At 41.5% G+C, this 576,716-nt stretch overlaps 5 protein-coding genes and 1 long non-coding RNA gene across 13 annotated transcripts; 1 reads left to right on the top strand and 5 right to left on the bottom strand.

The window, feature by feature from the left end:
- Positions 1-79,407: 79,407 nt before the first annotated feature.
- LOC149314610 (uncharacterized protein C11orf96 homolog) lies at positions 79,408-81,304 on the bottom strand. Its single transcript, XM_089523501.1, has one exon. It carries the CDS (start codon positions 81,072-81,074, stop codon positions 80,601-80,603), a length of 474 nt encoding a protein of 157 aa, XP_089379627.1. The 5' UTR covers positions 81,075-81,304; the 3' UTR covers positions 79,408-80,600.
- A 14,806-nt stretch (positions 81,305-96,110) lies between these two features.
- Positions 96,111-156,870, bottom strand: ALKBH3 (alkB homolog 3, alpha-ketoglutarate dependent dioxygenase). 5 transcript variants are annotated; one of them, XM_089521476.1, is made up of 10 exons: positions 156,721-156,870; positions 150,055-150,190; positions 146,952-147,067; positions 145,866-145,900; positions 145,332-145,406; positions 144,220-144,323; positions 138,559-138,647; positions 135,136-135,345; positions 106,674-106,772; positions 96,111-103,373 (listed from the first exon to the last, which is right to left on the bottom strand). In XM_089521476.1, the coding sequence occupies exons 2-10, from the start codon at positions 150,131-150,133 to the stop codon at positions 103,281-103,283; spliced, it is 900 nt and encodes a 299-aa protein (XP_089377602.1). In that variant the 5' UTR covers positions 150,134-150,190; positions 156,721-156,870; the 3' UTR covers positions 96,111-103,280. The 5 variants fall into 5 exon arrangements, with proteins under 5 accessions (XP_089377602.1, XP_089377601.1, XP_089377604.1 ...); XM_089521475.1 differs by having other exon boundaries at positions 150,055-150,187; XM_089521478.1 differs by having other exon boundaries at positions 145,332-145,379; positions 150,055-150,187; positions 156,721-156,868.
- An 8,525-nt stretch (positions 156,871-165,395) lies between these two features.
- On the bottom strand, positions 165,396-231,140 carry LOC149314608 (very-long-chain 3-oxoacyl-CoA reductase-like). Of its 2 annotated transcripts, none has more exons than XM_089521473.1 (11): positions 230,953-231,140; positions 204,432-204,478; positions 199,376-199,451; positions 191,962-192,072; positions 188,761-188,825; positions 187,347-187,391; positions 183,544-183,578; positions 176,727-176,808; positions 174,832-174,897; positions 170,146-170,295; positions 165,396-167,660 (listed from the first exon to the last, which is right to left on the bottom strand). In XM_089521473.1, exons 1-11 carry the CDS (start codon positions 231,113-231,115, stop codon positions 167,556-167,558), a joined length of 945 nt encoding a protein of 314 aa, XP_089377599.1. In that variant the 5' UTR covers positions 231,116-231,140; the 3' UTR covers positions 165,396-167,555. The 2 variants fall into 2 exon arrangements, with proteins under 2 accessions (XP_089377599.1, XP_089377600.1); XM_089521474.1 differs by lacking the exon at positions 230,953-231,140 and adding an exon at positions 230,336-230,748.
- A 5,667-nt stretch (positions 231,141-236,807) lies between these two features.
- LOC149314607 (uncharacterized) lies at positions 236,808-371,039 on the bottom strand. The gene is made up of 5 exons (XM_089523121.1): positions 370,943-371,039; positions 369,997-370,253; positions 365,214-365,279; positions 244,536-244,580; positions 236,808-237,752 (listed from the first exon to the last, which is right to left on the bottom strand). The coding sequence occupies exons 1-5, from the start codon at positions 371,037-371,039 to the stop codon at positions 237,705-237,707; spliced, it is 513 nt and encodes a 170-aa protein (XP_089379247.1). The 3' UTR covers positions 236,808-237,704.
- A 95,568-nt stretch (positions 371,040-466,607) lies between these two features.
- TTC17 (tetratricopeptide repeat domain 17) lies at positions 466,608-575,453 on the bottom strand. 3 transcript variants are annotated; one of them, XM_089521469.1, is made up of 25 exons: positions 575,193-575,451; positions 560,007-560,096; positions 555,470-555,639; positions 554,136-554,247; positions 552,726-552,857; positions 551,038-551,147; positions 550,141-550,285; positions 549,657-549,796; positions 549,047-549,207; positions 548,091-548,203; positions 543,416-543,562; positions 542,699-542,814; positions 541,445-541,619; positions 539,986-540,063; positions 539,013-539,237; positions 538,148-538,334; positions 510,418-510,585; positions 505,039-505,295; positions 496,140-496,305; positions 494,365-494,485; positions 483,177-483,336; positions 477,581-477,664; positions 474,410-474,529; positions 472,902-473,045; positions 466,608-467,626 (listed from the first exon to the last, which is right to left on the bottom strand). In XM_089521469.1, the coding sequence occupies exons 1-25, from the start codon at positions 575,406-575,408 to the stop codon at positions 467,495-467,497; spliced, it is 3,669 nt and encodes a 1,222-aa protein (XP_089377595.1). In that variant the 5' UTR covers positions 575,409-575,451; the 3' UTR covers positions 466,608-467,494. The 3 variants fall into 3 exon arrangements, with proteins under 3 accessions (XP_089377595.1, XP_089377596.1, XP_089377597.1); XM_089521470.1 differs by lacking the exon at positions 472,902-473,045 and having other exon boundaries at positions 575,193-575,453; XM_089521471.1 differs by lacking the exons at positions 472,902-473,045; positions 474,410-474,529 and having other exon boundaries at positions 575,193-575,453.
- LOC149314606 (uncharacterized) lies at positions 528,248-537,211 on the top strand. Its single transcript, XR_016280943.1, has 3 exons — positions 528,248-528,525; positions 536,771-536,918; positions 537,014-537,211. It is a non-coding gene; the product is annotated as an uncharacterized LOC149314606 (long non-coding RNA).
- Positions 575,454-576,716: the final 1,263 nt, after the last annotated feature.

Raw genomic sequence — 576,716 nt, 5'->3', positions numbered from 1 at the left:
CCTTCTGTAGGAATAATTTCTTCACTATAGAAGAAACTTTAGTTCTTGAGTTTGCTAAGTCAGCAATGAGAAACCTTCACGATTTTCACCTTAGAGGTACTGGCCGGTTGAAAGGCAATAGATACATTTCAGAAATAAACCCATAAAGGTTGAAAAGCTTTGCACATATACACAGGTCAGAATATGTCCACTGAAATGAATATGATAACCATTCAGAAGATAGTTGCAACAAACAGAATTAACATCATCTTTCTGTAAATAGGCGAGTTTCATACTACACAGTTATATCACTTGGATTCCACTTTAGTTGTTGTTGTTGCCTCTTACAGAATTCTAGGATTTGTCATTTTTGGAGACATTAGACCTCACTGGCAAACAATTCCAAATGCATAGTTTTTTGTGGTTTTTTTGGGCTATGTGACCAAATTCTAGAAGAGTTTCCTCCTGACATGTCCCCCGTCTTAGCCTTCCTGTCCAGGAGGAGGGATTCCACAATGTCCTTTATTTTGAGCATGGCTAAGAAGTATGGATTTGCATTTTGCTTCCAGCTTTTATTTGGTCATGCCCCCCATGTTTTAATGTCCTACATTTCACCTAAAATTGTTGGCGGCCTGAACAACCTTAGCCGATCTTAATTTCAGCCCCTACCTCCTTCCAAGTTGGACACCCCTGTTCTAGAGACATAGTGGAACTTGCCCAGGCTGGTCTATTACTGTTTATTATCCCAAGTGGTTTTTGGATTTTTTTAAAACTACACACTGAGTCATATCAGCTATTTTAAGCAACATTTGATGCAGTCTGAGTTCAAAACTTGATCAAACATCTGAAAAAAGACACGTAGCAGTCAGGTCACTCCTGTGGCAGGAGAGCAGCTGACCTCCTGACAGGAACTGAGATGAGATGAGGGGATTATTATGGAAACTTCACCTGTACATTCTGTAACAGCATCAAAGCAATAAAGAAAGACCACATTTTAATTAACTGCTTTCATCATCTTTCCCATAACTGCTGTTGTACACACTGTGCCGAACAACACAGCAAGGTTGATACATAAACTGAAAAAACCCATCATTATAAAGCTGGAAAAGAAATGTGCCATGTTAAAGGCAACCTTTCCTACAATGGCCTTATTAGTGCCCCATAGGACACAACACCTATGACATCTTGCACTATCAACTGATTTTACTTTCAGATGTGCTGGTTTAAATACGGAGCAGTTCCATTTAGTCTGGTGTGGCTTTCATAAATAAAACTGAGGATGTGTGAATGGATCAAGAGAGTGCAGAAGAATCCTTATTATATCTATACACACTTTACTGTAAAATGGCAGTACGTTTAATGAAGGCAATACAATGTGAGAAGCTTAAGAAAACAAGAAGAGAATGCTGGAAGAGAACAAAAACATTATTTCCCCTCTCTCAACAGACTGTGTGAGAAGAAAGGCATGTGCAGAAGTACTTACGGTCAAACTAAACATTAAAGAGAATGCATATTTCTTTTAATTAATCCCTTCCCTACCATAATGGGATTTCCTCTGAGATACAATGGAGCACACCAGGGAATTGCAGAAGAAAACCTGCATGTACTTTATTGACTACAGCAAAGCCTTTGATTAAACAGATCACAAAAAGCTATTGAATATTCTCAAAGAAATGGGAGTGCCACTACATTTGATTGTCATGATGCATAACCTGTATACAGGACAACAGCCTGCAGTCAAAAGTGAATGCAAAGAAACAGAATGGTTCCTAAATCAGCAAAGTGGTCAGGCAAGGCTGCATTTGTTATTGTTATTCACCCTCAAGTCATTCTCAACCTTTGGCAACCCTGTAGATGAGACATCGCCAAGACTCCTTATGCTCCATTGCTCTGCTCGGGTCCTGCAAATTCATACCCATAACCTCCTTAATAGAGTCAATCCATCTAGCATGTGGCCTTCCTCTCTTTCTGCTTCCGTCCACCTTTCCTAGCAATATTGATTTTTCTAGTGAGCCGTGCCTCCTCGTGATGTGGCCAAAGTACAACAGCCTCAGACTTATCATCCTGGCTTCCAGAGAGATTTCTAATTTGATCTGATCTAGGACCCATTTATTTGACATCTTGGCTGTGCATGGTAACCTCAGCATTCTTCTCCAGCACCACATCTCAAACGAATTAATTCTCTTTCTATTTGCTTTCTTAATAATAATAATAAATAATAATAAATGTTTTATTTGTATACCGCCCTTCCGTAAGATCAGGGCGGTTCACAACATTTAAAAGTACATAAAAACATTTCCAAAAAACAATATTAAAATTACAAAACAATACACAAAATAAAATAACAACAAATGCCCCCGGGTTAGCCAACCATTGCCTGTGCGGCCTTTACGGTGGGGGGGCCTATAAGGACTTAATCGGGGAATGCGATTTTAAACAGGTGAGTCTTCAACTCCCGCTTGAATTGGGCCAGGGAGGTAACTGAGCGGAGCTCTATGGGCAGCGTGTTCCAAAGGGCCGGGGCGGCGATGGAGAAAGACCTCCTAGAAGTGGAGAATAACCTCGCCCCGGGAACCCTAAGGAGTTGCTGCCCAGATGTTCTGAGGGTGCGAGGCGGAATGTATGGGGAGAGGCGGTCCTTCAGGTATCCTGGGCCCAAGCCATTTAGGACTTTATAGGTCATTACCAGCACCTTGTATTGCGCCCGGAAGCGAATGGGCAGCCAATGGAGGTTTTTTAAAACCGGTGTCATATGGCTGGCCCTGGACGTGCCAGTGACCAGCCTTGCAGCCATGTTCTGCACCAATTGAAGCTTCCGGGTTTGGTACAAGGGCTGTCCCATGTAGAGTCCATTGCAGAAATCCAATCTCGAGGTTACCAGGGCATGTACCACAGTTTCAAGGTCCCTCTGGGCCAGGTATGGGCGCAGCTGGCGAAGAAGCCGAAGCTGATAGCAGGTGCTCTTGACCGTCGCATTCACCTGAGCAGTCAGGTGAAGGGACGAGTCAAGAAGCACCCCCAGACTGCGCACGGAGTCCTTCACAGGGAGCGTGACCCCGTTCAGGACAGGTGGAACCACCGCCATTCCTGGACCAGGGGAACCTATCACGAGTACCTCCGTTTTCTCTGGATTCAGCTTGAGTCGGTTTTCCCTCATCCAGCCCATTACTGACTCCAGACAGGCCACGAGAGGAGAGACGCCATCCTCAGTCACTGCATCAGTCGGAGACATAGAGAAGATTATTTGGGTGTCATCAGCGTACTGATAACCCCGCGCCCCATGTCTCCGGATGATCTCTCCCAGCGGTTTCATGTAACTGTCCAGCTCTCACATCCATATATGGTAATAGGAAATACAATGGCTTGTATGGTTCTAACTTTTGTGTATGTCTTTACATTTTAGGATATTTTCTAGTTTTCTCATAGCTGCCCTCCCCATTCTTAGTCTTATGATTTTGTGACTGCAGTCCCACTCTGATCAATATTTGATCCCAGGTATGAAAATTCTTTTACCATTTCTATTTCCTCATTGTCTAGGTTGAATCTGTGTAAATTCTCTGTGGTTATTATTTTTTATTTCTTTATGTTCAACAATAAGCCTGCTTTTGCACTTTTCTCCTTGATCTTCCTTAGTAGTTGTTCCAAGTCTGTGATGTTTTGGCTAGTACAGGGTGCCCAACTTGGAAGGAGGTAGGGCTGAAATTAAGAATGGCTAAGGTTGTTTGGTCCGCCAACAGTTTTAGGTGAAATGTAGGACATTAAAAAATGGAGGGCATGACCAAATAAAAGCTGGAGGCAAAATGCAAATCCATACTTCTTAGCCATGCTCAAAATAGAGGACGTTGTGGAATCCCTCCTCCTGGACAGGAAGGCTAAGATGGGGGACATGTCTGGGAAAAGGAGGGAAAGTCTAATCACCCTACCAAGGGGCAAGGCATCCCCTCCCTCTGTCTGTCCCTCCCTCATTTCTTTCTTTCCCTGCTTCCTTCTTTCCTCCCTCCCTCCTTTCCTTCCTTCCTTCATTTCCTTGCTTCTTTCTTTCCTCCCTTCCTCCTTTCTCTGCTTCCTGCTTGCCAACTGGAATCATTCTTTTTCTCTGTGTTCTGTTCTAACAGTAGCCTCTTGTCCTGAGTACAGATTCCTCATCAGGACTATCAGATGTGTTGACAAAAGCATTCCATGTCTTTCGAGCTCTATGCAGTCAAAGGCCTTACTATAGACTATAAAGCACATGCTGATCTTCTTTTGGAATTCTTTGGTGCGCACCATTAGCCACCATATGTTTGCAGTGTGGTCCCTAGTGCTTCTTCCTTTCCTGAATTCTGCTTGCACCTCTGGGAAGCAAATACCATCTAAGTAAAAGTAAACAGTGTTTAACACAGGAACTCTTTTAGATGACACAGAGGAGAAAGTTGATCCTATAGTAACTAGATGCCTGGGAGAGGGAGAATGGAACTGAGGGCCCTTTCAAACTACACAGTTATAGCACTATGATTCCACGTTAATTGCCATGGCTGCATCCTATGGAATCCTGGGGTTTGTATTTTGGGAGGGGTGGTCAGAATTTCAACCAGGGTGCTCTAGTGTCTCAGCAGACTACAGGTTGGGTCTCCCTTATCAGAATCCTGGGAATTGTAGCTTATTGTGGCACCAGAACTCTCTGGCAGAGAAGGCCCAATGTCTCACAAAACTACAGTTCCCAGAATTCCCTAGCATTGAACCAGGGCAGTTAAAGTGTTACATTTATGACTATGAAAAATAGGATGCCTTCCTAGTCTTTTAATTCCAGGAGGAAGTGAACCCTGAGAATATCATTTTATTGGCAATGAAAAGAGACTGGAGAAGACACAGATGAGGAAATAACTGGTGTCCCTAGTTATATTTCACTACCATTGCTGTCCCCTGTAGACACATTGAATTTTAGTGTGGGCATGGCCACTCCCAAGCCCCTGGCTTTCATGTGTCAGATTTCACTTTCTTTTTTAAAAAAATGTATTAAACATAACAAAAAACACACATATACATACACACGTTAGACAAATACATCCATTTAAGATTTCATTTTGTATGTGTTATCCTTTTCCTAAAATCCCCATAATTCCGATAATAATAAGATTGCTCTTAGCTCTGGGGCGCCAGACCACACATTCCTGTCTGTGCTATTAGCACTTTATCAACTCAAATAGAATTTCCACAGTGGGAATTTTCATAGTGAGAAATATTCACATCCCTTGAGGAATACTGATGAGGACTGGAATTTACGTTCAATAAAATCCGAGCACTATTCCCCACCCACTCACACTGTATCAAGGGAGCCACAGTGAAGCTGAGAAAGCTGTTGGGACCCTGAGTTCCTGATTTGTTCCTAAATCTATTTTTAATATGTTTTCTCTTCACCCTTTGACAGATTCACAGGCTTACCAGATACAGTGCCTGGAAACTTGCATTTCTGTGATGACATTGCTGATGACAGAACACTGTAAAATGCAGATTTGTAAAAGGTCAGGGCTTTTCTGCCAGACACTTTGAAAATCAGATGTTGATTCTAAAATTATCTGGACCAGCAGCAGTCATGCAGTACTAAGAGAAGTGAATGTCATGCCTTACGCAGTTTCCTATGTCACCTGATTAATAGGTCCCCCCATGCAATTCTAGCAATGGGAGAACAGGGCTATCTGTAGAAAAAATACCCTCCAACTGTCCCAAACTGAAAGGATCAGTTCCATTTATTCCGCTGTCATCCCTACCTTTTCGATTAGTTTTTTAAATGTCCCAGTTTCTTTCTCATCCTCCCAGTTTCCACCTTTGATCTCAGTTTATTTGAATTGCTGCATACTGAGAAGAGAGGGCAGAATCTTGCCCTTCCCAGCAACTGTGGCAAAAAGCAAACTGCTCCAGCCTTTTCTAGCTTGTGGATTCTTCTTTAATACCTTTTGCCATCTTGACCAGACTCATATGTTGCAGGACTATATATGCCCCAATTTTCACCTTTGAAATATTGGTGGGTACATAGCAAGCATGTACAGTTAGGGATTACATCTTCTGGAAGATGTATATCTTTACCAGCTGTATGTTTCCTTGCTGTAGGGACAAGGAAAGTTGATGCAGTGGCCAGAAGGGGTAGAAACTAATCATGATAGGAAAGAAGGCAAAGAAGGAATAAGGATGCAAAGAATATTTGTTAATATGCACACCCATTACTTTAAAATATACCTCAAGACACCCTGTTGAGAATCAAGAGGTCAGCCACAACATTATTTGCACTTCTGGACTTTGTTCAAGAAAATATGTTTCTGCAGTAAACACATGGTTTTTCTGTGCAGAAAAAATGTTTTCTATGCCAAAACAAAACCAAAAAAAAACCTGGCCTTTATGCACAGGAAACTGAATATATTGTTCAATATTGTAGCAGTATATTGTGTAGGTTTTCTTACTTTTTAATTTATTGTATTTTATTTTGTGTGTCTGTGTGCTTTATTCTGTTTTTAGTATATGCAGAATTTTAATTAAAACATTTTTACAACAACAACAAAAAGAAACAGTGAGTATTGTGCAAAATATAGGCTTATTTTGCACAATACTCACTGTTTTTGTTGTTGTAAAAATTATTTTAATTAAAATTAACAAAGAAATGCACAAAAAGCTAATTTCACAGAATCAGAATCACAGAGTGGAAAGAGACCAGAAGGGCTATCCAATCCAATCCCCTGCCATGCAGGAACTCATAATCAAAGCACCCCTGACAGATGGCCATCCAGCCTCTGTTTAAAAACCTCCATAGAAGAAGACTCCACGACACTCTGAGACAGTGTATTCCACTGTTGAACAGAAGTTTTTCCTTATGTTTAGTTGGAATCTCTTTTCCTTTAGTTTGAATCCATTGCTCCATGTCATCGTCTCTGGAACAGCAGAAAACAAGCTTGCTCTATCCTCAGTATGACAGCCCTTAAAATATTTAAACAGGACTATCATGTCACCCCTTAAATTTTTCTTCTCCAGACTAAACATACCCAGCTCCTTAAGCATCTTCTCATAGGGCATAGTTTTCAGATCTAGCACCATTTTGGTTACCTTCCTCTGGACATGCTCCAGCTTGTCAATATTCCTCTGAAAATGTGGTGCTCAGAACTGGATGCAGTATTAAGGTGAGGTCTGGCCAAAGCAGAGCAGAGTGATACTATTACTTTCCTTGATCTAGGCACTATACGCCTATCAATACAGCCTGGAATTGCATTGGCTTTCTTAGCTGCCACATCAGTTGTTCAGCCTGTGGTTCACTTAGATTCATAGATCCCTTTCGCATGTACTGCCATCCAGCCAAATGTGACCCATCCTATATCTAAGCATTTCATTTTTATTGCCCAAGTGTAGTATACTACATTTCTCCCTGTTGAAATTCATTTTGTTAGTTTTGACTCAGCTAATCACATCTGTTAAAGACATTTTGAATTCTGGTCCTGTCCTCTGGGGTATTAGCTACCCATCCTAATTTGGTGTCATCTGCAAATTTGATAAGCATGCCCACTATTCCATCATCCAAGTCACTGATAAAGATGTTGAATAGCACTGCATCTAGGACAGAATCCTGTGGCATCTCACTTGTCACTTTTGTTCAGGGTGAGGAGGAGCCATTGGTTAGCATCCTTTGTGTTTGGTCTGTCAGCCAAGTACAGATCCACTTAACAGTAACATTTGTCTAGCCCACAATTTACTAGCATTTTTGCAGGAACATCATGAGGAACCTTGTCAAAGGCCTTACTGAAATCAAGATATGCTGTATAGAAAGCAATGTTTTCTGCAAAGAATGAAGGGATACTTTTTTCTGTACAGAAAAAAAAGTTTGGGAGCTCTCTGTCTCCAAAGCAATATTTTTGTGCAGGAATTGGTGTATTATGCACAATTTTCTGCACTGGAAATCAGCCTGTACATTTGTCCAATCTGATTCTCCCCAAAGTATGAACAGCACCTAAAAATTGTGTAGAAACACTCATATTCTTCTGAGATGGAGAAAATTGCTGAAATGATTAGTTATGGAATTTAACAAGTGGAGATTTACATCCTTATGAATGGATGAGGTACAAAGGTCACTCAGGAAAACAGAGATTGTAGAAACTAGGTTCCAGTTTAGCTCCCAGAAAATACAGGTTTCAAACCTTCCTCCAGCCAGTGATCTTAGAAGGTCCTCCAGTACTCTTATTGCTGCCTTTCTGGTACATATAACCTTCAATACTTGGTATTCCTTCTTCACCACCACAGTCTCAGCAAAAGATTTTTTAAACAACAGCAACAACAACAGCTTCTGCACTCATAATCAAAACAAACTGTACAAAATACATTGATTGAGGCAAATTATTTTGTTTTGCAGCATAAACTCCTAAAGCAGAATTGAAGTGTTCTACTTCCATTTGTGTTTTAAAAAATAAGCCTTAAGCCTCCTGTTCCACTTATCGGTTTTCAGAGTCCTCTGCAACAAAGACCTGGTCTCTAGTCCCAGAAGCTATTATAAATAAGGAAGTGGTTTATGGGATCACTAAACCCAAAAGATCAAAGGATCAGAAAGAGCAAGCAGAAGACAGCTGGTGTCCTGAGGTGTTATACAAACAGTTACAGCCATGATGACATGCTGTTCACTAGGTCATGTACACATCACATCACAAAGAAATACATCTCAAAAAGAAGGAAACAAGAGGACAGACTTTAACACACAATATCGGAATGCTAATTTAGATGTGTAAATGCAGCAATATGGCAATGCATATTCAGGAATAATTACAGTAAGATAAATAGAAATGTAAACCATCTCTTCATTGTTGAAAATTTTCTAACCAGGTGAGCAACGTGCTCATTCAGTCTGGTGTGGAAATGCTAACTGTTGACAGGTTCACTTAAGATTTGTGGTTTCCACCACGAAGGATTCTTTTTCTTTAACCCAGACTTGGACTGAGAGTTTTTCAGAAAGAGGACTTTCATCAACTTATATATGTAGTTTATGGAGTGGGGTGCAACTGTACATATAGCAGTACATATAGCAGATGAGCAAGAGCAGTGGTCCAAGGAAATCACCAGGAATCCTCATTGCCAGGGAGAAGCAAAAGGGCAGAGAACATTCCAGAAGATACCATATTTAATTCTGGATTCTACCAGAGAGCCCAAGCAACTAGAGCATAGGAGAAAGAGAATGTTAGTCCCCTATCAGAGACAGCCACGGGCAGGTGCAGTTCCACCCACCAATAATAGTCCCTAGCCTACCTTTAACTGGATTGACTGTGGAAGTGATGAAGTGACATAGTGGAAAATCCAAATATCTCATGGCACACATATTAAGAAAAGGGACCCCTGAAACTCAAAAACATCAGTTATCGGACATCCATCCTTGACTGGCAAAATATATATCACATGTAAGTTTGGCCATCAAGGTCTGCATTTTCCCCTCAAAGTTTTCATTAAGATGAGCAAAGTAGACCATGGGACAGCAAGCATGTTCTCATAGCTATGACTGCAAGATTCTTTCTCTGGATTGCTGTTCGTTGTTGGATTAAAAATTAAATTGCAAAAGAATTTAAATTTTACCAAACAGAAGAAAGAGAGAGGAGGAGGAGGAGGAGAAAGAAGAAGAAGAAGAAATTGTGACTGTTCCAGAACAGTGGGAAAAAACTAGAAACAATTGTTGGGGCATGGCCTCATCAGTTTCAACTCTTCTTCCCACTCCCCACTCCTTCGTTAGACTTACTTCAGTTTAGCTTCTTGCTTCACAATTAGCTCTGCTCCCAAGGACCAGTATGTAAGTCAGGTGCTGGTTCTTGAGCAGCACCTTTTCAGCTCCTTTATTAACAAGTGACTGGCATCCTAGTTTATTTGTGCACTTGCTTGCCTGATTATCCTTTAGTTGCCTCCAAGTAAATTGGGATGAAGGGCTTCAGGCCCCCATCTTTTCTCTCCCCCATCCTGAAGTTCCTGGTGCCAGCCAGGTTAGCAGGACTGGTTCTGTCACTGGGCAAAGTGAGGCAACAACAACCTTATGGGGCAAATGCAGGGAGGGAGTGATTCTTTGGCAATTCTTCAGCACTCCCAGTGATTCTGCTTTGTTGGAGGACAATATCTAGGGTTGCCAGATCAGTTGCAACCCATTCACTGAGGTTTCAAGGGGGAAACATGATTAGTAAGTAAGTAAGTAAAATTTTATTTATATACCGCCTTTCTCAGACCAATGATACCAAGGAATGGGTCACTTGAGATGCTAGAGAGGTAGGACAAGGGGTAGGTTGGTCAAGAATTGTTTCTGTGTTGGCTGTTTGTGGCAACATGAAAGGAATCAGGGTAAACCCAACCTACATATGTAATATAGGAGCCCTGAGCTGGAGGGAGGAAAAACCTATTTTTGGTAGCCAAGCAGGTGGGAAAATGTATCCAGTAACTAGCATATCCCACCCCCCACCACTAGAGATTGCAACCCATGTGGCACACATGGCCTAAGCCCTGTGATACTACTGGGGCTTTTGGAAGCCCATGAATTCCACCCACACCCCCAGAAGGCCTTGAAGGGTTGCTGACAGGATTTGAGCAAAAAAAAAAAAATGACTGATGAGTCTTGACGCAAATGGCACAATGAGCCCAAGTGCATGCATCCCTCATCTCTCTCACCAGTCTCCTCCTCCAATACCTGGCTTTTGGTGGGTTGATGCTGCTTAAGCGCAAGGTATATGCAAATATCTTGATATTGAACTATTGAGCTTTGGCACCAGCTGGTCATAAATTGAGACAGATGCCCAAGCTTTAATATCACCTGGCATAGCACTCATAGCCCTGAGATTTGTTCCTCTATCTGAAGAAGTACAGCAATACCCTGAAATGTCAGCTGTTGCCCTGAAATCTGGCAACCCGTATGGTATCTTATTACTGTATTCAGCTTGCAGTCTGTTCCAGTTCTGAATGTGGACTAAAAAAGGGAGCACCATTTTCAACCACCTTGGCAGATGAGAAGCAGTTACCATTTCTCTGCACTTCTGCCTCTGCTCTGGCTAAATTTCATCTGGACTAAGAATAGGTTCCAGAGGCAAAAGATGAATGTGTAGGAGCTGAACTTAGTGGCCCCTAATCTGGTCTGGTTCTTCTCAGCAAGTTCCCATTTTACAAACTGCCAAGACCATCCATGCTATTAATGTTCAACCCTTCTATTCAAAAACACCTTCTTAATTTATTTGTTGAATTCAGCCTATCCAGTTATTCTCTACTATGAGCATTACAACATATATCTGGACAGTAAAGGGATAAAAGATGAGCAGTTTATTCTGGTTTAACTGCAAACAGAAATGATGAGTAAAGGGGAGCTGGTACAAATTACCATGGCCCAGCAGTATGGAAGAGAGCCTGGGACCCAAATATGTTGCATGTGTCTTTTGTCTTTCTCAGCAATATCAATATTTATCCATTGTTTTTGACATCCATTGTAAATTTGGTTAATTTTAAAGAAAATAATAATGAGACACAAACTTTGTAATCCAGTGTAAAGATTTGTACCTTGTGTCTATGTCTTCAAGTCACTTGTCAACATATGGTGAGCCATGAATTTCATAGGGTTATCTTAGGGTGGTTTTGCCAGCTACGTCCTCTAAAATATAATAATAATAATAAAATAAATAAAATTTTTATTTTTATACCGTACCTTCCAAAGATCAGGGCGGTTTACAGTAGGATAAAAACAATGCAGGTAAACAACATACATTAATATAAAAATACATACAGTGAAATAACAATAAACTAAAAGCCCCGTTAGCCGATCCTCTTGCTCTTAAAGAGGAAGGGAGGTCTGTTAGGACTTTACTCGGGGAATGCAGACTGAAATAGAAAGGTTTTTAGGTCCTTTCTAAATTGGGCCAGGGAGGTGGCCGAGCGGAGCTCTGTGGGCAGCGTGTTCCAAAGGGCCGGGGCGGCGATGGAAAAAGTCCTCCTCATGGTGGAGGTAAGCCTAGCCCCTGGTACCCTAAGTAATTGCTGCCCAGATGTTCTGAGGGTGCGGGACGGGATATACGGGGAGAGGCGGTCCTTCAGGTACCCCGGGCCCAAGCCATTTAGGGTTTTATAGGTAATCACCAACACCTTATATTGTGCCCGGAAGCGAATGGGCAGCCAATGGAGGTCTTTTAACACCGGTGTTATATGGCTGGCCCTGGAAGTACTAGTGACCAGCCTGGCTGCCATATTCTACACCATTTGTAGCTTCCGGGTTTGGTATAAAGGTTGCCCCATGTAGAGTACATTGCAGAAATCCAGTCTCGAGGTTACCAGAGCATGTACCACAGTTTCAAGGTCCCTCTGGGCCAGGTATGGGCGCAGCTGGCGAATAAGCCGAAGCTGATAACAGGTGTTCTTGATCGTCGCATTCACCTGAGCGGTCAGGTGAAGCGACGAATCAAGAAGCACCCCCAGACTGCGCACGGAGTCCTTCACAGGGAGCGTGACCCCGTTCAGGACAGGTGGAACCACCGCCATTCCTGGACCAGGGGAACCTATCACAAGTACCTCCGTTTTCTCTGGATTCAGCTTGAGTCGGTTTTCCCTCATCCAGCCCATCACTGACTCCAGACAGGCCACGAGAGGAGAGACGCCATCCTCAGTCACTGCATCAGTCGGAGACATAGAGAAGATTATTTGGGTGTCATCAGCGTACTGATAACCCCGCGCCCCATGTCTCCGGATGATCTCTCCCAGCGGTTTCATGTAAATGTTAAATACCATGGGAGACAGAATGGCTCCTTGAGGGACCCCGGTTTTAAGGGCCCGCTCATTGGAGCACATGTCTCCCAGCTGCACCATCTGGGACCTCCCAGAGAGGTAGGACCGGAACCACTGGAGCGCAGTGCCCCCGATTCCCACCTCTGCTAGGCACCCCAGAAGGATACCATGGTCTATGGTATCGAAAGCCGCTGAGATGTCCAAGAGCACCAGCAGGGACACGCTTCCCCTGTCGATGCCCAGACGGAGATCATCGACCAAGGCGACCATGGCCGTCTCAACCCCATAACCCGCCCGAAAGCCAGTTTGAAATGGGTCCAGATAATCCGTTTCATCCAAGACCGACTGAAGCTGGATTGCAACCGCCCTCTCGATCACCTTCCCCAGGAATGGCAGCAGCGAGACTGGCCGATAATTATTATGTACCAGGGGGTCGAGGGAGGGCTTTTTTAATAAAGGTTTAACAATGGCCAATTTTAAATCAGATGGAAATTGCCCTTCCCTCAAAGATGTATTAATGATCCGGCGTAACAGTGAAGTTACTGCCAGTCCCCCCTGGGCCGCTAGCCACGAGGGGCAGGGATCGAGAGAGCAGGTTGTCTTCCGAACACTTCCGAGGATCTTGTCCACATCATCGGTACTTACCAACTCAAACTGATCCAGTTTAATGGAGTCCACGGAGGCTCTGGACTCCTCTACCCTAGGTTCTGCTATAATGTCGGCGTTAAGACCTTCGCTTATATAGGCCACTGGACAAGCTAGGAAAAGAAAGTAGACACCAGTGGCATAACTAGAGGAGTTCAAGGAGTGTGGACTGGGTGACACCTTCTGGGGGTGTGAGGGGGGTACACTCAGAGGGACTGACATAGCTACTGCATGAGCAAGAAAAGAAGCATTCTGGGTGGAGGGGAAGTTTGCCTGACATGGCTGCAGCCACACCAGACACTGAAGCCCTTTCTGGATAGGAGATAATGCAGTAGTCTGCAGTAGCCAGGTGGCAGCCCCCCCACCCTTCACACACACACACACACACACCAGATGACACAAACCTCAGCAATGCCACTGTTGGGACACCTCAAGAGATCACTTGAGATATTCAGCAGCCGCAAAGCAAGTGGCTTGCCTGTGGAAGCAAAGAAGGAATGCCAGGCTACAGTTTACTCCAGCTGCCAGAGACCCTCCCCTATTCCCCCTGTGAACCTATTGTAGCTTTTGCCAACTGCTTGACTTTCTTACCATCAGCAACACTGTGGGCATGCCTGCTAGAAGGCCTCCCATACAACAGGTCTCTGGAGTCTCTTCCTGGCCATGGGAAATCAGGAAGGGAATGGAGGGGAGAAATAGTGCTTTCTCCATATCCCTCCCCTTCATGCACAGTTCGGAGCACCTTTCTAACTCATCCCAAACAAGAGGTGCTTACCCAGTTGGCCAGTCTGCAATCACCCACCAACAGCCATCACACAGAGCTCCTGCTGGTGAAGAGTTGGGCAGCCGCTTGGAAAAAAACAACCCATCAGGGCTCATAGCCACCTTCAGTAGCCCTGACTGGAGTAGCAGGTCCTCAGTTATTTATTTATTTTTTATTAAACTTTATTTCTATAGCGCTGTAATTATACACAGCGCTGTACAAAGTCGGTAAAATTAGGAGTAAATAAAAGCCTGCCCAAGGCATACATTCTAAGATAATAACAATTAAAAGAGGAATAGATAAAATTACCATATAGAAAGGAAAAAAACAGATTAAAAACATCAAATATCAAACAAATCACATCACATCAAATATTGTCAGACAGCCAGATAACAATCACAAATTCCTTGAGAACGCTTCCCTAAACAATATGGTTTTCAGCTCAGCTTTAAAGCTGGTTAGGGAAGTGATGAGCCGTGCATGCAGAGGAAGAAGGTTCCAGGAATGAGGGGCAGCTAGAGAGAAGGGACGGATCCGGGACGGGGCAGAGAAGATCCTGGGTTGAGAGAGGAGATTTTGGCTACCAGAGCGGAGAGTGCGAGTAGGGATGTAGGGAGAGAGAAGATCAGTTAAATAAAGAGGGGCCAGCCCATGCAGGGCTTTAAAGGTGAGTAGCAAAAGTTTGTACCTGATGCGGAAAGGAAGAGGGAGCCAGTGAAGGGAAGACAACAGAGGGGAGACATGATCATAACAGCGAGCGAGTGAGCCAAATCTCTCTTTCTCTCTGTCTCATTCCTTTTTCTTGGCATTTGTGTACTTACTAGATTTTCTTCTTGAATCAGTGTTGAAAAGGCTATATCATCCTCTTGCTTTGCTAACAATAAGAGCAGAGATCAGCCGACCAGAATGGTAGGCTTCATGTCAAAAGCCTACTTTTTCCCTGAACAGACATTCTGGCCTTTTGTATTACATCAGTTTGGGTATTAATAATGGCTCTGATGGAAAGGATGATTCAGCTGCAGGTAGCATAACACTGTATGCTCCCCTCGTATTATGAAAGAACAGAGTGTCTGTTGTTGTTTCTGTTGATTTCACGCCCACCTCCAGTTTTCTTGTCCTCCCAACCTTTTTGCATTTGCAAGAGGGATGCTGAGTCATTTCCCCGCCGAGGTTGTGCTCGCCCGCTGATGTGCCTTCTGTGATATAGTGCTTTGGATGATCAGGTTTTGAAAGGAAAATATCCAGACAGACAGAGTGTTCCCTCTTCACAGCTGAAACAGGGCAATTATCTACTTGACTTTTTTTACAACACAGAAACAGGAAAAGAATATCTTGTAGATATCACAGTTTCTCCTGCTAAATGATGTGGGTGTTGAGAGAGAAACAGCAAACTAAATCACACATTGTGGGCAGTGTTATTACAACAGCACCTATGTGTAAGCTAATGATTTCAATGGAACATGGATTTTAATTCTTGTATATTTGCTTTTATTCCAGCCTGTTCTTCACCAGCAAGCTGATGTAGTAATGGGAAATGACATGTTGATAAGCTTCTCTGCAGTTTTGCTTCAGACGAAAAAACATTTTAAAAAATATATTCCCAAAAGATGATGAGCTTGATCTGCACTGACTTCAGAGAGTTGTGCTTATTCACAGTTGACAAAGCAACCACCAACAAGAAATTTATCTTTCTGTGAAATGCTGGTTGTCCTCAGAATGTTGTCCAACACATTTTGCTGCTTGAACCAAACAATTCTCCCAAACAATGGTTAAAAGGCGACTGGATTGGACCTTAAATCTTTCTTCAGCACTGGTTATGGTACACTATACTGTACCACCTCAAAACAACAACCCAGGGGAAATTGTGTGGAGCACAACCCTCTTCTCCAACAGCTTGCTTCTGTTTCTCAGAATCAGCCTCCATTCATGTGTGCTTGAATAAAAAGATCTTTCCCTGCCAATGAAAGTAGCGCAGAGAGGGGCCAGACTAGCCTCCTGCGGAATTAGGCAATGGACTAATGGCCTGAAGAAAGGGCCAACCCTCCTTCCACATACAAAACTTGTCAGAGTGGCAGTCAAATCTCATGTCAACCCAAGCCATGAGATAACATTATCAAGCTAGACTAGGGGGCTCAAGGCAGGCCATACATAGTATATCTAGAGCTCTTTCTTTCAGTGCTTTCTCTAACTAGCCCTGCTTGATAATGCTATTTCATTGCTAGAGTTGACATGAGAATTGATTTTTCTTGGAAGCAATTTCATGAAAAAAATTCAGAAACTGAGAACTGTTGGGATGTGTTCTCTCTGCATGTATGTGCCTTCAAATCACTTGTCAACCTATGGTGATCCCATGAATTTCATAATTCCTTCCTCTGAAATACAACCTACACCATCTGGTTTTCATTGGTGGTCTTCTGTTCAAGTACTAACCAGGGCTGGCCCCGCTCAGCTTCCATGATGAGACAGGATCATAGAATCATAGAATCGTAGCGATGGAAGAGACCACTAGGGCCATCCAGTCCAACCCCCTGCCATGCAGGATATCTAAATCAAAGCATCCCCAACAGATGGCCATCCAGCCTCTGCTTAAAGACCTCCAAGGAAAGAGGCTCTATCACCCTCCGAGGGAGTGCATTCCACTGTTGAACAGCCCTTACTGTCAGGAAGTTCCTCCTAATGTTGAGGTGGAATCTCTTTTCCTGCAGCTTGCATCCATCGCTCCAGGTCCTGTTCACTGGAGCAGCAGAAAACAAGCTAGCTTCCTCCTCAATATGACATTCCTTCAAGTATTTAAACAGGTCTATCATATCACCTTTTAACCTTCTCTTCTCCAGGCTAAACATCCCCAGCTCCCTAAGTTGTTCCTCATAGGGAATGGTTTCCAGACCCTTCACCATTTTAGTCGCCCTCCTTTGGACACGCTCCAGTTTCTCAATATCCTTTTTGAATTGTGGTGCCCAGAACTGGACACAATATTCTAGGTGGGGCCTGACCAAAGCAGAATACAGTGGCACTATTACTTCTCTTGATCTAGACACTATACTTTTATTGATGCAGCCTAAAATTGCATTGGCCTTTTTAGCTGCCGCATCACACTGTTCACTCATGTTCAACTTGTGGTCTACTTGGACTCCTAGATCCCTTTCACACGTAGTTTCATTCAGCCAGGTGTCCCCAATCCTATATTTGTGCATTTTATTTTTCCGCCCTAAGTACAATACCTTACATTTCTCCGTGTTGAATTTCATTTTGTTAGCTTTGGCCCAGCTTTCTAGTCTATTCAGGTCATTTTGAATTTTGATCCTGTCCTCTGGGGTATTAGCTACTCCCCCAAGTTTGGTGTCATCTGCAAATTTAATAAGTATGCTCCCAATTCTGTCATCCAGGATCTGTTGCCTAGGGGCCAAATGACTTTTTATGGGAAATTTGTTTTTACATTTCCCTTCCACAGGAGGCTAGGCTGGCTCCCCTCTGCTCTCCTTTCACTGGCAGGGAAAGATCTTTTTATTCAAACAGACATTAAATGATTAATTGCTTGATGGACATCTTTCTAAGGCACTTTAAACTTACTGGTTAGATTTTAAAATGATTTTACACATTTTAAAATTTAATAGAGTTTTTAATATAATAACTTGTCTAATGCTGTCTAACTTTTTAATCAATCTTTTTTCTTTTCTTTTTTTTTCATTTTGTTATGTTTTGGTTTTGCTTTAGCTTGTTTTAGCCTTTTTGTAGCCTGTCTCCTACCAGGAGAAAGGCAGAATGTAGATTGATTAATTAATCAATCAATCTTTAAAAAGCAGTCACAGGATAAGTGGTGGTAGTAAGCAACAGTGGTGGTAAGCCACAGTTTACCACCACTACCACACCCCCAATCTAAACCCTTTTATTCTCCCCACCACCTGGCTGCTTTTAAGTATAGAAGTGAAGCATATAGATCCCATGCAAAAATATATTAATTATCAGCTGGTTATTAACAGATGGTGAGTTCCTGCATGGCAAGGGGTTGGACTGGATGGCCCTTGTGGTCTCTTCCAACGCTATAATTCTATGATTCTATACCCAAAGTACTCAAAGAAAAGATGTATTTTATAGAGGCACTTGAAGAAAGAGAAAGAAGTAACACTATTAAAGCTCTCTGTCAGGGAATGAAACATTTTGTCAACATTTTAAACAGCCCCTCTTCACATCCTCCACAATAGCCTAATCTCTGAAGGCATTAAAAGAGGACAATGTTTATCTTCACACAATGAAAAAGTCCACATTCTGATTTCTGCAGGTCTAATTGCTGCTAAAGAACCACAGTAAGTCTGCCTGTCTTCTCCTTCTTGGATATCTAAAATCACAAGATACATTTCTATAATATCCTACTGAAACCTGAATAAGCCTAAAAACCATAAAGGCACCAACTCATATCTGATCATGGAATCTAAGCAGGATCAGCCCTGGTTAGTGCTTGGATGGGAGAAAACAATGAATACCAGGTGCTGTAGGCTATCTAAATATTCCTTGCCTAGGAACACCCTATGAAATTCATGGGTCACCCTAGGTTGACAGACAACTTGAAGACACACACAGAAAACATACACTGAAACCTGGAATGAAAGGTTTGTCATAACCCTGACCTATGAATTGAACTCAAAAATATGATCTTCCTTTCTTTCCTGAAACAAAAATATTTAGAGGGAAAATGACCTTCATGAAATAGACATTAACTAAAACCTACTGCTAATATTATACTAAATATACTACATCAAATTTGCTGGAGGAACTGAGTGTACTAGCATTCATGGGTCTCTTACTCTCCCCCCTCCTTTCAAACAACTGTGTCCATAGCAGAGATGAGAAACTGAGAGCAGTGTGGCTTTATAAACAGTGTGGTACATTAATCATTTGTAAAAGGCTGGAGGAACCTCTTAAAGTTTTAACGTTGCCTAAATGCAATTCAGGGTTTCTTTCTCCAGACTTATTTGGCACTTTTAATCTGATTTGAGAAGTAACAAGGGCATAACAAAGTCACATTTCAAAAGTAATGGAAAAAGTACCATCAACCTTATCTCTTTTGGGGTATAATGACTAACATTTTCCAGTTACTTTTAGAGTTACTTTAAAAGGGCATTTTAAATGGAATTTGTCACTCATCAAATGCCTGTTGAAACAGAAAAAAAAATCTTTATTTGTCTGCAAAAAGAAAGGAAGGAAAGTGCGTAACTTCTCTGAGAAAGGAGTTCCAGAGGCTGGGGGCAGCCCTTGAGAAGGCCCTCTCCTGTATTCCCACCAGATATACCTGTGAAGATGGTGGAACAGAGAGAAGAGATTCCTCAGCAGGTCTCAAAGCATGAGCTAATTCATAAGGGAAAATATGGTTCTTCAGATAACCAGGATCTGATCCTATAAGTCTTTATAGGTCACAACCAGCACTTTGAATTGTGTCCCAAAGCAGACCACCAGCCAATGGAACTGTTGCAACATGGGAGTTTATGCAGAGCAATTTTCCAAGCTCTGCTTTTAATATAAAAAGCACTTAAAATTAGGATGGCTAAATGCAAATGGAGTTACAAACTGTACAAAAAAGTTCAGTTCAGCATTTTGGATTTTTTCTGAAAGGTATATCTACTGAAATCCCATTTTCTACTGAACTGTTAAAAGAGTCTTCTCTTTTGTACTGAGCCATCTTACTTGTTTTGCTTATCTTAATTTTGGTAAATTGGGATAAAATATTCCTATTTTGTGTCTTAATACCATATAAAATTCTCTCTCTCTCATTCTCATTTTGTTTTTAGATATTTAAAGGCACACTTCCTCAAAGATATGCAAATCTATGGTTGAGCAGTGCTTTGAATTCAGATCCACTGGATTCATTCACCTTGAATCACAGAACTTTAATTTGTAATGTATAGGATGTATTCGCAAGGTCCTCCAAACTGCATTTTTACATGTGCACATTGTGTCCTATAAGTATTTTTATTTGCATTGTTATGTACCCCTCATGGAAGAGAATCTAGCCAGGGTCATGTTTGCAGCTTTTTGCAGGATTTCACTTTTCAAAAGCAAGGAAATGGCAGTGACAATGCTCATTTAAAGTCAGGCAATACACATACATAGTGCAAAGAAGATGCAATGCACAACCACATGAAGGGGAGAGCTCTGTGAAATGGCAAGGGCATTGCTTCAGAGGGAGATTTGCTAACTCACTAAATGGTTGCCTACAGAGACCAAAGAAGCATTCCTGTCTGTGACAGTTATATAGGACAAGTTAGCTTTCTGATGTTGCATCCAATACACACCTGTATATTCTTTTGCTCTGGGAACTTTTCTTTGTACATCTAATGTTGCACTGGAAACATTTTTCTTTTAGAATTTAGGGCATGATCAAGTCTAGACAGTTTATTTCTTTACTTATTTCACTTTATTTACTTACCTGTTGTATTTTTAGCTTGCATTTCAGCTGTTTTCTCCTAAAGCAACTCACATCAGTAAAAAGTAAAGACACACCCTGCCATTGGGCATATAGACTAAAAAGACAAAGGAAGGGGGAGTGAAGGGGAAAGAAGAAGTGGGAGATGCAGTCTTCAAGGACACAACAAGGTCTTGAATGCTAAGTAGCATTTAAATTCAGTTTGCCAGACCGATCTTGCTTGCTGGTTTTCCTCTTTGACTAACAGCATGTGGCTCTTTTCTCTGGGACAGAGTTTTCTTTCCTGAAGATTGGTCCCAGGAAAAGAGAAGATGGGGCTTGTATATTGTTATACAATTGCATGGAAATTATGGAAAAGAAAATTTTAGACACATAGCATATTATGAAAGCCCAATCTGCTGAAATTCCCTGTCCGCACAACTACTGCCTTCTCCTGGTGGTGGAATTGCATGATCCTGGCAAGTACATAAGAGCCTGTACCAAGGGTAGCATCACTACTGACAGGATGTCCAACATCAGACTGTTCAGGAAGTCAGGGGGTATTATGCCAAGTTTGACCAAATAACATCAATAAGATTTCATGGAAAACCTAGCAATATAACCATAATCCAAATTTATGATTCCATCTAGAGGCAGATAAGGAAGAAATCAAAAGATTCTACACAGATAAGCAGAAGGAAATTGATCACACACCAAAAAATGACAAGTTAATAATCACAGGAATGTGAAATGCAAATGCAGGTAACACAATAGGATATTGTAGGAGAATTTGCCCTAACATCAAGAAATGGAAAAGGACAGCAACTTTGGCCCGAAACAGACAAGTAGGAAAGAGCAGCTTCTGGCCACTCTGGGAGCATGGTGTTTAGATGATGCATGCCCCCAGAGTGGCTGGAAGATGTGTAGAGAGTGCGCCAGGCCAGGAAAAAACCAATCAGAAAAGAAGTGAAGAAAGTCTTTGTTGGCGTCCCTTTTGGGACCATGGTGGCAGCCCAGATTGGGACCAGGCCTGTGCAGTTGCTCCAGTCCTGTGCTGATCAGGGCGGGAGTGGCATCTGGCCACTCCTTTTGCCCTGTCTGCCTGATCCCTTATTGAATTTTGTGAGGCCAACAGTTTTTTCATTGCAAACACATTCTCCAGGCAACCAAAAATTCAAATGTATAGGTAGACATCACCAGCTGGCCAATATAGAAGTCAAATAGACTATATAATTGAAAGCAGAGGGTGGAAAAGCTCCATTCTCAATACAAAAATAACACCAGTTGCAGATTTGGGCACAGACCATGAGAACAGTTAATATAAAAAATTAGAGTAAAGCTTTAAAAAGTACAGTGGACTCTGGGGACCAGGATTCAATTCCCAGCTCAACCATGAAACTTCCTCAGCCTCAGGCAATGACAAACCTTCTTCTGCTTGTGCTGCCATGTGTGCATGCACCCATACAGAAAGCCTGGCCTTGCTGTCTGCGGAAGCTCAGACTGCTGATGGCAAGCCCATGCTTGGTGCGGGCGCACTGCATTTTAATTATGTAGACTAGCCCATAGCCTCCAGTCCAAGATGTTAGCTGTTCTGTTTTTAGAGTTTATGTTCTATCACCTACCTGTTCAATTTGTACACAGAAAACATCATATGAAGAGCAGGTCTGGAGTCAGAAGAAAGAGCAGTGAAGTTAGGAGGAAAGAATATCAACAATCTAAGATATGCAAATGATACCATACTACCAAAAGAAAACATCATGGACTTGGAACAATTACTAAGGAAGGTCAAGGTAGAAAGTGCAAAGGTAGGCTTACAATTGAACATAACGAAAACAAAAATAATAACCATGGAGGATCAACATACACTCAACATAAACAATGAGGAAATTGAAATTGTCAAAGATTTAACATACCTTGGACCAATCAGAATGGAGACTTCAGTCAAGAAATCTGAAGAAGACTAGGAATGAGAAGGACAGCCATGAAAGAACTATGAAAAATCCTAAAGAGTAAAGATATACAAGCACTAAAATTAGACTCATGGAATCCATTGCATTCCCCATCACCATGTACAGATGTGAGAGTTGGACAGTGAAGAAAACAGATAAGAAGAAAATAAGCTCATTTGAGACATGCTGCTGGAGAAGAGTGCTGATGATACCATGGACAGAAAAAAAGACAAACAAATGGGTTTTTGAACAGATTAAACCAAAACTCTTCCTAGAAGCCAAGGCGATAAAATTGAGGTTGTCACATTTTGGCCACATCATGAGAGGTCATGACTCACCAGAAAAAGATTATAATGCTAGTTGATGCAGTAGAAAGAGAGGAAGACTGAATTTATATATTTTTATTTACAGTATTTATACCCCGCCCTTCAGCCCTAGAGGCTCTCTGTGAATCCACAGGGTCACCATGAGTTGGGACCAACTTGAGGGCAGTTAACAACTGCTGCTGGACTGCTGTGCAAACTGATGGTGAATAATATTTGTTGGCTTAATTGCTACTCATTGCCCATCATGCTAGCCTTTGAGAAAAACCCTGTTGTAGAAGTCACCTTGAGAAAACATTTGGTGATGTAGAGATGAGATTTAGGCAAAAGAGAGAGAGAGAGAGATCTTGAGTTTTTGTATCTTTGGCACGAGGTAAATTTGGGGTGAGGAGTTCAGTTATTTTGGATGACTAATGCTATTCTTGATTACCACTGCTTTCTTTCCACCTGCTTTACCTGTAAATTTGTAAATAAGTATGACCAATGGAGACTGCTTTCAAGAAACCAGAAGACTAGGACTTGGAAGGATAGCTATGAAGGAACTTGACAAGATCCTGAAGTGTACAGATATATAATTGAATACTGAAGTCAGGAGTCTCCAAGCCATTGTATTTCCAGTTTCTATGTATAGTTGTGAAAGCTGGGCTAAAGAAAGTTGAAAGGAAGAAAATTAACTCCTTTAAAATATGGTGCTACAGGAGAATTCTACAAATACTGTGGACTGCTAAAAAGACAAATAAATGGGTCCTAGAGCAAATTAAGCCTGAACTTTCCCTAAAAGCCAAGATGACTAAACTGAGAGTAAAGTGAGACTCCTGTACTTTGGCCATATCATGAGGAAGATGCGACCCCTTAGACTATAGAATGCTTCCTAAGATAGAAGGCAGTAGGAAAAGAGGAAGATCACATTACAGATGGATAAACTCAATCAAGGAAGCCACAGCCCTGACTCTACAAGAGCTGAACAGTATTGTTGATAATAGGGTGACTTGGAGGTCTCTTATTCATGGGGTCATCATAAGTCGAAGTTGATTTGAAGGCAGTTAAGAACAACAATGTTGGTAAGAAAGAAACACTGTGAGCAATCTGCCATTCAAAGCACCTGGCAGCATGTGTAAACATGCAGAACAGAGGGAAATGAAAACAAAACTGATGAGGGGTAGTCACTCCAAGTTAGGGAAGGAAGAATATATGAAAACTTATTTTAATCCCATTCTAAAGCAGAAATCAAAGACATGCTTGTTCCTCATAGCTATAATTTATTAGCTAATTCACTCACTTCCCTTTTAATTGCGTCCTTTCCCCTTCCTTATCTATGTTGGTCTTTGAGATTGGGAATTTGAGGACAAAACCAATCAGCTGTTTGTTTGTTTGTTTATTGCACAACACTTTGTTTTGAATGTGCTTTAGAAATAATAATACTTGAAGAGGATGATGAAAGAGGATGATATCTCTACACTAAAGTATTCAAATATAATGAGGCTGCAAAAGGAAAATAAAGAATCTGTTTTCCCTTTCCATAAGCCTAACTGCCAAGGTATTTGTGTGGCATAAAAATGTATCAGCACCCAGTTTGCCAGATGAGCACCAACTGTGAAACAAGCAGCAGGAAGTGTTATTAGCAAGTGGATTAAATTTTAAGAACAAATAATACTACACACCAAACAACCTCCTGCTGCCTGAAAGGAGGTAGGCTTGGAAGTGAAGGAGATGCTTTTTTGTTCTTTCACAGAGTCAGCAAAGGACCCCTGTGAATCAGGCAGTTACAAGTCAACTCAATTGGCCAATTTATTTCTTCTGAAACTCTGGTTTCATTTTTGTCATTAAAGAAAAAGTGTTTGAGAGGCGGGGAGAGAGAGAAGTACATGGGGTGTCACACATGTTATGTATGTTGTTGTTCTTGCTAACTGCCGTTGACTTCAACCTATGGTGACCCTAGAAATGACAGACCTCCAAGGCTGCTCAGTAAGTGGAGATTGGGGAATTTCACTGTTGTTTCACAGACCCTAAACTATTTTTGATCACTGTTCTTTCTAATGTTCAATCTAATTCCACTCTCCTGTATCTTCAGACCATTAGACCTGGTCCTACCCTTTCTGATGACAGAGAACAGGCCTGCCCTCTCCTCACTGTGACAGCCTTTGATGTGTTTAAATAGTACAATCATGTCACCCCTTAGCCTTCCCTTCACCAAGCTGAACATGCCCAGTTCCTTCAACCTTTCCTCATATATTTTGATCTCCATACCTTCTATTACCCCTCTTGCTCTTCTCTGCTCCAACTTTGGGCAAACAGGTGCGGCTTCTGGAAGAGTGCCCACAGGAGTGAAAAATGGCCTGTTCCCATCTCCATTGTATATGCATGGGATCATTTATAAGCCTTCATGCATGGGCATATTTTAGTCCAGTCAACAACATGAATACAATAGAAACAGAGTCTTCCATTTCAGTGTCATTGCTTCTTCCTTATTTTATATATATATTTATATATATAGGTCTCTGGAACCTGCTTTTCCTGAATCAGTAACTTTCAGACTGAACAATTGCGCTGTATAATATCCAGTGATTAAGTGTTGTCTTAGATCTCATGCCAGTGGAGGTGGAAAGATATACCATATTATCTTGGCTGTTCACCACTCCCAAAACTTCCTCTATCTACCCAAGATGATGATGGTGATGATGATGATGATCATCATCATCATCATCATCGTTGTTGTGGTCGTCATCATTTATATCCCACTTTTGTCTTGCTTTGCTCCTGTTGGGAAAGCAGTGCATTGTTGCACCAGCTGATTTTGTACTGCAGCACCTCAGCAGGAAAACAATGAAACAGCTCAGTGCCCACTTTGTAGGGTGCCTAGATTTCACCTCACCACATGGGGGGAAAGAGCATGAGCACCCCACTTCATGGGGTGAAGATGGAAAAGGAACATGAACCCATGCTACAGAACTGGTCTGTGTAGCAACATGCTTGCATATTACAACATTGTGTATTACAATATTGTGCTGTGTTACAACATTACATAACTACATCAGTGGCCTAGGTCTGAAAAGACCACTGGATTAGACCTTCTGCCTTTGGTAAAATTGTACACACAAACTGCCTGTTTTATGTTTGGTGAGGGATATTCATCTTCATATATATGGTTGCAGTGGAGCTGTAAATAGCATCTGCAATAAATACAAAATGTGGTGGGGAAAAAACAGCAGCCAAGCATGGGTCATTGCCTCGAGTGAGTGAGCTAACAGGCAAAACAAACGGGAATGATGAATGCTACTGTTGAGGTTCCTGGCTTTCAGCTAAGACTGGACAGTCACGCAGTGTATTCTGGGAAAACTCTTGGAATTCCCCATATCTGACCACAACACTGCAGAAGACAGGATGAATTTACAAAGAGGCCAAGGTTTTTCCATGACAAAATAGCCAAAGGGTGGGGGGGTGTTAATAGTTTAAAATCATCGTAAAATGCCAACATTTTGTGATAATAAAATCACCAAGATTTGTTACAATAAAAATAAAGCAACTAATGGTATGCAATTCACGTGTCCTAAATTTAGACAGATAGTCCTTCTTTAGCAATTTGTACGGTAGGAGATTTAAGCAACAGAGAGAACTGGTTGTTCTCTGGTTGTTTACAATATTAAATAGCTATTATTGTCATCAGTATGTAGGTCTGATCTTTTGGTAGCTATTGTTACCTTCTTTTCTTCTTCTTCTTCTTCTTCTTCTTCTTATTATTATTATTATTATTATTGTCCATTGCATGTTGATTAAAGTCAACTATCCATTATGGGAAGTGATTTTTTATTTTATTTTGTGAGCACACTGTGGCCTTGGCAAATAACTGACTCCTCATGTTCAAGTATGGATGAAAACACTAGTTCTGAAAATGGAAAAATGTATCAACTTCATGAATTAAATGCACGCACATACTCCCCTTCTTAATAATGAAGTTGTTACATTACAGGATATTGTGAATAAATAATCTGAAGTCATTATCTTGCACTCATTGATTTTATGAGTTAAATACACACAATGCTTCTGGGCATCTTGGAGGCATGCGTCATCTGTACACCAACACCCCCAAGCCAGCTAGAAGCCAACTTTTTATGCCAGTATGTTTCGTCCCCTTATCTTTATTAATTTTGTTAGTTTTGGTTCAGCTCTCTAACAGTTAAGGCAATTTTGGATCCTGATTCTGGTTGCATCCGCACTGCTTAAATAATCCAGTTTGACACCACTTCAACTTCCAACTATGGAATTCTGGGAACTGTAGTGTTGTGAGACATTTAGCCTTCTCTGTCAGTGAGCTTTGGTGCCACAACCAACAATTTACAGAATCCCATAGCAATGAGCTATGGCAGTTTAAAGTGGTATCAAACTGGATTATTTTTTACTGTTCAGATGCAGCCTCTGTCTTCTGTTTTAGCTACTACTCCTAATTTGGTGCCACCTGCAACTTTGATAAGCATATCCTCTATTCCATTGTGGAAGTCATGTTTAAAGATATTAAATAACCCCAAGCTCAGGATAGCACCCTATGATACTTTGGTAGACACTTTTCTCTAGGATAAAGTGGACCCACTGGTGAACATTCATTACTTTTCTCTGGTCAATGAACAGATTTCTTCTTTGTTTTGTTCTAATGATTGGTTGGTTCCTTTAATTTTTCCATTCGTTTTGGGAGGCAAGGAAATTTTTTATTATTATTTTATCATTTTGCCATAAGTATGCAATTGCAAAAAAAGATTTGTTTTTTTTAAAAAAAAGAGTAAGGAACTTTATTTTCATTCTTAAAGGCTTACACCACTCCCCAGCCCTCATTTCTTCAAACAATGGAGTGAAGTCACCATGAGACTTATGGTGTTTTGTAATAGTTTACAAAACTACTTTATCTGCAATCCTTCAGATGGAGCATGGCTGGAAGCACAGAACAAACACTCCAACAGATAAGCAAAGTTATTGTGTCACGTCAGATCTTCAGAAAGAGGCACCATCCAATTCATTCTCTGTTAGCTTGTAGATCCCCAATGCCTGGATATGTGGCCCTCCAAAACTGCAGTCTGTTCCCTTACAAACATACACACTCATCCAAAGATATATCCAAAGCTGCACATTTTGAAGAATGAGTACTTCTTTAGGCTTGCAAAAAATCTGCTCCAGAGTTTCCAAAGCCTCCAAAATGTTTTGTTGTGGTGGTGGTGGTGTTTTAGGGTCAGGGAATGACTTCAAGAAGGAAGGGCACACTTCACAGTTACAGTACTATGACTCCATTTCCATGGTAACATCCTATGGAATTCTGTCATTTGTAGTTTAAGGAGGGACATTTAGAATTCAAGGCCAGAAAGCTCTAGCGCTTCACCAAACTACTGATCCCAAGATTCCATATGACGGAGCCATGACAGTTGGAGAAAAATTGTAGTGCTATTAACTGTGTTGGGTGACTGTTTTTTCTTATACAGAACATCCTGCTGGGCTCCTATTAACAATCTTCAATCAGTTATATCCCATGAAGACACATTATTTGAATATCCTGGGTTATTAACATTCCTTTGCAAAGTTCAAAACTCTGGCCCAGGATTGCCCCAAGACAATACTGTAAGGCAATTGCTACAGTGATTAGCCTATTAATGGAAAGCTGACAACAAATACAAAAAATGTTACTTTGATTTCTGTAAGTATGGCAGGAATTACTCTGGAAACTGAGAAGAGAAATATTTGGCTCAGAGCAAACATCAGTTCCTGAATTCTAGTCCCCAAGCTCAGAGGTTCTCACTTTTAGGTCCCATTTGCCTCTTTACAGTTTCCTAGGGAAACTAACTTTAGATAAGTAGAGTTATTACTTTCACACACCAACCCTAACTGACTACTGTAAAGATCTGATAGAGCCATATCACCACGCCCAACCCTTTGAAAATGAAGGCAAGGGACATGATTGGCACCTATTACAACCATCCCATTCCCACAACTATATAAATATGCTTTACATCTAGGCATTAATACCACTTAGTACTACATCCTATGAAATGGGCTTATATCCATAAAAGTCCATGCTAAAATAAAAACTAGTTAGGGGCTCAACAGACGGGCAGCCTGCAGCCGCCCCTTTTTGCCCTGGATTGTTGTTGCAGCAACCAGACACTGCAGGAATGATCCGCTCCCTCTTGGGAGCAAAATGAAGCTGCCAAAAGTAGCTTCTTGGAAAGGGCACCATTATGTCGCTTGTGTGCCATGATGATGCCCCTTGCGCGGACCACTGTTTGTGTGCTTCGATGCCTGTGCGTCATCATGGCATGCCCTGTGTAGACGAGTGCACGCCAACATGGCACATGGGCAGCGAAAATAGGACTGGGCACCTGCGGGTGCCCAGCCCTACCAAGCCCTACTTTCGGCTCCTGGCCAGCACAAAGTACCGGACTGTTTAGGGCCTCAGTCTTAAAGGTGCTGCCATGTTCCTTTTTTTCTTCCCCTCCCTTCCTCTGTTTTACTCTGCTAGAGACTAAGGCCACTATCACACATAGGCTTACTGTTGGTGAAATGTTCCTGAAGCGTAAAGGTGTGATAGCTGGTCTTGCTTCTAAATCATCATTGAGGCGTCCCGCTTCTCTCCCATCCTCAAAGGGTTTGCAGAGCAGCCATTTCTTCAATAATGGAAGTTCCTGCTATAGTTCTGAAGTGTGGATACACCTTTAGCTACTATGCTTTGCTAGTGTTCAAAGATCAAAAACCTTTGACTGTACTGAAGAGAAAGGGGATGTTCTGGCTCTTCAGATAGTTTGGACTGTATCACCTAGCAGTCTCAGCCGACATGGCCAATGATTTGGGATTGTGAGAGTTGTAGTACAAACAATTCAGGCAAGCCAAATGTTCCCCCACACTTACACACACACACACGCACACACACACACACACACACACACACACACACACTAGCATGCACCTATGGTAAAAAGCACTGGAAAGTATTTAAAACAGGGGTAGGCAACCTGCGGCCCGCGGGCTGGATGCGACCCGGTGAGGCCTTGGGACCAGCCCCAGCCCGGTCTTGCTGCCGATTGTTGCCGGGGCCTTTGGCGTCTCGCGCAAGGTGGGGCAATTGTCTATAGAAGCCTCAGAAACATGCATTTATCTTAACCTTTTTTAAAAAATCAGCAAATTTTTTCGCGTGTCCTCCATTTTTTATTTAAAAAGTGCCCTCCATTTGAAAATTTTGTCCCGGTTTATTTATTTATTTAATTTTTAAAAAATTATTTATTTTTTGGCTTCAGCTCCCCAGTTGTCTGAGGGACAGCAACCCGGCCCCCGGCTCAAAAGGGTTGCCTACCCCTGATTTAAAAAGATAGAAGCAATAAACAGAACAAATTTAAAACCAAAGGCAAACATCTAAGTGAAGAATTCAAAGTATACAGTTAGAAAAAGAGAAATTAGTTAATTAGATGAGGATGGGCAAGTTCATTCTTAGGTTGTGTTTTAACTCAGGATGTCAACATACTTTCCACACCCCTTCCCCCCCCCCCCTTTTCTTTCTTTCTTTCTTTCTTTCTTTCTTTCTTTCTTTCTTTAATAGCCTAGTGAACTGGGAGTACTTCCTGTCATATAACCATATTATGTAAGCAGTAACAATTCTTCCTCCCCTAGAACTCTTAGCACCTGGGGAGAAGGAAATAATATAGACTGGAACTCTGAAAGTAAGGCTGAGGTGAACAGTTATTTGGTGCCATTATCGTTTCATAATTGGTATTAGAATGCAATCAGTCTGTTTCATCCAAGCAGCAGAAAGGTAAATGAGGCTGAACCAGAATCATCTAGTTGTTGATTTTTGTTCCTGCTGCTGTTGTATTGCCATTACCATGTACAGCACTTTATAGAGGCCAAAATTATATGTCTGTATCCTTAGTAGCTTATCTTTTTTTTAAAAAAAAAGTGTTGCACTAATTAATTTTTGCATCTTATACACACTAGAGTTCTCAAAAGTCTTATTTTAATCATTGGTTTCTGTTTGGTTTTAAATCAAGCCTAGTAGAGGTTGGTTCCTAAGCATCCTGTGTAAAATTTAGCTCACGGTTTTATGCACAGCTTGGAAAATATATTTTTTGATGAAACTACAGTTCCCAGAATACTCCAGTCAGTCCTGCTGGCTAAGGGATTCTGGGATTTATTGTCCCCAAAGTAACTTTTCCAAGTTCTAGCCTTAGGTGTACTTGCCTGAGAATAGCTCAGTTTAATTCAGCGTCAATCGGTCTTGGATGATACTGATTTTCTAGACCCATTTCATACTGGCTTTCGGGCAGGCTATGGAGTTGAGACTGCCATGGTCGCCTTGGTCGATGATCTCCGTCTGGGCATGGACAGGGGAAGCGTGTCCCTGTTAGTGCTCTTAGACATCTCAGCGGCTTTCGATACCATTGACCATGGTATCCTTCTGGAATGCCTGAGAGAGTTGGGAATCGGGGGCACTGCGCTCCAGTGGTTCCGTTCCTACCTCTCGGGTAGATTCCAGATGGTGCAGCTGGGGGACGTGTGCTACGATAACAGGGCCCTTACATCTGGTGTCCTTCAAGGAGCCATTCTGTCCCCCATGCTATTTAACATTTACATGAAACTGCTGGGAGAGATCATCCGGAGACACGGGGCGCGGTGTTATCAGTACGCTGATGACACCCAAATATGTTTCTCTGTGTCTCCGACTGATGCAGTGACCAGGGATGGCATCTCTCCTCTAGATGCCTGTCTGGAGTCAGTAATGGGCTGGATGAGGGAAAACAGAGTCAGACTGAATCCAGAGAAAACGGAAGTACTTGTGATAGGTTCCCCGGGTCCAGGTTTGGAGATTTGTCCACCTGTCCTGAACGGGGTCACGCTTCCCCTGAAGGAGTCTGTTCGCAGTCTGGGGGTGTTCCTGGACTCGTCACTCCACCTTACATCTCAGGTGGATGTGACGGTTAGGAGTACCTGTTATCAGCTTCGGCTGATACGCCAGCTGCGACCCTACCTGGGCCAGGGGGACCTTGAAACGGTGGTACATGCTCTGGTAACCTATTGGTTGGATTTCTGTAATGTGCTCTACATGGGGCAACCCTTGTACCAAACCCGGAAGCTTCAGTTAGTGCAAAACATGGCAGCCAGACTGGTCATTGGATGTTCCAGGTCCAGCTATATAACACCTGTTCTGTGAGATCTACACTGGCTGCCTATTCGCTTCCGGGCACAATACAAGGTGTTGGTTATCACCTATAAAGCCCTAAATGGTTTGGGCCCAGGGTACTTGGAGGACCGCCTCTCCCCATATAGTCCGCCCCGCACACTCAGGTCAACCGGGAAGCAATTTCTGAGGGTTCCACCCTCGAAATGCTCTACAACTGCACAGAGGGTGTTTTCTATCTCAGCCCCGCAGTTATGGAACTTGCTTCCCGAAGAGCTCTGCTCGACCCCCTCCCTCGACCAATTCAGGAAGAGACTCAAAACCTTTCTCTTCGAACAAGCTTTCCCCCAGTTGTAATCGCTTTTTCTCCCCCCCCCCCTCCTTTTGCACCTGCACTTTGGCTAGTTTTTGTAAGGTTTTTAATCTGTGTTTTTAATTCCTTGTTTTAATCTCTGATTTTGTTTTATATTGTATTGTTGATATTTATCGTTTGTTGCTCTATGATGTTGTAACCTGCCTTGGTCTCATGGAAAGGCAGGCTAGAAATAAATGATTTATTATTATTATTATTATTATTATTATTATTATTATTATATTTCCAGACAGATCTATTGATTTGAATGGGACTCTTCCACATAAATACATCTCTGGAAATAAGACAAAAGTCCTGTTTTCACCAGTTGTCCATAGACTTCCTCCCTGAGTGTACAAGAAACAAAGCTTCACTTTTAGTTCAGTTGAAGTCTGCCAGAGACTCTTATTTTTAAAAACCAAGCAATTGCCAGGGATGAACAGAAAACCAACAGTTTCCCCTAGTCAACCAGTGGATCCCTCTCACAATCAAACCAAACCAGATATTTATAATGTAATTGGCTACACAGTCTGTATTAGTTAGCTAAATGGAGTGTACTGTTTAGAGGAAGCAGAACCAAGCCAAGCAATCACATTCCTGATGACATCTGCTGTCTCCTCTATTAAAGCTGTTACTCTTTTCTTCCAGTCTTTCTTCCAGTCTTGCCTTTCCCTTGTTAAATGCATTTCACTTAACCAGAGTCTGAAGCCTACTGGTATTCTGATTTGACATTCCCTGTTTAGGTGTTTCCAGCACCATCCTCACAGTTTCCTGTCCTTCATTATCTCTTTCTGCTTTATCTCACCATACATGTTAAATGTCTCTTGTTTTGCTTCAGGCTCATAACATTTCCCAATAACTGTGCAGTAGTCTTTCTTAAGCAGCACTTAAGCAAAGCAAACAGACACTGAAAATATGCGACTACCAGTTCAAAGATGGGGAGATTAGCTGCCAGATAACATGACTGCTTCATTTCATTTCTCCATAACCTGCTTATGAATTAAAATTTCTGAAGCTGCATATTTCATGCACACACTCAACTGTCTAAACTGTGGGGATGCAAAGACATCTTGACAGCACTATGATAAAGATCTAGCCTCATATTTTCATCTGAAAGATAAACAGGTCTCTCGTACATCTGTCAAACATGGTGCCTGGCCATGGCAAAGGAAGTAAGGCCATGAAACTATGACAGTCAACACACAGGGGGGGGGGGGATGTATCAAAAATGTCCAAACAACAATAGTTTGAATTACAACCAACTAATCTGTTGTGTTTCTTTGCTAGATTCGGAATGGACAAACTTACTGAATTTACTGAAGGAAATGAAGATGGTTACCATCATAGTTTGAAAATATAATCTGAAATTCATCATCATGCACCTTATGATTTCATGTCTACATGAAGATTGAATATCTGGAAAACAAAAGCTGATGGATAAATTTTAATTCAGATGTATACCTGAGAATGATCTCATTCTGGCTGGATCTACACCACAGAATGAAAGTGGCTCGATACCAGTTTAACTGTCATGGCTCAGTGCTATGGAATTCTGGCATCTGTAGTTTTGTGAGATGTTTACCTTTTTCTGACAGATAGCTCTAGTGCCACAACAAACTACAAATCCCAGGATTCCATAACATGGAACCAGGGCAGTTAAAATGGTGTCAAATTCCATTACATCTGCAGTATGGCAGCCGGCGTCATCACTTGGATTTAAAAAAATTGCTTAATTTTTGATTTAGAAGTGATTACATTGAACATTTAAATCATCTCCTTGTCTACAACCACCATATCTTCATAACATAATCTTTTGTTTTGTTCAAAATATAAACAAAATACAGTTTATGAAAATCTTAAAGTATGCACAGACTGGAATACAAAGATCTTAAATTTTCTAAGATCTTTAAAAAGAAATATTTATACAGTGCGCTGGCATCATATGCGGGCGTGCCATACACGGCTTCCAGCATACATTGGAAGCCGCGCTGAATAAGCCTCATTATTTCTAATTGGGTTTGAGTTCATGCGTTTTTTCCCTTACACGGTGGGGTCTGGAACAGATCCTCGCGTAAGGGAAGGGCCAACTGTATTTTTTTTATTTTTTTTTACAAAAAATAAGTGATTTTTATGTATTCACAGAAGCTCTCCGAGCTAAAAAAAAATCCCATACCAGTGTGTTTTTCAGTTGAATGAATCATGGTTGGAGCAGGCAGATTATTTGCAGTATGAAATGTAAGACATACCATATCAAAAGAGACTGATCTATTTATCTCTGACTTGGTGGCAAATTCATCTGCAAGTGCCAGCTCCACTGCTGATGGATGGCAGGGACCAGCAAGAAGGAAGGTAAGAAATGAACATCTTCACTGTAGTCAGACTGTATAGCTTGAAAATAATTCAAGCAGAGTCTGCCGTATTACTCTTACACTGTCTCTGTCATTATTGGACATATACTCTCAAGGGCGAATGAGGTTGTCAGTTATTTTTCACTGACTATGTACTATTTTTCTATCCAGAATATTGAACACTTCTAACTGCTCCTTTTTTGGAAACAACTTTAGAATATTTGAAATCGATTTGCTTTTTCCAATAACAAGAAGATGATAGCATCCAAAGAATTTAATCCATTTAGATTCCCTGGTATCTTCCCAACAATGTTATTAGTTGCATTTGGCCCAAAAAAGAAGATACTTGAAAAATCTTCCCCATCCTGGTTGTGTTTATGTATTACTCTTTATGATGTTAGTTACAGTCTTTTGGTTTTTAAGATTTATCCACTCTGATGATGTTTCCAGTGTTCATAAGTGTTGACTTAGAAGTAGATTCCTGGGGTGTTAACCCCTTTTCTGGGAAAGATGAAGACTGATTCAATTAAGATTAAGACTCCTTTAGCAGAGTTCACAAATGGAAGCACTGAATTTCTTGGAACTCTCTGAGACTAGTTTTAGCAAAGTAAGGCAAATAGGCAGTACAAAAGTGTGGGCGGGACCCCCAGTCCAGGCTGGGGCGTGACTCCCTTAGGTTCCATGTTGGTGCTTTAAAACACACGTGGAACACCGTTTGCAGGTATACGAACAACTTTAATAAAGTAAATAGCTTAAAGGAGCCTACAAAACTCCTGAGGCTTGTGTGTCTTCATTCAGACTATGTTACCCACAGACCATCAACTGTCTTCACTCTTCACCTTCAGAGTCAAGGGGTTTCTGATGCCAATAAGGGCTGAATCCTGATACCTACTGATGACACCATGTCATGTTACAAGAATCAGGCCTTGGTGATGCTATAAGAGTGATGTTACAAGGGGTGATCCCTGGCAATATCATTAATCATGATTAATTAAGCATGAGAAATGTTAGATTATATGGTCTTTAAACTAGAGATGCCACAAATTGAATTTGAGATCAAAAACCTGTGTTCTACCATTGATCTTTGCAGACCACATTTCTTGATCAGGAGTGGGGAGACAGAAAAGATTCAGTTGTGCAGGAAAATGCTGAAAAATTCTGAAAACATTTCAGATTAAGACTCCTCCCACCATTGGTTGAGTAACTGACCTTTGTAGCTATCCACTTATAGACCTTTGTAGCTATCCACTGTGGTATGACAGAAGGCCAATGGGGACAGTGACACCATGAATTACTGCACTGGGTGACACCAATTCTAGTGATGCCACTGCCTCCTGCAATCTCCTCCCACCCTTGCCCATGGCCATTTATCATGTGTCATGTGGATATTGGGGAGCATACTGGATTCCTATAGCTATACACATAACAACAAATAATCCTCCAGGACCTCCTAGGGTCCTCCAGAGGTCTCTAAGGATGACATCATTGCTGTGTTCCAACTACATACATCTGCACCCACCCTGTCTTTCCACCAGCCAGTAAATGAATGTGTTGGATTTGGCTGCAGCAGACAAAATATGGGAAGGGAGGAATTTGAGCAGTAGAGAATTCTGACCTTTGCAACAATCAAAAGAATAACCCTAAATTGGGTTTATGCCTATGTAAGTCACTAACAGCATGCCAGTTGTTAGCTTTTAGGACTGTCTAGTAAAATGACTACAAAGCACTGCCTTGATAATTGGACTCCGATGTCTTCACTGATTTTACTCAGAATCAATATTGTTAGCCAACAGAAAGTCTAAGCTGATTAAGGGGCTCTCCAGACTGCCCCTAAGGGGCAGCATGCAGCCTCCCTTTTACTGGCCAGGTCAGGGCCATGGCAACCTCATGCCATGGGCCCAACCCAACCACTGGAGAGTGCAAAAAGGAGCCACAAAAATCAGCTCCTTTTTGCACCCTCCAAGGAACGCCATAGCCATGGCGGCACAGCTTTATGATGCCCCTTCAGCACTGCACCATGTGGCTGCAGTGCTGGAGGTGCATCATGATGGCCCACACCATGTAGACCAGCACATGCCAAAATAGTGTCATAGGGTGGAGTTAGGATGTCCAGAGTGAGGACACTGTGCCCGGACTCTGCCCACAGGCCGGAACAAAGTGCCAGTCTGTATAAGCTCTAAGGTTAGAAAAACTGAGTGTCATTATATCTATAACCCCTTTTCCATTATTTTTGCCTAATTTTAATATTAATTTTTAGTGCCACTTACTTGCTGGTTCAATTTATATACCATGTTGTTCATTTGTGAATTAAAAAGCAACAACAAAGAGGTAGTCCCTGTGGTATCACTTGCATCTGTTCCCTGGCCCCAAGTCTCAGGTTTGAGCCCTGAAATATCAATGGCGGGGATGCTCCTAACCAGGCAGCCCTGCGGACAAATGATTGCATTCCCTGCATCAAACTTTTAAATGTTTTTGCATTCTATCCAAATTCTACATGTTCCAATTTTTTGTGTCTATAAATCCTTTCTCTGTTTTTCTTCAGGGAAGCCACCCGCCTTTATGATGGGGCTTAAATAACAGCTGGTGGTGACGCACAGGCCCTGCTGTCAAACAGCTCAACTGTTTCTTAACTTTTAGAAAAAGCTAAGTAAACAATGAAATCAACTCCCCGTCCCCAATATTCTTGTGTTCCAGCATTGCACAGAACCATCACACAGGTCTTTATTACAGTTGTGACTGAGAAACAAATTGCTTGAAGCTAAGCAAGAAAAACGTATTATCTACTCAGCAAGTCAGACACCAGGAAAAGACTAAGTGCTGTTTCAGTTAGTTCTAGCAGAGCTTACTATGTTTAGCAGCCAAAAAGAAGCAATAATCAGCATGCAAAAATGAAGTTGCATCAAGTTTGCTGAGAGGCAGGTGTGAGTTAAATGAAAAAAGTCCTTGTCCACTAAAAAGCGTAGCCTTGGCTATAGATTAGTCAGACAGCATACCAAGTATCTTATTGGGACATGAATATGAAGGTTTTGGGTGAATGGATGATGGCAAAGAAAATATGACCCCTATACTTTTACAAGAAGAAATTTTGTTTAGTGCAGCTTTCTTATTTCTGCCAAACAAATTGCTCCAACCACTCTTTTCTTCTTCTGCATAGATATTAAAAGGTAGCAGAAACCAGGCTTCATTTGTGTCTAGTCAGCACTAGGACACCCAGGATCTGTGGTTAGGCAGAGTTATAGCCTTCAGCTGTGTTCACCCAAGATCAATTATAGCTGGGATGGCAAACCTTCATATTGCAAAACCTTGTAATATGACCCACCAAGACCACTGTTATTCCTCAAAGCCCATTTTGAACATATATTTGTTACATTTGTAAATGGATAGCTCTTCTCAAGTGGAATGCCTTCTTTCAGCTTTATGTCTGTCAAACTAGCCTTGAGAATGAGCATCCAGATTTCAGCCAAACACATCTTGCTGAACCAAGCATCTTTAGCTTTATCAGCAGGAAGATCAGATACATTGTGACACTGAGATACATATCAAATCACAAGCCATATCTGCTTATGTAACCTATCATATGAGGCAATTAACACTGCAAGCTCCAAACACTTTGGACTGACCTCATCCTACAAAACATGACTCTGTGAATCAGGCCTCAGCCACAACATTGTGACACTTTGACATAAACTGATTATCATCCCAAAGAGATTTTCCAGTGGTGAGTTCATACACATATACTAACTGTAAGCATCAGTCACTATGTGCTGTGCTGAGTCACCAGGAACTCCGTATTAGTCCCCTCCTGCTGGTGCTATGTACTTTAGGTCCCATTTGGGAAAATCTGCCTCAGGTGGTCAACTGTGACTCACCACATTATGAAAGCTAATACTCTAGATGTGGATGACATTACACAATCCATTTTTACTAGGAAACCTTAGCATGATCCTTAGTTCAGTGTTCCTCTCAAAATATGCTTTCTGTTTCTTGCCAGCATTAAGATGGGCAGTAATTTAGCATATACAAATGCTCCTCAAACCAAATGCCATTATTAACAAGTAGCAACATTCTCTTTTCACAATAGGAGAATACAACAATTTTAAAGGCAAGGTTCAATTTCCTTTCACTCCTTTTCTATTACCCATGAGGTAATGCAAGACAAGATGTAATAAAGCTAAAATATGGAATACATAGTAGTTTTCTTTTAACAATCTGATTTTTCATGCTTGTATTCTTACATGTATTCATATAAACTTTTCCAGTGTGCCACTTTAATGTGGTACCCAAAATGGTCCTAGGAGGGTACCCACAATTAATATTCAGTAGGGGAATTTTAGTAGCTCTATTAAAAAGTAGCAAAGAGGTCTTGAGCAATTCAAAGCAGAGATTAAGCCCGTGTAAAACAGTTCTGAGAAACAGAACTCCAGAGTGCAAGTTTCAAAATAGTTCTGTTTATGAGTCAAAGGTAACCAGCATTCACAAAAGAGACTCACTCAAGCACACATTCAAGAACTAACAAAATGAAAGGTGGTAGCAGAAAGTGATTTAAGGGATTACAGAAGGCAATACTGTACCAATTCCAGATGTAGAGCTCCACTCAGAGGATACAAGGAAGAGAAGTGGCTCAGCAAGCTGCTTGGGGGTGGTGATGTGGCCAGCAATGCTGAGGATTCAAGCACGAAACTGACAGAATGTCTGTCTGACCTCAAGTGAGACTGAATTGTTGATGCCTAAATAGGCATATTTATAGGGCAAAACCTGTCCTGAGGCAAAATTTGGGATTAAGGAGTAGCTTCCAGGAAAGAAGAAAGAGAAGGGAAGTTGTCAGTGGCTGGACACTCAGTGCAAATGTCCTTGGACAAAAGGAGTATCACTCCCAGAGGGAAGTGTATTTCAATTTCTCTTCACTTGCAAGCACAAGGTCTATCACCCACCATCACTCTTATTGGTGAAGGAATTATGCAGATTCCGATCTTGATTGATCTATCCTTGGGTTCCCCATACTGAGCTTCCCAGATCTCCTTATATGGTAAGAATATTTTTCCCACACTAAGGTGCTACATGTCTTAAACACCCCTTTTAATATCAGCTTGATATCAGAAAAGAGAGGGGGTGAAGGAGGGCTGGACCTTGGGGGAACAAATGGAGTAATGTTAGGTCATATTGCACAGTTATAGAACTCTGATCCCACTTTAACAGATACAACTGTTGTTTTGTGTGGTATTTAGAATTCTCTGCCATCAAGCTCAAGAGCCTCATCCCAGCACAAATCTCAGGATTCCGGTAGGGCTTTGTATTAGATGGTCCTATGGGCAGGGGTCACATGTCAAGGGTTTATCAACTAAAGGGTCTAAGGCTGGGTCAAAGGCTAAAGATGGTGGTGCATGGAGCCAAACTGCTTTTTGGGGATGTAGCCCCAGCAGATAAAGTGAGATCAAAGTGCTGTAATACAGTGGCTGTAATTCTGATGGCCCACATACATGGGGCCTGTGGTGGTGCAGTGGTAGGGGCATATCCTCCATTTGTCCCAATTTTGAGGGGCAGCCTCAGTTAATCCTGTGCTGTTCCACTTTGACAGCTGTTTTTAAGATGTTCTGGCTTCTCTCCCCTTCCATTTTCTTCTTTCATCCTCAGCTTACTTCAACTGTTGCAAACTGAATTTAGAGTGCATATGTAGTTTCCATTCATTTAACCTAGCAGAAGAGATTTCTACTCAATACAGTTATGTAAACTCAGTACCAGAGTTTCTCTGCTTGAAACAATAGTTTTGTGTGCTCTTTGTGATCAATTTTTTGGTCCTCTTGTTCCCTGAATACAGACTTTTAATCATACCCTCATATGGCTCAGCCACCTGTATCCAATTTTCATCTGTGAGGTGTTCAAGGGATATAGGAGTAAAACACCCCTGGATGTGGCAACCATATGGATAACGATGCAGGAAGCATCATCTCTGTCAAGGGAAAAATCTGCTGTGCTAAGCTGCTCAGGAGTCAAGAGGATAACTTTCTTAGACATGGCTTTCTCTCTGCTGCACACTGTTCCAAAAATGCTTTACAGTGGCATAATGGAGTGTGGTGCCAACGTAGACTACCAAGACAATTCCAACTAAGATCTCTGCATGAATGCTATTGCATCTTTTGTTTCATAACAATTTTTTAACCAAACAGCAGAAATGTGATGTCTGTTATCCTTTTTTAGTTGCCCTTCAGTGGGAAAACTGATGCTGAGCTAATAGTTTACGAGCTGGTCTCCAGCAAACACTGTGCAGACAGAGAGCTATCAGCTCTCAAGTAAAGCCACAAGAGCCCTCAACTAGATGCAAAGAGCTGTCTTGCACATACAATTTGCCATCTAAAATTTATTCCTTATTCTACCACAACCCAACTAATAGTAACTACAGGCATACCTCTATATTAATCATACTACTGGATCTTATGTAATTGGGAAAGTAAGCAGGCTTCATTAGTACTTGGATGGGAGATCACTAAGATATACCAGAGATTTCCAAGTAGGGCTAAGAAAAAATCCTGCCTGAAATTCTGGAGAGCAACTGCCAGTCAGAAGTCACAGTACTAGGCCAGATAGATGAATTAGCTTAGCAAAAGGCAACATCTTGTTTTCCTACAAATCACCACCACCACCACCAAGCTTTGGATCAATGCAATTGGAGAGAGCTGAAAAAACTGTGGAGGTCAGAAACATTTACAGTTTGAAATGTTCTTTGGTCTATTTCATTGTCTTTGGGGTATCCTTTAGATCAGGAAGCTTTCCAGATGTTGCTGGACTGCAACTCTGCCATTCTCCACCATTGGCTATGCTGGCTAGGACTGCTCAGTGTTCCAGTCCAGAAACATCTGGAGAGACAGATGATTCCCATCCCTACTTCAGACAGAAGATGTTTTTCCAATCACTTGCTTATCCATATGCAGCTTCCACAGAGCTAGAAAATCTTTGAAACAATCCATCTCTATAGATCAGTGTGGGCAACTTTGGGGCTTCTAGATGTTTTTGACTGAGGTTCACATCAGCACTAGCCAACATATGAGATTATGGGAGTTGCAATATGACTGCATTTGATGGGTCACAAGTTGCACAGTTGTCTAGATGTTAGGGTAAGTACAAGCAAAAAAGACACATACCTTTAATAGTTTTCTGAGGAGAGAATTTTCTTTGGTATAGTTTGTGATTCAACTACTGAGGGTGCAGGAATCCCTCCCCAATTTGGCAGTCCTAGCAAGGCTGATCACACAAGGTCTTTGTCATATAAACAATCCTCTCCCATGTGGTTGAATCATTTCAATGTTAGCCCAGCTTGGGGCTGGACAAGCAGCTCACATGTAACTTATCTAAAGGAGGCTTGGGCAACTATGTAGTACCTTCCAAATATTGCTGCACTACAACTCCCATTATTCCCACCCAACATGATTTATTGGTGGTGATTATGGGAGCTGTACCAATAGCAGCTGGAAGTTCTTCTCTCCAGCTTAATTTAAAGCATTGGTTCTCAACATTTGTCCTCCCGAAGTTTTGGACTTCAAATCCCAGAATTCCTGAGCACTGGCCAAGATTTGTGTCAGGGATTTGTGGAAGATGACGTCCAAAATACCACTGTTCTAAAAAATATCTCATCCAAATAGTAGGAGATTTCTTTCTAAAATACACATCTATGTTTGCATGCACACACAAAAGTAAAATGAAGCATTCTCTGTGGTGTACAAAAGTGGATGGGTGGAACAGTGTAAGTGCAAAAGTGTTTACAAGCTGAGAAGGAAACCATGTGTGATTTTGATGAATAAAAATTGAGCAGTAATTGTCTCTGCAGAGCAGTCCCAATGTTCAAATTTCAGACTAAAAGGAGCCCTTTGTGTTCCGTTGGCAGTTCCTCTGGAGGTAGAAGTCAGCTGATTTGGCCACAAGAAGAGCCAAGAACCCATCAGAAAAGTACTCAGACACTAATTTTCCCTGTGTTGAAGCTAGTTTCTTCTTTTCCATGACAGTGTCGTTTTTACAATTTCCAGTCGTCAATTTTCTGATGATACAGGAATCCAATATGAAAGGGAGGGTGGGTACCCTCTGCTTTTGGGAGGGGAAGGCAGCATGGAAGTGTTATTGGATTGCTATGTGAGCAGAAATGTATGCTGATTGCCTTTATAGAAGTGTTTATTGCCCATAAGTTATTTGCTATCTGGGGCGGGATACAAACCGCCATATAGTATGTATAGGATACGTACTAGGGTTAGGAAGGGGCGGTGCTTCTGCACCCCCCTAACCCTAGTACGTATCCTATACGTACAAGATGGCGGCGCCCCTTCCACATGGGCGCCGCCATCTTTACGTACTGGACGCATAGGGAAGCGCCGCAAAGCGGCGGTTTGTATCCCGCCTGGGTTATCTTTAAAGCACTAAAAAGGTACAAATGATCATGGTTCATAGTTGAATTTCCATACAATTTTTCAGTTCAGGTTTTGGAGCTGCTCCTCAACTTATACAACACTCCTCTTTGTATTACTGGTTCATCTGAGCAATATTTGAACTGGCAAGCGGGATGTGTGGGGGTGCACTACAGAGGAGGCAAAATGAGGGCATTACCCCCCAAATAAGAATTCTGTCCTCCCAAACAAAAAATCCTTCAGTCTCCAAATTTCTAGTCCTGTAGTAACTTCAGTTGAACATTTAGAAATACATTTAGGCATTTAAAGGAAGAGGATTTTACTAGGGATATATGAAATTGAGAAATACATGGATTCTAGGTGTGAATGATTTAAATGTCTCACTATCTTTGGGGGGATGCTCCTATTTTCCCCTCTGAGTAGCTATACCCTGGTCATACTGAAATCTGCAACATATACCACATGTGTGCAAAGAAATCCAAGGCACAGTGTATGAAAGGAACTCTGAGATCTGCCATGTTGTATTTTCAACACCTCAAAGCAAAGTCAAATGCCCTCTGAACAAATCTTGCCAAAAAAATAAAACAAAACAACGCATGATAGTATCACCTCAGGGAGGCCATAGGTCAGAAATGACTTGAAGGCACAGAACAACAAAATAGTTATGTCAAAGAGGATGGAAGGGAATAGTCAAATAAGTACCTTTTCTAAGCAATGGGGCACTGACAAGACGCCACAGAAACTTCAGCTGAAAACCTAGGCCACTATAGTTACTGTTTACATCCTATTGTAATTATATATAAACAATATTATTTAATTTCTATCTGGCCTCACTATAGTCTTTCTTATTTGTCTATATTATCTAGCAAATGGATAATGACCATAATGCCCAAATATATAAATAAGTCATACACTATATAAGCAAGTAATGATAAGAACTACCTGCCACCTTATGTTAGGTAGATCACTGTAATTAAACAAGGGCAGCCTTTTCTATTCACTGGACCACACTAGCTGAAATAGAAACCATGGTTATATGCGTGGATTGTTGGAGTTGAGAAGTCCCTAAATAGCCCTTTAACCCCTATTCTTATAATGTGTGATAGAAAAGAATTTATATAGGAGTCTAACAGGGATGTAGTTATGGGGTGGAGATGAGGTTATTGTCCCTCCAAATAAGAATTCTGCGCCCAATGATTTTTTGTTGTATTCCCCAAATTTCTAGAATCGCATAAGAGTATGGCATTGAAAATAATGCATACCTAGAACTCTGATATTTACTGTGTTTGCATCTCTTGCTAATTTTGCCTGCCCCTTTTCTTTCCTCAATTTTATTTCTAAATATTCAAATGAAATTTTAAGTTACAGCAAACAGCAAAAAAAGACCAAAGAAAAATGCAGGGGTGAGGGATTCTTACAGGGAGGAATATCCTTCTTATGTCCTACTGTAGCCACTCCTCTGGAGTTCAGTGTATTCAGAATACAGTATAAAGATTTAATCCAGAATGTATTATCTATTCTTACAGTATATCTATACTTTCCGTATTAGTTCTAGCATAGTGTACACTAGGAAGAAGTGTACACTGCCTGCCCTTGCAGTAGTTTTCATTTCCCTCAGTGACATAAATTTATGGAAATGTGCAATGCATTAAGTTAAAAGTGCAGAACCGAATCAAAATCAGGCAGCTAAAAATTCTGGCAGAGAACATGAAAATTCTCTCCCCCTGCCTCCAGTTCTATTGTCCCAAATATTTTGACTTGGGGAGTCAAACCCAACTACCTACTGGATTAAGTGGTTATCGTAGAGGAGTTCCTTTGCTCAACCGTTTTACCTGGGGGAAGGAGAAAAACAGCAGTCTCTGTTTACAAATGTGAAATACTTTAAAAGCTACTGCCTGGGACCAGTCAACCCTGAATCCTGCTACTGAGTGTGTCAAGTAAAAAGAGCAATAGCCAAATGGAAAATGTGAGTCTGCTGGGATTATGTAAACAAGGATTATTTTGTTTTGAAATTATAAATCAAGCAATGCATGGAGTGGGGGTGTATAGGCTGCTGGCACTATGGTTAGGCAGAGTTAAGGCCTTCAGTTGTGTTCACTCGCCCTGACAGCTCATTGCTAGCTTATGGGAGCAAAATGTTCTGTGATGTATCCAAAGATTTGGAATTGGAAGAAAACTTTTCTTTGCTTAGGTTTCCCTATTTTAAGACAAGTTTTTCCCCAACTAAGTAAGCTCACTGCTTTTTAAAAAGCCCTCCAGAAAATAAGATGTACTTTCTTACAAGCAAATATAGTCATCCCTCCTTTCTCGTGGCCTTGAGGCCCATGGTCTTGAATATTCATGGAGGGGTGACCTCTGTTATTTTTACTGGGGCACGCCTCCGTGGAGCACCCCCTCATGCACCCGCAGGCATGTGCCCTATTCAAGCCTAAAGGGCTTGAATATTGGCAAGTCTCCATTTTCGCGGGAGGGTCCAGAATGGATCTTCCATGAAAACGGAGGGCCGACGGTAAAACTTTTTCACTAGCAAATCACTGGCTTTGGCCAGTGCCGCTGGAATATTTTCAGAAATGACTTGGAAGAAAGCATCAAATTTGCAGATGACATGGAGGTTCGTGGGTTAGCTAACACCATAGTTCTGATTGACTGAAATGCTGGGCTGAGACCAAAAACAAAATAAAAGCGAGGAGAAATAAATGTATGGTTCTCCTTGATGTTATTTCAGTAGTCAAACACATATGTATATTGCAAAACAGACCTGATTTGACACTAGTACAGGTAAACAGGATCTGGGTGTATAAGTAGTCTGCCAGCTGAACATAAGCCAACATTGCCAAAAAAAGGAGGGGTATATAGTTGTAGCCTGCTGTAAACAGAAACTGTATAGAAATCACAGGATATACAGTGCTGTTAGGGGATTCTGTGAGCTGTGGTCCAAAAAGGTAACTTTTCAATCATCGATAAAGTCCATGCTAACTATGGATTATGGGTATTGTAGTTGTGATGACTAGGTCATCTGGTCATTTGGAAACTTCTCCTGACTACAAAGGGTTAACCTGGGGGGGAGTTACATGCTAATGAGAGCTGACATCACATGCTAATGAGCAGCTACATCATAGCTGACGTAAGGCTCACTTGGCCAATCAACAGTGGCAGCGCGGCCTTTTCAAGAAGATTCAAAGAGAGGGCTTTAAATACCCCTGTAGGACCATGCGTCCTTTGTTCTCCATCTTGGTTTTGTTTGGGGAAACCAGCTGTGTGCTTGCACACAGGCAAAGCGATGCCAGTGGAGTTAGGCCATGAGGGCAGCTCCTGGTATCTGCAAAACTCAACACGGAGTACAAATCCCATCACTGTGTGAGTAGCTCAGGAAAAATGTGTTAGTTAGTGCGTCTAGGCTTTTTATTATGTTTTTATCCAAAATAGCTTGCCTGAAATGAATATCTTTGTAACTGTGTTTTCTGACCTGCACGGCAAGGAGGCCTCGCATGAGTGATACTTTTCTATTCTATGCTATTCTTTAAAATAAACTGCTGTCTATCTCTACTCCTATACACGTGCCTGAACTCGGCTACTGATTGCTCTGGGTTAGTACAGAAAGAAACTAGAGGTCCCAGCAAGTCTCAGTGTGTGCTGGGGGGGAATTTGGACAATTCACTGAGTGGTGGCAGCGGAAGAAAAGTTCTTGTTTTTAAGGGACTCCCTGAGAGTAATAGTCACGCACAGGGCTTTGCCCTCAGGGATCATCACAGTAGTCCAATGAGTAGATGTTCCAAGGTTTATTCTATTCGGTGCTCACTACACTGGAGGATGGTGTCAAGTTGTAGAGGACAAATTTTCAGAAGGATGATATGAAGAAGGCTGGGTCTGGAAACTGAGGCTGCATCTGCACTGAAGAAATAATCCGGTTTGCTTGGAACTGTAGTTTGTTGTGGCACCAGAGCAGAACAGAGCTCTGGTGGCACAACAAACTACAATTCCCCTTATTCTATAGCATTGAGGCATAGCAGTAACAGTGGTGTCAAAGGAGGATATCGCACGACTGAAAATGGAAGTATAATCCAGTGTCATCCTGAATGGAATCATGTGTATTCACATTTTTGCGTGAAAGGTTACCACACGCGATCGCTGGCAGTCCGAACGCACTCTGAACACAATCACTCGTCAATCCACAATTGAGTAAATTTGGTGAACTAGCCAAGTCACAAACCCTACTCTTAGGCAACTTCGCACTCAGTGCGCTGTTCTTTGGTGTGATGTGCATGTCTCCTTTGGTTCTGGTTCCCCCTCCCCCCCAATCTGGAAGGGGAGGGTTTCCCATGAAGCCACACTGCAATTCCACTTCAATTTTGCTTCCGCTTGTCCTTCAGCATTGCTGAGGGGGGGGCTGCTGCCTGCTAATTAAGAAGCATGGACTGGGAGCTATTGGATAACCATTATATTCATGTTTTAACATGACAAAAGTGAATATATGCTCATTTTAATGTAAATAGAACATGTTCTTTCAACCATTCTTCCCCCTCCCCTCCAACCTCTTTTGTAAATTCTAGGGTTCCTTGGTTCCTCTCTCTCACTCGCTTAAATATGCTATGCTCCAGTCATCTGGAATCTCACTGAGCATGTGCAAGGGTACCAATTCGCAATTAAGAACCCACCAATGTGATGGCTTACTTTGCACAGAATCTGGTTCGCGTTCAGGGAGGCCATTACAGCGAATTTAAGGTGTGATAAGTAATCACATAATTGCGTGAATTTTCAAATTGACCTCGCTATCTTCTCTTTTGAAATTGAGAGCCTCTTGTCCCATTTGATAAACCTCATGGTGGACTATTTCTGTAGTGCTGATGCAGCCTGAGTTGTATGAAGTATAGTTCAATAAGCAGGGGATGTTTAGTTTCTAAAGCAGCTGAGGGCAAAAGAGGGCAACACTCCAAAAAGAAGTGACAAACTAATAATAATATTAATGCTTAGTCCTTCAAAATATTTGGGAGTGATCAAAGTTCTTTACATCCACTAACTCAGTAATAGCCAGATCTTAGAAAAGTTACTTTTTGGGACTATGATTCCTTCTCCCTTTTAGCTCAAGTTGGAGTCATTTATCAGAATGGTTCTGGTTTGCAGATCTATTTAACTGGCATGAGAAGCAAGGAACTATTCCCAAAGCAGGGAACATAAAATCACACCTCTCTATAGCGTAAATGCCTGGATGTGTACTGAGGATTGGAAGGGCAGGAAATAAGCATTTAAACAGTTCTGGAGGTACCTATCAAAGAAATGAGAAGTCTGGGGTCCCTATCCTCCACTCTAAAATTCAGTGAAAAGTCTGTGCTTTTCAGGGCACCAATTAAAAAACTTTTCTAAAAACTATTCTGTTCTTGGTGTCAACTGCCCTTGAGTTGTCCCTGATTCATGGTGATCCTGTGGATGATACATCTCCAACCACCACCACCCATCCTCAACTGCTCTGCTTAAGTCATGTAGATTCATGCCTATGACCTCCCTAATTGAGTCTACTCATGTGCTGTGTGGCCTTCCTCTCTTTCTACTATCCTCCACCTTTCTTAGCATTCTTGTCTTTTCAATTGAGCCACACCTTCTCATGACGTGGCCAAAGTACGATAGCCACAGTTTCATTATCTTGGCTTTCAGGGAGAGTTCTGTTTGTCATTATGCCTACCCAGTCCTCAACCCTTCAGCTTAAACATTGGGGAAGGACAGGTTGCTTACCTGTAACAGTATTTCTTCGAATGGTCATCTGCGAATACATACAAATGGGTTTCACTGCGCCTGCGCAGTGCTGTTCGGAAACTTCTGGAATCACTGGGCAAAGTTAACTTTGCAACATATAGAAACTTTTTGGCGGTAACTCCACCCACCCGTTATAAGGCCCCTGCCTTCCCGCTCTTTTCCCCAGTTCCACAATTTTTCCGCCAAGCAGGCGATGGAAGAGCCAATAAGAGCAGGACACTGAGGGGATGGATGGGTGGGATTTGTATGTATTCGCAGATGACCACTCGAAGAAATACTGTTACAGGTAAGCAACCTGTCCTTCTTCTTTGTGGTCTCTGCGAATAATACAAATGGGTTTAGACTGACAAGCTTAGGTAAGCGGCGGAGGGAGTGTCCTGAAACCAAAGCTATGGTAAACCAAGGGTATATTTATTGCAACAATAAACACCTTGAACCATAAAAAGAGTCAGTCTTTTGTTCATGCACAAAAACTCAACACAGCAATAACATTGCAAAACCTGAGAAGGGGATCAAAGGTCATGCAAGACCAGTCCCATTGGAATTGTGCAAATCAACATTCAACAGAATGTAAAACAGTGGCATTATGTACATAAATGCTGACAACACAAACCATCAGTAGTGCAATCAATGCAACCCTGAAACCAACACAACCCTCCCGAAAGCTGCGTCTCGGATGGCTCTGGTGTCCAGCCTATAGTGCTTTATAAAAGTCAATGGCTGGGACCAGACAGCAGCCTTACAGACATCCTCCAAGGGAATACCCGACAGGAATGCAGAGGATGCTGACACTGCTCTTGTGGAGTGGGACCGAACCCTGCCAGGGAGAGGTTTGCCCAACAGTTCATAGCAGAGGTGGATGGTACCAGCCACCCATTTGGAAAACCTCTGCGCAGACACGGGCAACCCCTTCTTCGGTTCCGAGTAGCATTGGAAAAGTCTCTTGGACCGACTGGAGGCAGCAGTTCTGTCCAAGTAAAATGCCAGTGCTCTCCTGACATCAAGAGACTGCAGGCTTCGCTCCGCATCCGAAGTCAGATTGGAAGCGAGAGTAGGCAACACAATATCCTGGCACATGTGGAAAGCAGACACAACCTTAGGCAAAAAAGTAATGTCTGTCCGAAGGACCACCTTGTCCTTGTGAAACCTCAGGAAGGGCTGGTCCCTCTGCAAGGCACAGAGTTTGCCCGCACGGCGGGCAGAGGTGATGGCCACAAGAAAAGCGGTTTTCCAAGTCAGTAGTCTCAAGTCCGCTGTGGATATCGGTTCAAAGGGCTTGGATTGGAGCGCAGCCAGCACCGCCTCCAAGCTCCAAGCCGGGGCCGGTACCGACACAGGAGGGTGCAGGTTGGCACATCCATTCAGGAACCCCTTCACCAAGGGGTCCCTAAAGAAGGAAGCCCTACCCTCAAATTGGTACCTGGAACAAATGGCAGAGAGGTAGCACTTGATGGATGTGAGGCACAACCCCTCATCCAACAGTGCCATCAAAAACTCCAGCACCACTGGAGTGAAAACTTGAGCTTAGGCGCTCCGCCAACTCGTTGTCCTCTCCTGGAAGGTGAATCGCCTGGAGGAGCACCTGTCTCTGGACGCACCAGTCCCAAATGCGGAGAGTGATCTCGAGCAGAGTCTTGGATCTGGTGCCTCCCTGTTTGTTGATGTAATACATCACGGTGGTGTTGTCCGTCCTCAGGAGGACCACCTTGTCTGCAACAGCGAATTCGAAGGCCCTCAAAGCCTTTTCGACTGCGAGCATCTCCAAAGCATTGATGTGGAAATGCTTGTCCTGGGTCGACCACTTGTCCTTGACAACCAGGTTGAGCAGGTGGGCGCCCCAGCCTTCCAGGGAAGCATCGGTTGTCAAAGTCAGTTGAGGCTGAGGTTGATGGAAGGGCATCCCGATGCAGACGTTGCGGCCGTCCAGCCACCATCTCAGGGAAGCGGCCACCGGTCTCGGTACCGTGAGCCACTTGGACGGAGGGTCCTCCATCGGAGAGAAGACTGAGAGGAACCAGGACTGCTGTGGTCGGAGGCGAAGCCTTGCCCACGGCGTCACGAATGTCGTTGACGCCATGTGGCCCAGAGCCACTTGGACGTCCCTGGCCCTCACCCTTCTGTGAGAGATGCAAGGCCTCAGCGATGCCACCAACGCCTGGAAACGGTATGGAGGGAGAAAGGCGTACCAAACTCAGAAGCTGCAAATGATGCAGAATATGGCAGCTAGACTGGTCGCTGGTAGTTCCAGGTCGGACCATATAACACCCATCTTAAAAGATCTTCACTGGCTGCCTATTCGCTTCTGAGCTCAATACAAGGTGTTGGTTTTGACCTACAAAGCCCTAAATGGCTCGGGCCCAGGGTACTTGGAGGACCGCCTCTCCCCCTATAATCCGCCCCGCACACTCAGAACGTCTGGGACAAATCTGTTGGAGGCCCCTAGGTCACATTTTGTGAGGACCTCACAGAGGGCTTTTGCCATCGTCGCCCCCTCTTTTTGGAATAAGCTCCCCGTAGAGCTTCGCTCCGCTGCATCGTTAGATTCTTTTAAGAAAAACTTTATTTCGGTTGGCATTCCCACCTTAGTTAATTCATTCTTTTCTCTGCCCCTGTTTCCCTACTGACCCCGGACCATTACAAATTCGATCGTTTTTTCCATTTCCTGCCCTTGTTATATGTGTTTTATACTGATTCCTGTTCCCACATCTTGTAGCAATGTTTTTAACTTTTATATTGTAATTGTTTTTATCTTGTATTGCAATGTTTTAATCTTTGTAAGCCGCCTTGATCATTTCTATGGAAAGGCGGGGTAAAAATAAAAATTATTATTATTATTATTATTATTATCTTTTGGAGTCGAGGATGGCTCCGATGAACTTGGCCTGTCTGGTCAGAGTGAAGTGGGATTTCTCTTCGTTGACGACCAGTCCGGGGGAGTCCAAAAGGTGCAAGGCGAATGAGAATGCCTCTCGGAGCTCCTGCTGTGAGTCGGCGGCAAACAACCAGTCGTCCAGGTAAAAGAAGACTCTGTAGCCCTTCTGATGAAGGTATGCCACCACTGGTGCCATGCACTTCATGAAGACCCTCGGAGCCGTGGCAAGGCCAAAGGGGAGCACGTTGTAGTGGTACGCGGTGGAGCCGATGGCGAAGGCGAGGAATCTCCGGTGGGACTCCCGAATTCCAATGTGGAAGGAGGCATCCTTCAAGTCGACCGTCGCGAACCACAGGCCCTGGTGGAGAAGCGGCAGAATAGAAGCCAAGGTTACCATCCAGAACCGGCGGTATTCAAGGAAAAAGTTCAACTCCCTCAAGTCCAAGATGGGTCTGATGCCCCCATCCGCCTTCGGTACCGTGAAGTACCTGGAGAAAAAAGCCCTGGAGCATTGTTTGGGCGATAAAGGGGAGATTGCCCCCTTGTCCAGCAAAGTGCGCACTTCATCGAGAAGGGTGTCCGAGGGGTGAGTGGACATGAAGGCTCCGGTTGGGGGGAGCTCTTGGAACTCGAGGGCATAACCCCTACGGACGATGTTGAGGACCCATGAGTCTGTTGTAATGGAGGCCCAGGTGGTGACAAAGGGCCTTAAAATGTCCAAAAAGAAAAAAGAAGGAGAGACAAAGCGCACTGCAACCCTTCAGGCTCTCTTCTTCCCCTGGTCGGTGTCCTGCCGGCGGGACTTTCGGTACCGGGAAGGAAAGTTGTGACGGCCAGAGGAGGAGGAGGACTGAGAGGGGTACCGGCGTCTCTAGGAGCCTTGCTGCTGAGGTTGCTGGTCTTGTTGGAAGGTCCTCTGCGACTGACCTTGCGGCTGCCACGGGCGCTGCCTCTTTCTGAAGGGCAAGATGGGAGCCGATGACATCCCATGCTTCTTCGCCGCCGCCTTCATTCTGAACTTGCGGTTCAGGCGCTCGTCGGTCTCGGTGTGGAAGAGGCCGCTACCATCCAGGGGCATGTCCTCTATGGCTGACTTGACGTTGGCATTGAAGTCCAAACCCCTCAGCCACGCATGCCGGCGCAGAGCCAACGAAGCTGACATCGCCCGTCCCGCACAGTCAGCCACGTTTCTGGAGGTGGTGATGAGCTAGCTGCCGATCGAATGGGCCTCATCACGGATCTCTACCAGACGTCGCTGGGTTTCGTCTGGGACGTCCGGGACGAGTGGCGAGATCCCCTCCATGAGGGTCTGGATGTACACCCCCATGCAGGCGTTATAGTTGATGGCCTTGACTGTGAGGGACACCGCCGAGTAGGTCTTCTTGGCCAGACCATCAACTTTCTTCGCTTCCCAGTCAACTGGGGAAGTTGCCTGTTTGGGGACGAAGCCCTGCTGAGCCCCCTCCACAATCACCGAGTTCTGCTTGGGGTGTTCGGCCAAGCAAAAGCAACTCGACGGGGAGATCCGGTAGAGGGACTCGATCTTCCTGGACGATCCGACGAGGGAAGCTGGCGCATCCCACGACCTCCGGACAATGGACTCGAGGGAGGGCAGCAGCGGGATGGAGGGCGGCGTGGGCACCTGGCCATGCACCCGACGTTCCACAGGATCCCGAGCCTCCTCCTCGGGGTAGGAGAGCTCAATGTTCAGGGCCCTTGCCATCTTAATGATGTGCTCGTTAAATGAGCGCACATCATCCGTCGGGGAGGAAGGCTCCGGGTGGTGCATCCGCTGCGGAGACGCCTGGACGGAGGTGTCGTCATCGTCCGAGGGCTCCCCCGACAGTAGCAAGGGCTCTTCCTTGGAGTCGGTGTCCGAAGTAAGCGGGATTTCCGGGACCCTGACTCGAGTTGCTGGACGCGCCGGGATCTGCAGGGCCGATGGCTCCGTCGTGGAGCGGCGTGGTGCAGAGGCTGAGGCCTTTGCATGGGAAGGAGCAGGCTCGTCATCTTGGGGGGCCACCGGGCGCAGGTTGAGCCGGGTGAACTCCCTGAAGGCGGTCTCCCTCAGCACTGACATGTAGTATCTCCCGGATTCGGCGTCAAAAAACATGTCAGTGTCCCTCTCCATCGGTTCGTCAACCTCCGAATGGATTGAAGGAGGAGGTGACACTCTCCGAGAGAGATCAGCTGCTTCCGCATCGGCGTGGGCAAAGTCGACCGTCGACAGCAGCGGTGTGTCCAGGAGAGCAGCCGCATGCGAGGCGGAGGAGCCATCAGGGCGCGAAGAGGCTGGTGTTGGAGCCTTCTTCGACGGGGAGCGTTGCTTGTGGGAAGCACGCTCCTTTCCCTTGGAGGAGACCTCCAACCCGGTGTGGTCCTTGGAGGGCTTGGACCTCTTTGGTGCGGAGCCTTCATCTGCCTCCTTGTGGTGCCTCTTTTCAGACGACCACGGCGTCTCAGCCCGATCCTCGGTGGGGAAGAAAGGGTTGTCCGGCAGGTCCAGTAGGACAACGGCTCCCGTTGGATTGAGGCTTAGATGTCTTCGCCTTCCCCGAAGAGGATGCCCCCATCTCGGGCAGCTTGGAGGCGTGTCGAGATGCCTTTGACGACGCCTTGGAAGACAGAGTCGGGACCGACGAGACCTCCACTTCCGCGCGATCCTTCGCGTGTGAGCCCTCCGGGGACGGCTTCCTCCCAGATTTCGCCCTGGGCTCGGTACCCTCAGTCCCCGACTGCTTGTGGGGGCGCTTGGAGGGCTTGTCGGTGGCACTGGGTTTATGTGAACCACGGGCCACATCGGTGGTGGTGGACGATCCTGCCATCGGCGGGGCAGACACCACGTTGGACACACTCGCGCGGGAAGATGAGGCAGGCGGCGGAGCCGAAGGAGCCGATGATGGATGGGGGCCTCCCTCCTGAACCTTGCCCAGAGCGATGGCCAAAGTCAGCCGGGACTCACGGTTCTTGCAAGCCTGGGATGAGAGGGACTTGCAGAGCGGGCAAGCCTTCGTATCATGGTCCTTGCCCAAGCAGAGGAGGCAGGAGGAGTGCAGGTCCTGGATGGGCACCTTGCCCCCACAGACATCACACTTCTTAAATGGAGCAGGCATTTTCCGAAGTCGTCAAGTTGAAAGGGAAAGTCCAGAAACGAGGTCAACAGTCCGAGAGTTCAAAGTTGCCAGGGGCAGGAGACAAAGAATGGTCAAGAGACGGTCCGAGGTCAAAAGCGAAAGTGATTCCGAATGCAAGCTAAAGCGAGCGAAGTTTCCTGAAGCAGCTAGCGCGGCGGAAAAAAGGAACTGGGGAAAAGAGCGGGAAGGCAGGGGCCTTATAACGGGTGGGCGGAGTTACCGCCAAAAAGTTTCTATATGTTGCAAAGTTAACTATGCCCAGTGATTCCAGAAGTTTCCGAACAGCACTGCGCAGGCGCAGTGAAACCCATTTGTATGATTCGCAGAGACCATGAAGAAGAATAACTATTTTACAAAAACACATAATGTTCTAATACTCTCCCTTGCAAGGAAATGGATACTGTGAAAGAAAGGAAGCCCAGTGAAATGAAAAGTGCAAAACAATGTAAAATAAAAATGAGTTACATTACTAAGGCTGTATTTAGTGTAATGTAATGTAAAGTGCTATAGTAAGATACCTATTAATGTTATATAACAGCATTCACATGCAGCTGTAATAATAATTTCATCTCTGCTCTAGAATGTTCTTTACATCCCTGTTCTTATTCATCTGAACAAAAATTTCTGTTAATTTGGAGTTTTCCCCAAAGCATCCAGGTAATGAGAAATTTGTCAAGTGGATCAGTTTTATTAGGCACATACAGCATAGATGATGATGTATGCCATGCAAAGTACATGATTCACCTACTCAAGCCTTTACCAGTTTGCACCCTCAGCAGGATGTTTCGAAGCCTACCAGTTAATCAGGAAAGTCATTATTTAGTGTGCATATTTTCATCCACACATCCAGGTATATGCATATTTTAACATGGTATAAGGCAGTGATGGTGAACCTTTTAGAGGCCGAGTGCCCAAACTGCAACCCAAAACCCTTATTGCAAAGTCCCATGTCCCTCTGGCTTTCCATTAACAAACTCTGGCAAACTCTGTGCTGGGGCGATGGCACATGTGCCTACAGAGAGGGCTCTGAGTGCCACCTCTGGCACGCGTGCCATAGGTTCGCCATCACTGGTATAAAGAAAGACCATCATTCAAATTAGAACAGTTTTACTTAAATAAATTCAATATTTAACTCAACACTTGTGTAAATTTTACACATAAAAAACTTGGAGATGAGAAGAAGGAGGAGGGATAGAACCTCCAAGTCTCATACCCACCTTGGAGCACTTTTCCCCCCTCCAGGAACCCTGCCCCAGCATTTGAGAACCACTGCTCTACATGATATTGGACTGCAAATCCCTTCAACTAAAGCCAACATAGCTGAGGAGCTAAAGTCCATACCTAAAGCTAACAAAATGAATGTCAACATGGAGAAATGTAAGGTACTGCACTTAGGGCAGAAAAATGAAAAGCACAGATATAGGATGAGGGACACCTGGCTGAACAAGACTACATGTGAAAGGGATCTAGGAGTCCAAGTAGGCCACAAGTTGAACATGAGTCAACAGTGTGATGCGGCAGCTAACAAGGCCAATGCAATTTTAGACTGCATCACTAGACGTATAGTGTCTAGATCAAGGGAAGTAATAGTCCCACTCTATTCTGCTCTGGTCAGGCCCCACCTGGAATATTGTGTCCAGTTCTGGACACCACAATTCAAAAAGCACATTGAGAAACTGGAGCGTGTTTTTTTCAGGCTATGTGACCGTGTTCTAGAAGATTTTTTTCCTGACGTTTCACCAGCATCTGTGGCTGGCATCTTCAGAGAATGCTTGCCTGGAAAAAGTGAGTCTAAGGCCTGTTACAGACTGCCAAAATAAAGCTGCTTCGGGTCTCTTTGGAGGTGTGCTGTTTAAATGATGCATGCATCCTAAGAATCTGGAAGCTGCACCAAAGCTGCACTCCAGTGCTTAGGATTGGATTGTGGCTTTGGTGCAACCTCCGGCCTCTTAGGACCCATGCATCATTTAAATAGCATACTTCCAAAGAGACCCGAAGCAGCTTTATTTTGGCAGTCTGTAACAGGCCTATATATACTGTGTGAGCCTGGGAATGCAGGAGTGATTTGCATGTGTATTGTTCTGTGCTGATGGCAGGCCTCAGGCTGGGAGGCTAATGCAAAAGAGGATTAATTTCTGCTAATTGGTGATCATTATCTGCTAGGAAAGCCCCTGACACTGAATGGTTTCCCATTTGCATTTGCTGAGCCCTTATTTCGCTATTCCTCAGGACTGGTAGCCAAATTTTGTTCACTTTAAGGGTTTCTTCTTTCCGGCTGAAATTATCCAGATGTTTATGGATTTCAATGGCATTCCCAAGCTCACACAGTATATATAGACCCACTTTTTCCAGGCAAGCATTCTCTGAAGACGCCAGCCACAGATGCTGGAGAAACATCAGGAAGAAAATCATCTAGAACATGGCCACATAGCCAGAAAAACCCACAAAAAACCATGGATGCCAGCCCTGAAAGAAAGCCTTCGACTTCACAAACTGGAGCGTGTCCAAAGGAGGGCGACTAAAATGGTGAAGGGTCTGAAAACTATGCCCTATGAGGAACGACTTAGGGAGCTGGGGATATTTAGCCTGGAGAAGAGATGATTGAGAGGTGATATGATAACCCTATTTAAATACTTGAAGGGATGTCACATTGAGGAGGGAGCTAGCTTGTTTTCTGCTGCTCCAGAGACTTGGACCTGGAGCAATGGCTGCAAGCTACAGGAAAAGAGATTCCACCTCAACATTAGGAACAACTTCCTGACAGTAAGGGCTGTTCGACAGTGGAAGACACTCCCTCGGAGTGTAGTGGATCTCCTTCTTTGGAGGTTTTTAAGCAGAGGCTGGATGGCCATCTGTCGGGGATGCTTTGATTGAGATTTCCTGCATGGCAGGGTGTTGGTCTGGATGGCCTTTGCGGTCTCTTCCAACTCTATGATTCTATTATTCTAATTGCCATGATTTTACAGAGACAGTCACAGTTAATCCTCTGCCATCCCACTTTTCAGCTTCATTTCAAATGTCTTAGTTTCTCTGTCATTGCTTCTTACCTTCCCCCTTTGTCCTCAGCTTACTTCCATTGCTGCAAATTTATTTCAAAGAGCAAAAGTATTTTGCACTCTATTGCAAGCAGTGGGAGAGAAGAGGAGAAGTTGGAATCTTGCCCTTCTTTGTAGATTCAGGAAAAAGCAAACTTCTACAGCCTCTTCTAGTTTGTGTGTTATTCCTCATTTTGCCATCTTGACCATACTTTGATGTGACTTGGCCATATGTGTCTTAATTTTCATCTATGAAATGTTGGCAGGTATGGTAGTTCAAAAACATGTAGAGGACTCAACACCCTGCATGATTGGACTAGAAACTTCATCAGTCAATGAAAGAGTGGCCGACAGCTCAGTACCACCACACTTCTTGTGACTCTTTCCACATTATCTTTTGGCTGCATTTCAAATCAGGGACAAAGAACACAAACTAGTTAAGAGTCCTGAGTCAGCTTATGTTGTTTCAGAAATCTCAAGATAAACTCACATAAAGCAGAACACTGCCTGTTCCATTAACCTGAATCCGTTTCCTAAATTGACAGTACTTCTGATTACATCTTATGACCAAGCACTTTCTGCATCATCTTCTTTTCCTGAGGAACAGAAAGGCTAGCTATAAAGAAGAGCAAAATAGGCTGTGGATGAATCATCTGTGCTAAGAAGAGCATATTTGTCAGATGCCTGCTTCATAATAACTGTATTGAAAGCCCCCTTTGAAGCCGAGGAAGAACTTCCCAGATGGCCACTGTTCTTCTGCTGCCTTCCCACTCTTCTAAGTTGTGAGGATGACCTGCTATACATTAGACAAGTGAGACTCACAAGAAGCTGTTGCAGTGTGAAGTGCCAGCCAAAAAAAATAAATAAATTCAGGATGCCAGCCAAAAGATGCAGAAACTGGGGAGTATCCAACTGAATCCACAGAAGAAACCAGAAAAGCCTGCCATATTTCAGCCTATTCTTAAAGCTTTCCTTGTGGGCTATTTAAGAATCTGTAAATGATTTGAGATGATCTGGAGAAGAACTATTGGAAATTTGATTCTAAATAGCCCCCTGAAGAAAGTCTTAAGAGCACATATAGGCCTGAACTTTTGTATTAAATAACCATCCTTTAAACATTTTGAGGCAGCTAGCCAACAAGGCTCCTTCCCAGGATATCCATCCAGGGAGGGAGGGAGGGGTATTGTGGGATTTTATTATATTGTACTGTGTGGATTTTATTGATGTAAACTGCCTCGATCTTGCTGGAGAGGCTGGGTAGAAATCAATGTTGTTATTGTTGTTGTTGTTATCCTACCATAGCTATTCAGTTTTCTATTTCTTTATCTGCCCCCACAGCAAAGGAACTAATTATATAGTTCAGTAGCTTGGAATTTACAATTGACAAGGGGGTTAGGCAAGGGTGCATTTTATCACTCTATCTTTAACATGTATGCTGAAATTAGGAGCTGATTACATTGACAAAAAACCCAACTGCACCCCAACGGGATGCAGCCAGGTTGCAAGATGCAAGCGGGAATTATTGCACATACTTCGCTGCTGATTCCATTGGATGAGTGCAGCCTGGTTGCAGCCTGGACCCCAGGCGCACTTCGGAGACCGCTTTTCAAAGCCGAGACCTTTCTGACTTTGAAAAGTGGCCTCCGAGGCATGCCTGGAACCCGGGATGCAACCGGGTTGCACTTGGTGATGTATTATGTGCAATAATTCCCACCTGCATCCTGCAAGCCAGCTGCATCCTGTTGGGGTGCAGTCAGATTTTTTCTCCATGCGATAAGCTTCTTAGGGGATGTTCCCATTAGGTGAAACCCCGCGTTCTGAATCGAATCCAAGGAGTGGCGTTCCTATTAGGATCCGATTTAAACCTAGAACGGTTCTAGAGCAACCTGCAATCGTCCCCACTACAAATCGAATCGTAGAGCGGTTTAAAATTTTGAATCGATTTTTCGTCATTTAACGCGCGTTAAAAAAGACGAAGGGTCTGACCTTCGTTTTTCCCTTGATTCGAGTTAGGAACTGGAGCATTTAAATAGGAACGACAACCTTTGAAATCGGGTTAGATGGATGGGAGGAGCCAAGTGCGATGGGGCTGGCCTTGGGGGAGTTGCCCTTTCTGTCCCCATCCGTCATGGCTGTCGCCATTTTTGCTTCCCTCACCTCTTTGTCCGCTGTGGTCTTTCAATAAGAGATAAGGATTATTTTTATTTTTTATTTTAATGGTTTAGAGGCGCTTAATCTCTTCAGCGCTTTAAGCGCCTGAAGTTCCGGCTGCTCAAGCGCCTGCATCTGCCGGTGGATTGCAACCTCCCCTCTGTGTGGGGAGAGCCCATTTCTAACGGAGGAGAGGCAGGAAGGGAAGGCTCCTAAGAGGCATTCCCTGCCCGCTTGGGCTCTGATCTCGCCCAGACAGGGAAGGGAAGGCTCCTCGCGAGGAGGCATCTGATCTCGCCCAGACAGGGAAGGGAAGGCTCCTCGCGAGGAGGCATCTGATCTCACCCAGGCAAGGAAGGGCTCTGATCAATGGGGGGGGGGGGGATAGAGCTTTTCTCCCTCCCTTTCTCAAGTGGAATCTGCCTTCTCCTCCAACCCTGGAAAGAGAATCTTTGGGAAGAGTGCTCCCTCCCTGCTTTTCCAGCAGCCTCCTTCATTGATCTCTGGGCTCTCTGAAGGGATTCTCCCTGGCTGTCTTGGGAGACATGAAGAGGGGATGCTGTCATGCAAAACCTATCCCATAGTTCCTCTGGAAAGAGCTTGGGTTTCTTAAATTCGCTTTGCCAGAAGCCTCCCCCATTGATCTCTGTGCTCTCTGAAGGGATTCTCCCTGGCTGTCTTTTGGGAGACATGAAGAGGGGATGCTGTCATGCAAAACCTATCCCATAGTTCCTCTGGAAAGAGCTTGGGTTTCCTAAATTCGCTTTGCCAGAAGCCTCCCCCATTGATCTCTGTGCTCTCTGAAGGGATTCTCCCTGGCTGTCTTGGGAGACATGAAGAGGGGATGCTGTCATGCAAAACCTATCCCATAGTTCCTCTGGAAAGAGCTTGGGTTTCCTAAATTCGCTTTCCTAAATTCGCTAAATTCACAAACAGTCAATGAAATGGAAACAATGCCAAAAGATAAATCGCTTCCAAATATTCCGGATTAACGTTACGTCATTCTGACGTACTATTGATTGACAGCTCCAAATAAGGTATGGAGGAGAAGAATCGCTTTATTTAAACACCGATTTCATGCCAAGTAGGAACGCTTGCAGGTAAAAACTTCGATTTAAAAAACCAGATGGGAACGAAGAATAAAAGCGATTCAGAACGCGGGATAAGACCAGGGTTATTTTGAATCGGATCTATTAAAAACGTTATATTTTAAATCGTTTCAAATCTTAAGTGGGAACATCCCCTTAGACTCAGAAGAAGGAGCATTGAAAATTGGAAGAAACAACATCAGCATGCAGATGACACCTACTACTAGCAGAAGACAGCAAAGATTTGGAAAGGTTATTGAAAAAAGTCGAGGCAGAAAGAGCAAAGGCAGGTTTACAGTTGAACATTAAGAAAACAAAAATAATGACCACAGAGGACCTACATGAATTCAAAATTAGACAATGAGGAAAATGAAGTAGTCAAAGATTTCTTGTACCTTCGATCAAATATTTCTCAGAATGAAGCCTGCAATCAAGAGATAAGAAGTAGACTAGGAATGGGAAGACAGACATGAAAGAGCTAGAGAAGATCCTAAAGAATAAAGATGTACAACTGAGTACTACAGTTAAAATCATTGCCTCTTCAATTTCATGTGGCAGAAAACTGAGCATAATAATAAAGGTAGTTTCTATCCTCAGATCTTTCTGCAGTGCAGTATTCAGGGCAGTGAGTGGTTTTGCAATGCATTTGTTATATAAACTCTGATATTTGATTGCAGAGCAATTTGTTCAAGGCCTCTCTCTTCAACAGCACTCTTTTCACTTAACCGAGGGGAAAGTTGTTTTGTCCTTCAGTCCACATGCCATCAGAACAAGCACTTCAGGATCCTATGTTTGGTATTAGGGTTCATAATAGCTGCCACAGAGAACCCAAGTCTCCCTGCTCCCTGTTTCTCACCTTGTCAGGAATGCTAGGTTTCCGTTAATAGGGAAAAGCAGAATCTTTGGGACAAGTTCACATCTGGCTTTCCAAACTAAGGTTCTGGAAATATTTGAATTTCAGTAGCAAAATATATGTACATAACATATATAAAGAAATAAATGGAATCTGAGTCTAATACTGATTTACTATTTTAATTATGAAGATATTTTTCTTGAAAAAGATAGTTCCTTAAAATCAGAATCTACCTACCCCCACCCATAAAGATACAACAAGCCATAAAACAGAATTATATCCAGTTTCTTAAGGCCAGCTGGAACAAATAGTTTTCTACTGTTGTACAAAACCAGCAGAAAGGGGTTGGCAGAAAGATCCCATGGAAGGGAGCCTGGTAGCATCAACATTGCAACAGGGAAGATTGCACTCCCTGTGAAAGCAAATGGAGACTCCTAGATGGACTCTAAAGGTGGACCTCATTCAAAGAGCCTTATCACACTGAGGGTTTTGCAGCTCTGTTCCAACACGACTGCGGGTCCAACCATGCAGATTCACGTTAAAACTTGATGTATTATCTCACATGATTGCTTTCTATGGGAGGTTGTTCCAAGGCGCTTCGCATATAAAATTTAGGAAAAAAGCCTTTTGCAAAGTGCGTGCTGCGAGCAAGCAAATGAAAGGGAAAGTACCACAAGCAGACACATATTCTATCTATATATGCATCTACCAGTAGCAAAAAGCATGCGCATAGTCTGTCAAAAATAAAAAAATAAAATAAAATAAAAAGAGAGAGAAAGCTGTCTGCGAAAATGGAGGCTTACTTCATTCTCTGCCCTCCCTCTGACCTGCCCTGAATTGACCCTTTCTCCAACTCCTTCCTCCTCCACCTCCTACTCCCCTGTTACCCCGATTCTTCCCTTGGCACCCCCCAGCTCTATCCGTCACCCCGATTGCCCTTGGCACCCATCCTCCGGGTCCTGCCTTCTCCTCCTCCTCCTTCCGATGCTGCCCTCCATGGCCCCCTTTCCCCCGTCTTCATCCTCCTTCTCTTACATCACCCCAATGAAGGGGAGGCATGTTCCGCCCTCTGCTCTCCCTCTGACCTATATCCCTCCCCTGAACTTTCCCCGATCATGATTGGGGCCAAGTTCATATTCGCCCAACCTGTTGTTTTTTTTTAAGACACAGCTTTTACTCCGCTTCCAAAAGACCCGTGCCAAGGGGCATTTGCCCCGGAACAGGTATGCAAAACTCAAATTCGCTTGTGGGAGATTTGGAGCGAATATGAACTTCACATGCATAATTCGGTTCCTGATCCAGGGTAAAAGGTAGTCTGTATGGTCCCTAGATTAGTCAAGATCTGGTGCCTTCAGGGTATTTAGGCATGGGATTGGAAAGCCCTGCAAATAGGAAATACTTTCAAAGAGAGGACTGCCCATTACTAGCTTTTCAAATAGAGGACCATCTGGTTATCCTTGTGCTTTTTCAGGCTTTCAATTTTGTTTTGTTTTTAAATAGCCTTTGAATGAAATGGGCTTGGAAATTTGCAATGCTAATAGGTGACATATTTTGGTAATGGTCACATTTTCCATACTGCAAGCTGCTGTTTAAAATACAGAGGTGTTTTTTTTTTCCTGGTCAGTTAGCAGTCCTATATGTATGGTAATCTATTTTCTTCCCTTGTATCTGCACCAGCCAATTCACTAATGGCAATCAGTCTAGATGGGCCCAATCCCTGATTTGGGTGTGAAATGTCTGGATGACATACAATCAATTCAGCACCAAGCCTGTAGTATACCATCCTTAACACGGATTTTAAAGTGACCTTTCTTGCCAAATGTTCTGAAAAGGTCCAGATCCACACAAAGGTGTTCCATTGTGCAGCCCTCCACTCTGCCACTGGCTCAAGTTGTTCCCTCTGAGGTAAGGACAAGGTGACCATCCATGTGAACATGTTCTCAAACACAAAATATTTTTGACATGTAGTATGCTCCTCTGCATGTTTACTTGAATTCAGTGACCTCAAAGGAAGCAACTCACACTGGCAGTGCTGGCATAGGGAGGCACAGTGGGACACATGTACAAACAGCTGCCTGGCATTGCTGTGGAGTGCTCAGGTAATGGGGGGACTTTGGGGCAGCTTTAGGACCAGAATACTCCAGGCTGTTCCTTTGGAGACATGATCATAAATGCAAAACTGTTCTATATGAAAAGTAACAGCATTTAAGAGTATAGTAGGAGTTTGTTGAAAGGAGACAAGCAAGAGAGGGGGTGGCAATGGTTTTGCTTAGAAAAAAAGTTATATACATGGAATTGCATAAAGGCTGCTTTTCAATCACAGATATTTTACCAGTGCTTTGCACCTAATCATATGTTTTTATTTTCCCCTTTGTTTAGAAAATAGGCCACCACCAAAAGGTGGTGGTTCTTGGTAATGTAAGAGGATTTAACCTAGGTCACATTTCTAAAAAGACATGACTCATTGTATGGCAGCAGTCATGTAATTTGCTGTTTTAGTTACACTGACATTTATACGCCCCTTATTTTTCTTCTTGTCTTTTCTTTTCTCCTCTTTTTTAAAAAAATGCTGAGTCAGCAATACAATTCCCGAGAACCCTGAGTCCTAGCTTCACTCTGCACAAGCCAATTTATAGCTTTGGGTTTTTGAGGTTTTTTTAAAAAAAGCATTATCTGGCCTGATGTGGCACTGGTTTATGTGTGGGGTTTATTTCCTGGAAGATGCAAGGCCTCCTGATTCTCCATCAACCATGGTTATAAATGCCTGAATCAGAGCTGCTTCAGAAGGTCTCTTTCATCCTTTAGGTATAGAATTATTTCTAACATCACATACTTCCTTGGATAACAAATATAACTGGCAAGGATTAAAATTTCCAGAATTTATATTTCAGCATAATCTATTTACTTTGCATGGGAGCCCTGTGGATGTAACAAGAGGGTATTATACTTATCTAAGCAATCGAGGTGGCAGCGTTATCGACCACATACTAGTCTCACCTTTGTTGTTCCCCCTAGTAAATTCCTTTAAAATCCTGGAATGCACACAAAGTGATCACCTCCCTTTGATAGCATCCTTACAGCCAACTCTTGAACAGGCAGAATTAACTAAAACAGGGGAAAGGAGGCTGAAGTGGTCTATTAGACTGAGTAGCAATATACAAGAGAAATTAAACAGCAATTTTCTGTCAAGTATCTGCCAGCTTTTCTATGATAAATCTACAAATCATATAGATCTCTACCAACAAATTGTGACAGAACTCAGACCGTGTTTAATAACAGATAAAAATTTTCAGCCTTCTGGATATGGATGGTTTGATACAGAATGCAGGGCAGCCAAAAAAGACCTGGCCAAAAAGATAAGAGAATCTTGCAAAAACCCATCTAGTAAGAACATGGAAAATTTAACTAATTTTGGGCTGAAATATAAAAGTCTTTTAAAAGCCAAGAAAGCTGATCATACAAAATCACAGTGGCAGGATTTGGAACTTGCAGTAATAGAACGGAATGAAGACAAATTTTGGGAAATTTTTACTCATGGTTTTAAAAAAGCAAAGAATATACAGGAAGCCTCAATCACTGCCCCTACATGGATTAAATATTTCTCCAAAATTTTTCACTCTCATTCCAGCTCTTCTGAAGCAGTTTGGATGGATAAAGATTCTTCTAATCTCCCTGAGTGGCAACCAGTCACAGCCGATGAGAGAAAATGTTTAATCGCTTCATTGAAACCCAAGAAAGCTCCAGGCGAAGATATGCTTCCTTCAGAACTTTTCAAAGAATATGCTGAATGGTGGTCTCCCATCCTCGTCAATCTACTTACTACAATAAACAATTCAGGACAAATGCCGCATGGATGGAAGACGAGCATTGTTTTCCCAATCCATAAGAAAGGAGACAGGAATGATCCACAAAACTAGCGGCCAATCAGCTTACTTGACATTACTTCAAAGCTATATGCTCAACTCTTGCTTTGCAAGTTAACGGACTTGTTACAAAATAAGCAAGTCATATATGAAGAACAGGCAGGATTCAGAAGTGGATACAGCACTACAGATCAGTGTTTTACATTAAGCCATATTGTAAGGAAGTATACCAAGGAAAATAAGAAACATGTCTGTGCAGCTTTCATTGATCTTACAGCTGCTTTCGATTCTATTAACAAAAATAGATTATGGGGAAAGCTACGCAGTTTAGGGATTGATATCAGACTTTTAATATTGATACGAGAACTATATAGTCATACAGAAATGGGACCACCCGACTCACCAGGCTGGTCCTGTTGCTGATGGGGGGGAGGAACGGTGGGCTCCCCCGGAGGGGGCATGGCGGCCCACGGGACCTTGCCGCGGCTGGGCCGGGTCTGAGCGGGGACCCGCCATGGCCGCAGTGCTTCCTGCCGTCGTGGGGCTCGGACTACAGCTCCCAGACTCCTCTGGGAGCGGAGGAGGAAGCGCCGCGCCGCTGGGCCACTTCCGGGCCCAGGAACTACAGTTCCCAGCCTCCCTTGTGGGGCATAAGTGGCTGCTGATTGGTGGCCCTCAAGGGTGCGGGGGCCTGATTGGCCAGGAGGCGGGACCAACCCCGATTCCCAGCCAGCCATTGGCTGGCATGCCTTTAATAGGCCCAGGTCCCCCTGGCCTCGGTGCCATTTTTGCCGGCTCCCCACCCACCCACCCTATTTTGCTATGCTCTGTCACAACTTTCAGATATAGTTCTGTGGGGCGGCAGCATAGGTCGTGGATCTGATGGGCGTGGTTTCCGATGCTGCGGAGCACGGAATCGGGAGTCCCACCGGGACCCGGGGGTGCTGAGGGCTAGCGATGTCGCCAGTGCGGGGGCGACATCGATTCAGTGTTCCCCGGTGACATGGGGCGAAGATGCGCTCATGCGCATAGCCGGTGAGTTTAAGTGGTGAGCAAGATTTAGGCCGGTTACCCCTCTGTCATCCCGAAGCCTGGGCGTGGCCAGGCGAATGGGTCATCGACCAACACGGGTTGGTGGATGTCAGATCCAGACCTCATGCTTTCTGGCCAACCCTCTTGTTATGTTTGCTGTGTTTAATAAAGTTGTGGCCATTTCCTTGCCAATTCTGTGTCTGCTGTGTTTGTCCACCCGGCAACCCCCTTTTCCTCTGCAAATGAGGGTTAGAATTGGTTTAAATCAGGGGTAGGCAATCTTTTTGAGCTGGGGGCTGGGTTGCTGTCCCTCAGACAACTGGGGGGCCAAAGTCAAAAAATAAATAATTAAATATTTTTTTTTAAAAAAAATAAATATATAAATAAACCAGGACAAATGTAGGACAAAATTTTCAAATGGAAGACACTTTTTTTAAATAAATGGAGGACACGTGAAAAAATTTGCTGATTTTTTAAAAAATGTTAATATAAATGCATGTTTCTGAGGCTTCTATAGACAATTGCCCCCCAAAGGCCCCGGCGGCAATCGGCGGCAGGACCGGGCTGGGGCCGGTCCCAAGGCCTCGCCGGGCCGCATCTGGCCCGCGGGCCGCAGGTTGCCTACCCGTGGTTTAAATGGTTCCCTGACAGAAGCCTTAAAGACAACCCAAGGAGTGAAACAGGGATGCCTTCTGGTACCGACCCTCTTTAACATCTATATGAATAATCTGGTATCTTTCTTATCTTCAGCTGAATCTCCCTCCCCAGTTATCAAAAACAGAAAGATCTTCATTCGGATGTATGCACATGATTTAGTGCTCATTTCCCTATCTCGTTTAGATCTCAAAAATCTGTTGAATGCTTTCAGTGTCTATTGCCATCAAGAACACTTGTCAATAAACTACTCCAAGGTAATGGTATTCGGCAGAAACTCTCCAAAGCACAAATGGATCCTGGATCCTAGACTTTATGGTGCAGAAATATGGGGATCAGATATCAGCACTGGCAAAGCCTTGGAAATATTACAAAACAAATTTCTCCGAAAGCTCTGCACTTTACCAAATGGAACTCCTGCACCTTTTTTGCGCACTGTATTTGGCTGCCCCTCAGTTAAAGCAAGAATAGATTTTACACAGATAAGATATTTTAAATATATTACTATCTTACCAACTAATCGTCTCCCAGCTTTGTGTTACTTGGAAATGTGCGACAACCAGTTCTGGAAATCAAGTTTTCAAATTCTTTTACAAAAATATAACTTTTCTGAGTTGAACGCTGTTATTGGCATAGATAAGAGGCAATTAAGAGAATTCCTTTTTTGGACTGATTCAAGAAAAGATCTGCAGTCAATTAGGACCTCATAATTTTCCTTTTGGTTCTCCTTTTTGAAGACTGAACATTTTAGAGCCAGATATTTGACTAAACTCAAGTCGCCAACTTTGAGAATTGCCTTCACTGAGCTATGACTTCAAGTAATGCCTACTGCGGTTCTAGATGGACCGCAACAAAGTGCCTTTTGAGAACAGACTATGCATCTGCAGTCAGCCTCTGGTGGAGGATACTGTTCATTACTTGTTAATTTGTCCATTGTACAGTGACCCTAGAAAGAAATATTTAACACCCTTGTTGACAAACAAAAGTGGGAGCTCTACTGTTGATTTGGTCCAATTCCGTTTGAGTGACACCAACGACTGTGTAACACATAGAGTGGCGCTTTTTGCCATGGCTGCAAAAAAGATTAGAAAGAGAGAGTTAAATAAAATTGCCATAAATTGCCAGGGAGACGCCAAGTATTAATTAGTTTTTATGATTATATCATATTTGTTTACTAATATCCAGGAAAGATGTCTCTTTTTCCATTTTGTCCTTTTTAACAGTTAACTATTTTTAACTGCACATTAAATGTTGGGACATTTTTTGTCCTTTGTATTCTGTACCTTTTGTTTTAAATGTTAAATGTTTTATGCTTTTTGATAAGCTCATTTTGTCATGGCCTTTGGCTAGTACAATAAACATTAACTTGACTTGACTTGGTTATAAAACACCAACCCATTTGATTGCTAATATTATGGACTAGATTTGCTACCACCTCACTGAGTTTCTACAGCTCTCTATCCACAACACCCTACTATGCAGACACCAGTAGATAATCATGACTACAGCTTTTTCCACATTACATTACACCGTATATACTCATCTATAAGTCTAAGACATTATGCCCAAAAATTGACCCCAAAATCTCAGGTCGACTTATTTACGGGGTCACTATGGTAAAGTGATAGCAGCTCTTTCAGATTTCCCATGCTTTTTCTTTCTCTCTTGAGCCAAGCAGAAAGTGACCTGGGTGACTGATTGATACTGCTGTTTGTTTAAGAGACCCTCTCCTGCCCACACACCTCATTGTCTGGGGAGTGAAAGTTGAAATGAAAGCTAAAACACTGATGCAAAAAGCCTCAATGAGAGTCCCTCTTGCTGCATGCACACACATGCACACACACTGAAGGAACCTCAAAGTTTTACCCTCGGCCTATCCATGAGTCATGGCAAAATCCATAATTTTGATCCTAAAACCTGCCCTCGACTTATACATGAGGTCGACTTATAGTCATGTATATGCGGTATACGCTCTCTCTCCCACTCTCTCTGTGTGCATGTGTTTGTGTGTATGCCATTTCTATATATGCTATTTCTGTTCCTGATCTTAACATATTCAATATGCTATGTTAAAAGAGTTAATATTTATCTCCATGCTCTGATAAACATCCCCTGCTGTTCTGTGAATATTTAAATGTTGCCGGAAGCACAAGAGCAAAGTGTGGTGTTTCCCTTTCCACTGGGTCAGCTAGCAACCTGGTTATGACCATTGTTAGAAGCAGAATGTTCCCAAACACAAAATATTTTTGACATGTAGTATGATCCTCTGCATGTTTATTTGAACTCAGTGAGCCTTGATTTCCATTTGGATTTACCTGTGGGCAAATGTATATCTCTCATGAATAGTCAAAATGCAAGGTTGGCATTATGCACCTGAGACAAAGGACCAGAAACGTCAAGAACATAGCACTCTAGGCTAGTCAAGTAAGTCCTGGTGCCTGAAAATCTCCCAGGTATCTCCTCTTTCCTGGCAATAGCACACACACACATATCAAATCAAGCAGCTAATAATTTGTTGCCCTTTCATGATACTCAAAAAACACACACATAACAAATTAAGCAGCTAATATTTTGTTGTCCTTTCATGATACTCAAAATCTGTACTGAGTCTAACAGAAGAACCATTCCAGCACTGAGGATTCACACATACAGTCAGCCAAGGACAAACTGATGGAATCTAAACAAGATACAATATCTGTCTTGGGCTCTCCATGTACACTATTAAAATAAGAATTCTGTACTTCCCATGAACTATTGTAAAGACTAATTGAGGTAAAGACTGCCAAAGACTTGGCAGACTACGGTTGCTATATAGAGCTATTACTCAAATGAAACCATCTCGAATAGGAGTGAAGCTGCTACTTGCAATAAAACATCAAGTCATTTACAATTGTTTATAGGCTTTTAAAAATATTAACAGTGTGATTTCTTATCACTTAATGACTGAAATTCTATTGTTAGTCCATTCAGGAACTGATAAAATAGTTTTACCCTGGTTGAGAGTAACCAACAGGATGTTGGCCAATGTCACCAGAACTGTGCTGAAAAACAGTTTATAAAAGCAGTGCTCTAGTGTTTTGTATTGAATTAATTGAATGGGCCAGCATGAACTGAATGGGCCTGATGCTGATTTTAAAGAAAACTGGGGCCCGTTACAAACGGGCCGTTTTGTGCGTGTGGAGCGCGCACTAGGGTTAGAAAAGGGCGGTGCTTCCACACGCACAAAATGGCGGCGGCCATTCTACATGGCCGCTTCCATGAGGACGTCACGACCGTGCCACCTCTATACGGGGCGGCACGGAAGTGACGTCCTCACTCCGCGCCAGGGTGCCTAGTGCGCCCTTAGCGCAGAGCAGGAAGGAGCTCCTTTTTGGAGCTCCTTCCTGGTTTGGTCCGCTGGGCACAACCTTCACACGGCTGCGCCCAGCAGACCAAAGGAGAAAGGGGGCCAAGCGGCCCCTTTCTCCTCCTCCCCGCCGTCACGGGGTGTCCTTGGGGCTTGAAGCCCCAGGGACACCCCTTTTCAGGCTGCGGGGAAGTGGTGTTTTGCCTCTTCCCCACAGCCTGAAAAGCGGCGGATTGGGGCCTCAGCGGCTGCCATTCTAGCTGCTGAGGCCCCGATACACCGGGGAAAGGGGCAGGTACAGCCCACCCCAAATGGGTGGTCTGTAACCTGCCAAGATGTTCTTTTTATGACTCCTTCTTGCATAGGAACTGTCTCCCTCCCTGATCTCCAAAAATATTTGCAAAGAGGAGGCTGAATTATTTACTGGAATTAGGGAATGTTTTAGTCTGTCTGCTTTAAACCCAGTTCATCTTTAATCCCACGGGAGAAAACTACCTTTCTCGGGAAGGAAGTGAGAATGGGAATGGAGGGGAAGAAAGGAACAGAAAGCACAGCATGTTTGCAAAATGACTCTTGAATTACTGAAAACAACTCAAAGTATATTATTTATTTGCTTATTAGCGTTGATCTTGTGTCTTGGCAAGTGTACCTCCAAAAATGTTATATAGTCCTAAATTAACCATTTGGAATGATCCAAAGTGGTTATACAGGAACAACAAGCATGCTTACAAATTCTACAATTCTGCAGCTTTCTATAAACTTTAATGTGCATAAGCATATCTTGATTATTAGGATGCATGTCTCCTAGTGTTCAGCTTTTGACTGATAGTCCCACAAGGAGGAGTTACTCTTGTTGTTATTTTTTTAAAAAATGGATGACATATGTCATCTTAAAAGTCAGGAAATGGATAAAAAGGGGATCAAATAGTAGACAGCTGATTTGTCATATCAAACTCTCTAATCTAGAAGCTTGTATCATTTACACATGAGCAACAAATCTGGTTTACTGGCAAGCGGGAAAAAGCAAGAGATGAAGCCAGCAACAATTTGGCTTCTTGAACCATGGTGTGCAGTTTCATGAACACGAACTTCTTGCAAGGGATGGGTTATACCTCACAGAAGTGGACAGGAATGTTTTTGCTAGGAGTCTGAAAAATCTCATCAGCAGGGCTTTAAACTGGAGTTTGTAATACAATGGAAATCAGAAATCCATACCAGACTTAAGAAAGAAGATTTCGGTAAATTTAGGGAAATATTGGGGGTAATACTATCCTCACATATACTTGAAAAGGGAGTTCATGATGGATTGGAATTTCTTAAAAGTGAAATACTGAAGGCACAGTTTCAAACAGTTCCAATGAGGATGTTTTGGTTATGTCCATAGCAAAAGGAAGATGAAAAAAATGGTAGGGCCATTGCATGGAGGAAATGGCAAAATGTTAATAGGTTACAAAGAAAGGGAAGAACTACTCAACACCTTATTTGCCTCATTCTTTTCTGAAAAGGAGAATAATGCTCAGCATGGGGGAAATGGAGCAGATGAGCCACAGTAGTGAAAATTTCACACAGAATGAGATAGAAGTAGTAGTAATATTTATTTATTTATTTCCCACCTCTCCTCAAGGCTCGAGGAATACTGCATGTTAAAATACAAAACATAATTTAAAACATATAAACGGGCAGTCCAAACAATTACTGCCCAGGCAGCCTGAAATCAATACCAGAAAAGATTCTAGATCAGATTATTAAACAGATGGTCTGTAAGCACTTAGAAAGGAACACCATAATCATCAAATGTCAGCATGGGTTTCTCAAATTCTGTCTTTTTTCCGATAGAGTTACAAGCTTGGTAGATGAAAGGAATGCTGTAGATGTAGTGCATCTTGATTTCAATATAACTTTTGACAAGGTCCTCCATGACAGTCTTGAGAAAAAGTTAGTAAAATTTGGGCTAGACAATGCAAATGTTAGGTGGGTTTTTAGTTCGCTGATTGACCAAACCCAAAAGGTGCTCAACAATGGCTCCTTTTCATCCTGGAGAGAAGTGACCAGTGGGGTGCCACAGAGTTCTGTCCTGGGCCCAGTGCTATTCAACATCTTCATCAGTTTGGATGATGGAATAGAGGGCATGCTTATGAAATTGGCAGATGACAATAAATTAAGAGGGGTAGTTATAGAATCATAATCATAGAATCACAGTTGGAAGAGACCACAAGGGCCATCCAGTCCAACCCCCTGCCATGCAGGAAATCCAAATCAAAGCATCCCCGACAGATGGCCATCCAGCCTCTGCTTAAAGACCTCCAAGGAAGGAGACTCCACTACACTGTGAGGGAGTGTGTTCCACTGTCGAACAGCCCTTACTGTCAGGAAGTTCTTCCTAATGTTGAGGTGGAATCTCTTTTCCTGTAGCTTGCATCCATTGCTCCGGGTCCTGTTGGGGCATGTAAAATCAGGATTCAACATGCAACATGCAGAAGACATACGCTTGCAACAGGAATGCCACAGAAAGGTCTCTTCTGTGAAGCTCTGTGCAGGCTGCAGAGAAAATTTCCTCCCACGCAGAAGCTGCCGGCTATACAAAAACTGCTGGACTGCTGAGCACTCACAAAGAGGTTTTTAATCTTGGTTCCAATATATACAACAGACGGTCAAAATGCTTCGCCAGACTCTTATTTACAACCATCACCACACTCAGCACTCAGTTTACTCACTTATATGTATTTCCCCTCCTGGGGTTTGAGTCTATCCCACTACTGGTACATCACCCAGTTTCCTATCACCTGACAGCTGTGACTTTCCAGAATTGAAGCTTGCTGGTTTCACCTCCTGCCCCTCTGTCATCAGCTTCTTATGACTCAGGATTCTCCAAATGTTGAGTCATCATGTCTGCAACCTGAACTCAGGTTACCTTGTCACCTTTGTCTCAGTTTCAGGCCATAGCCACATCTATGACATTTTCTGCCTAGAGTACACTGTACTCTGACAGGGGTAGCCGATACCCCAGAGGACAGGATCAGAATTCAAAATGACCATAATAGATTAGAAAGCTGGGCCAGTTCTAGACTACCATACTCTTCCCTATAAAATCCCAAACAGAAGAAGTGCAATACATTTTACAAAACATTTACATATTTACCCAGTGTACCTATACTAAAGAGCCCCAGTATGGTATAGTGGTAATCTTGGGCAAGTCATACACTCTCAGCCCCAGAAAACCCTGTGATAGGGTTGTCTTAAGGTCAGCATAAGTTGGAAACCACTTGAAGGAACAGAAGTACCACAACCTATAGCCCTCATGGTGCAGTGGTTAATACCAGTACTATAGTCACTCACTCACAAACCACAAAGTTGTGAGTTCAATCACAGCCAGGGGCTCAGGGTCGACTCAGCCTATCGTATTTCCGAGGTCACTAAAATGAGTACATGGCTTGTTGGCAGCAATTAGCTTACAGTTGTAAACCGCTTAAAGACTGCTTAGTGTGGTATGAAGCGGTATATAAATGAAGCTGCTATTGCTATTGCTATTGCTATACTACATAAAATGCCTAATCAGATTAATTTATGAAGTTGTTTCTCCTAATAGTTTACAGAGTGTACTATTGAGAAGAGTCTCTGTTTCTCAATCTTTCACCAGCATTCAGTGTTAATATTACTCATGACTTGGGATAAAGTGAATACTTTCTCATAGGTGCCATATCCAGTAAAATGAACATCTCAGAGAACAGGAAGGCAGGTAGGCACTGGGGTGATTATTTTTTAATGGGTACTAATAGATAGAACAGATATCTACCTCAGCCACTGGTGAAATGGCTTTGACAACCCAGTTGCTGGATTAAATGGTACGATCGATGCAACTTTGTGTCCTGCATCTTCTTATTTATGTATGTCTCACTTTGCATTCAGAACTAGGGAAGGAGGTTAAGATGGGCAAGGTGATTTCAAAGAGTAGTGAAGGCCTTTCCAGGCATTTTATTAAACAGCATGACCCCTCTTTCTTGTTTACTGTATTTGCACAGAGCTAAAGTGTCTTACTTAAGGGAACGCACTTCTCTTTGGACCAAATAATAACTTGTAACAGTGTTGTACAGTACTTGTAACAATTGCTTGTAAGCAATTGCTGGTAAAAGGCAATTTCCACAAAACAACTTGTACCAATTGCTGGTAGAATGCAATTTCCACAAGAAAGGTCATTGTAATTTGAATGATGGATTGGATAATTGCTATAGGACTGCTAATGAACAGCTGCACAACTGCTCCATGTCTCCCCATCAGACGCACATACACCCCAGTGTTTTTTGTTTTTTTTAAGGTGCTACCTTAAAAGCTATACTGCTTTTCCAGTTAGGTGCATGAATTTTATTTATCTCTTAGAAATAAGAAGCATTTGGCAAACACCATCAAGGCACGTTCATTATTTAGGATCATAAATTCTGTAATCCCTTTCTAAATTCAGAGGCAGAGAAGGCAGCAGAGGATATAATCTCTCGTTCTCCAGTACTGGAGTGGACATTTCAGTTTATTTTGGCTTTTATTAAGTAGTGAATCAAGCTGTATCTGCATGTGGATGGATCCTTGCATTTGGATAGGAGATTTCCTTTCATATTTCCCTTTGATATTTCAAAGGACACTTTTATGGAACTCTTGTTCTCATTTATTAAGTACAGCACTATGGAACTCCTTCCTATGTAAAGTCCACAAAGCTGTGAAATAACAGACTAGGGAGCCATTCAGACTACCTTTTGAACTGAATTGTAACCCAGATTAAAAGTTGGAAGTTCCCAATGGCACCGGTTTAAACACATCAGAATTAGGGTCTTTCACACTCGATAAAAGGCAAATATACAAGCAGCTCTCTCTCTCTCTCTCTCTTTTTTGTAATTTTATTTTTGACAGATTATGTGAATGCTTGTTCTACAGGTTGATACATATTGATAGAGTGTGTCTGCTTGTGCTACATTTCCTTTTGTTTCCTTGCTGCCAGCACGGCACCTCACTTTGCAAGTGGCATTTTAAAAAATTATTGTGTGTGTGTGTGTGTGACAGAATATGTGAATGCTTGTGTTTCCTTTTAAATTTGGCAAATTGATACAGTGTGTGAATGCTTTTGCTACATATGTGTATGTGTATGTAAGGCATTCTGGGGTGGCAATTGGAGGGAAAGCAAAGAAAGAGGATGCAGAGATGGCATTCTGAGGTGAGGTATTATCATTATTGTTATTATTATTGTGACAGGAAGAGACTGGCATGGGGGGGCGGGAGGCAAGGGCTTCGGAAGTGGCATTGGGCTTGAAGGGAAGGGAAGGGGTTCCAAAGAGGAGGAAATGCTGGGCTGGAAGCGAAGGGGAAGCTAGAGGCTGGCATGTGGAAACCCATGACTTTGGGAGAGTCACACTCTCTCAGCCTCAGGGTAAAGGCAATGGCAAATCTCCTCGGAACCAATCTTGCCAAGAAAACCCCAGGATGGGGTCATTTTAGGGTTGCCATAATCTGTAATGACCCAAATACACAACACACACACACACCTGGAGGTTTTTAAATTTGACAAGTTGACAGAATATGCGCACACTGCCGCCAGTTTTTTTTTAAAAAAGGAGGGGGGAAAGCACTCATATCGTTGGCCAATGGCTGTAGGATATGTCACCTTTGACGAAAGAGGAAGTGAATTTGATTGACAACAAAGGGGGCTCCATTTTAAAGCGGTACTACAAATGTGAACTTCAGAGGGGCAAATTGTATTGATCAAGGTAAAGGGTAGTATGAACTTCCTTCCGAGCAGATTCGGTATGGGGGCAACTGGATCTGCCCAGTTCTATCCAGTGCAAATGAGCGAGTGGGAATGGGGCCTCAGAACTCTGATTGATTTTGCTCTGCACATGGTTACTAATCATTGAACTATGTTGTAAACAGGGATAGGGAGGAGGTGCTGCAGGAGTTACTACAATGTATCTTTAAAATTTTAAAATATATATTTTTAAATATTTTGGCTGGGATATTGTACTATTGCTTCTCCATAGGCCTTAGCAAAAATATCAAGGTAAAACTTGGGAGGTTATTTTAAAAAGCAATCTCTCAAATTTGTTTTGTGTCGATTTAACCATACTGATGAAACTAACCCACCAAGTACAACAAATGCAGTCTCTGTGTTCAGAGATGGAAAATGAGTTCCTACCAGGAAACAAACTTCCTAGGAGGATATAACTTGGAAACTATCAGAATGTCTTCATTCTGAAAGAGCATAGAGGAATACTGTGCAATCCTTCTGCATTGCATTGCTAATGTTTTGTGGCTATCTGGAAAACTTCTTGGGCCATAGGATCACAAACAACTCTCCATAACAACTTTTAATAGCTTCATGGCAGAGGAAAGTGAAAGTAGTGGAAGCACATTCATCATAGTGTGGTAATAATGGGGAAAGACCTTCCAAATGTCCACCTTGTTCTGCAGGTGATTTAAATGCATGGAGTAGAGACTGGGGAAAATTAACTCTCTGGGTGATTTAAGAGAAGATTTAATACCAGGGCACTGTAATCCCTCATTTTATTTTGCATGTCTTTAAATAGCTATATCCTATTCAACAACAATCTCATTTTTATCCTAAAGAGGTGCTGTCATGGAATAATATTATATATGTTCTAATATCCTCTCTCCCTGGATGTGATCAGTTCCTGGCCAAATTTCTCTCCTGAATTCTTGGAAATAAAAAGCAAGTGTAAATTCCCTTCCCACAGAGGATGTCACCCACCCACCCACCCACCCCTGTGTTCCTGCCTGCTGCCTGGCAGTGCTGCCTTTCCCCCTCAATCTTTGTTGGCATCCAAGGCTAGTGGTGTTCAGGCAGTGAAAACCAGGCAAATAAATAACCTCCTTTTGATGTCTGTTTGCCAAGCAGAATGCAAAGCTAAAGAGAGGGAATGCAGAAATAGCTTCCTGGGCACACTTCTTATATAAAGCATAGAAATTTCTACCCAGGCTTTCACGGATCTGCAGAGCCACATTGCTTCAGGCACCTGGAAAGATGCAGTCATTTGAAGCCATCTCTAGTTTGGAAGCTGCTGCAGAATTACACTACTGTGCTTAAAGCTATGGCGAAAGGGGCAATCTGAAATTTCTAAGCGTCACTGAAAAACGCATAAACAACGCATGGGTTTTCTAAAGCAAAGTGGTGTTGGAAATGCACAACACTGAAAAGATTTGTAAATAATTAATTTTGAAAGACCTTTGAAATTAAACTATTTACATTCAGGCTGGAGGATTAGTATTTTAGGTCAGCTAATAGCTGTGAGTACACTTTGTTTCTATTTTGAGGAGCGAAATCAGACTTCCTCATAGGATACCATTTCTGAATTTTGGGGAAATTTTTTTTAATGATCCTAAGTTTCATTCCATTCCAGTCCATGTCAGATTACCATAAAACTTCTACACCTGGTGACCTCTTTAAGATTTTTTTGAACTGGAAAAACACATTTGGGACATCTGTAGTCTAAACACTGTGCTCTTTAATGCTGACTGGCTGCATTTCTTCCCTTATGCAGAGGCCCCAGGACTTCCTACAAGATACCTCTTTTTCAAACTGCAGTATATAGTGCCTTCCCACTTTTAGTACATCCCCCTCTGTAGCTTCATACCTTCCGTAGCCCTATATTCAACTTCATCAAGGCCTTTTATTGCCACCACCTATTTATCCTCCTCGTTCCAACTTTCTTTCTCCACAGACTCTTGAGTTTTACAAGGGGGCAAAATCCACCCTGGTGTTAGCACACTGAAATCCCCGTTAGCAGGATTCATTCAGATATCCCCTTGGAAGTATCAATCCCACGATGAGCAATAGGTTTCTAGAGAGGTGTAGAAACCCTTCCCCTGAATGTCCCTGCCTCACTAATAAAGCACCATGAAACTAGTGTTGAACTTTGAGCAGCACCTCTGAATACAGGCAGGTTAAGAGAGCTGAGCGCAACGTTTTGCTGACAGAAGTCTTTAAAGACAAAATGTGGGATGCGTGTCTTCCGTGTACCCATACAGGCAAGCAAAATAACTCAGTAGTAGCCTGAAGTTAGAGAAACCTGGAACAGCCGTTCTTAAAAAGCCTCAGCACTTGACCATTGACCACTTTAACACATGCCAAGGTTTAAAATTAAAAGCAGCACCAAGTCCATATGCCTGGTCCTGACAAGGAGCTGGGGCCAGAGGTCCAGAGGTCCAGGTTATCTTCATATTCAGAGGAAAGAGATTATTTCTCCTGTAAAAGAGCATCTGTTAGTTTTCTACTCAAAACTGCCATGTCTTCTACAGTAAACAGCCTCATTATATCAAGCCTCAGCATTTAAGGATGGTTTGAAATATCAAAATGGAAGAGAGAAACCAAGCATTAAGAGACCATGGACCATAAACTGATCAGAACTTCAGTCCTGCTATTGGGAAGTTAAAGACTTTTGGGTTAGAATAATAACATTTTGGAGTTAGGTGGGATCTTTAGAGGTCATCTAGTCCATTTTTAAACATCTTTGAGAGCACTATATTTTTAAAAACCCCTGCCCTTAAGCAGACTTTTAATGTATACTGTTGCAGCTTATTTCAAAAGAGTCTGGTTTCCTCCCCAAATCCTCTCCCTCTCTTTTACTCCAAAGCAGTTTCTCTGCAATGCCTCCTCCTCCAAGGATTTTCAAATCCTGTAAAATTATATCAGTTGCAACACCAACCACTCCGAGGGCCTTGTGCAAATATAACAGCTTTATTTCTCTCTCTTTCGTGTCAATAATCGCAGACACTCCGGTAGAAACATATTAAATTAATGCAGTCAGAAGTTTAAATGCAAAAATAAATATAAACTCAGCAGCTGATCGCATCCATAAAACATCTGGAGATATGTATGTGTGTGTGTATATATATATATATATATTTTTCCCCTTAACAGTTAGAAAAAGATGTGCATTTTCCCCCCTTCATTTTCTACAAGGGAAAAAAAAGAGAGACCCAAAAGATAGCCAAGGTAGAAACATACATACAAGCGCTTCCCTTTTAAAAATGATCTTGAACTGGAGCACATGTGCACTGAACTTTTTGAAGCAGTCTTTCTCTTTTTCATTAAGAAAAAAGAAGTAGCGAACTGTCTTTTCCAAGTCTGTAAGGATTAGGGACAGAAAAAGGGAGTCCAATGGCCATTGGTTGGAAAGAGGGGGGATCCAAAGGCCTTCTCAACCAGTCAAGTTTTAATATATATATACATATCTATTTCCCCCATGAAGTTCTTCATCTCTGCCAGCTTCATTCTGCAGCACAGCGCCTTGTGAGGAGAGCCAAGGGCGAGGAAGAGGGAGGCAAGAGCAGGGGGACTCGGTGTCCTCCTTTTCCAGGACACGTCCTCCATTCCAACCTTCTGTCCGGGAGGAGCCAGGTTGGCCGGGCGTCCTCCTTTTCCAGGGAGACGTCGTCCTCCATGGCAGCCTCCCTTCCAGGAGGGAATGTCCCAAAGTGTCCTCCATGTTTTTGAGCAGGAGACATGAACTGACATTTCTAGGAGTGGTTTTGGAGCTTTTCTGGGTCCTATCATCCTTTGTTATGGTGCCTTGTCCCACTTCTGTGTCCAGGGCACTTGGTGGCCCTGTCCCTTCCCTTTTCCCACGAAGTCCTTCCTCTCTGGCGCTGCTCTCCTCCTGCAGCTGGCTCCCTTCTGCAGGACCTTCTTCTTGTGGGGAAAGCCAAAGGCGGCCCAAGAAGGGAAGCAGCCAGAGGCGAGCCCCCCCCTCTCTCTCTCTCCTCCTCCTGCTCTGAAGGTGTCTGTGTTTTGGGGGGAGCCGGGGAGGCCCCTCAGAGGGCCGAGGAGTCCGAGTCGGAGGAGTCGAGGCTGTTGCGGAGGTGCCGGCTGGAGCCGGTGCTTGCGCCGCTGCTGCTGCTGCCTGGGAGGGTCTGCTTCTTGCCCTTCTTCTTCTTCTCCTTCTCGGAGGCGGCGGCGGAGGCGTGGAGGCTGAGGTTCTGGGTGCTGCGGCGGAGGCACTCGAGGGACTGGAGGAAGGAGCGGCGGGCCTTCTCCTCCTCCATCGGGGAGACGCCTTCCTCCTCCACCACCTCCTGGATCTCGTCGAAGGTCACCGGCTGCGTCTTGAAGCGGGACTGGCCCCGGGGGCGCCGGTGGGCCTTCCTCCCTGAGGAGGAGGAGGAGGAGGAGGAGGAAGAGAGGCAGTGGCAGACCAGCTGCGCCGGAGCAGGCATCACCGCCTGGTAGCTGGAGCAGATGCCCAGGAGATGCTCCCCTCCCTTGGAGGCTGCTGCGGCTGCTGCCATCCTCCCTCTTCCTCCCGGGAGAAGGAACCGGGAGAGCGAGAAGAGAGGGAGCCCTCGCCCGGGCTGCAGGGACTGCTGCTGCTGCTGCTGCTCCAGAGGCTCTCCGAAAGCCAGGCGGAGCAGAGGGGCCCCTCTCCTGGAACTCTCCACTGGCGCGCAATTACGCAGAGGATGCAGAGAGAGCCAGACAGACTCCGGCGCCAGCGCTGCTCTCCTCCGCTCCAAAGGCTCTCTCTGGAGCTCAGGGATCCCCTCCAGCCCTTATATACCCCCTCCTCCTCCTCCTCCTCCTCCTCCTCCGGATGAGAGCCAGGCCGAGCCTTGAAAGGCAGCGGGAAGACGCCTCTCTTCCGACTGACTGACGTCCTCCTTCTTCCCTGGCTGGGGCTGGGAGGAGGGTCCAGAGGAAGGAAGCCCTTGGCAGCAGGAGCTGGCCTAGGCCAAAGGCTGCTTCCTCAGGGGCATTCGGTGGAGTGGGAACCACTCTCTCTCTGTGTGTGTGTAACACCTTGAAGACTGACTGAAAGAAGTTGGCAGCAGGGGCTTTCCTAGGCTAAAGGCTGCCTTCTTAGTGGAAACCAGGGGGATGATATGGGACTGATCTTCGGGTACAGATAGCATCTGAGGAAGTAGACTTTAGTCTAGGAAAACTCCTGCTGCCAATTTCTTTCTTTCAATCAGTCTCCAAGGTGCTACAAGATCTCCCTACATAGGGTTACTAGCACTGTATTATTCTTACTAAAATCACAACTCCACCCCCCCCCCCCCCGCAGCCCCGAGTGAACTGCCATCCTCACATAGCCATGGCAGATACTGCATATCTCTGTGCCAGGCTTCCACTCTACTAACCACATCTGAGGAACCAGACTGAAGTCTATGAAAGCTGATGCTGCCACCTTCTTTCTTTCAGGGAGTCTCCAAGGTGCCACAAGATCTCTCTACAGACTGGTCCCTCTGCAGGAAAGAGGAAGGAGTGCAGGAGGAAAGTGTCAGTGCTCTGCCTCCACCTACATTGTGTCTTTTTTGTCTTTTACAATTATTTTCACTTTTTAAATTATTGTAACACTCCTTGAGTCCCCTTCTGGGAGAAAGGCAGGATAGAAATCCTTGAAATACAATACAATACAATACAATACATGTGGAGGGTTTCCTACCAGGCTGCGTCCACACTACATTGTAGTTCATTGTAGTTCATTCACCAGAGTCTCACAAAACTACAGTTTCCAAAACTTCCTAGCACTGAACCAGGGCAGGGAAAGCAGACCCACACTGCCTACTGCCACAGAAATGGTAGTTTTGTGAGACATTGTCAAGACAGCTCTGGTGCCACAACAAATGGCAGTTCCCACAATTCCACAGCATTGCACCACAGCAGTTAAAGCAATGTCAAACTGGATTATTTCTGCAGTGCAGATGGAGCCACGACAGTCCCTGCTTGATCTATAGCGGTGCTATTTGAAACTGGGGGGAAAGAGAGAGGAGAAAAGATGAGAGGAGATGACCTTTTAGATAGATCAGAGGAGAAAAATAATCGAGGGAAAAGAGGGCTTCACTTGCCTCCCCCTCTTCTCCTCAGGGTTCAAAGCATCTCCCTTGTGCAGCTATTTGGGATCTTAAAATGGGGAGAACCCTGCAGGTCCTTCAACTGAAAAACACATGTGTTTAAGCCATGAGAAATCCCATGACACATGTAGTTGCTCCCTACTCACCCACCTCAATATCAATTAGTGGCTCCCAATTTGTGTTTGTGGCTACTCAGAGAGTATCTTTTGGAACCTATAATTCCTCCCTCTTAACCCCCAGGAAGGCCCTAAGTTGGTTCTGTTGCATCAGTCTAAAACACACTCCAGAAATAATCCAGTTTGAGTCTGCTTCTTCTAAAATTGGACCTATGACACAGAGATGGATCATACAGAACATTTAATAACCAACAGCTAGTGTTTCCTCCCAGACTATTGCTCTGGTCATGTGATGCAGTGGTTTGTGTTGGACTATAACTCTGGAGACCAGGGTTCAAATCCCCACTTAGTCATGGAAACTGCCAGAACTAGTTGAACTCTCTCCCCCCCCCCCCCCAACTCAGTGATGAACTGCTTTAACTGCCTTGGCTCAATGCTGGGGAATCCTGGGAATTGTCTTTTTGTGAGACATTTAGCCTTCTCTGTCATAGAGAGCTCTGGTGCCCCAATGAACTACAATTCCCAGAGTTCCCTAGCATTTGAGCAAGGGCAGTCAAAGAAGTCTCACACTGGATTATTTCTGCAGGATGTTTTGGACATGAACACTGCAGAGGTAACCCGGCTTGATACTGCTTTGACTGCCATGGCTCAAGGCTGTGGGATTCTGGGAAGGGTAGTTGGTTGAGCCGTGGCAGTAAAAGAAGTGTCAGACTGGATTATTTCTGCAGTAGGGATGGTCCAAAACACCCTGCAGAATGAGTTTCACTGACTGTGGCATAGCATCTAATTGCTATGCACAGTATTACTTTTCTATGAAGTGGAGAGCTCATCAAGGATCATAGCAAAGAATGAGGGACTGTACAAGTGGTAGAAAGCTGAATTTGTGGCTCAAGACGAGTTTTAATTATCTGGGCCAAGGCATAGCTACAATATCATAGTTATACTCCATCTCCTAATCTGACCCCCAAAACCCACCTTAAAAGCCAGTTAGCTAACCCAAGCAACAAAGATCTGGGGCGCTGGTGAGTGGGGCATTGAAGGATGGCATGACCAGTCCCCTCCCTTGAGTAAGTGATGGTGTGACAAAGAATTGCAGCATCACACCACAGCCATCTCTATTTCTGCTCCTTGGACACTATTGCTTGCTGGTGAGAGCCATCATTCTGCAGTGCTGCTCTCACTAACCATTGGGAGGAATGACTGGATTTTAAGGGGAGTTTCAGGGGCATTTACAATTGTTCTAATGATACCATGATTGTACATGTGATTAGGAAACAATTATGTGGCCAGATGTTTTTTATTATGGTATCATAACTGAATAAAAGGATGTGAGCCATAATGTCTTCCTGTTGTGTGCCTTTGGGTTGTTTCCAATTTATGACAACTCTCAGCCATCCTAAATCCCAGTTTTGGGGGGGAAGGGTGGGATAAAAATAAATATAATGATAATAATAGTAACTCTAAAGTGATGCTATTACAGGGTTTTCTTGGCAAGATTTGTTCAGAGGGGGATTGCCTTTGCCTTCCTCTATGGCTGAGAGAAGAGTCAGCCAGTGGGTTTCCATGGCTAAGTGTAGATTTGAACCCTGGTCTCCAAAGTCTTAGTCTGATGTTTTTAACCACTACATTACGCTAGCTCCATAAAGTCTTATAAAAGAATATACAAAAACTGTAGAGAGCAGTGGCAATCCATTAAGGAATGCACAAAGCCACAGTAAGTATAATATCTTTATAGGGACCAAGTAAAGGGTCAGAATATTCTGAGTAAAGCTTTGGTGTTCTCTAGAACTCTTCTTCACATAATAGGAAAATATTCATGAAATTCACTGGTTGCCTGCATTCCTGGATAGATGGTATGGAAAGAGCTCTCTGAGGGGATGCCCTCCAGGAAGATGCTTCTATGAAGGATAGCTTTGGAAGATGTCCAGGCATCTCATTCCTCATAATATCCTGCTGTACCAAGTGCCCCTAAATGTGTACTCAGGAGATGAACAGGAATCGAAAAACTACTCTGCTTATCATGGAGGCATTTAAGACCATTATACAGAAGAATCCCAGTGTTCTTGTTACTTGCATTTTGTTATTGTAAATATAATTTAAAATTACAATAGGATATAATAGTTTATGGAGTTTCTGTTAGTATGAACGGATGAAAGCTACATAAGCACAACACAGAACTAGGCAAGAAATGTGTGTCTATGTGGCTTTAAGTCACCTGTTGGCTTATGAGGAATATTTCATAGGATTTTTCAGGTAAAGAATACACAAGAAAAACACATTTAAAAATATACCTGAATTAGTTTTTCAAATAAAAATGTTTGGAACAATGTGTAAGTGTCTATTCCTCTTTCCTCACTCAAACACATCTAGCTTCTACAATATAAAGCACCTGTTTTAATTACTTAAAAAATAAGCAGAGGAAAAGGCAATTTTGTGATTGGTCTAGAACTAGTCTAAACTAATATATTGCACCGGTCCCATTTTTTATAAATTCTTTCATATAACTCAAAGTCATTGAGCTGTGCCTGAGGTTAACATATCATCTGCCTAATTTCCTGGTCCTTTGTGAAATCATATTCCAAATGTGTGGAATTATAATGAAAAGATGATGGGGACGGGGGAAAGAATATTAATTTGGCAATGATAACCTCTCTGTGAATGCCTATGCTACTCCCACTGAAATGCCAGCTACGTGATACTTGTCTGGTATTTATAGAGACTACTATTAAAAAAGAGTGATGAAGAAAGCCTTCATCATGCTAGAAGAACCATACTAGAATAGCATCCATACACTTGATTTTTGTCTCTCTGTGTATATGTATGCGCCTTCAAGTCACCTGTTGACTTATGGTGACCCAATTAATTTCATAGGGTTTTCCTAGTCAAGGAATATACAGAAATGTTTTTGCCATTTCCTTTCCTTGAAATATAGCTTACAGTACCTGGTATTCATTGGTGGTCTTCCATCCAAGTACTAAACAGGGCTGACCAGCTTAGCTTCCAAGAACAGGCATGATCTGGTACTATAAGATATTTAAGCCCTCTTTTATATATCTGTTTTATACAGCTGTATATGTCATTGAAAATATATTGACATTAACAATTAGATTAACAATTCCATTGCTATTTTATCAAGTTCACCTTCTTATTCATTCACCTTTATATACCTACCAGCTACTCAGAGGATGCTAAATGAAAAGGTGTGCAGATCTTAATCAGAGAACAGATAGCTAATTGTGAGGGCAATTTGCCTGTGGCATCTGTCACCCCAAGGATCATCTAGGTTGATTTGGCTGATGTGGGTGGTTGGGTGGATGTCCCTTTCCTCTCACTGGTCCATGCGTGTCCCTCCCGAAGCTGTGCACTCAGTGGAAGAGGATAGCCATCCCAGATAGAAAGAGTGTACCATTCTTAGAACAAGGAGTACAAAGTATTGCTAAATCAAAACACTACAATCTAGAGACCTGTTACTCTTGGACGTTGTCTGCATTGGTGATTTATCCCAATAAGCCTATCAACTCCCCTTGAAAAACCACAGTCTTTTAACTTTTAGCACCTCGTCTTCAGATTCAGCCTTTGACCCAGGAAGAATGAAACATTTTGCAACCATCTTTTGTGCATTCCTATTCCTAATACCTGATTTGTTTCCATTTATCCTCTGGCATAGAGACTGGACTCTTTGCCCAGTGTAGAGCATTGAAGGTTATCATTGACAGATGGTGACATATATCACATTAGAGGATGAGCAAGTGAAAGTTCCTCTGATATTGTGGGTTATGTGATTATGGCTTGGGCCCGAGTTACTTGAAGGACCGCATCTGCCCATATAATCCGCCCTGCACTCTCAGAACAACTGGGAAGAACTTGCTCGAAGTCCCTACTTCGAGATATGTTACTACTTCTCAGAGGGCCTTTTCAGTAACGGCCCCCAAGCATTGGAATAGTCTTCCCGAGGAGCTCTGTCTCATTATCTCCCTTGAATTGTTTAAAAAGAGACTTAAAACTTTTCTCTTTAACCAAGCATTCCCCCATGTACACTGAAGTTATGTTCAATCCCCTTCTCCCTCTCACTTACATGCACCTATGAATTGGATTTTAATTGTATATTGTAATTAATGTAATGTGGTTTTAATTTTATGTTGTTTTAATAATTTTACTATGTACACCGCTTTGATCACTGCGGAAAAGTGGTATAGAAATAAATTTTATTATTATTATTTTATTATTATTATTATTTATTAAGTCCTGTGAAGACATTTCCAGAGTAGATGTGTGGCCACAGTTGGCATCTGAGTTTGTGGCAAAGTCTTATACCCATCTCCCTATCTGTGTTGTGTGTGAACTCTCATAAGTAAGTAACTATTTAAGACTGGGAGACTGTAGTCAAGTAAAGGCCTGCCACCAAGAGCCTTTGAGAGGGCAGTGTTATCGTCCAAAATAGGTTGTAGCTATATGTCTGAGTGGTCTCAACTGGGAACTGTATATGACCACTAGACAGGAAATTATAGAACCCCACTAGTGGTCACATCCAGTTCCCAATTAAGAATACTTAGACATATAATCGTTGACCTACAGTCTAGTCCTGTTACTAACTAGGAACTTCTCCAGCAAGTTCTTGAACAGAAGATGCTAATGAACAATATTCATTATCTTTTGTTTGTTCCCAGAGACTGGCAATCTGATGAGTTTTTTTACATAGAGAATTTATTGGGGGGTATGTTGCTGTTATAAAAACTATAGCTGTCAAACAGATCTTTTAAATTATGAGATGAAAGCAGAGGAATATGGTCTATAGCCTCTCCTAGTCAACTGGTTAAACCAGCATTAATGGGGAAATTGTAATGCTTCATGGATGTGACATCCTTTCCTCGAAGACAAAAATACAACATTACCAGTGCTTAGCAAATTTACAAGTGTATTTTCATAATAGTAAATTCTATTATTTAATGTTGCTGAACATTTCTATCATATTGCAAATAGCCCAGAGAGAGAGAGAGAGAGAGAGAGAGAGAGCAATTTTATTTTTATATAAACAGATGTCTAACCTGCCTTGGCAACAGACTATTGGGAAAGAATTAGACTCTGTAGAAAGCATATTTGACTGCTAACCTATAATTAAATACTTATTGTGACTATTTTTCTGCTTCCCTCGTCCCCTTGTTTTATCAACAATGTTGTGCACCGGAACAACTGTTTTAATTCCATCCAGAATGAGCACTCATGCCTTACTATTGTGATCATAAATGGACATTGCCAAGTCAATGTCTCACCACGAGCATAATAATAAAGGATGCAGTCCACCAAGCAACAGTGCTGCTCAACTGATAGTAATACAGTCCATGCAGGAACCCCTTTTAAACCCAAATAAATAAAACAGAAGACACATAGCAGCTGGAGTGAGTAGGTTTTACAAAAGCAAGCCTAAAGATTTAATGAGACAATTCAGTTAAAATATGCAGTGATGTAATCTTCCAACTTTGGCTTGCAAAGTGCACTAATGTCTATATTTGTTACAGTGGCTTAAGTCATTGCTTTAATCTCTCCTGGTATCTGAAATGTGACACCTGACATATAGATGACTGATACTTCATGCCATGTGGCTGCTCCAAGTAAGTATAATCTTTGCACAGAGCAAGTTCAATATAGCATATACATACAGGCAATGGTTGGACATGATTGGAAGAAACAAGCATTCACCTCCTGCCTATATCTGGTAATGTTTGAAGTGCTGCATGTTATTTTATCCATCCGTTTATAAAGCAAAAAGGTAGCTGCAACCAGCTGACAAACTTGTGTGATTATCCTTGAAAAATTATGCACAAAGTTGATACAGTATTTTGGTGTTGTGCAATTTGATTGAAAAGCTACACAGCTCAGTATCAGCTCTGTTGTTTGGTATATTTAAAATTCTTATCAGTCTATTCAGTAAGCCTGTAAGCAGAACAGATGACACAAGATGGATGAAATCCACTTAGGGACTAAAAAGTCACTATTGCCCATTAAATGGATTCTGCTGATAGCAGTGGAAGCTGAGTTGCCCAGACAACATGTTTACCTGGATCCTGTGTTTGAAAGTTGTGCATTGTGGTTGAACATCTTATACTTTGCAGTATGATTACATATTGTGGCTGTACATCCTATACTTTCCATTCTGGTTGTGCATCATGCATTACACAATGGCACCAAGTCACTGTTATGCAATGTTGGTCTCCTGCATGGGAGCTGCATAGTACTGTTGTGGTATATCTCTGCATGCAGCTATTCATGCTATGCTAATGGGATTTTGGATTGAAGCTTTTGTGTCTGTAAACACATTAATTGGAACAACAGCAGACATTAGAAGAACCATATTCTTCAGAGAACTTTGACACTACCCTCAATGAAGGTTATTCAGTGGTAGTTGTCTAGGTGTGATCAGATGGTCACTTTTTTTCCATCTCTCTCCCCCCCCCCCCAAATGTATCCTATAATTGTGCAAATATTCACCCTTTTTGGCTCACTGTCATTCCTTCCTCCCCTCCTGCAGCTTTAGCATCAGTTTTCCTTACCATTATTAGGTTGTCTTCCACAAAGGAGTAGTCAGATGGGCAATGCCAGCCAGCCAGAGGCTATAATAAACACTATGGGATGATATGCAGTGGATCCTTGGTATTTGCTGGGGTTTGGATCCAGAATCCCTGTGGATATCAACATCTGTGGGTGCTCAAGTCCAATTATATACAATGGCACAATTTATATAAATTAGCAAAATCAAAGTTTGCTTTTTGGATATTTTTTAAAAATATTTTCAAGCCATGGATGGTTGAATACAGTACTAGTAGATACAGTACTACTACATAGGCAATATGATTTGGCTATATCAAGATGCTACTGACAGCAAATAACCAAATCAAAAGGAAGGCAACATTTGTTGAAATGGTGAAAACTAACAATACACTTACACACAGAGAGGTGTTTGCCCTTGTTGATGCTATCTCAGATATACACAAAAATACCCATTTCACCTTTTGGTCTAGGCCTAAATGGCCCAATGATCAAGACAATGAGACTATTTGACAGACAATAGTCACTCAGTTGAGCATGGGTATAACTAGACTGTGGCTGGCATGTTACTTAAACGTTGGGTGTGCATTTAGAGACCATATGCCCCCAATCTTACAAGGACTGCGATGGTTTCCAAGTTGCTTCTGAGCAAAATTCAAGGTGCTAGTTTTGACTTATAAAGCCCTAAACAGCTTGGGGTCAAAATTTTTGAAAGTTCACCTCATCCCATATGAACCTGCCCAAACACTGGGATCTTAGAGGAGGCCCTGCTGCATGTCCCAACATCTCATAAAGTTAGGTTGGTAACTGTACACATAACAGGGCTTTCTCTATAACACCCCAACTATGGAACTCTCTACCAAAGGAAGTTAGGATGTCTCCCTCTCTTAAACAGTGCTGCACTGCATGGCCATTTGAAATTGCTCTATTTTAACTGTTTTAAAATAGTATTTTAGGACTGTTTTAGGAAGTTTTTGAAGGGTATTTTAACAAGTTTTTAATTTTCAAGATTTTGAAAATATTTGTACTCTTTTAATTTTTGATATTTGTTTATTGCCTCAGGAGCTATTTCAAACAAACAAATATTTTTGTTCATCAAGATTTACCGCATGAATATCATGCAGGAAGCAATATTTAATCACAGGAAGGTTTGGTTTCAGCATTAGGAAGTATCTGTTAACCACAAAGACATGTCACAGTCATGGAAGGTTGTGTGGAACCATAACCTTCAGAACGGTTGAGGAACTAGCTGCATGTGCTTATCACAGATGCTTAACCTGGAATAGCTGTGCTTGTCTCTTACTGAAAAAAGGAAATAATCTCATAACACCTTAAAAGATTAAAATGTTTATAATTGATTAGTTAAAGTTGATGGTGCCAGTCAGACTTTTCCATGGCTGAGCAGGGATGTGAGTCCTGTTTCCCAGTCACCCATTTGCCCTGGTTGGAACTGGGCAGATCTGGGTCACTGCACATCGAATCTGCTTGGAAAGAAGTGCCCACTACCCTTTACCTCGATCGATGCAATTTGCCCCTCTGAAGTTCACATTTGCGGTACCGCTTTAAAATGGAGCCTTCCAGCCCAATGCTACCTCCGAAGCCCTTGCCTTCCCCCATGCCATCCTCTTCCCGTAATAATAATAATAATAATAATAATAATAATACCTCACCAGAATGCCATCTCTGCATCCTCTTGCTTTCCCTCCGACTGTGACCCCAGAATGCCTTAAGATAAACATATACATATGTAGCAAAAGCATTCACATATTGTATCAATTTGCCAAATTGAAAGGGAAACATTTGTAACATTCACATTGTAGCATTCACATATTACACACAAAAAAATAATTTTAAAAAGTCTCTTGCAAAGTGAGGTGCCGTGCTGGCAGCAAGCAAATGAAAGGGAAATGTAGCACAAGCACACACATTTTATCAATATGTATCAACCTGTAGAACTATTCACATAGTCTGTCAAAAATAAAAATTACAAAAAAAAAAAAGGGGGGGGGGAGAGAAAAAGCTGCCTGCGAGAGGGGAGGCATGTTCTGCCCTCTGCCCTCCTTCTGACCTAATCCCTCCCCTGAACCTGAACCTGACCCTTAGTCCTGCTCCCTCCTCCTCCTCCTCCTCCCCGATTCTGCCCTTCATGGCACCCTTCCTCCTGCTCCTTCCTCCTCCTCAGCCCCAATGAAGGGGAGGCATGTTCTGCCCTCTGCCCTCCTCTGACCTAATCCCTCCCCTGAACTTGACTTCACATTCGCCAGCACCCAGTTTTTCTCAAAAGATACAGGTAAAACTCCACTTTCAAAGGACCCATGCCAAGGGGGATTTGCCCCTGAATGGGTGTGCAAGCCTCAAATTTGGGTGTAGAAGAACTGGGGCCAGTATGAACTTCCTGCTTTTAATCTGGTTTCTGAACTGGGGTAAAAGGTAGTCTGAATGGCCCCCTGGTCTCTCAAAGTCCTAGCCCAACATTCATACCTCTACAACACACTGACTTGCCCTTCTTTCTTAGGCCTCTTAGGCCTCTAACCCCACTCCTTTCTGATGCCTATGTCTAGAAGGTTAATTCAATTCCCACTAGAGGAACTGAATCCCATAATTTATCATATAGATTGTACACCTAAATTATTTCATTCTTCAGATCCGCAATTCAGACTTTTGCTGGATTGGGTGAACTGAACATTTCCTCAACAAGGAAGAATACAAACTTATTTCGTCTTGCTTCCCAACAGCTTAAACAGCCTCTTTCAGATATATGCATTTTTCATATGAAAGTACGTAATTTCCTCAAATACAGCTTAATTAACAGTGGCTTAGTTTTTCAAACCTCTGCGTACCAATTAAGTTTGTTTGTGTGATGTGGTTCAAATGTGTAGAATTGAGCCAAGAAGAGAATGCATCCTGTTTACTTTGCTATCTTCTTGCAGTAAAATATTTTCAAGGTTAATCTGCCCCAAATGTGACAGGGTTTTTGTACCCTCTCTCTTGTTTATTTCCGATGTTTTCAGTTACTCCTTCAGCCTGTCTTCTTTTTTCCTTAAGGAGTAATCAGTGCCAAGAACTTAACTCAGACCATCAGACTTACATTAAAATATAGTCAGCTCAGAAAGCTCGCTGTACAATTATATGTAGTATATTTGCAATGTAGCAAATTAACAAAAGTTCCCTCAGACAGAAATAACCCTATGTTCCCAAGGTATAAGACTTAACCTTACAAAATGTTTGCCACAAAAAATAATCCTCCAGATCCATCACATTTCAGTAACAGTCTCAAAATCAGTATGTAGAGATGTAGCCCATTTGCGACTAACTGAAAGAAGTTGGCAGCATAAACTTTCATAGACTTCAGTCTACTTCCTTAGATGCATCTCTTGTTGCCATCAAATGAGCCATAAACCCTAAAATGAACCCTAAAAACAGCCTTCCAAGGAGACCTCACTACCTTCCAAGGCAGCATATTTCACTGTCAAACAGCCCTTACCACGAGGAAGTTCTTCTTTGACCCCATTGCTCCATGGCCTAGTCTCTGGAACAGCAGAAAACAAGCTTGCTTCATCTTCAATATGGCCACCCTTCAAATATTTAAACATGGCTTATCACCCCTTAACCTTCTTTATTTAGCAAAAACATGGCCAACTCCCTAAGCCTCTCCTCACAGCACATAGTTTCTAGACCTTTCACCAATTTGGTTGCTCTCCTCTGGAGATGCTTTACCTTGTCAACATCTTTCTTGAATTGTAGTGCCCTCTGCTATCATACTTACTGTAAAATATTCTTTACAAATATATTTATCTTAAATCCACATATTACCTAATTCTGTTAAGCTATGGTCATAATTCTGTTATGATAGCCTCATGTTAATTTATAAGGGTAACATGGGAGAATTCATGTACTGTATATGTCTATTTTGTGTGTTTGTGTGTTAGATGCAAATGGACCACCCTTTTTCCTGTGGTCATTTCTAGGGAGTGGCCTTTCTTCTTTATGGCTCTTTGCCCTTGCATAATTTATATTTTGGCTACACTGGAAACCAATTGGAATAATTTGTACGGATATGGATGCAAACTATGAAATGTTAAAGAGTGCTTTTGGTCATTCATTTCTACAATTTTATAGTTAACAAATGCTTTCACTAAAAATGAAAAGCAGCAGCTCAGTGGTTATCAACCTTTCAGCCTCCAGATGTTTTGGACTTCATTTCCCAGATGTCCCAGTCAGTATGCTCATTGTTCAGGAATTCTGGGAGTTGAAGTCTCAAAAATCTAGAGGGCCAAAGATTGAGAACCACTGCAGTAGCTGAAAAACAAATGGTATCTGTGTACTTAATACATGGCAACATAAACTGGTATCTAAAAGAAAAGGCAGTGCGCAGATGTGCAACTGTATTTATGTATACATCTTAATTTAGTGCAGGTAAGTACAGCCACAAAGCTGAGATGTTTCTTTCTGAAGAACGAAAATGAAATGTTTCAGTACAGACTTTGCCACAGCAAGTGACTGATGTGTTTTAGTTAATTTTGCTGACAGATGTCAGACTGAATAGAAGCTCTTCTACTAAACTATCACTGGCATGACAGATTCTCATTAATTCAGGGAATACAATATAAATTTCTTCATCAAATGGAACTAATTGAAATGTGTCATTTTTTAAAAAAAAGTCACAGAGCTTCATGAGATGGCTCCTTATACACATACTTGCTTCTTTTCTTGAATAAATTAAAATCTAATTGCTCAATTTAGATTTGCATTTTATGTACTGAGTTAAAAGCTTGTTTTTTGAAGTTTAGTCTGTTCACCCATAGTATTGTATGTGGCTCCATTTGTGGTTTGAAAGTTAGAAATTAGACTTCATCTTCAAATGCGATATTACTTTTGTAAGGGGTGTGAGCATTAATCAAACATTTCCTAAGGGTATGGGGCACAGAAAAGGTTGGGAACCTCTGGCGTACACTCTCCCTCTCAAGGGCTAAAGTAAGTCTTTATATGGTTTCCAATTGATTTCCACCTAGGCAGCTGAACTTCAGGAGCCAAGCCTACTTTCCTCAGTAGTATAATGGCATTACAATGAAATCAACATCAAACAATCCTCTGTTAGATAGTATACGTTTATATGCTGAAGCCAATCTCAAGATTGTAAAAAAAGCAGGCTGAATTGCAGGAAAAGTAAATAACCCTATGATGAGAAATCTGAGCAAGACAGACAAGAGGCAATCTTGTACAAAATTCTAGCCACTTTAAACTCATAGTCAACATCATGAACATTGACAGGAACTGACAGGTAAGAGTGCAGGCAAAACATCTTTTAGTTGGGGGAAAATGGTTCATCTCCTTTTACCACTGAGATTAGAATCAAATTTAGTTTTATGAGCGGACAGAAGCCAAAGACCAATCACTGAACACATAAAGATGTGAATCATTTTTGGTACAGGGTTAGCTGTGTATCCAACCAGGAATAAATCCACTAGCTCAGTGATTCTCAAACTCTGGTTCTCCAGGTGTTGGACTTTAGCTCCTAGAAGCCCCATTCATCTTGGCCAATGGTATGGGATTCTGGGAGATGAAGTCCAAAATATTGTACCTGGAAGGCCAACGTTTGGGAATCGCTGCCGTAGCTAATGTTAGAATCCAGATCCCATCAGACCCAGCCTGAATGAGAACTCTAGTCCAAATCTGGAAGGCAGCAGTTTCCCCATCCATGCCTGAGTCTCACTGGAACCTTTGCACAGGATTGGCCCCACTGAGATTGTGTGCACTGTATTAGCACAATCAGCAATTCAGATGTTGGCCATCAATAATTTTCCAGGTAACAATATGCTTCCCTGTGACAGGCATTGTTTGCATTGCTCTGGAGAGGAATATAAGGGTGAGACATGTTATGTGTTCTTGTGCCTCTTTCAACATATGTATGCCTGGATGGCTTACTTTCTGAAGGATCACATGAGATGGATCATACTGCCCTTGTTCTCAACCTATGCTAGATTCTCGTTGGCCTGGTAACAAATTGGGAAAAGTAATTAGAAGTGAATGATGCTCTGATACAGGAGTGATGGTGTCCCCCTCTGTCCTCCAAGAAAATAGGTACTCTTGCTTATAAGCTGTGGGAAGCTCCCACACACCTTGGATCCCTTCTGGGAGAAGGGCACCATACAAATGAAGTAAATAAAAAAAAAAATGTACACTGGGAGCAGCCACCTTCCATTTAGCACACATAACTTTTTGGGATTCCTGTGCTGCTAATTGTTTTTAGAGTCAAATTTTAACTTGAAAAAGTGGTTTTACAGTACTGTCTTCTTGGCACTGCAAGTTTCTTGTTACTGAAACTTAAACGTAAAGAATGCATGCATGATACCATAAATATGCTGATGGGAGTCAACAGAATTCTTTCTACCTAAAGTCTGGCTTCAGATATTATCAGTGATTTACGTGCACACATCTGTAACACACATTTTGTTTGTCGTTGACGTTGTATAGCATCCATCTTGCATTTATTTGTTCCTCACTAGATGCTAATTCTTGTGTTCTCTATGTACTCGACTGCTTTTTTATCACCAGGATGATCACTCAAATGCTCTTCTAAATGCTTCACTTCTGAATGTGCACCTCCAATTTTTGCAGAGCTTCTTGTCTTTCAGTCTGTAATTAGCTGTTGTTAGGGAATAGTTACTGGTTGTCACACCTCCCTCCCTTAATGTGATTAACAGATATATTTAACACCTAGCACATCCTCTGTGGTTGACAAAACAAAATGGAATTAAGATTAACAGGTTGCTATACTGTTCTGTTAGGAACAAACAGACAAACAAACAAAAGCCACGGTGCAGTAACAGCTTTATTAGGAACAGGCAAAAAGTCTCTCATGAGCAAGCTTGTAGAATTTTGTAAGACAAGAAGTTTTCCAAAGGAAAAAAAGGTTAATAAATCAAACACAATATTTGCTCATTTTCAATCTTTAACAATTTTAAGGTGGAGTTGTACAGCAGTAATAACTGTGGACAAACCTCACTTGGAATAATACAGCTTTTATGACATACACAAGCCTACTATTACAAAAGAAGAGTAAGCGGCTTTTCCCGCAAATGTGAAAATATAAAAGCTAATTGTCAAACATTCACAAATAAGGACTTTCCAGTTGTGGGAGATAACTTATGGAACAGCTTCCCAAGAGAAGATGATCTTTTATGAACCTTTGTCCTTCTTTTGACTGAATTCTTCAAAGACTATTTTATCCTGAGACAAATTTTCTACTTCTACTTTTGATGTTTCTAGTTAGCTTGATATAGTTGTTATGTTTTTGGTTAGCTGCTGTTACAGTTTTTAAATTTTATTTTACGATGCTGCTCTACTGTTGTTGCATTTTTAGTTTATTAACTTTTTTAAATTGTAAGTTACACACACACACACTCTATAGGCAACATTTGTAACCACCCGCATCAGAAAACATGCAAGAAAAAAATAGATGTTATTTCTATATGTAGTTACATCCATTCATGGCACACATTTACAGTAAAAATAAAAATAAAAGGTAATACAGGTTGAGTTTCTTTTAACCAAAATGTTTGGGTATAGATGTAATTTGCATTTTTGAATATTTGCATATACATAATGAGATGGCACCCAAGTCTAGATATGAAATACATTTGTTCATTTTCTGAAGGTAACTTTATACATTTTAAAAATAATTTTGTGCATGAAACAAAGTTTATGTACACTGAACCATCAGAAAGCAAAGGTGTCACTATCATAACCACTCGTGGACAATGCTGGATTTTGCAATTCCAGATAAGAGAGAGTCAACCTGTAAAGTATTTGCTTTAAATTAATTTGAAATACCTTTTATTTTCCCATGCCTTTTCCCAGTGCTAGTAATTTAGGACTAGCTCTAAGGGAATGAGTTTTAGGAAATCAATAATGAGGAAATGTGAATAAAAGCAGCTAAATGAAGTTACAGCTCTGCAACATAACAATGAAACATATTTTGGATGTTAAGGAGCCTGAAGAACTATTTTCCAAGGGCTACAAGTTGAACTATTCCTTTTGAAATATTAGCCTTAGAAGAGGTCAGAGAGCCCTGTTAACCTGAGTAGTATCTTCAAGGTAACTTTAAGCACAAAGTTTACATAGTAAGCAAGCAAGAAAAAGCAATCATAAAAGCCAGACTTCAGAAACCATTTGTGCTCCTAGTTCTAAGATGATCCATGTAAAAGGAGACATTTATTCTTTTCCTCTAAATGGGCAAGGCAGGAATCAGGATCAAGATATAACAAGAAAGGATGAACATCAACTACTACTTAATTTAATGATGATTTTTTTTTTTGGTGGGGGCGGGGAGCCTAGATAGAACTGATCACTCAGTACTTTCAGGACTTGGAAAACACAGAGTGGCCTGTCAGGGGAAATTGCTTGTCACTGAACACAGCAAGAGAGTTGCCTTCTGCTATTCAGTGGGTTACTGTTGAGGATGATTTGCTTCCTGCCACCTTATCAGTCTGTGTGAGAAAAGCAGCTGGTTTCAAGCACAGCCAGATTGATCTTGTGTATGATGCTTAAAATGTAGTCCTTGTTGAAGCCAGTCTGTCAAATGCCTTCCTACTCACATGTGCTGCAGTTGCCTCCTCTACTCACATAAGTAGGTGGGTATCAGTGGCTCCGATTATATAATGTGGGTAGTCTAGCTGTGCTCATCACTCTCTTTTCAGAAAACACCAAACACATCACATGGGGGGCATTAATCCAAACTGCTTGTAAATTAGGGTTTTGCTTCTTATTAGTGAACATTGAAGCAACACTATAAATCTGGAGGTGTAAATAACTGCATAGAAACAAAGGGAGGGGATTGGACTATAATTCCCAGAATTCCGCAGTCAGTATAGCCTGCAGCCATACTGTTTGAATCCTGGGAACTGCAATCTAAAATAATAACCTTTTAAAGCTCTGGACAAAGCCTGTTCTCTTACAGCAAGTTCCACTTCTATGGTTGCTTATTTTTTTCTTTCTTGACAGTTTCCCAACTTTTTCTATTGATTTCTGTCCAATGTACACTTCCTGGCAACATTGTGATGAAGAAAGCTTTGTAATTCTACAAGCTATTAAATGCCAAGTTGACCATCATTATAATGGGCAAGAGGGTGATGACATATGGTATGGTAACCTTTAAAAAAATGTGTGAGGTGGAGTTTTTCTCAGCCTGGTGCCCATCAGCTCCAGCTAACAGAGCCAGTCATGAAGGATCATGGGTTCTGGAGTACAAAATACCTGAAGGGCACTAGGTTCAGGATGGCCAAGAAGACACTGAACTTTCTTACAAAATCCATGTTGGTGGAACCTAGTGTCAACATTAAGTAAAGGTTTTGCCATCAGTACTAGAAAACAATCACATTAAAATAATATTAATGACTTTTTCAGGATGGTGGTGGTGGAATAATGAGGTACCTTCAAGGGTACATGCTGTAGACAAATCTATCACATTAATAGATCAACGGGAGCAAATAGCAAACCATACAGTGGTGAAACATTAAGTATTATTGTGGAAATCCAATGGGGGGAGGGACTTCTCTGAAGTGAAAACATGTCAAGAGATGTAATCCTTAATGTGTAGTTTGGTCCTCACATTTCCCCCACTTTTTAAACAACTCTTTGGTACTTCCCAACATAAACAGATCAAGCTGAAGCAACAACATAACAATACTGTCCCAGATAAAGAAACTTGGGAGAGGCTGATGTTTGCAGAACAGATGAGCCAATGGAACCACCATTCAAGCAAATGAAATGTGTTGCTAAAGAAGCACAGGCTTAAAAGCAGAACCAAGCAAACATACTCCAAGCCATTTTCTATGTGCAAGTTGGAAATACTGGACTGGAAAAGGCAAACTGGGTGACAAATGCATGTAGGTGAGTAAAAGGTGCCAGTACTAGACAGAGAGGTGTTTTGGGCTGTACTGCCACCCATCATCACCATGCCACATGTCACCCTTTGGGGAAAATAGGCTGCCCAATCTGTACCTCAGCTAGTTGTACAGCTTCTCATCCTCTGTTCTGTCATAAGGCATCTACATCACTGAACACTCACATTCGGATTCAAGTAACTTGGCCAAATTGAGCACTTGGGCTGTTCTGTGACAGAGGGTAACAGAAATTGATGTAATGGTGCCAACCTGATACTGTGATAAAAGTGCATGAATGGTTTAAGTGAAGGCAACTAAGAACAGAAATGATTCCCATGCAAAATAGCAGAGGAAGTAGAAACTATAGAGGAGGTGAATTACTAGAATTAGGCTTTCTCCCTTTTGCCATGCATTGCAACTGCTATGATCACAATGTAGATTGAAAACTGGTGCAGAAACTGCTATTATCTATAACATGGGCAAATATGCCACTTGAAGGTAGGTGGGCATGCTAAAAGTATGCCTTGCATAGAGAAAGGGATGGCAGGTTGAGCGTTCAGCTGTCATCCACTACATCATTTCCCCAGCCCCCCTCTCAGTGTTTCAGGCCAGTGACGGGAACTAACAAACTAAAATCAACTTGGACTGAATTCACATGTTTTACCTCTACATCACCCAAATGTTCATGATTGAAAAATATGGAGACTTCTTGAGGAATCCATTGTTCTCTGCCTACAAAGAGGCATGTGACCTCACTAGAATGGAGACATGTTTGATTTCAAAAGAGGGGTCCCTGTTGAGATGCAAATGGACTTGCGAAAGCTTGCAACAAGTATATTGTGTATTTCAGTTGGCCAATAAAGGTATCACTAATGGATTTTTGTTTGTAAAACCAACCAAGATATGGATTAATTTGCCAGCATTAAGCAGCAGCTTAAGAAAATGTATATTTTTAATGAAAATGATTGATTTTGAGATTTCAGTATTAATGGCGGGTTACAAACCGCCAAAAAATACGTATGGAATACGTATTAGGGTTAGGAAGGGGCGGTGCTTCAGCACCCCCCTAACCCTAATACGTATTCCATATGTACAACATGGCGGCGGCCCTTCCACATGGGGGCCGTCATCTTTACGTATCGGATGCATAGCGTCCAGACGTGTTGCGGCGCTAATGATGTCGCGAGTGCGCTAGCGGCGCCTCGCGACATCATTAGGGCGCCGCAGAAAGAAGCTCCATTTTGGAGTTTCTTTTTTGCTCCGCAAGGGAGCCGCGCGGTGTGGCTGCGATGGCTCCCTTACGGAGCAAATGGCGGCGGCGGCGGCAGACCTCCTCAAAGTGGCGGTCTATAACCCGCCAATGTTTCTCCAGAATTTTGAAAGGGATGATGGTGCACTTCTTTTTATCAAGATGATCCACCTGCCTCAGAATAGTGGCTTTGGAAGCTCTTAACCCAGGGACTTTTGTTAGGATTGACGTAGGGATCAACAAGCTAAAGAAACAGTGATAATAAGGACATGTGTTTAGAAGGAAATATGGAAAGCAAGATAAGGGATTTTGGTGGAATGGGTTAGAAATAGCTTAATTTGTTAAGCTTTTCCCACTTCTTGATTCACCCAACAGTAAAGAACAAACTACCCCCATTAATAGTTTTTTGTGGGTTTTTCGGGCTATATGGCCATATTCTAGCCCGAAAAACCCACAAAAAACTATGGATGCCGGCCATGAAAGCCTTCGACTTTACCCCCATTCACTTCCAGCAGTTTTATCACATATGTTGAGAAGAAACTATGTCTGAGGATGCCAAGTGGTTGTGGTGGGGAAGATTACAGAATAATAGACTTTTCTATCCCAGGAACTACCCTGAATGTCTACCAGGAAGATAAGAATAACTGAATTTTTCCAGGTGTTCCTGTTGCTCATCCATGCCATTTTTATATAAGTGTGCACTATTAAAATGGTGACTTTTTACCTATCTTACTTTAAATTGAGCAAGAGCCAGCTACGTTTCATGACACATCAACAGAAAAGGTAGAATCTACCAAAACTACTTACATATCATCCTGAGAGCTTCTTGTATCAGGCAGGATAAAGGTATTTTAACACTAAATACAGAAGGAGCAGAGAATGTTTGTCCCTCTAGATGATTTGGCTTGCAACTATCATCAGCCCCACCAGAATGGCCAATGATAAGAGACCATAGATGCTGCACTGCCAAGCATTTTCTCCATCCTGATCTACACAATACTGCCAATTTCTTAATCATTTTCTCCATTAACTTTAATCCTTACAGTTATAAAATCCATTTTTAAACCTACACAGTACCTCAAGCCAGACATCATACTAACATTTTACTACTTTTATGTCAGGCAGAAATAAATTTTGCCCCACTGTACAAAACGTTCAGTGGCCTGAGCACTTTATCCTTTATAGTCACAGTTATACATGAAAATTTAGACATAATAGGAATTAGTCACTTCGGTCTGTACACCGCAAGGAGCAATTATTATCCACAATGCAGAAGAGATGGGCAGAGGAACTGTCAGTAAATATTTTCTGAAAAATGACTTACATGGATTGAGTTCATGCTGAATTTTTCATCTGCTTTCAGTAAATGGGAAGTATTAATAACCATGGAGCAAAAATATACAATGTATATAAAAGACATGTGGGGATTGTTTTTTCTTCTAAATTTGTGATGAATTCCACGAACAGCTGTATTAGGTAAGACACACAATGCAGACCTGTAGAAAAAGCAACAACTTTTGCTTGAGGTTTAGGATTAGTATGCTTGTTGGGACTTGTCAGAGTTCTCTCATCCCTCATCTCCTGTCCCTCAGGGGCTGTAGCAGTCTGAAATCCTTAAAATAAACTTTTTAGCCTTCTTTTTCTATGATTCCTCTTTGTCCATGTTACTCTTGCAGACAACACCGTTCTTTGACTAAAATGGGCAAAAGAATCCCTTTTGTTATTTCTAGTCAATGATTAGAGATAACTGTGGGCACTTTCCGAATCTACCAGCTCTTGAAAGAGTTACTTATCTCACTTGTGACTTTGCCGATGCTGCCTTTTCCCCAATGAGGGAGAGATGATGCAGGTGAATCTGCATCAACTTTACTGGCCAAAGAGCTGATTTGCAACAACCTTTCACCTGTAAAGAGTTATGAGAGAGAGAATACCTAAGAAGATAGGAAGCACATCCAGAAAGCCCTAAGTTCAATGCCTGGCATTTTCAGCTAAAGGATCTGTACTAGCAGAACTGGCAGAAGTCTTTCTCTGAGATACTACAGAATAGATTACTTTTGTCTATTCTTAGTTCCAGAAAGAACGTCTGTGGAGAAGGGGAAGAACCCACTAGAGTTATTCAGGCCACAAGGTTATGGCTACTCATTTTATTTTCTGCATCAATCAATTTGGGATAATATTTTCAGGAACCAGTGCTGGGAATTAAAAACTGTTGAAAATCTATTCAGAAAGTGTAAGAGAACGGCACATTATTTCCAAATGTGGAGAACGCCCGTGAACGTAGCAAAGGACTTTAAAGAATTTTTTACTTGAAACATCACACGTTCTCATTTGCAGTTTAATTTTCAAAACCCTAAACCAAGCTGGGTGATATGTGCAATAGTATAGTGCCACAAGTTGTACTCTCATCATGCCCCCTTCCCCAATGTTAGCCAAGAAAATTGTATATCAAAGATAAATGGAATTTATGTAGCACAGTACAAACAGGAAATAAAAAGAAAGTAGTCACTTGCCTCTGTTAAGAAAACCCTCTCAGCTACCCCCCCACCCCCAGAAAGTATATTCCCTCAAGAAAGCATTAGCAGATTAGCAAATCCTCAGAGCAAAACAGTCTTACCCAAATTAATGAACATCACTTTACCATCAAGCATTATGAACTGGCAAACAGTCCTAGAAAAAGGTACCATTCACCACAGGAAACTGGCAACAGTTACAAGCTTTCATTATAGTCATGCCTTTCTTTCATCTCTTAGTTGCTGGCTACAAACCACCAAATCCAGTTGGGCTCTCCTACCCACATCAGCATTCATCTCTGCAATCGGTAGCAAGAGTAGAGGACAAAAGATTCTTTCAGTCATGTGTGCAACATCTCAGGGTCTGGATACATTGTCCTAAATGTCAGATTTATACGTGGCTCCCTGGAGTGATAGTGCTTGGGTACACGATGCTGAAATGGAAGACCAAAATAAGCAGATCCCATATATTCTAAATTTTTCTATAGGAGTTTAGAAGAAGAAAAACGCCCCCCCCCCCCTTTTTGTGAATGAAAATTTTACCATGCTCATAAATTGTACAGGCCAAAAAGCTAAGATTCTTCATATCTTTTAATATACATATACTATATAATATCTGTATGTACCATGACTGTATGTATGTAGTCATGGTGGCCACACGACCATCTGAGCAGTCCTCAGACAACACTGGCTCTTCAGCTTAGAAATGGAAATGAGCACTGCCCCCTCCAGTCAGTTATGACTAGACATTCATGTCAAGGGACTACACCTTTTACCTTTATGTACCCATAGTCCCAAATCTCATCTTCTTTCTGTTTTCTAGTCATTATTTCCAGAAACTACTACTCCATTGTTTTCATTCAGACTATTTCTTCCAGGTAACCAAGCAGTGACATTTCATTGTTTTGGTACCAGAGTTTTATCCCACCATTAAGGATTTAGGAAGTTTAAAATAAAATCTTCATTTAATGCATGCCATGCTTGAGAAGCAATCCAGGCCCACAGGAAGCAGTTTCACACAGCTTCCCATTTTAAAGGCACTAAGTCAATTGTTATTAACTCTTAGTCACAGGTTTACTAGTGGGCATGCAGGAGTAAGGTTCACCATCAGTGCTTAGACTAAATATGACAAAACAAAATAGACTAAATATGACAAACAGCTACTGGGCAACAGCAGTAGTTGCAGGTTACACTGGTTGAGGATGTCTCAGAGACAATAGCACAGACACCATAATTAATACTTGTTAGCCTTATGCAGAAGGAGACATAGAAAACACCTCTTGAATATTGTTTACTGAAAAAACCCTATGTTGAGAACGAAAAATAAAACAAGAGATAGTGCCAGAAGATGAAACTCACAGGTTGGATGGCACTCAATCGAGCTACTGGGATAGGCAGAGGACACACACGAATAGCACTGTGGCTAATGATGCCACTGAACTCAGGCCAAAAGGGCATTCATCTGATGATGTGCTCAGAGGTAAAAGGAAAGCCCATAGCTGCACAACACATATTACAGCAACATGGAATGAGAGAATCATGAATCAGAGAAAGATAAATAAAGGGGAAAAAAAAAGGGGGGGGTAAGAAATGGAAGTATAAACATTGTAATACTTGGAATAAGTGAGCTAAAGTGTACAGAAAAGGACATTCTGAGTCAGATAATCACACAGTGTTTTACTCAGGAAATGGATGGCATTAAAAGTGAGGAGAGATGCAGCAAAGTCAAAGGATGATATGCAAAGTCTAATGGAATAATATTAATATAGCCATAATCCAAACTTCTGCTCCAACTACAGAGGCAGAAGAAAAAGAAATTGAAAACTTATATGCAGGAGCTCAGAAGGAAATTGATCACACACCCAAATAGGATTTCTTGTTAATCATACCAATACAAAAGCAGAAAACAGAGCAGAATCAAAGGCTGTAAGAAAATCTGGCCTAGGATTAGCAAATGAAGCAGAAGAGTGCCTGACTGAGAGCAAAAAACAGAAATGACTGAGAGCAGGACAGGGAGGCCAATTTGGTCATCAGTAACACATTCTTCAAGCAACCGAAGAGGCAACCTGATGGCCAATATAGAAGTAAAATAGACTACTACAGTTGGAAGCAAAAGGTAGAGAAGTTCCATTCTCTTTGCAAAAACAAAACCAGGAGCAGATTGTGGCACAAACCATGAACTGATAATATCAAAAAATAGAGTAAAGCTAAAGAAGAATACTAAATGAACCACTGTGCCAAAAGTTGAAGAACATCCCCATAGAATTTAAAGATCATGTAAAAAAGATAAGACCATGCCCCATATTATTCTATAACAGTGTGTACATGTGGATGGGCTGATGCAGATGTGTGCATATCACCATTTAATAATATGGGATATGACTTCCACTTTTTTTACATCCATGGGGGATTCCAGAACCAAACTGCTGTGGGTGGGAAGAGCCCTCTATATTAGCATGGTTAAGCCTAATTGACCAGGGCCACAAAAACTCTGGAGTGAAGCCATGAATATTGTGAGGGAGAATGCAGACAGACATTATCTGCAGCAAAAAATAAAGGGAAAGCTTAATGGCTGACACATGAAATTCTATAAGCATTCTAGGACAGAAGAGAAGCAAAAGTAAAAGGGGCCAGAAACAGAACACTGGCTATAACTGTATGTTGGATAACTGGGTGCATCGAAGAATTTAAGAAGAAAATCAGCCAGTGCTTTAAAGATTATAGCAAAGATACAGTGGGCCCTCTGTACTGGTGGGCTAGCAATCTGTGGATATGACCAGCCATAGATCATCTTGTCCCATATTATTGATGAAAATTATGGATTGCTCTGAAATAAATAGGTGTGCCATAATATTTGATTATTCTGATGCATATTCTGTACTCAGGATAAGTACAGTTTCATCGGTACAGAGTACAGAGAAACAGTATGGTTCTCAATTGGCAAGTTGTCAGGAAAGCTGCATATTATCATACAATCTGTTTAACTTGTATGCGGAATGTATCATACATAAAGCAATATCACTCAAAGGAAAGAGATGTGAAAATTAGAGGAAGGAATATTAAAATATGTGGATGACACTCTACTATTAGCAGAAAATAGCAAAGACTTGGAACAATCACTGAAGAAAGTCCAGGAACAAAGTGCAAAGGCAGATTTGCAGTTGAACATTAAGAAAAAAATAACAACCACAGATATTTACATAACTTTAAGGTAGACAGTGAAGATACTGAAATAGTTCTATGTAGGACCTAGACAAGATCTTGAGGTGTAAAGACATATCATTGAATACCAAAGTCAGGATATTCTATGCCATCATATTTTCTTTTTATATGTATGGTTGTGGACAATGAAGAAGATGATAGGAAGGGAATCAACTAATTTGAGATGTGGTGCTGTTAAAAACACAAATAAATGGGTCCTAGAGCAAATCAAGTCTGAACTCTCCCTAAAAGCCAAGATGATTAAACTGAAAATGTCATACTTGGGCCACTATCATGAGAAGACATAACTCACTAGAAAAGACATTAGTTCTTGGTAAAGTAGAAGGAAAAGAGGAAGACCACATTGCAGATGGAACAATTCAATCAAGGTAGCCAAAGCCTTGAGTCTGCAAGACCTGAGCAGGGCTTCTCAGGGAGATAGGGTAACTTGGAGGTCTTTCATTCATAGGGTCGCCATAGGCTGAAGTCAACCTGACAGCGGTTAACTACAACAAATGCTTAGATAGTCTCACCTGCCAGTCTTCTTGAGTTGCTCCTTCCATCATTAGTAAAGTTCCATGATCCAGTGGTACATGCACTCTTTGCACATAAGTGTAGTCATTGTTCTCCTCCTGAAAAGAAAAAACATTAAGTATGCATATAAACTTCACCTTTATTGTATAAAAGGTGTTTCTAGACTAGCCATTCTCTAGCACAGAATACTATTCAACATGTGTCATGCATTTCCTCTAAAACATTATAGATGTACCAGTTGTATCCTCTACAAAATACTGGAAGGTAGATTAGGCCAACTGGTATGAGATGACCTGGTGAGCTTCAGAACTGGTAACTGTCTCATAGACTTGCTAAGATACAGAATATAGCACATATGATAAAGTTAAATTTGAAGGTCCAGAGAAATCTGGATGCTTGAACACAGGTCTACTGAAAGATGGAGATGTCTTTTTGTAATGACAAAGTTGGTTCTATTATTTACTTATTAGTAGGAGACATACCCAGCTTTGCTTGAGTTAATTACTAGGGTGTCCCACCAGTGAACTCCCTAAAGTGAATTTCATATGCACCACCCAGTTTATATTGTAATACATCCCATCCCAAACATGCCTCTCAAATCAAGTAAATGAAACGCACAGATATAGGATGGAGGACACCTGGCTGAACGAGACTACATGTAAAAGGGATCTAGGAGTCCAAGTAGACCACAAGTTGAATATAAGTCAACAGTGTGATGCAGCAGCTAAAAAGGCCAATGCAATTTTATGCTGCATCAATAAAAATATAGTGTCTAGATCAAGAGAAATAATAGTGCTACTGTATTCTGCTCTGGTCAGGCCCCACCTGGAATACTGTGTCCAGTTCTGGGCACCACAATTCAAAAGGGACATTGAGAAACTGGAGTGTGTCCAAAGGAGAGCGACTAAAATGGTGAAGGGTCTGGAAACCATGTCCCATGAGGAACAACTTAGGGAGCTGGGGATGTTTAGCCTGGAGGAGAGAAGGTTAAGAGGTGATATGATAGCCCTGTTTAAATATTTGAAGCGATGTCATATTGAGGAGAGAACAAGGGTGTTTTCTGCTGCTCCAGAGACTAGGACCCAGAACAATGGATGCAAGCTACAGGAAAAGAGATTCCACCTCAACATTAGGAGGAACTTCCTGACAGTAAGGGCTGTTCGACAGTAGAACACACTCCCTTGGAGTGTAGTGGAGTCTCCTTCCTTGGAGGTCTTTAAGTAGAGGCTGGATGGCCATCTGTCAGGGATGCTTTGATTGAGAGTTCCTGCATGGCAGGGGGTTGGACTGGGTGGCCCTTGGGGTCTCTTCCAACTCATATTCTATGATTCTATGAAATGGTAGAGTGTCACAGAGTCCCTTGGAATCTCCACGAATAGACACCGTGCTGAACAGGATGCTAACTATGAACCAGCTAAAACTGCTTCCCCAGCATGGGAAGCTCAGAGGATTGTCCCCAAAGTTCTGATACCTTCCCCAGATCAGCTATTGTTTTTCTTGCTGCAGACAGAACAGAGGAGACTGGAAAGTACCTCCATCATCCTGCTGCATTTTAGCCAGGACTTGAATCACAGTGCATTCAACAGTGTGTGTGTTTGTGTATGGGTATATTTACATATATAATCAACCATCACTAAATTCAATGAAACTGAATGCCACCATCACAGTATCAAAAATTGTATAGGTTATTAAGAAAATTAAATTGAAAAAGGCCCCAGGACCAGATGGCCTTCCAGCCCTTTATTATAAGTACAAGGTGTTTTTGCCAATAGACAATGAACTCTAATTGATTTCTGGAAAAATCCCAGAATCTTGGAAAAGCATGAATGTATCTTTGATACCAAAGAAAGATAAGGATTTGTTGGATCATAAAAACTGTAGACCTACTTCTTTGTTAAACAATGATTACAAAATTTTTAGATCTATCTTGGCAGAGAATTCATATGAAACTACAAAAAATAAGTGAAGATCAAAGTGGCTTTTTTTTTACCTACGAGTTAATTGGGAGAAAATATATTGTGCATTAGATATTGTAGAATATCCGGATAAGCATAATGAGAAACAAGCAATTTTGATATATTTGGATGCAGAGAAAGTGTCTGACAATATAAACTGCATGTTTATGATAAAGATTTTGGAAAAAATGGACCTTAGCAATATGGATCTCAAAAGTCACATGTATTGATAAATGAAGATTGTGAGACCAGACAAAGTTGTCCATTTTCCCCTTTTCTTTTTATACTTACTCTGAAAGTGGTGAATACAGCTATCAGAGAAGATGAAGTTATCCAGGGAATAAATATTAAAAGTTACTGTTATAAATTGAGAGCATTTGCCAATGACCTGGTGATTTCCTTGAGAACCCTTTGGGTAGTATTGAGAGGTTAATGAAAATTAAAAGGATTATGGTGACCAGGCTGGCTTGAGAATAAATCAAAACAAAACAGTAATCATGTAAAAAATGCGAGAAAAGATCAGATGCTATTAACAGAAAGAACAAGGTTTAAAGTTTAAAAAGTTAAATATTTGAAAGTAGATATTTCTAATATTAACTCCAAATTATTTCAAAATAATCATGTTAAAGTTTGGAATGAAGTCAAACAGAATGTAATGAAATGGAGTTAACTGAGATTGTCACTTCTGAGTAGGCACTATCAGTTATAAGGATGAACGTGTTGTCTAAAATGTTATTTTTATATAAACAATACCCACACTGCAGCCACAGGCTCTCTATATAGCTGTACCCCCAATCCCCAAAACTTGGTGAAAAGAGCTCATCTAACAGGCAAGACCAGTAGGGGTGTTTTCTGTGAGTGTGGTGGAAGAGACAGCATAAAGTGAGCTTGGGTTGGTTGGGTTAAACCTCCCCAGCTCTGGGAAGTCTTTTGGAAGAGCATATTGGATCAAGGGTGAGAATCAGTTGGGGTAAGACTGTTCCGCATGTTTGACCTTAGTGGAGGCTTGCTTGTGTGTGCATTAGTATCTATTGTTTTAATGTAGTCTGGTGACCTTCTGTCTATTTGGTCAAGGCTGATTGTTTGTGTAAGCTGAGTATAAATGTGAGTGTCTGCTCATTAGCAGGCTGTTGTTATTGTTTGTGGCCCCAGGTTCGCTTTCTGCGCACCTGTTCATAGGGAGGTGGGGCTTCTGCTGAGAGGAAGTGAATCAACAGACATGGTGGAGGGAGGGGCTAGCAGCCACTAGCTCTCTACACAGCTGCAGCCCTAGTCCCTGGAGCTCAATGAACAGAGGTCAGCTAACAGACAAGACCAACAGGGCTGTTAAGTGGGGGAATTTTGAGGGGGAGGTTCTGAGTTCTTTTTCAGTGACAACTTAAGATTACTGAATATGGACAGCTAGGGAGCTGCTGCAATCACTTGCAACAGCTGTGATATGTTTGTGTTCTTGCCAAAGGATGTGGGTAGCTTCACCTGCACCAATTGCAACTTGATTCCACTGTTGGAAGAGAAGGTCCATCAACTTGAGGCTCATTTATCCACTCTGCAGCATATTAGGAGGCATGAAGATTTCTTGGAGAGAATGGAGCAGACTATGCTGGTTGAGAAACACACAAAGGATGACTCTGGGGGAGGAACTCAGTTCCCACACACAGCAGACAGATAGCTAGAGGATGTGGCATGTAGAAGGACCAGGGGTCATTCTGTGAGTTTGGAACTAGGAAAGTGATCTGAAGCACTTTCCCTTATCAGTAATGACAAGGAGAAACAAAAAGAGCAGCCGTGTCGGCCCTCAGAGAATGTGCACGAGACCTTGGAAGGTTCAGCACATGGAATGGCCTCTGTAAACCTCAGAGAAGGTGTGTGGTGGTGGAAGGGGACTCTCTGCTGAGGCATACAGAATCAGTAGTTTGTAGACCTGAAAAGATTTCTTGAGAGTATGCTGTCTTCCTGGGCCAAAAATTCACCCAGAATATCTACAGAACTTTCAACTGAGCCAAAACTCAAAAGGGGCATGTACAAAAAATGGAAAAGGGAGGAAATCATAGAAAAATTTAAACAAGTAGCCAACTCATGTAAGGAGAAAGCCAGAAAAGTTAAAGCATAGAACAAGCTCAGGTTTGCTAGAGAGGCTGAAAACAATAAAAGGAGTGCTTTTTTTTTGTTATGTCCATAGCAAAAGGAAAAACAAGGAAATGGTAGGGTCACTGTGTGCAGAAGATGGCGAAATACTCTCATGGAACAGAGAAAAGACAGAACAGCTCAACACCTTCTTTGGCTTGGTCTTCTCTGAAAAGGAGAACAGTTCTCAAACTGGGGAAAATGGAACAGATGACGCAGTAGGGGAAATGTCACACAGAATAGATAAAGAGGTAGTACAGGAATACCTGATTTATAATTGGTTGGCCAAACCAAAAGGGTACTCAACAATGGCCCCCCTCTTCTTGAAGAGAAGTGATTAGCAGGGTGCCACAGGATTCTGTCCTGGGCCCAGTGTTATTCAACATCTTTATCAATGACTTGGATGAAGGGATAGAGAACATGTTTATTAAATTTGCACATGACACAAATTTTTTGGGGGTGGGTGGGTAGCTAATACCCCAGAGGACAGGATCAGGATTCAAAATAATTTTAACAGATTAGAAAGCTGGGCCAAAACTAACAAAATGAATTTCAACATGGAGAAATGTAAGGTAAATGTAAATGTAACTTGGGCGGTAAAAATGAAATGCACTATGGGCCACAGCTCCCAGAATCCCATACTATTGGCCAACATAGCTGAGACTTCTGGGATCTGAAGTTCAAAATCTCTTAAAGGGCACAGTTTGGAGACCACTGTAAAATTAATAAATCACACAAGGAACACAAAATTAAACGCAATATAACAGGACAATACCAATGATTTTTCTCTAATCAAAGTAGACAATCTGTCCATCTTCACAAACTCATTCATTTTTAACAACTATTCTTCTTCAGTGGGCATTACACTACTCTTCCATTTCTGGACATATTGTAATCTTGCTGCCATACACATGTATTGAAGTATTTCATTATTATTATTATTATTATTATTATTATTATTATTATTATCATCTTTTATTTATAAAGCACTGTAAATTTACACAGCGCTGTACATACAATCTTTTAGTTAGACGGTTCCCTGCCCTTAGGCTTACTAAGAAGACACGACACAAAAGGAGAGGGGAGTGGTGGTGGGGAATGGGATCAGGTCCAGCAGTTCTTCTCCACCTCCGAGGCCTGGACCAAGGCAGATCGACTGGAGGAAGGGCTTGGCTTCTTAATGGATGGTTAAAAGGAGGCTTCCTGGGTCAGAGAGGGGCTCACCTCTGGGAATGCTTCTCTAAACAATATAGTCTTTAATTCAGTTTTGAAACTGAGTAGAGAAGTGATGAGGTGTGCATGTGGCGGAAGAAGGTTCCAGGAGTAAGGGGCAGCAAGCGAGAAGGGACGAATTCGGGAGGAGGCAGTGGTAGTCCTACACTGTGACAGGAGACCTTGACTACAAGAGCGGAGGGTGCGAGTAGGAATGTAAGGAGAAAGAAGGTCAGATAAGTAAGGAGGGGCCAATCCATGGAGGGCTTTGAAAGTCAATAACAAAAGCTTGTACCGGATGTGGAAGGGGAGCCAATGAAGGGAAGATAAAAGAGGTGAAACATGGTCAAAGCGGCGAGCGGATGTGACAATACAGGCAGCTGAATACTGGACAGAGATTAAAGGATTGAGGTGTGAAAGAGGAAGTCCTGTCAGAAGGAGGTTACAATAAGCTAGTCGCGAAACCACTAGGGCATGGACTAGAGTCTTGGCAGTAGAGGCTGAGAGGAATGGACGGATCTTGGCAATGTTGTAGAGAAAGAATCTACAGGCCTTAGCGGTGGTCTGGATCTGGGGAATAAATGACAGAGAAGAGTCAAAAATGAAGCCAAGACTGCTGGCTTGATGAACCGGTTGAATAGAAGTGTCGTCAACAGAAACAGAAAAGGAATAGTGAAGGGTGGGTTTAGGTGGAAAGACAAGCAGCTCAGTCTTAGACATGTTGAGCTTCAAGCGCCGAAGCCGCATTCACTGAGAGATGGCAGTCAGACAAGAAGAAACTTGCTGTTCAAGCCTTGGAGAAAGGTCAGGGGTGGAGAGATACAGCTGAGTGTCATCGGCGTACAGATGATAGGAGAAACCAAAAGAACTGATGAGTTTACCTAGGGACAGTGTGTATAGAGAGAACAGAAGGGGACCCAAGACAGAGCCCTGGGGAACTCCAACAGATAGGGGAACAGAGGACGAAGTCTGACCACCCGTGACCACTGCAAAAGATCTGTCTGACAAGTAAGATTTAAACCAGTCGAGAGCAGAGCCGGAGAACCCAAGGTCAGAAAGTAAATCAACCAGGAGACAGTGATCAACAGTGTCAAAGCCGCAGACAAATCAAGAAGAATGAGAATAGAGTAGAGGCCGTTTGCCTTGGCCCGCAAGAAATCGTTTGAGATCTTGGTGAGGGCTGTTTCTGTAGAGTGCCGTGGGCGGAAGCCAGACTGGAAAGGGTCTAGGATGGAGTTGGCTTCAAGAAACTTAATACCATGAGAATAAACAAATAAATGAAATAAATTTCATCACATCTCCTTTCTAGTTGATCATCCATCAGTCCCAGGAGAAAAAGTTCAGGTTTTAATTGTGTATTAGTCTTCAAAATTCTCTGCACTGAAGAATGTATTTGCACCCAGTACTTTTTAGCTTTTTCTTAAGTCTACCAGATATGGTAAAATGCATCTTCTTGTTCAGGTTTCTAATACATGTTTGAAGTTCCCTTATACAGCTTAGACATCTCAGGTGGTATGTAATTTTCGAGTGGTACATTGTTTTATAAAAAGTCTCTTTCAAATCAAAACCAAGGCCTGTTACAGACGGGCTCTTCAGGCGCCCCCATCACGTGCTAGGGATTGGCAGGGAACCTAGCGTCCACACCGGCCTCACCCCTAGCACGTGACAGGGGCGTAATAATGGCGGCGCCCTATATACACAGGTGCCGCCATTATTATGTTCCGGACGCATAGCGTCCGCACGTCACGTGGTGCTTATGACATCGCGAGTGCGCCATTGGCACCTCGCGGCGTCATAACCGTGCCGCGGGAAGTAGCGCCATTTTGGGGTTTGGCTGCTGCGGCTCCTGCACGGAGCAACCAGCAGCGCCGGCAGACCGCCGCTTTTAGGCGGTCTGTAACGTGCCATAGTAAGTTCCAGCCCCTTTGACCATATCCTTTCTCACTAGTGGTTCTATCGGTATATCATGTCCAAAATTCCTACCCCATTTTATCATGCAGTCCTTTACTTGCTCCTCTTCTACTTTAAATCTTAACAAAATTCATATATTTTCCATTCATATTTTGTACACTGTTCATATTTTGGGCACAATTGCAATGCAAACTATGCTTAATTTTGTTCAAAGCCATACTTTTAAATCCATCTTAAATCTTTCAAATAACTGTAAATAAGATAACCACCTAAAAGTGAATCTTCCATCAAAAGCTGTTCCTTCATTTTCATGGTATATTCTCCTTGGTAATTTCCAACATATTTGGTATCTTAACCACTTATCTTTGCCTGTTATTTCTCTTTTATAAAGATCTTCCTGTGCTGAGACCCATAAAGGAATTTTCTGGCATAACCTGGGTTTATGTCTATCTGTATTTTCAGTAAGGCACATCTCACACAGTGATTATTAAAATCTACATTCATTTTAGCTCTATCATACTATAAATGTAAGTGTAATCTATACCTCAGGTCATGATCTTCTAATTCTAACCATCTTTTATGTCTCAGCACATCCGTGACATAGTGGTTTGAGTCTTGGAGTAAGTCTCTGGAGATCAGGGTTCAATTCCCAACTCTGCCATGAAACCTACTGGGCTTCATGGCCATGACACCCACTTGGGCAAGTCACACTCTCTCAGCCTCAGAGGGCAATGACAAGCCCCCTCTGAAGAAACATGCCAAGAAAAATCCATGATAGGGTCACATTAGGTTTGCCATAAGTCAGAAATGTCTTGAATGCACAACAACAACAAAATAGAAGGTAACAAATTATACTTTTGGGTTAGGTAAAGCCAAACCTCCTTGTTGCTTCACATCTTGCAATATTTTAAGTTTCATTATTGGGTTTTTTCCTTCCCCTAAACTGGATTTTGCATACATATCAGGTGACCTTATTATAAGTTACAACAGTGCAACATACACTCCAAATTTGGTGTGAATCTGTACTGATGTTTGCAAGGAAATTATTGGGCCCGAACAGACAGGCGAAAAGAAAGATGCTTCATGTCACTTTGGAGGTATGCTGTTTAAATGATGCATATGTCCTAAGAGGTTGAAGCTGTGCCAAAGCCACGCTCTGGTGCTAAGAACTAGAGCAGAGCTTTGGCACAGCTTCTGGCCTCTTAAGATGCGTGTGTGATTTAAACAGCATATCTCCAAAGTGACCTGAAGCAGCTCTATTTTGGCCTGTCTGTTCAGGCCCATTAAGTAACTCCTCAGTGCCCTCTTCCCAAGTAGATTTTGCACACACCATATAGTCTAAATTTTAATCCAAAAGATACATTCCAAATTTGGTGGAAATCTGTCCAGCTGTTTTTGTGTGAAGTACTAACATGCAAATAGACAGACAGCAGCATAATTTTATATAGATTCAAAGTGATGTGAGCAATTGTATGTTATTTCTCTATTTGTGTTTGTTTTATAATAACAAAATGTTTAAAAGAATTGAGCTGAAAATCTAACAGGTCACTACTATTGGCTGGCTATATAAACAACGTGATATCTTAGTTATGTAGGGCCTTTTCAAGAATTAGTGAAAGAGTAATCAGGACCAAAGACTGAAGGAGACAAGTGTGAATGCAAGCAAATTAGATTTGGATCTCTTTGAACAGAACATACCAACAGTCTTCTGTGATTATAGACTGCAGAAAAAGATATGTACCAACAGGCAAGTTTTTAGGTTCAAATTCATTGGGGGCGGGGGGACTTATAGCTTCCAGATATGTATCTGATTGTAACACTATGATGGTATGTGCATTTCAACAACACCTGGCAAAGCAAATGTTACTGTTCTTGTAATCAGGTTGATATAACCGTAGACCAAACAGAAGAATGAGATGCTGGAACTGATATGTTGATTACAAGCCCCAAGAAAAACCTAGCAACTACATATTACAAATGGGACTTGGGGGTATAAGCAATTTAAAAAAAAAATAAAGCAGGACCAGAAACTTACTGGATAAAATCCAGCAACTGAAAAGTAAAATGCCAAGGAAACAGTCTAATCACACTTGCATGAAAGCAGGGAGAACCATCACCCCAGAGGACTTTTCTCAACTCTGCATCTTCACCAGCTACAACTACTTATCTGTTTCCCCATCTCCACTGGGAATTAGGGACATGCCTCTGCCTGGGAGCTTTTTTCAGCCAATGGCAGCTATCTATGTTTTCATGGAGTGTACTGAGAAAGGGATGCCCCTAGACTAAAGAATCTGTTCATACAATATTTTAAATGCTTGATCAAGTCATGCTGTAGTGTATTATGATGGCTATATACATTCATTGGCTACCACAATGAGCCATACATACTTCCACTGCTACTAGCTACAGAGAAAGACACTGAGAGGGAAAAATATGCCAGCAGTTGGAAAAAGGGACAGGCACTGAAATAATACATGACAGAAAGGAGGCAGAAAAAAATTGTAGCTGAATGTAGCTAAAGGTAAATGATGCCTGTTTTACTGTTCTTCATCCCTCCCAACTTTTCCAAGATCTATATTATGATATTTTTAAGGTTAAGTACAGCAGAGTCCTTCATCCAGGCTAGTGCTGATAAATGCAAGAGCCAAGTGAGTCATCAATGATGTGTAATCCAGCCCCAGAGGAGGTTGCCAACCTTGTGTGAAAAACAGACTTGGCTGGATGAGCTGTCTGGACAAACAACTGCCCAGATGGCTCTAGCTGGATATGCTGTAAGGCATCAGGGAATGGGAGGGAGGTGGAGCAGCAGTTACATGACAAAGCCCAAGGCTTCCCAGGCTATCTGATGTGGGGGACTAGCATTCCCCCCCCCCCCTCATATGTCAAGGACTGGTACCATATTTCTGCCCATGGGCTACAATTGTTGCTTTCTTTCCTGGAAATTCTCTATGGACCAGTAGCTGATGGCTCATAGACCAGCACTCATTCACAATCCGCTGCCTTGAATAGATATTACTCAGTGTAGAATCTATTCAACCAGGATGCATTCCCCGTAAGAGCTGAGATTCTATTGGCCTTCCAGCCAGGCCTCCATGTTTCTATCAGAATTAGGAGTATTCACGTTGCTATTTATATAATAATGTTATCACAACTGTGACAGGAATTCAGAATGATGTAAGTTGTCATATCATGCAGCTTACAAAACCAGACTTGCTTAGGGCCAGGAGCTCTGTATATTATTCTTTTTCTACTTTTTCTACAACAGCTGGGCAGAACAACTCTGAAAAGGACAGGGGCTATTTCCCCATCCCCATGTATGGCACAAAGCTCCTCCTGATACAGTTAGAAGTAACATCACCTGGTTCTGGGAATCCAATGAAATTTGCGGGGCTTTAGGGGCCATAAAACAGTTTAATGTGGGCCATACTTTTTCCATCCTGAAATACTCCATGAGAGGCAGTCTGCACAAATTCAGTCTTAACAGCCAGCTTCAACTCCCAAGAGCCAAACTATTTCCACTACCTCCATGACAAAGATGAGACAGCATCATACATACAGTGGAGCCTCCGCATACGCGGTCTTTTTATAGGCGGCTTTGAGCATAGGCGCTCAAAGCCGCTGGCACGCGCGGGGCAGAAGGGGCGGCGCGTCCCATTCAATTGAATGGGCGCGCGCACCCGTTGCGCCTTGCGCGCCGCCGCGCACGAGCCCCATTGGAAACAATGGGGCTTGAGCACAGGCGGATTTTTTTATACGCGGAGGGATCCGGAACGGATCCCCCGCGTATAATAAGGTTCCACTATATAAGATACTGTATACCCTTTGCTTGATCCATCTTTATAACACATTTCTTGGCTAATGTAACATGCAAATCCAATTCAATCTGGCTGACCTATAACTTCTGCAGCAGCACCAGCACAATTCTATTCTCTGCTACAGTCATCACATTGACCGCTGCAGCCCCTTTTACTTTTATTTGGATCTCCTGACTCATGCTTCCCAAATACATTTTAAAACTCCAGTCTCTTTCACTTAATAATAATAAATTTTTATTTTTATTTCCCACCTCTCCCAATGGATCGAGGCTGGATTACAACCATAAAACAACAATAATATCTAGATTACATGTAATAAAACAGCACATCACTTAAAAATACAATTCAAGACAATAAAAACATCATCTAAAATACTCAATTACAGCCAGAAGTGGGATTTTTCCTTAAGTTCTTCACAGAAGATTGGGTGGGCAGGCTCGCTGGAAGAGATCCTTCTTAAGTGCCTTCTTGAAGGCCTCTAAGGTAGTAATAAGATGGATCTCTTCTGGCAAGTTGTTTCATAGCTTGGGGCCATGGCTGTGTATGCTCTGTGTGAGGTTGTTGTTAACCTGGTCTCTGAATATTCTAATAGATTCTTCCCAGATGTTCTGAGAGTGCAGGACAGATTATGTAGGAAGAGGCGTTCCCTCAAATAACTCGGGCCCAAGCCATGAAGGGCTTTAAAGGTAATGACCAACACTTTGTAGTGCGCCTGGAGGCTGATTGGCAAACAATGAAGAGATTTTAGAATTGGTGTTATATGGTCTGATCTAAATGTTCCAGAGACCAATCTGGCTGCTCTGCTGCATTTTGAACCAGTTGAAGCTTCCAAACTTGGTACAAAGGTAGCCTCATGTAGACTACATAGCAAAAATATAAATGAGAGATTACCAGTACAAGTACCACTGTTTCAAGGTCCTTTCGATCCAGGTAGGGATGCAGTTGACATATCAGCCGAAGCTGGTACCAAGCACTCCTGGCCATCACATACACTTGAAATAACTTTAGAGATGAATCCAGGAATACTCCCAAACTGCGAACTTTGTCCTTTAGGGGAAGTGTGACCCAGTCCAGGACTGGTTGGCAAAACTCCGTCCCTGGACTTGGGGTATCTATCATGAGTACCTCTATTTTCTCTGGATTCAGCTTGAGTTTGTTTTCCCTCATCCAGCCCATTACTGACCCTAAGCAGGCATCCAGAGGAGAGATGCCGTCCTTTATCAATGTAACAGTCAGAGACATAGGAGATTATCGCACTGTGTTCTGAGACCGTTCTCATCACGTGATGAGAACGGAACGCATTTGAGTATACCGCACGTATGTGTTCCAATCGGGTTCTCAGAACGCTTAAATGTGTTCCAAATGTGTTCCAGGAGGGTACAGATATGAATGTGTTCCCAGAGAGCTGAAACGTGATGAGAACGTTCCAACAGAGGTGTGTGCGATATTCTTATCTGTTCTCAAATCTGTTCTCTCATTCCTCCGTCTCCTGATTGGCTGAAAGAATGACAGGCAGGGAGGGAGGCAGGCAGGCGAGCGACTGCAGTGAGGGAAGGTGTGTGTGTGTGTGAGGGGGGAAAGAAGGAGGGAGGGAAGGGAGGAAAGTTGGGACAAGTGAGAGAAGAGGAAAGAAGGGAAAGAGAGAGAAAGAGAGAGGGAAACAGGGGGGCCAGAGCAGAGAGCAAGAGGGAGAGGGTCTGGCTGCTTCTGCGGGGGCCTCTAGTGTCATGTCCAGCGGGGCTCCTGTGCTGGCAGCCTGCAAGAGGCAAGGATGGCAGGGATGCCCAGGACCTTCTCCTCCTTCCCTCCAGGAAGGAACCCACAAATGCTCCTCTGTTTGGAGCAACACACAAAAGCAAGCAAACAACTCCCAGAATTCCATAGCAAAGAGCCAGACAAGAATTAAAGCGGGGAGGGAAGCTCACAGGCCCCACCTGGAATATTGTGTCCAGTTCTGGGCACCACAATTCAAAAAGGAGCGTGTCCAAAGGAGGGCGACTAAAATGGTGAAAGGTCTGGAAACCATGCCCTACAAGGAACGACTTAAGGAGCTGGGGATGTTTAGCCTGGAGAAGAGAAGATTAAGAGGTGATATGATAGCCCTGTTTAAATATTTGAAGGGATGTCACATTGATGAGGGAGCAAGCTTGGTTTCTGCTGCTCCAGAGACTAGGACCTGGAGCAATGGATGCAAGCTCCAGGAAAAGAGATCCCACTTCAATATTAGGAGGAACTTCCTGAGAGTAAGGGCTGTTCGACAGTGGAACACACTCTTTCCTCAGAGTGTAGTGGAGTCTCCTTCCTTGGAGGTCTTTAAGCAGAGGCTGGATGGCCATCAGTTGGGGATGCTTTGATTGTGATTTCCTGCATGGCAGAATGGGGTTGGACTGGATGGCCCTTGTGGTCTCTTCCAACTCTATGATTCTATGATTCTATGAAGGCACACATTACATGCGCACACACACAGGAGGCAAAAGGCTGACAAGCAGCCAAAATGGGGAATTGGGATGACAGCAGAGGACTCTTCTTTTCTAACCGGTTTAAAGAGCTGCTATGGCTGCCGGGGCTCTGCCTTTGGCCCAGTCCCCTCCCTGGCAACTTGCTTTTCTTCGGCTTGAAGAGACCTGCATGGAGCTCCTCCTTCTTCCCAGCCTTGCAAAGGAGGTTTGGGATGTAACTTGCAAGGCTCATCTCTCCTCATTTCTCTTTCTCCCTGCCTTCCTCCCGATCCCTCCTTCTTCCCTCCCTTCCCTCCCTCCTCCTTTCCCCCCTCTCTCTCTCACACACCCCCCTTCCCTCACTGCAGTCGCTCGCCTGCCTGCTTCACTGCCTCCCTGCCTGTCATTCTTTCAGCCAATCAGGAGACGGAGGCGGCCTTGGTGGAATATGTTCTCGGAACGGTTTCAGGAATCGCTGTGCGGTAAAATGCAGTTCTGATCACGTTCTGATCACGTTCTAGTTTACTAATGCAGTAATATCTGTTCCAGGAACGTTCTCATCACGTGATGATAGGAACGTTCTCAGAACGCAGTGCGATAATCTCCATAGAGAGATAGATCTGGGTGTCATCAGCATACTGATAACACCATGCCCCATGTCTCCAGATGATCTCTCCCAGTGGCTTCATGTAAATGTTAAATAGCATGGGGGATAGGATGGCACCCTGAGGGATGCCAGATGTCAGCTCTCTCTTAGAGGAGCAGCTATGCCCCAGCCTCACCATCTGGAATCTGCCTGAGAGTTAGGAATGGAGCCACTGGAGTGCAGTGCCCCCAATTCCCTCAGGCATTCCAGAAGGATACCATGGTTGATGGTATCGAATGGCGCTGAGATGTCCAAGAGCACCAACAGGGTCACACTTCCCCTGTCGAGACTTAGACAGAGATCATCGACTAAGGCGACCATGGCAGTCTCATGGACTTCAACATAGCTCCCATTTATGACATTCTGTCATCCAAGAAGTGTCTATTTCTCTTTGACTTTGTCTGTCCCATTCCTTCTTTTACAGCAATGATGGGAAATATGAGGCCCCCAAGATGTGTTGTACTGTAACTCCCATCAGTCTTAGCCAAGTCATGAATAACAAAAGTTTTACTCCAGTGGTTTTTAACCTGTAACCTTCAACATCAGCTTCTAGAATCACTTACTATTAGAGGTGTACATAAGGGCTTCCAGGAGATGAAGATCAAAACATGTGAAGGACCATAGGGTTAAACACTACTATTCCAGCCCAACATCTCTGGGGCTACAGTTTTACTATGCCTGATCTATGGAAGACCCCTCTCTTTTTATTAAGGGACTCTTCAACTGGCACTAAATCATTTGAAAGATAGAGGGACTATTAAGAAAACAAGCATAGGCTTGCACTGTTAGTGCCTCATGGTTGATGAAGCAATATGCCTTCTCTGCAGCCCCTGCTTTCTAAAACGTCTTCCCTTTCTTCGGTAAAAATGTTGAAATAATTCAATTTCTCCAATGCAGGGGATCCAACATTGCTCACTGTTTCACTGAAAGGACTAACCTATATAGGGGCTGTCTCAAACAATGTTTACTATCAGTTTTCCTAGAAGATCATGGATATTCCCCTATTATTTAACATGTACATCCCAACTCCTTCTGCCTCTATCCCTTCAGCTGTTTCCTTAGTTACAAAGTAAGGAGCAGAGCTGCCGCCTGGCAACTAGCTATTATAGTTTAGTTTCATAGCTTATGCGGCAGTATAGATTTAAAGCTAGTGGTTTAACTGCATTGAAATAATTCCCCAAACAAATGCAGGCCTCTGCAGCAAAACCAGGGGCCCAAGGATGTACCAAAAGCTAGAATATATGAAGATCTTGTTAAAACGCTTTTGATGTTGCTATGCAGCGTGTGAGGCAACATGTCAACATTTGGCACCAGATTTTCCACCTTCGTGACTGCAGTCAGCAGCTTGTGAGCTGTAGAAACATCTCTCCCTTTCTGAATGAGCAAAGAGACACTGTAAACCTCTCTCAGATGAGGCTTTTATTCTTAGAAGAAGTTCCACTGTGTACAACAATATATACATTGACACCATCCACACTAGTAACAACCCACTCTGGGGTGAAATGCTCCTCACTACTCTAGCAAAAGCTCCGTGGGGCCCACTAGGCCTTGCCTCTCCCTCTGTGCCACCAAGGATCCAGCCACCCTCCTGAGGGACTCTTCAGACTGGCAGCAGCCTACAGGACCTTACAGCACTTGCTGACTATCTTTTTGATGCCACTTCCTGTTTAAATGCCTAATCTTATGGCTCACAGTGAGCCTTTAATGCCCGGTTACTATTAAAACCCACATTGTACATTTTCCTTGTGACTCTATATCCCAACAGATCTTTCTAGCCATTGTACAGATTATGAGTTTTAAAGACTTTGCAATGAATCAGAAAGAGCTCTGGGTGCTCTAAAACACACACACACACACAATTGTATACAGTAAAAAATAAGAGAATCCCTTCTTCACATTAAGAAAATATAGCATTATCAAATAATAATGTAGCTCAGAGCTGTAAAATAAATTCTTTGTTAATAATGCAATAATGCTTCAATAAAGCTAGACATGAGGGAAGTCAGCTTATAAGCAAAAGAAATAAATACATAACACTGAACTGAGAATTACAGTAGTTATGCAGCCACAGATAGTTACAGTGCACCCTTGCTTTATGCAGGGATCCGCTCCAGCCCCCCCCCCCCCCGCATAAAGCAAATAGTGCATATGCTCGAGCCCCATTAACAATAATGAAGCTCGTGCATGCAACGTATGCACCATTTTGTTTCCGTAAGCTCTGTATATTCTATGAAGGACAGGGCATTCAGATTTCTCTAGATAATACTTCTTATAGGGTTGGATATTAGAAGCAAGCCTCAGGAAGAACAGCTGATTTTGATATTAAAGAGCTTTTTTGAATTCTGCTGACTTTAATTTTAAAGGTCTTTTTAAATCTGAGGAACACAAACAGAAATGGGGGATATCTCCTGTGAAAAGAAAACTGTCAAGTGAAGTGAGGCACTTTGCTTCTAATACTTTATAATCCTGGCTACGTTTTCTGCAGACAGAATTTTTTATGCTGCACTTTAAATACTATGGGGTGAAACACATGGTCAAAATGAAATGGTTTCTGGCTGCTTTGGAGGTGTGGCATTTAGATGACGCATGCCTACAAAGCGTCTGGAAGCCGCACCAAAGCTGAGCTCTGGTCCTTAGGACCAGAGCAAAAAGGTACCGGGTTAATCCAGCTCCTGGTGGGATGGGTCAGCCCTTGCATGCATAGCCCAACTTGGGAGTGGTCTGTGCTTTCAGCAGACCGCCGAAAAAGGGCGACCTGCCGGTGTCTGTTTTTCCGCCGGAGGGAAGCCTCAGCTGCCAGCGGAAAAAGAACATGCAAAAAGCCACTGGTGCACTTGTTATGCAAGTGCTGCATGGTGCTTGCATAATAATGGCAGTGCCCGTGTGTACAGGGCACCACCATTTTGACGCCCTCATCACGTGTGAGGGTTGCGGGGCATCTGGAAGCGCCGCCCTGAGGTACTCCTCGCACGTGACGAGGATGTCCTTTCCGGCCCATCTGGACTGGGCCACAGAAACCTTTTTTTAGTCTGATTAAACTATGAAGGTATAATACATGGTGATCTACTTTGGTGGGTCTAGCAGCAATTTACTGTATTTTGACCCTTTAGGGGACATCTAGACTACTCAAACCCCCCCCCCATAAAAAAGAAGTCAATATCTTGTTTTGAAGAGAAAAATGTTTTGTTTTTTTAAATGTCAAACTGTGCATCTAAGAGGTGGAGACACCTCTTATTTAAATGTTATTTAAATATTCCATCGCAAGTCCACAGGGACAATTCACACACACCCTTTCTCCTGCCTTTAAAAGAAAAGTTTGGTGTGTGTTGCAGGGGAAGAGAAGCTATCAAAAAAACCTTTGGAGGCTATGTTTGGGCCTAGGGCCTCACTTGACCCCCTTTATATAGTGGGTCATGCTACAAGAGCCAATAATGATGTTCATGTACAATACAGGGCACAATTTGAACACAAAGTGAGAGATCTAATAAACAATTAACAATTGTTTTAAACAATTACTTGCCACTGTGCTAGCAAAGATCTGGGTGTGACTGTGGGACAGACCACTCCTATGTGCTACCTCATTATATTTTGCCAACAGCAGCTTAGAGGGTGAATGAAGATGCCTTTAATCAGGAAACCAGTGGGAGATCAAAATCACACATCTTCCACAGTTTCATCGTGTGTACTATAGTTGTTGTAGTGGACTTTTAGCAATGCTAAGTATATATATATATCCTTGTTAAGACTTGTGTAGAAACATCATCTTTCCAGATATTAAAGAGCCACAGGTTGACCACCATAATCACTGATCTAAATGGGCCTGCAATGAGCTTTCTTTCATTTGCTTGCACGTGTACCCCTATCTCAGTATGGAAAAGCTGACCTTCATTTCATGTTGCTAACCAATTCCAAAGCTATTCTGTCCCATGCATAAACCTGTTTGAATTCTTCCTGTCTCATGACCTTACTTCTAACTGACAAATTTCTCCTCAAATAAAATAGTTATCAGACTTGAAGTAGTTTAAGCTTAGTGTCAGCCTTTAATTTCTCCTGCAGGATAGAGTACCTCTTGATTTTAAATCACAGCACATCTTTGATTACTCATTTTGCAAGGGTATAATTTCTATCAAAAACCCTTGAAGGCCTCTTTTGCTGAATTGCTGACATAAGAAACTATATAATGTATAAAGTATAAAGAGCATAAAGAGATTAGACTTTTACAAAAACAGCTCTCTACAGAAATGACTTAAGAATTGGCAAAACAAATTAAATTTGCTTGCCAACAATATTTTCAACACAGGAATAAAACCAGCAAATGGCTGGCTCATAAATTAAGGAAAATAAAATAAAAAAGTGCAATCAGTAAAATTAAATTGGGAACAAAAATATACACAACAAAGGCAAAAATAAAAATTAAAAATCCACAAATTTAATGAAAAGTTGTATAAAGAAGAGGAATAGGACATTTATAAAATTAAGCAATATCTAGATAGATCAAATATTTTGTCTCTTGATGGAGAACAAAGAGAATACTTAAACCAACTGATTACAATGGCAGAGATTATGGAAGCCATAAAAAAGTACAAAATAGGGAAAGTGCCAGGTCCGGATGGATTTCGAGCAAGTTATTGTAAGTGGCTGCAAGAGGAACTATCTGATCTTTGAAAGAACTAATGAACGACCTGTCAAAAGAAATATTTCCAAAATAGTGGGAACAAGCCTGGCCAATCTCACTCCTGAACACTAACTATAAAATCTTCACATTAATTATAGCAAAAAGGCTGAAGAAATTACTATCCACAAAGACCAATGTGTTTTTTTTTTTACCAAAGAGGTACAGAGTGCGCCCTTCCCGTACACGGGGATCTGTTCCGGACCCCCCCCCCCGCGTAAGGGGAATTCCACATATGTTCAGCCCTATTAAAAATAATGGGGCCTGTGTCTGCGGCATGCGCACCATTACCCTTCCGGGGCATGCCAAGGCTTCTTCTGGTGCAGATTTCAGTGTATGCTGAAAGCAGTGTACAGTGGACCCTTGTTACACTGGGCCCAGGACAGAACCCTGTGGGATCCCACTGGTCACTTCTGTCCAGGATGAAAAGGAGCCATTATTTAGCACCCTTTGGGTTCGGCCAGGTAACCAGTTACAAATTCATGTAACAGTTACTTTGTCTAGCCGACATTTCACTAGCTTGTTTGCAAGAATGTCATGGGGAACCCTGTCAAAAGCCTTACTGAAATCAAGATATACTATATCCACAGCATTCCCTTCATCTAACAAGCTGGTAATTTTATCAAGCTGGTAATTTCCATTGGGAATGGAAGCCTTGGAAGGATTATATATAATTAGAAAAAAAGGAAGAATTACATATTGCTTTGAAACAGAAAAAGCATAAATGTACACAAGAGCTACAAGAAGAGATAGCACAAATATACAGAAATAACAGAGTTAACACTGCGGAAGATAAAGTAACAAATATATGTTGGCTTTGTAAGTTAGTAGGTTCTTTCGTAAAGTCGAGTCTGTTGATATTAGTGTTAGGAATGAGGGTTGGAGTGCATGGAGATGATGTTGGGTGTGTATGTATGCATGTTCTATTTTTGCTAAAAACAATCATAAAAAAAGAAACTAGCTCTAGAAAAATTTCATCTTGTCCCATCTCTTGCCATGCAGAATTGCATCACTAAAGCACTCCTGAGAGATTGTTATCCAATCTCTATTTAAAAATCTCCAAAGGAGAGTCCATAACCCTCCAAGGCAATTCATTCCACTGTATAACAGCTCTTACAGTAAAGCTCTTGCCAATGTTTAGGTGGAATCTCTTTTCTTGTAATCTGATACCACCGGGACATGTGCTACATGACACCTCTTTAGATATTTAAAGATAGCTATCATGTCACCTCTCAGTCTTTTCTTCTCAAAGTTTGCCAATTATTCTCACTGGAGGCTTTTAAAAAGGTGACAAAAACCTTTCTCTTCCAGCAGGCCTTCCCCGATTGATAATGTCCAGAACCAATTGAATCCCCCTTTTATTGTTTTTCTTATGTGTGATTTGTTTTTAACTTTGATGTATTGTTTGTACTTTTTAAACTTTTTTTTACTGTTTAATTTTATAGTTGTGAGGGAGGATTGGGTCAGGTTTTTGTGGGGCTTGTTGTTTTTATTGTTGTATATTGTATTTACTTTGTTGTTACCCGCCTCGATCCTCAATCGGAAGAGGCGGGATATAAATAAATATTTCTTCTTTGTGGTCTCTGCGAATCATACAAATGGGTTTCACTGCGCCTGCGCAGTGCTGTTCGGAAAATTCTGGAATCACTGGGCGGTAACTCCGCCCACCCGTTATAAGGCCCCTGCCTTCCCGCTCTTTTCCCCAGTTCCTTTTTTCCGCCGCGCTAGCTGCTTCAGGGAACTTCGCTCGCTTTAGCTTGCAATCGGAATCACTTTCACTTTTGACCTCGGACCGTCTCTTGACCATTCTTTGTCTCCCACCCCTGGTAACTTCGAACTCTCAGACTGTTGACCTCGTTCTGGACTTTCCCTTTCAACTTGACGACTTCGGAAAATGCCTGCCCCATTTATGAAGTGTGATGTCTGCGGGGGCAAGGTGCCCATCCAGGACCCGCACTCCTCCTGCCTCCTTTGCTTGGGCAAGGACCATGATACGAAGGCTTGCCCGCTCTGCAAGTCCCTCTCATCCCAGGCTCACAAGAACCGTGAGTCCCGGCTGACTTCGGCCATCGCTCTGGGCAAGGTTCAGGAGGGAGGCCCCAGTCCATCATCGGCTCCTTCGGCTCCGCTGCCTGCCTCATCTTCCCAGGTGAGTGTGTCCAGCGTGGTGTCTGCCCCGCCGATGGCAGGATCGTCCACCACCACCGATGTGGCCCGTGGTTCATATAAACCCAGTGCTACCGACAAGCCCTCCAAGCGCCCCCACAAGCAGTCGGGGACTGAGGGTACCGAGCCCAGGGCGAAATCCGGAAGGAAGCCGTCCCCAGAGGGCTCGCGCGTGAAGGATCGCGCGGAGGTCTCGTCAGTCCTGACTCCGTCCTCCAAGGCATCGTCAAAGGCATCTCGACACGCCTCCAAGCTGCCCGAGACGGGGGCATCCTCTTCGGGAAAGGCTGCACCAGTGGAAAAGGTGAAGACATCTAAGCCTCAATCGATGGGAGCTGTTGTCCTGCTGGACCTGCCGGACAACCCTTTCTTCCCCCCTGAGGATAGGGCCTAGACGCCGCGGTCATCTAAAAAGAGGCACCACAAGGAGACAGCTGAAAGCTCCGCACCAAAGAGGTCCAAGCCCTCCAAGGACCACACCGGGTTGGAGGTCTCCTCCAAGGGAAAGGAGCGCGCTTCCCACAAGCAACGCTCCCCGACGAAGAAGGCTCCAACACCAGCCTCTTCGCGCCCTGATGGCTCCTCCGCCTCGCATGCGACCGCTCTCCTGGACACACCGCTGCCGTCGATGGTCGACTTTGCCCGCGCCGATGCGGAAGCAGCTGAGCTCCCTCGGAGAGTGTCACCTCCTCCTTCAATCCATTTGGAGGTTGACGAACCGATGGAAAGGGACACTGACATGTTTTTTGACGCCGAATCCGGGAGATACTACATGTCAGTGCCGAGGGAGACTGCCTTCAGGGAGTTCACCCGGCTCAACCTGCGCCCGGTGGCCCCCAAGATGACGAGCCTGCTCCTTCCCATGCGACGGCCTCAGCCTCTGCACCACACCGCTCCCCGACGGAGCCATCGGCCCTGCAGATCCTGGCGCGTTCAGCAACTCGAGTCAGGGTCCCGGACATTCCCGCTTACCTCGGACACCGACTCCGAGGAAGAGCCCTTGCTACTGTCGGGGGAGCCCTCGGACGATGACAACACCTCCATCCAGGCGTCTCCGCAGCGGATGCACCACCCGGAGCCTTCCTCCCCGACGGATGATGTGTGCTCCTTTAACGAGCACATCATTAAGATGGCAAGGGCCCTGGACATTGAGCTCTCCTACCCCGAGGAGGAGGCTCGGGATCCTGTGGAACGTCGGGTGCATGGCCGGGTGCCCACGCCTCCCTCCATCCCGCTGCTGCCCTCCCTCGAGTCCATTGTCCGGAGGTCGTGGGATGCGCCAGCTTCCCTCATTGGATCGTCCAGGAAGATCGAGTCCCTCTACCGGATCTCCCCGTCGAGTTGCTCTTGGTTGGCCGAACACCCCAAGCAGAACTCGGCGATCGTAGAGGGGGCTCAGCAGGGCTTCGTCCCCAAACAGGCAACTTCCCCAGTCGACCGGGAAGCGAAGAAGGTTGATGGTCTGGCCAAGAAGGCCTACTCGGCGGCGGCCCTCGCAGTCAAGGCCATCAACTATAACGCCTGCATGGGGGCGTACATCCAGACCCTCATGGAGGGGATCTTGCCACTCGTCCCGGACGTCCCAGACGAAACCCAGCGACGCCTGGTAGAGATCCGTGATGAGGCCCATTCGATCGGCAGCTGGCTCATCACCGCCTCCAGAAACGTGGCTGACTGTGCGGGACAGGCAATGTCAGCTTCATTGGCTCTGCGCCGGCATGCGTGGCTGAGGGGTTCGGACCTCAATGCCAACGTCAAGTCAGCCATAGAGGACATGCCTCTGGATGGTAGCGGCCTCTTCCACACCGAGAACGATGAGCGCCTGAACCGCAAGTTCAGAATGAAGGCAGCGGCGAAGAAGCACGGGATGTCATCGGCTCCCATCTCACCCTTCAGAAAGAGGCAGCGCCCGTGGCAGCCGCAAGGTCAGTCACAGGGGACCTTCCAACAAGACCGGCAACCTCAGTAGCAAGGCTCCCAGAGACGCCGGTACCCCTCTCAGTCCTCCTCCTCCTCTGGCCGTCACAACTTTCCTTCCCGGTACCGAAAGTCCCGCCGGCAGGACACCGACCAGGGGAAGAAGAGAGCCTGAAGGGTTGCAGCGCGCTTCGTCTCTCCTTTTTTCTTTTTGGACATTTTAAGGCCCTTTGTCACCACCTGGGCCTCCATTACAACGGACTTGTGGGTCCTCAACATCGTCCGTAGGGGTTATGCCCTCGAGTTCCAAGAGCTCCCCCCAACCGGAGCCTTCATGTCCACTCACCCCTCGGACACCCTTCTCGACGAAGTGCGCACTTTGCTGGACAAGGGGGAAATCTCCCCTTTATCGCCCGAACAATGCTCCAGGGCCTTTTTCTCCAGGTACTTCACGGTACCGAAGGCGGATGGGGGCATCAGATCCATTTTGGACTTGAGGGAGTTGAACTTTTTCCTTGGGATTCCCATCGGAGATTCCTTGCCTTCGCCGTCGGCTCCACCGCGTACCACTACAACGTGCTCCCCTTTGGCCTTGCCACGGCTCCGAGGGTCTTCACGAAGTGCATGGCACCAGTGGTGGCATACCTTCATCAGAAGGGCTACAGAGTCTTCCCGTACCTGGACAACTGGTTGTTTGCCGCCGACTCACAGCAGGAGCTCCGAGAGGCAGTCTCATTCGCCTTGCACCTTTTGGACTCTCTCGGACTGGTCGTCAACGAAGAGAAGTCCCACTTCACTCCGACCAGACAGGCCAAGTTCATCAGAACCATCCTTGACTCCGAAAGATGCTCCGCCTTTCTCCCTCCGGACCATTTCCAGGCGTTGGTGGCATCGCTGAGGCCTTGCATCTCTCACAGAAGGGTGAGGGCCAGAGACGTCCAAGTGGCTCTGGGCCACATGGCATCAACAACATTCATGACACCGTGGGCAAGGCTTCGCCTCCGACCACTGCAGTTCTGGTTCCTCTCAGTCTTCTCTCCGATGGAGGACCTTCTGTCCAAGTGGCTCACGGTACCGAGACCGGTGGCTGCTTCACTGAGATGGTGGCTGGACAGCCGCAACGCCTGCATCGGGATGCCCTTTCATCAACCTCAGCCTCAATTGACTTTGATGACCGATGCTTCCCTGGAAGGCTGGGGCGCCCACCTGCTCGACCTGGTTGTCAAGGACAATCCAAGCCCTTTGAACCGATGGCCACAGCGGACTTGAGACTACTGACTTGGAAAACTGCTTTTCTTGTGGCCATCACCTCTGCCCGCCGTGCGGGTGAACTCTGTGCCTTGCGGAGGGAAAAGCCCTTCCTGAGGTTTCACAAGGACAAGGTGGTCCTGCGGACAGACATTACTTTTTTGCCTAAGGTTCTGTCTGCTTTCCACATGTGCCAGGACATTGTGTTGCCTACTCTCGCTTCCAATCCGACTTCGGATGCGGAGCGAAGCCTGCATTCTCTTGATGTCAGGAGAGCGCTGGCGTTTTACTCGGACAGAACTGCTGCCTCCAGTCGGTCCAAGAGACTTTTCCAATGCTACTCGGAACCGAAGAAGGGGTTGCCCGTGTCTGCGCAGAGGTTTTCCAAATGGGTGGCTGGTACCATCCACCTCTGCTATGAACTGTTGGGCAAACCTCTCCCTGGCAGGGTTCGGTCCCACTCCACAAGAGCAGTGTCAGCATTCTCTGCATTCCTGTCGGGTATTCCCTTGGAGGATGTCTGTAAGGCTGCTGTCTGGTCCCAGCCATTGACTTTTATAAGGCACTATAGGCTGGACACCAGAGCCATCCGAGACGCAGCTTTCAGGAGGGTTGTGTTGGTTTCAGGGTTGCATTGATTACACTACTGATGGTTTGTGTTGTCAGCATTTATGTACATAATGCCACTGTTTTACATTCTGTTGAATGTTGATTTGCACAATTCCAATGGGACTGGTCTTGCATGACCTTTGATCCCCTTCTCAGGTTTTGCAATGTTATTGCTGTGTTGAGTTTTTGTGCATGAACCAAAGACTGACTCTTCTTATGGTTCAAGGTGTTTATTGTTGCAATAAATATACCCTTGGTTTACCACAGCTTTGGTTTCAGGACACTCCCTCCGCCGCTTACCTAAGCTTGTCAGTCTAAACCCATTTGTATTATTCGCAGAGACCACAAAGAAGAAGGACAGGTTGCTTACCTGTAACAGTATTTCTTCGAGTGGTCATCTGCGAATACATACAAATCCCACCCATCCATCCCCTCAGTGTCCTGCTCTTATTGGCTCTTCCATCGCCTGCTTGGCGGAAAAATTGCGGAACTGGGGAAAAGAGCGGGAAGGCAGGGGCCTTATAACGGGTGGGTGGAGTTACCGCCAAAAAGTTTCTATATGTTGCAAAGTAAACTTTGCCCAGTGATTCCAGAAGTTTCCGAACAGCACTGCGCAGGCGCAGTGAAACCCATTTGTATGTATTCGCAGATGACCACTCGAAGAAATACTATTACAGGTAAGCAACCTGTCCTTATTATTATTATTATTATTATTATTATTATTATTATTACCCAGCTCCCTAAATCAGGCTTGGTTTCCAGATCTTTAATCAGCTTGGTCCCAGCTTGGAAATGTTTCAGCTTGTTCCTATTCTTCTGGAACTGTGGTATTCCAGGTGAGGTCTAACCAAAACAAGCTATTTTTACCTGATGAGCTCATCTCTGTTGTTTAGAATCAGATCCAAGATAGCTGATCTTTTTGTTGCCTCTTCCATCTTTTGTACAACTAGTTTGTCTGTAAGGCTGGTAAGGAATTTGTTGGACCTGGCATTCTTGGCAGAGTGTGACATTCAACAAGTATCAGAATGGTAATGGGCTCCCATTCTACAATATTTGTCTTTTTCAAACACTATTGGCTATATCATTGAGGCTATTGTCCCCAGTACTTGGTGCCCTCCTGCCCTCTGGAATACTGTCTCCCTCCTCCATGTAACCAATTTAAAGCCTTCCAGATCAGATTTGTGAGACTCCTAACAAATATGTTCTTTCCAACCGCTGTGAAGTAAAATCCATCTCTTGGCAGAGGTCATTTTTCATGAAAGTACAGATCATGGTCAAAGAAGACAAATCTTTCTTGATAGCAGTGTCTGCCCAACTAGTTGTTCACTTCTAGTATTCTTGCCCCTTTGCTGGATCATATTCTTCAACAAGAAGCAATGAAATCACAACTTATTCCCCAAGGTTCTTACCAGAGCCTTACTGTCCTTTGCAATATGCTGAAAGCTGTATCTTACAGTATCATTTGTTCCAACGAGTATTAGAATGAAGAGATAATGATCAGTGGACTTGATGAGTCTTGTCAGACAGTTATTATCATGGATCTTCGCCCCAGGAGACAGCTTGCCTCTCAAAACCACATATCAGGCCCACACATTACTACTTCTGTTCTTCAAAAGAGGGAACCATCTGGTACCATTACACAACTCTACTTCCTCTGGAAATTGACAAGACCACTCCTATCCACAGAACCCTCAAAGGTCACCTCCATAACCAGAGATAATAATAAATTATGATACACAATAGAGATTGCAACCGATTGTGTAGCTCCACACTTGAAGAATAGTTCTTGATTGTTCTTGAATAGCTCTTACCTAAATTGGCTTGACAAACAGAAGGTATGACAGGTATTAAGCATCTCTCTCTCGCCTTCCTTGGTAATGATATTTTGCCTTGCCATTGCCGTACCTTCCTCTGCCCCAGACAACTCACATTGCTGTCTCATTTCTATTAAATATGATGCACAAGTAAAACAAACTCCACCACAGAGAACATACAGCTAACAGCTCACTGACACATTAACATAATTTATCAACCCCCCACAAAATGATCTCCAATTTGTACATGCTGGGTTTACAAAACTGAATAGTTGGCCAATACAATATAACCTTACACTAAGGTGAAGCCTTACAGCCAACTAGATGATATCAGGATGTGGTCTCACCATTACTTGGTGCTACAGCTGCCACTCCAACTGACATCTGGTATATCTATATTATTGTAAATAATGTCCCTATATAAATACCCACTAGAACTTGGGAAAGTTAACTGTTTTTAATTCCCCAAGACAGGGATTCTTAAAGTCCAAAAATGTAACTTGTTCAAACAGGTGCCAACAGCCACAGAATTCAGCACAGCAGAAGAATGGAAACAGATTTAAATTTGTAGATACATTTTCGCAAAACACCCCTCTGAAGCAAAACATGGAACATAATTCAGGGGGGTGTGGGCACTGAAGAAATATATACCTCTTCCCTCTTCCCACTGCTAGCCCATTTGGGTGTAATTTATGGTACAGTATGTGTATGCCATTTTTTAAAAACGAAATCTACACAACACATGCTGCATAAATCCTCTGATCATGGGCTATCTACAGTTTGAAGGAGATTAAACTTTTTGGTTTAAAATGTTTGCTTATTTTGAAGATAGAATAATTATGGTTTCTCCACTTATTAAATATTGTTGTTGAGAAATGCTTCTTTTGAGAGCTTTCCCAAATTTCCGATGCTGGGAAAATAGACATTCTGGTATCTATTAGCAAGAATGTGCATGGTATGATTTCTGATTAATTTTAGATCCAAGATTACTTTTCGGATTATATTTAGGTCCATTTCCCTGACTCAAGCAAAGCAAAACGGAAAAGTATATCTGCTAAACAAAGCCTTATCATTACTATCATCTACACCACTATATTTATGCCCTGCCTTTTTCCCAATCTGAGACTCAAGGCAGCTTATAATTGTTAAAAGAGAAATAGCTAAGAAATATTCCAAATACCAATGTTAAAAAGGTCATTAAACTACCCATAAAATTAAAACCTGTATAAAATATTATTTCCATACTGATGATACTAAACCCCAAAACTCCAGATTACCTGTCCCAGTGATTTCATGCTTATATTAATAGAATGTGGGCAAAACAAGCCAACCACCAAGGGATCACCCCCCCTCCCCTCATCACCACCTTCTGGGTTTGTCCTTCCAGGAAGGAATGGAGCCACTGCATAACAGTGCATCGAAGACTCATTCTGGCAACAAGGTCAGGAAGGACACCATGGTCAATGGTACTGAAAGCAACTGAGCGGTCCAGCAGAATTAAGAGGGATACCCCACCCCCTGTCCAGTTCTTGGCATAAGCCATCCAGTAAGTTGACCAAAGCTATTTCATTCCCATAGCCAGGCCTGAAACTGAAATGAATCTTGTGGTTTCTTCCAACTTTATGATTCTGTTAATTATTAGTCACCACATTTCTGAACACTGATGTTCCAAGCAGACACATCTGCTGGTATTGTGAGGTTGTATACTCTGAGTAGCTCTCTTCCAAACACAGACACACTTTGCCAGAGCTACAATGAAATAGATAAATATGACTGTGGTAGAGGTGTTATGAGCTGCCTCAGACATTTTTAGGCATCCTTAATAAAAGGAACCATATTTTGTTATATTGTTTAGGATCATCAAATCCACAATCACCTTTCATAAGCTGGATCATTAACAGTTCTCTGAAATACAGAAATGCCATCACACTCACAGGCAAAGGCTTTTTCCTCAGTTCGAACATCCGGGTGGCACCAAAGCTGAGTGAAGCAATTACAGGGTTTTGTCCTAGTGCAGGCTCATCATCGCTATGCCAGTCAACACTGTCCTTTTCATTCCGATACAGGTTGCAGAGCAGGGAGTTGAAGGTGTTTTTAGTGAAATCTTCAATGCGATCCTTCAGCATGGTCAGTAGTGGATGCCACTGAAATCAGTAAAGGAAATACGTTAATATGGGATATCATTATTTAACCAATTTCTACATCTCACATTGAGAAATAATGCAAAATGATATACAACAAATAACTTTTTAAGTAAAAAATGTTTGTCAAAACATCATTGTTGTGTGCAAGTCCTTTGCAACATATGGCAAACATATCATTGGGTTTTCTTGGCAAGATTTGTCCTCAGGGAGTTTTCTACTACAGTCCGTCCTCCCCATATGCGGGGATCCATTCCGGATTCTCCCCCCCTCCAAACGTATGGAGAAAAGAACCTATGCTGAAGCACCATTACTTTTGCTTGGACTTGCCTTCCGCGTAAGCTCAAAGCCGCGGAAGGCAAGCCTGCCTATGGGGAGGGCCGACTGTATCCTTCTCTTACAAAGCATACAATAATCAGTAAGAAAATTTAATATCAGAGACCCAATAAATAATTCTGAACTTGGAAGCATACTTCAGTTCAGGAACATCTGGATGACACTGTGTATCTTTAACAGGCATATAAAGCATGCCAGAGTTGGCAGGGGGAAAGGCATTCCAAACAGTCAGCTCAGTACTTCAAAGAAACGATATGGGCATGAGAGGAAATATAAAAAGTAAGGGAAAGGGAGGTTGATTTTTAAGTCAAAGACCTAGAACAGCGAAGAGGGAAAAATGATTCCACTGAGGTTTAATATACCATCACTGATGTCCCAGAATTTTTCTTATTTTAAGCAGTTTTTATCCTCATATTCTACTAGACTAGTATTAGAAGATTTTTCAAGGCCAGGCTATCACCTCTCCATAAATGTCACTAGTATAAGTTTTGCAACCTAGCTCAATGGGAAAAAGAAACAAAATGCCAAAAACAGAGGCATAACCGAGAATGGGTTAAGTACTCTCTCCAAAAAAGCAATCTGAGTGCATCTGCACATGCATGCACATTATCTGGCAGTGCCTTTACTGGCATTTTACTTCAGATTTGACATTTGCTGCCTGGTATTTGTAGCTCTCTCTCTCACACACATGGCACACACTTTCCTCCTGGAATGTTGGGTCTTTGGTTCTCTCTCCCCAATAACTATTGTATTAGCATGACACCAAATATCCTCTCAATACATTTAATGAATGTGATAAAAAAGTAGTAGTGAGGTAGGAGGCAAGAAGCAGCAATATGGGATTATGTGCTAGCTTGAAGTCAGCAAAAAGCTGTCTACATCCAACCATGTTAGTACTGTTGTGCAACAAAGAACAATTAAGAACATTAGATATACTTTAGCTGAAGTGTGGATGTATGTTGCACCACTGAAACCATGTGAAATTTCTCAACTTGCAAGAGCTGTTGCTGATTCCATTACGTATGCTTTGAAGCTTACTAGAAACACACAGCAGTTCACTACCTCCAATTTTATTCTAAACTCTGGTTATGAAAGATCATATTTTGTTTATATCTGTACCCTCACATATACAGCATCTTCCATTTGATGTACTGGAGTCCTTTTAATTTTGCAGACTCTACAGCACTGCTGATCTTAGCACAAAACTCCTCAGGGCTCAGGTTTCCTCAGGCCTCAGGCAGTCAGACGTTCCAAATTCAGTTGAAACTTGGCTGACATCTGACCAGTGCCTTTAAGAGCAGCATGAGGAGGGCTGCTTTCCTCCTGGAGAAAACCAATCTGGAGCATATTTTACATTATAGCATACATTTTATCTGTTTTGCCTAGAGCATATTCTAACTAAATGTTTTATTATGACCCATGTACCACCTACCCTGAGCACTTAAACTGTTTAAAACATTCACCAAAATGCTCAGGGGTGCCTGCATTATAAAATATAAACCACTTTCAAATTCATTTAGCTGTTACAACTCGTATGTTGTCGGGGGACTCACAGAGATATTACGGATTTCTAACAGAACAAGTGCTGTTCTATTTCTGTCTTAATAAAAAAAGTCATTTAACTTTAACTAGTTCTGGACTGGTGTAAATTAGGGATGGAAACTGTGCAGCTCTCTGAAGCTCCACCAGCCTAGCCAATGGGAAGGAATGCAGCAAGTTACTATTCAACATCCTGGAAATAAATAAATAAACATTTGGAAAACTGCACAATTCTCACCTGTAGTTAACTATAAAAAGGCACTATTGTTAAGATCTGTGTTGATTTTGCCACTACCACCATCCATGAGGCAAAGAAACACACATCAGGTAAAATGATCTGAATTTATGCTACTCTGGTACTATCCACTAGAACATGATGATTCCAAGAATATCTCAGAGTTTTCCTCTAATAGCAGCATTTCCCTTTAGTGAGCTCAGCAAACAGATAATCATACAATGCTATATGTATGTTTCTATAAGCTGAGGAGTAATTGTAGTCTAATTGTTACGGAAAGAGGACCTTGAGACTAACTATGTAGAAGAAGTTGTAGCATAAGCTTTTGTAGACTTGATCTACTTCCTCAGAAGCATGAAGTGAAATGATGCCCAAGAAGGATTTTTAGACTGTATGAAAATACAAAATGTGTGGGTATAGTGATGAGGTGACCAGTTCAGCTTTAACATGGCTATTTCTCTGAATGTTACGGAAAGGGTTAACAGGTTATCTTTTAAAATGCTTAGCAATTTAAGTATAAAACATCTTACAGAAGACACTGATGCTATAAATCAAACACTGATTTACAGAACTTAATATTGCAGATGGTCAAGGAACAGAACTGACAGAAAACAGGAAGTCAGTGGTGCAGGGAATGCACATGTTATTTCTGTATTCCATTCTCCCTGCCCAGAACAGACATTTTAAGAAGAATTCTGACTGTAACTAATGCACTTCTTTCACTGCTTAGTCATGCCCCCCCCCCCCCAAATAAAAGGAAGAATACTTTAAAAAAAACCTTTTGTCATAAAACTGACAGGGTTCAGCATTCAGTGTCAACTAGGAACCTCACAGACTATGTTGAAATCCCCCACCCTTCTATAAAATACATTAATATGCTTATCATCAGCACCATCAGCCACTATTAGTAGAAAGATTTGCTGTGAGATTTGAGATATGTTGCCTTGAAGTGTAATGGAGTCTCCTCCTTTAGTGATTTTTAAATAGAGGCTGGCTTGCCATCTGTCAGGAATGCTTTGATTGTGTATTCCTACATGGGAGGGTGTTAGACTGGATGGCCCTTGTGGTCTCTTCCAACTCTATGATTCTATGAAATATATACGTACATCAGCATTTGCTTGCATTGTAAGCCTTGAGTAAGTATACGGAAGTTCACCATACCATGCTGTGAGTCTGGGCTCATCGAAAGATTGATCTGGAAAAAAAGAACAGAACACTATGACTCCAACAGAAAAAAGATCACTCTTATAATGTAGGAACCATATATTTTGGTAATGTTCCTGGCATGTAGCTTGTTAAATGAATGCCAAACGATTTTTTCCCTAGGTTCTTCAAATCAAATGGAGCCTGGTATCAGGCCTTGAACAGGGCTGCTTGATATAACTGTAAGGAAAGTTTCCTGACTCTTTAGAGACCAGCTGAGTCATCTTGCTTACAATGTGAAGTGAAGAATAACATAACTGCCCTCAAGTGGACAAAGCAAGCAGAGCAGCACACCAATGCATTTTATTACATGGCTCAATCACAGCTACACTGAGGTTATACTGTATATTTTAAACATTTATTGGAGAAAGCCTATGAAGTTCCAGGAAGCTGAACTACTGTTGAATTTCCATCCAGCAGTCAAATATTTTTGGCTAATGTGTCAACACAAAGGGGCAGAGTCTCTTTTTTCCTGACCTCACCCTGCATCATGAAATACTGTATAGCTAAGACATTAAAGGCAAATAGATGACTGAAAAGTTCAAAGCTGTTGAAAGCAGCAAGAGGGTGTGCATAAGTCTACCCCTGAGAGTTCAGAGCTCCAATCAACCACCAGGCACAGAAACAAAACTGCTGCACCTTCACTATCACTCTCCAGCATGAAGAGAAGAAACAGGGGCTATAGGTTGTTGGTTTTTTTTTTTAATTCACAACTTCACATTTACTGCATGAAATCAAGTACACATCACAAGCTTCCGCCCATGGCTGAAGACATATGTTAGAAAGAAGTCTCATGTGTGTCTGACTTACCACATTCTAGGTGACCATGGACAAGGGGGAGGCAAGCAATACCACTGAACTGTACCTATATCTCAGCAGGATCATTACAAGACACTACATCGCTCCAAGCAAATTTGGCTTTAGCAAAATCTGTGACAGTACTGACCTACCAAATGCTAGGGAGATATTTATTAATTAAAATGTTTCTAAGTCATCCTAGATCAGCTGATCACAGCTCTCAGATAAATCAGTGAAGTCATTTTAAACAATCTAAAGCAATATAAGCAGTTCAAACAATTTCTAGTGCTTCAATTCTCTGCAATAATGCTGAAGGGAAGGGTAATGCTCTTACTGGGACAAAATCTCCATAACAGACATTCAGTGCTCCAAGATGTTATCCTGATTTACTGGCAACTGTTCACCAGCCTCATAACAGAAAGGATTACAGTCCCAACATGACTTCTTGTAAAAATAAGAAGGTGGAAGAGGCCACTTGCCAAACAGAGGAGGCAGACAGCTGGAGGAATGTCACAAAGAGAAGTAAGCCAAGAAGGAATTGTTCGGGGAGCTTGCAGCTAGAGAATCGATTCCAAGCTCTTTCCCTTATCAAGGAGGATGAAGAAGAGCAGCATGGACAAACTTCAGGGACAGAGCAGGGGAGCCTGAGAGTCCCACCCGAGGGAACAGTCGCTGCTAAGCCTCGGAGGAGGCGTGTGGTCGTAGTGGGGGACTCCTTGCTGAGGGGTACAGAAGCAGTGATTTGTAGGCCTGACAAGATGTCTCGAGAGGTGTGTTGTCTTCCAGGTGCAAAGATCCGTGATGTGACAGAGAGGCTGACAAGACTGGTCAAGCCTACTGACCAATACTCCTTCCTTTTGGTCCACGTGGGAACTAATGATACTGCAAGACACAGCATTCAGAACATCAAAAGGGATTACGAGGCGCTTGGTAGGAAGCTGAAAGGAATGGATGTACAGGTTGTCATCTCGTCTCTTCTGCCAGTTGAAGGGCATGGTCCAGGAAGGGAGAGGAAAATAGCAGATGTGAACAACTGGCTTCGCAGATGGTGCCGCCGAGAAGGATTTGGATTCTTCGATCATGGGCTGCGGTTCCATGAGGAGGGACTTCTTGCAACGGACGGGTTGCATCTCACGCCAGTTGGAAGAAATGTTTTTGCCAACAGTCTCAAGAACTTGATCAGGAGAGCTTTAAACTGAGTTCCGAGGGGAAGGGAGACAATATTAAGGAAGGAGAAAGGGATGGCGAAAATAGTCAAACTGACACAGAGGAAACAAGGCAAACAGTGCAAGGACCCAACAGTGGGAGGCAAAAAAACTTGCACAGGCAGCAAGTAAAAGGGAACCATGGTCTGCGATGTCTCTACACTAATGCACAGAGCATGGGAAATAAGCAGGATGAACTCGAACTCCTAGTACAACAAAGCAAATATGATATAATAGGCATCACTGAAACCTGGTGGGATGAGTCTCATGATTGGAATGTGGAAATAGAGGGGTATAACCTTTTTAAGAGAAATAGGCCAAACAAGAAAGGAGGAGGAATAGCACTATATGTCAGAGATATTTTCACCAGTGAAGAGATCCTGGACATCAATCATGGAAGCCAGGTGGAGAGCATCTGGATAAGAATCAAAGGGGAGGGAAACAACAAGGATGTTACGGTGGGAGTCTACTACAGACCCCCAAGTCAGACTGAGGAATTGGATGATGCCTTTCTAGAACAGATGACCACACACTCAGAAAGGAGAGATGTAGTAGTGATGGGCGACTTCAACTACCCTGATATTTGCTGGAAGTCAAACTCAGCAAAATCTTCAAGGTCTAGCAAATTCCTCACTTGCCTGGAAGACAATTTCATGGTCCAAAAGGTGGAAGAGGCAACAAGGGGGTCAGCTATTTTAGATCTGATCCTAACCAACAAGGATGACTTGGTTAATGGGGTGCAAGTGGTGGGATCATTAGGTGGAAGTGACCATGTTCTCCTGGAGTTTGTAATACAGTGGAAAGGAGAAGCCAGGCATAGTCAGACACGCATCCTAGACTTTAGGAGAGCGGATTTCAGTAAACTTAGAGAAGTATTGAGGGCGATTCCATGGTCAGAAATACTAAAAGATAAAGGAGTTCAGGATGGATGGGAGTTTCTCAAAAGAGAGATACTGAAGGCACAATTTCAAACAGTTCCAGTGAGAAGGAAAAACGGGAGGTGTCTCAAGAAACCAGGATGGATGACTAAGGAACTTTCAACTGAGCTAAGATTGAAACGGAACATGTATAAGAAATGGAAAAAGGGGGAAATCACGAAAAAGGAATTCAAAGAAATAGCAGGCATGTGTAGGGGTAAAGTCAGAAAAGCTAAAGCGCAGAATGAACTCAGGCTTGCTAGAGAGGTTAAGAACAATAAAAAGGGCTTTTTTGGATATGTCCGCAGCAAAAGGAAGAAGAAGGAAACGGTAGGGTCACTGCGTGGAGAAGATGGCAAAATGCTAACAGAAGACAGAGAAAAGGCAGAATTACTCAACACCTTCTTTGCCTCAGTCTTCTCAGAAAAGGCAAAGGGTGCTCAACCTGAGGATAATGGAGCAGAGGACAGAATAGGGGAATTTCAGCACAGAATAAGTAAAGAGATAGTAGAGGAACACCTTATTAATCTAAATGAATTTAAGTCTCCGGGACCAGATGAACTCCATCCAAGGGTATTAAAAGAACTGGCAAATGTAATATCGGAGCCATTGGCAATAATCTTTGAAAACTCCTGGAGAACAGGAGAGATCCCAGCTGACTGGAGGAGGGCAAACGTTGTCCCCATCTTCAAAAAGGGGAAAAAAGAGGATCCCAACAATTATCGTCCAGTTAGTCTGACATCAGTTCTAGGAAAGATTCTGGAGCAGATCATTAAACAGAGAGTCTGTGAACATCTAGAAGGCAATGCCATAATCACAAAAAGTCAACATGGGTTTCAGAGAAACAAGTCATGCCAGACAAACCTAATCTCTTTCTTTGATAAAATTACCAGCTTGGTAGATGAAGGGAAGGCTGTGGATATAGTATATCTTGATTTCACTAAGGCCTTTGACAAGGTTTTCCATGACATTCTTGCAAACAAGCTTGTAAAATGTGGGCTAGACAAAGGAACTGTTAAATGGATCTGTAATTGGTTGACCGGCCGAACCCAAAGGGTGCTCAACAATGGCTCCTTTTCATCCTGGAGAGAAGTGACCAGTGGGGTCCCACAGGGCTCTGTCCTGGGCCCAGTGCTATTCAACATCTTTATCAATGACCTGGATGACAGAATTGGGAGCATACTTATCAAATTTGCAGATGACACCAAATTAGGAGGAATAGCTAATACCCCAGAGGACAGGATCAAGATTCAAAATGACCTGAATAGACTAGAAAGCTGGGCCAAAGCTAACAAAATGAAATTCAACACAGAGAAATGTAAGGTATTGCACTTAGGGCGGAAAAATAAAATGCACAGATATAGGATGGGTGACACCTGGCTGAATGAAACTACGTGTGAAAGGGATCTAGGAGTCCAAGTAGACCACAAGTTGAACATGAGTGAACAGTGTGATGCGGCAGCTAAAAAGGCCAATGCTATTTTAGGCTGCATCAGTAGAAGTATAGTGTCTAGATCAAGAGAAGTAATAGTGCCACTGTATTCTGCTCTGGTCAGGCCCCACCTAGAATATTGTGTCCAGTTCTGGGCACCACAATTCAGAAAGGACATTGAGAAACTGGAACGTGTCCAAAGGAGGGCGACAAAAATGGTGAAGGGTCTGGAAACCATGCCCTATGAGGAACGACTTAAGGAGCTGGGGATGTTTAGCCTGGAGAAAAGAAGGTTAAGAGGTGATATGATAGCCCTGTTTAAATATTTGAAAGGATGTCATGTTGAAGAGGGAGCAAGCTTGTTTTCTGCTGCTCCAGAGACTAGGACCCGGAACAATGGATGCAAGCTACAGGAAAAGAGATTCCACCTGAACATTAGGAGGAACTTCCTGACAGTAAGGGCTGTTCGACAGTGGAATGCACTTCCTCGGAAGGTGATAGAGTCTCCTTCCTTGGAGGTCTTTAAACAGAGGCTGGATGGCCATCTGTCAGGGATGCTTTGAATTGGATTTCCTGCATGGCAGGGGGTTGGACTGGATGGCCCTAGTGGTCTCTTCCAACTCTATGATTCTATGATTCTATAAGGGCCATTCAAAATTTCTTTAAAGGTGTGTAGGAAAGTGCTGTCAGAATACCTGAGTAAGGACTGAGAAAGGTTTACCGTTATCACACTTGGCACCTTGACTAGGGAGGGGGGCACAGGGAGACTTGGCAAACTGCCTTCTGTGCTTTCCTTCTACTTCAACTGTCCTGCAGCATGAACTACTATTTGGGCATCCTCATGGAGGTACTGCTCTAGATGCCAGCATTTGCTCTCATGCAGATAGACATCACAGCTTAGCCAAGTAGCAGCACAATAATAGGCTGAGAGCAAAGCAGCTGGTTGCTTCTAATCAGTGGCTGACTACTGTTGTATATTCTCTCTCCCACAGCATTGAGATATGGCAGCTCTCACAGCCAAGAAGTGATTTGACTTTCAGTTGTTGCCAACAAGAAAGCCTGGCCAAGTAAAGTATGTTGAGGATAAGAGAAAATGGCAGGGGAGGGGGGGTCAAGGCTGTGCAATCATAGGGGCCCTAGTGTAATGGGTGTTGTTGGTGGGCCTGGCCATAATAAGAACAGACAGTTACATGAGAATGATCGTGCAGTTACCCTGTCTGACATGTGTTCTCTGTCTCCAGGGGATTTCTTGGAAGAGTTGTCCAAACATCCAGTCTGCCTCATTTAAGTCAATGAAGCCAGGAACTAGGTGAATTCTGAAACATAGAAAAACTGGCTTAGCAATATCACTTACATTTCTATACTGTTTTACAGTGCTAAGCACTCTCTAAATGGGTTCTGTGTTAGCCAATTGCCCCCAATAAGCTGGGTACTCATTTTACCGACCTACGAAAAGATGGAAGGTTGAGCCAACCTGGAGCCCTGCAGGATCAAACTCACAACATTTGAGTTGCAGTACTGGCATTTAACCACTGGGTCACGAGGGCATAAACATGGCTACTTCAAGCACATTAATGTACAGCTTCAGCAGTATATTTATGAACTAGCCCCTACATTCCCATCCATGGCATCCAGCATGGGAATGCCATGACCAACCCGCATCAGATTGCTCAAGAGCTTTCCAGGGTAGAAACTCTTGAATTTGTTTCTATCATCAACAATACATTTCAATCAGCACAAAACAGTTTGCTTTTATGAGTACATGGTACTCATTTAAAGCTATTTGTCAACATTACAAGGAGAAAATACAACCTTCAGTGAATATCTACAGATAACATACTTCAGTCAATATCTACAGATAACGTTCTTGTGATGGTCTTGCTTAGTGAAGCTAAGAACACTAGACAACATGCTACTTGGGGTAAATGACATTAGAACCAGTCAACTGAATTCTAATTCTAAGGATTAAAAAACAGCAACCTCCAAACCTTTTTGGAAGGAAAATACAGTTATTAACATGATCAGTGGGGTAAATAGTCCTTAGCCTTTCTAAACGTTTCTGCCTGAAACCCAACTGTCAGTCCCACTCAAAGTAGGCCAACTGCATTAATGGAATGTTTTTAGTTATTTTCCCGAAATTCTAGCTGAGCAATTAATAAGAACGTCAGATTCAGACAAAACTGTATGCCCTTTCCCCATCAGATGCACAGAATTTATACTATGGTGATAGCCTTGCCACAGCTATCAATATTCCAGTTGATTCAAAATACTAGAACAGAATTCTACTGTACTTTACAATATTTTCTTCATCATTATCTGCTTACCGAGACACTCCTGACGGCAGTGTGCTGATCTCATAGACGCCCTGTTTCCTGTTAAAGAGGGGAATGTATAGTTGACTAGGTATGTAGAAAATAAAAAAAAACAAAACAAAAAAACCCCATAAATATTTAGGAAAGGAAATTTTACCAAATGTACCTAACTAGCAATACACCACTACAGGAGCCACAATGCATACTGGCCACTGGAGTAATTTCCTCTGCAATACACATATCAAAATAGGGCATGGTTCTTAAAGACTGAGATACTGAACATATACACTCGGCCCCCGGGTTACGAAATTAATTCGTTCCGCCGCCATTTTCGTAACCCGGAAGGCTTCGTAAGCCGAAAAAGCCATAGGCGCTAATGGGGAAAAGCCGCGATTCCGTGCAAAATAGCGCCGAAAAGCACCAAAATTTTATTCGCAACCCGGAATAACCTTCGTAACCCGGAAATATTTTTTATTATTTTTTTTTTCGTAACCCGGAAATTTCGTATCGCGGCGCATTCGTATCCCGGGGTAAGAGTGTACTTACTCTATTATTTTGGGCTCCGGGGCTTTGCGCACCACCTAGGGGGAAAAACACCACAAGATGTTGTACAACAGGCATGTGCCTGTAACTCAGCCAAAGTGGAATGTTCTGATAACCAATTAATAATTATGAGCACATCTAAGTTCTCATATATTGACTGCTTCAAAGGTCCTTCAACGGGAAGAAGTCCCTTCTCCCACACACACTTTGCTTTTCTATCTAAGAAAGGCTGAAGGAAAAAAAATTTTTTTTAGTCTGCTACAGTTTTTTTATTATCTGCTGCCTTCTGTTTTAACAATATTTAAATTGTTTTCAAGTTTTTGTTATGTATATAACCCTCCTAGAGTAGAGAAACACTGACAGGCAGTATACAAATGATCTAAATAACAAATATTTAAAGTACCTAGGTAGATAGGATAGGGTTTTATCTACATACCCAAGTAGAAAGTTCTATAGTCAGTTCTCTACATTTGCAGCTTTGACTTTTGTGGCTTTGATTATTCATGGATTTGATTAATATGATTCACTTCTAGGAATCTCAAGGCCCTCCAGCACAACTCTATGGTCAACATCTGCCTGACGGTGCAGAAGAATCTACAGGTTCCTAGAGAGAACCCTTCTCTAGGCATCTGTAGGTCCTCCAGTGCAATTCTATGGTCAACTTCTGGCAGATTTTGACCACAGGTCAGCTGTAGGACCTGGAGATTCCTAGAGAGGTGTTCTCTCAGGTTAAAAGTTAGTGAATGTGGAGGACCCACATGTATATTTTTACTGGAAGACAGTAACAGAAGTATAACTACAATCTGTTTTTACAAATGTTGTGACAAAAATACTGTCTAAAATTTAAATAATGGCTACAATAACGAACAGTGATGCTAACTTTGTAATATATTTGTTATTTTCTTATTTTTATTTATGCATGTAGATTTTACTACTAATGATGCTGGTAATGAATTTAATCTGGGCGATTTTTTTAAAGAGGTGAGCAGGAAAGCATCAATATATGCATGTAATCTGGCAATCTTGAACTAAAGAACAGGCTATAAATCTTTCCATGAGTACATATCTAGGAGAAAAAATAGTATTTACCTCTTCTGGTGCTTTAAATACAAATTGTTTTTCAGATGAAAGTCGCTTGTCTCTTTTCGCCCGGGAATGGGAAGTGCTTCCCAAGACTTGGCTCCTAGCATTGGAAACTCCAGAAGCTAAAGCAAAAAAGAAAGAAATCCCATTAAATAAGTGAACGGTTGCTATCATATTTCTTCCATGCCACTATATGTATGCTTGAGAAAATTAAAATATTTTTTTATTATTCCACTCTCAGCCTCAGCAGAAGGCAAAGGCAACCTCCTCTGAACAAACCTTGGCAAAAAACAAAACAAAACAAAACAAAAACTATGATAGTTTTGCCTTAAGGTCACCATAAGTTGGCAACAGCTTGAAGGCACACAACAAGTTCTGGCATTTCATCATGCACTTGTGAACACTTCATGTCTCACAATGTTCACAAAGAACTCTGGAAAATGTAGATTCAAATGGTTGCCCTGTATGGTCCAACAGATCACTAAGACCTTCAACAAAGACTATAATCAGGTATTAAAATTTTGGCGCGGTACAGACCACCAAAAAAGACGGCCTGCCGGCACCTGTTTTTCCTCCAGAAGAAAGCCGCATCTGCCAAATCATGCAGCTTCCCTGCGGAGGAAAAAGAACTTGAGAAAAGCGGGTTCTTTTTAAGCCACAGGGGTGGCGTAACAAGTGCACCAGTGGCGCACTCATTATGTAAGCGCATGGCGCTTATGTGTATACAGGGCGCTGCCACTGTTATGCCATCCATATGTACTAAAGTTAGGGACTGTGCGGTTGCCGGTCCCTAACCCTAGTAGTGGCCCTGGTATGCCGCTTATTGGCGGTATGTACTGGGCCTTAGTTCACAAATACTGGGGTGTGGGGAAGGAGAAATCAGTATCACTTTTAAAAAATGCTTAAAATACTGACAGAAATGCTTTTTGTTAGTATACATTTGCAAACGTCTTCCTATAAAAGGGGCTATCTTTCCACAATACATCAGTATAATGCTTGACTGAAAAGCTGGAAATTAGCTCTTCAATGGGATGAAGTAATACAGAATAAAAAATATATCTTCTAAATATTTTCACATAAAATTATCCAAATCAATCAGCAATATAATGAAAGAGCAGAGTAAAAATTAAATTGTGCTACCTTCAATATGTTTCCAGTACTTTTCTTGTTCCCATTAATTTAAATAATACAGTCGTCCCTCCAAGTCCATGGACTTGAAATGTGCAGACTTGGAAATCCACGGATGGAGGAGCAACTTCTATTAATCTTAATAGGGCATGCCAGAGGTGCGCACCCCGTATGCACGCACCCCATTCAAGCCTATGGGGCTTGAATATGTGTGAGATTTTGAACTTGCAGGGGGTCCGGAATGGATCCCCTGTAAGTTCAAAGGGGCGACTGTATACATGAAGTATATATTATTAACTTCTCATATTCTTAAATATTTACTATATTCCAATAAAAAGTTTCCAAAAACACACAGTTTCACAGTGTGTTTGAATGGAGAACCAGTGTGGTATAGTGGTTTGAGCGTTGGACTATGAGACCAGGGTTCAAATCCCTACTTGGCCACAGAAACCCACTGGGTGATCATGGACAAGTCACATTTTCTCAGCCTCAGGGGAAGGCAAAATCAAAACACTTCTGAACAATTTTTACAAAAAACCCCACTAAGATATGTTTGTCATAAGTCATAACCCATAACAACTTGAAGGCATACAACAACAAGTGTTTGCATGACATTTAAATTGCTTCGGACTGAAAACTTATAACAAGAGTGGGCACAGCACAGCCATGGACCACAGCTCCCATGTGCCTTAACTACAATAGCCAATGGTGAGGAATTCAGCAAGTCTGACAACATCTCAAGAGCTCCATTTCACTCACTCCTATCCTATAAGCACTTAGATATATCTAAGTGAGGTTAGGAATGTAACACATGGCTTTGTATCAAGTCAAACCATTGCTTTATCTAGCTCAGTATTGGCAGCACTGATTGGCAGTGGCTCTCTAGGGTTTCAGGCAGGACTTTTTCCTAGCCTTAACTGGAGATGTCAACTATTGAAACTGGAACTTTCTTCATGAAAGCATGGGCAATTGTGCTGACCCTTCTCCCCAAGCAAGGTGTAGTGCTAAGGCTGCTGCCACACTGAAGAATTAATGCAGTTTGACACTACTCTAACTGTCATGGCTCCATAGTATGGAATCCTGGAATTTGTAGTTTGCTGGGCCACTAAGAGTTCTCTGACAGAGAAGGCTAAATATCTCACAGAACTACAAATCCCAGAATTCCATAGCATTAAACAATGGCAGTTAAATCACTGTCAAACAAAATTAATTCTACAGTGTAGATGCAACCCAAGTGACTATGCATGTAACTGACATTTCCTTACTTGCTTCCCCAATCAAATATTTCAGTTCAACATTAAGCTATTAGAGAAAATAATACATTAAGTTATACCAAGTCTACAACTAATACGACACTTGTTTAGTAAACAAAATTAAAATATCAACAAAAATGTTAATTAGATCACCATCTACACAGGGTAAACATTTTCTTATTTAACATATCCTGGAAACCCTGTATCTTTGACTGCATAGCCAAGAGAGTGCCACTATTCCAAATATCTCAAAGAGAACTTCAAAACAGGAAACCGGCATAATTGGCTTTTGAGAAAACTTTTCTGGAAAAACTGGGACACACATATAGCATAGGTACAGGTTTAAAAAGCAACACTTTTTCCCCCATTTTCTCTCTTTGGTATGGAATTTGTTATTGTGGTGTGCATTCAAGTCATTCCCAACTTATGGCAACTCAATGGTGAACCTATTACAGTGTTTTCTTGGTAAAATTAGTTCAGAGAGGGTTTGTTTGCCTTTGCCTTCTTCTGAGGCTAAAAGTGTCTGAATAGGGAAGAGGAAATTCCTGACACAGTATAGATTTTGGTAGAATTAAGATCAGAAAGATTCACTCCTTGGGATAAGAAGCTTGAAAACAAGTATAAAGACCCAAGGTTGTCTAAACAACAACAAAAATAAAAATGTACCCCCCCCCCTTTAACTCACCATACTTATACATGTTAAAATTAAAATAAAAGCAGGATCTTACCTGTATTAGAGGCGCCTCTTTTATTCACTGAGCGAGCCCATCCACCCTGAACTCTGGCTCGTTGTCTTTTATCCTCCATTATTCAACTTCACAGTACATATACGTATGTTGCAAATTATTTTGTGTTTCTTTTCTGCTTCAAAACATAAGAAAAAGACTATTAAATAAATGAGCCCTTCATATTATCATGCCTTTAGCTTCTACAGGTGGTACAGTATAACATAATAATTAAGGACACAAGTTATGAGCTACAAAATCTCTTAATCAAATGCTAATTGGGATTGGTATCCTATTCTTGCTCACCTGGAAGTACACTCCACTGAGCACAACAGTACTTTGTTGTGAGCAGGCACCGGTTATTGAATTCTACTGTTAATCACCACCAGTTCTTGGATGTATGTGTAGACAAGCCTTCAAGTGTCTTGTCAACTTATGGCTACCACATTAATTTAATAGGGTTTTCCCTAGGCAAGGTGATGGTTTGGTCAATTCCTTCATCTGAAATATAGATTAATGCGGTATTTGTTGGTGGTCTCCCATCCAAGTACTAACAAGGGCTGCTGACCTTGCTTCGTTTCCAAGATCAGTCAGGATCAAACGTGTTTAGGGTATTTAAGCCAAGAACTGGCATATGAGTATTATGTTGTAACCCCCTAAAGCTGGCCAAAAGACAGACCTATGAACCACACAGTACTCAGTATGTCAATATTGCAATCCTATGCTTAGCTATTTACGAGCAAGCCTTAAGAAATCAGAGGCTTTACTTGCAGACAAATGTTTTGAGCTTTCCTATTTCCTGCTTATACTTTGAGTGGCCCCATAGAAAACAAAATAGACATTCTGCATCTGTAAAAAATGTACAAAAAGGGAAATTTTAGCTGCTGTGGCTTGTATGACATGTTACACTTGCTGAATTTCCCTGTTTTGTGTGGCTCCTGTGCTCTGTTATCTTTTCCCCACAGCTATTCTACTTGCAAGGCCTAAAATCTGGTGAAGGAAGCAGATCCTGACTAATCTTGGAAACTGAACACTTGTCACATGAGAGACTTCCAGGAATACTGGGTGCTGTAGGCTATATTTCAGACAAAGGCACTGGCAAAGCACCTCCAAGTACTCCTTGCCTAACAAAGCGGTATAAAATTCATGAGGTCGCCACACAATGACAGAAAACCTGAAGGCACATATAATATCCCATTTGCACTTTTGCCTGAATCCACGAAAGAGATAAAAAGAGATGTTTAAAATGGACAGGAATGAGACATTTTGAGTCAGATAATTACACCATCAGGAAATGAAAAATCCAAGAAGAAAGGGAGTGGTATAAATAGAGAGAGATGTAACAAAAGCTGTCAATGGATATTAACCAAAGTCCGACGGAATATTATCAGTAAAACTTCAGGGAAAACCCACCAATATAACCATACTCTAAATTTGTGCTCCAACTACAGAGGCCTAAAATGAAGATTTTTTAAAGATTCTGTGCTGGAGTTGAGGAGGAAATGGATCACTCAGCAAAACAGGATTTCTTGTTACTCATAGGCAACTGGAATACAGAACAAGGAAACAGACCAGAACCAAACATTGTAGGGGAATTTGGCCTCAGATCAAGAAATGAAGTGGAGATTGGCTCACTGAATTTAGTGAAAGCTACAATTTGTTCATTGCAAACAAATTATTAATATCATTATTAAGCTTCATGGACATTATCTGAAGTCCAATATAGAAATAAAACAGTATACCGTATATACTCAACTATAAGTTGACCTCATGTATACGTTGAGGTCAGGTTTTGGATAGGTCGAGGGCAAAACTTGGAGTCTCCTTCAGTGTGTGTATGTGTGTGTATGGCAAGAGAGACTCTCATTAAGGCTTTTTGCTCCATCGTTTCAGCTTTCATTTCAGCCAGAGGCACAGGTGGGAGGGGGACTCTTAAACAAACAGCAATATCAATCAATCACCCAGGACTCTTTCTGCTTGGCTCCAGAGAGAAATAAACCCCCTCTGCACCACATGGGGAAATCTGAAAGAGCTGCTATCACATTACCATAGTGACCTATAAATATGTCGATCTGGGATTTTGGGCTCAATTTTTGGGCAAACATTTTTAGATTTATAGACGAGTATATACGGTATATAATTGGAAGCATAAAATGGAGAAGCTCTAGTCTCAGTTGCAAAAAGAAAGAAAGAAAGAAAGAAAGAAAGGCAGGAAGGAAAAAGACCTGGAGCAGATTGTGGCACAGATCATGAACTGCTAACATCAAGAATTAGAGTAAAGTTAAAGAAGAACACAAAATTATAGTGCCCAATTACAACTTGAAGAATTTAAAGATAATTTAAAAATTAGGTTTCCACTATTAAGCCTAATTCACTGAGAGCCAGAAGAACTCTGGATTGAAGTCAGAGACATTGTGAAGGAAGAATGCAAAATGACACTATCTACAGCCAAAAAGAATGAGAAGCCTAAATAGATGAGAGATGAAACTCTTCAAGACAAGAAGCGAAAGCAAAAAAGGACAGAAATAGGATGCAAGTGTTCAACAACTTGTGTGCAGGGACAAAGAGATCTACTATAATAATCAATGCAGAGATATAGAAGCTAACAAAAAAGGCAAAAGAGATCCCTTCCACAAGATCTGAGAAATCAAAGGGAATTTTAAGACTGGAGATGCTGCATGACTAGCAAGAGAACACATGAATGATCAAGAAGAAGGAGAAAAAGGAGAAGAAGAATCAGCAGTAGCTGCTGCTGCTGACAGGAACAATACACTAAAGAGATAAAAGAGATGACAAATTCATTCAAAGAACATTTGAAGATGATTCCACCATTTTAGAAAGTGAAGTGAAAGTTGCACTCAAGGCACCTGGGAGAAAATTGCCAGGAACAGATGGGATAATAATAGAGCTTTTTTTCCAAGGAACAGAGACAGAACCCACCCAAATTCTTACAAAAATCTGTCAGTATATATGGAAATAAAAGAAAGGGGACATCAGAGATGGCAGTAATCACTGAACTACTGCATTTATCTTTCATGTAAAGTGGTGCTCAAGATTCTACATATATGGAACAAAAAAATGCCAGACGTCCAAGCTAGGATCAGAAGAGGAAGAAGCACATGGGATCATACTGCAAACATATGCTGGATAACAAAGTGTATCAAAAAATTTCAGAAGAAAATCAGCCTGTAGTTTATAAATTATGGCAAAGCGTTTGAATGTGTACCACATTTGATTATTCTGATGCATAACGTGTACTCAGGACAAGAGGCCACCCTTGGAACAGAACATGGAAAAACAACATGGTTTCCAAATGGCAAAGCAGTCAGACAATGCTGCATTATATCATACAATCTGTTTCACTTGTACGCTATATCATACACGAAGCAGGATTAGACTCAGTGCAAGGAAATGTGAAAATTAGAAGAAAGAACATCAACAATTTAAGATACATGGATGATACCATGCTACTAACAGAAAACAGCAGACTTGGAACAATTGCTGAAGAAAGCAGAGTAACAAGGTGCAAAGGCTGCTTTACAACAGAAAATGAAGGAAACAAAAATAATGACCATAGGTGATTGCCATAACATTAAAGCAGACAATGAAGAGATTGAAATACAGTAGTTATTTAAAATGCCCATAGCTTGGCTCAATCATTAATCAGAATCCAGACTGCAGTCAAAAAAATCAAAAGATTAGGACTTGGAAGGGAAGCTATGTAGGACCTAGACAAGGTCCTGAAATGTGAATACCAAAGTCAGGATATTCCATGCCATCTCATTTCCTTTTTGTATGTATAGTTGAGAAAGCTGAGCAACGAGGAAGGCTGATAGGAAGGGAATCAACTGATTTGGGATGTGGTGCTGGAGGAGGGTTGGGCAGATCTCATAGATGTTTATCACACTATACTCTTAAAGTGCTACTATTCCAGTTTGACTCCTCTAGCTGCCTCCTGTTGCATTGTGGGATTGGCAGTTTTAATGAGGGGTATTTAGAATTCTCAGGCAGAGAATACTCCTCCTCCTTAAAACTGCCAATCCCAGAATGCAACAGGAGGCAGCTACAGGAGTCAAAGTGGAATAGTAGCACTTTAAGAGCATAGTGTGATAAACATCATAGACTGCCAAAAGGAGAAGGAAATGGGTCCTAGAGCAAGTTTGTACTTGGATGGAAGATCACCTATGAATGCCAGGTACAGTAGGCTATATTTCAGAGGAAGGAACTGGGGAAAACACCTTTGAGTACTCCTTGGATAAAAAGAAAACACTTTGAAATGGGGTCCTCATAAGTCAACAGGTGTTTTGAAGGCACACAAACAGAGGAGCTCTGAGCCAGGGCAATTAAAGCAGTCTCAAACTGGATTATTTCTGCAGTGTGTTTTGGACCTCATTCAGAGAAGCCATGGCTATGAGTCTGCAAGACTTGGTTAGGGATGCTGATGACAGGGGGGACTTGGGCTGCTGCCACACTGCAGAATCAATGTAGTTTGACACCACTTTAACTGCCATGGCTCCATTCTATGGAGTCCTGGCATTTGCAGCTTGTAGCATCTGAGCTCTCTGACAGAGAATGCTCAATGTCTCAGAAGACTACAAACCCCACAGCATGGAAGCATGGCTATTAAAGCAGTGTCAAACTGCATTAATTTTGCAGTGATCCCCTACGAGCAAGTATTCCCCCATGATCCCCCATGGGCAAGTATTCCCCCATGATCCCCTATGGGCAAGTATTCCCCCATGATCCCCTACGGGCAAGTATTCCCCCATGATCCCCCATGGGCAAGTATTCCCCCATGATCCCCTACGGGCAAGTATTCCCCCATGATCCCCTACGGGCAAGTATTCCCCCATGATCCCCTACAGGCAAGTATTCCCCCATGATCCCCCATGGGCAAGTATTCCCCCATGATCCCCTACGGGCAAGTATTCCCCCATGATCCCCTACGGGCAAGTATTCCCCCATGATCCCCTACGGGCAAGTATTCCCCCATGATCCCCTACGGGCAAGTATTCCCCCATGATGCCCTACGGGCAAGTATTCCCCCATGATCCCCCATGGGCAAGTATTCCCCCATGATCCCCCATGATCCCCTATAGGCAAGTATTCCCCCATGATCCCCTATGGGCAAGTATTCCCCCATGATCCCCCATGGGCAAGTATTCCCCCATGATCTCCTATGGGCAAGTATTCCCCCATGATCCCCTATGGGCAAGTATTCCCCCATGATCCCCTACGGGCAAGTATTCCCCCTTGATCCCCCATGGGCAAGTATTCCCCCATGATCCCCTACGGGCAAGTATTCCCCCTTGATCCCCCATGGGCAAGTATTCCCCCATGATCCCCTACGGGCAAGTATTCCCCCATGATCCCCTACGGGCAAGTATTCCCCCATGATCCCCCATGGGCAAGTATTCCCCCATGATCCCCTACGGGCAAGTATTCCCCCATGATCCCCTACGGGCAAGTATTCCCCCATGATCCCCTACGGGCAAGTATTCCCCCATGATCCCCCATGGGCAAGTATTCCCCCATGATCCCCCACGGGCAAGTATTCCCCCATGATCCCCTACGGGCAAGTATTCCCCCATGATCCCCTACGGGCAAGTATTCCCCCATGATCCCCTATGGGCAAGTATTCCCCCATGATCCCCTACGGGCAAGTATTCCCCCATGATCCCCTACGGGCAAGTATTCCCCCATGATCCCCTACGGGCAAGTATTCCCCCATGATCCCCTACGGGCAAGTATTCCCCCATGATCCCCCATGGGCAAGTATTCCCCCATGATCCCCCACGGGCAAGTATTCCCCCATGATCCCCCACGGGCAAGTATTCCCCCATGATCCCCCACGGGCAAGTATTCCCCCATGATCCCCCACGGGCAAGTATTCCCCCATGATCCCCTACGGGCAAGTATTCCCCCATGATCCCCTACGGGCAAGTATTCCCCCATGATCCCCCACGGGCAAGTATTCCCCCATGATCCCCCACGGGCAAGTATTCCCCCATGATCCCCCACGGGCAAGTATTCCCCCATGATCCCCCACGGGCAAGTATTCCCCCATGATCCCCCACGGGCAAGTATTCCCCCATGATCCCCCATGGGCAAGTATTCCCCCATGATCCCCCATGGGCAAGTATTCCCCCATGATCCCCCATGGGCAAGTATTCCCCCATGATCCCCCATGGGCAAGTATTCCCCCATGATCCCCCATGGGCAAGTATTCCCCCATGATCCCCCATGGGCAAGTATTCCCCCATGATCCCCCATGGGTAAGTATTCCCCCATGATCCCCCATGGGCAAGTATTCCCCCATGATCCCCCATGGGCAAGTATTCCCCCATGATCCCCCATGGGCAAGTATTCCCCCATGATCCCCCATGGGCAAGTATTCCCCCATGATCCCCCATGGGCAAGCATTCCCCCATGATCCCCCATGGGCAAGTATTACCCCATGATCCCCTATGGGCAAGTATGGTTTCCTATGGGCAAATAGCGTCATTTGTTTCAGTCCTCCAGGACTATTTCTGCTGCGCGGATGCAGCCTGATTGCGGTTCTCGAGAGTGATAATAAGCCCCGAAAGCGGATGCTTGATACAGTTCTGGAGATGCCCCAAGACTTCTCCCTCCGCCTCTCTCTTAACGATAATAAGGGGCCAAGCTCACCTGCTAGGCCTCTCTCTCTCTCGCCCTGCGACCGCTTCCTCCGATAAACCCCCGACGCTTGCAGGCCCCGCCTCAGAGAAAGAGCCAATCAGCAAGGCCCACCTGCGCGCGCGCTGAGACTCCGCCCTCATGGAATCTGGACGCAGCCAGCCAGCCTTTTGGGCTGTTTGGCTTGGCCACGCCCACTCGCCTGAGCCGTTATTATTGCACCGCCCCTCTTTCTCCTGAGGGAGGCGCATAGTGTTCACAGGCGCTGCCTTCGCACCGTAGGGATAATATGACCCAGTTTAGCACTGCTCTAACTGCCGTGGCTCCATGGCAGGGAACTCTGGGAAGTGTAGTTTTGTGACACATTGAGTCTTCCCTGTCAGAGAGAGCTCCGAGGCCACAACAAATTCACAGCGCTATATAAATAAAGTTTAATCATAACAGTACACTCATCCCTCCATATTTGCGGAGTTGATATTTCCGGATATGATTATTCACTGATTGGCTTAATATGTCCTCTCTAGGAATATCTAAGTCCTCCAGTGCAACTCTATGGTCCACGTTAAAAGTTGTACTGAAGGACCTAGAGATTCCTAGAGAGATGTCCTCTGAGATAAAAACATGTTTTTATTATTTGCAGTCTTTCCATATTCACAGGGGTCTTGTGCCCCTAACCCTAGCGAATATGGAGGGACAAGTGTAAGAATAACAAATGATACTTTACCCAGAATTCTATAGCATTGAGCCATGGCAGTTAAAGTGGCATCAAACTGGATTATTTCTGTAGTGCAGATGCAGCTTGAATATGATCCTCGAGGCATCTGACAAAGGGGATGATAAGCCCCGAAAACTGATGTCTAATACAAATGTTAGTAATAAAGGTGCCCCCCACACAAACATCTCGCAGATAATGACAAGGGAAACTCCATTACCAAGTTGTGAGGTCCACAACTTGTGTTATATATATATGTGTGTGTGTGTGTGTGTGTGTGTTGTGTTTTTGACTTATGGCGACCCTATCACGGGGTTTTCGTGTCAAGATTTGTTCAGAGAGGTCTTTGCCAATGCCTTCCTCTGAGGCTGAGAGAGTGTGACTTGCTCAAGGTCACCCAGTGGGTTTTTGTGGCTGAGCAAGGATTTGAACCCCTGTCCCCAAAGCCCAACACTCAAACCACCACACCATGCCAAGCCATAATAGGTGTTCACAGGGTGGCCAGATATCCTAACGGCAAAGGAGGACAAGGCACCGCAAAGTGTAGGACATTCAAGAAAAATGTAGGATGCTACAAAATAAAAGCTAAAAATGCTAATATAAATTCATTTTGTATGGTTTGATTATAGCTATAGTGTGTGTGTGCTGTGTGCCTTCAGGTTGTTTACAACTTATGGCAACCTTCAGGTGAATCTATCATGGGGTTTTCTTGGGAAGATTGGTTCAAAGGAGATTTGCCATTGCTCTCCCCTGAGGCTGAGAGGATGTGATTTGGCCAAGGTCAGCCAGTGGGTTTAACGGAGGATCTGTGAAGCGAACCCTGGTCTCCAGAGTTGTAGGCCAACACTCAAATCACTACACCACACTGGCTATATTACACAGACTGTATTTTGTTATGCGCTCAGCTGTATTTTTCTAATCAACTTCATTGAAATGCCCAGTTGGCTTGCAAATGACTTACAAAACTCTGAGCAAGAAAAATGCTTAAAATTGTACTTTATTAGCAACAAACACTTGCTGGATCTACTTTTAAATTATTCCTTTCATTTGTCCATTGTACTGAAATTAGAGGGAAAAACCTTCCAACATTTGCATTGTGTCCTCAAGCAGGCCATTCTCCGAGAAGCAAACGTGTTTTGAGCTCCGGGGGCAAGTCTTGTCTGGTGCTGCTCCTCCTCCTCACTATTTGCAGTGAGGACAGGCTGCCAAGTAGACAAATTTCCTAAAGGGGAACAGCAAAAGTGGTGTTAAGCAATGGGCTTTTTGGTCAAGCACAAAATGGAGGACATTTTGGAATTCCTCCTAGATACAAGGTTGAAATTTAGGACATGTCCTGGAAAAGGAGGACATCTGGTCACCTTGGGTGTTCAGGCAGTGGTATACTTCCACTTACAGAGCCAGTGTGGTGCACTGACTTGAGTGTTGGACTTTGGAGAACAAGTTTCAAATCCTTGCTTGGCCATGGAAACCCAAGGGAGCTGGATTCATGGCAGCAGCTCAAAACTCTTACATTGGATGGCTCTTGAACATGATAGTGTACTTGAAAGAAGATAGCTGCATCCACATAGGCTGCAAGTTGCTTTAGTATATAAACGAACAACACTTCTAATAAGCTTGTCCTGGATCCCATTTATATTGGTGATGCTGTGGATTCCAAACTGTGGCACATGAACCAAGTCTCTCAAAGTTTAGCAGGTTCTCCTGAAAAATTGGAACCAAAATTTCCAATGTGCTACATAATATTTTGTGACTTAGCACATTTCGGTTAAATTTTACATTCGAACATGTTACTCTCAAACATTCACGTGGTCATTATTTTGTAGGAGTATTTGTAATAATGTAAAGAGGATAGCATATACTATACTTCCCTTATATATAACAAAACAATGATCACACCTGAAATAATATTTTAAAGAATACATACCTAAATAGAGCTATATCTGATGTCAATAGTTTACATTTCTTTGAAATGTAGTCCTTTCAGTTTCACTCACCCAAGTCTCTGAGCTACTTGACATTTCCATTTCAGGAACTGCATAAATGATGTGGAAGATTTTTGATAAGGAAATATAGTATCAGAAAAAAATTCCACATGTTTCTGCTGAAATTTTTCCACACTCTTGGTCTTAATTTTTAATTTTCCACACACATCTCTAGGTCTTAATACATGCCTTAGAATGGAGGAGTAAGAGAGAGGTGTGCTGTGAGTTTAAATGTCTCGCTTGTGTATTAGAGGAGGAAATTCAAGAAATTAAAAGAGCGAGGGATGAAATGTGTGCCATGTAGTTAAGAAAAAATTCTCCACATACTACTGAAGGAGGAAAGAGCAGGGAGAAAAAGAAATCTACTCAGGTGAGCCTGCAATGTCAGTGGAAGTGATGTCAAACAAAGAGAGGAGTCATTTAATGTATAATATTCGCTTTCCACTACTACTTCTTTTATATTCATTCCCCCTTCAGCTGCGTTTTTCTGGTTCCAAGCTAAGAATTCCCGCAGCACCCTGGTCACACTTCCTCTCATTTAACTGCAGCTGTGAGCCAGAGGGTTTTAGTACTTTGAGTGATAGATGAATCCTCACTGGGCCATGGAAACCCACTGGCTTGACTTTGGGTAAGTCACATTCTCTCAGTCTTGGAGGAAGGCAAAGACAAGCTTCTGCTGAAAAAATCTTGCCAAGAAAATCTCATTATTTTCTTAATAAATCTGTAAGTCAGAAATGACGTGAAGGTACATAATAATGAGATCAGTTCCTGCACTGTAAACACTCACTCCTTTAGTTTTGCTGCCACCACAGATATGGAGTATCTGAAAATATTGTACATGTTGGTTTAGCCAGCCAAGAGGCATGTTTGTTGTAACAATTCAACTAAATATATTAAACTTACTGTGTTTAGAAGCATATGGTTTTTAACAGCTTTTGAATGTTACTGTTATTCAGATAAGCTACCTACCTATTCCTGCCCACTTTCCTAATCTAAATCCACTCTCACTCAAAATCGTGAAACAAAGCTAACTGCAATTTCCTCAACCACCCGCTGACTCCAGCTGCTAACTCCTACCTGATTCAACTGCCACATTCCTTCTCAAAGGCTTTCAAGCTCTCAGTCACTCACCTCCAATATTCAAAATAGACCCCCCTCCCAACAGGCCATTTATCATAAACCATCTAAAACATGCACATTTATACTGCATTGCACATAACTTTATCGCAATTCATGCAGCAGAAACACAGCAGACTACAAGAACATCTCCTACCTTGTATAATTTATCATGTCTTTGCTGTAGAACAATAAACTGCTCAGATTCAAATCCGCCAGCTAGCTCCAAGGCGTGTCCCTCCACTTGTTCAAAAACTGCCGCTATCATCTCATAGAATTATTGTTGTTGTTATTTTAAATATTTGTAATTGCTGACTGTATCAGTGAGTTTTAATGCAAATTGTTGACCACCTTACACTCTCATGAAGAACAGGAATACTGATCCAGATTTAGAATCATAGAGCTGGAAGAAATCACAAGACCTATCCAGTTCAATCCCTACCATGCAGGAACACACAGTCAAAACACCCTGGACATATGGACATCCAGCCTCTTTTAAAAACCTCCAAAGAAGGAGACTCCACCACACTCTGAGGCAGCTGAACAGCTCATACTATGAAGAAGTTCCTCCTAATGTTTAGGTGGAATCTCTTTTTCTATAGCTTGAATCCAATGTGCCCTAGTCTCTGGAGCAGCAGAAGACAAGCTTGCTTCATCCGTAGTATATTCCTTTAAACATTTAAATATGGCAATCATGTCATTTCTTGTCTTCTCCAGGCTAAATATACCCAGCTCCCTAAACCACTCCTCATAGGGTATGGGTTCCAGACCTCACCATTTTGGCTGCCCTCCTAAACACACTTCAGCTTATCCACATCCTTCTGGAACTATGGTATCCAGAAATTGACACAATATCCATGTGAGAATAGAGTGATACTATTACATTCCTAGATCCACACATGACACTTACATTGATACAATCAAGAATTGCATTGGCTTTCTTAGCTGCTGCATCACATTGCTGACTCATTCTCAGCCTGTGGTCCACTAAGGGGCTCAACAGACGGCCCCCAAGGGGCGGCCTGCAGCCACTCCTTTCCTAGCAGGATTGGGGCCATGGCTTTTTGCTTCCTCGAAAGGGCACCGTAGAAGTGGTGGCACAACTATATGGTGCTCCTTCAGCGCTGCATCATCTGGACACAGCACCAGAGGCGTGCCATGACACTGCACGCTGTCTGGAGTGGCGTGTAGTATCAGGGTGCCCTGTGGGGTGGAGTTGGGCATGTGTTGTGTGGACGCTATGCGCCGACTCTGCTCCCATGTCAGCCTTTCAGTCCGGTCTGTAAAGGCCCTAAGACTCCTAGATCGTTTTTGCATGTACTGCCTTCAAATCACATGTCACCTATCTTGTATCTGTGCATTTCATTTTTACTGCACAAGGGTAGTATCCTACATTTCTCCCTGTTAAAATTCATTTTGCTAGTTTTCGTTCACCTTTTCAGTTAAGGTTATTTTGAATTCTGATCCTGTTCTCTGGAGTATTACCTACCCCCCCCCCAAAAAAAAAAAAAAAATTTGGTGTCCTCTGCAAATTTGATAGGCTTGCTCACTATTCCATCATCCAGGTCACTGATAAAGATGTGGACCCATGACAGAACCCTGTGGCACCCCACTGGTCACTTCTCTCCAGGATGAAGAGGAGCCATTGCTGAGCACCCTTTGGGTTTGTTTGGTCAGTGAAGTAATTACAAATACTCTGTTCTCGACTGGTTTAGATCTTACTTGTCTGGCCGATCTTTTGCAGTAGTTACAGGGGGTCAGACTTCTTCTCCTGTTCCCTTATCTGTTGGAGTTCCCCAGGGCTCTGTTCTGGGTCCCCTTCTGTTTTCTCTCTACACACTGTCCTTAGGAAAACTCATCAGCTCTTTTGTTTTTTCCTACCATCTGTATGCTGATGACACCCAGCTGTATCTTTCTGCCCCTGACCTTTCTCCAAGGCTTGAAAAGCAAGTTTCGTCTTGTCTCACAGCTGTCTCGCAGTGGATGCGCCATCGGCGTTTGAAGCTCAACATGTCCAAGATAGAGCTTCTTGTCCTTCCTCCTAAGTCCACCTTTCAACACTCCTTTTCTGTCTCTGTGGACAACATTTCTATTCAACCAGTCCAGCAAGCCCACAGTCTTGGTTTTATCTTTGATTCTTCTCTGTCATGTATCCCTCAGATCCAGACCACAGCCAAGGCTTGTAGATTCTTTTTATACAATATTGCCAAAATCCGACCTTATCTCTCCGCCTATACAGTGGTACCCCGGGATACGAATTGATCGCGTTACGAAATTTCCGGGGTACGAAAAAGTTAGATTGGAAAAAACTGTTCCGGGTAACGAAAGATTTTTCGGGTTACGAAATCCATTTCGGCGCGTTTCGGCGCGAAATTCAAATGCGAAGCGCGGCTAGCGGCTTTCCAGCGCTAACGGAAAGCCTTTTCGGGTTGCGAAATGTATCGGGTTACGAACGGCGCCGCGGAACGAATTAATTTCGTAACCCGAGGTAGCACTGTACTGCCAAGATCCTGGTCCATGCCCTAGTGATCTGACGACTTGATTACTGTAACGTCCTCCTGGCTGGGCTTCCTCTTTCTCACCTCCGTCCTTTAATCTCTGTCCAGCATTCAGCTGCACGCATTATCACTTCCACCCACCGCTCTGACCACATCTCTCCTGTGTTGGCATCCTTTCACTGGCTCCCACTCCCTTTCCGCATTCAGTATAAGCTCCTGCTGTCGACATTCAAAGCCCTCCATGGACTGGCCCCTCCTTACTTATCAGACCTTCTTTCTCCTCACCTTCCCACTCGGGCCCTCCGTGCTGGTAGTCAAGGGTTCCTGTCTCAGCCCAGGATTTCCTCTGCCCCATCCCGGATTCGCCCCTTTTCACTCGCTGCCCCTCACTCCTGGAACCTTCTTCCCCCACAAGCAAGAGCCATCACTTCTTTAACTAGCTTCAAAACGGAGTTGAAAACCATCCTGTTCAGAGAAGCCTTCCCAGGCATTGCATAATTATCACTTACTATCTGATGTTCTTTTGTTGCCTGTTTATCGAACCATTTCCTGTATTGCTATGTATTGTATATGTATTATCCTACTTGAGAGTATGTATTTTCCCTGGATGAAGATTACCCTTCCATTTTGAAGCCAAGCCCTCCCTCCAGTCCATCTGCCTTGGTCCAGGCCTCGGAGGTAGAGAGGAACTGCTGGACCTCTTACCCTTTCCCGCCACCACTCCCTTCTCCTTCTGTGTCATGTCTTTTTAGATTGTAAGCCCGAGGGCAGGGAATCGTCTAACTAAAAAGATTGCTTGTACAGCGCTGTGTAAATTTACAGCGCTTCATAAATAAAGTTTAATAATAATAATAATAATAATAATAATAATAATCCACCTAACAGTCCCATTGTCTAGCCCACATTTTACTGGCTGTTTTGCAAGGATACCATAGGGGACCATATCAAAGGCATTACTAAAATGAAAACACGCTACAGCTACACCAGTCCCTTCATCTACCAAGTTTGTGAGTCTATAAAAAAATTGTCTGCCACAACTTGTTTTTGAGAAACCCAAGCTGACTTTTAGAAACCACAGCATTTCTTTCTAAGTGCTTACAGACTGCCTTAATGGTCTGCTCTAGAATCTTTCCTGGTGTTGATATCAGGCTGACTGGCCAGTAATTATCTGGGCCCTCTTTTTTACTCTTTCCAATACTGGGACATAATAAGGGGACAGGAATTTTCAAAGCTCTGAGATTACCTCTGCCAGTTTTTTTGATACCCTTGGATGTAGTTCACCTGACCCTGGAGACTTGGATTCATTTCAAGTAACCAGGTTTTCACATGGTTCTGAAATGACAACAGCATTGGCACCAAGCAGGCATTTTAAAGGGTAGGGCATTCCACAACTGGGATGCCACAGCAGAGAAAGTTTTCTCCCATGCCTTTTCAGAGTATTGCCCTCTGTTTCATAAATGCCAAAGGTGACCTCATCACCACATCTGAACTGAGACTTTGTGGTGAAGCAAACCGGCAGCTTGGAAAGGCCTCTGGCTGCTTCAACACCAGTCACCTTCCAATCACTGTCCCGAAGCCAGCCACAACTGTGGCCCTGGCCACTGGCATGGAGCAGCTTTTTGCTGCTCCCTTTTTGGCTGGCTTTGGGCCACCTTAAGCAGCCGTAGAACAATTTCTAACTGCTCTGGGGGCATGTGTCATGTGCATACCCTGCTACTGAAGCAGATTGAAGCCGCTCTCTCCTGTCCGTCTGTTTCGGGCCAAAAGTAACACTCAAGCATTAGAGTTAAAACACTGTGGACATTTGAGTCAAGTTAAATTTGAAATGCCTTTAAAACCTGGCAAGATTTTTTTTTTGTCATTATTTTTAAGGGTTATGGAGAAGTCAATGAGGAATGGAAGAGCAAGGGGCCTGTGGATGCCTTCTTACATATCAGTGTCATCAAGAGTTTGTTACAATGCTCAGATTAAAAGTTCTTTAAATCCAGCTCACAGAAAATGAAGAAGCTAATATGATTTGGATACATGTTCTAATTTTTTTTTGTTACACTCACCAAAATTAGATGGTTAGATATCAGAAACAAATGGCAACTTGGGGACTCATAGAATCTGCAATACTTTTTACATCATATTCTGTTTTTCACTTAGAAATCATACTGCTCAAATGATTATGGCCAGTTCCTAAATCATTCTGTATACAATGTGTCTCAACTTGATGGAACAATGAGAACCAAACACATTTGTTTCAATGACCAGTTAAAAGTATACAATTATAGCTTTGTTTTATGTCTAAAAGGAACCAAGCTGTCGAAATGTTTTGCATGACATCTGTAATGGATCATTGATATGTGAAAGGTTTGCTAAATAAACAGATCAATATTCAGAGATTTCTCATTTTATTCTAAATTTAAAGTTTTACAGAATGGGTTAGAAAAAAGCAGTCAATTACATAGGTATGCCAGCAACCTCAAATACCCTTTTCCCACTTCCAACCATCTCAAGAGTACCTTTGTATAGCTAAAATCCAAATGTATCCAAATAACATTCTACCCAAAAAGAATAAAAAGAAAAGCCAAACACATTCTGGGACAAAACTTGTTTCTCATACCTGATCAGCACCATTGCATCGGTTTTCATTTATTTTTATGTACAACAATATTTAAACATACATTTACTTTCAAATCAGTCTTAAATTATTCCTCCATTGGAAGTATAAAGAACAAAGATTAGTATCAACAGATGTGTGCAAACATACATGAGTGAACATTCTGTACATACATGTCTGGCAACGATGGTTGATCCAAGACACCAAACTTTTAATGGAATGATAGAAGCCAACTACTCTCTTTCCCACTCGGCCATTCTTCAACTATCCCTAACCTCCACTGATTACATGCACTTAGGATTCTTTGCTCTCCACACTGAACTCATTTGCAACTGATCATGTGCTGTAGGATTACCCTTGTTTTCAACTAAGAATGAAAGCATATGGTCACAGCATTTTCTTTTCATTTTGAGTCAAACCCTCACATTTAGCTTCATCTGAGCTATGGAAACAGAGGGACTTAAAATTAACATCTTGATTCGCATGAAAAGACAGACAAAAGTATTTTTAATTTTGTCACAAAGATGCACTTTTCATTTTATTTCAATCTCTAATGTAGAGCCAATGTACCTGTGTTAAAGAAGATTACTACCAGTATATTCATGCACTTTAATTGAAGTATCAATAAAAGCTTGGTGTTAAAAGTGTTAATGTCTAAGAGGGTAGCTTTGCTTGCACAAGATGCTCCTCTCCTTTCCATTAATTATCTTTCTTCATCTGCACTACATTCTACATCTTGATTAATGGCTCCCTGATCTTCAGGAACAAGAAACAGGAAAGCCTTTTTTGCACATTTCTGGATCCAAGCCTTCTCATATACAGGGTAACTACAATATTTGTGTCTGTTTTTGCAGTCTGTATGATATGGAAGACATATACAAATGCCCACCTTTTCTGCTCCACAAGATATCTTGTTACTAAAAGGAATAGGCTGTTCTGAATACAGTGGGCCCTCTGTACTGACAGGGGTTCAGTTTCAGCATCCGCAATGGCAGATGCAAAAAAAAAAAAAAAAAAAAAAGAGGACAATCATGCTCCATATTATTCAATAGCAATGACATGAAGATCCATGCGCATTCATGTTACTACCACTGAATAATATGGGAAGTGGAAATCTGTGGGCAGTCAATATTGCACCTCAGAAGCCCCTCAATATGGCAGGGTCCACTATATATGAAATAAGTGTAGATATCACCTTAATTCTCTCACCTAAAGACAGACATAATTTCAGATTTACAGGTGTGTTAGAATATTCTGAAGTTATGTGGTAGCGGCTGTATCTGTAAAGTATACAATCTGCAGTATCATCATTCCCTCACCTCCCCTTAACACCAATATATCTGGATTTTGATTACTGTACTCTCCTCCCTTCTCATCTGTTAACTAAATGGTCAAATGAGTGCCATATGCCTGAAGATGTCATTCATTTATGGAAATTCAGGCTGATAGTAGAAACATCCTATGGCCGACATATAGAAAAAATATTTGTTCAAATTCAGTGTGTAATTTTTTGTAATGCAAAAAACGAGTGAAAATATTTTAGTTAGGAAAATACTCCACAGACTAGTGCAATAGCAATGTTTTGTTGAAAATTCCAATACTATTCTATTTCAACTTCCACCAAATTTCTTATACTGACTTAATTTTCCAAACCTTTCTGGTTTTAAATACATTTCAGTAATATTAGTAACTAGGAATATCAATAGTTGTTTAAATTTATTCTAACATACATTATAAAACAATGGTGCAGAACGACAAAGTGTTGAAGTAGCTCATTGCTTTTCCTGTGTCCCTTAGAATTTTTTCCATTCCTGCTGATCTCTAATATGCCCCTTCAAAAAAACCCACCTGTCAAAAAATTAAGAGATGACAAAAGCATTCTGTGCTTGAATGTAGATACAAAACTGTTGAGGATCTTATCAAGATGATGCAGCTTAGTTTTCCTTCAGTTTCTTCATATGATAAGCTCTTGCTTTTAAGGCTGTTTCTACCATCATCTTTGTGCTATACCATGTAGGCACAACCTTGCTAAACCAAGCCTAAAAAGTAAGGGAGAAAGAGACTCATTATCTGACAAATAAAGACCAAAATATCAATGTACTCCCCAAGAATGGTAACAAAAATATTACAGCACTATTTGGGCCACCACCTCTGTACACACACACACACACCACTGTAAAAGAACATAATAGCATCCTCCTCTTCATGTATATTTTGCAATACACAATTCCACTATTCAATTATGCATTGTATTGAGAATTACTTCCTTTGACGTGTCCTGGATCTTCCATTATTCAGTGTGGTGCCTCCATTCCAGGTAATATGAATCACTTTATAGTTGCTTACATTGAATCTCATTTGCCATTTAAATACCAATTTCCCCATATTTTGGAGCTCTTTATAATCCATTTTTATTCTGACTACCCTAAATAATTTTGGGTCCTCAGTAAATTTTGCTGCTTCACTACCCACTGTAACTCCAGGTCATTCATGAACAAATACAAATTTAGATCCCCGAGGACTCTACTACTCCCTATCACTTCTTTTAAGATCTGACTATTCCTACTCTCTACTCCTATTAAAATCCATTCCTTTAACAGGAATTCCAGTCCATTAGGGGACTTCACCTCTTATTTTGTAAAAACAAGTATGTTCACAATATTTTTTAATGAAGGACTTGGTCAAAAGTCCTTTGGAAATCCAAGTAATTCACATGTTCATCCTCCAATGTGATCCATGATATACTGTGTCAGCAATGCCCTTCAGCACTCTACATTGGACAAACAGGCCAGTTCATGCGCCAGAGGATAAATGGACACAAATAAGACATTAGGAATGAGAATACACAAAAACCGGTGGCAGAACATTACAACCGAGAAGTGACCAGTGGGGTACCACAGGGTCCTGTCCTGGGTCCAGTGCTATTCAACATCTTTATTAATGATTTGGATAACAGTACTGGGGGCATAGTTATCAAATTTGCAGATGACACCAAATTAGGAGGAGTAGCTAATACCCCAGAGGTCAGAATCTAAATTCAAAATGACCTGAATAGATTAGAAAGCTGGGCCAAAGCTAACAGAATGAAATTCAACACGGAGAAATGTAAAGTACTGCACTTAGGGTGGAAAAATGAAATGCACAGATATAGGATGGGGGACATCTGGCTGAACGAGACTACATGTGAAAGGGATCTAGGAGTCCAAGCAGACCACAGGTTGAACATGAGTCAACAGTGCGATGCAGCAGCTAAAAAGGCCAATGCGATATTAGGCTGCATCAATAGAAGTATAGTGTCTAGATCAAGGGAAGTAACTGTGCCACTCTATTCTGCTTTGGTCAGGCTCCATCTGGAATACTGTGTCCAGTTCTGGGCACCACAATTCAAAAAGGATGTTGAGAAACTGGAGTGTGTCCCAAAGGAAGGTGACTAAAATGGTGAAGAGTCTGGAAACCATATCTTAGGGAGCTGGGAATGTTGATCCTGAAGAGAAGGTTAAGAGGTGATTGATAACCCTGTTTAAATATTTGAAGGGATGTCATATTGAGGAGGGAGAACAGGACCTGGAACAATGGATGCAAGCTGCAGGAAAAGAGATTCTACCTCAACATTAGGAGAAACTTCCTGACAGTAAGGGCTGTTCAACAATGGAACATACTCCCTTGGAGTGTGGTGGCGTCTCCCTGCTTTGAAGTCTTTAAACAGAGGCTGGATGGTAATCTGTCTGATATGCTTTGAGAGTTCCTGCATGGCAGGGGCTTGGACTGGATGGCCCTTGTGGTCTCTTCCAACTCTATGATTCTATGATTCTCTAATCTCCCTGGGCATTCCATCTCAGACTTCAGAACCGCAGTCCTTGAACAAAAGAACTACAAAGGTAGGTTGGAAAGAAAAACAGCAGAACTGGAATTCATCCACAAACTACAGTCCCTCAGCAATGGATTGAACAAAGACAATGGTTTCCTGACACACTACATCCACTTCAACACTATCTGACTCCATCTTCATGGGGGTGCCCTACATTCATCTATTCCCCTCACCACAGGCTAGTACCATTGCAAAACAAGATCTGCCCGTTCATCTTCATGCACAAAGACCAGTTTACTATGTCTTTGTGAACTAACAACCATAGTTAAAACTGAACCTGCAACTTCATTTCCATACACAAAGGATTTATAATTTGAATTGACATCCTCACATACCAATGGCATATATATGTCGGTGCCTGGCATTCACTCCACCAAATGTATCTGAGGAAGTAGACTAAAGTCTATGAAAGCTCATGCTGCCAATTTCTTTCTTTCAGTTAGTCTCAAATGTGCTCCAAGATCTCTCTACGTACTGAATCTACAGACTAACACAGCTATATCTTTAAATTCTAGCATTTACGAGATCACTGTAACAGACATCTACAGCTCACTAAGTACATCAAAGGAAACTGTTACAACTCAAACAGTGTAAACATTCACAATTCTTTCCTCAGATCATATATGACAAGAGCAGTCAACTTTGAAAATACATACCATAAGGTCATGAGCTGGGCATCCAGAAGTTTGGGACTCAAGACCAACTGTGTTGAGGGCATATTTTACATACCATTCAGGAGTAGGTTTAAAAGTGCTTGGTCTACGAATCTTAGACAATTTTGTAACTACAAAATATGGCAGAACACTCTGAAAATTAAAAAAAAAGTTTTTGTGTTTTAATATGGATATATAACACAGTAAGACATAGATTGCAGCAAATATTACATCATCATATTTGGAAACAGCTTTCACTGTAAATGATTAAATATTTAAAACCTAACCTATCAGTTTATCATTATTAGAGACGTTTTATACAACTTTTTAGACAAATCACAAAACAATTTACCTAAATGATTAAAGCACCTGTAATTTATGGCATTACTGTATATACTCATATATAAGTCTAGAAATTGTAGTCAAAACATTGGCCCCAAAAACCTGGGTTGACTTATCCATGGATCAATTTAATTATTGTACTTTCACTCTTATAAAAAAGGGAGAACCAGTCCCATCTCTGAGTGGTGAAAAGTAAGAGCTTCCATCCCAGGAGCATCTAAAAGAGGCATTGACACCCCCCTCTCTACTCTCTCTGCTGTTGTGTTGCTACTGACCTTTTTGAATGTCTATGTAGGAAAATGGTGACAGTGGCAGCTCTTTGGCACTTTCCCTCAAAGGAGCACTGAGAGGAATCAGGCTTTGAAGGATTTGAATAAGACGTTTGTGTATGCCTGTCATCTTTTCTGGGTTAAAATCTGGCAAAGTCATCCGATTAAAGGCTGTAATCACGGCTAATATAATTGCCATTTTCTTTGCCTTTTCATCCTTTTTTAATATGTGTGCATTTCCTTAGCCCTGCCTCTGTGTAATTGACTCCTTCACATATCACACAGCCACCATTTACCATAGTTCCATCCTCATCCATCCATCCATTCAGCCTTTAGGATGAGCATAAACAGTCTGCTGGAATTTTCATAGAATTGGAAGAGACCTCAAGGGCCATCTAGTCCAACCCCCTGCTATGCAGGAACACACAATCAAAGTACTCCTGACAGATGGCCATCCAGCCTCTGTTTAAAAACCTCCAAAGGAGACTCTGCCACACTCCGAGGGAGATTGTTTCATTGCCAAACAGCTCTTACTGTCAGGAAATTCATGCTAATCTTGAGGTGGAATCTCTTTGTCCTGTAGTTTGCAACCATTGCTCCATGCCCCAGTCTCTGGAGCAAGAGAAAACAAGTTTGCTCCATCCTTAACATGACATCCATTCAAATATTTAAACAAGACTATCATATCACCCCTTAACCTTTTCTTCTCTTCTTGAGGCTAAATATCCCTAGCTCCCTAAGGCCTGTTACAGACAGGCCAAAATAAAGCTGCTTCGAGTCACTTTGGAGATATGGTATTTCAATGATACATGCGTCCTAAGAGTCCAAAAGCCGCACCAAAGCTGCACTCCAGTCCTTAGAACTGGCGCATGGCTTTGGTGCGGCTTTTGGCCTCTTAGGATGCATGCATAATTGAAATACCATACCTCCAAAGTGACTCGAAGCAGCTTTATTTTGGCCTGTCTGTAACAGGCCTAAGTCTCTCCTCATACAGCATTGTTCCCAGACCTTTTGTTAGTTCTTTGGCATTATTTTCCTTTGCTTCATCCTTTACATAATGTGTTATATGCTCCTAAGTTTCACTCTTGGTTTATCAATGAATCATACCAAAATCCACAATTCTGGCCCTAAAATCTGCCCTTGACTAATATATGGACTGTTGCAGAAGCTGGGTAAAGGCAGCAAGGTTGATAGTTGGTTGATTTTCCTGAAACAGCAGCCTATTTGGAGGATCCTTACTGCGCTAAAGAGGAAGCTGGATTGTGTTATTTCACCAGATCCAGTATGTCCTCAACTCTGAATTGTCTGAGTAGCGGCTGCACTGGTTCTCCTAAGTTTGTGATGCCTGTACTGAGAACATTTATGTGTCATGTAATAGTGGCACCTAATCTTGGCTTTGTAATAGTAGGCATAGTTCTGCCAATACTGACTGTCATAAGCAGAAGAGTTACTATATACAGAATAGCAGGATTCTGAGGACCGCGATCAAGTGTGTTCAGTGGCATGGTATCTGTGGTGCCTGCGAGGCTGATGACTTCAGCAATGATTATCATGATCTCTAGAATAAGAGTTACTGGTCAACTATTAACCCGAAATTGTATTAAGGCCAGTTAAAATTGGGATCAACAAGAAGAAAACAGTGTTTTTGGAAAAGATATGGAGGATCTGGCAAAGGTCTAGCTGACAGCTTTTGCCTTGAAGGGCCAGATGAAACAGTCACCCTTACAACTGGTGAGGATTCCAGGATTTCACCCTCAGAGATGTTGCAGTCAGAGCGGACAACTGCTACTAAATTCTCTACAATACAAGTAAGCAAACATTTCTCAGAGTCTTTCCAGGGCTGAGGTGTTTCCATGGGCTGAGAAGCCGCTTTTTATTCAGAGGTATCGGATTGGGCTGGAACAGATTGGAGATTGGTGGAGGGTGGAGATTGAGACTGATTGAGACTGATGATACTCCTTGTCCCCCAAATGCTTCTTTTCTGAAAACAGCAGCTCCAAAAATTTCCTCAGTGTCAAGGAGGGGGGCATGCACAAGCCACTCAATTAACAGAACCTTGGGTGTGGCAGTGATGGTATGAGCCAGTGACTGTTTTGCTTTGTGTTGAGCAGCAGATGGAATGACTGCTGCACAGGAAGGAAGTTCCGCCAAGCAAAATAGTGGACATAGCTCTAGGTCTCAGAATTGCGCCAATCAGCAGTGGCACTAGGTGGCACCAAAGAATCAACCATTGAATGCTATAACTGAGCTAAAATTAGAACAGTAGTGACATTAGAAGAATTTTGTGCTGTATCTTTCTGTCCCTTATATGAGCCTTCAAGTAAATATTTGGTCCTAGAAAACCTTCCTATAATGGCCAATGGTCTTCCTCCAATTAAATAATTAAAGCATGTTATTTGTGTTCATTCCCCCACAAGATTAGGGTGGAATCTGAGGTTGTTTAGCTACAAAGTGTGTGTGTGTGTGTGTGTGTGTGTGTGTGTGTGTGTGTGTGTGTGTGCATGTGCGTATCTATATCTATAAAGTCAGTGTTAGATAAAAATTTTCTAGCAAACTAAAATTAGTGCAGTATGACCACAGGCCTAGGACAAGAAAATGATAGTGGGAAAGTTTATAGGGTAAATAAGAGAGCTCGGCTAATAAATAATGAAGTGTCAAATGAGAAAAGAAATAATTGTGAACAACTGCTTTTGTAGTATTTACTTTTGTTGAATCTCTATATAAATATGTATTTAAGCCATCTGACAGGTCAAAAACTACCAAAGGACTTAAGTTTCTGTCACCATATTCTAAGTCCATTTTTTCAGGATCCTTATTTTCTGTAGTGTAGACAATGTTTCACTGCCGTGTAATGAGGTTTTACTTACATGTCTTGAATAAACTGTGTATCTAAATTATTAAAATTCCTTATAATGCTTGTAGAGTTTGAATATAAGCATCTCTGAGTCTTGAAGAGAAATAATAAAATATAGTCTAGTACAAAGTTCTGAGATCTACATGGGAAGGCTTTCTCTGAGTCCTGCCACCATCACAGGTTCGTCTGGTGAGGACACAAGAGAGAGCCTTCTCTCAGTGGCTGCTCCCTCCTCTGGAATGCCCTTCCATGGGAGATCAAGTTGGCTTCTCCCTGTTTTCCTTTTTGTTCAAGCAGGTTTTTAATATATAAATCAACAGGGATGTTTTTACACCATGTATGTTTTATTTATGATTTTTTAACTTTTATATGTTTTATGCAAGTTTATACTGTTTTACTGAAATTATTTTAATTGTTTTTTAAAAAAATATTGTGAAGTTTTAAACTGTTTTTATTTATGAGCCACCTTGAGTCACTTTATGGGAGAAAGGCAGCATGTAAATGAAATAAATAAATATTGTGCATCTCAGGGTATTTGATGTGGAGGACCAGCAACTATTATTTTCACTGTACCTGGGACTGGCCCTAATTTTGTGCTCATTGGGAAAAACTGTTTCTTTCCTTCCTGGAAATTTGCTCAAGGACCATGGCTAACCTAGTTCACTAATAGGAAGTATCTAATAGCACCTTTTAAAAGAACTGCACTAACTAACAAACAACTCCCCCTTATTAACAATCTTCACCCCCTGCCCCCAAAACCTGGGCTCTCTCATGAAAGGTAACTTTATTTTATCTATTTCTATTCTATTTCTCTGAAGAAAATATAGACACAAAGTTGCTTACACTATAAAAAGACACCATGCACAAAACACTCACCTTTAATTAAAATTTATTTTAATTAAGATTAAAATAAAGTACCAAGAACATATAAAATGTCAATGAATATTGATACTAAAAGCAACTAAAGAAACTGCTTCAAATTAACTAAAGGGTCTTTGAAACAAGTTTTAGCAGGATGCTTAAAAGCATCAGTAAAAGTATTTCCTTTGGGAGGATGTTCCATGAAATGGCCATGAAGAATGAAAAATTCTTTTTCCAGTGACTGCCCCCAAACTTCTTTTGGGAATAACACCAAGAGTAAATTTTCACATGATGTTATATTTGGTGTTACTACAATCTATGTTACCAAGTTAAATGGTTCCAGTAGATAACAATTCTACTCACTTGTATAATGACACCTTTCTTTTTGTATTCCATATTGATACCTTGAGAGAAGAAATTCACAAAAGCCTAAAGATAAACAAGAGAAGAAGAATGTTATGAATTCAGTATATGTAGAGTCACCTATATTGTTATGTTTAGTTAATACAGCCTTAGGTGGAATTTAAGAACTCTAACTATACATGCACACTGGCATGCTATCATGGCCAGTCAGGATGTTCCTTTGTATGGACAGTTTCTATAACTTCCAGGATTATATTATTTCCTGGTTTTTATCTTGATACACTAAACACATTTATAATAATTAATCTGTCTGAATTATCTCTGCATTAAATAGAAAGTGAGGAGAATTGCCCTAGGAAAGATCACAGCTGAAAACTGCACACAGTACCATTCCTAGAAGGGTAATATTCAACTTCTCAGAGTATCAGTGTTAGAGATTATGGCCTTATTGGCACACACTAGTAAGTCATAACATACTTTTAAGTGGATGAGCCATAGAGTTTTATAGATGATTGATTGATAGATAGATAGATAGATAGATAGATAGATAGATAGATAGACAGACACACACACACACACACACGTTTTGGAGCAATTATTAAAAAATACTGGAAGCTTTCACTTCTATTTTAGATTAATCACAGTTTAAATGTATTTTCCTAAACCCAAACTATGATTAAACGTAACTGTGGTTAGTTAAACATGCCACTTCATACAGTATGAAGTTGTCTTGTTTTAGATTACCATGATTAAGACTCACCACAATCTGTTCAAGTGGGGATGGTAAAAGCAAGCTATGGATAACTTACAAGGAGGGATAACATTTCGACTCCATGCACCCATGGAAAAAAGAGTGAGCCTGAAGCACAGCACAAGCTTATTGTTTGTTGCCATGTTCAAATCAGCCTAATGCCATATGAAATCTTGTGAGATGCCTGAGTAAGGCTTCCAAGAAGCAGATATGGAGATTGTGTAGCTAGCATGGAATAACAAGAAGCCAACTAGAAATTTCAAAATACTCAACAAAAATACAGAATGAGGAAAAATATACATATTTACTTTATTTGCAAGAATTTGAATTGCTTTAAAGAAAAGCATTTATTTAGCAAAATACACAATACCTTTCTGTTGTATACTCCATGGAAAGTGAAGATGCTCTTAACTGTGAATTATGCATTTATGTTTTTTTTGCAAGAACATTATTTAATTTACAGCATTGTCTAATGTATGTTTATACATAATAAAGTCCTACTGTATTCAATGGAATTGATCCGAAGGAAAAGCGGTATATAAATAAAAGTTTTATTATTATTTATTATTTAATATTAAACCCAGGCAGGCACAAAGAATATAAACAATCAAGCTTTGTCATTACCTCTAATGGTAGTAACAGAAATGAAAAGAGAAGATTTGAAAATAAAGTTAAAATCTGGATGTCATAAAAAAGGATATGTAGCATTCTTTCTGGTGCTACATAATTTCCAAAAGATATGTGCTTTATAAAAATAAAACAAGATGTGAGGGGCATTTCATTATATCCCAGCTGAGCTAGGACAGCAATTATTTTGGTGTATTAATATAGTAAAATCATTCCAGAACAACTGTCTTAATGAGGTGTCCCTATACAAATAATAGTGCTCTATGATTCATCCTTCTTCACTCAGAAGGGCTATGCTCCTATGGTTTCCTCTCATACATAAAGCATTTCCTTAATGTTTATTTATTTATATCCCACCTTTCTCCCACAATGGGATTCAAGGCAGGTTTTTTTTAAATGGAGGGCTCCCACTTAAGGTGCAAAGGATTGCATTCCAGAAGTGACATCATGTCATCTCTTGACTAGATTTGTATGTAAGATTCCAGCACATTAAATATCAAAAAGCTACATTATTTACCTTAGTTGCTGAATAAATCGTGAGAAATGGAGTTGGCTGAAGCCCAGCAAGAGAGGAAATATTCACTATTACTCCCTTGGACCTAAAAAAGGTAAATAAAAAATAGTAAGTCAACTACCAGAAATAGCAAAAATAAAACATATTACAGTAGACCCTCCACATTTGCTGGGATTGGGGTGAAAGACCCCTGTGAATGTGGAAACACAAAATTTCTGGGTTTTGGCCAAACTGGATAGGGCTTCTAGAAGCTGAAACACCTGGAGGACTAAAGTTTGGGAAAGAGTGATCTCTCTCATTAAGTAAGAATATATAAGAGAAAAACCAGTAATATGGTTCCTTTACAAAATAGCACAAATAGGTACCATCATATAGCTCCATCACAGGTCTGCAAAGTTTTAGTTTTATCAGATTTATCCAAAATGAATACATAAAAGTGTCTGACTAAACACACCCTAATACTTCATAAGCATTCTACCTTGAGCAATATAGTAGGAAACATACTATATTTATCTCTCCCATTGTTGTTATGGCAACCCCTGTCTGCCCTAGCTGTGTGTAAAGTAGTAAAAAGCAAGCTACTTCTGTAATATAATTAAAATGGGGAAAATATCCAGTATGTTAATGTTTACCTACAACAGGGCCACCCAATTCCAATTACACCAAAGGCTTTAGCTAATGCAGTGTGGCCAATGATAACAGAGTACACACAAAAGGAATGAATCTGACTTCATATACAATGTAGGTAGACATACTAAATAACTGACCTTTCCTGTAACTTAAGGAATCACTGAATAGCATCTTCTTTTGAGGGACTCTAAATCTTTTCTAGCATTTATCCAGAGGATAGTGCTTACAAACTATCCATGTTGGCTACTAAAGTTTTAAATGCTGCAGTTTTTAAACCACAGTTGAGTTATGAATTTAATTGTTTGGTGGTGTATAAATTCTGTAATGCCTCTTGGAAGGCTGAGCTTAAAAAGCAAGCTAAAATCCATTAATAAATAAATAAATAACAAAAAGCAGTATAAAATTGAAACTGCAAGCTGCCACGAAACCAAGAAATTCATAGCTTGCCATTTTCCAGTTCATTAGAGAGAACATGCTATCTTATATCAGTTGGTTCTTCCATATTACAATGCTTGTCTGAGTAGACTGCTTGTTTAAATACTTATTTGCACATCATTAAAATGAGTCTGTGTTCTTTAATAGAAGGGATTAAGAAAATCTAGGAGTGTATGCTCATTCTAGCTTTGGAACCCACTTTTAGAACTGTGGAGAAGAGGATCCAATGAAATAGGATTCTACGTTGCAAACTTGCTCATGCACTTCTTCCACCAATTCAACAGACCCAGCAAAACTGACATCACTACTCAAGGTAAGAAACGTGCCAGACAATTTCTGAATTTCAATTTCAATTTCTTTATCCTTTGCTATATTGGAAAAAAACAACAACCTGGAGATTTAATCAGCCTTTACTCTAAAACATTTAAGCACATATCTGTAGGCAGTAGCTCCAGAGGTATATCTCTTCCTTTGCAAAGGCATGTTTTTTTCTTTGTAGTGGCACTCAGTTATAGAACTAATATTAACAATAATTAAAAATGAATTAATACTTATATCTCAGTCTTCAAGTAAAAGTACTAAAAATGGTACTATGTGCTCTCTAATAAAGATTCTATGGTGTATAACATAAGTAGTGGAACAATATAACAATATGCACCTATGATTTAACAAAGAGTAACATAAGTGGCAGCATCAGTACATAATGCCATACAATAAAACTTGGTGTTATGTATTAAAAGCCAAGTAAACATTTGTACTACTATAAATCTGAAATTTTAAAATGTGTATTTATTGTATGCAGAAAGTGAGGATCCTAAGGATCTGGAGTTAGACTGTTTAAATCTTAGGCTGTCACAGTGAGATATGCAACATAAAAGAATTTCTGACAGATCCCTTATGAGCAGAAGAGATTAAAACAATTACAGAATCTATGAGAAATGGAAATGCTCCAGGGCCAGATCATCTTCCTTGTTATTGTTAACAGACGTCAAGGTGACTTCGACCTATAGGGATCCTATGAATGAAAGTCCTCCAAGTCAGCCCATTCTTAACAACCCTGCTCAGGTCTCACAGCCTCAGGGCCATGGCTTTCTTGACTGAATGAATCCATCTGTAATTAAATTCTCCTCTTTCTTCTATCATATCAAGCATTATCATCTTTTCTAGTGAGTTATGTCTTCTCATTATATGGCAAAAGTTTATCAGTCTCCATTTAGTCATCTTGACTTCTAGTTAGAGTTAAGTCTGACATGCTCTAGGACCCATTCATTCGTCTTATTAGTAGTCCATGGTATCTGTAGAACACGTCTCCAGCACCACATTTCAAATGAGTTGATTTCCCCCTCCCTATCAGCTTTCTTCACTGCCCAGCTTTTATAACCATATTGGGCATACAATGGCATGAACCATCCTAACTTTACTATTCATTGATATATCTTTACACTTCAGTCTAGTTCCTTCATAGCCGCCCTTTCAATTCCTAGTCTCCTTTTGATATCTGCAGTTCTGATTTCTGCGATCTCCACACAAATTAATGACTGAAACAAAGTCTGGAAAATCATGTACTATTTCAGTGTCTTTGTTGTATATTTTAAAGTTATGTAAATTATTTGTTTTCTTAATGTTCAACTGCAAACCTGCCCTTCCTTGATTCTCTTCAATAATGGTTCCAAGTCGCTATTATTTTATGCTAGTAGTATGGCTTCATCTGCATATTTTAAATTATTGATGTTACTTCTTCCAATTTTCATGCTTCCTTCCTCCCAGTCTAATTCTGTTTTATGGTATCTTCAGTATACAAGTTAAACAGATAGGGTGATAAACTGCAGCCTTGTCTGACCCTCTTGCCAACTGGAAACCATTCCATTTCTCTGCATTCTGTCCTGAAAGTAGCCTCTTGTTCTGAGTACATCAAGACAATAAAATGCTGTGGCAAAACCCATTTCTTTAAGTGCCATCCATAACTTTTTGTGATCTAAGGTTGTACTATAATCTATAAAGCACAAGCTGATCTTCCTTTGATTTTTTTTTTTTTGTTACACTTCATTGTATGTTTGCAATATTATCCCTAGTGCCTCTTCTTTTCCGGAACCATGCATGGGCATCAAGCATTTCTTGCTCCACATATGTTAAATGTATTTGTTGCAGAATTTTGAGCATCATTTTGCTTGCATGGGAAATTAATACAACAGTCCTATGGTTACTACAGTTCCTGGTACCCCATTCTTGAGGATTGGAATGCATATGCAGTATTTCCAATCTGTGGGCCATTCTTTTATTTTCCATATTTGTTGACAGATGTTAGTTAGAACTAGAGTAGATTCTGTCTCTGTAGACTGAGGCAGCTCTATTGGCATGCCATTTGTTCATGGTGATTTATTTCTTCCAAATGCTCTGTGTGAATCATCCATGTCACTTTCTATTAAATGGTATAAACATACTCAGACCTATTGGTTCCCAGACTTCATTGTAGGTATTTTTTTATAATAATAATAATAGGATGTATTTATATGCCACCCAATCAGTGGGAATCCGGGCGGCTTACCACAGAGGGGATAATAGACAGTTCCCTGCCCTCGGGCTTACAATCTAAAAAGACACCACACAAAAGGAGAAGGGAATGGTGAGGGGGGAGGGGATCAGGTCCAGCACTCTTTTCTCCCTCTGAGGCCTGGACTAAGGCCGATGGACTGGAGGGAGGGCTCTTTTTCTTAATCGAGGCCGGGCCCGATGGCGTTGGACCTGTCCTTTCACTCCCTCTAAGGCCAGAAGATGACAGTTGGAGGGAGGGGAGGCCTCTTCCTCTTCAGGCCCGATGGCATTGGGCCTGTCCTTTCGCTCCCTCTAGGCCAGAAGATGACAGTTGGAAGGAGGGAGGGGAAGGCTCCTCCTCTTCAGGCCTGATGGCGTTGGATCTGTCCTTTCACTCCCTCTAGGCCAGAAGATGACAGTTGGAAGGAGGGAGGGGAGGGCTCTTCTCTTCAGGCTCGATGGCGTTGGGCCTGTCCTTTCGCTCCCTCTAGGCCAGAAGATGACAGTTGGAAGGAAGGAGGGGAGGGCTCTTCTCTTCAGGCTCGATGGCATTGGGCCTGTCCTTTTAATTTTTAATCAGGCATTTCCCCAATTTCTTTTTATGAAGGCTTTATTTCTGTTCTTCCCAAATCAGGCAAAGATCATACTAAGTGTGCAAACTATATACCACTCTCTTTCATGTTAAATGTTAATGTCAAAATACTAGCTGTAGTATTGATAAAAGGCTTCAAAAGGTACAGTAATATCAATAATAATTCACATTGCTCAGGTAGGTTTTATTCATTATAGGCAGAGAATTGATAATTTAGGATTAATCACAAATTTGCTTTAAATACTAGAAGACATGACCCTGACACGATTGCTTCACTTGTTGCTGAAAGGGTGCATGACAAAATTAACTTGTGCTTTATTTTTGTGATCTTTTAGGAATTTGCTTTTGCATCACATTTTTGAATGGATTCAGATTTTTCACCTCTCTCTCCCAAGTCAAGAGTGATCCACTAATGAGATAGTTTCTGATTTAAGGCAACCTTTTGTTATTTATTTCTTGGCCAGAATCTCTATTTCCAAGAATTAATCTATTAGCTTCTGGCCTCTTTCTGGCTATTTTATTAACTAGTCTAAAAGCGGACGCTATGTCATAGCCACACTCCATCTGGATATTTCACCATTTGGCAGTTTGCTGGTACTGAGATGCTATTAGGTATTTGGACATACTGGTTCCTTGGGATATTACCCAAATGATTAAAACCATGGTATAGATTAGCAGCATCCGAACACTAATGTTTGGGTCCAGCCTATATGCTATACAAGCATATAGGAACCACTGAAGGGCAGAAACACATGTACTCAAAGGTGTGACTGTGGAAGGAGGACAAAGGTACAAACTCCCCAGTAAGAAGTGTACCCCAATGAATTTTTTTCTTCATTCTTCAAATTTCTATTATTTCAGAGAACAAGACACTGAAAATCCTTTGCACCTAGAACTCCTTTCACATTTCCTTGGTAATGCTGCATGTCCCTTTTCTTTGGATACCTAAACTTTATTTCAAATGTTCAACTGAAATTTCAAGTTACTGCAGTGCCAGAAAGCAAAGTCCATTGGGTGGTTTTTAGTTGGGGGGCAATGCCCTCATTTTCCCCCACCTGCTATACCCCTGCGTATACTCAACCCAGCCAGATGGCCAGATAACATCTTGATTGATACTACTTTTGCTGAGAGATCTTAAGAATCAGGAGAAGTACCCTTCCTGTGGAATCCCAAGTAGAAATGTGAATGCATACAACATTTGTTTGCAAAAAGGAATACAACATGGTCACAGTGATCAATTCTCTGCCCATACTTTAGAACGCTGTTCACAAACAAAATTAAGTTTTAGAATTCTATAATCTGTGATCTAGTTCTCCACTTCTTTTCATTGTTTCCAGCTTATCAGAAAACTACGCAGATGATTGAACTCTACAAAAAAATGAAACTACATTTAGGAATAATTGTGTTATTTTCCTGGAATATTTTTCTATTTCAGAGGTCAACAGGACTATAAGAGAAATGGCAGACATGTCTGTAGGGTAATCACCAAGATACACTGAAAAACCATTCAGATCTACAGGCCTTCAGGGGCATACCAATAGAATAAATTCATCACTCTTGTAGAGCTCATCAGCCAGAATGCTGAACAATTAAACAAACCCACCCAAAATATATCAAATAGATACTGTTAGAATTTTGGGTCATCATCAGCACCTGAGAAGGATGCTTTTGCATTCTCAGCCACAAGAACTAATTTTCTATTGTGTTCAAAATATAGCAAGGAGAGCCATTTGTTCTATAGATTGCAACGTGGATACATGCAATTGTAATGCTGGAGACAAACAGGACTCCCACTGTGAAGAAAGTTGAAGAGAGTAATGTAGATGATAAAGTGAATCACATGTGCTGAGTCTTGAGTTCTAATTACCTCAGTAGACTAATGAGAAGCTCTGTAGAAAGCAGTCCCTGTAAAAGGATGCTATAGAGAGTAAAAGACAACTGTAACATTGAACAAAGCATCATCCTTCCAAGAAATTTTTACTAGACTGAAGCAAGAAGAGAGCTATAATGACAGAGAAGTGTGGAAGGAATATTTTTGTTCACTTATAACAATCTAACCAAGTGACACTTTTACATTTTCAAAGAACCTACTGACCTCACATAGCAGAGTGAAGTACCAACAGGAGCAATGTATGTATGCTTAGGTACGCTGGCAGTATGGATAACTACCACTGGAAGCCTGTTACACACTAGCTCTAAGTTATTCCAAAGAGCCTCCTTTTGCTCACACTACTATATGACTACAGCTTTTACTCTATGCCCATTTTGCTTCCAGTGACTCTCAGCAATGGCTTTAAGGAGGTTATTCCCAGGAACATCCCGGGAACCGTAGCCGCCCCCACAGAATAGCAGATTGTTGAGTTCGCATGATGAGTCAGACAGGCTTTTTAATTCCATTTTAAAAAGAAATCACCACACCAGTGAAAGGGAAAGAAAATAAAGAAGGGAATCAAGTGGCAATAGGCTTCCACCGCGTGATGATTCATGCACCCAGAACCATGACTCACAGAGCATTACAGTGCTGCTAAAACATGGAGGCCAGGCTGATTAATCATAGTAATGAATTTTTCTAAGAAAGGATTCTCCCCTATAAATAATGATGACTGTCTGGATAGTGTTTATGTGACTCACCTTTCCAGCATGCCAGGCAGTACCAATCGTGTCATCTGAAGAAAGAAAAAAAACCTGGTGACTGAACAATATGCAGACACCAAACTGAGGAAAGCCTCTCTCTGCCCCCTCTTCACCTCAAAATACTTTTTTAAAAACGAAAGCCTTCATTTGTGGAGGCAGCAGATTTTTTTTCTACCTATGTAACGTGGTTCTTCTACAAAGCAGATGTAGCGAATCAGATGGCCTCATCTGCACTTGTAACAGCAAACACCAGTACTGTAGCCAGTTTTTCTTTATTATTTTGCATTGCTGCAGCACTGCTTTATCAGGGGCTTCTAAAATGTCACTGTGGTCAAATTACAATCAAGCAATGGCAAGGGCTGGTATGGAAACTCCATACCAATTCTAAACACTGATAATTTTCTGAATTATGATGGGGATAGAAGCATTCTAACTTAACCATCAACACAAAATGTATTCCAAGAAGCAGTAATAATGAAATATTTTTCAGGAGAACCTGAAATTGTGTAAGGTTCCATGTTTTAAAGACAGAAAATAGACTAAATGGGTTTTTTGGATCTATTCCAACTTAGTTTGTATGATTCTTCTGAACAGAATAACCATCTCAAATGTATGAGTAAACAGCTCCTCGTCCAAGCTGGTTTAACAAATCTAAGGGCTTGTAAATTCTTGCCTCAAATGAAAGGCAAGCTTTTGGAAACCACAAATAATTCTACAGTTCACATTAAAACATGAGCCAAATCACTCTTGCCTTCTCTCCTGCCAGCCCCCACCCATCCCCAAAGTCCTTCCTGACCACCGCTAACTTCCCCTTCCTGTTATGCATCTTCAATAGAAGAAAAAGAGGGGAAATTGCTTTTCCAGTCAACCTGACGAACTGGATATCAATATGGTCTTGTCCAAAGCCTGGTGGATGAGATGGGTAATGTATTAACCTAAAGAATTACCTGTCCTTTAAACCACTAAACTTTGGAGGTTTTCAGCATGCCAGGGCAGTAGAACCTTCCTTCTTGCTGATGCCTACATCTGCTGTTTGGAAATAAGTAAAAAGAAGATGGGAGCATGGGGGAAAGGCTGGCCAAGGACAGTTTTCGGTTGGGACTGCACCCTTCTACTTGTTGGTTTTTGTTTTGGTACCAAAACAGATTAGCACTGGTCCACATCAGAGTTAGGACAAAGGAGCTAATTCTATCTAATTGTGTCTCCATATCATCATATTTACACAGTATGCAAGCAAGAATATCAAGTATGAGTACGCACATGATAAACTGAATTCTTTGGGTTATCATGGATGTAACAGACATTTTGGTCAAGGGAAAAATGTCACTGAACTATCATTAAAGGGAATTAAATGTGGGATTAAATGCCATTGAAGTTTACCAAGTAAACACTGTGTTGAAAATGTATAGTATAAGGCCACAACCGTTCAAGTTTTAGCAACATGTAGACAACACATAGCTGTGGGTTCCTTCTTCTCTCTGTTCTTGAGGGCCACAATTTCAGCTGAATTTTTGTAGTGGAGTGGGAGCAGCCTCCAGTGGATCTCAGATCCACTAGAACTGCTCACCTTTTGCATACAGCAGTGCACCTTATGCTATCGAATGTGGGAGACTGGTAGGGTGTTTCTCTCCCAATGTGCCAGGAGAAAGTATTATACTCATCTCATGGATTACAAATGTTTTGTTCTTTCCTGGAAACTCACCACAAACTGGCAGCGAACAACTCACAGATTCGCACTGGTCCACAGATCCCCACTACGAAAGGCTGACTCTCCCACATAACTGTACAGCTTAACTTGATGTGCCAGATAGGCCTGTTCCTTAAGATACCTGATCTGATCACATCCCATTTGGATACAGTAACACACACTCTATGTTAGGGCTGCCTTTGAAGAAAGTTCTGGAACGATGCGCAGCTTCTTGACATCCTGGGGGCGGAGTTAGGGTGTCCAGCACCGTGCGATCTGTACAGAGCCTTAATTTCTTTTTACAGTTGGTTCTCCAATCGTGTGGTTACATTATGTAACTTTATCTGTTACAAACTATATCTGTTCCTAGTTTGTTGTGGGCTATGTGGCCATGTTCTGGAAGAGTTTATTTCACCAGTATCTGTGGCTGACATCGTCAGTGAATGTTGCCATGGAAGTGAGTGGGGTATATATACACTGTGTAACCCTTGGTTGAGAGAAAGTGATTTACATTGTAATGTGCGTGTTGGTCTATTGTTGAATGGCAAGACCTCAGGGTGTCTGTTTGTCTTTGTTCCATTTCCCCTCATTAACTTTATTTTCACCAGTGTTTTATTACTCTAAACATAAGTTCTAATATCACTCAAGACTTTGAATCCTGTGAAAGCCTGGCTCAATTCACAATTAACATTCCCTCAGAATTAGGTGAGTATGAGCCATCCTGAACTAGCTCTTCAACTGTCAAATGACTCACGTATTTCACTAAACTTCTTTCGTTTGAACTCTTTATTCCTTACACGGAAGTCTGAATTCCGTTAAGGTTTTGTACTGAAACCTGTTCACTTCTAACTTCACTTCTAACAGTACATGACACACTCCTCCTCCTTTCAGCAGCTCCTCCCCTTTAACACACCGCAACACACATCAGCATCAAGGCATATTATATTACACTGACTGCTGAGTTGGATAAACTGCAATATCATACAAATATTATGCTACTATATTAAAAACAGAAGCTATGACAGCAAGCTTTTCTGAGAATACTTAGCATTTTTAAAAATTAAAAAGGAATTTAAAGTGAAGTTCCTATGGGGATGGAAAAGAGGCAGCCAGGTGCTCTGACTGTGACAGTCAAACATTAGTCTCAGACTTGTGTTTGTTGTTGTGTGCCTTCAAGTAGTTTCTGATTTATGGTGACCCTAAGACCGATCTACCACAGGGTTTTTAGGGCCTGGATGTGTATGCTTCACCCACCACTCAGTGGGTTTCCATAGCCAAGCCCTGTGCAAGACTTACAATGTGTTATTTACTTGACTGTGATCTGTCTAAACAAACCACCTCAGTAATAATGGAAGAGAGGTATCCAAGCAAGTTGGACACAGCCATACTGGATGCACGAAAGTAGGCAACCCATCCTGACCTTAGCCAACATCTTTCCACTTGCCTTTATCCCTCAATGATCATAATTAAAACTGAACTTGTCACCTCACCACCATAATGAAAATTTTGCATTTTGACGGTTATTCTTATAGTCTGACTATAAAGGTCCTTCCTGCACAACACTTCACTCCATGAATCTGAGGAAGCAGATCAACTCTATGAAAGCTTATGCTACCACCTCTTTCGCAGTTAGTCTCAAAGATGCTACAAGATTTGCATTCTTATATTCCAGATTAACACAGCTATGTCTCTGTAATATAACTATATTCACAGTTTCCTTCATCTTCAACAGTATCACATCTGTTCTTCTCTTGAAAACAGCTATGCTGTAAGGAATTGCTGACTAACATCCAGTGGCTGCCACAGAAAATAGGTTTACACAGCAGCACTACAGGGATGCACAGATAACTCACAGATAAAGTGATCATGTGTAATTCCACTTTTTAAAAGAAAAATACACTGCAAAACAGGGTTTCCCAGTATTGTTGGGATATTGTTGAATTACAATTCCCAGAATTCTTCACAACTGGCAATGCTGGCTAGGGCTATGCTTGCTATGGAGTTGAAGTTTGAGGCTCAACTCATCTATCTCAAGAATAGCTGTGTTACTTTGAATCAGTAAACAGAGAAACACTACTGTACCACTTGAAATTATCCCATAAATGGTACTTACCTTGCACACAGATATGACATTAATGTTTATCAGCTTATCAATTGCCTGCAAGAGAAAAAGTATATGAAGTCCAACAATATACTATAATGTCTTAGAATCACAGATAGAATCATAGAATCGTTGAGTTGGAAGAGACCATAAGGGCCATCCAGTCCAACCCCATTCTGCCATGCAGGAACTCTCAATCAAAGCATCCCCAACAGATGGCCATCCAGTCTCTGCTTAAAGACTTCCAAAGAGGGAGATTACACCACACTCCGAGGGAGTGTGTTCCACTGTCAAACAGGCCTTACTATCAGGAGGTTCCTCCTAATGTTGAGGTGGAATCTCTTTTCCTGTAGCTTGCATCCATTGTTCCGGGTCCTGTTCTCTGGAGCAGCAGAAAACAAGCTTGTTCTCTCCTCAATATGACATCCCTTCAAATATTTAAATAGGGCTATCATATCACCCCATAACATTCCCTTCTCCAGGCTAAACATCTTCAGCTCCCTAAGCCGTTCCTCATAGGACATGGTTTCTAGACCCTTCACCATTTTAGTTTCCATTTTAGTCTTGATACAAAATAAAAACTGTAGCAACTAAAATATGCTTCATATAGGCATTCAGCCTAAACTCCAACATGGGAAGAGATAGCTGGTGTGTTTTATTTTGAAATATAACAATTCACACAAGAAAAGCTGTCCATTATTAAGTAAGCTATAGACTCAAGGGTAGATAACGACAACAATACATTTCTATACTCAACATACAACAGAGAAGATCCCAAAAGATGGAGTATCTTGCCTCTCATAATTTATATTTTAGATTTTCTTAGTGAGAGAAGTATTGGGAGAATCCCAGTAACTATGGCTATGGGTAAGAGAGTCTCATGATAATAGTGGTGAGTCATCAGTAGAAAAGGAAGTACACAGATGGCACTGTTCCCCCAACTCCATGTGTCAGCTTGTTCAGCTATTGTACTTTCTTGGCCTAGTCATGCTGATACCACCAGGTCATACCATAATAAAATTGATACCAATGTACTTTTATTACAAATGAAAAAGCTAAGCTGACATACATTATTGAGAAACCAGAGAGCAAATCAAGTGATAGTTTAAAATTTCCAACATAGGATCAAATGGGTAAAGATACATTTTGCCCATTACAAGTCTCAACTTGACAGTATTATGCTCTGATGAAATTCCATTTAGTGTGCTTTATTAGGGACTGTCCTAGTATTTATATCAAAATGTAGAAGTGCAATTAAAATTAAACAATCAGGATTAACTTCATATGGAACAGAAAAATGCAAAGTTGGAGAACTCCTGTTTTCAAAGATCAGAACAACAATTCTGATTCATCTGTAATCTTACCTAAATGTATAAACAATATTCTTAAACATAACAAATGTAGAAGTGAAGAAGAAAATACTTACTTTATCTAGCTCTGGGATCTCAAGGAAGTATTGAGGATAGGAATATGAAACACCCACGTTGTTTACTGAAACAAACATTTTATTTATGACATTTCAAAATTAAAATCTGCATAAAACTATGTTCAGCTATTTTATCAGCTACATGCTTTTTGACCCTCGTACTATTATCTCTTAAGGTTTGCTAACTGTTCATATACATATCTATTCCTTAGCATTTTAATTATGAAGATCACTTAACAACTGGAAAAGAAAAGGCAGTAAAATTCATTCTTGACCTAATAAAACATAGCTGATTATACTGCGATGATTAAACCTGAACTAGACTACTGAAAAGCATCATTTTAAAAGAGAATTCTGAAATTCCATTGCACTATGGCACTGTAGTACCAGCACAATGTTGATTTAGGCCATATTCACATTATTTTGGAAACTAAACTTTAGGATAATATAAGTAAGAGCTGATTGATAACAGTTTATACAACCTGGGAAGACTCTCCTTCTAGGAAGGATCTTGTGGTGAAAGGACAGAAGTAGATAATTCAGTGATCAAGGGAAAAGTGTTAATATTAAGTCCATTTATATTTTATAGATCATCTTCCTTTGCTTGAACTTGTTTGCTTTACTTCAGCATTGCCATTTTTGCAGATTTTAGTGCAACAAGTTAGTTATCACTTATGAACCTGAGATCAATCAAGTTATCCATTTTCCCCAATACCATGTCAAAATGCTTAGCTTTTAAAGAGAGAAATCCACCTATCTACATAAAGGGAGAAATATTCCGACATTCTTATCAACGTTAGTTATCACTTATAAACCTGAGATCAATCATGTTATCAGTTTTCCTCAACATCATGTCAAAATGCTTAGCTTTCAAAGACAGAAATCCACCTGTCTACATAAAGGGAGACATATTCCAACATTTTTATTAAATTTTATACAACTTTTCCTCCCTCTTAAGCCAGAACAGATGGGGCAAATGAAGCAGCTTCCAGCCGCTTTGGAGGTGTGGCATTCAAACGACGCACATCTCCAAAATGGCCAGAAACCTCACCAGAACAAAAATAACCTGGGATAATCTGGCCCCTGGTGTCTCAGGTTGAACCTTGCATCCACAGACCACTTTCGGAATGGGCCATGTAGTTAGCGGGGTCCCCAACTGCTTGCAGCTGCAGCAGACTTGAGCCTCTCTTTCACACCCATCTATTCAGGCCCACAGTCTATATTCTGGAGGATGCAATATAAACAGATTGCTAGGTTTTACGTGTATCTGAAGAGATCCTTGAAACAGTTGTACACTCCCTGGTAACCTCTCGTCTTGATTTCTGCAATGCGCTCTACATGGGGCAATCCTTATGCCATATTCGGAAGCTGCAACTGGTCCAAAACATGGCAGCCAGATTGGTGACTGGGAGTTCCACGTTTGATTCTATCACACCCATCCTAAAATCCCTTCACTGGATACCTATTAGCTTCCGGGCACAGTATAAGGTGTTGGTTATTACCTATAAATCCCTACAAGGCCTGGGTCCAGCTTACCCGAGGGAACGCCTCCTCCCATATAATCCTTCCCGCACTCTCAGGTCCTCTGGAAAGAACCTACTGCAGTTAGAAAGAACTAGACTGGTAACTACCTCCCAGAGGACATTTTCTGTTGTCGCTCCAAAAATCTGGAACGATCTGCTGGACAAGATCTGCCAACTAACATCTTTGGAGGCCTTAGAAGGCAATAAAAGCGGATTTCTTCCAGTGGGCCTTCCCAAATTGATCCCCTAATCTCACTCTCCACTTGCTTAAATTGTTCTCTTTGGACTGATTTGTTCTTGACTGATTTTATTGCCCATTGTTTGGGAATTGCTTTTAATCTTAATTTAAGGGGGGGGGGGGGAATGGGAATCTGAGGTCTAGTGCACTTTTATCTACCGTTTCTGTGCCTTTGATTTTACTGTTTTCTCTTTTATATGCTGTTACCCGCTTTGATCCAACACAGGGAGAGGTGGGTTATAAATAAATAAATAAATGTTGTTGTTGTTGTTGTTGTTGTTGTTGTTATTATTATTATTATTATTATTATTATTATTATTATTATTATTATTAGGCTTCAAACAAATGATACTAGACAGCAGTCTAGACAATGGAAACTAAATACTTTTCTTTTGTAACAAGATCTGACAACAGATTCTAACAGAAAGGGTTGACCTAATTGACATAGGAGATTATCAGACAGGAGAAAATCAGGGAAGAAAAAGGCATACTCTTGGGATAATTGTACAATCGTGCTGAAAATTTTCAGATGATGGTGAACTTTCCAGGATTTAACCTGGTTAGAATCAAGAATGCTCCAGCAACAAACCATTCCATGGAATTTCCTGTGAATGGTTTGCTGCTGGAGCATTCCTGGATCTTCACAGAAGTCATGGATAAGCGCAATGTGTCTGAAAATCTTCAGCATCATTTTGCCTTTTGTCTTTTACTCCCAGCTTTTTTTTTTCAGGTCTGAAAATCTCCATAGTAACTTACATCTGACCGGGGGGAGGGGAATCACTGAAAGCTAAACTAAACAATAATATACACATATATTTATAAGCAGTCAAGCAGTCCAGGAGCAAACAAACAAAAACAGAAGATGACATTCAATTTTTATAATTATTTTTGAATTTTCTTCTTGCATGCCTTCAAGGTGTTTCCAACCAATTGTGATCCTATAGTGAACTTATTCCTTCAGAAGAGCTTTGCCAGTGCTTATTCTAAGATGGACCCAAATTAACCCATGGGATTCCAAGGTTGAGCAGGGATTCGAACTCTGGTCTTCTAGAGTCCTGGGCCAACCCTGACGCAATTCCTTTACACTTGCTCTCTTTCTTTCTGACTTCCTTGAACTTTCTACCTGCTTTCCTACATTCAGCACTGGATCTCTTAAACTTTCTACCTACAGGAAAGTATTACGAAAACTACTGCAAAAATATCCAGATAAATTTCTAATGCATGAAGGATACAAGATGGGAGACGTCCTTTTCACAGGACAACCAGCTCTTAGTAACATTATAATTTTTTCCCACTTTTGAAGTTTTGCGAAGCTGCAAAATTCAGACTTTGTTCCAAAAAGAGCTGATACTACTGAAATGTGTAATTGTATCTACTCTTTGGGAGAAGGGTTTTTCAGAACAAAATAGTAAAGATTCTGAAACAGAGAAAAATACAAACCTAAAATACCAATCTCAAGACCTTCCAGGCCTGCTTTTATGTTATTGTAAATGGTTTCTCGATCTTCAAAGTCAGCAGTAATAGTCTTTGTTTCCACCTTGAATTTCTCTCCTGAAATGAAGCACACCCACAAAGTATAAACATGCAGTACTTTTATCTCAATACTGTATCTTAATAAAGAAGAAACAATAAAAACAAGAAGTTGAAACACTACACCATGACAAAGATGATAATGCTCCTATAATGCATGTACCTTTATTATATAAAAATAGTTCTGAAACGTTAAATGTTCTTGTTGCTGTTGTGTGTTTTTAAACCATTTCCGACTTATGATAACCATAAGACCCTATCTTGGCAAGATTTGTTAATCTTGTAAGTCGCTCTGAGTTCCAGTTTTAGATAAAGGACAGGATATCATCATCATCATCATCATCCAACTACATGTAGGCTATACAGTCAGCTGCAGCACAATACTATGCAGTGTTATTCACAGCCTCAAAAAAAGTTTTATTTTTTATTTATTTATTATTTTTTTGGATTCAGACAGTTCATCATGCTATGGTGAAAGAAATGTGGAAACAAAAGCTTTTGAGCTTCTGTTTACTGCTGTGGTGAAAGACTGAGGTTGGATCTTGTTTTTGTACTACTGAACTACTATTTAGCAAAGGAGTAAGCAACATACCGTGTTGCTTGCTGCTTCTAGGACATTTGTCTAATCTTGCAGGCATCCCCCAACCTCCACTCACGCTGAAATTGGGAGGCATGGGTGTGATAAGAAAAGTCATTAGTTTTTTGCCTTTTTATTAGGCACTTCTGCATTTAAACATGGGCCATATCCACATGCTAACTGGTACCCAAACAAGGCAAATATTCCTGATGTATTACAGAAGTACTAAAAGTAAAAAATTGTGGGAATAATGCCAATGGCGTTATTCCCTTCTGTAATCCCTTGTGGTTGGAAGAGCAGGAAGCAGGCTGCCTTGGTCTCCCATGAGTTCTCAATTCTAGTTTAGGGGCTGTACAGACTGACCATTAAGGTCGGCGTCCATATGATTCACGTCCGACTCCATCCCCAGGCTGATATGATGCCATGCACTGCACCGTGCGGAGTGAAGCATCATGGCACTCCTCTGGCGCTGCTTCTAGATGATGCAGTGCCAAAGGAGCGCTGAAAAGCCACGGTACCAGCAGCTACACTGCTCTTTCCACAGCACAGAAAGAAGCCACTTTTTGCAGCTCCTTTTTGTGCTGTGGAAAGGCGCAATTGGGGCTGTGGTGTGTGGTTGCTGCAGCCCTGATCTGGGGCAGAAAGAGCCAGCTGCCTGTGACCATCCAGATATTGTTGGATTCCAATTTCCATCAGACCCAACCAGTACAGCCAATGATCAGGAAAGATGGGAATATAGTCCAACAACATCTGGAGGGTCACAGATTCCTGTCTCAGGTCTTCTTTTCTTCATATAGTCTTCATATTCAGTAGAGCCAGCATGCACTAATTCTCCACTTTTTAAATTATATTTAGTACACTGTTACACTGGTCTATTTTTCTCTCTTCAACAAAAATTCTTTCTTATTCCTTAAAGACAGTCATGGTAGCCTTTTAGATTTTTTTTTTAAAAAACCTCACTTTTCCCACTCCCATGGTCTTCTGGCAAAAATGGTCTTCCAGCATAAACCTTTGAGGTCTAGAGAATACTTTGTCAAATGAATCTGGTTTTCATTATTTCCCAATTTAAATATCACAAGGACCGCCTCTCTGGCATTTTGTCACACCTTAGTCCTCTCGCTTCTACCTCTGCTTCTGAAATAACCCACTTCTCTAAGCATATATACTACCTAACAACCCTGTTTAATTAAAACCATACACCTCTTCTTAGCTACTCTGCCATCTGACACAAACTCCCTATTCTTGCTTTCCAAGGCTTTATCATCATATCTGCATTCTCTCCTCCCACCCCCAGCCCCCAGAAATCAGATACACCAAGAGACTCTCTTGAGAGGCTTTTCAGCATTACTGGGAGGAAAGAAAAAATCAGTTTTGTGAAGAACTACTGAACACAACCTGTAGTATTTCCAGAGGGGAAAAAATCCCACACAATCCCTTTCACTACATTATTAAAAGCAAATGTAATAATAGAAGCTGGAAAGTTAAAAACAACTATTCTAGATTATCTTGTAAAACTGGCTTTCAATTTATAGAAAAATATCGTTCACAAAAGTAGATGTACTCCTAGGTTTCCATTTTAAATAGGCTGCTTAACCCATTCATGCAGAATTCTGGAACTAACTGTATTCAGTTATTTCTCTTCCCCTTCCTCCACTCTTAATAAATATAATAGGAGATGCAAATGTTTGCTTCTGCTTCATCTTTCAGGAACAGCTGCATTGTTTAATAGTCTCCAGGGATATGCCGCGATGCAAAATAACTACGTAAAAAGCATTAAGTCTCTGCTGCAGTTGTCTTGTGATCACGTCACAAGAAAATCAAGTCTAACATCTCTGTGGAAGCTTGCTATTTTTAGACATCTGCTCTAGTGCTATACATTCATGTTTGAAGTGTTGCAGTCAGTGTATCAGCACAGAAATGTATCAATGGGTATTACTCTTAAGTTCTCATGTCTTAATTATATAGATCTGCAGTTTTACTACTAGTAAAAGTAATCTGATATTTTGAAAAAGAGTGATGCTAATATGTACCAATAAATAGTGATTTCTATCATTTATTAATGCATGATTTATCAATAACTTAGGGGCGAAACAGACCACCCCGAAGGGGCAGCTTTAAGCTGTCCCTGACAAAGCTGAATTGGCAGCCGCACACCGTGGCCCCAATCTATCTTTTTGCCAGTTGAAAAAGGTGGTAAACAGCCACTTCTTTTTGCGCTAGCAAAAAGCTGTCTTTTCTGTTCCACCATGGCGGGAAGCCGGTTTTAAGGCACTCTGATGGCACGTGGCATATAAAAGCTCTGCTGCCGCAGCACCAGCCCCCATGTAATCAGCCGGGCGGCTTGAAGACGCCTTCTGGGCATCTTGGGGGAGTGTGTTGTCTGCACACCATGCTCCGAAGCAGACTGGAAGCTGGCTTTTCATGCCGGTCTGTTCCAGCCCTTAAGTTAGGCAATGCCTATTGCCTGACAACCCAATATCATCTTAGCACAGCTCTTTGACAGTTTATGCCCATTTTTTTGCCTCTTTTTGCATCCTGTAACATTATGATTCCATCCCCACAACTATGTAATGTCCTTAAATATCTGAAGTTCAGCAAGTGGCTGAAGTACAGGCATTTAGCCACTCACCACCAGGGCTCCTATCTACATCAATGGGGGATTTTCTTTCCTTCCATTTGCAGCAAAACAGCTACATGGAATAATCTTATTGTTGCTTGATTTTGACAGGTAAGAAAATCAATTTCATTAAAGTAGCTTGCATCTGTTTGAACAATTTGGCACTGGAAAGAAAAATACTGTGTTCATTTCAAAGTTCTCCCACAAGGTTGTCGTGATGCTGCTCGTGTCTGAGTGTGTTCCTAATGTTTATGATAATGAATGCTATTTTTAGCCTTGTTGAAAGGCAGATACCTGCCCAGAAGTTCCTGCATGGATTGCACCATGGATTGCCAAGATGTTCTGAAGCTGGATAAATACAATGATCTGAATGCTGCATTTTAGAAATATTATTTTCAGGAACAGCATTAGAAGGAATATTTGCAGTAAAATGCCAATTATTAGCTGAATGAATTTTTTTCTACATAGAATTTCAGAAGAAGATATAAAACAGATGTATGTCCATTTACTAGGACTTATTAAACTCGTCAGAATGGAATAAGCAATAAAAACATTAGAACACCTCTTCTTAATCAGCCTACACCCCCTAACTGGTGCAGAGTTCTTTGTCCACAGTACCTGTAAGAAGTCCAAAAGCAAGACATGCTCCCAGCAACTGTTATGGAGCATGTGTTTTCTCTCATGCTGCGATCAACACATAGCCATCATTATTAAGAGCTATCACTAGCTTTAGCAAACACAAGTTTGTCTATTCTCTCTTTATAACCATCTACACTGGATGCCAAGATTTATGTCAGATACCTATCTTAATAAAAATATGAAATCAGTTCAATTATAATTAGGGTTGAGGAAGGGAGGAACACAATTGTGGACTGCCTGCCATTTCCAAAGCTTAACCTGCTCATACTGGCCAGTTGGCGGGGGGAAGCTTTACCAGCCTTTTGTTTGGCAGATTTTAATGCTTCCCCATAGACAATTTTAATGTGCACAGACTATCCCACTTTAGGAAGTACCATTGGTGGGAACACTATCAGCCATAAACGCATGTCTATGCACATATAACAGGGGTTTCTGGGGCAGACATGGCAGTAGAGAAGTACCTCTTCCCCATCCTGACTTAGCAAAATTACTATGTTACTAGCCAAGAAAAAAAGCTTTAACAGATACTAGTAAGCTATTAAGTGATAACTCTCTAAAAGATGTGTTAAAACATTTGATTATAAACTACAAAAATGCCTTCTGATACCTGACATTGTTCATCTCATGATTTTATTTAATGGAGTTATGACCACCACCTTTAATTATTAAATTTAAATGCTGAATTCTTTTAAACTGCTGTAAACCTTGCTGGAGGCCTCTGTGTAATTAAGTCACACAAGTATGAAAAATATCACGTTTTTCAAATAACACTAAATTCCAAATGGTTCTGCCAATTTAGCAAAAGCAAGAAGTAGAAGCCACTTCCATTTGCTTCCTAACAAACTTTGTTGCTAACAAACCTAACATTCAAAATAGACTGTGGCCATGAAGTAAAAAATTAATCTACTCACTGAGCCATCAACTCTAACCACAGAAATATGACTCTAGAATAAGAAAAGCTTCTCCAAGCCTTCCCTTCCATGGAGGCAAGTAATCTTCCTGGAACTAATAGGCCACAAAATTCCAGATTCTAAAATCTTCCATAAATGCAGCCATGTTAGCAGCACACAAAGCTTTCTGTTCCCAACCTTGTTCCAAGAAGGCTATTCCAGAATTGAATAAAACATGTTTCTGTTTTCTTTTTGAACTGGTCAGCTGAAGAGGTATTAATCCTTAGATTTAGTCTTTAACCACTGAACATGCCTCCCAATTCACTCCTTTCACTTTTTTTCCAGAAAGCTTCCATATTTTGTTTAAAGACACTAAACTGTTCCTCACATTTTGTCTACAAGTCCAAGCTGCCTTGAACCCCAATTTTGGGGGAGAATGCAAGGTATAAATGAAGCCACCAGCAAAGTTAATAAATAGTAATAACAATATGAAGTTTACCATAGCTCTTCATATTATGCATAATATATACATTGTATACATTATATAAGTACACTGTATACACATTATATAAACACAAAAACTACACCAGGTCTACTGGAAGCACAAAGAAGATAAGGAAAAACAAGGAAATGGCAAGGACTGCTGAATGGTAACAAATAATTTAAAAGAGCAGAGCTATAGAGGTTGAGGAATGCCTTTACCATTGAAATAGTTTATAACTGGATGATTAAAAAAAGAGCAGAAAATCACTAGGCACAAAGAAAAGAGAGAAAAAAGTGATTGTTTCTAGTCACAGCAAGCATGGTCTGAACTGAAGGCACCGTTGGGTCACTGGTAATTAATAGGGGGTGTAAAACATTTAGCTGTAGGAAATTTTCCATGTTTACTTTTTCTGCAAAAAGAAAAGGAAAAAAGGGGAAAAAAGAAATAATTTCTTCATAAACTATAACTGTAGCTCTCTTATATTTCATCCATTTACCCCATCAATGCAATAAGGAGTGAGATTGTAGCTGCAGGCCCTTCTCTGACCATGCAATGAGACTTGAGGAATAAGCACATTTTGATCTAATTGTACAGGATGGCTACCAATTAGTGTGTAATCTGTCATTTCTAGGTCAGGTACTGATATGATAGCTTTTAAACTCCAGGCAGCACTGGATAATGGTGACTGCTTAGATTAGAGGTAGATAATCCACAGACTGTAAGTAGTCCACACAAACTTTTCTTAGCCTATCAGTTCAATGTAGAAAAATACTACTAACATTAACTGCTCCTGGATCCAGACTGTTATCTGGAGAAGGCACTTCAACAGCTCAGCAGATGTATGATTGGAGAAATAGCTGTTTTATTCTACATAATCAAAAGCTGTATCTTTTTAAAAGCCTTAAGATGACATAGGAATGGAAGTCAAACATTTGTATTTATCTATGAAACTCAGTTGCTTGTAACATAACTAATTCCATTCAATGGAGCTAGATTTGTAACATTATACTTGTCACAGCATTTAGAGCAGTGGTCCCCAAACCGTGCCCTTTAATAGATTTTGGACTTCAGCTTCCAGAAGCCTCAGCCATGTTGGCCAATAGTCTGGGATTCTGGAAGCTAAAGTTCAAAACCCCATAAAGAGCACAGTTTGGGGACCAGTGATTTAGAGGAGCAACTTGAAAATAATCTGAAGGTGATCTAGTTTTGCTTCATTGTTCCCCAACTAGATAACAAGTTCTAAAGGCTATTATAATTTAAGACTGTGACTTGCTTATTACACTATAAAGAACGCGTAAGGCGAGGACCCACTGTACAATCAACACTTTTTTTTAAAGTAAAACTATTCCATTCACAAAATTCTGAGACATGTTAATTTGGAAAATCAGTATGCAAAGGGATCTTGTAGCATCTTTGAAACTAACTGAAAGAGAAAAGCTGGTACAGTCTGCCCTCCCCATACGCAGGGTATCCGTTCCGGAACACACACACCCCGCGTATGGGGAAAAGATCATATGCTCAAACCCCATTGGAAATAATGAGGCATGTGCTCATGGTGGCGCACGGGGCACGCGGTGCAAGCACGTGCCCCATTATTTCTACCTGGGCTTGCCTTCCACATGATCTCAAAGCCGCAGAAGGCAAGCCCACCTATAAGGAGGGCCGACTGAAAAGGGCATCCTGCCAGCAACCTGATTTCCTCCAGAGGGAAGCTGCAGCTGCCAAACCGTGAGGCTTCCCTACGGAGGAAAAAGAACTTACATAATAATGGCAGTGCCTGTGTACATGGGGTGCTGCCATTGTTACACTGCCTGCCATAGACTAGCATCTGCTTCCTAGATACACACTACCAACTTCTCTCTTTCAGTTAGTCTCAAAAGTGCCACAAGATCCCTTTGCATACTGATATACCATTCATATTTAAGGCAAGAATGGGGAAATCTTAAACTTCTAGATGCTTTAGACTCCAACTCCCTATCACTGGCTATGCTGACTAAGACTTCTGAGAACTGACATTCAAAAACTCTTAAAGGTGTTGAGCTTCCCAACACCTGGTTTAAAGTGTTAAATTAAATTTATTGCGGGTTTTGCATATACTCATCAAGAAAACTACTCACTTATTTCTCTGGCAACCTGATCCAGTTTTTCCTGAGATCTGCTGATAAGAACAACTTTCATTCCACGCCTTGCTAACTGAAAAAATAAATGGTGAGGGATTCAAGATAGTCAGTATAACACTATGGTAGCATTTTATATATCAGTATCACTATTCATACAAGAAATGAAAAAGTTTTCTTTGTCTGAACAAAGAACTATGGGATTCCATTAATCCAGTATTTGGCTTAAACTATAATTAATAGGTAGTAGAGAAAAAAACAATTACAAACATGGACTAAGAGAGAGGTTCCTTACAATAATCATAAGATTATACTGACATTGCATGTCCAAGAAAACATCTTTAATTCATAAGTAAGCTGGACATGCAGCTATTAGTAGGTTTCTTGAAAGACAGCAGCCCACAAAAGGAACAGTGCCACACATGGAAGTGTAAATAAAGAAATCTACATTTCAGTGAGGTTCTGAGAACCACCAATATAGTTTCTGAAAACTTCCTATCAAATTCTTAAATGCAGAAATACACATATTCCATAACTTGTCTGCCAAATCTTGATATTGAATTCAAAGAATAAAGGATTAATCTCTTAAATATGAGTAAGCAAAGTGAAGTTCTTGGGCTGCATGTGACTCCCCACAGTGGTTCTCACAGCCATCGGCTCTTCCAGACTCCCCAACCACCCTTACTGTCTCAAAAAAAAAAAAAAGAAAGAAAGAAAGAAAAAGAAGGGTGAACTGCCTCCCTCAGAATCCTCCAGAAGCAGCAATTCACATGCCAAACAGTTTTCAGAGCCTACTTTAATAAATATACACACATAACAATTTTTCAAAATCTTACTTTAAGAAAGTATGAATATCCCAACTTAAACAATCAATAAACACGTATCTACATAACTGCCTGAAAGCAGTTTAGAATTTTCACTCAAAATTATGAGTCGACCTCCAAACCATTTGGGGGGGGGGGGGAACCTATGAAGATCCCATGGGACAAAAAACTGCCTCCCAATCCTGCCTCAGTTGCCCACTCTGTTCTAAATGGAGACTTACCACCAAACAGCTAAGTTTAACCATGGTCTATCAGTCCAATGTATTGGTATGCTTAAAATAACACGTAAAGGCAGAACATGTTGACAGTACATTAAAGTTCCTTTAAGCAAGAATTTCTTTTAGAATTCCATAATCGGCCATATTGAAGAGCATACAAAACAAAATTGGGACAATAAGAATTAAGTTATGAATCATCAGGCTCATTTTGATAGGGTACTATAGTCAAGCCTCAGCAATTAACCTTCCGACACTGACTTACTGTACATCTTTATTTGCATCATGATACTTACTAGTTGTTTTGCTGTACAGCTGGAAATGCTACAGATGAAAAGCAGAGGGATATATTGTTGTGTGGAACAGGTTTCTGCCCACACTGTAACAATACACCAAGATTTTGGTTACCACAAAATTGGTCAGAATCTAGAAGGTATTGGAAGCTTTCCATTTAATGTCCAGGATCAGACAGAGAGGTGAATATGCTAATGGGGCCCAGGCTTCTGCACTTCTAATCCTTCTAATCAAGAGGGAATTCTGGAATAACTAGTTTGCACTACAAATTTTTACAGCTTCTCTCTCTTCCCATCCCTTATGGGTTTGCAGCAAATGTTTCAGATTATTCAAACTAACAACACTTTATAGTAATTATGATGACTCACAACTAACAAAGATGAAGATTTTTTTTAAAAAAAAAGGAAGTCCAACTGTGTACTGTTATTTGCTAAAAATAAAGTTGATTATATTTAATGATGACACAGAGCCTGCCATGTTTATGGATAGTTTCTCTATAGTAAGGAAAAGGGACATTGGCTCTTACCTGTGATAGGACCATTTCCAGTAGATAAAAGCCTCACATCCTGTAGTTTGGGTTATGCTCCTCCCACTCACTCCAGATAGGCAGGAAGAAAAAAGAGACCTTTTGGTGACCCCACGCCTAGCCCCAGTTACTACGACAGCCAAATGCCCCAGAAAAACATAAATAATTCATTTGCATATCAGACTATATTAAGGAGCTAGACAGAGATAGAGACAGCCAGTGAGCAATGTAACTTGCTCCCCATAGCGCAGAACTATGTGCATTATGAACCATCCCTATGCCAGCACTCCTTAGGGTAGGCCAGGATCAGGGTTTCTGTTTGTTTGTTTGTTTGTCTGTGATTAAGAATTTTCTTAACCACTTCTATTTCTAAAACCTTCTCATAGCAGAAAACTGTATTTCTTATTTTCTTCCCTTAAACTGACATCTCTCCTCTGAAAGAAGGGAAGGGAAGGGGTCTCCTGAGGACTAGCTGACTGGGGTTCCCTGTGTTTCATATCAGCAACCTGAACCCCTTTGTGCCCCTAAAGTGGAGCTTGGCTGGTCTCATTAATCCATTATACATCTATGTTTGAGATTATTTTCTCAGAGGTCCCCAAATGTGTGCAAGCACTACAGATCCACCAAGTCATGACCAGAGAAGAAGAATATATTTCTCCTTGCTTGAGTCCCCCTGTTTATTAGACCGTAAACAAATCAGTGTTGTTAAGGCTGATGCTCTAGGGCTTTAACTGAGAGGTACTAAGGCTAGCATCAGTTTGCAGAAGGGAGGTTACAATCATGTGCTCATTCTGTATCTTAGGTTGTCCTAACTAAGACAAAACAGCTCTGACCATAATGTAGGAAGGGATGGAGGCCTGTGAAGAGGGAAGAAAAGACATCATGTGACTTTTATGGCTAGTGCCTTCCCCTGTTAAATTAATTTCCAGGCATCTCCTCTGTTCCGATAAAAATGGGGTGGGTGGGTGGGAGAGATGAGCAGAAACAGAATATCCATGAAGAGGAAGAACTACAGTGCTGGCCCTCAAACTCATGAGCTAACAGTTATAGTATAAACACAGGAAGAGTTTAACCAGTACCTCTTCTAAATCTGAGCCCCCCTGCCCCTGCTGCTGTGGGGGCTCTCTCCTCCTTTACTGCACTGCAAAGGAAGGCTGCCTGGGCAGTAGCTTCTTCTAGGAAGTGAGGAAACTGATCCTGAGTCAGCAGTGGCTGAAGGCCATTCCTACTCATGGGTAGATAGCTGCATATGGCCTGTAGTTTAGCCCAGATATAAACAGAGCATTTATTTATTTATTTAAACAGCTGGGCATTTATTTATTTATTTGTTTATTTAAACAGCCCCCAACTTCAAAGCTGGAGTTTTGAAGCTTAGCCCTATCAGTCTCAGGCAAACTCTAGTAACCTGGCTGCATTATAGAGGCTGGCTTGCTCCTCAACTCCCTTCCTATTTGCATAGGTTTCCCTGAGAAATTTCTGGATCCTGAAAAAGGATCATCTCTGATGGAAAGGAGAGGCCAAGGGCCTCAACTGCTCTCCTCAAGAGTGCCACAGTTTGAGGGAGCCTAACACAGTTGGGGGTGAAGAGAACTCTTTCCTCATTCTTCCCATAAGTGTTCTCCCACACCCTTTTGAGAAAGGAATGTAGGAAGATTTGTACCCATGCTTTCGCAGAAACAGTAGGTGGCAGAGGCCATGCTCACTCTGGCAAAGGCATGATGCCATTTCCTGCTTTCTTTGCGGGTGCAGCCAAAGAAGACCATTTTAGAGTTGGATGCCAAAGCCCTTCCCTCAGCTTCTGCTGGACCCTGTCCAGCTACCTTTATATCCATGCAGCCAAGATGGCGACTGTACATGCCAGAGAAGGAGTCCTCTGCCTCCTTCCACCCATCTCAGCACAAGAATTCAAAGGGACTGTGGCAGGAGCCCTGGCAACACCACCTTGTGTTTCCCAGGCTGCAATGGGATTTCACACACCTTCTGGGTCTTGGGTGCCATTGGGGCCAGGAATGGGAAGGAAGGGAGAGACCAATAGCCTATCCTCCTATCTCTCCACCTGGCAGGGTTCCAAACTTTATGCTAGACATAATGCCTGCAGTGGCAATGGTAGAGGCCTCCTGGCAATGACTGCCCTGAGCGAGGGCATTAGCTCTAGCAAAGGTTCCTTGCCAGATGCATAGACAGGGGCCCCCTGGTACTCACCCCTTATCCTGTGTCTTATGGCTGGCTTGCCTCTCTGACCCCTGATGCTGCTTTGGACTGAGCAGAGGTGCTGCAGAGAAACTCTTCCCATGGCTTCTGGCCAGCTGCCTCCCTAACCCCCCCAGCCTGAAACAGGCTGGGCGGAAGTGATGTGGATAAACAGACATGGAGGGGATTTCCCTCACTATCTGTTCCCACAGCTCCCATGCTGCTGTTAAGCTGTTTGCAGAAGTCACCTGTGCTCCCACTGTGAAAAGGGGGGCAGGTTTGGAGGAGAGGGAGAGTCATTGGCAAAGCCAGGACCTTTTTCCTATCCTGGGAGCCCTTGCAATATTAAATCTTTCTTCATCCTTCCAAGGCAGCAAGAGAAACAAGAGAATGAAAAGGACTGGAGTGGCTGGAGTGAAGATGAAGCAGAGCAACAGCAAACACATCCTACTGGAGTAACAGGCAGGACAAGACTGGCCTTCTGGGATTAGCTCCACCCATGTTGGATCACCGGAAGGTCTCTTTTTTCTTCCTGCCTATCTGGAGTGAGCAGGAGGAGCATAACCCAAACTACAAGGTGTGGGGATCTTATCTAGTGAGAAAAGCAATGACCATCAGTACCAGCACAAAACCAAGCAATTTAGGAAAGAAGACTGCAATGCACACATACACCCCTAGGTGTATTAATAATTAATAAAACTGACAGATACAACCATTTTGAATTGGTGTTTTGGCACCATTTTTGACCACTGCTTTCTTAGGCACAGCAACCTACATTTGCACAGTGGAACTCATCTTTTCTGTTCTATTTTCTAAAGCTAACCAAGAGTAAAAATTTGTGGATTACACATATACTGTGTCATTTCAAATTAAACTGCACATGAAAAAATGATGATTTGCATAATTGTTAGCAAAGTTGAAATGGTTTATGACACAAACCACAGTTATGGTTAGCTACATATCCTCATTGCTGAGGGGATGGAGAGATGACAGAAATGATACCTTACCTCTTCTGCATAGGCTTTTCCAATTCCATCAGTAGCTCCTGTGATAACTATAGAAAGTGAAGAGAGAAATAAGAGAGGTGTTACTCTGTGTTAAGATTTCACAGTGTGTACTAAGGTTTCATAAGTTTTTAACACAACAACTTGACTTTTAAAAAGTGATTTTTAAAAGGTGATTTGGTTTCTAGAAGAAAAAAAGGATATGGTTCCACCCATGTCTTCTCTTGATTACGATTTAATTTAGTCTATTAATTTTATACAGAATAATCATATAGTTTTTCAAATAACATGCACATTTATATGGCTAAGCTAAACCAGGAAGCAAAAGACTTAAAACTCTTTGCAACGGATTTAGGGTAAAACTCTCTTCCAGTTCCAAGTCATTTTTAAGGGCAACCCAAAGGGCTTTCATGACAAGATTTGTTCAGAGGGGCTTTGCCACTGCCCACTTCTAAGGCTGAAAGAGTGTGACTTGCCCAAGGTCACAGTAGGTTTGTGCATCTGAGTTGGAATTTGAGCCCTGGTCTCTTGAAGTTTTAGGAGTTTATCACATGGGAAGGAAGCAGTCAAATCTCATTCAAAAAAAATGGGGTTTAAATCCGGGAAAATCCTGCAAAAGCAGGATTGTTTTCAGACAACATTGCACACACTGAGCATTAATGTGACATTAATCCGAATGAGTGTATAAGTTAATTATTAACTGATAAGTAAAAAAGGCATCCTCTTATAATAGAGGGTGTGAGATATAAAGATTGAAATAAATAAATAAATAAATAAATAATACATTTTGCATGTGCAATATAAAAGCCACTTCTGTCCACTCTGTAGCAACTTTATGCTGACAGATACATTTAACCACTTCACCTATCTGTATGATTCCAAATAGATTAGCTCCTCCTATTTGGTGTGCATTCATATACAGTACTTCCTTGTCTAGATTCTCAATAAGTATATCATACTACTGCAAACCCATACTATGGATTACACCTGTATTTAAATACACACAGATAAGACTGCAATATTCTATTAGACATTACTTATCAATTCTAGGCTTGCATTGTGATAATGGTTTCCACTACAAAGAACAAAATATCCGAATAGCTATCACCAGTGTACCACTATCACCAAAGCTAGAGAAGTTCAAAATCTGAATTGGGAAGGGATTTGTTTCTCTCTCTTATCATCTTCAAGTAGAAGCCAACACAATCACATAACATTACTCCACCAGTATCTGAATCTAAAGCAGCTTTTAGCAAGAGTGAAAAATTTAAATCGTCCAGTGGAAAGTATGGAACAAAAAGTGAACAGGCATTAATATAATGGTAAATGATTCTCTGATTCCATAGACTGTGTGAGGCTTCCAATACAAAACACTATGAGGCTTCCATTACAAGACACTATAAAAAACTAAGAGAGGCTTCCAGTACAAAACATTATGAAAGCTAAGAGAACCATGCATGGTGTAGTAGTTTGAGCACTGGACTAAAACTCTGGAAGCAAGGGTTCAAATCCCAGATCAACCATGAAAACCTGCTGAGTGATCTTAGGCAAATCAAGCTTACTTAGCCTCAGTGGATGGCAAGGGCAAACCCCTTCTGAACAAATCTGCCAAGAATACCCTGTGACAGGTGCCTTAGAGTCACCATAAGTCTGAAATGACTTGAAGGCAACCAAAAACAACATGAAAGCTAAACTGAAGTCTTACTACTCCTTTCGCAGAACAAAATATAGCATGAACACAGACTATCCTTGCTTGATATCAAGGACTGTCAGATTTAACCAATTAAATTTAACCAACTGGCACTAACCAATACTTTTTTCAAGGATTATCTGCAGTTCATAAAAGTATTTTAGCATGTGTTGGTAAAAAAACAACAACACTCCACTGTGTATTTAAAGGCTACTAGAAATGTATTTTTAGTAACAGCCCAATCAACCTTATCAAAATCAAGTATCAAAAATAGACTAGAGGATCGCTTGAAGCAAATGCTATTTTTAGCTACTCACTATTCCCTACAGTTACCCACCAAACAGAATGCTTAGTTATTCCACTCAGATTCTCTTCCTGACCTGTTTTCCCTCCGAACACCTGAATGCAGAAAACACTTGATTGATTAAAAATTAATACTGCTGCAGAGTATGACAGCTGCCTTTTGTCTGTGCACTTTTGGGTAAGGGGAGTATAGGCAGTGACAGAGTGTTTGCATCTGTATTCCTCCTGGGATCTATTAGACAGAAAGAAAATTGCTATTTCAATTCCCTTTTGTTGCTAAAAATAGCATTCCCAACTGATTCAAGCAAACAGGGAACCAGTTTAGCAATGCCAAATTTAGAAGCCACTGAAGTCCTGAGAAGTGAACACTAATGCAGTCTAACACATGCCAGCTCATATTTTAACAAGAACAAAGATGGTAAGCATAAGGACTCGGCAAGTTAATAAGATAGCAGTTAATACAACATATTTACTGAACAGAAGATCTGGTACAAAAAATGAGACAAATCCGAGCGTCTAAATCTCATCTTTTTATTTAAGGTGCAATTGGCACGCTCAGATTTTTCATATGCTCCTTTCTTTCCTTGTCACCCCTGAGCCAAAGTATGACATGTTGGATTTACATGAAAAACATACCCATGCAATCAATGAGACTGCATCTAGAAAAATGAGATTGCATCCAGAAAAATAGAAATGCACAATTAAATATACAAGTAGAATTTCTTCTCCATGGCTGTTCTGTGTATCTTTCCTTAAAGCCACAGAGGTTTCAGCAAGCTTTTAACTGGTGTGGGACATTGAGGGCTACAATGGCGGGTTACAGACCACCTATTTGGGGCGGGCTGTACCCACCCCTTTCCCCGGTGTATCGGGCCTCAGGTTCCAGAACGGCAGCCACTGAGGCCCCGATCCGCCGCTTTTCAGGCTGCGGGGAATAATAATAATAATAATAATAATAATATGTTTTATTTATATACCGCTATTCCAAAGATCATAGCGGTGAACAGCAAGTAAGCTAATTAGCAAGTAAGTTAATTTGCCCCCAACAGTCTGGGTACTCATTTTAGCGACCTCGGAAGGATGCAAGCCTGAGTCGAGCTTGGGCCCTTTTGCTGGTCTTGAACTCGCAACCTTGTGGTTTTGAGTGAAATGGCTGCAGTACAGGCATTTAACCACTGCGCCACCAGCGGCAAAATGCTGCTTCCCCGCAGCCTGAAAAGGGGTGTCCTTGGGGCTTCAAGCCCCAAGGACACCCCACGGCGGCGGGGAGAAGGAGGAGGAGAAAGGGGCCGCTTGACCCCTTTCTCCCTTGCTTCGCTGGGCGCAGCCATCTGATGGCTGCGCCCAGCGAAGCAAAGCGGCGCCGCAAACCAGGAAGGAGCTCCGAAACGGAGCTCCTTCCTGGTCCGCGGAAAGGGCGCACTAAGTGCCCTGGCGCGGACCGACAACATCACGTCCGCGCCGCCCCGTATAGAGGCGGCGCGGTCGTGACATCGTCATGGCGGCCCCATGTGGAAGGGGGCCGCCATTTTGTATGGACTCAGTCCATACTAGGGTTAGGGGGTGCGGAAGCACCGCACCTTCCTAACCCTAGTACGGACTGAGTCCGTACTTTCATGGCGGTGTGTAACCCGCCAATGAGAAGGAACATTCACCACAGGTGCCTTATATAAGCATCTTTTTCACTTGCCCTCCTTTCTTCTCTGGATCTTGATCAATGTTCTCTACAAATCAAACACACAATTTCCAAAGGAGACCAACCACTTTTAAATGATCAGCCACAGAATATATGCAAACCCAGAAAGGGTGGAGTGCTGTGGATAATTTAGCCATCATGGAAAGAACAAGAGCCAAGTGTTAAACAGTCTACAATCTACCACCACTCCACCATCCATGTCCAGGAAGCATTTGATTTCAGTGTTGCATAGAACAGAGTAGAGGTTACTTTTTAAAGGAAAGAAACAAATTTTAAAATCCTTTCTCTCTGTGTGTGGCCTCAGAATGACACACATCATGAATTTATGCATGCAATGCCAAATACATTGGTTCACCCTCTCTCTTCCAGCTTAATGCAAAGTGCTGTTTTTAAACTTTAAGGACCTTCAAAGCCCATGAGTACTGTCTATGGAGAACCACCTCCCACTATAGAGTAACCAAAACATTAAAATGTTTAGTGGATAATCTCTGAAACTGCCCACCCTGCAGTGAGTTGAGTGGCTCTCAGAAAGGGTCTTCTTTGTGGCAGTATTCAGCCCGCCATGGCAGTACCTTTCCATGGTGGTGGGATTGTGCGCTCCTGTGTGGCAAGACACAATGCTGACAGTCACAGTGTTGATGGTAGAATCTGCCATGTCAGACAGGCTTTTGCTGACAAGTCAGACAAAATGTGCCAAACAGCTACTGGGCAGCACCAGCAGAAGATTGACACTGGTGGGTGATCTCTCAGAGATAATGACAGTGGCACCATAGCTAATGCTTGTAAGCAGTGTGCAGAAGAAAGCAATGATAAACTATTCCTGAAGCCTTTTACCTTGAAAACTCTATGATGAAATAGCAAAAAACAAAAACAAGAGATCATTTGAGAAGGTAAGATTCCTAGGTTGGAAGGCATCCAATGAACTGCTGGGGATGAGCAGAGGACAAGCAGCACTTTGGCTAATGATGCAACTGGGCTCAAGCTGAAAGGACATTCAGCTGCTGATGTGCTCAGAGGTGAAAAAGGTCTAAAACTGCACAACACATATTATAGGGACATGAAATGTGAGAAACATGAGCCAGGGGAAGGGAGACATAGTAAAACAAAAAATGCAATGCATGAACATTGCAATACCTTGAGGTGAGTGACCTAAAGAAGACAGGAATGGAACAAATTGAATTTACATGAGTACAGTGGACCCTTGTTACATGCTGGGGTTTGGTTCCAAGATCCCCCATGTATAATAAAATCCATGTATGCTCAAGTCCCATTAAATATAATGACATAGCAAAATGGTGTCCCTTATAAAAATTGGAAAATCAAGGTTTGATATTTGAGCTTTATACTTTTTTGGAACATTTTCAAACCGTGTATGCTTGAATCCGTATATAAAAAATCTGTATATAAGAAGGGCCGACTGTATACAGTCTTTTACTGAAGAAATGAAAATCTAAGAAGAAAATCTAAGAAATATTGGAAAAAAGAATAACCTACAGATTGCAAATGCTAACAATACTTTCCAGTCCCCACCAGAGATTATACCTTAATGTATAAATGAAAACACTAGTGCTATTACTATGTTGATGACACTGATCTCTCTCATTGCCATCTAAATCAGATGCTGGTCTAGTTCTGAACCAGTGCCTGAGATATCAGTAATGGGCTGCATGAAGCTTAGTCTTAAGAAGGCTTGACACTCAACAAGTGTTACTCACCAGCTGAAAGGCATATCAAATTAAAAAAAAAGTCAACCTGTGCTGGATGGTGTCATGCTGTCCCCAGTTCAGGTATACACCTGGAATCATCCCTTTCACAAAATAACTAGGTTTTAGCAGTGAGCAAAATTTGCAGATTCTGCCAATTTCTGAAGATCTATCTGTCCTAAGTATGGTAAAGGGATCTTGTAGCACTAACTGAGAGAAATAAGTTGTAGCATATGTTTTCATAAATTTAAGATGCATGCATACCAATATTTCAGACTAACATGGCTATACCTTTGAATTCTAGCCATAATGAGCCATACCTCAGCTATATATCATTTGAATTACTACAATTCACTCTGTATTTATAAATGGTCCAGGCTATCCAGAAGACCATTTTTTCCAAATATCCCTGAGTTTTGAGAGAACTTTCTTTGGCGTTTATCACACAGAGGTTTTTTGAGGGGTTGCGGGTCCATGATGTGAATTCACGTCATAACATGAATGTGTTATCAGACGCGATTCCTTTCTATGAGCTCTCCTTCCATGGTGCTTCCGCAGTGATTCCAAAGTGACTCCTCATTTTGATAATTCTGGAAAAAAGCGAATTCATGGAATTCGCTTTCAAGTTCGCTTCAATTTCACTCTGATTTGATCTGGTTTGGAATGCAACTTTGTTTCTGTCCCAGTACACCCCCCCAAACCTCCAAGGTCCCACATTTCCCATGATGCTGCACTGCAATTTTGCCCCATTTGCTCCCGGTACTCCCCCTGTCATGCCTCCAGAGCATCTTTGAAGCTCTTGAGACATATATTTAGTTAAGATTATAATAGGTTTTCTATGTATTAGTTTAGGAGGGGAAATAAAGAGCTACAGCTTTAAGAAAGGCAAGGATTGTGGGAAATCCCAGGGTCTCATACTGTCTCCCTCTAGTTATTTTCAGTGTGTAGTAAGATTTCAGCCAAGTCAGACCTGGAGAGAGTATTTTCCTTTGACAAAAAGATAAGTCCACAATGGAAGAAAGATAGTCCTCAAAGAAAGATAGAGTACATCAAGAAGAGAGCAAGGTATTTAGAAAGGACTATAGTAAGAAAAAGAAGAAATCAGTTTTGTGTTATTTGTGTTATATCCAGTAAAGCTTTTAAAAACTTAAGAAATTTGTGGACAAGTCTTTTGTTCTGGCTGTGTTCCCGAGAGCCAGAGGCCTTACTACACCCAAAGTCCATAGCATCGCTCTTGGGACAAAACACCCCCCCTCCACTTCCATTGCTGCCAAGGGGAAATATGGTTTATCCAGTGGAAATGCTGGGGAAAGGGCAGAGAGCTACTGGGGAATGAATGTATTCACGTTTTAACGTGAACAGGAGACATGCTGGCAAGGAGGGGAAAAGCAGCTGTTTCTGATGCCCTGGAGAAGGCTGCTTGTGTCACTGGAAAAAACGGACCATATATCCCAGAGAAAGAGTGCTAGTTTGGGTGACACAGGGGATCATGTCTCCTATAGAAATGCTCCTTGTGTGACTGGAAAAAATGAACTATATATCCCAGAGAAAGTGCACTAGTTTGGGTGCCAAGATGGACCCAATCTCCCAAAAAAGAGTTCTAGTTTGGGTGCCAAGATGGACTCGATCTCAAGAGTTCTAGTTTGGGTGCCAAGATAGACTCTAAAGCCCATAGAACATGAAGCAATATTTCACGTGAGGCTAGAATTCAGGTCCAAAGGATTTACTTCCAAGTAAACCTTCAGCTTCTACACTGATTATTTTGCAGTGAAAAATAATAATAATTATTATTATTCCTCAATAATAATAACAACAACAACAATAAATGGATGGGGGCTCAGACATGGAGGACAGATATAGATGTCGCTGAAATGGATGAGGAGAATGACAGGAGAAGGTAGATGAAATAGGTGAAGAGAATGACAGGAGGATGTAGATATAGATGAAATAGTTGAGGAGAATGACAGGAGGATGTAGATGTAGATGAAATAGATGAGAATGACAGGAGGATGTAGATGTAGATGAAATAGACGAGGAGACTGACAGGTGGTTAGATGTAGATGTGGATGAAATGGAAGGGGGCTCTGACATGGAAGACCCTGTTTGAATTTGGCTGCCAGGGATAGGAAAATAGAAGGGAGGAAGAAACGTGAAGCAGTCATTCACGTGAGGCTAGCATTCACGTGAAAGTGGAACCCGGCTCCCTTCTTCAGCCCAGAAGTGCAAAGGTTCAGGATGCGTTCAGACCCCCATTGAGCATGCACAAGGGACCCAATTTGAATTGCTGAATCCGCATGGTATGCACCAGTGTGGTAATACAATACGCACTCACTCTGCTTTGTCTGAATCTGCATCATGTGACTTGCCTTGGATTCGATTCCCCCTCAATTCAGAAGGGCAATGGAAGGGCAACCAGGAGAGATAAAACATTCACGTTACGACATGAATTTGCATAGCTGAAGCAGGAGTCATCCTGGATCTAAGCTGGATAAACCTGTGTGTGATAAACCTCTTAGACTGCTGCCACACTACAGAAATAAAGCAGTTTGATACCACTTTAATTTTCATGGCTTAAAGCTATAGAATTCTGGTATTTGTTGCTGGATGGAGACACCCGCACTCTCTGACAGGGTAGGCTAAATACCTCACAAGCCTACAAATCCCAGAATGTCATAGCATTGTGCCATAGAAGTTAAAGTGATCTCAAACTGCTTTACTTCTGCAGTGTGGCAGCAGCTTTTGCTGCACGACCTTCAAAGAGACATTTGGTGGGGAAGCCACTCACACGCTGTGAATTTCCAGACCAATGAAGCTGCTCAGCTTTTTTGGGGGGGTTTGTTTGTTTGTTTTGTCACTAAAAAAAGTTGTTTTTAAATCAAGGCAGTTACCCATCCCCATCCCCATCCCTCTTGCTGATGTGCTTTTATCTTGCCATGTTTAAGTAGTCTGGTTTTATGTTTTAAATTACAGTAGACCTGTCATATCAGAAGGCTTCTGGTCCATGATTTTTGCCTGAAGATCCCCACACACCATATTATTCAATGATGGCAGCGTTGTACATACAATCTTTTTAATTGGACAGTTCCCTGCCCTGAACATGCACACACTGAAGCATGCACATTCATGTCACTGCCACTAAATAATATGGGCTGTGAGTGTCTGTGTTTTTTGACATCCGTGGGGGGCTGGGGTTGGAACCTAAGTCGCATTGATACTGAGGTCTCGGTCTCTCTCTCTCTCTCTCTCTCTCTCTCTCTCTCTCTCTATATATATATATATATATATATATGATTTCCTTAATAATCATCTCAAGTGCCATTTTGGAAGAAAGATGTGGCAGAAATGAGGTTAAAAAATGTTACATTCTGTTTGCCCCTTCAGTTATTAAGCATCTTGACAATTCTGCCCTTGATGCCTGTAAATTTTTCCAAAGCAATGTTTGAGCATAGTTATTAACCATTTCTTTAATGCCCTTTTATATGCTAAATGTGAACCAATATAGTGTAGTGGTTTGAGAGTTTGACTACAACTCTGGAGACCAGTGTTCAAATCCCACTCAGCCATGGAAACCCACTGGCTGACTTTGGGCAAATCACATTCTCTCAGGCTCAGAGAAAGGCAAACCCCTATGCACAAATCTGGCTAAGAAAACCCCATGACAGGTTCACCTTAGGATTGCCACAAGTTGGAAACAACTTGAAGGCACACAATATGCTAAATATAAATTCAACTATACAATCATTGTTCAAGTTATGCTGGCGAACCTCAGTTAACAAAACCTCTGGTAGTAAAGCTCCTTTTTGCAAAGGCTTTTAATGCTTGTCCACTCACCCCTTTTCCTACTCATCATCTGTCTAGCTGGACTTTTTCAAAACAACATCAAATCTGGGAACATGGTAAAGAAAGGCTAGAGAAAGAGATTTGTGGATTGCAGCAGCATGTGTCCAATAAAAAATGTAATTTTAAAAAAGCGCTTCAACTTGGAAAAGAGCAGGATTCTATTCTAGCCAGGATTCTACTATAGCCATACATGTCTGCCTACAAAAGGCAAGGCAAATAGCAGCAAAATTTGCTACTAAGCATGTGTGAATAGCAAAACAGAGAGAAAAGAGGAGAGCAGACAAGTCTGCTTCACTGCATATTAAAAAAGGATAGATATGTAAGGATAGCTGCCATTTTTCTTATGATTTTCACTTTGCTGGCTAACATCCTTCAAATCATTTCTAGAAGGTTCAATTATAGCTAAGAAATCTGAACCCACTAATTTCCCTTCCACACTTTTAGTATGGGTATAATACTAGAACGGTGCAGCCATAACAGACAATAAGCAGAGGTGCATAAGCATCTGCCAATAGGAAAAAAAATGACTGAAGTACATGACATAAAGATCTATGAACTGAAAAATTTAATACATGAATTGAAATCCAAATTGGAATCTCTTCCCCCTACCTTGAGCTATACTGCAAAGAATAACATAGAACACAAGCAGAAGGGAAAATGTAGTCTCTGATACATTTACAAAAACTGATATTCTGTCACACAGGCACTGATGAATATTTTCACAAGATAAAAATGGCAACCTACAGTCTAAAAATAGACCAGTGTGCTGCAAACCTGTCTGGTTTGGCTACACTACTAGAATACCAAAGCAATTCTGTGCCACTGCACTGCCACCATGGTTTCACAGTGAAAGAGAAAAAAGGTTATTGTATACATTCTGTTTGCAACAGGAGGACTATATAGTGATTTAGGTTACTGACACATTAAATGTGCATGTTGTGAACATTTTTTAGAAAACAGAAAATTAGATTGGTAAAAAAAAGTCAATATGGCATAAGGAAAATTCCTCTTCCTATCTCAGGAATCAAATCATTGTTTTACTTATTAAGCATAAGAACCTTTGATCACCATTCCACCATTAAAAAAAAGTTGTTTAGATGCAGATGAACGCATTCCAATGAAAATTATTTTCATCTGTCATGTTTACTCATGCTTCAAATAGGCCATTGTATATATCACAGGCAATTGCTCTAAGGTCTCTCTCGAAAGCATTTTACATTGGGAGATACATAAGCATCTCTCCCTCCATGGCTGGATGTTCTTCATAAAGTTTAGAGATGGAATCTCTTTTCCTGTGGTTTGAATCAATTGCTCTGGTTCCTATTTGCTGGACCTGCAGAAAACAAACTTCCTCCATTTTCAGTAAGACAAATATTTAAACAGGGCTATCATATATCACTTCTTAATGTTCTCTTCTCCAGGCTAAACATACCCAGCTCCCTAAGTCCCACCTCCCTCATGGGGCATGGATTCCAGACCTTTCATCATTTTGGTCGCCCTCCTCTGGACATACTCCAGTTTCTCAACACCCTTTTGAATTGTGGTGCCCAAATCTGGACACAATATTACAGGTGAGACTTGTCTACCAGGCAAATAAGTAATTTGCTGGAACTTAAGTTTTTGGCTACTTCAAGCAAACATCAGGATAGCTGCAATCACCCATCACTACTACATTTCGCCTTTCTGAGCGTGTTGTCATCTGTTCTAGAAAGGCATCATCCAAATCCTGAGTCTGACTTGGCTGTCTGTAGTAGATTCCCACAATTTCCATGCAGATGCTCTCCACCTGGATTCCTCGATTTAAGTCCTGGATCTCTTCACATGTGTAAACTTCCTTGGCATATAATACTCCACCTCCTCCCTTCCTGTGTGGCCTATTTCTCTTTAAAAGATTATACTCTCTATTACTACATTCCAATCATGAGAGTCATCCCACCAGGTTTCAGTGATGCCTATTATATCACATTTGGTTTGCTGTGCTGGGAGTTCAAGTTCAAGTTGTTTATTTTCCATGCTCTGTGCATTAGTGTAGAGACATCTAAGACCATGAGCCATCCCCCTAGCCGCCTAGGTAAAGTTTTTCTTTATGTCACTGTTGGATCCTTGCATTATTTGCCTTGTTCCCTCTATAACAGCTTGGCTGTTATCTTCAGTCCTTGAAGAGCTGCCCTCCAGTATACTGTCTCCCTTCCCCACATAACTCAGTTTAAAGTCCTCCTGATCAAATTTTTGAGACTGCTGTCAAGAACATTTCTGTCAACTGGTGTGAGGCGCAACCCATCCCTTGTCAGAAGTCCCCTCTTATGAAACCGCAGGCCATTGCCCAAAAATCCAAATTGTTCTTGGTGATACCATCTGCGGAGCCAGTTGTTCAACTCTGCTATTTTTCTCTCCCTTCCTGGACCATGACCTTTAATTAGGAGAAGAGATAACAGCCTGTGCATTCAGCTCTTTTACCTTCCCACCAAAATAAACCCTTATATTCTGAAGGCTGTGCCTTGCAGTGTCATTGGTACCCACATGGACCAAAAGGAAGGGGCAACTGTCAGTAGGCTGGACAAATCTTGTCAATCTCTGTAAAATCATGGATTTTTGCCCCAGGGAGACAACACACTTCACGAGACATCTTGTCAAGCCCACAAACCACTGTTTCTGTACCCCTCAGCATGACGCCCCCCCACCATCAACACCCGCCTTTCCTAAGGCTTGGCAGCAGCCATTCCCATTGATGAGTCTACCAAGGTCTCCTGCATATTCCTTGTGGACTAGCCCTGCTGTTCTTCCTCATCATCACTGATAAGGGAGAGAGCTTCATATCAATTTTGTAGCTGCAAGCTTACAAATCACTTCCTGGTTGTCCTACTCCTATGTATCATATTCCTGCAAATGTCTGTCTGTGTACGGGAACTGCCCTCCTCCCCAAAAACTTCCCCTATGCATCCACCATCCAGGACAGTTTGTTCAGTTCTGTCCAAGAAAACCTCTTGTTCTTTAATGTGCTGAAGTATAGATACCCAGGCCTGCAGCAGCTGCACCTTCTCTACCAACTAGACTATCAACTTGCACTACTTGCAGATGTAGCTAACCACAAATGTTGTATGTGACTGCAGCAGCTCCCTCATTAATCATGTTCAGTAGTTTTAAGTAAGCACTGAAAAGAACTCTAGGTCTCCTTCTTTAAAATACCCCACTAGAAGTAAAAGTAACTGATGATCCCCTTCAAACACAGCACATCTTCTGCTTTCTAATCTGAGACTGAAACCTGAATGATAGAGGCAGCAAGTATATACAGAGCCAGTTGCTGGTAGCTCCTCCCCCAATCAGGTCAGTGGCTCAGCAGATGCCCCAGGGTTTTTGTTTGTTTGGGGGTTTTTTTAAACTGCTTTTACCAACCCTGCTGGTCAGCAAGTTTCTACTGAGGAGCCAAAGTAAATGTGCCAAACATCTCATCAGGGTAATGGAGAAGGTACTGGGCAGCAGTAAAAGTAGGGAAAAAAGAATACTGCAAGAGGATCTCTCAAGGGACAATGCCAGTGGAACTTCAGCTAATTCCTGCTAGTAATGTGCAGAGGTTGCCATGGGTAAACCACTTCTGACTGGTCTCATGGAAAATCTTTGATGAAAAAGGTTGTCACTGTAAAATATAATACTGGAAAGATTAATATTTGATAAGATATTGTATTCCACCATATTGCTGGAACTAAAATTATTCCAGTCTACAATCTCTAGTGATGCAGACAAGACATAGGCATTTCTATCTCAGCAAGATTTCAGACAGAGATCAGCTACTTCATTTTTGCCAATTGCAACTACCTCCATCCCAGACTATCACACACATCTGAAGAGATACCCATTGTCAGAGAGGAACAATTTTCATGATCACTTTTTTTTTTTAGAATGCTTGAATTACTTATAAACACTAAGGCCAAATAGTTTTTTTTTTTCATTTTGCTATATTAAAATTAAGGAGTGGTCTGTGATGGTATGCAACTGCACCATGAGTCTAGCTCAAAATGAGCACAGGGTACCAGGATTTGCTGCAAGCTGAGGAGGGAACTGGGTTCAAAACAGATGTGAAGTCTTGGAAAAAATCAGGAAAGAGTCTCTCAACCCATTTTTGGGGGGTGAAGTGGGAATTGAAATTTCAAAAAAAAAATGTTTAAAAATTGATTTGGAAATATGAAAAAAATCTTGTAAATAAGGTGTTCATTTATTTACTTCCTCAAAATTATTATATCTACAGTATATATTTGTACAATAGGAAGACTTTTATGCACATAATCTGATCACTGCAATTCTTGGTCTTGGTATCCTTTTCTTTTTTTATGGAAATGAATACATTATGTGTGCCTGAAACTAGGCAAGATTAGAGAAGACAACTTCTGCTTTTTATTTTATTATTTATTGTTAGCCTGCTCCTTATAAAGTGCCAAAACCAAGGATCCTCACACTCCAGGACCTTATAGCTTAATATATTACAAATTTTTTTCATAGGGAATTTAGTTTTAAACTATTGCCTGACTGAACTGTACTTTAATATACCAAACATAATTTTATGCCAAAAATGTACATATTAAGCACATAATACATCTAACATTCCTAAAGTAACAAAGTGATGTTCAATCTGTACAGGATGCTTATGTAACAATTGTTTCAATTTATCCAATTTTTTTCTTATTTTTCTGTGGGATGGAAAGAAAAGTTCCTCTTCCATTGCTTCAAAAGTTCCAAAAGTTTTATGTCTCTAGTAAAAATAGAAGAAAGACACAAGTTCACACATCTCCAAACAATGTAACTGTGCCTAGGAGTTTCAGCCAATTTACTTCCTGGGGAATGTTTAACCACAGGTTTTGAAAAATAGTGGAATCTCCCATTCACAGGGGTTTGGTTCCACCCCAAATGGTTGGCAAAAAAGTGTGGACGCTGAAGCCCCGTATTATTCAGCCCGATCAAAAGAAAATGATTTTCATTTTCTGTAAGAGCAACTTCTCCAAAGCACTGTCCAAAACAGAACTGTCCAAATCTTGTTTCATGATGTGAGAAATAAAACTGAACAAGATGACTCCAAGATAGCAGCTTTCTCATACATGGGAACACTTACTTTTTTGCACTTACATTTGCAATGTCTGCCATTTTGGTATTGAGCTGTGGTACTCCTTACAACAAAATAGCCCTCTTCCCCTCAATCCAAACGGGGAATACAGAGTTGATTTTTTAAATAGCCACAAAAAGTCTGAGCACTTTATTGGACTACAGATTGAGTCTCTCTTATCATCCAGAAATCTGAAACATTTCTCATGGGTGTCTGAGATAATGACACCATTTCTTTCTGATGGTTCAGGGTAAACAAACTTTGTTTTAAGCATTAAAGTATTGTATAAGATTACCTTAAGGCTATCTGTATAAGGTGTAAATGAACTTTGTGTTTAGACTTGGTCCTATCTTCAAGACATCTCATTATGTAAGGTTAGACAATTAAGATGTTCCAAAATCCCAAACACTTCTGATCCCAAGCATTTCAGATAATGTAGACTAAACTTGTACTAGGAGTGTAGAAAGGCCAGACTCCAATTGGGATTATGACCATCTCAATGGTCCACTGCTTCATTTTCAGCTCAGAAATGGACAGACAGGAATTATCTCAAGTTGTAGTGACTTCAGGTTTAAGAAAATCTGGTAGAAGATGACAAGCAGAAATGGGCAATACTATTCACAAACTGTTTGTCAAATGAACACAAGAGATTTTATACCACACATATTCCAAAAGAACATGCAACTCCTGTACAGATTCAGATCCACTTTAGTCTGAAATGGAGCTCCCATCCACAGTCATTTAAATTCTCAACAAATGACAACATTCGGGTCTATCAGACTATGCTGCCACAGGTCAGAGAAGTAGGTGTATTGTGGTGGTGGTGGGGTTCTACCAGAGAGAGTTGTGAGATTAATCAGGGAAGGATAGAGTAATTACAAATTCTGTCTGCCTTACCACAAAAAATGAAGTGAAAAAGTCATGGATATTAAAAGTGCACCTTTAAACATGAATCTTCATGAGTGCAACTCTGGAGAATTTGACTGGCATTTGTATTTTAACATGGAAAACCATATGAAATCCACAGAGAGACAGCCACACAATACAGGCTGTTCCCTCCTATCACAAGAGGCTGCCTTCCCCTCAAAAGGCTATCTAAGGCGGGGTACATACCGCCACTTTGCGGCGCTCTGCCGCCGCCGCCAGTAGGTCCGCGGGGGAGCCGGAGCCTTCACACGGCCCGACTCCCGCGCGGACCGAAAAAGAAGCTCCAAAATGGAGCTTCTTTTTTCGTCGCGTTTGCGACGTAGCGAGGCGCCAGGGGCGCGCTCGCTACGTCACAAGCGGCGCGACGCGTACGGACGCTCAGCGTCCGATACGCAAAGATGGCGGCGCCCATGTGGAAGGGGCGCCGCCATCTTGTACGTATTCTATACGTACTAGGGTTAGGGGGGTGCGGAAGCACCGCCCCTTCCTAACCCTAGTACGTATAGAAGACGTACTATATGGCGGTATGTATCCCGCCTAAGTAAGTCTGAAATAAAATGAAATGTAGCACATAACAAATGTAGCAAGTGGGGTTAATTTAAATGGTAAGCTGTTGAAACCAAGTACAGCAGGTTACATTTTAAAAACACTGTTTGTGCATTTCAGTTGAAGCTGGAACTACAACAATGCTACCCTCCACCGTTGTGCTGAATGTTTGATCAAAATTATGTAACTGCAGAAAATGCTACTGTTTTTTAAACTACTACAGCGATGTATACTTAACAGTGCAGTCATTTCACAAATTAGCCAACAGAGGATGCTATTCAACAATATATAGAAAGCTTCATTCTGCAGCCAAGATACATTCTCAAAGGGAAATTTTCAAACTTAAATGTTTTGCCAACAAACATGACAATGTAGCAATTTCCTCATTATACTGATCACTTTTTGTGTTTCCATAAATAATACATTTAAGGGATTTAGAGGAACTGCTAGGTAACAAGCAAGTGCCCATTACTCAATCTACACGTGCTCTATTATATACAGTCTCTATAAATAGTATGGTACACATGTATTAAATTAGTATTTGACCATTTTTAGAAAATTGCTGACACAATACTGCTTCTGGTTATGTTTTCTCAAATTGTGAAAGTGGATAACAAATACATTTGTAATGGAACTCTCCAGCACTTATTTTGCAAAGCATTTCAGATCCTTTTTCTAGTTTAAATTATGGACATCTTTGTTGAAACGCTTGTGATGTTGCTACGCAGCGCGTGAGGCAATACATCAACGTGTGGCACCACATTTTCCACCTTCGTGACTGTAATCAGCAGATTGTGATCTGAAGAAACACTTCTCCCTTTCTCAACAAGCAAAGAGACCCTGTAAACGTCTCTCAGATGAGGCTTTTATTCTTAGAAGTTCCACTGTGTACAACAATATATACATTGACACCATCCACACTAGTAACAACCCACTCTGGGGTGAAATGCTCCTCACTACTCTAGCAAAGGCTCCGTGGGGCCCACTAGGCCTTGCCTCTCCCTCTGTGCCACCAAGGATCCAGCCACCCTCCTGAGGGACTCTTCAGACTGGTGGCATCCTACAGGACTTTTCAGCAATTGTTGGCTATCTTTTTGATGTCAATTCCTATTTAAATGCCTACCGAAATCATTATGGCTCACAGTAACCCTTTAATGCCTGGTTACTATTAAAACCCACATTGTGTATTTTCCTTGTGACTCTATATCCCAACAATCCTAGCCATCACTCTACAAGAGTCTTATTTGCATTATTCCCATATTAATGAAACATATTCTTTTTGTCCATGTTTTGCTTTCTGTGTCAGTAAAATCTGAGTTGGAAGATTCACCATCAAAACCAGTTTTTTGATGTCAACAAGAACTACTTGACAAGCCACCTAAGGATCTTAGTAAAGTCAGCTCTCTGTATACATGGATTCAACCATCCATGGCTTGAAAATGTTTTTTAAAAATATAAATTTTAAAAAGCAAACCTTGATTTTGCCCTTTTATATACAATGTCATTGTATTTAATGGGACTTGAGCATCCACAGATTTTGATATGTACTAATGGTCCTCAAACAAAACCCCAGCAGATACCAAGGCTCCACTGTAGCTGCCTTACAATTGCTGGCTCCAAGTAGAATGCCAAATACACATAATCATTGCAAACCAAAGTGGCAGCCTATTGGTTCTGCATTCCCACAATGCCCTTCATTTGTGTTAATCACTTCAAGATTAGATAAAATTGCTACCACCACAGCAGCAGCTTACTTTGTGAGAATAAATAAATAAATAAATAACTTTCATCTTGCCTTCTTACTCAGCTAAAGGTGCAAAGAAAGGAAGTATTCAGACATGGTTTTTTCACAGAATGACAATGATAGATTGTTCATGTTCAGTATGCAGTTAAGTAAAAAAAAATGACATCACTATGATCTCATAATTTCCTACTGAAAGAAACCTGATCCATCTTCCTAAACACTAACTAAAGAGGAGATTTTTATAGGGTTCTCTAGGCTGAGCCCGTCTGCTCAAAATGTTTCTCTTCTGGAAGCCTGCAGCATGGCTAATGAGTACAAATACCTATACCTTTATAAATTGCACACACCCTCTCCTGGAACAGAAACAAAAAAAAATTAAGAACAAGCTTGAATGCAAGTTAAAGGATAAACTGCAAGTAAGGACTCTTACTCTCAGAGGCAGCAGCCAGAAGTACAGGTATGAGCATACTACCCAAGGAAAAGTACCAGAATCTTTCACATGACAAGACAGTAAGAACTAACTAGATTGAGGAGGGGGAAATCAAGTCAAGAGATGATGAAAGCATGGATCAGGTTAGCCTTATCTATCCCACAGATCAACTGATTTAGTTTAAGTGGGTTTCTGGAAGAATTTAGTTTGTGCTTCTCATATCTCTGATTTCTAGCACCAGACATGCATGCACACACAATGGCAGATGTATTTAGGGAATGGATATCACTTACATACTAAGATAGCCATACAAATCAGATACTGTGTGGGCATGAAGAAAAATGCCCAAATCTTAGCATTGTGGTAGAACAAGCCAGAACTAGTACAGGTCCAATCCCCCAATTCACAATAGTTTAGTGGCATTTAGCCATTCTTAAATAAAACAAGAAGCCCTAACTTTTTTTACCATGAGATGTTCAAGAGGAGCAAATTGTAACCTCTTACTATAAGTTTGCATTTGTTGCTTGTGATACATCAGGCCCTTCCCTTACACAGGGGATCCGTTCCAGATCACCCCGTGTAAGGGGAAATCTGTGCATGCTCGTGCCCCACTGCAAACAATGAGGAACATGCTTGCAGTTCAGGGCAGCGCACGCGCCATGGGCACACACACCATTTCTTTAATTGTTGCATGGTTTCCACGTATGCTGGAAGCTGCTTATAGTGCACTTGTGTATGGTGCAGGAGCACTGTACAAATTAAGAATAGGAGAAAGATGGCTAGAAGGGTTCCCCGGGACATTCCACTTGATCCAGAACAAACAGTAGAATCTCATAGGAATGACGCAGATGGGCCAAATGGCCGCTCTGGCCGCCATTGCTCCAAGACTGCCGCGATTGGATGCCAGGATCCCAAAGCTGGCCGCTGCTGCTGTCCCAAACAGGCCACCAGCAGGGGCTGCTTTTTGCTGCTTCTTTTCAGGCTGGCTTCGGGCCATGTTAGCCGGTCCCAGAGCAGCTTTCAGCCACTTTGGGGATGTGTGCCATTTGAACATCACGGCCCCAAAGCACTCAGAGCGCATTTTATTTGGCCCATCTGCTTCAGGCCCTTCAGTCTTCACCTGCTTGTACAACTACTAAGTCCAATTGGACCCTGAACTCAAACACACAGTTTGATAACTATGGTGCAGATAAAAATAGCAAAGACTGTGCTATTGATCCCACAGGGTCACCATAAGTTGAAGCTAACCTAATGGCAATCAGCAACAGCAGCAAGGACTAACGTTGCATTTAGCCTTCAAAAAAGATGTAGACTCTATCTCTCCCAAGAACACAAGAACTGATTTCTACTGCTTCTACTTATCAAGAAGGACAGGGAAATGAAACACTACTGCTTAGATGACAGTTAACAGCTCTTACTGTTATTTAGCCATTTGAAGCTCTTTCCCTTAGTGGCAGCAACTTCAGATGCTGTTGGACTCCAGCTCCAAAAGTCCTTTACCACTGGTTATGGTTGCTGCAGTTGACAGGAGCTGCAGACCAAGAATATTTCGAGGTAACAATTAACGCAATGCCATCTTTGGCATACTGCTTGTAGGTATTTTACTAGTACAATTATTCTTCTAATACTCAGGCCCCATGGGGCATCTCTCTTATGAATGAAAGGAGCTCTTTTGTGAATGGCAGGGCTCCACCCATTTACAGAAGCAGGTGTGATATAACAGAAACTCCTGCAAACAAAAAGGAGGGATAGTTTTGCCAACTGCTCTTTTAGCAATCAAGCATACTTTCCACATTTTTCTGGAAGGCTACCCAAATTTCTAGAGCCTATTTCTTAACAGTGCAAGAGACCATAAAGACATTAGTTGCCGCTCTCCAGCCTTCCGTAATAGAATATGCCATAATATAGCTCTGCTCGTGGATGAATTCAACTGTATTTTTTTTTTAAACCTGAGTTAGGAAAATTAACTCACAACAGCTTGTCTAAGAAACAGTTTTTAATGACCAGCAAATAATACTGTTCACTTTTCTGCAAAATGAAAGACTTGCGGTGGGGGGGGGGGGGGGAAGGACCCAGAAATGGTGCGGAAATTTAGTAAGAAGCTGATGGAGTGTACAGTTCCACTAGTATGCTTCTGCAGATGTCCAGGAAGGAAAAGACAGCCACTCAGGTGACAGTGAAAGCAAACTCGCATGGAACATGCATACAGCCAGACAAAGGCCAGAGCGACACACTAGTTCTTCCAAGTAGCTGTTTGCAGAGCCTGACAAAACTGCCGTGTAAGGGAAGTACCTCGTTAATCAACAGTGGGGAAAGTAGCTATTTTAGAGTAATCCTAAATTATGCTAGCATGAAGGCCTAAAAAGATTTTAGCCTAAGTTATTTTATTTTAAATTACTTACTGTATATACTAGACTATAAATTGACCTCATTTATAAATTGAGGGCAACTTTTGGGGTCAAAATTATGGATTTTGATATGACCCGTGGATAAGTCAAGAGTAAAACTTAGGGGCACGCAACAAAGGATCTAAATGATGAAGCAAAGGAAAATAATGTCAAAGAACATATAAAATTCCAGTAGCCATACCTATTTGTGCTCACTCTTAAGGCTGGATGGATGAAAGAGTAATGAGGATTAGTTCTTCCAGGACAGATTATACTCTTGCCTTTCACCAGGGGATGGTTCCTTCCTTTAAATAAGAGTTAAGATATAATACTTTCTTTGACCCATGGATAAGTCAACTCAAGTTTCTGGGGTCTATTTTTTGACCTAAATTTTTAGACTTATAACATGAGTATATACAGTATATAGCAACAAGCAGGGTGCTTTATGTAGGATTAATTTAAATAGTCAAATAATAAAAAAATAGAAGAAGTTGTATAATCAGTATTCATGATGGTATCTTTGACTTACACCCTTTTAAAAACTATTTAAGAAAATTTTGAAATCTGATTTAATTTTTTTAAAAAAAATTAATGTTTACTTTCATTTAGTGGTTGTAAAACAAAACTATGCTTAAACAAAAACAAAGTGAACTTTGCTCCAGGAGACTGCTAACTATCTAGCTCGTTCGAGGATAAGATGCTGTGAGAAGAAAAGGATTTTAACTTACACCTTCTGTATACTGTAAGCTCAAAACACGGATGTAAAGAATCAAAATTTCCATACTACAAATTTCCTTCAAGCCATTCAGCAAGTATTGACTGGACTTTTAGAATACAATTGCCAATATATGGGAAGAGTTACATTTCTTAGAGAAAGTGTATTCAGTTTTGTTCTACCGCAGTAGTTCTTCCCTTGGATCTCCAGATGGTTTGGACTCAAAGAAGCCAAAGCAAAGCATGGGATTCTGGGAGATGAAGTCCAAATCATTTGGAAGACCAAAGGGTGAAACCCATTGCTCTATATTGTTTTCAACTTCTATATCTATGTTTCAGTTCTCAGAGATTTTTTCCGTTTTATTATGCACTATTTTTCAAAGGGCATATCCCACACAGATTAGGCAAGAAGATCAATAAATGTGCGTTCCTACTCTTGCAAATCCCCACATAATTTGAATGTGGTGGAAAGAGTAGATGAATCATGAAAAGGTAAAGGGTGGTTTTAGCAGTGTGATGAAAAATAATGCTTAGACAAATGTGAAATTAATACATTGCAAAAGCTTTACAGCTTTTAAAGTTTATTTATTTTATTGCTCAACACAACTGGCAATATACACTACTGTTCCCAGTAATGTTTCTAAAAATTAAAGAGGAATTACGAGACTTAGAAGATGTGAGGGTTGAGCCAGAAGTGATACAACTAGTCTCTAGAGTTTATTAGAGCGGTGGCTCACAGGTTAAGATGCTGACTGACGACTGCAAGGTCGGCAGCTCAAGACCCAAGCGTTGAACGATGGGGCAAGCTCCCATCACTGATCCCAGCTTCTGCCAAACTAGCAGTTTGAAAGCATGTAAAAAGTGCAAGAAGATAAATAGGTACCGCTTCGGTGGGAAGATAGCAGTGTTTTGAGTCGTCACATGACCACAGTTGTCTTTACAACACTGGCTCTTCAGCTTAGTAACGGAGCTGAATCTTGTCAAGGGAAAACTTTTACCTTGAGCTATGCTATGGGTTTGTTAACCTTTGCAGTTTTCTAGGTCTTCTGTAAAAGCATCTTTGTATTTTAATACATACGGTGTCCTCTCACCCCAATATGTAATCATGAAAATTTTGATAACAATATACAGTGGGCCCTCTCGTTATGCGGGGGATCCATTTTGGATCCCCCCCCGTAAGGGAAAATCTGCCTATGCTCGAGCCTCATAGGAAATAATGGGGCGCATGCATGTCGCGAATACCATTGTTTTTCTCCCTAAGCAGCTTCTGCATAAGCTGGAAGCTGCGTAAAATGTGTCCATACATGGCGCAGGGGCACTGTATTCTTACTTAGATCCTTAACTATACAAATTAAAAAAAAGGATTTCATTAATATAAACCTGCAAGCTCTATACACTTGTACCACAATTGTGCAAGGATGAATTATCACAGTAAAGCTCAAACTTTGCAAATGTTTCACAATAAAGAGCACTCCTCCTTTCTTGAGCACAGATAAGTGTGGGAGTGCCATTGCAAAAGCTGAACTAGTGCAATTTTCAAAGAGCAACAATGGAACAGAATGCCTCTGAGGGTGGGGGACTTGCCCTCATTGGAAGCCTTTAAACATAGGATGGATGGTCATTGCTTGGAAATGCTTTGATTGTGTATACTAGTCTATGCTAGACTTCTAGCTCTGTGACTCTATGATGCTTTTATAATGTACAAAAAAGATCTATGGAGTCTCAGAACCATGTCTTTTTCTGAAGGCTACATTTAATGCTAATCCCCACTATTACTGTTGTTAATTGCTCTTAAATCAGTTTCAATTTATGGTGACCTTATGAATGAGAGCTCTCCAAGGCATCTGTAGTTCAATGTCTCCATCATCCCTCTAACGTTATGTACATCTGTCGTCATTATTTTTGCTTTCTTGGCTTTCCTCAGTAGTTGTTCCAAGTCTTTTCTATTTTCTGCCAGTATCTATGTCATTTGCCCATCTTCACTTGTTCACACCTAATTCCTCTGAATCTAGTCTTGCCTTATTATATGCTCTGCATAGCCAGCATGACATAGTGGTTTGGATGTTAGACAACAACTCTAGATACCAGGATTCGATTCCCAGCTCAGCCTTGAAACCCACTGTGTGACTTTGGGCACATCACAAGCTCTCAGTCTCTGGAGTAGGCAATGGCAAAATTCCTCTGAACAAATCTTGCCAAGAAAACCTTATGATAGGTTCTCCATAAGTTGGAAATGACTTGAAGGCACACAACAACAAAATTAAACCTATCGTGTGATAAATTGAGACTTATCCAACTCAACTCCTTTGCAACTGGAAAACATTTTGTTTCTCTTTATTCTGTCTCGGCAACTCTGGTTCTGAGTACAGTATATGTTATGCATCAGGATAATCAAATGCTGTGATCCACCCTTCATGTCTCTGCCTTTTCTGAATTCAATTTCGACACCTGTCATTTCTCACTCCATATAAGACAAAGTGTTTGTGGTAAAATCTTTACCTTTACTTCCCTTGCATGGGAGACTAAAGCAATGATCCAATGGCTAGTATAATCTCTGGTGTTACTTGGGGACTGAAATATATATTGAGTGGGCCATTCTTTTCTTTTCCATATTTGTGACCTCTTTCACTGGTTCCAAGAAATTTCAGTGGCTTCTGCCTCTGCATACTGAAATAGCACTATTGGTATGCCACTTGTTCCTGGTGATCTATTTCTCCCAATTACGTTAAGAGCAATTTCTACTTCACTTCCCAAAATTGTGGGTTTGCTGTCAAAAGGTTCTTCCCTGAAGTAATCTATCATCATTTCAAGTCTTTTACATAGTTCTTCAGTATTATTCTTCCTTCATAGTTTTCATTTTTGTCTTGATCAAAGCATAATCACCTGCTGGTCACGTAGTATCCCTACTCTTGGTTTAAATTTCCCTTTAATTCCTTGGGACTAGTGAGAGAGTGCACCTGTTTTTGTTTTCTTCTAACTCTTTGCACTGACTATTATAAAAGTTCTGTTTGTCCCTATGCACAAGTTGCTGAACAGTTGCATTGAGGATTCTGATCCTAAATCTGTCACCTTTTATTTTGTTTCTCATCTGCTCTTAACTGACAGTTCCCATTAGAACTGCACAAATGAAATCCATGATATGCATACTAGGAGTGAATAAAAAGTCCCATTCATTTCAATTTGAGATTTGTTGGGACTCACATATAATCCTGACCTTTCAACTATATTTCTTGTCTTCCTATTATCAGGTTCAATTCACACTATTTAGCAATACTGGAGATATGAATCAAGCTATACTTGTCATGGCAAGCATACTAGAGATACAGATCAATTTGTATTTCTCATGCCAAGAAATTCCCATGCCAAGGAGAATGTAGCACTCTATAGGTTGGCTGAATAATATTGTGACATTCAGCAAAACTGTATTTTCCAAAACAGGATAAACAAGTTTGCTTGGTACAAAGTACTATTACTGTCTCCTGTCTTTCTGAACACAGATTTGGATAGTGAAACTTCCAGCACTAGGGAAACTTCAGGTCTTTAATCCAGCAACAGAAGTTGCTGTACTCCGCACCACAGCAGTTGTTGCTATTAGAACTGCTTTGCCAGCACTATGGAAAACCAACTCCACAATGCAGAAGGGTCTCAGCATATTAGAAAGCTATGAGAAAAGACAAAGCAAGAGCAAAATATAACCAAAGACACACAGATAAAGCCATAAGAGACAAATGTGGGCAGTAAACAAACCAGGCCTTATTATCTTAGAAGGTGGTATTACAACTGCCAAAGCAAAAGCATCTCTTTCCTTCTGCCAAAAGTCAAACTAAAACTCAGATAATAAAGCTAAACCGTTTGGCGCCAAATAATGAAATATGTTGAAACAGGGAGATTTACCAGTTCTATCTGGTATCCAGAGTAAATCAGAATCTACACACTAGTATGCCCTTGCCTCAACACAAGCCGGTTCAATAAAAGCCACTTACTCTGTCATCTCTTGAAGAAAAGAAAATACCACAGTGGACCAGCAATACTGAAGTCCATTGTTTAGATTAACATAATAACACTGTTCAAGTTTCAAAAGCCTCCACAAATCGCTTGCAATCAAAATCAGGGGAGGCTGTCTCTCAAATAACTAAGAAACAATTGCGTAGCAAAAACAGAGCTGTCTTGGTTGCAGCAGCATCACATTCAGGAATGCCTTCTGGACGGATACCAGCATGGCAAGTGTTTTGCCCTTTTGTTTTAAAATCTTTTCTTTTGCTTGCCAAGGTAACTTAACCGGCTGGCTCCATCTGATCCTTTGTTGTTGAGCCTTATTGTTTCAAAAATTATGTACACAACCCCCTACAACTCCACACAAATTCATCTCTACATCCCATTACACATAATTGGGCAGAATCTGACACCTGAAAGCCTAGCAATTCCCATTTGGCCACTAAATAACTGCAGGCCTCATGGCTTCAACATTCGTCCTAATTTTGGACTTTTGGACCTCTGTTTTAAATCCCTCTGTTCAGAAATATAACCAGCAAATCTAATTCGGAAGAGGTAGAATACAAATGTTTCTGCTGCTCTGTGCCTTGAAGTCATTTTGAACCTATGGCAATCCTAAAGTTTCACTGGCAAGGTTTGCTCAGAGGTGTTTGCCTTTCCCTTCCTCTGAGGCTGCGCAGCTTTCCCAAGATCACCCAGAGGGTCTCCGTGGCTGAGAGGGACTCTTTCCCCTTCTGACAGTCAAATCTAGCATGGACACTATGCAAGACTATGGCTTTTCAATGTACATATGCTGAATATCACTCAGGCAAAACTAGTGAGAGCAAACACTTACAGCTTACCAAGAACCATGACTTAGGACAGTGTGCCAAGAAGGATACACCAGAAAACCGGCCAGGGTTTCCTTTTAAGATCTTGATCTCGAGTATAAAAACTGTGCTGAAGAGAGACTGAATCCCAGACAGCGTCACTAAGGCTTTTGCACATTTAAACATGCAGACAGACCGACATCTCTTCCCTTTAAACCAGGATCCAGCCTCCAGAGGGGCACATGTGGAGCAGTCACTAATCCGTGGTAATGCCTGGGCTGACTCCTCCCCAATACACATAACGAGGAGGGCAAGGATTCCCTTCAAAGCCAAGAGGAGTCGGAAAGGCTGGGTTGAAGGGGAGCATGGCTGGAGTATCTGCATGCAATGGCGGTGTGGCTGGGGATGGGGCCCAGGCCCAGAATTCATTCATTCATTCATTCACCGCTGCCCTCCTGTCCTCCGAGGGAGAGCAGAACCGGCAGTCTCTGCTGGACTTGAGCCCCTTCCCCGCTGCCATGATCCCCTTCTCCTTTGTGTCTTTTCTTAGGCTGTAACCCTGGAGCCAAGGAGCTGTCAGAGTGACCATTCTGTCAGCTGCTCTCTTGGAACTGCCCCGCTGGCTCCGGGCCTAAAAGGAGCTCTCTTACCTGCCCAGGCGCCCAAGTGAGGCCCCACCGCCCCCGGGTTCCCCAGCACCCACATGCGGAGGGCGTAGACCGCGTAGCAGAGCTGGACGTAGGCGAAGTAGGCCACGCAGCCCGCCCCGACCCAGTACAAGGCGAGGCCTAGCAGCGACCCGGAGGCCTCCATGGCGCACAACCGACGTCGCCGACTGCCCAGGCCACACTGAGCCCCCGGGGCAGACTTCGGACCCCTTCCCACGCGCAGGCCCCGCCCCCGCCGCGCGGCCATTGGCTGGCTCCAACCCACGCTGGGTCGCCATTGGACGCCGCGAGGAGGAGGAGGAGGAGGAGGAGGCGGGGAAAGGGGAGGAGGGGGGAATCTGACGTTGGCCCCGCCCTCCGCTCCCAATGCCGGCCCCGGCGCACATGTCTGCCAACGCCCCAGTCCCTGGAGCTCCTATTGGCTGAGAGGGGCGTCAGTCACCAGGAGGGCGCGTTCTGGTTGGGTGGCGCCATTTTGAGCGGGTGGATTGAAGAATCAGGCGAGAGGCGAAGGTCCCGGAAGTGTTGGGGAAGAGGGGGATGGGCTCCGGCTGAGAAGAGGCCCTTTAGATCAATGGTCCCCAAACTTCAGCTCCCAGAATCCCAGACTCTTGGCCAACATGGCTGAGGCTTCTGGGAGCTGAAGTCCAAAATCTCATAAAGGGCAGAGATTGGGGACCACTGCGAGAGAGAGAGGTTGGATAGATAGATAGATAAATAGAGAAAGAGAGAGAGATAGGCAACAACTTACTTTTACTTCGAGCAATTGGAGGAGTTGGAAGCCTTTATGGCTGTATCTGCACTGAAGAATTAATGCATTTTGACACTGCTTTAACTGCCATGACCCAATGCTATGGAATTCTAGGGCGTATAGTTCTGTGAGACACACAGCCGGTCTCTCTCAGGCAGCTCTGGTGCCACGGCAAACTACAATTCCCATAATTCCATAGCATTCATCCACAGCAGTCGAAAGTGGTACCAAACTGGAATATTTCTACAAGTGCGGACGCAGTTTGTGCGTGGCTTGTTTTCAAAGAGCCTTGGGCTGTTATTGTTATTATTTATATTGCGCTGTAAAAATTTTACACAGTGCTTTACAAACGAGATAGAACAGACATAAAACCTGCCAGACGGTGCACGTTAAGGCTTCGCGTAACATCCCCACTGCAGAATTAATGCAGTTCGACACTACTTTAACTTCCATGGCTCGGGATCCTGGGGCCCCAGAGCTCACTGACAGAGAAGGCTAAATATCTCACAAACTGCAGTTCCCAGAATTCCATAGCATTGAGCTGTGGCAGTCAAAGCGGTCTCAAACCGGATCATTTTTGCAGTGCGGATGCAGCCCTGCTTAGCTATTTGTGTGCTTAACTGTCCTAGTTGTACTCATAAGCTCCCCACTTGGTGTCATAGGAGAGTAACCCTTTCATTGAGAACCAATAGTGGTTTGAGTGTTGGACTAAGAGTCTGGGAGACCAGAGTTGGAACCCTTAGCCATGGAAACCCAATGAGTGACCGTGGGAAAGTCACTCCCTCTCAGCCTTGGAAGAAGGCAATGTCAGCACACATCACTGAACAAATCGCCATAAATCAGAAATGACTTCATTCCAGCCTTTGAGGTGAATACGTTAGGGTTTAGTGGTCCTTTATGTTGCACATCATGACACAATCCCCATACCCAGGTCCTAGAGCAGATCAAGCCAGAAATCTCCCAGGAAGCCAAGATGACAAAACTGAGGCTGTCGTACAGTGGTACCCCGGGTTACGAAATTAATTCGTTCCGCCGCCGCTTTCGTAACCCGGAAACTTTCGCTAGCCGAAAAGCCCATAGGCGCTAATAGCGAAAGCCGCGATTCCGTGTGAAATCGCGCCGAAAAGCACCAAATTTTTCTTCGTAACCCGAAATAACCTTCGTAACCCGGAAATGTTTTTTTCAATGGATTTTTTTCGTAACCCGGAAATTTCGTAAGGCGGCGCATTCGTATCCCGGGGTACCACTGTACTTCGGACACATCCTGAGAAGTAAGGACTCATTGGGAAAAAACAATGATGCTAGGAAAGGTGGAGGGAAGCAGAAAGTGAGGAAGGCCACATGTTACATGGATGGACTCTATTAAGAATCATAGAATCATAGAGTTGGAAGAGACCACAAGGGCCATCCAGTCCAACCCCATTCTGCCATGCAGGAACTCTCAGTCAAAGCATCCCCGACAGATGGCCATCCAGCCTCTGCTTAAAGACCTCCAAGGAAGGAGACTCCGAGGGAGTGTGTTCCACTGTCAAACAGCCCTTACTGTCAGGAAGTTCTTCCTAATGAGGTGGAATCTCTTTTCCTGGAGCTTGCATCCATTGTTCTGGATCCTGTTCTCTGGAGCAGCAGAAAACAAGCTTGCTCCCTCATCAATATGACATTCCTTCAAATATTTAAACAGGGCTATCATATCACCACCTTCTCTTCTCCAGGCTAAACATCCCCAGCTCCCTAAGTCGTTCCTCATAAGACATGGTTTCCAGACCCTTCACCATTTGGGTCATCCTCCTTTGGACACGCTCCAGTTTCTCAATGTCCTTTTTGAATTGTGGTGCCCAGAACAGGACACAATATTCCAGATGGGGCCTGACCAGAGCAGAGTACAATGGCACTATTACTTCCCTTCATCTAGACACTATACATCTATTGATGCAGCCTAAAATTGCATTGGCCTTGTTACATGCCACATCGCACTGTTGACTCATGTTCAACTTGTGGTCTACTTGGACTCCCAGATCCCTTTCACACATAGTTTCATTCAGCCAGGTGTCCCCCATCCTATATCTGTGCATTTCATTTTTCCGCCCTAAGTGCAGTACCTTACATTTCTCCGTGTTGACATTCATTTTGTTAGCCTTTGCCCAGCTTTCCAATCTATCAAGGTCTCTACTGCTCCAGAGACTAGGACCCAGAACAATGGATGCAAGCTCCAGGAAAAGAGATTCCACCTCAACATTAGGAAGAATTTCCTGACAGTAAGGGCTGTGGAGTCTCCTTCCTTGGAGGTCTTTAAGCAAAGGCTGGATGGCCATCTGTCGGGGATGCTTTGATTGAGAGTTCCTGCATGGCAGAGGGTTGGACTGGATGGCCCTTGCGGTCTATTCCAATTCTATGATTCTAAGCAGAACAGTGGAGGACAGGGGTCTTGGAGATGTCTCATCCATAGGTTTGCCATGAGTGGCAATCAACTCAAGGGTGGTTAACAGCAACAACATCTGCCCTTTAGCCATGCTGTCCTCATCATCAATTATCAGTATCTTGGCTACGCATAGTGACAGCAGATGGTTTCTCATGTCAGGAGAGGCTGTCAATCCATTTTGGGTTTTAGTCCAAAGTTGAAATAATTCTGAACTGTTTCGGAAACAGGGCTTGGCACGTTGGATAACTCCTTTAAAATCCAAACTAAAACCCAGTGCAGATGCGCCACCCCACAGGTATGGAAATCACCCATGGACTCTTAAGGAGGTCACAGGTATGGATTTGCAGGAACTAAGCAGAGCAGTGGAGGACAGGGAACCTTGGAGATGTATCATCCACAGAGTCAGCATTGGTCAACTTGAGGGCAGTTAACAACAAAAATGCCTTGAAGAGAGTGTAAAAACATAGCCTGCGAAGAGCCTATGTTTATTGCTTTTCATCTTTGTCAAGAGCAGATCTTTTGTAAGCTAGCAAGTCTTACTTTCCCATTCAAGAGCAATGGATCTTGGGGGAAATGCTGAGATGTAGGTGAAAGGTGACAAGGTTACCTGGAGTCACCAAGCTGCCATGATGAGTCAGCATTTGGGCTGTGCTGAATCACAGGAGGTGGCATCATCATAGGCAGAAAGCTGCAAAGTCACCCTGCATGGGGGGACTGCATAGAAGGTACATGCCAGGAAGAGGCTGGGAGATGCACATGTATATAAGGAAGGATCCTCAATGTACAGTGTAGGTGTTATGGTGTAGGACAAGCCCGTATACAGAGGAAGGGAAAGTAAACTGCCTCCTTGAGAGATATCTGCCTGTTGTCTCATTTGCCTGCGTCTGATGGGAGAGAGGGAATTCTCCAGCCTGCACAGTGAAATGAGTATACCATAGAATATAATTGTTCTTTGATTTTTGGAAAGGTCAGGTCACAGTCTGCCTCTGCATTTTAGACAAAGGCACCTTCAGTTCTATATTTTTCAAGTCTATCTTTGGATTTAACAGTTTTGAGATTTGGAGTATCACTCTTATGTTTAATTTCTCCAAATCTCGCAGCTTCAACAGAGCTTTGTGTTGCTTCACAGGTGGCCATCCAGGTGCACAGCTTCGGTGTGGTGCAATAAGCAGGGCCAATAGGGATAGCTCCCAACAATAGACTGCTGCTAGGGAAATTCACCTTCACAACACTCTGCCGCCCTTGCCAAAGACATGCACAACTACAATGATTGTGAAGAATGCAGCAAGGAGGGGAGTTGGTAGGCGGCATTGTCCATTATCACAAGGTCCTTGCTCTTCAGTTCTTTGAGTTTTATGGAGATGTTACTAAATGTTTTATTTTCCTTAGAGGCTGTGCTTATGCAAATAACCTTGATATACTAGATCAGTGAAACAGGATGAAAATAGAAAATGTGGGGTTGAGGAAATAATTTGTAAACATCTTTGTGTTAATCCCATGAATCTATAAAATATTTGTCATGAAAGAGATGTAAAAAAAAAAAAATCAACTTATCCTCCAGAACATACTTAATTCTTTTTGTGTGTAAGTTCAGCTGATACAGAATTAGTTTTTGCACGGTAGTGATCAGAGATGCTACAAATGACCCCTTTTGAAATTATATATTAGTACTGCTATTTTAATAGACAACTGCTTCAACAATTTACCATTCAATTTTATTTATTTTATGTTGTGAAAGTGGAGATAGGCCAGAGAGCCAAATATGCTCCTTTTTAATTTAAGAGAGTAGTCAATAAACTAATTTGTGAAAAAATGAGGGGATTACTTCAAACTAAACTGAAGAATAAAAATCGAGAAGTTATCTCTCTTGGATGCATGGAGTTTATTTAAACTCCCAATATTTAACCTATGTGTTCTCATCTGATTTTGGAAGCTAAGCAGGGTGGCCAATATGTGCATGAGAACATACAATATGAAACAGGTGTAGATGAGACTGACCAAAAGGCCTGGAAACAGTGACAGAAGCTGGGTATATCTGAAGGGCTGACATGTGGGAGACAGAGTGAGCTTGATTCAATTTACAAGAAAGGACATTCTGACTAAATCTTAAGAACATAGTGATGGTAAGAACTGTTCCACAGTAGAACAGACTCCTTTGGGAAATGGGGGATTCTTCTTTGTTGGAGGTTTTTAAACAAAGGTTGGATAGCCACCTCTCAGAATACTTTAGCAGTGGGTTTCTATAATAGGGGTATTAGACAGATATAATAGGGGTATTAGACTGTTCCTATTCTGTGATTCCAGTGCTCACAGAGCTAAAAAAATCAGCATGACAGGAGAACATGACAGGAGAGAAGATGCACACTTCTCTACCTTTCTAACAGTTTTCTTCTGCCCATCTTGCAACAACAGTTGACTACCCTATTAGTCTTAATTTTTTCTCCCCACACTTCAATACTCCAAGTTTGAGACAGCATTCCTTTACCTATAATATTGATACGGTACAGTGCCTGCTATGGCTGAACAATTAAGCATCTCTACTACATTTTCAGATATTGCAACTTTTGTTGCTCTTTCACACATAGGCTGCAGACGTGGATAGACTTCACAATCATGAGAGTTATATTTTTTATATCATTTATTTATTTATTCATTTTGAGACTCCCCAAAACCACCAGCCAGAGCCAGGTACACACCAGTGGGAAAGGGCAAGGGATTGAAGACACATGGAACTCCAGATGTTATTGAAGTACAACTCATATCAATGCCTGCTAGAATATGCAATAGTGAAGGAAGATGAAAGATTTGGTCTGACAACTCTGGAGAGCTATATGTTCCCAGCTCTTGGATTAGATGCAAGTAGGAGTGAGCTTTCTGCACCAGCTCATAAGTCACAAAGCCAGAGTGGGATAACCGGAACAGACACATTTATATTTTGTTATACATTAGACACTTAAATAGAATTCTAAATTTGGTGAGCAGGGCAACTGAAACTTTGTGAAATGCAGGCAGGGAACACAGATATTCAGATAAATGTCTGAAGCAAGGGTGCCCTAATAGGGAATTCTTTGTTTTTAGTTTTTATTGTCCAATAACTGGGATCCAGAAACACTGATTTACTGCAAATCATCCAGCAATCTGCAGTAGATCCTGGCATACCTTCGGTTTCTCTGTTCCTAATGTCAGGCTATATTATTACCAAATGTTAAAAAATAAGTTTGGTGTTCCCTACCAACAAAAGAAGTATGCACACTGAATAATTAAATAAGTAACACTGTTGTATATGCTTTATTATTTATTGCATATAAGACATTTATAAACAGCAACAAGCAGTGAATTAAAGAATTTAAACCCTGAGTTTATTTTAATTGTGAATACATAATGCAACTTTGCTATCATTCCTAGCAATTCCTAGTAATTAAACAAGTAATTCAAGTTGATTTCTTCCATGCTTGGGTCTCATATTTACTCCAAGGCATTTTATAAATCTTCTCTTTCCAAGGGAGAAAATATTTTGTGTGAAATGTGTGAGTTCGTACTGTAGGACACTTTCTCCACTGACATTTAAACCAGTTGCTTGTAGAAAGTTAGTATGTCTTGTCTTTCTGGCAGCTGCATTTCAAATAAACATTTTAATTTTTGAGTTAAAAAGCTCAAGCTTAAAAATTTCAAATCACAGATATTAAATATAACAACAAAATAGCCCTATTTACATGAACAAATTACCGTATCCACACTAGAGCATCTGGGACCACGTTGTGGCAAGTGTATCCTCTTTTTATTGACACATTCCACGTATTTCCACATTCCACACATTGACACATAATGCATCTGAGGAAGTAGACTGAAGTCTATGAAAGCTCATGCTGCCAATTTCTTTCTTTCAGTTAATCTCAAAGGTGCTACAAGATCTATCTACATATGATTCTACCGACTAAAACGGCTATATCTTTTAATGCCTACCAATCTGTCAGGGTGGGAATCATGCAGCCTTCCACCATTTGTTGAACTGCAACTTCAGGCATTCCTTGCCACTGGCTATCTAGGCTAGGTGTGCTGGTAGCTGCACTCTAGCAACAGCTGGAGGGCCACAAGATTCCCACCCTGCTGTAGTTTTCTGAAACATATTCTAGGTGGGAATCATATGGGTTTCCCGATATCACTGGACTACAATTTCCAGCCTGTCTAGCCTAGGGTTGCCATTTCACGGCGGTGGGTGGGACTTTCCTGCCCCCTGGGGGGCGTGCCCCGTCCCTCCCCCGCCCCCATTCCCCGGTGGCTGCCCAACTTTGAGCTCCCAGGGCTGCTGCCTGCCTTCTATAGAGTGCTGCCTGTGCAGCTTGTCTGGAGCAGCAGCAGGACAACTGAAACCAGCAGGGGTGGGGTCTGCTGCACTGCCCTGCCTCTATTGGCCAGCCCTCTGCTTCCTTATTTGGACATACTCCAACATCCAAGCAGGGAGGAATTTGCATTCAGGCAAGCTGCTTCCCTTCTTTCTCTTTCCCCTCCTTCTCTTCTTCTTGTTACTCCATGTTTTTTTCTTCTCCTCCTCTTCCTCCTCTCCTTTTTCTTCCTTTCTTCCCCCTCCTCATCTTCTTTTTCTCTTTCTTCCTCCCTCTAAGCCCCCCTCCTCTTCTTCTCAGGGGTCCAGGGCTTCTCAAGGCTTTGCCCCCATTAGAAAAGAAAAAAGGCTTTGGATCTGTCCCATAAATCCCTCCTAAGTTGAGACATACCTGGGAAAAAGAGGGGGCGAGGGGTTTGGGGGGGTTGGAGGGGGCAAGGAAAAGGAGGAAGGGGGGAATTGCTAAAAAGGCTTGGGAGTGGGAAATGTAGTTTGCAGTGGCACAAGGGACTGCCTGTGATCTTGCAAATGTTATGCTTGCTTGGAAGTGGGAAATGTAGTTTGCAGTGGCACAAGGGACTGCCTGTGATCTTGCAAATGCTATGCCTGCTTGGGAGTGGGAAATGTAGTTTGCAGTGGCACAAGGGACTGCCTGTGATCTTGCAAATGCTATGCCTGCTTGGGAGTGGGAAATGTTCTTGTAGAATGGGGGGGGGGGGTGTTTGGCCAGAAAGAGAAGTACATTTCAGCCTTCTGTCTAGGAATAATGCCAAAATGTCCTCCATTTTGAGCATGCCTAAGAAACATGCATTTATATTAACATTTAAAAAAAATTATCAGTTTTTTCAAGTGTCCTCCATTTTTTAAAAAACATGTCCTACATTTCAAAATGTGGCCCTACATTTGTCCCGGTTTGGAGGTCCTGCCTTATGGCAACCCTAGTCTAGCCAGCCATGCCAAAAGGAGTTAAGAGTACTGGGATTTAGAGTCCAAGAAATGCTGGAGTACCGTGTGATTTATGTTCCTGCAGTGAAGACTGGAAGAAGATGCAAACCCTCAGGATGAAGCCTAATGGCATGTTCACTCCTATCTTTGCCATACATGGCTCTAACTATTCTAGGTCTGAACTGATTTTGTGCAGTGTCATTGACAGATTTCAATTCCCTGAGTTTCAGTATTGGAATACTAGAACATCAGTGGTGATTTGTTCTGATTATTAATTTTGTTAGTTTGGATACTTTTAATATAGGGGTCAAACAGATGGGCAGCTTGGAGTGGCCTCTGGCCACTCCAGCCCCAATGGGACCCCGATCGGGGCAGGTTGCTGCAGGCCTGAAGCTGGCTGTTGCCACAGCCCTGGACAAGCCGCCAGCAAGGAGCGGCTTTTCATCGCTCTCTTCCAGCTGGCTTTTCCTGGTCATCTGCACGCCCCATCCCCAGAGCAGCCAGAAGCAACTCTTTTGTGCTTATTTGTTTCAGGCCTATTGTTTTTTCTACATTTGACCAAACCATTTATATGTAATTAGATAAAACAGAAGTAGTGTATATACACATCAATAAATTGAGAAATTTATACTATAAAACTGACCCAAAACACCTGGGTTGACTTATACATGGGTCAATACAGTAATAAGATGGAGGAAGAGTGAGCAATTGCTCCCCGAGCCTCTTCCCAGCTGGGCTGCCTTCCGAAGGAGCATGCCCAGCTGGGAAGGCGGAATAAGAGCAAGCAGGACATCTTTTACATCCTTGGTTATATGCCCTTAAGTTTTACTCTCGACTTATTCATGGGCAATATAAAAAGCCACAATTTTGGCCCCAAAACCTACCTTCGTCTTATACATGAGGTTGACCTACACATGAATAGATATGGTAACTATGAAATCCATTGCTATAAAGCATAATGGCTACAGAGTAATAGGGCTATAAATTTACAGAACATTTCTGGCCATTTTCCTATTTCATATTTGCAACCAAAAACTATTCTTTGGAATGTGTTAAAGAAAGCACGTCATCTTAGAAAGAAAGCATTGTGACCTTACGATTGGCAATCATAAGCATATTTATTTCTGTGGAATTTTCTCTCTAAGGACTGTATTTAGGGGCAAAACACATTGCAGAAATACTGTAATCCAGTTTGACACCACTTTAATTGTCCTGGCTAAGTGCTAGAGAATCCTGGAAAATAATTTGTGGTGGCACCAGAGCTCTCTGATAGAGATGGCTAAATGTCTCAGAAAACTATAATTCCCAGAATTTCCTAGCATTAAACCAGGGCAGTTAAAGCGGTGTCATACTGGATTATTTCTGAAGTGTATTTTTGCCTTTAGATTATATTCCCATATCTGTCTAATCTGAAATACATCATACTGAATTCACTGGGGATTTTACCCAATTAAGTGGATGTAGGATTTACAAACTGAGTCAATTAAAATTCTCCTAGCTAGTTTGCAAAGTTTTATATTTGGCTGGGTGACTTACAACCATCTTTGAACAATGTATTGAACTCTACTGAGTATCGATGTGCATGCCATGCTCATTTCTACAGGCATTATCTGACTGAAGGTTGTCTCTATCAATTTTTTTCCAGTCTTGATTAAAATTACTATCATTTGTTTTTCTCACTTTACGAGAGTGTCGCCTGCTTGCCTGCCAGAATGGGTGTGGAGTTTTAATCAGTACCTGAAGAAACACCCACACTGAATACTTCTAGCAATTTCTCAGGGATATACGTGCATGTGCAAAAATTATGTAAATCATTGCTAGTGCATTCATTAATTAATTTGCAAGCTCATTTTGACAGTAGGAGTGTTGGAATGATATATTACCCACTTAGCAATACCACTCTCCTGTGTCAAGACCTGGAGGCTACTGAACAAAAGAGCAGAGTATTTTAAGTGTACCAAAAGGGGCCCTCCCCTACCTGACAGGTTTGTAGTCAGAAAGATTAGGAAGGCAAGATAGAAAGAACAAAAATGCACTGTTGACAGCTTCACATAAGAGATTAATGAATGAAAATTGTGCTTATTTACAGAAAACGTTTAAAAACTTGGTTATAAAGAAAACTTAGTTAAAAAGAAAAATTTTGGAGTCTGGTTACCTAGGCCAATTTTCTTTCACTGGATGCCAAAATTTAGGCACTAAATTTAGAAGGAGGAAACCTCAATGTGCGCAGCAATATACCAGTCAAGCAGGTGGCTGGCTGTATCCAAAAAACTACAAGGTTTTACAATGAAATTGAGTGAACAACCACAACCGAATGAGAGTGAGTTTGTACAAGCAGACAACCAGGTTGCCATACTGGTACAAGTGTAATAAAGTATATACATAGAAGCTGAAGGGAAGATATAATAAGGTACCATATTGTGAACCCTTATATCCTTGCAAGGCAGAGAAAATAGAAACTGTAGGGTTTTTTTATTGTATCATTTTTACTACTGTGACCTTCATCACCACTTTATTAATCCAGTTTTATAAAGTATACCAGGGAGATCTGAGGTGTTTTACATTGATTACTTTCTGACTTTCTAGTTTCCTGAGGGGCCATTGACACTACCTTTTACCCCGATTCCCAAACCGGTTTAAAAGTGGGTAATTCCCATTGGCGCCAGTTTTTACACACCCGGATCGGGGCTTTGCACACCCGATCCAAGGCAAATCCCCCTCAGAGCGGGTTTTCCGAAAGCAGGATTCTCCCTGTTTCTTTTTGGAAAACCCAGTTCTTCCTTGCTACCGACAAATGTGAACTTGGCCCCAGTCATGATCGGGTCAAGTTCAGGGGGAGGGATGAAGATCAGAGGGTGAGCAGTGGGCAGAACATGCTTCCCCTCTCGCACTGGCTGCTTTGCAAGCAGCTTTTTAAAATTTGTTTTTTGGTGACAGATTATGCAAATGCCTCATCTCCAGGATTACTCGAGGGCCCCCTTCGCCCTCGGCTGATCAGTCGACCGAGGGGTCTGGTCCCAAATCCCCTTGAAGAGCCCCAGGAAAAAAGGAAGGAGGGCTCTGGGGGTCCTACCTGGCTTTTGCACCCTAAGCCTCCCGCAGACAGAGGGAGGGAGACCCGTCGGTCAGTCCCCCCGCCACCTCTAGAAAGCAGCCCCAAACCATGGGGATGGAGGGAAGGGAGGGAAAGGGGGCTGGGGGAAGAGGACTCCAGGTCGGGCCATACATCAGGTATGACCCTGGTTTAAGTGGCCTGGCTCAGTGCTATGGAATTTTCCAGCCTCCCAGGCCACCTCTGAGGCCATCGTGGCACCCAGCCAACGGTGCCCTTGCGCCCAGCCTTCTCCGGCTTCCCAGGCCTCTTCTGAGACCGCGGAGCCACCTGGACAGTGGTACACTTGTGTCCGACTTTCTTTGGCTTCTCCAGGCTCCGCAGAGGCCTTAGGTCTGCGGTGGCCCCAGAGTGGAGGTAACAGCCCAGGGAACCTGTGCCCTGCTGCTGCTGCTCTTTTTCCTGGGTGAAGGGGTAGCTGAGGAGGGATTGCATAGCAGCAGCAGCAGCCATGAACGATGGCCTACCCCTGCCTTCCCCATCATCCTGGTCCTGGTCCTCCTCTGCAGCCTGTGCCTTCCTCCTCCCCCAGGGCCTCCCCCTAATCCTGTGCACCCTCATAAAAATGGCAAGTTGACAGAATATGCGAATGATCCCACTAGATTTTTAAAAAGGAGGGGGGAGCACCCATGCCATTGACGAATGGCTGCAGCTGATAAATGACATCACCATTGACGACAGAAGAAGAGAATATGTAAATCATTTGATTGACAACAGGTATCTTAAATTGCTACCTTTGTGAAGTGTGAACATCAGCGGGGTAAATTGCACCAGGAAGGTTCAATCGGGGTAAAGGTAGTGGGAACTTGTTTTTGGAGAGATTCGGTATGGGGATTACCGGATCTGCTTGGATCTACCCAGGGCAAAAGGGCTAGTGGGAATGGGGCCTTATAGCCAGGGTAGCTAGTTTTTGTGTGGCAGCAGTAGCTTGTCAATGTAGGATACTGTCTTAGTATTAAATGTATTACTATTTTATGTTGTTTTTTATCACCATAATATCAATATTTTTATTTAACACTGTTTTAAACTCTGTATTTAATATTTATTTTAATGCACTGGATTGTATGTATATTGTTGTTGTTTTTAAAATGATCATTGACCGAAATAAATATATATATGTACATTCAGGTACATAAACTCCAGGCCTTAACAAGGCTAAGCAAAATTGCACATTCATATGCCAAGCACAGGTGCCAAGTGTTATTTCCATATATATGTCAGGCAATCTGACCATACATTTCTTTACATTTAAAACTTTACCCAGTAAATTACCAAGTGAGATGCCTCTTAAATCCTCTACTTATCTTAAGTGATTAAATATCATACATATGTCCGATGAGAAGTAAGCTGAATAAAGCATGTTCATTTGAGTGCCAAAGGTTTTCTAGGTCAAGATGGAGTAGTTTTGACCTTCCAAATGCTTTGGCACACAACTCCTATCAAGACCAAAACATTTGGAGGAACAATGATTTCTATCTGTGTTCTATGTGAATATGCACAGGAAAAGAACATACAAACAGCAGAATACAAGGGCCATTTAAACATATACAGTCCACCCTTCCCTTACGTGGGGATCCGTTCCGAAACCTCCCCCCCCATGTAAGTGGAAGACCATGTATGCTCACACCCCATTGGAAACAATGGAGTGTGTGCACACAGCACAGCGCGCACACCATTCATTAAACTGTACTGCGGCTTCAGTATAAGCTGAAAGCCACATAAAGGAAGCCCACGTATGGCATGGGCTGACTGTACTATTGACATTGAGTTCAGACATTCTTAACTACTTACTACTGTCAGTAAATGGCATTCTACTAGCCATCATAATTATTAATTTTCTTGCTTCCCCTTCCCGAAAGCAAATGTTATCCACAATTCAAGAAGACCCACTCAATCAACAGATCTTACATCATTGTTGATGTAGGATTTAGGAAATGATATGCACTACTCCACAAGTGTAGGGAGACAGTGTACTCTGATCATAAAAGTGACTTACATATTGTTTCTTCAGGTCCATAATCCTTGACTGTGATTGATATATCTGTACAATGAAAGGAGGAAGCAGTAATGTTAAAATTATACTGAGAAACAAACAGATCTCAAGAGCAGTGAGGTGTTTTTTTTAATATAGAAGAAATATACAAAGAAAAGTTTTTTCAAACCTATTATGTTGGATCTAGATTTTTCTGCTGCCATTTTCAGAGTAGAGCTCTGTTTAGAATGCTGCCATTAGTGGGAAGTGGGGTTTTTTTGGCTGATTTCCCCCTTTAGCAATCCCCACGTAATGTTCCACAGAGGTTCAACAGGTAAGGTTGACAAAAAAAAAAGAAGAAAGAAAACCTTCCACTATTCTGTCAGCAGGAACTCTTTAACATTACACAACTAAAGCACTATGATTCCACTTTCAGTAACTTGGGCAACACCCTATGAATCCCTGGGAGTTGCAGTTTAGGGAGGGCTGTTTAAAATCCTCAGCCAGAGAGCTCTAGTACTTCACCAAACTATAAACTCTGGGAATGCTTAGGGTGTTGCCATTGCAGTTGAAATGGAATCATAGTGCTATAATTGTGTGGTGTTAAAGTGTTGCAGAATTCCTCCAATGGTTCAAAAGTCTTTTCTTTACAGAAGGAACCATTCCATTGCAAAGACAAAGGGGCGGTCTGCAGCTGCCCCTTTACTGGCCGGATCGGGGCCGTGGCAACCTCACGCTGCAGCCCCGATTTGGCCTCCAGAGAGCACAAAAAGGAGCTGCAAAAAGCAGCTCCTTTTTGCACTCTCCAAGGGGTGCCATAGCCACGGTGGCGGAGCTTTATGATGCCTTTTTGGCACTGCACTGTGTAGATGCAGCGCCAGAGTCGCATCATCATGGCGCGTGCCGTGTAGACAGGTGGGCACCAAAATGGCATCCTAGGGGCAGAGTTAGGGCATCCAGCGTGCAGATGCTGCACCGTAACTTCTCCCACAGGCCGCACAAAGTGCCAGTCTGTATCAGGCCAAAGTCTTGATCAAAAAACATTTTTATTATCATTAATCTGGATAGACGTGGAAAGGGTACATCCAAGTAGAGAAGCTAAGAAATCAGAAAGGAAAAGGAAAGCAAGCTACAAACCTACAACTTACTTTTTTCTACCTTTCATCGGTCTATTTTCTTTGTGCCTTTAGAAGTGGGTTGGGATAGGGTTCCACTGAAGCATCAAAAGTCTGTTTAGGAAAGACTGAATGTCTCTCTTTGTAACCACTGTTTCATAAACAACCCTCATTTATTTTAATTTGACTTTGCAATTTGAATGTTTTGAACATTGTGTGAATTTAATAGACTCACTAGTCTTATGGAAATATGCCGGAATGTATAGAATGGAAATATACAAGATGGCATATGCAGGATAGCTTATGCTGTCATAAATTTACAAATATGCCATGAAAACTTTGGTAATCATAAAGGTGTCACATGACCCATTGTTATTCTAATTTATATTGGAGAGGGTCAACTTGGGGAAAAACACCATGATGCTCAAAACTAACAAAGTTCGGTAAATCCAGCCAATCTTAATAGAGGATTTGATTACTGCTGAGTTGCAAATGCCCATTTCATAGAGTACCACATTCAGAGGGCATCACATGTATAAACCACCACAAAACAGTGCTACAGACTATACAACTACAAAATGTGTGTGTAAATGTGTGTGCAGGTGGGTTTTGGCTGCATTAGCCAGTCTCGGCACAGCTTCAGCCCGTTCCAAGGGTGTACATCATCTGCATGTCACAGCCCTGGATCAGCTTCAGGTGGTGCTTTTTTCCTGTTTCAAACCTAAGCCTACAAAAGCTTATGCTACAACATCTTTCTTCAGTCTCAAAGATGCTACAAAATCCTTTTGCATATATGTACAGCGAGCCTGTGCCATACGCAGGCTCATTATAGGCGGCTTTCAGCTTATGCTGAAGCCGCCCAGCAAAAGGAAGAATGGTGTGCCTGCCCACAGCTGGGCAGCGAGCACAAACCCCATTATATCCAATGGGGCTCAAGCATACGCACTTTTTGCCTTATGTGGGGGGTGGGTTCCAGAATGGATTCCCCGTGTAAGACAAGGGCCCACTGTAACCGTGGATACCAAAATCTGTAGATGCTCAAGTCCCATTATATATAATGGCATACTAAAATGGTGTCCCTTACATAAAATGGCAAAATCAAGGTTTGGTATTTGGTATTTGTAGTTTTTAAAAATATATATTCAAGCCGTGGAGGCTTGAATATGTGGATTAAGAATCTGTGGATATGGAGGACTGGCTGTACCTTCAGTTCACCTGCCAACTTATAGTGAACCCATGAATTAGGTAAATAATTGTTATTAACTGTCCTCAAGTCAACTTCAACTTGTAGTGACCCTATGAATGACAGACCTCCAAGTCACCCTATCATCAAAAGTCCTGCTCAGATCTTGGCAGACTCAGGGCTCTAGCTTCCTTAACTGGGTCTGGAATGCAGTCTTCCTCTTTTCCTACTGTCTTCTATCTCATTAAGCATTTTTTTTTCTAGTGAGTCATGTCTTCTCATGATATGCCCAGAGTACAACAGTCTCACTCTAGTTATCTTGGCTTCTAGGGAGAGAGTTTGGGCTTGATTTGCTCTAGTATTTATTTCTCTTGTCCGTAGTATCCATAGGAACATTTCTCCAACAGTACATTTCAAATGAGGGTTTTTTTTTTCAAATTAACTTTCTTTACTGTCCAGCTAATATATAAAAATTGGAAATAGATGGCATGAACAATCCTGACTTTAATGTTCAATCATATATCTTTACACTTCAGGATCTTGTCTAGTTCCTTTCTAGCTGTCCTTCCGAAGCCTATATATTATATATATTTGACTTATATCTGAGGCAAGGTATGGAAAGTCTTGAACTTTTTAAATGTCTTCATCACTTTTATTCTATTTTCTGCTAGTACTATGGAGGTATCTGCCTTTTAAATTGTTGATGGTCCTTCCTCCAATGTTCATCTCTCTTTCCTCTGAGTCAAATCCTGCTTTGCTTATACCATATGTTCAATGTCCAAGTTAAACAGAGATGGTGATAAAATGGAGCCTTGCCTTATACGTTATATATGAGTTTATTGCTATAGTTGAAAGTAATGGAAAAGAATATAGTAAACGCTGCAAAGTGGTTAAGACAATTTTGGTAGTAATAAACCAGATGGAGGGGAAGAGGAAGTCATTTTTATATAGATGTATGTGCTTTAATTTAGATATTTATGTGTTATGTGTTTTATTGCTTTACATTGTGAGACACCTTGGGTCCCTTTTGGAAAACCCAAAAGGCATAAAATAAAATACATAAAAGTATGTGTGTTTTTTTGTATTTTGACTTTTGATGTATGATTGTGTTAGTTATTTGTTTTAAAAATTAAATACAAAAAATGGAGCCTTGCCTTACTCCCTTGCCAACTGGAAATCATATAATTTCTCCTTATTCTTCCCTGATGTACGTATTCATGTACTGAATACAGGTTACACATCAGCACAATCAAAAATTGTGACGCACTCATTTCTTTAGGAGGGATCCATAGTTTTTCATGATATACACAAAGGCTTTGCTATGATCTAGAAAGCACAGGCTTATTTTGTGTTGAATTATTTATTTATTTGTTTCATTTGTATGCCACTTTTCTCCCAGAAGTGACCCAGGTTCTTCAGCACAATTTATTATCTAACATGTGTGTGCAATATGATCCCCAGAGCCTACTCCTTTCCTTCACCCAGCTTGGACATCTGGCACTACTTGCTCCATATATGGTAAAAGTCTTTGTTGTAGACTATTGAGCATCACTTTGATTGCATATGAAATTAATCGGAAATTAATGCAATGGTCCAGTGGTTATTGCAATCCATGGAAAATATATTGGAAAGTATCTGTACGCCATTATTTTATTTTCCATATTTGTTGACAGATTTTAATTATAACTAGAGTAGATTCTGCCTCTGTATTCCATCTGTTCCTGGTGATTTATTTCTCTCAAGTGTTCTGAGTACAGCTTCCATTTCACTTTCTGTAGGTTTATTTTCAAATGGTTCTTCCTGGAATGAATCCATCATCCTTTTATTTCTTTTATATAGTTCTTTACTGTATTGTTTCCATTGTGTTTTTATTTGTACTTGATCATGTACTGTGCTTCTCTCCTGATCATACAGCATGCTCAGTCTTGGTTTAAATTTCCCTTTGATTTTTCAGATGTTGTGGAAGAGGTCTCTTGTTCTTCCTCTTTTTTGTTATCATCTTCTATTTGTCTGCATTAATTATTATAATAATTCTCCTTGTTGCTGCACACAAGTCACTGAATAGTTTTGTTTAGGGTTTTGACTCTATTTCTGTAACTGTTTATTTTTGCTTTTCATCTGTCCTTAGCTATTTGAAGAGTTTCATCTGTCATCAGTTGGGGCTTCTTTCTTTTTGGCTGCAGATAGTGTCTTTCTGCATTCTGCCCTGCAAATGTCCCTGGCTTCAGTCCAGAGGTATGTTTGTTTGTTTGCTTGTTTTGGCTCCTGGTCAATTAGGCTTAAAAATACAAATCTGTTTTTTCATTATCTTTAAATTCTACAGGGATGTTCTTTGGGTTGCATTTTGGCCCAATAGTTGGTTTAGTGTTCTTCTTTAGTTCTACTCGAATTTTTGATATCAGCAGTTCATGGTCTGTGTCATAATCTCCTCCTGGTCTTGTTTTTAAAGAGGCAATGGAACCTCTTTTTGTATTCGATTTCTTTATTGGCCATCAGGTGATGTCCATATATACACATAGTTTTTTGTGGGTTTTGGGGGCTATGTGGCCATGTTCTAGAAGGATTTATTCCTGACGTTTCACAGGCATCTATGGCTGGCATCTTCAGAGAACATGAGACACTGCAGACTGAGTCAGCCAGAAAAATCAACAGTAGCAGAACATAGTATAAAACATCCTGGGCATAAAATACTGTTTGAAAGCACTGGACCATGTCAACAACTATCAGGTCGGAATGCACAACGAAGCCACTGAAATCCACAAACACTTGGACAACTTCAACAGGTAAGAAGAAAACCTTAAAGTAAACAAATTTTGACTACCAGTCTTGAAAACCACCAAAATTAAAACCCAGCAAAATGCCAATGAAAACCACTCAGGATCAGGGTTTTTACCACCAGACAATGGATCACTAACTAAAGACACAAATCCTCCTTGCATATCCTCCAACCCTGAGGTCTTGCCACTCAACAACAGAACAATACACAGATTGACATGTAAATTACTCCTCCCAACCTAGGGTCACACAGTATATATATATACTCCACTCACTTCCATGCCAGCATTCTCAGAAGATCCCAGCCACAGATGCTGGTGAAACATCATGGCCACATAACACGAAAAACCCACAAAAAACTATGGATTTTGGCTGTGAAAGCCTTTGATTTCCAATGTATATAGTTGCCTGTTTGGTTAATTTAATAATGTGTTTCAATGAACAAACTGTTGGCCTCACAAAATTCTATCTTTGATTTTGCTCTGGATGCAAAAGGATCCAGCTTTTGCATTCCAATCATCTATGATTAACAAGAAGTCCTGTTTTGGTATGTGGTCATTCAATTTCCCCTGGACTCCAACATAGAATCTTTCAGTGTCACCATTGTCATTATCCTCTTTCTCCTTTTCCTTCCCTTCCTATTATTATTATTATTATTATTATTATTATTATTATTATTAACCTTTATTTATAAAGTGCTGTAAATTTACACAGCACTGTACATACAATCTTTTTAATTGGACGGTTCCCTGCCTTAAGGCTTACAATCTAAAAAGACACGGCACAAGAGGAGAAGGGGAAGGGGATGAGGGCCAACAGTTCTTCTCTACCTCCGAGGCCTGGATCAGGGGAGATGGACTGGAGGGAGGACATAGCAATACAGGAACTTCTGCCTTTGTAGTTGGAGCATAAATTTGGATTATGATTTTATTGATAGGTTTTCCTGAAGTATTATTATTCTATCTGACTGTGTATTATATCCTTTGACTGCTTTTGCTACATCTCTTTTCACTATTATTGCCTCTCCATTTCTTCTAAGATTTTAATTTCCTGAGTAAAACATTATGTAATTTTCTGACTCAAAATGTCCCATTCCTATCCAACTTAGCTTGCTCACGCCAAATATTTCAATGTTTGCATATTCTGTTTCTTGTTTTACTATGTCTAGATTCTCCTGATTCATGCTTTCCACATTCCATTTTCCTATAATACATGTCGTGTCACTTTGGATTTTCTTATCACCTCTGAGCACATCAACAGATGAACATCTTTTCAGCTTTAGTCCAGCTGTGTCGTTAGCCCCAGAGCGCTACTTTGATTGCTTACTTCCCTGAGATTCCTCCATCTTTTTCAAGTCTTCCATTTTTCCACATAAAGCTCAAAGAAAAATCTTAGAATATGGAACTTTCAAACACTGTCTCTGATTAGAGAATAACTGTATTCTGCTATTATTTTCAAGGGTACATTATAACGATGGTACAGATTATAAAATATTGCCATGTTAGTCTGCAGAATCAATATATAGAGAGATCTTGTAGCCCCTTTGAGACTAACTGAAAGAAAACTTCTCAAAGGTGCTACAAGATCTCTCTACATACAGAAAAATCAGTTTATGTTAGGAGCTTCAAGGAAATATATCCTGAGTAAGGATAAAGTAATATTGAAGCCTACAACACCTAAACAATTAGATTTACTTAATGAGCTTTTTCTCTAAAAACAAGTAGAAAGAATTCATGTTTACATGACAATGCTGACATCTACTCAAAGCCCTCAAAAACTTTTCTCTCATTTATTTCACTGTTGAGGCTTTCTGTTTCAACCTCTCTTTATTTTCTTATTGTATTCTCAACGGCTTCATGGCAGGATACATTTCAGTGAATTTGAAGCAATGAAAAACATCCTAGTCTGCTTGTTTCATTCTGTTAAAAAATGAAAAATAGTTTCTTCTGTACATTAATGAAGAAATAAGCATCAACTAAGAAAACAGCAGAAATTAGAATGTTTATTTGCAAATTACAGCAAGCAGATGACTCAGACTGTGGTTACATTGGCAAAGTATCACTAAAAAACTATGGATGATCGTATAATTGACTATAAGGTGGATACATGGCATCGATTATTGTACTATTGATTTTTAAATTATACCAGGAGACCCTAACATTTTAAGCCAGTGACTAAATTGAAATATTGTGGATGTGTCAGTGGTGTAAATACAGCAACTGTGCACCCATTTCATACAAGGTAAATGAGTGAGGCTAAAGGACAAATAACTTCTGCAAGATGAAAGTAGAGGTAGGGACTAAGCTGCAAATCATAAAGCCAATCCTTGGGAGGAGGGAACAAATTCTAAACAGAACATCCTTTTTACAGAAGCCGAACTAAATGATTTCTATAAATGACATCTAAATAAATCTACAGCACAGCATAGGTATCTCAGTGTTGGACTACAACTTGAGACCAGAGTTCGATTCCCAGACTGGACATGAAACCCAGTGGGTGACGTTGGGCAAGTTACAATTTCTCAGCCTCGGGGGAAGACAATGGTAAATTTCTTCTGAAAAACTCTTGCCAAGAAAATCCCATGATAGGTTCACCTTAGGGTTGCCATAAATCGGAAATGACTTGAAGGTAAACAACAAAATCATAGTATTATCAATTACACTTTTCATAATTTTATACCGTTTTTGTAGCTTTGATAAAAGCTTGTCTGATAAACCATCACATGTTAGCTTTCTGATATTACTGACAGCCAGATCGTAACATTTTGGTTTAATAATGATAGAGATTTGACAAAGATTTTGTGTGGTCTTTGTCTTTCTGCCACATTTGTTTCAGCTTATGTTCAGAGATTCCACAGCAACATTAAGAAGCTCCTGACAGTAAGAGGTATTTGACAGTGGAACATACTCTCTGGGAGTGCACTGGAGTCTCCTTCTTTGGAGGTTTTAAAACAGAGGTTGGATAGTTGGGATGCTTTGAATGTGTGTTCCTGCATGGCAGGGGGTTGGACTGGATGGTCCTTGAGGTCTCTCCCAACTCTATGATTCATCATTTTAGTAAATTGCATCCTGCTTTTACCAGAAAGAATGCCAGCCTGTCCTAGAATGGGGATTTCTGAAAATAAGCACATTAAAAACTTTGGCATTCTCATTTGTAAAAATGTTAGTTCATGTAGGCTCCCAGAGCTGTGTGGATAAAATTCAGTGTACATATGTGACAAATTAAATAATCAGTAGATTAACATTCTAATGCTTTAGTTAATGAATTAGCAGGAGAAAAATTAATTCGTGGAACTAAGACTGAAGTGTACACACACATTTTTCAATAATAGGTTTCATCTGTGACTGTAAGACATGGATTGTCAATTTAACTGATAAGGAAAAAGAAATATTTTGAAGTTGTTAAATTGGTGAAGTCCTTGCTTCCAACTTTATTACAGAATTTAACTCTAAATTTAATGGGAAAGTATATTTTTTGATTGATCAGAAAAAAAGTAAACCAAAAGTATACAAGTTGTTTGTAGTAAATAAATCAGCCTTTTCTCTAGGTAAGTTCAGGTTAAATCTAAATTCATATTTAGGATCCAGTGGTGTGCATTTTTTGGACCTTGCAACTTGACAGAATTGGCAAATACACCTTAATCTACCTCCCTGTAACTTAAAAATCTATTCTGGAAGCCTAGAAAACCCTCTGGTACATATTTCTGAGGCTGCAGTGGAACAGTAAAGAGAAGAGTCCTGGTCTTGTTGGTACTGGACTATGAAATACACCTTGGCTGTTTCTCAATGCAAACCGTAGACTTCACTGTGTTTTTGTACATACATTGCCTGTTGACGTATGATGTTCCCATGAATGTCATAGCGTTTTCTTAGGCACAGAATACTCAGATGAGATTTTGTCAGTTCCTTCTTCTGAAATATAGCCTAAAGCACCTGGTATTTGTTGGTGGTTTCCCAACCAAGTACTAATCAGGGCTGATCCTGCTTAGCTTCCAAGATTAGGGATCTGGTGCCTTCAGAGTATTTAGACCTTGACTTCATTAGATAGTCATGAACAGTTGCCACCAAGTGTGATATGAAATCTATCTCAGTAGTCTGTAGGCGTACAGCCATATAGCCATAGAGGGCTAAATAATAATAATAATAATAATAATAATAATAATTAGTAGTAGTAGTAGTAGTAGTAAATAAAATGAATAATAATCTTCCCTTTTTCCCAATATAGGGATTCAAGGCAGTGAACAGCAAATTTAAAACACAATTTAAAAACAGTACAAAAGCATTAAAATGTACAGCTCGCCCGCGTCGTACGCGGGCGCGCTCAAGCCACAGGGCACACGCAAGATGGAAGGGGCGGCGCATCCCATTCAATTGAATGGGCGCGCACTCCCGTTGCGCCCTGCGTGCCGCTGCGCCACCATGCACGAGCCCCATTGTTTCCAATGGGGTTTGAGCATAGGTGGAATTCGCCTTACGTGGAGGGATCCAGAACGGATCCCCGCGTAAGGCGAGGGCCGACTGTATAACTATAAAATTTAAAAACAATTAACAATTTTAAAAGTTATGATATGCATTATAATGTAAAATATGCTAAGCATTCTATACAAACCTTAAAATCTGAATTACACAGCATTTAAAGCCCAGCTATTGTCAGTTTGAAAAAGTCTGATGGCACAAGAATGTTTTTATTTGCCACCAAAAGGAAAACAGGGATGGGGCCATCCTGGCTTCTCTAAGGAGGCATGTCCAGAGTCTGGGAGCAGCCACTGAGAAGTCTCTCTGTTTTGTTGCCATCAAATGAGCCTGCGATGATAGAGGGGCAGAGAGAAGGGCCTCTATGGATGATATCAACACTCTAGTGGACTAATAAAGGGAGATATGGCTCTTCAAATAACCTAGATCCAAGCCATATACGATTTTATATGTCAAAAACAACACTTTGAATTGTGCCCAGAAATGAACTGGCAGTAAATGGATCTATTGCAACAACAGAGTTGTGTGCTCCCTGTAGTCAGTTGAACAACCTAGTTGCAGCTATTTGGGCCAGCTGACGTTTCTGAGCATTTTTCAAAGACAGCCCCATGTAGAGATCTGAGGAAGTAGGCTGAAGTCTACGAAAGCTCATGCTGCCAACTTCTTTCAGATGGTCTCAAAGGTGCTACAACATCTCTCTACACATTGATTCCACAGACTAACACAGCTATATATTTAAATTTTAGTCCCACTGTAGAGTGCATTACCAAGGCATGAATCCACCATGATGTCATGGCCAGCCAAGATGAGCTCTCAGAGGATGATGAGGAGGATGAGCCTCCTCCAGAGCAAGGGCTGATTGAGGCTACGCCAGGTGTTAGTTCTACTCTGCCAGGTCCCAGCTGTGCTTCCCCAGCCCCAGAGCAGGAGGTCCAACCAGGTCCTAGTGCTGAGGAGAGGCCTCCTATGGTGCCACAGCCTAGTGGTGACTCTGGAGACGAGGCTTGCCTGCAGGTGCCTTCTTATCAAGAGAGAAGGGCCGAGAGTGCTTGCAGGCGCAGATCCAGGAGGATTGCAGAAAGACAATTAGCAAACCAGCCTCAGGTGGCTCGAGGGAGAGTTTCCCTGATTTAAGTGGAAGAGAGGCTTGAGTTTGTTGCTAGAGTTTATTGCATGAGCCCTTGGTGTGATTGCTGTCGCTCTAGCTCCTGACATCGTTACCTTGCTAGCTTGTTATCTTGATCTCGGACCGGACCTCTGTTATCTCTTGGCTATTGTGACCTCAGACTGTTTTGACCACGCTGCTTTCTGGCTTCCTGACTTTGGCTCGTCTTTCGGTATGCTTGACTTTCTGGAACCCTGACATCGGCTTGCTTCCTCGGCCTGCTCTTAAACTGCTTCTTCACAAGGTTTGTTTTGCTTGCACGTGTTGGCTGAAGGCTTGGTTATCAGCATAAGTCAGAGATTGCTGGCAGCAATCCCGGACACATGGCCAGATTCAACTTCTCCAGGACTAGGCACAGTTGTGCACTAGATCTGACTGTGCAAACACACTCCTGGTCATATTCCAGAAGTACCCCCAAGGTAGATGCTTTCATTCATACAGCTGTATATGCAAAGGCTTCCTCCTTGGATATGTGCCATAAATGCTGACATCAGAAAGCAGTAAAAGCTTATATTTTATCAGGACTAAGATTAGCTGGTGTAGCCCCCCTTATAGCACCACCACTCCATCAGAGGGAATAAAGAAGAAAAGTGTAAGGTGCAACTCTACACCAGTTTAAGTTGGATGACTCAAGCAAAGAGTTGACAGCAAGGGACCTGGTCACCCAGGGCTTCAGTGACCAGCACTGGGCTCCCAATGGAGGTGTGGGCTTTGGTACATACGCAAGCAATGCCAACCCTGACTCTGGCCCTACCTTAGTACATAGGCTTTTATTAAACCAAGAATGTAGCTGAGGGCAAAGTCTTTCTATTCATAATAGTACAGTAAAATTCTAGATGTTCAAAGACAAGTAGTGTACAAATATTTTCCTTCCTTTCTTTAATAATGTTACTTTTTTAATGTGGATTAAAGGAGCAGGAAAAGGGACTTTTTTACAAAACTATGCCTCTTTTCTCCACTAAAAATTCAAGATTTTCCTCCTGTGTATGGTCAAATTGTTCCCAATTCTTTTTTAAAAAATTAAGACTGGATAGGCTTGGTGTTTGGTGTTATTTTTCTGTATTAAACAAACAAACAAACAAAAACCTAATACCAACTTTTAATTATATATACTTGTGTGTGTGTGTGTGAGAGAGAAATTTAATTTAAATTTAAAACACTTCTTGCACACAGACACACACACATACACACCCAAACAGATGGCCAAACTATGTGAGACATGATATCTGTGATGGGATTTCCTAACGTTTTCACTTTCTCCTTCAGTGGGCTCCAAATTTGATTGTGGGAACAGGATGTTTAACCCTTTCACCCATGCTACATAGACAATCCAAACTGACCTGTTAACTGGACGGCAGGATACAGATATTTGTCCATTTCAATATCATATCAACCAAACAGAGAGTGCTAGAGTCCAAGCATACAGCTGAGTTGGGGATCCGAAAATGTACACCCATCAAACACACTGCCAGCTTTGTTGGCATCCATCTTTTTTGAAAGGAAGTGGCGTGAATTCAGTCCAGACCCCCTTTTTAAAAAATACTATGGTGCTCTTTGTGGAAAATCTGCTATCAGCTGTTAGGTGACTTGCACAAATCTGTGGACTCTTTTTTTAACCCTGTAAATAGAGAGGGGGACATGACAGGACCCAGCTCTGAGGCCTTATCCTGTCTACAGATGTTCTGGGAACCCCTAAAGCCTCATCTCCCTTCACAACAGATGAGGAGAATTCCCTTTCTCACTGTCAGCTTCCAAGAGCTGAATAATTCTCTCAGGAAACCCATTTTTACCAAACCATTCAGCATTTTCAATGAACAGCAAGCTCATTTTTAATCTGAGAACTTATGTACGGATTGTTTTATTATCATTCCATCTAGTGTTTCAGTATCTTTATTGCTGATTGTTATTTATTCTGCTGCTATTTGATTTGTTTTTAGCTGCTGCCATTTTAAAAACAAACAACTTTTCTTTGTATAGATATTTATTATCTGCTCTGGAAGGTTGTTTATAAATTCAAATCTAAGCAAAAAAGGTCTGAAATAAAAATAAAACTAGATTCAAAATAATCTTTTCACGCAGGGCATGACATCTCCAACCTAGCTATTTTAACTTTTTGCAGCATAGTGCAAGCAGAAGTCAGCATGGCATGTTGGACTATGACTCTAGGGAACAGGGTTTGATTCCCAGCTTGGCCAAACCCACTGGGTGACTTTGGGCAGGTCACACTCTCAGAGGAAGGCAATGGCAAATCATGATAGGTTTGCTTCAAGGTCACCGTAAATTGGAAACAGCTTAAAGGCACACACAAAACACACAGAGGGACACACACACACACAAGCAATTATGTTCCTACCAATCCTGGGCCCTGTTCGCACTCAAAAATAACCTGGTGTGGGAACCAGGTTATTTCCCTGAAATGCCACGATCGAATCTCTCTGTGGCATTGATTTGCCATGATCGTGGCATTTTACCCTGGGATTCCATTCACATTTGGCAATGGGATAAAATGTCACGATCCTGGCAGGAGGGGGGGAAGAGGAAGGGCAGGAAGAGTGGAGTTGGCTGAAAAAGAGGAAGGGGAGGAAGCACAGAATGGAGGGGGCAAACGCAGGCAAGATCAGGGGTGGCGAGCAGAGGTGGCTGGAGGGAGGCAAGAACGGGGGTGACTGAGGGAGAGGAGGAAGAGGAAGGAAGGAATCGGATGGGAACAATTTTCAAGTTCCCATTGGCCAAAAAAAAAACCCAGTTCTTTTGTAAAGAATAGCAAGAAAACCCATGGCATAAAAACCCTGGGTTAAGAGGGATTTACACCGCGTCCCCCCCAATTTGGGTTAGAAAACCCCGGCACAAGTATGAACGACCCTCATGTAAATCGGATTGGAGCCCAGGTTAAAAAGTAGTGTGAATGGGCCCCTGGTTCTCTGGTTCAAACACAATTCATCCAAATTCAAAAATTAAGGTTGAACATTTTTCACTTCTGTGTTATGCTTTTTTCCTGTTATTATTCAACAAACAATTCAACTGCTGACTTGTAGGATCATAGGTATTACTAATAACTGAACATATAAGTTATCTGAGAAGTGACACATTGCTTTCTGTTCCGAATGAAAACAAAGAACAGAAGTGTTTTTACCACCTTCATCAGATTTCCCCAAATTCATCAGATTTCCCTATGAGAATACAACATGACTAATTTTGACTGGATTCCACTCATTATCTTCTGGAATTTTAAAACTCAGAAACTAAAATAAATTATTCTCCAAAGAATACACTGCAAACAGATTTCTTTACTGGAGCAAGGCATTTGTAGGTCCTCCGGGTTGATTCTATGGTCAAGGTCCAGCTGCTGCTGACCACAGAGTTGGGCTGGAGGGCCTAGGGACTCCTTCAGAAATTTTCTCTGAGGCAAAAAAACAAAACAAAAACAGTGGTGTTTTATTTGTGTTTTTTTCTCACTCTCACGGGAGTCCTGTGCCCCTACCCCCAGTGAATGTGGAAAGTCCACATGTATGCATACACACTTTTATGACACTGTAAATTGTTAGCATAATATGGGAAGTTTTATAGCACCAATGTAAATATAACAACCACACACACACACACACACACACACACAGAGGTGAAATGGTTTGGGCATTGGACTAGGACACCAGGAGACCAGGATTAGAATTCCCAGTTGGCCATGAAAACCTACTGGGTGATTTTTGGCAAGTCACATGCTCTTAGCCTTAGAGAAAGGCAATGGCAAATCTCCTTTGAAAAAAACTTGCTAAGAAAACCCTATGACAAGTTTGTCAGAGGGTTACCATACTTGAAAATACACAACAACAACATTGGCATATATTTCTAGATTAAAGCAGTAAAGAGACAAGCGGGAAAGAGTACTAACGAAAAATCACCAGCTTGCAAAATCATACAAAAGGCAAAGGGGGTCAGTAATTTGCCCCAGCTGATTAGCAAGTGTCACCGAGATCCCAGCCAGTACCCACATTCAAGGGTGGACCACACACAACGAGTGTCTTTTAAACAAGCTACAAGGGCATTTACAAGGAGCCTGCCAGCAACAGTGCAAACTCCTCACACACACACACACACACACCTGCAACATGGAGGAGCCAGTGCGGCCTAGTGCATTGAGCAGACTATGGACACCTGGGTTCAGTTCCCAACTCAGCCATGAAACCCACTGGGTGACATTGGGTAAGTCACACTCTGTCAGCCTCAAGGGAAGGCAATGACAACCCCCCTCCAACAAACCTTGCCAAGAAAACCCCAGGATAGGTTCACCTAAGGGGCTACCATGAATCAGAAATGACTTCAAGTTGCACAGCAACAACATCAAACATCACCACCTAACATTACAGAATGACATTTTAAAGAAAAAGCAAACAAAACAAAACAAAACAAAACAGGATAGCTAAGCAAGATACGACTTGAAGGCACACAAAACACACACACAAAATGTTTTCTTCTAACCATGGCTCTTTGGATTAATTAAAATCCATGCAAACCCATTATCATCTATGATGAGTGTCAAGCCATTATTTTTTTCCTCCTGCCATAAAATAAAATAACTGAGATTGAAATTTTTTTCATTTCAATGTTATGCCCCCCTTGTTGTTATTCAATGCACAATCTGACATCTGACTACTAGGATCATAGGTATTACAACAGCAACAACAACAACAACAAGCCTGTAAGATAAAAGCAACAACAACACAACACAGAGACCTCCTCTCAGCAAAAAAGGCAGCCCAGGCAGAAGCTTTCCATCAGCCCTGCTCTGCCATCCTTTGCCAATGAAGCAATTGCAACACATTGTCTCGGAGGCAGCCCCACATTTCTGCAATCTGCTGCATTTAGAAGAGTGGGGAGGGCAAAAAAATAAATATATACTGTATATCTCAAAAACCAAAGAGAGAAAGCCTTCCTTCCATCCCTGAGAGCAGCCATTACAGGAAAAAGCAGCAAAGAGCTTTACGACATCTCCCAGCATCCTCACTGCCTACAATTCCCATGCTGCATGTTTCCAAGCACAGGGTTAACCCTTCTGGTGCCCACAGCCAAGTTTGTGCCACCCAAATGCAATCCAAGATATAGATATATTCTCCCACATTTTTGCAGCTCGTACAAAACAGCCAGCTTGCAAAATAAAAATAAAGCTCACACTATTTTCTGTCATCATAACCAGTTTCTAGCATGGCATCTAAATGGCCATTTTCAGCCAAAGCATATTCTACAAAGTTCTGCAGAGCAATGGCCCAAAAAATAAAATGAAATCTGTCACTGAAGTCATCAGGTACAATAGTTCAGTTTTTAAATCCTCTCTTTTCGATTTTCCTCACCATTTTTTACAAACACAGTTCCTGTTATTGTTATCTGACCATTATGGTTTTGCCCCCCCTTTTAAACAAAAACAAAAACAGGGGGCATTTTTTCTATCTTAGTGTATCTTTTAAATATTGCAAATAAAGAAATAAAATCCTGACCCACAGAGTGTTATTCTAAAAACACCAGCTCTCTTCCTAAGAGGTCAGATTAAAAATAACTTTAGCTTTTCAAAAACCCATGCTTTTCTGCTTCCTTCCCCCACAAGTATTCAAGATATGAATATATTACTTTGTGCTAGACATTTCGTTGGAAAGTTGGAAAACTATATATATAAATAACATTCTAACAAATAAACCATACATCCAAAATAAACTGAACATTAGAGATTAACACAGTAACACACAAAGAATTCCAGGAAACCCCCTTAGCAGCTTTACAACAAAATGCTCGCCACAGTGCATTGAAATTGTGTGCTTCTTACTGTCTGTTTTTTCCAGCCAAAAGACTAAATGCACAAAGAAAACCCAGACTAATTAGTCCAATTTATAGTGCCTTAAAGTTGTTACTTGGTTAGGAATTCTTGAGACTTAACAGTTTGGCAGCTTTCACATAGATCTGAAACGAATTCAGACATCTCAAAATAATCTGGACCGTGCACAACATTGAAAAGTGAACAACAACATCATCAACAACAAATCATCACTAGCCATCAGTTTGCAATTCTAATCATTCTGCCATTTATTTTTTTATTTTAGACCAAGAAAACAAAGCAGTCCAGACAAAAAGCAGGAATCTTTCTTTAAAAGAAAGTGGCCTACAATGCACTCCCACACACCTCTGCACAGTTTAACTTTCAATATAATCTTTCTACTCTTCGATCATCTTCCAGCTAATACCTTGCTCAGAAGGGAGGGAGTCCATCCCTTCGTGACATGTTTTCCGGGTAATACCAAACATCTCAAAAGCCAATATAAATACAAATCATTCCAAATAATGTTCACAACGCTTACTTATATAATGCTCAGCCCAGTATTTCTTTGGCTAATTTTTTTCATCTCAAAATTTCCACAGAAAAATCTAATCCTACAACAGCAGGCACTGCATAAACAACATTTTAATGAAAAAGGCAGTCTTTCAGTTTGGTTGCATTACTGAACATATTTTCCTTTTATAGACATTTTAATATACAAGTTAAAGAGGGGAAACAGGGCCACATGACAAGTGGAGAGTGCGAAAGTAAATCTGGACAGTGACAGACTGGGCCCCATAATTCACATGTACCCATAAAACCCCTACAAAATCATAATGCATTCTTTGTCCCAATGTAAGGATGGCATTCTTCTTTATTCTTTATTACATGTATCTGCAGGTTTTTAAAGCTGACATAGGATCTTTATATTAGGATTTTAATTTATTTTTATTTTATTAATATAATTGCTTTTCAAATCAATTAATAATGTCAGAGTAACACAGATAGTAATTTAATTAAGATTTAACCCAGATACAGAAATATAAGACATTTTTAAAGTTCCGTAAATAAAGACATACGGACTTCAATGTCATAGATTTCTACATATGAACAAAAGCAATAAGAAAAAAGCCACTCCTCATGTTTTAAAATACAACGTTCCTGATGAGAGATTAATGTCTAGTTTAAAAGATACAGAAATATTTTGAGAGTAGCATTTCATCACAGCATTATTTTTAGCTGCAAGCAGAATTTCCTCTATTTCCTCACAAGGGGAAAAAAAATACTGAAAACCCTAATTACCGTTTTTTTGTTTTGTTTTGCTCATAGCAAACTATGAAATAAATAATAATAATAATAATAATAATAATAATAATAATAATAATAATCTGCTTTCGTCCAGTTCATAATTATTTTAGCAATTGTGAACAAGCTTTCATTTTGCTCCTACATAATTTCAGGACAGAATGGAGTGTTATGGACTGCTGTTAGCTATTTGAATCTTTGCTTTTTTTTTAAAGATAGTATCAATAAATTTTATCAACTAGAATTTTATGTTTTGTAGCTCAAACTGTTCAGTGTGAATTAAAGGGCTGACAGAGAACAGGTGAGCTAAAGATGTACAACAGCATGTCAAATACTTTTAAACATTTTTTTAAAAATCCCACAGCTTTTGATATATAAAAAACACACAAAATAATCTAACGTACAGATCAAGAAAAGGACATTAAGGTATCAGCACTATATCCCAATCTTTTCTACATTTAGGAGTGTGCATTCCTTACTGAGAAATGTAGCCTTCAAGAACAGCCCTTTCACCAAACTCAAAAAGCTCAAATCTTTACTAAACTGCAGTCAATCTTTAGCCTGTTTTTAAAAATATCACCTTGGACAATCCCGGTGAATCTTCCATGCCCATACAAATAACACTCAGTAAGAATAGCAAAGAGGCCTCACTCGTTCATTTGCCTCTCATTCATTTGAATTGGGTTTACATGAGAAATGTATCTGGTGGATAGTGCTCCTTGTCTAAATATTAAGTTCAGGAAAGTTTAATGCATCATTATAGATTAGAAAATGCTGCTTAGACTGCAATTACTACATAACCAGCATAAAATGTCTTCTACCTGGAATTTTCTTTTTGCATTCTGAAATGAATTTAACTTACCTACAAGGAGCATGAGATTACAGTTTTGTTTTTTCTTTTTAAATAATATTGAATTACTGACACGATTTAGGTGAAATCACTCAGTGAAACTATTTGGCTACATAAATGTGCTTCTGTGTTTTCACAATTTAATAGAGGTTAAAACAGCTTAAAACTCAATTCGATGCTTACAGCATGTGATACAGAAATAACTACCAGATATTATACAGTTTATTATTCTAAGGACCAAATATGTCATATTATGCACCTCTCATGCAATTACTTATTTTCTTAGCCCATCCAAATGTTTAGGTAACAATACAGTGCTTTACCTGTATCAAGTTGCTTATCTTTTTCAGCTGTCATGACAGTGTCTGAAATCTGGATCTACCAACATTTCCTGGAAACTAAAGAAAGACAAAAATAAATTTACCAGACAATCAGATACGATTAAAAAAATCATTAAAACAGAGTTAGTATTCTTACGCTTCCAAAGGTGTGAGTATGATACACTTGAAATATATATTTTTAAACTCTCCAGAAGGCTATAAGGAAGGGTATTAAAATATTTTTAAAGAAATTACAGTAAGTTTGATGCCAGTTTTTCCTTATACATACCTGTGCAAGACCACAATTGGGGTCATATGTATTAAATTAAAATTTGAGGCCTATGTTTTTAATCAGCATTAACTTGTTTAGTTTTTTATTTAGATGTCTTCACAAAAATTGCCTTCTTGAAAAAAAGGAAGGTAAACGTTTTACATCTTAGCACACATTGGAAAGAAAGGCCCACCTTAAGAGGGTTTTTTTTTGTTGTTAAGTTGAAAAAGTTCTTATATTCAGAACAGAAGATTCTGTTCTTCGTTGTCCCACTCCTTATTACAAATGATCAATCATTTCTAAATCAGGACACTTTATTCTTCTTTGCCCCTTGGTTTATAATATGTGTTGTATTATACAATAATGCTGCATTTATACTGCTGTATATTGTCTAACCAAAGGAGATTCAGAAAAGTCTGCATCCCTCTTTTCACAAGAAAACATTTTATATATAAAATCCCTTTACAAAGTCCAAAATTTGTATGAGTTTTTTTTGCATCTAATGTTACAAACACAGAAATTATTTAGACTATAGATGTGTAAAATCCAGAATATGGCAGAAGCAAAAGAGTTCTTTAAAGTTATCATTTTATAAGGAAAAACTAGTAGCTTTTTATTTTTTCAAAGGGCAATCCTAGGATGTAAATCCAAGAGCTACACTAATTATTTGAAATTGCTCCCCGTTGCCCCAGCAAAATGTTTGTGCAAATATTATTTTGAATCTACCTTTTCAACGGCGTTTCCTGAGTATGCCAGAGTTGCAAAACACATTCTCCTCCTTAATATCTAAGTTGGTGGCTAAGGAGAAGGAAGAAAACATTATATCTAATATTGAGTACCAAAGTTTTCACAGCTTTTCCTTCTCCATGCTTTTGCTACATATAATAAAGCAGTAAGCTTAAAAAAATATTCTTGTCCCTTTTTGTATTTAATCTCAAATTAACTTTTAGCTTCACCTGAGCCTAAAAATATATATCCAAAATGGCATTAGAGAGTAACACTATCAGTCTTCACACTATATCTTTCTTTTGTTCTGCTAGGCAAAACGTGTCCACACTGCTAAACACAGAATTTGTTTAATATAAATTCCTTGCTTTAAAAGCATGAAAAACAACAACACAAATCATCTACTGACCTGCTGATTTATTAATTCTCCCACATGGCACTGAGAAAATGTGCATCCTGACAATATTTCTTCATCTATATTTTCTGATTTACACAAGAGGGTTTGGGGGCACTGCCATTCCCATGACGAAGCTAAAAACAATATCTAAAAATGCCCTTTTAAGATTACAATTATATAATACACAGGAAGCCAAATCAAAGTCCTGTTAGGATGAATCCTAGTGATGTGGGATATGAGAAATATGTTTTAGGATTGTAAAAACATAAGAGGATTTTGAATTTTTCATTACTTTTTAATATAGTCAAGACTGTTAAACATTTTGATTTTCACATATGAGGTCATACATTAGGCCTTTTTAATTTCTTTTTGGGCTCCTGCCACTTTTTTCCCTTGGCAGTTTAGGATACTTGTTTGGGTTTGCCTCCTGCTATATGCAGTCCTAAGCAACATTTTTTTTAAAGATCTAAATTCATGTCATATGTATATTAGTGTTATCAAAATATTTGTGACCCATGCATTTGTGTGTATGTATATATTAAAAATTAAGAAAACATTCTGAGAAGGGTGTATGTGTAAAGAAACAGAAGGAGTAGTAATGTCATACGAAGCTAAAGATACTACATTTACATTTAAATAACAAGTTGTGTTCATTACCTAGAAATGCAATGATGGTTCCAATAAATTCAGAACATAGCATTATGGAATTCTAGAGCCAAATTCTATCTGGTATAGAATTTGAATTTAGCTTTAAAAATAGCTTGTATAATCCTCAGTTTTGATCTGTAACAAATACTGTACTTGTATAAACATTAATAATTATTATCTCCTTTTCTGTAAACTCCTTTTTTAAAAAAAGAAAAACCTAATTTATCTAGACTCAAGTCAGTACTGTACTAAGTAAGGAGGAGCTACCTTTTATAACCCTATAATTCTGTCAAATCCTTTCTGCATTTCTTTAAATCTTCTCTTACAATCTACAATGACTAGTTTGGGGTATAAAACCACAATCACTTGTTTGGGGTATAAAACCCAGGGAAAGAATTTGTATTTGCTTCTTTCCCCCTACTTTTTTTGTATAAGCCATACAATGTTGGGGCTTATAAAGGGTCTGTGTTAAGCTCTGCTATACACTATATGGATATCAGACATGTATGAAGCATGGCAGATAAAAGGACAGTGTCAAAACTTTTTCATAGGTATCCATTAGGGTAAAAGTAACCCAATGGGGCCATGGCATGAAGAGAAAGTGACATAAAGCCCACCTGTCTTCCATGCCTGTGTTCTGCTTCATTTGAAACCTCAGTGACTATGTTGTGCACGTTTGTATGTATGTACAGTTCTGAGATATATATATATTATGTAGTTCCATACCTTAGAAATTTCATTGGCAGTTTGTTGTTTATTGACTAAAGTCATGAGAAGGGGAAAAGAACACTTCCAGTACAAATGCTAAACTTCAGATCCACTGACTGGAATGGACCAGAATGCTATGGAGGTATTTCTCTGCAGATAGCAAGGAAATCTGGTGAGAGGGGGACTTGTCTGTATCCCCAACCCCAGATACACAATGGAAAACTGCAAATGTGAAGCTACTACCTGCAGATTCATACTTTCCAACTTTGCATAGATGACAACTGCGACACATGTGACCAAAGGACATCAGCATATGGTCAAAATGGCAAAAGTTATTAATGTGTGTGGGGGGGGGGCACAAACTACGATAAACTACAGCAGTTTACTTTTCCCTAAAGTCTGCTGGGAATGACAAGATTCTGTCCCTTCCTCTCTTTTCTGAGTACAAATGACTTGGTTATTGAATTCAGCTTTCAGCAACTGAGCACCAAGGGGGAAAGTGGAGGATGAGAGAAACTTGAACATTTTAAAAACAGCTGAAAATTGAGATGACAGAGAATTAATTGAGACTATCCCTGCTAAATCAGGACAGATGGAGGGCATGCAGTTTCCTGCCAGCAACAGCCATCAAAACAGACCATTCTGTATGCAGACTTTGATTCCATTCAACTTAATCCGTGGTGTGCCCCAGGATCATGCCATAAAGTGTTTTAATGTGAACCTGAGCCAGGTATTTTCCCTCCTACTGCAATTAAAAAAGCAAAACAAAACAAAAACACTTATGTCGGGAGTGCTTTGTGTAATTCCTGCATGGCAGGGGGTTGGACTGGATGGCCCTTGTGGTCTCTTCTAACTCTATGATTCTATGATGCTGGCCCCAGCAGCCTGGATGCAAATGTGATGTCTATGTTAGATCTCCCCATCAGGACAGATTAGGATTGTACTGTCAGTGTTTAGTCAATTTTGTTTGATTACAACATTATCTCATCATACACAACATACATGATGGACTGGTTAAGAGAACACACTTCAGCCTTGAACTGAAAGAAACTCTCTGGTTCAAAAAGGCCATGAAGAGCGTACTGCAATTCCAGTTTTTAAATCTGTATGGCTAGATGAAGAAATTGCTGTTCTATTTAAGACCCAAAATCGAGTTGGTAATGTGGGGTGCAAACCTAGAGACAAGACTAGCCCAAGACATTTTTCTGCCTGAAGTGGATCGGGAAATACACTGTTTTCTCTAAAACAAGGTGTATTGTAACCAGTGCTAGCCAAATTACTTTGGCACCTGGGTCAGAAATTCCAACACGTTCTTTTCCCTGACTGTAAAAATAAAATGTCCTAACTGGAAAGAAATAACTAGAAATTTGCTGCTCTTTTGTGATGCCCAAAGGGCATCACAATCCTGCCTGATGGCAGAACTGGCTTTACCTGGCTACATAGGAGGCTGCTTAGTATGAAGTCACACCACCTGCTCAACTAGCTAGCATTATTAACAATTCCAAGCAGCAACTTTCCAGGATTTCAGGCAGGATTTACTTTTTCAACACTACGTAGAGATGCTGGGATTGAACCTGGAAACTTCTGCAAACTTTTGCTCCATCACTGAGCTATGGTCCTTCACTTGGTTCAGGACAGCTTGTTTTTGACCAGTTAAATAAATTATAGTATATCAATATGGATAAAGTTAGCATGTGGGAGGGGATGAAGGCTGTGTTACTATGGTACTATATGAAAAGCACCACACTGATGATTTTATTTCCCTCCTAACACATATTAATATGCATATTTTGGCTTCAAGTATCATTTTTTGCCATTTTTGTAATCTCAGACTTTGCTGATAGAGGGACTATCATGTTGTATAGAATGGTACTCTATACAATTGGGGCATTGGGTGAGTTTAGTAACTACATATCTTCAATCTAATCAGGATGAATTTTGAACTTTTCTGCCTCTTCCCTCCATCCCAGAGTGATAAAGAGTTCTTCCATATCAGTTGTATTTTTGTTGGCCCAATAAAGCTCACCATTTAAATTATATTTTCATGGATCAATATTGCCCAACACTGCCTTTTGATTTCTTTTTTCATGCCCAGGTTTCTCTTCTTTTCTTTTCAATATGGAAGCATATGGATCTTTAGTTGTATTTTCACAATTCACAATATTCATGATATCTGTGAAACAGAGAGACCTCTTCAGAATTCCTGAAGTACAGGGACTATCCTATATTCTGTATTTTCTTATCTGACAACAAAGTTTAAATAACTTTCCTGGAGATGCATCACAGTTGCTACTCTGATGCCTTTTAATGCAACCTTTTGGGATAGGATTACAGACTGGAGTCTTGGAAGGGTGTATTGAGGCAGAACAGGGCACAGGGAAAATTAAATTATTTCAGTTTTCCATTTTAAACCACCCTCTCATCAGGTATCTAATTTTAAAGTATTTTCAGTCTAATTAACTTGTAAACACAATTGAAGATGTTATCTCTCACTAAGGCATGCCTATTAGTATATTAAGCAATGACATTTTAAAAAAATAGGACCAAGTCAGACTCTGCCGATATGTCAGCTTCAAGGACTATAGGAACATTCAGACTAATTAAAAAGACAGAAAGCCCCAGATTTTGATCCTGTTCATTCTGATTTTATTCTGGAGATCCATACACACTTTGTTTATCCCAGAATATTTTCTGTCAGCTCCAGGTATGATCAGAGACTTTTTATATCAGTCTATGTGGTTGGTTTATTTTAATCCAGCATAGAATCGGAGATAAAAATAGGAACAAAATGTGGGACTTTTCAATTAGTCTGGATGTGCTCTTAATTTCTAACAAGAAACCTAAAACAAAATAAACCAAATTTGCAAGCATGGGACACAATGTGAACAAAATGATAGAAATTCACTTTGTAACAACATGGCTGCGCGCATATATATATATATATACATACATACATATATATATATATATATATATATATATATATATTAATTTTGAGGTTTAAACCCACCTAAAATTTAGGAGCTTTATGTAAGCACATTATGGAGACTCAGTGCCTTAATACACTAAACACTAAAACGAAGCAAGAAAGGAGCTGAAATCCCGTTGGTAAAAAAACAACAACCCAGAAACATATCGCTTATGGAATACTTGTCTAAATAAAAAGCCCTTCTGGGAGAGCCATAGAATTTCATAGGATCATAATGTTGGAAGAGACCTCAAGAGCCATCCAGTCTGAACTCCCTGCCATGCAGGAACACACAATCAAAGCACTCCCGACAAATGGCCATCCAGCCTCTCTTTAAAAACCTCCAAAGAAGGAGACACTGCCACAAGCCAATGTAATTTAGTGACTAGAATATTTAGTCTGAAGATGGGAAATGCAAAATCAAATCCCAGGTAAATATATATGCTAAAATTCTTCTATGATCCGTCTTTTCCAAGATATTGTTGAACTGCAGCTCCCATCATTCATGGCCATTGACCCTTCTGAACATGAGAGGTGTAGTTCAGCAACATCTGAAAACCTGAAAACCTTGAGTTAGGGGAAGCTAGTTTATTGGAAGGACAAAGCAAATGTATCCAATAGAAAAATAGAAAAATTGGCCAATCGAGTCTCACCTTCCCTAAACTTCCATTCTTCAATGCTCTGATAATAGATGGTCTGCTTTAATTCAATATAACTGAATTGAATCAGAGCCTTTGTAATGCAGTTGATTAAAGAACTGAAATATTTGCTTTTGACATGTTAGGTCATTTCCAAAGAAATGTTTATGACAGTTAAATTCCATATAATTTACACAGAAGTAAGCCCCATTGTAGTCAGTGGAATATACTTCCAAGTATCTTAGATCAGTCTAAACCAATAATTTTAATTAAAATGGTTCTATCAGAGATTAGAAAACAAACCTACAGTTCTTAAATGCTTCCTTTAAGTTCTGTTACCTATCTTGCGGAAATATATTAATTCTATATTTAAGGCCACAACAAGGTCTCTGTGCAACTAAATTAGGATGATGGGCCACTAAAACAATGGTCTCCTCAGCTACAGGGCTATGATTTTAAGACACAATTCACAGAGCAGTATAAACTTCTGTACTTATTCATAAAGCATGTGCTCAGGGTCTCAATGACTCCAAGAAGCTTCAACCAGCATAACATTTTATGTGTAAGTATTCTCAGCTAAGGAATGAAGTTGCACAAAAAGTCTTTCCTATCAGGCGCTTTCCTGAGATGTGCATCACCCTATGGAAGTACTGGGCTAAGTTACATTGAGGGAGACAGTTAGGTGTCACTTACCGGCACCTATTAGAGCCTTGTGAATCTAGCTCATTGTTTAAACATGTTTATATTCCTTTTCATATCACAACATTTCTAAGCTCATCTCCTGATTTTAACAATATATAGCCAGTGATCTAAGAGCTGCAGCAGTGAGGCCCAGGCTATCTCCAGCTAACCAGAAGATTTAGCTGAAAAATGCCTACCATACTGCATTTTTTATTTTTTATTCTAGAAAATGCACATAGAGAGATTTTTAAAAAATCCCAGTGTGGTTTACAAATAAATATTAGTTAATATAAATATAATATAGTTTGTTGTTGTTGTGTGCCCTACAAGTCATTTCTGATTTATGGCCACCCTAAGGTGAATCTATCATGGGGTTTTCTTGACAAGATTGGTTCAGAGGAGGTTTATCATTGCCTTCCCTTGAGGCTGAGGACAGTGGGTTTCATGGAGGAATGAGGAGTCATACCTTGGTCTCCAGAGCTGCAGTCTAACAGTCAAATCACTACACTATGCTGGCTCTCTACAATATAGTTAATACCATTACTAAAGACAATAAAACCAAACAAGAAAATATCAAAATAACAAAAATAGCAACACTTTTAAATATCTTATTTCAAAATAACCAGAGTGATGTTGGCAATGTTAAGTGTCTGGAAAATGTCTGCGCAAATAGGTACCTATAATAGTGGGATACCTATTAGGATCCTCATTGCTCTTCCAGAATGGCAAAGGCTCCTTTCTTTGTACTTTGACCAAGTGAGTATCAGTAGTGTAGTGAAATATGGTAAACAAGATTTCCCATAGAACAGGGAGTTTATCTGGAAGAAGGCAGTCTCTTTATGGACTTATAGACAAAGCCTCCCAAAAGAAAACAAACAACCCCCCCCCAAAAAAAAAAACAACAACAAGACAATGATGACCAACTGGCAGACAGTGCAAACTTTTCAGCACTGGAGTCATATATGTGTGGTAGGAAGTTCTACCAAGCAGAGCACATTCTGTGCAAGCTAAAACTTCCAAACCAATCTGAAGGTCAGCACATTACAACAGTTCCATCCTGAAGTTACCAGCTCATGGATAGTTGTGTTCAGGAGTACTCTGACCTGCAATTCCTTGCATTTAATGAAATTTTGAGCAAATGGAAGACATAAAAATAGCATAATAAGAACATGTTTGGGCCATCTGAATCCACCACGAGCCAAATATGGTGATGATTTGATTATTATGTGGCCCTCAGTATTAAATGTTGACAGCCTGTCCCCTATTGACTGTTAGAGTCACCTTATGAAATGGTTAACTCAGACCTAAGTCCATTGAAAATGGAATTTATTCCATTTGTATTTGAGGTCTGAGCTTATTCGGAATAAAAAATGAATGTTAATGCCATTCATCATGTTGTCTTATTCCAAATAAATTTACTTTAAAAGAACTTGTTGTCTATGTGCACATCCAGCATTGTTAGTATTTTATCATGTAAAATAAACAAAGTAAAATGGTGCATGTGTAGAAATATACTGATTATTAAATATAATCTCATAGTTGAACAGTTTAGGCTTCTTTTTTGTCTAAAGATAACTGCATGATATATATCATACTATAGTTTAAGGAGGCCATACAGTAGTAACTGGTGTCTTTCATGGCAGCTGACTCTAGGAGTCTTGGTTTTAGCCCAAATGTTATCCCATTCAAGGTATTAAACTGATTTTTGGCATATGGTTACATCATGGATAGCTCTTTTATTATTCATACTAAATCCTGTAGCTGAATCATTGGCTTGCTGACATGAAAGCCACCAGCTCTTAGTTAAGCCATAGGAAAAATAGCTGGAGACAAATCCACCAGGAATGTTATTGTGGACATGTCCCTGGCACTGAAAAGCTGTATAAGACTGGGTACAGGTAAGAACTGCTCCTGGTGGACCACTCTGAACCGATCTATCCAATCTATACCATAGTTCTTAAGGCTCAAGATCTGAGCTCTTGAAATGACAATTAGGAAGTCTAAATTGACCGTAGTGCCAGCATTTACCTTAAACATGTCACTAAGCTTTAGTGGTGTCCAATTAGATTGACACCAATTAGAAAGACTGATGATACCGTCTGTGGCCAATGTCCAATGAACATTTTCCAAGGAAGCTTTGACTTTATATTATTTTTACTAATGTGGAGGAACTTTTCAAAAGCAGACTGTGATAATCCGGTGGTCTATTGTCCAAGAAGGGTATTATTATTATTATTATTATTATTATTATTATTATTATTAAAATCACACTAGGCATACATAGATCCCTGCCTATGATTTTCTGTATAGTTGGCTATACATATGTTCAAGGAAGCAGGAGCTGCTTGAATTCTGTTTTTCCTTTTGGATAGTATTATCATGATTTTATGCATATTATAATCTGAAATTTTGCAAGATTATTAAAAACAAAGACAGTTTTAATACACTGTTTGTTAATTTCCTACTTTCTGTATTAAGCAAATCTTTCATTTGATCCTAAATACATTAACAGAGAGAGCATTGTTCCTTACAATATATAATAACATGCTACCATAACAAAGAGCTTGCAAAATGCTCTCTTTAAATTGGAAAAAAAAAATAAAGATCCGGGTATTTAGACAGTACTCTTTAGGATACCTTTACAAATGTTTTGAGCTTACGGTAAGTAAGTGTAAGTGATTACTGTGGCAATTTTTCATTTTCATAATTTAAACTACAGTACTAGTATATCTTTATATAAACAGAAATGATTTTTAAAGTAAAAAACCTTTGGGTGCAATCCACTTTTCCTTCCCATCTACAGTAGACTATTGAAAGCAATGGAATTTATATTATTTGTATCTAAAAAGTTGCATTCATTTAAATGGATCTACTCTAGTTGGGATTTACAGTGAATTTAGCTCCTGTGCTTTACACGCATTGATCACAAAGCTGATTTACAATACAGTAAAATGATTAATACTACAGAATGTATTTCCTTAAAAAAGAGAGTGAACAAAAATCCTCCATTGCATTTTGTGAGTCTGCACTGTTAGCATTGTATATGCATATATTACACATATAATATAGGGTACTGATATGGGATTATTGTGTGATTGATTGCAGTGGCATCAGATTTTCTTTAAACTTAATATATTGGATATCATAAGCCAAGATTACTATATGGATCAGCAAAGAGACATAAAGTCAGTATTAATTTAATTGAGAAATTAATTTCCAAAGCAGGGCTTTATCATATTGCATTTTGCTGTTAATAATACATGATAAATTATAATTACATGAGCATCCTCAAACTGTGGTTTGATTTCCCCCCAGAAACAGATTAATAAAAGAAAATATTTGAAAAACAAACATTTACTTAAATGTATGCTAATACCGATATAAAATAACTTTTTCATAGTTAAATAATTAACTTAATTAGTCACATTTTCCATTTTTTTCCTTGTACTAGCCTCTAAAAGTCACTGTTAATGAACACGTCAGTTTCATATACATGTAAGGTATAGATGCTCTTGTTCAAACTATAAATTGGATAATAGCTAAAAGTAGATTTAAAAAAAACCCTTCCTTAATATATAATTTAGCATGCTAATGATATTTAATTATTGGCTGTAAAACTAGAAATTTCAAGTTTTAACATTTACTTTCTCTTTTGTAGAACTGGGACTTTCACAGTATACTTTAGGCTACAATTATAATTTTATCAAATGCAAATCTAATACTGTAAATGAAGGCATATATAATGAGAAAATCGATAGAAAAGCTATTTGCCTATTAAATTGATTGGGAGAGGTGTAGGGACAGTCTTTTCCCTCCATACAGGCACCTATGTGATCTTCTTCTGCATGTACTCTTCTGGGGGGAAATATTTGAGATTTATTTATTACAGACATACTAACTTGAAATGTATACATACACTTTATAGCAATCAATCTTACATATGTTTTAGTTACTGAATTCAATGTGCATGCTGAAATTTAAAAACAGAGGACACTGGAAAGCCATTAATACACACACACACACACACACACACACACACACACACACACACACTTTATTTAAGACAGTTTTAAAAGTATTTTGGTCCATGTTAAAACACTGAAGAAAACTATAATCTTATGAGGTCTAAACAAGTAATTCAGTTTGGTTGTCATATGTCATCCCTCAACCTTCTTGTTTCAAATTTCAAAACAAAAGCCTGTTTTAATAGTGTAATCTTATATATACTGTATACTTATTTTAAAATATGTTGTGCTCAATCGGACTTATTTGCAGGGAAGTGGGTAAAGAATTGCAGATTTACAGTACAATCTTATGCAAAGACCCAGTAAATTCATAAGGACGTACTTCAGGTTCATTTGCTTAGGATGGCAACCTTAGGTAACTAAAAGCAATGAGCTTTTAATGATCATAATGTATGATCATAATGTATCGTTGTTTTTCATTGTTTAACAGTGCATATTATAGTCTGTTTAATTAGGCATCTTTCCAAGAAAATGTCTATAGGACTGTTGCAATAGGTGGTTCATTTAAAATTGTACAATTTAACTATGCTGCTCTTTTAAAATTCTATATTAAATGCAAAGGAACATTTTTAAAGGTATGATTACTGATATACTAATTTCTTTCAAATATGATAAACAAAGTATACTGATTATCTTCAATTTATTTGCTTTGATTTTTGTTTTGTTTACAACCATGTGTAGCACTTGCACATAAAATAGTTTGCAAGCAAATATATACAGATATAATTTTTTTGATGGCAAGTAACTTGTTTGCCAGACTACTGCCACCAAAATTTCAATATCCCTCAAACCATCTTGGGGCTTCATTATGCCAATGCTAAATATTTCTGCTGCATTCCTCAAGCTGAAAATCCAGTTCGCAAAGTTAATTCAGCATCACTTTAGAAGAAATATGTTTAAGAAAGGGGGGCTTAACATTCTCATTCCTCAAAACCAGGTTGAATTTTAATTCTCAAAGAAGACTATATATATGGTTACACTGGCATGTTCTCTAGTATTTTTATAATTCAAGTAAATGAATTTTATATATATTGTATATTAATGCTAGGTAAGAAATTTTTCTTTTAAGTATAGAGTTCTAAAATGGCTGCTTCTCTTGTAATCTTATATGAAGTTTTTACAGACTCTCTTGTTACACATTTCATATATCTGCTTAAAGATACACCTACCTATTCATGTTTGGCCTCCATCAAGTTCATTTTAATTCAAACTAATGAGCCAGTGTAGTGTAGTGGCTAGAGCACTAGACTGTGACTCAGGAAATCAGAGTTTGATTCCAAGCAGAAAAACCCACTGGATAACCTTGGAAGTTTATCGCATGGGGGTTAAACCGCTTGGACAAGGCACATTCTCTCAGCCTGGGATGATGGCAATGCCAAACCCCTCTAAAGAAACTTGTCAAGAAAACCTTATGATAGGTTTGCCTTTGGGTCACCACAACTCAGAACTGACTTGGAGGTACACAGCAACAGCCATCAGTTCCAAACTTTGCTTTGATATCCTCTGCTGATTGTGTTGTCCACTTAAAACCTGATGCCTGGTGATCAAACAAAAACTTCAGGTAAGATTACAAGAGCAGCAGCCATTTCAGAACTCTACACTTAAAAGAAAAATCTACTGATTTACAGGACCTGAGTCTGCCAATAAAAATCTCCTCTCCCAGGCTGAAGGTAACACCATGAACCTTCTGGCTCTCAAATCTCCAAGCCCAACAGCTGTGAGAAGGTAACCCTTGCACACTGCTCTTTGCTTTCCAAGATGTTCCCTGACAGACTGAGGCAGTACATAAATTCCTACCACTCTGAGAGATGAGGAAGGACCTGTCTTCACTTTCTAGGTCTTTTACTGGGAACATAGACCTAACATTTGTATTGTAGGTTGAGACTCTTCTCCCAGTTAGGTGTCCATGAACATACCACTTTCAAATTACAAGGAATGAGTCTCCACACCCTGTGGCCACTTGATCCTATTTCTCTGCTTTCCTTTCTTTTCTTTTCAAAATTTATTTAAACAATGCCTTTATAGCTGTTACTCTTACCAGACACACACACACACACATCCTTGCCTCAGAATAAAATCAAAAAGATGAAACTTAAGTGACTCAAAGTTTGATTTGAAATCAATAAGGGAGGGAACCCAGGTGGTGCATTGGTTAAATGCCTGAACTGCAGCCACTCACAATCCAGAAGGTTGTGAGTTCCATCACAGCCAAGGGCCCTGGGTTGACTCAGCCCAGCATCCTTCCATAGGTCGCTAAAATGAGTACCCAGCTTGTTGGGGGCAATTAGGTTACACTTTGTAAACCACTTAGTACATCAGTAAGTGGTATAGAAATGTATTTGCTATTGCTATTGCGTTAGTCAAGGCTACCATGTCCCAGTAGGGTTGGTGTCACCCTGTGCGGTAACTCATGGTGTCACTCCCCCCATTGACTCCCTCCCACCCAACACCATACAGAATCTTTAGCTATGTTTTTGTACTAATGTTATTCATTAATCATAATTCCTGCATATCACTGACTGTAATGGTAATAGTTGTGACATAAAACAACCAGCAAAATTAAAAGTATACCTTTAAACTGCAGTATCATACGCACAGCTTCATGGCATTTACATGTACATATTTTCATGTGACGGAAGTAAAAAATTTGGTAAAAGGTGATGTTTTTAAAGAAAATGTTAAAAGAATATTTTTAATTTAAAAAATTAATCATTTTTTAAATTAAAAAAAAATATTTTTTAAAAAACCTGGGGCCTCTCCTTTCTCCTCCCACTGAGCCTCACCCTACTCACACCATCTCTTCAGCATTTTAAAGGGACACAGGCAAATGCCACAGCCCATTTCTGTCAAAAAGCAAATGTTTGAGGAACAATGGGGTTGTTCTCACTTGCGATTTACAACGGTTTAAAATACACCGGTATTGGTTAAACCGATTCAAAATACAACGGGTGTTATCCCGTGTTCCAAACCGAATTAATCTAGAGTTAATTCGGTTTCCAATAGGAACGCCATTCCTTGGATTCGATTGGTAACCCGGTGTAAAGGCCAGTGAGAACCAGCCCAATGGTGTCACCGGGTACAGTCTGCACCCCCAATGACACCACTGCCATGTCCCACTGATTACATTTTGGGACTATCGTGTGGTTGATGCAGTCTAAACCCAGTCCACTATTTGTTTGTTTTTAAGGTGGAATTCAGAACTATAGAAAATAAGTTAAATGTGTGTTGAGGGTGTGAACCCTACAAAAACTACAGGCATGCATTCAAGGAATGGACAGGCATAACTTGCAAGCCAGATCCTCTACCCCAGCTCATCTGTGTAGTCCTCATCCAACAGTCATTGCCAAATTGCTTACCCATGTGAGTCCAAAGGAGCCACGGCAGCTGTTTTCATGCTGCTAACATGAGCAAGCAACTATCCCAACTGATATTGGTTGAGGGAGGAGAAAGTTCAGCCTCTTGTCCCCAGCACCCTTAAAATGTCTGGGACCCTGGCTTCCCTATTTACTAATGTTTGGCATTTAGTGGCTGTCATTTACTGTCCTCTCTCCACTTCACCGCTTGCTGCTCTGTTCACTTGTTACAATAAAACACAGCGTCAAGTGGACTTCCTGTCACTTAAACTGAGTGAAACACAATGAAAAGTGAGTTGAATTGTGACCACTTTGTGCTTTAGTCCTTTTATTTAATGACTAGGAGTTCTTCATCTTCTAGGTACACTGGGGATATGAACAATCAATAGAAAAAAAATTAAGTTAGTGTAGCAATCATGCCATATTTGAATGTTTTCCATATGTGATACTCATTTCAACAGAATTATGAATCACGTATTTTTCATTAGTATTTGCATACATAAGGAATTTTCCATGCAGTTCTCCTGTAAGGGTGAACAAAAACTAACTCCTTTCTATCAGTTATTCTGTAGGCATTAAATAGTACTTACACCTGTGAGGAATACGGTTGCTCGTTTTATAAAAGTCTCTGAAATAAATATTTCATGCATATTATCAAAACATGGGTAGATGAGATAGTGACACTTTTGCTTTCTGCTGGTGCAGTGTACACAAATTCTGTTTTATGCACAAAAATTATTAAAAATATTGTGTATAAAATTACCTCCAGACTACATAAATGAAACATAAATAAATAAATATCTGAAATCCAAAACACTCCCATCCCAAGCATTTTGGATAAGGGAGACTCAGCCTGTACCCCCTTTTAATCTTCATCCTACTTCTGGTTTTTCCTCATCTGAAAAATGAGAGGAAAGCCTACTTTCAGAGTAAGATTTGCTAAATATCATTTTTAATTGTTAAACCAATTAATAATTTCACTTTCAAAAAGATAATTTTTATTTTCTTTCATACACTAGGTGACTTTCCCTACCCCATGAGATTTTAATTTTACTTCATTCTTTTAAAAATTTCATATAAGGAGTTATTCAAGTTCCAGATTTTCAAGAAACAGAGTTTAGATCTATTTTACTTCCATATATTAATGCTACTGTTTGTTTTAATTTTACACTGTAAGCTGTCCTGTTTCCTATAATAGAAAAAAGGCAGGATATAAATTACATAAACATTTCCAGCATAATCTCATCTTTTGATTGACACACTGAACACTTGAGTCTTAATGGTCAGGTATGTAACAATTCCAAGGATCTGAACATCACTGGGCAGGGAATGACTAATTCCATCCAAGTTGTCTTTGAGATTGAGTTTTGTAATCCTTTGCACCTGGAACTCACTTAAATTTATAACCTCATGGCATTCAGACCACAGGATTGGGTCCCACATTGCCACTGCAAACACTTTCCACAGTAAAATGCCTTGGAACAGTAAACAGATAGAATACCTATCAGAAGAAAAACTTTACTTTCTTCCCAATTTAAAATCTACTGGATATTTAAAATCTCATATATTATAGATGATCCAGTTGGTTCCCTGGCACATTAGCCTTCTAATCCTTTAACACTGAAAGTGCACACAGCCATTTTCAGGTGAGAGCACATAAAGTCAGAATCAGGACCAATGTGCCCAAAAGGATATGAAATGATGGCTCAAGTCTTGGAAGCTCCTGAATGTTTAGCAACCAAATTCTCCTAAATCCAGAGTTTATAAGATTTGACTTTGTCACATGCAGTATTAAGACTACAGGACTAAGAGGTGAATATATGTGCATCGGAACTAATATTCCTGTTTGCTGACTGCAAGGTTCACTTTCCTAATAACTGCCAACCTTTCCCTACTAAATAACATAAACATTAGCATACAAATATTGGCTTTATGAGATCAACTTAACAGACCAGCAAAAAAGTCTTTATTGTATTCCTAAGGAAGCTGATTAATAAAATGCATATTTTATTGTCCTCCTTCCGTGTCACACATTAGTTTCAATACTTCTAATCAAACTAATTCAGATCAAGCTGCCACATTTTTAATGGCATTAGAGAGGTCATGATCGGTTTATTACACAGAATGCAACTGATTGCATTGTTTTTATTGTTATGTGCCTTCAAGTCATTTCTGACTTATTGCCACCCTAAGGCGAAACTATTGTACTGTTTTTGTGGCAGAGAGTCTGTGACTCACCCAGAGTCACCCAGTGAGTTTCCATGGCAAAATGGGAAATCAAACCCTGATCCCCACAGCAGTAGGCCAATACTCAGACCACTACACCATGCTGGCTATCAATCGATTGTAATTATAATATTGCATGAATTTAAAGTCTTTTTAAATGTATGGTGGTAGATTGTAATGCAAGGGGGGTGGCTATGAATAAACAGTAAAGTGTATTTTATGCTGAAGTAAAAGCTAACTGAATTGAATGGAATCCATTAGTGATAACTGACAGAGGACAATTAATTTTTAAAAATGGCCCTTATCACACTAGATGAATCCCACTCAGAAACAGGATTTAAAAGTAGAAAAAAAATAGCAAATGCAGGATATTTTTCAGACAACGTTTATTCCAAACATCAATAACGCGAAAATAAAGCGAACAGAGTTAACAAAAATGACACCTTTTTACTTTCAAGAATTTCACAAAAGTAAAAAGGTCTTGTTTTTGTCGACTCTCCGTTCTCTTTATTTTCACGTTATTGCTGTTTGGTGCAAAAATGTCTGAAAAACATTCTGCATTTGTGGGGGTTTTCTACTTTTAAAATCCCATTTCTGAGTGTAATTCATCTAGTGTGATAAGGCTCTATGTCAACATCAAAAATGGAACTTACTTATCCACAGTTTTCTGAAAATACCTCCCATGTCCCTTAGAGGGCATTTTGGGATATTCAGGGACAATTTAAAATGTTGCCTTCCCCTACTTTAGGTCCTGTGGAAGCCAGTTTGTCAGGAATTCTGCTAGAGTACTGGACTGGGACTTGAGGGCTCCAAGTACAGGTTCCCAGTGAACCACGAAACTCCAGTGATGTATTCACCTCTTGTACTCCAAGTCTCAAGTCAAGTCTCAAGTCTCTACCTTCCAGTCTCAAATTAAATCTCAAGTCCTTGTGAGTCAAAGCTGAAGTTGAATCTCAAGTCTCAGAGTCAACCTTAACAGAAAAAAAGGAGATGGTGTCGGTGTGTGGGTATGAGAGTTCCAATAACTGGAAAATCAAGATCCTTGTGAATTCTGTTCCTATCTTCCAATGTGTTAGCCACCCTCCCAGTTTTACATAATTTGGAAACTTGATATGACTTACAAATAAATTAACCCTTGGAGCACTGGTTTTTCTGTGCCACTAAACTACTGAGTCAAGTTTGATATCCCCCCCCCCCCCCAGCCAATACTCTGATTTCTGCAATAGCTGTTGGCCCACACCATTGCTTTGGAAGCAGGATTTGTCATTTATTGCTTGCAAAATAGTCTGGAGAATGACACACACAGAGCCATTATCTTTGTCAAATGCACTCATCATATTAAAATCAATATATAAAGAACAGAAAAAATGGAACAGCATATTTTAAAAAGTTGCTGTTGGTCCAGAAGTGTGATATATTTGCATACAATATTGGACTGCATTTGATTAATAATAATAAATGATTTTGTAAGACTTTAGTAAAGCTCATAAAAGTTGCTTTTCTTGCACAATATGCATTCAACATATTAATATATAACATTTCTTGTGATCCATTTAGTTATAAAGATCATGTGAACAATCTTTGCTTCTGAATATATCTTCTAATTCTATAGCCGAATACAAAATATTTTCTTGAATTAAGTTCCAGGGTTTTTTCTAGTAATACATATTTTCAGGTAGGTATGTCTGAGATTATAGCATTCTTAATACAGATGAATGTCTGGGGCAGGTCTACACTAGCTAGAATGTTCTGGGCTGCTCATGGAGCATTCTGTTCACAAAGGTCCCATCACCTGCACATTCCGGAGCTATGCTGGGTGTCTGTTTACACAGCATCCTGTTGTACCACCTGGTGCCACCATTGTTGCCATGGATCACTCCCTCCAAGGTCGAAATTGAGGCACTTAGCATCGATCGCATGGCTGGATGCCGTGTTACGACCTCAGAGGGAGTGACCCACACCAGCAATGGTGGCACTGGGAAGCAAAGTAGGACATGTGTGTAGATAGCTGCCTGATATTACTCCAGAGTGCTCTGGATTTTCCTTGATCCAGAACAAAAGGAAATTTATTTTAAAGCAGTTTAGGGTGGGATGGCCTATCCTAAATTTGGTTTGGTACAGAATTGACCTTCCCACATGAAGGCACTCTGTGCCTGAATCATTTGGCCCTGCATCATCTGGACAGGGCAATGTGAGGACAGGGAAAATCAGTTTTAATGGCCAGTGTAGATATGCCCTGAGGCTACATCTAGGCAAACAGCCTGGTACACAGGTTTTATTCATTTCAATGGGGGATGTTCAGAGCATCATGCTGGCAGCTAGGAAGGGAAGTTGTATCAGATTGCAGTTCACATTTCTTGCAGAAATGTGTGGACTTCATGTGGCCCCTAGAACTACTCTTGATTAGACTATTCTAGCTGAGTCTGGACCTCATGACAGTGTTTTTCTTTTGGCCTTCAGAACAATTTCCACCAGTATTAAAATAGAAATGGGTTCCTCTGCTATCATGTCTGGGCATTTCTCCCCTCTTCAATGCCATATTTTTGTTGATCTAATTTACAGTACTACAAATATCATCATAACTGGGAATAAATATTTCTGAGCATAATATTTCAACTCGTATCAGTGATGTCACTAAGATTGGCACCAATCATAGTGTCACACACCCACTCCATTAACCTCTTCCCATACCACACCATACAGAATCCTTCGTAAAGTTTTTTGTACTAATGGTACTCATAAATCATAATTCCCATATATCACTGAATGTAATGGTAATTGTTGTAACTTAAATAACTAGCAAATTAAAATTATACCTTTAAATTATATTATCATATGCACACCCTAACTGTATTTACATGTATATTTTTTCATGTGGTGAAAGAAAACATTTTGAAAGATGTTTTAAAGAAAATTTAAAAGAATATTTTTTCTTATTTAAAAACATTAAATAATAATAATTTAACAAACACCGAGCCTCACTCTACTCACACCATCTCTACTCTACTCACTCTACTCTACTCTACTCACACCATCTCTTTAAACAGACACAGGTGAACACCAGAGCCTGTTTCTGCCAAACAGCAGATGTCTGGGGAGCAGTGTCAGTTCCTCTTAGTTTGTTATCAGGTGCGGTCCCAATCTCCACCCTCACCCCCTTGTGATGCCCCTGACAGGTATCAGTGATTATTTTAATGGTTGAAAAATGTACTTTCCCAGACAGTTGTAGAACTACAGTTCCAGCAATTTGATACCACCTAACCTGTCATGGCACCATCCTACAGAATCCTAGGCCTTGTAGTTAAGGGAAGTACTTAAATAGACAGTTCTTGGGTTATAATTCAGGGATGTTACTCTAGTCTTCTCTGGCTGTGAGTTCTAAACACCTCATCAAGCCACAAATACTGGGATACTGTAGGTCGGAGCTATGACAATTAAAATGGTATTAAATTACTATAGTTGTACAGTGTAAATACAGTCTTTATCATTTCCATAATTATGGAGTATTTAGCATTCTCTAATATTCTTCAGCATAGCTCTGCAAAAGGAACAGACTGGTAGCATTTTGGTAGTATATGACTGACAAGCATTCTGCCTACTATCTTACCACTCATACACATTAAATGCTAGTGATGCCAGTGGGATGAATGTGATGGTTTGCCAATGACAGTGTTTTGAATTGTGCCGCATATTACAGGCAATCTTGACTAGTCTAGACATTACTCAGCACATGTAAGTATTGCCACTAGTAAATATCTTCCCTACATTGTGCATGTGGGATAAGCAAGGGCAAAACCATTTCTCATTCAGAAAACAGCTGAGTATGATTCACACCATCTCTTTAAATAAATACCGGTAAGTGAAATTCAAACTTAGCAGGAAAATGGGATCATTTCTGAAATGTGAAAAACCAAATCATTTAAGCTTTTGTTATTGTGTACCTTCAAGTCATTTCTGATTTATGGGTTTTTGGGGGGCTGAGAGTGTGTCGCCTAAAGTCCCTCAGTGGCTAAGTGGAGAATTGAACCCTGATCTTCAGAGTCATAGTCCAATGGTCAAAATGCTACACCATGCCGGCTTTCAGTCCTACTAGGAGGGTAAGGGCTTGCAGAGCTTGGAAAAAGTTACTTGATAGGTCTATAATTCCCACAGTGCCTTGGCTTGGGAAGGGAAACAGAAAGACCTGCTTGTGTTACCCTACAGAAACTAGAAGGAAAGTTATTAAATAGTAGAGGTTCCAAATATTTTTATATTACTTCTCTATTGCAATCTAAAACCCAATCTAAAACTCAATGGGTTTGCTGTAATATATTTAGCTTGAACAACTTGTGGTTGCACAGACTGCTTATAACCTGGATTCTTGACCAAATAAAACAATCTAAAAGAAGAGAAGTCATAGTCGTTGTTGTTTTTTAAACTAAATATAGAAATAGAATACATGGTGAAAGATTAGTATTAACACCAATCCTACTGAATTCAGATGGAACTGAAATATTGTCAGAATGGCAAACCAGTGTGCTTTAGATGTTTTATTGCTGTACTTTTAATTGACATTTGAAGCAATGGTAATTTCTCTTATAATCTTTTCCAGATTATTAAAAATAGATCCTCTTCTATAATCTTACACTTGGGTTAACTACAGTCCATATATTTTGCCAATAATGGCAACATATGTGTATCCAATTGTAGGAGAAATAATTGGAGCATTATAACTATGATTCTGTCTGCAACAATTTAAAATATCGGGTCTAAAGGAGCTTTCCTCTAGTGTGGAAGCAGAACTTGGAAATTATACTTTTCTGGATTACAGCACCCAGGACCACAGAGGTGGCATGGCTCCTGGATGTGCTACAGCCAGAAAAGTAGGTTTTTTTCAAGCTCTTTCCCAAGGCTTCTTTCTTCCTACCAGGTTCTGCCATGAGCATTCTAGCATCGCAGTAGCACAGTACAAGACCACACAGTTTGGGTTTTTATAAAACAAACAAATAAAAATAAAAATAAATAAAATAACACTTTTATTTATATCCTGCTTTTTGTTACAAAACAATCAAAGCAGCTTACATAATTAAAATCATCCAATATACATATAATGTCTCAATATCCCCCCTAAAAAGAATTAAACATAATGCAGTTAAAATTAATTTTAAGATAAACTATTGAAACAAGATAAGGTAAACAGTGGGCAGAGTGGTAGCATAATATATGATATAAGGGAGTATTCATTTATGGCCGAGGTTCCTATTGAAGAAAGGCTTGCCAGAAGAGATCCATCTTGACAGCTTTTTAAAAGCTGTCCAAGCTGGTAATTTGGCTGATCTCCTCCAGCAGGCCGTAGTCTGGGAGTGGTTGCAGAAATAAACCATCAATTAATTCATAAAAGCCCATAAAATGATGTGGGCAAAAAGATATGGGTACAGTATATACTTGTATATAAGTCAAACTCATGTATACGTCTAGGGCAGGTTTTGAGGCCAGAATTATGGATTTTGATATGATTTGTGAGGGTAAAACTAAGGGACATGTAACAAAGGAAATAACCAGTATGATGGGGGTAGTTTGTAGGTAGAGCTTGACCATGAGACAGCCTGTATACTCTCAGCTGTCCTAATTCATCCAGAACAGCCACACTGCCTTTCTGCTTTCTCATCTGCTTTTAAAATATTCTGCTTTCCACTAAAGCCACTGCTTTAATTGTTCCAAAAACTCTGAGTTTAAAGTACAAAGTATTTGCACTGAATTGGCTTGACAGGGGCAGCCTGGGTTTTGGAGAGGACAGGAGGGAGCAGAATCTTGGGAGGGTGATTATAAGCAATGGGTAAACTACAATTGCAGCCATTTTGGTATCTGTGTTTTGTGATCACAAACAGTGGAATCACTTAGGGTTGGCATCGCCCGATGTAGTAACTCATGGAGTAACCTGCTGCACATTGACCTTCCCCATATTACACCATACACAGTCTTTAGTATTTTTTTTTGTACGAATGTTACTCATAAATCATAATTCCCATATATCACTGAATGAAACTGGCAATAGTTGTGACACAAAGAACTAGCAAAATTAAAATTACCTTTAAATTACCATAACATCTGCACAGCTTAAATGTATTTCTGTGTACATAGTTTCATGTGTTTACAGTGAAAATTTTGTAAAATGTGATGTTTTTAAAGAATCTCTTTCTGAAAAAAAAATCTCAAATGTTCAACAGGGTGGGGGATATTGCAATTTATCTAAAGGTGAATTACCTCTTATTCAAGCCATCACATGAAGGCAAGACAGCTTTTTGAGAAAAAGGTAGTCTAGATTACAAAAACAGATGCTTTTTGCTCTTCCCCTGCCACATTTTACTCACATGGGCCTGTTGCCTCTGGCTAGGGATGCCATATCCTGGCGGCCCCCGGGACAATCCCGCTTTTGGAGGACCCCGCCCTGGCCCGGTTCGTCCAAAATCCCGGCTTTGTGCCCGGCTGCCAGTCCCGCTCATGCAGCCATTGCCGCGACCACTAATGCGTGCAGCCGGCGGCCACCCACCTCCTCCTCTTTGGCAGCGCCGCCCTCCTCCTCCTCCTCCTCGGCAGCGCTGCCCTCCTCTGCCCGACTGTGCTGCGGCACTTGCCTGGGCAGGTAACAACGTGCGCTCACCCCACTAGTGCGCCTGCACGCAGCGCTAGAAAAGAGGAGCTCGTCCTCTTTGGCCAGCCAGCCAGCCAGCCAAAGGGGACAAGCTCCTCTTTTCTAGCCCCGCACGGCTGCAACAGCACATGCTTCCCCGCTAGCGCGCCCACGCAAGGGGCTGGAAAGGGGGATCTCGTCCCCTTTGGCTGGCCGGCCAATGGCTGAAGAGCAGGGGCGGAGCTGTTTCCAGCCCCAGTGTACCATTGGCCAGTGCCAAAGAGCTTTGGAGGAGGAGAACTAGGAGGAGGAGGAGGAGGCAGAGAGGAGGACCAATGAGGGTAGGCCTCTGGGCCAGGGGGAGGGGAGAGCGCCATTTCCAAATGGTGCTGAGGAGGAGGAAGTGGAGAGGTGAGAGCTCTGCCTTATTTCTTTTATTTTTTAATTATTTTTTATTCTTAAAAATAAACAACCCTTCCTTTATATTTTATTTTTAGTATTAAAAATAAACAACCTTGCCTTTTTATTTTATTCTTATTTTTATTATTAAAAATAAACAACCTTTTTTATTTTATATTATTTTTATCTGTCTAGAAATAATGCCAAAATGTCCTCCATTTTGATCATGCCTAAGAAACATGCATTTATATTAACATTTAAAAAAAATAATCAAATTTTTTCACATGTCCTCCAATTTTAAAAAACGTGTCCTACATTTGTCCCGGTTTGGAGGTCCGGACTTATGGCAACCCTACCTCTGGCCGATGTCTCACTTGTTGCATCTGAATTTTTATTGAAAACACAGCGTTTGTTTGTAGCTAGCACAGCTCTTACACCTCCAGATATGAATAAGAAAGCAGTATCAGAGTGTCCACTTTAATTTTTAATTTTTGTCTGGAAGTGGACAATTCCATAAACCTTAACAAATCAGACCATCATTAATTGTATGGAGTGATGAACAGCTCTGAAAAAACAAAACTCCTCAAATACCTTTAGAATGGAAAGAATTCACATCATTGGTGGAAAAATGGTATGCTTGTGTAAACTTCCAATCATTTCCCCCATTTGGTGGAGAGCATTTCATGTCACATGTAGTTAGGTTTTTTTTTTTTAATTTAACATCGTGTATAGTTGGACCCAGAAGCCTAATGCTTGCTTGCTTCTTGCATTTGAGGTGCTAAGCCATTTAGTGCCACATGGGCTTACTGGCAATCACTTAGCTAAGTGCTTCATTACCAGCAAAGCCATCCAGTTAATTATATGCTAAAATAGTAATATGTGTCATCCTTATTCCCAGATGTTTTTGATGTAAATGCTACGGGTCAGCTTCCTATAAATCATCTTCAATGTACTACTAATGCATAGTGATTGATTAATATAGATAAATCCACAATCTTGATTACATATGTGGGACAGATGTGTACGCATCCTATAGACATGAGATAGAACAAACAGAAACTCACTTCGGGAAACTCAAGTTACAAATATGGATATAATTATCACGGAGTACAAAATATTTTGGTGTCCTTTTTTATGTTGTTCTTTTATTGAATGTGCTTGGATTTTCACGTATATCTTTTCTATAAGAAATGCCTTAGAAATAGTTTGAAGTACAGAATATATATCTACTAAATGAACGGTAACTATATCCATCAAACAACTGTAACATTAACAACACACAGTATATTTCTCTGGGCAAATTACTTTTGATACATGCAGCACTACACAGTGGGCCAGATCCAGACTTACTGACTTAGGCCTTATCTTCACTGGGCAGGATACTCCAGGGACAGCATGGAGTATCCTGGCCTCACAGCTGCCCTAAACCCTCCCATTATTTTGACATTCCTTTCAGCATCATGATGGTTATCTGATGTCCCTCCCACCTGCCCAGCATATCCAATACTACCATGGGTTGCTTGTTTCTGAGGTCAGAATGGGGCACCAAGAGACAGTCACATCCTGGGTGCCTCAGTCGGACCTCAGAATGAGCAATCCATGGAAACGGAGGGTTCCAGATCTTCCCAGAAAATCCAGAGCAACAGGTAATTTTGTATTCATTTTAATGTAGTTATACCCTGGTTCTGGTGTGGAACACGTCAGATGTCATCCAGAGTACTCATACCAGAACCAGGGTTTGAGATGTATGTCTTCCAAACAGGACAATGCCTGAATGGGTGGGAGGGCTTTTGACCCATGCAGACAAGGCCTCAGTCATACTTGGAGTAGATCCATTTCAGTAAATGGGACTTACATTAATTATGATTATTTTAGTTCCATTGATTTCAGTAGGCCTACTCTAAGTACAACATATTAGATTCCCGCACTACACTCTTATAGCACTGCTATTTCACTTTAACTGCTCTGGCTGCATTCTGGGATTTTCAGTTTAAGGAGGGGCACTGAGAATTCTCAGCCAGAGAGCTCTTAGGCCTCAGTGAACTACAGCCAGCCTTCCACATTCATGGGGGTTAGGGTAACAAGACCCCCGGGAATGTGGAAAATCCGTGAATAAGGTGAGTCTCTCCCATCTCCGCTTCCATGCTTGGGACAGCTGTCTCAGAGATGGGCGGGGCCAGGAGAGAGCTTGCAAATAACCAAATTTGCGAATGTCAAATTCACGAATGTGGAAGGACCACTGTACGAGCCTCAGAATGCAGCACAAGGCAGCCAGAGCGGTAAGAGTGGGATAGCAGCATTATCAGAGTGTAGTGCGATAATGTAGTAAATCCTCATTGAATCCAGAATGTAGAGTTGGTCCAGATAATTTATTGCTTTCTATCATATTCATTGACTTTCCAGTCTTGTATTTTTTTAATGTGATTGGCAAAGTTTTGTTATCCTTTTTTTATTGTCTTGTTTGAATTTACCCCTGAGGTGGATTCATAAAATGCATTACATAAGTACAATTAACTCTGGATCCAACCAAGTATCCACTACATCTGTACATACTTTACATCTAAATATTTATATGCACGCTGTCACATGCACAAGGACACAAATAAAACCCAGACCAGTGCTTCGCAAACTTTTATACTCACAGAACAGTTTTCTTGGAGGTAATATGGACCTTATCGCACGGAGCCCTTACCACGGGCAAAATGTTCCTGAAGTATGAACGTATGATTGTCTGCCACGCTTCTAAAACATCACTGAGGCATCCCATTTCTCTCCCACTGTCGAAGCGTTCACGGAGAAGCCTTTTTTTTGAGTAATGGAAGATCCCATTATTCAAAAACATGTCTTCTGATCAGTTCTAACAATAATTTGATCAGTTCTAACAATAATGGACCCGTTTTCTCCTTGCAACTATAGACTGGCTAGGTTATATAACTTATTTGTATCATCTTTCTCTTTCACAGAACCATAGAGGGTCTTATAATCTATTGCTTTCTCCAAGAAATCCAGAGCTTGTGCATGCTCTGTGTAAAGGCTTCCAAGCAAAAGAAAGCACTATAATCCTCAACTTTGCTCATCACTAAGGACAGTGGGATGGGAACTGTTCTTACAGGGCAATGTTAATGTTCATGGAATGCCTCCATGCCTGTCAGCTGCTGTGTGAGCTACACTGGGGAATTCAACTTTTGCCTTCACAATTATTCATAAAGTAGCACAGAGAAGAGGGAGTAACACTGCATATGGCCTTCAGTTTTCAACTAAAAAAGAATGACTGGTGATATATCCATCATGGAATCTCCATTTTCGAGGGCACACTTTAGTCTCTTAGGGCTTGTCTAAATTTGTTAGAATACTATAGGCTGCCCTCTGTGTATTCTGGCCCTGTATTCCACGTGAACCCAACCTTATCCTGCTGCAAGTTTTTGGTGAATGATGGGCAACTGCCATGCGATCCCTGCAAGCCAACTGACACTGCTGCTGTGGTTGTGAATCACTTTTTGATCAGAACAAGGCACCCAATGTGATTTTGACTTCAGAACGATTCATGCCCACTGGGCAACTCAGCAGGGGCAGTTATAGAGATCATATGGGAAGGGAGCCAGCTGTCATCATCATGTTTTGCTTTGGGTTTTCTCAAAGACCCAGGGCAAAAGGTAAGTCTTTTTAATATGGGACAATGGATGGAAACCCCAAATCAGGTCTGGGCATTGTGATTTCAGGGCTGCATAATGTAAACAGCATGCAGCCAGCTCAGGGGGAATTTGGGTTTTTTAGGTGATGTAAAAAAGCCTTTGCACATCACAGTTTAGGAACCACTGGCAAGGAAACAACACTAGATCCGTACAAATCATGCACAGACATAGGCTTCAGTTGCTATAGACACATTTCCCCATGTCTCTTATTGATTTTTTCTGACTGTGATACTGTTTCTATTAAGAAATGGGGTGGGTAAATTGTAATAGGAATTACAACACATACAGGTAAGAATCCATGCATACATACCCTATTCATATACATACCTAAAATATGTTTCCCCTTTCCAGAAGCAACAGAGATGGTTCCCATTTTCAGAATCATTTCCCATCTATTTTATTTGAAAAACACAGGAAAACTGCACAAAATACAAATAAAAACCACAATATTTATTAGCCAGTAAATTATTAAAAAACAAAACAAAAACCCTTTTATTCTTTTTTCCTACTGATGGAACAATAAGTGTCCCCTTCAATAAATGGTTTTGTCTGAAGGCAAAGCCTTGGCCTTCACCTAGTTTCTTCAATGCACCGTAACATTCCAATGTTGACTACTGCCTGGCAAACTGGTTTCTTTTGTATACCTGTCAATTTTCTTAAGAACGTTAAAAAATAATAAGAGACTTGGCACTTAGGATGGCTAAATAATGCAAGTCACAGACTATAAAATAATGCAAGTCACAGATTATGAAACAGAGCCTCAGCCTCTATTATATTTTATCTTATTTTATTTATATCTCAGCTCTGGAACTGGGGCAGTCTCAGTTCCTAAACCAGATAGTAAGTCTCTAAATCGTTAAGGCCCCAAAGTTTTTAAATGCATCACTCAGGGATTTTCTTTCATTCAGAGTCATGGGGCTGGAAAGTGTGCATTTGTTGTGGTTGTTTAATTAATGAGAAAGCATTCATTTTTTAAAAAATAAATTGATAAATGAATACTTTCAGTTTCTCAGATTACTTTTAAATCATGACTAACTTCTTAATCTCTCCCCTTCTTTTTCTACTCAGCTGTGAACACAGCAGACCTGATCCAGATGGAGGCCTTGGTGGGATGGGTTTCGGTTTGTCTCTTACACTCTTTGCCCCCTGGTGTGGTCCCCAGTTTGGATTGGGAAGAGGACTGTGCCTATAGTTTCCATGGTCATAAAGTCATACATTCATACAAATAGATCATATTCTGGCAATTCTATCTATCTATGTATGTATCTATCTATCTATCTATCTATCTATCTATCTATCTATCTATCTATCATTATCCCATTTTTCTCCCATAACGGATTGAAGTGGCTTACATTAAAAGAGCCTGAAATTCAAAAGTGCAAAAAAACACTGCGCCCATTCCATTTAGAAATATTAATTCAAAACAGTTCAAAACACATTTAAACCTCTGTACCATAAGAAGCAGCAAACCTCTTGCACTACCCCAACCAGTCAAAAGCTAAAAGTCTGTTTAAATAGGAAGCTCTTTGCCTGTTGGTGAGTAGAGAATACAGAGGGGGCCCCCCTTGGCAGCGAGTTCCATGGGTTGGAGGTAGCCACCAAGAAAACTCTCTCCTGGGTCCTCACCAACTGTAGGGGTGATGGTGGTGGGATGGAGAGAAAGCCCTTATTCATGACGACAGTAAACATGTAACGGTTCCTTTTTAAATATTTTAAATTATAAAAGATTCCCAATCAAAATTTTAACTTTTTAGTTAAATATGTGTGTTACACACATTAGTACTGTTAAATGGCTTCAAACAATTAATGAGGTTGCTGTATAGAAATCATTTAACAGTACTAATGCATGGAATACACATACAGAATCTGTCTTTACCTATCTTAGGTGACACTCCTAGTAACTTAATGGGACTTATTTCTGAGTAGCTATATGTAGAACTGCACCGTTAATCAACAGTGAAGAACAAAGTAACATATTCTAAGCCATAGATGGCCAGCTTCTGCTGTTTCACTGCTGACAGGTGGATTGGGACGGTGGTGAGGAGAAAAGGGTTTAAATCCCCTTACTCTCCAAGTCAGGACAGCAGTTCAAATTAGGTTTCCTGTGTTTATTTTTGAGTTGTGTCCTCAAATTACATGCACGTACATTTATTTAAAGGATAGTCTCATACCCACACCATTGATATAATGAACATATGTTGTCTAGTAGAATAGGTGGGTATTACAAATGGTAGGCTTAGTCATCACCATCTCTGACAGACTGTTATCCATTTTTTTTTGCCAGATACAAGCAGCTGTTTGTAGTAATTATATGTGAGGCAAACAGAGATCACTGCAATTGTGCTAAAGTAGAAACAAGGATCAGCCTGATTGGCATAAGCAAAGCTCACTGTCGCATAAGGTCCATATTGTCACTGGTAGGAAAACCAATAGAATACTTCCAGCTAACCTTTGTCTAGCCAAGGTAAGTTTGTATGTGGAACATACAAATGGGGTATTATGTATATATGGATGTATTTTAACCTGTTGTACGCCACTTTGATTGCCTGGCAAAAAGTGGGATAGAAATAAAAATTTTATTTTATTATTATTTTATTAACATCAGCTGAAAATGCTTGTTGTTTTACAGTGAATAAACCAGAGAATTGATAAGAAAATGGCAATACCATAAAGGAGTTGTCATGGATGGTTTAACTAAGAGCAGCTAAAATGTAGGACATTGTCACAAGACCCCATTCTTGCTGCAGTTGTGCTAAACAGAAATAAACCAGTTTGTGAGCAGCCATTATCACATGTCTTGTCGGTTGCACAACTGGGGCTGTTTCTGCTATTGCACTTGCTTTCATATTGCCCCTTAACCTTGCCTCCCTATGCAGTATGTCTTTCAGAGTTTTTAATTTTATGTATTTCTTTTTAACACAGTTCCAGAGTTACGCTAATGTAATTAAAGTTTTAAAAGAAAAGGAAAAAATAGACAAAAGATAAAGAAAATCAATTTGTTTGGGAATATTGGGGGGGGGGAGACACAGGGAGAATGTAGGAATATGACATCATGTGACTCCAATATCACAACTGTTGCAGCAGCAATGTTGTGAACATAAGGACTAATGAGACTGGAGCACAATTGGGAGCTTATTGATGGGTTCCCCCCATGAATGAAATGAGATGCCCTAACCATGCTTGGGAGACACAGCAGCTACAGGGTGGAAGCACAATCATGTGATAAGTATTGCCAGAGGCACTGCAGTATTTTATTACTTTATTTTGAGTTTATAAGCCACATGTGATAATCTCTTTAGTTTAGAAATGCTTCAGAGAAGCTCTTAGGCAACAGCCCTTTAGTTAACTCCAAGACCATGTTAGATCTGGAAGCTGGCAAATGGTGCCAAGATAAAAAGCAGTTTAGCCAGACTTGCTGGGTACAGAACATAGACATAAATGCAGATGAAAGTTATAGAACAAACTTAAAACACATAGATTCAAAAAGAAATAAGAAAGCAAGATTAGCAAAACCCTTAGTCATCAAAATCAACACATAATGCTGGCTAAACAGACAGTTACTAGACAAGGAAGAAACAAGGAACTTGGGAGTATTTTTAAGGAAGGAGGCTCAACATAAGTACTGTAAAAAATTTACCTATTTGCAGGTACATTTTTACAAAACAATGAAAACACAAAATACACTGTATTAAAATAACAAGAAATGAACCCAGAACAATCTGATTACCATTAAAATACTGCCAAAATAATAAATGAAATGCACAAACTTGACTAAATAAAAAATGAATAAACAAAATTAATATGTCAAGCAAAGGCAAAAATATTTAAGAACATATTAAGTGAATCCAAAGACATGCATCTGCTCATCCATCTGCCCCTCTAGTGCAGTACTTTGAAAACAAAAGCTGTGCAGATATGTCAAAATCACACATAATACTCTCAGAAGAAAATACAAAACATGTATTGCTACCAAGCTTGAAGAGTAGAGACTCCTGACGCAAATCCTGGTGCTAGGGGTATAGAATGAGATGGTCACATTTTCTGCCAATAACAATAAATTATTTACTGGTAGTGGGAATAAAAAGAGATTTTAAAGAGCTCTAACATGCTGAGCAGACAGAGAGGAAATACTGACTTGCTCCCAGGTTTTCCCAAATTGGGTGAAATTGTCAGGGCCTACTGCCAAAATGGGCTGAACACCTGCAGGAAGTCCACACCATACAGTCAAGCTGCACCACTCAATTATTTTCGTGCGTCCTCCATTCATGCACACCATTACACGAACACACCACCTGTGACTGCCAATTATCTAAAAACTAATAAATAAATAAAACTTTTATTTGTACCCCGCTTTTCTGTAATAAAACAATAAAAGCGGCTAACATAGTTGAAAACATCCAACATACAATACTTAGTACATATAATATTTACAATATCCCCCCTCAAAAAGAATTAAACACATCACAATTAAAATTAATTTAAAATAAACTATTAATAACAGCATAAACAATGTTCAGAGTGGTAGCATGATACATGATGTGAGGGAGTAATTAATTTCTATGGCCAAGTGCTTTTAGTCAGGAATGGCTTGCTGGAAGAGATCCATCCTGACAGCTTTTTTGAAGCTGTCTAAGCTGTTAATTTGTCGGATCTCGTCTGGCAGGCTATTCCACAGTCTAGGAGCAGTTGCAGAAAAGGGTAGGTTGCAGTTAGTCTGGTCCTTAAAGGCTGCAATAAATTCCTCCCAGAGGACCTGAGGGTGTGGGGTGGATTATGTTGAAGTAGGCAATCCCTTAAATAGGTTGGACCCAAGCCATGTAGGGCTTTAAATGTGATAAGCAACACCTTGGACTGTGCCCGGAAACTGATAGGCAGCCAGTGGAGTGACTTCAATATTGGTGTTATATGGTCACACCAAGATTTTCTGGTGACCAGACTGGCTGCCATATTCTGTACTAATTGAAGTTTCTGGGTTGAGCACAAGGATAGCTCCATGTAGAGCACATTGCAGAAATCGAGTTGTGAGGTTACCCGTGCATGTACTACAGTTTCATGGTCTCCCGGTTCCAGGAAAGAGCGCAGTTGGCATATCAGCCAAAGCTGATAACAGGCACTCTTGACCGTCGCATTTACCTGATTTGTCCTCTGGAGAGATGGATTGAGAAACACCCCCAGACTGTGAACACAGTCCTTTGAGGAGAGAGTGACCGCATCTAGGACTGGAAGTTACTACCCAGTACCTGGTTTAGAGGTCCCTACTGTATGTACCTCCGTTTTCTCTGGATTCAGCTTAAGTCTATTTTTCCTCATCCAGTCCATTGAGGGAAGAAATGCCATCTGTCGTCGAAAGTGCTGACCGAGTCATGGAGAAATATATCTGGGTGTCATCAGTGTTCTGATAACACCCCACCTTGTCCTGCCCAGATGCCATTGTATTGGACACCCCACAAGACTGGCCATGTGACCAGTCACACAGTTTCATGAACTATACAGTGTACAGTGCGTCAGTGTGCCCAATAACACATTGACAAAGAACAATAATGGAGCCCCCCCATACATGCCCCATTTCCCTCCTCTTCACTGCATGACCACATGTTGGACTGTAGCTTTTGTATGTTTTTAGTACATCCATTGCATTATTGATGACTTGTTATGTTCGTTGTAATTTTGCCTCATGAGGTGTGTGATGGCTTGATGGTGCGATAGGTCAGTGGTGTGTCTGGCCACTTATACAAAACAAAAAATGTATGGTGAGCAATGAAAATGGTGGTTGCATCTCACTGGGTCCAGGGCAAATGCTCCAGACCACGTCTGTAAGTCACCTGTGCATTCTCACATTCCCACACTCACATCATGCTGTTTATATGCTGATGTGGTAATGCATGCTTTCCACATTAGAACAGAGCAAAGGGACATTATTTTGTTCTGGTTTTTACCCCAGAGCATGGCTTCATTGCAGTATCACCCCATTTTGACCTCATGTGTTGTGTAAACAGCTGAGACTCAAAATGGGAAGAAACTACTTTTTTTTCCTGTGTGGGCAACCCCTAAAAGCATCCCTCTAAACTGGGAAAATAGGCTTTAAAATGGTAAGTGAAAAATCAATACAAACAATGCATACTGGAGAAAAATAAGTCTCATCTTCACATATACACTGATGAATAGAATATACTTTATTACGGTCAAAGACCAGCATACATATACACTGATGGGATGTGAACTGGCAACAACTGAGCAAGGGGAGTTTATCGCATGCACTTTTCAGTAAGATGCAGGTACGGAATGAGATTGGGCTGGAACAGGGGAAAACAGATTTTATCACACATGAAGTTGCTGCTCACTGCAGTCTGACCATCACCTGTCCCCCAGCCATGCTTCTCCTGGTGATTTTGGAACCACGGAAGCTTTCCGTAGTACCAAAATTGGGCAGCAGAGCATGGCTGAGACAGGTGATAGTCGGGCGGCAGCCCAGCAGCAATTTTGTCTGCAATAAAATCTGTTTTCCCCTGTTCCAGCCTGATCCCATCCCATGCCTGGATCAGGTTGAAAAGTTAATGCAATAAACTCCCAAGTGATCATGGCTGGTATCTCCTTGAAAACATCACCTAACCTGTGTGCTGTTTTTAAAAAATAACAAAAAAAAAAAAAAGGGGGGGGGGGAAGGCAAATTCCAAGATGGGCATAATTAGAAAAGGAATCAGAACACTGCCCATATAATACGGCTCTTATACAACCATAACCAAAGTATTATGTACAGTTATGGTCATTGAGCTTAAAAAGGATGTTGTAGGACTAGAAAATGTGAAGAAAAGGGCATCCAAATTGACCAAAGGATTGGAGCAGCTCACTTAGGAGGACAGATTGGAATGGTTGGGGCTGTTTATTGTAGGAAAAGGCTTGTCAAGGGAGAGGTAATAGAGATGTAAAAAATTATGTATCTCTCAAAATCCTACAACACCTGGTATTCATTGGCAGTCTCCCATCCAATCAGGGCTGACTCTGTTTAGCTTCCAAATCTTTAGGGTATTTAGGCCTACTGAGTGAAAAATAGTAACTAGAAAGTAAACAATGGGGTACTTAAAGAAAAAGCACTAATATTTCCCCTCGATCTGGAGACTACACTCCTGTTCAGGCAGCCCAGAATTGCACTTGCTTTTTTGGCTGCTGCATCATACTGTTGATTCCTGTGGTTTCTTGTGGTCTGCGAAGACCCCTAGATCCTTTTCACCTGTATGCTTTCAAGCCATGTGTCACCCATCCTATATTTGTGCATTTCATTTTTCCTGCCTAAATGTAGTACCTTACTTTTCTCCCTGTTGAAATTTATTCTGTTAGCTTTGGCCCAGCCCTCCAATCTATCAAGGTCATTTTGAATTCAGATCCTGCCTTCTGGTGCATTAGCTATCTCCCTCTCAGCAATTTGTGCCATCTACAAATTTGATAAGCATACCCTCTACACCATAATCTAAGTAATTTATAACTTGTGGAGGCTGTTGGCTGCTTTGGGGGGCAAAATGAAATTACCTAAAATCAGTGCAAAGATTTTTTAAAAATGGGAGCCAAAAGAAGGCTTTGAGGGTCACCAAAACGTGGGTGCTGCAGATGGGGCCGGGGGGAGGGGGTGTTGACTGCATGAAGCTTGTGGGCTGTACTTTCACCACCTTTGGTTTAGAGCCTCAACATACAAGACTGTTTGGGGGGTCAGGACTCCAATCGGGACACTTTTTTTTTACAGTAAAGCATTTCTTCCATGAGGTTTAAAAACTCCTGTTGCTTGAATCTGTTTTACACCCTTTGTAGATAAGAATGTTCATCTGCATTACAAGTGTCTATCTCTTGCATTAACGGTGATGAGACATGGTCTAGGACTGTCTGAGTAAGGGGTCCTGGCCTTTTAAGAACTATGGTGCTCTGTTTCCCAGACTTTAAGGCCTTGCATGCTTTAATGAAAACTCATGGGACTTTTCACAAAATAGCAAGTATCCTTTTGCAATAAGAAGCAACTTCATAGACTTCTTCTCCCAGTTTTAGGAGAAAGTAATGTCCAGAAAAAATAAATAACTATAACTATATTTCAAGATACCATAGTGCCTATTAGTTGTTTCCCATCTTGCAGCAAGGCTGCGGGAGGTGAACTACTCAGCACTGCTGGTTTATGCTGGCCAAGGAAACACATGCTGTCCAACATTTCACAGATGAAATCCAGGACACCTGTGGCCAAACAATATCACAGTGTGGTCAATTTGATAAAGGTTATTAATGAGTATAGACAATCCAAGAGAGGATGTGGCAGTTTGCCTTTGACTGAACCTACAGGGAAAAGCAAGATTCCACCTGGTCCTATCCATTCCCCTCTGCTGAGTTCACTGCAGCAATTACAGCCAGCTGTACTTCTCTACCCCTGAGATTTCTTTGGGTGTTTAGCAGCGATAATAATAATAATAATAATAATAATAATAATAATAATAGGATTTATTTATATGCTGCCCAATCACTGGGAATCTGGGCAGCTTACAACAGAGGGGATAATAGACGGTTCCCTGCCCTCAGGCTTACAATCTAAAAAGACACGACACAGAAGTAGAAGGGAATGGTGAGGGGGGAGGAGATCAGGTCCAGCATTCTTCTCTCCCTCTGAGGCCCGGACCAAGGCAGATGGACTGGAAGGAGGGCTCTTCTTCTTCAGGCTAGCCCTGATGGAGCTGGGCCTGCCTGGTCAACTCCCTCATAGGCTGGAAGATGACAGTTATGGAGGAAGGAGTCTCTTCTTCCAGGCTAGCCCTGATGGAGCTGGGTCTGCCTCGTCAACTCCCTCATAGGCCAGAGGGTGGCAGTTATGGAGGGAGGAGTCTCTTCTTCCAGGCCAGCCCTGATGGAGCTGGGCCTGGCTGGTCAACTCCCTCACAGGCCAGAGGATGACAGTTATGGAGGGAAGAGTCATGTCTTGCTGCTATCTCTGAGTGGATGACTCACCGGTGTCTGAAGCTCAACATGGTCAAAACTGAGCTACTTGTCTTCTCATCTAAGCCACCTTTGCAATGTTCTTTGTCAATTACTGTGAATGACATTTCTATTCAATCTGTCAACAAGGCCTGTAGTCTTGGCTTCCTGTTTGACTCTGCGTTAGTGCTCACTCCACAGATCCAGGCTACTGCCAAGTCATGTAGATTCTTTCTTTATAATCTCATCAGAATTCGACTGTTTCTTTCTGTTTCGATGGCGAAGACTTTGGTGTATGCATTGGTGATATCACAACTGGATTATTACAACTCATTGCTAGTGGGTCTTCCTATTTCTTACCCTAATTTCTGTGCAACCACATGGTCCCTAACCCTTGTACAGTGTATATGGGTGCCGCCATTGTGATGTGACAGACGCATAGCATCCACACATCGCACTGTGCCAGGTACATCACGAATGCGCCTTTGGCGCACTCGGGCGTAACTGGCGTGGCACAAAAAGAACCCGCTTTTCATGGGTTCTTTTTTCTCCACAGGGAAGCTGTGCGGTTTGGCTCTTGTCTGCAGGGGGGGAAAAGGCGCCAGCAGGCCTCCATTTTTGGGAGGACTGTACCGAGCCAATGTCTTTGGTACACTCCTTTAATTCATGTTGTAAACCATTTTGGGTCTTGCACTAGGAGAAAGTTGGCACATTCAATCTATCAATTACTAAATAAAATATCATACTTATAACTTCTATGGATAAATGACCCTCCTGATAATCCAACAAATGCCACATGTAGAACATAGCCTATCACTTTGCTTCACCTGAGGTAACATATTCAATAGTAAGTCACAGAGAAAGCAATAATTATGCTTTGTATAATATTCACAAATGCATGCATCATTTTCAGCAAGGGCTTTGACAAAAGTAGAACTTCAACCTCTTTTAAGTCACAGTTCTGCAATTCCACTCTTGTCAAAGGCATTGCTGAAAATGGTGCATGCATCTGTGAGTTTGTCCATTTTTATTGCAGGTAAGACATGCCTTCCAACATTTCATAGATGAAAACCATCACACATCTGGCCAAGCAATATTAGAATGTGATCAAGATGATAAAAGTTATTGACAAGGAAGAATGTAGAAGCTACAATTGGTTGCAGCAGCTGGCTTTTGCTTGAGGCTACTAGGAAGACCACCCACTGACCCATCCTGAAGGCAGATGAACATTTTGGAGTGGATTTATTGACTGAAATTAAAACAGAAAAAAGTAGGGAATAGAGATGTATGTGAGCTGGCTGACCTTGAAAAACAGGGGCTTCTTCTCTGTGAATCTGACAAGAGCCATTGTATTTGCTTCATGCTACAGGCATGTCTGCTTTCCTCCAATCTCCTCACTTTTTAATATCTATAAATGAAATATTACAAAGACACCATAAGTGCCCAGTGCTCTGTCCTCTACAGGAAGCTAAACCATAGATAGATAGTTGGATAGATAGATGAAAATATCTCATTTCTAATTACACACTGGTACATCAGGAAATTAGCTTGGCTCTGCAGTATTTGCTCTTAAAACCTCATGCTGGCTACTAGTAATTACCCTGCTTCCTTGTGCTTCCATTGATGTCAAGGAAAAAGGTGGAACCCCTAGATTTGTTTGTTTTGTTTCTTCTACCCTTTTCTTTTGTCTTAAAAAAAAAAGACTTTCAGGAAAAATTCAGGACATATGGGTCTCCCACCCACATAGTTTGCAAGTGCTGACTTGCTTGGCTTAAGCATCTGAAGCCATTTTGAGCATGGAACGAACTTGTTATAAATAACTTGGGTTTTATTTTGTTTTTAAATTAACATTTCAATAAGTAACAACAACAGGGAAAAAGTCACCTAACTAGTAAGATAACAAATTATCTATCAGTATATATTAATTAAAAACAGTTTACAACAAACCATACCATTAATTATGATGTCGAAACATCATACAAAACATCTTTCCACAAAATTTGATACTGTGAAGGGGATTAGAGCTTTTACAAGTGGGCATTTATATATTCAGTCAGAGAAAACCAACTTTCAGCAAACAAAATCTTATTGTAAACATCAGTTTTTCACATTGTCCTGAAGTTTTTCCATCAACCAAATAATCCCATACATGTCTCATGAAGTCTCCTTTGAGAGAATCCTGCTTTCCATTTCTTAATTTCCAGTCTTGTGACAGCAAAAGGAAAGCTATCAATTCTTTATATTTCAGTCCTTTATACCCAGGTGGAAAGTTGATAAGTAAAAGAAGGGTAGGCAACCACCTTATTTTTTTGTTTTGTAATTTCATTAATGAGACTAATAATTCTATACAAAAATTGGGCCAGTCATATATGTAAATAAATCCCTTTAAAGTCACAACACCTCCAACAATTGGATTTCATAATTCTAGTTCAGGATTATTTCAGTTATAAATTAATTTAAAAGGTTTTTAAAAAGTAATATAATAGATTTTGATTAGACTGGAGGTGAGATCCATTTAGAAACTTGGTGTTCTGTACCTTCAAGTTGTTTCTGACTTATGGAGACCCTAAAATGAACCTATCATGGGGTTTTCTGGGACTGAGAGTGCGTGACTCACCCAAGGTCACCCAGTGAGCCAAGCAACAAATCAAACCCTGTCTCTAAACTCATAATGCAATGCTCAAACCACTACTAAATAATAAACTACTACAAGTTGGATCTCCCTTATCCAAAATGCTTTGGACCGGAAGTGTTTTGGACTTCAGAATTTTGGGGAGATTAGAATATTTGCTTATACATAATGAGATATCTTGGAGATGGAATTAATTTGTATTTCATATACACCTTATACACTTAGTGTGAAGGTAATTTTATACAATAATTTTTAACTATTTTGTTCATGAAACATAGTTTTTGTACATAGAACCATCAGAAAGCAAAGGTGTCACTATCTCAGCCACCCATGCAGACAGTTTTAGATTTTGGAGTATTTTGGATTTCAGATTTCTGGATAAGGGATACTCAACTTGTACTAAGTAATAACTACATGGCATGGTGTTGTTTCCGACGTAGGGTGACCCTATGATGCTGTTTTCTTGGAAAGAGGAAAGAACTGGCAAAACCACCTCTGAGTATTCTTTGCCCAAGAAAACTGTATGAAATTCATGAGGTTACCATAAGTGGAAAGGCGACATGAAAGCATTTGTACAGAGAGAGACAGACAGATAGAGACAGAGAGAATCCAACCAGTAAATTGCAACAAAATTAATGGAAAAGGGTACACTACCACAAAATGAGAAGAAGTGGAGACAACCGTTGGTAAATCCAGAAAAATTCAATGAGCAAAAGCTGACAGTTCTTTAGACTAATCTGGAAAAGCTTTGTATTACATTACAGTTATGTAACCTAATGAGGGGCAACTTCACTACTTTTGTGCTGTTACTTTTATAGTTAGGAGGATGTGATTTCACTAACAGTGGAGGCAAATTATCATGCCCTGCCTCCAGAGCCCCAGTGCAGACTGACACTGACAGAGAGCTCTCAGACAGAGCAACAGAGCGACAGGGAAGCTTGCTGGTGCCAGAGACAGAGGGTAAGATCCTCCAGAAGTCATGGCCTATTATAGACACAGACAGCTATACAGACCTGATGGTATATCTAAAACATTCAGCAATCAAACAGCATATACAGGAGGCTTCCAGACCATAAATAGCCGGACACTTACTTCAGGAATTTGTTGCTGACAATTAAACTCCTTGGTAGAAGCAACATTCATGTCTCCTGTTCTTGTTGATAGTTTTGATCTTGCTCTGTTTGTTGAGTATGATCTTGAATCTTCCTTTGGACCATTGCTTGGATTTATAGCTGGACTATGCATGAACAAGGCTGGACTGACTTTGCTGCTTTAGTCTCCTTGCTGGTAAACCACCTTCTCCCTGTGTTTGTCTCTGCTCTATATTTTCCAACATTCCCTTTCTGAGGCTATGGTCATTTGCTAAGACCAAAACAGGACAAAAATATCATTTCGTTCAAGTACTTGCCTTGTGATGTGTGTTTATGTACCTTCAATTTGAATAATGGTGGTCCCATGAATTTCATATGGTTTTCTAAGGCAAGGAATTCTCAGAGGTGGTTTTGCCAGTTCCTTCCTCTGAAATATAGCCTACAACACTTGGTATTCATTGGCAGTCTCCCATCCAATCAGGGCTGACCCTGCTTAACTTCCAAACCTTTAAGGTATTTAGGCCTACTGAGTAAAAAATAGTAACTAGAAATAAAACATTTGGGTACTTAAAGAAAAAGAAAGAATTACTTTTCTTAAATTATTCTTATAACCATAGATAATTACCATGATAAGTGTTACATACTAATAGTACTAAGACAATACAAACTGGAATTCTTGGTGTTGAACAAACGTTATTGGTATATCCGAAACTTGCTGGAAATGAAATATAAATTCTATAGATAATACATCAAAGAGGATAAGTTAAATAAAGTATAACATTTTATTAAAACAAAATCTTCCATAAAACTGTAATAACAATACAGTGAACCCTTTATATCTTTTGGGGTTTAGTTCCAAGATGTCCTGCTGATACAAAAATCTGAGGATGCTCAATGCCATCCCTTATATAAAAGGGCAAAATTATGGTTTGCTCTTTATACTTGGGAGGGAGGGTTGGGCTGGGGTCTTATGGGGATTGTTGTTTTTATTGTTGTATATTATATAAACTTTGCTGTTACCCGCCTCGATTCTCAAAACGGAAGAGGTGGGATATAAATAAATATTTATTATTATTATTATTATTATTATTATTATTTTGTTTGTTTGTTTGTTTTTTAATTAATATAATGCAGTGTGTTTCTCTCACTGCTGGGAAAAAATGAAGGCCCCTCAAGCACACCTCAGTCCTTGGGCAGGCATGCATAGGAAGAGGTGCTACTCCATGTATCAAGGTCCCAAAATGTTTGGGGTTTTCAATGTCATCAAGAACATCTTGAATTTGGCCCACTTGCATATTGGCAACAGTGAAATTCCTTTACAGCTGATATTACATGATTTCGGTGCATTGTTTCAGTCAGCAAGCTCGCTGCTGCACTTTATACTACAGTAGATGTATCTTCTGAGTCATCATCAAAGGCTGCCTTCCTCATCTAGAGTGCATTGCAGTTAACAGTGCATGGACTACTGCATCTCGGTCCAGGAAAGGCCATAGCTGGAGGACTAGTCAAAATTGTGTCAGACAACCAGAGGCAGAAAATACACCTCTACTTTCTGGTGACAGACATGGATCTATATATGAATACTTTGCACCTGCTTTTTCAGGGAGAGCGCAAACCCATCCAGGACACTTTACTTAAACAATTCCAGGACTCAGGAACCACGAGAGACTTTCTCTTATTGAGATTAAATTACTGGCATTTATCCAACTCATTACAGCATCTAGACACTGCTCCAGCACCTATGCAGCCCTAGAAGAAACACTACTGAGTGCTATCAGAATATTGATGGTATCCAGTACCCTAATGACCTACCCAGTGGCTTCATATAGATGAACACATACTCTCCAACTGTCCAAACTTGGCAGGGACCATCTTGTTTAATTCACTATTGTCTCACTTTTCTAGCTGCTTTTCAAATGTCCTCTTAGCTGTGAAGTTGAAGGTTTTCATGGCTGGCATCCATAGTTTTTTGTGGGTTTTTCAGGCTATATGACCATATTCTAGAATGGTGATTTTTTTAGTCTATAACCCCACTTCAATCCAACTAGGAGAGGTGGGGATAAACAAATAAATATTTTATTATTATTATTTTATGTTATTATTAAAAGATATAAACCACAAGGCAGGGGGGAACATGGGCTTTATGACCTTTGCAGACAGCCCCTATGTGAAGCTAGCACTGCTGAAAACCTGGAATAAATACAAAGCTTGATTTTATATTTGATTGCTACTATGGATATCACCACATGAAACATTAATGAATTTTAAATGATGATTTTGTGGATTGCTTTAATACTGTATGTATGTGTCTTATTTTTTCTTTTAAACATAAATTAGAAAAAGATGGATTTATATTACATTGGTTTTCATATAGATGGCTGAAAGATTTATGGTAAGATGGATAATTTTTTTTATGATTTTGGAAAGTCAGAATTGGAACTGGAAATTCAACTTTGTTCAGGTAATGATCATATAACTGTGAAATTGTACAAAATGTTACAAAGCATGGACATGGAGGAGGAACAAATTAAAGATTGTATGATAAAATGAACACAAAATACTGGTATTCGGTTTAATTAAATCAATGGGAAAAGCTTTGCTCAAAATCTTTAAAATTTGGTATGTGTTATGACTTGAACAAAAATTTTAATACAATGATGTACAGATGATACAACACTGGAAAGGCTTTCTAAGCTGTATAAAATGTAACCAGAAGGTTGACACATTTTACCTGAGATGAACCTCAGAAATTTTGGACACAAATTCATCTACTGCTGGAGGGCATTTTGAAAATAAAATTTCAGAAGAGACATGAATTTTGTATACAGTGAATGATGGAAGGGCAAAATGAAAGAAAATATGCAAGAAAATATGTTATTGTATATATGACTACAGTGGTGAGATTGGTTTATACCCAAAGATGGAAGGAATCAGCTATTGGTGAAGATATGTGAGCTTGCTGAAATGGATAAGCTGATAATGCTCATTACAGAGAAGTCTTTGGTTAATTTTAAGAAAGATTGGGATATATTTATAGTATCTTTGAAACAAAAATTGGGGGATTTTTCAGTTTGGGCTTTTTCAAATTTGTAGTAAAATGTTTATAATAGAAGTATAATTTGGATATTATGTTTGGGGAGCACAGTCGGCCCTCCGTTTTGTGGGGGATCCGTTCCCCTCTTTGCAAAATGGAGACTCGGCAATATTCAAGCCCATAGGCTTGAATGGGGCGTGTCCCTGTAAGTGCGTACAGGGTGCGTGCCATGGGGTGTGCCCCATTGATAGTAACGGAGGTCGCCTGCCCATATCCAAGACCACGAACTTCAAGTCCGCAAGAAAGGAGGGGTGACTGTATCTTTTTCAGTTTCAGTTCTGGTCTTCAGTTAAGGGCGAGAAGTCATTAGAGTGTGATATGCATTCGTATTTTTTGTCTTATTTTATGTATAGAAATCTGTGTATTTAAAGGATTTCAACTGAGGGATTTCAAGATTAAACAAATTTCTATTAAAACAAAAAGTGAGGAAGAGTTGATGATGAAGGAAAAATCAAATTCAGTGAAAGCAGAAGACTGTAGAATAGTTCATTGATAAAACACAGTGAACACACATATATAATGAAGAGTTGTTGGAGAGCAAGTAGGTGGATGCTACATTTGTTGCTTTTGTAAGTTATGATAATATGTTATAGCTGTATTTGTTATATGCTTTATAGGTTTCTTTTTTGGTGGAATTTGTGTTGGTATGTGAGCTAGATTATTTTAATATTGGATACTAATATAATCCAATAAATATACATTAAAATACATTTGTGTGTTTGAATAAAAATATTTTGTTTGAAAAGAACAAAGTGCCTAGCAAATTTTTTAATGCAGGCAGGGTTCCACTGCTGGCCTCTCTGAGCCTGATCTCAATAGGCTCCTTACTGCTAGGAAAGACTCTAGTGGGAAGCATGTTGAGAATAAGATAGTTAAACTATAATATATATTTTTTGCCGTCTTCAGTGCTGCACAATTGGCAGAATGAAGATCCTTTGCTAATCTTTTCTTGTACTTGCTTTGTGACAGCTGCCACCTGAACCTTAGCTGTTATCCAGCCTATTTCATTGCCTGTTTGTGTTTTGAAGTAGAAAGGTTATAACATGATAATTTTGATGGGACCTAAAGTTTGACAGGATTTTGTCCCCTCCACCACCATTTTTCCTGTTGTATTATTAGTTGATTTCTCTATTCTACTATATGTTTAGTGGTGGTGGGGAGAGATGGAATGTCTATTATGTGCATTACCATAATAGTAGTGTACCTTATAAAACATAAGTTTTTTTAAAAAAAATTCAAAATGCAATTGTTTTCTTCCCTAGGTGGTTGGTACCTGATAAGCCCTCATTTGTTCATGCATGAACTAGTAGACAGAATACCTCTCCTCTTATATTTCATTCTGTTTGGAACCTTTTGCCTGTGTCAACAGTTCTATTCATAGTTTTATATATGATCTACACATTTAAAATCACTATCAAATAATCAAGAAGATTATTTCTTGTTTCTGTAAAAATTTTAGTCTTTTGGTCTGACATTAATTAAGGTATTGAATGCTTTGGATCCATCACTCCAAATGACAGCAAAGATAAATGTGACAGACAGGAGTGCTTACTATCAGCTTCAGCTGTTACATCAGCTGCACCCCTCTTAGAGCTGGTGGACCTAAGCAAGAGTGTGCAGAGAGTGGTAACCTCAATGCTGGACTTCTGAAATGCACTGTACATGGAGCTACCTCTGTATCAGTTTGTTCAAAACATGGCAGCCAGATTGGTTACTGGTACATCTAGCAGTAATAACTTTAATTAAAATAAATCTGAATAAATTACTAAAATATATTTGGATATATGGGGATTTCTAAAGTAGATTCTATGGGGTCACAGTAAAAATCAGTATTGGTTGTGTTATATGGGGGATTCCTCTGTATGTATCTTGTGCTGGTACATGTATTGTTCCTAAAATTTAATACTTTGAGAAATTTATTTGGAGATCCTCACCATCTCTGATTTCATTGAAGAGGATGCAGCTTCCATTTAACGAAAGTGGTTTTTCCTTATTTTGTTGAATTATAGTAATCATTGGGATCATCTCTTTTTTTGTTGCTAATTCACCATTTTGGGCTTCTCTTTTTTAATGTCTCCTTCTCAATGGATGTCATTATGCTCTACATGTTATAACAGTTTTCTTTCCACAATTCTTGCAGCTAGAGAACTCTGGTGCATAATCCCAGAACTATTAAAATTGGATACATTTTCTTACACTAAATTAACATTATAGGGAACTTCAGTTTTGAAAACTGGAGAGATGTGAAAGGTATAGGCTGATAGGGAGATTTTCTCTTTGGGTCAATTGTGCTGTTGTAATGATGACTTTTTCTCATTTTGTAGGTTGATGGTTATTCTTTATGACCCACCAGCCTCTGTTGATTAGCAATTTCTATAACTGCATCATTTGCTGATATCTAGCCAGTGTCCAGCAACTCTGAGATCTTCACTGTCTCCTCTGCTTTTGCACTTAATCAAATAAGTCCAAAAAAGAAAAAGAAGTAAACAAAAAGCCAACAATATTTGTTTATAAGTATCTGAGTTGGTTAATAAATATGGTATCCAAGGTATTAGGAAAGAATGCAATGAAGAATTTGATTACCCTGTTTTCCCAAATCAATGGGTTGCAGCTTTGACTTCTGGACCTCTGGATCTTTAATTATACTTTATTCAGCAAAAGCCTATGTTCTGTATATATTTTATACAGCAACAGCCTTATAATAAAGGTTTGCGTATTGGGTAACAGCTAACATTGCCTGTTGTTTTTGTTAACTGACTCCACGTGGACCTTGACCCATGGCGACCCATGACAACTGTGCAGATGTAATATCTCCCAGATCCCCTGTCCTCCACTGCTCTCCCAGCTCCTGCAAAGTCATACCTGTGGCCTCCCTAATAGAATCCATCCATCTAGCATGCAGCCTTCCTCTCTTTCTACTTCCCTCCACTTTTCCAAGCATTATTGCTTTTTCCAATGATTCATGTCTTCTCATGATGTGTCCAAAGTATGCCAGCCTAAGTTTTGTCATCTTGGCTTCCAGGGAGATTTCTGGCTTGACCTGCTCTAAAACCCATTTGTTTGTCTTTTTGGCTGAGCACAGAATCCTCAGCACTCTTCTCCAGTACCCCATCCTAAATGAACTGATCTGCTTCCTATCTGCTTTCTTAACTGTCCAGCTCTCACATCCATAAATAGTAATAGGGAATACAATGGCTTGTATGATTCTAACTTTTGTACTCAGTTGTATATCTTTGCATTTTAGGATCTTCATTAGTTCTTTAATAGCTTCCCTCCCCTTCTTAATCTTCTGATTTCCTGGCTGCAGCCCCCACTCCTATCAATGTTTGACCCCAGATATGAGAACTCGTTTACTATTTATGTTTCCTCATTGTCTAGTTTGAATATGTGTACGTTCTCTGTGGTCATTATTTTTGTTTTCTTTATGTTCATCAGTAGGTCTGCCTTTCTTCTTTGATCTTCCTTAATAGTTGTTCAAGGTTCATGAGGTTTTCTGCTAGTATTACTGTATGGTATCATTAGCATATCTCAGATTGTTGATATTCCTTCCTCCTATTTTCACATATGTGTCTTTTAATGATTTGGTTATATCCTGTCATAGTTTCGTCTTTTGGTGTGTGTGTGTGTGTGGGGGGGGGGTTATTACCCACATTGATTTTGTACAGTATTGAAGATTCTTTCAAATTTGCAGTTGGGCATGTATTTTAAAATAATTTATTTCTCTCTTAGAAACTAGCTACTACTAGACAGTAGAAATGAAATCCAGTGCTCTGTGAGTTTCCAAAAGATATACTGCAACACTGGAAAAATAAATGCCCAGTCCTACTGTGCAGTGAGCCAAGGACTTTACATCCCTTTCAAAATTTGAATATGTGGCATACAGACACTTCATGTGGATATTTATTTGGGCATTTGATTGCCTTTCGTTGGGATCTAATTATAGACCATAGACACTGATCATCAGGAAGTCAGACAGAACTAGTTTAGGAAGCATATACTGTGAGATGGCCTATAACTAACTGTAACACCAAAGCATTAATTGGTTTGCCATGTCCTGAAAAGATATTCAAAATGTCATGCGAGGGAAGTCAGACTTGGCTGCGGGGCCAATTAGCATAAGCAGGTGAGGTAGTAATTCTGAAATTATAAGCTTATTCCCTTAATAAAAATTGTATTTGCTTCTTGTGGTGACAGCTGATATCAGACAAGCATTTCATTGTGGCATGATAGTTGCAGCTATTTGATTAGAAATAATAGCTGAACTTTAAGTAGAGGCACTTGTTAGCAAACATTTAATCAGTTGAGAAAGCATTTCTCCTTCCTTACTTTAGAGCAGAGCTGGGAGTTGTGTGGCCCTGCAGACATTGAAGAACTGCAACTTTCAGTATTCATCATGATTACCTATGCTGGCTTGGATTTTGTCATACAGCCAGATTTGTCAAAGTAGCATCATGTGGCTACATGATCCCTGATTTTCTGAGATTACTTAGGTAAGGAGAAAGACATGAGCAGAGGAAGAATGGTATCAAAGCATGAGAAGTAGAGAGGGGAAACAACTGCAAATAGTAGGGAAAAAAGTACAGTTACTAGGTTTGAGGGAGAAAATGTTTACTTTCTGAAAGTTCTCCCCCTTCCTTGTCAAAAAATATTTGTGTGCAAATATTTGGCACTCGCCTATAAGAACAATTGCGTGACACTGAGACAACATCTGGAAAGATTCCAACATATATTTATGAGTTTCTGGAGCCTATGTATATTTGTTGGTAGTAAACATAACTGATTTAAATAGAACTTATTACCCAGTATGTGTGCATCATAGCACTGCATATTTCACACTATCAAATGAAATCCTGAATATAAAAAAAGTATGAGAACCTATAATGTCCATAAAACATTATTGTAGATACATGTTATTACTTGCATAATATATAGAGTTACAGATAATAGTATCATTAGCACGTTTGTTGATGACATAAAATGATCCTCGCTGCTTAGAGTGTGTTTGTAAAACAAAAACATACAGTATAGTGTAAGAATATAATGACCTGCCTTGGAACATTAGAGTACTCTAGAAAACGGCCAACACTTTACCTAAGGTTCCCAAATCAAAAATTTTAGTTCAAAGTTCATGCTTTTAGTCACTATTGTACTTTAGCATATGCAGGTCCAAAACACACTGCAGAAATAATCTAGTTTGAGACTGCTTTAACTGCCCTGGCTCAGTGCTAGGCAATCATGGGAATTGTAGTTTGTTGTGGCACTAGAGCTTTCGGACAGAGAAGGCGAAATGTCTCACAAAACTACATTTTAAAGTCAAATGCGGGATGCAGTTGGATATTATCAAACAGAAAATGCTGCCAATGCCACCACCCAGCAGCATCCCACCAAAAACCCGGCTAGAAGCCATGCTTTGATTTTCAAAGTCAGGAGCTGAGTACGGATTTTATATGGGTGTTAGGCAGGATGCAGCCGGGTGGCGGCATCAACTGCATTTTCTGTGTGATAATACCCAGCTGCATCCTCGATTTGACTTTAAAATGGAAGAGGTAAGTTGGCTAATTTAAAAATGTGATAAGCTCCAAACACTCTGTCCATATCTCACTTGACTCCTCAGTATTGCTAGCCATGCCGTGATCCCCATGCCACTTTTCTTTTCAGTCTCCCCTGATTGGAGCTCCGCATCTGGAATCAGTACAGTATCACCCTCTGCAACTCTTTAAGCCACTATCTGCTACCTCTTTTTATTTCTTGAGTTCCTGAATGTGGTGCGGGACAGACCGCCCAAAAAGAGTGGACTTTCGGTGCCTGTTTTTCCACCAGAGGGAAGCTGCAGCCACCAAACCTCAAAAAAAGAAACCGTGCAAAGCGCACTGGTTATGTAAGCACCGCCATTGTTACACCCTCGTCAAGTGCTAGGGTTGCAGGGCGTGTGGATGCTCCACCCCCTGGCAACCCTAGCATGTGAGGAGGGCGTCGCAAAGGGCCCGTATGTACCAGGCCTGTGTACATGAATGAGTGTCTTTGTGTGAATGGTGATTCCCTTTGATTCATAAATAAAACTATTTTTGAAACTTGCACTTTGGAGTTCTATTTCTCAGAATAGATATACACAGGCTTGATCCCTCCTTTGAGTTGTCCAAGCCCCTTTGGCTGATTTGAACTGAGCTAATGAAATTCCCCTATTTGAATATTAATTGTGAGTGCCCTCCCAGGTCACTTGCATTTTGATAACGCTGTGGCAGCTCTGGGATTGTGTGGTGACATGGTGTCAGTGTCTTCTCCCCCCCCCCCTCACTTTGCTAATTCAGAACAGTTTTGTTTTCCTTCCTTCCTTCCTTCCTTCCTTCCTTCCTTCCTTCCTTCCTTTCTTTTGTACGTGGTTAATTTAGCATAACTTTGGAATTCTATTTTAAAAACAAACAAACACACACACACACACACACACACACACACACGAAAGGCATGCTGGTTGGGACATAGGGTAGGGAGAGGGAGTTAAGGACAAGGTTGGAAGACAGCACACAGAACCAGAAAAAAGCCGATACGGTAATGAAGAGATGTGTGGTAGGGAGTGCTCCTAATCCAGTAAGTATCCACTTCAGTTCATTAACATGATCACAGCAAGAATGGGGGTGATGTGATAAAGTCCAGAGATTGGCGGTGGACTTTGATACACACTTCATGTACTCCTACCAACCCTTGAATATTTGGTATATTATACTGCTTGTAGGATACTTGTTACTACCAACCAACATCAGAGCTGGAGCTTTTACCACAATAGTGTCCTCAACAGCAGCATTTCATTCTTTACCATAATGAAGAAGTAGATCAGATGTGGACCAATTCTAGTGTTTCACGAGCCGTAGACCCCAGTTAGCAGTCAAGTAGTGAGACTTATTATTATTATTATATTTTATTTATAAAGCGCTGTAAATTTGCACTTTTGGATTTCAGTAGTTATCCCACATGCAAAACATTTCTGTAGCCTAACCTGGAAGTTACCAGAGCATGGCTCATTGCATTTTAGAAAGGCACTCCAACTTTAGCCATTTGAAGACACTCAAAACCACAAAGAGTACTACAGAGATTACGAAGATGGATCCAAATCTGTTCCTCTGTGAGGTGTGCAGCCCCATCCAGAACAGAAGGAACATCACTGCTCTGTCACCAACTACACTTCTGATAAGAATGGGACTACTGAAGTATACATCTTACAAGATCCAACTAAGAAAACATGTTCAGAAGAAAACATTACCATGATTAATGGTAATGAAGGTCACTGAAAGGTCCAGGAGAATTAGTAAGGACACACTCTTTCTGTCTGACTCCCAGTATATAGGTCATCCATCATGGTAGCCAAAACAGTTTCTGTACAAAAACCAAATCTGAAAACAGACTGAAATGCCTACAGATAATTTCTTCCCAAGAAGAACTCTGGAGTTGCATGGCAACTACTCACTGCTCTGAAAGGAGATATTAGCTACTGACTGATTTTTGAGACAATCTTTCTGATTCACAGAAGATAATTGTAAGAATAGTTTCACATGTCAGGATTATACCCACCCTTAGAATGTATTCTGTACCTTCAGGGTCCAGCCACCAGTGACACTCTACTCAGTGTTACATAAGCCAAAAATTATAAGGTCATGATAGCAAGTGGTAAGCCTCATATCTCCCAGGATCTTGTCCATTTCCTCAAGTTCCAACAACTGAAATCCATTCAATAAAATGATACCAGATGATGCTCTGCATACATTTTGCAGAGTGAATTGTTGTAGTAATGTCATCTAAACAAAAGCACACACCAATTTTTGCCTCCAGATATTCAGCAAACTTGTCAAACTAAATTTCTAAGCATTCCTTCACATCTCTTACTTGACCAGTTAGTGAAGGCCCTAAACTAGCTGAAAGAGTTCCACAGGGCAAAACTGTAAAGACACGTTAGTAGTGAAGTTTGATTTCTTCAGCTCCTAACACTCCTTCAGAGTAGGGTCAATAATGACGAGCCTATGTAGACATTCAGTATTCTCCACTAACTAGTTCAAACAATAAGAAAAGGTGTATCATATTTAATATGTTTTGTTAAACTCAGATAGTTTTGAGCCATCAACATTTAACCTGCCTCATACCATCTGACTCCATGCTCCTCTTCTGTAGTAAGAGACAGCTGTTAGGAGCAAGTGAGTCTATTGACTGAATAATTTCTTAATCCCAGAGAGTAAGATTGACAGAAGCCAACTTCTGTCAATCATGCGAACTTGCAATTTCTGGATGGTCCTCAAGAACTATTCAGATTTCACCCAATAGATTCTCCAACCCTGGTGGTCAAGCCCTTTGCTGGTTTATGGCAGACTACCACCCATCCTCTCACACAGAGAGAGCAATGTACAAGTATGCACACATGTGTGTGCACGAACATGTGTACACACACACTTACCATTATGAGACCTCTTTAGAGCAGTTGTGGGAATAGTTCAGATGTTTTTGAACTGCAGCTTTCAGGATTCCTCACCACTGACTGTGGCTATAGCTGCTGGAAGCTGTATTTCAGCCACATCTGAAGACGACAACATCCCTGGTGCAGCGAGACAGGTCTTGTATGCAATGCAAATCATAATGTTTCTGTATGGGATACTTGTCAGTTAGGACTTGATCACACCAGCTTTTTTTTTTCTTGCAACAATTGAGTTAGTGAAGCAAAAAAGAAAATTCTGGTTTCAAAATGTTCAATATCACACTTCTCTTCCATTGTGTGAGTGTGCTGCTTTGACAATTCATGGTCTCTTCTGCACCAGTTCTATAACCTCACCTTCCATTACTTTCAGTGCATGAGTGCTTTTGCCAATGTTGTTCTTACTCTCATCCTTTCTCCTTTATAGGATGTAATTACACAATCGCAGCAAAAATAAAATTAAAGAACCTGAAAGGCATGGAGTAAAAAAACCCCAAACACCTTGGCCTGCTTGGGAATAGTGAGGGGGAAGTGGGAGAGGGGAATAGTATCCCCTTGTGCCAGGTGACTGCCATCAGTTGTTACTGTTGAGGAAGCACCTATTACATCAAGGGGACTAATGGAACAGGAGCAATATTAGGAGCCTATTGATGGGTTTTCCCCATTAATGAAAAAGTGCACTACAGAAACAAAGGAAATGCAAAACAGCAACTGATTGGACATGATATCAGCTGACCACATAAGCTAATATCTTGCTTTAATTCCAATTTAATGACTCAAGTGATAACGTCCTTAGAGCCCAAGTCACACAGTATTGCTGAAACCATTTAAACATATAAGATAGTAAGGGTTTGCATTCATGTGCAACTTTAGGATAGGTACTGAACCTCCAACCTTGACCAGAGGTCTCAGCCAGTAAGAATCTGCTTGCCAACACATTATTTACATATTCTGCCCTGGGTTCCATTTCTAGATCTATATCTGCAATGTCATAGCAGTTTCATGTAACTCTCACTGGCATAATTCCATCCTACAGAATGATGAGATTTGTATATTTGTGAGGAGCTTAAAATTCTCTGCTAAAGTGTGCCAGTGCACTTTTTTGAACTACAGTACTTGAGCTGAAATTATCTCACCAAGCTACAAATCCTAAGAATCCATAGGATGGACCCATGACAATTAAAGTGGCATCAAACTACATTAACTGTGTAGTGCAAACACACTGTAAATCAAGCTAAAAGAGGATTATTGTTCATTTAGGGAGGCAGATAAGTTGGTAAATAAATGGATAATTTTATATTTTCATTATGATCACATACAATTAGAATGATCAGAATTTTAACTAATGAAATTATTACATCCATTTTCAAAGCAAGTAAATTAATTGATTGCCAAGTTAAATGAACCCGGATAGATAACTGGATGCCAGTCTTCACTGTTATGTGGACATTCAGAATTCTCAGTTAAACAGAAGAAAAAAAGAAGTACTTTATCTAATAAACATAATTAAAAGGCATAGACATAAGACAGTTCAGGAGGAATGCCTGCCTACTATAATGTTAAAAATATAACTTCATAAAGCTCATACTTGGGGAATTTTGTGATGAGTACACAATCCAGTTTGTACTTAACTCTTCCTCAGATGATTATATGAGTACAAGTATATTCCAAATTAAATATATTTTGGAATGATTAGTGCACATCATCAAATTTTAAAACAGTAGATTAAGTCAACACTTTCCCCAAATACATTTAGGCATGACACACACACTCCTATTCCCCCCCCCCTTTTTTTATTTGTAAAAATTAATGATTCCAAGTGTATACACTGCAAATCATAGCAGGTGGTAAAATGATCTTGAAAGAGCAGAGTGCAGAAATAGCATAAAATCATGACAGAAATCCTATGGGCATTATGCTTGTACAAAGTGGGAGCGGATGCCAGAGGGTCTACTTTTTTTTTTTTTTAATTTTATTTGAAATCTAAAATAAATCACATATATATTTACATTTCCGCTATTACAATGTTACCATATACCATCCCTTCCACCACCACCCCCGCTTTCCTTTGCATATATTCTTTTACCATCTAGATGTCTCTTACACACATCTTCTTACATAGCTTATTCAGCTTTCTTCTTCGTTCCTCCTTGACTGTCTATTCCCTAGAACCATCTCAGTCTTTCTATTTCTTATCTTATGCTAAGAAATATTTCATCTTTGAGAATGTACATCTAATTTTCCCCTCACCTAAATGTATCTTTCCATTTTCATTTTCAAACATAATAACATACATTCATCAACCTTGCTTCTATATTTTCTCTTTATACTAGTTGCCTTATATCTCTTCACTATTCTATTTTTAATTAATTTTTATTTACAGTTTTGCTAGTATTTATGCTTTCCATCTCTTTTCACAAAATTCAATAAAAGGTTTCCAACTTAAATCATCTTCCTCATGTATTTCTTCTTTCAGCAATTTTGTCAGAGGGTCTACTTTTTATGTATGCTGATGGAACTTTACTCTCCATGAGCTTTATATAGGATCCCGACCCATGTCTATATGTTCAGAATAATCATGTAGCACGGCCATGTCATTTTAGACTGGACAATGAGTTGTGTTTTTGAAAGCTCCACCATGTTAAGTCTGTCAGCATAATGTAGTGAGAGGTTCTATATTAGCAATGTTATTGATGTGGTATGTTTATACTGATAAATATTTTATTGTGTTTCCGTGAACACTGGACACTCAGTGGTCAGCATACTACATGGCATAGTATAGTATAATAGTTGGGCAAGTGGAACTACAGTACAACTGTCCATTCAACATCCCTGGACTCTCTGTTGACTTGCTAAAGCCACACCTCCAGATGCTTTACTGATCTGGCCTTTAACACTAGGCTGTTGGCTGCAGGTGCAAAGGAGATGGTGTCCTATTGTCAGTACTGAAGTAAAATTCAGTTGCCTGTTAGGTTGATTTTGGTAAATGGATGAGGATCCATTGATCTAAAACAAAAGTAGAAAGTGTCTGGTACTCCAGCTGTTGTTCAATTGCAGCTCCCAGCATTTCTCATAATTGGCTGTACTGGCTACAGCTCCTGAAAATTGCAGCTTGACAACATCTGAAGGGACAGATGAACCCTACACCTGATTTAAAACCTACAAGGGTGTTTGTTCCCTTGGTATACTCACACACACACACACATACACATTTTATAGGCCATCTCATAACAGCAGTTCTCTAGCTGCTTACAAGATAAAGACAAAACAAGTAATCACAATTAAAATACAGTCAAGTACAGAAAATAAAAAATACACTATATAAAAAGCCATCTTTAAAAACAGAGAAATGTTGAATTAAAAACATACCACAGAAAGGAATCTATAGAACTAAAATAGTACTAAACTATCATGTAAATTAAAATATCTGATGATGAAAAGATATTAAATTAGGTGCCAAATGGAACTTTTTGAGGAGGGTGTTCCACAGCCAAGAGGGAGAACGTTACTGGAAAGGCCCATTCACAAACAGCCATCCATTGTACCTCATTCAGTGAAAGCACTGGTAGAATGCCTTCAGATAATAATGATCTGGATCCTAATCTTGGATCACAGATTGGGAATGCATGGCTTTCCAGGTGCTGCAATAAAACTCTCATCATCATCGGCAATGCAGGCTAGGGCTGATGGGATTTGAGATACAACATCTAGAGGATGTCTGTTCTGCATGATTGCTGTCACTGCATTTCAACTGCAGTGTGTGAAACAGCAGTCAGTGCACAGCATCTTGGCTTACTTTATCCTCCAATTTTCCTGATTGGGCAAGGACAGTCCCAGTTAATCTTCTATCATCCCAATTTTTCAGGTGTTTTTAAAATGTCACAACTTCACTCTCCTCTTCCTACTTTCCCCCTTGTCATCAGTTTATTTCAATTGCTGCAAACTGTGATCAAAATGTAAAAATAGTTGGCATTCAGTTTATTCAGCCAGGGGAGAGGGAGGTATTCTGCCTTTCCCAGTAGGCTGAGACCAAACTAACTGCATCCTCTCCTAGTATGTTGTTCCTCATTGATAACCTTTGCTATCTTGACTACACTCAGATGTTGCTTGTCCACTTATAACCAGTTTCCATCTGTGAAATGTGAAAAGGTATGTTACTATCCACATACATACATTTTCATAGTAGTCATCAGAAACTAGAGGTCTGTATTACCCACCTAGATTGTATACATTTTTCTCAGAGTAAGTTTTATTAAATTTAATATGACTTACTTCTCAGAGACATGAGGCAAATTCCATGAAAAACTGGACACAGACTAAAAAAATTAAAATTCCTCAATACATATAAGTGCAATATACCATTTTAAAACTTACATACATCTATAATTGACAAATAAAACTGTGTTTTAATTAGGGTTTTTTGGAGGGTGAATAGTGGGCCTCAAAAGTATAACTGCCATGTTATACAGTGATGCTACTGTCAACTTCCCTACAAATAATATTAAAAATATCACTTACTAATCCAATGTGCTATGTCTCTGAATTCTAAATCCAATAATAGAAATTATTTTACCTAAGAGGAAATAGACAGCAGATTTTAAAAAGAGGTAAGTATAATCAGTTATGTTTCACAGACTAGGCTTTTGTGGGGATGTTTATTGAAAGAGATGTGTGTGTGTGTGCATTGTGTGCTTTCAAGTTGTTTCTGACTCACAGCAACTCTAAGTTGAACCTATCATGGAGATTTTTTGCCAATATTTGCCAATATAGAGGGGTTTTGCTATTGCCTTCTCCTGAGGTTGAGAGCATGTGACTTGCCCAAGGTCACCCAGTGGGTTTCATGGTAGAATTGGCATTCAAGCCCTGGTCTCCAGAATCATAGTCCAACATTCAAAACACCACTGGTAGTTCTGTCATAATGAAGAACAAGGTTTTACTCCAGGAAGAGAAGTACATTTTCCTCTTTCAAACTGTGGCTACAAAACAAGTCCTCAAAGACCTTCATCTTCAGATATAACTTACTCTATATCTGCTATGTCCTTCAAGAGCTCAAGATATAACAGAACTACACAGTCTTTTTTGGTGTAAAAAGGAGGAACTGACTTGTTTTTCAGTTCAAACTGATGTTTGTCTTCATGTCCTGCTTCTGGAGTCAGACAAGCAGGATGCTGGACTAGACAGATCTTGAGAAAAAGAAAAAAACCCTTTTAAAAGATTAGTCCTCTTGACCTTTATATTTTCCACATTCTTTTCTTCCTACCTCTACCCCATCGTACTCAGGAAGTCTCTTATATAACGTGTTTAATCAATTTTATTCTCCTTTCAAATTAATGCTTCATTCCCGTGATTCTTATAATAAAAGTAATCTCCCATGTAAAGCATCAAAACAAAGACTGCTGACACACTGCAGAACTAAAGCAGTTTTAACTGCATGGTTCCATCCTGTGGATCCTGCGATTTGCAGTTTGTTGTGGCACCAGAGCTCTCTGACAGAAAAGGCTAAATATTTCATGAAAGTACAAATCCCAGAATTCCATACATTGAGCCATAGCAGATAAACTGGTTTCAATCTGGATTATTTCTGCACTGTAGATGCAGCTAAGTATATGTAAAAATAATTTGCTAATGAGGACTCCTCTGACATAGAAAACATGTTGGGAAATTTCAATATTTATTGCTGTAGTTCTTGGTAGTTTTTTTTAAATCCAAAAATACCCAGTTTTTTAAAATTTAAATATCCAATTGTTTCTGTTGTCCTAATTGTCTGAAAAATCCTGGCACTAGCAGCAACATTTCCCCCACCTGGAAATGGTATTCCTTTTAATTTTGAGAAATATTAAAACAAACACACACACCCCTTTCTTCTCCCTTTAAAAGCAAACTTAGTGTATTGGTGCCTCAGTGAAATGGCACCTTATACTACTACACAGTAACTAAAAGATAAAAGATTACTAAAATAGAAAGGGGGAGATAAAGTGTTCTTCAAATCACAGGACCATCTGAGCCAACACCCTGGTTTTTAAAAACCTTTGGAAGAGCCCCAGAGCCTATCCAAGAAATTGTTATAAACAGCTCCCAAAAGAATGGAATGAGTGGACATTGAGGAGACAACAACTGCCAAAATTGAAATAGTTGTATTTAGACCATTTTGTAAGAACCTCTAGTCTTTCAAGTGTATAACTACAACATAGGCCTCAAACAGATAGGCTGAAAGAAGCAGTTTCAGGCTACTTTGGGAGTGTGGCGTTTAGATGACGCATGCTCCGGAAGTGGCGGGAAACTGCTCTGTGGCCGCTCTAAGGGGGGAAAGTTGGACTAAAAAGATCCAAAAAATAAACCGCTCTAGGCAGGAAAGTGCGCACCTTCATCCGTGCATGTAAATGCCCTGTCATGAGACTGCTCCCAAAGGAGCACTTCATCCTAACCCTAACCCTAAATCAGTGTATAAATGCACCAGTGCAGATGCGTATTTAAAAAGGAAGTAGTCAGTGGTCAGGGCAGCAATACAAAAAAGGGAAAGTGTGACACCTTCAATGGCTGTAGGTACAACATACACAAACCAGTCAGTCTAAGAGAGAGCATGGGGTAAAGAGGGGGTGAAGGGGGCATGTAGCAGGGGCATGAATGTGCATTGCCAGTGGGCAATGCTTTAATAGACACATCTCTGCTCTGATGCCCTGTACCGGTGGAGAGTCACAGGTGCGACTATGTGCACGATCCAATGGGATGGCATCTAGGCAGGAGGCAGTCGCCAGTGGCCTGAATCGACTTATATATGAATCAATGTAAGAATTGTACTTTAATAAAAAAAGGAACTATTCCCTGGTGAAAGGCAAGGGTGTATCTGTCCTGGAAGCATGGAACCCTCTTTACTTTCTCATCCATCCACCGTTTAGTCTGAGCACAAATAGTTATGCCTGCTGGAATTTTGTAAGTTCTTTGACATTGTTTTCTTTTGCTTCATCCTTTAGCTTCGTTATTACATGCCTCTAAGTTTTACCCTGATTTATCCATGAGTCATAACAAAATTCATAATTTTGGCCCCCAAACCTGCCCTTGACTTATACATGAGATTGACTTACAGTTGAGTATATACGGTAGTTTTGCCAGTCAGTTTCTTCATCTGAAATATAGCCTACAGCACTTGGTATTCCCTGGTGGTCTCTCATTTAAGTACAAACCAGAGTGGATCAGCTTCCAAATCAGTCAAGATCTGGTGTCTTTAGGGTATTTAGACCTTAAACACTGTAGTCATGTGTTTAAAGAGTACAGTGGTGGCGAACCTATGGCACACGTGCCAGAGGTGGCACTCAGAGCCCTCTCTGTGGGCACACGCATCATCGTCCCAACACAGACTTCACTAGAGTTTGTCACTAGAAATCCAGAGGGACGTGGCACTTTGCAATAAATAAGTGGGGTTTGGGTTGCAGTTTGGGCACTTGGTCTCTAAAAGGTTCTCCATCACTGGAGTAGGACAACAGAGGGAGGCTAAACTAGTAGCAATGCTGGCTAGCAGATTCTAGGTGTTGAAGTCTAAAAAAGTAACTTTTCAAGCTCTGTTATTTGGCTTCTGAGACCACTGCATTTTTCATTCCTCACATAGTGTTGCCAGAATAAAAGTAGGCCAGGCACTGAGATTTCAGGGCCTAAATCTGAGACCTACAATGGCCACAGTGAAGTTGCCCATACAGAGAATGGGCAGTGAAGATGTTACAAGATGTGGACCCTACTGACAACAGAGAGAGGTGGGCCTTGGTAATCCCATTGATGTGATACATTAAGCATCACCTGCAGTTGCTGAGAACATATAATTCCAATGAAGAAGACTGACTCAAAAAAAAAAAAAAAAAAAAAAAAAGAAGAAGAAGAAGAAGAAGAAAAGAAAGAAAGAAAGAAAGAAAGAAAGAGGAAAAAAAGAATCTTGTTGGAAATGTTTTCTAGCCTTCACATTTAGCAGGAAAAAAACCTCAAACCTTTCCCATTAAATTTCTCACAACATTATAAGAACTGCTTATAAGGACATATGGCGAATATAGTCCAACAAAAGAAAGTTTCCAAGCCTTGTTCTTAGCATGTTACTAAGAATTGCTTTTAACGACATGTGAGAGGTTTAGTCCAGCCAAGCAAAGTTTTCCAAGGCCTTGTCTGCACTGGCAAGGATACTCCAGAGGCAGCCTGGAGTATCCTGGCCTCTAAGCTGCCCTGACCTTCTCCCATTACCTGGCCCTCTCTTCCTGTGTACAGAGGTGTGTGTGTGTACAAGTTTCTGCTGAGCCACCCAGTGCATCTGGTGCTATCGCCAGTTGCTCACTTCTGAGGTCAGGCCGAGGCACCCAGTGATGATTACACGACTTGGTGACTCATTCTGACTTCACAGTGAGCAACTGGTGACAGCAGTGGGCTCTGGATCTTCCTGGAAAATCTGGAGTAAGAGCTTTGTTTTTTAAAAATTCATTTTAAGAATGTTATACCCTGTTTTTAGTGCTGAATGTGCTGGACGTGGCCCAGGCTGTTTGCACTAGAAACCAAAGTTTGAGCTGTGTGTTATCCGATCAGGATGCTGCCAGAATGGGGGCTGGTCGGACGGGCCCTTTGGCTTGTGCAGACAAGGCTCATGCTCTGCACCAAACAGAGAAGAAAAAAAACCCACCAAAGTTGTCCCCATTGTTTTTATAATTTTTGCAAGCACTGATTTTAATGCATGGAAACTATAGCTCAAACAAATAATTATTTCCAAGCAAAAAGAAATTGTTTCAAACTCTGTTTTTAACTCCATTAATGAGCCCCCTTCATTAATCACCTTTTCTTTTATCTCTTCCTCACTTTTGCAGTCATGTTGTGGAATCTCCCCTCATCCTCAAGATACTAATCATCATATTATAATATCATATTATAATTATGCCAGTAATAATCACCAACTAATTTGGCAGAAGAAGATGAAAAGGTAGATGATAATGATAGACCAACAGGGCAACCCTACCTATATATGTCTACTATGAAGCAAATCCTATTAAATTTAATCCGATTTACAACTTTAAAATGATGGGAATTGCACTTATCTCAGTCATGATTTCAAGGGGGGAGAAGACAGGAGAATGAAATGGAAGATGATGTAGCTGGGATAAGTGAGGAAAGAGGGAAAAGAAGAATCTTGCCAGAAGAAGAGATAGGATGTGGAGAAAGGGAGAAAGAGGTCTAGAGAATTGAGAGGGGTCAAGGAGAAAATAGCTGTAACTAGATGTGGAAAGAGGGAAGAAGAAGAGAGAAAAAGAAGGGAAGCAGAAGATGTTCAACCAGATATTGTGGACATGGGTGGAGAAAATGAGAAAGATGATGAGAAACAGATATTGGGGTGGAAGGAGAAAGGTGATATTAAATAGAAGGATTAAAGAATGAGGGAGACAATTAATATAGGCAGAGTTTTGAGAGAAGGAAAAATGAGAGAGGGAGATTAAAAAAAAGAGATAAGATACTTTATCAAGTGTGGCTATGTCTTAGAGAAGAAGAAAGAGTATGAGAAAGGGAGTGAAATCAAGAATTTAAGGGGAAAAGAAACTGAAAGAGGAGGACATTCTCATATCATGCTTTTTGCAACAACCAAAAAAAGGGAAGTATACTACAGCTTCACCCATTTAGGATATGGTGAGAAATGTGGAAACGGTTAAGAAAATCTGTAAAGCAACAATTCTGTAGCATCGTATTAAGCAATTCCTGAGGCAGAAAGGACAATCTACAGCAGCTGCTCCAAAGCAACTTGCAGCAGTGGAAACCACCAGCCACCAGCACACAGTGACACCCCCCCCCCACACACACACACACACGTCTCATGAAGAGATTCTTTTGCATACCCAAGCCATCAAAAATTATTTCCAAGCTCTGCTCAAGTCTAAATAATATATTTTAACATGTATTTATTTGATTTATAGTCTGCTTTCCCCACACATATGGGCTTCAAGCCAGCTAGAACTTCTCAAATTCCTTAGAGAGCTGGGGATGTTTAGCCTGGACAAGAGAAGGTTAAGAAGTGATATGATAGCCCCTGTTTAAATATTTGAAGGGATTTCACATTGAGGAGGGAGCAAGCTTATTTTCTGCTGCTCCAGAGAACAGGACTTGGAACAATGGGTGCAAGCTGCAGGAAAAGAGATTCCACCTCAAGATTAGGAGGAACTTCCTGACAGTAAGGGCTGTTCAACAGTGGAACACACTTCCCTGGAGAGTGGTGGAGTCTCCCTCCTTGGAGGTCTTTAAACAGAGGCTGGATGGCCATCTTTTGGGGATGCTTTGATTGAGAGTTCCTGCATGGCAGGGGGATTGGACTGGATGGCCCTTGTGATCTTTTCCAACTCTAGGATTCTATGATTCTAAGTTTGAAGCCAATTTGAGATCACCAGGGAAAACAAAAATAAAAAAGCAGGGCTAAAAGAAATTAATTGTTTTTTGTGCAAAGCAAAATGTAGTGCTGGAGGAGAATTCTATAGATTTTGTGGACTGCTAAAAAGACAAATAAGTGAGTCCTAGAGCAAATCAAGTCTGAACTCTCCCTAGAAGTCAAAATGACTAAAGTTGAGGCTGTTGTACTTTGGACATGTCATGAGAAGACATGCTCAATGAAAAGACAATAATGCTTGGTAAGGTAGAAGGCAGTAGGAAAAGAGGGAGACTGCATTACAGATGGATAGACTTAGGGCACCTGCGCCCTCACAACACCTCTTTAAATGTCACAGAACCAAAGCCACAACTTCACTGTCTTCATGAAGTGAGGCCAGTTCTGCATCAAATCTGGGCCATCTCTGCCTTAAACTGCATTAAGATGTGTCCACAGCAACACAGGGTGGCTATTTACACAATGCCACCTGGTGCCAATATTGCTAGCAATAGTCTCTACCTCTGAGGTCACAACAAGGCACCCAGCCATGGGATCAGTGATGAGCATCAAATGGCAGTTGTGCATTTACAGAGATGATGAGCTCATTTAGGAGACTCGTCAAGCTGAGTAAAACTTCGTTACCAAAAAATGGCAATGTTTTTTAAGTAACATTAATATGGGAGCACTTTTGTAGAAACATTTCTGTTTTCAGACTAAGACAAATGAATTGAAGATAGAGCCTTCCTTCCTTCCTTCCTTCCTTCCTTCCTTCCTTCCTTCCTTCCTTTTCTATTCAAACTTCTCTTTATCCCACCACCTTCTTAAGCTTTTCTGGTTGGAAAAAGGGAGAGGGCTTTCTTTGGGAGATTGGAGTGGTTCCCTCCTTGCTCTTCTTCTGCCAACAAGTAAAAACATTGTCATGCTGTCAGACCCTTGGAAACTAACTCAGGTGGGCTTTAAATGATGTCCTGTGCTATTTGTTTGGCTTGTATCCAGTCTTTTAATGGGCTTTAATGGTTTTAACAAAATAAATTACTTAAATGCTCTTAAAGTAATGTTTATATTTATACTTTTTAATGATGTTTTTGTATTATATTTTAATATGCATAGTTTTTAATATATTGTAAGCTACCTTGAGTCCCATTCCTGGGGAAAGGGCAGGGTATAAATGAACAAAATAATTAAATAATTATTTAATGAACATTTAATAAATATTTAGTAAATAATTAAATAAAGAATTTCTGCCTTTCTCTTGGTATGGGACCCAAGGTAGCTTACAACATAGATAAAAACAAAGTTAAAACTAACTTTTAGTTAGTTAAAAGCTAAAAACCAAGTAATTAAAAAAAATGAAAACTAGAAATCCTATTAAACAGGTTGCTTTAACACAGAATAAGCAACATTTAAAACATAGTAAAGAAGATAAAAGTGCAGCACATTCCATTAAAAGACCTTTCTGTCACAACCAGTTAACAGCTATAGTGCAGTCTAAATAAAAAGTATTTGCCTAAAGGTGAAAAGAAAGCAGGGAGGGAATCAACTGAGCCTCCCCTGGGAGGGAATTCCAAACCCTGGGAGAGGGTTCACCAAATGTGTCTCAGTGGTGGGGACCAAGAAAAGTCCTCCCTTGAGGATCTTTAAACTTAGACAATGAAAGGGGGGATTAAGAAAAAGAAAAAAAAAGATGAGAAGTACAAAAGATATGAATATGGAGTAGGCTTCTAAACTGATATCTCAGAATCATAGAATCATGGGAGTTTATCACAGGGTGGAAATCCTGTGCAGAAACGGGAAAATCAGAAAAAGCCCGCAAAAGCGAGTTGATTTTCACATGATATCATTGTTAAAGTGGTTTTAACCCGAATGGAAAGCAGATGGAAAGTAGACAAAAGCTGCCCCTTTTTTACTTTTGGAAAATCCCAAAAGTAAAAAGGAGTGGCTTTTGTCTCCTTTCTGTTTGGGTTAATACCAGTTATTTCCCCTGTGTGATAAACTCCATAGAATCAGAAGAGAACAGAAGGGCCATCCACTCCAACTCCTTTCTGCCATTCAGGACTACACAATCAAAACACTGCTGAGAGATGGTCATCCAGACTCTTTTTAAAACCTCCAAAGAACTCCAAAGAGTCCACTACAATCCAAGGCAGCACATTCCACTGTTGAACAGCTTGAGGGAGTTCTTCCTAATGTTTAGGTGGACTCTCTTTTCCTGTAGCTTGAATCTATTGCTCTGTGTCCTGGTCTCTAGAGCAGCAGAAAACAAGCTTCCTCCATCCTCAATATGACACCCTTTCAAATATTTAAACATGTTACTGCTTAACCTTTTCTTTCCCAGGTTAAATATCCACATCCCTAAGCTGCTCATCCTGGAGCATCGTTTCCAAACCTTTCACCAATTTTGGTCACTCTCCACTGGATATGCTCCAGCTTGTCAACATCCTTCTTAAATTGTGGTGGTCATAACTGGACATAGTATTCCAGGTGAGGTCTGACCAAAGCAGAACAGAGTAGTATTGTAATTATCCGCAATCTAGACACTATTTTCCTATCAATGCAGCCTAGAATTGTCCAGTCACCCCTGCTTTCTTGGGAACTTGGGATCTGCATTCTTAATTACTCATGGGGAGGCACCCCCACAGAGGCCCTCCCTGCGTGCTCACGGGGGTGCACCCTATTCAAGCCTATAGGGTTTGAATACGTGCGAGTGTCCGTTTTCACAAGGGTGGTGGTTCTGGAGTGGATTCCCCATGAAAACAGAGGGTCGACTTTATTGGCTTTTTTAGCTGCTACATCACACTGTTGGCTCATATTCCGCTTGTGGTCTATTAAGACTCCTAGATTCCTTTCACATGTACTTTTGTTGAGCCAGATGTCACCCATATAATTTTTACTGCCTAAGTGTAGTAACTTACATTTCACCCTGAGGAAATTCATTTTGTTGGTTTTGGTTTAATTCTCTAATCTGTTAGGATCTTTTTGAATTCTAATCCTAAATTCTGGAGTATTAGCTACCCCTGATATTTTGGGATATAAGCTTACCAAGGCTGAGGGGCTCAACAGATAGGTGTTATATGCTGCTCTGGGGGTGTGGTGGCCACAAGCTGGTTGTCCCAACTTCGCCCCCACACTGCCTGCCAGACCAAACAGCAGGCAGCATCACCACTCCGCATCTTTGGTATAGCGCTTATGTGCGCTGCACCAAAGAAGCAGTGAAAAGCCACTGCTGCTGTGGCTAGGACCCCCTTTCAATGGCGCAAATAGGAGCTGCTTTTGGCACCTTCTTTTTGCACCATGGAAAGGCCAGAGTGGGGCCGCGGTTTGCGGTTGCTGTGGTGCCCCAATCCAGCAAGGAAAGGAGTGGCATGGAGGGCCTTCTATTGAGCCCCTGAGTTCCTGCATCAAAGACAGAGTTATGAACATGTAACTGTATTGTATACTGCTATGATTCTCCAAACGTATCTTAACAGCCAGCAGCTGCACCAAGCAAGATAGATCTATTCTGTGAGTGATGAGGGCACAGCAGGATTTTGTTTCCATCCACCTCCCACCAGTGATCTGTCATGAGACAAGGAGTTGCAATTGGGTACTGCTTCTGATTGTCATTCCACAGATAGTTGGTGGGAGTGGATTGGAAAGATCATCCTGCCACAGTTGCCAGCAAAACAGACCTATAGTGCTCAGTACTGTTGCCAGCTGTTAAGATGGAGGGGGGCATTTGTAATCAAAGCAATAGTGCCATGCTTGGAAACAAGACTAACTGAACAGTTACAAATGCACAAGTCTAGTTTACAAATTCATAACTGATCAACAGCATGCCAGCTCATATTTCTAAGAACACATTTCCTTGAAACCAGAATGTATAAAATACACATTAATGAAATCTAGTGAAATCTAGTAGTGAAATCTATGACCAATGAATGAGACTGATTAAGAATGTTTATCTTTCCACCCCTGGAGTATGTCTTTTTGCAGCAGTAAAAGAATGCAGGATCCAACCACAATGACTATCTCTTAGGGTCAAAACAGAAAAACAGGAAGGAGCAGCCAGAAGCCGCTCCCATCCCCATCGCCCTGGGGCTGTGGTGAACACATGCCATGGTCCTGAGAGTGCCTCCTTCCATGGTGCCAAATGGACCGCAGCAAGGAGCAGGAAAGATCCACTCCTTTAGGGACTGGTTTGGGGCTGCCCCCATATGTCTATCTTTTCGGGCCTTAAATTCCACAGGAACAGACTGAGGAATCTACAAATGCTAAAGATTTTTTCTCAGTGGACCTAATTGATAATGTCTAAATTAAAAAAAAAAGTGTGACATTATATCACTGTGGTCAGCATTTACCCAGCCACACTTCACTTTGCTGGCTGCAGCATGTAGGAGGTGGGAAAGAACTGAACTTCATGTAATATCATGCATTTCCTATAGCAGAAGGAGGCATTAGCTGTTATCAGCCACTGGCTCCCCATAATGTACTCTCCTTGGCCAGAATCCAATGGCGTATTTCTGCTGGATTCCACTGCTTCCAATGGAATCAATAATCCCACATTGTATTATCTCACCTGTACCATTAAAACCTTCTACAAAGGACTGGAAAGCTCTGGAGAAGTGCTGGGTTTGTTGTTTTGCTTTGTTTTTTTTGTTGGGGTTTATTTATTTATTTATTTATTTATTTATTTATTGACACCCTGGACGGCTGTCACAAGAGGAGAGGAGAAGAAAGTCCTAACTCCAATAATATTTGAAACTGAAGTAAAATATTGGATCTTGGCTATCATCCTTACAAATAGCATCATCATAATATGTATGCATATATTGAGCTCTGGGTGGTGTACATGGATGTGGATTAATTCACTTAATCCTTGCATCAAGTCTTGTGTTATAGGCTAAATTAAGAGAATGTGGCTAGTAGACATTCACCCAGTGAGTTTCATGGCTAAGTAGAAATTTGAACTTTGTTTCCACCTGCCAAAGCCCAAGACTCTAACTCCTGTTACCACAGAGTCTACTACACAGTCCAGTGTGGTAATAGTAGTGTGCAAAGAGAACATGTAGCACCTTTGAGATTAACTGTGTAAAAGAAGTTGTAGCATAAGCTTTCATAGACTTGGTTTACTTCCTCAGATGCATGTGAGGAAGCAGACCAAGCCTAAACAACCTTATGCTACAACTTATTTTACATAGTCTCAAAGATGCTACAGGATCTCTTTGCATACTACTATTACCACACTGGCCATGTAGACTCTCCCTAACTTTGGCCCTCCAACATAGTCAATTTTAAATTTCTTCTTGGGAGAACTTAAGATCTTGGCTACTCATTACATTCACCACATGAGAGCAGCTCACCACACTAGAGCTTTGCCTGTTAAAGACAATTACTTTTACTTTTAGGGAAGGAAAAGAGTTTTGTGTATCAAAGAATCATTCATCCACCCAGATGCATCTCTTAGAACTACAATTCCCCAAAGCCATAATCAGCATAGCCAAAGGTGATGAATGCTGGGAGGTGCTGTCCAACAATGCCTGGTGGGTCATACAATTCTCATGCTGTTCTAGGCACAAATACAACTGCTAAGCAAAGAGGTAAAGAGAGGTAAACAATGAGCAGAAAAAGAGAGTCAGCCCAGATCCACCTTCCAGGCTTTCATGTGATGTGTTTCTGTCATGTACAAGAACCGCTTAGTTCAGAAATCCAGGCTTCAGCTGTGAAAAACACAAAAATTATGGGTTTTCTCCATGGACATTTGTTGTCAAAACTAACCAGCAAGCTTTAACAAAACATAGCTAAAGCATAGAATCATAGAATCATAGAGCTGGAAGAGACTGCAAGGGCCATCCAGTCCAACCCCCTGCCATGCAGGAAAGCCAAATCAAAGCATCCCCGACAGATGGCCATCCAGCCTCTGTTTAAAAACCTCTAAGGAAGGAGACTCCACTACACTCCAAAGGAGTGTGTTCCACTGTCAAACAGCCCTTACTGTCAAGAAGTTCCTCCTAATGTTGAGGTGGAATATCTTTCAAATCTTCAATGGTCTGCCTTCTCATTCATTATCAAAGCAGAACATGTTTCCTTCCTTTCCCTTTCCCATGAGAGCCCCCATCCTTCTCACCCTCTAGACATTCCCAAGAGACTAACCTTGGATTTTCCAAGTATAACCTCAACTCCTCTCCCATCTGCTCATTAACCATAAAGGAATATGCTCAATAGTTCTAGAAATTAACACACTACCATTATGTCCTATCATTTAACAACATATTGTAGGTCAGCAAATAACAAGCAAGTCCAGCTATATTCATTTAGCCCAACACTCCAAAACATGGCAGGCAAGTTAAAAGATCCAACTCCTGGCAGTGTTTTTGCATGCTTTCTCATCTTCTGAAGAATCCACTATTAATTTGACAATTCCATTTTCCTTCTTTCCTTCCTTTTTTTCTTACTAGAGTTTATGAAATTGGTCCGCACCTAGAAAATGTTAAAGGAATGTGTAATAGTAATTTTAAAAAATACAAATAAAAATATTTAAAATCTCAAGTAAATATGCCAATAAAACAATGCATGTTGTTTTGATCAGGGAAGCTGGATTTAAATAAGCCTTCACCCTGTGACACATTATATATCAAATATATCTCCTGCCGGCAAATATGGCCTGTCCATTTTAACAAGGCAGGGCCCAACCTTGCCTTGTTAAAAAAGTACATACTCCTTTCAGCTAAAATCTCTCTCCAAACTGGGTGAATGGATGAGAGAACAAGATATGAATGAGAGAATGAGATATGGTTCAATATCACTAAGTGTAAAATGGTGCCCATTAGGTCTAAAAATTCTGATGTCAGAGTTATGTTATAACATCATTACTCATGTAAAAATAACATTGAGGACCAGTGCAGTGTAATGGCTTGAATGTTGGATCAGGACACTGGGAGACTAGGGTTTGAATCCTGGCTCAGCCATGGAAACCCATGGGGGTCACACTCTCTCATCCTCAGAGGATGGCAACAGTAAACTCCTTCTGAAGAAACTTGCAAAGAAAGCCCTATGATAGGGTCACCATAAGTCCAAAACAACTTGAAAGGACACAACAATAACAACAAAAACAACATTATTACGGAAGCAATAATAACAGTTAAGAACCATATGACGAATCATGTTGGAAGAAACACAATGCTTATTATGTGTTGTCTTCACACAGGAGTCATGCAGATGCACATTGGAAACCCAAGAGCAGGATATGAGTATTACTGCCCTCACTATTTTTCTAAGCTAAACAGCCCCAAACATTTACAAGGCAATTGCTTTGATCTCTTGATTATTTTGATTGTACATTTCTGAAATCAGTTTGAACTTGCAGCAAATGTACAGAAAACAGCATGGATGTCCAATGGCATTTTGTGGCCCGAGGCAGACATCTTGTGGACTGAAAAATGACAACTCTCACTTGCCCACATTCCTTGCACATAATAATAATAATATTATTATTAATCTTTTCTCCACCTCTCCCTGCGGATCAAGGCAGGATCACAGCATAAAAACATACACATTACAACATTCAATAAAATCACAATATCACAATATCACTACTATTGCTAAAAGCTAGCTTGTCATCTATTTTCCATCTTGTCATAGTCGGGTGGGGTTCTTTCAGGGTCATCATAATAGGTCAGGTGGGTAGGCCCGCCGGAAGAGATCTGTCTAAAGTGCCCTCTTGAAAGCTTCCAAGGTGGCAATAAGACAGATCTCTTCCGGTTCCACAATTTGAGGGCTGCGACTATAAATGCCTTATGGGAAGTTGTTGTTAGTCTTGTTTTTGAGTAGTCAAGCAAATTCTTCCCTGATGTTCTGAGAGTGCGGGGTGGATTGTGAAGGGAGATGCATTCCCTCAAGTAACTCGGGCCCAAGCCATGTAGGGCTTTAAGGGTGATAACCAACACCTTGTATTGTGCCTGGAAGCTGATCGACAGCCATTGTAAAGATTTTAACACTGGTGTAATACGGTCCGATCTAGGTGTTCCTGTGACCAATCTGGCTACTGCATTCTGGATCAATTGAAGCGTCCAAACTTGGTACAAGGGTAGCCCCATGTAGAGCACATTACAGAAATCTAAGCGAAAGGTTACCAGTGCATGTACCATAGCTTCAAGGTCCCCCTGGGTCAGGTAGGGGCGCAGTTGGCATATCAACCGAAGTTGTTACCATGCACTCCTGGCCACTGCTTCTCCACATAATATCTAGGTCATCTTAGTTTGGCCTATGAGGCAGAAAATCCTATAAGCATTTCTCTCCATCTCCCTGGCTGTAAAAATACAGCATACATCACTTAATAAAGGCTCTCACAAAGAAGCTCTTTTTTACAAAGTATTTTTACATTCCAAGTTCACCCTCCCCCTTTCCCCTTCTCCTCTGTCTGGTTGGAAGAATTTTTTTAGCAACATTGCCATTGGGAGGATGGTAAAGGAGGGCTGGGAAACACAAAATTTTGGTGCTGGGTTGCAGCAGCATGGATAAGATCAAATACAATACAATACAGCTTGAAAGGTTAAATGTAAAAGACCAGGATTCTATTCTAATCAACCTTATTATAGGCGTGTGCTTGTTGTACCTATTGTGTGCCTTCTTACAACAGACATGGCAAACAGCAGCTGTTTCTAGAGTCCCTTATTGAACATGTGTGAACAGCAAAACTAGATAAACCTTCCCCCCAGCTCCCCCATCATATTTTTAAAAAACATAGATTGACACATGTGGCCACCAACACGGAAATCATAAGACAAGCAGAGGATGGTAAAAGAAAAAGTAATTCCTGGATGCATTTTGGAAAATGCTTTCAAGTCTCTAGAAGGTTTGCCATGTATTTATTTACTTAGGCAAGGCTTAACTGAGCTCTTTATTTCATTTTACCTCTGCAAATTGTTAGTCTGGGATAAAAAGTGTGTTGAAACATGTTTAACAGGTCTTTTTAGGAGGGGGGGGGGGTAGGAGTGAAGCAGAAACATATCCCTATTCTTTCCAAGCTATATTTGCCTCTGGTACCAACTTTTCTCTTAAAGAAGGAAGCCCAGGAACACATCTACTTTGTTTACTGGAATATACCTGTACAATAACAGTAAGTTAGTAACTAACAATTTGCTAGCTTTTCACGATACCCAGATTGATCCCCAGTTTGAGAAGGCTGCCTTACTCTGCCTAATGGTAGGACTGGCCTGAAAAGAGATATTGGAGTTGTAATACAGTGAACACATCTCCTCTGGCATTTGGATGTTGTAGAAAAAGAAATTTCACAGTAAGGATTATTAAGAGAGGTATAGAAAAGAAAAGGAGTCCAGTACTGAAAGTGTGGCTCTTCAACAGATTATACAAATCTGTTGAAAAGCCATACTTTGAATATTACAATATGTACACTCCTGTTTCTGGAAAAGATGTGGAGAAGGGCAATCAAGATGATCATGAGGCCGATCATTTGGCCCTTTTTATAGATGGACTTGTTGATCAAAGTTGATAATCCCTGGTGTAAAGAAAGTGAATAAAGAGGGGCTTCCCCCCCCCTTTTTTATAGCAGCAAATCTTGGGAATCAACCAATGAAACTAATGGCAGAATATTCAGGAAAGACAAAGAAAGAAGCACGCAGCACATGAAGGCCAAATTTATCCATGCCCAAGTTTAAGATTTTGTTATTGATACATAAAGCTTTATGCATCCCTACATCCCTTCTCCATGCAAGCACTCTCAAGGTGAATCTATACTGTAGAAGTAGTGCAGTTTGATATCACTTTAACTGCCATGGCTCTATCCTACAGAATCCTGGGATTTGTAGTTTGGTGAGGCACCAGCACTCTTTGGCAGAGAAGACTAAAGACCTTGTAAAACTACAAAATCCAGGATTCCATAGGATGGAGCAACAGCACTTAAAGTGGTGTCAAACTGCATTATTTCTAGAGTGTAAATGTACTCTCAGACATGCTATATACAAGGTAAAGCCATGTTATGACTACTAACAATACCACTGTTAACGTTGCGGTGGCAATTTCATGGAACATTCACCCTGTTAGTATTACGCATGTGCAATTTGAGAATGTATCTTTTCACACATTTTCCCCTAACATGTCTGATTATATTATTGTCTCCCCTATATTTTATAATTGTAAGTTTCATGGTGCACATCCAGTCTATCCGTTTTAAATAAATGTATTTAACTAACAAACTAACTAACTAACTAAATGTGGAATTCACTGCCACAAGATATGAAGATGGCTACAAACCAGGTTCATAGCCAGAAATTCTGAGGTGGAGTACCCTGGGTATTTATCTAATTTATATCCTATTTTTCGTTCAAAATAGGACTCAAAGCCACTTACAATGTAAGTGAAAACAAAATAATTAAAATAATATGTAGTACAATAGTTTTTAAGTGATCAAGTGTGATGTAGCAATTTGAGCAATGAACTACAACTCTGGAGACCAGGATTTGAATCCCTGTTCAGACATGGTAATTTTAAGGCGGTGTACAGACCGCTCAAAAAGGGCGGTCTTCCACCACCTCCATTTCCGCCGGTGGGAAGCCTCAGTCTCCAAATGGTGAGGCTTCCTGGCGGCGGAAAAAGAAGCCGCAAAAAGCAGCTGCTTTTTGCGGCGCGCAAGTGATGCCGCAGTGCGCCATTGGTGCACTCATGACGTCACCATACAGTACACCATTTGAACAGGGCACCACCATTTCGTACGTACTCTGTACGTACTAGGGTTGCGGGCGTCTAAAAGAGACGCCCCCAGGCAGCCCTAGTATGTACAGAGTACGTACTTGGGTGCCCGTTTGTTCAGGGCCTTAAGTGAGTCACTTCTTCATCATCATCATCTTCTTCTTCTTTTGTTTATTATGTTTATTATTATTATGTTTATTAATATCCCTCCTTCCCAGTACAGGGACTCAAAGCGGCTAGTCTCTCTCTCTCAGACTCAGAGGAAGATAAAGGCAAACTTCCTCTGAACAAATCTTGCCAACAAAACACACTGATAGGGTTACCTTATGGTAAAAGTCAGAAACGACTTGAAGACACACAATTGCAGTAAGTCTTAAACTAAGGGCCCGAACAGACAGGCCAAAGCAAAGCTGCTTTGAGTCTCTTTGGAGTTATGCTGTTTAAATGATGTACTGTATGCATCCTAAGAGGCCGGAAGCCATGCCAAAGCCATACTCCAGTCCTAAGGACTGGAGCGCAGCTTTGGCGTAGCTTCTGGCCTCTTAAAATGCATGTGTCAGTTAAATTATTATTATTATTATTATTATTATTATTATTATTATTATCCTTTATTTATGAAGCGCTGTAAATTTACACAGCACTGTACATACAATTTTTTTAATTAGACAGTTCCCTGCCCTCGGGCTTACAATCTAAAAAGACATGACACAAAAGGAGAAGGGAGTGGTGGAAGGAAAGGGGATGAGGTCCAGCAGTTCCTCTCTACCTCCGAGGCCTGGACCAAGGTAGATGGACTGGAGGGAGGGCTTGGCTTCATAATGGATGGTTAATCTTCTTCCAGGGAAAATACACACTCTCAAGTTAAACAGCATATCTCCAAGGTGACCCGAAGCAGCTTTATTTTGGCCTGTCTGTTCAGGCTCTAACTTAGCAGGTAGATTTCTTACATTTCATTCCTACTGATAAAAGTATTTCACCTATTCTTTGGAAGGACAAATCTAGCTCATTCCCCTTAGATGTGAGAATCATTAGAAACAAATCTAATTGTTTCCTTTTTGGATTCTCTTGATAATGCACACAACAGCAGAGGAATAATAAGAATATATGAGTTATTTGGTTGACTTACACCAAGCCCCATCTAATCTGTTGACTATTTCCAGTTATGGTTAGCTAGCTAGTACTCAAAAGTCATTCGCAATCACAATTCATGAGGATAAGATTCATGTCTCGTTCGTTCCTAATATATGCTCCTCAGAGGTCTGCTGCATTTAAACATGAAAGTTCAATACCCTTCAGTAGGCCCCACATTCATGGTGAATGTATTTAATTGTCAGATACTGGAAATGGCCTTACTTTTTTTGGAGCAGCGAGTAATGTATTGTAGGATGCCATTTTAGAAGATCTGGACCATTTTTATTATTTCTATTACATTATTTTATATATTAGCACAATTAAATATATTAGCATAAGAACATGGAGAAACAGAATGGTTCCCAATTGTCAAAGGGGTCAGACAAGGCATCTTCTCACCATACCTATTCAACTTAATATGCAAAACATATTGTAAGGAAACACAGGCTTGGACGCAGAAGAAGGAGTGAACAGGAGGAAGGAATATTAGTAATTTGAGATAAGCTGATGACACTATAATACTAGCAGAAAATCTCACAGACTTGGAATGACTACTAAGGAACATCAAAGAAGAAAGTATAAAGGCAGGCTTACTGTTGAACATAAAGAAAACAAAAATAATGACCATAGAGAACTTATACAAATTCTAACTAGACAATAAGGAAACAGAAATAGTAAAAAGAGTTCTCGTATCTGGGAATCAAACATTGATAGAAATGAGGACTGCAGCCAGGAAATGAGAAGAAGAGCAAGAATGGGGAAGGCAGCTATGAAAGAACTAGAAAATTTCCTTTAATGCAAAGATATACAACTGAGCACAAAAGTTATAATCACATAAACCATTGTATTCCCTATCATGGATACGAGAGCAGTTAAGAAAGAAGATAGGAAGAAGATCAATTCATTTAAGATGAGGTGCTGGAGAAGAGTGCTGAGGATTACATGGACTGCCAAAATGACAAACAAATGGGTCCTAGAGCAGATCAACCCAGAAATCTCCTTGGAAGCCAAGATGATAAAATGTAGACTGCTGTATTTTGGACACATCATGACAAGGCATGAATCGTCGGAAAAAACAATAATGCTGGGAAAGGTGGAGGAAAGTAGAAAGAGAGGAAAGCACATGCGAGATATGTATTCTATTAAAGAGATCATCATTAGTATGACTTTGCAGGAACTGGGCATAGCAGTAGAGGATAGGGGGTCTTGGAGATGTCTCATCAGCAGGGTTGCCATGGATCAATATCAACATGAAGGCACTTAGCAGGGAAAAAATCATATTGTTGCTAATGGTATTAATGATTATGATGATAGTGTAACTCAGTGGTTCCCAAACTTTTTAGAGTTACCACCCCCTTTCCCCGGGCATATTTTTTGATATTAGGTCTACTGTTCTGCTGCAAATTGAAAACAGCCAATTTCAGTCGCTCCATTTGCACCCAGTCACCTTGGGAGCAGCAACCGAGCAACTGGCTGAACAGCGACTGAATAGCTTCTTGCTTGTGCTGGTCTTGCAGCAAAGGCTGGCACAGGAGAGAGTCTTTTTGGTCACTGTTTGACTGGCTGTTCAGTTGCTGCTCCATTTGTGCCCAGTCATCTTGGGAGCAGCAATTAAGCAGCTGGCTAAGTAGTGACCGAGAAGCCTCTCATCCATGCCAGCCTTGCAGCAAAGGCCAGTATGGACAAGAGGCCTCTTGGTTGCTGCTCGGTTGCTGCTCATGGGGTGACCAGATGCAAGGGAGAAGCTTCTCTCCAAAGAAGAGGGTTTCCCAATCCTTCATCGGGGCAGAGAAAGGCACAGCCAGTGTGTATGTAGGGGGTTTACAGAGGCCACATGCTCTGGGCTAGAGACTGGTGTGGACTGGAAAAGGGAGAGATTTTAACTACAGGAGCCACTCCAAGACAAAGGACTCTTTCCAATAATTAAGCAGTTACTCCTTTTCAACAGACATCATCATCATTATTATTATTAGTAGTAGTAGTAGTATAGTATTTATTGTATTTATACCTTTCTCTTTAGAAATGTTCTCAGAGTGGAAGACATGTCTTTCCCACACAGCTTTAAGTGCCCACTCTCCCTTAAAAAGGGGGAGTTTCTTTTGCTACCTCTTCTCTCACTCCATTTGATGAAAGAAAGCAGGAATAGCAGTGCCACTCCAACCTGTCAGCCAAGCCCCAGCAAAGCTCACAAAGCTTAAACAGGGTCCCAAATTTGAAAGTTCCTTTTTGCTGCCATTTCTCCCCTGTCACCATGTGATCTAACTCTGCTCTAGTCCGTACCAAAATGGTGCCCCTCCAAGCCAAAGAAGCGATGCCTTGTGCCCAAGCCTCACAAGAGCTTCCCAATTGCCACTACTAGCGAAAGACACCAGTAGGGCAGTGAGCAGGAAAAGAGATTGCACCTCAACATTAGGAAGAACTTCCTGACAGTAAGGGCTGTTCGACAATGGAACACACTCCCTTGGAGTCTGGTGGAGTCCCCTTCTTTGAAGGTCTTTAAGCAGAGGCTGGATGGCCATCTGTCGGGGATGCTTTGATGTAGATTTCCTGCATGGCAGAGGGTTGGACTGGATGGCCCTTGTGGTCTCTTCAAACTCTATGATTCTATGAGCTCACATGGACAGGCAAAGAGCTGGAGACACCACTGCACAAAATGATCAGTAAAGCTGTGTGGTGGTTTTTTGAAGAACCTGAAAAGAGGTTTCATGCAATCTTCATCCTCACTATGGTCCTAAAGGCAGCTGGTTCCCCTTGTCTCTCTTGCACAGCAATACTTTGATTGAAGGCCCCCTTGCCACCCCCTTTCCCCTCACTGCCCCTCTACTGCCCCACTTTTCCCTCATCGCCCCCCCTGGAACTTTCCACCACCCTCAGAGGGGGGCATACCACCCACTTTGGGAATCACTAGTGTAACTAAAAAGTAATGCAGTAGTAACATTTTATCAGTGCATTTAAATAACGTGTAACAAATAATGTTATTCTATAAAAAGCTAACAAATGTTTTTATCTTATACAAACTCCACCAAAGATGTACATGCTGACATTATGATACTTGCTTTTCTACTATCATAAGTAACTGATGAAGTAAATATATTATGCTGGAGTTAAGCTTGCACAAATGATTAAAAAGGTATAGAACTTCATTACTGCAAAATGCAAAGACAACAATACTTAAATGATATAAATTACCAAGAAAATGGTTTCTGCTCTATATATAGGTGCAGAAAGAAGGGAAATAAAAACTATTTTCTCCTTTTATGCAGCAGTCCTATAGCCTTGTCTGCTAGTAAGTCAGAAAAGTAGTAAGCCAATATATAGAAATGAACATATGGGACTTACATCTGTGTAGGCATATATAGAATTGCTCTGTTAATGGGAAATTTGGACTGATACCTCTAGAAGAAATATACACAAATAACATGTTTAAAAATATTTTTCTTTAGTTAAATGTTGATCATTGCATTCATTTTGTAACAATTGGCAATACAAGCCTGAAATACTTTGTTATGGTTATCTGTATGAAATGAAACAAAATCAGTCTGAATTGGCTGAAACAGATATCAAACCATATCAAACCATCAAAGTAATAGCTGACTCTGGAGCTTATCCCATGGCTTACATAGGGGCTATACAAATTGCCCCTAAGGGGTGGCATGCAGCCGTCCCTTTCCTGGCCAGATTAGGGTTGCGGCAATCTCATGCCATGGCCCCAATCAAGCCTCTGAAGAGCACAAAAAGGAAATGCAAAAAGTGGCTCCTTTTTGCGCCCTCCAAGGGGCGCCATAGCCATGGCAGTGCAGCTTTATGGCACCCCTTCGGTGCTGCATCATGTGAATGCAGCGCTTGAGGTGTGTCATGATGGCACAAGCTATCTGGACTGACGCACACCAAAAGGGCACCATGAGGCAGAGTTAGGGCATCCAGCATGAGGACGCTGTGCCCTGACTCCACCCACAGACCTGCACTTTCTGCCGGTCTGTAAAGGGCCTAAATTTACCTCTTATCTGGCTTAAAGCTTAATTTGGGTGACATCCTGATGTTATCAGAAGGTTTTTGCTGCCTAATTTGTCATGTGAATATATTCCATGTGCCTCCTTGCTTCCAGGAGTGCTCATCATGGCTCTTTTCTGATCCAGGAGATTTCTGTATTAAGAAAATGGCTGCCGGAGCACTCCTGGAAGTGGGGATTGACCTGGGCTGTATTCGAGTGGCAAATTTGGCAGCAAAAACCTTCTGATAACATCAGGATGCTACCCAAATTAAGCTTTAAGCAGGATAGAGGTAAATGGATTTAGACGATTTACAGACCCCCTTTTCTCTTTGTCCACCGTCTAGCTGAAAGTGTTTTTTTTCAAAGGCTGCATTGGCATAAGGTTCTGTCCACACTGGTTAGGATACTCTGCGGGCAGCCTGGAATATCCTGGCCCTGGAGTGCCCTGACCTATCCTTGTAACTTCAGGCCCCCCATTCTGACGCTGGTTGGCTGTTCACACATGACTCCTGCTGTGCTGCCCATCACTGTCACCATGTGTCACTTTGCTCTGAGTTCAGGACAAGGTATGCAGACTTGATCACATGACTTTGTGCCTTGCTCTGACCTCAGAATGAGTGATGTGCAGCAATGGCAGCTGCACTGGGTGGCACAGCAGGATATGTTTCAAGCAGCTGTCATGCATCAGAACAGAGGGCTCCGGATCCGCTGGGAAGATGTGAAGCAAACAGGAAGGTTTTTAATGCATGTTAAGAGAGGTGTTCCCAGGTTTGGAGCTGAATGGGCCAAATGTTGTCTGGTCTGTTCATGCCAGACTCAGGGTCTGCACCATGCATAGCTGGATTCCCTGCAGCGAAGACAAGCAGAGGACAGTTTATTTGGCCTGTGCAGACAAGCCCTAGGAAGATATTAAGGAGAACATGAAAAACACAGACTTTTGTTGTCAGGTTGCATCAGCATATCTACAATAGATAATTTAATAAACAATGCTTGAACTAGGGCCTTGTCTGCACTGATACAATGAGGCAGCCCAGAGTATCCTGACCCCACAGCTGCCCCAATCTCCCCCTGTTACCTTCACCTCTGCTGCATCTGCATGGGTGTCCCACTGGACTTTCTGCTGCATCCGCCACCACTGCAGGTCACTCATTTCTAAGGTTAGAACAAGAGGGTCCAGTAATGATCACATGCTAGGTGCCTTATTCCAACCTCAAAAGTGAACAACCCATGGTGGCAGCTGATGCGCTGGGTGGCCTGCCAGAACATACAAGCCGGCAGCCACTGCAGCATGGAAACAAAGGGTTCTGAAGCAATAGGTAAGTTTTTTAAAATTTTGTTTTAACCCTCTTATTCCCCAGTTCTGGTGCAGGACATCCTCTGGACTACCCACACCAAAACCAGAGTTTGGGTTGTGCGTCATATGAATGGGACAATGCCAGAAGGGAGGAATACAGGGCTTTTGGCCTGCGCAGATAAGGCCTAGGAAAGACGTGAATACTACTCTAGCCAATTCTTTTGTAGCTGTGTGCGCCTGCTTACAAGGTAAGGTAAACAGCAGCTGCCTCCAGAATCTCTTCCTGAGCATGTGTGAACAGCAAAACAGAGAGTAAAAGAGAGAAAAGATATATCTGCCTTACCAGCTATCCCAGCATGCTAAAGCAGCTTAGATCTATACATTTGGCCACCAAAATGCAAATCAGAAAAAAGATTGAGGTTGATGAAAGGGGGGAATTCCAAAAAGCATTTTGGAAGAAGATTTCAAGGGGGTCATTAGAAAGATCAAAATGTTTTTCTCAAGGCTTACATGATCTGATTGTTTTATTTCACATGTGCATATTCTGATGCTGTGGTGCAGTGATTTGAGCACTGGAGATCAGGGTTTGATTCCCCACTTGGCCATGGAAACCCTCGGGGTGACTTTGGATGAGTGAAACTCTCAGCCCCAGAAAACTCTGTGGTAGGCTTGCCTTAGGATCACCATAAGTCACAAATGACATGAAGTCACACATCAACAATGTATTGTTAGTTTGGGAAAACATGTTGCAGAGACATGTTGAATTGCTCTCTTCTCTCTTTCTCTCTCTTTGTGATGTAGGAGTCGGTAGGACCCTATTCTTATACTATAGTGCTACTTGAGTTTTATGAATTTAATGCTACTGTTTTCATCAATGTAGACTGAATGCTTAAGAATCAGTGAAGGGGGGAGATGACTTTGTTCAAGATTAATAACATATTTGTTCTGTATATGTGAACAGAAAAATGGTGTGTGTGTGTGTGTGTGTGTGTGTGTGTGTGTGAGAGAGAGAGAGAGAGAGAGAGAGAGAGAGAGAGAGAGATTTTATACATTATGCAATGTGGGGGGGGGTGGGGGGTGGAGATAACTGAAAACCAAAGAATTAATCTCCTTTCAAGACATGATTGCAAGAGAGTCCATTCTGCTCCAATGCAGGCCTACAGAACCTTCTTAATGTTTTCAGGACAAATGTTTTCAAGTCCCATTGCACCTGGACAACATGTAAAATAAAAACAAATGTACTGCACACACAGATACTGTAACATGTTGCAGGGGCTTTAGTGCTCACATCTGTTAGGGTATCCATGACAGACCCCGGTTTGCTAAGGATTATTTCAGATCAGCCATATTAATTTTCCAGAGTGCTGAAACATAATGTCTCAGCTTCAGAGATGCTTTTAAATACAAAAACAAAACACAAGCCACTTCAAACTCTAGTATGGCCATTAGTAATGAAAACAACAAAGGAAATTAAGGGTATCAACCCATTAGGTTTTTCAAAAACTTTTTCACTGATTTATCAGTTAAACAGGCAGTTAAAACAAATATTATAGTATCTCAATTTATGCCATATTTCTAAGATATTGACCAAACATTTGAGTTTCTGTTGCCCATGTAACAACCAAAAAAATAAAAATATATCATTTGAAATTTAATCCATGAACATGTGAATGTTCATATGAATTACTTAGAATAATTTAATCTACAGTGGCTACACTTCTATGCAATGTCCCCCCAAAATGCTTTTGAAACCCATTCCTGTATTGTGTGATCATGGCAGGTGCAGGTTGTCTGTCTCAGATGTGAAAATACTTGTCTGGCTTTGGGTACTAAGCTCCCTGACTTGAGTAGGGCAGCGGGTCCTCAGGCATCAAAATTGGGTTAGTCCTGTGGAGAACAGCCCTTTTAGATAGACTATGTCCAAGACCTGTGAGTCATCTGTAGATTATCTGAATAGAGCATCTGTTTGCTTGTTGTTGTTTCTGACTTATGGCAGCCCTAGACAAACCTATCATGAAATTTTCTTGGCAAGATTTGTTCAGAGGAGGTTTGCCTTTGTTTTCCTCTGAGGCTGAGAGAGTGTGACTTGTCCATGGCAAAGTGGGAATTCAAACCCTGGTGCCCAGAGTCATAATCCAGTGCTCAAACCGCTACACCACATTGGCTTATAGGCTATTTAAGCATGTGAAGGAAGTTGCATTATAGGAAAGAACCTACCTACCAAATGGCTCCTCTCACAGCTGTACTTATATAACATAACAAAAAGGTCCATTGCTGTAAATGTTTGCCAGAAATTATTTAGTATTTTTTTAGGATTTTGTCACTTCATATCAAATTATTTTTGCATCTATAAATAACTAATTATTTTCATTAAGTGTCACTCTTCTTTTGAGGAACAGAATACATATGGACACTAGTGAGTTTTCCATCTAGCGCTACTAATTTTTTGTAGGGTGAGAATAAATTTCCAACACAATAAATATATATAAGATACTGGAGTAGAACTGGGAGGGGTGGGGAATAGATCTAAGGGAGGAAGAGAAGGCAGGTAGATCCAGGACGCAGCTTATTTATTCAGAAAAAAAGGTGGTCTAGAGGAACTGAGGACCATGGAAAGGCCAACAAAGCTGCATATGACTACTTTGCCCACTCTTGATAGAGAAAGCCAAGCTGGGGCCTTACAGAGTATGGCTGATGGATTTATCAGATCAGGGGCAATGCTAAAACCCAGAGCCAAACTGGATGCATGTAAACATTTGACATGTCTTGTGTTTACTTTAAGCGTAATCCATAGTTGGGGTTTTGAAATCCACCTATGAAGGCCAGCAGAGGACATTGTCCTGCCTGACACAAGGAATAAGATGGCATCCAACTATCCATTGCATGCAGAGACACTGGATTGGCAATTACGTTCTCCTCCAACATTGAAATGGGATTGTGTCCTCCACCACACATCAAACTAGCTGGACAGGTTACAGTATTCCCTCCAACATTTCACAAATGAAAACTGGGACACCTGTGGCCAAACAACATTCGAATGGGGTCAAGATGGCAAAAATTATTAAAGACAAAGAACACACATGTTATGACAGGCTGTTGCAGTTTGCTCTTCCCTAAGTCTACTGGGAAGGGAAAGAGTCTGCTTCATTTGTTCCTCTTCTTTCTCCCTGCAGTTAACAGAGTGCAAACTAATTTTTTTCATTTTGAACTCAATTTGCCGCAACTCAGGTAAACTGAGGCCAAAGGAGGAAAGTGAGAGGGTATGAGAGAAACTGGGACATTTTAAAAGCAGCTGAAAAAGTGGGAGGACAGAAGATTAATCAGGACTTTCTCTGCCAAAGTGGGATAGTTGGAGGGTATGATTACAGGGCCCAGGATGACTATGTGGCATGCACACTGCATACCAACAAAAGAAACAGACAGAAAATTCATGAGGTACAGCTAGGAGGTTGACACCATCACTGCCCTGCTCCTCAAATCATCTGCTAGAGATAGCTCACTTTATTTACTGGTAGAGCTAGTTTCTCTCTGTCCCTTCCTATGGTCCAAGTGAAAACTCAGCTGAAGCTGATTTTTACCCCAAAAGGTAAACTACCATGCCAGTGGTAGTTTAGAGGCTGTTCTTTCTAAGTGTTACATTACCTTGGCATTACACTGATGAGTGTATTTTCACTAAAACTGCACCACTATCACCACACTTGCAACTAGCAGGATAGTTTGCTGTGCCTTCATGCCATTTCTGACTTACGGTATGTCAATCCTAGGGTGAACCTATCATGCGGGGGGGGGGGGGGGAGATTTGTTCAGCAGGGTTTGTCTTGGTTGTTTTCTGAGGCTGAGAGTATGTGACTTGTCCAAGATCACCCAGTGGGGACTCAAACCCTGGTCTGAAAGATCACAGTCCAACGTTCAAACCATTACACTATGCTGGCTCTCAAAAGGAGCAAAAATGCCAACAGACTGTCTCCCCATTTAAGCAGCATCATAGATGTAGAACAAATTAACTTTAGCAGCAGGCCTCTCTTCAGTGCCTATGGAGCAGTGCTGGGACTCTGGGAGTAATTCAGTTTTCCAAATGGTGTTGGACTGAAAATCCCAGCAGCCCTAGTCAGAGCAGTCTATGCTGGGAGTTACAGTTCAAGAACATCTGAGGGGGCACACAATTCCCATCCCCACTGTCAAGCATATTCTCTGGATGGCTTTGTTGCAAATCTGATACAATAAGCAGTATCCACAAAGGGGAATGTTTGTCTAGGATTGTTGTGTTGTGATCAAAATCAGATAATAGTTTCAAGAACCATTGGGCGAGGGATGAAATAACAAGACAACAACTTTCTGGGTAGAAATGTAATCAGTCTAAAGGCCAAGAGGAACCTTGCTGTGGTAATATCAAGAGAAACCACTATAAAATCCTGTACAACAAATCTCTATTTGGATTTCATTATGGGCCCCATAATATTTGGGATGCTTTGGGTTTTACATGGAGAAAAACAGGATATAAATTAAAATTAAATATGCAAGTAAGTAAGTAAATAAATAAAATTGCCTGCCTGGCTTAGGAGAGATGAATGGGAGGAAATGGGAAGAAATGGGAAGAAATCTGGTATTCCATCAATCAAATCATGGGATATATGAAGAGTACAGTATAGGAATGGTAAAACTATCAGGGTCAGAGAAAAATAATTACTGACTAAAAGCCCCGAAAGAAGCTAGGTTGCCTCTACAGCATCTAGCATTAAGAAATTAGAAGCAATAGGAAGCATGTGAGGGCAGAGCTGTATGTTGATTGTGCTATATATTTGTATTTATCTGCACAAATCATTATTATTTTATTTTATTCTGTGCTGCACATCTTTCTAGAATTCTCTCAGCCCAAAACTTTACATCCTTTGCTATCCTCTTTCTAATTATTACCATTTTTTTAAAAATAGAAATTACCCTGGGGCCAAAACAGCAATTGAAACTAAGGAGAAGGAAAAGCTAGGCCCAATTCCTCTGCTTAATCCTTCATTTTTAATCCATTTGTCTATTCTACTTTGCCTAACAGTGCAGGGGAAAGTGGACTACAACAGGATAGTCCAAGACTGAATTTTTAATAGGGAAAGAACAATGGATATCAGGGCCTGTAAAAAAAAAAAGGGGGGGGGGGAATTGCAAATATGAGCTGTGGATAGGCATTTGATCACTTGGGTGTGATGATCTTCCAGGCTAGAAAGAGTTGTGGTTCTTTAGCCTCCTTTGGTAACAGATTTTGGGTAGAATTTTAATATATTTATTAACACTGATTTTTGTGTTTTACTATTATTCTGAGTCATTTTGACCAGAGAAAGCTGAGTGCCAACATCATCAATAATAACAATAAAATAAAGAAAACCAGGACATACATCCAGAAGATAGCAGGTAAATAACAGATTATGTAATGAATATTAATTTACATTGGGCTTTTTTATGAGAAGGAGAGAACTGGCCTAATTCAAACGACACAATGATTGAATTAGATAGTTCATTCATAGCATTTGTTTTACCCTGTTGCACACTGTAAAAGGCTTATTTGATGGTATAAGCTGTCCCATCTCACAAGCACTGTGGATAGATTTATAACCTTTATCAACACAATGTGTTGAAAATTAAAGAATTGGGTTAATTATATTGCAGGCATTGTTTATCAAAATAAAGAAATTATTATTATTATTTCTAAAAAATAATAAAATTAATTTTAATTTATCTCCAGCTGTTCATTTTTTGGCTGATCTCCTATGTACTGTTCGGAAGGTCTTGAACTCTAAGAGAAAGAGAGAGAGAAGGAATTGTACAACATGACCAATAACTAATAATACCTCTATCCACCCCGTTGCTTAATATTTACTCATAAAAATGAGACCCTTAGGTCTGTCCCTTAGGTATTTAGTAACCAAACTGGATTGATCTTATACATTGACAAACTGCTGTGAGAATTAGGAAGCCTTAAAGAATGGTATTTGTTATATAACTAGGTTAGTAAACACTTTTTTCTCTGGCTGCATCCACACACCAGAAATAATCCACATTGACACCACTTCAACTGCCCTGGCTCAGTGCTACGGAATTCCGAGAATTGTAGTTTTGTGAGACATTTAGCCTTCTCTGTCAGAGAGCTCTGGTGCCACAACAAACTACAAATCCCAGAATTTCATAGCATTGAGCCATGGCAGTTAACGAGGTGTCTGCCTGGATTATTGGTACAGCGCAGATGCAGCCTATGTGTTTCTGGAATTTTGTAATAAGACAAATAGAAAATAATTAAAACTGCCTGATGTTTGAGGAGTAACAGGAAAAAGAAAGACAGTAATCAAAGAGATACAAAGAATGATACCATGCGTACTATATTTCCCAAGGTCATATTGGTCCTCAATGACACACAGCAAACCAGTTTTGAAAAACAGATAAGACAATTTGGGGAACCACACAGTGGCCCACAATTGAAAGGGTTAGGGGAGTGGAGAATAAACATTTCTACCAGGCATGCATAAGGCAGTGCTTCAGATCCTTGAAAAAGACTGCTGTGCCAAGGATGCTTAACAGGAAGTAATTCTCATAGTTACCAAAGAGAGCTAATAATTCTAGACACACATGGCTGGGCTCAGATGTCAGCTCTGATGTGATAGATTATGTTCTTAATGTCATTGTCCAGTCCTGCACAAGCTTATATCCATATGTCTGTTGATTTGTATGTGCTACTGCATGTTGCCTATAGATGTTGCCTATAGGCTGTTCTTAACAGTGTATGTGTTTGTAAGAAGGGGGGGGGGGGTCAATTAAAGCAAATCATCACAGAATAATTTCCACAGGGGTAGCTGTATTAGCCTGTGTTCTAACAACGGCAACAGACAGTCATGTGGGACATTAAAAACAAATACATATATTAGGATGTAAGCATTCATGATATAGAATCCATTTTATCAGGTACCTCTATAGAGACCATGATTGCTTCAAACACATTTGTGAATCTTTAAGTTATTTTTGGGTCATAGAATATGTAGATCTATGAATAGCCAATTAAAATATACACCTGCATGCCATAAACAAATTCAGGCAGCAATACTTTGCACAGGGCCCAGTTGAACTGACACTAAAGCTGCACAGAGTCCAAACCTCTCTCAAGGATATTAGAAATGGCTTAGGATGGGAGCCTGGCTTCGAGTTAACGTTAGGACTGCAACATGGCTGTGTCTCTGGTGTTGGGGAGGTTTAGATATGGCATAGTTCAGCTTCTTCCTCACTCTACCCCTTTTTGGCCACTTCTCCAAATTGAGATCAGCTATCAGATAGATTGTACATCCAGCAGAAGGGGGCTATACCAAAATAAAGGCAATTCAGCCAGCCAAAGGCCAGTTCAGCTGGCACAAGGGCTGTCTGCCTATTTCTAAACACTTAGAGCAGGCACATTTTTGAATTAGGATTGAACTGTAAATCTTACTGAAATGAGTAGAACTTTTTGGCATTATTAACCATTATGCTAGTTGCACTACTGAAAGTATATTAGTGAACTAAAGCAGTATTCTCACATTAGGATTTTCCCTCTATGGTCAAAGCAAAGGAGGACTAGGCCATAAAGCAGCATTACATCATTCCTTCCTGCTCTAAATGTGATAAAACTGAATCAAAGGATTACTCCTCCTCACTTCAGTTTTAATCCAAAACTAGGACCTTTTTTCCTCATATAGAAATCCCATGATAATGTTTTCCTCAGTAATAAACCATAAACAGTTGAAACTGACAGTGCTGAGCTGAAATTGAGTCTCTATTAAAATAATGTATCTTTGAAAATACTGCTGGAATTTGGGTTTATTGATTTTAAACCAATTTCAGCATTACCGTGTTACTGTAGATGTCCTGTAAATGTTTAAACTGAAAGGACAGCATAGAAACTTTACTAATAAGACAAAAGATTTGTATATTCCAAACTCACATACAGAGAAAAAAAGGACTGTTTGTTTCCCAAGAACTTTGTATTGTATGAAATTTTAAGACCTCATATTAACAAAAACTATACCTTGCTGTTAGCAACCTCCAAATGCATCTATAATATAAAACTGAATATGATCATTTGTTTTAAAGTAACAAGTTTGTTAACTGATTAAAAATAGATAATTCATGACCTGAAACTATCTAATTGACTACTGCCTTACTGAACATATATGTTTTCGGTGTTCTAAGGAATGTGCATGTGCTAAAAATGTAGATGCCTCTTTAGGAGATTAAAATCACTACTGGTTTTTTTTTTTAAACATGTGTTTCAGGTGGCCTAATCAATCCGTTATACATATTTTATTATGTTGTTTTCTGAAATTTTAGCTTGCGTGAGAGAATTATGTTTTTTATAGCTATAGTAATCTTCTATTCAACATAGGTTCATATAAATACCTGCATTTGCTTCTCTCCATCCTCCTTTCTCTTCTTTTCATCTTTCCTTTATTTTGTGTGGTGTCTTGTTAGCTTGTAAACCACTCTGACAGGGGCCTGTCTTTTTTTATCTTTTGCATAGGACATGGTGGGATCGATACACAATAATATATAACAAACAGGTATATTTTTAAATAGACCTAACTTTGATTCAAGATGTTGATGATAAGACATGAATGAGTATAATGTGATTCTGCAGATGCTGGTGGACAGTAACACCTAGTATGCCTTGTCATTGGCTATGATGACCCAGTTTGATGGGACTTGCAATCTAACAACTGCACTTTGCTCATCCTGCTGTGTTAGGAAACGGGACCATGGATTCAGTCAGCAAAGTTCATCCCTTGACACTGCATGAGTTAACTTGTTTAACCACCCACTCCAGCACTTCTTTATGTATGCACCGAATATCTAGCAAACATCAGCACAACTCTTTAGCAGGAATCTGCTTCCATGCATGGGACATCTTTTCTGGAGCAGAGAGATCATCTGTTTAAAACTCTAAGAATTAAAGGGATGTCATGGGCCATTGCCCCATACCAGAAGTATAGGAATAGAGATATCAGTCAGATTAAACCTCATCTCCCACATAAAAAGACATTAGCAAATTTTGTAGAATAGTTTCAACATAAACTGAAATCAAATCCAATCCATCTGCACCAGACAGATTCCATGAGGACAGATATTCCCAGGTTAGAGAGGACCATGCTTTTCAGATATGAGAAGCCTCTTAGTACTTACATACATTTAAACCATTTAAATTGAGACCTTTATGAGTAGGCACTCCTGGTACTGAGGCCATCAGTTCTAGTTTCACCCACTTAAATTTTTTTTTTAAATCATTTTTTTAAATTCAGAATAGAAAGAAACTTATGAAATGTGTGAATTTTTAGTAAAAAATGGATAAGAAGGGAATTCTTAGCTATCCTTAACAAAGACCCTTCCTTCCCCAGCTCTCTTTTCTTCAGGCTTGAACTGCTTAAGCACTCCACTTACTTGGGAAAGTCTGATCTCCTGGTTTAGAATATTTCAAAATCTATTGGTTTAGCATATTTTACAATCAGTTATAGCTCTGACCCATTAACTGTTTTCTTCTATTGCCAAATTATATTATTATAACATGTCATTAGGAAATAGGTTGACATAGAAAGGGGTTATGGTTTTTTTTAAAAAAAATCCTATTGTCTTCCTTCTGAACATAGCTAGCATTTAATGTATATGTTGTACAGTATATATTTTTGTTTATAATTAGAAATATAATTTTAAAAATGAAACAAAAAAGTAGGGAGATTCCTGGTGAATTGTATTTGTTATCCACATTCACAAAATGTTAATTAATTTCATAACTTTTGTCAACATTTGGGTACTTTACCTTTGTTTTTAACTTGTTCAGTAAAACTGGGATTTCTGCCTCCTTTTTTTGCTTTTGGTTAATTTTCCTTTTTTCCTTTTTTCCATTTCACAACAGCAAAAATTATACAAATTATTATTTTATATGAATTTACAATTTTAAATATTTAAATCTAGAATTTAATAAAATACAAAGTGTTACATTTTCTGGGTGGAACGTTTCTGTGTGTATCTCTTTCTGTCTGTCTTCCTCCCTCTTTTTCTTTTATGGCAGTTAAACAGAAAGAAGCATACATTTTAGATAACGCGTAGGATGAGCTATATACCACTCTTAAGAGTCTGCAGTTTTTCTGAGATCACAATGTGGATGCCTTCCAGGCCACGCAATGACTAGTCTCTCCATATCTAAATACTTAAGTCAATAAAAAGATACCCATATTAATGTGGCCTAGAAATATTTTTGCAATAGTCAACCTGTATTTAAATCTATGTACGCTATAGATATTCCCAACTTCATTTGGATTTTACAGCTTTGACTGTCTCTTAAGAACGTATTATGACTTTATATCATAGAAATTTGCATATGTGTATCTGTGTCTGATCACGTTTATAAAAGTTCAGTCAAATAACATGTACTTAACCTCCATTAATTTCAATGAGATTTAAATGTGCAACCATATGCCTGAATCTGGAGATTCATGTTCATTTCCAGAGCGCCTATAAAAATCTCAGTGACATGGGAGAAGTTCATACACATCTCATTGTATATCTTTATCTTTCTCTGTCAAGGTGGAATAGAGGAGCTCCACATATTGAAAAATGTGATTGGAATACTTGCCTACATTTGCACTCAATAATATACAAGTTGTTTCACTTTGAAATACTCATCCTCCTGTCAATCGTTCTATATCCTTAGTATTCCAGGTGTACAAGGGAATGCAGTCGACCCAATGGCATCCAAAAAGTTCCTCAGTGTCCTTCCTTTTGGGCTACAGGGTTTTTCATTACATATTTATCTAATATAGAAACTTTAATACATGTGGGGCCTAATCGCTTTTTTTGTACAGTACAGTATTTGAGATGTTTTACTATAACCTATGTGGGTCAGTACTGATGGAAATAAATAAAAAGTGAGGCCACAAGTGGAAGAAAGGCCAAATGATTCCTATTGGGTATTACTGAAGTTTGGTTCCAGGACCTCCCCATGGATACCAAAATCCACTGATGCTCAAGTCCCATTAAATACAATGGGGTCCCTTATATAAAATGGCATAATCAAGTTTTGCTTTTTTGGAATATATATATTTTTGAAATATTTTCAAGCCCTGGATGGTTGAATAAATGGATAAAGAATCCATGGCCATGAAGGGCCAGTTGTAAATATCTTAGGTATTATCAGCAAGGAGCTAACCTCATGATACACACACATGTGCTGTTCCATTCACTAGTGAAGCAGTCAAAAACAAATTGTTATTTCACAGAATCATAAAATCATAAGAGTTGGAAGAGAATGCAAGGGCCATCCAGTCCAACCTCCCTGCCATGCAGGAAATCTAAATCAAAGCATCCTCGACAGATGGCCATCCAGCCTCTGTTTAAAGACCTCTAAGGAAGGAGACTCCACTACACTTTGAGGGAGTTTGTTCCACTGTCGAACAGCCTTTACTGTCAGGAAGTTCCTCCTAATGTTGAGGTGGGATCTCTTTTCCTGTAGCTTGCATCCATTGCTCTGGGTCCTAGTCTCTGGAGCAGCAGAAAACAAGCTTACTCCCTCCTCAGTGTGACATCCCCTCAAATATTTAAACAGGGCTATCATATCACCTCTTAACCTTCTTTTCTCCAGGCTAAACATCCCCAGCTCCCTAAGTTGTTCCTCATAGAGCATGGTTTCCAGACCCTTCACCATTTTTGGTCGCCCTCCTTTGCACACGCTCCAGTTTCTCAACATCCATAACAGTGAAAAGATCATAACAACTGTTATGCTGTGCCCTACCAATTACAAGCCTAGCCTTGTGTGTTGGTCCAATGTTGGTCAGCAGTTAGAAAAGTAATATATTGTCCATCTTAATGGAGAAAAATAAGACATTTCCTAACCTCCGTGGACTTCTGACTTTATAAATTCCAGTATCCTAGTGAAGAGCATTCAACGAGGACAAGATAGGTCATCTGCCAGAAATGTTATTTTCCTTTTGTAGCTGGACATAATTTATCAAACATGAGCTTGGACCTTGCTAACTACATTTCTGCATTTTGCCAGTGTTTGTGACGGGGGGGGGGGGGGGGTGATACATATGTTTACTGACCACTCTTTGTTTCAGTAGTTTTCCAGGGATAACAAGAGCAAGCAACATGTTTTGAATCATGGGTGGAACAGCTCCAAGAGGAAAGAAGGAGAAACAGGGCAGAAAAGGAAAAGAACGAATCAAAATAGCAGACTACTCTGTTTCTTAAGCCAGTTCACTGTGAGGGTGTGTCCCCTATTCCCTTGTATTTCTTGGTACAGTGCTTTATAGACCTAAACATCTGAGAGAAGGAGGCATCAGAAGGGCTGGTGCATGGATGCCTGGGTGGTTAGGTGAGCATGATTTCTTTTTTTAACAAGAAAAATGCCAAAATGCAGTCAGGATTTTCTTCCTGTGTATTTAAGTTTCTATTTTGATGCTAGGAGAGCCTGTGTGGTATAGTGGTTTGAGCATTGGACTACAACTCTGGTGTCAGGGTTCAATTCCCCACTCGGCAATGGAAGTCCACTGAATGACTTTGCATGAGTCACACATTCTTGGCCCTAAAAACTCAGTGATAGAATCACCTTAGGGTTCTCATAAGTCAGTAATGACTTGAAGACACACAACACTAGCAACAACAACAACTTTTGATGCAAATCATGTTTTTAGAAACAATCACCTTTCCAAGAGCAAGATTCTCTTCCTGTTCATTTTACTCACATCAATCCTTACCCTCTCCTAGCACAGTATAGCTCTCAGATCCTACCTAGCTTAGGGGTTATATGGAAGCTATACGGAAGCTCCTCACAGGCCTCATTGAAACAAATGATAACATTGGAAGGGCAGTTGCACAGCTCCTGTTCATTTCAATGGAACTCCCACAGGAGAACTTTCTGGCAAATTATCAGAGCTGGCTCTTTCACTGGACAGCAGAGTTGGGGTGTCATAAGAGAACAGCAAGTGCTTAGTTATTTAGTATCTTATTTGTGTATTTTTCCTGCTCAGCATAAAGAACAGAGCTAATGGAATTTTCTGACTCATGTACCGGGGAAAAATATGGCTGGCTTTGGGTACTACACACCTTGACTTGAGTAGACTTGGGTGCTATTGATGTTCTTTCTCAAGAAGTACAAATATTTTCCGGCAGTCCAGCAGATTGTGTTCCCTACATCAGATCTGTCTGTCACCCACTCTGCTTTTTCACTGTACTTCCATGGCACTCAAGATCTGCCTCTGAGGTGACTGCCTCACAGTGAAGCCACATTTGAAGGCCAGGCCTGTTATAGCTATTACTTATCATGTTATTCACCTGTGTGTCTGACTAGCTACCTGTCTGTATAAAACCAGATCCCAAGGTCCCACCTTATTGTACTGTAAGGAGGGGGGCAGCTCTAGTGGGTCTAGAGGCCTGTTGTGGGCAACACAGACTGCCAAGATCCCTAAGGAGAAAAACAAAAAACAAAACCAGAAGTGACAAGAAACCACTTTGTTTTGTTTTTTAAGTATCTAACAGTGGGCTCCTCCAGACAGGCGATTGTGTGGAGAAGCTGTAGTTCTTATTTTTATTTTTTAAATATCCAAATGATATGTGTTATCCTGGATTACTTTGTGGCATTTGTCAGCAACAGTTAAACATTGTATTCCTACCCTCAAGTGGGTTTCCTTATCATTTAGGGGCATATCACAATAATCAAGTATCCTTCCCTCTTCTCTCTCTCTCTCTCTTTGTTTACTCATAGTGCATCAGTACAATGACACTTTTGTAAAATAGTACTATTAACTCTACTAATTGTATGTATGTATGTATGTATGATCAGAGAAGAGAGAATTTTCCCTTCAAACCTCAGCAAACTGTGCCCCAGTTTAAAAACACCTTTGGAGCAGCACTCCAAGAAGGTTGACGATCCAACCACCACCACCACCACCACCACCACCACCACCCCCGCCAAGATGGAACAAGCAGACATAGAGGCAACAACAACCAACAAAACCTGGCAAAACCAAAAGAGTTATATCGTGAGAATTCAGGCTTCTTTGGACCAATCTGAAAGAGCCGGATTTAAAAGATGAATTGTCATTGCATCTAGGAAAGCCCATTCACTTTTTACTTTTCTTTTTCTTTTTTGGGAGGAGGGACAATAAAAGGGCAATCTGGGAAGTAGAGACTGGACAGACGCTGCCAAACAACCTTGAAGGCTACACTATGGAGAAGGTGATTACATACCAATGAACATGATTTTCTTTCATTGACATTCTTTCCTTATTAATTTTGTGTTCTTATGCATATTCTCCCTTTTCCCCACCCCAGTATGACACAGTGTGAGGCAGGAATTGGTTTTAGACCCAACCAAGAGCAGCCCATTACTTTTCTCTTAAGAGGTTGGAAACATCAATCTTTTTTCTTTTGTTGTTGACAATGCCCCAAATTCCAAGCTCTACTTTCCCCCATATAAACGAATGGCTGCTGGTAACAGCACAGGTGACAGTAAAATGCTACAGTTAACACTATGCAGGGAATCCATGGTATGAATACAACTCACATAGAGATGTGCTTCTGCCCACAACACTCACTCCAACATTCAGGTCCCAAACCCACCATAATGATGGGCGTTTTGTAATATGGGCACTAGTCCTTTAGTGACATCTGATGACATGAGCAAGGTTTTACAAAAGCAGAGCAGGCCACAACCACTATACAGGTCAATGGATAATATGTTAATCCAGTGCAAATTTGGTCAAGGAAGTTTTTCCTCTGCCTATAATATTTCATAGTCCGGGATTAAGCCAATTAATTACATTAAGGCATGGGAGAGGGAACATCAGCATAGCTGTAATGTATACTTTATTATTAATAATTCGATTTTAAAGACATAGTCTGAAAATACAGATGATTTTTCACATCAGGTTGTAAGAAATTTAGCATGCCAGTATTTACTTTGCTAGTATTTACATCTTTTGTTGGACACACAAGATCCCCCCCCCCTAAAATTAACAATGATGATGTTACATTATGGGTTCTGTAGCAAAATCATGAGTTGGCTGCTCAAAGTGGTGTGGGGCCCATCAGAGCCTGCTCCAAAAATATCATGAGGGTTTCTTTAGTAAGAAAATAAATAAAAGGATAACCTAAAATTTTCTTCCATAGTGGAAGAACTTATTTATCTAGGTATTATATTACCTTCAGTAATACCTCTCTATTAACAGCTCATACCTTGATACCATTAGCAGAACTTTATCAAGAGTTTAAGATGTGTCTTCTTATTCAGTGAAAGATCATATACATAATTCTTCAATGCCATTTGCTTTCTATGGGATAACGACCAACCCTTATACCCTTGCTGTTTCATTTTCAGTGCTATAAATAATTTGCAAATCTGTGTTCTCAATAGTTCTCCTTCCTCTGTGTTTGCCTGTGCTTCTCAATAGTTATCCTGCATTTTCCAAAAGGAAGATTATTTAAAATACCAAATTATGGTGAATAGTGATCTCAGACCTGTTTGCTGTATGGTGTTGCAGCCTGAGTGTCACACTAGAAGTGGGGAGAAATTTGCTGCAGCCTAAGAAGACCAGGTTGGCTGCAGTAACCCAGAGGGCCTTTTCATCTGCCGCTCCTAGGCTACGGAACGACCTGCCGGAGGAGATCCAGCACATTACCACCCTAGAAGCCTTTTAAAAGGCTGTTAAGAAGGATCTCTTTCTAGGCCTTTCCAGATAAGCCTCCCCTCCACTGATATTGATGGCCCCCGTTTACCCTTAGATCACTAGAAATCTCGCCTCAATTACCTTCCATTTTAGCTATTTTTTCTTTCTTCTTTTAATTAGTATTTTATATCGTCATTTATTTTATATTGTTATTGTTTTTAGTTTATTACTTTTTATGATTGGGAAGGGGGTTGGGGTAGGGGATTAATTCGAAATGTGAATTTTAATTGTATATTGTTATACAATTAATTAGAAATGTGAATTTTAATTTTATATTGTATTTTATTATTATTCTGTTTGTTGTAACCCGCCTCGAACTGCAGGGAGAGGCGGGCTATAAATAAATAAATTATTATTATTATTATTATTATTATTATTATTATTATTATTAAATCCTTTTTCAGACCTGAAGCTCACTTAGATCTGCCCCTTTCTTTCAACTTATCATACTTTGCACCGTTATTATAAAGGTTTGTGGGGGAAGGGGGGAGCCACAGTATATGTTAATGTGAGCAATAAACTTCTCATTAGGATTGCAGGAAATGTCCTACTATTAAAGCATGGCCACTGGCCCAATTTAAACAGTACTATCTGTACTTACGTTGCCCTGTTTATAAACTGTGCCCTGTTTATGAACAGGTCCCCTGGTTTCAAACAGGAGACCTATCTGTCCATGGATTGAACCTGAAAGCAGTGCAAGCACTTGGCTAGCGAGCCAAAGGGATCATACTGGTTTGTATGTGTGTGTAGATTCATTGGAACGGTTTATATCCAGATGGACTTTTATGTGAGAAATGAGACCAGAAGTATATGTTTCAAAAGAAGTAAATAATTTCTGTTTCAGGGGAAAAAAACATTGTCATCATTAAATAGTGCAAACATTAATGGATACTATTAATATACTGCTTTATAAAAATAAAATGCCCAGGACAAGTTTTCTTATTTTATTTCTACCAGTAGTTTAAACTCTTGGAACAAAAGATTTTAACTCTGTATTAGCTAAATATGAGCCACCGCCTACCCGAACTGATTTTACATTTACCTCTGTGTTGTTTTTTTAATGGTAGTAAAGAAAAGGAGCACTTTCCCTGGGACTGATCAAAATTCTGGTCTTAACAAAACTTAATTATGGATTGATCCCATAAGAAACTTGTTTGGATTTTTATCTCGTATATAGGCCGTGCTCAGTAGTGGCTTCCTACTTGTTCATCTTGAGAAAAGCCTTCTGCCCCTATTGCCATGCCATCCTAAAGTACACAGAAAGAAGAGCAGCACAAAATGACTTCTATGGGGGAAACAGTCATGCTTCTTTGTGGGAGAACTAGTCTCTCTCCATGATGGGCAAGGCAAAAAACTACTAAGGAAAAAAGTGTTTTTAAAAAATCCTTCAGGAATGCTGAGGACCTCAGGAAGAAGAGGAGAGTTAGAATGTAAATTTAAGCAAAGAATAAAAGAAAAGCTAATTTCATCTGAGATTTGCAAAATGGATGCCTACAGGTAACAGCCTGTAATGATATTACATAACTATCATTGTGTTTAGAAATATGCATATGGTCCCCTTTTCTTCTTTTCTTTTCTGGATGATACCGAAATTTGATTTCCTGGTCCTATGAAGGGTCTGATGTCAGATTAGCAGCCATTTTGGAAGAATTCAGCCTAGCTGCATAGGAAAATTGTATGAAAAGGGCAATAGTTGTGCTATACTAAAGATCTTTTTCCTTTGTAAATACATGAAGAAATAGTGAACCTAAAATATACAGCTGCAATTATGGTTGTTTACTCAAATTACAAAAGACAAACATCAGAGTGCTTTGTATTAGTCAGATATGACACTCTGAAGTTTTAAAAAAGTTACCTAAATATCCTCAACACAATTATTCCCTTCCACTTAAATACATGGCCTTCTTAATTAAATAAGTGTGTGTGTGTGTGTGTGTGTGTGCGCGTGCATGTACTCACTCACCCAGTAATTAAACAGTTGTGTAATTTCTGTTATATCTAAGCAAGAGGTGTTAGGTTAGGGAAGGTATCACTTTCCTGTCTGAGTCTATAAAGTCTATAAAGAAAATAAATATTGAAAAATAAAAATTTCTTCCGTAGTGGATTATCCTGTAAAGCATCTGTTCAATCCACTTTTCAGTCCTATGTATCGAGGTATTACATTACCTGCAGTAAAACTTCCATATTAACAGCTTATACCTTGATACCATTAGCAGAATTTTATCAAGAGTTTAAGCCACGTCTTCTGTTGCTGCTATTACTACAAACCATTACCTTTAAACATTGCATCTATGCTGGTGCACAGCATAGTTGTAGTTTTAAGCATAATGCTTTTTAGCATAGCAGCAGGAGAAGACTTGGCCTAAATGGTTGAAACCATCAGATGCCACTAATGATAGTTGTGTGTGGTTTTTGCTGTTGTTGTTGTTTCGTTATATTTTGCGGAAAGCTTTTGTTTATCCTTTCCCCCCACGTGAGTCAGCATAATAGGAGGACGTTCCATAGCATGGGAATCACTGGCTATGAAGCAGACGCACACGTTTTGTAAAGTGGCAACTGGGCCTCCCTAAAGAGGCCACATCAATTGTTGGAAGGAATGCAAACTCCTTCTTTATGTCACCCAGCTTGGGTTTAGTACTCTCCCTAATCTTATACCTTATACTATATGGAAGGTAACAGCTTTTGGACTTGCAACAATCAGATGATTGGGAGAGTCTGAGAACCTATGAAACAGAGAAATACTTAGGCTTCTGTATAGACTGTGCTGTACATATGTGCTATACAAATGCACATACATATACATTAGCTTTCTTATTAAGTAAAGAGGGGAAACATAAACATACACTGACTTACAGTTTAATAGATACACGATTAACTCAATTGATTTTTTTCAAAACAGGTGAAGGAAAAGTTGCAGTTTTTAATAATTTCTTGTTCAAGCAGGGATGCAAAGATACTAAAAACTACAGGGGGAAAAAGACCAAAGAAATTTTAAAATAATAAATGCTCACTTATGAATGCTTATAATCAATCAATCAATCCAGTTTTATTTCATGTCAGCCTTGGGACTGGCCTACAGGAAATCCCCAGGTGAATGAAACGGGAAATAAGCAAGGCGATGGGATGAATGGGTGAGTGAGGGAACCATGACCAGTAACGGTAGAAGGGTTCATGGTCACTAATAACAACATTATATCTGTCTTGCAAGTAGGATATGAGGGCTCATGGACATTGATGACTTAGTTATATCCCAACACTAGTAGGGAAACAGATATAGACAGTTTTAAAAATAAATCAGCGATGGAAACATGCCCATCATATTTAGATGTCTTCTACCTGGGTCAATCCTATGAGCAACCTAATGTGAACAGATCGTCAGCCACGAGGCCAACTTTGCTCTTCTTTTCTTTGAGCGGTTTCACACGTTTGGGCATTCACAACGGTCATTGGTAAGTAGGCATTTTGTGGTGGGAAACACACAAGGTCTGGACACTCACACACACACACACACACACACACACACACACGAGAACAAAGCATGGGTAGAAAGGGCAAAGAAAAAAAAAGAAACTGGCCTTTGATTTGGAGGCTGTATGCATGCCATTTGAGGAATGATAGAAGCCCACTACATAGCAAGAGGAAATAAGCATCCACTCATGCTGGATTGTAAGATGCCTCACTGAGTGCCATAACATAAATAAATTATATATATATGGATAACCTACAAAACTTTACTTTGTCCTGCTGTGTCCAGTGGGCTTTATTCACTAGTAAGTGTTTTTAGGATTACAATTTGAATGATCCCTGTGACTGGACTCTTCCCCGCTCTTGTCAAATTTCTGTATACTGCCAGTTTAAAACTACATTACCTCACCTGAGCAGAAGGATATACTAAAGATATTTTCACCACAGTGTATATCTCTTTCCTCTCCTAAGACTCAGTGTGGTTGATACTGTCAAAGTGATGTAGCCATTCTATCTTCAACAGAGTCTACATTCCCATACAACCCTGTTTGGGGAGCATGCCACATTCGGGTTGGTAGAAATGATTTCCAAATAAACATGCACAGAATTGGTATTGCATGGTGGCATACCCCAAAATTATTTCTGTGCATAAATGTACAAGAAACATTTTAGCACAACAATGAAGGATGCGAGAGGTGTGTAATGCAAAGTCTACAGACTTGCGGAGCATAAAGATGGCCATGGTCCAAAATGTTTGGGGGGGGGGGGGAAATAAATAAATCTGAGTCTAATTTATGATGCTTCCAGACTTAACTAACAATTTTATGGATAATATTAATTCACATTATAGAAAATTTTGTGTTTTAGGATAAGGTCCTCCTGTACAAATAGGGCCCAATAGAAATTGCCTTCTAGAAGAAAGAAATCTCTTACCTGACGTTTGATAATAGCAAATATAGCCATTTGGGATATACTTTGAGGGCAATTGTTAAACAATGAATGCTGATCGATCCATACTTAATTGGTCTTATTCTTATTTCTCATGATGTGTTTCAAGTTAAGCAAGAAGGCAACTTTTTAAATCTCTCCTTTTAAAAAAAATCTGAATGTGAAAACAGGCCAGAAAGTATGTGTGTGTGTATTTGAATTAAATATAGTCTGCAAAACACGTCGGCTTTTCTCATGGAAACAACCTGTCAAATTTCTTGGAATTTTAAGACCAACTTATGATGTTATTTTTGTGGACCGTTCACAGTCAAATAACTACCATTTGCTTCTGCATGTCACTTGCTGCTGCAAGTCAATCCTGGTGGGCTTTTGATTCGGCTGCCCTCCAGGGAGTTGCCTCTCGCCTCGCCTTAATAGTAGATTTGGAACTACATCATGGGGATAAGGAAGTCGCCCCTTAGTGCGCGTCATGCTGCAGTCTTGCCCAGAGGTGCATTCTCATTCATTCAGTTGAGATGCATCAGCAGAACTGTGGGCAGGACTGCAGCCTGCACATGCATAGCAAAAGAGCAGAATTAGGCCCATATGGGTGGGAAACATTTTAAACACTGGGTTGACTGTTGTACAGTTGTTTCTTTTTCTTGGGGTGGGTCATTTCATCTGAAGAAATATATTTGTGTGTGTGTGTGTGTGTGTGTGTGGCACTTGCTCACTCCATTGCTGGATAAGCATTCTCCCTCATTGTATGCCTTAACCTGAGTTTATCCAACGGTGCACACATCTGTTAGTCCTTGTTAACTCAGTCTAAAAGCTCTCTTCCATCATGTGTAAATTGCCTTCTGGCAACAAAAGGATTGAGCCTTTTTTAAAGGTAAATCAGCAATATTGTTTCAAGGTAGAGGAACGTGGTATTTCGTCTTGGCCAAGTTAGGTGGAAGACTGAAAGGAGACCATGGTCCAAAACACACTGCAGAAATAATCCAGTTAGAGACCACTTTAACTGCCTTTGCTCAATCCTAGGGAACTGTAGTTTTGTGAGGCATTTAGCCTTCTCTGTCAGAGGGCTCTGGTGCCACCATAACTACAATTCCCAGGGTCCCCTATCACTAAGCCAGGGCAGTTAAAGCGGTCTCAGACTAGATTATTTCTAGTGTTTTGGAGCAAAGTCTCACATGTTATGTGATGGCCAACACTTTTCTTTTCTTTTCAAAGAGCCCAATGCATTTTGGCCTTACCACCATTTGGCCTTCCTCTGAAGCTATTCAATCTTGAGAAATGTCTGGAGCTGTAGTCTGCACTCTCTATGCAAGTGGCTATTTGATTATTAGAAGATGAGGCTGAAATGCGTTGGGCTTTTTAAACAAAACAAAAGTGTTTGCCAGTCACTTTATAAGTGGGACTTTGTCTCCTTTCATTCTTCCACTTCTTAAGTGGGACTAAAAAACCCCCTATCCTTAGCCCTCTTATCTGCATTGAGGGTCAGATCTTAAATTGGGTGTCATCCTTCAAACACAAAGATGTGGAAGATTTGCTTAATTTAGACAGGCAACAGGTTGCAGGAGCAGAAAATCACTTTAAGGCATTCATGCCGAACTTGGGGGGGGGGGGGCATGATCTTTTTGATATCTGCCCCCTCCCTTTTTACTGTAATTCTAGCTGCATTTCCACTTGAAACAAGGGAAGAAAAATGAAGAATAAACTCCATTTTGACTAGTTCTAGTTTCATTTCCACTTGGAACAAGGTGGTAAATGAAGAATAAACTTCCCCAGTGTTCAGGGGCAGGGAGAAAAAACCCTGACCTAATCCCCCTTAAGGCAGGTGAAAAGGAGGCCTCAAGAATAGAAGACATCCTGCAAGAAATGCCAAGAGGCTGGCGAAAAGGGGAACTCCTGCAATGACTAGCGCTTCATATAGTTGACTTCTGTTGCTGGGGGATGATGCCTAAAGTTCTGGTCCTCTATAGAGCAGAACTGATGTTTCATTTTACTTGCAGGCAAGGAGAGAATGCAGCTTGGCCATCGATCTCGCTCCTGCTACAGGTGACCTCTTCCTTCCTCTATGTTTCTGGAAGGGGCCAGCTTTAGATGAGGGCAGAGAGAGCCCCAGCTCCATTCTCCAACTGGCACTGTCCCATCCCTTCCCAGTGGCATGGCTCTCTCACAAGACCTTTCCTTCCCCCCAGAGGCCATGGGCACCCGAGGGCTTAGCCTGGCTGGCCTTTGCTTTAGCCTGGCTCCATCCCTCCTGGGTAGGGCTGCCATAATTGTCCACTTTTACCAGGGACAAAATGTAGGACAAATTCAAGACCAAACTGTAGGGCAACTGCAGGACAAAACTCAGCTCAAAATGTAGGACATTTAAGGTCCACCATTTTTCTTCAATGTCCTACATTTTGGGCTGAGTTTTGTCCTGCAGTTGTCCTACAGTTTGGTCTTGAATTTGTTCCACATTTTGTCCCTGGTAAAAGTGGACAATTATGGCAACCCTACTCCTGGGGGACCTGGGGCTCTGAGAGGGCTCCCTCCCACTCCCACCCTTTTCCAGGCCAGGGCCAGGGTTTCTCACCTGCCTCGGTGGCTCCTGGGCTGCTCCTTCCTTCCAAGAGTCTCTGCAGAAGGCGTCGCGCATCCCCTGCGAAGAAGCACAAGGCACCCGACGTTAGCAGGGCCCCCCAAGCAAGCTGGATTTCCCCTCCCCAGAGCCATGGCTATTAATTAATAAAACAACAACAACAACAATAGACTGGACTGAAGGAAAGAGGTTGGGAGTGAAGAAGAGATAGGGAACCGTGAAGGCCTGCTCCCAAAGAAGGCGTTTTTTGGCGTCTGCTGCTTTAGATCGTCCTTGGGAGCCTGAAACGCAGCTGGAAACCTCTGTCGAGGCCCGTCGGGGACAAGGAAGGGAAGAGGGAGCCCCCCCTGAAGAGAGAAAGAGGCTGAGGGCCTGCGTCGAAACCTCCTGGCCTCTCCCCCCTTCTTCCGTCCCTTTTCCGACGGGTCTTTGCTGGGCTTTGCCCACCTGGCTCGATTTGCAAGCTTGGGTCGGCTGGTTTGGTTTCTTTCTTTCTTTCTTTGGATGAGGGGGGTATTCCCTTACTAATCTGGCTTTTGGAAAACTCAAGGCCAAGTCTGGGAGACCTATGAGTCACCTGTTTATTTAGGGGTTGTTGTTTTGGAAGGGGGGTTCCTATGAAAGGTTTATCTGTTGCCCCCCTCCTTATTTGGAAAAGGATCCCTGTGGCAAAGGTAGCACACAACCAAAGGTAGCACACAACCAGAACTGTTAAAGGTTAGCTGTTCTTCCCCACCTCCGCCCTTCCTAGAAAGGGGGAAAGGAAGAAAGGACAAGAAGGACCAGCATCCCCCCTCTCCGTCTGACGCACCCCCACTTTTCCCGCAGCGTTTGCCTGCAAGGGCGGGAGGCTTTTCTTTTCCTTGGGAGGAGGAGATGGGGGGAAAGAGGCCAAGGGAGGATGAGGCCTTGCTGGCGTTTTCGACGTGGCTTCCCGCAGATCCAGGAGGCCAACGAGGCCTGTTCTTTTTTGCCTCTGGGTGCCAGTCACCCCTTTCCTTCCCTCTTCCTCCCATGGAGGGGATCAGGCCCAAATCTTCCGTCGAGGCAGCCATCCCAGGCCCTTCTTGGGGAAGCCCTCCAGACTCAGAGGCCCTCAAGGCAAGAGAGAGGAAGGAGGCAGGAAGGCAGGGGCCCGGCTTGGGCTTGGAGATCCCCGCAAGAACCACCGCATCCCAAGCCTTCCAGCAACAGTTGTCCGTCCCAGAGCCAAGGCAAGAAGGTGAGGAGGAGGAGGAGATCTCTTTTCCTAGCTCACCGCAGCCTTGGGGGCCTTGGCTTCTCCACAGGCTGCTTCTCCTTTTAGACACTTAGACTGGGTTTCTGCTGCCATCACAGAGCAAGGAAAAGCCAGGCCCTTCTCCCACTTTCTCTGCCTTTCTCTCTCCAAAAGGCCTTCTTCTGGGCCTTTTCCCTCCAGAGAGGCCTCTTCTGCGGTGGGAGAGGGTCTGGCTGGGCAGAGGGAAGCCCAAGGGTGGCCAGAGAAGGGGGTCACAAGGAAAAGCCAGACAGTGGAGAAACTCTTCTGCCTCCCAAGCAGAGCTGGCCAGCTGGGCTAAGGCGAGGCGGCGTTGGGGAAAGTGGGCCAGGAGGGCTCTGCCTTGGCTTTCTGCGGGGCTTCCCTGCCTCTTATCTGAGAGGCCCTTTTTTACTCTTCCCTCCAAGAGCCCCAGGGGCCCCCCAGCGCTTTTATCTCGGGAGCAAAGAAGAGCCCTCTGAGCTGGCTTCCTCCTGCAGCCTCTTTTCCAGCCCCAGAGCAGCACTTTCCTCTGGCCAAAAGGGACCCTCGGCCTTGGCAAGGGAGAGGAGCCTCTGGGGAAGCCTGGGAGGCTTCCCTTCCCCTTCTCCTGCTTTCCCCAGGAAGACTTTTTGGGCCACCAAGAGGCCCTTCCTCGGCGACAAGCAGGCAGAGCCGGCGGGCAAAGGGACTGCTCTTCTTGGGGACTGGGGGCACCGGGCTGGGCTGGCAAGGAGACTTTTGGAGACCTTGGCCTCCCTTTAGGAAGAGGGAAGGATGGGCCTGAGAGGGATGAGCCTCTCTTCTCCTGACCTCCCTGCCTTCGCTTATGTCTTGAGGCCCACCAAAGCCGACTTGCTCATCGATGCAAAGAGCTAAAGTGAGGGAAAAGCAAGAAGGAACGAGGCAAGGCTGCCTGGTCCAACTCTTCCCGGGGATCCGTATGTATATATGTATGTGCATGAATGGCGTGTGTGTGTGTGTGTGTGTGTGTGTGAGAGAGAGAGAGAGAGAGATGCCAAATAGAGAACTAAAGCGGAGCCGAGACACTTTCCTCCTCCTCGGTGCCAGACAGCTGAGCCGGCTCCGCTAGTCCCTTCTTCCAAAAGCAACGCCTCGGCCGGCTTTTCCCGGGGAGGTGGCCTTTTTTTGAGCCCCATCGGGCCCCCCTTGAGTTGAGACAAGCGAGACTTGGGGGGTCGGAGGGCTGGAAGTGGCCTAAAAGGAGGATGGAAGTGAGGCGGGGGGTTGGATGGATTGGGGAAAAGAGAGAGAGGCATCTGCGGATACGGGAGGCTCTCTCTCCCCCCCCCTTCAACCGCGGCTGATTCGTGATCTCCCCCTCCCTTTTATTTATGGGGTGATTCCCCAACATCCCCACCCACTCCCGTTTTGAAATCCACCGAAATACCTTCCTTCCCCTACCCTCCATTGGCATCTGAGAGGAGGACGACCCTCGCCTCAATTTAAGGGCAGGACCAGGATCAGAGCCCCGACGGGGCGGCCAGGGGGGGGGGCTCCTCAGCGCAAGGCATCCCCAGCCCTCTCAGCAAGGAAAGGGGGAGGGGGAAGGTCCACCAAAGTTTGAGAAAAGTTTTATTGCATTTTATTCTGTGAAGATTGTCTTTTCTTTTTTCTTTTTTAAAATGAAGCAGCATGAAAGCATCCACGGAAGGAAGGGGGGAAGAGCGAGCAGAAGTCGGTTTGGAGAAAGTTGGGCTGGGAAGGGGACTCTGGGATGGAGAGAAAAGGATGGCATAACGGGCGTTGGATGCTCTCCCCCTGCAGACACACACACACTCACACACACACACACCCCTACACTTCTCCACACACGCACACACACAGATACATAGGCACCGGGGATGGGGTTACAGAAGGCAAGGCGGCGAAGGCGGCGAAGAGAGAGTGAGCCTCTCTCTGTGTGTCTCGTCGGTCCAGGGCTCGGCGATCGCGGCGTTGCTGGTTGGCGGTGCTGGTCCTTCGTCGAAAGCGCCCTCCGCGAATGCTTTTTGGGGTAAGGGCTTCCCGGCTAGGTACTTATATACAGCAAGCCCAGACCGCAAAAAGATTCGCGAAGGACAAGGTCTCCCGCGGCTTCCTCCATCCATCCCTTCATCCATCCATCCATCCATCCAACCATCCATTTCTCCATTCCTGCATCCATCCACCCAAAGACGGATGGCAGATAATGAAAGAACCCAGAGGAGAGATCCACGGCTCGCCAAGGCTGCTTCGGCATCGCCCTCCATCCAGCCATCCTTCCAGCCATCCCTTCCTTCCTTCCCCGAGGCTCCAGCCGAGTCCCCTCCGCCAAAGCCCCAGCTGTGGGTGGGTGGGGTGGGGGTGGGTTCCCTTGGCCCAGCCTTTCACCCCCAGACCCCCCCCTCAAGACCAGCCCTGCCCAGCCCATATCAGAGCCTTCCCCTGCCCTGCCCTGCCCTGCCCTCCCTTCCCCTTCCAAGGGCCCTGGGGCTTCCAGGTCCGGGGCTCCCTGGCTCTCGGTCGGTGGGTCGGTCGGGCAGGGTCCCCCCACACCCCTCCGCCGCCGCCGCCGCCGAAGCAGAGAGAGCTCCAGCGCTCGGCCCCGACGCTGCGTAAAGAGAAAACTCTCCCCCTGAGCACTAAATAAATAGAGACGAGGCCCCGCGCTCATTGGTGCTGGCTAAAATCGTCACTCGCCAATCAGGAGGCACCTCGCCGGCCTCGCGCACTCCCTCTCCCTCTCCTCCTTTTTTTCTGACCCCCTCCTCCTCCTGCTCCGAGAGGGAGGGGCCCAGAGAGAGAGAGAGAGAGAGAGAGAGAGACTGCCATTGCTAATTGTCCAGCCCGAACCCCAGAGCAGGGGGTCTCAAGTGGGCCTCTGCCTGGGCCTCTTGGGGGGAAGTAAGGGGTCCCCGGGGGAGGGAATGGGGCTGGGAGGGAACCCCAGGCTCACGTCGAGCAGTAAGCCAAGCCCAAGCCAAGCCCAGGGAGACCGACCCAGAGGCACCCCCAAAGGACCCGCTTCTTGGCCAATCCAAAGTCCCCGGCGCTGGTCTCCGACCAGTGGCCCTGCCTGGCCCCAGAGGAGAGCCAGCAGGGCCTGTGGGGCAGTGGCCTTGGGCTGTGGGAGAAGGGGGCCAGCCTCTCCTCGGGCTCCAAGGGCTCTGGGGACCGGAGCACAGAAGAGGAGGAGGGGGAGTGGGGGGAAGGAAGGAAGGAAGGCAAAAAGGAAGAAAAGAAGGAAGGAAGGAAGGAAGGAAGGCCCCCTTTAAGTTGCCAGAGTCCGAAGATGAACTCATCCCCTGAAACCCGAAGGGAAAGCGGGGCACTAGCAAGTGCTGCTCCGGGACAAAAAGTTGAGGCGGGAGAGGACCTTCCTCCTGCTGCCCTTCCCTCAGGGAGCCCCACCGCCAAGAGCTTGGAAGTTCTCCTCTTCCTCCTCCTCCTCCTCCTCCTCTTCTTCTCCGGCTGCCTTTTTTCCCACTCTTTTGGGCCCCTCCACCCCTCCATCCGAGAGCGCAGCCTCCCTCCAGCCGGGCATCCCCGGGTCCCTACCTTCTCCCTTCGGTGACCTTCCCCACCAAGAGCCCCCTGGGCCAGCAAGAGCCCTCCTGCTCCCAGGGTCTCAGGCGAGGGCAGCCGGGCGGAGAGAGCCTCTTTGCTTCCGAGTCCGGCTCTGGCTCTGGCTCCGGCTCCGACTGTTGCTGCTGCTGCTGCTGCTGCGGATTCGCTCCCAACTTGCTTTGCTTTAGAGCCCTTCTGGAGGAGGGGAGGAGGAGGAGGAGGTGGCGGCGGCGGCGGTGGGAGACAACCTGGCAGAACAGAGCCAGGATCGGAGGGAAGGAGGACGCAACAAAGTTGGGAGCCCCCCTCCCCAGCCCTGCCCTCCCCTGCCTTTTCCTCCCTTTTGGAGGCACTTACCTTCTTTGGTTTTGGCCAGGCGCTGGAATCGGCTCCTCTCTCCGGCAGCATCGGAGCCTTTCCTTGTCAGAGGCGAAGGCAACAAAACCGCCTCCAATTTGCCCGTGTGCGCACGCTTTTGGGCTTTGTGTGTGACTGTTGTCGTCTTTGGTGTGTGTGTGTGTGCCTCGTGGGAGGGGGGCTTGGAAAGAAACTCGTGGCAAGGCAGCCCTTCCTCCAGGTATGTATATAAACTACTGTCGTGTGTGGGAGGGTCACGATCTCGCTAAGTGCTGAAGATTTCCCCGGGAGTAACCCTTTCCTGGCCGCCACTTTTCTCCTGCAACTTGTTGCAACCATGTGTGTGTGTGAGTGTCTGTGTTATGTGTCTATCTGTCTATTTATCTCTCTCTCTCTCTCTCTTTCTACATGGAGCACACATGCGGATGGGGGGAAGCAGTGGATGGCGGGAGAGAGGGGGAGAGGGAGCCAGAAAGAAAGAAGGAAAGAAAGAAAGAAAGAAAGAAAGAAAGAAAGGAAAGAAAGAAAGAAAGATGCAAGCAAGAAGCTCGGAGGAGTCCAGCTGCCCCCCCCCCCTTACGCCGTTGTGATTGGATGGTCTTTTTCACGGCGAGGGGACGTCTCAAGGCGAAGTCACGATTCCTCCTCAGTTTGGAACCATCTGTGACTGGAGCCATGACGCAGCCAGCGCACATTACTCACTTTCACAGTCACGACTTGGAAAATCCGTGCAGGTTGCCACCGAAAATCACACCGCCACCATTGCATTATTGAACAGGGGATGATCCAGGGGAAAACGGGGAAAGCTTAGGCATTTGGGACGGGAGGGATCGCAGGGGACCAAGGGCTTAGGGCCGGGCTTGGCACGGGACAGAAGATGCCCTTGCCTAGAGGTATCTAGGGAGAGGTCGCCCCAGTGTCTGGGAGAGCTTTGCTTGTTCTCAGATCGAGAATAGAGCCAGGTTAGAGATTGCCAGGACATCCTTCGTAGGGGGTGATGGTAATAGTGATGGTGTGCTCAGTGCTTTTCTCCTGCATGGCACTTGGGCCGAGGCTCCTGTGTCCAAAGGCTATTTGCCTCTTTCCTCACCTCTCCAAAACTGGGCTCCTGGCCATCCCTCTCTCTCTCTCTCTCTCTCTCTCTCTCTCTGCAAGGATTGTGGGCGCTACTGGGCTTCCTCGGGGCGCCCCTTGGACTAAGCTCCAGGGAGCACCCTCGACTCCCTGCTTAACTTTCCCTGGGACTTGCCTTAAACGCCCTTTCGCTTCGTGCGGATGGAAAGCTGCGACTTCAAAAAAGTGCTTGCCTCAAACCTACCCCCTCCCCAGTTCCCCGCCCAGTTTAGGGAGGGAGGGAGGGAGGGACTCCCTTCCTCCCCCGCTTTTTGGCTTTTTCTGGGTGGAGAGACAAAAGCATCCCTGGACCTTACAACAGAGTAAGCGGATGACCCGACTTTGGCCGGCTGGGATGCTGTCTCTGGACAGGCATGGTCTCCCAAGAAGACCATGCACCTAAAACCCCTAGCTGGGCTTTTGGGGTCTGAGGGAGGTCTGTCTCCTCCAGGTAACCCTCTCTGCTCGGTACACACCACAACCGACCCTCCCCGTCCCTTCGCCTCCGCTTTCAGCCCTTTCCACCAACTCCTCCGAGGAGCCGAGGGAATGCCTGAGGAGGCGAAAAAAGCAGGCGGGAATCACCCATCACACACACAAACACACAGAGAGAGTCACAGACACACACACACACACAGGCTGTGGGCATTTCGGAAAGGAGAGAAAAGGAGGTGGGAGGAGAAGGGCTGAGTCCCTCTAAAAACAACCTATAGGCACTCCTTTCGACAAAACCCATCATCAAGTGTGGGCTCTTTCAAACGCCTGGGCGGGAAGGATAGAAGCGGGGGGGGGGGTGGATTGGGGGAAGGAAAAGAAGACTCATAGAATCATAGAAGATACTCCTTCTATGAAAAGAGGGACAAGGAAGGACAGGCGAGGCGAAACTTTGATGCACCCAGAAAGAGGGAAAAATAAGAAGGGAAGCTCCGGGGCACTTGAAACCAACCACTAGAAAACAATGGTCGGCTTTGGTTTGGCTCCCATCCCTTCCAACAACCTGGCAAAGGAGCCGAGGTAGGGAAAGGGTGACCTAAGCTGTGTTCAGATTGCAGGGATGATTCGGTTTGAGACCGCTTTAACTGCCATGGCTCAAGCCTATGCCATTCTGGGGGTGGTAGTTTGTTGAGGCCCCAGAGCGGAGCCTTGAGCCATGGCAGTTAAAACGGTCTCAAACCAGATCATTCGTGCAGCCTGGAGGCTGCCCTAGCCAAAGCAAGGCAAAAAGAGGTCGAGGGTCAGCGAAGGACAGAGCTGCCCTTTCAGCACCGAAGCCTCTGGACAGCTCCGTTGCCTTCCCTTTGCAGAGCTGGACACAGAAGGCAGCAAGGGGAAGATAGAGACTCAGCATCTTTCCTCATCCCCTTATGCAACACATATAGATAGGAAAACCTCTCTCTTTTTGTTCCCCCCTTCTCTCCTTCTCCTCCTTGCCATGAGATTGCGTCTAGCCAGCCTTCTGCAAATGGCAAAGGAGGAGGCAAAGAGAGAGCGAGCAAGAGAGGCTCACTAGCGCCGACAGAGAGGGAAAGGGAGAGTTGCAGGCGGCTCTATTGATTCAGAGATTTACCGACAGGGTGATTCCCCCTTTTCTGCAAGAATTCCCTGTCTCTGGGCTGCTCCGTGCATGCACCAAATTCGTTAAGCAGACGAGGACGTCCCCCCCTCCACCCCCACCCCCTTTCGGTATAAAAATAGAGACAAAAATAAAGCCAGGCATGCATAAAATAAAGAGGAGGGGAGGGGGAAAATCCCCTTGCCGCATGCACAAGAAATATTACTACTTACCCAAACCGGGAACTCCTTTGGTATAGGGATGGGAGGGGAAGAGAGAGCTGCAAGGAAGGGGGGGGGTCAAGTGTTTTGGATGGAGGGGGGGTCGCAGAGAGAGAGAGGGGGGGGGGGGGAAAGAAAAATCCAACAATTAATTTCCAGACAGTAGTTGGGGAAAATAGACTGCGGTGGTGATGTCCAGGTTTTCTTCCACCCGCGCTGGCGTTTATATACAAGTGCAACTCTGTCTATTTCTGGAACGCGATCAAAACCCTGGTGCTATTTTTAGCAAGTGCTGGGGAGAAGAAGGGGGAAAGAAAGGAAGAAAGAAATGAAGGAAGGAAGGAAGGAAGGAAGGAAAAAAACAACAACACACAAAGGCATTTCGCTGGAACGTTACCTCTCCAAAATATAAAATGTGCTTTAAGTCTCCCATTTGCCCCCCCCCCCCCGAAAAACCCCTCAGCTTCTTTCTCCATCATTTAGAGTTGCAATATTGCAAGGGATTTTTTTTAAAGAGGGGTGATATTGATCGCTTTCCATATTGTCCTATGGCTCAACCTTGTCCCCCCCCCCCCCCATTTTTTTCTCCCCTCAATTCACAGTAGCATTGAGTGTGACTCTGGCTGCCTGTTGCCTTGCAAGCACCACTGGGTCTGTCTATGTTCAGGCGTTGCCTTTATAAAGTAGGTTTAAAAGCAACAACAATAACAACAACACACATACACACACACACACGCAGAGCCATGCAATTCTCCCCCCCCCCCCAGCATGCACAAAATGGGGCTTTTATCAGAAAGGTGGCTTGCTTTTCTTGCACAGAATGACTTACACTCTGCACAAAGAAAGGTTGTGTTTTTGTCATCCTTGTTTCTCCCTCCCTTTGCTTTTCCCCCTCTTTTGTCTGGAGAATAAAGAATCTATAAATACACACAGATACACACACATAGGCAGGCACGCGGGAGCACACACACACACACACACACACACACACACACATTTTGCAAAACGTGAATGTGTTGTTGTTGTGTGTGTGCCCAATTGCGTTCTAGTAATTCACTACGAAAGGAGATTGGGGAGAAAAAAAACACAGAGCCATTAAGGCTTGCAACAAGGCTGCAAGAAGCCCAGCCTGAGACTCCTTTGCAAGGCTGCGTCAGTTATCAGCTATTGACGTCACGTTCAGATTCTCCTCTTCAGAGGCTCCAGTTCATCATAAAAAGATGTCTGTGCTTGGAGCTTTGTGCTTGCAGAGAAGCACTTCACATCCAGGGGAGGGAGGGGGCAGAGTTCATTAGCAAGACCCACATCTTTTTCTGGGGAGCAGCAAGGGTCCTGGTGGGTTGCATCTTCTTGTGCACTAGTGTCTTTTTAGAAATTAATGAACATATATATATACAAACACAATGCACTGGGTGGGTGGGGGGCGTGGAAGGAAGGGGAAACAAAGGTGTTGTGCAAAGGGCATGTAGGCAGCTGCCTATGTCTTAGCAATGAGCTGCAAAGCAAGCCAAATCACACTGTGCAGGGAGTGGGACATCTCCCATGCTTCTCCAGCTTTTGTATTTTGATGTGGCAGAGAAGTGTGTGTGTGTGTGGAGAGAGAGTGAGGGGGGGCAAGGCTGGAAATCCTGAGATGTTGCATATTTGTCAAGCAAACAAGAGGGGAGTGTTGGTTGCATTTTTAGCAGCCCCTCCCTTGTACTCACTCACCCACACACTGAGAAATCTGGAGGAAAATAAATGTTCAGCAGCCCCTTCCTTACCCGTGCAGAGACACAGCTACAACACACACGGCTCACACTTTTGTTTGGCTACAGTAGCAAAAGCCACATATTGATAAAAAAAAAAACCTCTAGGATTAATTCTGTGTATTTGTCAGGCAAACAGCCCCGTCTCCTAGAGTGACGCAAATAACAGATTCTATGGCTCTGGCTTTTCTATATTCTGCACCCACGCACTCTGCTTGGTCTCCCACGGAATCAGCCACAGAGAGCAATGATCCAGATTAGAGGAGAGGGGGAGGAGGGGGCACAAGCGAAAGAACAAATGAAATTGCAATTAAAAACAACAGTAATAACACTGCCATAGGTCTCCAGGCACAAGGCTAAACCTGGTGTTAGAGTGGCACACACACAGAGACCAGTGACCACCTATCCAACAGTCCTGAGCCCAAAGGAAATGGTCTTATTGACAAATGTAGAGTTTATCTGTCAAAGAGAGGTATTTCTTCCACACACGTACTCCCTCCCCTCATCTACGTTGTGTGTGTGTGTGTGTGTGTATCTATATCTATATCTATATCTATATCTATATCTATATCTATATCTATATATTAAAAAGTATGTGTCTACAAAGACCCAGATTACAAGCACTGGGAGGAAAAATAAACACTAGGGTTGAAAGATAGGTGTGGGTGGAGAGGGAACACCGCTGCATATCCTCAAGTGGATTAGGCAGGACCTTTGAAGCAGAATGGGCATTTTTATTTTTATTTATTTGGTCTCTTCTTCTACTACTTTTGGAAGAAAAAAAACACCTTCAAAACAGAGCTCAATGGGTTGCTGCTATTTTTAAAGATCTCGTGTTTGGAGGAGTTTGGCACAAGGCATCTGGGTAAAAATGAGGGAAAATGTGGGCGATGGTGTTAAGAAAACACATACAGAGGCACGTACGCATCCAAGGGAACATGGATCGGAGTGGAATCTACACATTTTTAAAAAGGTACACTGTGAGCCGCAGAGTCAAATGACTATTACTTTCTAACTAGCGTACTGTACACTTTATCTGAATGAACAGAAAGAGACTAAATGAGAAGACAATCAGGCACAGTCAGCCCTTCGCTGTCTAAACTGCACTCACGCACAGAGATGAACACTAACAGAGTCTTTCCTAATATCTATAGAGTGTGACTGAGGGAGCAACAAGAGACACCAGCATTGCCAGGGACTGCTATTGAGACAGCAATGCTGGGAGCAGCTCATAGGCTTAGGTGAAAAGGCTATGCCTGAAACACTGCTAATGTAAAGAACACTGACTTAGTTTGGAAAGCATCACTCAGCTGCAAACTTTGACTTTAGCAACAGAGATCAGATGCAATGACTTAGCATGTTCCCACATACTTCAACTAGGGCCTTTCCTTCTTTTTTATGAGTCAGCTCTCGATCAGAAGGCACCCAAGGTGGTATATAAGAATCAGATCAATACAAAATCCACATAAAGCATGAAAAATCAATGCATCTATAGCAAGTCAACCAATGCAGCAGGATGCAAACCTTTTGGCCACCCTGTTTCAGATGGCCAGGTTTCTTTTAACTTTTTTAAACAGCCTGTACATACATGAGTGTGCATGCAGTAACAGAGAGAGTCATCGTATCGCTACTTATGATGACAGAAATATGGTAAAACAGCAAACTATTGCTTGGGCCTTATTGTTGCACAGGAGCAGTCTAGGAATGGCAATCTGTAAGGGTATCAATTACTGAATCCTTGGATTAAGGAAAATATCAGGGTTGACCTATTCATAACACATATACATGCATTTCTGCAGTAAGGCCTTCTTTTTTCCACTTAACAGGTTCATCTTATCGGATTAATCTTGTCATTCTACCATTTTATGGTCCAGCCATTATCTGTGTATAGGTTGCTGCATGATAGTTTGGTGACTGTATTTTGTTTCAGTATCCCAAATCAAAGCAAAACATGAAAGCAGAAATTGGATTGTTTGGGTGGCAAGCCTTTGTATCAATTCATAATTAGATTCTTCTAGATTACTTGTTTTGCAGTCTAGATTGCTTTGCGTATTAGACAATATAGTTGTAATGTAGTCTAACCTGCTACTGTTTCTCTTCTTGTATTTAAAAGTAGATCCGTCATGGATATTGAATAATCTAACAATAATCTTCTTCCATATTCCAGGTCCTACACAACATGGAATGTGTTCACCTTTTACCTAACAGGAAATATTTTGACTGAATGAAATGGATGCTATTGGTGATATAATTCTTATCTCAGTCTCATTTGGACCATGTCATGGTCTTTATACATAACCTGTGAAAGAACAGAGCCAGAATCAAGAGTATTGATACTTTCTGGAAGCCACCCATTGCTATTCTTTCTTCTCTTGATCATTATATGCCCTAAAAAGGCTTTATCTTTAAACTTGGTATGTTATGCTTATCAGCAATCTTTTCCTTTCTAAAGAACTAAGACAAGATGAAAACAGGGAGATAATGAAACCAAGGGATCTCCCATTTACCCCTCCCCCCCATTTTGAGGAGTACAGTATTATAATTCTTACTCAGATGGAACAACGATGGCTTCTACCAGATAATGGAATAATATTGTATCATGAGAGCTATCCATAGTGCTGAAATACAGTTCATTTCCCCTTCTAATGGAGATGTTTCACAAACCAAAGCATTTTCATATACCTGTCCCTTGGATGAATCTAAAATAAGAAGTGTTTCAATTATTTTTGCATAGCTATTACCACCTTAAAAAAGAAAGTTTATTTATAGGACCCTTTGTACCAAAATGCCCTTCAACTTCAAAACACAGAGAATTATTCTAGTAAACACTTAAATTGCTTGGAAAAAAAAAGACGTCTGTTTCAGTTATAATTTGGCACAAACCAGCTTCAAATGCTAATCTTACACTTTTGACACCTTGTTGTTTTCACTTTGTATGTCTTATGCCCCAAACAGTCAGCGGTGATGCTGCCAAATGCTGGAGATGTATCTTATCACTCCAGAGCCTCTCAGACATATATAAGGGACACATTACTTATTCCAACAATGTTAGAGAATATTTTCTGTCCTGACATTTTCAAATTTACAGTACACATGACAATATTTATGACTGAGACATGTTTGCAGGAAACATTTCTATACTGCTTCTCGTCTAAAGTGATAGCAAGGCAGTTTAGTAATCTGGCCAAGGCCATTGGTTTGCAATTTGCAGTTGCAGAAAAGTAGATTTGATATAATCCAATGTACATTTCATGAACACACATGGGTTGCTTTATGTCTTCTTACCTTTACGAACTGAGCTCACACCCAGCAACTCCAATTGATAACGGAGCTTGATTTTCAAATGGGTTGCTGTGCCAATCTGTTACTGCAGTGACAGAAAAGGATCTCACAGTACCTCATAGTCTAACAAATTTATTATAGTATGAGTTTTAGGCTGTGAACATTCATACTATAATAAATGTGCTAGTCCTTAAAGTGCCACAGGAATCTGTTGTTTTTGATTTTAAATAAGTTCATTTTTAAAAAGAAGCTACCATAAGTGGAGACTATATTATAAATATATCATAGAACATTAACGTCCATTCTTTCAAAGATAGGTTTGAAGATTTCCACATTGTGACTTGATATCCACATGCCAGGAGGCCAAACCCAATACCATCATTACTAAAAGACATGGCTAATGTTAACAAAGTTTGCAGGGCAACAGAAAACTCAGATTCACATTCTCTACCTGTTGAAGGTAGAAGAGTCCCTGAGTTGCCATATCCCATTTTATAATCACAGACTCTCCACATGCTCTTTAGATGTATCATGTTTTGTTATCTTAATTTTAAAAAAGAAAAGAGCATTCAGGCATCCATCCCAAGAAAGTGGACCAGTCACTGCACACTGATGTCATTGTTACACATGCAAAAATAGCAGTTGTATTTCATAGTCTACAGCTAGTTTTAACACTTAACATTCATCCAAAGCATCACCTCCTCTATCATATATAGTTTCTGGTAAGCTGGATTCATTTCAGTCTTTCTTATAATTAAATTATAAATATGACTTAATAAAGAGTTTTGGGATTAGATCCTTGGTTAGTAGTGTCCATAGTCTAGTGGTCAGCACATGCTTTACACATGCAAACCATGGTTTAATCTTTCCTTTTATGCATCAGATTTGGAAAAGGTTGACTGAGACCAAAATTTAGGTCCAAAACACACTGCTGAAATAATCCAGTTTGAAATCACTTTAACTGCCCTGGCTCAATGCTAGGGAATTCTGGGAAGTGTAGTTTTGTGAGACATTTATCTTTCTCTGTCAGAGAGCTCTGGTGCCACAATATACTACAATTCCCAGGATTCCCTAGCACTGAGCCAGGGCAGTTAAAATGGTCTCAAACTGGATTATTTCTGCAGTGTGTTTATACCTTAGTAAGCCATGCTGGCTAGATGGACCAATGCTCATCATATGCCCAATAATACAAACCCAGTTCCTAATTTCTAGGCCATGTTATCGTAGCACAAGTCCATATGTAAGATAGCTATATTTAGTGTCAAAAGAAGTCTATTTAACATGTTATCACAGCAACATGAATGTAAAATAAATGTATCTCTTTCAGACTTGAGTCTGGATATTCAGAACATGTTCCAGAAGGGTGGGTTATGGTGATCTCTGTCTTTAACTGTCTAAATCCATGAATATGGGGTGGAAAATAAACAAGATTAACAGAAGAGAGTCATCAGTGTAATGAAATCAGGAAGAGAGAACCTATTTAAAGAACCATATCACTTTAATATCTCATTTAAAAAAGCAACCCTTGTATTCCAAATATTTTGATAGTAAACCTACTTTAGACTCTAATTGGGACTAACTAGAATTATGGTTGATATTTGACATACCCTAAACAAGAACTTCCTACAGACATGACTCATGACCCTTAGAACAAAAAGCCTTTGGCCATGCTCTTGAGGAAATGATATACTGATGAAGGTGTAATTGCGAAATGTAGAGAAAGTTGTAGATCGGTGGCAAGCCTTTGGGGTACAAAAAGGAAGAAAGAAGAAAAGCAGTCAATGTAAGGCAGCCTCGTTTGCCTAACTAAATCATCATCCAAAATCACAGAAGGCAATATATATTCATTCATACATACTATCAACCAACCAGCCTTTGGATAGTATTTAAGAAAACCATAATTGCATTAGTCTGTGAAAAGTCAATGTAACTTCAGGAAAGACATAGTTGCTATATAGTAAACCCCAGTGGGCAACATGTGTCCCTTCAGATATTGTTGAACTGCAATTTCTTAGGTAGCAAAGATAGTAGTAGTGGATGATGGAAACTGGAGTCCAATGACATCCAAAGTTATCCATCCTCAAGTTGCCCGTTCCTGTAGTAGACACAGCAAATATATGAAAAGAATGAGATTATGACTGCAAGCCAGCTTCCTCCAACTTGATGCTCTCTAGATGTATTGGTACTTGTGACGGATGAAGGGAGCTGTACAAGAAGATATCTGGAAAGCACCAGGTTAGTAAAAGTTATCACCATTTAATGAAGGAAGAACAGAAGAATGAAGTGCAAAGTGCAGGATTACAAAGCAGACTGACTGAACTTTATATGTACTACAACTTTGGAGATCAGGGTTTGGTTCCATGCTTGGCTGTTCAAACCCACTGGGTGACCTTGGGTGACTCACACACTCTCAGCCCCAGAGAAACATGTGATACATTTGTCTTGAGGTGCCCCTAAGTCAGAAATGGCTTGAAGGTACACAACAACAAATGGTATTCTGTGCCTAATTTAATTGAATTATGAGGGAGGAGGTTGTCTGTGGTAACATATATATTTTGCACACATAAGGTCAGACGCTACCATTTTCAGTTAAAGGAATTCTAGCAGAAGGATTGGAGGGGAAATCCATATTGCCTGAGATGCTAGTGAGCTTTTGCTGGCCAGAAAAAAAAAAAACCATTGGTCCATCCAGAGGCATCACTGACCTGACAGTGTAAGGCCTGGCACTGACCTACAGGTAATCATTCCTCATTACAGTTGGTATGCAGATGTTTACTACTTTGATAAAAAGATTTTATTTGGCCAAGCACAGTGCAGCTTATCTGGTGTGCAGATGACAGAGTAGTTTCAGTCATAATTTTTATTAATATCCTTTATCCAAATTTTGAAATATAGATTTCAATGAATCAACATACAATATCAAAATCAATAGATCCAGTCAGTGCAACAAAGACTGTGATACTTTCTGGAAAGAGACATCTCTAGTAAGAGATTGAAAGAAAGACAGCTTTAAAAAATCCTAAGATTCTAAATAGTTCTTGTCTTTATGAATTGATAAACACTGGTAGCATGTTGTGCACATATGAACGCCAACATTAAGGCAACATGAAACACAATATGAGGATTGAGCCTTAGCCCACAGAGTGATTTGAGAAGCCTACGAACCATTAAGATAAATAGAAATGTTCAAGGAGCAAACAGATCTAGTTGATTATCCGGGATAGGTACTCTGTTTTGTTGAACCAGTACTGTGATCCTAAGCACATTTTCTTGGTACTATGTTCCATTGGATAAGCAAAATTTTCTCCCATGCCAATGGATTTCAGACTGAAATATATACAGGGGTTTTTTTGTTTTGTTTTTGGCGTGTTAAGAGTATGGTTTTGGCATCAGTGGAGAAAGACTATCTGGGGAGCAACAACAGGAGAGGGCTATTGCTCTCACATACTGTTATAGGTTTTTCAGAGGTAAGTGGTGGCAGAGGTATCACAAGGTTTGGTGACACCTGGTGCAGGAGGTTGCCAAGGAGAGATAGCAGCAGTGGCCTGCCCCAAACCCCCACCCTGCATTGCTGATCCCTCATGGCTTCATCACTGGCCTGTCTTTGTCCCCAGGGAGGAATCCAGCCCAGCAACAAAGCCATGAGAGGTGTGCTCATCCCTCTGCTGCTACCTCGGGAGGGAGCTGGGTGGCAATGAAACCACAAGGGACATCCTCACCCCCTGCAATCCTTGCCACCACCTTAAATCTTTTCTCAGAGAGGAAGCTGGGCAGCTGCAAAGCCACAAGTAATGTGCTCACTCCTCATCCCTCCTATGCAGTGTCACCTGATGCAGTCCACACCCCCTGCACCCACCAAGTGATGCCACTGAGGGAAAGAGGATATGCAACTAGATAAGCCTTCAGAAAGAAACTCTGCTAGAACATGGCCACATAACTCGAAAAACCCACAAAAAATATGGATGCCGGCCATGAAAGCCTTCGACTTTACATTAGATAGGCCTTTGTTTTTATCCAGCAGGACTCTTCTTATGTTTTAACAGAATTTTAAGAATGTTGAGTTGGAAATTCTATGTCAAATATATATAAACAATGCTTGAAGCATTTGCAAGGGAGTCATTTGCAAGGGAGTCATCAGACTATTAAAATATTTGAAGACAGAAGACAAACACAGGGCAAATTAGACAAGATGGTGAGAGAGACACAGAAAAGAACAATCCGCTTGCAATGGTCTGCGGAAGATGATCTAAATTCTGTTCTTTAAATCCAACTGTTCCTTTTTTTGACTTGCACGTTCACATAGTCTTTCAATATCTCTGTTTTAAGTTTTGCTTGGTAACTTGACCAACTTAAAAAAAAATCAGCATGGTGTTCACTCTTCTTGTCTTTTTGTTCTTGGATATAATATTTTATGAAGGCTGCACTACTAACCAAACTTACTGGAAATCCCATTAAATTCAATACAACATGCTCCAGGTTCTGAAGCTGATACAATGTGCCAGTGACTTCTATAATCCTTGGCTGGTGTTTCTTGCTGATATACAGCGATATTTCCCTGGGGTTTGGTTCTAAGACCACCTACTGAGATCAAAATCTGTGGATGCTCAAATTCCATTATATACGATGGGGTAGTACAATGGTGTCCCTTATATAAAATGGCAAATTTAAGATTTGCTTTTTGAATATTTGAATCCATGGATGCAAAATTCATGGATAAGTAGGGCTGAGTATACTATCTAGGGAAAGTGGAATAGGTCTCTGTTACATGTTACTCCCTTTCAGACTCTTAACTCTGGCTTTGAAAACAACTAGCAAACATTAGCTGGTATAGAGCACAGCCACTCAGATAACAAACTTCTCCAAAATATATCGCCCCTCTACTAATGATCTTCTTTTCTTGCAATGTGCAGCTACAGTAGAGTATTGGTGAGTTTACATCTTAGCTTCACAAACAAGATCAATACTGAGATCACAATACCTAAATAAATTAGACTAAGTTTGATCTTCAGCTGGTGGCTTAGGACGTACAACTGGTTTACAACTGCAATCTGTGCTGGGTGAATATGTATATGTGGTACTTTCACCATGAATACTAGTGGATACAAATATTGCTAAACTGAGATGTAGATATGTAATCAGGCTAAGCTTTGGTCCCATGTCTGAATCTACATTCAGTATGGCTGTCTCTGAATATGTTCCCGTTTCCTTTGCAATGTAATCTTGATCTTCCGCTAATGGAAATGATTCCCTAGAGGTCAAAACGTCAAAGTCTTTTAGATTGGCTCTGGCCTGTTTGAAACCTGATTCCTGTAAGTTAGTTCCAACTAGAGTGGATCCCCTAAATCAACTACTGAATGGTGAGTCAAAATTTTTTATTTTATTTTAATCTCACATTGCTCCCAGCATGGAACACAAAGTGGCCTATAACAAAATTAAACAAAATTAAATTAAAAAGAATCAAAACAATTCTTTAAATTTTAAAATTAAATACAGCTAAGACCTATTTGATAAATAAATAAAAATCAGACAAACAATTGTATTAAATATACTAAATTATAACACTTTCAAGCACATTAAAACATGGGGAGGATGATAAAATACATAATTCCTGGGCCTACTCTAGCGTTACTAACAATAAGATGCAGGCCTGCTGTGCAGAAACTGACGAGAATAAATTACTGTTGCTTCAGTATATATGCTCATTCTCCAAGCCTGCTTGAACTGCATATGTCATATGCTGAACAACCCATTCCTTTTCCATTTCCAAATGGCCAGGGCATTTTCTAACTTCAGCAGTACACGATTTGATGGGTAAGTTGGAGAAGGAGTATCCAGTGCAGTTCCTTCTTTGGTGCAGACTTTTTCTCAAAAGGATCTGAAAGATTTTACGGATAAATTTCATTTAAGGAACTATTGGCTGAAAATTGATATTCATAACATGAGAACAGGAAAAAAATGTCCACATAGTTTTTGGTGACAGCGAGTAGAAGAAAGACCTGTTCCTATTGCTAGTCAAGTGGACATAAATGTGTATGATAAAACAGAATATGTTTGTGGGGGAAAGATTGACAATATGGCCCTTGATCAACTGTCTAACATTTTAGTACATCAATCAGTCATCTGTTCATAATTTATTTTAGTTGCCTGTGAATATTGTGATTATTATTTCCTGAGTGATCCTAGACAGAAGATAGTGAATTCATCCAGGTATCTAATGTAGCCTAAGGAAAGATTGCATAACTCAGTCTTTGAACACATGTTTTTCATGCACATGGTCCTAGGATCAATGCCTGGCATCTCCAGAGTAGTGCTGGGAAAGAACCACCCATGGCAGAAAACCTTGAAGAGTCACTGTTAGTATAGACACCTGTGAGTTAGATGAACAAAGAATCTGTCACAGTATAGAGGATGTTTCCTCTGTTCCTAAAGGCCCATATGGACCAACAGCTTCTGTAGTAATGGAGGCTGATGTGAGTTCTTGGAGAAAAAGAGATGGCACTGGATTATTCTGTGAGGCTGAAATCCATGTGTGAGGTCCCACTTATAAAGAACTACATGTGCAGGCAATTGCATCCACTACTCGTTTCCACTTCTTTCAGTAATAATTATCTAAAGATCTTTTAGCCATTGCATCGGCTGCACTCCTATTGGATTAATTAATATAAACATTGGAAGAAATTATTTTTGTCTGCCATAGAGCTCTGTCAAGTGTAAGTATCCATTGCTTGTTTGTGTTCATTATGTGGTCAACTTTTTGAAATGGTTTGACTTGCATTATAAAATTGCTACTGATGATTAAGTTTAGTTCTGAATATTTATTTCTGAAGAGTTTGCATCTATCTGATTATCAGCCTTGTGAACACTCAATACTCCCATAAAGGGTATTTTGTTTATTTTCCATTCCTGTGAATTCAGCTGTTCCATACATCTTCCTTAGTTTACCTACGGAAACCCAAATCTGAGTGCTAGGAACTTGCCTAAGGCAATCGAGAGATACCAAAGCCTTCAATCCAAATTGTGGCTTAGAGCCAGTGCCATATTGCACATGCGGCATCCCAGGGAGACAAAAGCCTTGATCAAGCATTGTGCCATGCACTGTATCACACCAAACATTTTCATTGCCCTAGGAAGTACCCTTAAATTCCTACTCATTTCTGCCCACAGTCATGCAGCAGTAGCAGAAGACCTGGGGTATGAGTATCAGGGTTGACTCTAAAAAGTAAAGCAGATCATCAGGCAGGCAGGGGATGCTGTGAGGCTGAAGAATGGGGGAACAACAAGGCTGTGTTTCCAGTATAATCTATTCTGCATCTCCTATTCATTGATTTAGTTTATCTATGTCCTGTACGCCTGTTTGCCATCCTTGCATCCACAGGAAGATATTGTGTCCATGTTGCCAATCTGGTCATCTTTTGTACATGAAATTGGTAAGGAGGAGGGATATTATCCTTCTTTTCCAGGCAGACAAATGTCTTGACCCAGCCTTGACTAGAAAGACTGTGGCTGGTGCAGAAGGGGGGGAAATGAACAAGATACAAAAGGAAATATGGCAGCTGCATTATTGGGTGAGTTGGCATTGCAAAATATTATGAGCAGTTACAATAGATGCATTAACCTGCCTATTTTCACATACTAAAGCAAGGAACTCCAGACAAGAAGTTTCAGTTGCACTCCATTTTTGCAGTGGACAAAACATTTTCCTTTCTCTTCCTTTTCGTGTACCAGAGACTGTATATTCATCCATGTTTCTGCTCCATCTTTTAAAGTATGGGACATATCATCCTGATCTTCACATCCTTCCTTCCTTCCTTCCTTCCTTCCTTCCTTCCTTCCTTCCTTCCTTTTTTTGCAAGCTCCCACCTGCTTTTTTTCAGTCTTGAGATTTGAAGAAAAGGGTCATCAAATAAAGATTATAGGAGACTATGCTCCAAATTATTACTGCTAGAATATGGCTCATTATAAGCCATAATGCCTTTAATGCACTTTAAGCAAAAACAAGACTTAGACAAACATAAGAAGAGATATATTCAAGGTACTTTCTTGAATTTGGATTCTCACGCTAGAGTGAGACAGTTGCTTCAAGCAGCCGACTTGAGGTACCAAGAAGCAACAACAAACTATTAGTTATTAATTTATCAGTACTGTATTTTTATTTCTTTACTTCTAGGAAGACGGAAAGATGGTCTTTGGGTTTTCTGCCACAGATGCCAGAGTAACTTCAATATTATATCCTCTGACTGGCAACAATACGCAAGATGTCTGAATGGCTCAATGAGGGCCGAATGAGCTTACAATCACTGTCCAGAAATTAATCAGGGCCTGAGAACCATAAAGTACCTCTGGAAATGGATAGCCATTTTCTTAGGAAGAGTCTAGTAACTCCCCTTGTGCTGTGAGGTATGAACAAGGCAGAAAGAACATAAGAATTGTTACCTACCTTTAAAGGGCATATCCCAATGTCAACACCATAGTAAAATATACGTATGTATTAAGTGAACTATCTGCATGATGCCACTGCTGGCTTAAACCAAAGGTTTGCAACATTATTTAGTTTGCATTGTTGCACTTGTTTATTTGCTACTGGGTTGTTTATGTTTACATTTTAAACATAAGAGGTAAAATGTTAAGGTTATGCTCCATTCTGGGGAGTCTGCAAGAAAATGATTAATCATCATTCTTATGGGAGCTTTATCACCTGCCGTGAAATGGGAACACTACAATTTACTAAAAAGAGGTTAGCAAAACGATTCATAATTCTCATTTGATACAGGAGATGCTGTGCAGATCAAAATATTGTTTGGGTATGCAGTCTTACCATTGGATGGTGTTCTGTGGGTGGTTTTCTGTAAGCGTGCTTGTAGGCAATACTAGAGTGCCTTATAGCATGAGCAATATTTCTGACTGTAGCTACCTGATTGTGTCCTTCCTCTTTAATAACACAGCAAGTACTTCAAATTTCCTTTACTAATCAGCCATTCTCTTCTGTGCTATATTGGTGTATATTTTGGAGTAGAAAAAGTCCTTATTTAATATTATGTACTGGAATCTGTGTTTATTTCATGATTACAACTCAATCACTGAAATATAAATACCATGAACAATGTTCACCAGTTGTTGTTTTTCCTTCAAGGTGGCAATTCTGCACAGTTGCATGTACATAAGCCAAAGGGAGGTCCAACATCGCAGTGACCAAGTTTTCAGCTCAACATATCATTGAAAATAGCCCATATGGTGCTCCTTGTCTGAAGAGCATCCATCATCTTTTAGGCTGTCCAAATACTGTATAGCATTATCCCTTTACAGTTTCAGTAGATTTGATTTCCAAGAAACAGAAGAACCCATTAACTTAAAAGACAGAATTGTCAAATTGCCTAAGCATGGATAAAACAAGGATGGATTTTCCTGTACAGAAGTCACTGACAAGGCAGGAAGTTTCAGAAAAATCTGGATTTGGTTGTCGTGACAGAAAGTTTTTTGAAGATGATGATGATGTTCAAACCAAGCTAGGCAACAAGGTAGGCAGGGGACAGCAGAGAAACATTAACCATTGTTCTGTTCCTTGTCCCTGTAAACTATGCGATTCAAAGTAGGCAAATACTGTAGACTTGTTCTGTTGTTAAACAGTTGTTACAGTGAGCAATACTGGGACTTAGCCTTCATGTCTTCATTTTAGGAAGAGAAGACAAGGTATGCATATTAAAGTCATATCCCAAGGTGCATTAAGTAGTTTATAAAAGTGGAGTAGAGAAGAGTGAGCTTTGGTGTGGGGAAGAGAAGATTTAGAAGTAATATAATAAGGTATTTAAATATGTGGTGGCATGTTCTGTAGATGATAGCGCAAGCTTATTTTCTGCTGTTTAAGAAATTAGAATATGAGCCAATGATTTCAAACAATAAAAGAGATTCTGCCAAAACGTTCAGAACTTCTTGATGGTAAATGCTGTGAAAGTGCTTTGGAGAGTGGGGTTCTTTCTGTGAAGATCTTTAAATAGATGTTGGGTGGCCTTGGAAGTGTTTTAATTGTGTATCTGTGCATGTTAAGGAGCTGGACTAAATAGCTCTTATAGCCCCTTCCAAAGCAGTCATTCTATCATTCTGAGTGCAATCCATGGGTTGTTATGAATTAAGAATACTATGCCAGTGACCGTGGCCATAAAACCCAATGGAAGAACTCAAAGCCTGGCTAAACTGGGCGCATTCAAGCCTCTGACATCACATTCTGGTTAGGGAACCACCTGTTCAGCTACCATGTTGGTTTCACTACCATAAATAACTGTACTGGTGCTCTGTCATCCAACATGTTAACCTTAGGTTCCATAACTATTGCTTTCAAGTTGCATTATTGTACCTATGCAGGTTGATGGCATCAGCCATAGTATGTACTGCATTAGTCCTCCACCTTTGACTGCTTGCAGTTAATGTCCCTAGATCTGCAGTTCATTCTGCATGGGATTCTCGGGAAAGAACTACCAGTGTAGATTAGACACATTTGCAAGAACCAGGGTAGCAGTCGGTAAAGACTGTTGTAAAAATTGTATTTTCCTTCAATCTGTTGAACCAAATTCTCCATGGGCAAAAGGATGGTCAGTAAACCATCTCAACCAGTCACTACAGATGGAGAACAACGTATACTCAAACGTGTTTACTCATACCCATTTACTTACTTGATTTGGTGGGACTTGACACCTGAGAAGGGTTGACTTAGAACAAGAATACTTTCATCCTGCAAACCACCTTCAAATGAACCTTAAATCAAAACTTCTGAGGCAAAACATCTGTTGATGGAGCCACTTCTTCAAGTGGAGCAGTACAGAAGGAACCAGACATGCGAAAGATCAATGTGCTGTTTTCCCTCTTCCCCACTGGCCTGATTCAAACAAAATGAAAGATGCCCCAAAGTATTGGCAATTGGCAGACACCGTGGAATAAACCCACATCTCACATTGCATCATTGCCTTCCAGAAAAGTTTGGAATTGGGAATTCTCTTTCATTTTCTTATAGATACAACCCTAGGGGAGGGGGAATTAGTGTGCATAAAGATTTCCCTCTACAGGTGGTTAGAGACTGTGGCATCTTCTAGCATCCAAAAAGGATTCTCTTTCCTTTCCACATATTGGACTTGTTTACCATTTCCCTCATATCCCCCCATCCGAAGGGTCTGCCATCCTAATCCCAAATGGGGGAGATTTCTCAGGATCAGGAATGGCAGTGCTTTTCCTTGCTTCCCTCTGCCCTGTTCCTGCAGCGCACTGCTTATCTTTTCATGGGATCAGCATTTCACATGGATGGGCTCTTTGGAAAGTGACAATGCTGAGGATTTCAATCTGGCTTAAGTGTCTGTGGACTGCAGCCCATGATGCGTCTGGTGAAGTGGGCGGCAGTCCACAAAAGCTGCTGCCAAAGGAAAACATCTCAGCCTTCCAGGTGCCAGGCAAATTCAGGGCTGTTGGTGAAGTTCCCTTTCCCTGTGGGCTGCCTTGCAAGTCAAACTTGCAAGGTCTGACAGCAATGGGTGGGGAACTCACTTTCTAGAAGCATTTCTCTTCTCTAAGGGGGAGAAGTGTGTTAAGACACATATACACACACATATACCCTATAGCTTCATCTTTCCCCCTGTTATAGATCACCTTCCTGCAAAAAGCATTAAACACCCTGGAAAATGCAACCCATGACAGTCTAGAGAACTTTCCCCCCCTCTCTCTCCTCTTTCCTAAAAGGGAAGCTTCGCTGGCCAATGCATCGTGCAGCTTCCCACAAGGCAGGCAAGCAACAGCAAATCAGCAAAAAGTCTCTTCTTTGCAAAAAAGCATCCAGTAACTGAAAATCAGAAAACTTTGCAAAAAGAAAAAGAAAAGGCACCACACACACACAAACACACACACATATATATACACAGAGAGAGAAAGAGAGAGAAAGGACAGAGACACAGAGGGAAAGAGAGAAAGAGGAACCTACCTTGCAAAAATCTTCTTCACTTATGAGTGCAAGGGGCTGGGGGCTGGGAGGGGGAGGTTGAAGCAGCCAAACAAAACCAGAGCTTAATAATAATAACAATAATATTGAAAAGAAACCAAAGAAAATAACAACCCCCCACAAATAAACAAAAACAAAACCAGTTTCCTCCTTCCACACTCTTTGCAGGCTTTTGGTTTTCTAGGGAATTTTGGAGGGGGGGGGGGGAAGAAAGAGGGTCGAGGGGGGAAGGATCTAAAACTCCCAAGGCTTGGAGCTTGGGGGAGAGGGGTGCCCCTTCCAGCCAAAGGCAAGGAGGAGGAGGGTCTGGTGGGTCCTGTGTGTGTGTCTGGACTCTTCCAGGAGGAAAGAGGGGGGCTGGGGAGGGGGCGAGCAGGGAAGGGGGGAATCATTTCTTTTAAAAGAGAGAGGAGCCCAGAAGCCAGCTCGCCTCCTCTGCCTGACTTGGAGACAGAGGGAGAAGCCAGCCCCCTCCCCCTCGGTCTCCCACCCACGCATCCACCCCCACACCACCAATCCAGGCACCTCCTGAGGAACTGATCAGAGCAGAGTAACTCATCCCCCACGTTCGCCAGGCTCTCTCTCTCTCTTTCTCTCTTTCTTTTCTGCCTCCCTCCTTTCCTAGCTCCCCCCTTTTGGGGAGAGCATTGCCAAGGCACGCACCTTCTTCCCCATCTGCGCTATTTATAGCCTCCTCATGCTACTAGGTGCCTGTGCCCTGCATTCACAACCCAGCAATGGATGTGGACCTGGATCTCTCTCTCTCTCTCTCTCTCTCTTTATATATATATGTGTGTGTGTATATATATGTGTGTATATCATTAATGCTGCTCTGGCAGGTAAAGAGAAGTGGGGAAGCTTCCATTCCTTTCCTTCCTTCCTTCCTTCCTTTCCTTTCCTTTCTCTTTCTTTCTTTCAGTTGCACTGCACTGCGTCTGATCCCCTTTGATAAAAGATATTGGTGTGTGTGTGTGTGTGTGTGTGTTGTTTTTGCATCGGGGTGGGCTTGCCAACCCCACGCATCCTTGCCTGAAATCGTGGGTGGGGAAAGGAAAGGAGTATTTTTATTTATTTATTTAGCAAAATGTAGACACTGGTTTTTGCAAAGGGCTCTTTTATGGGGAGGGGGGGTTGGGGGGCAAAAAAAGCAAAGAGGGGAGGGGTTTTGGGGAGGGAGGGAGGCTTCTTCTTTCTGCTGGCCAAGGCTGGCAGCCCCTGGCTCCCGGCGGCGGCAGCAGCAGCAGCAGCAGCAGCACAGTCAGTTCCTCCAGTGTGTGCTATTGACCTGCATTGACGTCATTGCGTCATTAGGTCTCCCTTAGAAACACTGACTTTCAAAAATAGTATCAAATTAATTCAGCTGGCAGAGAGAGAGAGAGAGAGAGAGAGAGAGAGAGAGAGAGAGAGAGAGAGAGCTATAAAACTCCAGCATCCTCAGCCTAGCTGGGCAAGGCTCCCCCCAGCACCCCCCTCCCCAAAAGTGTGTGTGGGGGGTAAAAATAAAACAGGGAAGAAAAGGGAGGGAAAAGAAGGGGAAGAGAGAAGGAATGGGAGAGCAAGAAAAGGAGGGGAAGAGAACAGAAGCATTAATAGAAAGAAAGGGAAACGGGGAGGGGCCCTGGCAATAGATAGCACACCCCAAACCTCCTCTCTCTCTCTCTCTCTCTCTCCCCTTCCCTCCTCCTCCTTCTCTTCTCCCTTTCCTGATCTAAAAATAGCCCTTTGCTCGAGCTGACTGCGGTATCTTTTGTGTTGCATCTTTCTGTTTTTAGCCTTCGCCTGAGCCACTGAAGGGCGCCTGCAGGAGAGAGAGAGAGAGAGAGAGAGAGAGAGAGAGAGAGCAGGGCCCCAGATCTGGACCGAAAGGGAGCCCTTCGGGGACCAAGAGAGGGCCATTCGAGGCCAGGCAGAGGAGGAGGGCAAGGGGCCGGGCAGATGGGAGGCCCAGGGAAGGCAGGCAGGGAAAGGAGGGAAGGAAGGAAAGAAAAGGAGGGAGGGAAGGAAAGAAAGAAGGAAGGAAGGAAGGAAAAGGAGGGAGGGAAGGAAAGAAGGAAGGAAGGCAGGCAGGGAAAGGAGGGAAGGAAGGAAAGAAAGAAGGAAGGCAGGCAGGGAAAGGAGGGAAGGAAGGAAAGAAAAGGAGGGAGGGAAGGAAAGAAAGAAAGGAAGGAAGGAAGGAAAAGGAGGGAGGGAAGGAAAGAAGGAAGGAAGGAAATAAAGACAGAAAGAAGTGAAGGAAGGAAAGAAGGAAGGAAGGAAGGAAAAGAAGGAGGAAAGGAAAGAAGGAAGGAAGGAAAGAGGGGAGATAGGGAATTAAGAAGGAAAGGGAGGGAGGGAGGAAAGGGAGAGAAGGGAAGGGAAGGGAAGGGAAAGAGGGAGGGAGGATGGATGGATGGATGGTTGGAGGGAGGGAGGAAATAAAGAAAGAAGGAAGGAAGGAAAAAAGAAAGAGTGAATGAATGAAGGAAGGAAGGAAGGAAGGAAGAAGAGGGGGGAGGAGAGTGTTGGGTATCTGTGTGTATTAGGGGGGTATTTTAGGACCCCTCCAGAAGAGCCTCTCCCTCCCTCCCAGGCCCCGCAGCCTCGTGGCCAGCCAGCCCCGCTGCTCTCCATTCATGGCCTTCGGAGGGAGCGGCCCTCCCTCTGCTCTCTTCCCGGCGGCGAGGCTCACGTGGCGCAGGAGGGAGCACATGCGGGGCCCCATTCATGCCAAGCCCAGCAGGGCTGCATTGCCAACGAGGCCGGGGCTTTCCTGGGGGAAGGGCAGCCCAGCCCAGAGGCATCGCCCCTCCGCTCTCTTTTTTTTTGGGGGGGGGGGCTGGCTTTGCTCCCTTCAAGTCTGCCAGTTGGTCACTTAGGCTGCATCCACACTGGAGAGATAACCCGGTTTGGCACCGCTTTAACTTGTCGTCTGGCTCAAGGGTATGGAATTCTGGGAGTTGGAGTTTGTTGTGGGGCCCAGAGCGGAGCATAGGACTGATTGGCTAGTGCCTGCGACACACAGTCTTCCTGGAACAGTTTTCCAGCTGTCATAAAATTAAAGGAAAAATAGTGGTGACCAAATTATTTGATAATGACATGAACACAGAAGTGGCACTTTAAACAAGTAAAATGGGCAAATTATCCACCCACAGCTGAAACAGCAACTAGCATTGCGTTAATCCTTTATGTGGATGCCTGCACTGCAGCCACTCACTCACTAACAAACCACAAGGGTGTGAGTTCAATGCCAGCCAGGGGCTCCATGTCGACTCAGCCTGGTATCCTTCCATAGGTGAGTACCCAGCTTGTTGGGGGCAATTAGCTTACACTTTGTAAACCGCTTAGTACATTGGTAAGTGGTGCAGAAATGTACTTGCTATTGCTATTGAAGGGAGTTTTCCCCCCCAACTTCCATAGTCCTTTTACTTGGTCATTGTAGAGGATAGTATTCAATAGCAAAAATACTTAACAACCACATTCCCCTCCCCAAACCCACCTAGTACCTGTGGCAGGCCTTCACAACACAACCATTTGCTGGCCAGGAGGCAGCAGAGGAAGCAAGAGGCATAGCCCTGACATCATGCGCTGGGACCTCTGAAGAAACCCCCATGGGATCCTGGAGGATGCCTTGTTGATGCACTTCCAGCTATAGGAACATAGCTGGATGCTTTTTCACCTTTACTCTCCACTTGCCACTAAATGGCCATGTTGGGGCAGTGACAGGTAAAAGGTGGGTTGGGGGGGGGGAGTGAAGGGATGCAGCATAGCTTCTCCTGGGGAAGTTTGCATCCATCTGATTCACAATCTTGGCCAGAGGCAGTTTGGAAGCCTCAAAATGCTGCTTCAGGCATGGGACAGACCACCCCAAAAGGGCGGCCTGCCAGAGGCCTAATTCCCTTTGGAGGGAAGCCACAGCTGTCAAACCATGCGGTTTCACTCCGGAGGAAAAAGAACCCAGAAAAACCGGATTCTTTTTGCACCACAGGGCAGATGCCACGAGTGCGCCAATGGCACATTTGTGATGTAAGCGACATGCGGTGCTGTGAGGATGCCATGCAGATGCCATGCACACACTGTGCAGCACTCATGTCACAATGGTGGCGCCCGTGTACACAGGACACCGCCATTGTTATGCTGTTGTGCCATGCCAGGGTTAGGGATCGTGTTACTTGATTGACAGTTTAAAAAAATGCCGTCTCCAATCGCCATTTTGAATCAGTTCCAAATTAAATGTGCATGTGAAGTAGGTGAAATTGCCATGGAGAACTTTGATCATGGCATGCATAGTCTGAGCAGCTATTCGGCATCGAATCGATATTGCAATTCAAACATCCAGTGCAAAAACATGAGTGTGAATGAGGCCTCAGTAAGTTATTATACTGGAACTTGCAGAAGGATTCATTAAAGTCAAGAATGTAACTTGTTTAAATATGTCCCCTTACATTATTGTTGTTGTTGTTAGCTGCCTTCAGGTTGACTTTGTCCCATGGCAACCCCATGAAAGAAAGACTTCCATGTTACCTTATTCCCAGCAAGCCTGCCCAGGTCCTGCAGACTCAGAGTTGTTGCTTCCCTGACTGAGTCTATCCATCTAGTGTGTGGTATTCCTCTCTACCTACTGCCCTTTATCTTAACAAGCATTATAATCTTTTCTAATGAGTCATGTCTTAACAGGATATGGCCAAAGTATGTCAGCCTCAGTTTAATCATCTTTGCTTCTAGGGAGAGTTCAGGCCTGATTTGCTGTGGGACCTATTCATTGTGGGTGTTTTTTTGCAGTCCACAGTATCCGCAGAATCCTTCTCCAGCACCATGTTTTAAATGGGTTAATTTTCTTCCTGTCAGCTGTCTTCATTGTCCAGCTTTCACGTCCATACATAGAGATGAGAAATATGATAGCATGGGCAATCCTAACTTTAGTATTCAGTGATATATAGAATCACAGAATCATAGAGCTAGAAGAGACCTCAAGGGCCATCCAGGCCAACCCCCTGCCATGCAGGAAATCACCCCCAATAGATGGCCATCTAGCCTCTGTTTAAAAATCTCCAAACTATGGGACTATTACGATATGGTATCTTTACACTTCTAGATCTTGTCTAGTTCATTCATAGCTACCTTTCTAAGTCCTAGTCTTCCTCTGATTTCATGATTGCAGTCTCCACTTTGATTAATGATTGGGCCAAGGTATGGAAAATAGTGAAAAATTCTAAAGTTTGGTACAGTGGGATGACATGAGGATTCATACTTGTGCAAATGCCTTGTGCACATGCCTTTGTGGATGTTGGTTTCTGAGCATAAAAGTACCATTACATGCAACAGGTATGCATTTCTTTCTTTTTTTTTTTAGGGGGAGGAAGCTGTATGCCTCTGAAGCTTAGCTCTCACATGTTAGTCTGAACTTCAAATTGACTATCTGCAGTGCTGTACCTATTTTGGGGATCAGCACCTCAGATTGCCTCCTTTAAAATTCAGAATAAAAGCCAGAGAAGATTCAATACTCCACAGACATGGAAACCACCAGCTGGCACTGCTAGTATGGTAAACCTTACCATTCCAGACTACAGGTGCTTTAAAGGATAGAATTACTTCCATGCAGAAGAGTATGCAGGGAACATGAGATTCTAATCACTGGTCTACTAAGCTTGGTATTGTCTTTAGAAAGGGTGGAGAAAGTGTGGACCATAAGCTGCATGCAATCACTGGGGGGCATTCTGTAGCCCCCAAGCTCCAAATTCCCCCAGACTACTGCTTAAAACATCATCTAAAGTGACTACACAACCCTTTTAAACCCCTTCAAACTATCACAAAAATGTGACAATTTGACCCCTCCAAAATCTCGCACCTCAGAAACCAATCTTTCCTAAGGGGAATCAGCCATACTTTGGCCAATTCCCAAAACATGAAGTATCATTGGATCACTTACAGTCACTCCAGGGGCACAAGCACCCAGATCTCCATCTTGCCCCTGAAATACATCCCTTTTCCTCTGCAGACCCTCTCAAGAAGGGAACAAGAAGTCAAGCAATGTCACTTTGCATCACCATTTTGAGAGGGACTTCAGAGAGAAACAGAAATATTTGGGCTTGTCTGGACAGGTCTCAAGAGGTAATCGGCCTCAATCCCCTTTGCAGTTGCCCACCATTGTTCTAGGCCCTTTCTTAGGGGCTTCTCTGAAGGAAAACCTACTATCTCCACTGAGTTGTTGAAGGCAGCAGGAATTCCTTTTCATACCCTTATGGGGAAGGGGTAGAAGGAACAAACAGGTACTGGCTGAATCCTGGTTGGGATTCAACTAGTGCTTATCTGATCAATGCATTTCATCAAATATGATGATGGAATATGCAGTCCTCTCTGCAGGGATGTTAGTGGAATGCTCTCTCTAGAGCTATTTACTAGACAGGTTTACTGACATCATTTAGATTCCCAGTCAAAATTACTATTTTCATCAAGGCCTTTGACAGGTTGAAATTTTCCATAGTTTTGTTTCAACAGTATCTACTGTGAACTGCTGCTGTCTGGGGGAAAAATATTTATTTTTGGTATTTTGTTCTGATCTTTTTATTTTAAATTGATTGTGTCTTTATATAAACCATCTCTAGTGTTTGTTTAATTAAAGAAACAGGGTATAAAATTTCTACACAGTTTTAAAATTTCTCTTTCGCATTTCAATTTTTTTTAAATGCTCAAAATGGCTTATAAGCAGCTTTGAAATACATTAACAACAACACTTCAAAGACAATTTTGAAGTTAAAGGAGGACAGCAGACAAAACAACATAGACTTCATAGGCGACATGCGGCCAGTTCAGCACCGAACCTGCCATATACCTCCTTTAAAACAGCTTTAAATAATTCACTGTTTGCTCTAGACCTTCCCAGAAGATTTGGAGCCCTCCAGTGTGACAACGGGCAGCTGTTTACTATGCATCCTGCTGTGCTGCCCAACACTACTGCTTCTGCAGTCAGTCGCTCACACTGAGGTCAGAATGAGGTGTTCAGCCATATCATCAGTGCTGGTTACTTCATTCTGACCTCAGAGTGAGCAACTTGCTGTGATGGTGGTGAGTGGCACACAGGGATGTGCATGTGAATAGCCACTTGGCATTACAATGGAGGGCCACAACTAACGGGATGTTAGAGCAGTTTCAGGGCCAGAATTCTCCAGTTTTCTCCCATAGTATTCAGGCCCATGAAGAGTCAGCTCCATCTCAAAGATACTACAAGATTCCTTTGTATCTTTTTACACTGATGTAGACTAACATGTCTACGGCTTTGAATATACCAGATGGAACTAGATGCAGAAACATGGAAAGAATAGGAGAAGGTTGCTGTACCACAAAAAGAAGAGCAGGTCCCCATGTTTCAGAAGCTTTTTATTCAAATCTAACAGTAGGCTTATTTGAAGTGAAGCAACAGGTCGCGTAAGCCTTGCATAAGAAAGCAAACACATGTAGAACATTCTAGGGATACACTTGAAAGCTTCTTCTAAAATGCATCTGGGGACATCCTTTTCTTTCCCTAGCCTCTGCTTTTCTTATTATTTCCTTTTTGGTAGCCAAACTTCTAGATCTATAAGGTTTGTTGTTGTTTTTTAACATGCTTGGAGTAACTGGCAAGGGAGTTTATCTGCTTTCCCCTTTTCTCTGTTTTGCTCTTCATTCATGCCCAACAAGGGATTCTGGAAGCAGCTGCTTGTTTACATTGCCTGTTGTAGGCAAGCACACAGGGATACAGTAGGATTGGTTAGAGAAGAATCCCACTGCTCCCCAGCTCAAGCTTTATTGCATTGTTGACACACTGCTTCAACCCAGCACCAAAAAGACTGTTTCTCCAACCCTCCTTCACAATTCTCCCAGTGCTGATGTTGTTTTAAAAAAGTGTCCAACTAGACAGGAGACAAGAATGAAAAGAGGGCATAAAAAGGCTTTGGGTTTTTTAAGTGCTTCTTTGTCAACTAAGATATTCTTGTATTAATATAAGGGAAGGGGAGCCAGCAGACAGTAAGCTAGTTCTGACTTGTGAAAGTTACTCATCCGGTTTGTGGGTGTTCCCATCCATGCGGCTGAAGTGGTTAAAAACTTCCATTTTAGACAACATTTTCTATATGGAATTATTTTTTCCAATATTTGTCTTTTTGCTATTTGTTTAAAGTGCCTGTTCTTGAGCCACAGATCAGAATTCTTCAGTTTTTCCCCGTAATTTTATCATCTTTCCTAGATTTTCCCCTTTTCAGTTTTTGCTTCTGCCATTTTAACATACTGACCATATAGTTGTTTGTTTTACTAGGCTTCAAGGCATTTCTTTTTGTGATTTTCTTGCTAAAAATCTCTTTTGTTTCTTCAGTGTTTGGGATATTTTTTTACATATATGTATCAACATTTTTCTTTGCTTTCTTTGATGTATTCACTCAAAGATCTTTTCTCTTATTCAATGGTTTGTTTCACTTGTGGTAACTCCTGGCCACCTGTATCTCAGGTGGTAGATACAGGCCCTTTTCACTCTATCCAATTATAGCACTATGATTCCACTTTTATTGCCAAGCTTCATCCCACGTAATCTTGGGATTTATAGTTTGGTGATGCACTAGAGCTCTCTGGCTGAGAATTCTAAATACACCTCCCTACACTTTAGATCACAGGATTAATAGGATGGAACCATGGCAGTTCAAGTGGAATCATAGTGCTATTACTGTGTTGTGTGAAAGGGCCCATAGTCAATTAATATAAATTTGTGGATATAAAGTGTAGTTAGCTGTCATCAGTGTCCTGGTTTTCTGTCTGGTGCACCAAATTCATATGACAAAGTAGGCTTAGGCTCAACTCTACAAAAACTCATGCTACCATTTTCTGTCTTTCAGTTAGTCTCAAAGGTGCTGCAAGATCCCTTTACATACTATCTATGTTAGTAATACATTACACTTAACTGCCTGATCTTATGCATATTGTATTAGTTAATATGAGTCTAGTTGCTTGTGCTCACTTTTTACTACTTGAATTTATTGTTCAATTAATTGTATTTTTATTTATTTTTAACATGTGATTACAAGGCCATTTTTGAGAAGATGCCCCAGGGATCAGATGATGTTGGTGGGTGTGGGCATACCCCAAATATCAAGATCTCATCAGGTCCCCTTTTGAAGCCCTGAGTGGAGTTTTTCCACCAGTGCTTCACCCAGGACTTCCTTCTTTCCCACAAAGTGTGCTTCTAAATGCTACTGGGGAATGGTTCAGTCCCCTGTGCAAAGAAGAGGGAGGAAGAATGAAGCTAGCTGCACCCAGCCAGTGCAGGAATCGGAGGACAGTCCAGGGACACAAAACAATTCTGCAGGGCTACATGTGTCCTAGGTACAGGAAATATTAGTATTTATATTAAGCAGAGTGCAGTGTGCCTCTGCAACATGAGCTTCTGGTATAAAATAGGATAGAAATATCTGGTGGAAAACAGGATACAAATATGTAGGATGCTCTGGTAAGGTTAAACTTAAGATTTGTTTTCCAGGAAATCCATCAGAAATAGAAAAATAGAGAGACAAAAGAAAGTTGTATATACTTCAGTAAAAGAGTCCCTAATGCTGATTCTGATGTGTGTTCTTGCACATTGTTACCCAAATTGTAAGGGCCTTGGAGGGCATCCACAACCAATATTTAAGAAGGGAACTTTATTAGCTCAGTTACACCAGCCAAGAGGGCTTGTGCAATTCAAAGCAGGGATCAAGCTTGTGTATACCATTTCTAAGAAACAATACTCCAAAGTGAAAGCCCAAAGGTGGTTTTATTTGTAATCAAAGGGAATCACCATTCACACAAAAGACATTCACTCAGACACACACCCAAGATCTAATGCAACAAAAGGTGGTAGCAGATGGCTGAAATTTCCCTGGAAGCCAAGATGATAAAGTTGAGATTGCCCTACTTTGGCCACATCATGAAAAGCTATTGGAAAAGACAATAATGCTAGGAAAGGTGGAGGGATGTAGAAAGAGAGTAGAGGATATGGAGTCTTGGAGATGTTTCATCCACAGGGTTGCCATGAGTCGGGATCAACTCGAAGGCAGTTAACAACAATAACTGAATTTGCTAAATTTTGCTTGCTGACAACAACAACAACAGATAGTGAGTGAAGGGATTGTAGAAAGTGATACTATACCAATTCCAAAAGCTGGCTCCAATTGGGGGACAGTGTGAAATGAAATCACTCAGCAGTTGCCTGTGGGTTATGGCTTGGGCAGCAATGCTGAGGAGTCCAGTGAAATACTGACAGAGTATGAACTCAACAAAAACTGTCTGAACTCAAGCAAGACCAAATTGGGGGTGGCTGCACAGGCATAGTTATAGGCCAAAACATATACTTCAGCAGATTTGGGGATTGAAATCAAGATTCCAGGAGAGAAAAATGAGAAGTGAACTTGTGAATGGCTGGACAAACAGTCCAAATGTCTCTGGACAATCAGTTATTGCTTCCAGAGAAATATTCTTGGATTTGTGTTCACTTGTAAACACAGTGCCTACCATCCAACATCACTCCTATCAGTGAAGGGATTATGCAGATTCCAGTCTTGATTGATCTATCCTTGGCTATGTGCTCTTGAGCATCCCCCATGCTGAGCCCCCTGGATCTCCAAATATGGTCCTGGATCTCTTTATACGCTATAGTTAGTCTCCTCCATTGGGGGCACCTTCTTGGCTACATGCCTCAAATATCCCTTTTGATATCAACTTGAAAAAGAGGAGGGATGCAGAGGGCCAGATGCTGGGATAACATTCTGTGAGTGTGTGTGTATGAGAGAGAGAGAGAGAGAGAGAGAGAGAGAGAGAAGCTTCATGGATGCAACTATATTAAAGACAATAAAATTTGTTGGACGATGACCTTGGGGAATGAAGTTCGAATCGTTGCTTGGCCATAGAAACCAACTGGTTTCTATGGCCATAGAAACCAACTGATCTTAGGCAAGTGACTCTCCCTCAGCTTCCCAGTGATTCCTTTTTTGAGAGGAGAAAAATGTGTTAGACATTTATTATGTACACACACCTGCATGCATGCATACAAACACACACACATGGCAGACATAACAACCCATGGCACCATTTGACCAGATTCTGAAAATCTTTCTGCTCTTGAGAGTGGTGAGGCTGCCACTGTTTCAAAGGTTTTGAGTACATCTACTCCCCTCTGGTTAATGAGCTGTCACCATATTCCAAGCTGTACAAAATAAAGCCCAGTGCAGTCACCAAGAAGGGAAACTCCTAGATTATTGTGCCATAGCATGGTGGTGAATCTTTCATTTTTTGACAGATGGGTTTCAAATGGATTGGAAACAATAATGGTGAACTCTATAGTGTTGAAATGATTTTGGCATTCTGTATCTAATTTTAATGGTAAAATTTAAGAACAAAAGTGAGGTGTTTTTGAACTGAAATCCAACATCAAGTTTGAATTACCATCCTTTCATAGTCTTATCATCAACTGTGTTGTCAAGAGTCCCTGCCTTGTTGTTGAGCTTTTCTGGGCTTAACAGAAAATTCTCATTTTGATTGAACATATTGCCTTTTTATTTTGAAATGACAGACATCTTTCACAATGAGTGACATGCTTCTTTGAATTTAAGTGAATCCAATTTAATTTCCCAACCATCTTCTTGACTATAAAGAAAAAGAACATCAGGAAATATCTCTATGTTCTCTGTGTCCCTTTCTTGGATCAGTGCTTCAGTCTCTTTGCAATAGGTAACTACAACAAGCCTCTGATCTTACTTTCCTTCTTGTTTCTTTGCTCCAGTTATAATCTTGAACTGCTGGGCAACAGCACAAAGCAGGTTAGTGATACTCCATCCAACCTCTATGGATTTTGATATAGCATTTACCAATGGGCAAGAGATGTTTGACTTAATATCCTCATATAAAAAATGAAACTACACATTCATATCTAAAGGCTCATTCACAAATGCATGTACTTCACTGGTGAAATCTCATCAATTGATTACTCAGTGACTGATGACTCATAGCTAAATGTGTTAATTCACAACTCAGAACGAAGTCGTGTTTAATGAGATGCCGAAGTTCTGACATGATGTGACTGGGACAGCTCATTTATGCAAAAAAATTAAATAAAATAAAGAAAAATCACAGTTGTACTCACCAGAACCTGAATGGAAAAAAGGGTTAAATTAGCCAAGTTAAATTTAACTGTATGTCCTTGTATTTGTTTTTGTTTTTTAATACTGTATTTGTAAGCTGCCTTGAGTTCCAGGGGTTGTCCACACAGGCTGAAAGAAATGGTCCCACTCTGTTTTAGAACTCACCTGTGCAGATGATGTACATGGCTGAAATGGCCGGAAATGGCCCCAAGCTGTGCTCTGGAGCTTAGTTCACTCTTTCCCACTTGAACAAGAATAATCAGGGATTTATTTTGCTCTGGTGATAAGCCCAGCAATGGTTCCTACAGCTCATTCAGGCCAGGACTCTTGCTCATGACCACTTCCACTGGCTGTGGAACTGAGGAAAATAAAGGCAGAGACTCCATGACTGTGCTATGCCAATGTGCTATGGCAGTGTGTCACTTGGTGCACCAATGTTCTGTACAGTCGGTCCTTCTTATACATGGATTTTTAATACACGGATTCAAGCATCCACAGTTTGAAAATGTTCAAAAGAAGTATAAATTTCAAATATCAAACCTTGATTTTCCATTTTTTATAAGGGACACAATTTTGCTATGTCATTATATTTAATGGGACATGAGCATACATGGATTTTGGGGGATCTTGGAACCAAAACCCAGTGTATAACAAGGGTCCACTGTATGGGCAGTCAATAGATCATGAAATCAAGCTGCTGATCACATGGGATATCCAATGGGCTGGCGGCTGATAGAAAAGTGTCTGTACACTTGTGCTCATGCATATGTGGCAGAACAGAAAAATAATAATGGCGCAGACCGGCTTGTAGCCACGATTGCTCAATTTTGGCAGTTGTGTCCTCAAAGTGGGATGGGGAGTGGAGCAGAATGCTATGTTATGAATATTTTAAATATGGAATAGGAATTGTGCAGCTCATGTTCCAAATGAGGCCCGGGATGGTGATCTTGTGATCCTTGGCCTGTTCCCTGGTCGTTCACAGACCTAGCAACCCCAGAATTAAAACCATTTTAAAAAGCAGCAACAACAGAGAGCTGAAAATTATTTCTAGAAGGGTGTAGTTTTCCTCCTAAACACTGTTTTGGGGGTAGGAGGTGGGGTCTGAGAGAGGTTAAAATACCTTGAAAAGGTGGCCAAAAGTGACTTAAATATCACATCCAGTCCTGGAAAATAGCAGTAATGTGGTGTAGTCTCCTTCTTTGGAGGTTTTTAAACAGAGGCTGGATGGTCATCTGTTGGGAGTGCTCTGATCATGTATTTCTTCTGCACTGACAGGGAGATGAACTGAATGGCCCTTGTGGTCTCATCCAGTTCTGTGATTCTATGATCAGTATACAAATGCACAATCTTTGCCATTCATTCCACACTTGTCAATCATTCCACACACTTACTATCACTGGACCAACGTATAATGTAATTAGTTTATCCAGTTATGAAAAACTACGTTATATTACAACCCATCATATGTTAAACCACAGTGATTCTCACGTTAAACTTCAGTGAAGGTTAAGACTTCAGATGCCAGTGTTGCCTGATGGTTTATGAAGAAAGATCACACTGTTGTCAAATGCACCATACCTGTAAACAGAAAAGAGCTGATCTGGAACAGTGGTTTGAGTGTTGGACTAGACTGTTGGAAACCTGTGTTTGAATCTCACAGAGACATGGAAACCCACAGGCTGACCTTCAGCAAGTCATACTCTCTCAGCCTAAGAGGAAGGCAGTGCAAACCTCTGAATAAAGCTTGCCAAGAAAACCTTAGGATAGGGTCACTATAAGACACATAACAAATAATAAATAGGAGACATTGCCTAGAAAGTCACATGGGGTTTTTTTAAAAAGGGAAACATCCAAAATGTAGAAACTAGTTAAAAAGAAATTGAAAAGATGAGTCAGGAGAGTTATATCACTCCAAGGCAAACTGAAGTTATAAATGCTATAGATGCTCAGTTGGACTATATAAAGCAAATTACAAAAGGAACAACAACAACGTTACAGTGAAAGTGGATGACAGTGTGATTACTAGAAAAAGTCTGGACAATAAAGATCCAGTCAACCCTGAATCTTATCATCCCATTACATTAAGCAGTCAAGACGATAATTTTAGCTAATAGATTAGAAGAATATTCACCTAATTTAATTAAAGAATAATAATATGGCTTTGTGAAAGGGAGATATATTCAGGAACCAATAAGGATTATGTTTAATATATTATATCATGATAAACAAAACAAAAATAAATTAGCTTTAATAAAACTAGATGTCTATAAAGCATTTAAACAAATCAGCCATGAAGATCCTTATAACATTTGTAAAGATTTTGGATTATGGAAAGAATTTAGTGACACTGTCATGGAAATATACAATGACAGAGAGACACAAATTATGGTTAACTGAGAGAAATGAAGAAAATTTAGAATTACCAGTGGAGTAAGACAAGGATGCCTACTTTCCCCTTTATTAGTTATATTAGCAATAGAACTATATTCAAATATGATTAAGAGAAGCTGGAGAGATAAAGGGATACAAAACAGATAAAGAAGAGTTAAAGGTGAATTTATCTGATGACGATGCTCTGATAATGACAAAGAAACAATGTCAAGTTGTGATCAAATAAGAAATATTTATCCATAACATGGATAAATTAGAAATGATATTTATGAACACTGATTGGCAGGAACAAAAAGTTCAAACTATATGAGGACTAAAATTGGGGATTCAAACTATATCAGGGCTGAAATTAGGGATAAATGTATTGGTTAAACTAGAGAGTATTATACAAGGAAATTATAATCATTTGTGAGAAAAAAATCAAATCTCCAAATGGGATACTAAAAACTGGAAAATGCTAACAAAAATTAGGATGTTTAAAATGATGGCATTGCCAACAAATCTGTATTTATTTCAAACTATCCCAGAAATAATCCCTAGTAAAGTTAGGAAGAAATAGAGTAGCTCAATATACAAATGGATATCAGGAAATAAAAAGCTAAGATTATCTAAGACATTATAATATGAGCATCAAAAAGATGGCGAGTATGGAGTTTTCTCACTTGAACTATATTTTTATGTGATTCAATTATTAAGAATAATTGAGATATAATCAAAATATAAAATGGGTTAAATTAGAAAGACAGATCAACAAAATAGAGTATATTTCTATTTTCCAGGAAAGAATATGGGGAAAGAAAGAAAAAGATAAAATAAGTGGACCTGTGATGCTGAATTATTAAATATGAGAGAAGTGGATCAAGAGAGTGGGCATAAAAAGGGGAAATGATTACCAATAGAAAATGTAAATGAGAGTAATAATGAAGAACTTGGGAACATATATAAAAAAATTAAAGGCTAAGGGATTTAAAATAACTGGAGATTTATATGATACAACAAGGGAGCAAATAGAGTAAAAACAATAAATTATATTGCTCGGAAATCATTATTGGATTCAAATAAAAGTGATAATCGAATCATTAGATGAAATGAAATTGAATATTTTAGATCAGAATGAATTGTTAGAAGAAATAATTTTTAAAAATAGAAGGTGCAAAGGGATTAATAGGAAAATTTATAGGACTATGTTAAAATCCAATTTGGAAAGGTAGAAGAATTGACAATGAATTGGGGAAAATATTTATTGATAGGTACAGGCAAAAGTAAAATTTGGCTACATGAAATAGTTAAAGTTGAAAAATATGAATATAAAAAACAATAAATGAATATGATTGGAAGATGGTATAAGACACCACATCAATTAGCATTTATAAATGATAAATTCCAATCAAAATGTTGGTATGGATGTGGAGTAAAAGGAATTTATATACATATACGATGGGAGTGCCCATTTCCTTAAGAATTTTGAATAGAAGTTAAGGAACAGATAAATATAATACTAGGGATAGAGATACAATTAAGCAAAATAAATAAATAAATAAATAAATAAATAAATAAATAAATAAATAAATAAAATGTTTAACTCTTAATTTAGTGGAATAGGGTTTGCATAGTAATCCAAGATATGTAATGAAATAAATTTTAAAAGCTGCCCATGCAGTGATTGCTGTAGGATGGAAAAAGAAATCTAATTGAAATATGTCCTATTTGTTTAAATATATAAAATAATATATATTACTTGATTTCCTTGGGGAAAGAAAGCTTAAATATATTGGACAAAGCAATAAAGAATTAGAGAAAGATAAATGGAAATTTGTAATTAACAAAGTAGAAGAAAAAGTGGGGTATGAAGAAGTAAAGAATTAATTAATGATATTTTCCATATCTCTGTGAATGACTGCTAGTTTAAATGGAATGTATACCCTCTGTGTGTCCATTTGTGGGAAGTGGGAAAGGGAGCAAAAGAAAGAAAGAGAAAGAAAGAAAGAAAGAAAGAAAGAAAGAAAGAAAGAAAGAAAGGTATATTGTGAATTATGGATCATTTAATTTGTACTATGTACTATATAAATAATACATTTATTTTTTTAAAAAAATATACAGATTACAAAAGGAACAGCAGCAACAACAACATCACAATGAAAGAGGGTGCCAGTGTGATTACTAGGAACAAGCAGGGAAGCTGTAAAAGATGACTTCCTAAAGTGAAGCATTCGTCCAAATAAAGCTGACAATACAGGCACATTGAAAGAGAAATTGAAATATTAAAAGAAGCAATAAACATTTCTTTAAATACACAATTTATTTAAATGCCATGACCATTGACTTAGGGTGTCCTTCTGTGTTCCTTCTTGTCTGCTGTACCCCTATTTAACATACATGCCACTGGGAGGCAATTGTCTGGAGTTTGGGAGCTCAGTGCCATCAGCACACTGATAACACTCAGCTCTGTTAGCCTTTCCAGGAAGCTGTTCAAGCTCTAAACTGATGCCTGATGTCTGCAGCAGACTGGAAGGGGTTAAACAAAGTGACAAATGTCTACACAAAATAGAGGCATGGCTGGCCAGTCAAAAATAGCAATAGTAAGTACATTTCTATACCACGTATTGGTGAACTAGAACTCTCTAAGCAGTTAACAATGTATAAGCTAATTGCCCCCAACAAGCTTGGTACTCATTTTATTGACCTACGAATGGATGGAAGGCTGAGTGGACCTTGGAGCCCTCCTCTAAGATCAAACTTACAACGTTGTGGCTGCAGTACCAGCATTTAACCACTGTGCCACCAGGGCAAACCAGAGAATAAGGACACCCACTCTCAACAAGCGTATCAACTATTTGAGTATCCACCACCATAAATCTGATGTCCCCTTAGACACCTTGAGCATTTTATTTATAAGTCTATTTACTTAGCAAACTTCTGGGTTGAGTTAAGTATCAGCAAAATCCCTTTGCTTTCCCCCTGCTCACCAGAACTTTGCCTTCACTGGTTAAGGTTTCTGGAGTCATAAAGATGGAAAAAAGGAAGGCATTGTGCTACAGATATCACAGCCCCTCTCCTATCCTGACAGGCTGGAGATCAGTTCCTATGATGTCTACATTGGTGGTTGCTAGCTCTTGCTTTGGAAAACTCCAGGAAAAAGATGATTGCACAATTTGGTGACTTATTTTTTAAAAAATTCAGATCCCCCTCAACATTACCTCAAATTTTGTCCTTTTCATTCATGATTCTTATCCTGTCTTAATAGGATAGAGTGGGTTTTTGTTTTCTTCCCCTTCTCTTGCAAAATCTATAAACATTTAAGCCCGTCAATATATCTTTGCCTTCCTTATGCTTCTGTCATCTTTCTTTGTCTTTCAAGTCTTTTTAGTATGCCATCAGAGGACAGGTTTTCTGGCTCCAATCTTCTACACACAGAGGAGGGCAATTTGGTCCTTCACATGTTGTTAGACTGGAACTCCCACACTCCCTCACTGCTGCCTAGGTTTGATAGGGCTGCAGTCACACTAGTTTGCAGGACACAGGTTTCTCACTCTGTTTGTACTTCTTGACCCAAAGCTACGTCTTTGAGTCCACCTGAAATGGGCACAGTTTGGCTTGAATTAATTAATAAGTCAATCATCAGCTGTGCAGCCCGGTCCTATGGCCTCAGTCCAATTGCTAATCTCAAACAAAGCACTTCACTGATTTTACGTAAGTATTGACTTACCAAGTTTATGTTGGTGTAATGGATCTACTCTGGTTGAAACTAACAATTGGATTTAGGGCCATGTGTCTGCTTAACTCAGAGGTCAGTGCCCACAGGATTGTGTTCTTACTCATTCAAAACATCCCTATGATGCTTGCCTTCGGCTCTGCACTACCAATCTGAATGATCATGAACCACCCCTCGGATTGCCAAGAGTCCCATTTTATAAGGGATATCCCTTATTGGAGAACCAGAAAGCTTTGCCTTTTATATAGACGGAACATCCAGTATGTAAGGATGTGGTTCCTTAATGTAGACAGAAATGAGTGAACCATAGAATTATAGAATAACAGAATTGGAAGAGACTACAAGGGCCATCCAGTCCAATTGCCTTTCATGCAAGAAGACACAGTCAAAGAAGGCCATCCAGCCTCTGTTTAAAACTTTCAAAGGAGACTCCACTACACTCTGAAGCACTGTATTCAACTGTCTAAAAGTTCTTACCATTAGGAAGTTCTTCCTAATGTTTAGATGGAATCTCTTTTCCTGTAGTTTGAATCCATTGCTCAGTGTCCTAGTCTGTAGAACAGCAGAAAACAAGCTTGCTCCATCCTCAGTATGCATCATTTCAAGTATTTAAATATGACTCTTATGTCACCTCTTAATATTCTCTTCTCCAGGCTAAACATAACCAGTTCCCTAAGCCACTCCTCATAGGGCATGGTTTCCAGACCTTTCACCATTTTGGTCACCCTCCTCTGGCCACATTTCAGTTTGCCCATATCCTTCTTTAATTGTGGTGGCCAAAACTGGACACAGTATTCCAGGTGAGGTTATGCAGTTTATAAATGCAGACAATATATTAATTTTATAGAAAAACACATGGCTAAGTAAATGGAGCAAGCTTGTTTTCTGCTGCTCCAAAGACTAGAACTTGAATCAAAGGATTCAGATTATAAGAAAAGAGATTCCCCATAAACATTAAGAAGGACTTCTTTACTGTGGAAACTACTTGACAGTGGAGTAGATTGCCTTAGTGGGTTGCAGACTCCCTGTCTTTGGAGGTTGACCTTAGGCAAGTCACACTCTCACAGCCTCAGAAGAAGGCAATGGCAAACCCCCCTCTGAAGAAATTTGCCAAGAAAACCCCATGATAGTTTTGACTTAGGGTCACCATAAGTTGGAAATAACTTGAAAGCACACAACAACAACAGCAACAAAAAGAGGTTGGATGGATAGCCTTCAAGAGTGTTTTCCTTGTGTACTGGTTGGATTAGATTGCCCTTGTGGTCCTTTGCAACTCTAAGATTCTATGAAAAGTGAACTCTTAATCAATGCTTTCATTTGTACTTAGGTCAAACACAAACTTGTTCACAGCTAGAATTCAGAGACATAGCCATGTTAGTCTGAGGCAAACAGATCCTGTAGTGCCTTTGAGACTGAGCAAAACAAGTTATAGCATCAGCATTCCTGGACTTGGTCTACTTCACTCCATGCATCTCAGGAAGCAAACATGTCTATAAAGCATAAACCTGTTTGGCTCAGTTAGTCTCAAAGGTGCTGCAAGATGCCTTTTTATGTTGTTAATATTTCCGAATTGTCAACCGAACATCCAAGGTAATCTCTCTCTCATTGCTCCTTTGCAAATATGGCAGAGCTTTTCATACCTTGTGTTTTTCCTCCTTTATTGAGCCAATGCCTCCACTCTTAAGGAGATTCAGTCACTCTGCTTCTGCTTCTCCTTCCTTCCTTCCTTCCTTCCTTCCTTCCTTCCTTCCTTCCTTCCAGCAGAGGTCAGGCCAACCTCTCTCCTTCCACTGTTTTGGCACCCATTGACCCACCATCAATTATATACCCTCTGCCTCGAGAGATTCTGCCCCTCCTTGAGACCACCTGGTGGCAGTGGAGCTCCAGTGAAGTTGGAGACCCTCTCTGTCTTTGAAGGGCAAAGGCGCAAAGATGATGGCAACAAAGGTGCTGGGTTTCCACTTGGAGCCCTGCCCCCGAAGTCCTTGACTGAGCAAGGAGCCTCAAGAAAGAACGATCTAAAGTGGATTGAGAGGAGAGGGGTCTTCTAGCTCTTGAACTAGACTTGAAGTCCATGGGAATGAAAGCTGACCTGTCTTGAAGAAAACATCTATATGGCGTTGGGGGAACCCTTGAAATCTCCTTCCAAAAGCAATGTGTCTTTGATGTCAACCAGGGTGACCAAATGTCCTAACCCCAAAGGAGGACATTCAAGAAAAAGTAAGACACTAGCAAATACAAAGCTAAAAAACTCACAGAAATAAATGCAAATCCATGCTCCTTTGTCGTGCTCAAAACAAAGGACATTTTGGCATTCCTCCTGGAAGGAAGGCTAAAATGTAGGACATGTCCGGGGAAAGGAGGACGTCTGGTCACCCTAATGTCAACAGAATGTTGCTCTGGCGTTCGTGGGCGTTACACAACGAGGAGAGAGCAAGGGTGCTTTTTCCAACCTGGGCTGCCTCCACACTGCAGAAATAATCCAGACTGACGTCGCTTTAAGTGCCATGGCTCAATGCTAGGGAATTCTAGGAAATGTCCTTTGGTGGGACGCCAGAGCTCCCTGACAGAAAAGGCTAAATGTCTCCCAAAACTGCACTTCCCAGAATTCCGTGGCAGTTAGAGTGGTGTGAACCTGGGTTATTTCTGCAGTGCGTTGAAGCCCCAATGCTCTCTAGAACTATAACTCCCATGCAGCTCAGGTGGGCTGGAGTGAACCCAACGCATCTTGAAGACACCAATTTGGGAGTGGGATTTGACTAAGGTCTCTCTTGATCCAAGGGTTTGCTCCGTTTCTTGCCCAGGTCTTGTGGTAGGAAGCCATAACTAAGTCCTCTCCCCATCCTCTCTTTTCAAGCAGCCTCCTTTCCCCAGGTGATGGTCGCAAGCCAAAACTCCACAAGAGAAGGCTTCCTAACTAGAGGAGAGATCCATATAAAAATCCTTGCTTGTCCTTCCACCTTCCTTGAAACTTGATCTCTGGTCAGTCTTTCTCTCCAACGAGGTTCCCCACGCCACATCTAGGGATGATGGATCTGCTCCAGGTTTTGTTCTGAACTTGAAAACCCAGAAGGGTTGGTCCTGGGAATCAGTATGCAAAGAACTCTGGAGTAGCACCTTGGAGAGTAACTGGACGCAAGAAGCTGGTAGCAGGAGCTTTGGTAGACTTGAGCCTACTTCCTCAGATGCAGGGGTGGAGTGGCGAGTCCTCCTCCTGCACCTGAGGAAGTAGACTCAAGTCTACGAAAGCTCCTGCTACCAGCTTCTTGTTTCCAGTTACTCTCCAAGGTGCTACTCCTTATCCTTTTGTAGAAGGAGCTGTCCAAGGTTCTGAACCTGCGTTCACAGGTGGCATTGCCCACTCTAGGCTGGTGCATTTAGCCAACCCAGCAGAGGACTGGAGTTCAAGCTCTGAACAAATGCTGAGGGGTCTCACACCATTGGACCATGGGGGTGGTGGGCTCATTGGTCATGGGTTGAGGGCTCTAAGAGGGGAGTGAACTGGCCCTCAGAGAAGTGGGGTCAAATCTTTAATTTCATCCCTTTCCCTTTCCTTTTCTCTTTCCTTTTCCCTTTCCCTTTCCTTTATGCTGCATCTGCACTGTAGAAGTAATCCAGGCTAGCCCCACTTTCGCTGCCATGCCTCGATGCTATGGCATTCTAGCAAACTGCACTTTGTTGGACAGAGAAGGCTGAAGGTCTCCCTGAGCTACAGTTCCCAGCATGCCATCGCATTGAGCCCTCGCGGTGGAGGAAAATTAAATGCTGTCGAACCGGATTATTTTTTCCTGCAGCGCGGACGCAACCCTAGTCGTTGGCGTCCACCTTAAAACATCCAGATTGGATCCATACAGGAAAGAGAGAGGTTTCTTGCCTTTTGAGGTGAGCTTGGACAGTTTTGGGAGGCATCATTCCCAGAATCCTGTGGGGGATTCTGGGAACTTTAGTCTAGAGGGTGAGGTGACTAAGGTCTGGCAGGAGAGTGCATCTACAAAAGAGCTTTGCCACGGAGCAACAGCCAGGAAGGGATCCTTGGCTCTAAGAAACCAGGTTCCCTCTAAGAGGCACTTTTCTCAGCCGCTTCCAAATGATCTTTTCTTCCTTCTGTCCATAGTTTCTAAGCAAAGCTCAGGGAAGTTATTTCTGGGGAATACAATGCCCAGAATCCCCAAGCTCTACTGTTGGGGAGATTCCGGTGAGTGTCGTAGGGCTGCATCCGCATTGGAGAAATAATCCAGTTTGACACCACTTTTAACTGTTATGGCTCAATGCTGTTTGTACGTTTGCTGTAGCACCAGAACTCTCTTGACGGAGAAGGCTAAATGTCTCCCGAAACTACAATTCCCAGAATCCCCTAGCACTGAGCCGTGGCAATGGAAGTGGTGTCAAACTGGATTATTTCTCCAATGCGGATGGAGGCTCTGCCTCAAGAACGGACTTTCCTCCAAGTTCTGCTTCCAGGATTGAATTCCCTCCCTCCTCTCCCCCAACTCAGCACTTTGGGAGGGAGGTGGCCATAGTTGTGAGGAGTTTTCCTTAGGGTCCGTTGGGGGGGTATCCTTGGGGAGGAATGGGGCTGAAGCCCACCCAACAAACCACCATTCCCAGAATTCCATAGCATGGAGCCAGAAGGACTCCACGAGGAAAACCACAACTTTAAGAGGAATCACTTTGCCAGCCCTGGAGGAACTATTCCTAAGAGTAACCAAACCCTATTTCTCCCCTGCGAGCCTTTTAGGTCCAAAACACACCCTGCAGAAATAACCCAGTTTGAGACCGCTTTCCCTGCCCTGGCTCAATGCGAGGGAAATCTGGGAACTGCAGCTCTGTGAGACATTCAGCCTTCTCTATCACAGAAGAGAGCTCTGGTGCCACAATAAACTCAACTTCCCAGGATTCCCTAGCACTGAGCCAGGGCAGGGAAAGCGGTCTCAAACTGGGTTATTTCTGCAGGGACCACCTCTGTGACATTTGCTTCTAAATGATTGCTAACTAGTCTAACTAGTCAAAGAATCCGAACGCATCTGAGGAAGTAGACTGAAGTCTAGGAAAGCTCCTGCTGTCAACTTCTTTCTTTGGTTGGTCACAAAGGTGTCTCAAGATCTCTCTACTCTACAGACTAGTCTCCCAGGAATTCCCCTCTTTCCTCCTCTGGCATTTCAGTCTCTGCAATGACTGCTCAAGAAGGAAACTGGGATACATTTTTTGTGTATGTACCAGGAGTGCGATCCCCCCAAATCGAGCATTAGAAACCCACTGGGTGACCTTGGGCAAGAAGTCACACTCTCTCAGCCTCAGAGGATGGCAATGACAAACCCCCCTCTGAACAGACTTGCCAAGGAAACCCCAGGACTGGTTTGCTATAAATCAAAAATGGCTTGGAGGAGCACAACAGAACCGTCTGTGTCTGAACTTGGGTCCAAAAGGATGCCACTGAGAGAGAGAGGGAGGGAGGGAGGGAGGGAGGGAGGGGGGATCTAAACGTGTTTAAGTGTGAAGTGGTGCACAAATAAAGTTTGACACCACTTTGATTTTCACGGCTGGGATTTGTAGTTTGGTGGGGCGCCATAGACAGCGAATCTCTGGTGCCACAACAAAATACCATTCCCAGAATTCCATAGCATGGAGCCAGGGCACTTCAAGCTGTATCAGACTGGATTATTGCTGCAGTGTGGATGCAAATCCCGCTTCTCTTCTTCCTTTGCCCCAGTCACTTGGATACGTCTAGACCTGATCTGTATGGAACTAGCCCCATTCATCAACTTTCCGGCAGTGTTTTTTCTCAATGAATGTGCATTTTATGAATCGGAAGGACGCCTGCCCCCTGGTGGTTCCCCGTGAAAGGCAGCCCCTTCCTCGGCTGAGCGAGCAAGAAGCAGAAGAAGGCAGAGAGAGGGCTCTTCTGGCAGGCCCCCTTTGCCCTCCAGGCAGAAGCAGAATAACTGAACCTGGGATCTGAAAAGAGGGCAGCCTGGGCTTTGGTGAGCCATGATCCAGCTCCAAGGGTGCAAAGAAAGCAGGGTGAGCAGAGGTGTCCTCACCACAGAGGAGGACAAGGGAAGGACGTTCAAGACAAATGGAGGACCTGACCAAAGACAAAAGAAAAATACTCTTTTAAAGGGCTCATTCCCACTTACATTTAAACCAATCAGTGATTCATTTCAATCTTCTGTCCAAAGAGGAATTCCAACATGCCCTCCATTTGGAGCATGGCTAATCATTCTAGGCTCCTAAACACACTGCAGAAATAAGTTTGAGACTGCTTGAACTGCCCAGGCTCATGAATGGAGAGGGTATATAAAAAGCACCATTTTACCCACTGGACTGTGAAGCATAACAACCAGGGGCACTAAAACATGTGGCTCCTGATTCACAGTAGCACTTAAAGAAGTGCTTCTGAGCATATTCAGAGTACTCCTCCCTTTGTGAAGTCGAAGACTTTCATGGCCGGCATCCATATTTTTTTGTGGGGAGGGGGTGGGCTATATGGCCATGTTCTAGAAGAGTTTATTCCTGACGTTTCACCAGCATCTGTGTCTGACATCTTCACAGAAAGCTGGGGAAATGAGCAGAAGCCCATAAGTATGAAAAAAGACCCAAGGAGGAAAAAGAGTTCTGCTATTCTGGATAAATATTCCATCTGCTAAGATTAGACTGATTTTTCAGTGCTTAAACTTGTTCCCCCATTTCTCCTGGGTGTAATACAGTTGTAATGCCATCACTGGCTTGGAAGTACATTCATAAAAGGTGCTGTGACTGCCTTTCCTACCATAACAACAACCTCAAGAGCAAAGAAGGAGCATGACAGCTCAAAGATGTTTTCCCCTCATTATTCTGTGCAACCCCTTCCTCACGCTTGTATCATGGTGGGAGATGCTGAAAAATGAATAAATATAATCCTCTTTTCTCTCTGCTCACCACTGAGTGACCCCCTCCCTCAGCCAAGGCTTGCACACTGGGGATTAGGTGGGAACAAACAAACTCTGGCTGCAGGATCTCTCATTGTGGAAATGAAACACACAGTTTACATTAAGCTGCAAGAGTGCCTTGCCTTTGTGGAAAGGGAATATTCACATGTGCACATCCCATCAGTTGATCACTACAGCCTCAAGCGATGATGGTGAAAAGGAACCTTCCCCAGTCAAGGGACAAACGAATGTTTACCTCATCCCACATCTTCTTAAACACCGTGGAATCAGTTCATGCACTGTTGAGTATGTAGCGTTCAAAAGTGGATTAATCAGGGCCTGTCCAGTCAAGGTGGGAATCTTTCAGGCCTCCAGATGTGGGTCAGTTGCAGCTCCTTACAACTGGTTATGCCGCTGAAGGCTGCTAGGAACTGCAGTCCAACAATGTCCCTGTTGCAGCATGGCCAGAAGGAGGAGGAACATGTTTGCAAAAGATATGCTCCCGAGCATACCATCTTTACTAAGGACTGAAACAACATGCAGCCATATGACTAACATATCCAATTGTTGTTGTTTTTTCTCCCGTTTGTTTGCTTTGTAACATCTTGCCTGATGAAGAAGCCCATGGAGCTTCAAAAGCTTGCAACAAGTACTGTATATTGTGCATTTCATTTGGCCAGTAAAGGCATCACTGATGGATTTTTTTTTTTGAATTTGTTAAATGGCCAACACAGCTAGCCCTGAATGTTTAATATCTTGGGAGGGTGCATGATTTCCCACTATAACTACTGGGCGAGGCAAAATGAGGCCCTTGCCTCCCAGTAAGAATTCTGCCCTCCAAATGAAATTTCCCATCAGTCCCAAATTTCTAGCATCACATTGGCTTAAAACTTCAGTTGAAATTTAGAAATACAGTTTAAGTAGGCAAAGTTACCCAGGGAATGTGAACACAGTGGATATGAGTTCTATGTGTTCTGGATTTTCTGTGCGTCACTCTCTGCAATGCTAGACATTTGCAGACTGGTTTCATTTGGTGGGGGTTAGAATTCTTATTTATTATTAGAATTTGTAACCCACTCTGAATCCCATTGTGGGAGAAAAGCGGGATATAAATTTTTGAAATAAATAAATAAATTGAAATATTTGGTGGTGTCAGTGTCCTCATTTTGTTCTACCCTTTGGCTATGATTCTGTATACACTTGGGGCCCATCCATACTACAGAATTATAGTGTTATGATTCCAATTGACTGTCATGGTTTCATCCTGTTGAATCCTGGAGTTTGTAGTTTGATGGGGCCCTGGATTGCTCTGATTGAGAATACCAAATGCCCCTCCCTAAACTGTACATTGCAGGCAATTAAAGTGGAATCATAGCACTGCATTTGTGTAGTGTGAATGGGCACCTGATGTAGAGGCTTCTGTGAACTGATCCCAAGGCTAATTCTGGAACCAGACAAGCATAATTCAGAATTGTGGTGAAGCTGTACAAAATATCATCCATAGAAGTGTAAGATTAGAAACCCACATCAGTGGATTAGGCAAACAAGCAATCATCACCCATTCTTGAGCTTTGGAAATAAACATGATAAGGCTGCTTCTCCTCTCTCCAGTCTACCCGCTCCCCTTCCATGCCTTGCACACAGAACTGTATTTCTTGCTCAGGAAGACCATGAGCAATGAATGAACTGAAAGTACCTTCTGTGCCTGGAAGGGTTGCAACAGCAAGCGAACCATTGTTGTCCTGAGTTGCCCCTCCTTGAACTAATGAGAAATGCAACTTGGACTTCAATGGGAAAGTCATAAAGGAAAAGGGATGTCAGAATCAAGAAAACGTCTCCCACTACCTCCAGCCCTCGGGGAGGGAAGGCTCTGTGCTGCAGAAATCCAGGTGTTGCGTAGGTTCTGCATTGTACAGAGGAGGCTAATGGAGTGAATTCATATTTACACTAGGTTTTCAAGTAATTCAGTTGTTTCTTGTCTCTTGCAAGAGAGAGGGTGAGGAAGAAAGTGTAATACAAAAGGGACAAGGGACAGTTGTTTTAGGGAAGGAAAGCACTTTCTTTTCATACCTAAAGCCCAGTGTTGGATTTGTAGGGGGAGGCATGTGTGAAAAGAGTTCAAATGGGAGGGAAGGTGGGCAGAGAAACTGAATGCAGATTGTGCCAATGTATCTGTTATATTCACATTAGGGACTAGCTTAATGGGAGGGGGAACCTGGTGTAAAATGGATTTGTGAATGAAAACTCCATCTGGTGATCACAATAAAAGCCTTTCAGACTGTTCTGCTCTCCAGTTAGATACTACACTGTGACAGCTACACAAAGGGCAGGCTTCAGGCTTGTTCTGGCTAGTTTGTTTTTTCTCTCTCTCTCTCTCTCTCTCTGTGTGTGTGAGTGTTTGTGTGTGTGTGTGTGAGTGAGTGAGAGAGAGAGAGAGAGAGAAAGGGAGAAGGAGAGAAAGTTTATTTGTTTTCATACACCAAATCAATGTGTATCCCACATTGATCCATCTCTATTCTTCCAATGCTTAAGAGCCAGCCAAGGTAGTGTTCTAATCTGGATCCAAGCTCACTTCTCAAGATCCATCAATCATCATCAAGTGCAAAGGTAAACTTCGAAATAAAGACCAAGATCCCTCTGAGCATGTTCTGAGCCTGGGAGTTTGACTTAGATATGAATTCAGTTTAACGTCCGCTTCTGGTTACCCCAAGTTCACTGCCTTTCAGCCTAATTTCGGCAACAAAAATCATATTGTTCCCACCATGAAGCCATTATGAGTCAAAAATCACTCACTCAGAATCTACTAGTAGATGTCAATTGGTCTTCTGCCCAGCTCTGTACCACAGGCATGAAGATCCAGCATTTCAGTTAAAAGTACAAGGATGGGCATGGATCTTCAGATATTCTTAGATTTCAGCTCCCATCAGTTTTAAGATCGCATAGATAATAATGATGACTCATACGAAGTGTATCAGCCTAAAATATCTGGAGGACCCCCACAATTACTCTAATTAAGTACAGACATTCAAAGACATAGTTGTGTTGGTCTATAAAATGAGTATGCAAAGGAGAAAGAAATTGGTAGCATGAGCTTTTGGGAAATTTTGAAAGTAAAAAGGTGTCATTTTCCTCCCCTTTACGTTCGCTTTATTTTCACGTTATTTCAGGCTTGCAGAAACATCATGCGATAAACCTCCCCCATTTGCATTTTTTCTACTTTAAGTCAATTTTAAATCTTGTTTCTTAGCGGGATTCCTCTAGTCTTGACATACATCTGAGGAGGTAGCATCTGAGGAAGTATGCTCAAGTCTACAAAAGCTCATGCTACCAACTTCTTTCTTTCAGTTAGTCTGAAAGGTGCTACAACATCCCTTTGCATTCTAAGTACAGACGTGTGAATCAGTCTTGATTGGTGTCATGTTAGTGCTGGAGGCTGCAATTGCACTCATGTCCTGATGTCAAATTCTCCATAGAAGCTCATTGGCCACTGTGTGAACAAAATGTTGGTATGTGTGTGCATGCATGCACACACACCTTCAAGTCACATGTTGTCTTATGAATTTCACAGGGTTTTCCTAGGCAAGGAATACTCAGAAGTGGTTTTGCCAGTTCCTTCTTCTGAAATGTAGTCTACAGTATCTGATATTCCCTGGCAATCTCCCATCTGTGTACTAACCAGGTGCTGCAACATCCTTTAGCTTCCAAGGGATGTAAACATATGTCTCTTTGATTGTATATCAGTTAGTCAACATAATTGTTTAGTTTCTAGGTTTTCCTTGGTAGTGGGGCCATGGACAGTTGATCCCATCCATTTCAGTGGGGTGGTGAATCTGCTCTGGCTTTCAGTCCAAACTTTAAAGAAGCCATCCAAAGTACTGAATCTATTTTGAGGACAGGTTTGGTAGCTTGCATAGCTTCTTTAACCTTTAGACTGAAACCCAGAGTAGATTAATAACTTCCACTGGCATAGAAGCCACCACCTGCCACTGCAAGTGGTTAAAGAACTTGAGGCTCATTTGATGAAGCCCTCCATTTCATGATGACACTATGGTTGGCATCACCCAGCATGGTAACTCATGGTGTCACCCCTCCCATTGATCTCCTCCCATACCACACCATACAGAATCCTTAGTAATATTTTTTGTACTAAATGTATTTTAAAAATACATTTTGTAAATAAATAAATAAATAAATAAATAAATAAATAAAAATAAACCTGGATCCCCTCCTTTCTGTTCCCACTGAGTCTTGCCCCATTAAAACCATCTCCAGCATTTTAAGGGGATGCAGGTGAATGCTACAGCCAATTTCTGCCAAAAAGCAGATGTCTGGGTAACAGTGGTGTAACCCCCCCCCCCCTTTACGGTGTCACCTTGTGTAGCCTGAAACTTCCACACCCTCCCTGTGACATGCCTGCCTCAGCCTCAGTAGTTATCATATATCATATGTCAACTATGGTTTGTCAAGGAAAAAGAAGGTATGAGAATGTGCCACCTTCTTATGCCACCTAAAAAGAATCCCAATATGGAAACTTCCCAAGGCTTGCCCCAAGATCTGAATGCTAGTGAAGGCATGGTTTCAATTTCTAAAGTATTTTCTGTTGCTGATCCTGCCTCTAACTTCTTTGTTTCTGGAATTTCAACAACAGTGTAAACCTTCCTTTTTTTCTGGCTTATTGTTTTGGACCTGCTATGCTATTCTACTTTTCATTTCCCTTGGTGTTGCCAATCTTCTCTGAAAGAAAGAAAATTAGCTATGACTACTTGTCACTGTATTTTGAAAGATGACTCTAAACAATAAGAGAAAACCTCTGATTTGTACTATTAGTGTTATTTCTTAACAAATTGGCATGTTGTGCCATTTCCTAATCAATGGAGTACCAAATTGCATAATTATAGTAGTGTGATGCCACTTTACGTGCCATGACTCCATCTTATGGAACCTTGGGGTTTGCAGTTTGGTTAGGTATGTAGAATCCCCTGAACTACACCACTAGAGCTCTGGGGCAAAGAATTCTAATACAACACAAAACCATAAATTCCAGAATTCCATAGGATGCAGCCATGGCAGTTAAAGAGGTATCAAAGGGCTGTTAATGATGCAGTGTGGATACATAGTTAATTCCCCTGCCCAACACACACATCTAGACCTCACTGCTGAAAACCTGGAATCTGACACTTTGGTCATAGTGGGGTTCTGTGTGGAACAAAAACCCTGATTCTGACATCCATGCACTTTTACTTGGAGGGAGCAGAAGTACAGTATTGGTTCTTGCCTGATATTTCTAGATCTAAAGTGGCAGATTGCATCCTTTGGGAGGTGCAGGTAGTTGCCAAAGGAAGAAAAAGCTTCTTCCTGAAACCTCCTCCCTCCAGCTGCTTTATATGCTTTGTTTCATCAGATGATTATGGAATTCTCCATATCCTGTCACATGCCAATCATTGTGAAGCCAACAGAGACGCTTGTCTTCATATGCTCATTGACTAATGCCAGTAGAAGTAAACAGAAGACTTGTTTCTTTGGGGGGACTGGCATTGCATACCTACCTGAGCTTTTATTTATTAAATGTTTTCAGCAAACCACAAAAAGTTCCCTGATTTTCTCCCCCTCTATTGGTTTTCTTGGTTTCATGCCCAAGAAAGAAATGTAAGTTAAATTCTGGCTACAGAGTCACCTCTGTATTGTATTTTGATGTATTATTACCTTGTCCCTTTTGCACCCTGCAAGCTTTGAAACGAACATGCCATCTGGCTTCTTTACTACAAACACAGACTGCGTGCTTCAACACACAGTTGGAAAGAATTTATAAGCTCATCTTGTATGTTATCCTCCATGCAATCTGCATGTGTGCCTATGCACACACACACATGGACACACACAGCAATCACATCCCCTGCTGGCCCCAATCTCCTGATGTCTAGGAATGAAATGAAGTTCTAGAGAAGTAATCCAGAACTAAATTAGAAACTATGACCCCCTTTGCAACTTAGAAGTTTATGGAATTGTAGTTTTAAATCAAATCATGAAGAGGGTGGGGTTCCATGGATTATCTGAATAATTTTAAAATGGGCAAGGAAGTCACTGCAACATTTTCTAAACCTTGGCTCAATCATTATCCAAATGCAGATTATAGTTAAGAAATTAGAAGTCCAGGGTTTGGAAGAGGAATTATGAAGTAATTAGATAAGATTTCTGAGTGTAAAGTTATAATACTGAATACCAAAGTCAAGATCATTCATGCCACTGTATTTCCAAATTGTATGTATGGTTGTGAAAGGGAGAAGGTGAAGAAAGGTGACAAAATGATCATCTCACTTGAAATGCAATGCTGGAGGAAAGTTCTGCATGTACCATGTTCTGCTAAAAAGACAAATGAATGAGTCCCAGAGCAACTCAGACCATCAATTCTCACTAAAAGCCAAGATAACCAAAGTGAGTATATTGTACTTGAGGCATATCATGACATGACATGTTTCGCTGGAAAAGACAATAATGCTCAGCTAAGTAGAAGGCAGTGGGAAAAGAGGACAATCACTTTGCATGTGGTTCAGCTCAATCAAGGAAGCCACAGACCTAAGTTTGCAAGAACAGAGCAAGTGATGATCTTGAAGGACTACCATCCATAGAGTCATTATATGTCAAAGTTAACCTGGTGGCAAATAACAACAAACATGACTACAGAGGTAAGACCAGGAGTCATGGCTCTGCCCTCTTCCTCCAAACATGGAGAATAATATTTGCATAGGACTACCATATGAGAAGCAGAGGCAAAATTACAATTGCTTCTGCTTCTGGAAAACTAATCAGAAGACTAGCTCACCATGATCAAAATGCTGCCAAAAAGTAGCATAGCCACATTAAGGATACGTTCAAACATGTAAATCATGCAGATTGAAAGGATGGGCCATACCTTTGAATGTTTTCCTTCAATACAGTGCTTCCCGTGATGGAACACTAGCAAAGTTACAATGATACATGTATATCTATTTGTTAATATATTTGCATTGTAGAGAAGGTATTTTATTTAAAAAAGAAAAAGAAAGAAACAGTGGCGAAGCATGAACAAAATAACATCTTTCATGGCAATGTCATCCACTTTGTCACATGTTTAAGGGGAATAGTCATGAGCCCTATATGGCATCTGAATGACCATGACCCAGATTATCCTTTTAGAGACATTTTGACAGAACCATGGCCTGGATTAAGACACACATCGTATATGCTTAACTGCCCATCACCCCAAATACCCGCCTTTTCTCTGCTCCATCCCATCTCCAACATAGCCATTTCTTGGCCAGTGGAGAGTGGAGGCCGGGAGAGAAGCATTCAGGTATGTTCCTATAGCTGGATGCACAATGAGAGGCCTGATCTATGACCTCCCAGGGTCTTCTGGAGATCCCTGAGGATGATCTTATTGATGTGCCATCAGCTATAAGAATAGCTAGATGCTTCTTTGCCAGTCTTCCTACTCTCCATTCGCTAGGAAATGGTTATATTGGAAGGGCTGTAGAAGCAAAAAGGTGGAATGGAAGGGTGATTTTGATTATTTCACAATCAGTGCAGAATTCATGTCTTTGCAACCAAAAAAGTGAGTTGCAATGGAATAAGTGGGATGTAGCCATCATAGCTCACTAACAGAATGCCAGCCTACATCTCCCCAAATGGCAGCCTGCTCAGTTTTTGAGATCTCAAGGGAAGGGCCTTCTCTCACTCACATCACCTTCACAGCTACATTTCGAGAGGACACTAGAGAAAGCCTTTTCAGTGGCTGCTCCACATTGCAGAACTCCAACTCATGGGAGAATAGCTTGGCCCCCTCCCTGTTCTTCTTCCACTGGATAGTGAAAACTTTTTTTGTAGCAGACAAGCTTTGATGAGCTGTGCAAAATAGTAATAGTAATTTTCCACAAAATGTTACCTCAGTTCTGCCCTCTACATAAATTATCTATGTGTGTGTACCACTTCTGTTCACATTTCATGTCTGACACCAAACCAATTGCCTTCTTTTTGTTTTCTGCCCTTCTATGAAGCATCAGATACTTTATCCTTTTTGCTGTTATTGAACAGCTGCAGTAGGAGCAGCTGTAACTTGGAAAGAAACCTATTTTCCAGCAGCTGTTTCTGCAAAATGGTGCCTCTGTCAATGATACTGCAGGTAGACCCTACTGCAGAGCTGTGGGGAAACATGTAGCAGCTAGCTGTTGAACTACAACGTTCCCATCCCTGTTCATTGGATGTGATGGCTGGAGCTGCTAGGAGTTGTAGTCCATATGGTCAGCTGGACTCCCTCATCCTTGGCCTGGAGTGAAGGTAGAAGGGCAATATAATAATGTATGAACCAGCACAGTGTAGTACAGTAGTTTGATGTTGGGCTAAGACTCTGGAGACTAGATTTTAATTGCCTGCTCGGTCATGGAAACCCTTTGGATGACCATGGGCAAATCACACTTTCCCAGCTTCAGTGGAAGGCAAAGGCAAACACTATCTGAATAAGAAAATCAGGCTCACCTTCGAGTTGCCACAAGTTGGAAACATCTTGAAGGCACACAACAACAACAACAAATGTATCCACCCAAACACACACAGACAAGTGTGGCACATCCTCATGGGCAACGGATCATAAGTGAATGTATTTTACTAATGCACTGAAGTGCTCCTTAGAGCAGACAAAGCACCACCTGTCTAAATCTCAGCATCCCTCCCAACTAAGGAGTTACAAAGTGTACTTAGGCATTGCAAGGAAGGAGGTTGAGGTGGTGGTGGATTTATTTTGGAGTGAGAGATCTGCACCTAGAGAGGGGATGCACCTATACTGTGGAAATGGCCATAGTTTGACACCACTTTAACTGCCATGGCTCCGTCTTATAGAATCCTGGGATTTGTAGGTTTTGTGACTCTGTTAGAAAAGGCTAAAGACCTTGTAAAGCTATAAATCCCAGGATTCTGCAGCTCTATTATTCCTACAGTATAGATGCACCCTGCCTTTAAAGTTCACACGAAAACCCAGGGCAGATTTACACAACAAGGAGCTGTGGTCTCCACCATCAGGGCCACCGCCACATTCGACCCCTCCAGTTTAGGGGGGAGCTGTTTCCCCAGCTGCCTCTGAAACACCTGGGACGTGCCCCGACGTGATCAGTCCCTGGTGTTCCTCTTGGGAAGCCCTCTCTCACACACACATAACAGCATTTTACACACACACACACCGGGGGACTGTGCAACAGCCTTGAAGTCAGGGGAGGCATCTTTCGAGCCAGCCCTGGAAAATTCACACCAACTGCACCCTTTGCAGCAGAGCCCTCTCCTCTCTACCCTTCGATTCTGCTGATGAGGGACCGAGGGAAACCATGGAGCTCCCACCCCGTCCCTTTAAACAACAACAACAACAACAACAACAACAGCTAAGCCCAAACCCCAGTCTCCTAGCTGAGGGCGAGGGCGACATGCTCCATTGAGGAATGTCCCTTTCCTTGGATCCGTAGGAGTCTGGAAGAAGGGAAATTCCTCAATGGAGCAGGTCGCCCTCGCCCTCAGCTAGGAGATTGGCATGGGGGCTTTGTTAAAAGGAGAGATCCGTAGGCAGCATTCATACACACACAGAGAAGGAAGGCTGTCTGTCTGTCTGTCTACCCATCCATCCATCTATCTATCCATCCATCCACAGAGGTGTTTATCAGCAGGTTACCCAAGGCTTGCTATTGCCCAATATAATGTGTGTGTGTGTGTGTGTGTACGTGGGTTGCCCAATGAAATAGATCTATATCTGTACCTCTGCCTAAATATAGCTTTGTGTGTACGTGTGTGTGTTGCCTAATGGAATCTATACCTAGGTATCTATATATCTATAACCTATCATTGGGGGGTAAGACGCCTTGGGCGACCCCCTGCAGCCCTTCCCCCCCAAACAGCAGGCGTGCCTACTCGCGAGGAAGCCCCTTCGCCCTCCCGGGCCTCTCCCAGCCTTCCTCCTCCTCCTCCGCTGACGTCGGGAGCCCCCTCCCGGCCCTCTCCCCAGCGAATAAGGTCGTGCGTTGCTCGGTGTTTAAATATAGCCTTTCCAGAGAGCTCCCAACTTTGGAGAGGAGGAGGAGGAGGGGGGGCAGGGGGGCAGTGGGTCTCCTTCCTTCCCCCCAAAAGGTGTCTGTGTCCCCCCATTTAGGGGTCTCCCCCCCGAGGGGCCCCTGTGTCTCCCCACCGATGAGGAGCCCTGTCTCCACATTCAGGGGCGACCCGTGTTTCCTCTGGAGATGCCATGCTCGGAAGATGCCAGCCTCGGCTGCTGGAGAAACGTCAGGAATAAACTCTTCTAGAACATGGCCACACAAATAGCCCGAAAGCCCCCAAAACTCGGGATGTCAGCCAGGAAAGCCTTTCCGATTTCACAGCAGTCAGAAGAGATGGCTTGTTGGGGAGACCCAGGCGGGCCCCCGTGTTTCCAGCCCAAAGGGGCAGTAGGGCTTGGTGGAGGCCCCCCGAGTTCCCTCGCCTGGAGCCAGGGCAGGGAACAAGGCCTCCCCACCGAGGGGCACCCAGTTTTTTCACCAAAAGGGGGGCTCGTGGTGTTGCTAGTTGTGGGGGAGACCCAGGGTGCACTGTCCCTCCCCAGGAGTATCTGTGTGATGAGAATGCAGAGAGGGGGCTGAGGAAGGGATGGGGCATCTGGGGGGCACACACTCTGGGGGGGGGGTGCTGCTGTGTTATTTCCACAGAGGGGCAGCCAGCCACATGCCCCTTCCTCCTCCTCCTCCTCCTCCTCCTGGCTGCCTGCCTCTTGCCTGTCCTCCCCTCTCTCGGGTGGGGGGCCACGCGCGACTCCCTCGCCTCCGCTGCTGCTGCTGCTGCTGCTGCTGCTTGTGCTTGTGCTTCGCGTGCCTCCTCTTTCTTCTTCTTCTTCTTCTCCTTCTCCTTCCCGCCGCCCTGGAATTGTGTAGTAGCCCCGAATTAGCATGTCACGTGCACGGCATGTGGAAATGAATCAAGGGCATGTGAGCAGAGCAGCAGCAGCAGCAGCAGCAGCAGGAGGAGGAGGCTTTGTGTGTTGCATCCAAGGATCTCCTCTGGCTCGGTGCTTGCGTAGGTGTCTCGGCCCCTCCCTCCCCCCTCCCTCTTCTTTCCCCAGAGCCCTCCATCTGGATCTCCTCTTTCTCTCCCCCTCCTCTCTCTTTCTTCCTGCTTTTGCTTTGCCTCCTGCTGCTACTCCTTCTTCTGCCTGCAAGACTCAGCCTCCAGACAGTGGAGGGAAAGTGGGGTGCCACTCTCTCTCTCTCTCACACACCCTCCTCCCTTTCCTGGCCCACCCCTCTTCAAAGAAGAAAGAAATTCAGGGTGGGCCACTGTGTCCTCACATTGGACGGCCTTCCAACAAAATGAAATGGAATATGACCAAACATGACAACAAAAAATAAGCTGAAAACGCACTCATGTAAATAGAAATATATTCCTCCTGGGCAGGTTCTGGAAAAAGAGGACCCAGGCTGCATCCACACTGCAGACAGTGTCTTTAAGCCTTGTTCTCTGCCCAGGCTCAATGCTAGGGAATTCTGGGAACTGGGGTTTGTTGTGGGGCACTATAGTTCAAAAAGGATACTGACAAGCTGAAGAGTGTCCAAAGGTGGCTGGACAAAATGGCGGAAGGTCTGGGAACGAATGAGGGAGTTGGGGATGTTTAGCCTGAGGAGGAGAAGTGACATGACTTCTTTCACACAGTTTCATACTGATGTGCCAGACTCACACTGCTATGTTTCTGAATTCCACCTTAATTTTGCTCCACTCCACTCTGTGGAGTGCTTTTGTGAGACATTTAGCCTTGTCTTTCCAAGAGCTTTAGTGCCATAACAAACTATAATGTCTAGAAACCCATAGCACAATACAGAGCCATGGCAGTAAAAGCAGCGTCAAACTGGATTATTTCTGCAGTATGGTGTCCTGGCTCAAGGCTATGGAATTCTGGGAGTTGGAGTTTGTTGTGGGCCCAATCTCTTTCGAAATTGAGAGTCTCCCATCCTGTTTGATAAACTCCTTCGCTAGTTCACCAAATTTACCTAACTGTGGATTGAGGCATGATTGTGTTCGGAGTGCATTCAGAATGCCAGTGTTTGTGTGTGGTAACCTTTCACGCAATAACGTGAATACGCATGATTCTGTTCAGGATGAAATTATACTCCCAATTTTAGTTGCGTGATATCGTCCTATGTCTTTGAATTCTGAGCCTTTTTTTAGTGTAACTTGCCTTAAAGGGTACCTCCTGAGATAAATGCCACACTATTTCTCCCTTAGAGACAAGTGACTCTAATGCTACCAGTATAATGAAACCTTGGGAAAGCCAGGCTCAAAATCTTCTGTTTCAGCTGAATGGCTTGCTAGGCTATGGGAGGCAGGGAGGCTAAAATGCTGCATAAGTATGTAAGGTGGGGTAAAAGAGAGAATGCTGTAGTCAAAAAGGTTATCAAACCCAAATGAATGCATGTAATGCATACAAAAAGCAAACTCAGGTGCCAAGTTACCAAAATGGAGGTACAGAGATATAAGAGGAGGGGAAGGTGTTAGTCTGTTAGGGACTAAGTGGGCAAGGTAAAACTTAGCAGAAACAGAAGGAAGGAAGGAAGGAAGGAAGGAAGGAAAAAGAAAGAGAGAGAGAAAGAAAGAAAGAAAGATGTTACAGAGGGTGAAACCCCTGTTACACCACAGCAAAAACAAAAAGAGCAAAACAGCTCAATGGGGACTTGCTGTGCTCTGTGGACACATAATGCTGAAAATGGAGGCTGGGAAAATAAAGAAGTGTGTCCTGAAAGAAGATGTGTCTAGATGGTAGGAATGCTGAACAGAAGCACTACATGTGGCAACATTTTGTCAGAGGTTCCAATTATATTCCCACCTATCTCCGGCCTTAAATCTCACTAGCATGAAAGAGACCTACTCTGTAATAGACCTCCATGCAGGTGATGGAGGTGGGTCTTCTTTCCTCCACAAATGGCCAAAACCTAACACATGTTTTGGGGTTTAAAGAAGCAGCTTTGCCCATCCTACTGGCTCAACTGCCTGCATCTGGAAGATGAGTGCAAACAAATGAGAAAACAACAACAGATGATAACCTGCTTTTTGAAGCATATGGTGATTAGTACCACCAAAACCAGATTAAGGTGGTTGGGGACCTGGAACAGTTTCAAAACCAGGGGCCCTTTTCTGCGTGGGTGTGAGTAACCCTATCTAAGTGCCAGTTTAACACTTCAGCACATAAGGTCCAATAGTGCTGCCAGGTTAGGAGGAGTCCTATCTGGATGGGGACAAGCCCCTTTGAGCCCTGAGGGGCAGGCTGTTTCTAAGAATCAGCCCTCCTTGTGTCCTCCCAGCTGCAATGACCAAGATTAGAGTCTCACATGCAGCAGGCTGAGTGTGTCACCGTGTGTTTTATTTGCTTCACAGCTGAGAAATGGGCCTCCACTCCATGAGGAGAGAGGGGTATACTTTATCACCCTTCCTCTTGTCAAGAGCATTTCTTTTGAGAGCATGATAATCCAAGAAGATTTTGTGTTGCAAGTGTGTGTGGGGATGTAACATCATCAATCACATAGGGACCCTTGCTCCTGAGGGTCCTGGAGAGCATTTTTGCCTGTTGTACCACTCATGATGCAACCTGGTCTTGTGGCACTCAAGGCCATTCATAGAATCATAGAGTTGGAGGAGACCACAAGGGCCATCCAGTCCAACCCCCTGCCATGCAGGAACTCTTAGTCAACACGCATCTGACAGATGTCTATCCATCCACTGTTGAAGAGCTCTTACTGTCAAGATGTTCTTCCTAATGTTTATATGGAATCTTTTTTCTGTAGCTTGAAGCCATTGCTCCATGTCCTAGTCACTGGAGCAGCAGAAAACAAAATTGCTCCATCCTCAATATGACATTTCCTCAAATAGTTAAACATGGTTGTCATGTCACTTCTCTTCAGGCTAAAAATACCCAACTCCTTAAGTCACTCACAGGGCATGATTTCCAGACCTTTCACCTTTTTAGCCACCCTTCTTTGGACACTCTTCAGCTTGTGAATATTCTTTTTGAATTCTGATGCCCAGAACTGGACACAGTATTCCAGGTGTGGTCTGATCAATTCAACCGTGTCAGTGTTAAATTCTACAGCATATCAGACTTTTTCCCTGTTGAAAAGCAAGGACATCCCTACCATTAAGCAGAGTGAGATGGCTGCCTAATGGGACAGAGCCGCAGCCCTTTTATGTTCTTTCTTGGCCTGTTCTCCTCTGATTGGAAGACAGCGCTGTACCATATGGCTTGTCTTGTGCCCCCTAGGCTAAGGCCACTGCCTTCAGATGTGCCAACTCATCATCATCAGTGCTGAAGTAAAATTCTGCTACTTGGCCAGTTGGCTTCTATATGTATGAAAATATTCATATTCACACACACACACACACACACACACACACACACACACACACACCAAAAAGCAAACCTTAATTTTGCTAAGGGATCTTGCAGCACCTTTGAGACTGACTGCACAAAAGAAATTGTAGTATGAACTTTCGTTGACTTGGTTTACTTCCACAGATGCACTGAATCTACTAAAACATATGCTACAAGGTCTTTCACACAGTTAGTCTCAAAGGTGCTACAAGATCATTTTTCATACTGATAGGCCAGACTCCCATGGCTATGTCTCTGAATTCTACCTTAATTTTGCTCTTTTATATAAGGGACGCCATTTTGCCACACCACTGGATACAGTGGGACTTGCACATTCACAGATTTTGGGATCTATGGGTGGTGTGTGTATATGTCCTGGAACCAAACCACAATGGATATCAAGACCCCACTGTAAGCTGAAGACCTTTCTCTGCAAAAAAAACAAATAATCAAGACAGGTGAAGTAGGTAAACCATGACAGCACATGGCTTAGCCAATTAGAAGTCTCCCTTCTCTTTGTGTCATCATTCCTACCCCTTGGACCCATTCACACTATAGAATCATAGGCACTTCAACTGCCATGGTTCTATCCTGGGATTTGCAGTTTAAGCGGGGCTAGTTAGAATTCTCAACCAGAAAACTTTAATGCCTCACCAAAGTAACAGTCCCAAAATTCCATAGGATAGAACTATGGTGGTTTAAGTGGAATAATAGTGCTATAATTCTGCAGCATGAATGGCCTCTGATGCATTCTGGGAAGGTATTGGGCTATCAGGCTAGTAGCATGACATCTACACTTGAGATCTTGTGACATAGGTAGGAATATCAGTATTTTATTAAATAAAGCAAATAAATGGTCCGTCTATAGATGAAGGGAGCAACTACTGGTACTCGTTGCCATCATGCTCCACTTGTGATGTTCTTGGATAATCTTGAACCATGTCTTTGGAACTGAGTGCGGAAAGCAAGGCACTCATAGAGCTGACTGGAAGATTTTGAAGTAAAATGCAGACACAGAAGTATGGCATATCAACCTTTGCCAACTTGGCACTCTCCAAATGTGTTGCATAACGACTCTCATTATTCCCAGTCAGCCTGAATGGGGATGGTGGGAATTGTTCAACACACCTGGAGATGTCAAGTTGGATAAAGTTGTGTGGGTGTTTGTGTTTATCCACTAGTAATAAATATATTGCTCATATACATTCACCCTGTATTAACTCATAAGCATGTCATGTGATGTATATAGTTAAAAGCATTCACAACTTAAACACACATTTCCAAAATGAGCAGGTACTGAGGCCAGAGATAGTGAGGAGTTGTGTTATTTGTTGAGGAGTTGTGTTATTTGATATGAAAGCTTTTCTTTAGATTCTTTACATGTGAAGCTCTGTGAGTTTGCTCATGAATGAAAGAAGGACACTCTGTCTGTGTTTAGTGGAACACTCTTTTTTTTACTATTGCTTCACATCTCACAGACCATCACAGGTTTGTTTCACATGCTGCTGGTGCTGGTTTTGGATGGAAGTATGCCTTGGTCCAAAGGCACAATGACAGAACACATCTGTTGCATGCAGAAATTCCAGGGACACTCTTAATCATGCTTTAAAAAAAGGAAATTAGGCCCAAATCCTATTGTTAGTCCTGATTAGACTCATTGAATCAGGGGTCGGCAACCTCCGGCCTGCGGGCCAGATGCGGCCCGCGGGCGCCTTTCCGCCGGCCCCCGGTCCCTGGTCCCTCCTGCCGCCGAAATCACCGCCGATTTTGGCCGCTCTGGCCGCCATTTTGTCCTTCAAAATGGCGGCGAAGTCTTGCGTGACCATAAAGGTCGCGCGAGACTTCGCTGCCATTTGGAAGGGCAAAATGGCGGCGCCCATTAGGAGGCCCGCTGCGGCCTCCGGAGCCCTGAAACAGGGCTCCAGGAGCTGCACCGGGCCTCTGGGAGGCCCGCTGCGGCAGCCAGAGCCCTGAAACGGGGCTCTGGCGGCCGCAGCGGGCCTTCCAATGGGCGCCGCCCTCCTGGCTCCACCCTCCCTCCTCCCTCCTATAAATGGAGGGGCAAGGGGGGGAAGGAGGAGGAGGGAGGGAGGGGAGGAGAGAGAGGGAGGGAGGGGGAGGGAGGGAGCGAGAGGAGGAGGAGGAGAGAGAGAGAGGGTGGGAGGGAGAGGAGAGAGAGGGAGGGAGGGAGGGGAGGAGAGAGAGAGAGAAAAAGGGTGGGAGGGAGAGGAAAGAGAGGGAGGGAGGGGAGGAGAGAGAGAGAGAGAAAGGGTGGGAATGTGGGAGGGAGAGGAGAGAAAGGGAGGGAGGGAGGGAGGGAGGGGAGGAGAGAGAGAGAGAGAGAAAGGGTGGGAGGGAGAGGAGAGAGAGGGAGGGAGGGGAGAAGAGAGAGAGAGAGAGGGTGGGAGGGTGGGAGTGAGAGGGAGGGAGGAAGGGAGGGAAAGAAAGTGGTTTGAGACAGTGGCATGAGTTTTTTGCTGTTTTGTGGCCTTGCCTAGTCGCTTCCATTCTTGCAAATATTGCTATTATTGTTGTTGTTATCCTTTGGTATTCTCTTTGCAAAATCCCCCCACATGGACTTGCTTGCTTTTTTCTGGGTTGAGACAGTGGCATGCATTTTTTGCTGTTTTGTGGCCTTGCCTAGTCACTTCCATGTTGCAAACATTGCTATTATTGTTGTTGTTATCTTTTGGTATTCTCTTTGCAAAATCCCCCCACATGGACTTGCTTGCTCTTTTCTGGGTTGAGACAGTGGCACGCGTTTTTCCTGTGTTATGGCATTGCCTAGTAGCTTCTTGCAAATATTGTTATTATTATGCAGCTCCGCCCCTGGAGGGTGGAAACTCCGCCCCTGACATGTGGCTCCGCCCCCGGAGAATAATAATAATAATAATAATAATAATAATTTGTTCATTTATTAACCGCTTTTCCAACGATCAAAGCGGTGTACAGAAATTGTTAAAAACAGACAATAAGAACAGTAAAAACCACATCTTAAAAGTAGATAATTAAAATAGATTAAATGCAAGCAAAATTTTAAAACATCCAATGACATTGTTAAAATCAAAAATCATAAATACTATACATCAATAGGGGAATATATTCTTAAACGGAATTAGGCGGGAAGGCTTGAAGGAAGAGATGAGTTTTTAAAGCCTTCTTAAAGGCTTCCACTGATCCACTAAGACGGATCCCTTCAGGTAAGGCATTCCATAGAGAGGGCGCCACGGCCGAAAAGGCCCTTTGTTGACTGGACACCAACCTCACCTTAGGTTGGTTAAGAAAGATCCTGCATGGCAGGGGGTTGGACTGGATGGCCCTTGCGGTCTCTTCCAACTCTATGATTCTATGATTCTATGAGTTTTCCAGAAATTCTGAGTGTGCGGGGAGGATTATGCAGGGAGAGGCGTTCCCTCAAGTAACCCGGGCCCAAGCCATTTAGGGCTTTAAAGGTAATAACCAACACTTTGATCTGGGACCGGAAATGAATTGGCAGCCAGTGTAGAGATTTTAAAATAGGTGTTATATGATCAAATCTCGTTGTGCCCGTAATTAGCCTGGCTGCTGCATTTTGGATCAGTTGAAGTTTCCGAACCTGATACAAAGGTAGTGGAAGCATGCGGCTCCGCCCCAGAGGGTGGAAGCTCCACCCCCCATGTGCGGCTCCACCCCCGGAGGGTGGAAACTCTGCCCCTGACATGTGGCTCCGCCCCCAGATAGTGGAAGCTCCGCCCTGGCATGCGGCTCCGCCCCAGAGGGTGGAAGCTCCACCCCCCATGTGCGGCTCTGCCCCCGGAGGGTGGAAGCTCCACCCCCCTGGCTTCGGCCCCCCAGTTGTCTGAGGGACAGCAACCCGGCCCCTGGCTCAAAAAGGTTGCCTACCCCTGCATTGAATCAATGGTTTGGCCTACATGTTGACATGATGATTCAACAATGTATTCTATGGATTTGTGCTAGTCCAGAATAATCAGTATGACTCTGATCAGGATTTTAGTCAGGGAGGTTTGGAAGAACCTTTGCTGTTGCTATTAGTCAGAACAGTAAAAAATGGATTGTATGATCCAGTGTTCATATAAATCATGAGGACTCAGCTTGCTGTCCAAATAGTGCCTGTACCCCTCAGAAATTTGAGTGTGGCCCCTCAAGGGTGCTCTTGATACCCCCTTCTTCTGCTTACAGATTGATACAAATTGCTCTTTCCCTACTGCTGCCAGTAGGGAGGAAAGAGGGATCTGTGTTTGGCAAGGATAGAGAGATGACTGGGGAGAGGATCTCTGTTCTGCCCCAGTGAGGAAGAAAACAAAAGAGAGATGTGGTGTGTGTGTGAGACTGAATGTGCACCTTCAAACTAGCCCCATGTCTAGCTTTTGTGGGGGCTAAAAGCTATGTACCCTGATACAAATTAATCATGCATATATACAGTATATCAAAAAATGTTGGGGTACCTTATAGACACAGGCTCCCTGACCCTTCTTCACAGAGCTGGGATAGCAACCCCAGATTCTACTTTCCTTGTGCCATAACACATTAATACCTGCAAAGGTTAGGAAGGACTGTTTTCCTTGAATCAAAAATCTCCAGGAGCTGGCTGTCCTCACTTGGCTTGGATGTTGCCCTGGCTTTAAAAAGCAAGCAAACACCACTGGAAAACTCTTACCATTAGTCCAAGCAAGTGAATGGATCAGCTCTTGTGTCTTCCCACTACCACACCCATTCACAGAATCAGACAAAAAGGTAGGGCAGGCTGGAAGGAGGTTGCAGCCATTGCAGACTAGAAGGAATGCAACAACAACAATAACAACAACAACAACAACAAAACAGAGAATTACTTCTAAGTAATGGGATAAAGTTTGAGAATGAGGATGCAACCTTGTGTGAGAGACAAGGTGGGAAGGAGAGTCATGCAGAACGCGAGAAGGAAGAGAAGAGTGAAGAGCTGGGAGTGAATGAGACTAGACAGTCATTCATGACAATGTTTGAATGAACATAGAGGCGGCTTGTCCCTTGCATTCTTGCCCTCTTTTAATGTCAGGCCTTTGTGCTTTGCTGTTTTTCCTTCCTCTCCTTGGTTTCTCCTTGCTTGTGCCTCTTCCCATCAGGTGCCTGCTTCAGACCTTCTCCTCAATGTCCATAAGGTCTGCGCTCTGTCCTGTTCCCATGTTGCACACCCACCAAACTGTGTCCCCAGAAGCCCTCCTACATCCTCCCTGCCCCCCCCCCCCACCACTGCCTTAGGCGAGTGATGCCATATTCTTGCAATGTTGATGAAAAGGTGCAGCCACTTGCAAAGGAAAGAGAAGGAGGGAGCGGGAGAGATTTATAAATAGCTCAGTAAATGCTTTTCTCATTGACATGGCTTGGACAGAGCATGGAAAAACAAACAGAGGAAACTCCATCTAACAAGCTCACATCTCAATAATGCCATGCACATTCCTCCTACTAAATAATAACAGATTTTCCATGAAGGTGTGAATAATACCCAGGAAGAAAGCAGGAACCAAAACAAATTATATACACCCAGTGGATGTCAATATTTTGGTCCCCCTCAGTTCTCTCGTTGTAGTAGATAGGCACACAAAGACTATCTATATTTAGAGGAAGGTGTATTTTTAATACTGGATAACAGTGCTTGCTTCCATTAATAACACAGTAGAACACATTCACTGAGGCAGCCTTGGCTGAGAGTTGTGGATGGTGCTTTAGTGACGTATAGAGGCCTGGGAGATAAAGGACAAGGCAGAACAGAGAACAAATATTTTGAAACCCAGATAGCAACTAGCTTCAACCTAGCAATCATAGGGATATTTTAAAAAATCTAGGTTGTTTACCTTTAGAAATTCTCACCTTTATTCCTTTCAAAGCAAGGAACTATTTTTTCACCAGAATGTATGTGGTGTTTAAATGGAACATACAATGGGACTTCTAAGTATTTTTTTTGGGGGGGGAGGGGAATAAATGCTTTTCACATATTATCTGCAGTGAGAAGCATCACACACATGCACACTCTCACACATTTTGTGAATTTTTAAGATGGTATGAGATGTGCAGTTAGTGAAACAATGAATGATTATTGCCTATTCATTACGAACAAATTTGTTCTCAAGATGCTTTTGAGCAAGGTAGCTCTGCTATTGTGTTTCACAAATTTCCATCAGCCAAACTGTACAATATTGTCTGGGGAAATTGGATCTTTGTTCCTTAGCATTTCTAGTGCTTTTATTAGTGCTATGTGGCATGTAAGTATGGAAGTGTCATGGATTCTATCAGATAACATGTGTGATGTATTTTGTGATCAGCAATGCACAGTGACTTTCTCCTGTTCCTGTAATATGTTTTAAATAATTCTCTACCTCCTTCTTTATTGCTGACATGTAAATGTGTTCTGAAAAAAAAGCAATAAATATTATAAAGACCTGCAACACTACATAGTTATAGTGTTAGTAGAGCAGTAGCAATGTTCGTCTAGAGAGCTAGCATGACATAGTGGTTTGAGTGCTGGGCTACTATTCTGGAGACCAGGGTTCAATTCCCCACTTAGCTATGAAACCCATGGGTGACCCTGGGCAAGTCAAATGCTCTCAGCCTCAGGGCAAGGCAATGGCAAACCTCCTCTGGACAAATTTTGTGAAGAAAACCCCATGATAGGTTTGCCTTAGGGTCATCATAAGTTGAAGGCACACAACAACAAATGTTTTTCTGTTTCATGATCCTTTAAAATTTAGGTCTATGAAGTCTGTGGCTCACATCCCTCTTTCTACTGTTGGAGCATAGCACTGTCTGTCTGTCTGTCTGTCTGCCTGTCTGTCTGTCTGTCTGTCTGTCTCTATCTATCTATCTATCTATCTATCTATCTATCTATCTAGCTATCTAGCTAGCTAGCTGCAACACTTTCCTCCTCTATGGTGAGCTACCCATCTTCCATTATGTACCTGACACTGGATTGGGAATAGTGTATCACAATGGGAAAATTTTATTTTTATTGCCTTATAAAGATGAGAGAAATGATACTTTGAATAATACTAGATAAATCTAAGAAATGAACACCAAATGCACAGCACGGAGAAGTATCAACTTTTACTCATTCTTACTTCACTTGCCAGCATGCATGCTCTTTGGATATTCTGTAGTCTTTTGAGCTCTTCTCCTCCCCATCAGCTAGAAACTTGAGCTCAGCCAGAGAGCACCCAGCTTGATTTTTACACCTGAAATAATCAGAACAAAAATAGCAGTCTGTATCCTTTGATATGTTCTGTCCAGATTCTCAGTAACGTTTCTGTCCATCGAGAAAGAACTTGAGCTCTGGATAATAGCCACATAGGAACAGAGCTTGCCAAGTATGCTATTGCAATGCTTCCCTTCAGCTTCCCAACCCTTATATTTGATTCAAGAAGGATATTGACAAGCTGGAATGTGTCCAGAGGAGGGTGACCAAAATGGTAAAAGATCTGGAAACCATGCCCTATGAGGGGCAGCTTAATGAGTTGGGTATGTTTAGCTTGGAGGAGAGAAGCTTAAGAGGTGACATGATAGCCATGTTTAAATATTTGAAGGGATGTCATATGGAGGATGGAGCAAGTTTGTTTTCTGCTGCTCCAGAGACTAGAATATGGAGCAATGGATTCAAACTACAGGGGAAAAAATCCACCTAAACATTAGGAAGAAATTCCTGATGGTAAGAGCAGTTCAACAGTGAAATACACTGCCTCAAAGTGTGGTTTAAAAGCCTTATTTAGATAGCCAACTGTCTGGATAGCCAACTGTCAGGAATGATTTGATTGAGCGTTCCTGCATGGTAGGGGGTTGGACTGGAGGGCCCTTGTGGTCTCCCCCAACTATATGATTCTAGGATTACTGTTTGTGATATGTGGTTTTGTCCTTGAAAATAGATGGGGTCGCCTCGACTTACCAGGGCCAGCCTGGTTGCTGCTGGGGGGGTGGGATCCGCTACTGCTGGGGCCAGGCAGGCCTGCCATTGGCTATTTTGGAGGATTGGCTACAACTGTCTCCTGGGAGCAGCTGATTGGTTCAGGGGGCCAGGTAGGCAGTGCCTCCTCCTTTTCCCAGCCCCTGCTTAGGCCTATATAAGGCCATGTGGGGTCCTGCCTGGGCACCATTCTTGTTTGGCTCTGCCACCCTCCCTCCCTCGGTTCAGGGTGCTATATTGTCACAACTTTCTGGGGGCGGTTGCTTAGGTCCTGGATCTGGTGGGCGGTTTCCGGGGCTGTGTAGCACCGGATCGGATGTACTTCGGGACCCAAGAGTGCTGAGGCCATAGCAGGGGCCCCATTGATTCAACATCTCCCGGTGACTAAGGGCTCAACTGCAAACATGCGATCGACCAGCTGCATGTCTTGAGAGGGCGTTTTCGTTCCCCCTATATCATCCTGAGGCTTGGCCTTGACCAAGCAATTTGGTTCACCGGACCTTATACTTTGGGGCCAACCCCACCCCTGTTCTGCTTGGTTGAATAAAGTTGTGGCCTTTCCTCCAACCCTGTGTTTTGATTTTCATTGGCGACTTCCCTCCGCAGCAACTTGCAGTTTTTCAATTAGTATATTATTTGGTTGTCATAACTTCAGCAGCATTGCCAGTTCATTCATGTCATTCTACTATTAAAAGAACTGCATGGATTACCTACTTGTTTCCAGGACCAATGCCTGAAAGAGTCCTTCTCCCTACATTGGCCTGTCTGTGTCTTATGATCTTCTGTTGAGACCTAGTCAAGCACCAGACAAGCTAAACCACAGAAACCCAATGAGTGACCTAGGGCAGGTCGCACTCCCACAGCCTCAAATGAAGGCAATGGCAAACCCCCTCTGAACCAATCTTGCCAAGAAAACCCTTGGATAGGTTTTCCTTAGGGTTGCCACAAGTCAGAAATGACTTGATGGCACACATCAAGAACAAAGCTAGACCCATGCAAGAGACAAACTCAACTACACCCCTGCTGTTTAACTGCTCAATTTAGTACAGAAGCAATAAGACAAATAAAATCATCCAGAACACTGTACTTCAAGTGGACATTCCTGCTCTGTTAGTTTATTAGCAAATGAGCCATCTGAATATTCTCATGCCTTGAGAAGATAGCAAATTTCTTGGCCTATAAATAGAAATGTAAAGGGCACAAGAAAACAAGACTATGACCGCCCAGAAGGGGCAGTCTCGCACCGCTGCCGGTTGCAGTGTCCGGGAACCACAGCAGCCAAATGGCGCGGTTCCCGGATGCTGCAAAGAAGGAGCGCAAAAATCGCGCTCCTTCCTGCACCCTGGAAGAGATGTCGCAAGTGCCAAAGTGCACACTTGCGGCGTCATTTCCGGGGCGCGACGTGCGGACACAGCGCATCCGTCAAGATGGCGGCGGCCGTATGGAACGGCCGCCGCCATTTCGTACAGACTCAGTTCGTGCTAGGGTTAGGGGCGTCTGGAAGAGATGCCCCTTTATAACCCTAGCACGGACTGAGTCCGTCCTAGGGTGCCTGTCTGTAACGGGCCAATGTATGTTTAGAAAACTGGAATGAATGGCTTCCTTGATTGAATCTATCAATCAGAATCTTGATTGAATCTATCAATCAAAAGAGAGGTGGTCTCTCTCTTTCCTACTGCTTTCTACCTTGGCAAGAATCCTTATCTTTTCTAGTAATTTTCTTTTTCCCTTTGCACAAGTTGCTGAATAGAGGTATTCAGGATTCTAGCCCTATTTCTGTAATACTTTGCTTTGCATCTGTCTTTGGTATCTTCTCGCGATATGTCCAAAGTATGACATCTCAGTTTAGCTGTCTTCTTTCTAGGAATAGCTCAGGCTTGAGTTGCTCTTGGATCATCTGTTCATCCTTTTGAGCATCACTTTGCTTTCATGGAAGATGTGGCTCCTGATATGTCCAAAGTATGACATCTCAGTTTAGCTGTCTTGTTTCTAGGAATAGCCAAGGCTTGAGTTGCTCTTGGATCATCTGTTCATCCTTTTGAGCATCACTTTGTTTTCATGGAAGATGTGGCTATTGCAAACCCTGGTGTCCCCTTTCTTGGGGACTGGAATATATAGAGAGCATTTCTAATCTGTGAACCATTGGTTTTTAGCCTTTTTGTTGACAGATTTTAGTTAGAACTTAAGTTGATTTTGTCTCTGTGGCTTGAAACAACTGAATTGGTATTCCATCTGTTCCAGGTGATTTATTTCTCACTAGTACTATCACTGCAGCTTCTGCTTCACTTTCTAAAACTGTGTGTTCATCTTCAAATTGTTCTTCATCTTTTTATTTCTTCTTGATTATACAGTGTGTTCTTACTGGCTGTATAGCATCCACATTCAAGATTTAAATTTCACTTGGATTTTTTACATCTTGTAGAAGAGGTCTCTGGTTCTTTCTTTTTTGTTGTTGTCTCTGTTTCTCTGCATTAATTATTATAGTAATTTTCTTTGTCCCTGTGCACAAGTTGCTGAACAGAGGCATTCAGGATTCTGGCCCTATTTCTGTAATGTTTTGCTTTGCATCTGTCTTTAATTGTTTGAAAAGTTTCACCTGTTATCCAATGGGGTTTGCTTTCTTTTTGTTTGTAGTAGTATATTTTTGCATTCTAACCTGACAGTGTTTCAGGCTCCCAGTGTTCGAGAGAGCTTCTGACTCCCTGTTAATTAGACTTAATAGTGCAAATTTATTTCTTGGATGGGCCTTACATGCAACAGAAACATTTTTAACTTGTATTTTAGCAAGATGGTTGATTACTAAATCTTCTTTAGCTTTACTGTAATTTTTCTATATTAGCACTACTCCTTCATAAAATGGAGCTCTTCCATCTTTGACTTCCAATTATGTAGTCTATTTGATTTCTATATTGGCCATCATGTGATGTCCCTCTATACAGTCACTTCCTGAGTTGGTTGATGAACGTGTTTGTCATTCAAAAAAATATTGTCATTCAAAAAAGGTTATACTAGGAATTATGACTTAATGAATAAATTGGGACTTACCTCTGAGTGAACATGGATAGGATTATGCTGGGAAAATATTTTGGAATTTTGAAACCAGTAAGACAATTAATTTCTCCTGACTCTTCTGCTCGCAATTATGTAGTCTATTTGATTTCTATATTGGCCATCAGATGATGCCATGTATACAGTCATCTCTATGGTTGCCTGATTTGCAGTTAAGAAATAGTTTGTAGAATCATTGAGTTGGAAGAGACCACAAGAGCCATCCAGTCCAACCTCCAGCCATGCAGGAACACACAGTAAAAGCACACCAACAGCTTCTATTTAAAGACCTCCAAAGAATGAGACTCCACCATTTTCCACTGTTGAACAGTTCTTATTGTCAGGAAGTTCCTCTTAATGTTACAAGGGATCTCTTTTCCTGTAGCTTGCATCCATTGTTCAGTGTCCTATTCCCTGGAGCAGCAGAAAATAAGCTTGTTCCATCCTCAATATGACACCTTCAAATACTTAAACAGGGCTATCATATCATCTCTTAACCATCTCTCCTCCAGGCTAAACATATCCAGCTCCCTAAGTCTCTCTTAGGGAGCCCTGGTGGCACAGTGGTTAAATGCCTGTGTACTGCAGCCAGTCACTCAAAAACACATGGTTGCAAGTTCAAGACCAGCAAAAGGGCTCAAGCTTGACTCAGGCTTGCATCCTTCCGAGGTCGCTAAAATGAGTACCTAGATTGTTGGGGGCAAAGTAGCTTACAGTTGTAAACCACTTAGACACTGCTTAGGTGGTATGAAGCTAGGGTTGCCATAGGTCCGGACCTCCAAAACGGGACAAATGTAGGACAAAATTTTCAAATGTAGGACACAATTTTTTTGTGCCCTACATTTGAATAGGAGCCCTGGACCTGGGCCCCACCCTCGCTGCTGTGGCGACGGGGGCGGGGCTAAGGCGGCGAGGGAATACTCCTCCCAGGGAGGCTTGCCCTCCCGACCTTCACCCCGCCCTCGCTGCTGTGGCGACGGGGGCGGGGCTAAGGCAGCGAGGGAATACTCCTCCCAGGGAGGCTTGCCCTCCCGGCCTGGGCCCCGCCCTCGCTGCTATGGCGACGGGGGGGGGGGCTAAGGCGGGGAGGGAATACTCCTCCCAGGGAGGCTTTCGCCAGGCCTGGGCCCTGCCCTTGCTGCTCTGGCAATGGGGATGGGGCTAAGGCGGGGAGGGAATACTCCCCTCAGCCCGGGGGCGAAATCCCGGGGGTGGGGCCAAACTGGGGCGGGACCGTTCAGCCCCGCCCAAAACCGGGAAAGTCCCGCCCACCAGCGGGATATGGCAACCCTATATGAAGCGGCATATAAATGAAGCTTGTTTCTCTTCGTAGGGCCTGGTTTCCAGACCCTTCACCATTTTGGTTGTCCTCCTCTGGAAAATGCTCCAGCTTGCAACATCAATTTTGAATTGTGGTGCCCAAAACTGGACACAATATTCCAGGTGAAGCCTTACCATGCAGACTAGAGTGGCACTATCACTTCCCCTAATCTAGACACTTTACTTCTGTTGATGCAGCCTAGAACTGGATTGGACTTTTTAGCTGCCACATTACACTGTTGACTAATGTTCAACTTGTGGTCTACTAAGTGTCCTAGATCCCTTTCACATTTAGTCTTGTTAAGCCAGATGTCCCTCATCCTATATCTATGCATTTCATTTTTTGCCTAACTGCAGTAACTTCTGTGTTGAAATTCATTTTGTTAGTTTTGGCCCAGCTTTCTAATCTAGTCAGGTCATTTTGAACTTTGATCCTGTCTTCTGGTGTATTAGCCATTCCTTCTAATTTGGTGTCATACGAAAATTTGATAAGCATGCCCTCTCTTCTTTCATCCGAGTCATTGATAAAAATGTTGAATAGTACTGGGCCCAGGACAGAATCCTGGTCATTTCTCTCCAAGATGAAGAGGAGCCATTGATGAACAACTTTTGGGTTTTAGCTGGTCAGCCACTTACTAATCCACCTAACTATTGCATTGTCTAGTCCACATTTTACTAGCTTGTTTACAAGAATATCATGGGGGGACCTTGTCAAAGGCCTTACTGAAATCAAGATATGTTATATCCACAGCATTCCCTTCATCTACTAAGCTAGTAATTATAGATAGATGACATTAGTCTGGCATGGCTTGCTTTTTGAGAAACCCATGTTGACTTTTTGTGATTATGGCATTCCCTTCTAAATGTTCAAAGACTCTCTGTTTAATGATCTTCTCTATAAACTTTTCTCGTATTGATGTCAGACTAACTGGGTGATAATTGTTGGGATCCTCTTTTTTTCCTTTGTTGAAGATGGGGACAATGTTTACCCTCCTCCAGTCTGCTGGCACTTTTCCTGTTCTCCAGGAGATCTCAAAGATTATTGCCAATGGCTCTGAGATTACATTTGCCAGCTCTTTTAATATTCTTGGATGTGGTTCATCTGGTCCTGGAGATTTAAAGTTATTTAGATTAACAAGGTATTCCTGTACTACCTCTTTATTTATTCTGTGCTGCATTTACCCTATTGTGTCCTCTGCTTCATTTTCCTCAGTTTGAGCACCCTTTTCCTTTTCTGAGAAGACTGAGGCAAAGAAGGTGTTAAGTAATTCTGCCTTTTCTCTGTCCCCGGTTAGCATTTTGCCATCTTCTCCACACAATGTCCCTACCATTCCCTTCTTTCCTTTTGCTACACATACCCCCCCAGCCCTTTTTATTGTTCTTAACCTCTCTAGCAAGCCAGAGCTCATTCTTCGCTTTAGCTGTTCTGATTTCCCCCTCCATGTGCTAGCTATTTGTTTGATTTCCTCTTTGATGATTTCCCCCATTTTCCATTTCTCCCATTTAAAACTTAGCCCAGTTGAAAGTTCTTTAGTCATCGATCCTGGTTTCTTTAGACCCTCCCATTTTTCCTCCTCATTGGAACAGTTTAAAATTGTGCTTTCAGTATCTCTCTTTTGAGAAACTCCCATCCATCCTGAACTCCCTTCTCTTTTAGTATTCCTGGCCATGGGATGACTCCCAGTATTTTCCTACATTTACTGAAATCAGCCGGATTCACAAAATCCAATAAGTCATTCTCTTGTTTCATTTCTTGATCCTAAACCAAATTCTCCAATAATGTTTGGTTTTGCTCTTACTTTAGTGTCCCAATCACCAATGATAATCAACATATTTTGTATTTGTGTGTGATCAATTTCCTCCCAGCATAAAATCTTTTATTTTCTTCCTTTTCTCTCTTTGTAGTTGAAGCATAAACTCAGATTATATTTATGCTGGCTTTCCTTAAACTCTTAATAACATTACTTGGCAGGGCCAGCTCCTGCATATAGGCCAGCTAGGCAGCAGCCTAGGGCGCCAAAATTTAGGGGGGGCGGCATTGCAAGGAGGCCAGAGAAAGCCAGGGAGAAGTCCCAGAAGTCTTGCCCCCTTCCCTCAATATCAAATTCAAATTTTATTGCTTTTGACCAAAGGTCATTGCACAGCACAACAATATAACAATACATATAACAATATAACAATATAAAAATACATGTAAATTATATCTAAAATGCGAGTATCTCGTATCTGGTATAGAATTTCCCTCAATAGGCGCGAGTCAGGGCGGCGCAAGATTTAATTTTTTGAGGAGGAGGAGAGGCTGGGAAAGGGCTTGGAGGCAGCCAAGAACAACAACAAGGAGAAAGAGCCTCCTCCTCCTGCTGCTGCTGCCTATGGCCATGGAAGGCAGGGGAGGCGCTGGGAAGGAGGGGAGCCCGGGCAAAATGGTGTCTGCCTCTCTCCATGCAGCCAAGGGAGCCTTGAGAGCCCAGCCAAGAAGGGCAGGTTGTTGGGGCTGCTGGCAGGCCAGGTGGGTCCTCCTTTCCCAGGACGCCTCATCCATCCGTGCCTTACCTCCAGGAGCAATTCCCAAACTGCTGAAATAAATCCATCTTTCTTGAGACTCCCTTAAACTGTCCTGGCTCAATGCTGGGGAATCCTGGGAACTGTAGTTTTGGGAGACATTGAGTCTTCTCTGTCAGAGGGAGCTCTGGGGCTACAAGAAACTACAGTTCCCAGGAACTACAATTCTGGGGATGGTAGTTTGTTCTCAACATTATTTTTGCTGTTGCTGTTGTTGTTGTTGTTCTGTTAATTTTGTTAAAGGTCTCCAACTGGATTATTTCTGCAGTGTGTTTTGGACCACACACACACACACACTGTTTGTCTGTATAATCTGTGTGTGTGTGTGTGTGTGTGTACACACACACATACACTCTCTCTCTCTCTCTCTCTCTCTCTCTCTATATATATATATATATATCTACTGAGTCCTAGCAGCAAGGATTTCAGACTCCTATAGCACATAAAGCCAAGGTCCAAAACACACTGCAGAAACAATCCAGTTTGAGACTGCTTTAACTGCCATCAGTGCTAGGGAGTTCTGGGATTTGTAGTTTATTGTAGCACCAGAACTCCCTGACAGAGAAGGCTCAATGTCTTACAGAACTACATTTCCCAGAATTTCCCAGCACTGATCCAGGGCAGTTAAAGCAGTCTCAAACTGGATACTTTGTGCTGTACACTTTAGACCTTGGCTTCCTTCTCATATTATCGTTGTTGCTCTTGTGTGCCTCCATGTCATTTCCAACTTATGGCGACTGCATCCTGGGGTTTTCTTGGCAAGATTTCTTCAGAGGGGGTTTGCCCTTGCCATCCTTTGAGGCTGAGAGAGTGTGACTTGACCAAGGTCACCCAGTGGGTTTGCTTGGCTCAGCCAGAATTTGAACCCTGGTCTCAGAGAATGCTCCAATGCTCAGAATGCTCAGGCTTCCTTGCATGTGTTGTTGATTTTCTCTTTCTTTTTCTGTCCCCAATGAAGTAGTAGTTGTGAATTTGGGTTTTGGAGTTGTGCCGATAGGCATGTCAAAATTTCCTACATTTTGAGCATGACTGAGAAACATGATTTTATATTGTTTTTTATTAATGATTTTGGCATGTCCTCCATTTTTCTTGAGCGTCCTACATTTTGTCCTACATCATGCTGTAAATTTTTCCTACACTTTGAGGGGCTACCGGGGGGGGGGGGGGGTTGTGCCAAAATATTTCCGCCTAGGGTGGCCAAATACCTGGAGCCGGCCCTGTTATTTGGTCATACTTTGCATTATATCCCATGATTGCTTTTGCTATAATTTGTCTCACTATTAGTACCATCCCATTTCTACAAGCTTGATCTGTTCTAGGACCCATTTGTTTGTCTTTTTGACTATCCATAGTATCCTCAGCACTCTTCTCCAGCACCACATCTCAAATGAGTCAATTTTCTTCCTATCTACCTTCTTCACTGTCCGGCTCTCAAATCCATACATGGTGATGGGGAATACAATGGCTTGGATGATTCTGATTTAAGTGCTCAGGTATGCATCTTTGCACTTTAGGATCTTATCTAGTTCATAGCTGCCCTTCTCATGACTAGTTTTCTGCTGATTTCCTGACTGAAGTCTCCACTCTGGTCAATATTTGATCAGAGGAATGGGAAATCTTTTACTATTTTGATTTGCTTGTTGTCTAGGTTTAATTTATATAGATCTCTGTGGTCATTATTTTTGTTATCTTTGTGTTCAGAATATAGCCTCGCTTTGCACTTTCTTCTTTAACTTTCCTTAGTAATTGTTCCAAGTCTATGATGTTTTCTGCTAGTACTGTAGTGTCATCTGCATATCTTAGGTTCTTGATGTTCCTTCCTTCTATCTTCACTCCCCCTTCTTCTATGTCTAAACCTGCTCTTACTATATTTTCTGCATACAAGTTGAACAAGTTCTACAAGTTAACTAAAAGTTCTGAGAGTAGCCTCTTTTCCTAAGTACAGATTCCTCATCAAGACTGCCAAATGTGTTGGCACTCCCGTGTCTTTAAGGGTGTTCCATAGCCTTTCATGATCTATGCAGTCAAAGGCTTTGCTATAGTCTATAAAGCACATGTTGATTTTCTTCTGGAATTCTTCAGTGCACTCAATTATCCATCGTATGTTTGCAATGCAGTCCCTGGTGCCTTTTTGTTTCTTGAACCCTGCTTGCATCTTTGCTAATTTTGTTTGTTTCCACATTAATAATTTGGCATTCCTTTGGGAATTCATTTTTCATTTGCATAGGCCTGGAAGGGACAGCACCCTGACTCAGGGACCCTATATGTCCTGAGACAGGGGTTTGATTTGATTACTGACCAAAGGGATAAGCCTGGGTTGAATTTGTTTGGGAGCCCAGTTCTACCATTGGCCATGAGAGGTACTGGACCCCATCAACAAAAAAGGCTGGAGTGCTTCTGTGCTGTATACAATCTGCTGCATCATTTATCATTGGTAAAGCTTATGCTATCACACTAACATTATTTATTTATTTAATTTATGTAACACCTTTCTCCTAGATCCAAGGCAGCTCACAAATAAAATAGTTTTACAAGAATAAAACTTTACAAGAAAAATGTAAAAACAATTAAAACCACCATGCTAAAACCATATAAAATCACATGTGTCACTCACTGTTCAGCACTGAAGAACTCTTGGGGAGACCTGGAACTATAAACAGTGCTGGAAAAAGAGGTGGGTTTATGAAAAAGCAATGAAGAAGGGAGGGAAAGAGGTAGAGGAAAGAAAGGAATTAGAAGGGAGATAAGAGAGAGTGGGTGAGGTAAAGCATGGAGTGGGGAACTTAGGGATTTCTAACTTAGGCAAAGCTGTTATAGGCTAAATTAGTACTGGGGTGAAGAAAATGAACCTACCAGCAAGAAAATAAAATGGGAGGGAGAGAAAGAGCACTTAGGTGAAGGTAAATCCTTTGTACATTTAGCATAACTAGTACATTTGAAGAAACCATTATGCTACTTGTAGTTTTGTTTTTGCTCTCCCTCATGGAATTCATGATGGATTTTTTTTAAAAAAACCAGCAGCTGCACCCTGAGTAAATATTTTTATGTATTAAGCTGTCACAGCCTCAACATTCCTTTCATTGGCAGTCTCAGATCCATGCAATGAGCATGCTCATTTGATATGCATCTTTTGACCTCTATGTGCCATACTTTCCCCTTACTTACAGTACATTGACCCACATCTTCCTTTTAAAATTCTTGTTCCCCCATGAAGTCATTTTGGAGCTCTTCTCTGTTTTTTAAAGTTTCAGTCACTCTAGATATCTGAAAGATTGTCATGCTGAAGATGGAGTGATCTTATTTCCTCCTGCTCCAAAGGATAAGCCTCAAACCAAGGGATTCAAAGTGTAAGAAAGGAGATTCTGTCTTAAGAAGAACCTCATGATGACAACAGCTGTTCAACAGAAGAATGGACTCCCTCAGAAGATGGTGGAGTGTCCTTCATTGGAGTTTATTAAACAAGATGACCACCTCTTGGGGATCTTTAATATTTGATTTCTGCACCGACTGTAGATGGCTCTTAGGGTTTCTTCCAACTTTCTGATTCTATGTGTTACCTGCAATAGTGGTTCTCATATTTTCCTACATTATTTCTTGGTGAGTGATCTGTCAAAGGGCACTTTGACATTACATTTTACCTGCAATGGCAACATCCTATGCAATCCTGGGGTTTGTATTTTTGTGAGACATTGGGACGCTCTGGCTGATAGTTTTAATTACCTTTTCATAAATGGCAAAGCTCAGGATTTGATAGGATGCTGCCATAGCAGTTAAAGTGAATAATGTCAAAAGGGCATGAAGATCTGTGTTCCATCATGAGAGAAACAGAAGGACATTTATATGTTTACAGGCAATCTGTTATTACATTTCTCATTTACAGTAAGTTTTAAGTGCATACAACTTTCAGTATTATTGACGAGAATAAATACAAACAAACAAAAGTAATAATTCTGTTATTATTCTATGCCCCACCTAGGCTACTTTTGCATCTCATTAACTGCACACATACCACCCATTCAGAACTAATGGCTTGCAAAATTGAACATATTAACTATTTATAGAATCAATTGTGAAAAAGTTGAAAAGTAGAAAAAGTGAGAAGAATGTAATATAAATGTAGCATGGGGGAGAGACCCAGTGAAAGACGAATGTGTAAGTCCAGACAACAGAGGTAATGTAAACACCATACTTAGATATTTATGAATTCTACAGGTGTAAATGAAAGTGAATTACTGATGTAACACAATTTGCTCTTCTAGTTTGGTACAACTACTGGCATATAAGTGCTATGCCAAATGGATTTTTAAATGTATATTCCCCCCCTCTCTCTTTTTTAAAAAATAAAGATAGATACAGAATGAGTCATATGTTACTGAATGCATCAGATTGTCGGTAACGGCAGGTTCAGTAAACTTCATTTCCTACAATTTAATTATGTTGCTGGCTATGATATAGGCTCTTCATAAACAGGAGAACTGCAAGGTTTTTGCATTAGGTTACTAGGTATCAAGTTTTTATACACACAATTAACAAATGGAAACAGCAAGAGGAATAGTGCTGAAAGAAAACAGCTACGAAGAACCTCTGATATCGTGGTCATGGCAGCAGCACAAAGATTACAATAGCTCAGGAACTATGAGGTATCAAGCTTCTTGGCTGGGATACTGTATAGTCTTCTGCCTAGGAAGCTGGAATAAACAGCTTCCAAAAGCAGATTATTGCTGCCTGTGACAGTGACTCTCCACCTTTGCCCCCCCAGATGTTTTGGACTTCCCCAAATGCTTGACTGTTGACCATTTTGGGTGGAGCTCCTGGGAGTGGAAGCCGATGATGACATTTGGATGACCAAAGGCTGAGGATCACTGCCTTATTGTATTTGATTGACATGCACTAACACATAATGTAGCAGTGCCAAGATTAAACTGTGAAGGCACAAGATGCCTCAGACGCCTTGTAGTTACTGCAAACACATAACACATGGCCCAAATTGGAGGTTATGCATTACCATAAATATTTGACTGTAAACCAGTCCAATGCATAGGATAGTACATAACCTCCGGCTGTCCCAGTTTGGCAGGGACTGATTAATCAATCTTTTGTTGCCCCACTTTTCAGCTTCTTTTACAATGTCCCATTTTCTTTCTTCTCTTCCCACGTTTCTCCTTTGCCTTCAACTTACTTTCCTTAGTGCACACTGAATTCAGTATGCAAAAGTAGTTTGCACTCAACTCAGCAGGGGGAAGAGAAGAGGAGGAGAAGAAACTCCCATGATAGCTTTGTTGTTGTTAACTGCCCTCTAGTCATCCCCAACTCATGACATGCCTATGGATGAGACTTCTCCAAGACTACCTGTCGTCCACTGTTCTGCTTACATCCCATACATTTTTATCCGTGTCCTCCCTAACTGAACATATCCATCTAGTGTGTGGCCTTCCTCTCTTTCTATGTCTTTCCAACTTTCCTAGCATTATTGTCCTTTCTAATGAGTTGCGTGCCTTCTCATCATGTGGCCAAATTATGAGAACTTTGGTTTGATCATCTTTGCTTCCAGGAAGATTTCAGACTCGTCTGTTCTATGAACTATTTGTTTGACTTTTTGGCTATCCATGGTATCTTCAGCACTCTTTTCCAGTACCACATCTCAAGTGAGTTGATTTTCTTCCTATGCGCTGTCTTCACTGTCCAGGTCTTGCATCTGTACATGGTGATAAGGAATAAAATGACTTGGACAATTCTAACTTTATTGATCAGTTGTATATCTTTACTCTCAAGGATCTTTTTTAGTTCTTTCATAGTAGCCCTTCCCATTCCTAGTCTTATTCTGATTTCTGACTACAGTCTCCTACCTGATCGATGTTTGATCCAAGGTACAGGAACTTTTTTATGGTTTTAATTTCCACATTATTTTGAATATATTTAGGTTCCTGATGGTCATTGTTTTTGTTTTCTTTATGTTCAGATTTAAGCCAGCCTTTGTGCTTTCTTCTTTGATCTTCTTTAATAATTGTTCCAAGTCTGTGGCAGGGGGTTTCTTAAAAGTGAGATACTGATACTTTCAAACTGTTCCAATGAGAAGGAAAAATGGGAGATGTTTAAAGAAATCATGATGGATGTCTAAAGAACTTTCAACTGAGCTAAAATTTAAAGGGACATGTACAAGAAATGGGAAAGGGGGGAAATTAACAAAGACACGTTCCAACAAATAGCCACCAAGTTTAAGGAAAAAGTCAGAAAAGGTAAAGCACAGAACTAGTTCAGGCTTGCTAAAGAGGTTAAAAATACTTGAAAAGGGCTTTTTGCTTGTATCTATAGCAAAGGGAAGGATAAGGAAATGGTAGGACAACTGTGTGGAGAATATGGTGAAATGCAGAGGAAGAAAAAAGGCAGAACTACTCAACATCTCTTTGTCTTGTTTTTTTTCTGAAAAAGAGAACTACTCAACTTGGGAAAATTGGAGCAAATGAAGTGGGAGAAATCCAAACCAGAGGCAGTACAAGAATACCCGGGTACTCTAAACAAATTCAAGTCTTTGGGGCCAGATCAAATTCATCCAACGGTATTAAAAGAACTAGCAGAAGTAATTTCAGAGCAATAGAAAATAATCTTTGAGAAATCCTGGAGAACAGGACATGTCCCAGCAGATTGGAGGAGGGCAAATATTGTGTCAGTCTTCAAAAAGGGGGGAAAAGGAACCCAAATACTTACTGCCCACTCAGCCTGGCATCTATAATAGGAAAGATGCTAGAACATATCACTAAAGAGACAGTCTGTAAGCACTTAGAAAGGAATGCCATGATTACTAAAATTCAACATGGATTTCTCAAAAGCAAATCATGCCAGACTAATCTTCTTTCTTTCTTTCTTTCTTTCTTTCTTTCTTTCTTTCTTTCTTTCTTTCTTTTTTGACAGAGTTATTAGATGAAAGGAATGCTGTGAATGTAACATATCTTGTTTTCTGCAAGATCTTTGACAAGATTCCCATGATATTCTTGCAAAATTTGGGCTAGGTGATTTTACTGTGAGATAGATTTGTAACTGGTTGACTGACCAAACCCAAAGATGGTTCCTCTTCATCCTGGACCGAAGTGACTAGCAGGGTGCCACAGGGTTCTATTCTGGGCCCAGCACTATCCAACATATTTAATCAATCACTCAGATGATAGAATAGAAAGCATGCTTATCAAATTTGCAGATGGCACTAAGTTAGGAGGGGTGGCTAATACCCCAGAGAACAGGATCAGAATTCAAAATGACCATGACAGATTAGAGAGCAGGGCCAAACTAGCAAAATAAATTTCAGTTACTTGGCCCATAAAAATGAAATGCACAGATATATAATAGGTGACACTGGGGCTTGATGGCAGTACATGCAAAAGGGATCTAGGAATCTTAGTGGGCCATAGGCTGAACATGAGTCAGAAATGCAATGCAGCAGCTAAGAAAGCCAACGCATCAATAGAAATGGAGTATCTAGATCAAGGGACGTAATAGTCCCACTATATTCCCCTTTGGTCAGACTTCATTTGGAATAGTGTGTTCAGTTCTAGTCACCACAATTCAAGGATGATATTGAGAAGCTGAAACATGCCCACAGGCAGGCAACCAAAATGGTAAAAAGTTTGGAAACCGCGTCCTATGAGAAGTTGCTATGTTTATCCTGGGGAAAAGAAGGGTAAGTGTTGACATGATAGCCATGTTTAAATATTTGAAGGGCTGTCATATTGAGGATGGAGCAACCCAGAGCAATGAATTTAGACTACAGGAAAAGAGATTCCACTTAAATATTTGGAGGAACTTCCTGATGGTAACAGCTGTTAGCCAGTGGGATATGTGTTGGAGTCCCCTTCTTTGGAAGTTGTTAAACAGAGGTTGGATGGGCATCCAGTGGGAGTGCTTTGGTTGTGTATTCCTGCATGGCAGGAGGTTGAACTGGATGGCCCACCTGGTCTCTTCCAACATTATGATTCTATGTGTAAATTTACAGCGCTTTATAAATAAAGGTTAATAATAATAATAATAATAATAATAATAATGTATCTTACCTTTCCCAGCAGGTTCAGGCCAAATCAAATTGCTATAGCCTTTCCCAGACTGTGTGTTCTTCCTCAATTAATAACTTTTGCTATTTTGACAACACTGTGATGTTGCTTGGTCTTGCATGTCCAAATTTTCATCTGTGAAATGTTAGAGGGTATGGTAATAAAATCCAAGTCTTCACCTTGTATTCAGATTGTTAGATATTATTGTCACCTAATGGTCCTTGACCTCTCAAATGACATTAGACTTTTCTAGATTACAGTGTCATGGAAGTCAAGTATCTTGGAGTGCATAGTCTTGATTAGTATATGTAATTCACACAGTCTTTAATATACTTAAATTACACTTCTCTCACAAGAACCAGGATTTCGGAAGTGGTGGAAATGTTTCATTTCTCCCCAAACTCTGCTTTGTTGCATAGTTTTGTGTGTAGTTTATGTAGCAGTGATTAGGCGTATGTACAGTGCCTGACTTTAGCAAATGAAACAATTGCTTTAGGTGTATGTGTTGCCTTTCCATAAAAAAACAATGTTCAAAGCAGATAAGAACAATGCAATACAGGTTAAAAACAAAATGTTTACTCTGACATAACATAAAAATAAACCGAGAAGAACATAATTTAGAATGCAACTATTAAAATCTCAGCCAACAGTAAAGCACTTAAATATTTTAATAGCCACCTAGTGTACTGTGGAAGGCCAGTCTAAAGAAAACACCATTGTTGCTGGTGGTAGGAAAGCAGAATCAGAGCCAATCTAGTCTCCTTTGTAATGTAGTTCCATGACCTGAACAGTGCTTGACTAGTCATTAATCCAATGCTGGTGAGACTGAGAGATGGTCTGGGTAGGCTCATATGGTGCACTATAGTCCTTCAGCTACAGGTAGATCTCAGTTAATGAAGTAGATGTGTTCCTAGGCATTGCTTCAGAAAATGTGGTACCAGATACACAAATTACACAGAAAGAATAAGTATAGGTTCCTATACCACAAAAAACTAACACCCCCCCCAAAAAACCCCACAAACAGTTCAACATGTTTCAGGGAAGCTTTATTTTAAAAAAATATTAAATAATACTTATTAAAATTAACACTATGGACATGAGAAAGCCTTGCAAAAATAAAGAAAACACTTTTGAACTTCTAGAGACCACTTGAAGACTTCTTTCAAAATATATCCAGGGATGTTTTTTCTTTCTTTCACTAGCCTCCACTTTTCTTGGTGGTCAAACTGATAGATCTATGCTTTTTAAACATGCTGAGGGTAGCTAGTGAGGCAGGCTTGTCTGTTTTCCCCTTTCCCCTCTGTTTTGTTGTTCATTCAGGCTCAGTGAAGGATTCTGGAGGCAGTTGCTATTTACCTTGCCTATTGTAAATGGGCACACAAAGGTTTCTTTCCCAGATCAAGTATTGTGTATTGCATTGTTTACTGTAGACATACTGCTGCAACTTGACACTGGAAGTCTGTTTCTTCATCCTTCCTTTGCCATCCTCCCTGTTTTTATGCTACTAAAAACTTCCAACTAAACAGAGACTAGGGCCCTTATCACACGTGAGACTGGAACTCAAACTGAGAGCCCATTCGAATTGAAGGGGAAGCAGAGTCCCTTTGAATCCAAGGCAGTTCACATGATGAATTATCACATGTGAAGAATGAAATTGTTGTGATTCTTGAGTCAAAGCAGAGTGAATGCACATTAAATTATCACACTGGTACATACCATGCGGATTCAACAATTTGAATTGGGACCATTGCGCATGTTCAGTGGGGGTCTGAATGCATCATGAACCTTTGCACTTCCGGGTGAAGAAGGGGGCCACTTCCTGGTTCCAGTTTCACGTGAATGCTAGCCTTACATGAATTATGGCTTCACGTTTCTTCTTCCCTTCTATTTTATTCTATTTTTTACTGGATTTACTCTAGAATGTGTCCTGGGTCCTCTCTGTCAGATTTCCCTGCATCCCCCCCAACTGCTTCCTAATGTATCCCATTTCCCTTATTCTCCATGCTCCCTAAAGTACCACCTCCCTGAATCCAATCCACTCTCCTTTCCTTTGTAACAGTTGCCTTCTCTTAGGTTGCATCTGCACTGGGGAGATAATAATAATAATAATAATATAATAATACTAATAAAAGTTTATTTATATCCCGCCCCTTGAGGTCAATCGGGGTGGCTAACAACGATAAAATACAATACATTGTAGATAAAAATTCCCTCTCCCCCTTAAAAAATTATTAAATCAATTATAATTAAAACCAACTAATTAAACAACATTAATACATACACATTATTACAAGACAAAAACAAAACAGAACAAAACAAATAAAACAGTAAACTACGGTAGCATGTACAAGGAAGACCTTGAGGACTCTCATAAGAACAGGGTTCCTGAGGCCAGGGTTATCTGTTCCGGAAAGGCCTGCTGGAAGAGATCCGTCTTGACAGCCTTTTTAAAGCTGTCTAAAGATGTCAATTGACAGATCTCGTCCGGCAGGTCATTCCACAATCTGGGGGCGACAACAGAAAAAGCCCTCTGGGAGGTAGCCGAAAGCCTAGTTCTTTGAGGCTGCAGCAAATTCCTCCCAGAGGACTGGAGTGTGCGGGGAGGATTATATGGGAGGAGGCGGTCCCTAAGATAGTTTGGACCCAAGCCATTTAGGGCTTTAAAGGTGATAACCAACACCTTGTACTGGGCCCGGAAACTAATAGGCAGCCAGTGGAGGGACTTCAATACCGGAGTAATATGGTCCCTCCTTGATGTTCCTGACACTACTCTAGCCGCCATGTTCTGCACTAATTGCAGTTTCCAAATCAAGTACAAGGGTAGCCCCATGTAGAGCGCATTACAGAAATCTAGACGTGAGGTTACCAGCGCGTGTACAACTGTCTCGAGATCCCTTTCTTCCAGAAAAGGGCGCAGTTGGCGTATCAGCTGAAGTTGATAACAGGCGCTCTTGACTGTCACATTTACCTGATTTATCATCAGGAGCAATGAGTCAAGGAGCACCCCCAGACTGCGAACACAGTTACTAGAGGAGAGTGTGACCCCATCCAGGACTAGAGGTTGCAACCCAATTCTTGGTTTTGGGGCCGCTACCGTGAGCACCTCTGTTTTGTCCGGATTCAGTTTCAATCTGTTTTTCCTCATCCAGCCCATTACTGCTTGGAGACATTCATTGAGAGAGGAGATGCCATTAGAATTCGAGGCAGATGAACAAGACACGGAGAAATAGATCTGAGTGTCATCAGCGTACTGATAACACCCAGCTCCATAACTCTGAATAATCTCACCCAGCGGCTTCATATAGATGTTAAATAACATCGGGGACAGTATAGCACCCCCACTCTCCTGCTTCATTCCCTCCATCCCTGTCATCTAAATCTAAATCTACCCTTCCGAGCACCGGAAGCAAATGGGGCAAACATTGCAGCACAGCATCATGGGAAATGTGGGACCTTGGAGGTTTGGGGTCTGTGTACCGGGATGGAAGCAAAGTTGTATTCCACACCAGACCAATTTGGAGTGAAATCGAAGTGAGCTTAGAAGCAATTTTTGTGAATTCACTTGTTAACGAATTCACCAAAATGAGGAATCACTTCGGATTCACTGTGGATGTGCCTTGGAATGACCCCCATAGAAAGCAATCATGTGTGATTAATACATCACGTTATCACGTGAATTCGCATCACTGGACCCGCAGTGGCTTCGGATCAGAGCTGCAGAAAGCTGCAAAAACCTCCGTGTGTTAAACACCATTGTTAACCGAGGCATGTTTATATGATGGATCTGAGATATAGGAGGCTTTTTAGGCATAATTGGTATTCATTGTTGATTAATATCTTGTCTTTCTTCATAAGTGATGACTTATGGTGGCTCACATTATGTTTTTGGCTACAGTCCTAATCAACAGTTTGGCTGCTTCATTTTGGACTAGTTTAAATTTCAAGACTGCACTAAGCAGGAATGGTTGCAGAAATCTAAATGGGATGTACCTAAAGGATAGGTCAGCATGCCCAGATCTCCCAGCTGTGCAAACATGCTCATACCTACTGCTGAAACCTGGCATTCAGACTGAGGGCAAAAACCACAAGTGAAACTAAATTGTCAATCTGTTTTTTGTTGCTGTTTGGGGCAGGAAAAATATGTTGATTCTCTCTTTCCTGAACTGCCTTTCCGCTATTTGGGAATATCTCTGTCTTGTCTGGATAAAGCTTCAATTTCTTTGCCCTTGTCTGGTCCATTAGTGGCATCAGCCACTTTTGTTAGAACTAGAGCAGCTTTTTTGGATTTAAAGAAGATTGAGAGAGAGAGAGAGAGAGAGAGATCTGTATGTCACCACCTTATTGATGGTATTGCAACCCAGAGCTCTGGACAACCTCTCCCAGTGGTTTACTGTAGGGAGGAAGAAGCTGTAAGCCTGGAAGGGCTACCTCAACCAGTGCCCATGGCACTGAATCACAAGGCAGAATTTGGAAATTTGTTACCATAGTTGCAACCTCTGTACTGCAGTTTCATAGGAGGGAGTGGCAACAAGTAATTACAATGGGGATTCTCTCTTTTGACACAAATATTAACTGTTCCCTTCTGGAATAAGCTTTCCACATTTCTACGTCTCATTTGGCTGATATATCACTGGGAATGATGTAAATCTTCATTACTGGTGTCTCTATAAAATGCTCTGAAATCTGGTGAAGGATGCCATTGACAAAGCATCATAACACCTGTTTCTGCTGCTAGAGAAAAGAGCTGACGAAACTAGCTGGAAAGCCTTTCTTCTCTCTTTTGTTTAGTTAAGTAGAGGAGACTACTTATTTAACATACCAGTTTCAGAAAGAAAATCCCTTTCCCTACTTTTTAAATAATTCAGCAGTAATTACCATATGCCAAAAATAATACATGGGTGGAGACAGAATTTTCTCACACCCCTATCAGTGCTGTATACCCATAGGATTGTCTGAAATATCTAACTATAAAGTACCTAGCAGGATCAAATCAATGTATTTGTGGTGTCACAGAAGGAACACGAAACACACGGCAGAGCAGGCATTGTGAAGAGACTGGCTTTCATGGGTAAGAGAGAGTTAATCCCTGTGGGGTTTTCATGTACGTCAGAGCAGGTTGCTGTCTGTGCAGCGCTCAGCTTGGATTGAGAGTTTTTGTTCCTTATTTTTCATGGCTTCTTTGCATTTGCTAGTTCCTTTTTTAAAAATAGGAATCATATAATAAAATATGACAACAAAGGTTACATTTACCTTTTTTGTTCAATGAGCTGATAGTCTGTAGGTACTAGGAAGATAAACTACTTTTGGTCTTTCAGTGCCTATGCATCACAGTGTTTTAAAAAATCACAGTTTTCAAATGACCACACCTTTTTTTTTGGCTTTACATTTTTAATTAAAAGGGGGGAAATAAAGTTTTTTTCGTTTAAAGAAAGAACAAATGTATGCCACGTCAACTCAGAGCCTTGAGTGACGAAATCATGACACCTATAATTTTCAAAGAGATTTCAAAGGGCAAAGATACATATATCAAAAATAGCATCAAAGAACAGGGGAGAAACTTTATTACCATTGACAGTGGTTGCGTCATTTCTTTTCTGGCAAATGATAAAGGGTGATTACTAACGGATCAGATGTTGTATAGATTGAGGGCCACTTGTCATGGTACATTTTAAGGCATACGCCTAAGAATGTCATGTTCATGACTGACCATATAAAAGTGTGTGTGTGTGACCAATGTGTGTCATGTTTTCAACTGACAAGGATAAACACGACATGAAAGTGACTGCAATTCCACACCTTTTGTGGAAAATACACATTTGCCACATACTGGAGAGCCAGGAAAAGTTAATTTTCTGGATTACACTACATAGAATCCCTCTGTCAGGAGGGCCACTGATGAACTTTTCCATTATAGTGTATGGAATGTAGGATGGGGGTCCATATTTTTCCATTGCATCATTAACAGAAAAGCTGGTTTTAGTGAATAGTGTAGCCTTGCCTCCCTTAACATCTAGCTTCCTTGGTACTACACAAAAAATGGAAGGAATGTAAACAAGAATTATCATCACAAAAAAGGCTTTTGAACTTGCTGTGGTTATATATAGGCTAAGAATAGTTAGAAGACATGAAGGATAGGCGTAGGGTTGAAAATAGGGTTAAAATAGGGATGAAAACTGATGGAGGAAGATGAAGGGTGAAGACCAGTAGGAAAAAAGTGAATCTGGATGGATGAAATATTTTCACCCCGGGAGAGTTGACTGAAGACTAGAGTAGACAGAAAATTTATTTCTGATTAGATCATCTTAGTTAATGTTTTTCCCACCATGTAACAATCCGATTCAGTGGGTGGCTAGGGGATCTTTTCAGCCGCAGCCTACTTGAACCCCTTGAAAGACTCCTGCTTTTAAACATTTTATTATATAAAAAAAATCTGTCTCAAACTTGTTCGTATTAATCTTTCTCATTCCAAATCCATGGATATAAGGAGTTTCTTAATTTTTACTGGACTATTGTCTTCATCAGATCGATCTAATGTCAATGTTCTCTTTCCAGACAGGGCTGGATGAGTTCTTTTAGAATAGTGCCCTCTTGTGACAAAGAAGCAGTCATTTCCTCTGTGCAGGTTCAAAAATAAGTGCTTTAACAGATTATTTTTAAACCATTGCACTTATTTCTTAGTGTTATTGTATTACTGTATTTTGAAGGATAGCCAGCATGGTGTAGTGGTTTGAGTATGGGATGACGATTCTGGAGATCAGGGTTTCATTCCCCACTTGTCCATGAAGACCTTCTGGGTAACCTTGGGTGGGTCCCACACTCTCAGTCCCAGAAACTTGATGATAGGTTTGCCTCAGTGTTGTAGAAATGAATTGAAGGCACACAGCAACGAGTTCTGTATACCAAATGGCAAATGGCTACAATGTAAGATCCAAACTAACTAATCCTCCCTCCATCCATATCAAAACAGAAAGGATTATGGAATGGTGAGGAATTGATGGGGACCAAGAGAGAACAAGCATGCTAATGGTCGCTTTTTTGTTGGATGACCACTACTAGGCCTAAATCCAATTGCTAGAATTCACCCTAGACAACAAGAACATTGAAATAGAAAAATAATTCCCATACCTTGGTTCAAATAGTGATCAGAATGGAGACTGCACTCAAGCAACAGGAAGACTAGGATTGGGAATGGAAACTATGAAAGAACTAAATAAGATCCTAAAGTGTAAAGAAATACAACTGAACACTAAAGTTAGAATTGTCCAAGCCATTATATTCCTTACCACCATGTAGAGTTGCAAGAGCTGGACAGTGAAGAAATTAGGTAAGAAGAAAATAATCTCTTTTAAGGTGTGGTGCTGGAGAAGAGTGCTGGGGATACCATGGACAAACAAGTGGGTCCTTGAGCAGATAAAGCCCAGATGATCAAATTGAGGCTGTCATATTTTGGCCGCATCATGATAAGGCATGACTCATTAGAAAAGACAATAATGCTAGGAAAGATGGAGGGCAGTAGAAAGATGGGGAGACTGTCTACCAGATGGATAGATTCAATTAGGAAGATCACGGGCATGAAAGTACAAGACTTAAGCAAAGCAGTGGAGGATGGGGGGCTTGGAGATGTCTCATCCACAGGGTCGCCATGAGTTGGGAACAACTTGAAGGCAGTTAACAACAAACAACTCAGCAGATGGGAGGAGTGTGTGGATTTCTGCCCTTTCCAGGAGGCTGAGGCAAAAGCAAACTGCTGCAGGCTCTCCTATTTTATGCGTTCTTCCTCATTAATAATTTTTATCATATTGACCACACTTGGCTATTTCTTGGCCAAATGGGGCCTAGTTTTTATCCTTGAAATGTTGGAAGGTATGCAGTTGATGGGAAATCTGAGAAAGATTCAGTTGTACTCATGTCCTGTTTGTGGGCATTTTCATGGCAACTATAGAAACTGGATGCTGGACCAGATAGGCCTTTGGGATGAACCTACAGAGCCTTTTTAATGTTCTTTTTATGTTCTTAATACAAATATACATTGTAGTCCTTCCTCATTACAAAGCAGGGAACAAATCTCTTAATTCATAACATGTGACCACTGCTGCTGATACATATCACAAATACACTTACAAAGTTTGCCCAGAAATTTGATCTGGGAGTCTTTTTTCAGATGTGCTACTGGCTTATCTTGGCTTTCTGTCATCTGATTTTGTGCCTTTTTTATTTCCTTCTTCTAATTATACTTGAAAAACGGAGCCAAGAGTATCCCCAAACTGTGCACCCATCTCTTCAGGCAGAGTGTGTGGTATCACCACCTAGAACTGGTAGTATCCAACCTATCCAGAGAGGAACACCTATTCAGTTTCTCTGCCCTACCTTTATGAACCTATTCAGTGGTTTCTTCCTGTACTGATATTGATCCCTGGTGAGAAACAAACAATTGTAGCCAATGGGTACAGATATGGCGCTGGTCCCTTGAACACTGGAAAAAATAATAATTGCCAGCCCCCCACTTCAGATGGCTGAGAAGCACTATTGTAGATGATAAACAGCGTGGGGGGATTAGATCACATTCTAAGGAATCCCACACTGGGGGGCTCCACAGAGCCAAACAATCTCCCACAAGCACTTCTCTTTGAATCTGACCCTTCAGGTAGTAGAATCTGTGCAAATCAGTGAGTATACTCTACCAGCTTGGAGAGGTGTTTCAGAATAATAGAATCAGAGCTGGAAGGAGCATCATGGGCCATTGAGATTATACCCCTGCTGAGTGCAGGATCTCCAGCTAAAGCAGGTAGTTGTCTAGCTCTTTTTGAAGAAGTCCAAAGAAGGAGACTCCCACCATTTCTCTAAGTAATCGGTTCCCTTGTTGAATTTCCCTTACTGTCAAGACATTTCTTCTGATGTTCAATTGAAATCTACTCTCCTGTAACTCCACACCATTAGATCTGATCCTACCCTCTGCAGCAGGAGAAAACATGTCTGGCCCTACATCTCTATGACAGCTCTTGAGGCACTTCGAGTGCAGTCATGCTACACCTCAATCTTCTTTACACCAAGCTCAAAAAGTCCAGCTCCTTCAGCCTCTCCTTGTTTTGTTGTCCATACCTCATACTATCCTTGTTGTCCTCTGAACCTGCTCCAACTTGTCTATAGCTTTCTTTAGATCAGGTCTGAGCAGTGTGTAATGTAATGAGACTATTATTTTGCTCGACTTGGAAATTATGCTTCTATTAATGCATGCTAAAATAGCTTTATTTTCTTTGATGCAGCTTGCAATCAGCAATAATTCCAATGCTCTTTTCCCATGTAGTACTGCTGAACTGTGTCCTACTTGTGCATCCCCCACTTGTGCATTTGCATGGATGTTGAGATGGAGCCAGCAAAGGAAGAAGTTGTAATTTACACCTAATCTGGACGGACAATATGAAATTTTACATAGCAGCCGCATGAAACAGCTTTCATATGGTAGCAGCTCCAAGTAAAAAATGTTATTACCGTAATAGAAAAAACTAGAAAAATGTTGCTGTTTCTCCCATACTGGAATCATTCTTTTAAAATTTGGAAAGACCAGGAGCTGAAAGTTCATTTGAGCATCTTTTGCACATTAATTCCCAATTAGAATGCATTGGCTGTCATTGTTCATGTGGCCCCTTCATGAATGAGACCTAGGACAATTGTCTCTGTTGCTCTCCCTCTTTAAAAAAATGGAATCACCCAAAACAGCTTCTGCAGAACAGCTGTTTCACAAATCAGCTATAACTGATAATCAAGCTGATTATTTAGAAAGTCCCCAGGCATCTACTATTATTTCCTTGTAGACATTGGAGAAGTTACTTTTTTGGACAACTCCAGAATCTCCTAGCCAGCTTGCTACCTTTCCAAATTTTTCCAAGCTCTGCTTTCTGGACAACCTTGAGTAGTGGAAAAAAACTTTCAGTACTCTTACGGTGACCCATTTGGCAAGCTGCTTGAAATGCTATGGTGTTGAGCAGCAATTGTGCAGAAGCAGGTGCAGAGGACTTCACATATTGAGAGTAAAGTACCAAGCCTTTTAAGTCTTTTCTGTGGCAAATTTTCAGTTTTCATAGTGGGGAATATCTTTATACTGACAAATTGGAAAGATGGGCTACAGAATTAAGTCATGGAATTCTACTCACCTAATGCCAAGAAGAAATCCAGATCTTGTACAATGCTGTAGTCTGGTGAGGCACTAGAGCTCTTTGCCAGATAACTTTAAATGCTTCATGAAACTACAAATTCCAGGATTCCACAGGAGGAAGCCATGACCATTAAACTGCTATAATTGTGTAGTGTAAATGAGTGTAAACGAGACCTTTGCTAGCTCAAGAATATGGAAAAGATCCATGAGTGAATGAGTAAAAGGAAGATGCAAGTTAGATGAACCCTTCTTAAAACATCTAATCATGCGGTAGGGAGTACAGCAGTTATCAACAAGGTAATGGTTGGCAATCTGAAGAAACTTGGGAACCCATTTTTGGGGTGGGGGGAAGAAATGAAAACAGGTACCTGCAGCAATTTTTAAAACTGCCAGAGTTCATAATCATCTTCTGTTTATCAACAAGAACATCTGGGTGGTTCAAAGGACCTGAGAAGTATCTGTTTGATGAACTATAATGGGGAAGTCTGGACAATGATCTCCTCATGTTAGCAATTAGAAGGCACTGTAGAATTAGGATTGGCTATAGAGCTATTCCTTGCATCAGCAATACCTCCTGCTAGATACTTCTTTGACGAATACTTAATTAGTGTTTAAACCTTCAGTTTTAAGCAGTGATTCAAGATTTCCACAGCTCCTCTGGGATCCAGAGGTGGTGGCGGGGGATAGGAAGAGATGGGTATTGTGCACATACTAATGATATTGCAGTCTCTCTTCCCCAGAATGTCAAATGCCCAACCTCCAAATAATCTTTCCTAGCACATTGAAACAGGGCCTACTGTTGAGTAAATGGCGAATTAAAAATGAAATTACTGCCCAAGAAAACCTTGTGGGAGAAGTCCCTCATGACCTTGCATGACCACAACATCTTAAGAATCTGATTACTTTTACAGTTACAGCCTGAGACAAAATTTAACTTGTTTAGTTATTGATCTTTCTTAATTTATAATCATTTGGGCAATATACACAAGGTTCAGATGTAAGGAAGACTTGGGTATTTCTGTCTACAATGCAATACTATTTGCCTTGTATTGTAAACATTTAAAGGATAACTTGATCCACTTCATTTTAGCTCCAGTCCTCTTAAGCAACTTGTGGGTTTCAACTGAGGGAACAGAACTGAGTCACTACTACAACGTCTTTTCATCTTTAAACAGTGGCAGAGTCAGCTCCTTTGTACATGTTATGCCAATTCTGGAGCTGTTCTTTTAGTGATGTGGTTATAACATAATTTGGTGAACACTTAATGTGCATGCGCGAGATAGCCAAATATCAGCCACACTACTGTGTAGCTGTTTGGGCAATCTAGAAGAACAGATGGTCATAAGTCATTTCTGCTTCTCACTTTTATCTACACCAAGCCTAACAAGTTAGAATATGGGAAGACAAAGCCATTGCATGGTCAAGAATTTTAAGATTGATACGTTTCATCTGTTACATGGAGAGGACTGTGTAACACACAGTAGGCCAACTGCACCAGAAGTGGCTGTAAGACCACTTCTGTTTAGAGAGAGAAAAAAGGTTTTGTAAAAAAATGTTAACTAGTGCAGGCCTTGCTCTCCCACAACTTATTAAAAAATAAAAACAAATTGCTGCTCCTAGAGCGAGATAACTCACTCCCCCCACTTCCCTTTCGGCTACAAAAACACTGGTTTGGGAAACTTGGAGGGGTTGAGGGCAGCAAAAACAGTTGGAGAGAGCCTGCATGTCTACACCACTCCTGGTGTAGAACATCAGCTGTAAAAAGGGAAGAAAAAGTTCAGTGGAAATCTGCAATTGCTCTTCATGTGGGACATAATTAAAAAGAGGTATCTATTGAGTCATTTATTACGTTTGATAATGGGAGTTCTGAAAACTGATCTTATTTTCCTGGAAAAACGAGTACACGTCAGTATGAGTACGAGTACATTCCTGAATGGTATACTCACATTCTAACATTTTCTTGAAGGCAAGCATGTCTTCTTATCAATAAATGTCTGCCTTCTTTATATACTATAGCTGATTCTTAACTTTAAGAGCAAATTGCACTGGAGACCAGTGGTTCCTCGTATTTGAAATATGGGCATGTTCACCTCAATTTTTGATGTTCATGAGTAACATGGATTATATTTCATGCAACTGCTGATTTTTATCTATTGCATTCTATAAGCCATATACTCAGATGTCCTATAGAATGATATTAATCTACACCTGACTTACCATAGATAAGGGCTGATGAGAGCCTAAATCTGAAGACTGTCACAGTTCTTAAGTCAATTGTTGTCAATTTATGCAAATCAGACGCCAATCTTCCTTATCCATGCAAATAGCCCAACGATCTATTAGGAGACCTTGATCTGTCTTCACCTCACATCCATCATACAGCAGCTTGATAATTCAAAATAGACTATTTTAGAAGAGTAAGTAAAAACTCAGGTAACAAGGCAAGGAAAGCATAAAGGTCTTTCACAAATTATGTCCCTGATCCAAACAGCCAGGGACAGAGCTTCTCTGCTGGCATCTCCACTTTACAATATATCGTTAGCTTTTCAAGTCCAGAATCTGGATCACACAGCTTTTCAAGTTCAGAATCTGGATCACTGTGTTTAAAATTGGGGGGGGGGGGGGTATGGGATGAATACAATGAACATATTCTTCTCACAAAAGCCAGTGTGGTGTAGTGGTTTGAGAATTGGACTATGACTCTGGAGATCAGGATTCAATTCCCGGCTCAAGCATAAAAACCTACTGGGTGTCCTTGGGCAAGCCACACTCCCTCAGACTCAGAGGATGGCAATGGCAAACCACCTCTGAAGAAACGTGCCAAGAAAACACTATGATGGGTTCCCTTTAGGGCTGTCATAAGTAAGAAATGGCTCGGAGGAACACAGCAAATAATAATCCTTCTTATGTAACCTCATCTTTGACTTCATGAAAATGCTTAGGAGTAGAACAGCAGCCACTGTTACTAAAGCACTGACTTCTGGCACAACTTAAGTTTAAAGGAGTGGGGGAATTCTTGTATCCTATTCCACGCTGGCTGCACCTGCCTTTCCCTTCCTTTTCACTTCCAAAATGGTATGGCCAGAAAGCAGCAAGAAAGTGATGAGAATTCCTTCAACAGAGAAGAGGACAGGAACCCCTCCTTCTTACTTTCTGAGATTACAGGACTGAATCCATGCTGGCTAGAGCTGATGCTGTTATTACTCAGTTGTTCTAGAGGAACCACTACTGTTGAGGTGGTGCTGAAAGAATGCTGTGAGTGGAAGGCCTAGGCGGAGTGAATCCACAATAGCAGCAAAGTACAGAAAACTGCAGAAAATTTTCTTCTTAAAATTACCTCGTCCAAGTTGCTTCTATCTCACTTGACTGCAGATGCAGAATATGGAAAAGTTATGGTTGTAGACTTCAGCTCCCAGAACACTCCAGACACCTAGTCATTTTGGGTGGGTGTACAGTTCTGGGAGTTGTCCAAAACAGTAAATTTTCAATGTTCTGCCCAGATGATGATTTCAGCTTGTAAGGTTGTGTAGGATTTTGTGTCTGAGCATAAGCTTCTGTGCATTGTTCCCCTTTCAAACACCCCCCCTGCAATGAATGTACAAACAGGAGGGGCCAGAGGGAATGTGGGGATAGGATTAGCAAATGCAGATCTACTCTCCTGTTCTATTTTCTGTAAATATGACCACATATGAATAGGATTCATACAATTCAAATGCAATTTTTACACCAATATGTAAGAATAGAATGTCTACTGAATACTCTGCATATTTTGTTAACATAATTGTTTATTTTTGTTCCATGTTATGTGCCTTTGTTGAGTCAGCTGAGGCCCTGATGCTGATTTGGAAACAGACCACTTGGCTTCTCTTATTTTCTCTAGTTTTTACAGAGACACACATTGAGAAGAGCATGTTTAGACATGCCTTTAACATGTGCACCTTACACGCAGTTGATAAAACAAATTATTCATAAAGACAGGGTAAGGGTTGCTGAGGGCTTCAAACATATATCAATAAAAAAAATATCTCTGAACCTTTTTTGTTTCCCTTTTCTTTTTGTAACAAAAATACTAAGTATTTCACACTCGATATGATTCTGTTTCTTTCCCTCGCTCTTCCCCATAAAACAACAGTCAATAAAAAGGCTTTGTGTTCTTAAAACACATTAAAAATGGTCTGCCACCACCTGCTTTCTTATCTCATATCTATCTCTAAACTGGTAATGCTGCAATATGGACTGGGTGAGGGGGTAGAACATGTTTCCTGATGGATGAAAAGCTAATTATGGCTTCTTGCTACGTACAGTGTCTGCTGCAATGATGTGCTTTGCATTTTCATAGATATGCTAAGACAAGAAGCAGGTTACATTCTACAGTGGTGTCAAATGGAGAATGATGGAAAATGTTGGGTCACAGGCATGTGGAAGATTGTTGGGCTCAGTATCTAATTATACAGATGTTTGGTAAGATATTTTTTTAATGAAAGTTCCCCCCTCAAAAATGTTTTGGCTTATGGGAAAAAAATCCTCAAATTGTAGTTGACATCTTGGATTCTGAATTTGTGTTAGCACACCTCATTACAAGCATAATAGTGAACAATGATTTTGTTGTTGTTGTTTTTAAAAAACAAATACAAGAAAAAGGGAGGAAGACTGTGACTCTTAAGGAGAACGCCGTTCTTTTTTCATGAGTAAATGACACTGGATGGCACGGATTCGATTCTTTGCTGGTGCAAATTCAGGTTGGAGTTTCAGTGTTGATTCATACCATCTCATGGCCTTCTCAAACTCCTCCTGTAGAGATCACAGATGAATAACACTCAAGAGGACAAAGTAACATAGATTTTAGTGCATTATATACTGAACAGGTACAATGCTATTGAGCTAGTGTTGAACAGGCTAAAATTTCTCCATATTACTGAAACCTTTATATATTAGTGGGACCAACAAGAAACGAAACTCAGTTCATTTACATCACAAAGTCAACATTTTTTTTCAGAAGGGGATTTGGATTTGCTATTAAGGTATTCAACACAATATTCCATGCAAACAACTATGGGTCAGGTGAACAGTTTCAAGCATACATATTACACATCAGCTTAGTGTATAGTGAAGCTTTGAGTCCCCAGTATTTATAACATGTTTTTACTAACACTTTATGTTCAGTTTGGTTGTAACACTAACTATAGTTGAGTGCTATGTGAGTTAACTTTCTTGAACTCAAATGACCCTTCTCATCTCCTTACTAGAAGAAAACAAGACTAGGAGACTCTGGCTTAAAAAACAAAACAAAACAAAACAAAACCCTGTTACTTTCCCCATTCAAACTGCGAGCTGTGATCACACTATTTGTGGGAAGATGGGGCTCTTGACTTGGTACTGCAGTTGGCCCAATGAGATATATACAAAAGTAGTCTGAAAGAGGCATGGGGATGGCCCAATAATGTTACACTCCCTCAGGAGCTTTTAAAGTCACAAAGATTGCTAAGGATGGAGAGCAGGGGAGCAGAGGAAAGGAAAGGAGCAAGAAGGGAAGCGTTCTTATTCTGGGCCACAGTTTGGACTTAACAAATTACAAGCTACACAGACCCCAGTAACTAGTTATTTTGGGAAGTGGAGTATCAAGGGTGTAACAAGGTCACATTTCAGAAGTAATGTAATAAGTAAGGGTGAAGTCACTTTATTGGTGTCACAACTAACAATTTTTAATGACTTCAAAAAGGCACTTTAAGAGCCCATTTTCAGTTTTTATACCATTTTCACATCAATCCTAAGAGAAGCAGCCAAACAATTAACACAACTGTTACTGTTTTTGGCCCTGCAATCAGCAATAGCTATGTATTATTATCAAACACTGTAATGAAGAAGTGGAACGGACTATTTTAAAATAGTTTTTATGGTTTTAATAGTTTTAATAGTAACTTTCCAAGCTCGTTTCTGGGCTAAGGAAACCCAAATAGCAGTTAGTTTAACCCTGAAAGCAGATGCTTCTAATAGCCTTTCCATAATCACATTGAAGAAGAGAGGAAGGAAAGAACTTAAGCCTGAGACTCACCTCTCTTTGTCTATGTAATACAGCAGTGTGAACTGCAAGTCCCATCAGCCCTAGCCAACAAAGCCAGTAGTGAAGAACTTTGGGTGGTGCAGTATAACAACACCTGGAGGCCACATGATTCCCTGACATCTTATCCAGGACTAAACCATGGTTAAGTATTCTGTATGAAATGGTTTATTGTTAAGGGTGTAAGGGAAGACATATGGGGATTAGTTCATGTGTTACTTTTGCTTTATAGCAACACTGAAAAGGGAATTGCATACATGCTGCTTCAACATGAAAAACCTAAACCCACCCTTCTCTACAACATTGCCAAGATCCGTCCATTCCTCTCAGCCTCTACTGCCAAGACTCTGGTCCATGCCCTAGTGGTTTCGCGATTAGATTACTGTAACCATCTTCTGACAGGACTTCCACTTTCACACCTCCATCCTTTAATCTCTGTCCAGTATTCAGCTGCCTGTATTGTCACATCCGCTCGCCGCTTTGACCATGTTTCACCTCTTTTATCTTCCCTTCATTGGCTCCCCTTCCACATCCGGTACAAGCTTTTGTTATTGACTTTCAAAGCCCTCCATGGATTGGCCCCTCCTTACTTATCTGACCTTCTTTCTCCTTACATTCCTACTCGCACCCTCCGCTCTTGTAGTCAAGGTCTCCTGTCACAGTGTAGGACTACCACTGCCTCCTCCCGAATTCATCCCTTCTCGCTTGCTGCCCCTTACTCCTGGAACCTTCTTCCCCCACATGCACATCTCATCACTTCTCTACTCAGTTTCAAAACTGAATTAAAGACTATATTGTTTAGAGAAGCATTCCCAGAGGTGAGCCCCTCTCTGACCCAGGAAGCCTCCTTTTAACCATCCATTAAGAAGCCAAGCCCTTCCTCCAGTCGATCTGCCTTGGTCCAGGCCTCGGAGGTGGAGAAGAACTGCTGGACCTGATCCCATTCCCCACCACCACTCCCCTCTCCTTTTGTGTCGTGTCTTCTTAGTAAGCCTAAGGGCAGGGAACCGTCTAACTAAAAGATTGTATGTACAGCGCTGTGTAAATTTACAGTGCTTTATAAATAAAAGTTAATAATAATAATAATAATAATAATAATAATAATAATAATAATACACATGACATGCATGTTGGCTCATTTCAACTACGTTAGTCTGACATATAAGGTCACCATACAAATCACATCTATCAGAGCATGGGAGTGTTGAGTCCAGGGGCCATACAGGATCACACCACCCCTGTTGCATCCCCGCCTCAAAACATTGTTCTTGTTATTCTTATTTATAGGGGAAACTGTGACTTTTAAAATCTAAATATTGCCAACACACTCTAGGAAGCATGGGGGTTAGTTAGTTTCTTCGACTGTTTTAGGCTCAAGGGAGATCTTTTTCAAATTAGGAAGTAAACTGGAAAAGCCTAAAAGGGGGTTCCACAAGGCAAAAATGCCTTCCATACTTCCTAGAGTATGTGTGTGTCTGGGGAATTTGAATATCCCCTCCCCCCCGAAATATATATATATATTTGAAGGGGCAGGTGAGTCACCCACTTTCCTTATCCTAACATATTCGCTCTAAGTTACAGGCTTGTAGTTCAGGATTTTAACTGACAGAAAAGCAAAGAAGATATGGAGATCCTTGCAGAAGAGCAGACCTGGCAAAATGATAAATAAACCCTTTTAACTCTAGATTATTGCTCACTCACTGATTTAGCACTACAGTTGGGCCTCTACATTTGCAGCTTTCACTTTTGAGGGTTTGATTATTTGTGGATTTGATTAATATGTTATCTCTAGGAATCTCTAGGTCTTCCAGCACAACTCTGCTAGAAGCTGACCATACAGTTGTGATGGGGAACCTAGATGTTCCTAGAGAAAACACTTCTCTAAGCATCTGTAGGTTCTCCTGCATAATTCTATGATCAACTTCTGGCAGATGTTGACCATGGAGTTGCACTGGAAGACCTGGAGATTCCTAGAGAGGTGTTCTCTCAGGTAAAAAGAATAGGAGTTTTTATTTGTGGTTTTTCCACATTCATGGGGGTCCTTCACCCCTAACCCCAGCGAATGTGGAAGGACCACTGTGCTTCTGTCCAGAACCTCTTCCTGAAAATGGAAAAAAAAATGCATCTATGACCTAGTGTGGTTCTTAAAAACACTTTATAAAGGCCAACAGTTTTCAAACAAAACACAGGAGTACTGCCAGAATTTGTTCATAACGATACAGCAATATATTTTGGTAGGAAATGAGTCATGTGGAGCTATACAAGACAGGATGCACCAGGTTAGCATTTTGTCAGAAACATATAAACAGAGTAAAGAAAATTACATTACCCACTGAAAAGTTGCAGGGCTGCTCAGCAAGATCAACCAAGACTGTATGTCCTCCTTTACTGCTCCCTACTGTTCTTCTTTTACCAAAAGAAACACTTCTAACCTGATAGCATTGTCATGTCAAGATGTTCTTCCTGCCCAATGTGCTAATTTCCAAGGTTAGTGCACTTCCTGATTATCCAAAAGCTTTTATCAAGTATGAGATTGGCAGAAGGCCATGATACAGTAGGTCACTGGCTATTTCCCCTCTTCCCCATATTTCTCCAGCTCTCTGCCTTCCTTAAATTAAGAATATCCCTTTTCATTAGATAATGCAGACAAAGAACGTCTCTCGATTAGTATTTACAGGGATATGTGTGTGGGCGAATCACCATCTGATTCTTAAGATAACATCTAAATGACCAGAACTGGACATTAAGTACCATGCATGGCATAGTGGTTTGAGTGTTGGACTATGACTCTGTAGACCAGAGTTCAATTTCCATTCAGCCACGAATCCCACTAGGTGACTACGGGCAGGTCACATGCTCTCAGCCTCATGGGAAGACAATGGAAACTTCCTCTGAACAAATTTTGCCAAGAAAACATCATGATAGATTCACCTTAGGGTTGCCATAAGTCGGAAACAACTTGAAGGCACACAACACACACACCATTAAGTACCAATACATGTATTTTCATAGATACTGATATTGCTATTTGAACAGTTGCTCCCATACGTGTTCTTGGCTTGTTTCGGTTAGAAAATATTTTTGGGTGAATGAGATGGGGATGGAAAGGGAGGTGGAGTCCTTCTACAGTGGGTGAAGCATGCCCTCCTCCCAGCTCCTAGATGTTGCCTAAACCTGTTATTATGACATGCAAGTGACACATCTGAAGGTGCTCACCACTTGTCTCTTAGGTAAACCTAAGGTGGTTTTGCATTTACTTGTGGCTGTGTGGGTGTTAAAATGCAACACAAGAGCAGTTTTTCATTACTGAGAGACCTTATTATCTTCAAGACAGCTTGTAACAATGTAAATGAGAGAAACCTGTCTCTGTTCTGATGTGTGCAGAAGTCAGTGGTCATCAGGTCAGAGTAAGGTACAAATAGATACGCAATGCTGGGAATTGGAGCAAAGCGTTGTAACAGGTACAGCAGCACCACACCAGATGTTCTGTGGTCTGAGGAAGTTGTATAGCTTACAGTGCCCTATTTAATGGCAGCTAGGTGTCAGGCTAAGGCAAAAAATCCCACATACTTAACTATAGGGAGGAAAACATGTGTGGAATGAATGCTGATTGAACCATTTCCTCTTGAAATAAGACTCCTAAGGGAGAATGGGGGTTCAACATACACAGAGCAGGAGCATGCTCCCTCTTAAGAAGAAGAGTAGACCGCCAGTGTCCCTACTTTCAAGTCGGAGGCAGGAGCCTGGATCAGAGTGGGGAGTTGGAAGAATCTACATTGCCTTTTGAGAATTGGCTGGACATATTATAAACTATAAGAAAAGCAAAATAATAATAATAATAATAATAATAATAATAATAATCCCCAACTTATCACCCCACTTCTGCATGCTATCTCCACCTGAGGCTAGAAATTTTGCCCTTGCTCCTAAATGCCAATACCTGTAACACTGGAACTTCAGGATTTTATATAAAAGAAATGAAACAGAATCTAGTGATTATTCACTCACCATTGCTACATAGACATTCGCCAACGTGAAATGATTGACAACAAAATGTGGGGCGATTTCTACTGCCATTGTAGCCACAACAATGGCATCATTCCAAAGCTTTGCATTGTGGAAGATGTTTGCTAGACTTATGAGTGGCACATCCTGAAAGGGAAGAAAAATGGAAAAAATCCATTGAGCAGAATATGTTGCCTTTTAAATCAGGTCATTGAAAATGATGACCACTGAAAGAAATTACTCCACATATCAGGGCCAACTTCAACTTTTTTCTTTCTACACTGCCAATAAACAGATTTTTATACAGAATGGCAAAAAAGAAATGCCAACTGTTCCAATGCAGACTTGTAGAAAATCTATTGTCTCACTTAATTGACAATGGGCCAAAAGAAGAACTTCTGCAGTAATATGAACTGTCTAAAATCCATCTAGATGAAATTACATATATTTCAAAATGGTAGGGTAGCACCTATTTTTTCTTTAACTGCAGGAAGAATCTGATGGGCTTATGTCTTTAAAACCACACTTCATCTCTACAGTAATATAAGGGCATTCACTTGTTATGTCTTTTAGAACAGGAGAAGGATCAAGAATTAGGCGTGGGACAGACTACCCCAAAAGAGCGGCCAGCCGGCGGCTTATTTCCCTCTGGAGGGAAGCCGCAGCCACCAAACCATGTGGTTTCCCTCTGGAGGAAAAAGAACCCGGAAAAAACGGGTTCTTTTTGCACTGCAGGGCTGTCATGAATGCGCCAATGGCACACTTGCGACATAAGTGCCGTGTGGCGCCATGCAGATGCAGCGCAGCACTTACACCACAATGGCAGCGCCTGTGTACATGGGACACTGCCATTGTTACACCGCCACGCCGTGCTAGGGTTAGGGACCATGCGGTTGCCGTACGGCCCCTAACCCTAAAATTGGCACCAGCATTTGGGTGGTCTGTACCATGCCTAAGTCAACACAATCTCAGTTACGCTTGTTGCAAATGTATCAAATACGGGCTTGAATTCAAAACCACAGTTTATTTCTTCGTGGGCAGAGATTGGAAAGGTTCTTTTTTGTTGTTATAGCGGCTATGCTAGAAGGGTATTCAAATATACTTAGAAGATGCTTGCAGGGAGGGGGAGAGCCAATGTTCCCCCTTCGGCACTGCTCTTCAGAAAGCCTCTGGGGCAGTTTTTCACTTGGCACAACCAAGAGCAGCAATTAGTGACTGCAGTGTCTTTCACACTGTTTACATACGTTATAAAGGTATAAACAGCCTTCCTCAAGATGTTCTGTATTATGACTCCTACCACCCCAAACCTCCATGGCTAGTAGTTATGTTGGCTGGAAATGGTGGTAATTATAGTCCAAGGTGTCAGATAGGAGACAGCTGCCACAGAAAGTAGTTTCAGGACAGTTGCTACAGTTTCATTGTGACTCAGTGAGTGTACACAGACATACAAACTGATAGCTGGAAATCACAACAGGCACAGTACACCAAGGCAGAAAATGTCACCCACACACCTTCATGTGATAGGGAGTATGATGTAAGGCTTGCCGGAGGCAGTCAATTGCTTTCTTCCCTTGACCTTTTACCCTCCAGTACAGGGCTGCCATGCTGGAGAGGACCCAAGAGGTTTGATTCTAGTATGACATAAAAAGCAAGAAAGGGTAGAAACATTACTGTTTATCACTTACCATTTGTTTGAAGCCCTTATTATTTTTATCCTCCAGCTTAAATTTATGCCAAAATTAAGGAAATTAAACCCTGCCTTATCTGAATATGGTTTAACACTTTGTTTCTACAAGGAATAACCTATGAAAGGATGCATGCAGATGTTGATTACAGTTACAACAGCGATGTATTTTTCTTATAAGACTGGAATACTGCCTATCCCTAGTGTGTAGGCATGCTGCCACTCTGTGGTTATTTACAGCATTTTCTCAATTGTCTGTTATAAGATTTCCCTAGTGAGGTGTCCTGAAGGGAACGGGTATTCAAAGAAAGTGGAAATGAATGAGCCTGGGATGAACACTACCATGAAAGTATATTTAAGAAGATCCAGAAGGGTCTTTGGTCTCTCTGAAACAGTGCTTAGTTTTTTGTGGGCTTTTCGGGCTATGTGGCCATGTTCTAGAAGAGTTTCTTCCTGATGTTTCAACAGCATCTGTGGCTGGATGCCAGCCATAGATGCTGGCGAAATGTCAAGAAGAAACACTTCTAGAACACGGCCACATAGCCCAAAAAACTCACAAAAAACTATGGATGCCAGCCATGAAAGCCTTCGACTTCACAGTGCATAGTTTGCTGAGAGGGTGTGGTTTAAGACTCCAGCATACTACCAAAGAGAAAGATAAATACAGTGTGCCCTTTTTTATGTGGGGATCCATTCCAGACCCCCCCCCACGTAAAAAAAAAGTGTGCGTATGCTCGAGCCCCATTGAAAGTAATGGGGCTCATGCATGTGGTGGTGGTGTAGGGGTGCAGCAGCGCATGCCCTATTAATCTAATAGGACACGCTGCCCCTTGCGCCCTGCATGCGGCTTTCAGCATATGCTGAAAGCCGCGTATAGTGTGTCCGTGTATGATGCAGGCACACTGTACATGCTTCATTAAAGGTGTAGCACACATATGCAGCACATGAGAGGCTATATATCCAACTGCTGTTGCTCTGGCCTTTGAGGAAGAGAAGAGCAGCCAGGCTGGGCTCCATCATGCCTTGGCCCCAGTGGCTGGTGAAAGGCCATTCCTGCACAACCCAACTGCCATTCCTCATGCCTCTGAGGGAGAGAAGAGCAGCCACCTTTAGTTCCATCGTATCTTGGCCCCAGTAGCTGGAAAAGTCCCTCCCTCTGTTTTTATTTGCTCCATGCTATACACATCTGTCTGTCTGTCTGTCTGTCTATCACTTCTCAGCCTGCCAGAGCCCTGTAGACAATGCACAACAAATAAATGTTTTAAACAGAAAATGTAAATAAAAACATTACATAGTTTAGGGACTGAAGGCCATGCAAAACAATACAATCTTAGCTGTCCTTTAGAAACTCAAGAGTGATGCAGCCAGTTTTGACTTTTCTTGGGAAGGAGTTCCACAGTCAGACTGCTGCTACAGAGAAAGCCTGTTATGCGTATTCAACTATCCAGCTTTGTATTAAGTTTTGAGGATCTCAAAATTTTGGTAGGGAAAGAAGACAATGTTTCAGATATATTGGTCCCAAACCCTTTAGGACTTTGTAAGTAAAAAAGAACACTTTGAATAGAGTTTGGAAGTAAACTGGAAGTCAGTGGAGTTCTTGTAAAACTGATTATGATTATTATTTTATTTTCTTATATCCTGCTTTTCTCCCAATATAGGGACTCAAGGCGGTGAACAGCAGATTTAAAACAATACAATTTAAAAACAATACAACATTAAAATATAAATTTAAAAAACATTTAAACCATTTTAAAAGTTAAAAAAATTATGAGTCAAAATAGAATATGTTAAAAATGCAAACCTTAAAAGGCCCTCTCTCCATGATATACAGTTTCTAAAGGATACTCATGACAAGGGTCTGCCTGCCTCACTTTGCATTAGCTGTAATTTGCAAATACTTTTCAGTGTAGCATTACTGTGCTCTAATTAAGAGGTAATTAAAGCATGAACCACTGTGGCCAAATATACCTTCTCTAAGGAAGGTACACTAATCAAAGCTCGGCAAAGGCACTCCAGGTTAAGCAGCCACCTGAACGTTTAGGAATGGTGCTGAGTCCTAGAGCACCCTAAGTTGTAAAGCAGTCTTTCAGAGAGAATGCACCTCCATCAGAACAGTTTGCAGTTCCAACACAAATGTCAGCTTTACTACTGAGTAACAGAACTTCTTTCTTGTTTGGAGTGAGCCTCATTTATTCACCCACATCCAGTCTTTTAATACATCAGATATTTCTGGACATTCTTACTTACTCTTGCTTCTTTATGGTGCATGATGCAAAGATGATGAAGTTACTGTATATTCCTAAAATACTGATGAATTTTAAATGTTTTGAATATGTTAACGACTCCTCTCTCACACCCAAACGGGCTTTATGTATCAGCTAAGATCCTGTTGGTCAGCACAACTACACCAATGTATGTTGCAGTAGTATAGCAGTAGCAGGAGGAGCAAGACATGTGCAGTGGGGGCAGAGGCAAGGCTTCTCTGTTACTGTCTAGAAAGAAAGCTGGTGGCTCCAAGTAGCCATTTTCCTTTTGGTTTCTGGGCAAGTCTTTGAAGCTAAAGATGATCTGGGAATGGTGATTTGGAAAATCACAGGGGATTAGCTTTCTCTCTTGAAGGGTATAGCAAACGTCTTCTCTAACCTTTCCTGCTGCTGTTGTACAACCCTGTAAAAAGGGTACAACTATAAATCATTAGGGTAAAAAGCCAAGTGCTGAAGCAGAGATACCTGACATCATGAATTAAGCAGCATTATGTATTATGACTATGGTAGGGTCAAGTCTCTATGTTTTCATTGCATGACAAATGACTCATAGACTGCATGCCAAATTGCTTTTATTCTGTTTCTTATGTATGTGTTGATTATACTAGATTGCATATAGTGAAAAGATGTCTGATTCAAGACCAATGTGGTCAATACAGCAATTGTTAAGGAAACACTACAATTCACAGAGATAGCTTTCATTTAGCTAAAATCCCTAGATTGTGTGCACTAACCTTTTCTAGAACCTTGGCTATTCGTGTTCCAACTTGTTCTAAAGACTGTGGTGGATAATGGTCTTTTCCTAGATTCTGAAGTACCTGGAAAAATAAAAGGAAACATCCAAGATGATGATACAGATGAATTAATAATATTTTAATTTTTTCTCTTTGAAGATACAGTCTCTTGCCTTCTGAGAGCCTGAGTTCATATATTTATTGTTAAGCTTTCTTGTGTACTATAAATGTAGCTACATGATAGTCAAATGCAGAATGAAATCAGCAGTTGCAATATACTCAATGCAAGTGTCATATGGCGGCAAAGCAGACTAGTGGCTGGAGTGGCCTCTGGCTGCTCCAGCTCCAATTGGCCCCTGATCAGCTGGGGACCATGGCGACCAAATGGCCCGATCTTAAAGCAGGTCGCTGCCATGGTCCCAAATGGGCCACTGGCAAGGAACGGCTTTTCACAGCTTTTTTTTCTGGCAACCTTGGGCTGCCTTAGGTGACCTCAGAGCGGCTTCCAGCTGCATTGGAGGTGTATGTTGTTTACACATCAAGCCCCTGAAGCAGCCGAAAGCTGCACTTTTTGGCCCATCTGTTTCAAGCCATGGTGAAAATCTATCAGTCTAGATCCAAATCTGGAAGGTATACATCTGTCTAAGCATGCCAGCATTCAATTGTTAGAATACAAGGTTACAGTCCTTATAGAAAAGTGTACGAAGTCATAGATAGATCCTTTACAGAAGCCTTGAGGTAGCAGATTGGCATTTCTATAATGTATCAAGAAACCATGATAAAATCTGAGGCTAAATACTTCACTTAACAAAGCCTCTGACAGAAAGCTTATTTGTACAAAGTATTTTTATACCTTCCCAACCCCCCTTTTCTTCATCTTCTTTCTGCAAGGTTTTTAGCTGCATTAGCACTGGGAGTATGATGACGGAGTACAGGAGAAAGAGATTTGTAGCAGCATGTTTGCAGTAAACAATACAATGAAGCTCAAGGTGGGGAAAAGTGGGATTCTGCTCTTAGATCCCATGCTTGAAGAAAGGGGAGATGCAAATAAAATAAAATTTACCACATGTTCCCTTTCTTCAAACCTGAGGCAAGGTGACAGAGGTTTGCCAATGGAATCAATTGCCTAGAGAGGTACTGGGGTCTCCTTCTTGGAACATCTTCAAAATGAGGCTGGACAGCTACCTCCTGGGGATGCTCTCTCTGGAGATCCTGTATTGAGCAGGTGGCTGGACTCAATGGCCCATGAGGCCTCTTCCAATGCTATGATTCTAGCCAATCCTCCTGTAGCATTGTATTCCTGACTATAATAGGCAAAGTCAGGGGTAGGCAACCTGCGGCCCGGATGCGGCCCGGCGAGGCCTTGGGACTGGCCCCAGCCCGGTCCTGTCGCCGATTGCCGCCGGGGCCTTTGGGGGGCAACTGTCTATAGAAGCCTCAGAAACATGCATTTATATTTACATTTTTTAAAAAATCAGCACATTTTTTCGAGTGTCCTCCATTTTTTTAAAAAAAGTGTCTTCCATTTGAAAATTTTGTCCTACATTTGTCCTGGTTTATTTATATATTTTATTTTTTTTAAAAAATCATTTAATTATTTATTTTTTGGCTTCGGCCCCCCAGTTGTCTGAGGGACAGCAACCCAGCCCCCGGCTCAAAAAGATTGCCTACCCCTGGGCAAAGTAAACAGCAGCTCTGTGCAGAATCCTTTATTGAGCATGCATGAAATGCAAAAGGGCGAGAACGGATAAGCCTGCCTTACTAGCTCCCTTAATATTTTTTTAAAAGCACAGATACAAATCAGCCACCAAAATGCAAATCATAAGAAAGGTGGAGTCTGGTGAAAGAAAAAAAAGGTTTCTTAATGCATTTTGGAAGAAGCTTTCAAATGGTCTCTAGAAAATTCAAAATGTTTTTATTTACTTTTGTAAGACTTGTTTGACTTGATTGTTTCATTTCACATGTGCATATTGTTAGTTTTGAATAAAAAGTTTGCCAAAACATGCTGAAATGCTCTGCCCTTTTTATTGTGTAGAAGCCTATCCTAGTCTTTTCAAGTCATGTCTGTCTCCATGTCATGTCTGTCTCTTCAAGTTTCTGTTGAAGATGTAATGTCCTGGATCACACTTACTTTCTTAACTAAGGCCCTGTACAGACGGGCAGGAACATGCGGGTGCCAAAATGGCACCCAGAGAGCACAGATCGTGACAACGCTCTGCTCTCTCAAGCCCTAATTCCGCCCCCAGGACGGCGCTTTTTGCCCATCTGTATCGGATCAAAGGTATACCTGTACTCCCCTGGATTGGTGCTGCGGCAACCGCATGGGAGCAACAACGATCTGCTCCAAAAAGGAGTCATGAAACGCAGCTCCTTTCCACGCTGCTGCCAAGGAGAAATTGGTGTCCAGGAGCAGCACGGTGACGTCTCTTGTGCGCCATCCCATTTGGACATGGTGCACAAGGTATGTTATCGGTGCGCACGCTGTGTGAACATGCAGGTGCCAAAATGGCACCCAGAGAGGGCAGATCGTGAGGACGTTCTGCTCTTCCAAGCCCTAATTTCAGCCCCAGGATGGCGCTTTTTGCCCATCTGTATCAGACCAAAGGTATACCTGTACTGAACATCGCATATTTGAATATAAATCTAGATATGCTATCCTCCAAATGCCGAACAATATGGATGCAAGGAAAACAAGTTTTTTCCCCATTGCCAACTGCCTACATGATAAAATCACCCTGATTAATTTCTACAAAATATGTTAACTGATCAGTAGTATCACATACAGAAGTAGCAGAAGAAAGCCATTCTGCACTGTGTTCCGGAAATGGTGGGAAGGCAGGGCAATATTTAAGACCACTGAGTTATTGGTACACATCTAATTTGACAAGTAATGTGAAAACTTATACACAATTTTGTCAGAGAAGTGTGGAATCAGGCTCACTCAGAACTTCAGATTTTTATATGTCAGGTGGTAGGACTGTTCAGCTGAAGTTTGACTATGTCCCTTGCAAGTAGGTAAGCTGCCTCCTACTCCCTTATTTATTTATTGTGAGCTAGGGCACCACTGACACTGAATAAATATTCCACTATCCTATGGATTTTTTGTGTTAAGAGTCTGCATCATTTGCAATGCCAAAGTATCAGAAGAACAAGAGCTTCTACACTGGCACAACCATACTGTTTAATCCATTAAGACATAATCTCTCAACAGCCACTTCATAGACACTGCTATACTAAGTATGGCACCAAGTAGTCACTGCTAACGAGTACTTTCCAGAGAACCTGTATCGTTCTATTAGTGTCCTGGATCCGATTCTGAGATGTTTACAACAGACCCACTGGAATCAGTGAGGGAAGTTAAGACGTGACTACATACAGTCCAAACAGCGGCCTGATTTTATCCATTTCAAATTTGTTCTTTCTTCCATCTCACGCGCCCTCTCTATGGCAAAACAGAATTATTACAAATCATTGATCTCTGCCAATGAGAGGCGCCCGCAGTGCTTGTTCTCTACCTTCAACTCTTTGCTTAAACCTCCCTCTCCTCCTGTCTCTTCATCATTCTCTCCTAATGACTTTGGTAATTATTTCATCATTAAGATAACCACTATTCGCTCTGAGATAGTCCCTCCCGATTCTTCTTCTGCTCATAATCTTCTATCGCCCTCGCCTAACAAATTTTCTGCGTTTCCTCCTGCTTCTTTGGATGAACTCTCTACACTTCTGAACTCTTGCAAACCTGCAACTTGTTCTCTTGACCCAATTCCTACTCGTCTTCTAATCTCTATAGCTCCTTCTTTTCTGCTCTCGCTTCTCCATATCTTCAATCTCTCTCTCTCTACAGGCTCCTTCCCTTCGGACTTCAAACATGCTCTCATTTCCCTTATTCTGAAAACACCTTCTCTTGACCCCTCCTCTTTGTCTAGTTATCGTCCGATTTCTCTTCTTCCCTTTCTTTCTAAGGTTTTGGAACAGGTTGTTTATTCTCGCTGTCTTGAGTTTCTTGAAGCCAACTCCATTCTCGATCCTTTTCAGTCTGGCTTCTGCCCACGGCATTCTACAGAGACAGCCCTCACCAAGATCTCAAACGATCTTTTACTGGCCAAGGCAAATGGCCTTTACTCTGTTGTCATCCTTCTTGATCTGTCTGCAGCCTTTGACACTGTTGATCGCTCTCTTCTAGTTAATATACTTTCTGACCTTGGGTTCTCAGACTCTGTTCTCGACTGGTTTCGATCTTATTTGTCTGGCAGATCTTTTGCAGTGGTTGCTGGCGGTCAGACTTCTTCTCCTGTTCCCTTATCTGTTGGAGTTCCCCAGGGCTCTGTTCAGGGTCCCCTTCTGTTTTCTCTCTACATACTGTCCTTAGGTAAACTCATTAGCTCTTTTGGTTTTTCCTACCATCTGTATGCCGATGACACCCAGTTGTATCTTTCCACCCCCGACCTTTCTCCAAGGCTTGAACAGCAAGTTTCATCATGTCTCACGGCTGTCTCGCAGTGGATGCACAATCGGCGTTTGAAGCTCAACATGTCCAAGACAGAGCTTCTTGTCTTTCCTCCTAAGCCCACCCTTCAACTCTCCTTTTCTGTCTCTGTGGACAACATTTCTATTCAACCAGTCCAGCAAGCCCGCAGTCTTGGTTTCATCTTTGATTCTTCTCTGTCGTGTATCCCTCAGATCCAGACCACAGCCAAGGCTTGTAGATTCTTTTTGTACAATATTGCTAAAATCCGACCATATCTCTCCGCCTCTACTGCCAAGATCCTGGTCCATGCCCTAGTGGTCTCACAACTTGATTACTGTAACGTCCTCCTGGCTGGGCTTCCTCTTTCTCACCTACGTCCTTTAATCTCTGTCCAGTATTCAGCTGCACACATTATCACATCCGCCCACTGTTCTGACCACATCTCTCCTGTGTTGGCATCCCTTCACTGGCTCCCCCTCCCCTTCTGTATTCAGTACAAGCTCCTGCTGGCGACGTTTAAAGCCCTCCATGGGCTGGCCCCTCCTTACTTATCAGACCTTCTTTCTCCTCACCTTCCCACCAGGGCCCTCCGTTCTGGTAGTCAAGATCTGTTGTCCCAGCCCAGGATTTCCTCTGTCCCATCTCGGATTTGCCCCTTTTCACTTGCTGCCCCTCACTCCTGGAACCTTCTTCCCCCACGAGCAAGGGCCATCACTTCTTTAACCAGCTTCAAAACAGAGTTGAAGACCATTCTGTTCAGAGAAGAGTTCCCAGGCATTGCATAATTGTCGCTTGCTATTTGATGGTCTTTTGATGCCTGTTTTATCGAACCATTTCCTGTACTGCTATGTACTTTATATGTATTAGCCTACTAGCCCCACCACCTTTCCTTTCTCCTTTTAAGTCATGTTTTTTTAGATTGTAAGCCTGAGGGCAGGGAACCGTCTAATTAAAAAGATTGTATGTACAGCGCTGTGTAAATTTACAGTGCTTTATAAATAAAGGTTGTTAATAATAATAATAATAATAATAATAATAATAATAATAATAATATATCCCACTGATTTCTGAGCCTGACTAAGTCTGGATCTAACCCATATGTGATGATGAATTCAAATAATTGTTTACCTCTTTCAGCTGACTCTCTCCCAAGTAGTGAAGACTGGCTCGATTGGCAACCCCCTGGAGGTGATCCAAGGTGTGCATGCTGGCAGGTAGATTGGCATTGCAGAGAGGCTCCATGGCTGGTTCTTGCAGCTGAATGGCAAAATCTATGTGTTCTGTAATACTAGAAAGGAAGAGAAGAAGATATTGATAGCATAAATCAAGTCTTGAGGAAAGAAGATTCAGTGCAGCAACAGCTACTTCTAGCTACTTTATGACTGCACCATGTCAGATAGTTTTAAGTTCTGTAGTTATTTAACAAGTATACAGTTCCTTAAATTTTTGTGTACGTTAGTTTAGAAATATAACAACAAATAATCAACAATACTAAAATACAGATTTTTAAAACAAGGAGCCACCATCAAAATGCTAAGAATTGGAGCCATACCAAGTTAGGGGTGAAACAGATAGGCAAGAAAAAGTGGCTAGACGTGGCCTTTTCCAAAGCCGCACTGAAACACCAACTGCATCGCCCCTCCTAAAGTGGTTGGAGTGCGCATGTGATGGGTACTTTTTAAAAACTGTTCCCCCCACCATCCCTGTTCACCTTCACAGGAGTGAACTGCTGGTAACTACCATCCCACTGTATGGCCATCCCTGTGAACCTGCACACATTTGCATGTGCAGTGCTTCACCGGGACAGGGTACTGGAGCAGAGGGGGCTCATGTACATGCCAGAACGGTACAATCATGCTCCTCTTCATCATGCCCCCTGTTTGACTGTCTTTTTTCTATATGTTGTACTCATCTCCATGAGAGGTGTCATGATTTCTTTTTCGGGCATTGCCACCCTCATTGCTTGGGTATGGCAGCTCAGGCCCTTTTAAGTTCCTGCGATAGGTATTTAAATGTACAATTAGGGTTAGGGTTTGGAAAGAGTGCCCCTTTAGAGCCACCCTAGCGTCACTGCATTTATATATACATGCGAAGGTGCACATTTTCCAGGAAGAAGCGGAAAAATCCAGCTCCTTTTTAGTCCAGCTTTTCTCCCTGTAGTGCGGTTTGGGTACACTTTCCGGCTGGCTTCAAGGCATGCGTCATATGAATGCCCTGCCTCAAAGCTGGAAAGAAACCTGCTTTTTGAACCATTGGTTTCGTCCCAAAGTTACATTTCATCCCTCTTAATTCAACAGAATTAATCAACTTAAGACTCACTGAGTACAGTGGAAACCAAGTGCACCGAACTTTACTCTAATCCTCTAATCTTCCATAAGAGTAAATGTCCTTGAATGTGGTGGAACATACTTCTGAGTAAACATGTATAGGATTATATTGCTATTTTGATCCTATTCTACAGTAAATAAAACCTAAGAACAGCAGCTTATTGACCACTGGAAACCAGGCAAATAGAACAGTCTTAGCTTAGGCCCAATACAGATTGCCGCTTTGTGACATCCTGGGGCCGAATGCAGGGCTTGGGAGTGCGGAGCGTCCGCACGCTCTCGAGCCCTACCGTGCCATCATGGCTCGTCTCCGTTCACATGGGGGACATTATGACACAGGCCCGGCGTCCAAACGGGGCACCGCTGTGCGTGTGTCATCATTGCATGTGAGGGTGCCAATAGCGCCCAGCGCACACCCTAAGAAGAACCTGCTGGGAGCAGGTTCTTTTTAGGGATCCCAGAGGGCACACAGTTTGGTTGCTGTGGCCTCCATGTGGGGGTGAAAGGGGTGGCATCTCACCGCCACTTTCTCCCAGTCTGCTGAGCCCCTTAATGCTTGAAATTTACTGAATAAAGCACCAAGGAAACAGTGTTGGGAAGACCACTCCAAATCACCAAAGCCTTTTCCTAATGAGCACCCATCTCACTTTTTATAGTGAGTGCACCCAGAGAAGATCCTCTGATGACAATTTTGATAGGTAGCCTTATGAGAGGTTGAATACCTGTACTGCAGTTATTCATTCACAAACCATAAAGTTGCGCGTTCAATACCAGTGGAAGGGCTCAAGCTTGACTCAGGCTTGCATCCTTCCGAGGTCACTAAAATGAGTACCCAGATTGTTGGGGGCAATTAGCTTACACTTTGTAAACCACTTAGGGAGTGCTTAAGTGGTATAGAAACGTACTTGCTATTGTTATTATGAGAGAACAAGCTCAGCTATTCAGGTCCCCAATTCTATATTTTAAAAACCTGAAAGGTGCCAAGATTTTTTTTTTTTTAGTGCATTAGTCCAAGCCAATAATTTAGTTGTTAAAGTCTGATTTTGTTTTGTTTTTCCAAGTATTCCAGAAATCCATCTTCACATAGAATATATTATAGAATTTAGCCTGGATATTATTTCTTCCTGACAGGCATGTTAAAACCAACACCTGAAGATCCAACATGTTTAGAGGCACAACCTTAGGGCTGGCTGTTTCACCCAGCTTAAATGGGGCACTTCTTTAGAACTTGTTACTATCCCTTGCCTCTCTGTGTTTTGGTACAACTTACATTGGGAAAATAGATAGTATCACCAAACTTGACTTGCATGTTTGTGTAACATTTGGAGGATCCTAGAAACACATGTATACTGCTGCTTCCTACTGAAGCTATATTTTCAGGATACTTTCTGCCATTTTTCTTGCTATTTCTGCAACAATATAAATAATTATTCTGTTTCCTTGCTGCTTGTTGTTAACTGCTGTTAAGTTGACTGACTTATGGTGACCATATGAATGACAGGCTTCCAGGTCAGCCTATTATCAATACACCGGCTCAGGCCTTACAGACTCAGGGCCATGCCTTCTTGATTGAGTCTATCCATCTGGAATGCAGTCTTCCTGTTCTCCTATTGCCTTCTACCTTAACAAGCATTATCATTTTTTCCCCTGGTGAGTCATATCTTCTCACAATACAGTAGAGTCTCGATTATCCGACCTTCGATAATCCGACATTCCGGATTATCCGACGTCGCTGCTCAGTGATTTCTTTACATTTTCAGAAGACTGAACTGTTTATACAGTACGTACTGTACATCACAATGTTGATCAGTGATTTCTTTACATTTTAAGAGGACTGTTTATACATTACAATGTTGTTACTGTAACGTTACTACAATGTTACTTAATAATAATAATAATAATATGTTTTATTTATAGACCGCTATTCCGCGATGATCATAGCGGTGTACAGTAAAATCGTAAAAAATACAAAATAGAGTTAAAGGAGGGAGAAGTCTCATCCTTCAGGCAGTCCAAGATGTTGCTGGTCTGCCTGATCTCTCCCTCTGAGGCCGAGATGACAGTTGAGGAGGGAGGGGCCTCTTCCTTCAGGCAGTCCAAGATGTTGCTGGGTCTGCCTGATGGCTCCCTCTGAGGCCGAGATGACAGTTGAGGAGGGAGGGGCCTCTTCCTTCAGGCAGTCCAAGATGTTGCTGGGTCTGCCTGATGGCTCCCTCTGAGGCCGAGATGACAGTTGAGGAGGGAGGGGCCTCTTCCTTCAGGCAGTCCAAGATGTTGCTGGGTCTGCCTGATGGCTCCCTCTGAGGCCGAGATGACAGTTGAGGAGGGAGGGGCCTCTTCCTTCAGGCAGTCCCTGATGTTGCTGGGTCTGCCTGATGGCTCCCTCTGAGGCCGAGATGACAGTTGAGGAGGGAGGGGCCTCTTCCTTCAGGCAGTCCTGATGTTGCTGGTCTGCCTGATGGCTCCCTCTGAGGCCGAGATGACAGTTGAGGAGGGAGGGGCCTCTTCCTTCAGGCAGTCCCTGATGTTGCTGGTCTGCCTGATGGCTCCCTCTGAGGCCGAGATGACAGTTGAGGAGGGAGGGGCCTCTTCCTTCAGGCAGTCCCTGATGTTGCTGGGTCTGCCTGATGGCTCCCTCTGAGGCCGAGATGACAGTTGAGGAGGGAGGGGCCTCTTCCTTCAGGCAGTCCTGATGTTGCTGGGTCTGCCTGATGGCTCCCTCTGAGGCCGAGATGACAGTTGAGGAGGGACGGGCCTCTTCCTTCAGGCAGTCCAAGATGTTGCTGGGTCTGCCTGATCGCTCCCTCTGAGGCCGAGATGACAGTTGAGGAGGGAGGGGCCTCTTCCTTCAGGCAGTCCCTGATGTTGCTGGGTCTGCCTGATGGCTCCCTCTGAGGCCGAGATGACAGTTGAGGAGGGAGGGGCCTCTTCCTTCAGGCAGTCCAAGATGTTGCTGGGTCTGCCTGATGGCTCCCTCTGAGGCCGAGATGACAGTTGAGGAGGGAGGGGCCTCTTCCTTCAGGCAGTCCCTGATGTTGCTGGGTCTGCCTGATGGCTCCCTCTGAGGCCGAGATGACAGTTGAGGAGGGAGGGGCCTCTTCCTTCAGGCAGTCCAAGATGTTGCTGGGTCTGCCTGATGGCTCCCTCTGAGGCCGAGATGACAGTTGAGGAGGGAGGGGCCTCTTCCTTCAGGCAGTCCCTGATGTTGCTGGGTCTGCCTGATGGCTCCCTCTGAGGCCGAGATGACAGTTGAGGAGGGAGGGGCCTCTTCCTTCAGGCAGTCCTGATGTTGCTGGGTCTGCCTGATGGCTCCCTCTGAGGCCGAGATGACAGTTGAGGAGGGAGGGGCCTCTTCCTTCAGGCAGTCCAAGATGTTGCTGGGTCTGCCTGATGGCTCCCTCTGAGGCCGAGATGACAGTTGAGGAGGGAGGGGCCTCTTCCTTCAGGCAGTCCCTGATGTTGCTGGGTCTGCCTGATGGCTCCCTCTGAGGCCGAGATGACAGTTGAGGAGGGAGGGGCCTCTTCCTTCAGGCAGTCCAAGATGTTGCTGGGTCTGCCTGATGGCTCCCTCTGAGGCCGAGATAACAGTTGAGGAGGGAGGGGCCTCTTCCTTCAGGCAGTCCCTGATGTTGCTGGGTCTGCCTGATGGCTCCCTCTGAGGCCGAGATGACAGTTGAGGAGGGAGGGGCCTCTTCCTTCAGGCAGTCCTGATGTTGCTGGGTCTGCCTGATGGCTCCCTCTGAGGCCGAGATGACAGTTGAGGAGGGACGGGCCTCTTCCTTCAGGCAGTCCAAGATGTTGCTGGGTCTGCCTGATGACTCCCTCTGAGGCCGAGATGACAGTTGAGGAGGGAGGGGCCTCTTCCTTCAGGCAGTCCAAGATGTTGCTGGGTCTGCCTGGTGGCTCCCTCTGAGGCCGAGATGACAGTTGAGGAGGGAGGGGCCTCTTCCTTCAGGCAGTCCAAGATGTTGCTGGGTCTGCCTGGTGGCTCCCTCTGAGGCCGAGATGACAGTTGAGGAGGGAGGGGCCTCTTCCTTCAGGCAGTCCCTGATGTTGCTGGTCTGCCTGATGGCTCCCTCTGAGGCCGAGATGACAGTTGAGGAGGGAGGGGCCTCTTCCTTCAGGCAGTCCAAGATGTTGCTGGGTCTGCCTGATGGCTCCCTCTGAGGCCGAGATGACAGTTGAGGAGGGAGGGGCCTCTTCCTTCAGGCAGTCCCTGATGTTGCTGGGTCTGCCTGATGGCTCCCTCTGAGGCCGAGATGACAGTTGAGGAGGGAGGGGCCTCTTCCTTCAGGCAGTCCAAGATGTTGCTGGGTCTGCCTGATCGCTCCCTCAGTTACTGCAGTAAAACTTCAATACATTTGCAATTCATTGTGATTTCAAGGCTTTTTGTGGACCCTCCGGATTATCCAACATTTTTGGCTATCCGACTATCAGCCAGCCCATTTACGTCGGATAATTGAGACTCTACTGTATGACCAAAGTATGATAGTCTTGGTTTAGTCATCTTGGCTTCTAGGGAGAGTTCAGGTTTGATTTGCTCTAGGATCCATTTATTTCTCTTTTTTTGCAGCCCATGGAATCCTTAGAACTCTTCCCCAGTACCACATTTGAAATACACTCCTCCTTCCATTTTTGTGGACTTCGAGTCTGCGGTCTTGGTCCTTTGTGGACTGGCAAATGGGGAGGGTTAAAATGGCGTGTGTGTCCATGGCGCAAATGGAGAGCCATGCACAATAGCCAATGGGGCTTGAATATGTGCGAATTTCCATTTTTGTGAAGGGGAGGGGGTCCAAAATGGATCCCCTGTGAAAATGGAGAGACAACTGTATGTTTTCTTCCTATGAGCTTTCTTCATTGTCCAGTTTTTACAAACATACATAGAAATGGGAAATGAACAATCCTAACTTTAATGTTCAAGGTTTACTCTTTGGGATCTTCTCTAGTTCCTATCTAACTCCCCCTTTCAGGTCCTAATATTTTTCTGATTTCTTAACTGACATATCCATTCTGATTATTGACTGAATCATGGTATGGGAAACCTTGAAATATTCTTTATTATCTACTTTAAATTTCTGTAAATCATCTGTGGTCATTATTTTTATTTTCTTAATGTTCAACTGTAAACCTGCCTTTGTACTTTCTTCCTTGACTTTCTTCAATAGTAATTCAAAGTGTTTGCTGTTTTCTGCTTCAGTATAGTGTCATCCACGTATCTTAAGCTGTTGATATTTCTTTCTTCAATTTTCATGCCTCCTTCCTCAGAGTTTAATACTATTGGCCCTTCAACACAGAGAAATATAAGGTACTGCACTTAGGGCGGAAAAATGAAATGCACAGATATAGGATGGGGGACACCTGGCTGAACAAGACTACATGTGACAGGGATCTAGGAGCCCAAGTAGACCATAAGTTGAACATGAGTCAACAGTGCGATACGGCAGCTAACAAGGCCAATGCGATTTTAGGCTGCATCAATAGAAGTATAGTGTGTAGATCAAGTGAAGTAATAGTGCCACTCTATTCTGCTTTGGTCAGGCCCCACCTGGAATACTGCGTCCAGTTCTGGGCACCACAATTCAAAAAGGACATTGAGAAATTGGAGTGTGTCCAAAGGGGGGTGACTAAAATGATGAAGGGTCTGGAAACCATGTCCTATGAGGAACGACTTAGGGAGCTGGGGATGTTTAGCCTGGAGAAGAGAAGGTTAAGAGGTGATATGCTAGCCCTGTTTAATTATTTGAAGAGATGTCATGTTGAGGAGGGAGCAAGCTTGTTTTCTGCTGCTCCAGAGACTAGAACGCGGAACAATGGATGCAAACTACAGGAAAAGATATTCCACCTCAACATTAGGAGGCACTTCCTGACAGTAAGGGCTGTTCGACAGTGGAACACACTCCCTTGGAGTGTAGTGGAGTCTTCTTCCTTAGAGGTCTTCAAACAGAGGCTGGATGGCCATCTGTTGGGGATGCTTTGATTGTGATTTCCTGGATGGCCCTTGCGGTCTCTTCCAACTCTACGATTCTATGATTCTCATACATGGATTTTATATACATGGATTCAAGCATACACGGTTTGAAAATGTTCAAAAAAAGTATAAATTTCAAATATCAAACATTGGTTTTCTATTTTTTATAAGGTACACCATTTTGTTATGTCATTATATTTAATGGGACTTGAACATATACAGATTTTGTTATACACGGAGGATCTTGGAACCAAACCCCAGTGTACAGCTGGCCCTTCTTATATACGGATTTTTTATACACGGATTCAAGCATACAGAGTTTGAAATGTTCCCCAAAAGTATACATTTCAAATATCAAACCTTGATTTTCCATTTTTTATAAGGAAAACCAATTTGCTATGTCATTATATTTAATGAGACTTGAGCATACACAGATTTTGTTATACACGGGAGATCTTGGAATCAAACCCCAGCGTATAACAAGGGTCCACTGTATAACAAGGGTCCACTGTATAGCTTTACATATGACACGGTCAGCATACATGTTAAACAGATAGGGTGCCAGCAGGAAACCATTCAGCTTTTTGTATTCTTTCCTGATAGTAGCCTCTTATCCCGAGTACAAGTTACACCACAGGACAATAAAATGCTTCAGTACACCCATTTTTAAAAGAATGAGTCATAGCTTTTCATGATAATAATAATAATAATAATAATAATAATAATAATATTTATTTGTATACCGCCCTGTGGTGAACCAATCCGGGCGGTTGACAACAGTAAATATAACAAGAGTAAAATATAAAATTAAAAACATTATAATCCCTCCCCTCCTTAAGAAAGTATTAAAAATATGACAGATTAAAAACACAATATCAAAGCATAAAACATAATTAAAACAAACTAAAAACCCTGGTGTCCCTCTGGAGATCCTCAACCATCACTAAAGATGGGGCCACGAGAGGAAAGAGGGGATCAGGGAGCCTGGGCCGGGATGGTTAATCTGGAAAGGCCTGCCGGAAGAGATCCATCTTGACAGCTTTTTAAAAGCTGTCTAATGATGTCAACTGACGGATCTCATCCGGCAGGTCGTTCCAGAGTTTGGGGGCGACAGCAGAGAACGCCCTCTGGGAGGTCGCCGCAAGCCTAGATTTTAGAGGCTGCAGTAAGTTCCTCCCAGAGGACGGGGAGGATTATACGGGAGGAGGCGGTCCCTGAGATAGCTTGGACCCAAGCCATTTAGGGCTTTAAAGGTAATAACCAACACAATGATCAACACAATCAAAGGCTTTTCTATAATCTATAAGGCACAAGCAGATTTTCTTCTGAAATTCTTTCATGATCTCCATTACCCAACATATGTTTGCAATACGATCTGTAGTCTCTATTCCTTTTCTGAACTCAACTAAGAAATCTAGCATTTCTCACTTCATTTATGATAAAAGTCTTTGTTGTAGAATTTTGAGCATCATTTTGCTTGCGTGGGAGATTATTGCAATGGTCCAGTGGTTGCTGCAATCCCTAGTGTTCCCTTTCCTGGGGATTGGAATGTATATTGAACATTTCTCAACTATAGGCCATTCTGTTTTTCATATTTGATACGATTTAGTTAGAATTTGGGTGAATTCCATCTTTGTAGCCTGAAAGAGTTCTATTGGTATGCCTTCTGTTTCTGGTGACTTATTTCTCCCAAATGCTTTAAGTGCAGCTTCAGTTCACTTTTTAAAACTGTGGGTTCATCTTAATGGTTCTTCCTTGAATGCATATGTCATGCTTCTATTTCTTTTATATAGTTCCTCAGTATATTGTTCCCATCATATTTTTATTTCTTCTTGATCATGTGGAATGTTCCCCCGTTCTTGTTTTAAATTACCTTTTGGTTTCTCAGATCTTGTGGAAGATGTCTCATTCTGCCTTTTTGTTGTTGTCACATTTTATTTCTCTGAATTGATTATTACAGTAGTTCTTTGTCCCTGCACATAAGTTGCTTAACCATTACCAATATGTCCTATTTTGGTGTGTGATCAATTTCCTCCAAGACTCCAGTACAGAATCTTTCATTTTCTTCTTCTTTTGCCTCTGTGGTTGGTGTGTAGACTTGGATGACAGTTATATTGATGAGTTTTCCCTGAAGCTATATTGATATTACTTGGCCAGACTTATATCCCTTGACTGGTTTTGCTACATTTCTCCTTATGATTAATGCTACCCCATTTCTTCTTAGATTTTCATTTCCTGAGTAAAACACTGTGTAATTATATGACTCAAAATGTCCCAGTCCTGTCCACTAACTTGGTCACCCTGAGTACTGCAATGTTTATGTATTCCATTTCTTATTTAACAATGTCTAGTTTCCCCTTGTTCATGCTTCTCACATTCCATGTTCCTATGCGTTGCACAGGTCTGGACTTTGTATTCATCTTTGAGCACATCAACAGCTGAACATCCTTTTGGTTTTAATCCAGCTGTATCATTAAGCCACAGTGCTATTCATATCTGTCTTCTGCTTTCCCCCAGTTTGGGAAGACATAATTTAGAAATGGCATTACGAGCTTCAAAGATACCTGAGATGTTGGTGTGATGTAAATACACTCAGGCTAAGATAGAGCTGTATACAAAAAGCGAATTAGGAATGCAAGATCTAAATATAACAGGAATACAACAAGCAAATATCTCCTGAGAATTGACCACTAAACAAGGCCATCAGATAATATAATAATGATTGTGTGTCATTGTTGGTTGTTGTTAAATGCTATTAAGTTCATACTGACTTAACCTAAACCTAACCATTTTAAATATTTGTTGAAACATTGAAGTCTGAACGTAATCCAAGCAGTCATACATCTCATTACATTCAAAGAAAACCATGAGAGTTTTTTTACAAGATATTCTATACCTTTCACATCTATAATATCCTTTTCAAGATAGGTTAATGAGACATATACACAATATGCCAAATGTGATGCCACCTTCAATTTAAATAAAAACATTATGAAAGAGGAAGTTTTATATGAAAGTCCCTTTCTAATTAATTCCCAACAATGTATTTACTGTTTTCACTACAAAACGGTGAGATCACGTTTTCATTTAGCTATCCAACATGATCCCACTATTGCTTTCTGAGGCAACCGCAACCAGTTCTGATCCCATAAATGTATACTAACTCCCTCACACATAATTTTGTAGTTAAGTCTTTTGAAAACTGTATTTGCTATTGTTCTGCCCGCTTTGCAGAGATGCTTCTAGAATCCTCCTGATATATATACAGTCTACGCTTTCTATCCATGAGGGTTCTGTTCTGGATTACCCCTCCCCCCTCACGAATGCCAAAACCCATGGGATCTCAAGTCCTGTTGTTTTAATGGCGGTGCGCCATTGGCATAACTGCATGCATATGCTGCAACATTGGCACACTTGCATACATTGCTATTTGGGACAATGGGGTGGGGCCATCAATGGATGCTCCAATCTGTGGATCCCAAGCCTGGGGGTTAGGGCAGGCTGATGGTATATATTATGGAGGGGTAGTAGCTTGGCTATTCCACTGCTTGTCCCTGACTTCAGATCATTCCTGAATCAGTTAAATAATGTCATTATGCTCTATAGGGCAGCATCAACTACTACAAGGTATTGTTGGCATGTTATAATATACCTGACATTAGACGATATTATAGTGAATAAGCCTGGACTAACTTTATTTGGTCCAATACCAAGGGTGTTTTATTTGGGTGTTGTGCTGGGAGAGGGGATCAATGGGTATTTTATTATGAATGGTGTATTTTATATTGTTTTTATCATACTGTAAGCTGCCTCATTCCTGAGAGAGAGGCGGGGTAAAAATAAAATGTATTATTATTTATTATTAACAATACTGCCAGAATTGGTGAAAGGCTATAATTTACCTACAATACAGACACAGTTCAGTGTACCAGCTTATTGGGATGAGTATTTTAGTCTATGCATATCTGTCCTGTCCTATTTTATGCACTGACCCAGTTTTGTTCATAGCAAAAATACTCACTCAATATTTTTAGCAGAAACAGCTAGCCATGTGCTGGCTACAGTAGTAAGCTCTACTCTGCGGAGTTTTAGGCACTCGTCTGGACTTGGCCAGCCCAAGCTGCGATAGTCTCTCTTTTTTCCTGGAAGGAAGCAAGTAAAAAAAAATGTTGCAAAAGAAGAACATTAAAAAAGTAAAACAATATTACAAGCAAAAATTAACATTTTCTCAGTTATTTTTCCGTTTTAGGAGGACCATTCACTAAAAAAAAAGCAAGGGTTGAAATGGTGATTATGATCTGCTTCCACATTAGCAGTGAAAGCAAAATTATTGTCTTGGTGATCAACGTAAAAGACAAGAGGCTCAAAGCCTGTGTTTAGACATAACTATGAGGCGTGGGAAATCTGGTGCCCTCCATATATTTTGGACAGAAACTCCCATTCGCTCCAACCAACATGGGCGATAGATAGGGATTACAGGCGGTAGCATACTAATAGACTAGAAAGCTGGGCCAAAGCTAACAAAATGAAATTCAATACAGAGAAATGTAAGATACTGCATTTAGGGCGGAAAAATGAAATGCATTGATATAGGATTGGGGGCACCTGGCTGAATGAGAGTATGTGTGAAATGGATCTAGGAGTCCAAATAGGCCACAAGTTGAACATTACCTGAGACAACAGTGTGATGCAGCAGCTAAAAAGGTCAATGTGATTTTAGGCTGAATCAATAGAAGTATAATGATCAAGGAAAGTAATAGTGCCACTCTATTCTGTTTTGGTCAGGCCCCATCTGGAATACTGTGTCCAGTTCTGGGCACCACAATTCAAAAAGGACGTTGAGAAATGCTTTGATTGAGAGTTCCTGCATGGCAAGGGATTGGACTGGATGGCCCTTGTGGTTTCTTCCAACTTTATGTTTCTATGATTCAGAAACATGGCTTTAGTCAACAAGAATTAGAATAAATTCACAAACCTTCCTTCTTGCTCCAACATGAGGCAAGGAGGAGATTGATCACCAAGACAATAACTCTGCTTTCGCTGCTAATGTGGAAGCAGATCATAATCACCATTTCAACCCTTGCTTTTGTGACAGTTTTGATTAAGCAGAGATGGAGAAACTTCAGAGAGAGAGAGAGAGAAAGAGAGAGAGAGAGAGAGAGAGAGAGAGGCAGGCCAGCTCCATCCGGCCTAGCCCAAGTAAGATGAAGAGCCCTCCCTCCAGCCCATCTCCATGGCCATAGCCCCAGAGGGAGAGATGAACCAATGAACTTGATTCCCTTATTCTTTTGTGTCATGTCTTTTTAGATTGTAAGCCTGAGGGCAGGGAAATGAAAAAAACAACAACCCTGTAAGCCGCTCTGAGAACCTTTGTGGCTTAAGAGGGGGTATAAATACTCAAAATAAATAAACAAACAAATAACTTTGACCTTTCAGATGTTTAGACTTTAATCCCACACCTAGAAATGACTTGAAGGCAGACAACAAACAAATAAACAAACATATCAACTACATTTTTAATGACTAAAACAAAAACAAAACCCCCACTATACTTTCCTCCCAGTACAGAATTTTGCTTGCTTCCATTTGTTGAACAGGGAAAGGCTGAACATTTATGCACATCAGCCTGGACGTAAGTTCCATTCAGCACTCTGAGACTTTGGGAAACATGCATATTGTTACTCTACACAATATCCACCAATGTAATATTTCATTGTAACTCACTTGACGTATGTGGAAGTTGTGGGAAAATGTCACTCTCATTGTTTTAAAAAATAAATAAAATAAAAATATTACCTGGTGGCTCTGGGGAAGGTATCTTTGGCCCGCTGATCTCCAGTGCCATTTGGTAAAGATTTTCATTTTCTCCATTCAGTCCTTCCTCTTCATTTCTTCCTGCAGGCTCCTGTAGATCTACACTTTCTGTTTTGGGCTTCTTTACACGTTTCACTTGGAATGTTATCTATCATGGAAAAACATTGTGGGGGGTAAGAGAACCAAATATATCAGGCATGATGTTAAGAATGCTAGCTGACATTCTGCCTACAAAGTTGATTTGAAGGGCAATTTCCAGACAGTTTTCTCTTTCTATGTATCTCTTGCCATCCTTATTCTGCTTGCATCTTAATGCATCAATTATACAAACAGAAGCACATGAAAATAATTTGTTTAACATAAGCAACATTTCCAGCACAGAAAGCTACGTGGACAGGATCTTAGAAATCTGAAAGCTGGCAGGTGATCTGCATTTTTAAAAAATGGTGTGCCATTTTTAATGGTCAAATTCAAACAAGCCAGTTTTTTCACCTTAGGACTAATTTGCAGAGGAAAAGTGAGATCATGCCCCCTGATTCTATTCCTGCCCTAAGTGTAGACCTATGCATCATTTGAATGTGAGAGATCAAATGTTAGCATTCAGAACCATATACTGGCAAGGGGCTTCATGGGCCATTTCATCTAATCCCCTGATCAGTGTAGGATCTTCATCTGAACTACCGTATTTTCCGGCGTATAAGACGACTGGGCGCATAAGATGACCACCAACTTTTCCAGTTGAAATATAGAGTTTGGGATATACTCACCGTATAAGACTACCCTTCTTCCAATGCACACCAAATATTTTTTTTAAAAAAATCAGATTTGATTTCAATATGGTAATTTTAATTCAAATGCTTATGACATGCAGGTACAGTGCTACCTCGGGTTACGAAATTAATTCGTTCCGTGGCGCCGTTCGTAACCCAATACATTTCGCAACCCGAAAAGGCTTTCCGTTAGCGCTGGAAAGCCGCTAGCCACGCTTCGCGTTTGAATTTCGCGCCGAAATGAATTTCGTAACCCGAAAAATCTTTCGTTACCCGGAACAGTTTTTTCAAATCTAACTTTTTCGTACCCCGGAAATTTCGTAACGCGATCAATTCGTATCCCGGGGTACCACTGTACTTAGCATGAAACCTTGCTGTATACAAAGCCTGCTCGGACTGGTCAGCTCTCCCTGCCTGCCCAGCCCTCCCTGTCTCCAAGACTATCAGAGCAGTAGCTGCTTCATACGATCGCCGCATACAGTGGGGATGTGTCTGCAGCTGTTTTTGAGTTCCGCCAACCATATGCAGCGACCACAGATTCTCCAGTCTGGCTCAGAAGTTTCAGCACCTGCCCTATAAGATGACACCTGGCGTATAAGACTACCCCCAACTTTTGAGAAGATTTTCCTGGGTTAAAAAGTAGTCTTATACACCAGAAAATACAGTATCCTTACCAGGTAGCTCTCCAGCCTCATTCAATGATGGAGAACCTACCACCTCTCCAGACAATTGGTTCCATTGCTGGACTGCTCTTACTGTCAAGAGGTTTCTTTTAATCGTCAATCAAAATTTACTCTCCTATAACTTAAAACCATTAGACCTGGTCCTACCCTCTGGGGGCAATTGAAAATAGGCCTGCCCCTTCCTCTCTGTGACAGCCCTTGAGGTATTTAAAGATTGCAATAATGTCACCGTTCAGTCTTCTCTTCACCAAACTGCTAAAGCCCAGCTTCTTTAAGCTTTGCTCATATGTTTTGTTCTCCATATGTCTTATCATTTTATTTGATTTGTTTATTTAACGTATATTTCACCTTCCAGCTCACAAGGCCTCTTGGGGCGATGAACTAATAAAAACCAGTTAAAACAATATAAAGATACAATTTAAAGAAAAAACACTTTAAAATACTTTTTAAAAAAATTAAAAGCAGTAGAAAAACAACCCTAGAATCCAGTTTTAAAAAGTAGCAACTTCACAGCACTGTTTTGGCTATCTGCTGGGATTTTTAAAAAGATGGAGTCAGCCTAAATTACCTGGGTAGAGAGTTTGATGTTGCCTCTCTTTGAACCTGCTTCAACATGTCTATATTCTTCTTAAAATGAGGCACTCAGAACTGAATGCGGTACTTCAGATGAAGCTTGACCAGTGTAGAATAGAGTGGGACTATTACTTTCCTCAACTTAGAAACTATTCTTCTATTAATAGAGGCTAAAATAGCATTCACCTTCTTTACTGCAGTATCACACTGTTGGTTCATATTCAACATATGATCAGCCATAATCCCAATGTTCTTTTTGCATGTAGGACTGCTGAGCCATATATCCTCCATCCTATACCTGTGCATTTGCATGGATTTTGAGGTGGGGCCAGCAGAGAACATATCAGAGTTCAGAGATGAAACCTTTCCACTCCTCATGGTTGCTTTAAGTATGGAGGATAATTTGTGAACAAGTCGAGTTATAAAAAGCAGCACAGAGAGGCAGGATGATATTATTATTATTATTATTATTATTATTATTATTATTATTATTATTATGGTTGGAAGGGACCACTGTGGTCTTCAGTTTAAGAATCCATAGCATGGTCTTATTTAAAGGGGACAGCTAATTTTACTTAAAGTGAGTAAAAGTTCCTGCTACAGAGAGGAGGAGGAGAGAGGTAGCTGGGCAGCCATTTTGAGTGGTGACTGTTTAATTTTTTTTATCCAGGAGATCTACAGCAGAGGCAGAGTTGATTGAGCTCACTGCCAGAAATTGGTGAAAAGGGCTTTAACGCTGGTGTTTTCTGAAGGATTTCTTTTTTTAGGAGGAAGCCCACAGTCTTGTTCCAGTAATTTCCTAAGACTTTTCAGTATGGACACTGACGGAACCACTGCAGTCACCTGCAACACTTGTGGGATGTTTCTCTTCTTGCGTACAGACATGGAGAACTTCACATGCCCTAAGTGCAAGTTGGTAGCCCTCTTGGAGGAGAAAGTGCAGCAGTTGGAGTCCAGAGTAGCTACACTTCAGCATACTAGGGAGCAGGAGGATTTCCTGGACACAAGAGAACTAACAATCCTGGATGAATACCATGCAGAGGAAGATGCTGGAGCGGAGGAGGACACTTCACCTACACAGGAGGCAGACAGCTGGAGGAATGTCACACAGAGAAGTAGGCCAAGAAGGGATTGTTCTGGGAGCTTGCAGCTAGAGAATCGATTAGAAGCTCTTTCCCTTATCAAGGAGGACGAGGAAGAGCAGCATGGACAGACTTCAGGGACAGAGCAGGCAAGCCTGAGCGTCCCACCCGAGGGAACAGTTGCTGCTAAGCCTCGGAGGAGGCGTGTGGTCATAGTGGGGGACTCCTTGCTGAGGGGTACAGAAGCAGTTATCTGTTGGCCTGACAAGATGTCTCAAGAGGTGTGTTGTCTCCCCAGGGCAAAGATCCATGATGTGACAGAGAGGCTGACAAGACTGGTCAAGCCTACTGACCAATACCCCTTCCTTTTGGTCCACGTGGGAACCAATGATACTGCAAGACACAGCCTTCAGAACATCAAAAGGGATTACGAGGTGCTTGGTAGGCGCTGTGCATAAAATGCACAGATATAGGATGGGGGACACCTGGCTGAATGAAACAACGTGTGAAAGGGATCTTGGAGTCCAAGTAGACCACAAGTTGAACATGAGTCAACAATGCGATGCGGCAGCTAAAAAGGCCAATGCAATTTTAGGCTGCATCAATAAAAGTACAGTGTCTAGATCAAGAGAAGTAATAGTGCCACTGTATTCTGCTTTGGTCAGGCCCCACCTGGAATATTGTGTCCAGTTCTGGGCACCACAATTCAAAAAGGACATTGAGAAACTGGAGCGTGTCCAAAGGAGGGTGACTAAAATGGTGAAAGGTCTGGAAACCTTGCCCTATGAGGAATGACTCAGGGAGCTGGGGATGTTTAGCCTGGCGAAGATAAGGTTAAGAGGTGATATGATAGCCCTGTTTAAATATTTGAAGGGGTGTCATATTGAGGAGGGAGCAAGCTTGTTTTCTGCTGCTCCAGAGAACAGGACCCGGAACAATGGATCCAAGCTGCAGGAAAAGAGATTCCACCTCAACATTAGGAGGAACTTCCCGACAGTAAGGGCTGTTCAACAGTGGAACAAACTCCCTTGGAGTGTAGTGGAGTCTCCTTCTTTGGAAGTCTTTAAGCAGAGGCTGGATGGCCATCTGTCAGGGATGCTTTGATATGGATTTTCTGCATGGCAGGGGGTTGGACTGGATGGCCCTTGTGGTCTCTTCCAACTCTATGATTCTATGATAAAAAAAGCACGTGTCATTGTGACTTAAAAACTCTATTACTTTAAAACAACACAAACATAGATTTAATATCTGGAAATTTGGCATCGGTAACCTGTTTCATGAGGTCTATAACTATGATATATTTCAAACTGATCTGATTAATAACACCACAAGTATAAGTTAAAATGGCTAAGAACTGACATATTTATCCTTTCAACTCGGGTTGTTGAATAGGGTAGCATATAGTTACATCGTTCTAGGATGGGAGAGTATATGCAAAGTATAATATACTTGTTGAAGTCTGACAAAGAAGATAATTCATCATAGGTTTGGAGAAGCACTGAGAAGTGTTTAAACACTATTTATTTATTTATTGGATTCTCCAAAAATGACATTAATGTTCTCCTGTTCCATTAAAACTGTATGGCAGCAACATGCTCAGTTTCATTCTGAGGCTAGAATGCTGCCAGTATAAGAATATTCCAGAGGCATTTTACTGCATTTAAAAATTTTAATATCCCACTCTTCATCACAGAATCAAGGTGGCTAACAACCTACATAAAACACAACACACAAACATAATTATAATCATATTTCTAATATGACAGATATACAATAAAATAGAATAAAGTATCAGCAGCTAAAAAAAGAAATAATGGGCCAGCGTGGGGTAGTGAGCCTGCACAGTGAAATGGTTTGAGTGTTGGACTAGGACTCTATGACTCCAAGGTTTGAATATCTGTTCAGCCATGGAAGCTTGCTGGGTGATCCTAGGCACGTTACTCTCTCTTAGCCTTTGGGGAAGGCAAGCCCCTTCTGAATAGATCTTGTTAAGAAAATCCCATGACAGGTTCCTGTCGACATAATTGGAAATGACTTTAATGTACACACCACCACCACTAAACAAATGAAGGAACTGATTATCATATCAAACAATATATGATCCTCATTGCTAAATGACAATGAGGGAACAAGTGGATCCCTAGGGGCTGCACATTCCAACAGGTTGGATGTTACCAAAGTTAATGCCCTGCCCTGTGTTGTTGAGCCACTGGCACATTCACCAAGACCACCAAAGTCAGAATCTACACCCAATCTTAAAGCTCAAGCTGATTCATATTGAGAGATATGACTGTACAAATACTTAAGTCTGAGTCACATGTGGCTTTGGACAATGGTAGTAAGGCTTCTGGCAAGGGATGGGTTGCACTTATCAGTACTGGGCAGGAACATTTTTGCTAAGAGTCTGAAAAAAATTGATCAGGAGGGCTTTAACCTGAGTTATGTTTGGGAAGGAGACAGTATTCTTGAGGGCAGGAGTTTATCATGTGCTGGAGATATTAACCTGACTGTTATACAACGAACAAAGTAAATAGTACAAGAAACCAATAGTGGGATTAAAAAAAAACTAATCAGGCAGCTAGGGGGAATGATCCGTGATCTTAGATATCTCTACACTAATGCACAGAACATGAGAAATAAACAAGATGAACTTGAACTCTTAGCACAGCAAAGAAAATATGATATACAGTTGGTCCTTCTTATACACGGATTTTTTATACACGGATTCAAGCATACACGGTTTGAAAATGTTCCAAAAAAGTATAAATTTCAAATATCAAACCTTGATTTTTCCATTTTTTTATAAGGGACACCATTTTGCTATGTCATTATATTTAATGGGATTTGAGCATCCAAGGATTTTGTTATACACAGGGGATCTTGGAACCAAACCCCAGCGTATAACAATAGGAATTACTGAAACCTAGTGGGATGAGTCTCATGATTGGAATGTAGGAAAAAGAAGGGTATAACCGATTTTAGAGACATAGACCAAACAGGAAGGGTATTCCTATGGTCAGGAATACAAAAAGAGAAAAGGAGTTCATGATTGATGGAAGTTTCTTAAAAGTTAAATACTGAAGGAAATGGAAACGGGGGTGGAGATCATCAAAGAGGATTTCAAACAAATAGACAGCACGTATGGGGAAAAGTTAGAAAAGCTAAAGCACAGAATGGGCTCAGGCTTTCTAGAGAGGTTAAAAACAATAAAAAAGGTTTTTTTCCTCGTTATGTCCATAGAAGAAAAAGGAAAGGGCTGCTGTGTGGAGAAGACAGAGAAATGCTAACAGGGGAAAAAGAAAAGGCAAAACTATTAAACACTTTCTTTGCCTCAGTCTTCTTCCAAATGGAAAATAGTGTTCAACCTAGGGAAAATGGAGCAGAGGGTGCAGTATGGGAAATCCAGCACAGAACAGGTAAAGAGGTAATGCAGGAATATATGGCGACTCTAAATAAATTAAAGTCTCCAGGACCAGATGAATTACATCCAAGTGTATTAAAAGAACCAGCTGAAATACCGTATATATTCAACTATGTTGAAAAACGTATGCCCCAAAATTGACCCTAAAATTCTGAGTCAACTTATATATGGGTCAATACAGTAAAAGAGTTCAGAAAGATCCTAAAAGAAGCACCACCCTGATGCCTCACTTTCCTTGCCTCGACAGTGATTTCTGAGAGCTACTGAGGCAGGAGTGTGTGTGTGCGTACATATGTGAAAGAGGCAAAAGATGGGAAGAGAAGGTTTTAACATTGGTTTCAGAATTCCCTTCTGAAACCAATGTTAAAACCTTCTCTTCCCATCTTCCCCCTCCTCTGGACATTTCTGCCCACCAATATCCTATTTCCCTCGAGATCTTCTCAATCTGAAGTTAAAACCTTCTCTCATCCTCCAACTCCTCTCTCTAGATTGTCTCTACCCACCAAACACCCCATTTCCCTTGAGTTCCTTCCTTCCCAATCTGATGTTAAAACCTTCTCTCCCAACCAAACAACCCATTTCCCCTCCAGTTTCTTCCCTTGTCAAACTGATGTTAAAACCTCCTAAACTTATCCACAGGTCATCTCAAAATCCATGAACTCTTTTTTTATAGTTTCAAGGTTGATAGATGAGGGGAATGCTGTGGATGTAGTGTATCTTAATTTCAATAAGGCCTCTGACAAATATCCTTGCAAACAAGTTAGTAAAATTTGGATTAGACAATGTAACTGTTAGGTGAATTTGTAAGTGGTTGACAGGTCAAGCTCAAAGGGTGCTCAACAAAGGTTCTTCTTCTTCATGGAGTAAAGTGACAAGTGGGTGCCACAGCGTTCTCTCCTATTCAACATTTTTATCAATGACTTGGATTAAAGAATAGAGGACATATCAAATATGCAGATGACACCAAATTAGGAAGGGTTGTTAATACTCCAAAGGACAGGATCAAAATTCAAAATGACCATAACAGAGTAGAAAGCTGCCCCAAAACTAACCAAATGAATTGAACAGGGATAAATGTAAGGTACTGCACTTAGGTATCATTCCTAAATATGTACTTCAGTGGTTTTTCTAGAGTTGCTGAATGATAGGAGACAGGATGGAGGCTTTTGGAACTCCACAGCAGAAATTCTGTGGAGCTAAGTAGAAGTGTCTTAATTTTACATTCTGGTATTAAGTAAAATCAGAGGCCAAAAGCAAGTTTCAAATGCTTATTATGACAATAAAGGAACAAGACAATGTGGGCATCTTTTTCAAGCATGCCATCTGCCTCATCTGGACTTGGTACTGACAGTCCAGGATATGTGGAATATAGGTTGTAAGCAACACAATTTGTGACATATTAGCCTTAGCTACCAATTTCCTGGCTTTGTGGCGCTTGCATCAACATGAGATAATCTTAACTCTGGTCTTAAACTGGGACGCTTTTGGATCACTGAATATTATCTTAGCTTTCTATAGCTAGAAAAGAACAGATGACTTTCCTACAGAATGTGATCAGGGGGATTTATGGAACACATATAGCAATAGTAATAGCAATAGCAGCTTCATTTATATACTGCTTCATAACGCCTAAGCAGTCTCTAAGCAGTTTACAACTGTAAGCTAATTGTCCCCAACAAGCTGGGTTGTCATTTTAGCGATCGCGGAAGGATGCAAGCCTGAGTTGAGCCTGAGCCCTTGGTTGGTATTGAATTTGCAGCCTTATGGTTTATGGTTTATATCCAGATATAAGTAAACCAGTAAATTGGCACTGACAAGATAATTAATCTTTATCATGACAAAGGAACCTAAGGGGGAGAAATATGGAAATAGAGAAAAGAGAAAGGAAAGGAGGAAAAGGAACTGAGAGATGTGTGGCCAGAAAGACCTGTAGGATGGGAAATAGAATAGAGAAGCAGAGAAAGATTTGTGACTTCAGCAGAGTACTATGTACATAGACAAACCTGCAAAATGGAAAAAAGGAGAAAAAGCAACAAGCATTAATGGTGAAGATGAGACTTATAGTCCTATCTGACGATTATTAAAAAAGGGAAAATTGAATAAAACTTATAAAAATATTCACCACAGTTAACAAAATAATGTGATTATTGAACTCGTAAAAATACAAAAGTAGTCCCCAGAGTAGAGTTGTACACCTACTGCCCTTACACAGAAAGAACTGGTTTGTACTACTTGCAGATGATTCAAAGGTAAAGAATGACCTAGGAAGAAATCCTTTATCTTGAAACACAACAGAAATCCAGATACATTGTAAAAGATATCTAGCTTGACCTTGCTGATGAGAATTCTTACCCATTCAGTTTCATCATCATCATCATCTCCACAGTCCCCAAAACAGGAGCTAGCTAGTCCATCTGGAGAACCTTTCTTGAGGACACGGATCCCTTGCAAGTCCATCCGATGGCCTTTCACTTCCAGTGCCCCCTCAAAACCTTCAAGAGGCCAAGAATTTTCAAACTCATCCACTAATGCCAGCATCTCTTCAGACATCTGAGTATCTCCCAAAGTCTCTACTTCTTCTGAGTCATTGCTTTCAGCAATAACAGTACCTGTAAAGGAGGAACAAAAGTTGTATTATAATTCTGCTCGTATGTCATTGCGAAGCAAGGAAACAAACATGACATTTCTGCCTTCAGTTTTGCAAAGCAAATGAAACGATACCCTCCCAAAAGAAACTGTGGTTTTAAGTAAGGCATTTGTCACATTTAAGATTATGCTGTGAGCCATTTTAGCTTGCTAACATGCATTTATTGGTACACTTGAAATTATCAGTAAGTATAATATTATTCTAACTATTAGTATGTGAGCATTTTTGCAGTAGGAGATACAAAACTAAATGGTTGAGCACTAGGGGTATTAAATAGGAGAAAATATTTTGTGTGAAACAATCTTCTTCACTTATGAACACAAATCCCTCAAGGAGGCCCCATAGTTCAGTAGTAGTTCCTGTTGAGCCAAAACTAGCCAGAATATGTTAATAGTTAGATGGATGAAGGGCTTTACATAGTGTAAGGCAACACAAGGCAAGCTATCCAGTGTTATTAAGACTACCGTCTCCAGCATTCCTTACTATGGGTTATGTTGGCTAGTAGGAACTGCAGACTAACATCATGGAGAGGACGCTATGAGTGAAATCTGAAAGTGCCCTTCTGTCCATGAAATGAGAGCTTCTGTTAAAGCAAGGGCCTTTGATTCAGTGGAGGCTTCTGCTAATGGAGAGACATGGTAGAAATTCCCCCTTTCCACGACAATCTCCCATCTTCATGCTGTTCTAAAGGCTCCCCCAACTCCCCAGAGTAGATTTTCAGGTGTACAGGAGACGGCGGAAGTAATAGCAAAAACTGTCTCCACACCACCCACTACAAGGTCCTGGAAGTAGTCTTTATGTAAGTGAGACTCTTAATTGGAGCTTTGGATCAAATTCAACAGAATTCAACAGTATAAAAAGGATCTTCATTTTGCATTCACTCTGAAAAAAAAAGATAAGGACCACTGTTTGCTGTATTTCCTTCAATGTATGGTTCAGGAATAGGCAACATCAATTTGAATTTCTTAAAGAGGATTCAGGTGACTAGTTCTGGTGAGGATTCAAGCAATTTACTAATATGTAACTGTCTCTTGCCATTAATTACAGCCTGTGTGTGTTAAAAAGACAAATCATGATAATGGAGATTGATGGAAATTTTCATATTGGCTCCAAAAATCATGGGAAAATCATGGTTGTGTGAATGTATCTTTAATTTGTTGTTGCTTTAGACACCCATTCCTACTTCGAAAGATTTTTTTTATCCTGAAAAGGGATACAGTCACACTTATCAAATGAAATAAATGAGTAAATGTTTTTTCTATAAATGAGTGAATGTTCTGTCTATACAAAACAAAACAAGAGCAGTATAAGAATCTATTACTATGCTTAAATCCAACAAAAACATGATTTTTCTGTACAACCTGAAATGTTTGTACCTCTCTTAACTATCAAATCTATTGAATCTAATACATCTCTGTATATTTGTGTATGTGTGTTGAACTTTAGATTGTAAGCACAGACATGTAATTCTCACATACCAAAAGGTTTCAATATTTCTGGGTGCATAATTGCAATTTATTTCCACTGTGTTTTTTTTCCTTTTGTAGAAACAAGTACTTTGGGCCGAATAAAGCTTCTTTTTAAAAACTGATTTCTGAAACACTTTTTTGAAAAAAATGATAGGCAACATTCTGAAATCTGGAATTCTGTCCTTTTCTGTTTTGAAGAAAAACAAACCCGAAATATTCCCCTACATGCCTGCCCTCAAATCACATGACAGACTGAGATACGTCTATCTGTCTGTATGACTGAGAGAGAGACTCAGTAATAGACAAAGGTGGAAGTTTAGAACCTAAATGGTATTAAAAATGTATTCATCTCGTATTGAAGCTCATGGGCCACTGTGTAGTGGATTCCATTAAGGTCCTCTAAAAAATACCTCATTCAAAAGCAGCTGCATGCTTCATTTTTAAAACGTAATGAAAACTCTAAGAAGTTTCCATTATTTGAAGAGAGCAGCAGTTCCAGAAATAAAAGCACTTTATTAAAATATGTAAGTGAAGAGGATTACACACAGAGAGATTGTTCATAGTAGATCTCAAGCTGGCTGAAATAGAAAGGGATTGTGTAGCCTTGCCATCCCTACTGGAGCAGGAGAGAATATTAAGGACAATGTGCACTGTTTCAATGTAAACTGGCCAACTGCTAATTTGTTCAGTTGGAATAGAATAGGAGCTAATTCGCTCCTGTTCCTCAGACAGAAAAATTATGTCTGTTAAACATTTCATGGTCTGCTCTTATGAATTCTCTTTTTTCCCTCCTTTTTAATCTTAAAATAATAACTCCAAAATTATCATATTTAGTTAAAAGGATGAATTAGGATAAGGCATAGGAAATTCTTAAGAACAAACTTATAAGCAATGTGAGAGGTAGAGATAAATTACCTATCAAGTTAAGACAACAGTGTCCAGGAAAGTTTATATTCTGCAATCAAGCCTTACAGGAGCCCTGATGGCACAGTAGTCAAACTCCTATATTGCAGTCACTCACTCACAAACCACAAGGTTGTGAGTTCAATACCAGCCAAGGGTTTTGGGTCGATTCAGCCTAGCATCCTTCCGTAGGTTGCTAAAATGAGTACCCAGGTTGTTGGGGGCAATTAGCTTACACTTTGTAAACCACTTAGTGCATCAGTAAGCAGTATAGAAATTGCTATTGCAGATGGGGGAAAAAGATTTGTTGTTGTTAACTGCCCTTGAGTTGGGCTCACTCATGGTGACCCTGTGGATGAGACATCTCCCAGATCCCATCGTCCACTTCTCTGCTTAGATCCTGCAAGTTCAGGCTTGTGAGCTCCCTAACCGAGTTTATCCAAATGGCGTGTGGTCTTCCTTTCTTTCTTTTGCCTTCTACCTTCTCTAGTATGATTGTGTTGTTGTTGTTGTTGTTGTTGTTATCATTGTCTTTTCTAGTGAGCCATGACTTCTCTTGATGTGGGCAAAGTACGACAGCCTCAGTTTTGTCATCTTTACTTCCAGGGAGAGTTCAGGCTTGATCTCTATGAGCATTCAAACTAAAATAAGTTGTACCAAAATAAGCAAAATTTGCATTCTTGCAGTATTCAGCATTTTGGCAAGATAGAGATAGACAGATAGATAGATAGATAGATAGATAGATAGATAGATAGATAGAGCGTCTGTCATCAGTAATGGACTGGATGAGAGCAAACAAATTAAAATTAAATCCAGACATGACAGAGGTGCTCCTGGTTAGTCAGAAGGTAGATCAGGGAATAGAGATACAGCTGGTGTTAGATGGGATTATACTCCCCCTGAAGATGCAGGTTCACAGTTTGGGGGTACTCCTGGACTCTGCTTTAAACCTGGAGGCCAAGGTCTCTGCAGTGACCAGGAGTGCTTTTGCGCATTTAAAACTTGTGCACCAACTGTGCCTGTTCATTGAAAAGCTAGAACTAACCTCAGTGGTACATGCCTTGATTACATCCCATTTGGACTACTGAAACATACTGGTACTCTACTTTGGGCTGCCTTTGAGAGTGTTCAGAAACTGCAGCTGGTCCAAAGAGCTGCAGTCCAAAGACTCAGGTTACAGAGAATGCTCCTGTTGAAACAGCTCCACTGGCTGTCAGTTTGTTTCCAGACCCAATTCAAAGTACTGGTTATGACCTATAAAGCCCTACACGACTCAGATCCTGGCTATTTGGCAGATCGTATCTCCCTGTATAAGCCAGTTTGGGCTCTGAGATCCTCAGGAGAAGTCCTTCTTAGTCTGACTCCCATCACAAGCACAGTTGGTAGAGACATGAGAGAGCCTTCTCAGTGGCTGCCCATAAAATGTGGAACTCCCTTCCCAGGGAGGCCAGAATGGCCCCTTCCTTGGTGTCCTTCTGCCGGCAAGTTAAAACCTTCTTATGCAGACAGGCTTTTAAAAACAGAATGTTTTTAAAGAGTGGGTTGGGATGTTGTAGTGTTTTAAAGTGTTTTAAACAGTTTTATCATTTTTAACTGTGCTTTATTCTTTTAACAAGCAATCTATTTTAATATTGTAATAATTTAATATTATTTTAATGTATCACTTTTCTATGTTTTTAATTATACTGTTCTTTTAATACTGTGAGCCACTAGTCAAAGTTGTATAGTTAAGTTTCAAAAGTCACAACATGGATATTTGACTAGCTGGAAAATAAAACAAGAGAAATGCCATGAAAATATGACTGGAAATAAAATAAGTTTCTTTCCAACCTTTAGTCTAAAACAAAAACAAGAATAGTCTGCTTCAGCTACCAGCTGCACTGGGGCTGGAAGTTAAAGAGAATTACATTCTGGCTTTTGCTCCTGGTTAAGGGACCAAGAAAACTGGGAGACTGCAGTACCTTACTTCATGGCAAGGGAGTGACCGCATAGTTCTGTCCATTTGTCAGAGAATGAACAGCAGCAGAGAGTTTGTTTTGCTCTCAGCTGCCAGAAAGAGCATTCCGCCCTGCAATTGTACAACTGAAAAGGAAAATGCTCTGGTTCTCACTAACAGTAAGAGGCCTTAGGGTTAAGTTTGTGTGTGTGTGAGAAAGTTTTAATTTGCAGCAATCCTTGGAAGTCACATTGAGAATCATTTGATTTAGAGGTAGCAAGGATATCTTCAAATCAAACAAAAACTTGAAGAAACTGCCTAATAGAAAACCAAGAATGCTGTAGGTTAGTTATCAAGTGGCTAGTAAGAAACTTTTATCTATAATTTGTATGCTGCTTTTCGACACTGAAATCTGCTTTTTCTTAATTACAGTTAATTTTAAAAGTAGTTCAGACCCCTTTGCTTGTAAAATATACTGTAGATGCTCTCTGAGGATAGAAATTAGTTTGGGAAGCTAACTGTATATTTGGCCTCTTAACTATAGGTAAGACATCACATCACTGTTAGCTATGTACATAAATCTGTAGGAAGCATAGCCTAGGATTAGATGCCAAAGACTTATGAACAAACAGAGGAGGGAAGTGCATGCGAATATGTGAAGATAACATAAGTAATATACTGATTTGGCTGGGTAAAAAACATAAAGCCATTGTTCTGGGAAAAACAAGAGAAAGCTAATCTCCTTTACTGTCCCTGTTGTTCCAGTATGCACTTACTCTCTAATGTCAAAGGAGATGGATCCCTTGTGGAGCTATGAATAAGATCTGTTGAATCATCTGTGGCTGCCTCAATATTTTCCTCCATTAATATGATTTCAGAATCCTGTATGTCAAAGTACTTCTGTTTGGTATGGCTGTCATCTTGACCCTTCTCGTGACACTGGCCTGTAAGACACACAAAAATGTAGACATAGTTTGGAATATTGTCTGAAAATTGAATGTCAATTTAATTCAGTGTTAATAACATTGATTGTTGAAAATTGGTCAATGTGTTAAACTATCATTATTAATTCACTATTTGAATCCCAGGACAGAATGTGGGATTTACAGTGAATGGCATGGAGGGACACATTTTGTTACTGTCATCTTCAAAAGTGCTCTTTTTATTGTTATAAGATTGCTTTCCCTGACCTGGAATTCCCACCCCCCACCTGCCATAAGCCCACAGTGCAGTTTGTTGGTGGGTGAGGTTGAGACTTCCATGCAGCTAGAAACTGCTAAATTGGGAAATGCTATCCTGAGGTACAGAATCTCACAGCCTGCTCAATTAATTTTTGTCTCTGTTCTGCAGTTCTCTTCCCTTCTCTTCACGCAGCCACTGTCAACACACACACTGTTCATTTGCCATTCAAGTATTTTGCTTGTTAAAAGATAATAAAGAATGATGTTAAAAGTTAATATGGAATGATGTGTTAATTTCAGCTACAGGACACTGAACCACTGCAGGTAGAAAAATAAGTGACTAGTATAAAAATAAATCAGTGAATCAAGGAAGAAGAATTCTTAATGAAAATGAATAATTGTATTTTCTCTTCCTCTCTGCTTACTATCAAAAATGTGATCTGCAGAGATCAATGGTAAATCACATATTTTCATCATTTAATTCAATGGGACTTATTTCTGAGTTTTATTTTTTAAAACAGAAGGAAGACACAAGGCAGGGTGGGAAGGCATGAATTTACATAGGTCTATTTTTTGTCTCCAAGCTCTGACCTTATCAAATCCATCAGTATTTGTGATCTGCTGTAGAAGCAGGTGGGTGAAAAGAAGTAGTGGTGCAGGGGGTGGGAGGAGATAGAGAAGACAAGAGACAAAGGAATTTTTGTTTGTATGGGGGGGGGGGGATTGAGGAAAACTTTCTACCAAATTATCCAGGTGTTTAGCACTGTGTAAGCAACAGTTAACACACTACAGAATTACAAATGGGTTCATATCAGCTCAACCAAAATAATGTATAATATTGTTTATTATGGAGCAATATACAATTATAACCAGATACAGTCAATAGAGAAAGACTGAAAAGAGTAATAATGAAATCCACAGAAATGGGTGTTGGAATCAGCTTCTTAGGTGTAGCAGGCCAGACATACTGTAAGAGCTGTGACTACTTGAAGGATAAGGAAATATAACATTCCCCCATTCCATTCCATAACTAAGTCTCCCCCCTGCTCCCCATTCTTCTTCAATTGCTCCCTGTCCCATTCTTAAACTGCTTCCTAGATGTTTTTTGGCTGAATTTCCAGAACTTTTTCTGTTTCAACTACTCTGAAAGATAGTCATATCACAGCAAGCAAATTAACATGCCTAGCAAGGGATGTGATGCATGTCCTCCAATCCTATCCTTAGCCATTCCTGACTTTCCAAATCTGCCAAATGAAGACCAACCCCCACCAATTCTAATATGCTACAAATAATGAACTCATTGAAATATAAGATTAACTCCAGCATTAATGAGGGAACTGGGTGAGTTAAGCCATATTAAGAAAAATAACAACCCCTAATGTCTTAGCATCTTAACAAACTAGTAACTGCTTATCTCCAAACCCTGGATGCAGATGTGACTCCTGCAGGGCAACACCTTCTATATTGCCACTAAACTATTGATATACACAAGTATAAATGCTATAAAATCAATGGAAGCCCAGAAGTAGCACTGTTTGCCAGATAAAGCCTTCAGTAGTTTTTATATGACAAAAATACTAGCAGATGAAAAACAAAATTAATCTTGTTATGGGTAACAATTTTGAGATGTTAACAGAAATACTCCTTTTAAAATTCTATTTTTGTTTATTCAAAAGTAAACACCAATAAGTTCAATGGGACTTATTCTTATTTGCAGCCTAAAACTTTAATACATTTCGGGTTGTAAAAGAACTTCAAATTTACAACATGTAGTTAATCTGTGGTTCGAGAAAGATGACAAATTTACTGATTTAATTTTACAGTTAAAAATTCTTGGTATTGAAATGTAAAGTATGTCTTTGGCCTATTGGTGAAATAACTTCCAGTCCTTTGGAAACACTGCAGAGTCTGCCCTAAATACAAACAAATCACATTTGTATATTACATTGAAGTGGAATTTCAACACCAAGCTTAGAATGGTCAATGACTTTTTCCTGTCCTTTATTTCTTTTGTAGTATGAATATTGTTTTCTATGCTCACTTTGTCTGGAACTGTCTGATCAGCATGCATATTTTGGTGGGATGTGCTGACTGAAACGAACACAGGTCAAAGAGGACATCTCTGTTCTGCACATGGAATACTGCATAGTCAGGATTCTGTAATTCTTAATTGACTTTAATAGATTTTCTAAAAATCAGTTTGGTTGAAAACCAGCTTAGAACTGTAATTAATTAAATAATGTGATTTAATTTGGAGAAGTATACACTGTGAAGGATACTTTCTGAGCTAAGAAACTTTGAGGTCCTCTGTAACTCTATAGGAAATACGTCAGCCAAGTCTACTGCTGCCCTTTTAAGGTTAAATGTTACAACAAACCCCATCAAAAAGGCACTGGCCTGGTAATCAGAAACCAATACCTAAGCAAGAGTACAACAACCACTTGACTGCATTCATATATGCAAATATATGAATGTCAGCTCTCCTCTGACATAAAGCAAACTGCTTTTGAAAGTATTTGTGCACTAGTGGGATGTGTGCTTTTCTCCCTGTCAGATGTCCTTCTAGAAGATGTAACCATTGCCTGTACTGAAATCTGAAGGAGTGAGGATTCAGCATCTCATATCCAGCAGGTCAGAGAACCAGCATGGTTTAGTGGTTTGGGCAATGGACTAGAATTCTCGAGATCAGGGTTCAGATCCCCACTCAGCCATGGAAACCCACTGGGTGACTTTAGGTAAATCACATTCTCTTAGTCTCAGAGGAAGGCATAGGCAACCCCCCCAACAACAAAACACTATTGCCAACAAAACAGTGATACCACAACATCAACTGCTCCTACAGCCCTGAATTCAAGTTCCTAAACTTTCGAACTTTCGAACACAATGAAAGGGGAATGATACAGATGTTTCTTCACCACCATGTCATCCTCACATGTGGGGTCATACTTACCAGTTTTTCCTGGTGTGCATGCCTCCTGAAGTGGCATGTTGGTGTTTGCAAAGCGTCCACACACACACATTTCTGCATTGAAGGATTATTATTGAGGAGAAATTGGAAAACAGTAGGCAAAAAGGGGGGAAAAACAGAGGAAAGACAATCTCAGCAAAACATTAGCCTCGAGAAAGTGCCACAATTCTAGTAGCGCCCCCTTTATGGTTGCTTGTGGAAGAAACATTTCAATCCCCTTTCCTTCCCTTCTTCATAAGGAGGGGAGGGGGCTGAGATGGGAGAAGGAGGGAGAGAAAGAAAGAGCAGGAAGGTGGACAAGCAGGCAAGCAAGCAAAAGGTCTGGTCACCCTCCTCACCATGATAGTAGTAATTGGGAGTATGGAAGGTTGGTGTCACCAGCCAAAACTCTGTGGTAACTGACAGTGATTTGCAGGGCAGTGTCTTCTGCTGCAGTCCTAGAAGCCTAACTTTATGGTCACTTGTGGAAAGGAGGAGGAGGAGGAGAGAGAAAAAAGCAAAGGCTTGCTAGCTGTTCCTGCAGTGGAACGACTATGTGACAGGAGCGAAGGCAATGGCTAGTTAGCTGGGCCTGTGTGTTGCCATTCAGTATGTTCCAGCCTCAAACTGCTGGGAAGAAGAAAAAGAAAGAGAAGGTTTAATGGAGGATGTAACTGTTATTCAGTGTTCTGGTATTATTATTATTATTATTATTATTATTATTAGGCTTTTAAATCTTAAGTTACATCTTGGGGGATCCATGACAAGAAAAGATATTTAAAGAGGATCCCTGGTAAAGAAAAGATGATGGGAATCACTGGGCTACACACTGCTGCTTGGGGAAGGACCACTACTACTACTACTACTAATAATAATAATAATAATAATAATAGAACCAAAAGATATTCAGCCATAGGTAGGGATTCTGCTCAAGTCAGAATGGAGATCCTATATGAATTTATTTTTACAAAGTTGCTTAAGAAAAGAATAACAGAACAGCCAAATTTCATACACTTTTAAAAATACTTGCTATCCAATTAAGTTTGTTGTGGTGTTCTCTCCCCACTTCAAGTGCTGCATCGAAGCTTCATATTTTCTTTCCATACTCCTCTCTTCTCTCCCCCACATTAAAATTTAATTGGTTTCATATTTTAAATCTCTGCAATATGCATAGGGCTTCATGTGTAATTTATAAGAAATAGCGAGCACAAGACCCTGATGCTGAAATTAGTCCTCATCACTGACATCTGATCTAGACTGATTTTGAAATATATTTGGTGCATTCTATGAATGTGATCCCCTTCAGTACAGAAAACTTTGGTCACCTTCACATTCTGATAACATATGAGCATAAATATTATAGAGAAAACCCCAGAATTCTAAAAGCAACATTACAGAAAAGAATTAAGGGAGCCCAGAGCATGAAAAAGTAACAAAATTCATGAAGAATTAAATTCACATCCTTTAAATTTTTAAAATTTAAAATGAAATGCATGGCTACAGTGGCCAGCTAGACTGGGACTGAAGCTCTGCTATACTTAAAATGTAAAGCAACTTTAGATTTAGCTGCCTCACACAAAGTGGCTAGTTGAATAATGAAGAGCCACTTCTAGGTCTTACCATGCAGGTCTAACATCATGAGATCTCTACTACTGGAAGTCTGATGCTTAATAAGAGTATGTACCATACTAATTATACCAAATTGGGACTCAATTTAGTAACAGTTAAGAGGGAATTCAGATCACAAACTGAAAATTATTCAGCATCACAACACCACTGCAATCAATAGCAAGTACATTTCTATATCACTTTTCAGTGCACTTAAGCACTCCCTAAGCAGTTTACAATGTGTAAGCTAACTGCCCCCAACAAGCTGGGTACTCATTTTAGCAACCTAAGGAAGGATGCAAGGCTGAATCGACCCAGGAGCCCTGCCTGAGATTGAATCCACAACCTTGTTACTGGAGCCCTGCCTGGGATTGAATCCACACTGGTTACTAGAGTATGTACAACCGTTTCTAGGTCTCGCTGCTCCAGGTAGGGATGCAACTGGCGTTATCAGCCGAAGCTGATAGCAGGTGCTCCTGGCTGTCACGTCATTCTGAGAGGACAGATGAAGCGATGAATCCAGGAGCACCCCCAAGCTGCGGACGCAGTACTTCAGGGGAAGTGCGACCCCATCTAAGACTGGTGAACTTATCTCCATGCCTGAATTGGGGTTACCTATCACATGTACCTCTGTTTTATCTGGATTCAGCTTAAGTCTATTTTCCCTCATCCAATCCATTACTGACCTCAAGCAGTCATTCAGTGGAGAGATGCCCTCCTTGGTCGCTGTAACAGTCCGAGACATAGAGAAGTAAATTTGGGTGGCATCAGCATACTGATAACACCCCGCCCCATGTCTTCGGATGATCTCACCCAGCGACTTCATGTAAATGTTAAATAGCATTGGCGACAGTATTGCGCCTTGAGGGACGCCCGATTTGAGCTCCCTCTTAGCCGAATAGCTGTCGCCAAGTGACACCATCTGAAACCTTCCCAAGAGATAGGACCAGAACCACTGTAAAGCAGTGCCTCCAATTCCCAACTCTCTCAGGTGTTCTAGAAGGATTCCATGGTCTATGGTATCGAAGGCCCCTGAGAGGTCCAAGAGCACCAACAGGGCCACACTTCCCCTGTCGATGCACAGACAGAGATCATCGACCAAGGTGGCCAGGGCAGTCTCAACTCCGTATCCTGAACTGAAGCCAGTTTGAAATGGATCAAGATAATCGGTGTCATCCCAGACTACTTGGAGCTGGTTTGCAACTGCCCTCTCGATCACCTTACCCAGAAAGGGAAGTAGAGATACTGGTCAATAATTTTTTGTTACAGGGGATCAAGGGAAGGTTTCTTTAGAATGGGTTTTACCACTGCCAATTTCAGTGTGGTCTTGGAACCAAACCCTAGCAGATTCCAAGGACTTTGTGTACTTTGCCCTTCTACATGTTGTGATGTCAACTATGAGCACACCTGTCCAGCTTGCTGAATAACAGAGATTATAGGAGTCATACAACCAGGTGCAGGCATGCAGCCTCTGGTTCCCATTTTTGTAGCCTCTGAAGCCCCTTACCATTTCTCCAAAGCCCTCAATAATAAAAAAATCAGTACAATTTTAGCCCCCAAACCACACAGAAAATCCTTCAAATGAATGAATACAGACCAAAATACGTACACCCACAAGCATTTAAAACCCCATTCTACCCCTCAAATATCTGTATTCCTTCTTAAAATGGAGACAGCAATATCCATTCCTGTCATCATATTGAGAGGGACTGCAAAAGAAAATGGGAGGTATTTAAGCTTGCTGTGTGGTTTGGAAGCTAGCCAGTGTCCCCATGCAACTGCCCATCCCTGCTCTAAAACATCTGGCAAGAAATTTTCCCCCATATTTATCCCTTGCTTCCCAAAATTTCATGGCAGAGGGAGACTAACTGCTCCTTCACTGACTAGGGAAGGAAGTGCTGCTCCAGAGCTTTCTTTGTTCCTTCTTCCTCATTACTTTTTATTTTTATTATGTCTCTTTGACTGTATGCTGGTGGCCAGGGAGTGTGCAAAATAAATTTTAGGTGATTTATAAACATTTAAGTAATCAAGAAATGACAAATCATCAAGGAGAACAGACATGCTCTTTGGTTAGGAAAGGTTTGAAGTATCTGAGTATATATATCTTTAAGAAAAAAGGCATGCATTTATAAATGTTAATATGATTATTGAAAAGGTGAAGCACTGCTCTTCACTGAGATCCAGAAAAAGACAAAGGCAGCAGATTTGAATTAAACGGAGGCTGACTCATATGCATACACTTTATTTGACTACCATGCACTTCATGTAGCAAAACTTTATACTATTGAAAAGCTTTCCATTTGAGATACCAGTGGGTGACAAGGAAAATTGTATTGGGCTATCATTCTGGATTTTGTATTACATCTGTGATGACTCATTGAAACATGGAAGCCATTATTTTATGCTACAGTCACCAAGTGATCAATGTGCTGTTGTGAACCAGCCTATGATTGACACAGCAAGCCATTTGGGACATCAAACAGAACTTTAATTAGCAGTCTTGGGCCCGTTACAAACGGGCCGTTTTGTGCATGCAGAGCGCGCACTAGGGTTAGAAAGGGGCGGTGCTTCCGCACCCCCTAACCCTAGTGCGCGCTCCGCACGCACAAAATGGCGGCGGCTGTTCCACACGGCTGCCGCCATGAGGACGTCACGACCGCGCCGCCTCTATACGGGGCGGCGTGGAAGTGATGTCCTCGCTCCGCACCAGGGCGCTTAGTGCACCCTTAGCGCGGAGCAGGAAGGAGCTCCATTTCGGAGCTCCATCCTGGTTTGGTCCGCTGGGCACAGCCTTCACACGGCTGCGCCCAGTGGACCAAAGGAGAAAGGGGCCAAGCGCCCCCTTTCTCCTCCCCCTCGCCGCCGTGGGGTGTCCTTGGGGCGTGAAGCCCCAGGGACACCCCTTTTCAGGTTGCGGGGAAGCGGCGTTTTGCTGCTTCCCCGCAGCCTGAAAAGCGGCGGATCGGGGCCTCAGCGGCTGCCGTTCTAGCCTCTGAGGCCCTGATACACCAGGGAAAGGGGCGGGTATAGCCCGCCCCAAATGGGTGGTCTGTAACCCGCCTTAAAGAAGCTGAGTTAACACAAATTACTGTTTTAGGCCACAAATATAACCCCAACATTTAGGGTCTAACCTAAGGGCAGCATGTTTCTCTGATACTTGTAAATGCATGATTTTTGGCACCCTGTTTAAAGCTCATACCGGACAACCTCTGCGGTCCTTAAATAAAGGACATCCCTTACAATAAGGGACGCTTGGGAACCATAACTGTACAGTATGACTTTCCTTGCTTCTGCTCTCTACGTGATCCTCACAACACATCAATAACCTAAATTCTAGAAAAATAATGTAGTGAATGCTCTTCCTCAATTTATTTGAGCACAGCTCTGGAAAAATACAATAAGCCCCATTCAGAACTTGGGAAAAATAATTATTTGGACTACAACTTCCAGAGTCTCCCAGCCAGCAAGTTAGGGGAGATTCTGGAAGTAATAATTTTCCTAAGTTCTGACTCTAGCATAAAGTGACCAAAATTTATTTTGGTTTGATGCTCCAACAGATAGTTCATTATATACATTCCAACAAGATGGCCTCTGAGACAAGTCGATATTAAAACAGGGCTTCCCAGTGAGATTTGTTGTTAAGTTATTGTGCCCTTCTCACCCCAAATTGTGCTTAAGTGTGCAAACTGATTTACAGGACAAACTACAATAAAACATCTTTCTTTAACATATTTTATTTTATTTATTTATTTATTTATTTATTTATTTATTTATTTGCTGCCTTTCTCCTGTACTGGGAACCAAGGCAGCTCACCCATACAATTTAAAATTTTTAAAAATAATTTCATTTAAACTGTATAAAATTACATTAAAAAAGACAAAAGTTAAAAACATGAATAAACATGGCACATGCCCCAATAAGAAGCATCCCTGAGAGCAATTACCTATTAAAAGCCTATTTGAACAAAAACATTTTTGCCTACTGGCAAAAGAAAAACAGGTAAAGAGCTAGTTTAGCCTCCTGTGGAAGGGAGTTCCAGAGGTTGGGAGCAACCACTGAGAAGGCACTCCCTTGTGCGCTCACCAAGTGAGCCTGGGATGGTAATGGGACCAAGCAGAAGCCTTCCCTGATGTTCTTAAAGTTCTGGCAGGTTTGTATGGAGAGATAAGATCTTTCTGATAGTCTGGACCCAAGCAGTATAGTGAGATGTCTCCTACTGTGAGATTTCTTCTCCCCCACCCTTTCCAGTAATAGCTGCAGGAAAATACTGTATACAAACCAAGATCTGACCATTGTGTAATATGCTCTGTTCCCAGTGCACATAGCACTAAAAATTACCCTTATGAAATATAAACCATCATTAAATAAATCATGAAAAGAAAAACCAGGACAAATGTCTGTCTGTTAAATTCAAACAGTATGTGGCACAAAATGGGACATGTGTTTACAAAGCCCACCTTTTCAGAGAATCTAACAAGGCTGCTGGAAAAAAACACCACACAATCCCTTTAAAAATACACAACTGATTCATTAATAATAGGTAGGGTGGTGGCAGGACTGCTACATTAAAAGTCACCACACCCTGCTCCTTATCCTCTCTCGTCACTGGATACAACAGGATATTTCTCTTTGTGACGTGGATAGAGACCACAGTGTGTTCTCAGCAGTGTCTGGGAACGAGGCCCAACATGGAAGATAATTTTCTAAATTTAACTCTCCAACATCGTCAGCATAGAAGACTAGGAAACGCTATTTGCAATGCCTCTCAGGGTATTCTGATGCTACATATAGAGCAGCAGGCTACACGGTGTTGTGCCCTGAATTTCAATTAGTGCCTCAAAAATAACTTGATGTCCTTTAGAAGACACAGGAGGGTGAAAGGCATACACATTCAGAATGGTAGTGGCTTATTGTTGGCAAACTTCTTCAGTGTGAATGGCAACTTCTAGTCTTTATTTCAGCTGTTCTGCTTATTTTTTTGTGCACTAAATTATTTTTTAAATGAGCAAGCTATCCTAATGAAGAACCACTGTCCAGCCACTTCCAAAATATGTCCTGATATCGGCTTCTACATATGAACCTATTCTGCCTACAGAAACAAGAACAAGCCAGAGATATGGCGGCCAGGTAAGTTCCTATAAACTCTGCTAACATGGACCCATTCTGTTTGTTTTTTTAACAAAGTAACTTCTTGGCAATGGGCTGGATCCAGACTCAGAACTTTATCGCACAGGGCTTCAGCAAGGATGGAGAACGGTCCAAAAGGAGCCTGGCAGGGAACAGAACAAGTGGGGGAAGCATTTTACTGCACACACAAGTCCCCCACTCTTTCTGTTCCCCTCTCTTCCATTCCCAATCCGTCCCCAGAAGGGGCAATTTTTGAGAACTGTTTTGAACAGTTCTCAAAAATCACTCCCTCGAGAATGGATGGGAAACATAACGGAACGAGTGAGGGACTTGTGTGTGTGGTAAAATGTGTCCCCCACTCATCCCTCACTCGTTCCATTCCATTCTGAGAGCGGTCCTGTGTGATAAGGTTCTCAGTTATGTTTTATTCCCACATTGAAATCAACAAAGCTTGTTAATCATGATTACCATGTTGCACAGGGCATAAAACATGACCAACTTAGGTTGCCTTAATATATACACAGATATTTATTACCTCAACAGTATTCAGTTTCTCTTAAAAAGCCAAAGCAGAAAACTTAAAATAATTCTCCAGTTACATTATGGGGCCAGAATTAGAATACATTTCATGGCTCCCACACTGATCCCAGAGAGAGAAAAGGAGCTTCTTCAGAAGCTGTATTAAAAACTGACACAAAATTGAAAGTGCTAGGGCAGGGGTAGGCCACGTGTACAACCACAAATGAGCTACAAAGAACAGTTTACATGACAGACAGCTGCTACCAATGTGCATTTATCATCTTTTTAAAACAAATGTTTGCCCTTTATTTTCATAAATACAGTTGCACTTTTCCTAAAATGCTACATTTTGAACTGTCACATTCACACCTGCGAAGCTGTAATTTGGTCCTAAAAGTGTCATGAATTTTACTGAAAGTGAACTGAGAATATGGTGAATTTGGGCTTTTTTTCTATTTGCCTCATTTTTGATCAATAACTCCAGAAAGAAATAAGACCAGTCCTATGCATAGGACTAGAAAAGTAAAGTGTAATAATTAGTACATTTCACTGAACATAGCAGAAATGTCCCCTATAGCTGCTTTTAAAAGTTAATTTTGCTACATATTTAAAAGTTAATTTTGCTACATAATTTTGCTACATACAGGTTGAATATCCCTTAAATAGACTTCCAAAATCTGAAATACTCCAAAATGCAAGTTTGTCCACATGGATGGCTATGCTTTCTGATGGTTCAGTGTACACAAACACTGTTTCACATACAAATTTATTTAAAATATTATATAAAAATACCTCCAGACTATGATATAAGGTGTATATGAAACAGAAATAAATTTAATGTTTAAGATTGGGTCCCATTTCCAAGATGTCTCATTATGTATATGCAAATATTTAAAAATAAAATAAAATAAAAAACGCTTAAAAATCCAAAATACTTCTGGTCCCAAGCATTTCAGATAAGGGAGATCCAACCTGTAAGACTAGGAAAGGTTCTTGGCTACCTTTCCTAACTATGCTAGGACAGCACTTGCTGAACAGGAATCCTTCAGATGCATCTTACAGGAGTGCGGGATGAGATGTTTAAAACAGGGAGCCTATGCCAAAATCAGTGTTGTCAGGCTAGCTCCCTTTTCTTCAAAATTCTCAGCTTCAGAAGTCACCTTAAAACTTTTTTAGTGAAGAGTTTTAGGCAACTCCAATTGGTGTTCTCACGTTAATCTTTCACTTATTTCTTCAGTATGATATTGAGCTGTAGCCATTTTCAGTGCTTCCTTTAAAAAAAGCTTGAAACAAATGGGCTGCAGATACCTCACTCACACAAGCCCACCACAGTTGCCTTTCTGCCTCTTTGTTCCTCTTAAGTGAATACTAAATTGGATACAACAGCCTATATTTAGGAATGAAAGCTGTTTTTAAATTACTTAAGAATAAGTGAAATAGCATTTTGTGAGCTTTGCTAAGCACTTATTTTCAAGTGAGCTCTATATCATTTTCTTGTCATATTACACTTCTATGGAGAGCCAGTGTGATGCAGTAGTTGAGTCTTGTCTAGTACTCTGGAAGATGAGGGTTCAAAATCCTGTTCAGATGTGGATACCCAATGGGGGATCATGGGCAAGTCACAGCCTCTCATTTTCAAAAGAAGGCAATGGAAACCCCCTTCTGAAATAATCTGTCCAAGAAAAACCTGTAATAGGTTTGTTTCAGGCTCACCATAAATTGGAAACAATTTGAAGGTACAGAACAACTACATTTGTACAGTAGAAAACACCTTAGAAATAATAGGCTTTTGAAGGCACACATCATATCAACTTTGGAGTCTCCTTCCTTGGAGGTCTTTAAGCAGAGGCTGGATGGCCATCTGTCGGGGATGCTTTGATTTGGATTTCCTGCATGGCAGGGGGTTGGACTGCATGGCCCTTGTGGTCTCTTCCAACTCTATGATTCTATGATTTGTTAGAATTTGCCATTTACTGGTATTAAAACCTAGCTAAATGCTTTTTCTTTTTGTTCTACTCATTCATTAAATATGGGAGAAGATGAGGGTAACAATTTCTTCTAACAAAAAACTTGTAGAAAGCCTCACAGTTGAACTAGTCTTCATCATCTTTTTCAATATAACTAATGAAATATGAACCACAGACATATGGATGAAGCTTGTTTTCTAAACATAATTGCAACTGTTTTATAGTGTTAATTCCAGCCCTGACTCCTACCAACAGAAATGGTTCTCCCGGTAATGCTTTGGATGAGGGAAAACAAACTCAAATTGAATCCTTAAAAAATGGAGGTACTCACTATAGGAACCCCATAGCCGGGTTTGGAGATTTGCCAATCAGTCCTACACGGGGTCACACTTCCCATAAAGAACTGTGTTCGCAGCTTGGGAGTGCTCCTGGACTCATCCCTTCCGTTGTCATCCCAGATAGATGAGACGACCAGGAGCGCTTGTTATCAACTTCTTTGGTTGATACGCCAGCTGCAACCCTACCTGGGCCAAGGGGACTTAGAAGCGGTGGTACAGATGCTGGTAACCTCTCGTCTCGATTTCTGCAACACGCTCTACATGGGGGTACCCTTGTGTCAAGTTTGGAAGCTTCATTTAGTTCAAAATATGGCAGCCAGACTGGTCACTGGCAAGTCCAGGTTTGACCTTATAACACCTGTTGTAAAAGCTCTTCACTGGCTGCCAATCAGCTTCCAGGCACAGTACAAGGTGTTGTTTATTACCTTTAAAGCCCTACATGGCTTGGGTCCAGGCTACGTGTGGGAATGCCTCTCCCTATACAATCCACATCATACTCTCAGATCTTCTGGGAAGAATCGACTTCAGTCACAGAAGACCAGATTAGCTGTATCTTCCCAGAGGGTGTTCTTTTTTGCCACTCTGAAATTGGCGGATCTCTGAAACGACCTGCCAGAGGAGACCCATCTTATTGCCACCTTACGTGCCTTCAAGAAGGCTGTCAAGACAGATCTCTTCTGGCAGGCAGACTGACCTCCCGAAGAAAGATAGCCCCATCTGCCTTTAATAGTACATAACGGTCCATTCCATTATGATTAATTTATATTATTTTATTGATGTTGTTTTTAATTGTTGAATTTTCATAATTTTTAATGGGGGAGGGTTTGGGGTTATTGTAAACTTTGATTATGACTTTATATATTACTATGTTATAATCCCATCTCAATCCATAGGGAGAGGCAGGAAATATAAATAAATCATATTATGATTATGATGATGGAAAAAAGAAACAGCCTTCCTATTGATTATACCTACATTGATTTTGTGTCGCAGTAGACCAGGAACTGAATGATGGTCTTGGTAATTGTGGCTTCTGAGCATTATTAATTTTTCTTCATAACATAATTATGCAAATTTAAAAGACACAAAGTTATGGTACAGTAACTGATTTCTGTAATTTGAATTGACATCCTCACATACCAATGGCATATATATGTCTGTAGCTGGCTTCCACTCCACTAAATGCATCTAAGGAAGTAGACTGAAGTCTACGAAAGCTCATGCTGCCAATTTCTTTCTTTCAGTTAGTCTTAAAGGTGCTACAAGATCTCTCTATATACTGATTCTACAGACTAACATGATTATATCTTTGATTTCTTCTAGTCATATTACTGACTTTATTCCAACTTGAAATTTGGGGCTTCAAATTAAAACTTCCCCCCCAATTCTAAACATAGGTAATAATAGCTTTTAAAAACCTGTAAGATTCTTTAAAGTCCTCTTGTGCAGAAATGATGAAAAACTATATAAATGTCTAAATATATATGGTTGCCTCTCAGTTTTTGCGGGGGATCCGTTCTGCCCCCCCACCCCCCGTGAAAATGGAAAATTGCTGATATTCAAGCCCCATTGGCTGGAATGGTGGTGAGTATCTATGGGCATCCGTGGGCGCGCGCCATAGATAAACAATGCCTTATTTTGTTCCTCTCTGTTTGCTGCCTGCGAACGGGCAAGGGATGCAGATTTGAAGTCCTGAAAATGGATGGGTGACTGTAATATCTGAAAACAATTTTATGTTCAGACTGTTCTAGGTACTATTAGTATTTGAGGTATACTCTAATAATTGAACGCTTGATTTAATTCCTTTAAAAAGTTTTCTTTTGAAGCCAGTGAAATAACAATAATTAAGCAGAGTGTCCAATTCCCAGTGTTTCTTCTTTGCACCTGTAGAATAGCCCCCCCCCCCCAATAGAGCACCAGTATGGTGTAGCAGATTGAGAGTTGGACTACAGCTCTGGAGATAAGGATTAAAATTCTTGCTCTGCTATGAAACCCATTGGGTGACCTTGGGCAACTTCATATGCTCTCCACCTAAGAGAAAGGCAAAGGCAAACCCACTCTGAACAAATCTTGCCACGAAAAACCTGTGATAGGTTTGCCTTATGATGCAGCATGGACTATGACTTTGAAGATGAGGGTTTTATTCCCCACTTGGTCATGAAAACCCACTGGGTGACCTTGGGCAAGTCACACACTCTCAGCTCCAGAAAACTATGGTTAAGGTTATGGTTACCTTATGGTTAGAAACAAGTTTAAGGCATGCAACAACATGTTTGCTTTAGAGTAGCCATATATTTGAAGTTATTTGAAGACATACGACAATAAAGTTTAAAATCAAAAACCTGGATGAGCTGAAATTAAATCCAGTCTATTCCAGTGATGCGGACTGCATCAGGTGACACCCTGAGGGGGAAGGATGACACCACTGCTCCTCAAACATCTGTATTTTGGCAGAAATAGGCTGTGGCATTCATCTGTTTCCCTTTAAAATGCTTTAAGAAATGGTGGGAGTGGGGTGAAGCTCAGTGGGAGGAAAAAGGAGAGGGCCCCCAAAATTTTTAAATTAAAAATTAATTTTTTTAAAAAATATATTTTTGAAACTTTTTCTTTTTAGATTTTCTTTACATTTTAACCAAATTTTCACTATGCATATGTAAATACACTTAGGCTGTGCATATGATACTGTAATTTGAAGGTATAATTTTAATTTTGCTAGTTGTTTATGTCACAACTATTAGCATTACATTCAGTGGTTTATGGGAATTACGATTTACGAGTAACATTAGTGCAAAAAAGCATTACTAAGGATTCTTGGAGGCGGTCAGTGAGGGGGGGAGGCACCTTAAGTTACTGCACCAGGTGACACCAACCCTAGGGATGCTATTGGTCTATTCTATTAAATCACCTGAATTTAATTGCAGGAAACAGAGAAGAAATGTGCTCTGTGAAAAGCCAACACTGTACCTGCATGCCATAAGAGATCACCAGAAAGGATTTTTTAAAAGCTTAGTAGTGCTCAAAGTAGGTACAGATGTAGCTCCAAATGTTTTTAAAAACTTATTCTAGAAATAGATGATTTAAAGAATATATAAGACTGGGAATGAGTATGAACCTGTTCAAGTATGCACTGTGAAACTAAGAAAAAGCAGAACTAGAATGATAGATAATGAAAAACAGAACATGAACGCTTCAAGTTTAAGCAGGGTGGGGAAATTGATCCTTCATATATTATCAGACTCCTAATTCCTATCATCCCCAGCCACCAGCCATGATGGCTAGAGGTGGTGGGGGCTGGTGTTCATCAACATTTGGAGTTCTTATCATTGAAAACAATACAATCACACCAGAGGCAAATACATACAAGGACAATGGAATAGGTAAGACAATTTTCAGACCTGGCTTGAAAATTATTTTCTGGCCAGTCATAGATTTACATAGATTATTGTTCCTAACAATAATGCCCCCCCTCCACATTAATCTGGAACACAGATGTGTCACTGAAAGAAACTAAGGCACAATTGCTGTGGCTATCCATTACTTTTTTATTATATTCATGTGGCTTTAACCTAAACAAGAGATTGCAGTCTTTATGTCCATTTATCTGAGAGCAAGCCTCACTGGGCTCATAATAACTTGCTTTCAAATAGACATGTATAAGATGACAATAACTGTTAAACTTTTTTCAAATTGTACGATTAATCTTTTTCTAAACATATGAATACAAAATGTGTTCTGCTTGTTTTACTAATTCCTTTTCTCCAGAAATATAACAATCTGGACCTTGGATGAAGAAGATATAAAACGGAAAATGTGATACATTTGGGGGATATATCGAATTGTATCCATTGTTGTCTGTCCAGTGGAATGGAAACTGCTGGTGAAACAACTTCCCCATATATCCTTCAGCATCCTTCTGCACATCCCTAAACCTGTTTGAGAGACCCTGAGGAGCAGATTTGGGGGGGATGAGGAAGGAAGAAAGCAAGATGTCCCATGGGTTTATGTGAAGTTGGTAGGAGCTCTTCAGGATGCAATTCTACACAGGCTTACAAGGGAGTAATCCCAATATACAAAGAAGCACTTAGTTATAAGTAAATATGTACGACTCACACCAGGGACGAGCAGCTGTGTCCGTTCACATAATTGTTGCCTACTACTGCCTTAACCAACAGGGACAATGGTGGATTACTGGACATTATAATTGTAATACAAAAGCATCTGGACAGCTACCACTGCCTACCTCTGGTTTAAACACAAGCACACTGTCTTATCCTATTGACACCTGCAGGAATTTTAATACTAGTGAATACCATTATTAATATAACTTGTTGGGAACAATTCATTAATCTGATATCTATCCTGCTTTTCTCCCAATAGAGACCCAAAGTGATGGTTCTGTGACCATCACTTTTTATGGTGTAATTTTGTACCCAGATGGAGACACCTTGAAGATCATTTGTCCAATAGGCACTGTGTTCTTAGATTAAGGGAAAGAAGTACTACCTGTTTGTACTTCAGCCCTTTCCTCTTCTTTCCTTTAGTGGAAAATCAAAATAATAGGTGTGTGGATAAAAATATTTAACTGAAGATCAGATCACACACCACAGAAAATAAGATGGGTTTACCTTTCCCAGTTTTGGGAAGGTAGGTAATCTCATATCTGCATGATCATCAGTACAAAGATGTTTATCCAGGTGAATGCAGACAGCAACCATCAGTCTGATTAACTTCATAAGCTTGGTAGGTGCATCAAAAACTACTGCATGATGTTCTATTATACTTAATATTGTGATCAAGATTTATCGAAGATTTATTTCCTACAACATAATGCCAATAAACAAACAGGGGGTGGTGCACTTAATACATGGATTGCAATCAAACTTGTTAAGTAAACTTTTATTTATTTGAATATGTAAAGCAATCACTGCAAAACTGCTGAATAATTTCTGTTTTGTGCTGTCACCTTGGTGGAAGAATTCCTATAAAGACTATTCACACAAGACTTTTATCCTACATGTGAACAGACTGAGCCATACGTGGGTCACACTTCTTACAGAGGAATGCGACTGATGTCCATGACTGTTCAGAAAAAGACAGTGCTGATGTCAATGAAACAATTACTGACCATCTCTCTGTACGTAGAATCACAGAATCATAGAATTGGAAGAGACCACAAGGCCCATGTATATAAAAAGGGTAAGCAAGACTTCAGGCTTTAATTGAATTCTTAGGCCCCATACAGACTGCCAAAATAAAGCTGCTTCAAGTCACTTTGGAGGTATGCTGTTTAAATGATGCATGTGTCCTAAGAGTCTGGAACCTGCACCAAAGCTGCGCTCCAGTCCTTAGGACTAGATTGTGGCTTTGGCATGGCTTCCAGACTCTGAAGATGCATGCATCATTTAAAGAGCATACCTCCAAAGTGACCTGAAGCAGCTTTATTTTGCCCTGTCTGTATGGGGCCATAGATCCACCAAAATAAACTGGTTCAAAATCATTATCTTAGCATTAAATAATCTATTCTAAGTCACGAGAATTGGAACAGAGCCCAGAGTCCATTCAAACTCAACTCCAGTTCTGGTGTCTCTCCCCCTCTGTCTTCATTTCAACAGTATACATTAAGGAAGTGAGAATCATTTTGATGCTGCTACAGTTAAAAAGGTGAACGTATGGAATCCTTGCACATCTGCAGCAAATCACAACCCTATGTCCACCTTTTATATACAATGCTAAAGATGTCTGTTGCCAAGGGTGGCTCAGGAGGCCCATGGATGAAGACATATTCTGTATATGAACCAGCCTTTAAAAAATTAAATAGGAAATATTTATCATGTTAATAAACCTTAAACACTGAAGGAATATATCAACATATGTATTCATACTCAGCTAATAGTTAAATAAATGAATGAAGAAGAGGAAATAAATTTCTACTTTGTGGTCTCTGTGAATCACACAAATGGGTTATTCTGCGTCTGCACAGGAATGCTCGGAAACTTCTAGAATCTCTGGGCAAAAGTTATTTTGCAATCTTTTGCAACTTTTTGGCAGTAGCTCCGCCCACCCCATATATAGCCCCTAACGGTCCCGCTCTTCTCCAGTTCCTTCATTCTGCCACGCTTAGCAACTCAAGGAAATTTGCTAGCTTGATTTACCTTTCTATTGGCCTTTCTTATTGAAATCTCTGGACTTCTGATCAACAGCATTGTTCTTGACCACTCACATGGACTATCCTAAGAACTTTGTTACCAATTTACAGCTTGACTACGATATTCTTGACTATCCTTTTTGATCATGGCCTCTTTTAAAAGATGTGCCAAGTGCAGGGTTAAGATCCCAACTTTGGACGGACATGAGACATGTGTCCTTTGCTTGGGGGAGACCCATATCCCCAGGGACTGCCCCCACTGTAAGGTCATGACTACTCAGGCCTTGAAAAATCGAAATCAAAAGCTGAAGGCTTCCCTTTATGAAAAGGTCCTCCAACCTTCTCCAGCCTCTACTTCGACTCCTCACCTAGAGCCTTCCACGAGGCCGTCCACTTCAGTGGCCTCAAAGGAAAAACCCCTAAGATCAGGGAAGGATCTGTCTGGGGATACTTCAAAGTCCTCCAAGAGGAAACACGGAGACAAGCAAAAGTCCTCCAAGTCCTCTTTGACCGAGCAAGACCACCCCAGATGACCAGATCTGCTTCCTCCGTGGTGAAATCCCATCCTAAGGGCCCTTCCAGTACTGTCTCGGAGCCCCCGCCAGACTCAGAGCCCACTGCTACTCTGACCCCGATGGCGGTTTCGGCCTCCGTTCTGACTCCTTTGGAACCAAGGGTGCTTCTGTCGAGCCGTCTGACTCTGAAGGACGATCTTTGACCAGACCTCCGAATCGGAAGGAGAGATCAGAGATCCTGATCCTCCTATCCTCACTCAGAGAGATAGGCCTCGGTCCCATTCTCCTCCACATAGAGACTGGGCCACTCTCGGGACGGAAGCTGATGAGGCCCAAGCTCACGACCAACCCAACTGTGATCTTTTTACCTCTACCCTGATCTTGTCTACGATCATCAAACCAGGCAATACTTCTTGCCCGTGGATGCCACACACCTCTGTTGTAATCTGCCGGGCCTGACCAGAGTGATGTCCTTGTCTCAGACACAGAGGGATACTATCCTGACTCTCAAAGGAGATGCTTGACCCCTCCTAGAGACGTTTTGCCTGAATTGGAAGGTTCTCCGGACAAACGCCGTATGAGGTCCTGTTCTCGGTCCCAGTCGCACTCTCCTACACCTAATTTTAAGGATGACGGATCTTCATCTCCTCAGAGATTTAGTAAACCTGATGATGCTCCTTCTTCCACGGATGATGTCAGATCATTCTCCAACAGAATCATCCGGATGGCATCTGCTCTAGGCCTGGAGGTCTCCCAGACTGATGAGGATGCGCTCGATCCCACAGAACAAAGAATCCATGACTGTACTCCAGCCCCTCCATCTCTGGCTTACCTACCATCTTTGGAAAAGATTGCCAAGAGATCTTGGAGCACCCCTGCCACAATTGCGTCCACGTCACGCAAGATAGAAAACCTCTATCGGGTGACACTGTCTGGACCAGCCTGGCTTTCTCAACATCCAAAGCCTAACTCAGCCATTGTGGAAAGGTCACAGACGACCTTCACAACCCATCCATTCCCCCCCCCCCCCCCCCCCCGCAGACAAGGAGAGCAAGAAGATAGACAGTTTGGCCAAAAAGTTTTATGCCTCTGCAGCTCTGGACATGAAAATCGCCAATTATGCTGCATGCATGGGGGCCTATATACAGCTCCTGATGGAGAAGATGGACCCAGCCATCGAGCTCCCTGACGACAGGAAGAGACTAGTAACTGCCCTCCGTAACAAAGCTCACTTGGTTGGAGAACAGCAAATTATCTCAGCGAGGCACTCTACTGATTGTGCCTCCAAGATTCTGTTGGGATCCATCACCCTCAGATGCTATGCTTGGCTTCGCTCCTCTGACCTCACTCCACAGGCCAGATCGTCCATAGAAGACATGCCCTTCGACAACTCTGGGTTGTTTAACCAAGAGACTGATGAAAAACTTAATTTCCGCTACAGGATGAAAACAGTGGCAAAGAAGCATGGCATGTCCTCATCCTCGATGCGATCATTGCATCAGAGATATGGTTCTCATCGCCCTTGGTACCCTCCAAACCAACAACGGCCATACCAACAGCAGGAGCGTCAGTACTAACCTCAGGACAGACCTGCCCAGCGTCAGCCTTCCCAGTCTTCTTCTGCCTCTTCTGATTGCTGACAACCTTCTCAGCCTAGATACCAACAAGGCTATAAGAAGAAGGACATTTGAGGCAAGAAAAGATACTGAAGTGTTCCCGTGTACTCGGTCACCATCTTCGGTGATAGGTTAAAGCCATACTTTAACACCTGGGTTTCTATCACCTCCGACTCCTGGGTTTTAGACATTGTTCGTAGGGGTTATGCCTTCGAGTTCGAAGAGCTCCTGCCCACTGGAGCTGTTCTTTCCACTGTCCCCTCGGACACCATTCTCGATGAAGTGCGCACACTCTTGGCAAAAGGCGCCATAGAACCTGTAGACCTCTCTCGGGCTCGATATTGCTTTTTCTCCAAATATTTTACTGTCCTGAAAAGGGACTCCGGTCTTAGACCCATTTTGGACTTGCCTCAATTAAACACCGTTATTGTTTATTGCCGTTTCAGAATGGTAACCCTTGCCTCTATTTTACCACTTTTACAGAAAGACTCCTGGTTCCTGACTCCAGATTTGAAAGATGACTACTTTCATATTACGATTCACGAAAACCATTGGAGGTTCCTCGCCTTTGCCATTGGTACCGAGATGTTCTAATACAGAGTTCTGCCATTCGGCCTCTCCACAGCTCCAAGAGTGTTCACAAAATGCATGGCACCGGTAGTCTTCTACTTCCATCAACAGGGAAACACAGTCTTTCCCTACCTGGGCAACTGGCTCTTCATGGCTCCATCCTGAGAGACATTGCTTCTGAACGTCCATTTTGCTGTCCCTTGCTCTCAAGGTCAATTTGGACAAATCAAATCTGACCCCCTCCAAACAGGTCAGATTCATTGGGACAATTCTTCACTCCAAAACTTCCATGACATATCTGCCATAAGACAGGTTCCAGTCTCTTCGCTCAGCGGTCCAAGCATGTCTTCCACGAAGACGCGTACAGGCTCATCTTATTAGGTAGCCATGGGACATCTGGCCTCGACCACCTTTGTCACCCCATCCGTAGGTGAGACTCCGTTTGAGATCGTTCTAATCCTGGTTCCTTTCTGTGTTCGATTCCGTTCGGGACTCTCCCTCCAAGATGCTCACCGTTCTGGTGGCTACAGCCTGACAACATATCGGGATGCCCTTCCTGCCCCCGCAGCCGGACATCACTCTCACGACAGATGCCTCTCTTCAAGGTTGGGGGGCCTACACCTTGAACTTCACCATCAAGGACAGATGGACGATCACAGAAAGCCACCTTCACATCAATGCACTGGAGATGCTGGCGGTGGAGAAAGCACTCAAAGTTTTTCAATCATTCCTCTCCAACAAGGTCTTGCTGACAGACAATACCACTGTCATGTACTACCTCAACAAACAAAGTGGCACGAAGTCCCAGACCCTACTGGACATCACTCTCAGAATCTGGGACTGGTGCATCAACCACAAGATTCTTCTCCAGTGCATACACCTGCCGGGAGAAGAAAATGAACTAGCAGACCAGCTCAGCAAGTCTTCCAATACGTGCCACGAATGGTGTCTCCATCCAGATGTGGTTGCCCTTCTTTTTCAACTATGGGGACAGCCAATGATCAACCTTTTTGCCTCACCTCTCAACACATGTTTTGCTCTCAGACACGTGCTCTGGGTTCAGTGGGAGATGCTTTCCAGCTCAAGTGAACAGAGCGACTGCTGTAAGCATTCCCTCCCTTTCCTCTCATTACGAAGGTAGTGGCAAAGATCCCATCAGACCACTCCGACGCGATCTTGATCACCCCATGGTGGCCGAGGCAGTCCTGGTTCATTCCTCTGCTGCATCTCTCCCAGGGGACTTATCTCTGGCTGGAGTTACGTCCCGACCTTCTGTCCCTACATGACAGTCTTGTTCTCCATCCCGACATGGAGACCCTCCCATTGGTGGCATGGAGGATCTTGCCGACATCTTTACCAAGCAACATTAAAGATGTTCTTTTGGCGTCCCAGAAGCCTTCAACACAGAAGTCTTACCAATACAAATGGGACATGTTTCTTGCCTTTCTTCAGTACAGGGACATCCCTCCATCCCAAGCATTGGTCCCGACAATCCTGGAATTTCTGATGTTCCTAGCAGACATGGAACTCTGCTTGACTTCTATCAAATGTTACCTCTCAGCCACCTGCTCCCACTACCATTTTGAGTGCAGCCTTCTCTTTTCAAAGACCCTTTGGTAAAGAGGTTTCTCAGGGGATTCAACAATCTTCATCCTCCATCCTCGGTATTGACACTGGCAAAGAGTTTGGACCTCGTGCTTTCCTGCTTGGCATCCAAGCCCTTTGAACCCATGGCCACCATAGACTTGAGACTGCTGACCTGGAAAACAGCTTTCCTTGTGGCCATCACCTCTGCTCGTTGGGCAAGCGGACTGTGTGCCTTACGGGTGGACCAGCCTTATCTTAGTTTTCACAGTGACAAAGTGGTCCTCTGTACTGATATCACCTTCCTGCCCAATGTGGTGTTGGCCTTCCACATGAACCAGGACATTGTGTTGCCGACCCTGGCCCCGAACCCGACTACCGACATCGAGCACCAGCTCCATGCCTTGGTCGTTTGGAGGGCATTGGCCTTCTACCTGGGCAGAACCTCGGGTTCGAGGTGCTTTGAGCGGCTGTTTGTCTGCTACTCGGAGGCCAAGAAGGGACTACATGTGACTGTGCAGAGGTTCTCGAAATGGATGGCCAACATCATCCACCTCTGTTATGAACTGTCAGGTAGACCTCTTCCAGTTTGGGTTCAGGCTCATGCAACGCGGGTGGTAGCTGCATCCTCTTTTTGACTGGGATCTCTTTGGAGGATGTTTGCAGAGCTGCTGTCTGATCCCAGCCACTGACTTTCATCAAACATTACAGGCTGGACACCAAAGCCAGACATGATGCAGCCTTTGGGAGGGCAGTGTTGCTTTCTGGATTACATTGACTGAATGTTGTTTCTTACTTTCACTTTCAGGTGAAAGTGAGTTTACTTACACAGTTTGGTGATTGACCTATGCACTGCATATGGTCCACTTACATTTTTGACAAATGACAATGACAAGTGCCCTTTGAAATGCATATCTTTATTGTGGTTAATAAATTCAATTGTTGAATTTGACAACTTGTGTCATGACACTCTGTCCTCCACTGACCTAAGCTTCTCAGTCTGAACCCATTTGTGTGATTCGCAGAGACCACGAAGAAGGAGGACAGGTTGCTCACCTGTAACGGTGTTTCTTTGAGTGGTCATCTGCGAATTCACACAAACCCGCCCATCCTCCCCTCAGTGTCCTGCTCACTTTGCTAGCTTTGCTGTTGCACCTTGCGCAACTTATTCGGAACTGGAGAAGAGCAGGACTGTTAGGGGCTTTATATGGGGTGGGTGGAGCTACCGCCAAAAAGTTGCAAAAGGTTGCAAATTAACTTTTGTCCAGAGGTTCTAGAAGTTTCCGAGCATTCCTGCGCAGGCGCAAAATAACCCATTTGTGTGAATTTGCAGATGACCACTCGAAGAAATACTGTTACAGGTGAACAAGCTGTCCATATTGGTTCTGCTTCATTTTGAAGGTGACAAGAAGTAAACCGTAGTTGTCTGCACTTTATATTTATCTGCATACTGGGTGAGGTTTTAGTAATCTCTGCAAAACTATTTGTAGTTTTTTGTGAGTTTTGTGGGCTATGTGGCCATGTTAGTACAAACTATTTGTACTTGGATGTAAAATTATCTTGTACAATTTACCTCAATTGCTGTTATGGTGCCATATCCACTCATGTCAGACAGAAGGCCCAAAGCACTTATGCAAAGGTGAACTATTATAAATATTTATATTTTTCACCTATATTGTTATCTATGGAGGGTGGGGTCTTAGGGTGGAGTTAGAGCATATGCTTTAAATGAATAGGTTTACAGGTTCAATCCATGGTATCTCTGGCAGACCTGAGAAAATTCCATCTGAAATCCTGGCAAAACTGCTGCCATTCCTAGAGTGATCATGCAGCCTTGAGGTACTGTTGGACTTGAAGTCCCAGGAGCTACCGCCAGCAGAGCTAATCATGAAGAATGCTGGGAACTACACTTCAGCAACATTTGGAGGGCCACATGATTCTCACTGCTGGCTCAGCAGTATGAAGCAAGAAAGACTAATGGTCTGACTTAAAATGAGGCAGTCTCTTATGCTCAGTCAATTCAGAGTATTCTTAATACTTGATGTACACTCTAAAGTTGGAATGCTTGATTTAATTCCTTCCTTTTGAGCCCAATGAAATAACAGTGATAATTTAATGTGGCGGCCAATTCCCAGTGTTTCTTCTTTGCATCTGAAGAGTAACCCCATAAAAACAACATCATCAATATCAAGAAGTTGAATTCACTAGAATGTTTATTTCACATTCTAAAAACAACAACAAAGAAATGTCCACATCATTTCTCATGTTTAAATTTCTAATGTTCTCACATTAGCAGGGGATGAACAAGATGAACTGAAGTGTTGCCCACATTTGTAGTCTATAAAAGAAAGGAACACAGTATATGAAGAGCAATAAAGAGGGGATAATATTAACATGGAAACTTCCAACACTGCACCCACATTCTGTCTATTTTCTCTAATCCAACTTGAGTATTTCTGAAAGGGCCCAGGTTATTAACAAAGAGCATATAATCTGTATGACTCAAAATGGCAATGCCCATTTGGGATAATCATTCTTATGAAATGATAGATAGGATTTTCATTTACTTCCATAAAGTTATGAAAGTGGAATGAGTTAATGTAGAATGATGCAACAGTTACAACTCCTACCTAATAAAGCACATAATATATTCATGATTTTATTTTAGTACTCATTTAAAATAGAGCAGAAGAACTAGTCCTTACTCTAAAGACATGTAAGACTAGAGGATGAAAGGTGCACACATTCCAGTAATCATGTGAATCTCAGCAATAAAAGGCAGAGTTCATTAGCTGATACTTTGACCCCATGTTTTCCGAATAGGGGACCCTTTATTTGGCATGCCCATAAAACCCAGAAGTGCACACATGTGAGGTTTTAACATCACATATGACCCCTGAAAGATAAGATACTATGGATAGTTTAGGAACAATGGGTGCTGAATATCTGTAAACAGTATTCAGTTATGGAAACTCATACACATTTCTAGTTTCTCTGTGTTCTGCTTCCAGACTAATTGGGAACTGGACAATGTGGAAATGTTTTAACAGCCTAAGGGGTGATAGAAAATAAGAAAGAAGAAGAATGAAGGTTATGACTGGAGAAGAATGGAGTGGGAGCAAACAACATCCTTTAAGGCCATGGGAGAAAGATAAACAGGTGAGGACTAAAGACAGTTAATTCTGGGGTCTGGACTGCTGGACACTTAGACCAGTTCCACTTTAAACCCTCCCCCCTCTTTTCTTTTCTCATAGCTTCAAACCTGTCTCTTCAATGAACATGTAGGACTTATCTTTTTAGAATGAGAACAAAGATTCTGATGAAACCAGATTCTAGGTTCTGCATCCCTGCTGAGAACCTGGATGAACAGCCCTGCTTCTAAGCCCATGAATGTTACTTCTTTAACTTTTTAAAGACTAGAATGGATACTCAAGTAGGACAAACATTTTCCACTTAAGCCTTAAATACTCTTGATATGTTACTTCACAAGGTAAAGAGATACAGATATACTAATTCAGAAGAAGAGTTCTTGATTATATGTCTAAGAAAATGTAATTGTTTATTAAGGAGCAAGAATGTACTAAAACTTTAGTGGACAGTGGTGGACACATCATTAATTTATGCTTTTCATTTCTTGATTTAAACAGGAATCTAAAACTTTTCAAGTATTTATTGCAGGTTCTGAAGAAACAGAGCACCAGCTTTGTGTATAGCAGCATCTTCTATACACCAAGAAAAGTATTGGGTTTGAAGTGACAATATTCTGAACTAGAATCTGTCACCAAAACCTCTTGGATTCTTGGTATTTGCTAAATAAATGAATAGGCCAATGTGGTGTAGTGGCCTGGTTGTTGAACCAGGGTTCCAGGAGACTAGAGTTCAAATCTCTGCTCAGCTATAGAAACCCATTAGATGACTTTGGGCAAGTCATACTCTCTTGTCTTCAGAGGAAGGCAATGGCAAATCCCTTTGAATATATTCTGTCAAGAAAACCCCACCACAGGTTCATCTTAAAGTTGTCCTAAATTTGTAACAACCTGAATACATGCATCAATAACAAATAAATAAAATGGCTATAAACATCAGAACATTTCAACATCCCTACAATAGAGGTATCTTGAAACCATCCTAGCATTTTCTAAGCAGCTGAGATTGTACACAGACATTATAAGGAGAATTTTGGATGCAAGGCAGAGAAGAAGAGCTTTGGTTTGGACTATGAAATTACTCTCTGCTAGATCTAGGTGAAAACCATTGTTCCCTTATACCACTGGACATAAGAGATTAGAAGTCAAATCAGGTCATCAATGACAGACAGAAGAGTTTCAGTTTTTGAGGACAGTGTTACAGAGACAATTAATTTTGGGACTTTTTCAGCAGCTGCTTACCACTGCAGGAGGAAGAGGTGATGTTGTACAAGAATGGATAGAACTGCAAACAGCGGATCAGCTTCAAACTCTTCTCACATTCCAGACATTTTGTAGCAATGTCCAGGGCATGCCTGAAAGCCTGTAATGCCCCACTGACATTCTTCAGAGCCAAATAGGCATTACCTAAGCTCAAGAAAGTCAGGGGCTTAAAAACAAAACAAAACAAGCATTGTGTTAATGGGGGGGGGGGGGGGGCAAAAAAATAAGTTGTCTACACTGCTTAATTTTCCAACTTTCACTTTCCCAAAAGAAATACAGGGGGGGAAAAGTTCGAAATCTTTTAAAGATTTAATGTACTTTCACATTCTTGGGAGTTGCTAAAAATGCAGAATATTAACACACTGCTTTGAGATATCATTTTATATATAGTAGGCAGCAAATAAATTGATAAATTCAAAAGTTTCTTTTAAAAATATAGAATTACAAAGCTGTAAGATGGGAAAAATAAATATGCTCTTACAGTAATGACATATTATTTATTACACCTTTATTTGTTCAGTTGTGGTCTAGTGCACTTACTGGTTTGAATACTACTAAGCATGATCTGAAGAAAGCTTTTCCAACATCTCAACCCATTCCTCCTGAAAAGCCTCTCCAGAGTCAGGGACACCTGAACAAGGCAGAGGGAAATGGTGGACTGTAGGGATAGGAATTTAGGCAAATTTGAGAAGTGGAATATTAATTTAATTAAATATAAAGAAATAACTTCCCAAAGTTCAAATGTAATGAACTAATCCCACTATTATATCTGACACTGAAGTTGTTTTCTTCTTCTGAAGCATGCTTTACTTCTTTTGAACTATATCAGAGAAAAAACACTCACCTCAGAGGCATTGATGGCCAAAGCTTTTCGCAGAAGCTTGCTGGCATCCAGATGAAGGCCATAATGAATAAGAAGATTTGCTAGATTAACTAAAGGAATATCTTGGAATTCATGTGGGGTCAAGTTAAAAGCTTTTCGTAAGCAACTGAAGGCAAAAGTACCATTTCCAAATGCACGCCAGTAAAGGCCAGCCTCATTGAGCACCAGCCATAAAGGATCCTTTGCCTGAAATTAAAGAAGAAAGGAAGGAACAGAAAGGTTACTCTTACCAATGCTCTTCTCAGTGGCAATCCTCTGATGCTCTTTTAGATGGTAAAACTAATTAGTCTAGAATGTTGTCATTGATTCCTAGCAGAGATCCATGCATGTACAAATTAGCTGCACATTAGCATTTCTCTATAAAAGCACCAGTCCATCACATTTTAATTAGATCAAGAAACAGAAAATAGAAGGCAGTGATGAAGATAGGAACAAATTTGACCCTTAATGGGTAGTCATCAACAACAGCAATCAGGTTAAGCATTCTTCCATGATGTGTCAAAGTACATGAGGAATACTGAACTGAAAATCTGTCTCCAATTGTCAGTTGCATTCATTAAATATAGGCTGCATACCAGCCAGCAGTTACAAACCTTTGATAAAATTACTCATTATGGTTGGAATTGTTATCAAGATTAAAATAAGTCCAATGCCTAGTTATTAAGATTACAAGGAGACCAATGGTTTTAAATTCTCCAGCTGCAAATACTCCTTATTTTACTCTCTGTTAGTGCGATGTTGTTAATGCAAGTTGTAAGGTCAAACTATGCTGGATTTTTCCTTGCACCAAAATCATAAATAATTTTTCCCCAAAGGACAATATTAGATTTATAAACTGCTTTGAATGATTAAAAAGGCAGTGGTTTCTGCAGATATTAGTACTCTGGCAATGTGGGTAAAATGCCCACATTGCAGCAGGTGGAGCCAGACTCACCTTTTCAATAGCACGATAGATGAATGATCCTATCTGCTGCTCTGTAACTGATTGATTGTTGACACGAGAGGATAATATCTGCAAAACACAGAAAGGCATTCAACACCAGGCAACAGGGAATACAAAAGGAAAGCTTTCAGTGCAAAAAGTGAGCTGTTACTCAGTTTTAATGATTTAAATTTGGTACTTCTGCAAATTACAGTCCAAAGCATTTGGTAGGAATTGGGCTGCTTAGCCCTAAACCCTAACAGATCACTAGATTTTTACCACAAAATTAAAACCCTAGAGAAAATTTAATTTTTATATTTTAAAGGTTACAGCTATATTGTCAGCTCAAATACTCTTAAGGTACCAGATCCTTTCTGATTGCCGAACCTAAGTAAAGTCAGGTCTGGTTAGAACATGGAAAGGGGACCATCAAAGAATATCAGGTGCTGTAAACTATATTCAGAAGGAGGAAATGGTAAACCGCTTCTGACTATTTGTTGCATAAGAAAACCTTATGAAATTCATGGGGTTGCCATAAATTGTCAGCAAACCTCAAGGCACACTGCTGCTGCTGCTGCTGTTAGTGCTGCTGAACTGGATGACTAAAATCAGCCTCACAAAGCTCACAATCACTGTGCTAATTTTGTAAGCTCAGCAAAGATGCACCCTGGTTTGCTTCTGGTTGCTTACACAGAAAAACAAGGTGAAACAATAATTAATAGAATGTATATAATGTAAGGTAAGTCAATATTAAATTTTCTCATAATGTTGGGCAATAGAGAATTAACAATGAGACACAATGAGATAAAGGCCTCAAGGAGACAGGGCAAAAGGAGCAAGAAGGAGCAGCCAGAGGCCTTTCCCATCCTGATCACTGCGGGATCATAGCAAGCTGTTGAAAAATGACTAATCTTTAAGTTTGGCCATTAAAATGCAAATTATAAGAAAAAGTGGAGGCTGGTGAAAGAAAGTCATCCTTGAATGCATTCTGGAAGGCATCCCTAGAAGCCTTTAAATGCTAACTAGAAGGTTTGTTTTTTTGTTTTTTTTGTTTACTTATGCAAGGCTTCATTTCACATGTCTGCATTGTTAAGTTTTGAATAAAAAGTTTGCTGAAACATGTTGAACTACTCTTCTTTTTGTGGAGTAGGAAACTATCTTTGTTTATGTTATTTCTGCCTCTGGTACCACATTTTTTGTTATAGTAGTAATGTCCAAGAACATGTCTACTTCATTAACTGAGGCAGACCTCTACAGTAAGGCACTCCATTATATGTATCATGTAACTAATTGAACAAATCAAGCCCACACAATTTAATCACAGTAAAAAGGAGGAGCTGGTTTGGTAGATAGGGTATAAATGGAAATAATTCACCTTTAATGACTTTCCTTTCTAAATGCTCAGATATTTTCATACTAAGGCAATGTAAGTGTTAACAGGTGAGAGCACACATTTGCACACACATCTTACTTTTTTTGCATGATCATCTGGCATCTTTACATTCAGATCTAGATGACTGGCTAGTTGTTTAATCAGCAAGTAGGTAGAATCACTGTTATGCACATCAGTAATGGAAGAACAATCTGGTTCATAGACATCTGTCTGTGCATGGTTCTCCCCATGGCTGTTAAGTATTGAATGGATCCTAAAAATTAAATTATCAATATACATGAATAACCACATGATTCAGACTGTAGAGATGTTAATTTTAAGCAACAATACAGAGCACAAATAAATCCTGAAGACCAGCATGGGTATATCAAATTATTCTTCTTAACCAGAAGATTTTTAAAAGTATATATTTTATTGGGTATTCCATATCATGTCATATTAATAAGGGCAATCTAAAAAAGAATCTTGCACAGCTCTATCATCCATCTTTACTGTAAAAAAGTCCCCAGTGAATTCACTGCAATTTATATCTGAGGTAGCAGATATGAGATTTCAAGCTTTCTAAATGATTAATTGTCTATATCAGTGATGGTGAACCATTTAGAGGCCGAGTGCCCAAACTGCAACCCAAAACCCACTTATTTATTGCAAAGTGCTATGTCCCTCTGGCTTTCTAGTAACAAACTCTGGCAAATTCTGTGCTGGGGCAATGGCACATGTGCTCAAAGAGAGGGCTCTGAGTGCCACCTTTGGCATGCGTGCCATAGGTCCGCCATCACTGGTATATATCCTAAAATCATAACTTAAGGTCCTATTCCTGATACCCCTTCCATATTAGGTCAGGTGGGTTGCTAAAAGGATCTCATCAATGATGTTGATGGAATACCTTCTCCATGAAAGCTTGCCTAACACCCATGTTGTGTTTCAGTGCCGATTAATACCTTTTTGTTTACCCAGGCTTTTAAGGACCTGTTCATAGTGCTTTTAAGAGTTAGCAGTCTCACCCTACTGCTACTTTTATTTTGGCTTAAAGTACCTTCATTTTTAGCTGCTGGTTTTATTGTCATTTTAAAAGTCTATTTCTACTCACTTTTTTTTGTTTGCATTTTGTATTTTTAATGTATTGTACACTGCTCAGAGAAAACTAGTTATTTGACAATCTAGTCTGTTTTCATCAACACTTTTAATTTTTGGATAGCAGTTACATTATAACAACATGAATTATTTGTATTTTTATGTTTATACTGTATATACTTTTCACATCTTAGCCTAAAAGACACACTGAGTACAATCGGAAAGTTACATAGAAATAGATTTATTATTCATGCTTGCCTTTGTCCTCTGTTTTCTGGATACAAGAAATAGGTTGGTAGTTCCTCTGGGGAAGGAATAACTGGATAGGATTCTACACAATCAGATCTTTTAGGCCACATAATATTCTGCTTATCCTGATGAGAGAAAATATTCATTAATTTATCATAATGTGGTTTTGTTAACTATCATTTCTCTTACTTGTTAGTTTCTGGTGTATTTTTATGATCATGAATTAAACAAGTAAGGTCTTTTAAATGTTTCCACTTTCTTTTAACCTTTATTCTTGGTTTTATCCATGATCACACCAGGCCAAACATTTTACCAATTTCAAGCAGTTGTCATGCAGTTTGTACATCTTGCAGGTTTTACAACCAAAGCTGTGCTCTGATTTGTACTGCACAGAATTTGAAGACTTCAGTTGGACGTAGGAGACAAAGCTGGAGCTATTTAGTAAAAAAACTCTGGTTGAATCCTAGCAAATGCCAGCAAAACCAAACCTAGTCTTCCTGTGATGAGAAATCTCATCCATGGATTCAGCTGGGGATGTCATCATATCTATTTGTGTGGCTGCACTTCTTGATGTCATCTTGTCCATGGAGGACAACATGTTGTGGATAACTATCTTGCACCCTCCATCCCAATGTGATTCCCCACTCAGGCACACCATGTAACTAATCTGTGTCATGATACTCTGTCAAAAAGGGAAAGGGAAATCACAGTTATCTTTCAATTTACCCTGTAAGCGTTAGATTCTAGGCCCCATAATGAAAAGACAGAATGGACCAATGGAGAAGTTTCCAAAGATTGGCTGAAGTCACTGTAGTTGGCATGAAGTTCAGAATTCATGGATGTCATACTGGAAACTGAAGAATCACCACCAAACTACAAAGAAAGAGAGGGAAAAATATCCAACATGGAATAAATGCTCAAGGAAATTTCCTTAAAAAGAAAACCACCCTGGGCAAGTTACATACTCTCAGCCTCTGGGGAAGGCAATGGCAAACCTCCTCTGAATAAACCTTTCAAGAAAACCTCGATAGGTTCATCTCATAAGTCGGAAACGACTTGAAGGAATACAACAAGTATCTTGAAAATGTCACACTAGCTTGACAGTTATTGAAAGCAAAAGCTCTACATAGAATGACCAGGTGCTGTAGGCTATATTTCAGAGGAAGGAACTGGCAAAACCACCTGTATTTTTTTGCCTAAGAAAACCCTATGAAATTCATTGGGTCGCCATAAGTAGGAAGGAAACTTGAAGATGCATGTGCATGAATGCGCGCGCGCACACACACACAGAGATCTACTTTGGCATAATTTTAAATATATTTTTAAGAGCCGCATGGCAACAGAGCATGCTGGAATTGAGTCGTTGCCAGGTCTGTTTGTATGAACTCCAAAACCATCTAAATGCTCTCTGCCTTCAGAGGCATGCCCAACCTTTATAGTAGGAAAGGTAAGCTTTCCAGATAGTCTCTTTAGTTTATAGAGATCTGCCTGAAAAAGAAAGTATTTTCTGAGTACTTTTTACTTCTTCTCTCATACAACTATGTGGAGATGCTATTTACAGTCATATTTCTGATTGGCTGAACTAAGTAATCATCTACACTGGTTGCTTAAAGTGGCAGGAGCAACCCCACCCTTTCAAGAGAGGGTCCCAGAGTCAAGAGAAAAATAATTTGCTCTTCTGACCTCTTGATAAGTATTACCCTCTGCTGCCATCTGATGGATTGTAGGATTATCATCAGTTATTTTAACTTGTCACCATTTGGATAAAAGTGATGTTATTAAATAAACCAGCTTTCCCGACTAGCGCCATCCAGATGGGATGGACTGAAATTCTGCAGCATGAATCAGATTAGGATAGGCCGAAAGGAGTCTTTTGCTGACATTTCATGGCCTGTGAGAATACTTTCCACACCCTTCACAAAAGTGAGACTTGTTATTGTCAAAAGTAGGCAAAATGGGAAAGGCCTGAAGTCAAAGACTTGTGATTGTGGTTTTTTCCCCCCTGCTAACAGAATTGGACCCTCATGATAAGTTCCCCAAAATGGCATTCTTAAAGGGTGGCAAAGGAGTCATCCATGAATGGGAATTAGCCTAGCAAAAAGAAAACATGGGAGGAACGGTCTGCTTATGGACACCCTAGTGAAGGCAAATTTGTCTGGTCTATAGTGTTTTGTAAAAGTGGAAGGAGTAACCTAAGTTGCAGCTCTGCAAATTTCTGCCAGTAGAGTGTCAGCTGAGAAAGCACCTGATGTGACTGCTGACCTGAGAGTGTGCTGTGGTATGTCTAGTGTACATCTTCAGCCTGCCTAACATCCAGCTTGTGTCACTGTTTTTCTAGAGGGTGGACTGGAAGACGAGAAGATGGCATGGATGAGTAGTGAAAAGGGGAACTAATTTTAGATAAGGAACTGGGATCCTCTGGATCTTAATAATTACAGACTAGTATGAAACCTTCTGCTTTTGGGTAAGGTGATCGAGAAGGCAATTGCCTTCCAACTCCAAGAAGTCTTGGATGTCACATACTTCTCTGACCCATTTCAGAGCAGGATATGGAGCTGAGACTGATATGGTCGCCTTAGTGGATGATCTTCACCTGAGCATTGATGAGGGGACTGTATCCCTGTTGGTGCTCTTGGACCTCTCAGCAGAGTTCCATTCCATTGACCATGATATCCTTTTGGAATGCCTGAGGAGATTGGGAATCTGGGGCACTGTGTTGCAGTGGTTAGGTATAGGTGCTCCTCAAAAAGGGAACTATTATATGGTGTACCGTAAGGTGTCATTCTATCCTCAATGCTATTTAACCGAAGTAGAAATCATATGAAACTGCTTGGAGATCATCTGGAGGCATGGGGCAGGATGCTATCAGTACACTGATGACACCCAAATATACTTCTCTATGCCTTCAGAAACAGCCTCAGCTAAGGATAGTGTGTCTCCTCTTAATGAATGCTTGGAAGAGGTAATGTGCTGGATGAAGGAAAACAAATTGAAACTGAATCCAGACTGGACAGAGGTGCTTACTATCAAAGGTCCTAATCTGGGACTGGAGGTATATTGACCATTTCTGGATGGGATCAAATTCCCCCTGAAAGCTGTTTTTGCAGTCTGTAAGTGCCCCTGGATCTGTCCCTCCAAAAGTCAACTCTGATAGATGTGATAGTTAGGAGTTATCAATTTTGGATGATACACTAACTGTGCCCTTTTCTAGAACTGGAGGACCCAAAGATGGTACTGCCTACACTGGTAACCTCAAGGCTGGATTTCTTCAATGCACTGTACATTGGGCTATCTTTGTACCAAGTCCAGAATTTCCAACCGGTTCAGAATATGGCAGCCAGACCAATTCAGGTACATCCAGGAGTAATCACATCATACCGATCTTAAAATCATTCCACTGTCTGCCAATTAGTTTTTGGACAAAGAGCCAAATGTTAGTTATTACCTTTAAAGCCCTACATTGTTTGGGTCCAGGTTACCCATACAATCTGCCCTGTATACTCAGGTCTGCTGGGAAGTTTTTGCTCCAACTGGCCAGGACTAGACTGGCAACAATTTCCCAAAGGATTTTTTTGTCTGCTGCCTCCAGACTGTGGAATGATCTGCTGGAGGCGATACAACAGCTGAAAACATTGACTGCTTTTAAAACAGCATTAAGGACATATCTTTTCCCGCAAGCCTACCCAGTGAATTTGAAATCATGACTTTTTGATTGTAAGTGTACTCTTATGAGTGCATTTTAATGATTTTATAGTGCTGCATTTTAATTGTGGGTTTATACGTTTTTAATTGTGTTTTGTATTTTAACATGTTGTATCCTGCCTCAAGCTTGAGATAGGAATGAAATAAAATGTATTACTACTACCACCACCACTACTACTAGAAATACTATTAGAGGTGTCGGAGAAAAGGTATATGAAAGATGTGGAAGCCAGTTCATCTGGATGCCAACACAGATTCCAACCCCTTCTGCCCCAGGGTAGATAAAATCTTGTCCAATCACTGAGACAAGGAAGGAATTGAAAGAGGAACCTTTCAAGGGAACAGAAGTTTGGACTGTTCATCAGTGCATTTCTTTTGAGGGAGGAGGAGAAATAAATTCTGGTGCAGACATTCACCTACATAAACTAGAAAAATCACTTATTATTCTTGTATGAAACAGCAACTCCACAAAGCTTCATATTTGGGTTCTTATAGTTCAACTGTAGTCTATACATCTTCTGAATCTGTTGCATTTCATGCCTAAGGAGCAATGCTGAGAATCCTGGGAAACAGGAAATTTCACTGTCAAACGCATTTTTGGGTTTTCTGAGAAAACCAACAGCTATGACATTAATTATTTTAAGATACAGCCCAAGTAAGCTTCTTATAATTAAGGTAAGAGCTGTGCACAGTCTTGCCAGGCATTGTTACAACTTTACCTACTCAAAGTCTAATCTTGAAGCTCAAGTGATAACCCTTGAAACCCAGCCACCTCACACTGGTGTCCAAGCACACCATGAAGGAGTATAGGATGGGCTATTGGGAAACATGATCTAAAGTATTTTAAGTATTTTGTGGTTACATTTGTTTGTGAGCTGTCCTCAGAATTTCTGGTATAAATCATGGGCCCACACAGTGATTTCTGCTTAATACCTGTTTATTATGTACTGACCAGCTGAGTGACACAGTGTGCATAGTTCCAACAGTACTTAGCCTTCATTTTTCTACTGTTAAGGCATGATTTCATTGTATTTTTTTGTACAATTAAATATTTACTTTGTATGCAATTTAAGGCTTTGTTCTCATATTTTGATTCAGAATGTGAATGCAGGTATTAACAAAACACTTAAAAATGTCTTTAGCCTGACAAGGAATAGGCAATATGCCCAATTAGATGTTTAATTCAACACTAAGAGTTCACAAGATTTTGAAAGTTCCGGTCCAGGAAAATTTACAGGGTTCAGTGTTCTTTCAAGTAATTCAAACACACTGGAATGGATATGTGATTCGTGCAATCTTCAAGGGCCAGACAAAAGATAGCATACAACAGGAGTGGGTGAGCTCTGACAGCATGTTATTCTTCTGGTTCCAGGGGCATCTAGGGGCCACAATAACCACCATATATGAACTCAGACATGATTGAAAGGCCAGTTCCAGCTGGAAACAAAACAAAACTCTACTAGGGGTTTTTTTTTGGGGGGGGGGGATTGAATTTTTACTAGAAAAAGGTGAGTGTCTGTGGGAACAACGTGCTCACCTTGCTCTTTGGAGTACTGCTTCTCCAGGAAGCAAAAATGGCCTACTTGCTGGGCTAAAATTACTCCATGTACATGCACTTTATTTATTTTTGTTTTAAATGCTACTGTCATGAATAAACTGCTAGAAAAGGAGCAGAAAGGCCAGTGTCCTGCAGACAAACCTCAACATATTCAACATTTTCAAACATGTCACCACGATGATAACGAACAGGTTGGTCCCACTGGCAATGCAAACTGTGCTGCTGGTTGCCCAGGCGGCAAATCTGATGGTTCCCTGCAGTGTATGAAGGCAAAATACAAGTTAAAGACCAATAAAAAGATTTGCTGAGAGCATTTAGTGTCAACAAATACAGATTCTTTTGAACCTAAACATCTAAATCCAGAAAAAAATTGATAACTTTCTTTTAATTATAACTTGTTTCAGATGCTGAGAAATTTCTATTCTGCACAGAGTAGAACATTTTCCATACTAAACTTATCAATGTTCTACTTGTGTCTATACAGTTTGTGCACTTCAATAACCTTAGCCAGCACATACTTTCTTCTTCACCCCAGAAACAGATATATTTGCCAACCAGAAGAGCTTGTTGAGAATCATGAAACTCAACACAAAAGCAGTGTGTTTATGAAATGGCTTTTGCTTCGTACATTTCAGGCACTCCATGCTGTGACCTCATACAGGGGAACCCAGGGAGATCAGCATGTCCATGTGGCACAAGCTTTGTATATATGCACAATGCTGGCATTCCACTGAGGTGGAAGTCACTCATACTTAATGGTTTGCTGCTCCAGAAGCTTCATTGACCTTCTCAAGTGGTTTTGGAAGGGATGGTCCAAGGGGCTACTGTTTGAAAGAAGAGTAGATAAGACCTGCAAACAGTTCTCAAAAACTAGATATAAAATTTAACTGACCATTACCATTATCTACATTTGAATCAGGCATGTACAACATTTTGGCCCTGATGGCCCTGAGTAATGCTGGCCAAGAGGTCAGGGGTTGCACACATATACACATAAGAGCACACCCAGAGACATACCAAAAATTCTGTTTTCTTTTTTTACTTTCATATTTGTTATGATGTTACACTTTGCTTTTCAAACTCATCATATAATGTACCTAGCTGTGCCTCTTTTGCCATCTGTGTCTCATGGATAATGTTCCTCAGGATCTGCTCTTCCTGAATCAGCTTGTGCTTTTCTATGATCTCCTGTTGTCTCAAATAATGGTCATGCTGCTTCTGATATTCCTTCAGTTCATTTAGTGTTCGTTGAAGTGATCTTGAAAAATTTAAACATTTAAAAATTTAAAGAAAAGATTCAAATTGGTTTAAATATTATTTTCTCACAGACTTATAACTATTTCTGAAGTTGAGATTTCTGTATTAATGGGTCTTACATTATTTTAATGTAATACAAGTACAGTATACTACAGCATAGTAGACTTTTTTAAATCTTACTTAAAGTCTTGCTCTGAATTTTAAAATATTAACAATAGCAATGTAAAGAAGGGGAGAATCAAATTATTTTTTTACCCTTCTTTGCAGTTCTTCATACCTTCCAGAGGAACTTTTGGGGAGTGATGGAATGATTCAGGGAGAAAAGAGAACAGTTAAAAATTACATCTCTTCCCATTCCACTAACAGTAGGCTTCCATGCATGGAGATACACTAGTTGGGAGTTTACCTAGAACTATTTATCCATGTTACCTTGTTTTAAAAATATGGTACCTGTGCTGAGCCTCCAGTTTCTGCTCCAGCTTTTGCTGACAAAGAACAGCATGCTTTCTTTTAATTGCTTGCTCAAATCCTGGTTTGGCCTGTAAAGCATGATCATAACACAGTACTGAGTGGTTGTATTCTCCAAGCATCTAGAAAAAGAAATGTGAAGAAAGAGCTTGTCAGCCACATTCAAATTATATTAAATACCACTCTCAACTATTTCATATTAGTTAATAGTTTTGACAGGCAATTGTTCTGGAGACGTAATTCTGTTAAAATATAGCATATCTACTTTAGCCCAATACAAACCCTGCCTCCCAATTCTTATAAATGACAAATAAATTATCTGTCAATTTAGAGATTAATTTCCCTGTAAAGACTGCTAGAAATGAATAATTTATGTCCTAACCACTCTGCTTCACTGATTAATTAGGAAAGGCCTTGCCAATGATTGGCAATATGACTAATGAATGAAAAGTAAGATCTTATTTACTGCATATATGTTTCCTAAAGTGTAATAGCTGGTGAAGACATCACTGTAATCCAGAGCTGCATGGACCACGATGGCCGCATCAGCAGAGAAGTGTGCCCTGTGTAACACATTTGCCAGGTTTATCAGTGCAATATCTTTATTGTGCCTGAAAGAAAGAAGAAACAAGACTGTCATTAAGTGGTTACTTTGTTATTTATTTAATTTATGCCATGCTTTCTTCAGGCAGGAAACCCAAGGCAGCTCACAACAAGGTTAAAACCAGATACAACAAAAACCCTAATGATACAATTTTTAATTAAAGCCCACACAATTAAATTAGCTTATCATGCAAAAATGCTAATGTATTTTCTAAGAAGCTGGTAAAAATTTTGCCTCATGTTTGAACTGTTGCATCTAGTTAATGAAGATGATAGAACTAGCTACCAGCTTGAGTATCTGTAAATATAGACAAATTATCAATGATATCAACAGCACTAGGCCTATGAGGTAATTGTCTGACTCAATACTGAGTGTCTCTTTGTGCCCCAAATTTAACCATCCATTTTGCTATCTTATGTTTCTTGATATCTAGCAAAACATATTTAAAAACAAGTGGAATGACTGGGTGGCTGAGCAGAAATATTTTGTATAAAGCTGCCAAATTAGGCTAACAACATATAAGTTGGTCAAATTAGCTAGCATGTCCACCACTGCAAATTAGTAATGGCTAATAACAGGTAAGAGAAGTACAGATCATGTACATGAAAAATGAGAATTAAATTCTTACCAAGTATATGCAAGTCCCTATCAAACCTAATCAAGATGAAGCTGCTTCCCTTGTTTACTTTAATTTGCAATCGTACAATACATCATATTACACTGCCAGTAGAAGCTCTTTCTTATACATGGAGGTCTCACCTGGTAGAAAAATGTAGAGCCCGCATGGCACACTCCACAACTTGATATGGTTCATTCTTTATTCGCCAATAGAAAGAAGCCATATTATATAATACCCAAGAAGAAGAATTCTATAAAGATTAAGAGGCACAACCAAACAAATGTTAACTATGTTTTTTGCTGGACAAGGATAAAATTAGATTTTGAACATAGTTACTCATAATAAATAGTAATACATTGGAGTTTATCACACGGAAACCCTTCTGTGTGCTAAACATCATGCAAGCGCCCCCCAAATGTCATGCAAGCGTCATGGGTGTGATCCCCCACAGCGCTATGGAAGTGGAATTGTGGCTCCCGCTCCGTTCCCGTCATGCACTCGTAACTGGGGGAGCCTCCTGGAGCACTTTTCTTATTAACAATTCCCGATTCCTAAGAGAATAATCTGTCCTGGAAGACCTGACCCACTCACTATTATCTCATTCCTCTAGCCTTTAGTATTAGCACAATGTCTGGAATTCTGTATGTTCTTTGACATTGTTTTCTTTTACTTCATCCTTTAAATACTTTTTACATGCTCCTAAGTTTTACTCTCGACTTACCCATGGGTCATATCAAAATCCCTAATTTTGGCCGAAAAACCTATATGAGGTCGACTTATAGTCGAGGATATACGGTAGTGTTTATGGAGTTTTTTGTAGTGCACTAATTAACTTCTAAAGAACACTCACTCTTTCAGTACACCTTGTTTTAATGCACAAGTGCCTTATCTAAAGCAGTTTTATACTTGATACAAGTCCTGAAAAACTGTGCTTTTGGCTGCCAACCCACCACAGCAATTATTGAACTTTTTATTACAGATACAAAGAAAAAAAAATGCTAGGAAAAGGATGAAGAAGAAGAAGAAAAGAAGAAGAAAAGTGGTAGTGGTGTTGAAATACATAGGGTATAATTATGGCCTAAGTCAGGGATAAGAATGCTTTGGCCACACAGTTGTTGCTGAACTGCAACTTCCAGCAGCTCTAGTTCATGGTGAGGAGTGCTGGGATTTTCACATCAACAATATTTAAAAGGCCACACAATTCCTAGCCTTGAATAAGTCATATACATAAATAGGAGTTGACATGGCAGCACCAGAGTACCATACATACTTGTGTATAGGTCAACCTCATGTACAAGTCAAGGATAGGTTTTGGGGCCAAAATTATGGATGTATATATGACCTGTGGCTAAGTCGAGGGTAAAACTTAAGGGCATGTAATCATAGATGTAAAGGATGTCTTGCTCCTGTGTCTTCCCAGCCCAGCTGCCCTCTCTGAAGCCAACCAGGCTGGGAAGAGGCTAGAGGATCAAATACTCCCTCATCCTGCATCTTCTCAGCCCAGCTGCCCCCTCCAGAGGTATGAGCTGGGAAGAGGCTTGGGGAGGGAGCATTCACTTGTCCTGCATCTTCCCATCCCGGCTGCCTCCTCCAGAGGCAACTGGGCTGAGAAGAGGCTTGGGGAGTGAACAAACGCTCTCTCTGCCGACTTACTACTGTACTGACTTGGGTATAAGTTGACCAAGGTTTTTTTGGGTCAATTTTGTAGTATATATTTTTTTACTTATACACGAGTATATATGGTAAATGGCTATTGTATGCATAGCTATACCTGCCGTAGAAGATCCCTATTTCTTAAACAAAGCCAAAGTGGTTACTGTAGTCATACCTTCAAGAGGCCTTCATAAATGCGATGGCCAATCTCCTCAATGTTTCTTCCTAATCGTCTGGATAAGTAAGTCAATATGGGATCTTCTTTAGGCAACAAGGGTCCTGAAAGATTAACTCTTTCTTGAATACCCTAGATAGAGAAAAAATACCCTAGATAAGAGAGAGAGAGACTGGACATATGAAATGGGATTTTCTATTACCCAGCTGGATTGGTTTGAGGATGGTCTCTTTTTTATTCTTCTTCCATCACCACCACTGTAGTTCATTGATATTTGAAATTTACACAGGGAGTGTGAATTATTTAAAAGGTAAGAAATAACCCATCCATGTGAGCCCAGATTATGTACTTCTGCTTAAGCAATGAGTATGTTGCAAAGTAATAAACTGCATAGGTGACAACACTGTGGTGCTAGCAACATTTGATTAAACAGTAAGCCAGGCTTTCTGGTTTACTATGAATAAGCTGAATGCTAGCAGACATGCCACCTGTTTTATCTTTCTATTAGTGGGAGTGGCTAAATGAACTAAATTGATTTATTGTCCGGGAAAGCAGCCAAAGGGCTGATAAGGCAGCTAGTTCTCCAACAAACAAACCCCCTCCCAGCACAGCAAAGTCAGTGTAAGCTACACAGTCCTGGAGATTCACAGTAGTTCTACCAAAAGGGATTACCAAGAGAATTGTCAGACGGTCCGAGGTTCAGGGCAACAGATAGGCAGGTCGATAAAGCAGTCCGCGGTCAAGGTTTCCGGGTAGTCAAGACAAGAAGCCAAGGGAGCCAGAGACAGAGTCTTTCCTCTAAAAGAGTCAGATATCCACTGGCAAAGAACCACACATGCTCCAGGTGCTTAAGAAGGCAAGGAGCCGGCCTTCAGCTGTGTCTGATTACGAAGACGCTTCTGATAAAGCCTCCGAGATCTTCGAAGGCCCTCTCTTTCTGCTTGACGCTCATTGAAGGTAGGCACACTGCCCAGATCCTCCTCCATGTCCACAGCCTCGGCACCAGGCAAACTTGACTGCTGAACCTCTGGAGGGGCCATAGGCTCTGCTCCAGCAGAACTAGGGCCAGCCTCTAGCTCCTCCATTACAGGTTCAAGCCCCAGGGGCTCTGGCTCCTCCATTACAGGTTCAGGTCCCAGGGGCTCTAGCTCATCCTCTGAGTCCTCCAAGCCGTCCTCCAGGCTGGGCATGACATTTATTCAACACACAGACTGAACTGGGGCTCTTGGCTTTCTGTGACGTTTACAGGCCAGAAGCACTGCTTTGGCATCTGCATGTGCTAGCAGAAGACGACGAACAGGAATAAATGGGCTGTGTGCACCAGCACATAGTTGGCCCATGGTTACTTTGGATAGTAAATATCCTAATGGAGATGGAGAATGGTAGAAATCTTCATAGCTGAATACTTACCCTTAAGTGCTGGAAAGCATGAATACTGTATGGAAGATCTAGAATTTTTGTACATTCCGGCTGTTCTAGGTCTGGAGGTAAAGAAGACTTTGTGTCTATATGGTCTTCAGGGCTAAAACACAAAATCAATTTATATTTATTTTCAGTGAAAAAGATCTCAATGTACTAACAACTGAAACTAAGGCCCAGACAAGATGGGCTGAAAAGGACGCCCTCGTCACGTGCGAGGAGTGCCTTGGGGCAGCGCTTCTAGATGCCCCTCGCCCCTGATGAGGGCGTCAAAATGGCAGCGCCCTGTACAGATGGGCGCTGCCTTTATGATGTGCCGGACACATAGCGTCCGCACGTCACTGTGCCATTACAACGTTGCGAGTGCGCCATTGACGGTTCTTTTTGGTCCGCGGGGAAGTCCCGCGGCCTGGAGGCTGCGGCTTCTCTGTGGACCAAAACTAGGCACCGGGAGACCGTCCTTTTTGGGTGGTCTGTACCCCGGCCAAGTCATGTAGGGATGCTGATAAATATCCACTATTTTATTTAAATTTACCAACATTGGTTGTTGCTTTTTAAAATACACAATTCAACCTTTATTAACAGAATATCTGTTATATTTCTAAAATGAATCTAGAAAACAATCCTTCCCAAGGATGCACAAATTATACACAGTAAGACTCCTTTAGTGATGTATTTTAAAGGGCACATACTTCCTCCAGAAAGAAATATGGAGTCATCTTTGGAACCAAGAACGTTTTCCAGACTTTTACACAACAGTTTGGGAATCAAGTCCATAACAAAGTGTTTAATAATATTTCAAACAGAAATCTAGTTCAAAAATAAATTTAATGAAATTCAGGAACACTAAGAAACTTTGTTCAGGCTCAAATATTATTCAGGAGGACTGCTTTTTTTGTCATTCTGAGCTGACAAGTTGGTTTTGATTCATGGTACATCTATAAATGAAACTGCTCTAAGAAATCCTGTTATTAACCCAGGTCTTGAAAACTCAGTACCATGGCTTCCTTGACCAAGTCAATCCATCTGCAATATGGTCTTTCTTTTTCTCCTACTGTCTTCAACTTTACTGAGCACAGGGATTGGGAATCCACTACTCTGGCAGTGGATTCCACCAACAGACACAGCCAGTTTTATTCAACAGAATAATATTTATTCAGCTAGCACAAAACTTCTACTACTCATGGCCCCTTCCTACCTCCCAAAGTCAGGGGCAATTCAAAAGGCATCCAGTAATCCAGAAAGACCAACCATCTATAATTAGAACTTTTTCAAAATTTAAGAACAATTATAACTCTTTTCCATTCATGTATAGTTATTCATACCTGATATCTTTGCTTTCTAGGGTAATATATGTGCCATCATAGAGATCCAAGTCCCCCAAGGGGACCTTTGCTTTAATGCAATCTGGATCTTCTTTATTGTGCCTTTGTTCCAGTCCTGTGTCTCGATCTTCATTCTCCTCTATATGGATCTTTTGAGCAACCAATTGTTTCTATAAGAAGCAGAAAAAGAAGAAAATGCAGAAAACTACTAACAAATAGTGATCAGCTCATATTCCTATAACAATTTCAAACATCTAGAATGGGACATTCAGTATAAGAATTGTTCATAAAATTGTTCGAAACAAGATTTGTTTTCGTAAAACGTTGGACTATGAAAACATGGCAAATTTTTCTAGATCCTTATCCAACATGGAAAAGTAAATTAATTCATTACACATGGATGTACAATAGAATCATAGAGTTGGAAGAGAGCACAAGGGCCATCCAGTCTAAACCCCCTGCCATTCAGGAACTCACAATCAAAGCATCCCTGACAGATGGCTATCTAGCCTCTGCTTAAAGACCTCCAAAGAAGGAGACTCCACCATTCTCCCAGGGAGTGTGTTCCACTGTCAAACAGCTCTTACTGTTAGGAAGTTCCTCCTAATATTAAGGTGGAATTTGTTTTCCTGTAGTTTGCATCCACTGTTCCATGTTCTAGTCTCTGGAGCAGCAGAAAACAAGCTTGCTCCATTCTTAAAGTGACACCCCTTCAAATACTTAAACAGGGCTATCCTATCACATCTTAACTATCTCTTTTCCAGGCTAAACATACCCAGCTCCCTAAGTCTTTCTTCATAAGGCATAGTCTCCAGGCCCTTCACTATTTTGGTGGCCCTCCTTTGGACACACTCCAATTTTCAACATCCTTTCTGAATTGTAGTGCCCAGAACTGGACACAGCATTCCATGTGAGGCCTCACCAAAGCAGAATATGGTGGCACTTTTATTTCCCTTGATTTAGACACTATACTTCTATTTATGCAGCCTAAAATAGCATTGGCCTATTTAGCTGCCGCATCATACTGTTCACTCATGTTCAACTTATGGTATACTAGGACACCTAGATCCCTTTCACCCGTAGTCTCCTTAAGCTAGGTGTCTCTCCCATCCAATATCTATGCATTTCATTTTTCTAAGTGCAGTATCTTACATTTCTCCCGGTTGAAGTTCATTTTGTTAGTTTGGGCCCAGCTTTCTAATTTATTCAGGTCATTTTGAACTTTGATCCTGTCCTCTGGGGTATTAGCTATTCCTCTTAATTTGGTGTCATCTGTAAATCTGATAAGCATGCCCTCTGTTACTTCATTCAAGTCATTGATAAAGATGTTGAATAGAAATGGGCCCAGGACAGAACCTTGTGGCACCTCACTAGTCACCTCTCTCCATAATGAAGAGGAGGAATTGTTGAGCACCTTTTGGGCTTGGCCAGTCAACCAATTACAAGTTCACCTAACAAGTTACATTGTCTAGCCAACATTTTACTAGCTTGTTTGCAAGAATACCATGGGGGACATATTATGACTGGAACCTGGAGAGTCCCTTGTGTGAGCAGAAGCTAATTTCAGGAGATGGACAAACCATTTTTCCTAAACTCCTCTCCTTCTGCAGCCCCATATACTCTACTCCAAGCCATTCCAAAGAGGCTCCTGGGCTTCAAGTGAGACTTTTGGTGTCTGTTTGCATGCACACAGGGTATAACAGTGGCAATGACATGGTGGATAAATCCTATTGGGTGTATGGTTTCCTGGATTCAGTGCTATATCTTTCTACTTTCAGTAGACATAACAGCAGAATTAATATCTTTTTTTAAGTATTGATGATGAACACATAACAAAGTTTACTAAGGGGTTGTTCACACTATGGTTTAAACCGGATTGCGATCTGAAATGATCCGTTTAAACCACCATGGCTCTCACCTAATTCAAATTGCTGAAGCATTTCGGAAAGGGGGGGCTATGGTTTTTACCCTTTAACCCACGTCAAAAAGACACTGGGTTAAAGGGGTGGGTTTTTTTGGGATGAATCAATTCATTCTCAAATTAATCAATTCATCCCAGTGGGAACCACAGGCGGATTTGAATCTGCCCTAGTGGAAACCAGGTGGGGCACCTGCTATGGCCCCGGCCATCCACTGTCATCGGCCTCCCCCCTTTCTGTACCTGGGCCACCGGCTTCTCTTCGGCCTTCCTGCAACCCCTTTCCCGCCTTCCCAGGGCGCGGGGAACAGAAGAAGGGGAGATGGGAAGGATGTCACAGAGAAGGCGGGGAGGGTTATCTGAAACCTTCCCCGGCTGCGGGGAATGGAAGGAGGCCACAGGGAAGCTGGAGAAGCCGGTTAGAGGCCACAGGGAAGCCAGAAGAAGCCAGTAAGGAGGCTGGGCCGAGGACATTCGAGGCTAGGACAGGTCAAGGCGCCTGATCCGAATTGGTAGAATTGGCACAAACATAATGGGAACCAGGAACTATTTTTGCACACTGAATTCTCCGTAAGTGGGAACAAGGCCTAAGACTTCATCAAATTGTAGCAAAGACGCTGGACATGTGAATAATGACCACTATAAATTATACTGGATAAAACTGAGAGGAACTACAGCTGGCCCTTCTTATACACGGATTTTTTATACATGGATTCAAGCACACACGGTTTGAAAATGTTCAAATAAGGCCTAAATTTCAAATATCAAACCTTGATTTTCCATTTTTTATAAAGGACACAATTTTTCTGTGTCAGTATATTTAATGGTACTTGAGCTTACACAGATTTTGTTATACACAGGGGATCTTGGAACCAAACCCCAATGTATAACAAGGGTCCACTGTATAAAAGACTATGTGTTTTAGACATTCTTCTCATGAAGATGGTCCAAGAGACAGTGAAATATTTTTATAAAGAATTATTTGTGGAAAACACTGAAACCAGGAGTACTCTAGATCAGGTGAAAAGGTTTGAGTGGTTCCATGGTGACATACTTTGGTTTTCTCAAAATTCTGGGGACTGCAATCTAAATAACTATTTTATGTGGTCTAAAGGGGATCAAAATGCTTGTGACAAAAAGGTTAATTTGCTGAGTGGGATGGAGACAAGGCAGAAAATCAGACCTTTTGGAATGTTCAGAAAACCTGGAGCTCCAGCAGAAGAATGGTGGGGTGGTGTATATGTGTGAGAGAGATAGGGAATGATGGATACTAGAGACAGATTGATAGATAGGGAATGAGAGGAGCTACACGTTAACCTATGAGGGTATCTTACAGCCCCCACCCACCCCAGTACATGTCTGGTCTGTGGGACTAGTAGATTTTTCCCCAATGTTCCAGCACCGGCATCATATTTATGTCTATTTTAACTACAACTGTTTCTTGGTTTCCTGGGATTTTTTTAGAGAGTTGCAGTTAACAGCTGCAGAACACTACTTTGAGTAGCACTGTCTTAGTGGATGCAGCACACCCTCATTTGTCAGGAACACAAAAATACACAGGCAGAACTCTGCCCCGCACCTGCTAGACTGAAAGACCATGCGAATCTACTACCAGTTGCACTGCTGCTCCAACACTCTACCAGCATGAAAAAGAATTTTGGACAAATTGCTGTACAAATTTACGTAAAAATCTAGACCTTTTAGTTAAAAAAAATTGATCCAGAAATCCTGGATGGATTTATCCACAAGTCAATTAAGTAATGTACTTTAACTCTTATCAAAAAAGGAACCATTTCATTCTCTGAGTAGATTGTTGAAAGGTCAGAACTTGGTCTATGCCGGGAACACCTAAAAGAAGAACTGACCCCCTACACTCTCTCTCCCCAGTACGGTGTCACTTTTGAATGCCTGGGCAGGAAAATGGTAGTGCTGACAGCTGTTAGGTGCTTCTCCTTACAGGAATGCTGAGAACAATCAGGCTTTGAAGGATTTGTATAAGACATATGTGTACGTTTGTCAGCTTTTCTTCATTAAAATCAGGCAGTTATCACATTAAAGTTAAAGGCTATCATAATTATTCACAGTCTCCATTTTCTATGCTTTGCTTTTCATTCTTTTCTACATGTGTTTTTTTAGCCTTGCCTGTGCCTAACTGCTTCCCCTACATACCGTACAGTCACCATTTACTGTAGCTACCTCCTCATCCATCCAGCCTTTAGAGTGAGCACAGTTATGCCTTCCAGAATTTTCTAAGTTCTTTGACACTGTTTTCCTTTACTTCTTTCTTTACATCCTTTGTTACATGCCCTTAGGTTTTACCTTGATTTATCTTTGAGTTTTATAATGATCCATAATTTTGGCTCCAAAACCTGCCCTTGGTTTATACATGGAGTCAACTTATAGTTGAGTATATACGGTAGTAATAGCTGAGTGTTCTCAGTAAATTTGCTAGAATCCGGCATCTGCTGGCATTTAGAAAGCTACTTGGACTTGTGCAATAGACATTCACCAGCTTGATGCAATATTTATCCTCTAACTATAACTGGCAGATAAAAGCATTTTGTATTGCTCACTGTGTATAAAGCAGTTTCCAAAAGTAAACCATTAAACAAAACTCACCTCCAGCTCTTTGAGGTAGTTAACAGTTGTTTCTTGTCTCATTAGTATCACTAAATCATGAGGATGTTTCAAGTTCATTGGTGAGTCGACCTGAAAGAGAATTCAAAATAGCTACTGTTACTACTTTTACTCAGGACCCTTTTGGATGTAGCAATTGTAGCTTGCTAAATCATGGTGTAAAGAGGCCTCAAAAACTGATCACAATTGCTATTGGTCAGACGAGAACAGTACTACAGAGGAACCTCGCCATATGCGGGGGATCTGTTCCGGATCCCGCCGCGTATGGCGATTTCCGCCTATGCTCGAGCCCCATTGTAAACAATGGGGCTCGTGTGCGGCGGCGCAGGCGCGTGCACCCATTCAATTGAATGGGACGCGCCGCCCCTTCCGCCCCGCGGCTTGAGCACGTATGCTCAAGGCCGCGTATGGCGAGGTTCCACTGTACTGATACAGCAGGAGCTATGGTTTTGATCAGATAAAAGACTACTCATGATACTAATATGTACAGCTTCTAAGTTGTCCCCATAAAGAAGGTGCCTTTTTGGTGTCATGTAAAGCAAAACATGCATTTCATAATTTTATGAATTGAGGGATTAAAATAAATGACTTTCAGATGTTCCACCACAGATCAAACACTGCTTAAGATATTGCAGTCCATTCTAATAAAATATTTGCATATTTATGGGAAAATGAAATTTGCCTGCTAAGTGGAAGACTTAATTGTGGGTCCAAATTTTAAAAATCAGCTCATAGAGAATTCATATAAGTCAGTGGAATAATTAGGTATTTACAACTCAAGAGTGCAGCAGTAAAGAATTTCGGGAATGGAAGGCTCTAAAAATTCTAGAAAGAAACCAATTACTTGCCAAGCAGATGCACACACTAATGACCTCAAGTATGCACATGCAAGGGAAATTACAAAGAAACAAATTATTTTTATTTAAATGCCTTTTGAGGAGAAAGGAATCTGTGAGCTTACAGCTGCAACCTGCATTGCAGAGATAATGTCGTTTGATACCGCTTTAACTGCCATAGCCCAATGTTATGGAATTCTGGGATTTGTAGTTTTATGGGATAGCCTTCTCTGTCAGGGAGCTCTGGTGCAATAACAACAAATCCCAGAATTCCACAGCATTGAGCAACACCAGTTAAAGCAGTACCAAACTGCATTGTTTCTGCAGTTCAGATGCAGCCTAAGGGGTAAAACAGACAGCCCCAAAGTGGCAGCTTCAAGCCACCCCTGACAAAGCAGGATTGGGGCTATAGCAACCACACATCACAGCCCCAATCCAGCCCAGAAAGCTGTTCCTATTTGGGGCAGATTGAAGCTGCCCCATGGCTACTTCAGCTGGTTTCCAGACGGCTTGGGGGCAGGTGGCATCTAACTGTCATGACCTCAAGTCACCCCAAAGCTGCAAAGTGGGCAATCGCTGACACAACTTCTGGGCGACTTCAGGGTGTGGCATGTGTAAATGCCATGCCCCCAAGCCAGCTTGAAGTTTTCTGAAGTTTTTGCTCTGTTTCGGCTTTCATTTTTGCCCCACTTAACAGGCTGGTGTACTTCACAAGGATGCTCTTCTGTGATCATCTTCATGCAGCTGTCTTAGCACAAAGTGACCATCACCTGGAACACTTTAAAACCAAAACTTACTTTCTGCATTTCTTGGAATCGTTAGGGTGTGTTTCGTTTAGGCTAGGAAACATGCAGCTAAAGAGGAAAAGCAGAGTAACAGGGTACCAAACTGATTTAAATTACAAACTAAAAATGAAATTTTGTAACTTTCAGAGTGTGAAGAATATTAATTGGAATACAGAATAACAACACTGTACAGTCTGCCCTCCCCCTATGCGGGGGATCCGTTCCGGACCCCCCCACCACCACGTATGGGGAAAACAGCTTATGCTCAAGCCCCATTATTTCTGCCCTGGTGAAACACAAGAGTATAATATGTCCTGGGAGCACTGACCCCCCCCCCCACTCTTTCATCTATCCATCCTTCAGTGTGAACACAATCAATTATGCCCCCTGCAATTTTGTAAGTTCTTTGGCATTGTTTTCCTTTGTTATGTGACCCTAAATCTTATTCTCGACCTATCCCCGGGTCGTATCAAAATCTATCATTCTGGCCCCAAAATCTGCCCTAGACTTATACATGAGGTCGACTTATAGTCGAGTATATGCGGTACCTGAACTCTTGGTCTCCTCTCACCAGATTGGAATAACAAGTGGAAGGAGGGGATTTGCAGACATCTACAGAATCTGCATGATGGAAGTCAGTATTAGTGGAGAAAGCACAGAATTCCAGAGCCTTTTGATAGCTTCTTCATGTTCTCAATTTAATTTGCTAGATGTAAAAAGAATCTCTCTCTCTCTCACATGCACAAACACAAACTAATGACTCTCCCAAGCTTTTAAAATGAATTTATAAAATGCAAGACAAAAAGACTGACCAATTATGTCAACACTGTACTGATGGAGGCTGAAAAAAGCAAAGATATTTAAGAAATGAGTCATCCACCCTATATCAAAGTTACATTTGTCATGTGACACATGCAAATGTTGATTTTGTATTGTAATCACTCAGTGCACTTTACATGTAATCAGATGAAGCTACAATATTTTCAGGATGAGGAAACCTTAAACTGTGAACAGGTATGCTTCTGAGCAGAAATAGCCAAAGGTCACACCAGTTTATTCCCTATTTGAGACTATTTTTAATATTCTTCTCAAGACTTGTATTACAATGGTCCATCTCAGTTAACAAAGTAGACACATTTCTGAGCATTCCTTTTTTGACAGAAAATTTGGTACTAGTGGAAGAAACAACAGAAAAAATAGGGATAAATTTCTACACCACAAGTAAGAAAAATGGTTCACAATGTTTTAGCAAACTTTTTATTTAAAACTAACAACATGCACATGTGAAATAAAACAACCAGGGCAGGTAAACCCTGCATAACTTACACAACATTTATACCGTCTAGAGACCATTTGGAGGCTTCTTCTGAAATGCAACAAGAGATGACTTCGTCTTTCAACAGCCTTTACTTTTCTGATGAACTGTTTTGGTGGCTAAACTTCTACATCTATGCTTTTTAAATATGCTGAGAGTAGTCACTGACCCAGGCTTATCTGTTCTCTCCCTTTCCCTCTGTTTTGCTATTCATACATGCTCAATAAAGCATTCTGGAGACAGCTGCTGTTTACTTTGCTTGTATTAGGAAGGCACATGCAGTAGGATGAGCTAGAATAGAATCTATCCTTTCCTTGAACAAACTTCACTGCATTATTTACTGTCATTACCCTCTTCCAAGTACCAATGCAGCTAAAAATACCTAGCTAGACAGAGGGCGAAAAGGGGCCTTAAAAAGGAAAAGTTAAAAGGAGCTGCCACAGGATCTGTCAACTGATGTATGCCTGTGATTACCTTTTTTTTTTGCTGCAAATTCTAATAGATCATGGGGACATTGAAGCAAGAGAAAAACTGTACCTGAAAGTATCTACTATTATCTACACACATTTCAGTATCTGGGATCTTAGTGTTCTTCTGTCTTCTTTAATAAGCTCTATCTTAAAATCCAATGTGCTAGGATTTTGATGCTTTCAAATTATGCATTTCAAGGCTGGTTAATATGCTGAAATCAGATTAATATGTTATGGCTTTTGGCTAAGATAAACACTAACACCAAATATAGACCAGAATTATTTATGCCATGGAATTTCAGATTTCTACATATAGGTATGAAAGCAAGACAGTAAAAACTGACAGAAAAAAACCCTCTTGAAATGAGATTGTACAGTTTTGAATAGTTTTGGGGGAAGATTTTATTTTACTCCACCAGCCTGCACTTTATGATTTCCATTTTGGGCAGCCAAACTTATAGATCCATGCTTAATCCAGATAAGACAGAGGTGCTCCTGGTTAGTCGGAAGGCAGAACAAGAAATAGGGATCCAGCCTGTGTGAAATGGGGTCACACTCCCCCTGAAGATGCAGGTTCGCAGTTTGGGGGTAGTCATGGACTCAGCTTTGAATCTGGAGGCCCAGGTCTTTGCAGTGACCGGGAGTGCTTTTGCATATTTAAAACTTGTGTGCCAACTGCACCCATTTCTTGAGACACCGGATCTGGCCTCAGTGGTACATGACTTGGTTACATCCTGTTTAGACTACTGTAACAAGTTCTACGTGGTGCTGCCTTTTAAGAGTGTTTGAAAACTTGGTTTAAAGAGTTGCAGCCAGGCTGCTAACAGGGGCAGGTTATAGAGATCATACAACACCCCTGTTGAAACAGCTTCACTGGCTGCCAGTTTGTTTCTAAGCACAATTCAAAGTGCAGGTGATGACCTATAAAGCCCTATATGGCTCAGGTCCAGGCCATTTGGCAGACTGTATCTCCTTCTATGAGCCAGCCGGGGCTCTGAGATCCTAAGGGGAGGCCGTTCTTTCCATCCCACCACCAACACAAGCACAATGGGGGACACACGACAGAGGGCCTTTTCCATAAGGGCCTTTTCCATAATGTTTAGGTGGAAGTTTTTCCTCCTGCTTGAATCCACTGCTCCACATCCTATTCTTTGAAGCAACAGAAAACAAGCTTGCTCCAACTTCACTATTAAATCATTGCAAATATTTAAACATGGCTATCACGTCACCTCTTAATTCTCCTGGCTAAACATATCTAGCTCCCTTAGCCACTTCTCATAGAGAATAGTTTCTAGTCCTTCCATGACATCTCATGAGAGAACTTGAGTTCCTGGGAAAGAATAATGCTAACAAAGGCAGTAGGAAAAGAGAAGAGCATGGCACAAATAGACTGTCTTGGTTGGTTGAAGCAGGGAACAACAGAATCTCTCTGAAGCCTCTTGGAACCTGATGGGAAGAATGGCAGCAACAATGCTAGCAATAGGCTAAACAAATACCAAACTAGGCATTAAAAAACAAACAAACAAAAACAAAAAACCACCTACAAGCAATAAGTTCTGATTCTCAAATTGTTGGTCTTACTTCCAACTTAGAATGGCCTGAAGCAGATAGGCAGCAAGGAGCGGCCTCTGGCCACAAATGGCCTGGCACTGTGGCGATCACATGGCCTACTATCAAAGCAGGCCACCACCATGGCCCTAAACTGGCCACTGCCAGGGAGATTTTTTCTGCTCCTTCTCCCAACAGTTTCAGGCAACCTTTGTTGGCTTCAGAGTGGTTTCTGGCTGCTTTCAGGGCATGCATCATCAAAATGCCACAATCCCAAAGTGGTCAGAAGCTACTTCTTTTGGCCCATCTGTTTTGGACCAATAAGTTTAATCCTATAAAAACTTATTTAGAGTTAATTCAACTAATGTTGTGTGCCTTCAAATGGTTTTCAATGTATGGCGATCTTAAGGTGAACTTATCATGGAATTTTCTGCCTGAAGGAGCGATCAGGCAGACCCAGCAACATCAGGGACAGCCTGAAGGAAGAGGCTCCTCCCTCTTTTAACTGTCATCTTGGCCTCAGAGGGAGCGATCAGGCAGACCCAGCAACATCAGGGACAGCCTGAAGGAAGAGGCTCCTCCCTCTTTTAACTGTCATCTTGGCCTCAGAGGGAGCGATCAGGCAGACCCAGCAACATCAGGGACAGCCTGAAGGAAGAGGCTCCTCCCTCTTTTAACTGTCATCTTGGCCTCAGAGGGAGCGATCAGGCAGACCCAGCAACATCAGGGACAGCCTGAAGGAAGAGGCTCCTCCCTCTTTCAACTGTCATCTTGGCCTCAGAGGAAGAGATCAGGCAGACCCAGCAACATCAGGGACAGCCTGAAGGAAGAGGCTCCTCCCTCTTTCAACTGTCATCTTGGCCTGAGAGGGAGCGATCAGGCAGACCCAGCAACATCAGGGACTGCCTGAAGGAAGAGACTCCTCCCTCTTTTAACTGTCATCTTGGCCTCAGAGGGAGCGATCAGGCAGACCCAGCAACATCAGGGACAGCCTGAAGGACGAGACTCCTCCCTCCTTTAACTGTCACCTTGTACTGTATTGCAATTTTTACTGTACACCGCTATGATCATTGCGGAATAGCGGTCTATAAATAAAACATATTATTATTATTATTATTAGATTTTCAGAGAGGTTTGCCTTTGCCTTCTTCTGAGGCTGAGAGGGTGTGCCTTACCCAATGTCAACCAGTGAGTTTGTGACCCTGAGGAGTTTGCACTCTGGCCTCTAAATTCATTGCCCAACATTCAGACCACTACATAACAGTGGGTCTCTCAAATTCAATTAGAAATGCTATATTCTGCACAGAAATGCCTGAACAAAAATATTCAAGGCAGTGGTTTATGGATCATAGAATTCTTGGGTGGAGGAAACAGATGGATCAAGCCACAGGTTTGGTACACATGTTCCCACCAAATTTCAAAGAAAATTTATCTCATCTTTTTTCTTCATCTTTTATGATTTTATCTACTAGACAAAAAGTTGAAAATATGTACACACCCCCATAATACATTATAAACCTCTTTTAATGTGCTCTACATGATGTGAAACAGTGGACTATTGCTTTCCAGAGGAAGTTAAACCATAATGACTGAAGCATACATAAGACTGGAATTGAGAACTGCAACAGACAGGATGTACGTATAGATATACTCAAGCCAATAGTGGAAGCAACAGAAGGCACAGACCAGAAGGCATGGGGAACACATTGTCAAGTATGTCAGCAGAAGTGCATGGAAGAAGTCTCCACTTGTTTGAGCCGACATGTGTAAAATGGCAGCTGGTCTTCAAATGAATGAAGCTATGGAGGCTAACTCTAAATACAGTGCTACCTCGGGTTATGAAATTAATTCGTTCCGCGGCGCCGTTCGTAACCCGATACATTTCGCAACCCGAAAAGGCGCTGGAAAGCCGCTGGAAAGCCGCTAGCCGCGCTTCCGATTTGAATTTCGCGCCGAAACGCGCCGAAATTAATTTCGTAACCCGAAAAATCTTTCGTTACCTGGAACAGTTTTTTTAAATCTAACTTTTTCGTACCCCGGAAATTTCGTAACGCGGTCAATTCGTATCCCGGGGTACCACTGTAACAGGATCCAAACTCTAAACACAAATGTGCAATATAATGTTTACTCACTGGTTAAAAACAGCACTCTTCTATATATGTAGAACAAGCAATTTCACTTTGTGATGCAGTGTTAAAAAAGTTGCAAATGGGATGTGTGTGTGTGTGTGTATATATATACATACATACATACACATACCCGTGTACAAGTTGACCTCACATATAAGTCGAGGACAGATTTTGGGACCAAAAATTATGGATTTTGACATCACCTGTAGATAAGTTGAGGGCAAAATGTTAAGGCTCTTTCCACACACTCTTTACAAAGGGAAAAATCTATCAAGTGACGTGATTTCTGATTTTGGAAGGAATAAAGTTAAAACCCTTTCTCTTCCTCTTTCCAAAGACAAAATCCCACAGCTGGTAGGGCTTCTGTCACTGGAAGGAGCACAGTTAACCCTTTCCTTTCAATCTTTCCAAAGGCACATGGCTCACATTAAGTAAAAACACTGTGTTAAGTTGGGTATTGAATTTATTGAAACAAAAATATTATAAATTGAACAATGTTATTTCCTTATAAAATGTATAATATGACTATATATGAACATGTGAATGAAAATATGCACACTAAAAAACAAAGTATTTTCATTCATATACTATGTCGAGTGAGAGGGGGCCCAACATACACAGGTAGATGTAAAATGGGGCTCAGGGGGGAAAGTATGAGAACCACTACCCTATATTTTATTATAATTTATCTTAATTTATTTTAACCATTGCTATTATGCTTGGGTGGAAAGGGGGGGGGGGATGATTCAGCTCCCTTAACCTATATATACTTTTTGATAACGAGTACCATCACCTGCAAACCACAACCACAAAAAGATAGTTAAATGGACAGTGTGCAGTTTGAACCTCAGAAACAATAACAGAAATTAAAACAGTGAAACTTTTTATGGAGATCAGGGAGTTAATTAACAACATATACTGTACATTACCACATTTAAATAATCTTTAAAAAACTGCCATCAATATTTTATACCATATTATCAAAAACAAGAGAAGCTATTGAGAAGGGCCTCTTTATCTGATAATTCACTCAACTATGTTAATATTAAGTATTTATTTTAATTACTATCTTGAATTGATATCATGCCTATTTCAAATGATTTAGCAGCCAGGAATGAATAGACTTCATTTAACATTAAGGGTCAAAACAGACCGCCTGGAATAGGTGGTTTGATACTGCCCCTCTGAACGATATGTTGGGGCTGTGGCAACCATGCGCTACTGCCCTGTGCTGGCTTTTCCACCACCACCGTGGCTTTGCACCACTCCTGCGGCATATGACTTAAACGTCACACTGCCAGAGCACCGCAAAGCCGCCTCCTGTGTCATTGGGCGGGTGGTGTGACACCGGCTTCAGGGCATCATCAGAGTGTGCAGCATCTAAACACCACACTCAGATGCCGCCCCGAAGCCGGCTCAAAAGGGTGGTCTGTTTTCCCTTAAGTCTATAATCTTATGGACACTTATTTGGGATAGGGTTGCCATAGTGCCGGACCTCGAAACCGGGAAAAATGTAGGACAAAATTTTCAAATGTAGGACACACAAAAAGTGTGTCCTACATTTGAAAATTCTGTCCTACATTTTACCGCGATCGCAGCGGAGGCCAAGCGGCAAGGGAAAGCCTCCACTTAAGGAGGCTTTCCCTCCCCGCCTGGGCCCCGCCACGATCGGAGGCCAGGATCGGGGCCTCGCCTCGTTCCTGGGACCCTCAGGGACCATGAAGGAGGGGAGGAGGCCTGCGGCGATCGCCGCGGCCTCTCCTCCTTCCTGGCCCCGGCTGGGACCATGAAGGAGGGGAGGAGGCCGGCGGCGATCGCCGCGGCCTCTCCTCCTTCCTGGCCCCGGCTGGGACCATGAAGGAGGGGAGGAGGCCGGCGGCGATCGCCGCGGCCTCTCCTCCTTCCTGGCCCCGGCTGGGACCATGAAGGAGGGGACGAGGCCGGCGGCGATCGCCGCGGCCTCTCCTCCTTCCTGGCCCCGGCTGGGACCATGAAGGAGGGGACGAGGCCGGCGGCGATCGCCGCGGCCTCTCCTCCTTCCTGGCCCCGGCTGGGACCATGAAGGAGGGGACGAGGCCGGCGGCGATCGCCGCGGCCTCTCCTCCTTCCTGGCCCCGGCTGGGACCATGAAGGAGGGGACGAGGCCGGCGGCGATCGCCGCGGCCTCTCCTCCTTCCTGGCCCCGGCTGGGACCATGAAGGAGGGGACGAGGCCGGCGGCGATCGCCGCGGCCTCTCCTCCTTCCTGGCCCCGGCTGGGACCATGAAGGAGGGGAGGAGGCCGGCGGCGATCGCCGCGGCCTCTCCTCCTTCCTGGCCCCGGCTGGGACCATGAAGGAGGGGAGGAGGCCGGCGGCGATCGCCCCGGCCTCTCCTCCTTCCTGGCCCCGGCTGGGACCATGAAGGAGGGGAGGAGGCCGGCGGCGATCGCCCCGGCCTCGCCCCAGGCCTCAGAAAGGCCTTGGAGCCGCCGCGGCAGCGGAGGTAGCCGCAGTGGGCGGGGCCGTCCCGGTTTGGGCGCCAAACCGGACCGGGACCGGGATGGCACCGCCCAAACCGGGATTGTCCCGCCGGGGGGCGGGATATGGCAACCCTAATTTGGGACCACTGTCTGAGTAAAGATGCCTAGTAACAGGGAGCAAGATATTTAATTTAAATTTCAAACCCTATAATAATGCATTTATCAGTATTCTTTTTCTAAATATTGCAGTGATGCCCTGCAACCACATTTCTAACTGTAAGTTGGTATATTTCATGATACACAATAATGCAGTAGTGATTGATGAGAATATAAAACAGAGCATACAATATCACAACTACAGTATGGAGCACAAGAAACCTTGTAATTTCCAAATGTGAAAAACATGATAATAAGCATCATTAGGTTTACTGCAATCAATTTATAATTTCAGATACTTTTTACACATACTCACCTGGGAGTAAGGCACAATGAATGAAGCATGACTTCACTGTAAACAGATACTATATATGGACTACACAGAATTCTCAAGACACAATTCTTTTCAAAAGCAACAAGACCAGGAAAAACATCACCTGAGTCCTTTTACTATCCTGAAACATCACCAGGTTTCCCCAAACATAAGAGAAGAAAATGACTTTGAGGTGCTTCTCTTTACTAAGTAAATTCTCTCCCACAATAAAAAACAATGCATTCAGATACCCCCAAATTGTGTTGTGTACAATATAACTTTACCTTAGGCCTGTTACAGACTGCCAAAATAAAGCTGCTTCGGGTCTCTTTGGAGGTATGCTATTTAAATGATGCATGGGTCCTAAGAGTCCGGAGGTCGCGCCAAAGCCACACTCCATTCCTAAGCACTGGAGTGCAGCTTTGGTGCAACTTCCGCATTCTTAGGATGCATGCATCATTTAAATAGCATACCTCCAAAGAGACCCGATGCAGCTTTATTTTGGCAGTCTGTAACAAGACCATAGTTTTCTATACTTCTGACTTAAATGAAAAACAAAACAAAACAAACAAACCAAAACAGACAGACTATGGCTATGAATTTCTCCAACTCTTAAACTTTGTACCCAATGAGGAAGTTACTGTAGAACAGTAATTAATGCTAGTAAGTTAATTTCAGCATCTCTTGTGGAAAACGGCACCAATGTTAATTATAATGAAACATTTTCAAAACAGAGATATGATGAGCAGGAGTACTTTATTAAGCAAAATTAAATAAATCAAAGTATTTATTGTTGAAATAAATAAAAAACACAATTATGACTGCGGTATAAAGTCATATTCCAGGTCCAATATTTATCCATGTTGCTAAAACTGATTTCTGCTCTTTTTAGCAACAAGGCATACTGTATGTTACAAATTACAGAAAGAAAAACGAATGAACAGCACAGATGATAAATCACAATTATGTGATTTATAAGAAAGGGCAAATCTATAAAGATGAATATCCTGTATGAAGGCTGAAAGGACTCATAAAAAGCAATTCCTATTATTTCTAAGCTACCAGGTTACCACGAACAAGCTGTCTAACTGACATTGCATAAGCATTCCTATATTTGGAAGAAAAAGCTGATAAAGGCCAATAGAGGAAGAAAAGGAATTCATGCTCACATGACATTCTTTTTAAAGCTACATTTCTGGTAAACTGTGCCTACTGAAAAGATTTCTACATGAGCAATATCTCCTATACCTTGTCTAGCCAGTGCTGTTTAAGATACTGATGGGTATTCCAGTTCTCTCTCATCCAGAACAGGAAACCATCTCTACCAATAGCAAGCAATATATTTCACTCCAAGAACATTAAAATGTCAAGATTTGATAGGCTGCATCATCACACCGTACCAGAGACGATGTGAGGAGAACAGTGTAGAGAAATTGGACGATTAAAAAAAATCCTTTTAATTTTTGATTTTAAAAGCACTATAAGTACAAAGTCTGGAGTCCAACAGTTTCATTGCTCCCAAGAAATACCTTCTGTAGATACAAGCAGCATGTGACAAACCTTAAAATCTATCAATGTGCTTCAGAAGGACAGGACTCTCAGAAGGAGGCTTGTAGTGAAAACCAGCTTCTGAGTCAAAGGAGGTTTTTTTTTATGTAAATGAAGAACTAATACGATCACGTTTCAAATATGACAGTTTACTTTCTTCACTCCAAATACAGACATCTCATTTTCACCTCACAAAAACTCACTGCTCTATTCTAGGCATTTCATTTTCACCTCATGAAAGTGAATGGCTGTAGGCTGCCATCATCAGGGTGAGCAAAAGCTGAGTGAAGCAGAAAAATGGAACATATGAAAGAAGAGAAAATGGCAGTTGGGCAATGCTAGCCTTATATTATTCTCAAATGTAACCTAACAGAATGTCATGGCTGCTGATCTTAAGAAAGAGTCTATATGGGAATATTTTGAAGGCAGTTCTCTTATTGGAAAAAAAATATGCCAACAGGACAGAGCCTGCCTGAATACCCTAAATTCATGCGGTTGCCATAAGTCAACAGGTGACCTGAAGGCGCATGCTCACTGAATAGTATAGTGTGACAAACAGATGCAAAGCTTTGTTGGGAAAAAAAGAAGAAGAAAAGAAAATAACACTATAAATAAGAACTCTATTTACTTGTAATATACCATGGCTTACTGATCAGAGCTACATCTCTGTTTGGAAAAACTATGATGTAATATCAATGGGAATAGGTTTAAATCAAGTATCCCTTTTCTTTTGCCAACTTAAACTGCCTTTATTTAAACCAACACAAGGTGCACTGGTGCAATCATCACAGAAAGTCACTCAAGCACAGTGATATGCCAGTCATTAGCAAAATGGGACTTTGTACTTTCTTGCCTCTGCCAAGAGTTTCCTCATCTTTTACAGCTAGTGTGGGCCAAGTGTGGCTTTTCAGAGACTACTGAACTGCACTGCCCAACATTTCTTATAACTGGGTTCTCTGATGGCAGCTAATGAAGTTACAGTTCTTGAAGGTTGCACTTTATCCACCCCTTCCTTGCATAAAAGAAGAAAGACTGAAAGTTCAGAAAGGAGAACAAAGGTGATACCTGACAACCATAAAATTAAAGCCAGTTGTTATAAGGCTCTCTTCTAAGCAACTGCTCTAGATAGAAAACAGTCTTGGAAGTACAACTGTATAGCACATTAATGAATGCATCCATTAATGAATCTGCATCATTAATGAATTTTACGAAAGAGATGTTCTGGTTTACATTAAATCCCACTAGGTGTCTGGTTTGCTGGTTTGGGAAAGTATAATGTTGAACAAGAGAGGTCTTTAGATTGGTCTAGAATTGTTATTATCTAGCCATCACTTTAGTTATATTCCCCCGTTTCTCCTCATGTTCAGCTCAGAGGCAAAAGGAAAGTCCAGGGCTGCACAACACATATTACAGGGAGAGGGAATATGAGAAACATGAATCAGGGGAATGTAGATATAGTAAACCAAGAAATGGAATGTATGAACATTGTAAAACTTGTGAGGAACAGACTAAAGTATGCAGGAATGGGAAATTCAGAGTCGGATAATTACACATTATTTTACTCAGGAAATGAAAATCCAAGAAGAAACGGCATGGCTTTAATAGTGAGGAGAGATGTAGCAAAATCAGTCAAAGGATGTAATGAAAAGCCAGACCAAATCATAGCAATAAGACCTCATAAACCAAAACAAGACTTCTTATTAATCATTGAAGTCTTGGAACCAAACCCCAGGGGATACCAAGGACCCACTGTACAAAAATAAAAGCTATAAACACTCATATAAATATAAACAAAACAAACAAACAAGCTTCGTTTATATACTGCTTCATACCACCTAAGCAGTGTCTAAGCGGTTTACAACTGTAAGCTAATTTGCCCCCAACAATCTGGGTACTCATTTTAATGACCTCCTCGGAAGGATGCAAGCCTGAGTCGAGCTTGAGACCTTTTGCTGTTCTTGAACTCGCAACCTTGTGGTTTTGAGCTAGTGGCTGCAGTACATGCATCTAACCACTGCGCCACCAGGGCTTCATTATTATTCTTAATTGTTTTAAAATGTGTATGTTTTAATTGTCATTTTCAACTGTGGCATGTTTAAGTTAATGCATTTCATTGAGGTTGAGGCTGTTCACTGTTGATCTGCTGTTGTTCGCTGCCTCGATCCGTGGAGAGAGGCAGGCAAGAAATAAATACTGTAATCGTTTAATTCCATCTTGCCCTTTTGTAAGTTGTACTTGTGCTGTGCTTTTACACGGCAAGCTGCTTTTGAGCCTCTATTTGGGGGGAAAGTGGGATGAAAATACTCACACCAATATTTTGGTCATGCTCAAAATGGAGGACATTTTGGCACGTCTCCTGGGCAGAGGACCGAAGTGGAAGACATGTCCTGGAAATGGAAGACACCTGGTCACCTTCCACCAGTGACAATTCCTATGGGGACCAAGCACTTTTCCCAGGCTGTCTGTTGTGGGAAACACGCTCTCCATGCTGGTTGGACTTGATCCTCTTTTTCCAGGGCATGTCCTCCATTTGCCTTCTCTCCAAGAGGAATTCCAAAACGCTTTGAGCATGGCTAAGGTCCAAAACACACCGCATAAATAATGACTTATGGCAACATTGGGGCCATCTTATTATGGAGTTTTTCTGACAGTCTATGACTTGCCTCAGACCACTATGCCACGCTATTTTACATGCATTTTCCTGGTTGGAAATAGAAAAGAAGAAGAAATTATCTGTCTGTTTTGGTTTCCTCTGGATGAAGGAGGGAGACTGAGGTCCAAAACACACCGCAAGAAAACAAGCCAGTTTGAGGCGCTTTAACTGCCTTGGCTCAATGCTAGGGAGCCTTTCTGGCTTTTGTAGCTCTGTAGCTTCCTTAGCCCTGAGACAGGGCAGTTGGAGCAGATTGTTTCTTATTTGGTTTGGACCTAAGAAACATGGGTTTATCTATCTATGAGTGTTCACAGAATCACAGAGTTGGAAGAGACCACAAGGGCCATCCAGTCCAACCCCATTCTGCCATGCAGGAACTCTCAGTCAAAGCATCCCTGACAGATGGCCATCAAGCCTCTGTTTAAAGACCTCCAGGAAAGGAGACTCCACTAAACTCTGAGGGAGTGTGTTCCTCTGTCGGACAGTCCTTACTGTCAGGAAGTTCTTCCTAATGTTGAGGTGGAATCTCTTTTCCTGGAGCTTGCATCCATTGTTCTGGGTCCTAGTCTCTGGAGCAGCAGAAAACACCCTTGTTCTCTCCTCAATATGACATCCCTTCAAGTATTTAAATAGGGCTATCATATCACCTCTTAACCTTCTTTTCTCCAGGCTAAACATCCCCAGCTCCCTAAGTCGTTCCTCATAGGGCATGGTTTCCAGACCCTTCACCATTTTAGTCGCCCTCCTTTGGACACGCTCCAGTTTCTCAACGTCCTTTTTGAATTGTGGAGCCCAGATCTGGACACAGTATTCCAGGCGAGGCCTGAGCAGAGCAGAATAGAGCGGGGCTCTTACTTCCCTTGGCCTAGACACTCTACTTCCACCGGGGCAGCCTCGCCCCCGCTGGCCTTCTTCCATGGCGGGGGCCCTCCCTCTCCCTCTCCCTCTCTCTCACCTGCTGCTGGATCTTGCCGTCCTCGGTGACCACCCAGTGGGTGGTGGCGGCTCCTGGCCGAGGCGCCGAGCCCAGCAGCCAGAGGAGGCCGAGGAGCCAGCGGAGGAAGGCAGCGCTGCCCAGCCCTCGGCCTCCCCACCGGGACGCTCCTGCCGCCATCTTCTTCAAGCCGGGCCTGTGCGCGCCACCCGGAAGCGGAAATCCCCGAGCCGCCATTTTGAGGAAGGAAGGCCGCGCTAAGCATCCGGCCTTAGAAGGCGGGGCGGGAGGTCGCGCAGGGAGCCTGAAGTGTGGGCGTGACAACGAAGGCCGCCCTTTGGGCATGCTGCCGCTCTCTGTGTGGCGAACGAGCATTGCTAGCTTCCCATCGATAGACCAGAAACGGCGTGTGGTGGCACTCTATAGTTTTTCCTATCTCTATGGGCACAACGGGGGATGCTGGGTCAGAGGTGGGCGGGGACAGGAGGCAAAGTGGGCGTGGCGAGGCTGTGTGGTGAACGCGGATTGGTGGCTTGCCATCGACGGCGCCTTGGGATTTCCACGCAGAACGCTAATAAAAACCCCACACAACAAAAGGAGGGGTTGCGGCGCTCTTTCCTGCCTCTACGATCGCAGGACCGACAGCAGAGGGAAATGCTGGGTCACACAGAACGGAGTGGGGGCGGGGAAATGGGCGTGGCGAGGATTGGTGGGAGGGGAGGAGGAGTCGACGCGCTTGCCTTAAGTGGCCTGTCACGTGACGCGCGGAAAGGGAGCCGCAGCAGTAGCAGCCAATCAGTGGCTCCCGAGGCCTCGGAGGCGGTGGGGAGTGGCGCGTGCCTTGAGCTGCCTCCGCGCGATTGTTATTATTAATGTCGAAAGCATGCAGATGCCAGCAGATAGATAGGCGCCGCCTGCTTCTCAGAGGGAAGGGAAACTGCGTCCGGTGGAGGGCGACTGAAGGTTCGCACCAAACACCTGACTGGGCATGCGCAATGAAGACACACCCATGGCTCTGTGACGACTGATTTGAATGAGCATGGATTGTGTGAAGTAACATGAAGCAGGCCTGGAGGAGGCTGTACATCATCCAGTGGAAACAGATATAAGCATTGTAACCCAAAATGCCTCCTCGTGTGTAAAACGTGGGTCGCTCTGCCTGCCTGCCTGCCAGCCCTTCTTGCAAGATTGGAATTAAGAAGCTGGGAATGGCTGCTTCACTTGTTTTGTCCTAATTTGATTCAGTACTTTGGGACTTAGAAAACTATATCCCACAACTGTGTAGTTGCCAGAGTCAAATGACCCCTTCTTGTCCATTTTAGCAACCTTATCTCTAGTACAGTGCGCCCGCATTATACGCAGGTGCGCTTTACGCAGTCTTGAGCGTATGTGCTCAAGCCACGGGGCGCGTGCACACATCCCATTCAAATGAATGGGCACGCGCACCACTGTGCAGGACCCCCATTGTTTCCAATGGGGCTCAAGCATAGGCGGAATTCCCCTTACGCAGCAGGGTCCAGAACGGATCCCCTTCGTAAGGCAAGG

Source organism: Sceloporus occidentalis, unplaced genomic scaffold (genome assembly GCF_023333645.1).
Source record: "Sceloporus occidentalis isolate IW3139 unplaced genomic scaffold, rSceOcc1.0.p SCAF_4, whole genome shotgun sequence".
Classification (NCBI taxonomy): Eukaryota; Metazoa; Chordata; class Lepidosauria; order Squamata; family Phrynosomatidae; genus Sceloporus; species Sceloporus occidentalis.
This window is presented reverse-complemented; position numbering and strand designations above follow the sequence as displayed.

What these genes read in the sequence shown, in the direction of transcription:
- LOC149314610 (XM_089523501.1), bottom strand. Translation starts at nt 81,074, where the DNA reads ATGGCAGCAGCCGCAGCAGCCTCCAAGGGAGGGGAGCATCTCCTGGGC.
- ALKBH3 (XM_089521476.1), bottom strand. Translation starts at nt 150,133, where the DNA reads ATGGAGGATAAAAGACAACGAGCCAGAGTTCAGGGTGGATGGGCTCGC. An exon ending in AAGAGGCGCCTCTAATACAG is followed by an intron (nt 147,068 to 150,054) that starts GTAAGATCCTGC and finishes TTTTTGCTTTAG; the next exon opens with CTTCTGGAGTTTCCAATGCT. An exon ending in CCGGAGCCCAAAATAATAGA is followed by an intron (nt 145,407 to 145,865) that starts GTAAGTACACTC and finishes CTACATACCTAG; the next exon opens with TCAACTATACATTCCCCTCT.
- LOC149314608 (XM_089521473.1), bottom strand. Translation starts at nt 231,115, where the DNA reads ATGGAGGCCTCCGGGTCGCTGCTAGGCCTCGCCTTGTACTGGGTCGGG. An exon ending in TCACTTGGGCGCCTGGGCAG is followed by an intron (nt 204,479 to 230,952) that starts GTAAGAGAGCTC and finishes CACTTTCTATAG; the next exon opens with TTATCACAGGAGCTACTGAT. An exon ending in TCTTGAGATTGGTATTTTAG is followed by an intron (nt 188,826 to 191,961) that starts GTTTGTATTTTT and finishes TGTTTGTTTCAG; the next exon opens with TAAACAACGTGGGTGTTTCA.
- LOC149314607 (XM_089523121.1), bottom strand. Translation starts at nt 371,039, where the DNA reads ATGGCTCCAGTCACAGATGGTTCCAAACTGAGGAGGAATCGTGACTTC. An exon ending in GACCATCCAATCACAACGGC is followed by an intron (nt 370,254 to 370,942) that starts GTAAGGGGGGGG and finishes CTGTTCTGCCAG; the next exon opens with GTTGTCTCCCACCGCCGCCG. An exon ending in TGGACCTGAAGAAACAATAT is followed by an intron (nt 237,753 to 244,535) that starts GTAAGTCACTTT and finishes TTTGAAATGCAG; the next exon opens with CTGCCAGAAAGACAAGACAT.
- TTC17 (XM_089521469.1), bottom strand. Translation starts at nt 575,408, where the DNA reads ATGGCGGCTCGGGGATTTCCGCTTCCGGGTGGCGCGCACAGGCCCGGC. An exon ending in CACCTCTTCCTCCTGCAGTG is followed by an intron (nt 510,586 to 538,147) that starts GTAAGCAGCTGC and finishes TGTGTCTTACAG; the next exon opens with GCCAGTGTCACGAGAAGGGT. An exon ending in ATACTCCCTATCACATGAAG is followed by an intron (nt 473,046 to 474,409) that starts GTGTGTGGGTGA and finishes CTTCCCTTTCAG; the next exon opens with GATGTGCCACTCATAAGTCT.